Source organism: Lynx canadensis, chromosome D4, assembly GCF_007474595.2.
Source record: "Lynx canadensis isolate LIC74 chromosome D4, mLynCan4.pri.v2, whole genome shotgun sequence".
In the NCBI taxonomy this organism is placed as follows: Eukaryota; Metazoa; Chordata; class Mammalia; order Carnivora; family Felidae; genus Lynx; species Lynx canadensis.
The window spans coordinates 43891229-44467944 of NC_044315.2; the positions used below are offsets into that span (position 1 = coordinate 43891229).

Consider the following 576716-nt stretch of genomic DNA (forward strand, 5'->3'; position numbering starts at 1 on the left):
TTTGCCCTGAAATTTATCATTGCTCCCCAGAGACTTGGCTGTGTCTACTACACTTAATTGCACTGTCTGGTATATGACAGGCCATCTTTCGCATAAATGGCAAATTTTTGTTTTAATACTACATCACAATAATTTTAAGCACAATTTAATTCTGCAATCCAAAGTACGCAGAATTGAACTTCATATGATGCTGCTCTTTCAAGTATTTCACTTGGATTAAGAAGCAAATGAATAGGGAACCGCACAGGAAAAAACTGTGACAACTTCTCTCTCTGCCTTGTGGCTGGTAGATTCATTTGGCACCGATTTAAGACTGGTTTTGGTGTTGAAATGCTGAAATAGAAAGGAATGTGAGTCTTAGAATTAAGGAAACATGGTATGTTGCAGTAAAAAGAATGGCGACTATCTCTAGGAAATAATATAGACTGGTTTTCCAGATATATTTTTGAGAAAAGCAAGTTACTTTTTTAATAAGGGAATAAAATGAACACATCTCGATTTGTTAATTGACCACCTAATTAAATTGATTACCAAGTGGCAATAGGGTGGAGGGAACAGTAATGAAAATAGGACATCCTTGTCTGTGGAAGCATGGATTGGCTTGTCTCCTATCAGGTCCCTGGGTAGTCTGGATTGCTGTGTGACCATGGCTGGAGGGGTCAGAGCCATGTATAGGGTCCTTTCAAGATCTCCAGGTGACAGATGGGAGTATCTCCTGCCAGGTCCTTGTGCCAGCAGGAGTTCACAGACTGCTGCTGGGATGGGCTAGAGTCCAGTTCCAGGGCTATTTCAAAATCTGCAGTTTGACCAAGTTTGGCAGGCTTACTTTCGGGGGCTGCTGGATCCCAGCCAAGAGTGTCTTGGAGACAGTTCACTGGCCACCTCGGTGTCTGCAGCCAGGACTGGGATCCGTATGCCTATTACCCAGTGCATGTGTAGGTGTGACTCCTCCCAAGTTCTTTAGCATATGGTGCTGGTGACAGAACCAAAGCCAAATGGGGCTGTAGCCAAGTCCTCAGGGTACAGAGCTGTTTCTGCATCTGTAGCCATGACCACGGTTGGTGAATCAGCAGCCTGGGCACAGGCTTGCCTTCTCACAACAGCTCTCCTTGGTTTTGGACTGCATCAGGGTTTCACAGTCTACCTGGATCTCAAAGCTCCCTCAAAGACCCTTTTGTCCCTGGATGGATGCCAGATTATTGTGTGTGGGAGGTGGCAGATATGAGCAAGGAGTGTCTTGTTTGGCCATCTTGCTAACATTAGTACTTTGAGTATTCCTTTTATAAAGTTTTGACTTCTATGTGAATGTAAATATTTTTAAAAATAAAAGGATTTTTTAAAAAATCACAAAATTTAAGATAAACAAATTAACTGAATTTCAAATTAAAATATAGTCAGATTAAAAATTTCAAGAAACTTGAGGGGCATCTGGGTGGCTCAGTCGGGTAGGCATCCGACTTCGGCTCAGGTCATGATCTCTTGGTTCAGGAGTTCGAGCCCCACCTTGGGCCCTGTGCTGACAGCTCGGAGCCTGGAGCCTTCTTCCGATTCTGTGTCTCCCTCTCTCTGGCCCTACCCTGTTCACACTCTTTCTCTCTCTCTCTCTCTCTCTCAAAAACAAATAAACATTACAGAAGAAAATTTTAAAAACTTGAAGAAACTTGAATACAATATTCAGACCATATATTCCTGGTGAGAGATATATTCTAAGGACCAAAAGAAGCACAAAAGATCTTAAATTTTACTTAGTAAGTTTGCTAATGATAGATGTAGTAGTCTCATAACTCTGAAACTATTTTGTATATATTGTAAGATCTAGAGCAATTGTATCTATTGATGTCTTGGGAACTAGGGCTTACATTGTGGGATACATACATGTAGAGAAAACATAGAATCTTATGGCATTAGATTTGAATTGGAGGTATCTGTATGTACTCATGTTAAATGTATATATGGTGTGGGGCGCCTGGGTGGCTCAGTTGGTTGGGCGACTGGCTTTGGCTCAGTTAACGATCTCGCAGTCTGTGAGTTCGAGCCCCGCGTCGGGCTCTGTGCTGACAGCTCAGAGCCTGGAGCCTGCTTCAGATTCTGTGTCTCCCCCTCTCTCTACCCCTCCCCTGCTCACGCTCTGTGTCTGTCAATAATAAATAAATGTTAAAGAAAAAAAAATTTTTTTAAATGTATATATGGTGTGTGAAAGAATGGGGAAGGGAAAAGGAAGGAGAAGGGAAAGAAGATATTTGGGGACAACTGGTAAAATTTAAATATGGATAGTATATTAAAATGTATTACTTAAATGTTAAGTTCTAGGTACAGTAGTGATATTGAGGCTACGTGGCAAGGATACCTTTATTAAAAAGTGCGTGCTGAAATATTCAGAGGTGAAATACCATGGTGTTTGTAATGGAGTTTCAAATGGCTCAGGAAAAAAAAATAATATATACTATTATATATATAGTATGTATACACAGAATAGTATGTAAAAATAGTATATATGGGGGAAGTGGAAACAAATATAGAAAATATTAAATAATTTAGTGAGGCATATACAGGTATTCATTATATTCTTTCAATTTTTCTTTGGGTTTGACATTTTTCTTTTTTTTTTTTTTTTAAGTTTTTAATGTTTTATTTATTTCTGAGAGAGCTCAAGCAGGGGCAGGGCAAAGAGAGCAGGAGACAGAGGATCCAAAGCGGCCTCTGTACTGACCGTGGTGAGCTGGATGTGGGGCTCGAACTCACGAACCACGAGATCATGACTGAGCCACCCAGGTGTCCCTGGGTTTGACATCTTTCAGTGCAAACAAAAAGTTAAGAAATGAGGAGATTCAAGAGGTAGAATGGACAGAACTTTATAACTGATAGAAGTGGGAATGGAGGGACAGCTGAGGCAAGAATGGCACATAGATTTCTGGTTTGTCCCCATCACTGAGATGGGGAGCTCTGGAGGAAGGGCAGGCAGAGGCTTCTGCTTTGGACACACTGCGTGTGAAGTGTCTGCGGGGTACCCAGTCCAGTGGGCTGTTGAACATACAGGTTTGGAGGCTGAGTGACCCAGTAAAGAGGTGAGTGTAGAGTTGGGGGCGTGTGTTAATTTGCTAGGGCTGTCATAACAAAATACCACAAACTAGGTGGTTAAATGGCAGAAATTAATTTTGTTACAATTCTGGAGCTAGAAGTCTGAGACAAAGACGTTGGGAGGATTCGTTTGTTCCGGGGCCTCTCTGCTTGGCTGTAAATGGCCTCCTCTCTGTGTCTTCAGATGGTCCTTCCTTCGTGTGTGCCTGTGTGCTGATCTCCAGTCATATTAAATTAGGGCCCATCTGAAAGACCTCATTTTAACTGAATTACCTCATTAAAGACCTTATCTAAAACTAGCCACATTCTGAAGTACCTGGGTTAGGGCTTCAACTTAATAATTTGGGGGAGGGGCACAATTCAGCCCATAACAGGGCCTTCAGGTGGTTCTCAACCAGGAGAAACCTGATGAAACAGAACATTTTTTTATATTCAATAGCGTTAAGTTCAAGTAATCCCAAGAGCAGTAAGTAAAAGTAAAATTTCCCCTAACTCGCTGGTAAATGAGTTTTTCAAGTGTGTTTGGGAAAAGGGAGATTTTCCAAAGGGAGGCATGAATATGGAAAGGAAGAGAAGTAGTAAGGGAGGAAATGAGTTTATGCATTTAGGTCTCATATTTGGCCCAAGTCAAGGAAGCAGGGAAAAAAAAAAATCACGTTAGACACAAATCTGAATTTCAAGGGCAAATTTCTGCTTGTAGAAAGAAACTAATTTTAAACATGCTCCAGTGTGTTTGGGAAAGGAAGTGAAATCAAAGAAATGAAGCTAGGAAAACTCGGCATTATTTCTGTAACTATATCCAGGAGCAAGAATTACAATGGATTCCTCACCCGTTGGGTCAGGGACTAAGGGATGTTTTTGCAGAGTTGTGGCAAATAAGCTCAGGCATATATTTATGAAATATTTGGTGGTGGGCAGGAAGGAACAGGAATGACAGGAAAAGTACAAGAATAAACCCTTCTTTTTGTTTGTTTGATTGTTTGAATCAAATCAACTCGCTATATTAGGGCAATCTTCTTTTTGTCCCATGTGTTTTCATTCCTTAATAGCTATGTGACCTTGGACAACTTACTTGCTCTCTCTCTGCCTTAGTTTCCCCAACTGAAAATGGTGGTAATACCTTCCTCACAGAGTTCTTGTCAGGGTTAAATGAATCAACACGTGAAAAAGTTCAACAGTTCTTGGTGCACAGCAGACTGTCAATGAATGTCAGCAACCCTCGTCATCCCTACACCGTGTCATCACGGTCATTAGCGACGTCCCACTAATTTTGTTTGTGTCATTCCCGCTGTCAGCAAGGCCTTCCTTTCTCCTCTTCATCTGCTTGAAGTTGTGCTGCTTTTGGGGAGTCTTTCCTGAGGATTTGAACCCACACTGACCTGACTACGGGGAGGAGATGCAAGTCTGAACTTGGGGCTGAGGTGTTACGGACAGATTCAGGTGGTGGACAGCCATGGGAGGGTTTTCAATAACATCACTCAACACACATGTGCTGAGCACCTACTGTATGTCAGAAACAGGCGAGGTGCAGGAGATACAGAGACGGGAAGGTATGGTACTCCTTTTCAGGGAACTTTTTATCTAATGGAGAAAGAAATACTTAAAAGGCTCAGTAAAATATGGGCACCTGGGTGGCTCAGTCGTTGAGAGTCCATCTTCAGCTCAGGTCACGATGTCGTGGTTTGTGGGTTCAAGCTGTCAGCTCAGAGCTTGGAGCCTGCTTCAGATTCTGTGTCTCCCTCTCTCTGCCCCTCTTCCACTCACACTGTCTCTCTCTCTCTCTCTCTCTCTCTCTCTCTCTCTCAAAAAATAAACATTAAAAATTTTATTTTTAAAAAAGGTTCAGTAATATAGAAAAAGGCATGATACAATCTAAGTGTCTGGATCATCCCCATCAGCCTGAAAACACGCTGAATGTCCCCTATCTTTAATAAAAAAAAAAAGACTCTCATTTTGACCCTACAGTGCCCTCTGGCTACCATTTTTTTGCAGAGCCCCCAATCCCTCCTTATTAGAAAACCATAAATAATTGTGCTATAGATTAAATGTTTGTGTCCTCCTAAAATTCATATGCTGAAATCCCACCCCTCAGAGTGATGGGATTGAGAGGTGGAGCCCTTATGAACAGGATCAGTGTTCTTCTAAAAGAAGCTCTGAGGAAACTCTTGCCCCATTGGCCAGTGAGGACACAGCAAGAAGGCTACGAGAAAGTGGGCTCTCACCAGACACTGACTCTGCCAGTGCCTGCATCCTGGACCTCCTGGCCTCCAGAACTGTAGGAAATTTCTCTTGTTTATAAGCCTCTTGGTCTATGGTATTTTTGTTATAGCACCTCACACAGACGATATAGATAGATTGCTAAGCTTATTGTTTCCACTTTCTCCCCTCACATCCCTTCTTTGCTAAAAAAAAAAAAAAAAAAAAAAATGCTTAAAATTTCAAGAATGATGAAAAGGTCTACCGTTTTCTCACCCCACCTTCTAGCTCCACCTCGCATCATCCAGGTATCTCGTATTAGTTTGTTTATACATTCAGATACTGGTTTTTTGGTTGGTACAAATATAGTCTATCTTCCTTTTTAACATAAGTGGCAACACACCATATCTGTCGTGCTGCCCCTTTTATTTTCCCCTTAACAGCACATCACAGGGAACTTTCTTTTTAAATTTTTTTTTAATGTTTATTCATTTTTGAGAGAGACAGAGTGAGTGGGGGAGGGGCAGAGAGACAGGGAGACCTAGAATCCAAAGCAGACTCCAGGCTCCAAGCTGTCAGCACAGAGCCCCATGTGGGGCTTGAACCCACCAACCGCGAGATCATGGCCTGAGCCCAAGTCAGATGCTGAACTGACTGAGCCACCCAGGCACCCTGGGAACTTTCTCTTAATACAAAAAGAGCCTCCTCATTACCTTTATTCGTCTCTTCCTGACATTTAAGTTGTTCCCAGTTCATTGGTATTACAAAGAAAGCTGCAATTATATAATGACCCTGCATGTGAGTCATTTCCCATGTCTGGAAGAAAAAGTGTTAAATGACTAGGAGTAGATATGCCTGGTCTAAGTGTATGGCATTTGTAATTTTGATAGCTCCTGCTAAATTTTTCTCCAGAGGGTTGTTGCAGTTCACACACCCACTAACCATTAGGAGAATGCCTGTTCCCCTGAAGTCTTGGCGAATGTTCTTGCACCTTGTGGACTGCAGGCGGGGAGGAGCTGGGGAGCTCGCTAGAGCACATGCCGTTACCCCGTCAAGCTCCTAACCCCCTTTTCTCCGAAGGCAACGGGACAACACTGCACAGCCCTCTTCCAACTTCCAATGTTCCATACTCCCTGGCCAAAGGCTCCCTGACTTCTTTTTCCCTCTGCCTCCCCGCTTTCCTCCCCAGCTGCCTCTATTTCCCTAAGGAAGGGTTCCCCACTCCCCAACATACTGTAATGATGTGCAAGCGGGCAGGGCAGCTGGCAGAGTTTTCCAAGAAATGACCTCACCCAGATGTCTGGGGATAGGCAGAGATCTGATGATGAGGGCTCCAGCACCAGCCACGGTGGTTCAGATGCGGACCAGTGAGAGCCAGCTGCTCTAAAGCCTGAAGAAGAAAGAAAACCTTCTGCCACCCAGCAGAAGAAACACCCCAAAGTCTCTAGCAAAACCACTGCGAAGTTATCCACTAGTGCTGAAAGAATTCAGAGTGAACCTGGCCGAAAGAGCCCTTGATTCTCCTAACTGTGGCATTGGGCCTAAGGGAGACAACATTATGAACGGAGACCGACTACACTTGGCCCACCAGATTCTGAGTTTTTTCCGGACATCTCATTTTCATCTGATGATCCATTTAAGTCTATTTTCTGCACCAGAATCTGTGCAACATCAACAATCAGGGAGTCATCAGCCTGGGCATCCTTAAAGACGCCTGGAGTCCTGCTTTGACTATCTCGAAGGGTTTGTTGTCGGTTTGTTCTCACTGGCGTCCTGCACACCTCTGGATCCTCTGGTTGGAAGCAGAGCCACTCAGTATTTGACCAACAGAGCAGAACGTGACGGGATAGCCATGCACTGGAACAAGAGAGAGGCAGCATAATTCATACTTTGTGTGTGGTGTGAAGGAAAGGGCATCTTCTCACTGTGCTGCAAATTGTATGGCTTTTACAGCCCAGACTTCTGGGTATAGGTTGTACTGATTCCAGTCTCTGCTTTTATCCTTTGGGCACTGGAAGACTCCCCCAGAAGGTAAATGCTACTAAGCGTAGAACTTTGTAGCTGTAGATTAGCTACGTTTAAAACACCTACTCGCAAGTCTTGCTTCTTTGGGATGTCAGAATATATTTCGTGTGATGGGACTGAGGATAGTGATCCTGAAGTCTAACGAATAGTATAGTGCCTTTTACCTAATTCATAATCTGTATAAAGTCATAAAAGCAGCCATAGATGACTAGGAATTGTGTCATTTGCATAAAACCCAGACCTATTTCTAACTATGGGGTTCATGCTGTGGCGAGAAGGGTTTTCCCTTTTCCCTTTGTCAGTTTGTAATGAGAGAGTTTCCTTTTACCTGGCGTAGTTCAGAGAGCACCCGACAGATCATCTCAAACACAACAGACATGCTCCCGGGGGAAAAAAAAAAAAAAGTTTTGGCAAACGTTATCACACTTTGGGAGTTTGTCAGTCTGATAGAGGACATAAATGTTATTTTTTTTATTGTTTATCTTGAGAGAGAGTGAGCAGGGGAGGGGCAGAGAAAGAGAAGGAGAGAGAGAGAATCCCAAGCAGGCTCCACATTGTCAGCAAAGAGCCCAATGCGGGATTCGAATCTATGAACATGGAGATCTTTCAGACCATGACCCGAGCTGAAATCAAGAGCCAGATGCTCAACTGACTGGGCCACCGGGCCCTCCGAAATCAATGTTATTTTAATGTAGTTATAATTTATAGCTCTATTACTATGAATGAACCATCTTTTTATATATTCTTCTGTTCCATTTTTTCCCTGTTGGATTATTAACTCTTTATATATAAGGGAAATTATCCCTGGATGAAAGTTCCACGGGTTTTTCCTAGTGTGTATCATTTTCTTTTTTTCTCCCTCCCTCCCTCCCCTCTTCCCTTTTTAAAACAGCTTTATTGAAACGTAATTCACATACTATATGATTCATCAATTTAAAGTAATATCTTTAAAAAATATATCCCACAGTTCGGTCACTATCACCACAATCTAATTTTCAAGTATTTTTCTCACCCCCCCCAGAGACACCCCATACCCAGTAGTAGTCATTTCCCACCCCTGTTTTTCTAAACTATCCCCCCACCCCCACCCCAGGCAACCACTAATCCATTTCTGTCTCTGTAGATTGGCCTACTCTGACATTTCTTATCAATGGAATCACACAATATGTGGCTTTGGCAACTTGCTTCTTTCACTTTGTTCCTATTCTTTCTCACACCTGTTCCAGTCTGGATTTTGTGTTCACTTACACTATCCTTTAAAAGGTCATTAACTATAGCTCTCTTACATGCTTCACTTTTCTTCCTACCTCTCTTGCCTTCTTGCTGCCTTGCTAGCTCTTCCTGCTCTTCTCTCTAGACATGGGAGTCCCCAGCTTGTCCTTGTTCCTTTTCTCTTTTCTATCTCCTCCCCTTCTGGGCTGCTCATCTGGTCCTGTGGTACTGGGGAGACCACCAGCTTGCTATAAAAATCTGTTCTCCTGGGCAGCTCAGTCGGTTAAGAGTCTGACTTCAGCTCAGGTCATGATCTCGCTGCTGCTTGTGGGTTCGAGCCCCGTGTCAGGCTCTGTGCTGACAGCTTAGAGCCTGGAGCCTGCTTCAGATTCTGTGTCTCCCTCTCTCTCTGCCCCTCCCCCACTCATGAGCACACGCACTCTCTCAAAAAATGTATAAACATTAAAAAAATTGAAAAAAAATCTGTTCCCCTAGAATTCTGGCTCCAGGAATATGAAGTAGATATCCTTTCCCTATTCCTCCTGCTGAATACAACTGAACATTCTTGGACATTACATACAAAGCAAGTATTTGAAAGGTGGACAGAAGAAGGCAGGCTGACTGGAGAACTTGGACCCCAAGGAATGGTATGGTGGGGAGTTCTCTGCATTTTCTTTTTGCCTCATACATCCCAGACTTGGAATTGGAGAAGCCAGCAACTCAAAATGCCAACGGGCGTAGACCAAAAATTCCACAAAAAAGCTTATTTTTTCTAGTCAGAGGACCAAGAAAGGGGCAGCCTGGTAGGGCAGAAACATTTAGATAATAACATTCTACTCTAGTCAAACACCACAGGAAAAGCAAACTATGGCCCAGCCCCAACTGCACAAGCAAAGGCTGAATGGAAGCCTAGACCTTCTACCCTTATCAGGCTATATTGAGGTTTTCAAACAATCCTGCCTGCAGGGGGGGGGGGTGGTGTCAGAGAAAGCCAAGAAGGGAGTTGAACTGTCATCTCAGCGGGCCAGTAAACAGCCTCTCTTAACCCCTGTGATGTCAGTGGAGACTAGATGCAGAACCTCGACTTCTACCCCTACCATCAGTGAAAAGTCGCCTCTCTGGGTCCATTGGGCAATCTGGTTATGTATCTCCACCTGGTAGAACCTCTCCTCCTCCTTCAGAGAAAGCCAGCTAAGACAGAAGGTTTAAATGAGACCCGAAGTTGCATAACATGATACAGAAATGGTGAGATTTTAATAGAGAAAAATCATTCATCATACCAAGAATGAGGAAGATGTCAAAGTGAGTTAAAAAAAAAAAAAAAGCTGCAAAAGCAGATGATGGAGAGGTTAACATTACCTGACAATGGTTTTAAGATTTTATTTTATTTCATTTTGAAGTAATCTCTATACCCAACATGGGGCTCAAACTTACAACCCTGAGATCAAGAGTCACATACACTACCAACTGAGTCAGCCAGGCACCCCTATCTGACAATGATTTTAAAGGAACCATGATAAAAATGCCTCAATGAGCAATTAAGACTATGCTCAAAATAGGGGCGCCTGGGTGGCTCAGTCGGTTAAGCATCCAACTCTTGATTTCAGCCCAGGTCATGATCTCACAGTTTGTGGATTCAAGCCCTGCATCAGGCTCTGCACTGACAGTGAGGAGCCTGCTTGGGATTCTCTCTGCCCCTTTCCTGCTCACACTGTCTCTCAAAATAAATAAATAAACATTAAAAAAAAAAAGACTGAGCTTGAAATAAATGAAAAAAAAATAGAAGGACTTAGCAAGGAAATTGAAAGTCTCAGCATCCTAATACAAGCTATAAAGAATCAAATGGAAATTTTAGACTTGAAAAATACACGAACACTGGGTGGCTCAGTCAGTTGAGTGTCTGAGTCTTGATTTTGGCTCAGGTTATGATCTCATGGTTCATGGGATTGAGCCCCACTTCAGGCTCTGTACCGACAGCAGAAAGCCTGCTTAGAATTCTCTCTCTGCTCCTCCCCAACTTGCGCACACACATGCTCACACACACACACACACTCTCAAAATAAACTTTAAAAAAAAGAACCAAAAAAAATGCAATAACTAAAGCTCAGTGGATGGGCTTGACAGCAGAATGAAGGGGATAAATGAATCAATGAATTAGAAGATAGAATGATAGAAATTACCTAATCTGAACAACAGATAAAATCAGTTTTAAAATGATGAACAGAGCCTAAAGGACCCGGGGATTACCATAAAAACCTAGAAATCTAATATTTAAGTCATTGGAGTCTTGGAAGGAGAGAAGAGAGAAAGCAAGACTTAAAAAGTACTTGAAGAAATAATTGCTGGAAAGTTCCCATATGTGATAAAATACATAAATCTACAGATTCAAAAAGCTAAGCAAACTCCACGTGGACTGAACCCCAAGAAATTCACTTCAAGACAGCGTAATTAAGTTTCTGGAAACCAAAGACAAAGGAAGAAAAATCTTAAAACCAGCTGGAGAAACACAACATCTTACTTATTAGGGGAAGCACAATTTGCATGACAGTGGGATCTTCATCAGAAACCAGAGAGGCTAGGGGCACCTGGGTGGCTTGGTAGGTGTGGAATGTCCACTCTTGGTTTTGCCTCAGGTCATGATCTCACGGTTCTGTTTCTGAGAGCCCCTCATTGGGCTTTGAGCTAGCAGGTGCGGAGTCTGCTTGGGATTCTCTCTCCTCTCTCTGCCTCTCCCCCTCCCTCTTTCTCCCTCTCAGAATAAATAAATAAACATAAAAAAACAAAAAGAGAAACCATGGAGGCTAGAAAGGTATACTATTTCTTTGAGCAATGGGAAAAAAAGAACTCAATACAGAACCCTTTACCCAAAAACACAGGTCTTTCATGGGTTCAGGGGTGGGGGGGGGAGGGAACAAGATATCCTCAGAAGAAAGAATATGTAAAGAATTTAAACATTTTAAAATTCGTCATTCCAAAAGAATGGCAAAAGGACATTTTTTAAACAGAAAGTAAAGGACAAAAGAATGAAGCTTGGCATATTAGGGGAAAAGGATGTAGCAAAACACGGGTAAATACAGCAAACTTGCCTCCTCTGGAGTGGTCTAATGTTTGGTGGCGAAAACAAAAAAAAAAGCTCATCCTAAAATATGTTAGCAACTTTTTCTTTTTTTTTTAATTTTTTTTTTTCAACGTTTATTTATTTTTGGGACAGAGAGAGACAGAGCATGAACGGGGGAGGGGCAGAGAGAGAGGGAGACACAGAATCGGAAACAGGCTCCAGGCTCTGAGCCATCAGCCCAGGGCCTGACGCGGGGCTCGAACTCACGGACCGCGAGATCGTGACCTGGCTGAAGTCGGACGCTTAACCGACTGCGCCACCCAGGCGCCCCGTTAGCAACTTTTTCATGTGAAAAGAAATTGTAACGTATCCATTCATTTTGGAAATCATCAACTATTTCTAGGATTAAATTTCTTCCAATTTACACACTTGAGAGGAGGGGCAGGTGTCCCCAAACGTCTAGATCATTTGTTCCCCAGCCTGGATTGCTAATACAAAAGATTAAAGTTCTTGGTCCTTCTTGGTGTCTAATCTGGAACTTTCCTAGCAATGACTGTCCCCATCTGTAGAATATACTAGATCCTCACCTCCAATTGTTAAAATGATTAGAGAATTTAGTGAAAAAGGATGATCTTCACACTGGTTTCAATCTTTTTCACTGTCTTCAAGGCCTCTGACCTCACCTGGACCACTCATTTTTAGTTAAATGACTTTTTCCCCCCTTCTTTCAGAAGTATGAACTGCCCCAATTTTCTCTCATCCTCAACATGTTTCCAGGCATTCATATATATTCTCTACATTCCCCTCTTCCTTGGCATAGAATCCTGTTAGGACATTGGGTTTTAAGTCACAGGAACCCAACTCAAACTAGCTTAAGAAAAAATGTAACTTCACTATAAAGGCTCTGGGGTGTCTTGGGAACATTTGTATGTGGCTAGGTCCCTGGGCATAGCTGGAGCCGGGGACTTCTTTTCCATTTGGACTACTAATCACCTGGACAGCTCTTTTCCGTACTGCTTCATTTATGTTTTGCCAGCTGTTCTGCCAGCTGTTCCACCCAACTGGTGGAACAGGTCATCAGTAGGGCCCAGGTTCAAATCTCTATTCCATTAGGCAATCAGGTGGAGCTGAAGAGCTCAATTCTGATTCCAAATTCCCACTGACACATTCGGATCAGCCAGCTTGGGTCAAGACCCACTCCTGGACCAATGGACACTAGCCACAGAGTCGGATCACAGTGTGTTACCATGACCGTTCCTATGGCAGCCATCTGAATGGTGTAGGGGCAGAGGAAGGTGGGAGGTGCACAGCCCCATCAGAGAAGTGGTGGAAAGTCCCAGAAAAGGGAGAGACGCTGGGACAGATAAAACAACACACATCGACTCCATGACTTTCTTTTCTCTTCTCCAGGTAAATTGCAAGATCTTGAGTTTTCAGTTCCACCTTTTTCCATCTCCTTCAGGATCTAGTTTCATGAATTACCCTTTTATTTTTCCTTTACATTTTAAATCTGTTTTTCTACTCGATTGCCTTTTTCTTAGGCTGAAATTTGCTCAAGTCTTTCCTATACTAAAGGAATGTCCTGTAACTCTTCTTCAAGCTCTTGGCAGATCTGTGTGCCTTTCTTTTTTGCCAAATATATGTCACCTGGCCCTTACGTTTTACCCCCAACTTGGCCTCCTCCATCTTGACTTACTTCACCTCCATTTCCCCAAGCTGTTTCTTGGTCTTTGAAAGGCTGAAGACACAGAAGAGTGAAGGAAGCTTGACATTTATAGGTCATTGGGAAGCGGCCCTTCCAGTGGATGTGATGTCTGACATGCCAGGGTCAGCTCCCTCACGGCACATCTCAGGAATCGGAGAGCCCAGCCCCAAGGGGGACCCTGGATTGGGAGGCATGGCACTGACCAGTCCCTGACCTTTCTAGCTTCCTGGTTCCAGAGAGTCTGTGACCACAGCGCTACCCGGACCCCACCCAGGCTGCTGATAGCTTGTTTACCAAAGCCTCCCTGGTGAAAGGGCCTTCTCACGCACAGGCCAGAGAGGATACCCTCAGCCATTCACCATTTGCTTCTTCCGGGGAGGGTAATTCCCTGCCATCCTGCGCCCTCTGGAATGAAGGGGACAGGTAACAACCACAGGTTCAACCGGAATTGCTGCTTTAGTGGTACCCACTGCTAAGGGCTGAACCCTTCGCCCTTGCTTTCCGACCGCCTTTCTGGTTCTCTCGGCTATATGGGTGCTCCTGTGGTCCCCCTTTTTCATAAAGCCCAATGCTTTTAAAAAACTTATTACAGAAAATTTTAAACACATGCAAAGTAGAGGCACTAATGTGTGCATCACCCAGTTTCAACAATTATCCATTTAAGACCAGTATTGTTCCATCTGTGCCCCCAAACCAACTCCCTCCCCCATTCTTTTGTTTTTAAAGTTTATTTAAGTGGTGTCTACACCCAACATAGGACCTGAACCTATGACACCAAGATCATGCTCTTCTCACTAAGCCGGCCAGGTAGGCGCCCTCCCTCCCCCATTATTTGAAAGCAAGACTGGGATGCTATATTTTGTCTGTAAATGTTTCAGTGTATGTCTCTAAACAATGCTTTCTTTTTCATTTTTGGTTTCGGTCAGGCTTATTAAGGTATAGTTTGCATGCAGTAAAATTTACCTTTACAAGGTATAGGCCTGAGGTTTTATAAACTCTGTTATATAACAACCACCACAATCAGGATGTAGGACACTCATCACCTCCCTCCCGCCACCACCACCCCATGGCCCAAATTCCCCCATGCCTTTTGCAGTGAACTCCCTCTACTCCCCCCAAGTAACCACAGATCTGTCTCCTCTTCCTCAGTTTTACTTTTTTCCAGAAGGTCATAAAAAAGACGGAATTCTAAAAGAGTGGCCTCCCGAAGACTCACGTTTTGAAACATAATCATCACATCAACGTCTCCCCCAACCAACAATAAGTCCCACTATCAGCAAATAGCCAGTGTTTCCCATTCCACATTTGTCCTAAAGAGTATGGTTACACTCTGATGTAGGATCTGAATGAAGTGTATGCATTGCACCTGGCTGTGAGGGTTCTCTAGGAAATCCGTACGTTTCCCCCCCCAGCTGTTGTCTAAGACATTGGGTGGTCGTGAAGAGTTTCCCTTCATCTGGATTGTACTGACTGCACCTGCATATCGCCATTGCTTCTGTTCCCCGCCACCTCGCTACTGAAACACACAGCAGCAAGTATCTGTATCACTTAGGAGTTCGTTAGAAATGCAGAATCTTAGGGGCGCCTGGGTGGCTCAGTCAGTTGAGCGTCCGACTTCAGCTCAGGTCACGATCTGGCAGTTTGTGAGTTCGAGCCCCACATCGGGCTCTGTGCTGGCAGCTTAGAGCCTGGAGCCTGCTTCTAATTCTGTGTGTGTCTCTCTCTCAAAAATAAACATTAAAAAAAATTTAAAAAAGAAATGTAGAATCCTGGATTTCACTCAAGACCTTCTGAATCTTATTTATTTATTTATTTATTATATATATATTTTTTTACAAGATCCCCAGGTGACTCAGCTCCTGCGAATTCACAGTGAGAGCCCAAGTTTTGAGCCAGTTTAAGGTTCTGGCACCCCCGCCCCCGTAAGGGATACAACAGCATTTATCATCTCTTAAACGGGCACACCTGCTCCTCTCTAGCCCTGTCAGACTGCTCAAGACTTGGGGGACTGGCACCTCCCTGTCACTCAGGCCCCTGTAAACGTGGCCGCCGAGGCTCCATTTCCCTCTCTCCTCCACTCCCTCATCCGGCTGAGTCCAGTGAGCTCATTTACCCACACGGCTTTCAGGACTCTCTTTCCTCCTCTTGTCTGCACATCTGTCTAATCCTGACCCGCCCTTGGTCCTTCAGCTTCCTTTTGGGTTGCTGAGAGAATGTATCTTCGCGGAGGTCCGGCCTGCACTCTTAACTCAACCAGTCCAAGCCTAAATCGGGATTTTCCCTCTCCCTTTCGGGTTAGTAACCTGGCCTTCCTCTGATCACTCAGGCCAGACTATTCCATTTCCCCCCTCTTTCACGTCCTACCTCTAATTAGTAAACTATCATCTCTTCTGTATTTGTCAGGCTTCATTTGATTATGCTGGAATAAGAAACAATGCCCCCAAATCTCAGTGACAAGACAGTTTTATTTTCTGCTGCTGTTCTAAGTTGGGGTCTTAGCCGAGCACTTCTGCTGGGCTCTACGTGTCTTCTGCATTCCAGGATCCAGGCTCAGAAGCAGTCCCCATGCGGCTTATGGCAGACCTAGGAATCGATTTCAAAGACTCTGGCAGTCACCCAAACACATCAATTCCCCGCACGTTCTGCTGGTCATAGTCAATGACAAGGTCAAGTCCCATGGCAGTGGGTTGGGAACGTGTGTTCACATGTCTGGAATGAATACTACCATCTAACACAACACCTTTTTTTTTTTTTTTTTTTTTTTTAATTTTTTTTTTCAACGTTTATTTATTTTTGGGACAGAGAGAGACAGAGCATGAACGGGGGAGGGGCAGAGAGAGAGGGAGACACAGAATCGGAAACAGGCTCCAGGCTCCGAGCCATCAGCCCAGAGCCCGACGCGGGGCTCGAACTCCCGGACCGCGAGATCGTGACCTGGCTGAAGTCGGACGCTTAACCGACTGCGCCACCCAGGCGCCCCTCACAACACCTTTTTTAGATCTGAATTGCATCCCTTATTTCAGTTCCCTTTCCCCCTGCCTGAAACCTCACTTTGCTTAGAATGCGCCTGCTCTGGGAAGCCTCTCGTGACCCCCTGAGATAAAGTCATATCCGCGGCTGTCTGTTGTCATGGTACCTGCACTTTTTTGTGGCACACTCGTGGTGAATTGTTTACGCAATATTCAATGTCTGACTTTCTCTCTAGACTGTAAGCTCCATGAGGACAGAGCCAGCATGTTTTGCTCACCCTTTAAAAAAAGAAAAAAGTATTTTTTGGTGAGCGCACGTGGGGGAGGGGTAGAGAGAGGGGGACAGAGGATCTGAAGCGCGGGTTCTGCGCTGACAGGCTGACAGTGGGCTCGAACTCACAAACTGTGAGATCATGACCCGAGCCGAAGTCGGCCGCTCAACCGACTGAGCCACCCAGGCGCCCCTGTTTTGCTCACCATTTTATCCTTGGCACCTAGAAAAGTGTCTTGGCACATAATAAGCCTTCAATAATTACATGTAAATGAATGAATGCATGCTTTAACCATGCTGTCATCTCTCTCCTGGATTATGCAAAGACCTCACCGATCCTTTCTGTGTACTCCTCCTACCATCTACTAGGCTCAGCCTCCCTTTCTGCCACTTTTCTAGCTGAAACATAGTATTGGAAGTTTCCTGAATTAGACCTCCATCCTCGTGCACACGCTGGGCCTTCTGAAGGATTGCTTCTCCCCAGGGCTGCTCCTGGTAGAATCCTACTCATCTTGCGCACCTCATTTCCAAGGCCGCCTCCTCTGCTGGGCCTACCTCGCCTCTCCATGAAGACTCAGGCCCCCACCCCTTGCTTCCACATTCTATGTGTGCCTCTCCTTCTTTGCAAGTATCATGTTGTATTCTAATGGTCTGCGGGCCTCTTCTAGACTAAGCTCTATGAGGCCGAGAACAATGTCTTATTTGTCTTCAGGTTACCCAGCACTTAACATGGGGCCTTGCACAAAGCAGGAGCTCAAAATTACAGCCTTGCAAGCTAGTTATCCAACAGAGTAACGCCTTCTCTATCGAGAAGCAGCAGTCCGAACACACGTTAACCAATTCCACGCCCTTGGGACATAGGGAAAGCCTCAGATGTGCAATCACAGCTGACTGACTCCTACTATGTGCCCAGTCCTAACAAACCGTTTGTGGTTTTCCAGTGTAGATTAGAGAAAGGAGAGAGGCCCAGGGCCAACAGCAGGAAGTGACCTCTGATGGCCTGTCAGCAAACTACTAGACCACCTGACAGAGCAAATAGGGCCATATTCCTGTAATGGCTGCAGTCGTGTTGTCCTGGTGAGGCCTGCTTCCTGCAGCCTTCTCCCACAATTCTGGCCCTGGAGACTTTGCCTTAGATCTAAGGAAAAAAAAATCCTCGCTCGCTTTTCTTTTAAAAAAAATTTTTTTTTTCAACGTTTATTTATTTTTGGGACAGAGAGAGACAGAGCATGAACAGGGGAGGGGCAGAGAGAGAGGGAGACACAGAATCAGAAACAGGCTCCAGGCTCTGAGCCATCAGCCCAAAGCCCGACACGGGGCTCAAACTCCCAGACCGTGAGATCGTGACCTGGCTGAAATCGGACGCTTAACCGACTGCGCCACCCAGGCGCCCCCCTTGCTCGCTTTTCTTGTCTCCCTCTTAACTGAAGAGGGGTACCAGACTCCGAGTCTCCGGTTTCCTGGTGATGAGTGTGGGGAAAGGTTGGCTGCCTCTCTCAGGCGCCTGTCTTCTTCCTCTTTCTCCTGGTGGCAGTAACAGTCTTGGCTTGGGATTTGATTTTTCAGGGAAGCAAAGCATACAGTCCATTCTGAATTTTTGCCCAGCCACACATGGGCTAAGATAGTGGTTCTCAAATTTGAGCATGGGCTGGAATCACCTGGAGAATTGTTAAGCCACAGATTGTTGGACTCTTCTCCCAGAGTTTCTGCTTCAGTAGGTCTGGGGTCTGGACCTAGAAATTCGCATTTCTGCTTTCTTTTAATAAATGTTCATTCATTTTTGAGAGAGAGTATGTACAAGCCGGGGAGGGGCAGAGAGAGACGGGGGACAGAGGATCCAAAGTGGACTCTGTGCTGACAGCAGTGAGCCCGACGCGGGGCTCAAACTCACAAGCCCTGTGATCAGGGCCGAGGTGAAGTTGGACACTCGACCGGCTGAACCACCCAGGCGCCCAGAAATTTGCATTTCTAACAAGTTCCTAGTTGATGCTGATACTGTTGGTCTGGGACGACACTTGGAGAGTCAACTGGCCTGAACGATGACCTCAAGCAAGACCATGATGAAAAGCTCTGACCAGACAGGAAAACACAGAAAATTTCATCCTGGATCATGCACTTTGTGCTTCACTGGGACAGGTGCCTGTGATTTTTTCCAAGGAAGACTTTGTGACTTGATAATTTCCACTTGTAGAACCAGTTGAGCTGGATATTATTATCAGATATTTACTTACACCATATAAACACAGTCATAAACTCTGTAAAAATAGAAGATGCTGGCATCCTGACTTCCCTGCAGGGTGGTTCCCTCAAACGTGTTCTTTATGGATCTGTATCACTGACTCATGTTTAGACTAAATATGACTCATATTTAGACTAAAAGCAACACAAGCAAACTCTTCATGAGGGTTCATCCCCAACCCCTCTCCCCAAGCTGTTTACACCTGATTTCAGAATCTTGTATTCAACTACTAAAGGTAGTTGCCAAGGCATATTGATATAAATCAATTTCAAAAATTAATGACCCCATGATGGGTCCTAATGTTAAATTACTAAGGTTATATTCATTGAAAAAAGGCAACAATGGGGAGTGTTGATGAAAACGTCAGAAAAATTGTAACGCAGTACCATGAAGACCTACAGCAGTGGCTTTGGAGAAATGTCACTTGTGTCCCTTATGTTCTCACCAATTGCCTTCTGTTTAGCACTCTCTCTCTGTGCAGTTGTAATTAGAACCCAAGCGGTTGCTTTTGATCTTGAACTAGGATTGTCATCGACAATAAAATTTCCTGAGGTGGGTGAGGAAAACTCCTCATCATTTCCTTATCAGGACTTGAATGATTTACATCCGGTGGAGGCTAGATTTCATTGGTGCTAAAAGTCACATTGTTTTGCATTGTAACATCCTGAAATCTACATACATCTTTCAGTGGATGGCATTTTATAATCACTGTTGGCCAAGTGGGGGGTCAAGATGTGTTGTCATTACCTGAACATGCACAAACTCAGTGGTTGATCCTGGTGGGATGACCTGACAACTGTAATCTCCATATTTCTGTCAACGAATCACCTAAGGACCATCTGAAGGACAAATATGATGCCTATTGTCTGAAAGCTTTCCTTTGCAACCTTCAGGTAAGATAAAAAAACGTGCTGGTATCCAAATGTATACGCCAGGTTTGGAAGGATTCAGTGGCGGAATGCAGTTAAGAAATGCTGCATCACCACTGCTTGGTAATTAACAACACGAGGACACCAATGACAAAGTTGCAAAATGACTAAGCAAAAGAATAGAGATTCTGAGTGTGAAGAAATTACAGGAACTCCGTAAGTTTATTTTGCTTATGTTTTCCTTTTTACACACAAAAGTGATGTAGGATAATAATATAGGTCTAATTCTAAAAGCTCTCATTGAATAACTATTTAGAAATTCTAAAAGATAAAAGCATTACAAAGAGTTTAATTGGATACATCCCTTTTTTTGGCTAACACCAGCTCCCAACTGTTTTGATTTGAGGACTCCTTTCGTACTTGATGTTGAGGATCCTAAAATTCTAAAAAATCCTAATGTGATAATATCTACCAATGTGTATCATATTCAAAATTTAAAGAGACTTTTAATACTGAAGAACCCACGTTTCCATTAGCTGTCAGAGAGATAATGACACCACACGTCACTTACCCTCTGAAAAGCTCCTACGTGTGCTGGTGAGAGGGGAGCCAAAAGGGCAGATGACGTCATAGTGTTCACAGGGAGTTTTGACCTTGCGGATCCCCTGAAAGGGGAACACACTTTGAGAATCACTGGCATATAAAAATAATGGTGTGTTTTATACCAGTACGGTTAATACAGATACATTTACACCTTAAATAGGGGAAGGATTTCCACGTGGAAAACTATTGTTGGACAATCGGTATAGCACCGTGAGGCATGGAGAAATTAACTGATGTAGTTTTCTTCTGTGGCTGTGAGAAATATTTCCCCCTTTCTACTTAAGTGGCCAGCTCACACTGGGTATCCCGAAGGCTCGAGTAATTCTGACCTTAGGAGAAGGTACCAGCGTGCGTGGGTTCCAGGGCAGTGGAATGGGCTGTCTAGGAGGACGACAGAAGCTAGGACAGAAATAGGAGTTGGAGAAGTGCGGTTTGGTTCCCAGGGGAAGAAAGATGGATTTTCTGGAGACAGACAGAGGAGCTGAGCTTGCAGTTTCTGGAGACGCGGGGAGGCCTGCGAACGGCTGTGTGGGTATTTTGCTGCAGATGGACGTTGCACAACCAGTCAGGGTTCCACTGCACAGTCAGGCCTAGAGAGGGCAGTCCCTGGGGAGCTGCTGGCCTTTGGGGTGCCATGAAGTTTTAAGCAAGCAGATGCTTGCGACAGGCACCATGGATTGCTGACCAGAAGATTCTTCTGTCACTGCCAGCGTCCTGACCTGGAATCCCAGAAGCACTCAAGGACCAGAGCCAACACACGCACACAGTTGGCTTTTGTCGGGACCAGACTGGGTGTTAGAAACTATGGCAGCAAAGTAGTTACCAGCAGGTCTGAGGTCATCCTGCCTGAATGTGATTTCTAGCTCTGCCTTACTAGCTGTAATGGCATTGTCAATAGAACCGGCTTCACAGGATTCTCCCTGGGAACACTAAAGAAGGATGCATGGAAGCTCCTCAAACTGTGTGGCATGTAACAAGTATATATCTATACCATCATCTCTTGCACCTCGGACGTCCTGGAGATATCATACCTGCCACAGTGCATCCTCCGAGTGTTGGTATGACTAAAGTTTCGCCCTATGTTTCGTTGAAGACCAGATGAACACCCTAAGGCTGGAGTCCAGGGGACCAAGAGCATTCAGGAAATTGCACAGGTGCTCTACTGCGCAGGGGGCGGCAGAGGCTGCAGGGGAAGGTCATGGAGTCGGGCACTCCAGCCCGCAGTCTCCCTGCCCCAGCTTATGGCATGGAGTCCTGCCAAGCAAACCCTCAACTAGCTTCAGGGGGACCGAGGGTTTTTCTTTCTTCGGTGTTAGCACGGGCTTCCCACGCAGGGCGCAGCCAGAGCGCTGCAAACTCCTCGAGAGTATGCGGGGGGCCTGGATACTCCCGGGGTAGGAGGGGTGGCGCCGGTGAGTCAAAGCCAGGAAGGTAGGCGTGGGCAAGTATGAGCCTGACCCCCGAGGCTTTGGGCACCTGCCATTTGCGAGGAAGGGGGGAGGGGTGGTATCTGAATTTGCCTGGAGCGAGGTTCCCGCTTCCGGATTACCTCTCCTCCGACACTCATCCCGCCCCCCAGGCTGGGCGTGGTCTGCTCCTATCCTCGCCTCCCCTCCCCAGGGGGCGGAGCTGGGGGAGGGGTCTCTGCGATCGAGTCACGTCCAACAGGCGGAGCGGAGCACCAGGAGGCCGGCTGGGGAGGCGCCACATCCGGCCGCTGACTTGTGTGTATAAAGCCGCCGCCGCTGCACTTGGCTTCCAACAGTAACTCTGGGCCCTTCTCGGCTGCAGGGGCAGCTGCTCCAATGCCCCACAGCGGCCATGAGCGTCCCGCATTGGTGGGACCAGTTGCGGGCTGGCAGCTCGGAGGTGGACTGGTGCGAAGACAACTACACCATCGTGCCTGCCATCGCCGAGTTCTACAACACGGTGCGTGCAGGAGTGGGAGCTGGGCTGGCAGGCGGGCTGGAGGGAGGGGAACGTCCCTAGTCGTAGCCGCGCCAGTAATCTGGACATGGGTCTCCGCGTGTATCTGGGGCATTCTGTCTCCAGGGCCAGAATCGACCCGCGCCCCCTCCTCTGCGCTCCTTCCAGCTCTCCATCTGTCTTCTTCGGTCCCTATCCTGACATCTGGGCTCATCCTCCCCCTGTCATTTCCTTCAGATGGTTCTATTGTCTTGTTTGATCCTCACCAGTCCTGAAGCCAGTGGTCCCTGTCAGCCCCTCTCCCAGGAGGATGACTTGGGCTGGTGAACCTGCCGGGACAATTCCCTTCCCCGCCCCCTCCTCCCCCCCAGGATTTCTGTGGCGTGACGCACTTGGGTCGCATTGTGCGGTTTTCCCCTGCATACCTGCTCTAGCAGTCCGGGGAAAGGGGGAGTCCCCTTGCAGGTCACAGGGGCAGGGCCCACTGCTACCGTGCTGACTGGTTCCACCCCACGGGTCGAGCTACTTTGGGCCAGAATCAAGTTAATGACTACTAGTTCTAATTTCTTTGTCTTTAGTTCCCAGTCTCAGTCGAGCTCCAAAGACAACTTCCCCAGGCCTGTGCCCTCTCCAGTGATTAAGCCTGGGGAATGAGAGGGAAGTTTGGGAGTGATGGTGTGTGGGCAAGCTGAAACTACCCCCGCCCCACTCCCCGCAGTATCCCGGGTGTTGGAAGTCTTTATGCGAGGGAAAGCTTGAAGCTAGAAGGAAATGTCTCTTCTCTTCACTGTGCAGCGTGGCTCAGGATTCCCAGACCAAATAGAAGATGCTGCATGGTCCTTTCTGCTGCTGCCTCCCCCCCCCCCCCCCCCCCCCCCCACACCCCCACACCAGGAACTCCTGGTTTATGAGTCACTGTGAATTTGAGATTGTTCTCTAGGATCGCTCCCTAGATTTGCAGGGAGAACATCCTTGGCAGTAGCCTGGAGCGATCTCTGATGGGCTAGTCCCAGCCCTTTCACTCATTGATGAGGAAACTGAGAAACTTCTAGAGAAGGGAGCAGTCATGCTCAGGTTTCTGGCACCATCCAGAAGTCTGTACGGAGTCTCCCCTCCATCCCTTCCTCATCAACACTCCTGCTTCTTATTTATGACCAGGTTAGTTCTTCAAGAAAGCGTGGCCCTCTGCTGTCCGTAGATACTGTGAAAGACAGTCAGTGGAGGTGGCTACAGCTCACCTGTTGTACACCTCCTTTCAGAGCATACTCTCGGGTGTAGACGGGCACACAGGATGGGCTGGGGTGTGGCTGGGCGCTTTCATAGTGGTAACTCATTTTCTCCATTTGTAAGTGGAGAATGCTACTAAGGATTTCACCAGAGACTTAAGGAACAAATGACAGTTTGGGGACCAGTTCTCACATACCCAGCAAGGTAATTCTCTGTAGAGTCTGAGGCCAGTTGCGATTCAGGCCTCGATACTTGGCCACAAATTGGTCTATAGCTGCTGTGCACTTGCCTTGAAAAGCCCCAGAGCACTGGATGAGGGGAGAGTTTATGTTGTTTTTAATCTAGTCCCAATGGAGCTGGGCAGTGAGTGCCAAAGTCTTAAATTTTTTTTCTAAATGTTTATTTTTGAGAGAGAGCGAGAGCGCACACGCGCAGGGGAGGGGCAGACAGAGAGGGAGACGCAGAATCCGAAGCAGGCACCAGGCTCTGAGCTGTCAGCACAGAGCCCAACGCGGGGCTCGAACTCCTGAACTGTGAGATCATGACCTGAGTCGAAGTTGGATGCTCAACCCATTGAACCACCCAGATGCCCCCAAAGTCTTATTTAGAAATGAACTGTCGGGGCGCCTGAGTGGCTCTTGGATCTTCAGCTGCGGTGTCCATGGGTGATTAGCCTGGCTGGGCCACCTAACAGACTTTATTTTCTGGATACTCATAAACCACATTTGTGTTAGACCAGCAGAGAGCTTTACATCTCAGAGAAGTAGTTGGTCACCTGACTTTGTTGAGTGTAGGTCCAAAGAGTTTAGCAAAAACCATTTCCTTCTTTCTGTTTCCAAGCCCTAGTTATCTCCTGAAGGTTATCACAGGACAAACCGGGCTTATCTCTCTTATATTGAGGAAGACCGTGAACTATTACTTGGTGATAAAACAGTTTCTTAAATCCTCATACTAAGGCGGCAGGTCTAACTATCCATTTTGGAAGAAAATAAGCATTCCTCATTTTAAGGAGAAGTTTAAGGAATTGAATATATAAAGTCCAAAGAGGACTGGGAGATGGATCCAGAACCTTCTTAATGGGTCTTGGGGGCCGCACATCATTACTACAACTTCAATTACTGCCTGCTACATTAATTGTTTGCTAGGTGTTGAAACTCTGCTGTGTACTGTATGTACAATCACCCTAAGCAGTCGGTGCTCATTATTAGATCCATTTGATGAAAGGAAGAAACCAGGGCTAGATAGATTTTGCAACTTGATGAGGTCAAGAAAATGGCAGCATTAGCGTTAAAACTTGGTCCATTTGACCCTACAAGGATACTTCTCCTGAAGATCCAAATGCCACTGCAGCTACCTTTGATTTATCTGGCACAGTACAGGTATATCATTCATTGATTCTTTTTTTTTTTTTTTAACGTTTATTTTGGGGACAGAGAGAGACAGAGCATGAACGGGGGAGGGGCAGAGAGAGAGGGAGACACAGAATCGGAAGTAGGCTCCAGGCTCTGAGCCATCAGCCCAGAGCCTGACTCGGGGCTCGAACTCACGGACCGCGAGATCCTGACCCGGGCTGAAGTCGGACGCTTAACCGACTGAGCCACCCAGGCGCCCCTCATTCATTGATTCTTTAACTTGAAACTCCTGTCTTGGGACCTTTTGACCTACAGGATGAAACTCATGTTTGATATGAGAGAGTGTGTTGAAAGTGGTTTTTTGCTATAATTGTCCTTCATTATAAAATGTTAACCTTAAAAAATAAAAGTTACTTTACCACCCGCAAAAATGGGTTTATTTCGTAATAACACAGAATTGCAATTCAGGATAAGCAAGCTATAGTAAAACCATAGGCAAGTCCAACAAAGGAGAGGAATGTTATCTTATGGAGAAGGAGGAAGTTGGGAGGGGTTGTTTTGAACTAGAGAAAAGCAAGAGTTGAGGGTGATCGCTTCTCATTGGCTGAGTTGCAGGGATCATGGATTTCTTGTGGGAAATGCAATGTGCATCTTTCCCCGTGGGGGCCTGTAACTGACCATCCATTTCTGTTAAAGGGTCTTCTGTTAGGGGTCTGTAGTTGACATCGAGTGATAGGGGCTTCCCCTCCCAGCCTCCCCTACTAGCACCCCTTCAGTGAGGTTTCCATTTATTAGTTTTCACAAAAAGTGATCATGGTAAAAAAAAAAAAAAGTTCAGAGTATGCAAGTTATAGTGAAAAACAGGCTTTCTTCCTTATCTTTTCAGACCTTTTCTAAGTCGTTGCACAGAACGCATGTATTTGTGTGAGAATATAAACTATGTATGTATAATGTATACATACAATATCTAAGTTTTTATTTAACCCAGTTGAGATCATACCACACAGACTCCTCTTGGTGTCTTCACTTAATAGGGTCTTGGAGTTGGTCCTATATTGGCTCATATAGACTTCTTTTTTTTCTTTACAATGTCTAATCAGTATTCCACTTACTGGATTGACCATAGTTTATTTACCCATTCAGTCTCTTTTTGATGGACAGTTTGGAAGGTTCTGTTTTATTACCTTCCTCTTCGTTTTTGAGCAGTGATGCAATGAATGTCCTCATAGATGCATCTGGATGTGCTTTTCCCAAGTACTAATCCTCCGTGGGGAATTGCTCCATCAAGGAGAATGTTTACTTAAAGGCTGATCATTATTGCTAAATGGCCCCCCAGAGACAGTACCCTGGTTTATACTCCCAACTGACGATGTTTGGGTGTACAAAGCATTTTGCCTTCAGGCTCTGCAAATCTCTGTTGCCTCAAGTCTTGTCATCATCCTGGGCTTCAGCCAAGCCCAAATATCCCTTCCAAGAACATGTCACACTCTTTCACAACCTTTTGTTGCTTGTGCATATTTTGTACTGTTTCTTCCACACACAAGTTTTATTGACTTGAGTTCCTTTTTATGTTTTAAGTTTTCAGGCTCTAGTCACATTGAAGAGAAAGACTCTAGGACTTGCCGGGTCAGAGAAAAGTAGTGTCTGCTTTTTAACCACTGGGCTTTGCTTTTGGGGACTCTATTGCTGGGCAGTGACTCAGGGGGTCAGAAGGAAATCAACTAGTGCTGAAAAGAGTCTTGAAGCAAAATATATGCCTAAGATCAGCTCATGATTGGTCACCTTTCCAAATTAGGTCTGCCAACAATGAAGATAAGGAAAGCAGTTCTCCTGATAGGCCAAGGCCCATGTCTCCTGTACCGTAGGGCAGAATTACCTAGATCCTGTATCTTTTTTTTTATTATTTACTTTTTTATTATTAACACTTTTTTTTATTTTTTTATTTTATTTTTTTTTTTTTTTTGAGAGAGAGAAAGAGACAGACACAAGAAGGGGAGGGGCAGAGAGAGAGAGAAGGAAACACAGAATCAGAAGCACACCCCAGGCTCTGAGCTGTCAGCACAGAACCCCTCATGGGGCTTGAACTCACGAACCGTGAAATCATGACCTGAGCTGAAGTCAGACGCTTAACCAAGTGAGACACCCAGGCACCCCTGGCCTGTATCTTTTCATCTATAGATCTATTTACTGGGCAACTACTGTGTTCGTGTCACAGAGACCAGACCTGCAGACGGTCATCGGGTGGTGAAGGCCCTACCAGAGATGTGTCCAAGCTGGCAAGGGTACTATTCATATTCTGCACGGGCTTGGTATACTGTGGGGGAATCTTGCAAGAAGCCTTCTGAGTAGGGTGACCAACTTGTCCTGGTTTGTCTAGGCCTCGCCGATTTTAAAACTGAAAGCCCCATGCCCCGGGAACCCTCCTCAGCCCCAGGCAGACTGGGACAGTTGGCCCTCCGGTGGCAGGAGGGGAACAGAATGGAGGGTTCGAAATCTGCATACAGTTAAGATGCACAGACTTCTGCTCTTAGAGGGGAATGCCCCTTAGCTGTTTATGAACCTCCCGCTCAGGAAATCTTTCAGTCTGTTGCTTTGTCAGCATTTACCCTCTGCTTGGGAAAGCGCACACTCATGTGCGTCAGGAGGATATTGCCGTCTGTTCCTCCAGATTATTTTGGTGCGACACTTACGGAGGAATTCTTGGAATGAGGAAATTTCTAAGGAAATAATTAATACGTTTTAAAATTGTGGTTTCCTTTTAATCAAAAAAATCTGCTCTGCAGACATTAAGCAAACCTATTCTCCAAGGCAGTAGGCTTTAAAAAATATCCCTTGGCTGAAATATTCTTCAACTTGATTGACCCAGACAATGGTAAGGGGAAGTTCATTTCTCAGAAGAGATGGGGCCATTGCATGTGTGTTTTAACCAGGACTTGTTTGTTTTCTCTATTTCTTTAGGAGTTCCTTCCTCTTTTTGTCTTGGGGGGAGTCTCCCTCTAATTTTGCCTTTGTCTTTTCATAGATGGAGGCCTTTAAGGGGCATGGTGAAGGCCAGCAGTCACTGGTAGATCTGGGCTGGGAAGCGGCAGTAATGTGATTTGTGTGTTATTTGGGAGCGTGTATTAAGATGGGGCCTAATTAAATTGAACTCCTTAATACGTGCATTAAAAAAATGTTTGAGGGGTGCCTGGGTGGCTCAGTCGGTTGAGTGGCTGACTTCGGCTCAGGTCATGAGCTCGCGGTTTGTGGGTTCAAGCCCTGCATAGGGCTCTGGGATGACACCTCAGAGCCTGGAGCCTGCTTCGGATTCTCTCACCCTCTCTCTCTCTGCCCCTCCCCTGCTCACACTCTGTCTCTCAAAATAAACAAACATTTAAAAAAATAAAAAAAAAAATATTTGAAGTCCCATGATTTTCCTATAGGTGTAATAGATGACTTCATGCCTTTGTGAGCAGTGTGTAAACACATTGAACAGTGATTAATGTGCACATGGCTGGTGGGAATGTAAATGGACAGAGCCAGTTGGGGGTAGGTTGGCAGTAGATGGTTCCACCTGGCTGAAGAGAGGGAGATTGCAAGGACTTGAGGCAATAAAGATATATTGGGATAAATGGGGTGCCCGGGGTAAAAAGCAAAATGTCTTCTATCTCCCAGCATTGTAGGAGAGGCTATAAATTGGAGCTCCTTGCACTGGGGAATGGCTAAATAAACCACTGCCATGTGCAGCATGTAGAGAAAGTGAGGTCAGTCTATCTGAACTAAGATGAAAAGGTTTGCATGGCCTGTTGTTGAACGAGAGAAGGAAGCAGAGTGATGAAGTTATTATATGTGATGTGTGTGTCGTCGCATAAATGCAAAGAAAACGACCTGAAGGCTGTGAATCTGAGGTCGACGGTGATCTCTAGGGAGGAGGAGAGCAAGGAGACTTTAGCTTTTTTAAACAGGAGAACACATTTATGTAGAAGGAGAAAGATCAGGTTTTAAGTTACCTATGGTAGAGCAGTTCCATTTTCTCCTTCTCCCCCACCCCCTTCCTTCCTTTTGTGTTTAACAAAAGGAGAGCCACATGGAAATCATGTCCTACGTGCACAATTCAGGTACAGTTCAGAGCTTTTAGGTAACCACTGAGGAGTTAAGCCAAGGGGGTCAGAGTGTGACTAGGGGGTTGGCGGTGAAAATCAGCTCTGGGCAGTGGAAACAGCTCAGTGCTTGCCCCTGTTCTGTGGGTGACTGCCTCTTTGACCTTGGCCAACCTGGGAGCCTTTTTGGATCCTCATGTGTTGCCCCTTATAAAACAAGGGGCGGTCTTAAACCCTCTTATTTTAACTCTTAAAGATCTGTCATTCTTTAAACAATTCCTTAGAAGGTTGAAGGCTGTGGTCATGACAGTGAACAGCTTGCTGTGGGATAATGTACGTAGACGGTACACTATTCCTCCTTACCTGCTTGGTGAAGGAGAGTTGGCTGTGTTTCTAAGACTGGAGACTGTATGCCAGCTGGGACATCTGAGACCATTTATTCATACTCTCACTCAGGGTCACAAGTAGCTCAGGAGATTCCCATGTGGGATGGAGAAGATCCCCACTGGAGCAGACTCACCAGGAAAAAAGTACCCTCTTCTCCAGAATGGTGCAGCCCCGCGGGGGATTTCAGTCTTAGATTTTAACCACAGGCGCCAGCCCCACTCCCATCCCGCTGCTGACGCAGGATCTGGTTCTCCTCTCTTTACTTACTTTATTTCCCTCCTACCCGGCCTTTCTCCCTTTCTAGAAGTGGTGTCACTTCTAACCGCTCTTGCTCCCAGATGGTGACAGGGACCTGCATAGGCCACTGACGTTGCCAATCCTTACCTACACACCTCAAGTCCTGGGGTTTGCTGATGCGTTTTGATTCGTTGTGCACCAGTGCAATTTCCTGGGTCTGGTAAAGCCTTTCTACCCTGGTTCCTTCAGTTCACTTCAGACACCCATCCTCTTGGTTCCCCTGTGGCCTCCTCTGTACTGTTCAACATGGGTGACTGGTCTTCTGAAGGATGCCAGGCCCTTGACTTTCTGGACTTTATCTGCCCCATCCATCCTCCTATCTCTGAAAGTTTTTTTCTAGTGTTTTGTTTTGTGTGTGTGTGTGTGTGTGTGTGTGTGTAATCCTCCCACCCCTCCCCATTGGTGTTGCTCTTTTAGACTTAGCTGTGGTCTTCACGTTCTGCATACTTCCTGTGCCTGCAGTCACTTATGAGTCATGATTAGAAGTGAAACTTAAAAAGCTGCATGTCCCTACCACTTGGTACCTTCTAGGATGGCCCTATTTGAAAACAAAAACAACCAGAAAATAACAAGTATTGGAGGAATTAGAGCCCTGGTACGTTGCTGGTGGGAACCTCACATGGTATAGCCACTGTGGGCCACCGTGTGGTGGTTCCTCAATCAGTCAAATATGGAATTACCATTGGATCCGGTGATGCCAGCTTGGGCATATGCCCAGAAGACAATGAGTAGTCAACAACTTGTATATGGATGTTCGTAGCAGCACCATTCATAACAACCCATTAATGAGTAAAGGATAAACAAATGGAGTATTCAGATGATGGAGTATTATTCAGCCACAAAAAAAAGAAGGAAGTACTGATACGTGCTACAACATGATGAACCTCAAACACATTATGCTAAGCAAAAGAAGCCAGACACAAGGGTCATATATTATATGATTCCACCTTTATGAAATATCCAAAATAGGTAAATCTGTAGACACAGAAGGATTAGTGGTTGCCAGAGCCTGGGGCAGGAAGGAGGGAGTAGAAGGTGCCTGCATACTGGGTATAGGATTTCTTTTTGGGGTGATGAAAATGTTTTAGAACGAGATAGAGGTGATGGTTGCATATTATGAGGGTATTTAAGGATACTGAATTGTACATTTTTTTTTAATTTTTTTTTAAATGTTTGATTTATTTTTAAGACAGAGACAGAGCATGAGTGGGGAGGGGCAGAGAGAGAGGGAGACACAGAATCCGAAGCAGGCTCCAGGCTCTGAGCTGTCAGCACAGAGCCCGACGCAGGGCTCGAACTCACGAACTGTGAGATCATGACCTGAGCCGAAGTTGGCTTAACCAACTGAGCCACCCAGGCGCTCCAAGAGTTGTACACTTTAAAATAGTTAATTTTATGCTGTCTGAATTTTACCTCAATTAAAAATTTGGGATAAAGGAACTGGCTATGACCACACCGCCCCCCAAAAAAAGATTAAAAATAAGTTAAAAAAAAATTTCAGGTGAGCCGACCAGCATGATAGTCACTAGCTACTTGTGGTTGCTGAGCACATGTAATACGGCCGGGCCAGATGGAGGTTGCTGGAAGGATGACATTCATACTGGACTTCAAAGCCTTATGTGAACAAAAGAATGTAAAATAGCTCATTAGTGATATTTCAATAGTGATTATGTGTTGAAATGATACTATTTTGAGTATATTACATTAGATAACCTATATATATTTTTAAAAGCAAATACCCCCTGGAGAGAAAAGAGGCTTCAATCCACACTAGAACCTGAAAATTTGATCTTTACCTAAGGTTTGAAGCTGCCCCCGTAATCAAAGAGATGGGAAGGAGTCCCCATGAAAGAAGTCTTAAATTTCCCTGTATCTGCAGTTAAAAAAACAAACAAACAAAAAAACAAAAAACGTAAGAGCTTAGACAAGAGGTATGGCCACATTCCTCCCAGTTTGCAAAGAGCATATTTGGAACACACGGCTTTATTTTTTGCCCTTTGACTTAATATTTCTCTTTTCATTTTACATCCCCCCCACCAGATCAGCAATGTCTTATTTTTCGTCTTACCGCCCATCTGCATGTGCTTGTTTCGTCAGTATGCAACATGCTTCAACAGTGGCATCTACCTAATATGGACTCTCTTAGTGGTAGTGGGTAAGTGGATTCATTTTCAAGCATGGGCTGAAAGGGAGGAAATGGAATTCTGCACACTTCCTGTCCTGTTTGAACATTATGTTTTGTAAACCAAAGTCACTCTGACATCTCAGCCAACTTTTATTTTGCTTGCTTGACGCCAGAAGGAGGGCTCTTTTGAATACGGCCTTGATAACAAGGTTGACTGTAATTATCACTTAATTGCCTTCGAAGGTTTATTTATGTAATGGCTATCGGTGCTGTGCCAGTGCCATTTTCTGACAACTTCTGAAGACGATCACATGAAATGATTGAACTCTGATGAGACTTTAGTGTAACGGATCAAAATTTAAAAAAAGAAAATTCTAGATGTTTGGAGCCTTCATTGTTCTGGGAAACACTTGTGCAATTTCCATTTCCTTCCACAGCAGGTTGGGAATACTTAACGGTGAGAGAATGTTGGCTCGTTTACTGCCTGTTCCCATGAAGCCTTGGTGGATGAGGACAGAGTGTGTCTAACTGTGGGATTATTAAAGTTCTGATGTGCTGACATTGGGTCCTGCTTCGAGCGTGCATGCCTAGGTGGTAGGGGTTTCTGCCTTTAGCTTCTGCTTTCAGTGCGAACGTGATCTGGTGACTGGGACAGTGGTTGGTTGAAAAGGCGGTCCTTCAGCAGTGTATTGAATTTGTGAGTCTGTTCTTCTGTGGTGACCTTTGTGATTGGTTGTAATTGATTCTAGGAATTGGATCTGTCTACTTCCATGCAACCCTAAGTTTCTTGGGTCAGATGCTTGATGAACTTGCAATCCTTTGGGTTCTGATGTGTGCTCTGGCCATGTGGTTCCCCAGAAGGTATCTACCAAAGATCTTTCGGAATGACAGGTAAGCTCGTGCTAAACATTTTTGCATTCACTGCTAGGTGCAGTACCCAATATATCCACGTACGTATCAAGAAAAACAGCACACGGGGGCGCCTGGGTGGCGCAGTCGGTTAAGCGTCCGACTTCAGCCAGGTCACGATCTCGCGGTCCGTGAGTTCGAGCCCCACGTCAGGCTCTGGGCTGATGGCTCAGAGCCTGGAGCCTGCTTCCGATTCTGTGTCTCCCTCTCTCTCTGCCCCTCCCCCGTTCATGCTCTGTCTCTCTCTGTCCCCAAAATAAATAAACGTTGAAAAAAAAAAAATTAAAAAAAAAAAGAAAAACAGCACACGATGTAGCCTAACTTTGTGATGAGCTTATCATATACTTATTTAATATCCACTGATTGTTTATCATGTCAGACCATAAACAAACTGATTAAAGAGGAAATTTTAGTATACTTGAAGAATTTATATGCTAATGGGGGAAAAAGTCAAATGTCTCCCTTATAGGATATGAACAAAAGTGGAAAGATTTTCAGTGGGGGAGAAATTATGGAATGGTAGTTCAAAGACCTTTGGTTTGCTGCTAGAACATTTCCTCGAGTCCAGTCGAGTTCTACCATTTGCTAAGTTTACAGTAGAACTCCACTAAGGAATTAGTTCCTGCAGTTATAGATTCTGTAGTTGTCAAACGGTATTGGTTTATACTTCTGCTGAGATCTACACGCATGCACACACACACACCTTTAAGCTGGAAATTCAGAATTTCAAGAGTGGATGCATTTTATTCATTAAAAAACCTTTAGTGTTCATTTTTATTTTGAGAGAGAGAAAGAAAAAAAAAATGAACAGGGGAGGGGCAGAGAGAGAGGGAAAAGAGAGGATCCCAAGCAGGCTCCTTTCAAACTCACGAACTGTGAGATTAGGACCTGAGCTGAAATCAAGAGTTGGACACTTAACTGAGCCACCCAGGTGCCCCAAAAGATGCATTTTCATATCTATTATGATGCTTACATGGTTATTTATCCAGTAAGTATTTTTTTGAACACTTAACTATGTAATTTTCTAGGCACTGGGCTTTGGCAGTAAACAAAACAGTAGTCTCTGCCTTCAGTGCGTTTATACTGAAGTTGAGGAGGGTACAAACCAATGAACAAACAAACAATACAATGTTATGGTAAGTGCCATGATAAAAAGTAAAGCTGGTAAGGGGTAGTGGTGACATGGGGTGCCGATTTAGAGTTTGATCAGGGAAAGCCTTTCTGAGGAGCTGTATGAGGTTTGTTAATATCTGAAGGAACAGAAGAGAGCCAACCTCATAATGATGAGAAGGGTTCCTAGAATATACTACTCACATATTTCTCTGTAGGACACTGTGTTTTGTCACTATATATAGATGTAGTCTAAAAACATGGATATAATTAAGCAAGCTGTGTATACCCAGGGAAGAGCTCTACTGGGAAAATAAAAGAATTCCTTACGGTTTTTCTGGTACTGTGACCAGGAATAGGAATTTTATAGGTGTTAAAGATGAGGCTCTCTTCTATGGATGGAGGTGGAGGAGTGTCCATAAAACACGCTGACTGCAAAAAGCACATGGTATCCTAGTTTGAGAATGAATGAACTAATCTTTTTTTGAGTAGATGTTTTTGTATATGCACAGAAATGCCTGGAGGAGGAAGACAGGCACCGATACCATTGGCTATTCTTATTTTTTTTAATATTTATCAATCTTTGAGAGAGAGAAAGGCCGAGTGGAGTGGGGGGAGGGGCAGAAGAGAGGGAGACACAGAATCCAAAGCAGGCTCCAGGCTCCGAGCTGTCGGCACAGAGCCCGACGTGGGGCTCGAACCATGAGAACCCAAGTCAGTTGCTTAACCGACTGAGCCACCCAGGTGCCCCACCATTGGCTACTCTTAGGAATGGGGTGGGGAGGGGAGAACCTTCGCGTTTGCTTTTGATCTATACTGCTGTACAGTTTTTGTTTTTAAAGAGTGCATGTTAATTTTTAACACTGAAAATGTATTTTAAAATGAGATAGGGAGAAGACCTACTTCAAGTGAACTAGCTGTACAGTTTTCATTGTACAAGAAGGATTTGAATTAAATAGTATTTTGAGTATCATCGAGCAGCTCAGGTATCCTCAAGGTTCCTGGATCACAAAACCACGAGGGAGTGAGCCAGCTGCTTACTAGAAGTGATAAGAAGGGCATTCCTGGTCTTGGGAGAAATACGGTCTCCTTGGCTGAGGCTTTCTCCTCAGTGGGGGAGGGAGGCTTTCATGTGTAGCAGGTTGGTTTGGGCGGTCTCCGGTTTCCAGTCTTGTGCGTGTTCCGCTTCGGTTACGGGACTGGAAAGGAAGCACTTAGAAAGCCCTGGGAGGTGGAGAAGGGGCTTCCTGACTCTGGCTGAGAAACATCATTTACTTTTGGCCTCTCCTTTGGTGTCGAAGGTGCCCACCGCTCACCTCCATCCTTGCCCTGAGGCTGGGGTGTGGGAGGTTGAGCGCTGAGGGGCCTCTTGGTTCTCAGATCTGAGCTTTCAAGTCCTGGGATCTGAGGGAGAAGCTGCGAGCATGAGAAGAATGGTTTTGTTTGTTCATGGCCCTCCAGAGGTGCCACTTGGAATTCCAAGCAACTATTTTTATTTTTATTTATTTATTTACAAAAAATTTTTTTTAATCTTTATTTTTGAGGGAGAGAGAGACAGAGCGTGAGCGGCAGAGGGGCAGAGAGAGAGGGAGACACAGAATCGGAAGCAGGTTCCAGGCTCTGAGCTGTCAGCACAGAGCCAGATGTGGGGCTCGAACTCATGAACCACGAGATCATGACCTGAGCTGGAGTTGGACGATTAACTGACCGAGCCACCCAGGCGCCCCTCCAAGTGACAGTTTTTAATGTGTTCATGATGTGAAAAAGAAAAACTTTCTCTTTCTTGAAGGGAGAAGTGGGGAAATGTTATGAGCAGGAGAGAGGAAAATGGATGTATTTCTAGAAGCTTACCAACTTTTAACAACAAAGCCCATATCATGGGGCAGAGAAGTCAGTACCACTTAGGACCTTTTTCATCGCAACACCCTGCACGTTTTCTCTGGGAAGATGTGACCCCACTGTTTTCAGCTTGGGCAGAGTCCTTGGGGGCCCTGAGCATCCCAGATGTTTATGTCCCTGGCTTTGGGAACGCCCTGGGTTTGAATCCTAGCTTTGCTGCCTACAAGCAGTGTGACTTGTCTTGATTCTTTAGCTTTCTATTTCCTCTTTTTTTTTTTTTAAATTTTTTTTTTTTCAACGTTTATTTATTTTTGGGACAGAGAGACAGAGCATGAATGGGGGAGGGGCAGAGAGAGAGGGAGACACAGAATCGGAAACAGGCTCCAGGCTCTGAGCCATCAGCCCAGAGCCTGACGCGGGGCTCAAACTCACGGACCGCGAGATCGTGACCTGGCTGAAGTCGGACGCTTAACCGACTGCGCCACCCAGGCGCCCCTCTATTTCCTCTTTTTTAAGTTTATTTATTTTGAGAGAGAAAGAGAGTGCGCACGAGCGGGGGAGGGGCCGAGAGAGGGAGGCAGAGGATCTGAAGCAGGCTCTGTGCTGAGAGCAAACAGCCTGATGCAGGGCCCGAACCCACGAACTGTGAGGTCACGACCCGAACCGAAGTCGGAAGCTTAACCAACTGAGCCACCCAGGCACCTGTTTCTTCACTTGTCAAACCAGGGAAATAATCATCTTGTGAGGGGATCCTGCAGAGCACACATGGTGAGCATACAGAGTTAGCTTTCATTACTACCAATGGCATATGGAGATTTCTGCCGAGCATTTCTGAGATACGCACGTACATTGAAGGAGAAAGTGGGAATGAACAAAGAAGAGGGATGGTGTTACGGGAGAACAACACGTTATAAATAAGGAGTTCAGGTCTATTCGTCCACCTTCAACTTGCCAGTGACAGGCAGAGCAAGACGACCAGACCCCTTTTTGTGAGCCTCACTGCCTGTGACATGGGGACAGGTGCAGCTCTGTGCCCAAGTGGTGGGCCAGACCAAGGACTTCACGTCAAAACCAGGGATTGTGTGGTTTCGCTGTTGAAATTTACCAGTTGACGTCTGTTTGTGATCTCGACTTTGCAGGAGTGGTTCTAAAAACACGTTAAAAGTAGCTCCAGCCTGAGATCTCTGGAGAAAGGAGAGCAGAGTGTGGTGGCTAAGGGATTGTATCAGACAGGCATGGATTTGGGTAATAGGTTTTGTTTTTAAAGCCCTGGTACCTCAGTTTGCTCATCTGTAAAGTGGAGATAAGAAGAGTACCTACCTCATGGGGTTGGAAATGTATGGGAAAATCCCGTAAAATATACACTACAGTGTCTTGTACAGAGTAAGGACTCAGTAAATGCTAGCAGTTATTACAAATGTCTAACATTGGTAAGTATTTTGAAGGTAAGGTCTAGAACAGCAGGGAAATTAACGTTTATGATATAAACAGGAATAGTTGGCAGGTCCTAAGAATCATCATACACTCAGCTGTTGATGGTTATTAATAAATAAAACATTGAAAAAAATTTATTTATCTTTACATTTTTTTTATGTTATTTTTTTTTTTTTTTTGAGAGAGAGGCAGCGTGTGAGCAGGGGAGGGGCAGAGAGAGAGAGGGAGACACAGAATCTGAAGCAGGCTCCAGGCTCTGAGCTGTCTGTGCTCCAGCACAGAGCCCGATACGGAGCTCGAACTCACAAACTATGAGATCTTGACCTGAGCTGAAGTCAGATGCTTAACTGACTGAGCCACCCAGGTGCCCCTTACTTACTTTTGAGAGGGGGGGAGGAGCAGAGAGAGTGGGGGACACAGAATCTGAAGCAGGTTCCAGGCTTTGAGCTGTCAGCACAGAGCCCAACATGGGGCTCGAACTCACGAACTGTGAGATAATGACCTGAGCCAAAGTCAGATGCTTAACCGACTGAGCCACCCAGGCACCCCGGTTATTAATAATTTTTTAAACATTTTTGTTTTGAGAAAATAAACTCCAAGAACAAAGAACTATTATAGGCTAATTGTTTCCACTTCTTAAAGATTTATCCTCCTGTGATTTTTTTTTTTTTTTTTTTTTTTTTTTTTTTTTACGATTTTGCCTCCACATGATCTAGGGACAGCTCTCACTTTATAATCCAATTCAGTTTTTGAATCCTGAGTTGCATGGGTGCAGACTGGGGTCTGGCCATCCTGCTCTAGCTGGGTAACTTGTGGCCAGGGGCTTAGACTCTCTGGGTCTTATCTGTTCCTTACTTATAAAACGACATGGGCAGACCTTCCAGGACCCACTGCTCTAGTCCTATGAATATCATGGTCTGGTTGTTCTAAATAGATCATGTTTTAGTCCTACAGGGTAGTTTAGAGCAGTAGATCTTAACCGGGGACATTTCCATCCCTTAAGAGACATCTGGGAAGTCTGTGGATATATTTTCGGTGGTTACGGTGATGGAGTTTTATCATCCATAAAATCAATTTTACTTTGGAAAAAGGGCTAAGGGTGCCTGGGTGGCTCAGTCAGTTAAGCATCCAACTTCAGCTCAGGTCATGATCTCATAGTTCAAGGGTTCGAGCCTCACGTCAGGCTCTATGCTGACAGCGCGAGCCTGCTTTGGATTCTCTCTCTCTCCCCCTCTCTATCCCTCCCCCTGCTCACACTCACGCTCTCTCTCGCCCTCTCTCAAAAATAAACATTTTTTTTTAAAAATGGCGGGGAGGCATTACCAGGTTTTTGCTATAGAAAAGGGGCCCAGGGTCTGATATGGTTGAAAACCACTGCTCTAATGGGTGGCTAATGATAACAGTAGCAGCTTTATTATAATATTATATTGATGGTGTTGGGCTACCAGGGTTTGATTGGGAGAATTGAAGAAGAAGGGGTGATAAGGGTTCCCTGACCTGGTGCTCCAGTTTGAGCCCACAATGGGCTGGAAAGTTGAGAACAGGACCAGAGACCACAGTAGGAGTTGCCTGGTGTCACTGATAAGGTAACACCCTGTCAGACCCCGTCCCTCCTGGACATTCCCAGCTCTCTGGTACCCAGGACCTCCGGGTACCCAGCTCTCTGGTACCCAGGACCCTGACTCTGGGGTCAGCGGGACTGTCCCTGTGACTTCTGTTGACTTCTGCTGGTTACAGATTTGTATGTTCATAGGTTGTTTTGTTGGCTAAGCCACCTTCTTGAAGCGCATTCCCTCACACCCTCTGGACCGACCTGGAGGTAGTCCGCCTGTGTTCTCCTTGAAGAAAGCAAGTTTCGTCAGGCTTGCTGCCTTTGAACTGTTTGGCAGACCTCTACAGAGCAACAGCAGCCCAGATTTTCCCCGAGAGTAGATCTGATTCACAGTAACATTACTTAAAGTCTCACTTGTTCTCACATGATGGTAATGATAACACTAAGAGTGGATTTGATCAGCACATACTGTGCATCGGGCACTGTGTGAAGTGCCTTAATACTTACGGGAACCCCACGGGGTAGAGAAACTTGGGGCGTAGAGCGTTTCGTGACTTGTCAAAGGTCCCACGGCTAGTACGAGATGGAAGGAGAAAAAGTGACACGCATCTGTTAGCTGGAACACCTGTGCTTAAATCGCCGTCGCCCTCACTAACCCAGCCCTCAGCCATGGATCTAGAGAAGCGATGCAATTTAGGAATGGTGGTTTTTTTGGTTTTTCCAATCTGAAAAGGCTGAAAGGCCTTGGTGTGGTTCATAGAATTTCAAAACCCAGTGAAAGAGTTATTGTGGGTCCATAAGAGTTATTGTGGGTGTGTGATGGGGGGAGGGGAGCTGCGGGCTGTGGTCCTCAGAGTGGAGCAGGTAGCCTTTCATCCAGTAGCAAAGGCTGCCAGCCAAGGCCAGGAGGAAAACAGGCTTCTCCTGAGAACTTGCTGCCTGGACCCTTTCCCACACATGTATTTTTTTTTCTCTGGTTGAAGTTCAGGGCTACAATTCCTGTCCATTCCAGTCAGAAAGTTGGCCGCCCCATCAATGATTTCCTGTGCCTTGATGATAAATGGTTTTCCTCTCTAAGAGATAAATTTGTATTTTGGAGGTCTCAATGCACTTTGATTTCTTTATAATGGAATTTCATTCAAATTAGTTTCCCAACTGTGACCTGTTCCAGGGCTCGCGGCCAAAGTAAATTGTGCTAATGAGGAATAAAAGAAACTTCAGGAAAATCATGTGCTCCTAAATTTCAGTCATGGATGAGGCCTTAGGGATCATCTAGTCCAGGCTTTTCATTTTATAGATAAGGAAATGGAGTCCCAGGGAGAGAAGGAGGAACGCGTCCGGGATCACGTCGCCACTTCTGGCACGTTCTACTGAAAGCACCTGCACTGAAGGGAGCGAGGATGGCATTTTTCTAAGATTTGTCAGGTCAAAGACTTGTCAACACAAAATTCCAGTGCATGCTAGACTGTGACTTGCCAGGACATAAAGACACGATTAGAATTTTTTCTTAAGACATGGTTTTGTGTACTAGACAGATTTTTTTTTTTTCCTTTTAAACTAGGGAGCTTTATAGTTTGTAAGTGGTCCCTGGTTTTCTTGTAAAAGTCTTACCCATTTGCCTTGTAGAACAGGGCTTGACAAGCTGTGAGCCAAATGGGTCCACTGCCTGTTTTTGCAAGTCAAGTTTTATTGGCATACAGCCGTGCCCAGTCACTTACTGTCCACAGTGGTGGACTTGAGTAGCTGCGGAGACCTTGTGACCTGCAACACCTAAAATATTTACTCTCTCACCCTTTATAGAAGTTTGCTAAACGCTGCTGTAAGAGATCTGAAAACAATAAAGAGAAAAAGGACACTAAGAAAATAATTATCCGTATCTTACCCTCAGGGACTTACATGGATTCTCATTTCACCAATCTCCTGGCTAATTTTTTTTTAAGTTTGTTTATTCATTTTTGAGAGAGAGAAAGAGAGAGAGAGAGAGAGAGAGAGAGAGAGAGAAAGTATGAGCAGGGGAGGAGCAGAGTAAGAGGGAGAGAGAGAATCCCAAGCAGGCTGTGTGCTGTCCGCACGGAGCCCAGCACAGGGCTCAGCCCCAAGAACCATGAGACCATGACTGGAGCTGAAATCAAGAGTCTGACACTCAACTGACTGAGCCACCCAGGTACCCCCTGGCTAAATATTTTGAAAATTTCTGGCTACTTCCTAAGAATAAACTCTTAGAAGTAGAATTAGTGAGCCCATGGTTGTGAGTGGGTTTTAGACTCCTGGTACCTTGCGCACGACGTCTTCTCAGCTTGCATTTCCGCCTGTGGTGCCTGTGCTTTGCCAGCATTCATCAAACAAACAAGACCTCCTTTGCTAACAGTTTGGTTTTGCTTCCATCGATTCAGGGGCAGGTTCAAGGCGGTGGTCTGTGTCCTGTCTGCGGTCACAACGTGCCTGGCGTTTGTCAAGCCTGCCATCAACAACATCTCTCTGATGACCCTGGGGGTTCCCTGCACTGTGCTCCTGGTTGCAGAGCTAAGGAGGTGGGTACCTTCATTCTTCCTGCCCACTCCTCAGGCTGCCCCTGGGGTGGGAACATACCGGCTTCTGGGGTTTTTGTTTGTTTGTTCATTTTTTACTGCCCTCAACTGTGGAAAAGGAATCGGACTCTTCACATAGAGTTAGTTTCTGACTATTGGATTGACAGCACATTTGATGGTTTGGTTCAAAACGTTAACGATCTCACTTCCAGAAAGAGGGGAGCAGCTGTTTAGTGGATGCAATATATCCCAGTGATCTGAAGCTAGCTTAGCAGGAAGATCTCAGGGACCTGGTGAATGCCCAGACCAGCCTGCCTAGACTTAATTCTGTACAAAGAATAGATCTGTTCCTAGGACGAGAATAAGGAGAAAAGTCCTAATGAGGCTATTGCATTCACACACAGAAGGAAAAACGAATGTCTATATATGAGGCAACATTGACTCCAGGTATAATACCGTTGACTGTGTTATTTTCCCTGAGGCTTAGTCTCTTATTTATAACCTATCAGGTAAAGCTTTTGCTATTTGCCTAAGGATTTTCCTTTGGAAAGTTGTATACTCAAGTTCAGGTTGATATCTACAAGTAGTTTAGCCTTGTGTGTACATGATTTCTTTAGCCCCCAAACACATCTAACCACTGTCCTTATTTTAATACCCTGAAAATGCAGCTTTTTCTTTGTGCCAGTGTTTAGAAATGCATTTTAATTCATGACTTTCTCATTGCTATGGATGTAGCGTGTCCTAACTGAAGTCTGGGGCCTCTCTTCCTTTGTGTGAGAGTTGCTCTGTGTAAGATGTTGTCAGCTCTCCCTTCAGTCTTTGAGAGGAGACATACGGTTCTTCCCACTGCTCTGCCTCTGGGGGTTGCTTTGAATGTCAGCAATACCAGGCAGGGTCAAAGGTGGTTGAAGAAGTATTTTAAGACACTGGCTGGCAGAGGAAAGAAGCTGTCCCATCTTGTCTTGTTGCTTTCCTTCGGTAGCCTTGGAAGAGTGGAAGAACAAGAGACTGGCTTGAGAACGCTACTAGACTTTTGAAGCTCTTTGGGAAACACACACGTTGTTAATAAAGAGATCTGAAATGAATTTGTAATGGTCCAGTGGTACTGGCTTATATTAGGCCTGATGTGAATAGAATGTTCTGGACGTAGGTTTCTTGAGAATTCACTGCAATCTAGTTCATTTTAACTCTTGAATCTAATATGTTTTAGCCTATAATTTTGTTAAAAAGTAGCTTAAGGAAAGAGAAAATATTTTTAATTAATATTTAGGGGCGCTTGAGTGCCTCAGTCAGTTAAGTGTCTGACTTCAGCTCAGCTCATGATCTCATGGTCGTGGGTTCGAGCCCCACATCGGGCTCTGTGCTGACAGCTCAGAGCCTGGAGCCTGCTTCAGATGCTGTGTCTCCCTCTCTCTGCCCCTCCACTGCTCACATTCTGTCTCTCTCAAAAATAAATAAATATTAAAATATTTAAACAAGAGCAAATGGGGTTAGGACAAGTGGTTAGGACAGATTACTGTTTAAATAAATTCTGCTTCACAAGTGTGATCTTTAAGCAAGGAAAAATTTTCCTTTAATACTCTAATCTTTGCACATAATTACAAAAGAAATAATCTGTTTCGTACTTGAGATCTTCGCCCCTGAAAAGCTAGCCATCACTGCAGCTGATTGGTCTCCATCATTGTAACAAATGGCAGCATCATGGGAAGTATCCCTCCATCCTGCCAGGGTCTGTCTTTCAGCCTAGGGATTATTCCCTTCTTTCTCTTATGCCTACTTTATTCCTGTAAATTGTCTACTGGTCCTTGATCCGCCTTTCAAAAAAAATTTTTTTTTAGTTTTTTAATTTCATTTAAACCCAAGTTAGTTAACGTACAGTGTGATGATGGTTTCAGAATTCAACGATTGATCACTTACAAATAATACCCAGTGCTCATCCCAACAAGTGCCCTCCTTAATGCCCATAACTCATTTAGCCCATCCCCCCTCCCAACACTCCTCTTAAAAGGTCTTTCCCTTTGGCCTGTAAAAACACTGGAGTCCCTCTTTCTTCCCTAGCAGTCAGCCTGGACTCAGTCCACGACTCTCTCCAGCCACCACCCTTTCTCTCCCTCATCTGTCACAGCCCAGCATCTTGGAAATGTTTATTTTATATATGTGTGTGTGTGTGTGTGTGTGTATAAGTGATCTCTATGCCCAACGTGGGGCTCGAACTCAAGACCCCAAGATCCAGACTCATACATTCTACCAGCTGCGCCAGCCAGGTGCCACAGCCCAACGTCTTTAAAAGTGGCCTTCATCCGCCCAGCTCTCATTTCTTCAGCCCGCTGCAGTCTAGCTTCTGTCCCACCTTGCTACCCAAGCCCCTCTTGGCTGTGTGTCCAGTGATGGTTTTTCAACGTAACTTCTGTGTTCTTCCCTCAGCTATTTGCGCAGTTCACCCCCCTCGTCCTTGAAACCTTCTGAGTGCCTCTTAGGATGCCACACCCTCCTGGGATGCCACTCCCTCCACGGCTTCTTTTCAGTCTCTCGTGTAAGCTCGTTTGCTGTGCACCTTTGCGGGTAGGGGTCCCTTCAGGTGACAGCTCACCTCGGCTCTTCTCCCTCTACATTTCCCCCGAAGGAGCTCATCCACAGCCTGCAAACATCTGCAAACAACTCCCAGCTGTGTGTCCGACCCCATCCTTCCTCCTCCCTCCACCACGGTGCATCTAGCTGCCTGTCCGACCTCTGTCCCCACCTGTCACAGCCATCTCGAGTTCAGCCAGATCACCGATCTGCGTTTTCCAGTTCTGGCTCTCCCAACATTTCCAGCAGCAGTAAATGGCACCATTTACCCATTTGCTCAAGACAGAAGCCTGGCTTCCTTTTCCTTTCCTGAGCATCCCCTCTGATCATAGTCATTTTTCTATTAGTTGACATTACAATTGAGATTAAAGTTCAATATCCCCAGTGTGGCCCCTTGCTTGCCTCTAATATTTTATGGAGTTGTTTTAGCCGACATCGCAGTTAGGATGAAGTTCAAAATCCTGACGTAGCCCCTGCCTGCTGTAGCTCTTTCCTGCATGAGGCTCCCTGCTATACTCTGCCCTCAGCCGTTTTGACCTTCCCTATCCCCAAGGGGGCTTAGTTCTTTCTGTCCCCAGATCCTTGTTCATACTGTCCCCTTCCTTCTGACCCTTCTGTTTGGCTCACTTCTGGCTCACCTTTGACTCACCTGTTTTGGCTCAACTGTTTATACGCCGTCATAGCACCTCAGACTTCTTTCTGGCCCCCAGCCTGACTGTAATTAAAAAATTATTTGTGCTGCTGTTTTGTTTACGGTCTGTCCCCTCTGCTTGATGTAGGCTCCATGGGCAGGAGTGGGGCCTCTACGTTCACTGCTGTGTCTCTGTCCCCACTGGGATCCCAGCAGGGAGAGAGAAGATGGTTGTTGGCCGTCTTTGATGCAATTCCCAGACGAAGAGAGGTCTTTGTTGCTCTTTGCATTTCCTTCCAGGACCTTCCCCATTGTCATTAGCAATGATCTGTAATGTGCCAGCCAAATATTTCTCCTCCCACCTCCCTCTGCTCAGAAGGAACTGGGGAAGCTTTTTGTTTCTCATTAGCCTCATTCCTAAAGCTTGTACCTCGTCTTTCCATATTTTCATCGTCCTTTCCGAACCTTCTCTCAGACAAGGAAGCAACAAAATTTTACTTGGGGTTATGATTGGACATTTACTGAAATTTGTGGTGGGGTCATATCACCCAGGGACTCAGGTGCATTTAACACCTTTTAAGGTTGGTGCTTTTCTTCTGATTATTAGGAGTGAGTCAGTTAAGGAAAACTTCGAGAATACAACAAAGGGTCAGGAAGAGAACTGTAGCCATCATCTCAGATTTTTTTTTTTATCCTAAAATAGGGCCCTCCTTGTATCTATCACTTTTGTTCTGTTGTTTTTTTTTTTCTCCATTTAACCTCACGTTTACATTTTGATCTAAGCCCTGAGAAATGGGAATAAAACCCAAAGGAACCCAGGTTTGGACAAGACCCACGGGGAGATATGCCTGGTCAGTAGCAGGCAGCAGGACCTGTCCCTCTAGAAACAGAGGAAGGGACATCATCAGGCCACCCTGAGACCTTGACTCTGCAGTGCTTTCCCCACATGTGACTCATCCCCTGACGTTCTGCCTCTCTTACCACTTCAGGATGGCTCTGCTCCTCCTCTGTTTCAGCTCCTCTTTCTCTGCCTCCTCAGGTCTCGGCTTCAAGGGCACCTTCTCGGATAGACCTTCCCTGACAGCCCCTCCCCCATTACACTGTCCACCAGTTTCCTTCCTGACACTCGTCACTAGCTGACATTGTTTTTATTGGTGTAATTATTCGTCAAATGTTCACGTAGGCACTGCCTTTCCAGCATATTGTGATGTGTTCTGGTGTGCTCCTTAAAAAAACAAAAACCTACAAATTTTGGCTTAAGTTTATTTATTTTGAGAGAGAACACACGTATGAGGGAGGGGCAGAGAGAGAGAGAGAATCCCAAGCAGGCTCCACACCAGCAGCATGGAGCCCTATGTGGGGCTCGAACTCATGAACCCTTGAGATTACAACCTGAGCCGAAACCAAGAGTCGGACGCTGAACCGACTGAGCCACCCAGCTGCCCCCAAAGTTTCTAGGTTTAATTGAGGGTACATGGGCCCTCTTGTACCAGATTGGCCATATTTGTTGACATTTGTTTTTGTCCATTTTCATTTTAAAATGGCAAGGCAAGGGTCCTGTTCATTTTGCCTTTCGTAGTGCCTGGCATGGCTTCAGAGAATTTGGTACACAGTCAACATGGTTAAATTTTTTTTTTTTAATCCAGAAAAAAAACCAGTGTGTTCCTAAGATCACTAGGATCTCATTAACATTTTCCTTTACTACCTTGTTTTATCTATTCATCCAGCAAGCGTTTATATCATGCCTATCCTGGGCTGGGCACTGCATACACTCGGGGCAGGTGTGGCTCCTCTCTCACTGATCTTGCAGTCTGGTTGGATACTAGACATATGACGAATAATTACACCAATAAAAACAACGTCAGCTAGTGACGAGTGTCAGGAAGGAAACTGGCGGGTGCCCCCGATGCGGACAATGTAATGGAGGAGGGGCGGTCAGGGAAAGTCCATCCGAGAAGGTGCCCTTGAAGCCGAGACCTGAGGAGGCAGAGAAAGAGGAGCTGAGACAGAGGAGCAGAGCCTCTGTGAGGGAGCTGCAGGTCTAAGAGTGCGCCGTTCAACAAAGCTAAGTCGGAATTGAGTCGCTCCGATCAGGGGCCTCTGTGGTCCCAAAACATGTTTTGAAAAATTTTCAAGGAATGCATTTAACTCTACAAAAGGGTATTTCAGTTTATTTTTTTCTGAGTAGGACTTTCTGAACGTACTGCCCATCCTGTTTTCACCGAGGCTTTTACTGATGCCTCTGCCAGGCAGCTGGGAAAGGTACCAGCAAGTGAGGCTTCGGACACCTTACTCGTTCAACAAATATGAACAAATAAACATGATCCCCTTCTCGGGTACAGATGTCACATTGGACCCTGGGACCGGGAAAGAGAGCTTGACTGACTGAGGAGTGGCCGGTGGGGGAGGGAGGGGGAAGGAGACTCTGAGGGAGGGTTTAGAAGGACCCTCAGCCACCAGCTGCCTCTGGACATTCCTCCCTAGGAACAGAAGTCACCCCGTTATGAGTGATTCGGGAACAACAAAAGGAAAATAGCAGTTGAAATTTCTTTGGGCTGTTAGTATTTGTTTCCGAAAAGCATCTTGTCCTAGCGTAGGTCAGAGTTCTTTCCTTCATTCAGCAAAGAGTGGGAGCCCTCTGTGTGCCCAGTGTTGTACCAGGGGAAGACCAGCTATCAACAAATAGCTATGACATGAAGGATGCTAGAAGGCTTATAATCCCTACAGAGGACATGACAGGAGAGGAGGGGGTAATGGGGAATTGGGAGGAATCACTTAGAGGGTGGAGACAGGTGGTACAATGGTTAAAGACAGTGATCAGGAAAGGGTTTACTGAGTGACATTTGAGCAGAGACTTGGGCGACAGCCATGTGGTTTTGTGAGAAAGAACATTCCAGGTGGCAGCAGCAGCCGATGCTGAGGTCTGGGGAACACGCCCGGGATATCTGACGAGCACAAGGATCCCCGGATGGCGTGGTGGATAAGCAGAGGCAGCGAGGGGCAGAGTATGTAGGAGAGCAGGTGGAGGGCAGAGGAGAAGCCGGGACGTGTGGGGCCTTGTGGGCTTTCCCTCTGGTTGGAAAGGAAGACACGGGAGGCTTTGAACGGAGCATGGAGAATGGACCGTGGGAATGAGGGTGGGAGGACACAGTTGCCATAACTCAGGCAGGAGAGGACGGTGGCCTGGATTCAGGCGGGGGGTGGTAGGAGAGGCCGGACTTTGGGTATATATCGAAGGCAGAGCTGCTGTGGGGTGTGTGGAAAGAGAACAAGGACTCCAAGACTCTTGGCCTGAGCTTCCGAAAGCATGGAAGATTCTTCGGAGCGGGCAGGGGGAGATCAGGAGTGCATTATGGACATGTTCAGTTTAGGTCCATAGCACACGTGGGTAGACACGTCAAGGCGGTCAGGTACGTGAGTGAGTCAGGGAGAGGCCTGGATGAGACACATTGGGGGCCATCTGTGTATGCACGGGGTCTACATCCACAAGCTTGTGGGGTGACAGTATGTTGGGCTGGACCTCCAGTGCCAAGGGCCTAGGGGGATGTGAGGAGCCAGAGGAAAGTGGCCAGCGAGCTGGGTGGCAACCAAGCCTGATGGCGACCTGCTTTCTGGATCCCTGTGCAGGTGCGACAACGTGCGTGTATTTAAGCTGGGCCTCTTCTCCGGCCTCTGGTGGACCCTTGCGCTCTTCTGCTGGATCAGTGACCGAGCCTTCTGTGAGCTGTTGTCCTCCTTCCACTTCCCCTACCTGCACTGCGTGTGGTAAGCCCCAGCGACCCCACGGGGATCTGCGCTTGTTGTCAGGCATCATTCTCCCTGCAGAGTGCGCGGGTGTGTGAGGGGACAGCACAGGCTGAGCGCCTTTCTCCTCACAGAGACCGTCAGGAAAGTGTGCTCAAAGGCGGAAGGGGCTCCAGGGAGCAGGCTTAGCCAGAACTAAAAGACCCAATTGTGCGTGTTTCAAGTCTGCGGTCTCTTACCTTTAGCTCCATTACTAAAGCATAAAGGAGCTTGAAAACCGAATCTGTAACCTGAGCGGTAGCTAGATCTCTAGGGAGGGGGGCGGAGGTGGGGGGTAGGGCTTGGGACAGATAGGATGTGGGGCCTGGGATGCCCAGGTGACAGCATCACAGGTCATCTGGGGACAGTCTCAGCCACTCCCTTTCCAGACAGAGACGGATGCTCAGAAGGGGAAAGTGAACTAATGCCTCACCTGGGCGTTCAGTCATAGGGAGTTGGAGCATCTATGCATTGGAATGCTCAGGTTACACGGTGAAGTTTGAAAATAAAAAGCAGCACGCGGTTTACTGAGCAACACTCAACAGTTTCCACTCAGGAAGCTGAGGGAGGAAGTCAGAGCGGTTTCTTCCCGGGAACTGCTTTAGTGACAAACCCAGAGTCCCGTTTCCCTCCACCCGCCACGACTTCTGATTGCAAGAGATAACAAGGACCAAGAGACATCTGCTTTAGGACGGCCCTTGTCAATTGAGAGCACCCAGGGAGAATTCTAGTGGTGAGGAGTTGGAAAAACTATCAGATCCAAGATTCAGAACAAGCTTGACTTCTGTCAGGCGATGCCTAGGACTCTGGTTTGGGAGAAGTCGTATGAATTCCTTTGAACATGAGAATTTGTATATATCTAGCAGGAGACACAATCTGCTCTCAGTGGAAGGCTTGGGGACTCCCAGAACTGTTCGCAGAAGACAAAGTAAAATAGCACAAACTGGAGATTCTAGTCTGAGGGTCCTTTGCCTGATATTTTTTAGGTTCAACTTCGACTTACAGTGTATAGATTCACTAGTATGAGTTTGTTGAGTTATAATGGAGATAATAAAATGCAGATTTTTTTAAATGTTTATTTTTGAAAGAGATCAAGGAAGGGGGGAAGGGCAGAGAGAGACAGAGACAGAAACAGAGCGCAAGAGGGGTGGGGCAGAGAAAGAGAGACAGAGACAGAGAGACAGAGTGAGAGCAGGGGAGGGGCAGAGAGAGAGGGAGGCACAGATACTGAAGCATGGTCCAGGCTGCAAGCTGTCAGCACAGAGCCTGATGCGGGGCTCGAACTCACAAACTTTGAGATCATGACCTGAGCTGAAGTCGGATGCTTAGCTGACTGAGCCACCCAGGTGCCCCTAAAATGTAGATTTTAAGTGTATGATTTGATGAGTTTTGATAAATGTGTACACGTGTGTAAAGATGACCTCATTCAAGATGTAGTACGTTTTTATTAATCCAATTTTAACAGTTTAAGCAAAATTTAAAAATTAGACTGTAATAACTTTGGCTCAAACTTAATTTGTTTCTAAGGGTTGTGTACTTCCTGCCTTGTTTTTCAAAGGTGAAAAACATCTTTTTGTACCAGTTGGGACGTTTTAAGAACAAATTTAAACCGAAGTATAGAGAGAGGCTCTCATAATTCTGTCTGCCAACGAGTGATAACCATTGTTCTCAACCTGAGGTTTATTCTTCTGGATTTTCAGATTTGTTTATTTAAGTAATTTCTGCACAATGGGACTCTAAACTCACGACCCCGAGAATCAAGGGTCACACGTGCTATGGACTGAGCCAGCCAAGTGCCCTTTCTTCCAGATTTTTGTCTATTTCTCTAATTCTACCTTTACTTATTTAAAAAAATGTCTTAAGTTTATGTATTTATTTTGAGGTGGGGGTGGGGAGGCTCAGGGAGGGCAGATAGAGAGGGAGAGAGAGTCCCAAGCAGGCTCTGCATTGTCAGCACAGAGCCCAACGTAGGGCTAGAACCCACGAACTGTGAGATCATGACCTGAGCCGTAACAGAGTCAGACACTTGACTGAGCCACTCAGGCTCCCCTCTAATTCTGCTTTTAAAGAACAATTCTATACATGATGCAAATGATCTTTTTTTTTTTTAAAGAGAATATTAGATATATTTACATCGATATCTCTAGATATCTATCTAGATATCTATGTATCTAGATATATGTCCAAATCCAGGGAGATTATATTAATGAACACTTTTTAAAAGTCTGTAAGATAATGCCTTTTACCCATACTGTCCTATATACTAGATATTATTAACTCTTGAATCTTAACCTGATTAAAAATATTTTTATTTTTGGGGCGCCTGGGTGGCGCAGTCGGTTAAGCGTCCGACTTCAGCCAGGTCACGATCTCGCGGTCCAGGAGTTCGAGCCCCGCGTCGGGCTCTGGGCTGATGGCTCAGAGCCTGGAGCCTGTTTCCGATTCTGTGTCTCCCTCTCTCTCTGCCCCTCCCCCGTTCATGCTCTGTCTCTCTCTGTCCCCAAAAAAAATAAAAATAAACGTTGAAAAAAAAAAATTAAAAAAAAAAATTTTTATTTTCATGTCTTTGTAAGAAAAATGCCCTTCTTATTGAACATCTTTTCCAACATAAGCTTACTCTTTGTATTTCTTCTCTTGAAAGGAGCCTTTTTGTTGGTCTTCTCTGCAGAGTATTTCTATTTTTAAAAATTTTTATCTAGCACCTAGTGCCTGGCACATAGTAGTAGGCAGTGGTTACTGTCCCATAACTAGGTGTGTGTGTCATGCAAATTTGCATCATTTTCAAGAGTATGGAGGGTACGACATGGAGCCCTCCTGGGGACAACATCCAGCATCAGTAATTATCCGCCTGAGGCCAATCTCGGCCTTGCTGTCTTCATCCACTGCCACTCCCACACTGATGGTTTCAAAGGGCATCCTGTGAAATGATTACTTTTTGAGAGTTCTTTGGAATATAGGGATTTTAACTCTTTGGTCATGTGAGTACAAATCCCCCCCCCCCCCTTTCCATTTGTCTTTGAGTATATAATGATATTTTGGGGCCATGTTGATTTTAAACATTCATATTCCAACATCTGTCAGTCTTTTCCTGTAGGGTTTCTGGGCTTTGTGTCATTATCAGAAAGGCCTCAGCCACCAAAGTTTATAAAAACACTTTCTTTGATTATATTTAAGAAATAGATTTAAAAGCTTTCATTCATCTAGAATTAGATTTCAGTCTAAGAGAAGGAAGGATTACATGCTTTTAATTTTTTTTTTTTTTTTACATTTTTATTTTTGAGAGACAGAGACAGAGCACAAGCGGGGGAGGGACAGAGAGAGGAGACCCAGAATCCGATGCAGACTCCAGGCTCTGAGCTGTCAGCACGGAGTCTGACACAGGGGTCGAACTCACAAACCGTGAGACCACGACCCGAGCCGAAGTCGGACGCTCAACTGACTGAGCCGCCCAGGCGCCCCAGGATCACATGCTTTTAAATGGTCCCTTGCTTGATAAAGATTCATGTTAAAACTTTTTACAGACACAGTAAAAAAGTTTCCCTGCTAAACTGTACACAAGCAGTTTAATCAGTATAAAATGATTCCTAATAAAGAGCATTAACTATGTGTAAGCGACCTTGGAGTAAGAAGGTGGGATCCAATCAGACGTGCTCAGTTCCCTCCATCTTCCTAGCACTGGTTTTAAATCTTTGGGTGTCAGTTGAGTGTCAAAGGCATTTGCATGTTTGCTCCTATTAGAACTTTCTGAAACAGGCCCTGTTTGCTCCAGATTTATCACTCTCCTGCTCTTCTGGAGATTATTGGTCACCTTCACCCCTTCCTAATTGAAAAAGGCACTGGGCTGTCATTACAGCCAGGAGTGGTGGGCTGGCCCAGCGGGAGGGGCAGGCTAGCGTGAAGGTGGCCATCTTTGCCTGTGTCAGGTGCTCACTCCCTGTGTCCTTCTCGCAGGCACATCCTCATCTGCCTCGCTGCCTACCTGGGCTGTGTATGCTTTGCCTACTTTGATGCAGCCTCCGAGATCCCTGAGCAGGGCCCCGTCATCAAGTTCTGGCCCAGCGAGAAGTGGGCCTTCATCGGCGTGCCTTACGTATCCCTCCTGTGTGCCAGCAAGAAATCACCAGTCAAGATCACGTGATGGCATGGCCGTGGTGGCTTGGCTTCTCTGCTTATTTTCCCTGATGCACGGGCTCCTTTTGCCAGCAAAGACAGCCGGGGGCTTGCAGAGTCCGGGGTAGGGCCTGTCTTTTAAAAGTTCTGTTCCCTTGGGCTCAACTAACGTGTCTGTGGCCCGCCAGGACTCTACCATGCAGGGGGAGGAAGGTCTTCCCCTTTCCCAAAGATGGAAAGTGGAGGGCTGAGGGGCACCAGGTGGAACTTCTCAGCCTCTTCCAGATGCAGTAGTTTGTTGGGCTGTATCCTTTCTGGCAATGGCAGAGCAGTCCCTCGGGGAGCCCATTTCCCAGTGGGAGATGGGTCCAGACTCGACCATTCCCATGTGCTCTCCGTGTCAACTCTCCTGCTGACCGACAGGCCCTGCGACAGACTCAGACCTCTGTCTGATGGAAGATCCCAGGGATTTTCATTTGAGGAAACTGTCCTAAAACAAGACCAAGCCAATGAAATCCACACAGGGCTAATGGCTAAGGAGGCATCCATGTAGAGCTCTCCGTAACCAGGTTTTACATGCACTTGTGAATCTTTTCTCTACTACCTCTGCTGAGAGATGGGGATTTGACTTCAGAGGAGGGTGAAGCAGACGAGAAAAACCCTCTGTGCCAAAAGCTACACTCTGCTTTAAGCCATTCTTGAAGATGAGCACAATTTTTAGATGTGGACATTGTTGGCCCCCTCCCCAAACCAACGGTCACACACACACACAGGATAGTTGTGGTGTGAGCAGGTCTGCACACAGACCCCGGCTCCTTAGTGCCGAGCTCCGTAAGGTCAGGCTTCATGACAGTCACGGTGGGAGTCGTGCCTGGTTCAACGTCTGGAGCAGACATGAAGTTCTGGAAACTTGTGCTGATTGGAAGCCTTCTGGATGCTCTTCCATTTGGAAGTTATCCCCCAAAATGTCACCTCTTCTTTCTGCAAGATTTCCTGCGGGAATCATACTCCATATTCTCCCAGTACAAGGTGCTTCCTGTGGTTTCTCCAAGGATTTGATAGCTGCTCTTCTCGAGAACTGTGGCTCTTTGGGTCGTGGGTGCAGCAGGCAATGCTGTTGGCCTTCTCAGTTTTTCCTCACCTGAAGGGACACTAGCCAAAACTAATCTCTTCATTGGGCCGAATGAGGACTCTAAAACGGTCATCAAGGTGTGAGGGGGAATGCATGACCTCAGGGATACTCACTTTAACTGACATCTCCCGCTTTGCAACATTCCATCATGAAAGAGGGCAGGACAGACATGTCCTTGTGTGGATGGGAGTCCTGTCGCTAAGGATCTAATAAGAGTTGGGCAGGACCAGCGCGTGGCAGGTCTAGGAACTTTGGCTCCAGTTAGAATTTGCACAGGATCGAAGGTGAAAAGTCCAATAAGGAACTGAATTGAGAGTTTAAAAATGAAGGACTTTATTCTGCTTCTGTGGTTTTCAAGTTATTTTTAGCAGAACCCTATCATCAAGGAACCCAAATGTGTGATAGATGGTGCATTCTAGTAGTTTAAATTTAAGGCTAAACTTCTACATTTCCCTTAATGTCATGCAGCGAAAAATGCAAGTTAAATTGGTGGTTTCCATGGTAAAAAATTTGGGATTGAAGGAGTGTACCCTGTTTATTATAGCTTAAAAATATACTTTAAAGATGGTATTTAAGTATTTGTGGGGCTTCTAGTGCACTTCTGAGACCTAGGTGGTTCATGCACTACCTAGAGTTTTGTTTTGTTTTTTAAATTTTTAATGTTTATTTTTGAGAAAGAGAGACAGAGCACAAATGGGGGAGGGGCAGAGAGAGAGAGAGACACAGAATCCGAAGGAAAATCTGAGCTGTCAGCACAGAGCCCATCGTGGGGCTTGAACCCACAAACTGTGAGATCATGACCTGAACTGGAGTCAGATACTTAACCAACTGAACCACCCAGGCGCCCTGGAACCACCTAGAGTTTTAAAACTGCTGTTCAGTCTTTGGGTTTAAAGTCTAGAATTTTTTCAAAGGGAATTAGACTGTCCTCACTTCAGATGGACTTCCCAGGTTTGGATTCTGGTGTCATTTATTCTGGAGTATAAAAATGCTCCAAAGTAGGGGGAAGCTTTGATTTACTTTAAGTCCAGCTGTCTTAGTGCGGAAGCATACATGAGGAGAAGGGGCCGTGGGAAGTGTTTGTGCTCTATGGGAGGTTTAATTTCCATCTCAAGGGCTCCTCAGTGATGAGAGCATTGTTCCAGCAGTTAAGGAGGGTGTGGGTCTCTCGATCAGGTAAAGGGGTAGGTCCCTGGGGAACACCACCTTCTAACTCCCAACTCTTTGACCTTACTCTTCTGGAAATTTCTTAGTGTCCTTTGGAAATAGAGATAAGCTGGGACTGCTGGAAATGAGGAAATAAGTGCCCTGACAGGGCTGTTGCCATCTACCTTCTACAAGAAGAATGGCTTAAGATGTCAGAAGGAATGCTTTTGTTGTAAAAAAAAAAAAACAAAAACAAAAACAAAAACAAAAAGAAAAACAAAAAGAAAAACAAAACAAAAACCAAAAAACAAACCAGAAGGCCCTTCTAGAGATTGGTTTTGATGAGCTAAGGGCTGATAACAGGTATGGAATGGGGTATATTTTAGGAGGACAAAAACATAACTTCTACTTTTGAACAAAAATCGCTATAGCTTGTTAGTGTGAAGATGGTAAATCAAGAAAGTAGGAGTTTAAAGATTTTATTTGAAGTTAGGTTTATGGCATCATTCATGTTTATATTTACGATGCTTTTATAGCACTCCAGGCTCTTGAAGAGAATTAGAAAGCTGCAGGAAAGTTGAAGAGAAAAAAGTAGTCTGCATTTCTATTGTCCAAGGACAATCATTGTTAATATTTTGGCATTTTGGTGTATTTCCTCATCTTTTTTTCTTCTCCCAATAGAGTTGTAAATAGAGGTCTTTTAGCATGCACAGTTCATCTGGTAGCTCGAATGGAATGTAAATGTCAGTTGCGTATTTTCCGCGAAGAGCAGCTTTTGGAATACACTTGAGTTAGCTCTGCACTTGAGAGCTCATCACTGGATTCTGACTTACTGCTGAGTCTTTTTACATTGAGCCGGACATGAATAGGTCCTGAGAAATAATGAACCGAAGTCTACTTTTTGTTAGGCCTCTGCACTTGGGTTGACGAACTACAGAAAATAGCTATTTAATAGATGGCTCTGCAGGTTGTGAGGTTTTCAGATTTTAAAAAAGTGAATAGCTTATTGATGTGCAATCAAGAATCTTTGTTTGTTTTTTTCCCCCTGATAACGCAGGGAAGTGGAAAGTTGACATTCGGGAATTAGGTCATGGCTGTTACTCACCGTGGCAGTCAGATACTTGTTCTGCTTAGATAGAATTTGCCTGATGGAACTGGATCTAGGATATTAAACATTAGTATCCTAGTTATCAAGGAATCACTTAAGTCAGCGATTCTTATTTTATTAGTGTTTGGTTGAATGCAGACCTTTAAGAAAGCTTTTCTCCTTTTGATGATTAGGATTATACTATTAGCATGTCAGTGAATATATTTAAGGTGTGTGGGAGAAGAGATGACTGAATCTGTTCGGTAACAGGCTACTTTTGGGGGAAATCTGCCTGTCCCTCTGATTAGTGCCTACTACATTCATTATGGATCAGAGATGTTCTGTTGGGGGACCTAAGCTCAATGGTCATCAAGCACAGACTTTCTAAAAATACCGCAACTTGTCCTGTTTATTGGCTTTCTCAGGTGTGTAAAAACTAGTCACCAGTTCCTCACGCTTACGTGAGCCAGGGCCATGTTGGGGGCTCTGAGAGTGGGGTAGAGTCTTCCTTGGCTCTTTATCCCATGGGGCTGGCATGAGACCATCTCTGAGGAACAGGTGAGGGCTGAAGCTTGCCCAACCGGAGCCCCTCTCATAGCTCCTTTCCCCCAGATGAGCTTGGAACCTTTCATTGCCAGCTCTTGGCCGGGGTGCTCCCATTCCAGCTGGCCAAAGAGAATGCTCAGGCCAGGTTGGGGTGCTTAATGGATTTTACATACTCCTACAGGCAAAAAAAAAAAAAAAAAAAGCCTCTAAAGGACTGATTGTTTAAATTGTTTCTTTCTGTGTATGTTAAGCCAGGTTTAAGAGTATTTTATAATCACAGTATGTAATCAGAGCATATATAGTATTTTTAGACCTATTCCTTGTTTTATACTTTAGATAGGTTGTGCCGTCTTAGGGTGGTGTGCCCAGTGGCTGTGGGAGCAGTTAATGTCCATTGTTTGGGAGCGTTTTAAGGCCTTTTGAAATGGAGCTTTTGCACTTTATACTATTTTTGGGAACTATGAGTTATATTTCAATATTAAAGCCATAAGTGGCATTTTCTGTGAATGAAAATATGTTTATGTTTGTGTTTGTTTCCAAAATGATTCTGAAATATCTGAAAGGGAAAAATGCATCTAATGGATTGGAGAGCAAAGCACATTTTCCTGAATTAGTTTGAGTGAATTTGGGTAGCCTTGCTATTCAACACACTTAGGATTAGCGTAGTTGTTTCTTCTCAGAGCTGTGAAATTAACACACCAAAGTATTTCCAGTACAAAGTGCCTAAAAACAGATTATTTTTATTAGAAGGTCTAGAATTAAGTCATGGATGTAAAAGCTCAAATATAGAAAACTACTCTATGCTGGATTTTCCCCCGTCATTGGAAGGAGGATCATATAAGATTTCAAAATAGTAAATGACTTTATTTAGCAGGAAAGTTCCTACGTATTTTGATGTTTATTTTTGAGAGAGACAGAGCGAGCATGAGTGGGGGGAGGGGCAGAGAGCGAGGGAGGCACAGAATTCGAAGGAGGCTCCAGGCTGTGAGCTGTCAGCACGGAGCCTGACACGGAGCTCGAACCCATGGAACTGTGAAATCAAGGCTTGAGCCCGAGTCGGACGCTCAACCGACTGGGCCACCCAAGTGCCCCCGGAAAGTTCTAGGTGTACCTATTTTGCTTAATTTTCTATGATTAAAAAAAATTGTTATTAAAGACTTCATAGGCCATGATATTGGAAAGAATAATGTGACCATCAAAACAAAGACAGGATCGTTACAGTGGCTTTTTTTAGACTTTTTTTTCTGGCCTGGAAGAGATCAGGAGTGGCCACAGAGCCTTTTGACAATCTGATGGGAGTAGGGTCTTCTCCCCAGGAAAAGGCCTATAGGTAGAGTTCTCTGGGAACTCAGGTTCCCTGGAAGCCACCCAGCTCCTGCAGGAACAGGGCACCAGGCCAGGATCCAAATCCCATTTCTGGTGAGGAAATTGGGATCTCCACTGCCTTGCTATGCCACTGCCCTCTAAGACCAGTGTTCCGCCCCTCCTCTCCTCCGTCAGGACTTTACCCTCTGAGGGGCTGGAGGGGGCAGCCCCGGGGTGCTGGGAATGTACAACTGAAGTGTCCTCAACAAAAGAGGAGCTTACACTTTCCTCCAGCCTCTTTCCTGGCTTATAGTTTCAGACACTCCGTAAGATTTTATCTGGGTCTGTCATATTCTGCCTTCTGTATTGTTGGATTTTTCCATAATAAAAAAATTAAGAGGTAGAGTATTTGGGGGTTATGTCCTTCATTCTCTCTGGGGTGGGGCTCAGCCACCTTCCTGCCCATCTCAGGGGGACCCTGGCTGCCTGTCTTTCCAGCTTAAGCGTTTGTCTTCAGTGGGCACTTCTGTTCTGACCATCTGCACGCCTGGGGACACCCCACTAAACCTGGGAAGTCTCTCTGGGTGGTAATGCACACAAAGGAAAAGATCAACCTCACATGTTTTTTGGTTGGTTGGTTTTATAGCATTAAGACAAAACATTTGCTTCAGCTGCTTTTACCACTGGGAAGAGAGACCACAGCACTATCTTAAAAATTCCACAAGTAGCAGTAAAATCAGTAGCTTTTGTAGTAAGGCTAGTCACAAGAAAGTGGCTTAAGGTAAGGCCAGGAGCATGACGAGACACAAAATGGATGGTGGCACTGGTGACATTTGCTAGGGAAGGAAGTCTGTGAACAAAGAAAGCCATAGCTAGAGTGGGAAGGACCAGGAGAGACTCCTGGAGTAATATCGCCATCTTGTGGCCTTTTCAGGTATTCCTTTCACTCGAAGCTCTTCCCAATTGCCAATCACCCCAGAGCTCAGTGTAATTATTTCAAAAACTCCAAATTACACGGCTTCTTTCTGTGTCCACATATGCTTTCCTGTTTTTGTTTTTTGTTTGTTTTTTTAAAACCCCAAGCATCTCTCTGCCTTTCCTCCTCCTTGCTTCCCCCAGCAACTCATTCTTCACCTTCTCAGTGTTTGAACTTAAAACATCTGCCAAATACCATAAAGCAAATATTTTCCTGCATGTAAAACTGAGTTAACGTAGTTGTGATCTAGAGGAAGGTTTTTAATCCACTGGGGTTAAGTATAAGTTTTGGGATTAATAGTTCCGTTTACACAAGCTAAATGCCCGTACAATCCCCAAAATCTTGAACACAGAATCCAGTTTGAACCAACGCTTTGCAAATGCCTGCTTTGTATTACGTGTCATGCTATCTGCAGAGGGCTAGATGACGAGTAAGGCAGCGTGCTGTGCAGAGGAGAAGAGAAACCACTAACTGCTGAAATCCCTGCATACAAGAGGCATCAACAGCACTGGGGAGGCAGGCAGGAGAGACTGGTAATATTTGACCAGTGAGGAGTTGGAGTTCAAGACTTCTAATCTTTAACTAATGGACCATGAGCCATGGTTAATAAAATGTAACGTCCGTGCAATGAAAGAATGGGTGTATTGCCCTAGGAATATTGTTTTCTTAAAGCATGCCTTATTTGAAAGCCCAGCACAGAAATTATCTTTCACACAAGATTGTCTTACTTACTCCTATTTTGTGAGGCCAACTCACAAAAGGAATACTCACAAAAGGAATAGGATTCCTGTTTTGGGTGGGATAAAACTGAGGCTCAGAAAGGTATTTTGATCACAGGCATTAAGTGGCAGAGTCAAGATTTGAACCCAAGATTTTCAACTCTTCTGTTTAGTTCCCTAACAACGGATTTAATCTTAACTTTCAAAATGGCAAAAGAGGTAAAGGTTTTCATATAGGTGGGGGCCGAGTTGGGGTTAGCAGATTCAGAACTATCCCATTAATACAAATGGTTAGATAAAACAGAGTAGCAGTCGGCATATAGTAGGCGCTTAGCAAAAGGCAGCTAGTAAGAATCTACCACCAAACAGTCGCAGAGGACAGTGCTATCTTGTGGCCACACTTCCCAGGGGTGACCATGTATGTACACATGGGAATCCTTCTACTTCTGGCTCCATGGTCCAAGCTGTCTCTTCCCACAGGGACAGATCTGCAAACCCAGTTCTTTCCTGGCCATCCCTGGCTGTCCTACAGGCACTTCACATTTGCCTTCACTTTCGCTCTCAAACCAGCACCTGCGCACCTGCTCAGAACACCAGGCCACTTTCCGTTCATTTGCCCGGGAAGCCCGCCCCACCGTGCCCCGCCCCTCCTTGCCCACCTCCCAATGTTGTCCCCATCCAACCTAATAGCGAATCCTCCTGATTCCACTTCCCCAATGTCTTAAAATCCATCCATTTCTCTCCATCCTAGTGAAGGCACTGCTATTTCTTGCCGATCCATCCCTCCGTGCTGGAGCCACATCCATCTTTCTAAAGCGAAATCGGGCCAGGTCAGTTCACGGCTCAGAGCCCACCAATTCTTCTCCATCACTCGTAGAGCAAAGCAAACATGATTTGAGGGGCCTTAACGTGATTTAGAATCCCCGGTCCTTGCCTTCTTTTCCAGTCTTGTGAGCTTCTCTCCTCTTGTATGCTTCACTCACTCAAGCGTTGAAGAGCCTTGTATGATTCTACATGGTATTTCACATGGCGTTAGAACCTGTATTAGCCACCCGTTGCCGTGTAACAAGTCACCCCAAAACTCAGCGGCTTAAAACAAAGATTTACTCTGGTAGGTCATAAGTTGGGCAACAGATTAGCTAGGTGGCTGTCGCTCAGGTCCTGCATGAGTTTGTAGTCAAGCTTTCAGCTGGGGCTGCAGTCATCTGAAGGCTCGACTGGAGCGTAGGATTCACCTCCCAGGTAGCTCACTCAGAGGGCTGTCGGCTGAAGGCCTCAGCGTTTTGCTGGGTTGATGGCTCCACATGGCTCCTCCATAACAGGATGGCTGACTTTTAGACTCAGTGACCCACCAGAGCAGATGGGAAGCTACAACATCTTTTATGACCTCACTTCCGAAACCACATTTGGTCATTTCCGTAACATCGTGTTTGTTATGTATGTCAGCTCTATTCAGCGTGGGAAAGGACAACACGGGTCGCATGAGTTGGGGATCATTGAGGGCCATCTTGGAGGCTGGTAAATGCACAACCTCTGCAGAAATGGTTCTCTCTGCAAGGATGCGCCACATCACAACCTTCCCACCTCCTGAGACTTTACTTCTTTCCAGAAAGCTTTTCCTATTACTCCCTTCCTTCAGCTCTTTTCCCCTTTTAGTGCAGTGCTTTTCACCCTGTATTGTAATAGGGCAAGGATTAGGCCTTTAAAAATATCCATTTCTTTCAAACTCTGGCACAAAGTAAAAACTCGTGGAATTTGATTCCAGGAATCAGGGACAAAAGCGGGGTGACGGTTGTGCGGTGAGGAGGGATTACGGCAGAACTGACGAAGGCAGGACCAGCCACTTTTCTGTTGAGTAGAAGCAGAGGGCACAGGAGAAGGAGACCAAAATGACCCCAGTATCCATTTCCTATTCCTGCAACAGCTTAGTGCCTCAGAACAATACACACATCATCTGGCAGTTCCAGAGGTCAGAAGTCCCAGAGGAGTTCCACTGGGTTGAAATCAAGGTGTCATCAGGGCTGCACTGTGGGGATGCTAGAGGAGCCTGGGTTTCCTTTCCTTTTGCAGCTTTAAGAGGCTGCCTGCAGTTTCTGGTTCATGGCCCTCCTCCATCTGCACCCCCAGCAAATGCTGGGCCAAGTCCTTCTCATGTCGCCATCTTTCTAGTTCTTTTCTGTCCTCCTCTTCCCCTTCTAAGGACTCTGATTACACTGGACCTATCCAGACAATCCAGGATAGTCTTCCATGTCAAGGTCAGTCTTTAGAAACGGCCATTCCACCTGCAACCTTAATTCCCTTTTTCTATGTAGTCTAACATACTCACCCTGTCCCCAGGTGTCAAGTGTCTGTGGTAGGAGAATAATGGTGCCAGGAGTCAAACCAGAGATGTCAGAAGGAGGAGATTATGAGATGACAGCTCACTTTTAGTGAATGCTTGTGTGTGTCCCATACTTTACCTACACTGGTTCGTTTAGTCCCACAGCTTCGTCCTTATATACTAGTAATGGACAGGATAGTGCACCTCTGTCATCTGTCCCCACCAGTGGTAGCTCCAGGAGGGCAGGGACTGGTCCCTTTTGTTCATAGTTGTCTACCTAGCACTAGAACAGTACCCAAAGCACTGTAGAGGCTCAGTTGAATGAGGGGGACAATAAATGGTGTCTTAGCTCAGGCTGCCATAACAAAATACCATAGGAGTGCGGCTTAAACAATAGGTATTTATTTCTCCAACTTTGGAGGCTAGGAAGTCCAGGACCAAGGTGCCGGCACATCTGGGTCCTGGTGCGGCTGGAAGCCTGCTTGCAGAGGGTCGACTCTTCCCATGATGGGGGGTGGAGAGAGCACGCTCTGTTTTTTTTTTTTTTTTAATGAGAAGGAATAAAGATTAGAGTCCTTATAAGTTTATTTATTTTAAGAGAATGAACGGGAGAAGGACACAGAGAGAAGGAGACGGGATCCAAAGTGTGCTCTGAACTGACAGCAGTGGACCCGATGCAGGACTCAAACTCATGAACTGTGAGATCATGACCAGAGCCAAAATCAAGAGTCAGATACTTAACCTACTGAGCCACCCAGGCGCCCCAGGACCCTACTCTTATCAAGAGGTCCTACCTTTGTGACCTTATCTAAACCTGATCACCTCCCCAAGGCCCCAACTCCAAATACCATCCTATTAGGGGTCAGGGCTTCAGTGTACAAATTTTGGACAACAGAGTTCCTAGGAAACTGCATGAGAGGCTTTTGTTATCTTCATTTTCCAGATGAGGTCCTGAGGCCCAGGGGAGCCGAATATGGAGTCCAAGTCCACAGAGCTGGAAATCAGCTCGACTCTCCCTCAACTCCAAAACCTGGGCTCTTTCTTGTCTTTGTTCTGGCAGCAGACAAGGAGGGGCTGGGTCCACTGGGCTGGATGGGGAGAGTGAAGGATGAGAGGGGCGTGATTAGTATATACTGGGCACTTTCCATGTGTGCCGAGTTCTTACTGCATTCTAGGTAACTGATCATAAGACACTGGAAACTTATCCTGACATGGAAAGACTGAGGCTCAGAGGTACCTGCCTGAGGACGTAGCTGGTGAATGACAGACAGGATGTCTAGTATCACAGCTTCGGCTGTCATGCCTGCGATACGTGTACACCTCTTTCATTTTTTCCCCATTTAAAATATGGTCTATTTGTGATTTAACAGTAATTAGCATTACATCTAAGAGAACATTTGTACATTTTCCATAGGACACAGAGGTTCATTAGCTCTTTTTTTTTTAAAGTTTTTCTAATGTTTATTCATTTTTTTGAGAGACAGAGCGTGAGCAGGGGGTGGGGGAGGAGAGAGAGGGAGACACAGAATCCGAAGCAGACTCCAGGCTCTGAACTGACAGCACAGAGCCCTGTGTGGGGCTTGAATTCACAAAGCAGGAGATCATGACTTGAGCCAAAGTTGGACGCTTAACCCACTGAGCCACCCAGGTGCCCCGATCATTATTTCATTCTTTATGCCAAAGGAAATAGAGGCATTAGCAAAAGGTGTAAATAGTTCACAGTTGTGTGTAAAGAATATTTACCCACATTGCATTCATTTAAGATACATATCTATATTTTAAAAGTTATGGAAAAACATAGGTCACAGGTTACTGTTTCTACATATGTTGTAATTCAACAAATGACGTAGAACATAAAAAAAAAATCCTCAAGTACAGAATTAAGAATTAAGCAACTGAAAGTTTCCATGAAGAGATACAACACTGATTCCAATAGTTAGGGAGATTTAGAATGAAATTCCCAGGCTCTGTTTCAACTTTGTCTCATTGTACACATACAGTCAAACAGAACCAGCCCCAGACCACACTGTAATGTGTAATGTGAGTTTTTACATGCCAACTCACCCTCCAGAAACACTTTGGATTATGGTCACCATAATGGTCACCCACTGACCATTTCGGATCATTGATTTTCTATCGATTTGTGACATCACTTAGGTGAGGGGGGGGAAGCGATATCAAGTTTCTGTTTAAATGTGTATTTACGTTACAAAGAAGGTTAACTGAAACAAGATGAGAAAATTTTGTAAAAATCAAGAAGTGGTAGGTTTGCTCATTGGGAGAATCAGACCCACTGATTTCCGCTACAGAGGCCTTCTGAAGACCTAGGACTTCAAAAGATTTGACCCTTTCAAAACTCAAGTATCAACCAATCAATACCCTGATTTTGGCAGAAAAGCAGAATTTTAGAAATTTGGGACAGATTTCAAATCATTTTTGCTTAAAATCCTGACTATGCGTCTTTGTCAAACTGGAATTCTTTGCAGGACACTGCTTTTATTCTCTTCATTTTTCACGCTCTTCCCTTTCATTTGTTTACCTTATGGTAACTTCTTCTTTCATTAGCAATACTAAGAGACAAATACATTATAATTCAAATATGAATCTAGTTATACCTTGAAATGCTCTAACCCTTTCGATACCAAGTCCCTGGATTCTTCAAGTATACTTAGGACCAAGAAGACTCAGATATGGTCTACCGTTACATGATTGGTTACCATGTTTGTGACGCTTTTCTACTGAATGGCATATAATCAACATGCAAGAATCCTTTTTGCCAGAGGGAAACCAAATAACCCATGTTATGTGTACAAAATCCCTCCTGTTGAAAAATAAGGGGCTTTTCTCAACTAATAAAGGAAGTTTTCCAAAATGATAGGTTACCAAAATGAGGTTTTCTTGGCAAAGAAAGTTACTTCAGGTGAAGAAATTTTATACTATGAATAAAGTTCCAAATGAATCTTTCCTTAAAAAATTGTTTAAAGAAATGATGTGCCAGTATATAGTAATGCTATAGATTCTTAGAAGCTTTTAAAACATTCTGTTAACGCCCACTGAAACAATGGGACCCAAAAGGTACAGTCAAAAATCGTGGGAAAAAATTGTGATCCGATTTCCCAGTGAAGCAGGTGCTGAGAAATAAAAATTCTCTCACTTATGCACTGGTAATTTGTTTCCAGCAGATAGTATGGAGAAAATCCTGAAGTAATTCAGTCAGTTATCGGTTTGTGGTGAATTATAGTAATACTTCATGAGGGCAGAGCTAACGAAAACTAGCGACTGTTTCAAAATTCAAAACCTTTTTGGACATATAAATTGAGACAGGAATTTGAAATTTTTTCCTAATATGTGTTTAGTAAAATCTCTTTCCAGTTCTTGAAGTCCAGTTTGCTACATCTCCGTCGTCTCTACCACTGCATATTAATTATCAACTTAAACGTGGTATTTTTGTGCAAGGTCACATTGTAAGAATTATAAAAAGACGTGAGTAGGCTTCAACTTTCTCTCCCCACCCCCCTCGGTTCTTTTTCAGAAAAGGTGTATGGGCTTTCTTTTTCTTGGATGGTGATTTTGAAGGTGAGCCTTCAGGTGACAGGACTTCGCTTTTTTTCTGGAGACTTAATGGTAATCTCTGTGTTCTCTGTGGTCATGGTTGCAGCTAACCTTCTCACCCCCTTAGCAAACTCATCTTCGACCTCATGCGTGTTATCCTTGCCCTTCACCACCATGACAGGCGTTTCCATGCAAATGATGCTCTTGAAAAATAGCTCATGGTTTTCTTCTAGTATTTCAGAGATACCTTGCGGTGATGGAGTTGGAGACTGAATTTTGCTCACGTCTTTCAGATTGGGTTGGAGTCTCCCGTAGCTACAGTAGCAAATTACCATAAACTCGATAGCTTAAAACAGTAGGAAGGGATCTCTTGGATTTCAGGAGGTCACAGTCTGAAATCGAGGAGTTGGGCACTGTTGGTTCCTTCTGGAGGCTCTGAGGGAAAATTGGTTCTATGGCTCTCTCCCGGCTTCTAGTGGTTCCCAGCAATGCTCATTCCTTGGCTTGTGGATGCATTCCTCTGTCCTCTGCCTCCACTGTCACATGGCTTCTTCCCTGGGTCTCTGTCTGAATCTCTTCTTTTCTAAAGACACTGGTCATTGGATTCAGGGCCATTGTAATCCAGCAAGACTTCATCCTAACTAACTATATCCCTATTTCCGTATAGGATCACTGGGTGGACATGAAGTTTGGGGGTGGGGGTGGGGGTGGGGGTGGGGGTGGGGGTGGGGGTGGGACATTATTCAACCTACTGCACTGTCCCACAAGCTGCTTCCTGCATCTGCCGATAATGTGGGATCCCCTCCCCACATGCTTAGCCAAAGACCCCGGAATCTGGGGTCTTGGAGCAGCTGGATTCCAGGGCTTCTTATTTTCTCTCCCCTGGTCCCTGTAGGACCTTTCATGGTTCCCCATCTAAGCTGGGGAACGTGTGCCCCACTCACAACCAGTGGTGGAAAAAAATACCTTGAAAAAGGGAGTGAGTGGAGGCAGCGTTAGGAAGAAAGGCTTGTGGACAGAGGTGGGGAAGAATGGGTCTTAGCAAACTTGCTTACAGCAGGGCACGTGGGTGGCTCAGTTGGGTAAGCGTGAAACTCTTGATTTTGGCTCAGTCAAGATCTGGTGGTTGGTGAGATCAAGCCCCTCGTGGGGCTCTGCGCTGACAACCTGAGATTCTTTCTCTGCCCCTCTTCTCTTAAAATACATCTTAAAGGGGCGCCTGGGTGGCGCAGTCGGTTGAGCGTCCGACTTCAGCCAGGTCACGATCTCGCGGTCCGGGAGTTCGAGCCCCGCGTCGGGCTCTGGGCTGGTGGCTCAGAGCCTGGAGCCTGTTTCCGATTCTGTGTCTCCCTCTCTCTCTGCCCCTCCCCCGTTCATGCTCTGTCTCTCTCTGTCCCCCAAAAAATAAATAAAACGTTGAAAAAAAAATTAAAAAAAAATACATCTTAAAAAAAAAAGGAAGTTTGTCTGTAGCTTGCTTGCAGAAAACCCCTTTCGTCCCAGACATTTATGGTGTCTGGCAGGGGAAAGCCAGCCAGCCATGCACCACACCCACGTGTCTTCATCTCTGCAGTGTGAAGAGGCAAGCCCAGGGCTGACCTGGCCATCCGTGTTTAGGAGATTGGGGAGTCGAGGTTTGGATTCAGTCCATCAAATCATAAAGGAAGAAAAGTTCAGGGTGTGGCGGGAGGGGACAGGGTGGGACAAGGAAGTCTTCCTGGGCAGCGTCCACGCAATCCTGGGCAGGATTGAGGAGGACGCCGCCGAGTAAAAGATCTCAGAGGCGTGGGACAGCGCTGAGCACAGAATGGAGCTTTGTCCACAGCACCTGTTCAGTCCGTCAGGAGTAGGAGTTATTGTGTGCCTGTGGGGGTAGGGTGATAGTGGGAGGATGGAGAGTGTGGTGCAGGGAAAGCCTGGAGACAGATCAGCAGGGGCGACACCTGGGAGTTGAAAATACCAGAAAGAGGGACTGGACCTTGCAAGACCCATTGTGATCGTGCTTCTCTGCCACGTTGGAGAGGTGCCTCGTGCTGGTGGGGACTGGACTAAAGGCAGGGACGCACTTGTGCCCCGGTGCCGAGCTGGCGGGGTTGGGGAGTGGGCGCAGGAGCCGGCTGAGCGCCATCCCCGGAGCCATCCGCCCGCGCCTGGGCGTCCACCAGGGGGCAGTGCAGCCGGGCACGGAGCGCATCAAGACCAGAGCTCGGCGCTGCGCACAGAGCTCAGGGCCCCACAGGTACCATGCGGCCGGGGAACTTGCCTCCCTTGCAGGCAGGAGCGGTTCTCCCGTGCCCCCTGCTCCCATCCATTGAGATGTTTTCAGTGGAGCTGCCCTGGCTGACTCTCCGCGGTAGGCACGCGCCGCAAGGAGCAAGGGTTGCGTCCTCTGGAAGCTCGGATTTGAGGATTCCCCACTGTGGATTCACCCCAAAGTTGATCCCACGCTTCAGGGCTCCTTGCTTGCAGGAGTCCACTCCGAAAGTATACAAAGTTTCAGGCCCCACAGATCCGGGCTCTGCCTCTGGGTGGTCCCTTCCTGGAGGGTCTCAGTCCCAACTCCAAAGACACCAGCCTGAGGAAACCGGTGCCAGTGTGCGCTCAGACTGGAGCCAGAGACTGAGGTCTAGAGGCGAGAGAGACCTCTGAGCAGCGCAGGGTAACTCCTGATCTAGTTACACACTTCTCCCACTCAAGGGAGAAGTCCCCTTTGCTCAGTGACATTTTGGGGGAAACTATTTATGTCGTGAGCCTGCTTTCTTTACCTTCTCGAATACCTTCACTTGGCAGTGTCCCATCCTCGGCCCTATTGATATTCCCAGGGGGTTAAGTCTTCTTGTGGGGGGATCAACCTGTAAGTTATAGGTATGCAGCAGCATCCCTGACCTCCACCCACCACGATGACCTGGATGGTCATCCCTCCTCCCTCGTTGTGACAACCCAACATGTCTCCAAAAATGGTCAAATGTCCCCCAGAAGGGGCAAAATTGCCCCTAGTTGACAATCACTGATTTGGAGATATTACTCTGGCCAGGAGGCTGAAATAATTTCAGCTTTGCTTTTCCAGTGTATCTTATGGTTGAGCCTCAAGTCTTGTCCAGAGAGGCTGAACAGTGGTCCCTTTTAGGCCCTCTTCCTGGAAATTTCCTCTGACAGAGGTTGGAGGTTCCATGCCTTCCATTAGTTCAGTTAAAGCCCTGGTCCAAGGCATGGGGCAGTGGGCTTGGTAGACTGGACACAGGAGGTGGAGAGCCTGGTGAGGGCCCAGGGCTTCCCTTCCTCCAAGGGCCACAGGCTGCAGCCCCAAGAGCTGTGGAAAAGCAGCTGCTAGCCTGGTCTGGGGTGCTACGCTTGGTTCCCATAGCCTCTGTCCTCCAGCAGTGAGAACAGTGATGCTAGAAGTGAGTAGAGAGGCCACGTAGCTCAACACCTGCCCCCTCCCCACCCTTTTATCTTGAGAGAGAGAGTGCCCATGTGTGCACAGGTAGAGGAGGGACAGAGAGGGAGGAGAGGGGTGGGGGGGGGGAAGAGGGGGAGAGAAGGAGGGGGGGAGGAGGGGGGGGGAGAAGGAGGGGGGGGGGGAGGGAGAATGTGAAAACAGGTTCCATGTTTAGTTCAGAACCCGACAAGGGGCTTGGTCCCATGACCCTGGGATCATTACCTGAACTGAAACCAAGAGTCAGACACTCAAATGACTGAGCAACCCACGTGCCCCTGCCCCCTCCCTTTAAAGAAATGCTTATAAGGAGAATTCTGAGGGCTAGGGCCTTTTCCAAGCCTCTTCTTGGGTGGCTTTTATGAAGTAGAAGCAGGACCAGATCCAGGTCTTTGGACTTCGAGCCCAGGGCTTTTTCCCTGCTACATGGACGGCCTCTCCAGGAGTCCCCTCCCACCGCCGACCCCACTTTTAGATTTTTAAGTAATTTCTACACCCAACTTGGGGCTCAAACTTACAACCCCAAGATCAAGAATTGCATGCTCTCTCTACTGGCTGAAGCAGGTGCCCCCAAAGTGTCTTCTATGAAATTGTGACCTTCTTGGAAGACATACACATTAGCTTTATGAGTGATTGCATAACAAATTACCCCAAAACCAAGTAGCTTAAAGCAAGGGTAAACATTTACTATCCCTCCGTGTCTGAGGGCCAGGAATTCAGTGGCTTAGCCGGGAAGTTCTGACTGCTCAGATGTTGGCCGGGGATTTTGAACAGGACATCTTGTCAAGAATTCTAAGCCTTAGTTTCCTCATCTGTAAAATGGGGATAATAGAGGTTACTTCATAAGGTTGTTGTGAACATTAAGGAAATAATCTTTGAGTGGCAGAGGCTGCTAATTGCTTACCCCGAGAGCAGTTCCACTTCCTTCTTTGTAAAAGAAGTTCCAGTTATTAGCTGTGAGATGGCTGTCTGGAATAGAAGTCTACATTTTGCCTGCCCCAGTCACTTCTGTGTAAGTAGAAGTGGGGTATGGTAGCTCTCAGGAAACTTCCTGGGAGGGTTAATTTTGTGTGCCAACTTGACTGTATTAAGAACGACCAGGTAGCTGCTAAAACATTTCTGGGTATGTCTGTGAGGTGTTTCTGGAAGAGATTAGCATTTGAGTCAGTAGAGTGAGTGAAGATCCTTCACCAGTGTGGGTCGACATCACCCTATTCAGTGAAGGCCAGTATAGAATGAAAAGGTGGATGAAGGAACACTCAGACATTGGTGTTCTCGGTTCTCTGGCTTTCAGACTTGGACTGGGACTTACACATGGTCCCCCCTGGTTCTCAGGCCTTCGGGCGTAGACTAGAATCACAGCGTTGGCGGTCCTTGGCCTCCATCTTGCAGATGGCAGACCACAGGACTCCTTAGTTTCCGTAATTGCATGAGCCAGTCCCTCATAATAAATCTCTATCCATCTACTTTGTTCCATTTCTCTCAAGAACCCTGACGAGTACACCTCCCTTAAAAGCAACTCCTACCTCTGTTCCTCCTGTTGTTCTTCATATATTTTTCCTACAATGTAAATGTGATGGCTGGAGCTCTGGTTGCCTTCTTCTTCTTTTTTTTTTTTTTTTATGAAATTTATTGACAAATTGGTTTCCATACAACACCCAGTGCTCATCCCAAAAGGTGCCCTCCTCAATACCCATCACCCACCCTCCCCTCCCTCCCACCCCCCATCAACCCTCAGTTTGTTCTCAGTTTTTAACAGTCTCTTATGCTTTGGCTCTCTCCCACTCTAACTTCTTTTTTTTTTTTTTCCTTCCCCTCCCCCATGGGTTCCTGTTAAGTTTCTCAGGATCCACATAAGAGTGAAACCATATGGTATCTGTCTTTCTCTGTATGGCTTATTTCACTTAGCATTACACTCTCCAGTTCCATCCACGTTGCTACAAAGGGCCATATTTCATTTTTTCTCATTGCCACATAGTACTCCATTGTGTATATATACCACAATTTCTTTATCCATTCATCAGTTGATGGACATTTAGGCTCTTTCCATAATTTGGCTATTGTTGAGAGTGCTGCTATGAACATTGGGGTACAAGTGCCCCTATGCATCAGTACTCCTGTATCCCTTGGATAAATTCCTAGCAGTGCTATTGCTGGGTCATAGGGTAGGTCTATTTTTAATTTTCTGAGGAACCTCCACACTGCTTTCCAGAGCGGCTGCACCAATTTGCATTCCCACCAACAGTGCAAGAGGGTTCCCGTTTCTCCACATCCTCTCCAGCATCTATAGTCTCCTGATTTGTTCATTTTGGCCACTCTGACTGGCGTGAGGTGATACCTGAGTGTGGTTTTGATTTGTATTTCCCTGATAAGGAGCGACGCTGAACATCTTTTCATGTGCCTGTTGGCCATCTGGATGTCTTCTTTAGAGAAGTGTCTATTCATGTTTTCTGCCCATTTCTTCACTGGGTTATTTGTTTTTCGGGTGTGGAGTTTGGTGAGCTCTTTATAGATTTTAGATACTAGCCCTTTGTCCGATATGTCATTTGCAAATATCTTTTCCCATTCCGTTGGTTGCCTTTTAGTTTTGTTGGTTGTTTCCTTTGCTGTGCAGAAGCTTTTTATCTTCATAAGGTCCCAGTAATTCACTTTTGCTTTTAATTCCCTTGCCTTTGGGGATGTGTCGAATAAGAGATTGCTACGGCTGAGGTCAGAGAGATCTTTTCCTGCTTTCTCCTCTAAGGTTTTGATGGTTTCCTGTCTCACATTTAGGTCCTTTATCCATTTTGAGTTTATTTTTGTAAATGGTGTGAGAAAGTGGTCTAGTTTCAACCTTCTGCATGTTGCTGTCCAGTTCTCCCAGCACCATTTGTTAAAGAGGCTGTCTTTTTTCCATTGGATGTTCTTTCCTGCTTTGTCAAAGATGAGTTGGCCATACGTTTGTGGGTCTAGTTCTGGGGTTTCTATTCTATTCCATTGGTCTGTGTGTCTGTTTTTGTGCCAATACCATGCTGTCTTGATGATGACAGCTTTGTAGTAGAGGCTAAAGTCTGGGATTGTGATGCCTCCTGCTTTGGTCTTCTTCTTCAAAATTCCTTTGGCTATTCGGGGCCTTTTGTGGTTCCATATGAATTTTAGGATTGCTTGTTCTAATTTCGAGAAGAATGCTGGTGCAATTTTGATTGGGATTGCATTGAATGTGTAGATAGCTTTGGGTAGTATTGACATTTTGACAATATTTATTTTTCCAATCCATGAGCAGGGAATGTCTTTCCATTTCTTTAAGTCTTCTTCAATTACCTTCATAATCTGGTTGCCTTCTTGAACACGAGGATAAGTATCACACCCTTGGGAGAGGACAGAATAATAGATTGGAAGGAACCTGGGTTCCTAAAAGTTTTATGGAGCTGGCATACCAACCCTCAACTGTGTTGTGATACAGAGGTCAACTTTTGTTTGGGCAACTGTTAGTTAGGTTTTCTGGCTCACGTAGCCCGATTGAATTACCTCATTACACCTTAGCAAACTCCTTAGCAAAGTCAGGAGGTGCTCGGCGCAGTGGTAAGTGATTGGATTTTTCGAAGTTGGGGCCAGAGCAGCCAACCAAATCCCACAACAAGGATGGTGGAGAAAGAGCACCGGGACCAGAAGACAGGGGTCATATTTTCAGGTCTTCTTTCTTGGGCTCTGTGTAATTCTCTTAAAGAGGGGCTGGACCAGCACTAGATTTCTCCATCCCTTCTCAACAGCAGGTGGAAGCCAACACACAAAATAGAGGTCATCGGAACTTGTGATCCAGTCAGTGCTTTTGGTTCCATCCCCAAATTGCCTTGGGGGTTAGGAGGGACTCCCAAGGTTTCTAGGAGCTTTATTTGACAAACACAGAACTGATGGATTCCCCAGGTTGTGTCCAGGAGCAGCAGTGTGTGTGTCCCTAAGATCCTGAGCTGGGATACTTGTTCAGGCTCTCTAGGATGAGCCATAATCTGGGGGTAAGGAGAATGTCAAGCTCCTCATTATCCAGGGTTCCCCAAGGGCTCTAGCTCTAAGTGTGCTGATGATGGCACCTGTGGCCCTGTGTCACAGTGGAGGGAAGCACACAGATTCCTAACTAGGTGACCTCAGGAAGTTTTTACCCTTTGCAGTTCTAGGCTACATATTACATGGCATTAGCCAAACGTTGGTAGGCATCATCAAAAACAGTGGGAACATGTGAAATCTCATCTTGCTGGGGCTGCAGGATAGGGAAGGGCAGCCCTTGCCACCCACCTAAGCCACAGGTGAAGGAGATACACCTAAATCCACAGGTGAGGGGCTTACGCCGCAGATCAAGAGATGGGGGCCACGCCGTAAATCCTGCATTTGAAAACTGTGCCTTCAGACTGTGCTTTCAAGTAACAGTGTTGCTGTTTAACACAAACCTCTACAGCCCGTTGCTGTGGTCACTGGGCACCACTGGAGCGAATCGTCATACACTTGGGTTCTGTGAAGATGGGAGGGGCTGTTCCACAAACATTCAATGAATAGAGGTCAGCGATCATTTTTTCAATGGTCAATGTGGGGCTTCCGTGTTTTCCTTATGGAGGAAGCTTTGGGCAAGGAAGGGAGCCCTTTGAATATAGTAGTTAACCACTATTTAACACCCTGTTTGAAAGTTTTAGGTGGTCAAATTGGATCTCTTCCTTAAACATAGCAAATATCCATGGGCATGCACCAGGCATCCAGGCATGGCTGCCTTCTTAAGGACTCTTCTGGCCAGTTTATGGAGTTCCCATCACAACCTGAGGTACTACGTTGTGTCCATTTGATGATTAAGCCAGTGGTTCTGTGCACATCCCACCTGGCCCACCCGGGGGATGCCCTGTGCCCACTGGCCACAGAGGCTCGTTTCCTTTAAGGTGGGAGGAGAGGCCTTTGGACAAGATGGGGGGGGGAGCACAAAAGTTGAGTGATCGCCAAGTATGAAAAAGCCTTGCAGGCAATTCTGGTAGGCCCAGCCGGATGTGCCATCCTGAGAACCACAGGTAGGTTCTGAAACCTAGCTAATAATCTGGAAGAACCATGGAGGAGAAATGTTCACCAGAGCAGTTTTTGATTGCAGACTTCCACTCCCTCTAAGTTCGTTTTAAAGCCAGGCCCAGTAAAAACTCACTTGCTTTTAGTTTTCCCCCAGGATTATCAACCAGCCAACCGCTGGATTTGGCAGGTTGCCTATGGAATAGAGGCTGGAGGTTTGACCTGAACTTGGTGGTAGTGGTGGTGGTGGTGTGTGTGTGTGTGTGGCGGGGGCGTGGGAGGGGGCAGTCCTGGTCCAGCTACTTAACAGCCTTGGGAGTTTGGGCAGGTGGAATTGCTTTGTAAACTATAGAGGTCTGTGTACAAAAGCACAGGGTGAATGCTCAGGGCACTCTTTATTGAGTGACATTGCAAGCTGGTGACAAGTGACCTTGCTAATGTGGATGCTGAGAAGTGTTTTTGGCTATCTTCCCATCTGTAACACAGTTTAGTGATTGCCTAATACGAAGTGAGCACTTCTGAGCAGGTCTATGAACTTCATCATTGCTTCTTCCAAATTGCACACCACCCACGCTGAGTACCCTCTGCCTTTTTTTCTTTCTTTTTTTTTTTTTTTTTTTTGCTTTTAGAGAGTGAGTGAGGGAGAGGGGCAGAGGAAGAGAGAATTGTAAGCAGGCTCCACACTTAGCATGAAGCCTGACCCAGGGTTCGATCCCATGACCCTGGGATCATGACTGAGCCAAAAATCAAGAGTCGGAAGCTCAACTGACTGAGCCACCCAGGCACCTGTAGGCTCTGGCATTTCTACTCCCTTTGCCCAGTATAGCTTTCTCCCCTTTCCACATTTTCAACACCCCTACTTCTACTTATCCTTCAAGGATTCTGTTTACCTAACATCTCCAGGAAGCTTTCTCTGCTAAATCCCCTGCCACACCCTCCCAAGGTTGACTTATGTGCTCTTCCCATGTTTCCACAGCAACCTGGTTTCCCACCATGGGGCACAGCACACTGTATCGAAGAGTCTTTACCACTGAGAAGAAATGAATAAGACAGACTATCTGGCAACACTACAGGTGTTTCTCAGCATTCTAGAAACACTGCAAGTTCGAACTGGAAAGGACCCTAAATGTTCCTTCGTATCAGATCTTCATTTTACCGAGGAATAATGGGGTGGGGAAAGATTTTGTGATTAGTCCAAAGCCTACAGCTAGTTGGGAACAGAAATGGTAACTCAGATCAGGTCTTCCGACAACAGATCCTTCTTTCCCCTCCATATGGATTTAGTGAGACCAGCAGTTGGATGCCCGTGTTTCCCTGTACCAGCGGTGTGGCTTTCGGCAACCAGCTTTACTTCTGAGTGTTGGCACATATGGAAGGCGAGAATAAGGATACTAAAGACATAGCTGTTGTGAGGATTAATTAATCTACAGTGAGCAGAGACCTCAGTGCTTGGTAAGGAATAGGGGTGGGGTTATGAATTTAAAATGAGGCAGCTGTTGCTATTAGCTTACATGGCTGAGCTGGGTCCATTATACTGATGTGGTGCCATTATTTATATTACGGGTCACTTCCCTCCATTTAAGCCCCATCAAGGAGGGTGTATGTTCAAACTCATGGCTGAGATAGCTTAGTCTGGCACATAGTAGGTGCTTAGTAAATATGGGTGGAATGAGCAAATGAAGGAAGTCCCGAGGGACTCCATGGGATGGTTAGATACCCATGGCCAGTCCAGTGGTCCCTGGCTCAGGATTTCTTTTTTTGCCTTGGAACCTGGCTAGCTCGTGTCTCAAAAGAACCTTCCCTCATCCCAAACCAGAAGACCCCAAACATTTTCACCACGTATCCTTTCTTTGTCATGCATTTGAGGAAAGTTCTTTTTCTTGAAGAGAAAGAAGGGGGAGAATGCGAGATCTGAACCTCCAGTGACGAATGGAGCCTGAAACACACACGCCTACATGGTTCCTGTTCTTGAGAGAAAGACACAGTATTGTGCAACCAGTTGAAGCCACATTTCTGTCAATTGCTTCTGTCAGCCTGTGCTTCCCTGAAGTGTAACAAGAGGACAGTTCTACCCAACTTGCAACCCTTCCTTCTTTCCAAAGGAAACTGATGAGAAAACAATTTTAGAAGCCACAATGGAAACAAGTTCCTAGCCCATAGACTGACATTTATCCATTATAACTTCCAGAGATGGAAATGTTCTACGATCCGCACTGTTTGGTATGTTAGCACCAACCACATGTGGCTATCGGGCATGTGAAATGTGGCCAGCGCAACTGAAGAATGAGTTTAGTTCTAATTAACTCAATTTAGCCACATATCATTAGTGACTATGAAGCACAGTGGACTGCCAACAGTGCAGATCAATAAAGGAAGGATGAGAAGGGGTCAGACTCCCCAAGTCTTCATTTGGCCCTTTTCCAGGGACCAGAATCAAGAAAAGCCCAGCAGCTTTTTTGTGCTTTTTAACACAGGTGCCCCTTGGCCAGCTTAGATTAACAAATGAAGTCATGTTTCTTTTAATATTCAAACCACAGGACTCTGAGCCCTTACCCCACCTCTTTTCTTTCCTGCAGGGGTTCTCCCCACTGGGAAATCTTAGACTACTCCGGGGCCTCCTCTGTCCAAGGGTCAGTAGGGATGGTGCTCGTCTCCAGGAGGGAAAACCAGGACTGCGGGCTCTTCTGCTGCTGCCTCCTCCTTGGCCACTAGATGTCACCAGTGGTCGCTCAGTGGGCCTCCAGAGAGGAGGTCTGGGGACAAATGTGGGGGCTGGAGGTGCAGGAAGTCAGCTTCCTGAATGGTGGAACACAATGATACCAGAGGCACCAGACCATGTATTGATGTACAGGGAATGTGTGCAGGAAGCAGGATGTGGCTGGGAGAGGTCAGCCACCTGACTTTCTTACATTCCTGGTCTGGTTGCCCTAAGGGAATACTTAATGCCTACATCCTGCTGGAAGAAGAGGTCGTTGGAATACCCATTCTCCCTCCTCAGTGGACTCCAGCAGGCAATCCCCCTCATAAAAGAAAATCATTTTATGTGCTCATCTTGCTGTCAAAGTGTTCAGTCTTCTCCGTGGTTACCAGAGAAGGGAGAGGTGGACAGACAGGCCTGGGTCATGGTTCTAGCATCACCACTCACTTCTGGTGGGTCTCAGGGGAGCAGCTCAACCTCCCCCAACCCTCTACCAGAGAGAAAATAAGACTGGCCACATATTTTTACAGCTTTTTGATTTTGTCTCCAAGATTAGATTTTTAGTTTCCTACCTCCAACCAGCTTCTTGAATAATCCTTAATACCCGTAATATCCTTAATCCTTAATAACACTTAATCCTTCTGAGCCACAGTTTTCTCATGAAAAACGAGGGCAATGTTTACCTTTCAGATGGTGTGAAGGTTCATTTTACATGTCAATTTGGCTGGGCTGTAGTAGGACCAGATGTTTGGTCAAACATCATTCTGGGCATTTCTGTGAGGGTCCTTGGAGAAGATTAACACTTACATCAATAGACTAAGTAGATTGGATGAAGCCCAGACTCCTTATGGAGGGCAATCAGATGGAAACTCAAATAGAACAAAGAGATCAGTCTCCCCAGAGCAAGAATTCTCCAGGAGCATTCTTTGAACTTCATCTACAGCATTGGCTCTTTCAGGTTCTCGGACAGACGGCTTTTGGAGTTGAACTGGAATACTGGCTCTCCTGGGTCTTTAGGCTGCCAGGCACCTGCAGATTTTGACTTGCCAGCCTCCATAATTGGGTGAGTCAATTCCTTACAATAAATCTCCATCCCTCCCCACAGAGGATTGGTTCTGTTTCTCTGAACCATATTAGGGAGAACCCTAATATGGATGGCCATGAGGATTAACTGAAATTACAGTATAGCAGTATGTAGTATAGTACCCAACGCATTGAGGTGATCAATGCTGTTTTGTTAGCTAGCCTAATTTTCTGGATCAAGCATCTAATGGACAAAGAGGAAAAATATTTAAAATCTGGGCCTAGAAATCCACTGGTCAGTTGTTAATGTGGCCCACTGGCAGCGGGCCACCCCGCTTCTGTCAGATTATTCCTGTGATTCAGGCACCTCCCTTCTGTACCCAGCTCTAATCTCCCAAGTCTTACACCAAGAAAGCAGGTAGCTTTCTTTGTTCCCTGTCACTAATTGCTTCTGGGTGGGTAAGAGTGGGAGGAAGAAGATAATCCCTTTCTCCTCCTCCTCAATAGTCTCTATTAAGCCACACGTGTAGTTGGAACCTGAAGGGTGAGGGGGTGGGTTCATTATGCTTCTTCAGATACAGAAGACCTCTTCTCAACCGAGTGCTTCTTACCAATTACAATTATTTTTAGCCTATTTGAAAACTTTTTCCCTATCGCACTTTGGAAATCTAAAGTGCTTTGCTACTGTGAACTCCCCCCACCCCCCTATTTACAACGAACATTATAATAAGAAAGAAAACCCCACTTACCCTATTGCACATAGGTCATTTTAAAAATACTTCTCACTGCTTAGAGCTTGGCCTATGTATTAGTTTATTGCAGCTTAAAGTACCAGAAGCTTCATAGTTTAGAACAACACTTATTTCTTATCTTCTGGTTCTGCAGGTCGGAAGTCCAGGCATCACAAAGCTGGCTTCTCTGTTCAGGGTCTCATAGGACTGAAATCGAGGGGTCAAGCCAAGCAGTTTTCTCACCTAGAGCTCTGCCAGGTTTACTCAGGTTGTTGGTAGAATTCAATTTCTTGTGGTTAAGGACTGAGGACCTGGTTTTCTTTCTGGCTGTTGGCACTCCTGGTTCCTAGAGGCCACCCTCAGATTCTTGCCACCAGCCAGGCCTCTCTGCAGGCCCTCACATTCTCACACTTGGAAGCACTTGGAACCACTGCCATTTAAGGGATCACTTGATTAGATCAGGCCCACCCAGGATAATTTCCCTTTTGATTAACTCAAGGCCAACTGATTAGGGACCTTAATCACATTTGTAAAAATCCCTCCTGCCATACAACATAGTGACAGGAGGGACATTGTTCATGCTCACAAGTCCCCCTCATGGATGGGGAGGGGTGGATTATACCCAGTCTGCATCCTCAGGGGCAGGGATCTTAGGTGCTATGTTCATTTCCCAGGGTTGTTCTAACAAGTACCACAAACTGGGTGGCTTAATGGAATTTATGAACTCACAATTCTGAAGGGTAGACGCTTGAGATCAAGGGGTCAGTAGGGTTGGTTACTTTGGAGGGCAGTGAGGAAGAAGTGCCTCTCCCTTAGTTTCTGGTGGTTTGCTGGCAATCTTTAGCATTTGTCAGCAAGTGGAAGTGTCATTTCAATCTGCCTTCCTCTTTACATGTGGTTCTCCCTGTGTCTATGTCCAAATTCTTCCCCCTCCCCCCCTTTTTAAGCTTATTTATTTTGAGAAAGAAAGGGAATGAACAGGGCAGAGGCAGAGAGAGAGAGAGAGAGAGAGAGAGAGAGAGAAAGAGAGAATCTCAAGCAGGTGTCTCGCTGTCAGCACAGAGCCTAACATGGGGCTCAATCTCACTGTTCGTGAGATCGTGACCTGAGCGGAAACTAAGAGTTGGACATTCAACCAACTAAGCCACACAGGTGCCTCTAAATTTCCCCCATTTTTAGGGACTCCAGTTGTATTGGATTAGGGGCCCACCCTAGTCCAGAATGGCCTCACTGAATTCTAAAGTACTGGGTTTTAGCATGTCAAGCTATGAATTTAAGGGAATACAATTCAAGCCATTAACAGGTCCCATCTTAGGATTCTGCCTACCAAAGCCAGCAAAACATCATCATTAGCATCAGCGCTCAGTGGTCTCTTGTCTCCGTAGTAATACTCTAGATTTATAATATTTCATACATTGCATTTCCTTTGTCCTTTTCCCACCAGCTGGGGAAAGGATGAAGGGTGCAGGGCTGATTGCCCTGGTTGCAAAAGTTGTTTTGAGCCCCTAATTCTCAACTAGCAGAATCAGAACAAGGGGCTTGAGGTCTCCTTCAATCCACCTTAGCCCTGGAAAGATCCAGTGGGACTAACCTTTCTCAGGCCACCACTGGTTTTCCTGCAGGTGCTTTTGGTGCTTTATGTTCTACTTGGTGACCTTAATCCCTCATAGGGTTCCCCTTTCAGAGAGGGTTGGGATAGGTCTTCTCATGGTCCCACACAGGCCCTTCCTCTCGCCTTGCTTGCTCACACTTCCTTTTCTCCCTGAAATGTAAATCAGGGGTTGGCAAACTAGGGTCTGAGGTCCAAATTGGCCCTCTGCCCATTGTTGTAGTGCCCAGGAACAAAGAATGGATTTTTACATTTTTAAGGGAGTTACAAAAAACAAGCAGGGTGTTTCATCACACCTGAAAGTTATACAACATTCACGTTTCGCTTCCCGTAAATAGTTATTGGAATACAGCTACTCTCATTTGTTTACACCCAGTATATGCTGGCATTCGTGTCACAGTGCTTAGGTACACAAAGCCTAGAATTTTACTGCGTGGCCACACATTAGGAAAAGTTTGCCAACCCTGTTCTAAATGGTAGTGTTTGTTAAGGCATGTCTCTGGACCCTCATTTAAATTTTTCGTCTGCACGCTTGTTCTCAGTGATCCCATTTGGTCCTAGGACTTAATGTTCATCTGTTGAGGACTCTACTGAGCTACAGACTCCTATGTCCAAGTCCTTCTCTTCTTGGGTAATCCTTTCCCTGCTTTGCACCCCTTACTACCCACTAACCGATCAGCAGGCCTCGTTGGTTCTACTGCTAGAATAGCTCAAAACTACGTCTTGCTCTCCATCTGCATTGCCACCACCGTCAATAAGCTGCCATCCCCCTCTTCCCTGGACCACCACCACACCCTCTGGTCTCTTGGCTTTCCCCCTTGTCCAACCTGTTCCCTACCTAGCAGCGAAAGTGTGGTCTTAAAACTTAATTCATATCATGCCATTCCTCAGCTTTAAACCTGATGTAGCTGCTTCTTGCTTCTAGGGGAAAGACCAAACTCTGTACTGTAGCCTTGGGGATCCTATAGAATCTGGTCCCTGCTTACTTCTTCATTCTCATCGAGTGCCACTTCCCTCTCACTGGCCACAATGGTTTTCTGTCACCTCCTCAAATCTGCCAACTCCTTCTCCAGGGGCTTTTTACCTCCACCTTCTGGAATGTTCTTCCACCTGCTCTAACAGTAATGACTCCCACTAATTTTTTTAGGTCCCAGATTACACTTGGTTTCTTTTATGGTCTTCCCTCACCAACCCAGCTATGGAGACTTCACTTTCGCCATTCAGCTCCACTTTCACATGCTGCTAATTTCCTTGTTGGAGCCCATCAACATTTGTGATTCTTTTGTCAGTCTACTTTTTATCTCTTTCAACTAGGATAGAGGCTTCAGTGGGGAAGGGAATAGGGCTGCCTTCTGCAATTAATCTTCAGTGTCGGGCATAGTGCCTTTCACATAGGAAGTTTGCAATAAATATTTATAGGAATAATTAATGAATGGGAGGCAGAGTTGGCAGTGGTGGCGGGGAAGCATCCCGGAGGCCAGAAGCATTGGCAAGTTGCTGAAATGGAGATACTGTGTTTAAGAAAAGTTACTTTAAAAACACTTTAGAAATTCTTTAAAAACACCTTACAGTTGCCTTTTTATGGAAGCCATACGTGTGTGAGACTGGATTATTCCACGGAAAACACCTGTGTAGCCACCACTAAGAAACAGAACTTCACCTCCGTCCTAGAAGCCTAAGTCCCCCTTTCAACCACCATTGCTGTACTTTCTCTCCTGTTAAGTAATCACTATCCCAGTTTTTTATATATATTTTTTAATCCAAATGTGCATCCACAGACACTAGTTTTGGACATTAAAAAAAAACTTTGACAGGTCTCTTAAGTCTCTTTCAAATCTTTTGTAACCTAGAGGCTTCCCTGCCATCTCTTTATGTTCCTTTTAAAGTCTCTGGAGAAGAACCTGGTCTATTTGACCTGTGGTTCCCTCAGTCTGGATTTTGCTGACTATGTATTCATGAGTCGCTTATGAAGTTCCTGTGAATTGGTAACTGGATCTAGAGACTGGCTTGGACTCAGGTTCAGTTCCTTTGTCAAAACTACAGGAAGCACACAACGTCTGGTTGTCTTTTTTTTTTTTTTTATGAAGTGATATAAGCAGCCATTGATGTTTAATGCCTATTCCTAGTAATTTACTGGGGTTTACCAAATGGTGCTATTCTATTGTTTCTTTTTCATTGAGTAGTTGGAGTACTTTTATGAAGCATAACATTCTCATCCACTATTTGGTTACCCAGTGACAAAAATTATATAGAAAAACATGGGACATCTCTTTGATTATATACTGATTTTCAAGATTAAAAATATTGTTTCCCTATCATCCTCCAAAAATGACCAAGCAGATCTAATTATGAACTCATGGACTTAAATGTATCTGATGGATTTCAAGCCATTGCAATTATTTATACCCAAATTCTTCCATATGTAGCCAGTGAGGCTCTCTCAGTTGGTTCTTGAATTTTTCTGACATGACCCTAGTAATTGGTAGTTTCCTTACTGATCAGTAAGACAGGGCATTCCAGGGTCATCGTGTACATTTCCTGGACTCAACACACAGAGCTTTGAGTAATGGCTATTTTAGTGAGACACTACTTCCAGACCTAATCTAGGTTCTAGGGACAACCACAGTTAATGTCCTGATCATGGTTTCTAATGCTTTTCAGTGGACAGAGCTAGCACATGGATTTGAAAGTCGTGAGAGAGGTTAAGAATTACTCTTTATAACTGGTCCAGAATACCCAAAGTCCTTTAGCCCTTGAGGACTTTAAAAGTTTCCCAGCACTGATCTCTACAGGAAAGGGGTCAGCTTTGCCATCTGAGCCAGACTCTGGTCTTAGTGATGGCGTTCCACTGACCTAAATTCTTCCATTGTAGCTTTAGTTAAAAATAGCACTACTTTGGGGACCCTGGGTGGCTCGGTAGGTTAAGCATCCGGCTTCAGCTCAGGTCATGGTCTCACAGTTTGTGAGTTCGAGCCCCGTGTCAGGCTCTGTGCTGACAGCTCGGAGCCTGGAGCCTGCCTTGGATTCTGTCCCTCCCTTTCTCTCTGCCCCTTCCCCGCTTGTGCTTGCTCTCTTTCAAAAATAAGCATTAAAAGTTTTTAATAATAAAATAGCACTACCTCACTCTATTTTCAGCTGCCACATGGTTGCCACAACAGGGGCACATGTGGAGGCTGTGTTCCCTCCCCAGAAGGGAGGTCATCCCTATAGAGATAGCTTGAGCATCTCCAGAGTCTCTTTAGCACCTGATCCTAGGCTACACCAAGCATGACCTCCCACTGGCCCCCTGTACCCAGTTCGTTCTTTCCTGCCATGGTCTTCCTACAGTGCCTTCCCCAATGCTGGTCCGTTCCCACACAGCAGGTCTCCGGGAGCCTTCCCGGGGTACTTAATCCTTCACATACCTCAGCTTTCAAACCTTCAAGATGCAGAGGATTGTACCCACTTCATCAGGTTGTGAAATTTAGCCGAGTTACCAGCTGGAAGAAGGCTTAGCACAGCACGTCTTCAATAAGTTTGAGCTTCTATGCCAATTCTAGCCAGAGAAGTCGCTCTCCCACTGCAGGTTACAAAACATCTGAGAAGGCTTTTAGAAGAAAGGAAGGATGCTTTGAAGCCCTGGAGGTTCTGACTTAATTGGTCAGGGCAACTGGAATGTTTCAAGTTCTTGAGGTGATTCTGGAGCAAAGGTTGGCAAACTACACTGACAAACTGTCCTCTCCATTGTTACTTGTTGGTCCTCAGAGGTGAGCTACTCCTGTGTCATTTTAGTACATTTTTACTGGTGCTACAAACTGGATTCTTATTTTTTTTACATTTATTTATTTATTTTTGAGAGACAGAGCACAACTTGTTGGGGGGGTAGCAGAGAGGAGGAGACACAGAATCCGAAGAAGGCTCCAGGCTCTGAGCTGTCCACACAGAGCCCAGACACAGGGCTCGAACTCACAAACGAGGAGATCATGACCTGAGCCAAAGTCGGACACTTAAATGACTGAGCCACCCAGGCGCCCCATACTGGATTCTGTTTCTTGAAACCAGAAGAGGGGCGCCTGGGTGGCGCAGTCGGTTGAGTGTCCGACTTCAGCCAGGTCACGATCTCGCGGTCCGTGAGTTTGAGCCCCGCGTGGGGCTCTGGGCTGACGGCTCAGAGCCTGGAGCCTGTTTCCGATTCTGTGTCTCCCTCTCTCTCTGCCCCTCCCCCGTTCATGCTCTGTCACTCTCTGTCCCAAAAATAAATAAACGTTGAAAAAAAAAATTTAAAACCAGAAGAGGCCTAATGAATGCAGGTGTAATTTGTAAGAAAAATTATTGGATCAAGTTAGACCTTAGGTAACACTGGAACTGAAGGAGCTTCCCCACCCCTACCCCATTGTCCTGTTACAAGTCGCCATCGCGGGAGCACTGTTTAATGCTGTCCCCATCTGTAGAGAGACCCAGCTACCTGATTTCGTAATATACATGCTCTCCTTATCACAAATTTGCGGGAAAAGAAATCGTGAAAATTTTGTTTTTCTACTTTCCCTTCCCCCTCACCGCCTTTGAAGCCAGCCACTGCAGCTGCTAACAGAAGCTTCTCTACGTAGAATGTGTTTTGTCCTTCTGGAGAAGACAAAGAATTATTAAAAGAGCAGCCAGCTGCTTTTGCTGGCAGGAGAATGAGAAGAGCTTGTAAGCATTCACTCTCCTACCCTTCCTCGGCTAAGCGTCACTATCTTCCCTTCTATCCCTCTTCTGGTCTCACTTTCTGGTCTGGGGATGTAGGGCTGGCACCCTACTCTTGTGCCTCTAACCCTGGGGAGAACAGAACAGCCTAGTTCTTCCTCTGTTAAAACTGCATAAACCCCAATTCTAAGACTTTAAGCAAGTCGGACAGTCAATAAACGCCACCTTGACACACAAACAGCTCTTTTCAAGCTCTTTCACCAACACACAGATCACCTGTGTTCCAATAGGGCTATGTGAACCACAGCGATGACGACAGTCTACTCCTGGAGTGGTTGCAATGATTGAGATACGGAAATGGGGTCTCCAACTTGGCTGAACATTCGAATTGCTGGACGAGTTTTAAAAATCCCAGCGCCAGGCAGCACCCAGATACGATGTCAGAATTTCTGCTTGTGGGAGCCATGCATCAAGATTTCAAAAATTCTCCCTAGGTATCTCCACGTACAGCCAAAATTCGAGAGCCGGTGAGGTAGTTACTGGTTATAAGTACTCCATGAATGGTAGCTGCTTTTATTATAGTTAAACATTAAAGGAGAATTCCCCAAACTCAGTAGACTGCTAAAATTGAAGGTTTAGTGGGACCCAGATTCTTCTCTTCTTTAACTCACCCAACAATGACTGAGCACTTACCATGTGCCAGGCTCTGTGCAAGTTCCTCCCCACCCCATTCGAAAGTTAAAAGATGTATGGCCTACAAGATGAAACTCGAGTTCTTTTTTTTTTTTTCAACGTTTATTTATTTTTGGGACAGCGAGAGACAGAGCATGAACGGGGGAGGGGCAGAGAGAGAGGGAGACACAGAATCGGAAGCAGGCTCCAGGCTCCGAGCCATCAGCCCAGAGCCTGACTCGGGGCTCGAACTCACGGACCGCGAGATCGTGACCTGGCTGAAGTCGGATGCTTAACCGACTGCGCCACCCAGGTGCCCCGAAACTCGAGTTCTTTAAGGACATTCCAGTCCCCCAGCCCCACCCTATCCTCATCATGTCCTATTAGCTGGCGGCTCCATCACCCACATGCTGGGAAGCTCCAGCCACTCCAAACTCTTTGTAATACTTCCAGGGCCTCCTGGGTCTCTGTGCCCTTCTCCACACTCTCCCCTTTGCTTAGAATGCCCTTCCCACATCTTCCCTCTGCTTTTCCACCTGGCTCACCTTATAGGATGGAAATCCTGGTACAGAGCCCAGAGAACAGTTGGGTACCCAGCACTTCTTGGCAGTCCTGACCATCCCCGCTGCTGGCCAGGGTCCTGCCAGTTTTGGGATTCCTCGAGTGCCCCGCAGGGGGCGAGTGATTTGTTCTCAAGGTCTGCTCTCTGCAGAGGAGCTGGACAACTCTCTCTAATCTCCCTCAGGCCTCGCTCTGGCAGAACACTGAGCAGGCCAGGCAGACTTCCTTTCCTCGATCTTCTTTAACTGTTGTTCAAGACCCCACAGATCTGCTCTCCAGGGCCCCTCTTGGGCAGAGAGCTCTTCCTCCTGAATCACCAAAGGGACCAGGGCAGCTCAGAGCCCACAGCTCAGAACGGTCCCAGGCCTGGAGGCTGTATCATCTGGGGCCAGTGCAGGAAACCCCATGAGCTCAGCAGGCTTGAAGAAGTCCTAGTACTTCATGAACATAGATAACCCCAGAGGACCGTTCTGTTACCCCCAAAAGGAGGGAGATCCTCTGGTGCCCTTGTTCTACAGGTATCGGACATAACGGGTGAGGGGCTGCACGCTGCCGTGGCTGCCATAGCAGTGGCTAATTCCACTGAAGCAAGGACTCCTGTTAGGAATCTTCCAATCCTTCCTTTGTGTGAGCAGACCTCCAGACTGGCTGCTCGGATAGGTCTCAGTACTGTCTTTGCATTTCTGGGGCTTTCAGGAGGTGACCCTTAGGGTATAGATTTGCATGTTCGTGGGCCCACAGAGTTCTTTCTATAGGGGATTACCTTCAGGAAGACCTTCAGGTATGTACACACACACACACTCGTGCGCGTGCATGCGCACGCTCCCTCAGTTCTGGTTCTTTCAGTTCCAGGCCTGTGTCACTGGAAGTTAAACTTTCCAGCCAGGCACAGGGGGACACCTCCCTTCTGTTCCATATTTCAAGATTCATTCCATTACTGGGCATGGGGAAGGGAAAAGGAATATTCCAGTGTATTTTATACATGTTCTGTCATTTAAACTTTCATAAAAATCTTCAGTTGGTGTGATTATTCCCATCATTCAAAAAAGAGAAAACATTCTTCCCAAGGTCACATGGTTGGAATACCAGCTAGCTTTTGCTGTTACAAGATTTTAGAGGCCTCAAACCACTACCTGTATTCGGCTCACCATTCTAGGGATTGCCTGGCTGTTGGCTGGTGTTGGGAGGAGGCAAGCCAGTCACATGACCTCACTCAGCCTTTGGAGGCTAGTTGGGGTTCATTCACATGGCGGCTTGGCAGAATTCCAAGAGGAAGGGTGAATGGATGCCAGGCCTCTCAGAACTGGTACTGCTTTGCTTCTGCTGTGGTCTATCAGTGAAAGCGGGTCATGAGTTCTGTCCAGAATCCAGGAATAGGAAGATGGACCCCAGTTTTTAATGGAAGGAGGTGCAAAGTCCTATCACAAAGGGACGTGCATAAGGGGAAGGGTTGAGAATTGTGTTCCCTTTTGCAATCTATTGCAGTTATTTGAGGTCAGGGTTAGGATTTTATTTTTAATTATGAAAATAGCATATGCACAGGAGAAAAATCAAAATGAGGAAGAGCCTCTTATTGCTGGGATAGGAACACATTCTAATCTACTCCCACCTCCACATGTAAACAGCATTAGGAGTTTGCTCACCTTGATACAATTTTTTTCCTGCATATACACAGATGGGAATCCAATATACACATTATCCCGCAATTTTCACCTAATAATGCAGCGCTAAGAGCTTCTTCCATAGCAGCACAACCAGAGAGGGGCCATTCCTTTTAATCTCTACATAGCAGTCAACCAAATAAAGTACTGCATTTTATTCAACCATATAACCTACTGGTGGGTACTTAGGTTGATTCCAGTTTTTGTTATAAATAATGTGGCAGTGAACATCCTTGACTATCCTTTGTATACATGTAGACCAGATTCCTAGAAGTGGAATTTCTAGGTTCAATGTCTGGTTTGAGCCTTGATTTGCTCCCAGAGCACAGATATTTCCAAGATGGGTCTCTGGCTACCAAGTGTTCTTCCAGTCTTTTCTAGGACTAGAAGCTTAAGAACCATGGACCCCGGGGACATAGGCACATATGCGACACACATTTGTGACCTCTTCATACCCTTTCCTTCCTGGAAAGCCTCAAGAAGTCCTGAGCTATGTGTTAAGCTCTTCCAAAATCATCCAGATAAGTGGTCTCAAAAAAAGAAAATCATGGAGGAAAACAGAAAAAACATGTATTACTTTGTTATAGGTCAATGATACAATAACCCTAGTATCAAATGTGAAAATACTAATGGTGGGTTCCAGCCAAGTGAAGACCTAATGTATAAATGAAGATTTCACAATCAGTACACGTACAGACACGTGGTCAAGTGACTCAGCTGAATCATCACAAAGTATACACTTGTCACATTGAACAATTCTAGGACATAACTATGTTATATTAAATGTTGTATTACATGAAAAGTTCATGAACATATTAGCAAATATGCCATGAAGATTTTTTTCCATTCTTCAATATTGTGTTGGGTTTCTTCATAGAGTTTCCTCCCGTTTTGAGAATTGACATACATCAGGCAGAAGTTTAAGGCATACACCATGATGGCTTGACTTACATATATTGCGAAATTACCATAGTAGATTCAGCTAATATTTTATAGATACAATAGAAAATATGGAAGGAAATTTTCCTTGTGATGAGAACTCTTAGGATTTACTCTAACTTTCCCATAGATTATACAGCAGTGTTAGCTATAGTCATGTAGTACGTTATATCCCTACTACTTCTAAGTTTGGGCCTTTTGACCACATTCCTCCAAGTCCCCCTCCCCATGCTCCACCTCTCATAGCCACAATTCCGGTGTCTTTTTCCAGGACATTTTTGTGATTCCACATATAAGAGATCACACAGTATTTGACTTATTTAACAAAATGCCATCAAGATCCACGCATGTTGTTGTGAATGGTAGGATTTCCTCGGTTTCTTTATGGCTGAATAATATCCCATTGTATCTTGAGGCCCACATGTCACCTGTCTGCTTGCTAGCTGGAGCCTTGAATTTTCACCAAGTATATATGGGCTTACTTATTAGGAGTAGCAGGTTGGTGACCGTCAGAATCCGGAGGTGGCATGCAAGCATACTCGGATACCTCACTGTTTCTCACAGTCCCCGATTAGGTCCCCGAGTAGATGTAGCCAAGAACTCTGCAGAAGGGAACAAACAACAGGGGACTCATTTCTGTGATGTGGGGAGTCTGCCTTTCAGGGCTGTTCTGCAAGTAGGTTAAAGAAATGGACTTCCAGTGAATACAGTTTCAGGAAGTAATTACTTAATGGTTTGGGTTCTTTAGAGAATTATAGGCAATGTGCGTCAGACTTCGGAGCAGGAGGTACGAATCTCCCATCTGTTACTTAATGAGAGACGTTGCTGCTGTCAAAATGCAGAATTCTGAAAGGTTCCTATTTTTATAGCTCGAGAAGAATACTGCTTTACTCCACGGTGCACTGAACAGTGAAGAACTTAAGGGCTGATCAGCGCCTGTGGCCAGCTAGGGGGCTGATCTCAGTGGTTCTCTGCTGGCATGCCTCTAGCCTGGACTTACGCAGTGGCCAGGCGGATTCTAAGACCATGAACAGAGTCTTGCCAGGCCTCTTGAGGATTAGGTTCTGAACTGATTTAACGCCCCTTTAGCCATTCTGTTGGTTAAATCAGGGCACAATGCCAGGTCAGAGTCCGGAGTGGGGCGAATGCCTCCTGATGGTCATTGCTAAGGGATTTGGATACAAGCAGGGGGATAGTGGTGGCTAGTTTTTGCAAATGGTCTAGCTCACTGCCCTTTAGTCTGGTCAGAGAGGGAATACTGTAACACGTGCTATTTAAAAGCCCTCTGCCCCCCACCTCCTTTGACATCTCGGTCTAATATTTTTACATTTCCTAGCACGGAAATCTGGGGACTCCAGTTAAAACACTGTAAGAAGTGTCTGGGGCAATGCTAATACTGTACATTTCTACTTTTTTAATCTATGAGGAAGTTGAAGTAATGCATAAATATCAGCCATCAAGCTGTTGGTCACGTGGCATAGTTGGCAATACATTTTAAAGGGAGAGAAGTTGCCATGTAACGAACATTCAAGTTGTGCCTAGGTTTTATGGAACCACACTGTAGATCAGTATACGTGTGTACATTTCTTCAACTGGACACAGAAAATCATCGTTAAAACGAATGATGTGTAACCAGTGAAAATAAGCCACAGCCAGAGCCATGACCATAAAAGAGGATTTAACTAGGGGCTTCTTTTTGACTGCAGAAAACCAACACCTGTGAAAGTAGGCGTGGGTGGGGCCAACACCAGATGCGACTCATTAAATCCATTGCAAATGCTCCTCGTGGGATGCTGGGATGCGTGTCTCCCCAGCCCCCATCAAGGGGGGAGAAAGCCTTAGGGGAGTGGTCCTCAAACTTCTGGGTGCATGAGAGTCACCCGGAAGGGTGGGGGACGATTCTTAATACTCTACCCTCCACCTTGCTAATTCTTGCAGGTAGCTTTCACACAGGTGGTTGAGGATCACCCTTTGAAGCTCACTGGCTTGACCTTAGACAGGTTTTAGTTCCAGAAACGAAGCTTTTAGAAATGAATTAGGACTGTCAAACTTTCCTTATCAGGCAGAAAGGATCAACCCTTTACAAACCTAATTTTCTCATAGACTAAACTTTCAGAGAACCGGAGATCTAGAACGGCAGTAACTCACTAACCAAGGACCAAAATGCCTTTCAAAAAAATGCAGTTTGTCACAAAGGGGAGCGACTGCAGCTGTCCTTTGTGGACGGGCACAGTGCTTTGGTTGGAAGGTCCTCTAGGACTGTAGATCTCTAAGATGTAGGAGTACAAAGAGAATTTGAGGCCACCTAGTTACACTCCATTCTGTGGAGAAAGAAACTGAAGCAAAGGGACGTCTCTAAAGTAGAAAGAGATGGAACTAAAACCCAGGTCCGTCCGATTCTTTAAAAATGGTTAATGTTCTCAAAATGTTGAGTCTGCAGTGCTCAGTCTACTAAGTTCTGTGGGTGCCTGTTTGCTCAATGAGGCAGCCAGCCTAGTGGGGGCGGGGGGCGGGAAGACCCCCTCAAACACAATCTTAGGGCCCCTTTCTGAATTGGAGTCAGGAGACCTGGCCGGATTCCTTAGGCGGAGCCAGGCTGCAGCGCACTGGTGCCTCCATCAGAGGACGCTCTTGCTGGACACGTGGAGGTGTGCTGTGCACTTACCCTGCTGTGCCTGCCAGCCTCCCTCTATTCTGGGTTCTGAAAGGAGGCAAGACGGGCCTCCCTGCGAGATTCTTCGCACCTGCTTCGAGTGTGCCCTGTGCCGACTATGCTTCCACTTTTTTCCTCTTTCCCCCCCCTACCGTAGGTGTCACAAAGCCATCAGGACCGTTCTCCCAGCAGAGCCCAAGCCTGGTTTCAGAGTGCTTCTCAAGCTAGCTCTGTAGGCAGACCCTGCGGATCAGCCAGGCAGGGAGAGGAGACCTGTTTGCAATCCTGCTTCTGAGTGACTCTGTAAGAGTAATTCTGAAATGGACATCCCAGAGAGTGGGGCTTACAAGACACTGGGGAGGGAAAAAGAGTCACGGTTATGGAAGAATGTGGCTGGTTGCCTGGAGCAGCCCAGGTACAAAACGCTGGCCTCCAGGGGGAGGGGCATTTGGGTCCCTTCCCGTTCTATGTCCTCTGGTCCTGTGTAACACAGACCCAACACGACTAGCTGGACCTGTAGGTTCAGTTTGCAGCCACGGAATAGAGCACCCCCATGGATGGGGATCCAATGGATGTCCTTGACTTTCCTGGTGGGATTTTCCACCAGCTGTGCTTGCTAGCTCGTGACCCACAGAGAAAATAAAGGCTGGTTACTCAAAGTGGAGTCCAAGGACCAGCACATTGGCCTCTCTGGGAACTTTTTAGAACTGTAGATCTCAGGCCTCATTGCAGACCTACTGAAATACCAACTCAAACAAAACAGGATAACAAATCACAGAGAGGATTCACATGCACAGGAGAGGAGGATGCACCAGCTTAGAAAAGAGGTCACCATACAGCACAAAGAAACTTCAGACTGGTTGTTTTAATGGTCCACTGTGTGCCCAGAAAGGTGCACAGATGTCGATCAAGTATAGGACAGGTTTGGTTTTTTTGTTTTTTTTTTAAATTTTTTTTTTTTTTTCAACGTTTATTTATTCTTGGGACAGAGAGAGACAGAGCATGAACGGGGGAGGGGCAGAGAGAGAGGGAGACACAGAATCAGAAACAGGCTCCAGGCTCTGAGCCATCAGCCCAGAGCCCGACACGGGGCTCGAACTCCCAGACCGTGAGATCGTGACCTGGCTGAAGTCGGACGCTTAACCGACTGCGCCACCCAGGCGCCCCAGGTTTGGTCTTTTAAGGATAGCTCGGTGTGTGCAAAGGCACCAGGAAGAGCATAGACTGGCTTTGTGACCCATGTTGTTCTGGAAAGAAGACCTTATTCTTCTTTTGTTCAGCTTTTTATTTTTCTTCCTCCCTCTGCTATTAATTCTTTGGTCCATTTATATTGCTCTACACCGTATGGGTCCTAATAGTAAAACTTTCAGAGTTTCTTTCAACCCTCTTCGTTGCTTCATTACCTGCTTCCCCACCTTCCCGCTGGCTCACAGTTTTGCCTGAGGCCCCGATTTTGCAGATTACAGCGATTTGGCTTTTCTCTACCTCCACTGTTGGCGATTTGCTTATTACATTCTAAAGGGCTCAATCTTAGGCAATTCAAAAGACAAATGAAGTTTGGAGTCGACTTGCATAGTGGGTCCTATTTGCTGACAAGAGTAGGCGAAGATCTTGTTCAATTGGCACCTGAATTTGGAGTCCTTCGCCTTTTCTGGAATCTACTGAATAGCCTCCTTGGGCTGGGATTCTCATAGAAGCAGGCAATGAATGGTCAAGGGACAGGTGTTAACTATGTTAACCAGGTGACATGCCCTATGATCTTTTCTTGGCAGAGGCTTTCTTCTCTAGATTTCTAACTTAAAAGACTCCTTTGCCCAGCACCAAATAATGGCTAGATCACCATGATCTCTACATTCATGGCTATGAGTCAACCTGCATAGTGTAACCATTTGACCATGTCCTCTTAATATTTAGAAAAAGGATTCTAAGAAACAAGCCAGAGCGGGGGGTCTCTAAAGTCTGTCAAGTGGCGAAGAGATTAGCTGTTGAAAGCGTTCCCTATAGGCCTTTACGGTCCTCATTCAGGCCCTTAGTCGGCACAGGGCATCTCACCGCTGCCATCCCGGACTTCTGCTGACTGCCAACATTTGGAGAAGACAGACCTTCATATGAATAATTGAGTTTGGATTAATATTTCCTGAACTCGCTGTTAAGAATCACCATTTTCAGGGGCGCCTGGGTGGGTCAGTCGGTTGAGTGTCTGATTTCGGCTCGGGTCATGAACTCAAGTTTCTGAGTTCGAGCCCCACATCAGGCTCTGTGCTGATAGCTTGGAGCCTGGAGCCTGCTTTGGATTCTGTGTCTCCCTCTCCCTCTGCTCCTCCTCCACTCATGCTCTCTCTCTCAAAAATAAAGATTAAGAAAAGTTTTTTAAAAAAGAATCACCATTTCCATTAAGATTAATGAGCAATAGGATTAATTGCTAGTTATACCAATGTTCCCGTGTTTGTTTTTTCCTCTGGGTGACTTGGGTGAATACTTCCATTCTGATGGCGTTTTTATACAGGACTGTACGATCCTCCACTGGGCAATAGATTAGCCACAAACCACGTTTGGGCACTTAAATTTCAGTCAAACAAGAGATTGACTGCCTATTGTACCATCCACATTTCAGGTGCTCAATAGCTTCAAGTGGCTAGAGGCTAGCAGCTACTGATCAAGGACCTTTTCATCATCAGGGGAAGTTCTTTTAGACAATGCTGACAATGGCCCAGTAGAATTCACAACATGGCTGTGTATTCTGAAGCTCATTTGTCTTAAGGAGCTGAAGGACCTTGGGCAAGTCATTCGACTTCTCTAAGGGCTGTTTCTAGATCTGTTAGTACTACTTGCTGGGGGCACCCGGGTGACCCAGTTGGCTAAGCGTCCAGCTCTTGATTTCAGCTCAGGTCATGATCTCACGGTTCAGGAGTTGGAGCCCCACGTCGGGCTCCACCCTGACAGTACAGAGCCTGCTGGGAATTCTCTGTCCCTCCCCTGCTCTTGCATGCTCTCTCAAAATAAATAAACTTAAAAGAAAGAAAAACTTAAATACCACCTGCCTGAAGGGGTAGTTGTGAAGATTAAAAGAGATGGTCCTTCTGAGACCGGCTGGCCTAGGTGCTCAGTGTTCTCCTTCTGCCCGAACAACTGATCTTCCTTTGCCCCTAAATCACTCGCATCACTGGAAGCCTGGTCTGAGCTTTGTGGTCTGGCCAGGAGCTGAGAGCGTTGCCCTTCCCTCGCGGGTAGACTAGGGGGATCTTGCGGGGGTCCTGAGGCTCTCCTGATTGGGATGCGCGCCCAGGCGGTCTGAGGGAGCATCCGGGGAAGGGAGGAGTCCGGTTTCTTCCACCTTCTCTGCATTGGAGCTTACTCCTCTCTGCATGGTCATTGCCTGCAACCTAGGTGGAGGGGGTGGGGGCACAATTGGGAACATTTGTTGCCGAAATAAGACACCTAAGTTTCAAATGAATGCTTCTATAGCCTAGTGGTTCCCACGTCTAGTGAACATCAGAGTCACCTGGAGGACCTTTTCAGTTTGCTGGCCCCACCTGGGGGTTTTCCGGGAAGGTGCCCTTGAATCCCCCTGTGCTGCCGATCTGCAGCTGTACTGGGGGGTGGAATCCAGGATGCCTTTATCAGCGGAGATCAAATTGTATCCTTGGGTTACACCGAGAAGGTACGCAGGCACACCCCTGGGCAGTCAAGTGTTCTTTGTAACATCACAAGCACTGTGATTTCATTCTCAAGATTAGCGAACACCTATTCTAGATCACAGACAACCTTCTCAAAACCAACTACAGCATGCGATTGTTAGGGCCTGCTTTGCATTTACAAGGACCTCACCAAACCATCTCCTCTGGAACTGGCAATGTTCAACCTTGGGGGTAAGGGTTTCCCTAACAGGGTTCTGTGGAGGCCTAGGATTCCAGGAATCCTCACGTTTGAGGACCCGGCGGAGCTCCGGCAAAGACGAGGTCTTATCAGTGTTTTTCAGAGAGCGAGCTTGTGGCATTTTGAAGGGGATGATTTTTTTTTTCCTGCCCAGGACTTTCCCTCACTTTGCAGGACATTTAACATTACCTGGTCTTGCCTATTGAATGCCAGTTGGTGCTCCCAAACCACTTGCACACGTTTTCAAATCCCCTGCGGGGCTGGGGGTAGAAGGTCAGTCTGATAGCTTTTAAGTGAGAGCCGTGGAGAACCCCCAAACCACCCGGTTTGCCTTAAGACAGCTCACCCTCAGCCCTTTCTGGTGTCACTACTGGCTGCAGCTGGCACCTGGGGGCTCCTGGAGGAGAGGCTTTTCTTTTTGGTTACTTCTAGGTCCCTGGTAGGACACGGGGAGCCCGCCTTGAGGACCCTTTCGGAGGGGGTTGTCTTTGTAATCTACCATTTTGGCTCTAGGCCGCAGCAGTAGGCTTCCTGATTGCATTTTGTTTTTGACTTTCTAAAAATTTAACATTTTTGAGAGCGAGAGAGGGGGACACAGAGTCTGAAGGAGGCTCCAGGCTCTGAGCTAACTGTTAGCACAGATCCCAACGTGGGGCTCAAACTCACGGACCGTGAGACCATGACCTGAGCCAAAGTCAGATGCTTAACCAGCTGAGCCACCCAGGCTCCCCCTGATTGCATTTTAGAATGTGCGAGGTGGTCGTCCGCCTAGGCTCTCTCCCTATTCCCTCCACCTCTCACCCACCTTACCCTTCTTTTTGGCAGTCGCCCTGAAGGAGAGATTTTCAGAGCGTCCCTGCCGCCCTAGCGGCTGCTGGCCGGGAGGGATGCCTGGGGAGCAGTGGTGGTGTTGGCTGGAGCCCCAGCTGCTCTTCTGGGGTCATGTGGACGAAGTACCCCTCTCCCCACAGCCTGGGTATCTGGCAACGCTCGCTCAGAGGCTGCAGGAGGCTGTGACTGCTACCCTCCTAGCAGGCTTTTATCCCACATTTTCCCTCTGGCTTTCCAGCCCCCGCCCCCGGCCCCAGTGCTGCTTCCCAGAAAGAATCCCTGTCTCTTGTCATTAGGTTAGTTCCTGCTACACTATATCAGACGTCAAAGCAGCAGACAGGAAGGTTGTAATTCCCTCTGCCCCCTACTCCAACAAGCGAAAGGAGAAAACGTAGAAAGCGAAAAGGAGAGAAGGTCAGGCAAAGGTCTGAGTAGGTGAGAGGATGCTCTTTCAAGACCCAGTTCCCTGAATATGAAGGCGACACAAGAAGGCACCCCCCCAGCTCCCTGTTAGAAATGTTCAGAATCTTCGGAACTAGTGTTGCTTTCAAGAAACACCCTAAAACTTGGCCCGCTCCTCTCTAAAAGCCAGTTTTTCCTAAGAGGATTTTCTCCGACGCTTCCTCCCCCGTGTGTGCTCTCTCCTGCTCTGGCTCACGCCCACTGGCTTCCATTTATCTTTTTACTGTGAAACAGGCAACACCTGTCCTATCATCAGTGGCTCCTGGAGCTCGCAGGGCTGAACTTCCCTCGGAGCCTCCTGGAGGTCTCTCTGGGGTGCTCCCAGGAGTCCAGGTGGTCTGGGGCCCTGATACTCGAATTCTATGCCTATCTGAGCCCCAAGGTCCTGGAGTGAACTCCAGAACACAAGACCTGACCCATCGAAGATCCAAGATCTCAGACACAACAGCTCACTTCGGAAAAAACTCATCCTGGACGCTAAAATGGGCTCAGGGCAGTCCTGGAGTCACATGGCCCTCCCATGGTGGGGAAAAGTCAGCCAGCAGTGGCCCCAGGAAAAACATTAGCATCAAAACCAGGCGCTTGCTGGGCCGCCTGGGCGGCTCATTCAGTTAAGTGTTCCACTTTCAGCTCAGGTCATGATCTCAGGACTCATGAGTTCGAGCCCCACGGTGGGCTCTGTGCTGACAGCTTGGAGCCTGGAGCCTGCTTCGGATTCTGTGTCTCCCTTTTTCGCTGCCCCTGCCTCGCTCACACTCTGTCTGTCTCTCTCAAAAATAAACATTAAAAAAAAAATTACAGGGTGTTGTAGAAGTAGCCTGGCTTTGAGAGTGCAGATTGCCAAAATCTGTGTCCAGCACAAGTATCCAGGAGGCCCGGGGAAGCATGTGGAAGGGAAGGAGGCGGCCCCAACCTGCTGGTTGATTGCCTTCCCCCTTCTCCACTTTACTTTTATGGTTCCCTCCCACCTCAGGTGCCCCCTGCTGGCTTTTCATCCCCACCAAAACTTTCCACCCTTCACACTGAGGCACAAATGACTGGCAACAGCAGGGAATGATTGTGCCTAAGAGCTTTCTCCCAGCCAACCTCTCAAGATAATTGTTGATAGAGAAAACTTCAATCATATGAAAACAGAATATAATCAACCCTCCATGTACCCATCACCCAGCCTTAGCAATAGCCAATGTAGTTTCTTCTATACCCCCAACCCCACCCAGGGTCATTTTTTTAATGCTTTTTAAAAAAATTTTTTTATTTTTTTTTTTCAACGTTTTTTTTATTTATTTTTGGGACAGAGAGAGACAGAGCATGAACGGGGGAGGGGCAGAGAGAGAGGGAGACACAGAATCGGAAACAGGCTCCAGGCTCTGAGCCATCAGCCCAGAGCCCGACGCGGGGCTCGAACTCACGGACCGCGAGATCGTGACCTGGCTGAAGTCGGACGCTTAACCGACTGCGCCACCCAGGCGCCCCAAAAAAAAATTTTTTTATTTTTGAGGGAGCTCTCTCCAGAGTCATTTTGAAGCAAATCCAAGATATCATTTCTTTTCAGGACGTGCCGGGCTTTCTTAGGCCTCAGTCTGACCATGTCACATGCCGGTGAAGAAACTTTGGTGGCATGAGAGAGGATCCAGCCTCCTTGGCGGGTTCGGCAAGGCTCTCTGCAATCGGATAGAGTCCACCTTTCCGACATCTATCTCTCTACTACCTGGAAGACCTGACCTTCTCGCCACACCGAACACCATTTCCCCAAAGGCCACATTGTTTTCATCTATCATGTGATACAAGTCGTTAGACTTATCACCTTACACCCCCAGCTGAAGGGCCATCTTTTCTCTGTAGCTTTCCCTGAATTCCTAGATGGAGTCGATCAGGCCCTCCTCTGGGCTCTGATGGCACGCAGACACCTGTTTACAGCATATATTTCTAATACAGAGGGATGTTGCTTATTCTAAGATAGGCACTGTTCTAGGGGTTTTCTGAAAAAAAAAAAAAAAAACAAAACACTGATTTAACTCACATGGAACAACTCTCATGAGGTTAGAGATGGGAACAGTGAGGCACAGAGAGGTTTAGGTCACCAAGTAAGTGGCAGAGCTGTGGTTTTAAACACAGGCGGTCCGGTTTCTTCAACGTTTATTTATTTTTGGGACAGAGAGAGACAGAGCATGAACGGGGGAGGGGCAGAGAGAGAGGGAGACACAGAATTGGAAACAGGCTCCAGGCTCCGAGCCATCAGCCCAGAGCCTGACGCGGGGCTCGAACTCCCGCAGGCGGTCCGGTTTCTTAACCACCGTCTAAGGCTGCTTATTCTGTATTCGTCACATCCTTATCACCCTCTGCAAGCCACGAAGTCTCTGAGAACAGCGTCTGGGGCTTACTCTCCTCGGGACCACGGTTCTGAAGCCTGTATCTGGCATACTGCAGGCCTGAGCACCTATTGTTGAATGCAAGAATAAGCATAAGATGGGACGCCTGGGTGGCTCAGTTGGGTAAGCATCCGACTCTTGACTCTGGCTCAGGTCATGGTCTCGTGGTTTGTGAATTCGAGCCCCGTGTTGGGTTCCACGCTGACAGTGTGGAGCCTGCTTGCGATTCTCTCTCTCTGCTTCTCTCTCTACCCCTCCCATGTGTGCATGTTCTCTCCCTTTCTCTCTCTCAAATACACTTAAAAAAGAAAAAGTGTAAGGCACTCCTCCCGGTCATTTGGAGAAACTCCAAGGCATAACTCCTCCTAGAGCTATAGTCATAATTTCCATAGGATCAGGGTCTTAGGCTAAACAGGATTCCCAATGTTTTTCCCCCCAACACCACTGTGGGTTATGGTGAACTCCCTTCACGGAAGGCTCCCTATGGCTCTCACCGGAGAGAGTAGGCTTTGGTGAGGTTGGAGTGGCAGCTGGACGAGGGCAGGTTTTATACGTGGAATTTGAAGGCGGCAGGTGTTTCCGATATGCCCTTAGGGCGCAGCCTCTTGGCTGAGACTCACTGAGCTAGAGAGATAAGGCACTATGACAAAATTCTAGGCAACAGTCCGGGATGGAGGGAGCATTTCAGGATCCTGGGAACAGGGTCTTTCTCCCATCTCCCAGGCTCTTCTTGTTTTCTTTTAAGTTTGTTTATTTATTTTTGAGGGAGAGAGAGAGAGTGTGCGAGCAGGGGAGGGGCTGAGAGACAAGGGGACAGAGGATCTGAAGCGGCCTCTGTGCTGACAGCAGAGATCATGACCTGAGCCCAAGTCGGAAGTGTAACTGACTGAGCCACCCAGGCGCCCCTCCCAGGCTCTTCTTAAAGCCATCCCTGAGTCAGGCCAACTGGAGAGTGACTAGCATTACTTTTCATGAGGAAAACATTTTTTTTTTTTTCTTTTCCCCTTAAGTCCAGTGGAACTATTACGGGGATTGATTGCACATTTGAGCGAATTCCTACGGGGAGACAGGAAAGCGTGAATGTTTACAACCTCCTCTGACCTGATTCTATTTCAAGGACACGGGTCATTAGCTGCTGGCAACAGACTCAGCTGTATGCATACCTTCCAACAGTTTTGTTACCAAATTTGGGCCTAACTTTTTTTTTTTCTTGTCCCTGAGGGGATTGTTATTATTTACTGGAAATTCTATTATCAAATCCCAGCAGCAAAAACCTTTCTTTCCTTTCTACACAATTCTCACTAATTAGAAGCTGCCATTATTCACTGTCTGGCTATAACCTAACTAATGACCTAACTTAAACCTTTTCAACAAGAAGCGTCTTCTCACAGTCCTCTAGCAAAGACTATACACAGAACAAAAACCAGACCTTAAGATCCGGTTCTATTGGATCCTAGTGTGACCTCTGGAAAGTAGCACTGCCTCCTTAGCTCTCATTTTCCTCATTTATAGGTTGGGCTAGAACGTGGCAATTAGGCTTTTTCGTGCATGCCAATGGAACTGATCGGTAACGGCTGCCTGGAATGGTTGGCTGAAAAATGCTGTGGGAAATGGTGCTGTGATTGATTGTTGATGTCTGCTGTGGGTGAGGGAGCATGAGTGGCATAATTCACCAAGTGTTTGCCAACTCTGGGTTTGCAATGTCCGAGGTCTGTCCCTGTAGAAATACCCAGAATGTGTTTAATGTGTGAGCTGGCCCTATGGGCAAGATGGACCAAGTAGGAGTTTAGTGTTTCAGAGTATTATTTGTAGGTATCGGTCACCAAAACCTCCAAAAGATGTGGGAATCCTGGGGGCCTTGGTGTACCGCAGAATTTTTTATGTCCTGGATGATCCTGACACCTAGAAATAGAGTTCCTCTTGGTATGTTGTTACTAAGCGTTTGGATCCCCAGGCCCTGGGGAAAATCGCTGAGTGAGGGTAGATGGGGGACTGAGATCAGCTATATCCCAGGAAGAGACAGGCTTTTTGATGGGTGTAGTGTTAGAGTATTGAGACAAACAATTAGGATTCCTGTTATCTGTAAGATTAGGCAGTGTCCAGATATCCTCTAAAGGACCCAGTGACGACATCTTCTTAGTCTTAGGTTGTGTAACATCCCATGGGATGGGGAGGAGGGAGCCAGCATACTAAAAGCCTTCCATGATCCAGGCACTTTATGCAGTAATAACTCATTCTTTTCAACAACCCACGATTGCGGGGATGGGGAGAGTAGGTAGAAATATGGTAGCATTATTTCATAGACAGGGAACTGGTAATGCAGAGCCACTGGGGAACCTTCAAGAGGTTGATCAGAGTCAGTTTTTCTGACAGTTCTGGACTCTGGTCATTATATCGAGACGTCTGTATGTTTGCTAATTGTCAATGTGTTTGGACCTTGGTATCTTGGTATTTGTGAAGAGGGAGTGTTTTTTTTTTTTTTAAACACATTAATCATATGGGTGTTTGTAGGCCAATTGCTAATATAAATAGTTGTGAAGGCATTTTTTTGTAATTTATTTTTTTAAAATATAATTCAATAAAGCTTAATAACAATTATGTGAAATATTTTCCTTTAACACATTAGTTAATCCAATGTGTACCACAATAGATTTGTTGTTGTTGTTGTTGTTTAAGTAGAGAGCTCTCATGATTTCAGTATTCTACAACTGTAAGCTGAGACTACAGTCAGGAACAAATTTAAAAAGTGGTATTACAAAAGCATAGGTTAGTAAAAAAACAAAACCAAACCAAAAACAGCAACAACCAAAAAACCTCTTGCTGTGCTGTACGAAATCACACATGTTCACTGCCATAAATCTTACTGAGGCCAAACTTAGAAACTAATCCTCCTAAAAGATAAAGGCATTCTGGAAAAAAAAAATAACAGCAATTCCAGGGCATACTATGGCTTTTTCTTTGGCAACATAACCTCCAAAGAGTACAATCTATTATGGAATTGTAAATTTAAAAAATTGATGGAAAACTGAAATGTTCTTGGTGAAATTTAAATCTATAAAATTGTGCCAATCGAAACTGGGTTCAGTCAAAATAATGGGGAAGATACTGTTAAAAAACAACATTCAATGGAGTAAGTTTGGCTTTATTAAACAATTCATGAATCAGGCAACATCCCATCTAGCAAGTAGAGGGAAGCTCCCGCTGAGCTGAACAAGAGAAAGGTTTTTAAAAGCAGAGAGATGGCATTAAAAAAAAAAAGGAATTTATCAGCAAGGAACACATTGTTTCAGCAAGGTGGCCCTCCTAAGGGTGGTGGAAGGGGTGTATTAGTAAATTCCCTAGTATTGGCCAGGAAATTTCATGGCGACTAGTTAAAGATTACATTCTTGAGGGGTTGAAACTGCAGTTAGGTTAAGGTATTAAGTCTTGGTCTAATGATTTAGGGCCATAACTTAAGTGGTGCTATTTTGGGTTTATGGTTTTCTTTTTAACAATTCCCAATAGCTATTCCCAATAGCAACTAGAGTGGGTAGTAATTTTCATGTGGATTCAAAACTAAACTTTGCTGGTGAGTTGAGTTCCTATTTTAAAATTGAAAACGAAAGCAATGTTTCTATGAAAATTTCAATAAAATACAGACAGAAACTGTTCTCTATAGACAAGTGATCAAGGATTTTAATCAACCTAATGAAAGCTGCCTGAAATCAGCCTTGCAGAAATTAGCATTAATGTCATTCTGATGAAAATATTTATATTCTCAAACGTAGATCAAAAATACCACCAGGGGCAGTAAACATCAGTGCGTTGGATGCAGTGTTAAAATGTCTTGTGCCATTTTCCTAAATATAAAGCTGTTCCTAAATCCTCATCTCTGAGAAGTGGGATTCATTTTGGAAGGAAGATGAGAGGAAGCGTGGATTTCATGCTTTCCTTAAAGCTGAATGTTTGCCGTCAGCCCATCAGCCTCACTGACAGAGAAAAAGACCTTTCACTCCTCCTTGGGGGAGAGACCCAACCATCAGGACAATGCAATGGACGTTTATTACAGAGGTCACCTCAGAGCATGATTTTGGGCATGTGCTATTCCGTGGTTGTGGCTTGCAGAAATTCCTCCAGAGAATGGCCAAGCTTTGCCCAGGGACTCAAGAGAGGCAGACAACTTAGACCCAGACTGTATTTGGTAAACTGCCCATCCATGTGAAAATGGGCTGAAGGAGGAGTCCCAAAGTTTAGCTTTAGTCATCTCTGTTCACACAGAAACCATTTGAAAAATGATGCCAAATGGGTGGTAGGGTGTGTGTGTGTGTGTGTGTGTGTGAGACAGACACACACACAGAGAAAGAGAGGGAGAGAGATAGAGAGATTGAGCGCTGAAAAGGCAACCATTGGCTGAAGTGAAGCCACCTTGAGGTAGTGGACAAAATTCTACATGACAGAACTGTAATGGTTCTCAATCAGGGGCGATTTTGCGCCATCCCCTCCCTACCCCCAGGGTACATTTCTCAATGTCTGGAGACATTTTTGTTGTTGTTCCTTGAAACTTGTACCTAATGGGTAAAATCCAGGGATACTGCTAACACATCCTATCATCCATAGGACAGCACCCACCAACAAATAATTTTCCTTCCCATGGGTCCATGGTGCCGAGGTTGAGAAATCCCATGATGGAGACACCAAAGTCAGTCAGTAAATGCAGCTGGTGTGCATGTACTTTTTATGGAGATATTTAAGTTGAGGAATGCCACAAGAGGCCCAATACTTGATTGACGTTGGTGTTTTCACCCTAATGACTTGTGTGGTCTGTAATTGTAAATCCTGGGATTTGGTGTAATGGTGTAGCTAATGTAAAAACGTAAAAAGCAATGCTTGAGAGCACAAATTTGGGTAATAGAAGGATTCAGATTCATTTTAATATTCTGACACCCACTGTATGACCTTGGATATGTTATTAACTATTTTGGGCCTCATACTTCTATCTGTAAAATGGGAATAATAGTGGAACCCAACCCAATGAGTTGTTAGGAGAATTAAATGGAATGTTGTATACAAAGCATTTAGCATTAGTGCAGACACATCCATTGTTAACAAAATGTTTGGATTTGATGTCAGAATAGACAAGAAAGTTATGAACAGAATGCAGAATCCAATTAAGCAATAGAATAGTTGAATATAATCCAAGGTATAGAAATCCAATATAATCCAAAGGTATAGAGAAACTGGCTGTAACTCAGGTGGGGCTACAAAAGTCACTTATTAAAACGAGGATACAGAGATGCAGAGCCTTCTTGGGATTCTCTCTCTCTCTTTCTCTCTCTCCCCCTCTCTGTCTGCGGTTCCCTGACTCATGCTCTCTCTCTCTCTCCCCGAATAAATAAATAAATAAATAAATAAATAAATAACATCTTTAAAAAAATTAAAAAAAGTAATGGTAATGATGTTCTTTGGATTGCAAAGTTAAACTCCAGCCGAAAGTCTTGGGCTTGGTGAGGAACGGGCTCTCCATGGACATGAAACAGAATTTGACTCAAAGTCTGAGTGCTACATGATTACCACTGGCTCCAGAAGAACCATCTAGTATGTAGGGATCATGTATCATGTTCCGAGGTCCACTCTCTAAATGATAAATAATGCTATTGTGACCCAGGCTCAGTCACCTTATCTTGCCAGAGATGGTAGTTTTGCTTATTAGCTGGGTGACTTTTTAAAGCCTGGGAAGCTGACATTAAAATACAGAGATAATAAAGTAAATCAAATTGAGAGCGGTAATATTTTGGTGTGGTTTAGGAATGAGTTTTATAAGCATTGGTATTTATATAGATTTTAAAATTTTTTTAATGTTTATTTATTTTGAGAGAGAGAGAGAGCGAGCACATGTGCAAGCCAGGGAGGGGCAAAAAGAGAGGGAGAGAGAGAATCCCAAGCAGGCTCTCCACTGTCAGTGCAGAGCCAACTTGGGGCTCAAAGTCATGAACCCCAAGATCGTGACCTGAGCCGAAATCAAGAGCTGGCTGCTTAACCAACTCAGACGCCCAGGTGCCCCTAATCATTGGGATATTTTGTATGTATTTGTGTTTTAAGATGTTTTAAATAAACCTGGCATATCAGATAATCGGATTTATATCTAATTTATATTAGACTTATGATATTAAAGGTATAGTAGATTTTTACTGTTTGTAAATAGTATTTAAATGTATAAGAAAACCTGGTTTATAATATTTCATTTGATAGATTAATAACAGTTGCTGAAGTGCATAGTAAGGCTTTGTTTCTTAGGTTTGTAAGTCTGTCAGGCTTTTGGAGTATTTGAGAAAATTCGGTATGTTAAATGTATAACATTTTAAAAATGCCTGAGGGAATTTAATTCATAAGTGAGGTCAACTCTTTAGCATTCACTCTTTTAAACTTATCAGTTAATGGAGTATAATCAAAACAGTGTGAATTCTTATTTTTATATAAAATATTAGATTTATAACATGCTTCCAAATTGAACTTAAAGACTTAGAGAACACTAGGCTTTTAAATTTACGATTTCAATATGTTGGATTAATAAAAATCCAATTGTTAGAATAGTCTTTTCAGTGTACAAGGTTCGGTCAGATATTTGAAAGCTCAAATGACACCTGTAAGCCTTCAGTAAGCGGTAGTTGTCATGAACGGCAGGTTCCGCTTGCCTTTTGTTCCTCTGAACCCCTGCAATGAAACTTCTATGGCTATGTATCTGTTTCTTGAGACCCTAGGGTCCTGATTAGCCGAACGTAAGGATTATTCCAAAAACGACACTTTTGCTTGAGTCAGTAATTTTATTACTATTATTTTTCCACACTGAGGAGACTTACTTACATAAAGTGATACCCTAGGAGTTGATTACCAGTAGTAGAAGCACGAAGATGTGGGAAGTGTAACGTGAACACAGAGAAGAAACACCCTTTATCAAGTGAAGTTCATGTGACAGAAACACATTGCTCCAAACAGCCTATGTACAAATAAATATAGCTTTCCGTCTATGTACAGACATATCCACAGAGAATACACTGACGCAAAATCTCCATATATCTCGTCATCCAGCGAAAATTGCGCATAATAAACAAAACACACAGAAAGTGCCGAAAATAATTTGGAAGTACAACAGTGGGTTTCTTGTTGGGGTAAAGACAGGGGATAAAACGCTTCTTTAAAACGGAGGCACACAAAGGAAGCAGGAGATGACATCTATCCCTAAAAAGATCCTTTACAAAAATGGCATTCCGGTACTTTTAACGTAACCTGTCCAAAAAACAGCTTATGTGTTCTAGGGAAGATGTTGGGGTCAGCATCGACCACGTTTCCTCTGTTTTACCACTGTGCAAAGAACAAAAGTATAATTGATCTTTCCTTCAGTGCAGGCAGCAACTTCACCAATCCAGAAAGGTCGCTTTTGCTACTCTTAATTTCTTCTGGTTCTTTGAGACTGCAGATTGCTAGGAGACAGAGGCTCTTGCTGCTGGAGTTTTTTCAAACCCGAGAAACCTGGGCTAGACGCAGGGCACAAATATGGACTTTGTGTGCAGGGTTCAACAAGGCTATCTGTCAACAGAGCCTCTCTCTTCTGGTTGGAGTATCTGCCCTTTGAAGAAACTCCTGCGACCACAAAACAGTTCCTGACAAGAACATCATTGGCTCCAGGGCTAGACACTTGATCTTAGGGCAGATGGTCATTTAAGCATTAACTTGATGGGGTAGTTCAATTCAATAGACACATTTACTCTATATTGACAACTTAGGTTACTCAGGGTGAGTATTTCTTGGCCACTGAGTGCTTTTTAAGTCATTCTTTTAGCTTTCACTCAAATTACATGGAAAGTTGTGATCAAGTGAGATATTAGTTTTTAGTTGTGGGGACTTTTGGGTACATAGGTAAGTGGTCTACCATACGGCTCAAAACTTGTGTATTTTAGAGGAATGGGAATGCATGATGAAGTCTGTTATTTTATATGTCCTCCCAAGGATGGTTGATAACTTAGGCATAATAAATTACTGACAAGTTGTGTATCTATATTAGCCATTTTTATAAGGGAACTTCTTAGGTCCATCCTATATTTATACAAAAACTCAAACAAACTTTAAATTTCCCAGGTATATATTTGCTAATTATCCATTTCACTCTTCATGTGGGTGAACCTTGCTTTACATAACAAATGGATTCCTGAAAAATAATAAATCTATAATTTAAAAAGAGAAACACTTTCAATATAGTCTCAGCACTTGCTATTTAAAGAAACTGTAACAAGCTACTTCCAAGATGAAGAATGCTGTCGTGAAATGAATAATTTCTTTTGTTTGCAAAGTTTCGTTAAAGTACACACCTAAAATTTATCAGATTAGGATTGTCTAGAGCAATAATTGTATGCAATAAAAAATAGAACAGATAAACTCCAATTTACAACAAACGATACAAAACAGGAATGACTCATGACTGCTTATTGATTGACTATATTCAGAAGCCCTGAATATATGTATTATTGGTATTTTATGGCTTTAATTAAGACAGTTGTCTCTTATGAAGTACTATAAAGTGCAATATTAAAAAATTAAAATCCCAAAAGGCATCCATCGTCCTTCAGTTTTATCCTGATGAGAAGAGTTGGAGATTCGTTTAATTAAATGGCAAGGAATTATCTATCCTTAATTCATGCATGTCATTTTATCCTTAAAATTATTCAATTCAGGGATTCAGGCTTAACTCATTCCTGTGTATGTGCATGTGACATGATTTTAAAAATTAGTATTCCCTTTCGGTTAGTGTGTTGAGTGTTTTAGAGAACTGTCAGTCCCAAGGCCTTAGATACTTACGGATCCATTATAAAGGAAAATGCAACCCAACCCTGTAAGTGAGAGCGCAGAGGCAACTGCCCATCTTTTGGTGAACTGTAGCCCTTTTCCTGGGCCGGGACCCAACCAACAACCACACAATTCTGATCCAACCTCGCACACAAGGAAGGAAATGCACTGCAGTACTGGGTGATCAGAGGAGGTCCAACCATTTCTCCTGTTTCCTATTTGAGTGAAAATGTGAATTCCTTTTGGTAAATCGATGCAGGTAGAGATTCTGAATGATCTCCAGTGGTGTCTCGCCCCACTCTGAGTTCTTTGTGTGTGTGGAATTATGACTTTAAAGGTGAGGCTCACGAGTGTGACCTCACCAGGCCTCATGATAATGCCGCACCCAGTGTTCACGCTTTTCTGGACACTGGACAAATGCCTGCTAGTGCCTGTGGTATCAAGGCCTACTGGTGCTCTTAAGGTATTTCTGTGACTCTGCTCTCTTATGGCTGTGAATTCTGTTCACATTTTAGTAGCAATCAGGAGGGATTCCCCCCACCCACCAAGAAGTCATCAATTACACAACACAAACTGTTTGGGGGCAGGGGTCCAGCATTTTTGGATATTCACATTTATGAGGAGATGGAGAAAATGGTCCTTAGAGTTGTGCCAAGTGCAAGCAAACTGGGGAGCTTGGTGGTAAGGGGAGGGAGTGCTGGGTCGAACCTGGACTTGAAAACCGGAAGTTGTGTTAGGAACAAACAGACATAGACTCAACCAGGCCAAGTGGAGAGTGGGTCGCAGTAGGAATGATGGCTATTCAAATGCATTGGGGCAGGCTGAGAAACGCACTGGCTTCATCTCAATGTCTTGGAGAAAAGATACAGAAGTGATAGGAAACACGAGATCAATGTGAATTAGCAATGAAATATGACTTTCTCAAAGTAAGAGTAACAGAGGGTCCACAAAAAGGCAGTGAAGCATTAGGTTTGAGACTGTAAATCAGCCCTGGTCAGACCTACTTGTGTCATGATTAGTCACAGGTTCTATAATTTAGGAGCAAAATAAAGCATTTACAAAGGCTTCATAGAGAAGAAGTGTAAGAGGGTTAGGAAATTAGGACTCTGACATAAAACTCTAAAAATACTTTCGATGAAAACAGATAAAGGGTCACATAGTGGAGACTCCCAACTATGTCAGGAGTACACAGTGAAGAATGCCCAGATGCAGTTCCTTTCTGCCCCAAAGAAAAGACATAGGTTAACCCTAGCCTAACCAGTTGATGACTTAACCTGCTGGTTGTTAATGTTAACAGTTGATGAAACCTGTTTCCACCAGAAACTTTGATGCTAGGACCCCTCTCCTATGAAAGAACTGTTCTTTTAGCTAGGGTGATAGGTTGGACAAACTCTCTTAACAGAATTAAATCTTTGGCAAACTCAATGTGTATTCCAGGAACTCTTTCAGACTTAGGTATTTATGTGTTTTAAAAAAATTCTTTAAGGTTTTCCAGTCTGTCAACCAATCATTTCGTGAAAGTTCTTTGGCTTAATTTGGTGGTTCCGCACAGTCTCCTTTGTACACTAATTTGAACATAGTTGTCTCTAATTATAGGCTCATTTTTGTCTCTAAAAACCTGGCTGACTTGAGGGTTCACTTGTTGTTTCTAGTTGTTTCTTTCTTTTTTTTTTTTTTTCTAGAGAAAACTTTCACTCGTCAGATGAAAGACCACTGTGGACTTCAGGTGATTCTGAGCAAGGCTGATCCCCTCTGGGTGAGGAAGGCATGTAAAATGGCAGCACAGACAGTGTTTGGAGGGCGGTGTCTGGGTGGAAAGATGTCTTACTTCCATACCAGATATGAGTGCACCTTTGATTTGTACAGATGCCTAAATTCTGCTTGTGATCACATCCTACGCAGTTTCAAAACTCCCTGTTGCAACAAACACTTTGGTGTTGTAATGATAAGTAATAGAGTTTAGCTGGTGGTGAGGGTGTTTTATTGCTTTTCTTGTTTGCTACATAATTCAAAGAATATGGAGCTGTGAAATTAAAAAAGAGACCCAAAGAGATAGAGGCAAGGAGCTAAGCTTAAATAGACAGTGGAGCAGGGGCACATTACCAAAGCCTTCTTGAGAAGAGAAAATATTTTTATCTGGGACTCTATGCAGATTCTTGTAATTGGCTGGAAAAAGCCTGAAATTTATGATTTTATTTTTATTTAAAGTTTATTTTTACTTATTTTGAGAGAGAGCAAGTGGGGTAGAGGCAGAGACAGAGGGAGAGAGAGAATCCCAGGCAGGCTGTGTGCCATTAGCACAGAGTCCGATATGGGATTCGAACTCACAAATGTGAGATCATGACCTGAGCCAAAGTTGGATGCTTAACCGACTGAGCCACCCAGGCACCCCTGTAATTATTTTAAATTACATGGGGACATATATCAATGTGACACTCTTCTCTTGGGAATCGTAGTAAATTAATTTTTCCTCTCTTCCTTTTCCTTATGCTTCATTTTCGCACTGATTCTCTTTTAATGGCAGGCTCTTTCTTACTAATTAAAGACAATATTGCTGAGGGAGGTTCAGGAATTGAGGACGTGTCTTTTAAAAATATTAAGTCAGGTGGTTACGTTAGATCTGGCTTAGCGAGAATGAGCATTAGCTTCTGTATCAAGCCTTCAGGAGATAGCTGATTTCCCCCAGAAATCACCCTGAGGACAGTTACCCTTTATTTCTTCTGGAATAGAGCTGCCACTTATAATATGGCCACTGAATTACTGGAGTAGCAACCTGCCCAGGTGCATCCTCATAATCTTGTGCGTGCATGTGTGCGCACGTGTGTGTGTGTTGGTAGGTGTAGGGAAGAAAGCATCCCGAAGTTTCCTGAAATGCTTGCATTCAGATGGGTCATCAGACTCGTTGCGTGTTCCAACCCAGGAATTTCAGCTGAGCATTTAACGCAAGTCCCATCTCTCCAACTGCCTCTCTGGCCAGCAGCTCTCTATCTGTTGTCATTTCCTGGGCCAGCTCTCGGTTAAGGTGGTGTGGGAGGGGGGCTTCCCTTACAGCTCATCTCCCATCTCCCTGCTGCAGAGGAGTGAAAGAGCTGTGAGCTTTGGTGGAGAGTTTGCCAACCCTCTCCCTGCCCAGGAATGGATGTACATTAATATTATCAAATGTCTCATCAGTGAGGCAGCTGTGTTTTGCTGAAAGGCCTCCAAACCACCTGATTCATGTCTTTCCTAGAAAATAAATTATAATGGCCCCTGTCAGGTGACACCTGTTAGAAGCCTTACAAAGCATTTTGCCTGAATATGAATCAGTCCCTGCCTCTTTTTATAATCTTCTGGGCAAGGCTCTAGCATAGGCTGCTGCATCTGCTAAATTGATAAACAGCTCTACCCCTTAGACTGTGCACATGGACTGTGTCTTCCCGATCTGTCACCGCTGGGCTTAGCTTAGGTCCTGGAGCACTGCATAAACACCATCTAATCTCCAGCTTCAATTCTTCAGGAGTTAGTCACGATCAGAGGGCAGCTGGATTTAGCACGGGCATTTCCAGATGCACTTTAGAAGGTTCTAACTGGGCATTCTCAGTTTGAGCCAGGTTGCTCTCCTGTGCAGGTGCTGCCAACAGTGACAGGGGAGGTGACAGCAAACAATACCTGCTTGGTTTGCTGTGGCTAAATGGAACCATTTTGGTACAGCTTGTTTGTTTTTAAATGTTTATTTTTGAGGCAGCGTGCGTGCGAGTGCATGTGTGTGAGCGAGGGAGGGTTAGAGAGAGACGGAGAGAGAATCCCAAGCAGGCTCTGGGCTGTCAGTGCTGAGCACAACACGGGGCTTGATCCCCAAAACCATGAGATCATGTCCTGAGCGGAAATCAAGAGTCAGATGCTTAACTGACTGAGCCCCCCAGGTCCCCCAGCTTGTATATTTTGGATTGAGAAGTAAGAAGTTGGCTTGGGAATTTTTGATATTACTTTATATACCTTGCTACAAGAAAGTAAAGAAAATCTAGGGTCTAAGTTTTTCTGTTGTGCATTCTTTGCCTCTACATCAGCATGAGGGGTATGTATGGCTGGCCATTTCCATAGGCTGTATATAACTGTATACTCTTGAGGTGGGAAAATATATGGGAAGGGAGTGTATGTGTAGGTTCGCATGTACACGTGCACAGAACAAGTCTTACAAGATCAGGAAGAAATGTTCCTTTTGGGTGTTGGTGTGCGTGACTTTCCTTTTCCTTCACTATGACAAACTTGATGTGCCCTGCTTTTGAATCCTGAAGGTGACTGGGTCAGAGGCTGATGATGTAAATGACGATGTGACTGTGTACGTATAGATGTGGCATAAAGACGTATTTATATAAGTATATGCACAGACATGCAGGGGAAGTGTTGGAGGTGACCTGCTCAGGAAAGTTCTTTCTCATAATTACGTTAGTGGTTTGATTGTTTTTAAAGATTCACTGCTGCATTCTATACACTGCTCTCTGGATTTGCCCTGGCCCAACACATCACCCCACAGACACATGCTTGGGTCAGGCAGTGGCAGGGGAAGGGTGCCTGCACACCAGCCAGCCAGGGAACACTGCTTGTCGTACATTGTGCTCAGTGCACGTCACAGGGGTGGGAATGGGCTGGGAAGCATGGTCTTTTCAAGTGCAACTTCTCATTAATGACCACAACACCTCCTCTGGAATGGAGCCCCACACAAGTAAAATGCTCTGTGGCTGCCTGGATGGGTCTTCACTGTGAGCTGGGAATGAATGGGAGGGAGTGAGGAGGCAGGGGACATTAGTAAGTGCCGGCCCAAGAACAGGGCCGTGGTGGGTCTCCCTTGTCCTTTTTGGTTTCACATGGTTTATGTGCAGTTGAGTTACAGTCCCCTACTCAAACCTTCTTTTGAATAACAGACCAGCCAATAAAACGTAACTCACGCAAGGACCCAGTTTGCTCCCCTTCAAGTAATGCACCGGGAAACCAACCACAGTTTTGAACAAGAAGTTCACTCACCCATTCTCTTTCACCCTAAGGAAATAGCACAAATTCTTGCCTCAATACAACATCCTGCCCTTGATGAAGGAGACACAGGTTTTTCTGACACAACTGAACACCTGACTTGGCAAAGCTGGAGAGACTCGAAGTCTCGCCTCCTGTGTGGCAGCCATCTTGATTTCTTGTTTTTCCCACGTGAGCCTCCACTCAGAAGTGCTTTTCGCTTGGGGGCGAAGAGCAATGAGGGACACTGCCTGTTACTGCCATGCTCTGTGGAGTGAGCTGGGGTTCTGTGGAAGGAATACTGAGCCTGATCTGGGGCTGTCAGGTCTCCCTTCCTCTCTATTTGGTTGTGAGTTCTGCATCCTGTCTGTGTTAGGAGGTATGCGCTCACGACAGGATCATAGCAGGTATCAGGGACACGGTAAACCGGAGACAAGAACACATGTCGCGTGTAGTGTGTCCCAGCTGAGATGGAAGGTGGGTACAGAATAATGGGCCATCCTCTACTTCCTTTTTCAACTGATTATAAGGAAAGCATGACTTGGAGACATGACAATCTGTATTTTCTCATCGATTTCAGTTTGCCTTTTCTTCCCCCTGACGGTTTTATTTTCTATTGACACAGATCTGAGAAATCATACAAGGTATCAAACAGAATTTGGGGGCATGGAGTGAACGAAATGAAAATGTCGCGTGAATGCTGGCAAAATCAGGAGATCAAAACCTTGGAGTGACTGGCTTGAGGCCAGCATGAAGACGTCTTCGGTGGACTCTCTAAGCCAGCAAGAGTCCCACGTAGGGTCTCGATGGAGGGAGAAACGCAGGTTTTGCCTGGGCTCTACCCACCCCCTCGTCCTGGCACCACTAAACATAGGCCTCAGAAACCTTCCTCAGCGCACGGGGTGCACAGATGCCTTTCCAAACATCTCTAAGCTGCCTCAACCCAAGCACTATAGATTAGATTGTTTATTTCTATTGCAGGAATAATAATTTCTTTAGACACTGAAGCCCTTTGTGAACCGCACTGGAAGATGCTTTAAAGAACCATGCCCTTATATTCCCATTAGGTGGCAAGTTCCATTGAGCCCCTCTACTGGATGATATTTCTTATCACCTGTCCCAGGCTCTCTTGGCAGGCATTTTGATGATATGTGAGCCCTTAGCATCAAAATACACCTAAATGACAATCACAGTTAAATCTGCCCCCCCCCCCTTTTGATGATAATGGGACATGCATTAGAACAGTATAGGTTCAGTTTATATAGTCTCGTTGTCCTAGGAGAGCACTAATTTGGTTTGCAGTTACATTTTCTACTTGCATGCTGGGGCAATATATATAAAAAAATCCAAAAAACCCCAACCCTGGTAACCTCTCCCCTGCCTCCAAAGCAATATCCACCCAGTCTGGGTTTTACCTCTGTCTGTCCCAAGTGGCCCCATGGGTTTTGGTCAGCGTGCCCAGCAGGGGTGGGCAAATAGTCTTCACTGTTTGGCTGGTGGGAATGTTTTGGAGGTCTCAGCTCAGGGTCCCTACAGACCCTCTCCACCAAGCCCTCCCTCCTGCAACATATTCCTCTAAAACATCCACGTTGCCCGGCAGGATCCCAATAAGTCCAAGGTAGGCTGAAGGTCACAGCAATGATTCTATTAGTTTACCTCTTGTACTTAAGAGGTAAAGCTCAGACTGAAGGTTGATGCCCCTCTTCAAATAGGTGCTATAAATATACTAGAGCTATCCCTGAAAAGATGCATTTGTATTTATATATATATGTGATGATTTTATATATATATATATATATATATATAAAATTTATATATATATATATATAAAATTTTTATTTCTTTGTGTTTGTATACAGGTATGTATGACTCTATAGGTATGAAAGGAGAGGTATAATACAGGAGCAGGCGGGGGTATGTTCATGTGCATCTATTTATAATTTGTATATTTTGTATGTGTATATAGAGAGAGCCTCTGTCATTGTTTGCATCATTACAATGAATGTACCTCCGACCAGCGAGGAGTACCTGTCAGTGGTGAATCGGAGAGAAGCCCCAAAATGGACGGTTCTTGCGTGGAGCTGTTTCAGTAGGCAAGGTTGGCAGCAGCTCGTGAAATGAGTGGGCCCAGCGTAAATCCATCCATCCCCAAATCCACTAGGGAGGGACGCTCTGAAAGGCCCACGGCTGTGTGCCAGCTGCCTCTTCTGGAGAGGTCAAGGAGCCTAGAACCCAGGGCAGGGAGGGGCCATCCACGCTGTTGGTTCAGGATATGGCTTTTCCTACTAGATGGAGACAGGGCACACAAGAATTCTGTCTTCTAGGAGGACGCTGACCACCAGGAACACAAAGTAGAGGCCGAACATGATGAAGCCCAGCACTTTGTTCATCCGCCATTTGCAGAGGGCAATGGAGAGGATGACGAAGAGCAGCATGATGAAGAGGAGGACGATGGCACAGAAGAGGCCATTGCTGCTGACAGCCACTGGTTGGAACCTGTGAATGATGGTATACAGGAGCCAGGGCAGTGGAAGCCTGTGAGGAAAGACGGGGGTAGCAGTCAGACACGTTGAAGAAGGCACAGGACACAGCATCAGCTTCCTGGAATCCATAATCTGAAAAGGGTGTCTTTTTGGGTTCACTATGCCTTGTGTGCGGTTGGCCCAGGAAATCACATAAGGAAGTCACGTGAACTTCAGAAACCTGTATCTACTTCCTGACTGAATTAGGGAGAAGAAGGAATTTGTTCTATAGCTGAGTAAGCTCGGAGCTGTGACCACTGCGGGTGATTTCTGGATGTGATCTGAAATAATTGGGTGTTTCTTTCCTAGTTAGATTCAAATTGCTCTCAGCCCCCGAAAAGGTGGACTGGAAGATCTGTACAGGGCAGGAGAAGGAAAATACAAATGGAGAAAAGGCATAGACATCAGTGGTGAAAATGGCAACATTATTTTTAGGAATGGAGACAGAGAATAGCACTGACTCAACTGATCTAACGCAAGTGAAAAATGATACATGATACAATATAGCTGTCTGAGGTTTATTCTGGAAAAGATGGGACAACCGTTTCACTAAGAAGTGGTCTTCCTGAAATATTTGAGGAAGATGGTTTCTTACATTTGTGATGTGATTTTTAAAAAGCTGTTTTCTCCCTTGGCATTTGACTTTTAAAAATCTGGTAACATCTTTTGTTTTCTATCCAGAGTGGCAACTCTGGAAGACATCAGAAAAGCTAATGGCCAGGTGCATCCCTGAGAGTGAGTTAGGACTCTGAGCAAGAGAAAAATGGCCGAAAACATGGGACTCATGTTGCCTGGGCCTCTCCAGGTGGCCGAGTGAGACGCAGTTTTATCCATTGAGCCTAATGATGGAACGTTGGCTGGGGAAACAAGGACCCAGCCACCCAGCTGGGTGAGGCTGCTGCAGAGCCTTAGCCTTTGGCTAAGGGAGATTCAGTTTTGGCCTGACCTCAGGGATATGGAAGAAGAGGTGAAACACAACGTTCTCCAAAGGAAAATAAGATATCTTGAGAGAAATAATGAGATGAAAGGAGCAGTGAGTTTACACATCTGGTCTCCTCAGTTGGCGAGAGCATGTGAAGGCAGAGCCCACGAGTTGTGTAACTTTGAATACCCAGGGCCTGGTGCACACAGGCCCCCATCTGGGTACATATGTTAACCTGGGCCAAGGTGAAGTGATCGATACAACCGCCCCACAGTAGTCAGTACAGGTGGTTTGCCCACTACAGCCTGGTTTGGAGGTGCTCACTTTTCGGAGATGTCAGAAGGGGAGGGGCTCCACAGGCCAGCTCAGGGAACATGGTGCAGTTCCAGCTTTCGGCAGGAGGGGGCGGCCCTGGCATCCTCCCGTCAGTGATGGAAAGTCGGGAAAAGTGGGAGTGGGGGTGTGTGTGTTGGGTGGAGTGCTCAAAAACGAAAACCCCCACTAGGAATTTGTCCTGGGGAGCGCTTCTTCCACCCCTGCATTCTCTTAGGAAGAAAAAGACCAAAGCCATCGTATTCTTATTAAGTGAGACATGCACACATACAAACCCAGTTCCCGTGAAGTTGTGCTTGATGGCACTACAAACAGGTAGAAGCCCTTTGTAGTAAAAAATTACATTTTGTTCATGCCTTTTGACCTATAGATTCTATCGCCAGGGATCAAGCATAAGAAATATTTGAAAGGCAGATATAACTTCATGCAGAAAAATGATCATTTCAGTGTTGTTTTGAGGAGTGAAAAATTTAATCTCCAATAACAAGAAACTAGTTAAATAGCGAACTATTAAGCCAAGTTAATGTTATGTAGCCATTAAAAATCATACGCTTATAATGATGTAGGCAAATACTCATGATATGATTCTACGCTTAAAATGAAGGATGCACATAAATATGGCAATGCATTTTCAGCAATGTAAACTATATATGAACTAAAGCAGGGTGGTGAATGATCATTGATTTTTATTTATGCTCTATATGTATTTACTCAGTCCTTTACCATGAGTGTATATTAATATTATAAGCATAGAGAAAATGCCAATAAGACTATGAAATACTTTTTATATTCAATATATTGCTAACAAGTTCATAAATTGGTATAAAGTCTTGAGAAAGGACTTTTTTAAAAATATACATCAACAGCCATTAAAATGCTCATAATCTTTAATTCATTAATATTTCTTGAAGGAGTTTATCCTAATAAAAATAGCTAAAAGATATTTTCTGCATAAAGGTCTTCATGAAAACACCCATCACAGCAGAAAATTGGAAAAAACAAAAAATAATGGCTAAACTGAAAACCAACAAGATGAAATATTGTGAAGTGATAAAATGTTATTTATGAGGGTTATAAAAGAACCTAGAAAAATAGCTGATTTACTAATTGAATAATAGATGCCTACTTTGTGCCAGGCATAAATGGCTTTGAAATAGAAAAACAAGAGCCCTCCAAAAGGACAAAACTGAATATTGACTTGGAAAACTTTGTGAAATATTTGGAAGAGAACATACAAAAATTAAATGTTGCTTCTGGGTAGTAGGGTTAGGGGGTATCTTGCAACCTTCATCTAACCTGTTACTATATATCCAATTTAAGAACAGTGAACAAAAAACAACTTGCAATTCCCTAGCCTACTTATTTTTCAAAAACATGACAAAAACGTCCTATAATTTTTCCCTACTTGTAAGATTTTCTCCCTTTGTACTATAGCACATCTTATTTTCCTTCTTGGAAGAGACTGACCAAGAAAACTAGTCTAAACGTGTAAGCAGCGGAACTAAGAAACACTGTTTCTACTAGAGATGCCCTTCCATTAAAACATACACCTTTTAAGGCATTCGTCACACATTCATTCATTCAGTCTGCAAACGTCTGTCAAGGCACCACCATGCATTAGGCATCGTATTAGGCTCTGGGGAGCTGTTGCTCTTGAGCAGTTCACAGTCTAGTGGGCAGACTGATAAACGTGACCATGACAAGAGTATGATGTTCAGAGAGTACACAGGAGCAGGAGCCCCCTGGTCAGGCCCAAAGGAATGAGGAAAGCTGAGATTTGAGTTGACATTGGTAGGGTAAGTTGGAGTTTTCCAGGCAGACAAGCAGGGACAAATCTCATGTGAGAGGGGCCTGCAAAGGAAGGAAATAATGGCAGCAGAGGGCACCTTTGGAATTCAAAGGTGGTTAAGACAGGGGGAGCTCAGGGCAGGGTTTAATGCAGACAGTGTTGTGGCTGAGAGACACATTGTCCAAATCCCAGCTGTCTCACTTACTAGCTTTGTGAACTCTGTGCTTTTCAGCTGCCTGGCCTGAAAAATGGGGGATCATCATACATATGTCACAGGATCATTGTCTGGCTTAAGTGGATAAAAATGTACTTACAGTGCACAATGTAGACACTGAGTGAAAAACACGGGTAATGCAAAGATACAAGAGAGAACGATATTCAAGACGTTCAATGAAACAGCAGATCCATTTTAGTGAGTTTCTAAATTCAAGTGTCAAGAGCCCAGTTCTGGGAACAGAAGGAAAACACCCCAATGTCTTACCTTCTCAGGGGTTCTCTCTCATTCAGGGTTATGCATCAGACTACTTTTACTTCTGACAAGTTAAATGACATGACAGAGATAAGAGCATCCCACCCCAATCTGATCCGCTTTAGAGATTATTCATATTGAGAACTACCATTTGCTTAACCGTAAGAACAGATCTCATCTTCTGACTTTCAAAAAACTTAGAATATCTTTATCAGCAGCATACATAAATGATAACGCCAAACCTGCCAGCATTTTCCAAAGAAGGAGATGGGGTATTTTTGCTTGTTCCAATCTGTTTTATAATCCAAATCTCATCCGAGGCTGGTGGGGACTTTAATTAGAATTAGGATATGGGAAAAAATGTAGTAAAACTGTCTCCATCATACCTGAATGCTGAATACTCATAACTTGTAGCCAACGCCGTTATATAAGCAAAATTCTTAAAGTATTTCTTACAACATCCACTTTGTACCTGGCGTGTGTTTCTGCCTATCTAGGGATAACTTATTCTTCATTAAGGTCTCTGAAAATTGAAAATGGAGTTAGCGAACTTGAATGGTACTCCCATTGCTTTCTACTGGTATTGGTGAGTTTTGGGCTCAAAGATCCCAGTTTTATCTCCACAGCCTCTCAGAGAACAAAGACAGCAATAGAGCTGGTGTGTGCACCTTCATAAAACTATCTCTACTCACCCTACAGTGATGTCAAAAATGTTGCTTCCAACAGAGCTGGACACAGCCATGTCCCCAAGCCCCTTCCGGGCCACTATGACACTGGTGATAAGATCAGGGATGGAGGTTCCAGCAGCCAAGATGGTCAGGCCCATAATCTCTTCACTAATGCCAATTGTCTCTCCAACCTAAATGTAATGGCAGGGACACATGTGAGTGTCTGAAGTCACCAAACCATCAAACCCACATTTCAGTGCAACTCCCTTCTGATGAATTCCTATCCATGCTGTGCAGAGTGATGAGATGGTAAAAAAGAGTAAGCCACAATCACTGCCATAGAGGAGTTCACACTTTAATCATATTTAGACCCAAGAGATCAGGAATTTTCGCACCAGGGTTAAACAGATAATCTCAAGAAAGAGCTATAGAGGGCTTGAGTGCAGTCATTATATGGTATCTAATAATTCTGTGCAAGGGAGGCAGAAGAGAGTGATAAAAGCCAACTGGCCATTGGCTCCAGAGGCCAGGGGCTGACAATGGTACCAAATCCTGTAGCGATTTGCCTCTGGATTAACAACTGAAGGTTAAGAACTGACATCCAGGGTTCCCATTTTTCTTTGACATCTCCTAGTGTCTGTAACCCACTCTTGAACACTTTCAGACTATTACTTCCATGGGAAACTTGATTTGGGGTGTTTTGGGGCTTGATAACACACAACTGTAAATCAGGAAGGCAACTGTGGAGAAACCATCAGTTACAGAATCAGAAGTCCAAGACCCGGCTCTGGCATTTGTTAAGAATTTAACCCATCATTAACTTAACCAATTGTATAATGTCTTCAATCCTTGCTTTCTTATGCTTAAAGCGGGGATGATAGTACCTACCTTACAAAGTGGTTGGGAGGACGAAGTGATCATTTGTGGAAAATCCCTTTGCAAATAGTACATCATTACTGAAAAATGATGGGGGATGGTTATTATGTTTTATTTTGGTCTTTGCCTTTTAACACTGATGAAGTCTATTTTGGACAGTTGGTCTAGTCTCAGATGGAGGCTCCTACATCCTCTTGAGCAAATTTTTTTTGTCTTCCCGGGACTTTTAAAAGCTCTATATATTTTCTGGAGTTGGTGAACTGCAGTTCTGAAAACTTTTAAGATAGTGCCTTCAGTTTGGTTTTCAATGGCCTACTCTATGACATTCATCATTTTTTGAAAAAAATGCAGAAGGCCAGAGTAGCATGCAAGAATAAGGGTTTTTAGGGAATAGAATAAATTCATTTATTTCTTTAAAAATTTTTTTTTTAATGTTTATTATTGAGAGAGAAGAAAAGACAGAGCACGAGCAGGGGAGGGGCAGAGAGAGAGGGAGACACAGAATCTGAAGCAGGCTCCAGGCTGTCAGCACAGAGCGTGACGTGGGGCTCAAACCCATGAACTTTGAGATCATGACCTGAGCGGAAGTTGGACGTTTAACTGACTGAACCACCCAGGTGACCCTTTCTTTCTTTTTTAAAAGTTTTATTCAAATAATCTCTACATCCAACATGGGGCTTGAACTCATGACCCCGAGATCAAGGGTTGCATACTCTTTTGACTGAGCTAGCCAGGCGCCCCTAGGATATACTCATTTCAAAATACCTTTTGTGATTTGTAAGTAATAGCTTAGTTTCCATGAACTTAAAAGCATAGTTGGGAGCTATTTTTGTTTTGGTGGTCACGCCTGCTCTAGAGCCTGGCTAGCTGAACTAGTTTATCCTGACCTCACAGAGCAAAGACTCACTGCTCTCCATCAGAAAGGAGGTTCCATGCAAGCAGAATTCCTACTTTGATCACTACGGTCTCCTTAATCCACAGAACATAGCCTGTATTTAGTAGTCTCTCAATACCTATTTGCTGAATAAATAAATCCATGTACGTACTTAGGTGATTTCCCTAGCGTGTTTTCTGCTGATTCTCCTAGAAAAAAATTAAATAAGAGTTCTACACAGGAGTGCCCTATTTGAGCAAAACTCTCCTTGCTGACCTATTTTTTGAGTTAGATCTTGAGTGAAACATTTTCAAAGACTGTGAAGATGCTGAGTCAATGGTTGTCACCCCCAATAAACAGGGTGATTCTCTGAGGGAGTTCTAAAGCAGTGGCTATTTTAAAGCAACGTTTATATTTGAAGTTTGAATGACTCCACGGGCAGAAAAAATGCAGAAACTGCAGAGGGGTGGTATGGTAGTGTGGTTAAGAGTGATGGCTTGGATGGATAGAGGGACACATGGGTGCAAATCCTAGCCTGCCGCTCCTAGTACGTGGTAGCCAACTTTCCTGAGCCTCGGTTTTTCTCACGTGTAGAATGGGGATTATAACATCCAACCCTCAGAGTCGTTGTGATGATTATATGTGATGATGCATACAGAGCAAATGGCAAGGGTCAGGTATCAAGTAAATATTCAGTAACTATCAGCTATGATAACTCAGGCACTACTCCTCTCCCTTTCCAACTTATCAGCCTGCAGCCATTGGGCTCTGGCTCTGGGCTCTTCAGACAGAAGCTGGTTTAGTAGGCATCAGTCCATAATGTGGGAAATCATGAGAATAATGAAGACTTTTTATTGTACGTCACACTCTTGATGAATCTGCATGGCTGTAGAAACACTTTTGCTGTCTGACAACGCGTCTTCATAGGCACATTTTAAGAACATTTCACTGACTTTGGTTTTCCATGAGCAAGAGGCAGGATGATAGGTGTGGTGCGTAGATGGGACAGCACTGATCAAATTGGCATCATCAGAGAAGTTTAGAGCTGGAAAGGATATCAGCAGTCTCTTGGGAATTCCTTTGTTTTCCAATTGAAATAAACGATGGGGCCACTCAGAATCCAAATCCAGTGCTGCTCTGAACATGGCATGATGTAGTTCCTTATCTTGGTTTCAGGAGCCAATGTCACATTGGCTAAATGAGACACAGGGTCGTATTGACTCTTAGAATTAACTAACTCTTAGAATTAATCTAATAGGAATTAGATGCAGGATGGATTTTAACCACGTTTTCATCACTCAGGACATTTACTAATTTCATGATACAAAAAGAATAAAAAGTAACGAAAACTAAGGGGAAATATGCATAAAGCATTTAATGTAAGGGGCATTTATTTTTGGCTAAACAGTAGCTAAATAAAGATATTAAATAGCATTTATTGTTGGTAAGGCTGTGGATAACAAAATAGTTGAACACCAAATGGTGTATTTGTTATCTTTATGGCTTTTATAGCTCAAAAAATTCTGTACAAACAGCAGAATTAGAGCCAAACTTCTTAGAACAGAATGTGCTATTTTGATCAGATGTCTGGATGTCTTAAAAGAGAAAAGCATTTCTATAGGAGAAAAGACAGAGAAACTTCTCATTCATTACTAGAAAGTAAGGTTTCTCTTTATGCACTTTATATCTCTGGGCCCTTTTGGTAATACTATTCTAGGCATTGTGTTTGCATTTTTCTACAAGAATGAAAAGGAAGCAAGAGTATGGAATTAAGATAATCATTAAAAAGTTAGAAAAAGATGAAATATCTAGAAAACAAGAGAGAATAAAAACCACTCTTTTATCAGTACATTAAAGAATGAAAATAGTTACAGATGAAAAGCCATTACATGTTATAAATGGCAAAGAGTCCTTCTAGCCTGGAAATCTGGAGGCTGAGGCTCATCTTCTACAAAGATTTCTATGCAGTTTTGGTGGCAAATGACTTTCAAAGAATGTGGAAAATCATGACTTTGGGCCACGTAGAACTTCTTTGAGGATCAACAATGTTTTGGAAATATCCTGGAAGAATAATCTGAAGTCAAACATCATAAAATAACTAGGGTAGGAATAATATAAAATATCTTGTAGGAATAATAGTGGGTATATTAGCTGACATTTCCAGCAGCTTTTTTTCACTGATGTTGTATGTACTTTTTTTTTTTAAATTAAGGTGTAATTTACATATAGTAAAGTCTAATTTTACATTCAGTAAAACTCACCCTTTAAGAATAGTTCTGTGAGTTTTTTTTAAGTTTATTTATTTATTTTGAGAGAGTGCAGATGCGAGTGGGGGAGGGGTAGAGAGAGGGAGAGAATCCCAAGCAAGCTCTGTGCTGATAGCGGGAGTTGGAAGTCCTATTTCTCCATATCCTCATCAACATATGTCTGTGTTTTTAATTATAGCCATCCTAATGATTGTGAAGTGGTATCTTGTGTTTATTTCTAGATAACTCTATTGAGATATAATTCACATAACTTAAAACTCATCTACTTAAAGTGTGTATTCAATATCCTAGTATATTTATAGACTTGAATAGCTATCACCATAATTTAAAATTAGAACTTTTTCATCATCCCAGGAAGAAACCCCGTACCCATTAGCGTACCCATTTCCCTCCAACCTCCCCAACCCTAGGCAACCATTAACTACTTTCTGTCTCTGTAGATTTGCCTATTTCATATAAATGGAATTATGCAACATATGATCTTTTCATACATTTCATATAAATGGAATTATACAACATGTGCTCTTTTGTGACCATCGTTTTTCATTTAGCATAATATTTTAGAGGTTCATTCACATGTGGCACGTATTAATGCCTCATCCCTTTTTATTGTGGAATAGTGTTCTATTGTGTGGATAGGCCACATTTTTTGTATTCGTTCATCAGTTGATGGACGTTTGGGTTGTTTCCACTTTTTGGCAATTATGAATAATGCTGTTGTAAACGTGTATATAGATTTTTGTGTAGATGTTTTCATTTCTCTTGGGTACAGAGGGAGTGAAACCACTGGATCATATGATGACTCTATGTGTAACATTTTGTGGCCTGCCAAACTGTTTTCCAAAGTGGCTGCATTATTTTACATTCTTGCCATCAATATACAAGGGTCCCAATTTCTATACATCATCTCCAATACTTGTTATTATCTGTCTCTTTGATTATGTCTACCCTAGGTGAGAGTGAAGCGGCATCTCCTTGTGGTGTTGATTTGCATTTCCCTAATGAATAATGATGTCGAGCATGTTTTCTTATGCTTATTATCCATTTGCATATCTTCTTTGATGAAATATCTTTCAAATGTTTTGACCATCTTAAACATTAGGATGCCTGTAGATGCTTGCCTTTCTTTCTTTTCTTTCTTTTTTTTTTTAGTAGGCTCCATGCCCAATGTGGGGCTTGAACTCATGACCCTGAGATCAAGAGTTGTATGCTCTGCCAATGAGCCAGCCAGGTGCCCCCTGCCTTTCTATTATGGAGCTTTAAGAGATTTTTATATATCCTGGATACAAGTGCTTTATCAGATGTATATAATTTGTAAATATTTTCTCTCTGTCTGGGGTTTGTCTTTTAATTACTTAAGTGGTATTTTCTGAAAAGCATAAATTTTACTTTTGATGAAGTCTAACTAACTAGATTTTTCTTTTATGGATGTTTGGGCATTATATCATAGAACTCTTTGTGTAACCCATGGTCATGTAGATTTTCTGCTTTCTTCTAGACATTTGATAGTTTTGGCACTTGCACGTAGAACGATGATCCGCTTTGAGTTAACTTTTGAGTACGGTGTGAGGTAAAGGTCTAAGCTCATTTATTCTGGCATATCAAAGAACAATTATTTTAGCACCATTTTTGATATATCCATGTATGTTCTCACGTTTCCTTATTTCAAATTGCTATATTTTATTTATGCTAACAAGTATAATAATTTTAAGGCTATATTAAACAAAGAATACAAGTGGGAAGTTTGAAATTTGTGTAGTTTATAATAGAGATTAAAAGCATGAGTTCTGGAGTGTCAGAGCCCTGGGTTATAATCTCAGTTCTGCTATTTACTACCTATATGATCCCGAGCTGTTTTCTTATTAGCTCTAAGCGTAACTCCTTGATCTACAAATGTGGATAATAATAGCATCTCCTTGATAGGATTTGTGTCTATGTACAGGGTGACTGTCAAGTCACAAGGATGAAGGGATGTGAATTATCCAGCATCTGGTACACGTTCAATCAACGTTTACCACTGTCATCTCTGAGAATGTAAAACTTTTGCATTTCATTCTTTCATATGTGTGTGACAACAAACAATTCCTGAGCGTTTATTCTTGTGATGGGCACTATAACTGGTACGGGGTTAAAAGTGGTAAAAGCAAAATGCATCATCATTATAGTGAACCGAGGTTCAAGGAAGAGATCATTTTGTCTCCAGTTCTGTTCCTACAGCCAATCGGAAAGGCTGGTGAGAGCACGAGGTGAGTGGCTGCCCAAGAGGAAGTAAGCATCACGGAGTCAGGCAAAACCTGACATTCCTCCCAGACCTGGGTAGGCCTGGATTCAGGTTGCAGGGGGCAAGAAGAGATAGGGTGCCATCTTCCACACGGCTGTCCAGGGTTCTGCTGATTTGACTCCATGCTACAGGAAAAGGCCAGGAGGGATGGGAAAGGTGAGTGGAGTAAAATTCTTTTAGTCCTGGAATATGTACCTTGTCAGACACAGTACGATTCTGACACTTTCCAAAAGCAAACACATTGATTAACCATTTGGCAACCACGAGAAGAACCAGGCGGATGAGTGTTACGATTAAGGTCTTACCTGGTGTGCCCACCACACCATCAAGTAAGAGAATACAGCAATCCAGGTGATGGAGCCGAAGAACGTGATGGGAAAGAACTTCCTTGATGACTGAAAGAGAACCAGGAAGAGGCGAGAGTGTCAGTGCCATCCAGTGAGGTGGATCTGGCAGACTAAAGCTAAGACCACCAATGCCAGCTACTCCTCCCTCATTCCCTCCCATCTTCACAGGCTTCACAATCAAAAGGCCCTCCCTCCCAGCGTTTAGGCCGGGACACGAAGATCCTCTCTTAGGAATGTTGTTTGGAGCCAAATCATCAGCAAGCTAGTGCCTGAGATGGACATCTCTCGAAAAGAATGTCTGTTCCTGCTGCTGGCTGCTCAGATGCCCCCCGCCCCTGCCCTTTCCGTGGCCTGGTTTCTTAGTCTTGCCCTCAATCTCTTGACTACCCCATAGCCTTCCTTTCTCTCCTGCTCCCTTTTCTGTCTTCTGCTCAAGTTCATCAGAATCCATCAGTTGGTATTGCTTCACCCCATGTATCCTAGGAATCCATTTGCCAGAAAACCTACGTGACTAATTGCTGTTAACAAGAAGGATCCACAGATTCTAAAACAGGTTCCTCTTACAGTCCCATGAATTACTGGGAAAAGCCACAGAGAGGAAGCCATCATCATAGTTTCTATACATTCTTGATGACAGTCACCCTCCAGGATATTTGAACCACTCTTACAGACTGGAGTAACAGAGGCCCAGCACACTGCTGTCCACAGGGCTGGCAGAGTAGATGCTCCCGGGACGTTTTCCCTCCTGTTTTCCACCCCTGACTGTACTATGTCCTTTTCTTCTTTGTTCACAGGCCTTTGTGCAATCTCAGGCTTAGAGTGTGAGCACTTTTTATTTTTATATTTTAAATTCGAGTGTAATTAACACACAGTATTATATTAGTTTCAGGTGTATAATATAATGCAATATAGTGATTCACCAATTCTGTACATTACTCGGTGCTCAGAGTGAGCATTTTTAGTTTCCTTAAAATATTAACCAAAATCAGATACTCAAAATGCAGGTTTTTTTTTTGTAACCTAATCCCACTACAGGGAGATCCAGGTTTACACTGGATTGTAGTGGAGTTCTGTTGACGGCTTTTTTCTTGCAAAACTGGGGCCCTTTAAAACATGCTCAGATAGCAGAATGCGCTCAGTCTCTCACCTATTACTGCCAAACGTGTTTTATTTCAAAGCTTTCCACTTTGAGAAACAATCTCATTTTTTTGCTTTGATAATGCCATCCAATTTTGTCCAGAGAAGTGAATCCTGGAGTTGACGTGGAGGAAAGCTATCTCAATTGTCTAAAGGGCTGACCTTGGGCAGTCACATAGAACACTTTCTGCCATGGCTTTTAAGAGCTTTATTAAAAGGAAAAGATAAACTTGTACATAGTAATCTCTCGAAGATCTATAATAATAATGGACATAGTCTCTATTGCCCCAAAACAGGCTTATGTTCTCTTTACTAACTGCAAGTTTTCAATGTATGTTTTTATTATCATTCATACTGTTCTGTTAAATTTCATGACAACCATTTCTTTCTCTTAATGACTGCTGCCTTTTTGGGGCTATCTGCTAGTTTCAGTGTCTGGAAGACCAGTGGGCTTGATTAAATTGGGCTGTGGCCCCTCACCCCTTCCCTGTGTTAGAAGGAAAACATTTTGGCTAAAGACTCAGGCCCTTTCTGGGGACCTGAGCACTTTAATGGGTTATGGAAAGAAAAGTCATCAATTTTTCAAAGTGGAGGTTGAGACATGCTCTTCTGAGAGCAAATTCCTTTAAAGCTGAGCATTCAGCCGGGTTTTGGAGGCCAGACTCGCCGAGCCTTGGAATTGCCAGTGCTAAGAAATCAGTTTTCCCAGCCACGGAGTTTAGCTGATTGGAGTTCCTGTTCTTTTCTTCTGGTCACAAGTCACTGTACTAGCATCCTGAGATGGTGGTTTCAGCTCATAGGGTCAGGCTGTGTCACAGGGAAGGAAAGGGCTTTTCTTGTGGTGTTGGGCCACCCATGTGATTGGAGCAGAAGCCAGTCTGTGAGCTTGATTCTGGACATCCTATAAGGCAATGGAGTACAATCTCCATACTTAAAAAAATGTTTATTTATTTTTGATAGAGACAGAGAGAGAGACAGAGGGAGAGAGAGAGAGGCAGAGAAAGAGGGAGACAGAGGATCTGAGCAAGGCTCCACACTGAGAGTGAAGAGCCCGATGTGGGGTTCGATCTCACAAACCATGAGACCATGATCTAAGCCGAAGTTGGACACTTAACTGACTGAGCCACCCAGGCACCCCATCATCTCCATACTTTATGGCATATGTACAGGAGATCTTGGGAGAGTCCTGATTTCACAGATTGCTCACTTTTTACGCTCATTTATTAAGTATGTAATTATTATTTTATTTATTATACCTTTGCATGTCTGTTCATTTGATGTAATGTCACAAGTTAGAATCAAATTATTTGAACATACTTCTCATCTGAGAAATATCATCCCTGAGCCATAGAACATTCCTAGTCAAAAGGTAGCAGCTAAGGAACCAGACTAAGGAGGTAAAGGGATTAAGTTCAAACCAACATACTAAAGAAAACCTCTCTCATTTAAAATTTGATGCTTATGGTCCTTGATCAAGAGGCCAATTTGTAATTAATGGACATCTATATGTACCTAGTGTTTTATTAGGGGCTCACTGAAAATAAATTAAAAATAGTTTTTATTTGTAAGTTTCCATGTCTTCATCATAAACTAGGGGTAGGTAAAGGCCAGGTACCTACTCTGTATGCAAATCTTGAAATAGACCTGAAGTTCAAGCCTAGTCCGTCTGACTATAGCATGCCTTCCCAATATGTAGGTTATACCAACTTGTTCTTGAAGAAAAATAAGGCCAATAACGCTCAAAATATTCCCAGCTATAGACATGATGACGATCATCATAATACTAGCGTGTGCTCTGAATGTCAGAAAATATAAAGAGCTTCAGGGAGATATAGACTAGCATTCCAGCTGTATGGCCATCTGCCTCACCCAACCTCCCATATTGTCTCTGATTTGGAAGCTTCAACCCTTTCATGCACCAGCAGTCTGGTTAAGTGTTTCCCAACTGTCAAGCTACCTTATAATTTCCAATCTCACAGCCCAGGTAATTCCTTCTTCTTTCATTTTTTCTGATCCACTCCCCTTATTTGGACTCAATGGTCTCATTCCAGACATCACTGCCCGGTAGCACTTGTGCAATTATTTAGTTACCAGTCTCACTGGAAGAAAGAAAATAGCCCTTGAAGCCAAGGTCTGACATGTCAATTTTTGGTTAGTAATGGTGGTTCATCCTAACATCTGCTGGGATGAACCTCATACTAATTAGCAAAAAGCAAATTGTGTCCATGTGCCGGCCATTTTGTTCCCAATGTAATGGTTTATGTGTCTAATTGACAGCTAATGTTCTCATTAGAAGCTTTTAGTACATCAGTGTGATACTTTCTTGGCTTGAAAAACGTTTCTGGACATTAGCTGATTGCACAAATTGGCCATATCCTTACTGATTTAAATTCAACAAATACTCACTTAGCATCTATTCTGTGCAAGGTTTTGGACATACATATCTAACAAAAGTCCCCCGGATAATCCTATTAAAGATTAAAAGTGTGTTCTCTAATTAATACGACCAGTATTCAAATTCTCGCTCACCTATTACCAGTGATGTGACCTGAGACAAATTATTTCATCTTCAAAGCCTCAGGGGTTTTCATCTGTAAAATGGGAGGAATAAAAAATATCTAGTTGTCCTCAGGTCTTCGTGCCCATAAAGTGTCTACAAAAGTGCCTGGCACATAATAAGTGCTCAGATAATCATGGTAGTTGTTATAGGATAAGCTTATCCTCATTTTGGTTTTTAAGAGATGAGGAGACTGAAAGTCAGAGAGGTGAAAGTCACAGCCGAGACCTGGCCGGGAGTCTTGACTTTGCTTCTTACTTGCTGGATGTGCTTGGACAAGTTGCTAAACCTCTCTGGGTCTCAAACACTTCATTCTTGCTAGAACTGTGCATGGTGCACAGGAGACACAATAAATACTTGGTGAATGAATCAATGAATGACATAAATTGCAAAGATATAGCTGACTTCTTGGTACCTTCCCAGTTCTAATGAGTCATGTTTTGATACCTTATTTAGATCCATTCCTGTTTTGTAAGAATGCCCGTCCTAGGTCATGAGAGAATATAACTTTTGGGGTCTTTATTTCCTTTGTTATTTTCAATTTTTATCAAAGACCTGTTCCTCATCAAGATTTATATTTTAGTTCTTTTACTTTTTTTTTTTTTTTAATTTTTTTTTCAACGTTTTTATTTATTTTTGGGACAGAGAGAGACAGAGAATGAACGGGGGAGGGGCAGAGAGAGAGGGAGACACAGAATCGGAAACAGGCTCCAGGCTCCGAGCCATCAGCCCAGAGCCTGACGTGGGGCTCGAACTCACGGACCGCGAGATCGTGACCTGGCTGAAGTCGGACGCTTAACCGACTGCGCCACCCAGGCGCCCCTAGTTCTTTTACTTTTAAAACAAAGCCATTATTTTAAGAAGACTGTAACAGTGAATTAATCTGAGCTGGGAGTGTGTATAATCCAACAAACACTATCATATAATTTGCATATAAATGAGGTGGAAATAAAAACAAGTAAACAAGTGGGAGGACCGTTTACCCTGAAACTGGATGTATACTAAAAAATCATGTTTTCCTTGTAATTACTGTCAAGGTTTGGAATGTTCATCTCTATGGGTAATTCAAAAACTACTGAGGAGGTGCGCCTGGGTGGCTCAGTCGGTTAAGCGGCTGACTTCGGCTCAGGTCATGATCTCGCGGTTCGTGAGTTCAAGCCCCGCGTCAGGCTCTGTGCTGATGGCTCAGAGCCTGGAGGCTGTTTCGGATTCTGTGTCTCCCTCTCTCTGACCCTCCCCATTCATGCTCTGTCTCTCTCTGTCTCAAAAATAAAGAAACGTTAAAAAAAAATTAAAACAACAACAACAAAAAAAACTACTGAGGAGACAGAGCCGACAGGGCCCTCTGGAGTGGCAAATGTTTATTTTTAAAAAAAAAAATTTTTTTTTCAACGTTTATTTATTTTTGGGACAGAGAGAGACAGAGCATGAACGGGGGAGGGGCAGAGAGAGAGGGAGACACAGAATCGGCAACAGGCTCCAGTCTCTGAGCCATCAGCCCAGAGCCTGACGTGGGGCTCGAACTCACGGACCGCGAGATCGTGACCTGGCTGAAGTCGGACGCTTAACCGACTGCGCCACCCAGGCGCCCCTAGCAAATGTTTATTAACTAACCATTTTCTCCTCTCTTTTTCCTCTCCCTCGATATCTTGTCAAGAGGCCCTTGTGGCAGTGCATGAGGACTGTGGTAGACTGCATAAGTGGCCATGACACTTTACAACTCTTTTCAAGAGGTGAGGTCTCGGGGTGCCTGGGTGGCTCAGTTGGTTAAGCGTCCAACTCTTAATTTCGGCTCAGGTCATTATCTCATGGTTCGTGAGTTCGAGCCCCACATCGGGTTCTGCACTGAAGGCGTGTAGTCTGCTTGGGATTCTTTCCCTCTCTGTCTCCCTCTCTTCTCTGCCCCTCCCCCACTCTCCCTCTCTCAAAATAAATAAACTAAAAAAAAGAAAAAAAAAAAAAAAGAGGTGAGGTCTATCTTCCCATCCTCTGAATCTGGGCTGGCCTTGATTTTCTCTGACCAAAAAGTGTGATAGAAATGACAGCATGCAGATTCCAAACTGGATCTCAAGAGAACTTTGCAGCTTTCATTCTTGCTGCCCTTGGAACTTGGCCATCATGTGAATCAGCTCTGGTTAGCTTACTTAAAGATAAGATACCATGTAGTGCAGAGATGAGCTTTTGTAGCTGAGATACTCCTATACCAACAAGCCCTGAGTCATATAAGTGAGTAGGACTGTCCAGTTGAGCTCAGATCAAATGGTCAGTTCTCAGAATTCTGGACTAAAAAACTGCCTATTTTTTTAAGCCATTAAGTTTTGGGGTGGTGTGTTGTTACACAGCAGATGCTAACTGATACAAGATCAAGATCAAACTTAATGAAACTCTTCTGTGCTAAGCATGATCAAGAAGCTACTTCCTGGCTTTTGTATCAACTGGCATGGTTTCTTTGATTTGGCATTTTGTAGATGCAAAGGATGGCCATATAATTCATCTTCTAAACCAGCAGTCTTGGGGATTAAAGGAACAATTCTGGGCAAACTGGGATGTATGGTCCCCTTAAATTTGCAACACTGGCGGTACCTAGGGGGGCTCAATAAGTTAAGCGTCCGACTCTGGCTCAGGTCATGATCTCGCGGTTCACAAGTTCGAGCCCCACATCTGGTTCTGTACTGACAGCTCAGAGCTTGGAATCTGCTTCAGGTTCTGTGTGTCTCTCTCTCTGCTCGTTCCCTGATTGCACTCTGTCTCTCTCTCAAAAATAAACATTAAACAAAATTTATAATACTGTATTGATGGTTATATCTTTACGCTTTCCTTAATCACAGAATGTCATGGTTGGCAGAGAATCTAGAGATCTTCCACCCTTTTATTTCACAGAGGAGGAGAAGTGAGGTCCAAAGTTGAGACGTGACTTCCCCAAGCTTGTGTATCTCATGAGGTATGTGGGGAAAAAAACCCCACTGTAGTCAGTATGGTAGAATGAGAACAATATTAAGTCAGGAGACTCCAGTTTGAATCTAGCTCCTGTCGCTGATAGAGCTGTGCATTTGTCCTCTGTAGTTATATGCCTTGTTTCTGCTACTTAGTTTAGAAGTCCTTAAACATAGGAATTGCGAATTCTGTGTCTTTTTATCTCTTAGGGCACAAGCTTGATGCTTGGCATACAATAGTAACTCAATAAATATTTGCTGAGGAAATTTAAAAACACCCAAATGCTTCACCTCAGAGTCACATTTTTGCTTGGGAAAGCACACAGCATATGTAGAAAATGAGGAAAAAGTCCAGTCCATCCCGGGGATGGTGCTTGAGGTTGCAAGGAGCAAAAGCCCCATTGGCTATTGGGCCCCAGAGGCTGGCTCTCAAGGCGTGTGCGCAGTGAATGACCGGTCCATGGTTGTACAAAGGAGAGCATCACGTACAGCTGCATCTTCCTGCTTTGCACCCAACAGGATTATAGCATCAGCCAAAGAAGTTGTCATCCAGGTAACTACTGCCATGGTGGGGTCCTGTGTGTTTTCCAGGAGTCGCTGGTTCACAGCTCTGATCTTCTCTAACCGCTTCCTTGTCCTTTGAGCTCCCATCACAGAGAGGATGGCCATTTTGCCAGCCCTTGCTCTAGGAGTCCCACCCAACCCGAGAGCCCAGGCCTTGATGGCTGGCACCTTCCTCCCATGCCTGCACGCTTCCCTGACTGCTCCAGTGCTCGTGTGCTGACACTCCCTTAGCAGCCAGCCAGCCCCCTCTGCTTGGGGTCACACCATACTAGACGTACAAAGGAGAGCATTTAGGAAACCATGTCTGTCTCTCTAATTTTCCTCCCCGGGGCCGTGCAAGAGCACTGGCCCAAACAACAGAGCAATGGAGAGGGAGAGAGAGAGAGAGAGCAAGAGAGCACATGTGAGCACACACATCTTGGAAATGTCAATGTGATGGGAGCCAAGAAACTCCACACATTCTAGCTATTTGGCCGTAGGTTTCCAGGATCCGGGCCTCTGCACAGAGCAGATGTTCTACACTCGCGTTGCAAATAAAGAAACCTAAATATTGCTTTCAGTAAGCCACACCTATTACATGCATCCTTTACTGGGAAAGCCTCTAATGTTGGGAGTCCTTCCATGAGGGGGTCCTTTCCTGGCCTGTCCTTGATAAGACACTGGCTCTCTCCTGGGCTGGATTATTTATAGGCCAGGCCAACGGGACAGGATTTTTGTTCTGTCTTTTTCAAGTGTGGAAAGTGGGATCACCGTGGGGCTCTTAAGACTTACGCTCCACTGTGCTGTATGTTACCACACCATCCTATTCTAAGTGCTTTCAGAAATGATGTTCTCAGATTTCCACTTTCTGGTATCATGAAATATGAGGGGGACCCCAGGCTGTGTGGTCACACAGACCTGGGTCTGAATCTCAGCTCCATCTGCTGGGAAGTGTTTAGGCATGAGTTAGTTAACTTCTTAGTGCCCAAGATTCTTTCTACTTATGCCAGTAATATATAATATTATATATAATAAATATAAATAAAATTAACAAATAGGTGTGTGTGTGTGTGTGTGTGTATGTGTGTGTGTATATACACACCTTCCAACACTAGCTGTTTCCTGGATTCCACAGTATAGCTTATTGGAAATACCTAGGGCAGTGTCTGATACATAGTAGGCACATACCTTTGTTGAATGAAGTGTATACGGCCGTAATAAAAAGTATAGCTACTTCTTGGGGTGCCCGGGTGGCTCAGTCAGCTGAGCATCTGACTCTTGATTTCAGCTCAGGTCATGATCCCAGGGTTGGGGGATTAAGGCCAGCGTCAGGCTCACATTGGGCATGGAGCCTGCTTAAGATTCTCTCTCTCTCTCTCTCTCTCTCTCTCTCTCTCTCTCTCCCTTTCCCCCAGCCCCTCTCCTCTGCTCGCTCTCTCTCTAGAAAAAAAAAAAGCACAGCTACTTCTTATCATTTAGTTCCTTTACCCTTTGGGGCCCTGGCCCAAGAATCCAATTTAATAGTAGGAGAACTCTCTTTCTGATTTGATCTACATTTAGATTGTATTTTGCTGATCATAAGATGGTATTGCGTTCAATACACCTGGCACATAATAACGGTAGAAAATAATATTGCAGTAATGATAACAATACAGGATGGAGAAGATCAGACACGTAGGCATTTATGCAACATGAATGCATTTGTTCAAATCATTTTTGAATTGAATGAATAATCCATGCACACACTCAACAAAAGGTGAGTTCCCCTCCTGCCTCGAACCTTCATTTCCTCCTCTCAGAGACAATCACTACGGTGGTTTTAAAACACGGCTGCAGATTCTCTGACACTCCTCCCACCAAGGGTGTCACACGCTATATGACAATGATATATTCTAAGTAAACATTTTGTCTCCTCCCCTTTAACCAACACAATCAATGACTGCTTTGACCCGTAGAATATAGTAGGAATGACTCTCTGTGACTTCTGAGACTAGGTCATCAGAGACCACACAGCTTCCGCTTTCTGCTGTTGGGACAATCCTTCTTGGAGCCCTGATCTCTCATCTAACACATCTGACTATCCTGAGGTCACCATGGTGTGAAGAAGCCCAAGTCACGTGGAGAAGCCACATTTAGGTTCTCCCATAGACCACTGCAGCTGAGCTCAGCCCTTCAATCCTCTCTGCCTAGGGACCAGAAACATCAGCCAAGAAACTTCCAGATGAGTCCATCTCACAGCCCTTCAAGTCTTCCCATCTGAAGCCCCAAACGTGGAGCAGAGACATGCCATCTCCAGTGCACCCTATTTGAACTCCTGGTCTGCAGGATCCACAAGCAGAATAAACCATTAAGTTTTAGGGTGGTTTGTTACATAAATTCGATAACTTGAGCAATCACTCTTATTGTGCCTCTGTCTGGAGAAATTTTAGACATATATAAGCATACACGTGTATATATGTCACCCCTCCTTTCCCTTATAAGGGAAATAAAAGCAGACTATCACACTGCTATGTACCGTGCTTTTCACAAGGAGTTGGTGAAACAAACGGTGCTTTACTCACAGGTTTGCGGACGTCAGGCAAGGTGATCCAGAGAGGAAACACTATGGGTAAAACAATTAGGAATGTGACTTGCTTGCGGGGGTTGGTAGGCCAGGCCAGGCTGAGAGGCTGGTCCTCCTCTTCACCCGTCTCTGTGGTCTGTTGTAGAAAAACGGACATGAAAGAAGAAACAAATAAAAAAGACGACAACGTCCACAGGCCACAAGAGCCCAGGGACAAACAATACATTGCACAGCCATGGGAACTTAGGAACTTCCTTTTCTCTCCCTGAACGCTCCTCAGCTTCTCACTTAAGTGAACTGATCATTCAACTGCAGTGGGTGACATCTACGATCCATGAACTTTGTACGAGAAACCGTATCTGTAGAGCAAAAGACCCCCAATGCCCACCTTCTCCTCTTTCCCTTCTCCCTGAAGACAAAGCTATAGGTTTCATTATGGGAACCCTTGGGAAGGATTTTTTTTAATTAAAAATTAAACAAAAATTACACATATATATCTTTTTTACTAACAAATAAGTTTATGTATTTTTAGAGCGGTGATTTTGAGCAGGCAAATGAAAGTAACCGTAGAAACAATTCAGTAACAATACTCAACTCCCTTCTCAGGCCCTGGAATAGTCAAGCTCATGGATTACTGTGTGGTGGTGAATTTTTAATCTGCACAATTATCTTGTTAAATTCTAAACCATTTTACTTCCAGCCAAAGGCTTATTATACAAACATATGTCCCATTCTCAGAGAAACAGACTATGGGAGTAGAGTAAGACACTGAACCCGTGAGTGTCAGCTGCACAGGACCTCAGAGTCAGGGCTCAACTTCAGAGTTTCTGACTTGGCAGCAAGTGGCCAAGGTTTTATGTGCCACCTGCTGAAGTCAGCAGCTTCTGACGTCCCAGAGCTAGAAGAGACAGAAGGTGGCTCCGGGCCTGGCAGGCTGACCATCAGCCTGTCAGATGGGCCCTCGGAGCCTTCAAAACAGCACTGCAGACAGTATTAATCACTCCCTTCCCTGCTTGTTTAAAAATAAAAGTGCAGCAGGACGATCAAGCATCAGATCTAAAAATATCAACAGGAACTTTTCCACGGATGCTTCCTTTTGAGACCATATAAATAACCCGCACAGGCTTCGTGAAGCTCCTGCCCCCCGTGGCTCTTGCTTCCAGCAGTATGCACTATTTCCAGCAGCAGCACTGACCCCTCAGCACCCCTCTCCCTAGGAGCTGGCAGGCTCGGGCCAGTTGCATCGGGGAAAAGGACTCACCCAGACGCAGGGCTGGGCATGTGGCCCGACACATTGCGATGTTATGTTTATTTCTAATTTAAACCCTAGTACTGCCAAAAGGATTTGTAGTGGTGTATACAATCACCCACCTCTCTCTCCAAGAGTTAAAATTAAAAAAAATATATATTTTTACATAAAAATATATATATATAAAAGGAATCTTAAGCCATACTGAAAAAAAGTTGGTAATAACAGGCTCTTTCTCTTTGGGCATATGTCCTTGGCAGTGGGTAAAAGAATTTATAAACAGCAAATATGAGGGAATTAAGAGGATTAGGTAAGAAGGAAGAATTGGGAAGTTGGCACAGTTTGTTTTGGTCATCTGGATCCTCATTAAATATACTTCCCACGCTCTCCATCCCTTTGCTATATGTAAGACGTTGGAAAAGAAGAAGGATAAAAACAACAATCTATGTTTCTACGTTAGGCAACTAGAAAAAGGAGAGCAAGTTAAACCCAAAGGAAGCAGAAGAAAATAAATAATAAAAATGTTGGAGAAGAAGTCAATGAAATTGACAAGAAGGGAGTCGATAAAGTCAACAAGACCAAAAGCTGATTCCTTTGCTTTGCAATTCATGTGGGTCCATCCACTGCTTTCTTTTCTTCATCCTGATGGAATCTTGGGCATACGGTCTCTAATTCCTCTTCTGAGACAACTCTGTGTCCTCCCAGGAGATACAGCAGATGTAGAGAATATCATTCCCCATTGAGATCCCCAGCCTCCCAAGATGTCAGCTGGATACATGAATAATCTCTCTGTGATGAGGCCAGTGAGGATTTAGGAGACAAGTGCATTTTAACTGTTCTGTCCCAGATATGATTTTTCTTGTTGAACCCAAATGAATGACTTTCCCCTCCCCACCCAGTAGATGTCTCAGAAATGGGGAGGGATCATGGGACAGTTGAAGCATTGCATCATTCCTAGTAAGTATCTCATCTCATACCAGATGGGTGGTTTTATTCCGGCAGAGGATTCCAGCACTTCCCAGAAGACTCATCGAGCTGATGTGATGTGTTCATCAAGGCTCCTCCCCTTCCAGGACTGACCCCCCCCCCCCCCCCCCCCCGTCCCATCTCACACTGCCATCTGCAATCTAGCAGCTTCTCTCTAAACTCTAAGCTAACCTTTTTCTGAGAAAAAAACAAAAGCAACTCTTTATGACTCATATCATTTTAATGACACCAACAGATGGTGACATTTCATCAATAACCCTTCTGCTTATAACCTACGGATTAGCTCCTTTCTCCATCTGCCAAAGTCACCAGGCAGGCAGTGCCACTAGCAAATAGCAGAAAATAATTGTCTGTTTAGATGCATAAGCTCTAAACACACTACTGTCCAATGCAAACAATTAGCTGTATTGTACAGCTTCCAAAAGCTGCATTTGAGGTGGCGTTGCTAGGGCAGAAGTGAGCAAGGAGAAGAGCTTGGGTCTCAGGCCAAACAGTGCTCTTCATGCAAAATCGATAGCCTCTTGGGGTAATGGGTCCTGCTACAGAGTATAGGAACCCAGGACCTTGGGGTGGATTTGATAGGTGTCCCGGGAGCGAGGCTGTCAGTATATTTTGGGGGAAAATTCTCACTGTCTTCCTGCCAAGTGCAATCTCACTCTGGTTCAATGGGTGACAGCTTGCAAGCTGGTTAGAAAAGTGGAAAAAAAATACCATTCCAAGTCTGGGGCCAGTTTTGCCTTTGCCCAAGCTGGGGCTGCTGGCATGTTCATTAGTCTCAGTCCTGGGGAGAAGCCACTGAAGTCAGTGCACTAAGTTTTCAATTCCTCCTAGAGCTATGGCATCTTGGCTTTGACCTTGTAGCAACCCACCCTAACCTCATAAAGCTTCTGTGGAGTGTCCACAGAAAGCAGAACAATGAAAAGTGATCCAGAAAAAATTCAAATGACTTTTGATATAAGGGCTGAAACTAGTTTGATACGTGCTGGGATCTTTGCAGAAGCCCTAGAATTGTGTGAAAGCAGGGCCAGCGATCATTGCTTTAGGGCTTTATAATTTCTGATACGGAGAATCTGAGACTAAAACACCCGACTTTAAGCTCCCACGTAATATGGGCTGGTGGTCAGACCACGAAGGGACCAGTGCAGCCTGGGGGGAAGAGTAGGTTGTGGAGCCAGGAATCCTGGTGTCCAGTCTCTGCTCCTGCTGTGATTTCTTGGGCCGTGACGGCCATCCTTTGCAGGTATTCACCGAGTGCCTTTGGGTGTGAGCTGGTGCAGTAGGCTCTAACTCTCTGGGTTTATTTTTGTTTAAAAAAATTTTTTTAAATGTTTATTTTTGAGAGAGAAAGACAGAGCATGAGTGGGGTAGGGGCAGAGAGGGAGACACAGAATCCGAAGCAGGCTCCAGGCTCTGAGCTGTCAGCACGGAGCCCGACGTGGGGCTTGAACTTATGACCCAGCTGACCTGGGCTTGAACTCATGAACCGCGAGATCATGACCTGAGCCGAAGTCAGACGCTTGACCAACTGAGCGACCCATGCGCCCTGCTAACTCTGTTTTAAGGACGCTTGGATTTTTGAGGAGACAGAACAAATGGCTCCAGAGAACTTAGTCTTTATCCTGCTACAAGGATGCTGGCAGAATACGTGGCAAGAGCCTGTTAACAGACTGAACTGTGCCCTCCCCCAAATTCATGTTTAAACTTACCTAACCCTCAATACCTCAGAATATGGCTGTTTGGAGAAAGGGCCCGTAAGTTAAAATGAAGCCATTAGGATGGGTCCTTATAACGTGTCCTTATAAGAGGAGATTAGGATACACAGAGATACATCAGAGGTTTGTGTGCACAGAGGAAGAGACCGTGTGAGAACACAGTGAAGACAGCCATCTGCAAGTCAAGGAGAGAGGCCTCAGAGGAAAACAACCCTGCCAGCACCTTGATCTTGGCCTTCCAGCATCCAAATTGTGAGGAATAAATTTCTGTTGTTTAAGCCATCCAGTCCATGGTTAGAGCAGCCCTAGCAAGCTAATATACTTCCCATTTGCATTAGTGATAGAAAGCCCACTTTCACGTAGACCTAGAACAAAGACTCTCTATATAGCCTCTGTTGCAATGAGGTGTGGCCATGTGATTAGGTTCTGGCCAATGGGAGGTGATGGAAAGAATTCTCTGCAACCTTGGGATGTATCTTTAAAGGCTGCAGATGCGTCCTTCATCACTCCTTTCTCCTTCCCACTGGCTGGAATGGGAACATTTTGGGCAGAGCTTTAAGAGTCATCTTGGATGATGAAATGGAGAAAAAATATAAAAGGATCTGAGTTCCTGATGTCCCTTGAGAGGACATCTGTTCTAGCCCTGGGCTGCCTATATTGACTTGAGACAGACAGAAAATTCTATCTTACTCAAGCCACTGTTGTTTTGGGTTTGTGGTTGCTCACAGTGGAACCTTACCCTGACTAATCCAATGTCCTCTTTATGAGGAATCAAGGAAGAAAAATATCTTCCCCATCTCAGCACTAGAAAAAGTCATGCTTCTTTTGAGAATCTTTGAAGAATCTTAGAAATACTGTGAATCAGGTAAATTACTATCTTTTCCCCCTTGCTTTTCACTGAGGAATTCAGAGCCAAATTTGTAACCTCCACCTACCAAACACACCTCTGGGGTCTGTCTCGCTTGCTCCAATCCTATTCTTTCCTTTTTCCTTTACAGCCTATGCTGAACTGTCTCAAAATTCATCATTTTATCCTTTTTCCTCAGAAGTATCTTTTGCAAGCAGCCTTGAATCTTTGCAAAACAAGGTAGGGCAGACTCAAAACTACAAGTCCTCGGTGGTTGGATGGAATTATTCAGATAACTTTGTGTGTGTGTGTGTGTGTGTGTGTGTGTGTGTGTGTGTGTATGTGCGTGAGGGAGGGAGAGAGAGTGTGTTATCCTAAGTGACAAGTGGACAATCACCTTGTGTGATTTATTTATCAATACTAAAGGTTGGATCCTGGGGGGGTCTGGCCATCAGAATATTTACAGGTAGAAGAGAGTACTTCCAGAGGTCAGTTAGTATCTACTGGGAGGTCTCTGGAGCAATCAACTTATTTTTATTTTTATTTTTCAAATGGGTGGGAGAATAGCAAAAGCCTCTCCATTTGTGGCCCACTATCATGAGAACCTAGTTAGCTTCTTTGCATGTATATCTTATACTATTTCTACTTGTGCCTGGTAGGTATGGTTTGCCCCAGAAAAGGCATCAGGTCTCCAGTGGAGAGGTCTGAGCTGGATTCACCAGCCCAGAGGTTGCTTCCACAGCCAGAAAAATATTTCCTGGGAGCAACCCAATTTCTTATTCTTGCCTGTGAAGGGCACTGTGCAAGATTTCAGTGTGAAGGTGAGTCCGTTTTAATGCAATCTCTTCTATCAGAGAATTAAAATGAAAACCCAGGAGGCATCTGAATATAGGCCATCTTCAAGTTCAGTTTTATTGATTGCTAATAACATCTTATTTCCAGTTCACAAGGAGCAATCTCAGAGGATCGCCTGAATCTGCCTAGATTTCAGCTCATTTGGGGTTTGATTCAGGTTGGAAGTGAAGTTCTCCCTCTCCCCTACAGAAGGACAATGCACTTCAGCACTTGGGAGTGCCATTTCTTTTCACTGGGGAGCCCCTTCAGTGTGGCATGATGCTGGATAGAATAAAAGGCCGGTACTCAAATAGCCATGAGGAATATAACTCATTTACTCTAAAGCATTGGGCCATGGTCAAGTTGGGTGAAAGTAAAGATTTTAAGTGATCTGTATTTCTACTTAAAAAGACTGGTCCTTAATATAGTTGTTGTTGTTGCTGTTTCTATAATTTATAACTGTAGAAAAAAGAGTTTATATCTCCATGTTGGTCAGCCATAAGGATGCCCACATGAATGACCAAATGGGGCAAAGCTCACCAAAAGAATGTGATGCATGCTAGGAACTTTTTATAGGACCCAGAGGGGCTGAGAGTGGGAATAGAGATCCATAAAAACACTTGCTAAGCCTAAGAAGTGAGGTTGGGTGGGTGCATTAAGAATATTAAAAATATCACACCCAACAAAGCTTTAAAAAAGGTACTAACATAGGTTAATGTCTAGACTACGTGGGAGGCATTCATCTATAGACTGTGGATAGGAACTCTCAGGCAACTGCAGGATGGATGCACAGTGTCTGGTAGAGACCTGGGGATTAATGCACATTAATCCTTTTGCCTTTGGCCATTAATCTCATCTCTGTGACTAACTAGCCATGTGACCTTAGGCAAATGAATGGAAATGCTGGAATAGCCAAAGAACATATACTACATGGGACCCATAAGTACATGGGTACCCAGTCCCGGTACACCTCACTGCATTTTAGGACCCAGCAGCCCTTAAAATCCATGTCATTCTGAGGCAGAACTTCTTTGTCTACTGCAATGCTTTGCTGTGGGATCACTTTCTTGACCAAGAAGTTTTGTCATTCGGTTCATTATATGGACACTGATAGATCATGAAAGACAAGCCACAACCACAGACCTCTGCAATCATCTAGAATAGGAGCTCTAGGCCCCAAGAGAAGGAGCCCCCAAGGTTCAGAGCTGAAGGGCCTTGGTACATGGAGACCGCCCCCCCCCCCCCCCCCCCCCCCCGCCACATTTAAAGGATGAAGGCCCTAAGATGAAGTCAGGCCCAAGTGACCTGCCACTTCATTCCTAGCCAGAATTTCTTTCCCCATTTCACACTGCTTCCCTTCCTCACTCCTAAAAAATAGGTTTGCTAAATAAAAAATGAATGTGGTTTATGCCCAATGACACCAGCTTTATTTGTAATAAATTTGACCTATTAAGCCAAAAATGCTAGCTATAGCAAACACTAAGCATTTAATTGACATAGTTTTGCTTAATTTTCTTGAGCCTAGAACTAATTTCTGGTGGTTTAGATGGGCTGCGTTTCTTGGAAAAGGTGATCAGAAACACCTGTTCTCAGTTGCATTCTCTTCCTGTTCTCCGAGGCTGCTGTGGACTGAATGTTTGTGTACCTCTGAAATTCATATTGAAGTCCTACCCTTCTTTGTGATGGTATTAGAGTGTGGGGCCTTAGGGTGGTAATGAGGATTAATGTTCTTAGAAAGGAACCCCTGGAGAGCTAGCTTGCCCCTTCCACCATGTGAGGACACAGTAAATAAAATGGCCGTTTATGAACCAGGAAGTGGATTCCATCACCTGTCACTTGATCTTGGACTTCTCAGCCTCCAGAACTGTCAGAAACACATTTCTGTTGTTTCTAAGCTTTCCACTCTCTGGCATTCTTGTTACAGCATCCAGGGCAACTTGAAGGGGAAATAAAGAGCAGATTTGGAAGTCTGTGGATAGGAGGGGCCACTGTGATGCCTTCCTCCCTCCTCTATCTCTGTGGGTGAGACCTCCAAGGTACCAGGTACAAATTTAAACATGGGGGCGCCTGGATGGCCCAGTTGGTTAAGCGTCCGAGTTCAGCTCAGGTCATGATCTCGCAGTTTGTGAGTTTGAGCCTTGCATCGGGCTCTGCGGTGACAGCTCAGAGCCTGGAGCCTGCTTTGGATTCTGTGTCTCCCTCTCTCTCTTGCCCCTCCCCCACTCTCAGTCTGTGTCTCTCTCTCTCAAAAATAAATAAACATTAAAATTTAAATAAATAAATAAATAAATAAATAAATAAATAAATAAATAAGAAACGTGAGGCTGACATCAATGGATGCCAGGACTTCAAATGCAGGTGCAGAAGAAAGATTTATGCTTCAGCATCTCTGCCCAAGGAGAAAGTACTGAAATTTCACCCAGGCTTCACATGGGAGGAAGTGACAAGCAAGCTCAGGGATGGCCAAAATGAGGGCTTGAGATTTTATGTGCATTTCATCGCCCGATGTCACCCCCGATTCCCATAACTGTGGCTAATCTTGCGCTAGATACTTCTAAAATGAATATCTAGGGGACATTGTAGAAGACGGATGAAGCCCTTTACAACAATAAACTTTCCTGAGGCTAACTTTAGCAAGAACTGAAGTAGGAGGTGGGTTATTTCCAGACGCCAGCTTCCAGTGCTCAAAGGCCAGTAGAAGAATCTCAGGGGCAGAGCATGCACAACAAAAGGGCACTGGCTTTAAACGGGAACTGTCTGCTTTACCTCCTACTTCCATCCTCTTTCATTGTTGAAGCATTAAAAATACTCTCTTTGACAAAGATGGCATGTTTTACTTTTCCAATTAGGTTTCCTTGGGAACTGGTGACAAGGTGAGTGTGCCTGTCCAGTGCGTGTGGGGGAGGCTCCTAGGGAGAGAAGAATTTTGAAAGGGCCTTTACCTAATGAAGGAAATTGCTGGAGAAGGGATTAATAGGTAAAGAAGACCCACTTCTACTCCAGAACATGCTTTTACAACATTATCGCTGTTCTAAAATTAACTGAGATCATTATGAAAGTTACCTAAAACAGTGGTTGGCATACAGTAAACACTCAATAAATGTTGGTTATTATTATTACTTTTAATAAATGCTTAGGAAAATAATTTCTTCAAAGGCATCTAGGAGAAAGAAGTTTGACGAAGGGAGTTATGATACTTCCAGCAATAAAATTCTATAAATCGATTATTTGACGTGAAAGTCAAATAATTTTGTTCCTCCAGCTATGCATTCATCCAACATTTATTGAGTGTTCATTGACTGTAGTGATGTCAACAATCGAATCTATTTTCCTGTTAGGTAAGATGAATAATAGAAGGCCTTTATAAACAGGATGAAAGGGAAAATTCCACAGCTCTACAGAGAAAATGTGATTTTATTTTAGTAGGTAGGCTGTAAGTAGACTTTCTATCAGAAACAAAGCTTCCAAGCAGATGGCAAGACTCATAATATTGTGACACCTTGATTCTGTGTTTTGTGAAGAGCTAAAAACAATAGCAGAGTTGGAACTCTCAAAGGTAAAATTGCCAAAAATGCAGTCACATTTTAATACAGTGAAAGTCTTTGAAATCAACAACTATTGGGCAAGTAGAAGGTGCCTCCCAAGAAATGTTCTATGGAGTGTGCTCCATTTTGTAAGCTCAAATCATACCAGTGCTTTACAAAGGCAATCTATTAAAAAATGATATATTTAAAAAAGATAAATCCTCCCATATAGTAAGTGTATTAGTCTGTTTGGCTGCCATAACAAAATGCCATAGCCTAGGTAGGCGAAATAGAAATAGAAATTTATTATAAACTCCCACCCATAAATACCAGCTGGCTCAGGGACAGTAAGGGATTCTCATCTCCATTTTCCCCTAAATTCATTGGCCAATTAGTGCGGTCAGCATACCAGGGGCCTTCATTGTATCTATTACAGAAACAGAACATCATGCTTGAAATAGGCATATTAAAAAGATCGACCTATAAAAATATTTACTACTGGGTTGTGGATCATTTTGGTTTCATAGACCCAAAAATCTGTACTCAAAATCTCTAGGCGACACAAGAAAAAATAAATTTGGGGGATACCAGAGCCATAGCTCAGGCTTTGCCAAGTAAGGTGTGTTGTGAGTCATCTTGAAAGCAAACTCAGAGTTCTGGGATGGGTCAGCTAAGGGCTCTATGGCTAAAGAAGACCTCACTTGCCATTTGCTAGATTTCCTCTTTGAAAAGGGAATGAAAACAGGAGAGTCTGGAAGAAAAAAAAAAACCGTTAGATCCCAGTGATGGAAAACCAGAGAGCTACATTTGGAAAAAACTTATTTACTCAACTCGAAGATGAGTCCTTACTGACTGTTAATAATGGACAGAATGTTTGTGTCCCTTCAAAATTCCTATGTTGAAGCCCTAACCCCCAGTGTTGCAGTATTTGGAGATAGGATCTTGAGGGAAATACTTAAGGCTACGTGAGGTTGAAAGAGTGGGCCCCTGATCTAACAGAATTAATGTCCTTGTAGGAAGAGACATCAGAGGGTCCCCCTGTCCCACCTAATGTGTACAAAGAAAGGCCGTATGAGGACGTAGGGAGGAGGCAGCCAGGAAGAGAGCCCTCGCCAGAAAGTGAGCTGGCCAGAACCTTGATCTTAGACTGAGAGCCTCCAGAACTGTGAGAAAATAAATTTCTATGCTTTAAGCCACCCAGTCTATGATAGTTTGTTATGATAGCCCAAGCAGACTTAAATACACTGACCGTATGAATATTTATCTTTTCAAAATATCTCATTTTTGAATAGGTTTTTTTTTTGGCTTTGAAATAAATCATTGTGCCCACCTGCTGTAATTTATTTTGAAATTACTTTTTTTTCACTCATTCTTTGAGTCTTTAAAATAATTTCTTTACTTTTGTTCTCTTAGTTTCTCAATGTCTTTGTAATATATATATATATATATATATATATATATATATATATATAAAATCTGTTTTTTATCTTCTATGTTTCTATCACTATTTTCTAAGAGATAAGTCAAAATGAGGTAAGTCCAAAGCAGCTCTTTTTGGAAGGATGCACCATCTGAGACATTTGTGTTGCCTTCTGTGTGGACACCCTGAACCAACAGCTAACATTTAAGTAGCAAACAAATTTTTAAAAAGTGATAAATCTCTGCCCACCCAGTGGTAGGAAATAATTCATTCCCCTTCTAATACCATCATATGGTTTGTTTTACATATAGATGGAAAAATTAAAAAAACCAACAATCCAAGCATCAAAAATTTAGCATATTATAAACAAGATAAGGTTTTACCCAGCAATGGCAACCTGAAAAAAACGTAATCTACATGACTTTGAATTGAAATCAAGGATTCAAAGTCTCTTGCTGTGAGTGATGAAGCTGTCCAGACCTAAGTTTTCCGAAAGCCAAGAGACCATTTTATTGCAATGTAAAATAGCATCTGAAGAGTCCGGCGAAATGCAATTGCTTTTCTTTGCTTTGCATTTTGCCCAAATAATTCTGAGGTGCAACTTACAGACAAGATGGATTTCTTTCTGTATTGCTGTTGTAAATCGTTTTTTTTTTTTTTTTTTTTTTTGTATAGTTTGCATGGGCTTCGTAAATCTTGCCAATACAAATCATAAAAGATTTGTCAACATAAAAGCTACTAGAGAATCATAAAAAATAATTCAAAAATCCTTCTCATCATTTTATTATCAAATGGATTAGAAATACTCCTAGGAACAGTAATATTAATGTCAGTATTTTTTTCCTGGGAGGTAATAGAGTTTTTTCCTTTTTATTAATAGTCAGCCCTTAATGTGTTTTATGTGAATGATTAATAGACATTCTTCAAACTCCTTCAGAAAGCACAATGACAAATGGTTTTATTAACAGTAAGATTCTCAGTGAATATATAATTCTTTGTCAATATTCAAATTTAGTCAGAAACTAGAGTCTGATCTTTATTTCATTTTAAAATGTGTTTGAAAGGCCTTTGAGTGCATCTTAAGCTATCGGTAAATATTGCTCAGGTCATCAGATATACAAACTGGACCTCAACTTTTCCTTAGGAAAATATGTGTATAGATGGAAAAAAAAATGTTATCATTTTCAGAAATGGTACGAGCTCCTGTGAGGCCTGTTAGCTAAGACACTATAATTTTTACTTTATTTTTAAATTATTTTATTTTATTGTTATTAAATTCTTTATTATGATTTATTTTATCTTTTAGAGAGAGAGCGAGTGTGAGTGGAGGAGAAGGGGCAGAGGCAGAGAGAGAGAGAATCTTAAGCAGGCACATAGAGCCTGATGGGGGGCTCGATTCCATGACCCTGGGAGCATGACTGGAGCCCAAATCAAGAGTTGGATGCTCAACCCACTGAGCCCCCTGGGGGCCCCTAACTTTTACTTTTTCAAAAAATAGTTTGCATTGGGTTTTCTCTGATACTAATGAGTTTATTTTCTAAGTCAATCATAGTTCTAACATGGTTTGGGCCTTGAAAAGTTCAGTTAGGTGGAGAAGCTTTGGATGTTCTTTTTCTCTCACTTTTGGGCCTTGGCATCTCCCCCTGGCACTGTCTCATGCTCTGGTGGCATCGGGCACAGAGACACATACCCACTTTCCACCAAAGCCTCCATTTATTATTTTGTTATTTTATTATTTTTTTTAATGTTTATTTTTGAGAGAGAGAGAGAGAGAGAGAGAGAGAACACAAGCAGGGGAGGGGCAGAGAGGGAGGGACACAAAGAATCGGAAGCAGGCTCTAGGCTCTGAGCCCGACGCGGGGCTCGAATTCACAAACCACGAGATCATGACCCGAGTCGAAGTTGGACTCTTAACTGAGCCACGCAGGTGACCCAAAAGCCTCCATTTCTTGAGGGCCAGAATTCTCTTATTATGTTGCACCGTGTCCCAAGAAGTTGAATTATCTCATCAATATAGGGGGAAATTCTAGTCTAAAATTTTCAAAGTGGCGAACCTGCCGTTACACCTTAGTAACCGAGAAAAGATACTTGCTATCTGAATAACGGGAAGGTTCGAGGTTCACAAACCCTCCGTTAAACCTCACTACTGCTGAGAACATAAACGTTTGCTAACCAAGGGTAATATTTTAGGAAGACATCATGGGGATTCTAGGTACCATCTGCTTGAATAATCTTGGAAATCCCTATCAGAGCTAACATTTTTGACCAAAATTTATCATGAAGTCTCCCAAAGGAGCTCCAATATCATAGAACAACAAAAACAACATGTAACAAACTACGCCTTCATAACGATGCCTGTGTTTTTTTTGTTGTTGTTGGTTTTTTTTGTTTTTTTTTTGTTTTTTGTTTTACCACCCTCAAAGATCCAAATTTAGCGGAGAGGAGATATTTTCATGCCATTTTCTCTTACTTTTTTAAGAGAAATCTAAAATCCCAGTCAGTCTCCTCATCCTTCCCTCCTCATTCTTTACTTAGTCACATAATACGGAAACATTTTTATCAGCACTGTGAGGCTTTATGAAAGCAGACCTTGAAAACTCTCCTGAGTTTAGGTAAAGGCCAATGCTAGACTGGGGAGAAATAAATCAGGGCTGAGTTCCCGAAAGGAGAAAGGAAGGGCTGAACACAGTAAGGGGATATTTAAGTTTCCAGAAAGCAAGTAAGAAGAAAAGCATGCATTTTCCACATTCTCTGTCTTTTTATCTGTCTACATCTTCTTTTTCCAAGAATGTGATTTTCCTCTATAAAACTGTTTGCCCACTGGTGCATCTTCTGCACAACTTTTAACGAAAGCAAGGACAGTTTTGACTTTCTTAAGGACAGAGAGAAATCTTAGAGGCAAAACGAAATGAGAGCTACAACATGTAAAAAACCATCTCACGATACCTGAGCACGTTGGACCCAATACAAAAAAGTTAGAGTTTTAGATTTCGGAATCTAAGAAGTTGGCAAGCCATCCCCCCATGTCCCCCTTCCCTGTGGGTGTACATTTAAAGGGTCTGCTGTGTCACACCTTGAGGAGCATGACGCAGCAAGGAGGGCAGTTTCATGCAGCAAACCTACCCTATGCCACGTCTGGGTTGGCAAAATTAAAATGTCAGAAAATGCCGGGTTCCGGGCGGGACAGACTGTTTCTTTGAATTGTCTTTCAAGCCTGGATACGTTCCCAACACCGAAAATTTGGAAGCTTGGTCAATTCCCCGTGGCAGCTCAAACCAGTTTTGTGTCAGCAGTCACTGGGAGAAGATAATTAGCGCTAAAAGCCGTTTAAAAGTCAAATGACTTCTGGGTTCCAGAGAATGTACGAACGAAGCAAAACACCTCCCGCAGAGGGGCTTCCTCTGTGAAAGGGACGGTTTTAAAATGTTCTTCATTGCCAGTGTAACGTCTGCACTGAAGACAGCTCTCAGAAGTGAGGTGTCAATGTAAAATTAGTTCACTTGTAAATAGGGATTTTTAAACAGCAGGTTAATTACACGAGACAGGCTAACCTCTCCGGAGAATACCGCAATGAGCACATGATGCATGGGGCTCATAATTTCCATTAATAAAGTCAGGATGCACACCTCGTTCTTCACGTAGCTTGGTAAAAATACAACTGGGAGAGAGAGGAAACTGACATAATAAAGGCACCGACTCGCTTCTGTGAAGCTGTGCTTTGGGGGGACCTGAGCCGTTTTCCCACCTTCATTCTGCTTCTGGAGTCGTGGCCTTAATTTACCCCATTTACCCGGAGTTCCCAGCCTGGCAGTCTCAGGATCATCTACACCTTCCTCTCTTATTCACTCTCTGTGACCAGTTCTTCTCAATTCCACGACAGACACGGCTCTCAAATCCAGCCCCTGCCATCCACGCCACAGCCAACACCTGGTCTAAGGCCTTGTCACCTGGGCTACGTAATACCAGTTTTTGAGTTATACTGAGTACCGCTAATAATGGCAAACACCCAGGCAGTGTTTTCTATGGGCCAAGAACTGTTCTAAGAGCATTCTATTCTCACAACAATGCTATGAAATAGGATTATGATCCTTCTTTCACAGAGAAGGAAAATGGAGAACAGAGAGGTTAAGTAACTTGGCTAATGTCACAGAGCACGTAAGTGGCAGATCAGGGATTTGAATTCATGTGATCTGTCTCCATGGTCTCTCATCTCAAACCATTAAACCGATTCTGTTTTAATTTAACCCATTATTATTTTTATTATTGTTGCTTTTTTTGGGGGGGTGGGAATAGGGAATACAGTTAACTGATTCAAAATTTAAAAGCTTCAGAAAGCTGCATACTGAAAAGACTCTGCCACGCTGGCTCCTCACCCTCCCTCCCACCCCCCGCCCCCAGGCCCTGGTTAAGAGGTAGTCAGCATGACCAGTTTTTTCAACAGTGTCCCGAGAAAAAACTTATGTTACTTCTGTCCTTTTGTTCCCCCCTCATACAAATATACTTTACTGGATACGATTTGGCATTATGCCTTTTTCATTGAACATATATTGAAGATCATTCCGTATCAATACATGAAGGGCTTCCTCATTCTTTCTTTCTTTTTTTTTTTTTTTGAAAGACTGCAGATGGTCTGGGGGGGGGGGGCAAACTTTTCCTGTAAAGGGCCAGATAGTAAATATTTTAGGCTCTGTGGTCCATATGGTCTCTGTCACATATGCTGCTAGTGCTTTTTCAAAAAAAAACCTTTAAAAATGCAAAAGCATTCTTATCTCATGGGTTGAATTAAAAAAGGCTGCAGGCCGGATTCGGCCACGGACCATAGTTTGCTGATCCTTGAACCAACAGACTCTTACCTTGCTGCCCTATATCCAATCTTCCCTAACTCTGGCCACTTCCCGACCACCCTGAGAGCACTGTCCTATCATACAAATCTGACACCGTCAGTGCTTCCTTTAAACCCTCTGTTGGTTTAAATCCCCACTCCCGACAGGGTAAAGTCTAGAGTGCTTGGCGGTGCCTACGATACCCTCCACAATCCATGTATTTCTCCACACCTTCATGTCTACTGCACTGGTCCGTGCTGCCATCAGCTCTGAGCCTCAACTCCTGCAGCGACCTCTTTACTCCACTATTGACATATGACCCTCTTGCCCCAAATCTACTCTTCTCACAGCAGTGCAGCCCTAGGGATTTCTTAGAAGTGCAGATCACATCTGGGAACCTCCAATGGTGTGTTGCTGCCCTAGAAGGAAGTCGACTTCCTTACCGTGGCCTACAAGGTGAGCCAGCGCTGCCTGGCTCTCCTGTCCAACCTCATCACCACCATCCTCTTCCGCTCCCTCTGCTTCCCACTCACCAGCCACACTGACTTTTCTGTTCCTCCAACAAGCCAAACTCATCTCTGCCTCCATGGGTGCTGATTCCTTGGCTGCCTCCTTGGAGTTCAGCCTCAGTTCAAATGCCACTTCCTTAGTGAGGTCCTCCCTTGTCTCCCAACCTACAGGGAACCTCTACTAGTCCTCTGTCACATCACCATGTTTTATTTTTTTCATGGCCCTTATGGTCATCTATAAGTATATCTTGGTTTGTATTTGTAAATTCTCTGGTGTGGGCATCCCCGGTACCCAGCACAGTGCCTGATACATATGAGGTGATACCTGAAAATTTTCTGATTGAACAGCTGAAGAGTTTCTGCCCAATTTACCTTTCCTAGTGGACCTCTCCTCACTCCTCACCTTGTACTTCAGTTCCCGGGTCCACCGGCTTTCTCACCAATCACTAAACATGAGCTTCCCTCTTCAGATTTTACACCTTTGCACTTGTTATCATCTCCTCTGAGCAACAAACTTCCATGCACCCATCAATACAGTCAAATGTTACCTCCTCCATGAAGCTTTTACACTTTCCCTTGTTAGTGTCACCTTCTTCCTCCGGTAGGTTCCCAGAGCCCTCGGTACAGAGCTCCATGATCACCCTGGGCTATAATTACTTACCACAAATGTTCACTTATTTATTATATCCTAAATGCCCCCAAACATTATATATGTGTGTGTGTGTGTCTACATACGTTTATGTGTATGTGTGTGTTCATCTATATCTATTTATATTATGTATTACATTTTCATTTTACCTAAATGAGTTCCTTCAGGGAAGGAACGCCTTGGATGGGATTTATGTGGTAAGTACGGGCACGTAACAACATAAATAGCAGCATTTAGCTCTGTGCTAAGCGCTTTACATACATTATCTTATGTAACTCTCCTAATAACCCAAGCGAGGCTGGCACCATTATTATCTGTAACTTGTGGATGAGGTAACACGCTCCTGGTGAATCCGCTATCCTGCAGCCAGCTGGTGGGGTGGCCCTTTGGAGGTCTGCTTGCCCTTGAGGTGGTACACAAATCTGTCCTGTTTCCCTGCGTGACACCTGGGGGCACAGCTCTGCTCAGAGAGGGGTCAGGTGGGGCTCTCTCTCTCTCCCCTATAGCAAGGTGCTTCCTCGTGGGGGTCACAGATGTCCCTCTGCCAGCCAGATGGAGAGGCACGATGGCTACGCTGCCCTCAGCACACCTGTGACCGTGCCATCCCCAAGGGCAGCCAGATGTCCTTGGGGCCTGCCTCCCACTGCCACACGCTGCTTATCCATGTGGACGTAAGCTGCTCCGCTAGCTTACCCTTGAGCTAATGCGGAGGGACCACAGGGCTCTGGACAGAAGGGCGAGAGCCTAGAAGGCGGACGAGACAGGGCAGAAGGAGCTCCATTTCTTTATCATTTCTTTAGTTACTTCTTTTCCAGCTTTACTGAAGTGTAACCGACAGAAAAAAATGGTATCTATTTAAGGTGTATGACGTGGTCATTTGATATATGTATATCTTGTGAAAAGCGCAACAAAGGAAGTCATCGACAGAATGAAAGGCAATGTATGGAATGAGAGAAAATATTTGCAAGCCCTATATCTGATAAGGGGCTAATGATATATTTTGGATATTAGAACCCCTACAACTCAATAGCAAAAAAAAAAAAACCTGATTAAAAAATGGGCAAAGGACCTGAATTAGATATTTTTCCAAAGAACACATACAAATGACCAATAGGTACATGAAATGGTGCCCAACATCTTTACCGTTTCCATTAAGTGAAGAGACTTTTCTTGCATATTCTTTTAGGGAATAAGGGCAACAGGCAAAATTAGCCCCCCCCCCCCAGGAACAGGCTCCATTACAGAGTGTATCCTGGTATAAAGTAGGAGAGAATGCTGAAATAGATTTGTTGTAGTCTGGCTTCTATTTGTGGGCACTGTGTAACTTTTCAGCTCATTGCGAAAATTCTATCTAGAGAAATAGGTCACAAACTTTAGAGCAGTGCTATTCAAAGTGTGGCCCTTGCACCAGCAGCAGCAGAATCACCAAGGGACTCGTTAGAATTGCAGACTCCGGGACCACTCCAGACCTGACAAATCACAAGCTGCATTTTAATATGATCCCCCAGGAGCTTTGTAAACACATCTGAGTTTGTGAACTGCTGATCTAGGGTGCCTGATTAAAATGCGAGTTGGGTGGGGCGCCTGGGTGGCGCAGTCGGTTAAGCGTCCGACTTCAGCCAGGTCACGATCTCGCGGTCTGTGAGTTCGAGCCCCGCGTCGGGCTCTGGGCCGATGGCTCGGAGCCTGGAGCCTGTTTCCGATTCTGTGTCTCCCTCTCTCTCTGCCCCTCCCCCGTTCATGCTCTGTCTCTCTCTGTCCCAAAAATAAATAAACGTTGAAAAAAAAAAAATTAAAATGCGAGTTGGGGCTCTCTGCCTTAGAAATTCTGATTCACTTGATGAGGATGAGAGCCAGAAATCTGGCAAGCATCATTTACTTCTGGGTGGTTCTGTTTACTTTTGTGAATCACTGGGGTCCAGCAGCAGTGCCGCGGGGTGGAAATTGTGCAGACGCTGTATTTAGGCGGTCCTGAGATTGAATCTCAGCTCAGCTACCCACCTATTAGCTAGGTAACACTGATTAACCAGTTCGTCTTGTCAAGCCTTAGCTTCCTCAAGTGTAAAATGAAGACCGTGAAGGCCTATACCTTCAGCTGTGACGCTGAAAGGCCGTATCATATGTAAAGTGCCTAGTACCAAAACTGTGGTGGAATGGGCCAGAGTATTGGTTAATTTCCATTGCAGAGACAGGGAAGGTCCAAGAGGGTTAACCGAGGCATGATGGCTGTAGTTTCCCTGTTACTGAACCTTGATCTTAAAGACACAGAGAAAGGATTAGACTGCAACAGCCATCAGACCTTATCATTTATTAAGAATCACCTGGAAAGTGAGTTAAAAATGCTGATACCTGGGTGCCGTTTCCCCAATTTCTGTTTCATCTGCATTTTTACCTCCAGGAGATTAAATGTATGAGGCCGCCACTCTCACTCTGAGAAACAGTGGCTTAGATAACATATGTGTTCATTCAATAAACCAAGAGCTTGACACAGGTAGGGCCCTTTGCTGGTACTGAGAAATACAAAGAGAAATGATTCTGTCCGATATCTGCCCGGACAGGAGCTTGGGCCTCCGAGGAGAGCGCGGGGCCTGTGCATCTACGTTAAGGCAGCAGCAGGAGCAGTAGCCCAGAAGACCAATGGAAAAAAGCCATACCTGGGCTTCTGTGGCTTCCATGGTGTGGGAGAGATTTCCATTTTGCACAGGTTCTGAAGCATCACTGGTTGGTGTCATTTCAACCTCTGTGCTGGTGCTGTTTGGGAGCTCGATTTTTTCTGTGATATAATTCAGACACACACAAAGAAAGCAAATGGAGTCAATGGGGGGTGAGAGCCACATGGGAAAGAACATCCTAAAATGTCGGGCCAGAGGGGTGGTGAGGCCTGGGGTTAGGGTTGTGCCAAATGACAGAGGATTTTTCCCATTCTCCCCAACATCTTTTAGCAAATCAGTGTTCTTCCTCTCTTTAATAGCTCTCTGGCTCTCTTACTCTGGCCTGACATCTTGAGTGCCCTTTCAGTTCCCATGGTGTGCATTCTCTAGACTAGGCAAATTCACCAAGTAGCCATTCAAGAACACGAACACAGACATTTTTTCACCAAAATCATGCTCAGTCTACATACTACTATTTATACCCAAGACCACACCCCTCCTATATATTTTTAACAACAGGCTCTTTTCTTTTGTATTACATTCTGGAAGGGGTATTTATTGGCTGGGGCCCCAGGAGACTTGGGTCCTAGGCTCTGTTCCACCACTATCGGGCTGCCATTTTAGGCAAGTCTCCCCCTTCCACCAGGTTTCAGGAACCTTATCTGTAAAATGAGGGAGTTCAGGGGTGCCTGGGTGGCTCAGCTGGTTAAGCGTCCGACTTCGGCTCAGGTCACGATCTCATGGTTTGTGGGTTCAAGCCCTGCATCGGGCTCTATGCTGACGGCTCAGAGCCTGGAGCCTGCTTCTGATTCTGTGTCTCCCTCTTTGTCTGCCCCTCTCCTGCTCATGCTCTGACTCTCTCTCTCTCTCAAAAATAAATAAACATTAAAAAAAATTAAAAAAATTTTTTTTTAAATTTTTTTTTTTTTCAACGTTTATTTATTTTTGGGACAGAGAGAGACAGAGCATGAACGGGGGAGGGGCAGAGAGAGAGGGAGACACAGAATCCGAAACAGGCTCCAGGCTCTGAGCCGTCAGCCCAGAGCCTGACGCGGGGCTCGAACTCACGGACCGCGAGATCGTGACCTGGCTGAAGTCGGATGCTTAACCGACTGCGCCACCCAGGCGCCCCTAAAAAAATTTTTTAAATAAAAAAAAACCGAGGGGGTTCCACCGGTTGACCTTAAGGCCCACTGCTTCTGGCTCTAATTCTCTAGGCTCTGGGAGCACACAGCTCTGCTGAAGTCTAGGTGGTGGGGGTAGGGTCAAGAGCCTGGCCTTCTCAAAAAGCCAGCAGAATGCGACTCAGCACGTTCCCCACCTGGGCATCCTATCGCAAGCAAGGCAAGAGGAAGCTGAACAAGACACAGAGGCCAAAGTCGGTCATTCCTAAGCGAGAGGTAACGTCTCGCTAGCATGAAGCCGCAGGTCACAAAGCACAGATTCCAGATTTCCTCTGGGAGTTGGTTGAGAAGTGGCTTCGGGATCACTGGACTCTGGGACGCTGGACATCACAGGCCGGCCCAGGTTCGTACTCTGGCTCTACTGCTCATGCTATGGGACCCTTAGCGAGTAATTTAACTTCTCTGCAATTTAGCTTCCTCGTCTGTGAAACCGGAGTGATGTACTAACACCGCGACTACTGACAACAATGCAATGAAAGGACACGCCTATAAAAATTAAATTAAAAAATGCATAAAAAGCACTTAGCACAGTGCTGGAACAGAGACGGGTAAACCATCTGATCGTTATCACAGTAACTGCCTTGCGCTACAAGATTTATTTTTTCCGGGCTCAGAGGAGCACCTCAGGTGATCTGTCATCAGGCGCTACCAAGGTCTGCCAATGACTTCAGTGGGAGGGAAGTATAAAGGCGTTTAGGCCCCCTGGCTGCGCTGGGTAATTCTCGGATTTCAGGAGACAATGAGGCTGTGTGGTTCAATGTCAGGGTTGCCAGGAATATCGTAATGCTCATCAGCATCAGATCCGAGCAGCACCAGACTGCTCACAGAGTGTCAGAATGTTTTTTTTTTCCCCTAGTAACTTCCGCTGGAAGATATTTTTGTCGTCACATAAAAACTATTGACTTTGAAGTGGCCAAATTTCGGAAATCATGGGGAAGTATTTGTTTATTCACGTACTCAGTTGCGGAATACAGAGGCATAAATCGTTTTTAATTAAGTTTATTTATTTACTTGTGGGGAGAGACAGAGAGAGCGAGCGGGGGGGGGGGGGGGGAGAGGGAGAGGGAGAGAGAGAATTCCAAGCAGGCTCGGCACTGTCAGCATGGAGCCCAACACCGGGCTCGAACTCACGAACCCGGAGATTGAGACCTGAGCCAGAACCAAGAGTCACACGCTTAACCACCTGAGCCACCCAGATGCCCCCAGAGGCACAAATATATTTAAACATGGAAAGCCACAGACACTCAAATTTATTTCAACTTTCCATGTTTTTAATAGTGACAGTGTTGTGTATGTGATGTTCTGCTGTGTGTGACCCTGCCGGTTAATCCCAATATGCTTGGTCCAGTTATTAAAAATGCCAAATACTAAAACCTCAGGAAATACTGCAACTGGGCTTTGGGGTATCTATTGGTTGAAGTGAGACAACTTTAAGACCAGCCTGCAATGGCCAAACCTGACCGCGGCTAACATGGGATTATCAGGTCCCAAAGAGGAAGTAAGATGTCTGAGAACAGACATGAACAGGTAAGGAGAAAACCTCCTGCACGTGACATTTAACAACTCAGCTTATTCCCTTCAAGTTTATCTTTTCTTTTTAATGTTTTTTAATTTATTTTTGAGAGAGAGAGAGAGAGAGAGAGTGAGCGAGCATGAGCAGGGGAGGGACAGAGAGAGAGGGAGACACAGAATCTGAAGCAGGCTCCAGGCTATGAGCTGTCAGCACGGAGCCTGATATAGGGTTTAAACCCACGGACCGTGAGATTGTGACCTGAGCCGAAGTCAGACACTTAACTGACTGAGTCACCCAGGCGTCCCCAAGTTTATCTTTTCATACCCAATGGAATCTTAACTGTTTCTTGGCCAAAGATTTTCCCGGAGCTAGAAGTCAGGATAACAGGGGAGGCAGAAACTCTTCTAAGGAATGTTATATATTTTGAGTGCAACACTGCTGAATTTTGTCTGCAGATAACTGCAGTTTCTTGGGCAATAGCATCGTTTGTAGCATAGATACAGATTAGGTTAAATTTAGTTTGAATTTGGAATTAGTGAGTTATATTATAGTTGCAGACAGGAGAGGAGGAACATCATGTTGCAAGTTAAAATAAGATGTCTGAGTGTCACGATCTGGTCACACAGGTGCTCAGAAAAAAGTCAGCCAAAAAAGACCTGGGCTAGTATTGCCGAATTCTTAAGAAAGGAGAGGTGGGGCTGTCTCATAGGGACCCTGTCACTCAGTTTAGGGGTGACCAAGTGAACCATCTGGTAATTTAGCGGGTGTGGGGTAGGCAAGATCATAAGTATACAGTATAAGTATCTGGTTACCAGGCAAGAATTTCAGAAGGAGAATTTCACCTTTTGTTAAACATTAAATGACAGGTGTGTGTGTATGTGTGTGTGTGTGTGTGTGTGTGTGTGTGTGTGTGTATCCTCTTTATGTGGAATTCCTGAAATGAAGTGATTTTCTACTCTTCAAGGGAAATGCCTGGATAGAAGCTGATTTTACTTTGGTTCCTCATAGAATCATTTACTCTTTTTGGAGTCCCCTAATGCAGGTGACACAGTGCATCCATTCATGTCCTGTACCCCGCATGGGAAATGGGCTCTTCCTGACACCCAGGAATGGGCTGAGCTGCAGGGTTGCACATCTGCACTAAGTCAAGGGTGCCCATGCTGCGTCCTCCATCTCTGCTCCCCTCCACGCACTCCAGAAAAGGCATGGGATGAAGTTTCTCTGCACTCACCCACGTGATTGGCAGCCCCGTTCTGCCTCTCGTTCTCATCCACCTGGCATTTCTTCTTGGCGATCTTGTGGAGAATAGAAGCCTTTTCTCTGAACCTCCCTGAAGCAAGAGAAAGCAGTGGAAAGGAGACACAGTGAGGAGGAAGACAAAGAGAGGGGCTTGTGGAAAATGGCGAAGCATTGGTGCAACACGCACGTGGCTTCCTCAGTTATGCTGCACGATAGCAGCGACCACAACTTTCTGCTCAACCCAAATGCCCTATGCCCTACAGGAAGGGTACTTTCTTACCTTTGTGGATTCTTTAGCCCAAATCTGTGTGAGAATCTCAAGCTCCCAGACCATAGTTGGGAGGTTTGACTCGGACCTCTTTCCCTCCCTTCCAATTGCTTACAAAATAAATGAAGGCACCAATCATCACTAAAACTCCCCCTCCTGCTGAGATCCAAAACAACTCCAAAGACACAGAGATGCTCTGGAGACACAACCATTACTCTGGAATTAAATGTTCATCTCAGAATTGGCTTGTGACAATGGAAATCCAAGCCCAAGGGTCCTTTGAGTTGTTCAACCATCTATCTTAATTAACATTGAAGAGTCTAAATGAGTTGGGAGCATGCATCCCAGCTTTCTGAATGAGCTGAGTCAGCTGCGATTAAAGCATCAAGGAGGCAACGGATTCCATCTGGGGATTCAGGGCAAAGAATGATCAACTGAGCAGAGCAAGTAATGTCTGTCAGTGATGGGATGCTTAGGGAAAGGTGCTGGAAAAAAGACTCAAAATTCTCAAAACAGTCATTTAAAACAGACTATACCACAAGAATAACACTTAATTTCTTCTCCATTATTGACATAGTTAATGATTAAATGCATGCAACAAGCACAGGAAACAAAAAGCATGCAAAAATGTAGAAATTAGTGAAACATAGTACATTCTCTTTTAGTCCTTGATTCCCGCCCGCCCCCCCCCCGCCACCGAGAACATTCAAGGCACAAAGGAGCCTCATTTTAAACTGACTGGTATTGCCTAGATTCAGATATGACGAGTCCTTCAATACACCACAACCTCTACAATTTTCTCAGTAGGCATTTGCGTTGGCTGGATTCTCTAGCAGCGCATTGCAGAAGATCTCATTTTGCTTCTCTAGTCAGACCAAAAAGTGAACCAAACCCAAGCAAAACCCAAATGTTTCTCTTCGAGAGTCTCTTTTCCTAGGATGGGCCATGGCAGGTTGGCATCCACTTAGCCTCCCTTCCTCAAGGATGGAAATCATGGGGTGTCGCCAAAGTAGTGACTTGCGTCACGGGGGGGGGGGGGGCGGGTGGTGGTGACAGAAGCCGTAAACTAGAGTGGGATCAGCTGATGCCAATGGGGAAGGTGACACAGGATGGAGCCCTTTCTGCTTCCAAGCTCCATCAGTCATAGGCCTAGACACCTTGCTACTGCAAAGGCAGTCTCTAGGATGAGAGTGCCTCATTGTAGGCAATGAATGTGCACCAGAGCGCACCCTCTCGAAGGAAATAGGAAAGGAACCATTACACAGAACAAAGTAGGTTAGGATGTGGCTTGGGCTTCAGAAAGAATGAGAAAAAAGGAGGAGGTGATAGGCATGACGTCCATCCTTGAGGGATGTTGAAGGTGAGCGTTAGGTTCACCACGCTGAAAGGTGTTTTGAATTTGGCTGTTTCTATTTAGTTTCTGAGAGAAATTCTGAGAAGAAAAGGGGGAAGAAAAGAAAGCCTGGGGATGAGGAGAAGGAGGAGGCAAAAGGGACTAAGAAAGGAATGAAAATGAGAAGAGGAAGGAGGGAGGAGGTAGGCAGGGGGCTGTGATTGCCTGGACGTTGCCGAGGCAGTGTTGATGCGAGCCACTGTCCTGGCTGCCAAACCTCGTCTCATCTGGAGATGAGACAAATAATGAAGCATGGCTGTCCATACTCTGCAGCCTTAAGCCTGAAGAGTGGTACTTCTCGTGGAAGACAATTCCAAGATGTCCTCACATCATTTGCTGAAAAGTTCAGGAGACGGAAAAGGCAAGTTCTGAAACATTATAGGAGAGAATGCTCTTACTAATCAAACCGTTCAGTGGTTTCAGGGTCATTCTTTGAACTTGGAACCTCCTGGATCTCTGTGAGATGAAAAGGATCAAATACTGCTGTTTAAAAATTACTTAAAAAAATCGTAAGAAAGCAGGAAACATTCAGAAGAAGAGACAAATAAACCTGTGGGAACATAATCTGAAATAACCCGACCCCAGGAATGCCCCAAAGTCATGAATCATGGCAGAGAAACTATTTGATAGAAAACAGCTAATCACATCTTGTTTGTGGTTACAGGAGTATTTTTCAGAGCTTAGATGTATACCAGGGAGAAATGATAGTAAAAGGGACCCAAAAGCATGGAAGGGTTCGGCCACGGTGTTGGCCACAGCCACTCATGGGCTGGCTTTCCCAAATCCTCTAAAGGGAGGCTAGGAGCATAGGGTAGGAAATGACTCTAGACTTGGGATTTCTTAGGGTCCTGAACGTTTTTACAGGTCAGCGAGAGCTTTCTAGAGAGTGTGTTTGTACTTTTCCCACTGCAGCAGCACTTGGGACTTTCTAAGCTTCTGAAAGGTGGGAGGGATTAGCTCTATTTGTTCTCTTGGGGCTTAGCCCTAGGGGCAACAGGACAAAGCTGCAGAGGCTGGCTGGGATCTCTCCTTCCCACTCACCTCTGCAACTTTTGAAATTCAACCTTCGTCCCAGTTAGCATGACCTGATTACCATTCTGCATTCCCAGCGCTGACAATGGCTGCTCAGTGGCCTAAAAGGATTTTCCCTCCAAGAGTCCTTTCAAGAAAAGCAGCAGTGAAATACCACCTTCGGAGTTCAACACACAGGTATGGGGCAGAGGGTGGTGGGGTAGAGCCTGACAAAGCCAGGCATGCCCATTTTAGCCCAATGGACATGCCAGGGATTGCCACAGGGCACCCCCTGAGAACAGATGTGAGGATGGCTAGCCAGACAAGAGAAAGCATGAGGTCTCTGGGGCAGAAGCCAGCGCAGAAGCAGTGATTCTCAAAGACCCTCTGGGCCTCGGGGTAGGAAGGCATGGCGAGTTCTGGACCTGTTTAGCCTGAAGCCACAAGCTGGGCAGAACACCCAGTAGGGTGTGTGTGTGTGTGTGTGTGTGTGTGTGTCTGTGTGTGTGTGGGACAGCACAGTATTGTGGTTCAATTTTGGACATGACTGGGTTCAAAGGTGGATCTGGGTTTAAGCCCTGCCTCTTTCACTGGCTCTGCTGGGTGAGTTAAACAGGGATTCCATCTGTTAAACAGGGATTCCTACGGCACTGGCTCATGAGTCCGATGCAAAGCTTAAGTGAGAAAATGTGTGCAAGGGGCTTATCATGATGTGTGGCATCACAAGAAATCTGTAAATAAGAGGAAAAAGAAAAAGTAACGAAAACCACAGGGTCAAGGTGACAGGGCCCTGAGCTGCCTTAGGAGAAGCGCTGGCATCTTCTCTATCAGTCCAGACATGTGAGTCTGGAGAATTAGCTACACCCTCACCTGACATCTAAGCCTAGTTGGATTGGTGTTCAGGTTTCAGTGAGGCCTCCCAAGTCAGTTCCAAACCGATTAGGAAAAGGATCACTTTACATCTTCCTGAGATGGAGAAGGTCAAGGTGACAGAGCTGACATTCTGTGTCTTAAACACTGATATCTTTGCAATCTCAAAATGGAAAGATGATGATCAGTCTTCTCCCATCACCTGTGGGGACAGAGTGCAGGCAAGGAATTACGGCTGCACAATGGATCTGTGTGCTCCAAGACCTTTCCGGTGCACAAGGGTATTACCTCCTGTGTCTCAGGCTCAGAATTTTAAAACAGGGATAATAAGAACACCCTTCTCATACAGCTGTTGGAAGGCTCAATGCGTTAATATGCATCAGGTGTTTAGACGGGCTCTGATATACAGTAAAGGAGTTGTCACTCCGAAATGGTTATTATTATGGAGAGGAATGATAGGACATCCTTCTGATGAAGTACTGAGAAGAAAAAGAGATATTCACAACAGAGTTCATGTTTAGCAGCCTCTGGTGCAGGAGACCTTGGCAGTAAGGGGGCCACTTCCATAAACTATTTGAGGCATGGACTCCACGCTGGCGTTAGGGTTGACACAGAGGGACAGATGTCAGAAACAACTGCAGCCCTGTGCCTGGGGGTGAAGAATGAAGACATTTTGGGGTACTTTTCAAAGTGAGGGCAGGAGTGATTTTTTATATGTTTTAAGGCAACCTTAAAAAATACACTCTGTTGTAGTGCAAAGCCTCGAAGTGTTGTATTTTTACACAGCGACAGATATTTGTATACTTAAAATCTCAGAAATAGCAAACTCTGTTCAAATCGTGAGGCACCTACGTCAAAACCTAGTACACAGTTTTAATATAGTTTAGCCTGTCCTGAAGTTTGCAAAAGAATACCAGCTGAATATCCGCAGGGGAGTGTGTGTTGAGGGGGTGGCAGGGAAGAGCAGAAGAAAAGATCAGAGTGTAAGGCCCTAATGTGAATAAGAACAAGTTTGGAAAACCAATCAGGAATCAAAATCCTTGACCCTATCACCCAGACGTGAAAGAGAAGCCCCAAGCTGCACAGCAATGGATTTCATTTCTGTTCAGCTGTTAATTAATCAAAACAGTCCCAGGAAATTCCTTCACCTCTTTCTCACCAAGCCTGTAATAGGCGGTGTTACAAAAGAACCCTTGGCGTTGGTGATCAATTAGGTCCTGGCTCCTACAGAACATTCGGAGCATCAGCAACGCAGAAGAGATGGGACAAAAGAGATATATAGATGCAAATGGGAGCAGCCACACACACTTCAGTGAACAGACCTTGATTTGGGAGAAGAAAAGAAAAAAATGAAACAGAAGGCAAAACTTGAACACAGTGTTTTGAAATCTATTTTTGTGTTTTCAGTTCTGCCTTTCCTATCTCTGTCTTTGAAGTTTACGACTTGGCAGGTAGCTTAAAAAGCAAAAGTGCAGCTGAATGTTCCTCCTGTTTATTCATTGCCTTTTTTTTCCCTCTGGAATCACAGACTCAAGTCAGAGAGGCCATCGTCACTCTGAGGAGGGATGCAATGTAACTGATGTGGCAATAAGCAAACACTGACCTTGGGGCTATCCTGGGCTTCTCTCTTTCTCTCGCAGCCCACATGCGATCTATCAGCAAGTCTGGTATCTCTACTTCCAAAATATTTCAGAATCTGGCCACTTCTCCTTCCTCCCCTCCTGGTCTCAGCAGTGACCTTGCTGGTCTACTAACCAGTCTCCCAGGCCGGTCTCATCCTGGTATCCTTTGTGATCAATCAGATCATGTCACTCCTCTGGACAAAATCCTGCAGTGGCTCTCCAGGTCAAGGTGAAAGTCAAGGTCGTTACAAGGACCTGTAAGGAGGTTTAGCCACCTAGGCTGCCCTGCCTCATCCCTTCCCTCTCTCCAGTCTCACTCTGCTCCAGCCATGCTGGCCTCCTTGGTGTCCCACCTCAGAGCCATGGCATTTGCTGGTCCCCCTACCTGGAATGTTCTTCCCCCAGAGATCCATTGAGTTCACTCTCTCAACTCCTTCAAGTATTTCTTCAAATCTCACCTTCTCAGAGGCTTCTCTGAGCAGCCTATTTAAAACTGCAGCCTCTCTCTCTCCAGCACTTCCTATCCCCAGCTTGTTTTCTCTAAAATATTTATCGCCATCTAATATACTATATCATCATTACTATTGATTATCTGTTGCTTTCCATTAGCAGCCAAGCTCCATGAGGGGAGGGCTTTCCATTGGTTTTGTTCCCTATGGCATCCCCAGAGCCCTGTAGGGCTTGATAAATCATTGTGTTTGGGTTTCCAGGCAAGCAGTTGAGGCAACCACTCCTTAATATGTTTCTTGTTGGCTAATGACCCAAAGTAAATCCTTCCAGGTCTGTGCAAACCCAAGGCCCCAGTGGGACTGAGTCGACATGTGGAATCCCAGGAACTTTCTCAAGGTAAATAGGAGAAAATGGGGTGGACTAGGTGTCCACAGTCCAGGGGCATGCCAGTCATCCTCTTTCTGCACATCACCAGGGCTGGCAAAGTAGGTGCTGAGAGGGGCCTGTGCGACACAGAGGAGGTACAGAGAGCACAGAAGAAGGCACAGAAGGTTGAAAAGGGGGCTTTGGCTCCTCCTTGTTCATTAAAATGCTTCTCGTTTGTTAAGGCCTCACTGAAGGCCTAACCTGAAGGTATCTAATGATATTCACACCCCCCTTCCCAAGTGGAAATCCATCATTCCCATGGCACTTGGATTATACCTCATCGTAGTGCTTATTTCTTTCAGTTGGCTGCTCATATGTCTGCTTTCCCATCAGATAGCAGGTTGCTCTGGGGAAGGGACCTTCTCTCACCATCTTTTATCCCTCAACAAGCATCTTAGAATGATGCTTGGCACAGCGTATGCACTCACTGAATTCCAGTGAAGTTCTCCCTACATCAGCTCTCTTAGGAATGTGAGCTTTGCTTTCAAGTGAGTACGGATCACAAACAATCATCCACTCTGTAAACATGAACCAGTCCCGTGCTATGTACCAGGCAGTGTTTGGTGAATAAGATAAATCTAGCTGGTGCCCTTGTAGAGTCACAGCCTGGAGACAGAGAGACAAAAAACAAGGACTTAAGATTCATGATGGTGGGGGCCTTCTCAGAAGGGTATGGAAACTCAGAGAATAGGGAAAGTTCCAAGATACAAGATACCACTCAGAAGCTTGAAGGAATAAACTCCTCTCCCATTCTACAAACTGTCCTCATGGAGCAGATTATTCACCTCACAGGATCTGGCCTGATTTTTATTCTTTTCTTTCTTTTCTTTTTTAAAGTAAGCTCTATGCCCAAAATGGGGCTTGAACTCATGATCTTGAGATCAAGAGTCACATGCTCTAATGACTGAGCCAGCCAGGTGCACCCTGATTTTTATTCTTGAAAGGAAAACATTACAAAATTTTTCATCTTAAGCAAAAATGCCAACAACATAGAGTTTATTTATTCTTAAATTTATTTTTGAAGCACAACCTCTAAATCATTTTTTCTAATTTTTGTGAAGCATCATGTAAAACTGGTTGTTACGACTACATTGATAATGGAAATTAAACTAGTATTGTAATAAAGTATTTTGTAAAATGTCTTTAGTAAATATTCTGTGAATGAACCATATAATAAGGTAATCAACATAATTTGGTTGTAGTTATTTTTATAGATCTAATCATAGGACTAGTTTCTGTAATTAATGAGAATATATACATAATTGTATCTCAATGGCTGGCCATCATACAATGAAATGAAGCAGCCAGATTTCCTTATTAAGGCTTTAAAAAAATGATTTTCCAGAAGAATGACCTTTGGAATCAACTGTAAAGAATGGATCTGTCCGCATGTGAACTGATCCTATCAACTCCCCTAGCAGGGTCACCTTATCAGTGGAAATATGGAATGCTTTCATAAATATTTTGGAAGATTTTCAATGCTTTTCAAAAGTTGATATCTTAAAGATTGAGATTTTTGTCCTTTATTCCAGTTCCTTGACTCTGTAGTGCCTTTGCCTACTCACTCACTATGACTCTTCAGTCCTTCCTTTTCCCCTCAGCATATAATCATGGTTAAGTCTCTCCACTGGGAACCTTTCTCTTGACTTGAGGTTTCCTGCTGGCACTGCCCTCACTTGCCTTCCCTTCACAGCCAAGCCTCTGGAGAGGTCACCTATGCTGGTACCTCTGGGTCCCCGGGGCTCCTTTGCTCACCTCTTCACCGTGCACCCGGCCTTTGTCAGCATTGCTCCACTGAATCCACCCTTGGCCACTTTTGCCTCCACATGACTGGGTCTCTCAGTGCATCTGATATTCTTCATCCCAGTCCAAACTGATTTTCCAGGACTCCTGAGAGTGACACTTAGGTGTCACACTATTCCTCAGGCTCCCTCCTCGCTCCCTGTCCCCCACCCCCACATTCTGCCAAAAAACCTAATGGACCTCCACCTGAATATCAGTGATTCCCAAATTCAGATCTCTAGCTCTGATCCTCTTATCCAATGGACTTCTGAACACTTCACTTGCAAGTCCCCTTCACAGTAAAACTCAACATGCCCGCCACTCCCACCCATTGTCTTCCTCCTAGGAATGTGTCCATCTGCTTGCACTTTCTATTGGTGATTTCTCACTCACAGTGTTTTCTAGCCATCTTAGAGGTCCCCCCTTGTACTCCACATTCAATTAGTTACCAACTCCTTCAGAGTCTACTTTTGAACACTTTAGATCCAACATTTCCAGTGTGGATGTTGGTTACAGTCTCTTGACTGATCTCCCAGTTTTTAAGTTACACTTCTTGTGGCTTGGAATGCTCCACACTTGTTATTTGCATGTCTCACTCCTTTTTAAGACTCTGCTTCAAAGCATCTCATCTTTCAGGAAACTTTCCCTGAATTCCTTTCCTGGGCTGGCAAGGCACCCTGGTACGTTTCTCTGTCACAGCACTGATATCCATCCTATCATACCAGTTATCATAGACCCTCAGAGGTATTCTACTGACCTCTCTCCAACCAGCTGGATAGGGCTACCATTTTTCATCTGCTCCCCAATGCCTACTTCCTAGGCTGGTCCTCAATAAGTATTTATGAATATACCAACATTAACACAAACAACAAAGGGTGTGTGTGTGTGTGTGTGTGTGTGTGTGTGTGTGTTGGTTTGAGCACTTGCTGTATAAAAATCTATTCATAGCTTATGTTCCTTCTGGGGGTAGAGAAACAAGGAAGGACCGGAAACCTGCAGAAACACTGCTGAAAACTCACCAGGCACTCTTCTTGGTTAATGCTGTGATTAAGCCTCTAAAGTCTAATAGTGTTTACAGTCAATATTTATCTATTTTGAGGCTTTTTTAAAAAGCATATAATCTAATCAAACCCAGGCAAAATTGGGATTTCACAAACCAAAAAACTCACAGCGAGGATCAATGGCAGAATACAGTGTCTCAGGAAAAGAGCCAGCTTACTGACCTTAGCTGAGGCTGACACCGCTTGAGAGCTAATGTTCTTTATCATTTTAGGTCACCTGCTTTATTATTTTAGGAACTTAATTTTCCAAAAATTTCTGTCTCATATACACGGATACAAATGGCTCCCACACACGAAATTCTCAAAGGGGTTTCTCTGATCTCAGCTTTGGAGTTCTGAGCCAGGTAGCGGCTGACAGATGATGGAAGGTTTGACTGTCTTTCTCGTGTTCCCGTCCCTTGCCCCCTGTGGGTATCTGAGAGATAAACGAATAAACAATCACTTTATAGGGCAGGCCTCAGATCTCAAGACTTGCCAACATCCAGCCCCACTGGATGCACCGAATGTGTGCAAAAGATCTCTCCAGAGTCATTTTTCAAAGCCCATATCTTGGGTGTGTCTCTGCAAGTGGGTTGTGACATTAACGTATTCATTTGGGCCAAGTTGTTATTTGTTCACAGCACCTGACACATCGTGGGTGCTGAATACATACGTATTGAATGGCTACTCTTTTATATAAAAAACAGAACATAAAACAGTTCTTTCTTCTAATGAGCCTATATATCACCCAATTATTTATCCTGATGTGAAATGAAAGATCTTAGATTTGGCTGGCATTTATTCAGGAGCAGCCACTGTTTCACGTACATACATCATCTCCTGTCACCAGGATTTCATGTGTCTGTGAATCGTCAGTTGATTTGAGCTCCTATTTCCTAGTTTCTGGAATCCTCAATGTTACATCGTAAACCGGTGACCGTAGATCTCATATGAAGCATGGTTTTGCGACAGAAGTGCCAACACATGCTGAGTGTTCTTAACTAAATGCTACTGAGGGCTTAGTGGTCCATGACTAAAATGACATGGTTCAGTTCATTTCAGATGTAATCAAAAGAGAATCTTACCATGCATAATTGAACATGCCAGCCTCCTGGTATTACAGATTCCCACTTTTTCTTTTTTGTAAGAGAAAGCTTCATGGGGGTGGGAAATTATATCATTAACTTGTAATAATAGTATTCAAGTTTGACTAATGAAGGCAACTTAGCATTTTCAGCTCTGGGGATGTCAGAAATAGACAAAAAGCAACATCCACAATTTGCCTTTTGCTGCAACTTAACACCTTCTACATATGCAATGTGGCAAAATCTGCCTTTACTTGCCAGGTCCGATCTTTCTGCTTTTACTGCTGACAGTTTAGATCATGAAAATAAGACGCAATGAAGTCTGAAAAACTGGATGTATTCTAATTAGACTTCCTTGGTCCTGGTTTTCAGGAAGACCGTGGATTCACCCACGCAGCTGGTTTGGTCTTTCTGACAGATCTGACAGCAGTTACTAGCTGGTTAGTCTGATTATGCACCTACTAGGCTGCTGTCTTCCTAAGATCCAGCCCCAGGAGATACTTGTAAGAATACATCTCTAAAAAAGTAATGTGGTTAATAAATGGCGAGGCAGTACATGTTGGGGAGGGGTAAGGCTCAGCCTTACCGAGAGCATCTGTGGCTAGAAAAATCCTCCGGTGATGGCAAGTTGGACTGAATGAGTTAAACCATGAACCTGGAATGAATGAAACGTAACATGGTATGGGAAATGGTGTCCGTGCACAACGGGGGCTCCCCACTTTTGGTAATCGGAAGGCAGAAAGTTAACTTGCAGTGTACCTTTCAGATATTCTGCAGGGATGGCAACAGTCTTGTGCTAAGGGGGGCACATGATGTGGTGGAAATTGGATATTCGGTGTAGGAAGAATAGCCTTGTCATTTAATTTAGAGGAAAGACTTCCATCATAACTGAACCCTGGCTTTAACTCAACTTTGGTAAAAAAAAAAAAAAATCTGGCTTCTGAAATCAGTAAATTAGAAGGCAGTTACAATGCAAAGGCTGATCTGCTTTGTAAGGACTCTTCAAGGGACTTCATTAAGTTGGTTTGAGGAGCTCTCATTCACTGTTGGTGGGAACATCAGCTAGTGCAATTCCTTTGGAGGGCAATTTGGCAATAGCTTTCAGAATCTGAAATGTGTATATGCTTTGATCTCGTATTTCTATTTCTAGGGATTTATTTTATATGTATATATCTTCCATTCAGTAGAATTGGCTATATGGGGAAAGATGCTCATGTCGTGTTCTAATAATTGGATAAATCAACAGAAATGGAAATATTGTAAATGGCCATTGACAGGGGACTGATGGGAAGGACCCATCATGGAAGAGGCAAGCAGTAGAATACGATGTAGCTAGTAAAGGATAAGGAAAGTGCTAATATGGAAACGTCTCCACTATATGCTAATAAACAAAAGCCAGATACAGAGAATGGTGTATAGAAGAAAAGCGGGTATGTTAGAAAATAGATGACAGTGGTTAACTCTAAGGAATGAGTGGAATCCGGGGTAAAAGGGAGACTCATTTTTATTGCTTTCCCTTATGTCGTGTTTGCTTTTTACTTCTGTATGCATGTAATGCTTTTTTATAATTAAACGGAATAGTTAAAATTAATTTGCAGTTACAATCTTTACTGTGCTAAAAGTTTGTATTTGCAACTAAAAGAGAAGGTAGTTATTCTTTTAAAGGTCTATTTCACAGGAACTATCTTTTGTAATACCTCCTATATATAAAACCACATTAATAAACAATTTGTCTATGAACTGGATCAAATAACACACAAGCCTTCTGTTTCAGAAGCTGTGGCCCAGGAACCTACCTACCCACAGTCCTGGTGGCAGCTTACCCAAAATGTAAGATCAAGTTTTCAAAAGATTTAATCTCAAAAGTAGACTCTAAACCAGTGCCTGCCATCACATTTAATACAAGGAACTAGGAAGGAATCTTGGACATGGGACTCAAAGGGCTATCAAGGTGTCCATTATCTGAACACTCTTCTGACAGAGGCTACCTTGGCTTCTCCAGAGGAGGGGGACTCACTGGCTTTTGAGGCAGGCCATTGCATCTCCGGCCATGTCTGTAGGAAAGGTCTTCCTGTGCTGGGTTGAACCCTCTCGCTCTCTGAATTGAGGAAGGCTCCTTCTTCAACCTTCCTCACCCCCAGCTGGACTTAAGGGGTTCCCCAGTGCTCCCCTATCCTGGAAAGATGGACCCTACTTTATCAGTGCAAACTGCCTGGGGGGCCCCTACCAAGTAAGACCTTCTAACACATTGTTAGGTTGTTCCCATTCCATCCTGTATCCTTTTCCTTTCAGCAGAGCCTCTGGGTCATCCAACACCATCCAGACCTTCATCTCCATGTGGCTCTGAAAATGCCTGACCTGACTCAGTCTCACACCTCTGCCACCAGTAAATCTGTCTCTACGTCCTTAACCTCTGCTTTGAATATTCTCTTTGCCTTTCTGTTTCCTGAGGGCCCTTTGTCTCTCATGGCCCTTGAAAGGGGCAGGTGCTTGTCTCTCCAAATGGCCCACATTCCATCCCCCCTTTCTCACAACTACCAAACCATTTCTTGTGCCTTTGAAGCATAAGCCACCTCTACCACCTCTATGGCAACTGACTTCCTCATCAACCTTCTGTCATTCCAGAACCCGCTACTCTTTTACATAGCTCCTGTTATCAGCTTCGGTAATAGGTAAGCCCTGCAACACTTGGCTCCTCACCACCCTAACCTGCTCATTTCCAGCTACCCTCTCCCCTAGCTCACCTTATTCATCCACTCCTGTGGTCAGATCTAGACTTCATCATTAGCAATAATGGTACCACTTCCAAACTCCTGACTTGAAGCATCTCACTTTGCATCCATCACTCTCTTTGTACGACAGCAATTCTTTGATTTTACTGGTCAATTCACTGATGGTATCACCTTTTCATTGCCTTCTTGTGGAACATTCATTTGGCTTCTGGGATGCCCTTCTCTCCTGGTTCTCTGTCCACCCTAGTTTTCCTTGCTGGGTCTCCCCCTTCTTCCCAGACTCTAACCTTTGGAGTCCACAGGGCCAACCTTGACCTCCTCTTCCCTACTGATTAGGTCAGTATTCTTCTCCAGTTCTGTAGCTTTAAATAACACCTATATTGCATGACTCCTAAATTTGTATCCATAGCCCTGGCCTTTCTCCCAAGATACACACTCCATTTCCACTGCTTCCTCCACATCTCCATTTGGATATCTCACAGGTATCTCAAATTTAACACGAATTCTCAACATCCCTCACACAGCTTGCTCTGTTCTCCATATTCCCTATCAACATATAATTATACAAAAGTGATATTTCTCTTTTGAGGAGAGATTGCATGTTGCCTATCCAGTATCTATTTCCTTTTCATTTCCTAGTGACATAATACGTAAAGCAGGAGGACAGCAAATCACCCAGTTTAATAAACTACATCTCCGAGCTTCCTTGAAATGAGGTGTAGACATGTAACTGGTTTTGGGCAGTTTTACTGGAAGGGCCTAAAGGGAAGCCTCCTCAAAAAGAAGACAAAATAGCTGGGGAAAATCATGTTGGCTCTTCCTCCTTCCTGGAATATAGACATGATGACTGGAGCTCTACCAGCAGCCATCTTGGACCACAAGGTGCCCTTGAGGTTGAAAGTCATATACTAGGATTATGAAGAAGATGGGATTGGTCTTGGATTAGTGAAGAGCTTCCATATCTGCCACATACTGCCTACCTCTGGACCTCTTTTACTTGAGAGAAAAATTAACTTCCATCTGACCAAAGCCACTGTTAATTCAGATTTTCTACTATATACAGCTGAACATATCCTGCCTAATATATCAGTGTATGTAACACAGTCTTATCCATTTGGGCAAGATTAAATTATAATGTGAAGGCCACAGGTAATACCAAAGACCTGTTTTGGGACTACGTTTTCAGAGGATACATCTCTGGTAATGGAAAATACTGTTAAATTGTATTCCAAAATTCAATTTCTCCTTGAAAAAGAACTGGACTATTTCACTGCAGTTAAGAACATCAAATGACTGGCTAGACTATGTGACCTTAAAGGCTTTTATTTCTTTAAGATAATAGGGGTTTTAAAAACTCAGCCACATGCTTAATTTAGGACCCCATCATTCAGGTTAAGACATTAGCTTTTCAGTTTGGTAAAGAAAGGGGCTATTGGTTGCCATGAAGTAGTATCTTTAATCTCATTAAGGAAAAGATAATTGTAATTTTTGCCCTTGACATTACAACAACTTTTTATATCTTTTTTTCTTACACAAATGAACAAAGACTTTTTAAATGATAAAGAAATTATTTTTCTTGGAAATGGCTAGTGTTAAGGGGCAATGAGTTTAGGACAGTACACTGCAGGCAGCTTCCCCATACATTGCTTCTTTGCAAGATATTAGTCAGGATTTCTGTCTATCTACCTATCTACACGTCTCTATGAACGTTTATCTCCAAAGAGTAAAAGTTAGTTCCATCTAATATAATGGATGGCAAGGTCTCTTCTCCTTTTAATTCATCTGTTCAACCACACAAGGATGTTTTCTTTTGAGATAGCTTTCTACATTTTCACCTAATTTTAGTAAGAATGCAAAGTTCAACTTTTTGAGAGTTTTCCAGAATGAGAATGGTGTGTAACTTGGATATCTGCAGGTGAGAATTACACTATGGGTTATTAGCTCCAGGTAAAAATTGGAGATCGCTCTTTCAAGATTTTGCAGTATTACTGCACAAGGAGATAAAAGGATGGCTGCCCATGTAGAGCGGTCTGAGGTCACCAAAAGGCCACTTCTAGAGTAATTTGTTCGCATCCCTGGAGGCATCTTATTATAGAAGGAAATGCAGTGCTTTGGAAGAGTAAGCCTTACTAACCTATCAAGTCTGGCAAAATGTGTCATACAGAGCAGGTGCTCAGTTATTATTAAGTGAACACAGGATCAGGTGGCCAGTAGGTGTTGTCATCTTGGGATGCAGGAATGAGGCAATGCAGACATCACTTCTCTGAGAAGCCTGTCCTCATTTCCCAAGACTGAATATGATGCCTTCCACTGGACTCTCCCTGCACCTTGGGTCTGTCCATCATACTACTCATCTCTTTGCCTGTGTCTCCCACTAGAGTGTGAATTCTTTAGAAGGACTGTCTTCAATCAGCCCTGGACCCGGTCCAATGCCTGGTACTTACTGAGTGTTGTTGAGTGGATGTATTAGAGAATGAACGAATGAATGAATGAATGAGTGAATGGATGAATGAAATTCTGATTAGCTTGGGGTGAGGAGGAGGCTGGGTGTGGCCTAGGGCGGTCTTCCAGTTTAGTTTCTAAGGCACCTGAAGATGAGGGAGGGAGAGAGAGGGCTCTGAGGGCAAGGTCACTTTTTGTCAAAATGTCATGATTTTGTCCAATGTCTGAGAGTGAGTATATTGTCTTATTAAAATAACCTTTTTATGGTGAAGTGTCCAAGTAGCGGTTCATGTTTTATTCAGGAGCTCATTGTTGTTCACTCTATGATGCCCTCATTCTAAGTCTGTAGTTTAAACCCTTCCCATGATTGGTCTCCATCAAGCATTTCTTTCCACTCCCTATTCTGACGCCAATTTGAACGGTCCATTTCCTCACACCCACCTTGTACATCAAACTGCAGCAGTACCAAGAGGGCAGAGCTTGGGTGTGCCAGGGTCCTGACTTTGGGTCCCAATTGACCACTTAGTACCCCTGAGTCCCAGAGCAAAATACTTTACTTCTCTGAGTCTTAGTTTCCTCATCTAATAAAACACTTTGAACTTTGGCTTTCTCATCTTCGAAAAAATCCACCTTGTGTGGTCATTATAAGGATTAAATGACACCCACTGCACTTGGCAGGTGGCCAGTAAAGGTTGGTGTGTCCCTATCCTTTGATTCCATCCTCAGCCTGGTAGGTCAGAACTTACCACCCTTCCTTCCCCAGTTTATCCCATATTTACTGATCCTTGGAACCCAGTTCATTTTCTCCACAAAATGGTTTTCCCCCTGGTTGAAAGCAATCCTTCCTCTTTCTGGAGTCTGCCATTTTCTTCCGAATATCTATGGTACTTACCACTTTCTTCCTGGTGGCTCAGTGGTTACTGTGTTTCATTTTTCTCCCTGTCTATAAATTCTGCGGGGGGCAAATTGCTCACCTTTTAATCTCGTATTTCCCCAAAGCACCTAGCAACATAACTTGCATATAGCAGGGCCTTAAAATAACGAGCTGAATATGTTCAAGACAATTCTCTATATTTAGGAAATCATCACTCAATTCCCCTTAAGATATGGGGTAGCATATATAACCCATCTTTCCACTGCTCCACTTGAGGGGGGCAAAAACGGGCCCTCATTTAAAGTAGCTGACCTCACATAACATCCAGAGGATTTCCTGGAAATAGTTACAAATGAGGACTGGTCATATGGGCAATTACAATAAAGCCCTGCTCAAGAGCTAGTCACATTTCTAAAAGTGTGAAAAGAAATGCTTCAAATGGAGAGGGGTATTTCCTGAAGGTTAGGTAGCCTACAGCGATTGCCCCAAACATCTACATCGTTATGACACTTCCTTCTGTCGTACAAATGGAAGCAGCACAAATCACAGTTACTATTTTCAGGGGGAGGGGAAGGCTCTCGAGTGTTTGAAGGAGTCACATGTAGCTGTTGCCTGGTCTGAGGTTACTGGGCTGGCTTTGAATCTTTCAGACAGAATCCCAGAATTAGCTTTAAGCCAGCCCTCGCTTGTCCTGGAGGTGAAGGGTGTGGCTTGATGTGGCTAGAGGAAGACCTGTTCCAAAGTATTCCAAAGTATTTCTGTGAGTACTTGAGAGGGATGGCTATGTGTCTGGAACACTTCTTAATCTTTCAGAGGCTCCTATTCCCAGTGAAGGATAGCACCTTGATCAGCATTTCTAAAACAGTCCCGCAAGAGGTTCCGTGGAAGAAAGAGGCCTTTCATCAAAGAAGTCTGGGCAAGAAACTTCATCCCTCTTTATGCTTCACTCGATGCTGCAATGCACAGGAGCACACGGAAGCCTCTGACAGGTCACGTGGCAAAGAAAACTCAGGAGCTCTTCCACTTCATTAAACTAGGAAATCAATCTTACCTTCTTTATTTCTGGGGTGTGGCAAAATTCCTACTGACATCATATGAAATGAGTTTATCACAGAACACACTTTAAAAATGCTGCCTGAGCCACTATTAGCTGTTACGGTAGTAGGGGTGAAAGTTCAGCTAAGAACTGGACACAAAGGGATACGCAAGAAGGGATGGGAAAGTGAAGAGAAGTCGTAAGAAATGTTAAAGGTGGCCCATGAGGGCCCCCAAACACAATTTCACAGCCCTGCTAAGGGCCGGCATGATTTTGACTTTATTTTCCTGCCTAGAAAGCCCACGTGTTACTAGGTGGGTGGATCAGATTGGAAGTACTGTTTTTTTGCATCTTGGTGTGGCCTTGAGTTGTCGGGTTTAGGGAGGCCGAGAAAGGACACCAACTCTTGCTCTAATGGATGTGGAAAGAGGAAGGAAAGGAACAGAGTAGGTGAGAAATGGGGCAACTGAGGCAAGAGCAGGGCAGATGCCGCCCCAAGAATGGGAAGTGAAGGGTGGACGGCAGAGGACAGGAAAGAGGAAAGAGGAAAGAGAGAGAGCGGACGGTTGTGACAGGGCAGGGAGAAGCTAACAGCCCCCCCCCCCCCCCCACCTTGCTGCTGGAGCCATGAAACTGAGGCTGGGGGCTGGGGAGATGCCCAGAGGCGAGTCCCAAAGCTTTGGCTTCTCAAGCCAATTGCCAATAAAAACCCAAGTGATCTGAAGACATGGAATACAAATAATAGCTGGCACAGGAGCCTTCCTTTAAGGTCTGGATTGCTCTTTCTATCCTCTTGGTGGTAGGACACTTATTCTCATAGGTAGCTTTCTGTCCCTGGCGCTCTCATTTCCCCAGGTTGTTGGGAGGATCCTTGGCCATAATGGGGCCTGGCATGAGACCCTAATAGGGGCCTGCTGCTTTAGAAAACGCCACAGTGGTTAACTGAAAGTGCAGGAATAGCCTGGGTGTTGTACAGAAGCCAGAGTTGTGTGCGGGGGCGGGGAGGAGGAGAAGGAGCTTCCTCTTACCAGGGGCTGTCAGATGTTCCGCTTCTTTGATGCAAAGCAACTAGGAGATCTTGGGCAAGCTAAGGCAACTTAGAAACACTAGAAGCTGCAAACAAGATATGCAACACATTGGGGAGTTTCGCTCATGTCCAAAGCCAAAATTAGCTGATTCCTCTTCTGGACTACCTTTTGATTGCTTGTCAGTATCAACGTAAAAATCATGTAAAAACCCAAACGTTTCATACCTTATAAATATTATTTATTACCCAAAAGATGGAGGCATGTGTGGGGTGAAATGGGGGAAACAGGGTAACTCCCTTCACAAGAGTAAACCTTTCAAAGTGTTCTTCCATGGTGAACTTATTTCAGAGAAGGGATTCTCATTGGGTCAAGGTTGTGCTCCAGGAATGGTGCCTGGAGTTCATTAGTAAATTCATTTAAAAATAAAAATCTGCCAGCCTTCATTTACTCAGGGGAAATGGTTACAAGGCTATGCTCAGTCTCACAAAGCATGAACCCCAGTGAATTCAATTCCACCGGCTGGAACTGTGGCCTCGGCCTTTCCGAGCCACGCTCTTGGATGAGTGAGTGAGCAGGGACTGTGGGGACTGAGGACATGAGCTCACAGCTGTCTGCGCCAGAAACTGGTCTCTAGCTGGTTTTGGGTTGAGGAGTTGAGATCACTCTTTCCTTTGCACAAATCAGAACATCCACTCCCTCTGAAATTCAGGGCATATTAAGAGTGCTGATTGGATGTGTTTCTATGTGTTGTGAGCACGTGGGGGAAATAATGCTGACACAGTGGGTGTGTGCTTGGGCTTACGTCGCTGACACCATTTCTCTGTGTGTGTGTTACACAACTGACATGGTTTGGAGCATCTGAATGGAATAACATGATTGCCCATGGTATTGCACATCTCCAATCCCAAATAAACACGATGGCAAAAACTAGACAAAAATGTGGAAAGAATAATAAATCACACGATGTCACTGAAGTCATGCAAAGAGGGAAAATAAAAGATTAAAAAAAAATGGGCAAGCACCAGACACCATAAATGAAAAAAACAAAAAAAAGCCAATGCATACAATTCTAAAATCATTCTTACCTTCTTCAGTCATTGTGTCATAATATTTTAGTTTTCCATATGATCCAAGTTCTACAACATCACAGTAAAAGACACAAAGATAAGGAACGAGCTGTAATGCAAGAACTTTGTTTTTACACATTCTTAATTAATCAGATTCAGAGTTATACTGTCAAATTCCGCAATCGTTAACTATATAGAGATGTGCAAACATGGGCCATGTGGCAGACAGCTTTCACGGCCCATTTTCAGAAATCACTTAAAATATATTATTCTACTGGGGGTAGGATGTGCCCTGCATTACAGAATAGGACACAGTGATTTTGACATCCCATGAAACAGAGTAGTTGGCAAGTTCACACCGGGTCTAGCCTAGCCCTATAGTTTGTATAGAGGTGATGCTCTAAGGGAAAGGGCCAAACGAGGACAATGTCCAGGCCCAGTGGGGCTTGAGGACTGGGAGTCCTTGCCATGGGACAGCAGGCCCAGAAATTCATTTCCTAGCTCCTCTCCAACAGAACCACTTCCTAGAGATTAAGGAGGCTACCTGGGAAAACCCAAAATGCAAAACCAGGTTCTGAACTCCGTGTTCACTTTTATCTCATAGATCAGATAGAAAACACTGAATACCATGAGTGCAGCCTGCTGACAAGAGCTGAAAAAGGTGCGGAGTGCTCTGGAAGAGGGAAGCCACCTGGCTCAGGCAGGTGACAGAGCAGCCCCATCTCCCAGCTTGAGGCATCGCCTGTGGCTCCTTAGACTGCAGTGGGGAGGGCCTATCAACAGCTCCTCCTGTGCGCAGATCACCAAAGGACTCACTGTCACCGACACCACTGGCAGAAAGCAATGCTGTGCTGAATCATCTGGGGATGCTGAATCAGCCTGGGTTGGGGAAGAGAGGAGGCCGGGACGCGCCATTTCTGTTTCCTTAGTTCCATTCTAAAATAGAAACTTTAATTCTTGTTCATCTGAAAATTCCAGATTGTTTTAAGCAACATTGTGAGTAGGTTAAAAATATTTTTCCCGGTCATAACAACACTCTCCCAATAAACCTCAAGAAATTAATTAGACTCAAGAGATATTCCTGTGATTCTGCAGAAAGCCTCCATGGCTCATTAACTTAGGACGCCAATGAAAACCCACACATGAATCAACTAGTAATTGATGGGTTTTGTGTGCAAGATGAAGGATCCAGCTTAAAAGACAATAAGACATATCCTTCATTTTACATTTATATTATACATTATAGAATATATATATAGTATGCATATATCTATATCTGTATCTTTACCTATATCTATATACATATTCTTTTTCCATGCGCCTAAAATTTTACTAAAGCTATTTTAACACACCGATACAAAATTATGCCTTGGGGAGAAAAATCACCTCATCCTTATGCTTCTGCAAAAACCTGCCTACTCTGGATTTTGTAGCTACATGACAAAAGGTGCAAGCACTTCAATAAGAAATTGAATTTTGTGTAAATAACAAGAAAGTCTTTTTAATGACTTCTGGGGATTGATTCCGCAGAATATAATTTTTTTTGGGGGGTATTTTAAGAACAGTAGTCTACTATATATATGACATTGCACAAGCTCGGAATTCCGAAATGATCTAAATACCTTCATAAATATTAAACACACGTTCATGGTAGCTTTACACGTAATACACGCACAAGCGCGTGTGTAAAATCTTAGAGTAAGTTGATGAATTATATCAGCCAACTAATTTTTTTGTAGCCTCTCCTCCTCTCCTGAGGTAAAGCAGTAGCATAAGCAGCTGGCATTCTCTGTTCTTTGCTCAGGAAACAGAACGTGGGCGGCTCTGTGTTTGTAAAGTTGGGTGTAGACCATATTCTACACAGGAAAGATACACCATTGCAATTTTATGGATCTGTCTTTTTAGATGCAAACCCTCCATATACGCATACGCATACACGTTTTCATGTATCACTTCCAAACTGTCAAACATCTGCTTGTGGCAGATGTGATTATTTTTTACCCCACCTCTTGTGGAATCAGGTATAAATAAATACAAACATAGTCTGTAATTATTTTATTTTTATATCGTGGAAATTGGAACTGTTCATGTCCGACAATGCTCACACGTTGTTGCTGCTGTGGCAATGTCTAGATGGTTTCTTGACTGCTTCCTTGGATGAATGGGACAGAGGGATAAGAACTGAAAGGAACATACCAAAAACGAGGCTAAGGGTGGTGGAAGATAAGGAACAACAGTAGTGAAAAACCAAAATACAACAGGTGACACAGCAACTCGAAGCACAGTGAGGAAGCAGGGCAAGGTCAGAGTACCTGCTCAAGTGAAGGCAATTATGTTTGTTGCTTACTAAAGCAAAGGCAGAAAAGAATGAGAAGGAAGCCAGTGTGCTAGAACAGTCTTGAATGCACACAGCAACAGGATGGTGAGATGGTGGGCTCAGTATTCCCATGCTTTCAAGTGGTTAGGACAGCATCCTAGGGTAGGTGGGGGTGCATCTCCAAGAGCTGGTGGCTCTCATTTAGGGGGGCACGAAGAGGGGTGTCACATGCGACTAGGATGAACACAACATGTACACGTAAGCCAGAGCACATCGTGCACCTGATTGGTGTCCTACAGACAATGAATGCCTCATGGAGAGTGGTCTTAGCCACTGTGGCCTGAGAGGGCCTGAGAGGCATGAATGAAAATTCACCAGCAAGGGGAAATGGCTTCCAGTCAGCACACTTCCCACAGAAATTAACCAAGGTTCCTTTACACCATTGGATCAGGATTCTAACGGGGCCTCATCTAAGCTGAGTTTCTCTGGGATAGGAGGCAGTGAAGGAGTTCAAGAGAGGGCTGTTTAATCCCATCTAGCAACATCCATTATGTCAACGGAGCAAGAGGTAGCCAGGATCGGAAGAGGGATGAATCACCAGTGAATATCATCCTGGGTACCACCTGGTGTCTCTTCACTGTAACATATCTCTAAGAAGCCCACACAGCCTAAGAAAAAATTCCAGAACCCAGTGGTTGGTGCTGGAGCTGAGCCTATAAGCCGATTGTGAATGCTGCCTGTCATGGCGACCCCCCCCCACCCTTGCTTTCATGCCATTTGGATCGTTGTGGCCACAGGCATCTTGCTCCCAGATCTGTAGGAGGGATGAAGTATTTCCACTTCCTTCCAGGTCCTGCCGGCAACATAACAACCTGCTTTAAGGTATCTCCTGATTCCTGTCCATACTTCATGATTGGTAAGTCAAGGGAAGGGTCTTATCTTCAGTCTCAAAGAATCTATGAATAAGAATTCATGTTTTGGGTTCCTAATCTCCTTTCCTAAGAAGGGCATGGACACATATTTCTCCTTCCAACACTGACTTTCTCAGCTCCACTTTTGAGGGTTTTGGCATTCTCAATCCTTTTTTCAGCAAACGTCCCCAGATAGGTGGAGGAGAAAAACGACTTCTCACCTTTCAGGCCTCAAAATTCTGATCTATAAGACAGAAATTCAATAGAAGCATCTATGCTGAGTTCCTTTTATTGGAATGAAAAACAGAGGTAGAGAAATCAGTGAGAACAAGTATTTATCATTTAAGTGTTAGCTGACAGGAAAAAAAAATGATTAATTTGTTTATTGTTTTTTAATCAAAGAGCTTTATTTTTGGTACTGGTTTGGACTGCAGGTGGAGACCTAAAAATTAAGGCTTTCTCAATACAAATGGGTGGTAGTCTCTCAGTAAAGTTGCCTAATACCTATCAAGAAGGTGTGTGCAGATACTGGATTATATCACAACCATGGAAGGATTATTTTCAGTAGCAAATGGAAGTTAAAGACATGGGCTTTGCAACCAGGGTGTAGGCTCGAATCCATGGTCTGCCACTTATTAGCTGTGTGACTTTGAGCAAATTGCTTGTCCTCTAAGCCTTGGTGTCCTCAGCTATATAGGGGCATAATTGTATCTATCCCATAATGCTGGAATAAAGAGTAGTAGATAAGACAACAACTCCCAATAAGCCACCAGGGATGGGCAGCTTTATTGCCGCAAGAACCCCAAGAAGCGTGAGGAACCCATGGGACACAGAGCAGAGCATTTAGAGAATCTGGTATTTTACACAGGTTTGTTAAAACAAATTCAACACTACTTAAAGAGGTTTTACACAGATATCTGCTGCTCAACAACAAAAGATATTTTGCCACATCGGGGCCAGCATATAAAAGAAATTTCTTCATCAGTCCTGCTCTTCGACTCTTGGATCTATGCAGAATGCCAAAATTTGGACTGTAACCATTGCAATAGCATGTGACCATTCATCTGACCACGAGTGTTCCAGCTTGGGACCTTGGCAACTTCCCTTCTGATATTTGCACACAAGCCTGTCTGTCCAACTAGGCTGTCCATATGTCGGAGGCAGAGACCCTCTTCCTCTTAGATCCCTTCCAACGGAACCTAGAACAGTGCTTTTCTCTTATCACATGCTCTCCTCACATTTCTTAAATAAAGTATGTAAGTGCCCAGCTCCCGAATGACACTGAGGTTTTGGATGCTTCGTTTTGTTGAACTTCCCTAGAAGCTAAAGTCAGGAAGGCAGGCGCGAATGCCTGAAGTTTCTTGACTGACGATACCATGATAGCATCATCAAGGTTAAGAGTGCTTCTGAGTGAGATAGACAAGATAGCTAATTCAGAGCAGTGGCTCTACTCCTTATGAGCTGGGTGATCCTCCCTGGGCCTTGATCTCCAGTAAAATGGGGACAAGAACAGTAAGTACCTATGCTCAGAGGGGTTTTTGGAGAATCAGATGAGAACAAGTATAGAAAGCACTTTGCATTGGGGTGACACAGGCATCCTTAGCAATTAGTACCCCTTTTCATTGTCTGCCAAAGCTCCCACATGAACATCAACTCAGCCTAGCAGGGTGTTACTGAATCCCCTTCAATCTGATTATCTCCGTGGACGAGCACCAATGTCAATGTCTATACTTGCCATACAAGTCAACAACACCCCCCCCAGACTTCTTCCCTTAAACGCGAGGGAAACTGTCAGAAGAAAAACTTTCAGTTTAGTGAAAGGCTCCCCTGGCTCACTTCCAGAACCGTATTTTGCAGTTTTAGCCCAAAGTGTTTTTTTTTTTTTTAATTTGTGAATTTATTTTCATTATTGAGATTTTGTGAACGGGTGGCTATGACAGTCGAGCCTTTGTAATTTCCCATCCCACTCCCCAACATAAATGTAGCATTTATATTTGTAGAGCTATTTAATTCTTAAGTTTCTTGCGGCATATCTGGGTTTACCTTTTTCTTGTCTCCTCATGTGAAAAACTTGCATCACAATAAACCTGAGTTCTGAGTTAAAAGGTATTTTCTAATGCAGCCTGATTTAAAGCTTTGTGTTTGATTTCACCTCAAAAAAAGGCTGCTTGAACCACCAGAATTAATTGCTTCCCATTACAAGGCTTTCTTTGGTCATTATTCTTTTATATCAAATCCATGCTGATGCAAGTAGTTTTTTTTTTTTTTTTAACTTAAAAATAACCTTTAAAGACTGAGGTTAAATGAGGAAACAACCATGAATCCTCACTTCTTACTCAAGTCAGAAGGAAAGGAATATTTTAACCTTCAAATTCTCACAAGAAGCTTTCAAAGTACTGACTCATCACAGAAGCTCTGCTCACCATTCCATGGAGGGGAATGATGCTCATGTGTTAAGCTTCCCTAAGAGGCTCCTAATGTGTACACGCTTGCCCAGGGACAGCTGTACTTCACATGTGGCAACACACATATGTCACACACAAGGTGTCAACAGAGATGATCCTGCTCTATGGAGTTCTTTTCACATCTGACTCCTCCCGATCTATGCTAGTGAGTACTTCTTTTTCTTCTATGAGACGAAAACCTCTCACTTAGGCTTTTGGACGCCAGGCAACAATGGAGCAAATGAAAATAAAGGGCAAAGTGGTGGGTGATCTTCCATCAGCTACTGAGTTTCAACAGGATTTGGGAACACTCCTCTCAGAAATTCATCACCTGAGTCTCACGCCCTTGGGATCGAGCCCCTTCGTGAAACACTCTTCCTTTTAAGCTTCCTGCAAACCTAGACACGTTGGTTTGTTACGGCTCTTAGTTTTGTTTCCCACACTCGCCACATGTATTTCCGTTTGTGTCCTTCTGCTGACGTCATTCTGAGGCCCCAGCTCCCAGGAAATACTGATGTTACATCGGGAGTCAGAATGGTCCCCGGCATCTGGCCTGGTGTCTGGAGCACAGAAGACATTCTGACAAAGCATGAATGAACCACAGGGTCCAGGTATGTAGGTGAGCAAAGTGGGCTGGGGACAATGACAGGGAATGGTGTGATGATGGACAACTGGACAGTGCATGCGTAAAAATGGGCAGTGGCCACGCACCTTAATGCAGGTATAGCGTTGATCTGCTGACTATTCCAGGGAAGCCAGACACCTGGATTTTAATGTGAAAACTCCTGAGTTTTAAATGTTGGCGACAAATTCCAAATTAAAAAAACACCACCTGGGTCATATTGGGCTCATCGATTTGCAATCTTTGGTTTAAAATTGGGCTGCTCTGTCTTTTAAATATTAGTTGGATGGATGAATGAATGAACAAATGAGACCAACTAGGCTCTTTGAACTGGGAAGGGTTCTTGCTTACATAACCTTTCTCCAGAGGGTCAAGGACTTGGGCTCACTTCCTTGTCTGTTTCAAAGCTTACATTTGTGATGCAGGTACTACAATCTGCTCATCTGTGGCTTAGGAACAAATCGAACCTCATCACCTCAGGCTCCTCTGGGACCACCAAGGTGGATCTCACGTCAGGTCCATGAAGCAGCTATGATCTGTGACTGTCCTTCTATATGCATGTTCTTGCCCAGCCGGCTCTGCCACACAAACAATGGTTTTTTTGTTTTGTTTCAAACACTATTTTGGGAAGGAATGGAAGTTGCCCATTAGGTGTAACTGTTCCCAATTATCTTTCAGGGAACTATCTGGGTTAGAAAAATACAGTGGAAGGTTCTGAGAGGTAAGTTAGGACCACAGATGGAGGTGCCGTATAATTACATGGGAATTATCATCCTCGAACAGTGAACAATAATGTGTGGTCATCACTGTGGATCATCCAGATGGTTCATAATGAAATGCCCAAGTGAGTCCCCAGATACTCTGACTTCTTATAAATTTGTCACCTAATTTGCAGCCTTGCTCCTCTGTGGTGTTGCTTAGCAATATCAATGGTTACTGATTTCTGTCCTGTGAGAAGCTGACTTGGGCCATATTTCACTGTAATTTACATGCTCTGGATGATCAAACAAGAAAAATGGGACCTGGATGTGCTGATCTGTTGCTTTCCTTTTGAGGTCGGTTGGGGGAGGGGGAGAGCACAGGATAGAGCAAGCAGGTTTCTGGAAAGTAATTTTAAAGAAAAGCAGTAAGCGACCTAGGCAGGAGAATCAACCCCAATGGTGTGGTTAAAAAAAGATTTCCCGAGCTTTTATGAGTATCCTTTTAATCACGTAATTAAAAACCTCAATGACAACCTTAACATAATTTTAAACACTGATACTTTGTCAGAGTGGTTTTTTTCCCCAAAGGGATGGAGAAAAGCAAGTGATGATATAGCATAACAGCTATATCATTTATAGTTTGGAGCCCTACAGACTTAACAACCAGGTCTGCTATGTACTAGCCCTGACACCTTGGGCATGTTACCTAACCTCTCTGATACTCAGTTCCTTCACTTACATAAAATGGGACCAATAACAATTGTCTTGTAGGGCTGGGGTGAGGATTACAGGTACTTAACACATCACTGGCACATAATATTCATTAAACATATGGTAGGTATTATTATGGCTTTAAAATATCAGGGGCGCCTGGGCGGCTCAGTCAGTTAGGCAGCCGACTCTTGATCTCAGTTCAGGACTTGATCTCAGGGTTGTGAGTTCAAGCTCTGCATTGGGCTCCATGTTGGGTGTGGAGCCTACTTAAAAAAAAAAGTATCTGTTGGTTTTTCCTTCGAAGAGATATCATTCTTCTGATCTTTACAAAATCAGAGAGAACCTGATATCAAGACACCTTCTCATCATCATGCAGAACATGGAGGTCTTGTAGCATAGTGTAAGTTTTGGAATCAATAGATGTGGGTTCTAATCCAGACTTTAATTCTTTTTTTTTTTTTTTTTTGAGAAAGACAGAAAGAGTGTGAATGGGGGAGAGGGGCGGGGGCGGGGGGAGAGAGAGAATGCTAAGCAGGCTCCATGCTCAGCATGGAGACCAGCATGAGGCTTCATCTCATGACCCTGGGATCATGACCTGAGCTGAAATTCAGAGTCAGGTGCTCAACTGACTGAGCCACCCAGGTGCCCCCAGACTTTAATTCTTATTAGATACATGATTTTGTAGTAAGATAGTCAGTCTTTCAGAGCCTTAGTTTCCCCATCAGAGTACTAATTCTAGAACTCCTTATTGTATTGTTGTAAGATACTTTACTTGATGTCTGGAACATTGGAAGTGCTCCATAAATGGGAGCCATCATTCTTTAACTGTGCCAAAGCCCAGTGAGTGATGAGTATCCAGGCTAACATAAGTCACAAGAAATGACCACCTACCATTAGAAACTTGTTCTAACATCCTTTCACAAGCTCATATTGGAGAAGAAACAGATAAATGGAGAACGACAAAAATAATGACCCATTATATCATGCCGAAGGAAGTCGATAAATGTTATATTCTTTTTTTCCCTTTTCCTTTTTTTTTTTTTTAAAGAGAAGGCACACATGTGTGAATTGGGGAGGGGCTGCGGAAGAAGGAGAGAGAGAACCTTTTTTTTAAAAAAAAATTTTTTTTTCAACGTTTATTTATTTTTGGGACAGAGAGAGACAGAGCATGAACGGGGGAGGGGCAGAGAGAGAGGGAGACACAGAATCGGAAGCAGGCTCCAGGCTCTGAGCCATCAGCCCAGAGCCAGATGCGGGGCTCGAACTCACGGACCGCGAGATCGTGACCTGGCTGAAGTCGGACGCTTAACCGACTGCGCCACCCAGGCGCCCCAGGAGAGAGAGAATCTTAAGTAGGCTCCACACCCAGCATGGAGCCCAACGAGGGGCTCTATCTCATGACCATGAGATCATGACCTGAGCTGAAATCAAGAGTTGGAAGCTTAACAGACTGAGCCACCCAGGCGCCCCTGTCATATTCTTTTGTATAATCTGACATCAAGTACATGGACACTGTTAGTATTATTTAGAGAACGTACAGCTCAGGGAAAGAGATAATATAAAGATCTTTACGTTTTGATTTTCAAAAGGAAGGCTCAAAAGGGACTTCAGCTGTTTAGGAAAGTGGTATTGTTGAGTGGTTGAGAGAGTGAATTCTGGGGGCCAACAAATCTGGATTTGAATATGGCTCCATCAATTACTTCTCTTGTGTCCTTAGGCAAATTATTTAATTACCCTAACTTTCAGTGTCCTTATCTATAAAATGTTATAATAGAAGTTCCTATCTCACAGGGTTGATGTGAAAATTAAATGAGTTAATTTAATAAAATGCTTAGCACAGTGTCTGGAACATAGTAAGTGTGTAATATAATCACACTTCATACAATCATAGTAAGTGTGTGGTTCTTATAATTACCCCTGTGAGCATCTATCCAGAGTTTTGGCTAAATCTTTGATACTTTCTCTGGTGTCTTCTTTTTCAGCTGGAGTTTCCAAAGACAAAATTATATTGTCACAGGTAATGAAAAACTATAGTTGGAATAGCAAAGAACACAGAATATCAGGTACCATCCATATAAAATTTGGAATTTATCTCTTATTTCAGAAAATATGCCTGAGCCCTACTAATGGCAAGTTTCTAAAACATGTTTTCAATAAATTTTTGTGTGTGTGGGTAAAGGGTTAGGAAGCTAACAGTTTCACTAATGACATATTCTAACATCTTGGGCACATTTACGCATCTCTGGAAACTGAAAGGGTATGTTTACAAAACCAAGCAAAATGTACTTCTTGACTGAGTCTTATCAAATTTGGGGTGCAGGACACTGACACATATCTCGGTCTTTAAAGTGGCCAAACACTCCATTCCATTTTCCTGCTCCTGCATTCTTTTTTTTTTTTTTAAAAAAAAAGGACTTATAAAGTGGTGTATATAGATAGGCCCACCATTTTCTTTCATAGACATAGGGGCTTGGTTCTATTACATATGACCAAGATCCACAGGGTGGGGCCCTAGATGTTACTGAAGCTTCCACATCATAAGCCACACTCACAACCCAACCGGTCAGGAAGCCCTATCAGTTCCACCCCTAAATATCCTCAATTCTGTCTTTTCTACTCCATTCCCATTGTCCCCGCCTTAGTCCGAGGCTCTTGCCATACTCTTATTTGAACTTTCAATTCCTAATCTTTCTCACCTCCGACTGTCTACTCTCACCTATGTTTCACACTTTCCAGGGGAATGTTTCAAAACACAAAACCAAAAAACAACAGCTCCAAATCCTACACTTTTTGTGTTGGACTTTTATTAGGTTTCCTAGTTTATTCAATCCTTTAGAACCCAGTTCTGAGGCTCCCTCCTGCAGGCAGCATCCCTGAACGCCCCCTGTCCCTAGTGGGAGTCACGCCCTCCTGTGTGTGTGTTCCAAGTACGTACTTTTGTTGTGTGCTCATCAAATGTACCTTAACCTATTTGCTTTCTGCCCTATAGGGCAAAGAATCATCTTACTCATTTTGTTAATTTTAGCACCCAGCAGAGTTCCTGGCACTCTGTAGGTGTTCAAATGCTGCTGAACTGAATTAGATCTCTATTCAATAGTGCACTGTTAATCTTCTTCAGCCTAGTTACCTTCAGTACTGACACCTATGGTTCCTTCCATTTTAGCGTTCTAACCCTGCAGTTTCAACTATTCTGTTTTCAGTAACTCTGCAGGGAGGAAAATGTATGTGGCCTTAACTCTTGGAATCCTTTTCATTGCCTCCATAAAGTAGGAGGATTTACATCACGCACGAGTGCCATCAGTAGAGTCTTTAGCACACAAAAGACAAAATGGCAGGGATACCTTGGAAATGGAGATGGAAAAAAACACTGGTGCAGAGAATGGATACTGCATGCTGGCTAGAGAACAACTTGGATGTTCTCCTGGATCCCATCTTGCAGCCTGGCTGGATTCAGTGGTTTTTGCCAGACAGAGAGAATCAGTGCTAAATTATATCCAGCCATTGGGTCAGCACAGCTGAGTTTCTACCCTGTGATGTACTGAGCATCAAACATTATCAGAAAAGTATATAAGGAAAGCATCCTAGGGGAAGAAAGGAAAAACAATAAAATGAAAAAACAAAATAAAAGAGAAAACTCCAGCCATCTAAGGGGAGAAAAGGGCAAGAGATAAGGGAGAAGCCTGAGAAGTTAAGAGAATTTGAGAAAAGAATGAAAAAGAGGGAAAAAAGACTGTGAGACAGACAGGAAATTAATGCCACCAACGTGGAAGTAAATTAAAAGTAACAACTATTCTTTTTTAAAAATTAAAAACGTTTTCTTTTAGAGAGAGAGAGAGAGTGAGCATGAGTGGGGAAGAAGGGCAGAAGGAGAGAACCTTAGGTGCCACGTTCAGTGCGGAGCCCAATGCGAGGCTCGAGGTGGGGCTTGATCCCATGACCCTGGGATCATGACCTGAGTTGAAATCAAGAGTTGGTTGCTCAGCCAACTGAGCCACCCAGGTGCCCCCAAAGTAAAAACTATTCTCATAATTAACTATCCTATGCTTTAGTATTGTCCATGATGTCATTTTACTGATTACTTGGATCCTTACCACAATAGAAACAATCACCCCAAATTATGAAGAATTTAAATCATCAAATTTAAAGTGGGAAGAATATTCATGCAATCCCCTAAATTCCATTTAAGTGTAAATCCATTTACCATTACTCTTACTTAAATGCCATATTGTGTAAAGTGGGACTATACAAGTGAGTTTAAAGTCCAGATGTAAATATAGGGCAGAAGATTAAGATATGTTTCACAAATAGTTCATCCTCCTCCTTAGATTAAATAGCAAATGACTGCCAGTGAAACACAGATCTGATGATGTCAGAGGAGGCAAGGACCTTCTTATCCCATGTCTATAAACGGTGGCCTAATGATGTTTCTGTAGGATTAAAAAATTAGTACAGTAATTGCTTTTCCAGATTTGTATCGATACTTTAGAAAGAGGAATTTTATTTTTAGTCTGCTGACTGTCTGAAAGCCATGGACCCCAGGATGGAATCAGGACTTTTTGGAAGGAAATGAGTTAAGTACCATGTCATATGACTTCCTTCTTGTTGTACAAAGGACAGGAGAACTTGGTAAACACAGAGACTAGGACTATACAGCTTCAGGATGACTTTGGTTCCACTAAAGGCCAGACTACCAAAAAGACCAGTTCCCATGTTATGTTCTAGGTAGGTATCATGGGATCTAAACAATTGGCATGTGGTAAATAGGCATCTTTTGAAGGGAAGATATAGAAAAAATAATTCAGTAAGTTACTACTGAATTACCAAAAAATACCTGAAAATATGATGATTGCAAGAAAAAAAAAGAAGAGCTGAAAGCAATTTGACAAATACCTGCACAGAACTGACGATGTGCCAGGCAATACTCTGTGTGCTCTATGAATAGCACTGTAGTGAGTATACTTTCTAGCCCTAAGAGATATGATTATCTTCCCTGCTGTACAAAAGAGGAAGCCAAGCTAGAGAGAAGTTAAATAATGTGCCGAAGGTCATGCAGCAAGTTAGCGGCAGAGCTGGGATTTGAGCCAAGGTGGCTGGCTTCGCAATGGGTCTAACAACTACGCTCCTCTTCCCGTGGGTCTGATGGGAAGTAGCCACCATGAACGCCCCCAGTAGGGGAGAGAGCCCATCGAAATTGGCATGTTGTATGATACTACCTTCAAGCATCAAGAGTCGCCTCCTCATTATCTCTCACTAGGGTACACTTCTGAGGTCTAGAAAAGAGTAAGTTTTTCTAGCAAGGAAACTCTGCATGGCATATTGTGTCATACATGGAAAGGAAGGTGATTAACTGGATGAAGTGTTTTTCAGAAATGGCAGAGGAGAATTTCCATCACAAATAATTTTATGGAATGAAACAGACTCACTATGACTGTTAAGTCCTGGCAATGATGGTTGTTTTGGCCTAAAGGTCATAGCATTGAAGCAAAGCTGCACTTGCTATTGGTTACTTGGGATTACGTGCTGCTGCCCTGGGAAGTAAGGAGAGAAATCACCACCCCAGAAGGAGCCACGTAGGTTACCGCAACTACATTTCTGAGGCTCAGATTCAGCAACCTCATTTAAACTGGTTTTCAGGAAGTTGTCTGGGACAAACACTGGCTAATGTTCCCCTAGAGACTTATCAATAGTGGGGGCTTGTAAAAAAAAAAAAAGTGTTTCCCAGTGGAGTAACCACTCACATCAGCTTGCAAGAGGAGTGTGTTTGTAAATGAATGAATGAATGAATGAATGAATATATGAATCCACACACAAAGAAGAAATCAACCTGATGTAGACCCAGAAGCTTTATGTAAACAACAATCTTGCTTGACTCTTGATGTGTGTGAATGTGTGTATGTGAGTGTGTGTGCGTGTGCATCATATAGTCTCATTCAAACCCCTCGACAACCCAAAGAGGACAGTTTGGTGTGGGTGAGGAAATTCTTTTTAACGAGTGAGGTGAGGAGGACAGATTTGGGGGATCTGATATCATGGGATCAGAGGAAAACAGATCCTGACAGCAGCTTTAGGATTTGTGTTTACAACATTATCAATATCCAGAGGTGAGCGCCCCCACAGCACACAACCCAGACTCAAGAGTCAAAGTGGGAAGGGTCTTGGCTATGATCACAGCAAACTCTCTCCAAACCGAATGCAAATCATCCAGCTTGCTCTCCATTAAGCGAGGCCCTGCTGGTTATTAAACAAGCAGCAGTGTCTTTAGTGTTTCGTTGGCAAGAAAACACGTTTGAATGCTCTCTTATCACAGATGATATTTATATATCGGTACACATTTTGAATGGGCAGTCAGTAAAATCAAAGTACATTTTCAGTGGTTGCTCCCATCCTTTGGTCGCCACATCATCATGCCTGTGACAGCTGCTCACTATCTCTGGAGCTCTGAGTCCTTCCTCTGAAAGGAGTTCTAACTGCATCTTTTGAGCATGTGATAAGTTAAAGAGAACAAAGATAAAGCTGTAAGATTATGGATGCTTCCATGTCTTTTTCCTTCTTCGTGCTATGTTTAAACTCAAGTGCTATCAAAATCAGATTTTTGGCCACATTCCTTTGTTGCCTTTACTTCAAAGCAAGCCTTCTTGAAAGAGAGAGCATTAGAGAGAGAGACAGAAAGGGAGAAAACGCCTGTCCATACTCAAAATCCTTGATTTCAATAAGACCACTCACATGCCCTTCATGCCCCAAATGAAACTCATTTATGATGTGTACAGCCCAAAGAGAGATTCAGTTTCAATCATCTTTGCCATTCAAATCCAAGAGTAATGCTTTACTATTCCGCAAATACAGGAGCTATTTGACTTGTCCCTGTGTTTGCTCTGTGAGAGGCATTAATAGTCTGTCTTCCTCTACCCAGGCATTTAAACTACTACCATCTCCTTAAAAACACGGCTGGGAGATTGGATTTTCTTCTTCTCCAGTGAAGATTTTTCACTCCGGTTGTCTACTCACTTACCAGCTGAGGCTGCATGCAAACATTTTTCTTGGCTAACGTAAAGTGATCTATGACTTGGGATGAAGAGAAAGGTTACGATACTGCCTTTCAGGGATAACTTCCCCACATTTTGAATGAAATAGGCATGAAAATGACTTTCTTCTGGGATCAAATGACAACTTATGAAAACTCATATTGAAGCTCTTTTTAAAAATAGAAGCTAGGGAAATAACAAGTTCTGCTGTTTGGTGAGAAAAAAAGAAAACCCAGCAAGCAAGTGAACGTTTTTAATCTTAGTGTCAGCTTCAAGTTAGCACTAAATGTATATGTTAAAGAATTGGAATGATTTTACAAAATAGATGTATGGCTATGTGTGCAGAAGATGTGTGGCTATAGATGGGAGTCCTGGGTACGTGGAAAACATTCAGGCTCTGACGGCAAACTCCGGAGCTAAGTGACTATGAGCAAGTAATGTCACTCTCTGTACTTCAGTTTCCTCAGAGATAAAACACACAAAAATTCCAAAGCCACTGTTCAGGGAATTACTGAGATGACTATCAGGTGGGGGGGCACAGTGTGCCCAACTAATTCTACCCTCTCGTTTTCCCTCTTCACCATCTGGAAGACCCTTCCCGTCCTACACTTGAGTCACACACACGCACAGGTATGGTAGACACAGACACAGACGCACACACACCCCTAGTGCCCCTTGACATGAGGAGAGACTGCCAGAAAGTTAATTCAGGGGTCAAAGAGCCACATACGTGCCTGCTCATCCCAAAGGAGTCCCCATTCTGGTTGGGCCAACAATACTAGTTTTGGATCTCCAAGCGCACCGGTTCCAATGCCTTGAATTCCTGCCTTCTTCCCTGCCTGCCCGGGCTCCTCGCCTCCTTTGAGAACCACAAGCTTTCTTTAGGCACACTCTCCTGCTGCCTCTGCCTTCAGGTTCACGCCCTGAGGTAACCTTCAGATCCGGCAAGCAGCGATCACCCACGTCGTCGAGTGTTTACTCCAGCCACCACTGTGCTCAAGGCTCTATGTGCCCCGGCATGGTTGGCCAGTTTGGTTTATTCACCTGCACTTGTCACAGTGTGATGCTGCCTCCATAAATGTGTACTTCCACTGCTTCAGGGCTGAGGACCTTGTTCCTTCAAATAAATGATGCGAGTGCTCTAGGAAGTCCCTCTCTATCCCATAGAGTGCTCCACTTAAGAGCGATGAAAAGATTCCTGAGGACAGGGGTGCTCCCCTCTTACTCCTATTGGTAAGGGGCTCCTCTGGGGTGTCCCCAGCTGCCTCCTCCTTCTGCCAAATACTTCAACCAGAACATCCAAAAGCTGCAGTCTGATCTCTGATGGGGGCGCATTTTCCCTTTCTGTTCTTTGTGAAAAGTGTCTTTGCTGTTCTTCTTTATTCTACATGAATTTACAAATCGAGTTGATGAAGTCACATAAAATATCTTTTTGGGATTTCAATTAGGACTGAGTTGCATTGAGAGTTTAACTGAGGGAGAACTGATATCTTCATTAAATATCAACACTGAGATCGTCTGTGTTCTTCGGGTTTTTGCTATAAAGTTCTTAAACATTTCCTTTGGGTTAATTCTTGGTACTCGATGGCTTTGTCGCATTTGTAAGTGGTGTCTTTATTGCTTTTATGTTTATTATCACCAATCCAGAGGAAAGCTCTTGAATCGGGCACATTGCTAAAATCGGGCACATCTTTCTGTTATTTGACATGAGTGAACTCTTAATAGTTCTACACTGTTATTTAAATATATTTTTACTCTTCCCTCTGGGAATTCTTTTGAACAAAGGGTTCTGCTGTTAATTTTTTTTTTAAGTTCGAAAACCCATGGGAAAGATGGTGAAAAGACCAGATATTTGCTACTCATTTGTGAGGTTTTGCATTGAGATGTCCCAGAATTCAGGTCACTGAAGCAGCTTGTTCACCACCCACTGCCTGAGCCACACTGATAAAGCATAAGACGGACACGGGATGTCACAGTAACTACTGGAGGGGAGTTGAGGGAGCAAAATTGTCCTTCAGGAAGCCAGCAGAAAGGCTCCCAGGACACTCCCCTAACCAGTCTGAATGAAGGTAACATGAATGGAAAGTCACGACAGCAGAGGCAGGCTCTGGTAATGTGAAGTGAATTTGCAAAGGGAAAAATTTCCCTGTCTTTCTAACAGCAAATAAGCTAGGTATGAGCACAGTGTCATTTTCAGACATCTCCTCATGGGATTCTGAAGATTTTGTTACAAAAAACAGCCTGAGGGGAATTGCATACAAGGCACGGGGCAGCTTTTCTAAACTGCCTCAAACCCTATAGTTAAATAATCCTTCAGTTCAATGATAGGTCATTAGGCAAGTATTTTTCTGACTTTTGTGTTTCCATCAGGTGCACTTATCCGTTAGATTTTGCTGGTAATAATGAAATTGTTTTTACCATGAAAAAATGTAAGTCAAATTTTAAAATTCCACAAGGAAGGAAAAATTACTGGAATTGTAGAAGATAATTCCAGAACCCAGAGAGACTGAATGAGGAACTTCTTTTGTGATTTCCTTCTCAAATACAATTTAACACAAAAGGACGTGGTAGATGCTATTTTACAGGCATTTGGTTTTGTACAATGGATGGAAGGCTAAAACAATAAGCTTTTTAGAATTCTGTAGTGATGGTAATCACAATGGGTAATTAGGCCCATGAAATGCAACAAGTAAAGGAACCAAAGGTACAACAAAGGGAAGAAAAGGAAATGAAATCGAAGAACCAAGAGTTTGGAAAGAAAGGCATAAGTGGACAGGAAAACTCACCAAGAAGGCGAGAGGCAGAGAGCAAACATCTCCCGTCACAGCAATACCTCCAGAACCAGAGGGGGACTTAGTCACTCATCCAGCATATAAGGGCCATGCAAGAGGCTGGGGATACAATGGTGGCGAAAGCAGAAATGACTGCTATTCATTCTTGCAGAGACAGCCATCAACTGACTAGGACTTTGCTGGGCACAGTGAGAAAGAGCCCTTTGGCAGGGCACGGGCCAAGACAATTTACAAGGCCAGAGAGATAGAGCTCTCCAGCAGATAAATTATAAAGGCAAGCACTCATTTAAGGCATTCAACAAGTACTATCGGGGTCCATGTGTGCTGGGCCCTGGAGATACAGCTGTCCATGGCCTGTCCTACCAGATGTATTAGCGAGACAGACAGGAAACAACAAGAAAATACATTCATGGTGACGACTGTCACAGAGAAATAATAGACCAGGTCAAGGAAGATCTAACGCTCTGCTTTATTATCATTGTTTTGATTTTGCTACTTTTCAAAGGCTAATCGAGTAAGGCCTCTCTTATCAGGTGGCATTTGAAGGCTGATTTGAAAAGGAAGGGAGGAGAGAAGCCATTTGGACATCTGGGGGAAGAAAGAATATGTACAAAAGCCTTGAGGCGGGAGTGTGCTTGGAGTTTGTGTGAAGGAGCTGGTGGGCAGCCAGAGAAGTGAGGAAGGAGAGGAGGGAAGGAGAGAAGGGGAGGAGGGGAAAGAAGGGCAGAGAAAGGCATAGAGGGAGGGAGGAGGGAAGACAGGCAGGGCTCAGGCGGCCTTTGGGCCACTGGAAGGACTAGGGCTTTTACCGTGGCTCAGACGGTTTTGAGCAGAGGTTGGGCATCTTTCTGTTATGCTTTAGGGGAACCAGGATTCTCAGATGACAAATTTGGGGTGTGCCTTTTCTGGAGGAGGATCCAGGGCCACTGTTTAAAAGTTGGACATGTGGGCCAACAGAGAGCCCTTTAAAACAGAGAAGGGAAACACATTTGACTTTCACAGGGATCTACATGGAGTCCCATGTTTGGGGAGACAGGAGTGCCCCGTTCTGGTTCCTTCGTAAGTTGGAGTGGCCGCCCAGCTCCATTCTGACCTGTGTGGTGTAAGTGGAAGTCTGCTTCTGAGAACACTAAGGTTTTTCTGATGAAAAAAAGACAGCTGCACGGTCTTCTTCCCAGAATACTGGGATGATGAGGGGTGGGGGGCTGGAGGAAAGCAGCTGCCTTCCTATGAGGATGAAGATGGGAGAAACATGCTCTGGATGGAAGAATGAAACAACAGAAGGACACTGTGGTCCTCATGGCAGAGCGGAACTCTGTGGCCAGCCTTGGACTGCTTACTATTGGGCTTCTGGTTAAATAAGAGAAATAAAACCCTAAAAAACTATTAACGCCAATCTGAAAAGGCTATTTCTACGGCATGATTCCATCCTTACGACATTCTAGAAAAGGCAAAACTATGGGGACAATAAAAAGATCAGTGGTTGCCAGGTGTGTGTGTGTGTGTGTGTGTGTGTGTGTGTGCGCGCGCACACACACACACACACGGGAAGCATGTACAGGCAAAGCACAGAGGATTGTTAGGGCAAGAAAATACTCTGATAGTATAATGATGGATATATGTCATTACACATTTGCCTAAACCACAGAATGCACAATGCCAAGAGTGAACCCTAAGGTGAGGAGGCTCTTAATGTGTGTGGGTAAGTGGTGTATAGGAACTCTCTGTACCTTCCTCTCAATTATGTTGTAAACCTAAAACTTCTCTAAAAAAATAAAGTCTTGAAGAAACCTCTTAAATGAAGCCACAGCAATTAGATTCTATTACATGACACCGAACACAATTTTAACTGGAAAATCATTGCCACCAGCCAATGAGCACTAATTTAATGATTCTGGGGTATTACCGTATTGAATGCTCACCATAAGGCTTTGGTAGTGGAACTATCATTATTCCCTTTTACAGGTGAAGAAACCAAGGCCCTAAAAGGTAGAGCAATACCAATCATAAATGTATTCTGGTGGTGCTATCATTATCCCATTTTAAAAGTGGAGAAACTGAGGCCCAATGAGGTTGAGAAACTTGAGCAAGGTCTCAAAGCCAGAGGTTGAACCAAGATTTGAACCCAGGCAGTCTGATTCTTGAGCCACATGCTGACTTTGTTGCTACATAGCCAAACTCTAATGGCATTCCACATGCCTGGTCCCCATGTCAGTGTCTCCAATCTATCACCTAGTCCCTGGGCTCCGCTGGAGTTGCAGAGTTAGCTATGGGATACCTTTTCCTGTGTAGAATAGTAGCCATGTCATCTGGACAGGCAGGTCAATAATAATTCAGCAGCCCAGGGATGAGAGCAAGTTGCGCTGAGGGCTCACAAGAGTGGCTGTAGCTCAAGGTACGGGGGAGGTGATGGGAGGGACCAAGGCTAAGACAGGCCTTGCTGCAAAGCCGTCTGTATAGGAAATTCACATCTTCCAAACTGAATGTATGATTGGTCCAGGGATAGGTCAGAGCTCCCACTGTTTATGCTGGTGTCTACACCAGGAGAACAGGGAACACTGAGTTGGATGTGAGATTACACAAGGCAGCGGAGAAACACAAGAAGTATAAACACAGACTTGGAGTCAGGTAGATACAGGTTCCAACTGTGGCTCTGCCATTTACTGCCTGTATCATTTGGTGAGGCAAGACACAGCCTCTTTACACTACGGTGTCATTCTCTGAATGATGGAGTAGGGCTAGTGCAAGGGTTAAATGAGATGGTTTGTGTAGAGCACTTAACATAGTGCCTGGCTCATAGTAAGCACTCGGCAAATATTAGTTAGTGGTATTATTATTTAGACAAATTGATAGTAGAAGCTATCCAATACGAAAGTGTGACCTCCAGCATCCTTATTTTATATAATGGCTTATTTAGAGAAAATGTTAAAATCAATATGAGACACTGAATTTATTAGAAAGATCAATTCAGACAGCCACACTGTGATCCCAAAGATGGCTAATACTAGCTCTCTAGGGCTTTCTTATAAAAGAAACTCATTCCTTATTCCAACTATTTACACACGCTATGAACAGATACCCTTCTTTCATAAGCAGTGTCCTGTTCATTTTGTTACCCTGGAAAGGCACTGCTCAGTTTTGTGTTGGACTAAACCTTCATCCAAGGTGGGCTGACTATGGCTTCATCCCTTTCACACAGTGTGGTCTATCCAAAGCACACCAATGAACACATGACCCAATTGATGTTATGTGTCTCTGAAACACTGGATTAGATTAAAGGTGGTTTCAAATTTTTGATGTCTTTCCATTGAGAAATAGCGTCTCCTTCTCCCCTAGAGTCTGGGCCGGCCTTTGTGACTGCTTGATTGGTAGAATGCAGGAGTGACATTTGGGGATCTCCCAGGCTAGTTCATCGGAATCCTTGTAGCTTGTGTCTGGGCCTCTTGGAAGATTTGCTCTTGGAACCCTCCGCCACTGTGTCCAACCATGTGGAAAGGCCCTGAGACAACACGGAGAGTCGGCGGGGTGGTGGTGGTGGGTGGTGTCCCGCTGGACTCAGCTGGATGTAGGCACTTTTAAACCCTCTAACCAGCCCATCTACTATAGAACACCAAGTGACCTCCACTAATACCACATGGAACTGAAGAATCATCCCTGCTGATCCCTGCCCAAATTCCTGATCCATGAAATCATGAGCAATAATAATATGGTGGTGGTATTTATTTATTTATGAGAGAGAGAGAGAGAGAGAGAGAGAGAGAGAGAACATGCATGATCAGAGGAGGGGCAGAGAGAGAGGGAGAGAGAATCTCAAGCAGGCTCCACTCTGTCAGCATGGAGCCTGAGGCAGGGCTCGAACTCACAAACTACAAGATCATGACCTGAGCTCAAATCAAGAGTCAGAGGCTTAATTGACTGAGCCACTCAGGTGCCTGGTGCTTCTTTAGTTTTTGGGTTTTTTTAAAGTTTATTTATTTATTTTGAGAGAGAGAGAGAGGGAGAGAGAGAGACAAAGAGAGAGGGAGAGAGGGTGAGTTCCAAGCAGTCTCCACACTGTCAGCACAGAGCCTGATGTGGACCTGTAACTCACAAACCATAAGATCATGACCTGAGCCCAAATCAAGAGTCAGAGGCTTAATTGACTGAGCCACTCAGGTGCCTGGTGCTTCTTTAGTTTTTGGGTTTTTTTTTAAGTTTATTTATTTATTTTGAGAGAGAGAGAGAGAGAGAGGAGAAAGAGAGGGAGAGAGAGAGACAAAGAGAGAGGGAGAGAGGGTGAGTTCCAAGCAGTCTCCACACTGTCAGCACAGAGCCTGATGTGGACCTGTAACTCACAAACCATAAGATCATGACCTGAGCCCAAATCAAGAGTCAGAGGCTTCATGGCCTGAGCCAACCAGGCGCCCCAATATGGTGGTGCTTTGAAGCCACCTCCATCTTGGGTGCTTTGTTACATATCAATAGACAACTGGAACACAAACACTGCTGGATCTTTTGACTCAGGCTCAGAGGCTGAACCATCCACCAGTGAAGGCGTCTGGCAACAACTCAACTGCTGGATTGTGGAAGACGGAAACACTTGAGGGGCATGGACGAGACAAAGAGAAATGTCTGTCCATAAGCCACTGGTCCTAGATAAGGTTTCCAAAGGAAGTTGAGCACTTCCTCTGTGAACACTGGCTGTACGTCTCGTGCTGCCAGCGCCCATGGAGGTGGACGCTGGGAGCAGCAATGAACTGACCTTCATCGTAAGGAAGCCACAGCAGCATTCGTGCCAAAAACCAGTGATGGAACCAGCATGCTCTACATTATTAAAAGGTGACGGTTTGGCACGAGGACGTGTGAATTCGAGTGATTAGATGCAAACTAAAAGAGAGACGACTATTTCTGAGAGCAGTGGGTTAATTTTTTTGGCTGCTCTTGGAATGGAAAATGATCGTGAATTTTGGGGGAAAAATACCAGAGCAATCTGTTTTCTTGGCCGCGTGCTATGGAACAATTTTAAAGCATTGAAGTGCTTTCCATATTTTCTAATCACTCAAGTCCAGAACTGATTATATGGCTCTCAGCGTTCTCGCAGATTCATACCGCTAGAGCGCTCCCCGTCTTTCAGGGAGAGGTTTCACCTTGAAAGCAGGCGCTGGATTCAGAAGGCACATCTTGTTACAGCAGGAACAAATACTTTAATTGCACATAGCCCCACAAGGGCCAGGTGTTTCGGAAAATCACTGATGGCCCAACTCTGAGACAAACCCAGATTCACTCTTATCTCACCAAAACAAAGCATTACCTCCCCCACCAAACAGGAAGAACAATAGGCCCCACCAGAATGGAACTCTCCCGAACAAACACCAGAGAAATTTAGATTGTGGAGATCTCTGGGCAAGGACGGACGGACACATACACACACACACACACACACACACACACACACACACACACACACAGAGTTGTATACGCATAGAATGTCTCTGGAATGAGCCCTGAGAAATTGGTTGCCATGTAGTTTTCTCTGGAAAGAACTGAGGACTGGAGAAAACTGGGTGGTTGATGGAGGAGGAAGACTTCTTTTTTTAATCATAGCCTTTTGAATATTTTAAGTTAAAAAGAATCACGATGAATTATTTTTCAAAATAATGAAATAGAGTAATTCCAAACCTGTTTATGGTTCTCATGACCTGCCTTTACGTGTATTCACTCCTTTAGTCCTTACAACAACCTTATGAAGTAGACATCCTGATTTTACAAATGAGGAAACGGAGGTACAGAGGGGTTAAGTAACTTGTCCAAGGTCACACAGCTGGTAAATGCAGAGCTGGGATCTAGACCCACAGAGTTTGGCTCGGGAGTCTGTCCTCTTAATTACTACACAATACTGCCTTGCAAAAAATAAATATGCTCAGTTGCCTGCTCATAATCAAGTTGGGGCAGATAAAATGGTTTTCTACTCTCATATGGCCCTTCAGGATGATGGGGTGGAAAAGATGGTGGCTCAAAATAACCAAGATATGATCTTAAACCCACGGGGCTTGAGAAGACTTTGAAATTTTGTGAATATCAGGTCAAAAGCCTGACTTTGGCCACCTTGCTCAATCTTGTGAGTTTTAGTAGCTACTATGTGCCAGTACTCCACTAGAGTTTGGGGGGGAAGCTAGTGAATTAAATAGAGTTCCTGTTCTCCAGAAATTTACTGCATCCTCGGGGAGATAGGGAGTAAACAAACAGTCACACCAGTTCTAATGTGAGCAATAAAGAAAAGTGAAAGGGTGTGTCAAGAGATGAGGAGGCCCTGCTGAAGAATGGGCAGGGAGGGGCGCCTGGGTGGCGCAGTCGGTTAAGCGTCCGACTTCAGCCGGGTCACGATCTCGCGGTCCGTGAGTTCGAGCCCCGCGTCGGGCTCTGGGCTGATGGCTCAGAGCCTGGAGCCTGTTTCCGATTCTGTGTCTCCCTCTCTCTCTGCCCCTCCCCCGTTCATGCTCTGTCTCTCTCTGTCCCAAAAATAAATAAACGTTGAAAAAAAAAATTAAAAAAAAAAAAAAAAAGAATGGGCAGGGAAAGTGGAAGAGAGTGGGAGAAAGAAAAGTATTCTGGGTGGGGGGAACAGCCTATGCGGAGACACCAAGGCAGGAAAGAAGCACCTGATTGGAGAGAGAAAGGCCCCTGTGGCTAAAGCAAAGGGAGTCAAACTGAGTTCGGAGAAAGAGGCATATCACACACACCATGATAAGCATTTCACAATTGTTCCAAGAGCCGTGGGAAGCCACTGCAGGTTATAAGCAGGAATGACATAATTTGATTTACTTTGTAAGAGGATTATTTGGGGGCGCCGTGTGAATAATACACAGAGGACGAGGCAATGAGGCAGGGGAAAGCCAGTTAGGAAGTCTCTGCAGGAATCCAGGTAAGTGACGAGGATAGTTTGGAATCAAGAGCTGGCAGAGAGAGTAGATAAATTGGAGATCTACTTGGTGGTATGATATGCTATGAAATTAGAATAATAACATTGGCCACAAAGTGTAATTATGAAGTGTAAATTCACTGGGGTGAAAATGCTCCGTCAACTGTAAGGTGCTAGACAGAAACAATTACTACTATAGATGAAGAAACCAAGTACTAGAGAGACTCTAACTTGCCCAATGTCACACAACTGCTTAGTGGCTGGGAGGAAGTTGGCCGGCCATCCCTTCATTCCCTTCTCCGGGGTAGTGGGAGGGATCCAAGAGAAGGAAGAGAAGGCTAGTGACCACGTGTAATTCCCTTGTCTAGTGGGCCTCTGGGTAAAGAGGGTAATGATACTTAGAATGCCTCTCGCTAAAGATTACCTCTAGCCAACAGGACTCAGGATCTATGAAGCAGGGTTCCTTACAGAATATCATATCAGCTATGCAACACTCTGTGGGAATAAAATGGAGATGTTTCCTAATCAAAATGCTCTGTAGTAAGAGGTGACCCCATGATCCTCACCTATTATTCTGGGTGAGACGTGTGTATTTAGTGAGGGAAGAAAGGGCCTAGGGAGCCATTCTTGAGGTCCCCCGAATTTTTTCCTTCATCCGAATCTCTTATGACCCACACCCCTAAAATTATTCAGCAAAGCTTTATATTAAGAGATCTGATTTATGTGACATGATTTGACAATCTCATCCCATGTGTCCCAGACGCTATTCTTCCAATGATCCCCATGTAACATGTTAGCCCCCATGTAATATCAGGCCCAATTATAAGGTACGGAGGTGAAGGGAGAACAGACTAGCTTACGTCTGAATCCCTTGTTAGCAGCCTAACTCTGATTTACTTGACACTTAAGACAGCTACATACTGGAAAATTAATTTTTTTAGGATAGTTATGCAAGTTAAGAAACACAATGGATCTGCCTTCATTGTGAACGAATAAAACTTGAAGAAAACAATACTGGATTCTTTGTGATGGTTCATATGATTACCCTAGGAGATGAACCAGGTCTTTTAGGTCCCCAGTGACTGGTCAAAGGGAGTCAAATTGGTGCTAAGCATTTACCTTCGAGAAGGCTCTTTGGATGGTCACCAACCACCCTCCAACTGCCAAAGAATCAGGACAATATTAACGTTCTACAGTGAACATCATTCCCCAAACTATTCACGACCCTACTAAGCATGGAGTTCTCTTCTCTCTCTATTTGTTATTTAAAAACAATTTGAGGGGCGCCTGGGTGGCGCAGTCGGTTAAGCGTCCGACTTCAGCCAGGTCACGATCTCGCGGTCCGTGAGTTCGAGCCCCGCGTCAGGCTCTGGGCTGATGGCTCGGAGCCTGGAGCCTGTTTCCGATTCTGTGTCTCCCTCTCTCTCTGCCCCTCCCCCGCTCATGCTCTGTCTCTCTCTGTCCCAAAAATAAATAAACGTTGAAAAAAAAAAAATTTAAAAACAATTTGAGGGGCGCCTGGGTGGCGCAGTCGGTTAAGCGTCCGACTTCAGCCAGGTCACGATCTCGCGGTCCGGGAGTTCGAGCCCCGCGTCGGGCTCTGGGCTGATGGCTCGGAGCCTGGAGCCTGTTTCCGATTCTGTGTCTACCTCTCTCTCTGCCCCTCCCCCGTTCATGCTCTGTCTCTCTCTGTCCCAAAATAAATAAACGTTGAAAAAAAAATTTAAAAAATAAATAAAAAAAAAACAATTTGAAAGCTTATTTTTGAGAGAGAGAGAGAGGGTGAGCATGCAGAGGAGGGGCAGAGAGAGAGGGGGACAGATGTGTGAAGTGGGTTCTGTGCTGACAGCAAAGAGGCCGATGTGGGGCTCGAGTTCACGAACTTGAGCTGAAGTCGGACGCTTCACCAACTGAGCCACCCAGGCGTCCCCTTCTCTCTCTTTTTCAAAATGCACCATTAATGTTCATATACAACTTCATTTTGGAACTTAGGAGGGATGATGAAAGAGCACTGTCACTCTAGCTGGAAGGGAGAGAAGCCTTTTTGTCTTCTCTTCCTCATAACGAACTATTTATGCTGGAGGCATCAAAAGAGAATGAGTACACAGACCCCAGATCCTACTCCTGGTACAAGACTCTCCAATTGTGAACGGAGCGTTGCAGATAAAGCATGCCAAGGGGCCAGGGCTTCCTCTGGCAGATGTTCCACACGAGGACACTGGCAGGCTTATGTGATGGAAGCATAAACATGTTTCTGAAGAGAAGCCTTTTCGCATCGCCTTTACCCCCCACCGAGCTCCCAGACTAACGCCTGACATTTACCTTCAGCGAGTGGGTCAAGGGTGTGAATCATGAGCTGGAAGATGCTGTTCCTCATGAGGCTGTTATGGAGGGAGGCAGAACTTCCGCCTCGCTGGAGACGTGGCTTAGCCTGAGCAGAGAAACCAGACAAAGGCGCTGTTAGTTCTCAGCAACTACAGGCAAGTGTATTACAGGTCAGATCTCACTTGGTCTGGTGGGCACCCATTTATGTCACATGATCACACACCACCGGATGAGAGATTTTCAAAGTACATTTCAAATCTTGCTTTCTCACATCCTAAGGGAATCAACTGCTACATGTTTTGCGGGGTGGGGGAGGGGAGCTTAGTAAATGCCAGTCGGTGCGCTACGTGCTTCACATCCATCACTTTATCTCAGTCTCCAAGTGAGCCCCGTGAACTAGCTGCGGTCATTATTCCCTGTAGACAGATGAGGAAACTTCGTCTCAGAGAAGTGAAATGAGGTGCCCAAGTCACACAGACAAAAATCAGAGAATAGAGAAATGGATCTCGGGTTTGCTTCTCTCAAAATTTATTTGACCCAGTGGATGATCCTTAAAATGTTCGGACCGTGCACCCCATCCATAACATTTTTGAGTATGCTTATATGTACGCATCTCTGTCTCTCTGTCCACGCACACTAAACTATGAGTCTGTCTAGCATAACACATTTGCAAAAGTAGAAATTATGAAGAATATAGAAAGTAAATGATAGAGCCGCTAATATTTTCTCCTTGCTCCCCAAAGGAACACTTTGCAGATCTCCTGGGATACCTCATCTCTACCCTGAGGTCCACAGCCTATGGTGTGTATTAAGTGAGATTTGAAGAGAAAGAACCTCTTATTGAGTCCACAGAAAAACTTCCTGACGTCCAAGGGAGGCTCCTTTTGCATAAACTACTAGTGTGAGTCTTTGGCTAATTAAATGAAACTGACAGGTAAGAGACGAAGAAAGAACTTCTAGAGATGAGGTTACTTACAAACTGTTTTTATGGCATCTTCAAAAGCAAATAGTCTAAAAAAAGAAGCCCTAAACCGTCTGGATTTGATAGATTTTTTTATCCTGACTAGGAACCGCTTTCTCCTCCTTTGGTTGAGTCTGTGCTAGTTCTCAAGGGGAAAGAGACTTAAGAAGTAGCTGAACTTTACAGGCAGCTGGATTTAAGAGGGAGGGAGGTAATGTGGTATGAGGGAATTAATTGCTTTTTGAACTTCTGATGCAAAATCTCAACATAAAGTTTTTCTGGGGCCAGGTAAAAATAAAATGCGATTTCCTTACAGTCTCCCAACCATCTCTACATTACAGGGTTTTCCAATATATACCATCACACTCAAGACTCACAAGGGGGCTTTCCAAGAAGAGTCCCACAAGGGACTTCACAATCAAATACATTTGGCAAGTGCTGCCTCCTAGACCAAGCCACCATTAGCATTTTAAGATACACACTGGACCGCGAAATGTAACACTAAGGAAATCTGGTTCACTCCGTTGTCTTGGACAGCACCCATAGGTCTCTTATTTTGTAGAATACTTACTAACAATCATGGTCCACATACTGGGAGACAAACATGGAACCCACAGTAACTTGAAGTATGGGTAAAGTGCCAGGGTAAGATACATGGAGAAATCTGAATTTCTTAGTGTGATTTTATTGTCATTGATATTCTATGGAAATCGTATTCTGAACTCTGACCGAAGAAGAATCAGAGGGGATTACTGATGTCTCAATTGTGAACCAGATCACGAGCGCCTCAAAGGAAGAGATTGGGTCTATATCTCTAGCCCAGTACCAGATCTGGTATACCCTATGGGCTCTCAACGAATCTCATAAGTCTTTGCTCTGAGCCCTACAGGAGAAAGGATGGGGTCATATGTATCTTTATTACTAGTCTTTTCAGTCTTAAAAATCTGTAACATTTCTTAATGCATTGTGTTATTTGATTCAGATGATTAAGGTTCAGAGAATTTTGGGGGCAAGGTTAAGAGGCTCGAATGGAGTTGAAATGTAATCACTGTTTGACAGCTGGACACAAAACTCTGAAGGTCATTTCCTTGCCATGTTGCACATTACTGAATGTGATGTGTTAATTGGATAGGAACTGGTAAATGTGTTTGTTGCTAATAATTTGTCATAACCACCGTTACTACGCTCGCTCTAGGAAACTAGAAGAACTTTGCTGTGGAGATCATCATTAGCGAAGGATTCTATCTACAGAAGAACGTAAAGCATTCTTTGGGGTATTATGTATATATTAAATACATAGGTCTCATGCAGCATTTCTTTTGATGGAACCAAAAGAAATTTCTCGCCAAAAATTAGGTGCATGCAGATACACAAAGAAAGTAGATATCAAGCATTAGATCCCACACTGTCCCCAAATATCAGCTCAACATCCCCTGGGATGCAATTTGGAAATATTTCACTCTTTCAACTCCTCTAAAGGTTTACGCCAAATCAAAGAGAGAACTCTAACGCTTTGAAATCTAGTCCCAGAAATAATTTGAACATCAGTGAATATCAGAATACAGCTGACACAAATTATAGGACCGAGTATACATATATACCAGCAGATTAAGCCGTTTAAGTATCCCAAGGGGGAGAATGGTTTGTTGAGCACATGAGCCCTCCTCCTCCCTCCCCTGCCCCACACTCTCCACAGGCACACAAACAGGTACAGACACAGCCACTGCTTCCTACCGGTAGAGCCGGCTCATCCTTGTCCCTGGCTGTGGACGACTGCGTAAGAGAAAAAGGCAAAAACAAAAGACAAATAAATAAATGATGAATCACACAGAGGTTTTACATTTAATGACAAGCATCAGTATAAGGAAAGATTGGTTCTTTCTGCTTCTGGGAAGGAATGAACCAACACAGGGGGCCAACAGGTATAGATTACTAGCCAATATATAATGGTTTATTTAGGCACATGGCACATTCTCCTGCACACTCAAAGTTGAATGGCCAACCCAAGTGCCCAGCAACTGAGGGCAGTTCAATCAATTATGGCCCATCCATGCAGTGGAATTACCACGTGGTCATTAAAATAAATGAGGTAAGTACACTTGTATGGACATGCAAAAATATCTAAGATATACTGTTCAAGTGAAAACAATTAAAATCTTATTTTTCATCTCATGTTATGAAGGAAAATAAATTAACAATACTTTAGCATATGTAACGAAAAAAATTTCTGTAAGAATCGTACCAAACCTTTGCCAGTGGTTATTGTTGGGGGTTGGGATCACAAGGAAGAATGTTTTTCCAAGTACTTTGGAGGGCATCCACATTCAACCACCCCATATAGGGTAAATAAAGCCTGAAGAAGTTAGGCCACTGGATTAAAGACTAAGATCGTCACACGCACAATTCAGATACTACACTTTCTCTGCCTCCCTCACTTCAAGTTCGCCATTCTAAAAATGGAAATATTTGTCAAGTCAAGAAAAGTCGACTGAAACACAAGGGCACCTGAGGGCCTAGTCATCTGTTAGGAGAGAACGCAACTCCAACAAAGGGACATTAGAGTTCTAACATGACCCAACTGGATGGCTTTGCTTTGTCAATTTAATATGCACACTCCTTCAGCAGAACCAAGGCACTATCCTGTGATCTTTCTAATGATATACAGGTGCCCTGTGACCTTCTTCATGCTTGGACCACCTCCTTTGTCCCTATACCTCAATTATGGGTGCATACAGCAGGAACAACCCAGAACTCTACTCCTGGTCTAGTTTCTGGTCCTCCCCATCAGTGTCTTTGGTAATTTATGTCTTCATGAATAATCAATCACATGCAGAGAAGACTACACAATGCAGAGCTGTTCTGGAAACTTCACAAACCCTAGGCTCTCCTTTTTAGTCCTACCACACATGTCTGTATGTAAGGATGTTCAGATGCTCCCATTTCCCACCTAAAATATACATTTCCATGTAAAAAACTGGAAAGGATTCTTATAATTTCATATTTCAAGTTATTGGCTATGTGTAATTCATTTAATTATGATTGGCACGTTTGAAATCTTGGAACATGAGAAACTGAATCCATAATTTGTTTTCACATGTAATGTAATTTTAAGAAGACTAAATTTCGCACTTAATGAAGTTGATATTAAATATGTGCAGACATTCAATTAAACATTTAATATTCTTATAGAAAACTTTTTTTAGATTTTAGAGTCAATACCAACATACATGTTTTTCTTCTGGTTCCAAACATTTTTGTAGGCCCTTGAAGAGCTTGTATGCCTCAGGCCCAGACAGAACTGTTTTCCACTGGTGATAATTTTTGGGCACAGCCCTTGGGCATTCTAAATTTGCCATAACCCCCTGATTTGGGGCTCTCTCTCAGAGACTTCTCTAAAAATACGAGTAAGAAACTATTGCTGATTCCCTAGTCCCCAGGAACATGCTTGGAGATTGACGTGGACCTGGAATTTGTCTTTGATTTCCCTTTTTGCTCTGAAGGCACTGTATGATCCCGCTTCTCTCTGGCAGGTCCTTTCATTTTCTCTTCTTCTACATCAGACGGCTCAACAAATGGCCCCACATTCCACAGAACATTCCCCCAGGGAAGTTATCCAGTGCAGCAAGCTCAGCCTTTGGACATACACTGAGATGAACTGTCAGAGCACGCCTTTTCAGTTAGCAAATTTACACCTTGTGGCTAAATGGCAGACAAATAATTAGGAGCTGGAATGGATACCACAGCGACACTTCAGAACATGAAGGGACAGGATGAAATGCAGCAAAGAACAGGGTGGTCTTTATAAGAGCAAAACCATAACCAGCTAAGGGTGTGCCTTGAAAAATATATATATTTAAAGAAGATATTTGAGGAAGGAAAAAAGATCAAGCCTGTCTTTTGGTCTGAAAGGGAGAAAATATATCTGCCCCACTGACTTCCTTTTTCTCTCACAAGCAAGACGGGTCACAAGACACAATAAATGGAAAGAAAATGCCTAAGTACATAGATTCTACAAAGAAAAAACTGGTTGCAGAGAAAGGTCTGAAATCCTTTACAAAGTCTCCCACTGTTGAATGTCAGCCGAAGTTGACATCATTAGTTTTCTTTGAAGTGTAACTTGAGGACATGAATATACATCAGGTTACCGCATGTATATTTAGGAATATATATAAATGGCAACCGAAGCCATTAAGACACCCCTCTACTTTCCTTTTATGTAGCCCTGTTGCAAAAGAGATGGAAAATGAGCCGTGTGATGATAACTGCTCATTTTCAGGGGCTCACCTACATCAACTGGTAAACCCTCATGCTCACCTGACTTGGCCTCACTTTCACTGCATGGTGAAGCAGTGGTGCTGACTATGTTAGGAGTTCATTTTTAAATGGGTTTTAATTACACCGGAAGTAACTGCTGAAGACAACAAAGGAATGATCCAAATGTGTATAGCCGATGCTTATAGGCCTGCAGTGTTTCTAACCACTGAATTATTTAGCTCACTATCTGGGCTTGAGGTTGACCGCGGTGTTGTGAATTTATTTTCAGGGCCACTGAACCCCCGACCACTTTATTTTAACCCATCGTATATGACAGAAGACAGCTTCTTCAAATGAAGACTCACGGGACTTTGGGGATTAATCTTGGCCTTCTTCTTATGCATTTTTGCTTTTGCATGCCCTTGGTTAAACACACCAACATATCGCACATTTGGCCTGTAAGCAATTTGAAAGCCCAATCCCTGGTGGTCAGCTGAAAGGCTGTGCTGGCCACGGGAAAAATTTGTTAAGTCTATTGGGAACATACACAGAAATTCTTGAGGAATATTTAAAAGAATTCATAAACTGCATCCCGCAGGGTCACAGGTTGGAGCTGTGGTGCACCAACACAGACCTGCTTCTTCATTCATGAAAGCAGGACATCCACCAGGCCAGGATATAAGGGATACATCTTTTACTTAAAAGAAAGTATTCTATAATTCAACTCTTTATTTAATGTAAGCTGGCCTCCTCCTTAATCACTGCAAGTAACTGAGTAATTGAACAACTGGAATGATGCCATTAATATCTGTTATTCTCTCCGGCAGAAACCCCAATTCTATATGGGAATTTTGCTATTTGATAGTTGCTTTGAAAGGGCCTCCCCCCCCATTATAAAACCATTAGCCCACTCAGGATGTATTTTTAGCACTATAACTCATTCATAAATCCTTAAGTTGTCTTTCTTCCTTTGATCCCCCGGAAACCACTGGTTGAGAGATGATTTCCTTGACTACAACGTGTTTGATTTGACTTTACACAGAGCTTCCCCCCAGATACAGGCCCCCACCTCCACCGCAGACACATCAACATCAGGCAAATATGACAGTTTAGCTGCGTCACAGCCACACAGCCTATGCGTCACTCGCATGATCAAATGGGTCGCTGGGAAGCTTTCAGATGCCAAAAGACAACTGCGTAAGATGAGGGGTGACTTCTCTGGACAGTGGCATGCCATCAGATATAGAAAGATAAGCAATTATTCACAACAGTCAAGTAACATCCATAAACTTCTGCCACTACAATCTCTCACTAGATCCTGAGAAATGCACCAGAATTTATTGTGCCAAGGACCAAGAAGCACTGTAAAGTCCATAAAAAAAATTTTAAGGTACCATTATTTTGTCATAAACGTCACCTAAAACATAGATGCCTGCGATTAGAAATACTGATCCAATATTTAACTGACATTAGTTTGATGTCTTCGAATTTAGAAAGGTTGGGTGGAGGGGAAAGATGGATTTTCATTAAGAAATTAACAAGGAAGTGTGAAATACTGTCTCCTTTTTCTTTCAACATATTCAGCTGTAACAATAACTTTCTTTTTTTTTTAAAAAATTAATGCTTATTTATTTTTGAGACAGAGAGACAGAGTGTGAGCACGGGAGGGCAGAGAGAGAGGGAGATACAGAATCCAGAGTAAGCTCCAGGCTCTGAGCTGTCAGCACAGAGCCTGATGTGGGGCTTGAACCCACGAATCACGAGATCATGACCTGAGCCGAATTTGGACGCTAAATCGAATGAGCCAACCAGGTGCCCCTCAAAACCTCTCTTCTGGAAAGAGATGAACCTCAAAGTCTATGGGAAGACTGGAAGGTACCCTTCAGAAGTCTCGAACCTGAAAATCTACAAGGAAAGAAATCTTACGACTTAATCAGATGCACAATCATCACTGTCTCCTTCCCTTTTCAGTCTTAGCACACTACCTAAAACATTAAGGAGGGAGGGATCAAATAAATCCCTAAAAAAAGAAATACTAAGAGATTTAAGTTCAAATAACTTCTACCATTGGTTGCTGGGTAATTATTCTACTATCTCTGCCCATTAGGAAAGTAAGAATCTCAAAGGTTAGTGAAATATTGGAGGTGGCAGCCCAGGACACAGAAATAACCCACTTCACAACTCTGGTTTAAAGAAACACATTGGGATGGAGAGAAAGGGTGGAAATTAAGTAAAAAGTGTGGCAACAGAAGCTCACATCTTGGAACAAAGCCTTTTGATGGTTTGTTTAATTCCCATGATCATGAAATATTTGGGATAGTAGGAAAAAATTTCAGAAGAATAGGTACGGCCCAAAATGGAGACTGAAAATGAAATTGTTTAGTGACAGTTAAGGAACAGCATTTTGCCTTTTAAATAGTCGTCATAAGAGAAGAAAAAAATGCAGGATGAGTAGTAGCATCTTATAGTTGTTAAGAATATGGAATTCAGGACCACACTTCTCAGATTCATTTTCCTATTTTTGTCATTTATTAGCAGTGTGCCCTTGGACAAGTTACTTAATCTCTCTATGCTTTAGTTTCCCCCTCTGTAAAGTAGGGACACAAGGAGTAACTATTTCGGAATGTTGTAAGGGTTAAATGGATTAATACATGTAAAGTGATTAGACCAGTGCTTGGTACATAGTAAGCACTATGGATTAGCTCCATCATCATTACAATACATATTAGGAGTCAGAAGGGAGAATAATGGCAAATTATAAGACAAAAGCATGCCCAAGGTTGTGAACTGGATTAGAGAACCAAGTAAAATTCCACTTTTCAGGATGGAGGGAGGTGATTTGTGTAGGACACTGCAGGGTGGTTGGCTGGGCATATCCTGGGTTGGCAGCTGAGTGAGGAGGAGGTGACACGACAGATTATACTTCCTTGAGTTGGCTCCAGACCATGTCCCTGTCCCACGAATTGGCGTAGTCTGAAGGATATGGGATTGGCAAGGCTATGCTGGCATTTCATATCCCATATACCTTAGTGGTATAGTGGGCCTGGTTTTGACCAGGAAGCTCTGGAGGCTGGAAAATTCAGAGAAGGCAGAACCCAAGCCTGAACCAAAAGACCCCTCCACACCCCGGGAACTTGGCAAGTTTCTATTCAACATTTGAAGTTGCTCGTGAGAAGGAAAAGGAAAATATCTGGATCAGAACCATAAATTCAATTTCTGCTGGAGCCCTTTCTCATTAGGTAACATTCTGGACTACAAGTTCACAAATCCAGGAAGCCAGGCAGTGCAGGAATGATCTGTGAACATGTCCAGTATGAGCACCTCTCACATCTTTTGAAAGTCATGGTTTGGATAAAGAATGAAACAAGGTGCCAGTCAAAGCTTGAAAAAACCTTATCCCATGAGAGGGCAGTTGCTCATAACAGGTGAGATGGGGCATTTGTTGTGATCTACTCTAAAATTGTTAGAAAATACAATTAAGGAATTTCCAGTAAGGCAAGGGGACAGGGGATCTTCATGATGCAGAATTGCATTATAACTGACCAGTTGAAATCTACACAATCACATATTATCAGCGTTTCCAAACTTTACTGATCATATATACCATTACCAAAAAATTCTGAGCAGGTATCATATATGTAATGTGAATGTCTATCATCTATCTATCCATCCATCGTCTATTTCATTTATATACTACTGCCAAACATTATATAAACATAGACTGGTTTCTTATCTCTCTTTTTAAGAAAATAATCTTACTTATAAAGTTGGTACAAAGAAGACAGTAATCCTCACTTTATAAATGGAGAGAGCTCAGTGGGAAGTTCCTCCGCCTATTTCTGCACTCAGGTTACTAAGCACCTGTGTTAATTCACTTAATTTGGGAATTAACAACCCAGTGCCACTGACATCTCTCATTCCCCCCAACCCCAAATCCAGATGTTGTTGATATACTTTGTTGCATCACTTAAGCAATTCTCACAACTGCTAACGAATCATTTCGATATGCCAGTCGAACACAATCTGTTAGTGGTATTCTGGCTTTAGTCACACAAATTTCCTTTGACTAGTAAAGAACCCCCAATGCACCCCCATATTAAGTCTGGATTGCCTTACTTCTTTGAAGGAAGGAGTGTCTAAGATGATGTGAATTTTAAGGAGAAGTCCAACAAATCACAGACTGGTTTGCCACAAATCAAACAGATTGCAGTCATAATGGATAACATTTATTGAAAGTTCAATATGTGCCAAGTGCTTTATGTATAAATATCTCATTGAACCCCCAAATAAGTATTATAGCCATTCTGCAACCTTTAGTACCCTGAGGCTGATGGAAGTTGGATAATTTGTCCAAGGCCACAGACCTAGTAAGTGGCAGAGTTGGGATGTGAATTCAGACAGCTGGGCTCCAGAGCCTAAGTGCTGGAGAAACAAGAAAGTGGAATTTTCCCTGCAGTGGCCTGCGGGAAGGAGACTGGAGGCACTAGACTCCAAATACAATAAAAAGTTTATATAAATTAAAAGCTATTTATGAGCTCTGACTTCCAACGGAGGCAAGAAAATAGTATTGCCAAGTGATTGATTTGAACACAAAATGACAGATTTTATTTGTGCTTGTTTGGTACAAAAAGTTGATGCCTGGGAATGCAGAAAGAATAGAGGTTATTTTCTTATCTTTGTCTCTCCCAGCATTATTATTTAGACTCACCTATTAATTGTCATGAATTTTCAACATTGGTTTTGTCTCCTGAAGGTCATGGAGGCACTTTTTATGACCTTCACAATAGCACAGGTTTGAGTAACTCTGCAAATTAGTTTATCCATATATCAGGTTGACTTGTATCAAGGACTTTATAGCTCAGCAGTAGGTGGGAAAAGTGGGGCCCTCTTGTGGTCCCATTTATCACTGTGGATGTATGATACTAGTCTATATTTAGTTTATTTGGAAGCACGGTGTCCCCAGTGTTCAATTTATTGCTGTCACTTGAAGGACCAGTGCTGTTTGTTTCAAGGAAAGAGCAATGAAAAAAAATTAATCACGATCCCAGTGCCTGAAGCATCAATGAGAGACTCTGAATAGCAAGTTTTGAATTAAAAAATTCTGTCATTTAACAGTACTTATTTGATAATATTTATTGGACACTTACTATATGCCAGGCATTCTTCCAGGTTCTAGGGACACCGAGGTGACCAAAAAAATCTCTGTCCTCATGGAGCTAACATCCCAGAATATGTTGTTATGAAATTAGACAGAAAGGACAGCAGTTAGATCACTTAAAATTAAGTGGTATATGTAAGGATGTACCTAAGTGAATTAACGGTGGTCTGGCCATTAACTTTTACAATCAACTTTACGATTAATTTATTAGTCATACATTTAACCTGCATTCTGGTTTGAAGAGAAGCTAGCAAAAACTATGAAGAATATAAAGAACACGATTCTGTCTATAAAATTAAAACCCAACAGATGGAAAGGGCACTAGATATTTAAAGTGCATCTTGAAAGCAATAAAATTGGAAGTCTGATTAATTTTTGGCAATATTATTGGCAACAAAGTTTCTTAAAAAAACTTTCACATTTTTAAGATAAAAAAAAGAAACTCTGAACTCTAAGGAGAACAGAAGACTATAATTTGAATGTAACTTTGTGATTTGGGTATATGTAACTTTTCTCTTTTATGATCTCCTAGGTATTGTGTAACCTCATTAATACAACTTATTGATTCTCGACCGCATTTTAACTTGTGATCCTGGAAATTTCACTGGCGCCATGCTAGCACCTGGTTCCTACAGGACTTGATATAATTTCCATATGTGCAGAAAACGAGAGATGCCAGATTTGCTGAACTTGGTTTTGGAATTCCCAGGAAGCAAATGTGTATCATGTAAATCCAACTTAAATAGTTACTAATACAAATGAAAATGTAATTAAGCTTTGGGAAAACAACAAAGGGCACAAATATGAAGTATATAATATTCTCTGTTGAAAATGTACTGATATTGAGAATTGGTCCCATTTCTTGACCTGCTCTCCTGTTCCCAAGAGAGCCCAGCGTGGAGCTCAGATCGTTCATGTCATGGAGGTGGGACAGCAATGGCGGTCCCTTGGAACACTGCTTGGCTATATCTATATTCCATTCACCCTCTGTCTATCTCCCTATCTTCTCCCTAGTTCATTCTTTTATATTATTTGTCTCATTTCTCTCTTTCCTGTTACTGAACACCCTTCAGATGGCAGAGACCACTTTTTATTTCCATTTTATATTATTCTACAGTGCCTAGCATAGTGGTGCTAGATTCTCAGTAAGTGCATGTTTAATAATAAATAGGTGAGATTAGATATATTTTTAAATTAGTGTATATGCTCAAATATAACAAAGTTGGAGGCAAATGGCTTCTTTTCAGCCCAACACTGAACTATGTCACTTTTCTCTTACTTGATACGGCTAATGACTCACTGTCTCCTGACTCCTCCTCCCATGTATCTGAGATGTATGCTCTGACCAGACCTGTATTTCCTCATTCTTGTGGAAATGTAACAATATAAAACCTCCGCTCTTTGAACTCCTGTTTTAGAAATGGCATTTCACAGTTATTCTGCATTGCCAGTGTTTGCCATTTTGTCTGCTTGGTTGAGATTGTAACCTTCTTGAACACAGGCGTCTTAACAACATTGGACATTGATGTCTTGATTGGCAATTACAGAGAGGTGGGTCTAGAGCTTTGCAAGGGAGGTGGATGCTCAAAAAGGTGGGAAAGTAACTCTGAGACAGAAAAGAGTTGAGGAGCTTGGATCCAGTGTTGAGGCTTAGGCCATGGTCAGCAGAAACAATTTTGACTAGTACAGAGGGCCATCAATGAACAATTCTTTGGCTTAGTCCCTGGGACCATGTGCCTAGACACTATTGCATGGGTCCTTTAACCTGAGAGAGCCAGTCTTCCTTCTGGTAGCCTAACACAGGTGGACCTGTAATACCAGTGGCAGAGGACAAGGTGGTAGTGATTTCTTTTAGCCGGAAGTGCAAGTATTGATTGGAATAAGGCCATCGTGTAATACGTGGACAAAATGGCATTAAAGAACAGTTCTATTGGGCACCAACCATGATACACCTGAGCACCCTGGAAAAGTAGAGTGCATGGTAAGGACTAGGAGTCCCAACAACGGGTTTGACATGAAGGTGCTTAAATTCTCAATCATCCCCCTAAGACCGATGCAATCTAGGGAAGTGAGAATCACACTGAGGTTCAAGTTTATCCTCAACATCTTCTCAGCTCACTTATCTTTCCTACCCAGAAGGCAGTCCTGGCAAATCACTATTTTAGCTATTTTATTTGTGTCCCAACCCTGGATATGACCAAGTTATTCCCTTTTGCTCCATTTGCCACATAGCTTCCTTCATCTTCAAAATCACTCTTTCGTTCCCTCTTCGACACATGCTTCATGAGCACCTTATTTATATGTGCTAAACTAGTCTAGGTATGGCGATACAACAGTGAACAACACAGCCCAAATCCTTGCTCTCATGGGACTTATATTCTAGTTTAAATCTCTCTTCTCAGACCTAGTCTTCCAATCAAGTAGCAACAGCAGAGTTAATATATAAAATCCCTGCTGACTTTTGCTGAGCACTAACCACACTTGAGATACTGTGCTAAATGCTCATCATCATCACAATCCTAAGTGGTAGGAAGTAATAGGAAGCACTTAAAAAAACCTTTTCAATTTGAAATAATCACAGATTAACAGGTAGTTGCAAAAAAAAAATGTGCAGGGAGGGCCTATGCACCCTTTAGCTGGGCTCCCCCCCGAGATAACATTTCACATTAACTACAGTACAATCTCACATCCAAGAAGCTGATATTGGTGGAATCTATAGAGTTCATTCAGATTTCCCCAGTTATATGTCCACTTACTTGTGACTGTGTACGGTGTGCGTGTCACCCTAGGCAATTTAATCACATGTATAGCTTCATGTGACCACCACTGCATTTAAGATATTTAACTGTATCATTACCACAAGCTTCCCATAAGCTACCCCTTTATATCTATACCCATCCCCTCTCCTCATCCCTAACCCCCATAACCAAGATCTGGTATTCATCTAAGTTATTTTATGACTGTTACATAAGTGGAGTCATGCAGTATGTTATCCTTTTGAGACTGGCTTTTTCCACTGAGTACAACTTCCTTGAGGCTCATCCAAGCTGTTGCATGTATCGATAGTTTAGTCCTTTTTCACTGTTGAGTGGTATTCTGTGGTAGGGATGTACCACATCCACCCACTGAAGGACCTTTGGATGGTTTCCGGTGTGGGGCTATTGTGAATAAAGCTGCTAGGAACATTGATGTACAGATTTCTGCATAAAAATAAGTTTAATTTCTCTGGGATATGTGCCCAAGAATACAACTGCTGGGTCGCAAGACCATTTTTAGTTTTAGAAAGAACTATTTTCCAGAGTGGCTATACCATTTTATAGCCCCACAATATATGTATGAGTGCTTAAGCTCTTTTGCATTCTTGCCAGCACTTGGTATTATCATCATTTATTTCAGCCATTCTAATAGGTACATTGGTATCTCATTGTGATTTTAATGGGCATTTCCCTAATGGCTTATGATGTTGAACACTTTTCATGTATTTACTTGCTGGATTCAAGGCATCACTCGCTTTGCTTTCCCTAAGTAAGGATAAAACATCCTCTGAATTCACCTTCCATGAAGGATAGAAGGGAATTTATTCAGAAAATGGAAGCCATCTAATCTTCATTAAACTATTTAAGGAAATCTAGAGCTCTAATTATTAGCTTTTCTTTGAATAAGAAGTACATGATTTTAAATGGAAACTGTATTTTTCCAGTGTCATGCATCCTTCTAATCATATAAAAACAAAGTATAAACAGAAAGATGAAACAGGTCTGACATTAAGTGAAGATAGTGCTCTATTTTTGCCGATGAAATTATAATGGACTGATGATGTTGGAAGGTTCAGGCCTTAAGATAAAATTTCTGGTTCCAGATAGTGACTGTGGTCTCCTAGGGCATATCTTATCTGTTATCTGTCAATAGCATCACGGAAATTGTGTACTTTTGGAAACAGATGCAGCCTTGCAGTAACAGAAATGGAAAAGATATGTTCTGGGAATCCGAACTGCATTACAGTCAAATAGGGCCAGGAGCTATAGATATTATGGTTAGCACCATCTTCTTGGCTAAATATTCAGCACTATTTTCAGTACTGGAATTAAAAATCTGTTGCAGAATTAGGGGACAGTGACATGGGCAGTATCCTGTTGAAGAAGCTTTCTTTGTAACTACTGCTGGCTCTGAAGCCTTGGTGCTAACCATTGGGAACTTCTCAAAATTGTTCTGTGTACTTCAGTTTGTATCAGGTCCTACTACCTGAGCGTATTGCCCAGATAGCATCTTAAATGCTAATAATAATAATATAATGTCGTATAATGTATAATATGTCATTGCTGAAAGTCTATCATTTACTAAATTATAGTACTGTCATTGGACATCTTTGGGCAGGATTCTAAATCACAGTGAAAAATATACTGGACCTAAGGGAAAATGATGCTCAACTGAATGAAGACAATCGAGTCTGAAAGTAAAAGACTGTGCTTATGGTAACATTTTTCTCAAAATAATGTGTCTATTCTCTAAGTTTTTATAATAAAAAGTTCAAACAAGAGTTTGAACAATAATACAGTGAATAGCCATAGTCCCAACACTTAGATTCAATAATTTTTACCAGTTTCTGTATTTCCTTTATCAATATCTCTAATTTTCTGAGTCATTTTAAAGTAATGTGAAGATGTCATGCATTCTTCACCCTTACACATCTCACATGCTATCTTCTGACGATATGGGCATTCTTCTACATAATAATACCATGTGCTCGTGCATTTGTATGTATGTCATAGGTGACATTGCTTTAACAGGTTAACACCGTGTAATGGGTTTTTCGAGAACATGATCATATAGGTTTGTATTTATACTTTTGTCCCCAAAGTTAGTCATTAAGTATATGTGAAACAAAATATCTACGTTATAAGTCAATCAGCGAAAGACAAACACCGTATGATTTCACTCATATGTGGAATTTAAGAAACAAAACAAGTGAGCAAAGGAAGAGAGAGAGAGAGAGAGAGAGAGAGAGAGAGAGAGAGAGAGAGAGAGACAAACCAAGAAACAGACTCTTAAGTATAGAGAACAAACTGATGGCTACCAGAGGAGAGGTGGGCGGAGGGATGGGTGAAATAGGTGACGGGGATTAAGGAGGGCACTTGTCGTGATGAGCGCTGAGTGATGTATGGAAGTGCCGAATCACTACATTGGACACCTGAAACTAATATAGCACTGTATGTTAGCTATACCGGAATTGAAAGAAAAACCTAATTAAAAAACATCCATTTTATCTGCTAAGATTTCCTTCCCTTCCCTACTCAGGTCAACAATCATTTGGTTCATTAAACAAAAAAGTTGCTCCAGACACAGTGCTCCTTTCCTGCCTGCATTAGCTTACTGCTGAACAATACTAGCCATACAGACCTCCATAAATACAAACTACTTAATGCGGGAATGTGGGGTCCACAGTCTAGATTGAGGAGGGGAGTTTGTGAAATGCCTGAAATGGTAAACTTTTGTGTATGTATCCATTTTCAGGGGTAGGGAGAAGAGCATCCACTGTGGCCATCAGATTCTCAAAAGTGCAACCCTAAAAAAAGGTTAAGAACCATTGATTTAATGCTTCCAAAATGCTTACCCTTTGGGAGCTGGGAGATATTATTACCAAGGGCATAAATTATCAACTGCTAACTGACAGAAAGGAGGAATTTCAAAAAGACTCATCTATTCTATCCAATCGACAGCCTGGTGCCACTGAACTGGGTTCTGGCACAGAGCTAGAGCAGACGGCAGCACGAAGCATATTACACACACTGACAAGTTCCCAATTAGTTCAAAGTCTTCAGGAAAATGATCTGAATGTCACTGCAGATGGCCTAACTCTATTCGGTGGGCAGAGTCCAGGCAGAGTGCCAGAGGCCCACTCTGGAGATCAGGCCCCTACCTTGCCCGGACCGTGTCTGTTCCCAACGTAGCCCCTCTCCAGGCTTTGGTGGCCTTTAGGGAGGTTTCGACTGTGACTGAGCTCACCTTGAAGAAACGCAGAAGGGGAAGCAGAAAAACCCAAAATAAACAAGTGAGAAAAAGGAAAAGCGTCTCCAGATACCTGGACGTTTTAAAAACGGGTGAACTTTCTTGCAAATGCCAAAGGGAACAAAACAAGGGTAGGAAGAAGCACCAGGTGCTGTGCTTAGTATTCTTACATGGCTGTCTCACAGCATTAGCAGAAGTAGCAGGACCTCCTTAGCATCTCTGTTTCATAGCCGGAAACAAGTGAAGCTCAGAGAAGTGTAGCAATTGGATGGGGGTAAGGACAGCTAGTTACTCAGGCAGCTGGGGTGAGAACCCTGTCTGTTGAATGCACGTTTTGTTGTTTTGTAAATATTCACTCGGGTGAGGGAGGATAGGTATGGAATGCACAATGAAAAAGAACAACAAACAAGTGACATCGGCTCACACTGTGGGGTCATTTGCTTACTGCGCTTTGTTTTGAGCTAGCTTCTGTTGAAAAATGCATGGTGAGAGACAAATCAATAGCACTTAGCATCTGAACCACTTGATTTAAATGCATTATCTCATTTAATATTAGAGGTCCATAAGCATTACCAATCCCATTTTACTGCTGAGAAAGTAGCCTGGAGAGGCCGAGTGAAGAGCCCAAGGCTACAGATACAGTACTTGATAAAGTTGGGGTTCACACCCAAAACTGGCCCAGGAGCCAGTGTTCTGCTTCTCTGTAGGCTTGAGGCTATGGACCAGGTGGGATCAGGACACATGTTAACACCTGGGAGGGCACCAACTTTGAGGCCACCAGAGAACACTTAGTTGAATGAGAAAAGGTTACTTACTTTCTCAAATGAACCCTTGGTTTATCCAAAAAACACATTCTTGAGAAGTTTTATAGAAAACCGAGTTTTAGCAAATTGAATTGATCTTTACTGCCAATGGGTATCCATTAGGCAGATGATTCTAATATGTTCTGTTTACCCACACTGGACATCCACAAATCAGCATTTAAACTTCCTGGGATACGGGGTGGCTGGGTTGCTCAGTTGGTTAAATGTCTGACTTTGGCTCAGGTCATGATCTTGTGGTCTGTGAGTTACAGCCCCATGTCAGGCTCTGTGCTGACAGCTCAGAGCCTGGAGCCTGCTTTGGATGCTGTGTCTCCCTCTCTCTCTGTGCACCAGCTACCACCCCCCCCCCCCCCCCCCCCCGCCCCCTGCTCACTCTCTCTCTCCCTCTCAAAAACAAATAAATATAAAAAAATAAACATCCTGAGATACCTCAAGGAATCTCTATTTTTTTTTATAATGGCATAATTATTTCCCAGTGAGTTAGATTTTGATATTTGCATTCTGACATTAAGTATTAAGAACAAAAATAATTAAGAAAATAAGTAATGGGAAACCTCACTAAAATGGAGTCAGGAGATAGGCAGGGGGAGCTCTCATAGTCAATTGCAGACCCAACAGGAACACATGAACTTGATGTTACATGGACTTGACCTTGCACGTGGATACTACTCTACTATTCCAGCTGGAGGAAGAGACGCATTCCTTACCTCCCCCTGCCACCCTTGCTCCCTGCTCCCTGCCACCCACCAATAGCTCAGCCAATGAAAAGCCACCATACTTTGAACTCCCAGTTTACTCCAGTGGATTTTTAGTTTATAACAAGCCTTCCCAAATCACCCCTTTTCTCCTCAAAAAAGTGTACCTCTCCTTTGTTCCTCAGATTTGCCTACTATTTTGCTGCAGGTTGTTTGTCCCAGATTGCAATTCTCTCATTCTTGAATAAACCCATCTTTTGTTGGCAAAATAACTGGCAGTTTTTATTTTTAAGGATAACACAGGGTATGGTTCAAGAGGATAAAGCGATGGAAAGACACTACAGAATAATGAAAGTGCTTTAAACAGCCCTGGCTTTGCCAATTACTAGTTGTGTGGCCTCCAGCCAGTTACTAAAGGGCTGTACGCCTCAATTCCTATACCGTAATATGTAGATGACAGCTATCTCAGAGGGCACTGTTTAATTATCAAATTAAGTAAGATGATACATGTAAAATTCCTGGATCCCTACTGGCACTTAAAAAACATACGTGAGAATAGGAAATAGTAAGAATCTATAATTGAAACAATTCGATATCTAAACTCAGAAGATGTCAGTCTGGTTGGGATTCCTGCCTCGAACAAATACTGAATCTCTCAGAAACTTTGGGCAAGAGTTTCAATCTCCTATAACCATCGAGAACCGGGCAAGTCAGTCATTATCATCCCAGATAAGTGAGAATGTAATCTGCTTCAATTTTTCCATTTTCTCATCAGACAGTCACCATTTTGCATTTGCAGGTGGTTTTAGCAACACAAAAATTCTCTCCCACGCCTCTCCCATGATAACGTTGTTAAAAAAATCACAAGGTGAAGCCGCTATACTATAGGTAAATGAGTAGGCTTTCCAATTTTATTAATTGTGGTAGTTTGTTTGCAAAATGATTACAACTATCCTCCTCCCTGTATCCAGGTTCCTCTGCAACAGTGGCTTTGTAGTTTCCTCCCATCAGAAGGTGGAGTTTATTTCCCTTCCCCTTGATCTGAGCTAGTCTTACGACTTGGTTTGGCCAATAGAATGTATTAGAAGTGACAATGTGCCAGCTTCCAGCCTAGACCTCAAGGGACCGTGCATGCATCCAGATGTTCCCTTGGAATTCTGCACAGCCACCATGTGAACAAGTCCAGCCTTGCCTGCTAGCTGTCCCCTGTCATGCCAGCCATCACCCAGTCAGATGACAGAAATTGCAAGTGAGTGTATGTGCGTGGTATGCACTCAGATGTTTTTCTCACCCATGGTCTTGTTTGGACATGTGGGTCACATTGACAATATCTGGATAACTAATTTCCAGTTGTAATGACGACAACATTTCTCATTAGTGGATTCTCAAATCTCAAATAGGGAAACTGAGATAGACACATTTCCTGTAATATTAGAGCTGCACTGAGAGTCAATAGCTTTTAGGCCCTGCTAAATCTACTTATCCATAGTTACTCACTGAGGAAGCAAATCAACCTTTAAAATATAAGGCATAGTAATGAAGGAAGCGGCGGGGGGTGGGGGGAGGCTAAGAGAAAGAACATAGCTCTTGTTAACTTGGAAAACCTACGAATATTTATTCTATTAACCAAACCTCAAACCATATGCACTCTTAAAAATATGTTTGGGAATGGATTTCTAAGATCCTTCATGCTTCAATATAATAACTGGATAAAAAACTTAGATGAATGAAGAACTTTAAGCTCCCTGAAGAAATTAGTTACCGGTTGAGAATGTGGTAAATAAGAAAAATCTCTCTGTTGGAGAAGTCACAAAAAATTATGATCGTAACATATTTAAGCAGTCAAAAAGCATTATGTCTTATGCAACTTTAATCTGCCTGGAACCTTTCCATGAAAGCATCATCAGTTTTATCTAAAAATGGCTCTCCTGCTGTTATTAATCCATGGGACTTGCTGAGTACTCACTGCATAAGTAGGATCAGATCTATTTGGAAAATAAGGAGTTGAATATTCACCTTTTTAGGTGGTGAAGTTGGGTGCCTTTCTGTATTGTTGGGCGACACATCTTCAGATGTCTTGGGTTTATCTTAGGTCGCTTAAACATTTTTAAAAACTTAAATTAATACTTGGGGTTTTGACCACAAAAGCAATACACGTTCATTTGGACAGCGTGGGTCTTGACAGGGGGTTTGCAGAATCAGGACAAGGGTGAGGAAAATGGCTCATTTACCTCATGCACAAAAATTTCAGGAGGCACCAGAAAACTCAGTAATATAAAGGATATAAAGGCAATGTTTCAAAAATCAAAGTTAATGCCCAAATTCCATGACTAACAGAAGATCAAGAGTTTAAGTAAAGACAGGCTTTGATCCTGTATCTGCCTGACCCTTTCTCGCTTACCTTACCTGGATCCTGGCCCTGGTTCCAATAAACCTCCATTTATAAAAACAAGCAGCTGAAATCATATGTATTTGTCTTCCTTGACTTATTTTGCTTAGCACATAATACACTTTAGCTCCATCCACTTTGTTGCAAATGGCAAGACTTCATTCTTTTTTATAGCTGAGTAATACTCATATGTGGAATTGAAGAAACAAAACATGAACAAAGGGTAATTAAAAAAGGAGAGAGAGAGAGAGGGAGGAGAAGCAAACCATAAAACAGACTCAACTATCGAGAACAAACTGAGGGTTGATGGAGGAAAGTGGGTGGGGGATGGGCTAGATGGGTGATGGGTATTAAGGAGGGCACTTGGTGAGATGAGCACCGTGTGTTGTATATAAGTGATGAATCACAAATTCTACTTCTGAAACTAATAATAATAATGTGTTAACTAACTAGAATTTAAATAAAAACTCGAAACAAACAAACAAACCAACAAACCACCAAGCAGCTGGCCCATGGACTGTGGTTTGCCAACCTGATTTTTAAAATACCACATTAAAATATTACTTATCTTGATTACTGAGATTTTGGGTGCCCCCTTCAATTTTGTGCCCCACTCACCTCACCCTGTTCCAGCCCTGGGAGTTTGGATTTTGTTCCAGGTTCACATGATAAGTCAACGAAGGTTTTCAAGCAAGTGACTGATGGAATTTAAGTTTTAAAACGATGGCTTTGGCTGCTGTAGAGATTGGAGGGAGATCAAATGCAGAGAGATGGGAGGTCAGGAGGCTGATGTACTAGTCTAGTGACGCTACTCTTGCCCAAGTCACCAAAGGCCACTCTGACGTGAAGACAGTGGCCACTTCCTGTCCTCACATGTCACTGGCTATGTCAGCATGTGTCTAGCTGTCATGTTGTCATTGAGACTCTCCTTCTATCTCATTGAGTGCCCTCTTCTGTTCTCAGTCCTTTGGCCTTACACACCATCAATGGACACCCGTAGTCCTGACTTTGTCCCCTCAGAACATGCACATCTCCCTGCCAGTTAGCCGTCTCCATTCATTGTCTAGTGGGCGTAACAGACTTCACACAGCCAATTTCACTTTCATAGATATTAATGCCTTTCTCTCTGTACTGTTGAAATCAGTCCAATCATACACTTAGATGTTATAAAACATCTTCATATTTCTTTGGTTTATTTTAGGTTGCTTAAACATTTTTTTAGCACCTAAAATAACATGTATGTGTTTGGACTATAAAAGCAACACATGCTTACTAAAAATTTTTATTTCCATTCCCCAACCTGTTAATCTTCTATCTACCTTTTAGTAGAGGAGGGCACTGCCATCTACCCAATTGCTCAAGCCAAAAAATTAGGAATCTTTCTTAATTTTTCCTTTCCCCTTTTGCCCTACATTCAGCCTGCTAGCAAATACCACAAAGCCTAGGGGCACCTGGGTGGCTCAGTTGGTTAGGCATCTGACTTTGGCTCAGGCCGTGATCTTGCGGTTCACGAGTCCAAGCCCCATATTGGGCTCAGTGCTGACTGTTCAGAGCGGGGAGCCTGCTTCGGATTCTGTGTCTCCCTCTCTCTCTGCCCCTCCCCCACTTGCGCGCGCGCGCGCGCTCTCTCTCTCTCAAAAATAAATAAGCATTAAAAAAAATACCATGAAGTCTATTGCCAACATTTGCCCCCATTTGTATTTAAAAAAGTCATCAACCTTAGTAGGTCTCATAAGGACATAGTTCCCACATATGTAGGGTACCGTCTTTCCCAGATGGACAAGGCTGGGGTGGCAAGGGGTAAGAGTGTGTGAATAGTATTGTTGAATTCCCAGGACAGGCGTAGAGAGATAGACTGGATTGGCTTTTGGAGGGCAGAAGATGCAGTTTGGAGAGAAGTAGTTCTCCATGTGTCTGGGTCTCTTCAGGTAGAAAGGGTCTCAACTTTAGGTCTAGCACACATACTCTCTTACATCCTATGCTGGGTCCACACATCTAGATCTGGAACCAGAGAGTGAAATTCTCCAGCAGATGGTTGGTCTTGGAGGGGGTAGGGTGATTTTAGTGAAAATGTGTCTAGTCATCATCTGGGATGGTGCCCAAGCAGACAGGGCTGGTGACACCGTTCAGCCAGAGCTCAGCTTGAATGGCTCAGGATCTATGGCCTGGCATGGGGGTGACACCAGGTGGCAATGTACCAAAACCACAGATTCAGCTTTCCAGCTAAGAGTATACTCCTCTGAGAGCCATTTTTGCCAATGTACAGGCCACTTAACCGGTAGCTATGCCTCCAGGTCCTGCTCACATAGACCAAATGAAGTTTGTTTGCTTCTTTTGCTGTCGTTTGATTTGGCTCTGATGGTTGCTTGTATGGGGCTGTGACTTTCCATGTTTTATGATTGCAAGATCCTGTTCTGAGACATGGTATTAATTTTTCTGAGCAGATCTGAATGAGTTCATCAATCGTCTACCCACTTAAAAAATCAGTGGATTTGATTTAGTAATGACTGACTTTAAATGCTCTTTGCATATCAAATGTAAGCTGCCTGACCCTATTAAGAAGAAGAATTTTTATCTTAAGGTTAAATATTGAAAAATTATAAATACCTGCTCTACTTATACCTGCATCTTACCGAACTCAGTAGACTCTACAGTATAAAAATATTAGATTTACTGTCTCTTTCCTGCTGAAATGTCTATTTGCCGAGATCAAAGGACCCATTATTCAGGCTAGATGTTACATTTTCCACCAATCTTACTTCTAGGAAATATTTCTAGCTCAGTTTTTGACATGCCTCTTGTGCTCCACATTCTGCCACTGCCATTAAATTTGAATAACTGGTGCAGATGACCCTATCATGGTAGCAAATTAAGCACAGACCCTTCGGGTCTATTTCTCTGTATGCGGAGCATCTGCTACCAAAGGGCCATCAAGGAGTCCAGTGAGGATACGTTCCAGAGAATGCATGAGAGGTCTTGTTCCCACAGACACTAAGTACCAGGACAACTGCCCTACACACTCCTGTACCCTTCGGAAGGGGAAGAATGTCATGTCTGAGCCTTCTCTCTGTAACATATATTCACCAAAAATAACTACGAGTACCTGTGTGTGCCTTTCCAGGTTGCAAAGCACTTGAAATATGCAACTATCAATACGCCGTGTAGGACTGCAGTTCTCAACATTCAATTTCTTCTGCAACACTTGAGAATGACATGGACATGTGTGGCATCGACCAGCAATGGACCAGTGATGTGCTTAATCCACAGAGTGCAGGACTGCCCAGGTTTTATGTCTTTGCCTCGTTCCTCCTTGTGCAAGCTTGCTGGACTCAACTGAGTGAGGCTGAGGTTACTGAGGTAACCTTGAAACCCCTCTAATTGGTGGAAGTAAATTTATGAACTTGGGTACTTTGGTCATTGGGGATAATAACTGCTTATGACACACCTCACACCTGAGGATACACTCATCCAATTCCATGCTGCACTTGTAAACTTAGAGCTTCACGAGGAATGGCGTCTCTCATCTAAAGATCAAAGATTTATTTAAGGGCGCCTGGGTGGCTCAGTAGGTTGAGCGTCTGACTTCAGCTCAGGTCATGATCTCATGGCTAGTGAGCTCGAGCCTTGCATCGGGCTCTGTGCTGACAGCTCGGAGCCTGGAACCTGCTTTGGATTCTATGTCTCCCTCTCTCTGCCCTTCTCAAGCTCGTGTTCTCTTTCTCTCTCTCAAAAATAAATAAACGTTAAAAAAATTAGAAAAGTAAAAAAATCAAAGATTTCTGTAAAGTGAGAATAAGTGCAGTGTTAGACATAGCCATGGTGGAAATGATTCAGTGATTCAAATGGATGTAGGTGGGAGACTGGCTTTTGAAGGATAAGGACATTCAGCCTAAATGGACATGGTTATATATTTTGTAGGTGACACTTATTATATGCTTAATATTCCAGGAAGGGTCTATGATTCACTCATTAAATCCTTGTAACAGCCTGTAAGGTAAGTTCTGTTTTCATCCTTAAGTGACAGAATGGAAAAACATAAAACAGAGGAAGGGGAAGATAAATCATTTGCCCCATGCGAACTACAGTGAGTGAAAGAGTTGAGCTGAGACTATGCCCTTGGCCATTATGCTACTCTCTATCTCCATTTAAGCTCGTTTGATTTTAAATTACAGTCCTGTTTTCCTCACCTGACCTTAGCTTATGCATATCTTCTCTATATTTTCACGTAATCTGCTTGAAACATAAAGAGTTGATGTTCATGTTTTTAAAAAACTTATCATGACACTTTTCATGTTCTGCTTAGTGGATACTTGTAAATAACTGAAAATAGGATTCTTCATAAGGAATATTCAATACCATCATCAACGTTACTTGTTTGCATTAAAAATTCTGTAGGTGAAAGACTATATTAGTATTCTTACTCTGTGATCTCTAAGTAGAAAAGTACTAAATAGGGTCTTTTTCATGAGTTAACCATTAACTGGAACTTCCAAAACAAACTTTGAATAGGCATAAAACTAAAGGAGTAGAATAAAAAATATACAGTACTTGAAGGTGAGATAAAACATCTTATTTTGTTACATCCTATTTTGTGTAAGTTTAGAGGTTCCCCATCCCCATGGATGAAAATAATTTTAGCATTCAAGCTATATACTATAAAGGTATAGACGGAGGGGACACATTATCAAGAACACAAAAATGTCTGAATGTTATAAATACACCCAGCTCCGTAAGATTAAATTAGCTAATGTATTAATATAATTCCTATTCACATTCATTTGTAAAAGACAAAGATAACCAGAATTCCCGCCATCTTAGGAATATCTTACACTGAAAAACTGACATTATTATTATCATTTTACTTAAAATTTCTTTGTTCCTTAGAGTGTGCTGCATTGTTACAACTCATCATTCATGACTATGATTTAGCCTAACTTCGTTTGTGAGCTTTCGGCTGTAAAAGAAAATCAGGGACATATTTTGTACTTTGGAGTAAATTCCCCATATCTAACAAAATAAACATGTCGTGTTTGTTAAACATGGTGGCAAAAATAATGTGTGTTTTCAAAACACAATGGCAAAGAAGGGTGTGGAAGAAATGGGACTCAGGATAGAACATGGAAAGGATGAACATTTTTTAGGTGGGTCCCAATGACAGTGGGTCTGTGGTCAAGATCAGCATGGGGTTGGGTGATGGGGGGCTGGTCCCCAGTAGCCCAAACTCCCAAAGGCTGGCCCACTCCACACCTCAAGTTTGGATTTCCTACATTAGGTCTGTAAGAGAGAAGACTGTACACTTTTTCACTATGCATCACAAATACAAATTTTTCAGGTGTGTAAGGAACTTCAAGGGAATTGTCCTGGTCCATTCCTCCCTTTTTAAAGAGGAAGTAATTGATCCCGCGACAAGAGACCGTGTTTGAAATGCAAAAGGCACTGGACCTGGGTCAGATGCCCACCTGAAGTCACGTTCCCCCATCTTCCCAGCTGTGTGATCTGGGGAATGCTGTCAGCCTTTGTGGTTCCAGCTTCCCTAGCTATAGGATTAAGATAAGCCTTCCTAGGAATGCTGATTAGAAACAGTACATGGGATGATGTATACTAAATTACCTTGAAAACGATGCAAAGCAATACACTCACTGCTATCAAATAATCCACGTTAGGCACAATCCTGTAGTATCTGAGTTTTAGCCAAAATGCAAAGAATTCTAGCCGTTTTGTATGAGAGTCAAACAGGTATATTTCAGTGCATCATCTTATAGGTTTCCTTTCCTCACAAAGTGTGACATAAACCATTTGAGTTTCTTGCTTGTTCTCAGACTCCCCCGGAAGAAGATTGGAAGAGAAATTGCATTTTCACCAACAGATCATTTCTCTTCTCTGAAATTGCCCTCGCCGCTGATTATAAAAAACAAACAAACAAAACAAAACCCCAAACCCTGTATCCTCTTCGGCAGCAAGCAGGGGGCTGTCCCTTTAGGGCTGACACACTTTCTTTATTGCAGAAAGAAATGCCTCTGAAGCTTCTGAATGCTGAATTCAAAACATCAGTGATGTCAGGCCAGGTCCACCTTTTAAAGAAAGGTCACTGCTGTGAGAAAGGACCTGTGTGCGGGGCCTCAGACTGGGTGGGATAAGACTGACAAGCAGACGGTTTTGATGGATAACAACAAGCTTTTCTCTTTCAAGGGTGCGCTAATCAGACAGGAACAAGACATAAGCACACCCTTTCCCAATCCACTCCTTCTCTGCTATTATCTCGGGCATGGTTAGAGTGAAAATAAGTTTTGGTGGCTTTTATGGCCCTAAAAATATGGCCACAACCAACCTTCCTTGGCATGTATTTCCCACTACAATTCTTTCCCTCATCCTCAAACACAAATGTACACACACACACACACACACACACACACACCACACCACACACACAGTGAGGGAAAGGAGTTCCAAGTTCTTTAGTTGTACCTCTTGCCTGGAATACTATCCTTGGCCATTCCCCTGGAGAAGTTTGCTGGATTTCTCTCTATCCTCTAACCCTCACCTCTTCCATGAAGCCTTCCAAGGTTTTCCCAGATGAAATTAATTTCCTTTTCCTTCGTATCATGAGAATTCCTTGATTGTAGTAGTATTTACAGCCTGCCTTTAGTGGTTTATTTTATTTGTTTCCTCTCTATGTGTGGAACTCATCCTTGACAAGGGGTATGCTAGTTATCTTTGTCTCTCCTGTAGTAACTAAGACTTTAGTAAAGGTATTTATAAGAACATTTACCTGTTAAAACTCTTCAAAGTTGTCCTTTTATCTCAGGGAACTTATAGATGGTCTGTGTTGGGGTTTCCTAAATCTCCTTTATTAGAAATTTTGGCCATATAGGACAAGACCACTAACAGGTCTCTACAATTAGAGAAGGAGCAGTAGGAAGGATGAGAAAGAGGTAATGCTCATGGCTCTGTTTTCATGTGACAGATGTCCCTGAGATGAGGTGGGGCAGCATGCACTGCTCAGAATAGCACTACTGGCTGAAGAATATCATTAAGGGGTCAGGGAAATGGGGCACTAAAGGTAAATTAATGGTAGGACAACATGAACAAATACAAAAGAACATTTCTGGATCAAAACGGAAGTGGGAAATAAACAAGATTTATTATCAGCAGGAAAGAATGCTTATGAAATTAATCAGTGGGTATCACTTGTGTTGCTATTGTTAAAAACCCAATCCTTTAAGTGAATGTAGGTTCTCACCTTTACAAGAATCATTAACTCCTCTCAGTAAATGGGAAAATGCTTGACTTCAAAAACAGCACAAAGGGAAGGCCTATGATGAACAAGATTATAGGGTATCTTATTTGAGTTAGCCAACACATATTTTACAGTGGACATCTGCATGAGGATTGTGAGCCCTGAGTTTGAACTTCCTTTCTTCTCCTCTTGGTGGTAGTGGTAGGAGGTATTTGTGGAAGGCAAGAAAGGAAGACAAAAGATAAAGAGATTTTAACTAGCCGAGGCAGCCCTATTAACTAGTTCTCAGAAATAAAAATGGTGCAAACATTAACTGAAGTGCCATAAACTGTTATTAGGCAGTGGGCAGACATTAGTTTAAATAATAGAGACAACATCCCTGTAAAGTACTTACATAATAGTATCTTCATTCTTCAGATGGGCAGCAAAGTTAAACAACTTGTTCTAAGGCCATCCAATTAATAAGTGTTATTGCCACATGTCTAATAAAAAATCCGCCAAACAAGGGCAATACATTTCAAAAATGTTAGGTTTCATGAATTCAGAGAAGTAGCAAGAGATTAGATGGGGACAATGAAAACCAAAAACCCAGAAACAAAGAAACCAAGTACCCAAAGGAATTGGATGGCACTGATGGAAAGAATTTCAATACACAAGAGAAAAAGTGAAAGTCAGATAAAGAATCAAATTGGCTAGAACTAGAACTTGCACCAACATAATAGAATGTTACAAAACAGAGAAACTGAACCAGATCATTTAAGGAGAAGTGAAGGAAATAAAATTCACCTGTAGGAAGAAAGCCCCAAATGGGAAACAGTTTGTATAAATTATTTGGAATAGGGAAAGCATTTAATTCCACTGGCCAAGGGGGAGCCAGATACACACTGATTCACTAATGAGGGGAGACATCTAATCAAAGAGGACACTTTTAAGATTAAGGGGTTAGGGTTGGTTACTGAGTTTTGTGTTTATAAAACAATCCATAAAAAGGGTCAATTTGTATTCAGTTTCACAGACTCTGTACCACCCACGTCTGTTGGCAGACTGGGAAAGATAGAACAGGGAAGGAAATGACTCAAAGTTATTTAATAAAACTGGTTTTGCTCAAATTGTCTGGGCCTAAAGTTATTCATTTCAAAATAAGAGGGTTTAGTGAGTTTTATCATTATCAATTACAACTTACTCCCTACCCCCCCCAACTCAACAATTCTTTAAAAGATGTAGATGATGGGAAGTGTAGAAACCATGTAGCAAAGTTCAAGATCAGTCAGACCCATTTAAATACTAGAAAGGAATCACTGCCAAATATTACCCAACTTGCAAACATTGTAAGTGCTTAGAGGTTTGGAGATACAGCTAAATAGCTTTTTTTCAAAATATACAAGACTTTTGTTTCTTGGGGTGAGGCAGGAGGCATTTTGTATTTCCATTTATAATAAGCAATGAAAAGTATTAAGATTTTATTTTATTTATAAAAATGTTTTAAATGTTTATTTATTTTTGACAGAGAGAGAGAGAGAGAGAGAGAGAGAGAGAGAGAGAGCGCATGAGCAGTGGAGGGGCAGAGAGAGAGGGAGACACAGAATCTGAAACAGGCTCCAGAATCTGAGCTGTCAGCACAGACCCCAACGTGGGGCTCAAACTCACAAACCCTGAGATCATGACCTGAGCCCAAGTTGGACACTCAACTGACTGAGCCACCCAGGAGCCCCAGATTTTATTTTTTTTAAAGATAATATTTATTGACCTGAAGTTTGAATTATCTTGCACAGAAATGTGTTGGGTATTTCATAATTGAGAGGAATATATGAAATACTAGTGAATTTGAAAAGAAAGCACTGATGTTATACTATTCTTAAGCCATATCTTCATGATAAGAACCATATCTTGATGATAAAAGTTGAGGGTTGGGGAGGAAAGTAAGAATACTATATTTGGGCTTTAATGTGGGATTTCTTTTCAGCATTTGAAAAATCACTTCCAAAAATATGGTCTAGTACAAACTGACAATTGGAGAGAACCATCCGGATCGAAGGATCCCTCAAATGTAGGTTTCATTTGGTTACAAACACTAGCATGTTCAAGCATCTCTGCTCAATAAAGTATTTCTGAGGTCCAGGCAATAGTCCCCCAGTGGCATGTGATTTGACTAGGAAATATTGACAGTGCGCAGGAATAAGATTTAACTGCTGGCACAGAGTTTGTCCAACTGGCTCAGTTTGCCAGGGGGCCATCTTGGATCTAGCTCCAACTATGGTGACAAAATATAAGAGCATCCCTCACCTCCCCCACCCCACTCCAAATTAGAAAGCAATTCAGAGCACTGTGAATCTGCAGTAATCACCCAGTTGCTAGTTATTCTTTCGAGAGTATACGTTTGCAGGGAAGTGTCATAGCATGGTAGCTAAAGAGTGCAGGATATGGAGTAGATGCATGAGTCTGAATCCTAACTCTGCGTATAACTGGAAATGTAACTGTTCCACACCTTAGGCCTCACTGGAAAAAAAAGGACTATTATGTTCTACCTCATAAGCTATTTTGAGAATTAAAGGGGGTAATTCATGTGGAAGGTCTTGGCATCTGGTAACTAAATGCTTAATAAATTTTACTCCTTATTAGCAGATTCTCTGAAAATAGACTCAAGAGCTGAAAATTTAAGAAACAAAATATGTAATACTTCCAGAAGACAAAAAATAATGGTACTAATTGGGTCCCAGGAGCCAACTCTGGCGGTAAAGAGGATGGATGCTGCAATATCTAGTCTACTGGTTAAAAGAAAGAGAGCCTGAAACAGATTTCTGCAGGGACCCAACCCAGGGAAAATTAAGAAGTGGTATTCACATGAAGGCAAACAAGAACAACCTGATGAGTGATCATAGCTAACATTTCTGGAGACCTCTGGCTTATCATATGCTTGATCTGCAGTTGTGGATTGGTCCTGATAATCTTCTCCCTGTTCCCATCCTCACATCCCATGAGACAGCTTAGATGTGATGATTAGGGAGAAGCCTGTGGCTATGAAAGAAAGCAAAGAGAAAAGCTAACTGGCCAAAAGGGAACTGAAACCATGACCTTGGTCTCATTAAAAAGAGTCAGCAATGCCCTTGAATAGACCAGTTTTCCACAGACAGCTAAGCCATCTGCAGAGAAAACAAAACATGGCATACACACACAAACACATATGCACACACAAATAAAAACACAAAAGCAAAGAATAAGATTTACAATCAAATATAAATTAATTCACAGGTATTTTTACAAATCAACTTCTATTTTTCTTTTGGTGTGAGCATCGATAGATAGCCTTCTATGAATCAATTCTGTTGGCAAGGTTGAAATGCTTCTGAAATGGAAAGCTATGCTATAAATTACATTTGAAAAGTCATAGCTAAGTTGTCAACTTGCATTGATAGGACACCCACCTACCTCAAAGATAAAAAGTGTGCTGCCTTCCAAAATTTGAAAACTGAAAAATGAGTACTTCAAAAACAAGCTCAGATGTAGACCTAACATTATCAGGCAGCACAGAATCAAAGCCCTGATGACCTCATTTGCTTTTACAGTATGACAAGAAATAAACATTCTAAGCAAAGCTACAATACCTCAAGTAGGGGCTGTGTCAGCAATAATAGCACCTAATAGTAATGTAAGCGCTTACAGTAGCACTTACTATTTTAAGCACCTGAGCATGTATTGGCTAGTTTAATTCTTGGAACAGCCCAATGACAAAGGTGGTATTATTATTTCTATCTTATAGACAAAGAATATAAAGCAGAGAGAAATTAGGGAACCTGTCCAAGGTCATATGGTAAGTAACGGCAGGATTCAGACCCAGGCAGTCTAACTTAGAAGACATGATCTTAACATCACTCCCCATGGCAGCCAATGGGTGTTCCTGGGACAGATGAGAGATGACATCAGGCACTAAGGCACACACAGCTTGCCAGTGGGACATCCTCCCCCCTTATCTTCACACTTCTCTCTCCTTTTTTCCTATCCCCTTTCCCCCAGAGTGTTACTTTGAGTGTTAGCAAGCATACTGTCACTAATTTATAAAATTAGATTAAAAATAAACCCCAGAGTTGTCTTATCTAACCAATGCCTTTACTCTGCAGATGAGGAGACTGAGAGATCAAACTAATGGGCCCTAAAAAATTACTGGGACCATCAAACTAATGCCAGTGTGTACTGTAATAGGACCTACTCCTTCCTAATCTTACAGGTTTCCCTATGAAGTACTGAAAGGGCTTCAGCCACTGTCTTAAAATCAGTTTTCATCCCTGACCATAGTTACTTCTCTCAGAGAGAACCCAGTTTTTCTCCCCCTGCAGATCTTGGTTCTTCCCTTCCATTTTGGCAGTCCTCTGTGAGCTGGTACCAGAAAATCCTTACTCAGGTAGACTGCCTGATTGCTGGAGACTCCCATACTAATCTGCTCCCTAAGATGATGCTAACTGTCCTTGTGCTTGGAGAGAAATTTCAAATCTTTTTGAATCTCTACTGCTAGGGACTTCTATTTAATCTGTATGTGATTAAAGGTTATTGACCAGTATCTTCTCACCTTTCTTTTGTTTGTGCAGGAGGTAGGGTACTTCCTCTAATTCTTGGCTTTTTGCTCGGTGAAAGAAAGGACTTGGTATCTGATATTACCATGGCCAAATAATGGCCCCCAGGATGTCCACATCCCGTCTTAACCTCAGTGAATATGTTACTTTATATGGCAAAAGGGACTTTGCAGCTGTCCTTGTACAAGAGAGGCAATAGAGTGAGATTTAGAGAGAAAAAGACTAGAGAGCCAGGGGTAGGTATGAGGCACTGGAGATGGAGGAAGGAGCCACACACCAAAGAATGCAGTCTGGCCTCTAGAAGCTTGAAAAGGCAAAGAAATGTGCTCTCCTGTGATGCTTCCAGAATGAACACGGCCCTGATAACACCTCAATATTGGAATTCTGACCCCCAGAACTCTAACATTAATAAATACATACGTGTCGTCTTAAGTCACAACATTTGTGATACTTTGCCTTATGAATCTAAAACAATCACCCTGTTCCTATCTTCAGTCCTGCTCAAAACTACTGTCCTTGCTTTCAGCCAGGTGGTAGTTTATTCCACCAGATTCAATGATTCATTCACCCCTTCACTGCACTTACCTAATATTTACTGAGCCCCTGCTATGCACCAGGAACTGGATAATGTGAGCAAAATGGCATGCCCTGTCTTTTCCTTGCACGTACCCATGCCATTCTTTCCACCTCTATGCTCTGTCCATTATCTGCCAGGGAAAATCCAACTAGTACTACGTACCAACTCACGTGGCTTTGGTTCCCTCTCGCTGTTCCACTTTGGGACCTTGAAACTGACTAATGATAAACTCAGCCCTCCTCAGGCTGCCTACTGCCCACTAGTCAATCCTTGGACACATTCAGCTAAGTGAACCTGCTCCCTTTGAGGACGGAGGCCTTCCACTTTCAGAGCCCGGGTCCAGATAACAAAGGGTCAAGAGCAAACAATATTGGCCATTGGAATATTCCTCAACATGCTGGCAAGGAATGTCTTGTCTATTCTTCTAGTTTATAATTCTCCTGAGAATAAGGACTCAGTCACACGTGTGTCTTTTTCAGTGCCTGACACACCGCAGGTGCTCAAGGAATGGGCTGACTGGACAAAACTACAAGCTAGCACTCATCGTGGATAAATATTCCTGCCAGTGGGGACTGAGATCCTCACTACTTATCAATATTGATTACTGTTCTTCACTCTGAAAGCATTGTTTCTAGCTAAAAAGTTAACATCCTGAAGTCACCCAAATAGCCATGCTGACAAGCTTGATATAATTTGGGACCTTGAATATAGTCCAAATATCAGTAGAACACTGACCTCCAAGTTGAGTGTAGAGTTTTATTAACTTTGTGATTCCTCTATCAGCATAACCTAGCACAGTGCCTGGCACGTAATAGGTGTGCAATACATGTTTGTGGAATAAATATCCCAATCTAACATTGGTCTGGTCAGGTTACTCCTATGCTAGCATCTCCTTAATGCCTTGTGCCCAGTCCCATCTGCTGGTCCTTGGAGTTACTTCCTCATAGTCAAGGTGTTGTGTGAGTGATTCTATCTCTCTGCCAGACTATACACTCGGTTTTTGAAAAACAGCTTTACTGGGGCATAATGTACACACAGTTCATCCCTGTGAAGTGAACAATTTGATGAGTTTTGACAAATGTTAATGTCATGGTTCACCTCCACACTCATGACACAGAATGTTTCCATTTTCTTAAAAACTTTCTTCGTGGCCGTTAGCAGTTAATCCCCTTCCGAATCCCTGGTCACAAGCAACTACTAATGTGCTTTCAGTAATTATAATTTTGCCTCTTCTAGACTCTCCTATAAATGAAATAAAACAGAATATAGTCTTTAATATCTTGTTCTTTTCCACGTTTCTGAGATTCATCCATTCTGCTGCATGCTCCCATACGTATGAGTTTATCTTCTATCTTGTCTGGGTGTTTTCCTGGAACTTGGTGTATTCCTGCATTTGGCCTGGCTGTCTTGTCCTCCAGCACTGTGTACTCCCAGGAAGCTGAGGGTTCCTAAACAGTGACCTTTTCTCCACCGTGTGACTGACTCCAATTTCCAACCAGTTGGAGAGCCTGCCCTTCTCCTCGCTTGGTTAATGGCCCCTTTTCTCTGCCCACTCATTGCCCCAGTAAGGAACTTGGAGGTTATGTTCCCTCTTTCCTCTTCCTTAGACATGGTATCTGTGAATTTCATTCCAGGCAAAGAAAGGGGGCATTGTGAAATATGGTATAAGATATTGTTCTAAAAATAGCTGTCTGGCAGGTCTGAGAATTGCACTATCTGTAATTCTCTGTGAGTAACTTGAAGGCAGAGGTTCTTTCTCATTCACCTATGAATATCCTTTGTATCTGCCCAAACCATCCTCAACTCAGTTTATAATCCCAGTTCCATGATTCCACCCATGTCCAGTACGGACTCTCTTTTTCACCACTGCACTGCACGGATGAGTGGTCACTGTGGAGACAGTGAAAGGGATCTTGGACCAAGTGTGCCACACACATGAGGGATCATTCCCTCATTTTCTCAGGCCCAAGTTCAGAAAAGCCATTAGCCTTATGAATATTCATGCCTTCTGGTCTGTAACTTAGTTATAGCCTTTGATTCATATTGGTTTGTTTAGACAAAACAAGTAAATGCAGACAAAACAAAGTAATTCTCGGGTCATGTCCAAACAGTCCATTAATCCTGAAATTAAAATTTCAGGGCCTCACACCTCTGTAACACAGCCTCAAATTCAGAAATATGTAAAAGAAGTGTCCATCACCACAGAGGGGAAAAATTCCTCATAAAGTCCATCCACCCTGCTTTGGTAATGTGTGGAAAATGGGTTAATGATTTAACATTCTTAGTTCCTCGGTGTTTTTGACAGACTCTCAGACTGTCTAAGTAGCCTCAGACAGAAAATTGGAAGGTGATGAGACCACCAGAAGCTGACTCAAACGGAATTCTAAAGACACAAAAGCTGACAGAGAGGCAGATGTCTTCTGACCCATCTCTAGAAGCACACAAAATATTTTAAAATATGTTCAAGGGGTGCCTGGATGGCTCAGTTGTTTGAGCGTTCGATTCTTGATTTCAGCTCAGGTCATGATTTCACAATTCATGAGACTGAGCCCTGTGTCGGGCTCTGTGCTGACAGCATGGAGCCTGCTTGGGATTCTCCTCTCCTTCTCTCTCTGCCCCTTTCCCATTCTCTCTCTGTTTCTCTGTCTCTCTCTCTCAAAATAAATAGACATTAAAAAAATTATATGTTCAAAAAATGAAAGGCTAAATTTAGAGGAGATTAAATGGGGGGCACCTAAGTGGCTCAGTTCGTTGGGCGTCTGACTTTGGCTCAGGTCATGATCTTGGGGTTTGTGGGTTTGAGCCCCGTGTCAGGCTCTGTGCTGACAGCTCAGAGCCTGGAGCCTGATTTGGATTCTGTGTCTTCCTCTCTCTCTCTGCCCCTCCCCTGCTCTCTCTCTCTTTCTCTCCCTCAAAAATAAATAAACATTAAAAAATTAAAAGAAAAAGAAGAGATTAAATGGCATCTAATAAACTCTGTTTCCCAAGCAAGGGAGAATGCAATGAGTGTCCTTAGGAAGGATTCCATCAGAAATGGCACATGATGTGAACAGGCTTCACTTCTCCGGAAGATGCATTTGTTCATAATTCTTATTCAGTGATGAGGCTGGATAAAAAGGTGTTACTGCATTAATTAGTGAAGGATTTTCTTCATAACAGATTTACAGAGTTCCCCAGTGATACAAATTCCAGTTACATAAAGTTCTTTTAAGAAAGACTCTCCGAAGGCTGGTGGCAAATGGATCTCAACTCCCTTGCCAGTTACAAATGGTGGGTGGAGGTTGTCTGGAGAGTTGTACTGAGATCAATTTAAAGTTCATACCTGGCTGGGCTCACTGGGAGACGCTACTGGGATGGACTAGTGATGTCTTCCATGGGTACTGGAAGAGGCCATGGTGTCTTGAAACCCCATTCCAATCTGAAGGTGCCACAGTTGAGTGTGAAAAAAGATCACGGGAGACCCCACGTTCCAACTACCCCTGCTGAGCCCGAATCACTTTCTCCTGGCTCAATTTATGAAGCCTGGTCTGCCTGCAATTATGACAAGTGAGTCCTTTCAGAATTGTTTGTGCAAGCCCTCAGACTGTCAGCTTCAATGCTGTGAACTAGATTGTGTTTCTCTCAAAAACCAGGGAATGGATCATTTCCATGGAGAGAGCTTCCATTTAAGTCAAATTGCTATGTAAGATACCACAATGAACAGAATGCAAAGTCTTTGTGGTTGCTAAGACTACAGCCAATATAAAAAATGAAAATAGAAATACTAAAAACTTATACCTGGACAGTCAGGATTACTTTGTGGGGTTAATTCTGTCACACTTCCACTCGTCTGATGTTCTCCCCTATTTGTGGCTAACATAACCTGCTCTTTTGGTCTGCAGAACTCTAGGATGTTCTTCTCTCAGTTTTGACCAGTCTGAAATCTTCAGGGTCTCACTTTCCATCTCGAGCCTCTCTTTTTTATTCAACTCTTCACATTACTACTTAACTCCAGACACCCTTTCTGAAATCCTGTTTCTACCATCCCTCCTCATGCACTGATTTGCCTTCTCTTCCCCAGATTCTCACTTTCCCTATTTGGAAGAGTCCCAATTTTCACTCCCACCTTCAGAGCCCACATAGCAGACTTACACTGCCCCCATGTTCCTCATTCTCATTTCTTGGCATCTTCTTTCCAGCTCCTTTGCCTCTTTTGAAATGTGATGTGCAGCCAGGGTCTCTCTACACCTTCCACCCTCTTCTTCGCCTACTTTGTCACCACTTTGTGGTAGTTGAAATGCCTTGATTTTTCTTTTTCACCTGCTCCCTCCTCTGATCTCTTTGGGTCTAGTCCCTGGGACCTCTTACCCTCCACGTGAAGCTGAATCGCTTCCCTGGTGTCCAGCATCCAGCTCCTCAAGGATCTCACCTCCACTCTTACCCCCACAGGGGGCCTGTGTCCCAGACTTCTTCCGCCAGGGCACCTCTCCCTTTGGCTCCCCTAAAACTCCTGGGTGCTACCTTCTGTGTGGTGAGTTTGTTGGCTTGTGGCACTGCACTTCGTACCTCTGCAGTGGCCAAATAACTGCCCACCTCTTGTTTCTAGAAGATGCCTACTTCAACACAACTCAATCTCAGAAGAACCTTACAACAGCCATATATACTGAAAGAGGGCCAGCCTGAGGAGGGAAGAGGAACCAGTTTGCTTTCAGAACATGACAGACATATTGCTATAATGCTGGCAGTCACAATATTTGTCATGTATTGAGTGCTATGCTTTCAGTGGAAACTTGGCAGGCACTCTAGGTGCTTTACCATTATTATTATTTTTAGTCCCATTCTTCTATAATCCTATTTGTTGTCTTATACCTTACCTTCCACCCTCTCAGATCTATTCACATAGATAGGATCTATTCTGTTCCTGTATGATCTTTGTGCAGTCCTGCTTCCTTAACTTTGCTCAGGCTGTTGCTTTCCCTGACCCCAATCTTCATATGCCCCAATCCTACTTTTTAAAGGTCCAGCCTAAATACTAGCCTTTCCACAAATCCTCTCATATTTCTCACTGCAGAACTATCGGTATTCTTATCAGTCTTAAACCCTCATTGATTTCTAGAGCAATCAGCATCCCCTCCAAACAGTGTACTTTGGGTACTGGATTGGTCCTGCCTCTATTATGGAAATTACCCAGTCCTTGCCCAAGCGGCCTTCTGGCCCGCATGGGTCCCAGGTGTTGAAGAACATTCACTTGGGCTTATGACTCAAAAACTCAGAAAACATTGCTGGGAAAAAGGCCTATGTGCATATTTGTGTGCATTCACAAGCCTGACACTTATGCCTCTCACATTCACGAGATTTGTACACTCGTAGCATAGAAGCTGAGTCATTTGAAGATGGCCAGAACTCACAATAAAACAATAGCTAAGGGGTGAATGGGTGGCTCAGTCTGTCAAACATCTCTTGATTTCACCTCAGGTCTTGAGCTCAGGGTCATGAATTCAGGCCTCACACTGGGCTCCATGCTGAGCATGAAGCCTACTTAAAAACAAACAAACAAACAAACAAACAAACGCTAACAACCCTATGAGGTAGGTATTATTATCATCCCTAATTTATGTACAGGTAAACCGAGACTTGGAGAAGTTAACAGGCAATACTAATCAGTCTCTATTTGTTCCTCCACGTCCCGTCTTCACCCACTTCATCCTACTCCAGGCTCCAGGAGGCCAACCTTTAGGAACTGTGTCAATGGGCTGCCCTTCTTGAGCTTTCGGTTGGACTCCATCAGTGGGAGGTGCCAGCAGGAGATCCAGGAGATCAGAGGTTGGGAGGAGAAAGAGGTCAGGATGTTTATTTCCCCAGCTCCCTCCCTGCTTGGCTGTCCATTGTCAGGGGCTGCAATTCCCTCCCCAAGGCCACAGCTCCGGTCAGGCAACCTTTTCTACAGCCATGGGTATCAGAGGGCTCTAGGAACCCTCTGGCCCTTGCGTTTTCGGGCAAGAGATAAACCAGGTGCTTCAGAGACACTTGGGGGATTCCCCGAACCCTACTGTTTTGGGTGGAATTGTACCCCCCAAAAAGAGATGTTGAAATTCGAATCCCCAGGACTTCAGAATGTGACCTTAGTTGGAAATAGGGTTATTGCTTATGTAATTAGTGTAAAAGTAGGAGGATCCTAAGCTAATCTGACTGGCGTCCTTGTAAGATAACAGCCACGTGAAGACAAGGGAGACAGAGAAGGAAGGCAGAGATCAGATTTAGGTAGCTGCAAGCCAAAAAGTACCACAGCCTGCTGGCCACTACCAGAAACTCGGGAGAGAAGAGGGAAGATTCCCCAGGTTTCAGGGGGAGCCTAACTCTGCCGATACCTTAATTTCCAACTTCTAGCCTCCAGAACCGTGGGATAATAGCTTTCTGTCGTTTTATGCCCCCCATTCGGTCTGTGATGCTTTGTTACAGGAGCCCTAAGAAACTACTGCAGCAGCCTCCACCTTTGGAAATAGTCCCTTCATTAAATTCTCTTCAATTACTTACTTTCAGTGTGCTATGCTTCTACTGGGTCCCTGACTTTCCTAGGGTGAAGAGCTAGGAACTTGATCCAGGGCTCTGATGGTAAAACTAAAGCACTCATCCTCTATAATAATACTATCAGTATATACCATTACCATTATAGGTAAAACGTACACAGGGCTTGCATTAACCCCCTTAATGCCATTTGGCCTGAGCATAGTGTTGCAGGTCGTACTTTCATCGTCGATGACATGCCTGATTTTTTTGCTGTCGGACCAGCCGTGTCTGCGTTAACTGGCAGAGCCGCGATGAAGAATACGCTCTTGAGAAAGCTGATTTCCTGAAGAGAAGCAAATGCACCTGGAACGGGACAAGTGGAAGCCAGGGTCCCCGGAGGTCAGGATTTTCAAATATGCTCACGAACTCCTCATGAATACCATCCGGAGAAGAGCCAGGCAGGTAGCTCAGGTTCTGACCTCCATTACCATCAAAGCCTAAAACTACAGGGTAGTACCTTCATTTTTAAGGCGAGCAGGCAGAGAATTGGAATCTTGAGGGGGCCAAGTCACTTTTAAATGCAAACAGGCTGGCTATATGGCATGCTGCAATTCTTCCAGATGAAAAGAAATAGAAAGCAAGTGGATAAAAGGTATAGATCTGAAAGTTTCCCTTTGTCGCACAGGATCCCTCTGATTGCTCTACCCCCGGGGACCATCTCGAAGCCTCTGTCTTTACATACCCCAGTTCCTGCCCCAAGGAAGCAGGTGGAGGAAGCCGCTGTCTGAGTAATTACTGCTCTACCATTTCTCCTTAAAGATGTCACTGTTTTTAGAGGTGACTCATTCATATAAGTAAGTGCTCTGGCGGGCGGGAGGGAGGCTCTTCACGATGACTTAACCCTTATGTCTTGGTGTATTTATATTTATCCAATTTTATCCCTCCTCTTGACTTGACTGTTTTGATCAAGGGCACCAATGGAAACACATAACCACCCCCCGCCCGAAATAACGTAAAGTGTTCTCGACCCAGATACCTGAGAAATGAAAAAGTTCTCAAAAACTTCTGCAAGTAGGAGTGAGGGCACAAAGGGGGAAGTGGCTCCAAGCTTCCCGAGAAGGGGGACAGGTGAGGGACCAGCCAAATAGAAAGAAAGATTGAAGAAATTCTACTTCAGAATGCCTCATACTGTGCGACGGAGTAGCAGGGAAAACTCTTGTCAGGAACTGGGAGATTTAGAAGTCTTGGGGCAAAAACACTTCGTATGAAAAAGGCAGCTTCCTGATTCTTCTTGTACAGGAAAGCTTATTCTAGGATCCCCAACACGACCAACACCATTACTAAGCTTACCAACCCTGGGCAGGGCACTTTACCACCTTGTCTCACGGATGCCCCACGACATGGAGAGTGTTATGACACAGACAGCGTTACTATTCCATATTACACATAAGGAAGCTGAGGCTTAGAAGGATTTTGTCATTTCCTAAAGGTAACATACTAGTAAATGACAAAGCCAGGCTTGGAACTCAGGTCTGCCTAAGCAGAGACACGCAGTAATTCTGGCCCATTGGGGTGTGACACATACATAGGAGTCTTTCAACTAGGGAGCCTGCTCAAGAGCTAGTCTGAACATCTTGGCAAAACTTCCCATGTGGGATGAATTGCCTTCTCCTGTCATAAGAAACTCCATCTATGTGATTCCGCGGGTTTGGTGGATAAGAGTAATGGTAAAATTCTTGCCATGATGAGCACTTTGGTTTAAATAACCTTTCTTGCAATTCCCCTTCATCCAATACAACAAAGTAATCTACCCATGATTTATATATTTTCCTATCCATATATTTTTGTGTATTTAACCGACACTATCCCTAACGACCAGTCCTTACTACACTGCCTGTTGTAGAGTATGAATCCTTACTTACCGCGAACATTTCTGTATAAACCACTAAAGTACCCAACACAGTACCAAGGCAGGATCTTGCTTTATCATCCTTTAGATGATGAAGAAAAAGTCAGCAATTATTATAAAATCATCACGTCCAGGTTATCTTTCTTCTAAATACCTTTTTTTTTTAAACGTTTATTCATCTTTGAGAGACAGAGAGAAAGAGACAGAGCATGAGCGGGGAAGGGGTAGAGAGAGGAAGACACAGAATCCGAAGCAGGCTCCAGGCTCTGAGCTGTCAGCACAGAGCCCGACGCGGGGCCTTAACTCATGAACTGTGAGATCATAAGCTGAGCTGAAGTCAGACGCTCAACCAACTGAGCCACCCAGGTGCTTCCTTCTAAATACTTTAAATACAAGAATAAAATACCTTGTTGGATCAATTCAGCTCCCAATTTCTTGTGGCAGAGTGCCCATGTGGGGGCATATCTAGTAGCTGTCTCACAGGACATCATCATGAAAGATTAGAGGCATTTCTTAATTCCCCTTTAAAGATACTCATGCAAGGGTCTGTCACCCGTGCCTTCCTCCACATCTTCCTTGAACACATTTATATTTATAGCTTTAAGAAGTCATAGCATTGAGGAAGTTCAAGTAAAGGGCATGACAAGATTCATCAACACGTTCATTTTTTTCAGAACTTTAATCATGAGATAGCATTTTAATATTCTCCAGGGTAACCCTTGACTACCATCCAAAGTGAATAATTAGGGAGTCTCTTTTTGTAATTTTCCATTGTTACTGCCAGAGATGGACATTTCTTTCTGTTTCTCACTCGCATGAAGCCTATCAACCTATCTGTGTGCAAATGTTCAACATGCATCGTTTTATCAAAACGCCACTGAGAGCTCTCCACCTATTCTATCCAGATGGTCTACTCACGCTTCCCTAAATGGGTCTTGCACATTCTACCTTGGTGCTTACACACTTATTACTCTTCCCTCTTCCTTTATATGTAGCTGAGCCTTACTGATTCTCTATAGGAATGTTCAAGCTCTATGTCCTTCCCTGTCATTCCAGGCCAAGACTTTTCAATTTCAAGATGAGTGCTGTCCAATGGAAATATAATATGAGCCCCATATACACTTGTAAAGTTACTAGTAGCCACATTTAACAGGAACCACTGAAAAAGATCTCGAAGAGCCAAAGCAATCTTGAAAAAGAACAAAACTGGAAGTATACCAATCCCAGACTTCAAGACATACAACAAAGCTATAGTACTAAAAAAGGTATGTATTGGCACAATAACAGACACATAGATCAACAGAACAAAATAGGGAACCCAGAAATAACCCCATGATGTATGGTCACTTAATTTCTGACAAAGGAGGCAAGAATATACAATGGGAAAAGGACAGTCTCTTCAACAATGGTGCTGGGAAAACTGGAGAGCTACAGACAAAAGAATGAAACTGACCACTGTCTTACATCAGACACAAAAATAGACTCAAAATAGATTAAAGACCTGAATGTGAGATCTGAAACCATAAAAATCCTAGAAAAGAACACAAGTAATTTCTCTGACATAAGCCATAGCAACATTTTTCTAGATGTATCTCCTTAGTCAAGGGAAACAAAGGCAAAATAAACTTGCAAGATACACACACACACACACACACACACATACATACACACACGTGTAAACACATATACATATATATATGTACTCACATACACAGTGGAATATTACTCAGTCATAAAAAGGAATAAAATCTTGCCATTTGCAACAACATGGATGGATCTAGAGAGTATAAATGAAATAAGTCAACTAGAGAAAGACAAATAGCACATAATTTCACTCATGTGGAATTTAAGAAACAAAACTGATGAAAAAGAAAAAAAAAAGACAAAAAATAAACTCTTAACTATAGAGAACAAACTGATGATTACCAGAAGGGAGGAGGGTGGGGGACGGGTGAAACAGATAAAGGGGATTAAGAGGTGCAAACTTCCGCTTATAAAATAAGTAAGTCATGGAGATGAAAAATACAGCATAGGGAATATAGCCAATAATGTTATAATAACGTATGGTGACAGATGGTGACTACACTTAATTGTGATGAGCAGTGAATAACGCATAGAATTGTCACATGACTATGTCATACACCTGAAACTCATGTTATACTTCAATAATACATAAAAAATAAGAAACAGGTAAAATGAGTTTCTATCACATATTTTACTTAACCCAATATATCCATATTAGTACAATCCCAACATATACTCGATATACAAATTAATGTTGAGATGTAATATATACCAGAGTATATTTTATACTTACAGTGCATCTCAATCAGATTGACCGCATTTCAAGGGCTCAACAGTGGCATGCGTGGAGCAGTGCAGCATTAGACTGTACGACGAAGGTAGTGCCTGGCACACAGTAGGAACAAAATGCTGCTGCTTAAAGTTTTGGCCCTTTGAGTTACACTCGTGTCTGTTGTGTTTAGTGTGCGATGATCACCAAGCCCTGTGTCAGTAACCCTCCAAGACGTGCACATGTCCCCTCAACTAATTTTCAAGGTCTTAGGCACGGTCCCAGGCTTACACTTTGATTCTTCCACAGAGCACACTGAGTCACCTGTGGTCCCCGACCCTGGAGTCCCCATCCACGTCTCCTTGGCTTGGTACATGTTTTCACTTCTGCCCAGAATGCTCCTTCCATTTCTCCTTGAAAAGGTAACATCTGCTCTCCAAAAGCTTCTGTCCCCTGCCAATTTTTGTTTCGACTCAGTGCTTATTTTCTGGACATCTTGTATCAGGATTTATGTTATACTCTCACAATTAATTTGCTTACTGGTCTCATTCACTGCCCTATGAGGTATGAGGGGTGTGTGTGTGTGTGTGTGTGTGTGTGTGTGTGTGTGTAATTTCCTGTCTTCCTGGTTTTAGATCACTAATATCAAACACCACACCTATAAAGTTAATGCAGCAGCACTTAGTATATGTTAATAAGATATTAGTTTATATAATTTTGAAAGAAAATAGCTTTCTGATTTAAGAGGGGCGCCTAGGTGGCCCAGTTGGTTGAGCGTCCGACTTCAGCTCATGTCATGATCTCACAGTTCGTGAGTTCAGGCCCGACCGGGCTCTGTGATGATGGCTCAGAGCCTGGAGCCTGCTTTGGATTCTGTGTCCCCCTCTCTCTCAGCCCCTCCCCCACTCATGCTCTGTCTCTCTCTGCCTCTCAAAAATAAACTAATAAAAAAAATTTAAGATACATTCTGTATTTATAACCTGCAGAGCACATAAATGGCTAAGTGTTCAATACATTAGTCCATTCCCTGGAAACGGAAAGGGAAAGATGGAATCCAACATTCACCAAGCACCTTTTAGTTACCTATGCCATTTTAACTCTCACGACAATCCCCCAAGGGAAATGTCATTACCCTTATTTGACAGATGAGGAAACCCAAGCTCAGAGAAGTCAAGAAACTTGTCCAAGGCCACACAGCTAGTGAGTGCCCAAAGAGGAAATGTGAGTCCAGCTCTGTCTCTGAAGCTGATCTTTGCACTGGTGCCCTAGTTACAACAAAGTTCTAGAACAGTTGCCTTCTGATCGCTTCCAACAGACTCCGGCTCAGAGGTCCCTTTTCACAGCTAAAGGAGAAAAATACAATGCATAGCCAGGCATCTCTTCTATATCCGTTCCCCCACCTGGATCATCTGCCCTCCTCTCCACTGGGACAAACATCAACAGACAGGAGATGCTTCCTGACTTGGAGCAGAATAGACTCCTGGAGACACAAGGCTGGATCAGATCAGCAGGAAAGGCCCTGGGTCTACATCCCACAGACAGTCAGGCTGCCAGAGGGCAGGGGTCAATTCCAGCTTTTGAGTGTGAGAAACAGCTTTACTGTGTCCATCCTGCTTTCCAAAGAGGCTCTTGTTTTCTCTCTCAAGAAGCATTCCTGCCACCCTCTGTACTGGAGTCTGCCTATAAACATCACCCAATCGCGCCGGTTAAACTAAGCGTACGTATGGCTGGCACTGTGGTTGGTGCATTCACAGACGATCCCAAGGCTGCTGAGACACGAAAGCAGGACACTAAAGCTGCTAGCAACAAACTTAAGAGGCAGGCAGAGCACCAGAGTGTGAACCGGAGTCTGCCAGCAGGGATTGACTTCCATCCCAATCTCCCATCTCTCCCTCTACGAAGCAGCTGGACAGCTGGAAGCAAAAGAGATCGGCAGAGCTGCTCTTAGAAGCACCTGTCCTCCTGAGCACTGTGGCTCCTCCCCTTGACCTGCAGGGAGAATGGGTGGGTTTCCTCAATCGTTTTCTCTGCAGGCTTAGTCTGAATTCACATCACATGCAGATTAGCACCCTAATTTTTGAATTTAGATTTTGATTTGTTTTATGAGAGTGTACGTATTCTACCACAAGGAGATGCGATACACAGAAACCAGAAAACAAATAAATTTGTAACCATTATTTGCTATGTCTGATGCAGTGTTTCTTGAAATGCCAAGCTTCCTTGGTACACTTAGAATAGGAGTTAGCTTAAAGGGATAATTCTTTCAAGGAAGAAGTCTGGCAATAAGTCACAGCTGCCACTTACTGGTTGGCCTCTATGAGACGGGCACTGTGAGGAACACTTCACATGCATCATCTCAGTTACTGTTGACAGTAACCCTGGAAATTAGATATTGCCACTCCTGTTGTATAAGTGAGAAATTCAAAGTTTGAAGGAGTGCCAAGTCAGGGGGCAAACCCATTGTGGATTGAATTGTGTCCCTTGAAGAGACACGCTGACGTCCTAATCCCTGGTACCTGCGAACGTGACCTTACTTGGAAAAGGGTCTCTGCAGATGTAATCAGCTTAAGATGAGGTCATACTGGATTAGGGTGGCTCCTAAATCCAATGACTGATATTCTTATAAGGAGACAGAGATTTGAATGCAGAGGACACACACACACACACACACACACACACACACACACACGGCACATAATGGCAGAGATTGGAATAATAGAGCTACAAGCTAAGGAACACCAAGGGTTGCCAACAACCACCAGAAGCTAGAAGAGGCAAGGACAGACACTTCCCTAGAACCTTCTGAGGGAGGATGGTTTTGCCAGCACTTTGAATGGACTAAGACAATCGTGAGGAAACGGAGAGCCAGAAAGGTTACATAACCTTTGCAAAGCCACCCAAGTATCAAGGGGTGTCAAAGGATTCAGAGCCAAATGATGAAAAATCAAAGCCACGCATAACAAATACACAACACTACCTCTCAGCAAACAGTTCAGAGAACTCCTGTTAAGAGCATGCCGCTATTGGGGCGCCTGGGTGGCTCAGTCGGTTGAGCGTCTGACTTGGGCTCAGGTCATGATCTCACAGCTCGTGAGTTAGAGCCCCGCGTCGGGCTCTGTGCTGACAGCTCAGAGCCTGGAGCCTGCTTCTGCTTCTATGTCTGCCTCTCTCTCTGCCCCTAAACCACTCGCGTTCTGTCTCTCTCTCAAAAATAAATAAACATTAAAAAATTAAAAAAAAAAAAAAAGAGCATGCCACTATTAACCAGGTTCACCTCTGTCCCAGTTGTGCCTCGAGAGGATTAATAGGATAGCCACCCAGTTTGTGGTACTTTGTTATGGCAGCCCCAGGAAACTAACACACCTGGGATTCCGACGCCAGGTTCTCCGCTTCTAGAGCCACGTCGTCCTCCAGACGGAACGTCAAGGCTGCCTAGGGTGTGCTTGTGGATATCACAGGCCCTCCCTCTTGCCCTATCTGATCTGCCCGCTCTTGACGAAAGCCAGCGAGACGCCGTAGGCAGGGAAGTGGCACGGTGTATCAGAGGTGAGTTTTCTACATACGGTCCTGGGTAAAGGGCATGGAGGTTACACAAAGACAGGCGCAGGGGGCTGTCTAGAAGTGCCACTCTTGTCCAAGGAGAAAGGAAGGTGGCCTGGACTCATGGGGGGGAAATGGATGAGATGGAAGGGATGGCTTTGCGAGGTGTTGGGAAAGTGGAACTCTAGGACTGCCGACGCACTGGGTCTGGGGGTGAGCGTGACAGCTTCTGGCTGGGAAGCCACTGCGCCTGGCCTGGGTCACTGGGTGGGCGGTGGTGCAACAGTGAGAAGGGGACAGTTGACTGTGATTGCTCTTGACTGGACCGACTCAAAAGGAACTGGACTGGCTGCGGAGTTCTCTACGGGCATCAGGCGGAAGTAAGTATGAACCCGGGTAATGACAGCACACTAGCTATGGATGAGATTTAACCTCACGGGGTTTTCGTTTCCTCATCTACCCAAAGTGAGGATGAGGGGGTGACGTACTACGTGTCCAGGGCAATGTGAGCATATGATACACGGTTAGCTTCTATAAAACATTCTATAATTAATAGAACGCTTTCTTCCTGAACCCTTCAGTGACCCATCTCTTTAACTGTCATTACTTCCAAATGGGGTCAAGGGGAAGAAGCTTGGTTTCATCTCCTCCATGAAAGGTGAGAACAATGTGAGGGAACTGCATGGTGGTGAAGGACCAGGGCAAGCAGCCTCTAATGTCTCAAGGAAATCAAAATTATTTTCTGGCTCTGTCTGTCCGTGCCACTACAAAGCATCCATCATTTTTAGTGCAGGGGTTTGAAACTTTTGATTAAAAAAAAAAAGAATATAGGGGCGCCTGGGTGGCTCAGTCGGTTAAGTGGCCGACTTCACCTCAGATCATGATCTCGCACTCCGTGAGTTTGAGCCCCGCGTCGGGCTCGGTGCTGACCGCTCAGAGCCTGGAGCCTGTTTCAGATTCTGTGTCTCCCTCTCTCTGACCCTCCCCTGTTCATGCTCTGTCTCTCTCTGTCTCAAAAATAAACATTAAAAAAAATAAAAATAAAAAATAAAAAAAAGAATGTAAATGAATTAAAGCTCAGCAGTATAGAGAGTATATATTTATTTCTAACAATTCACGGGAACGGCATGTACCAGCAATAAAGGAGCACTTTCTCCTCCCTAACAGATTTCTCCCCCTTCCAAAGGCCTACTAAAACCGTTAAGTTTTGTTCAACACAGGACACCTTGTCCTTTTCCCTGAGGTTGTATTACTTGGTGCCTTTCGTGATTTCAGACAGTAAACGACTCAGTAAAGTGGGGCTCTGTTCTTTGTTCTGGACATTTTATCTATTATAAAGCACAGTGTGTTCACCATGGCAAGTGCTATTTATGCACACATTGTCAGAGGTACCCAAACAATAATTTTCACTCTTTTCTTAAAATATCAAAAATAAAACACTGCGTACATGTTAACAACGAGCAGGCACTTTTATATTTGTGTAATTGGAGTCTGTTCTTTCAGCTGAGATACCGATAAATCTAGATGCCTCTGTGACTGAGAATAAATTGATTTCCCTATTGAAGAACATAACCTAAATGCGTTATCATATAAAAAGAGACAATAAAATCTTAAGCATCATAATTAAAGGCAGAAGTTGCAAAATAATGACAGAGATCTTGCCAAAGCCATTTCTTCTCTAACCCAGTTATTTCCCTATTTTCCCTTAGGTGTCTCAAAAATATTCAAAAGTGAACCCACTGTAATTTATCCTTCTTCCTCCCCCCCCCCCCCCCCCAAAGACTTGTTTCCTTCCACGTTTCCCATCTTGGTGAATGGTTCCATCATCCAGGGAGCGTCACGAACCTTCCTGATCACTCCTCAAGCCTGACTCATCACCACATCCTGGTGACTCTAGTTCCCAATTGCTGCTTTGCCTCCTTCCTTCTCTCCATCCCTAGGTTTGTCCCTTGACCACGCAAGCACTGAGGCATAGTGAGTTTACATTATTTGTCCAAGAGAACACGGCTGATAAGCACAGTCAGACTGTGATCCCACCAGAGCATGCCCAGGCCCATAAAAAGGCACTGGGGAGAAGAAGAGGCAGACGTTGCCCAGACCCTTGCATGTCTCAGAATGAGGACAATTGTTCTGTGCTCTGTACGTTGCTCTGCACTGCCCAGTTCACCAGGTGATAGAGCAAAGCCTGCTTTATCTGCACTGAATGAACCTACAGCTTTCTAAGGAACATTTCTGATATTCCAGATAAAAACTGAATCCAGCCATCCGTGCTAAGACCTCAGGCTCATTAGCCTAAAGTAGTCAAACTAGAATGGGGTTAAGTCCGCAATCATTAAAAGTTATTTAGTGTTTCTAGGGCGTTTCCCCCCCCCCCCCCCGGGGAGTTTTGGTAATAAAAAATCCTTTAGATCTTTGTTTCAAGGAGTTTCCTGAAACAATGGTATTTACTAATTATAATGCTTACCAATATTTGTTGAATGAATAAGTGAAAATAGCATTTAAAAATTAGATGCTTTAAAGAAGCCTAGAAGTCTACAGCATTAGCAGTGATCACCTCTGGGTGGTAAAATTATACGTAGCTTTTGTTAATATTTTCTATTTTTTTCCACACTGAAGGCACATTTTCCACACGTATATCTTACATAGTGGGAAAAGTTTTTGAAAAGAACTTTTTATTAGAAATTAGGTAAGATAGGGGCGCCTGGGTGGCTCAGTCGGTTAAGCGTCCGACTTCGGCTCAGGTCATGATCTCGCGGTTCGTGAGTTCGAGCCCTGCGTCGGGCTCTGTGCTGATGGCTCAGAGCATGGAGCCTGTTTCGGATTCTGTTGTCTCCCTCTCTCTCTGACCCTCCCCCGTTCATGCTCTGTCTCTCTCTGTCTCAAAAATAAATAAACGTTAAAAAAAAAATAAAAAAAAAAGAAATTAGGTAAGATAAAGACTAAGAAAGAAGCAAATAAAACAACATAAATGAACTCTTGCTTATATTTACAATCGGCAATTCTATTCTGATTAAGGTGTCACATAAACCTGATAAAACGTTGTACCTCTCTACCTTTGAGGTACATATTAGGAAGGACAGATTTGGCTTTGGAGAGAAATCATTTTGTCATTTAATAGTTAATATCTCAATCCAAGGGCTTTCTTTACATTTTAACAATAAAGTTTTTTATTAGAAAAATTTAAATTAAGGTGAATAAAACCTTCAATTCTCATGTATTTTGAAATTTTAAAATCAAGTAAATATTCTGTATACTTAAAAAACTATGAATGTCCATCAACTGATGAATGGATAAAAAAATTGTGGTTTATATACACAATGGAGTACTACGTGGCAATGAGAAAGAATGAAATATGGCCCTTTGTAGCAACATGGATGGAACTGGAGAGTGTGATGCTAAGTGAAATAAGCCATACAGAGAAAGACAGATAGCATATGGTTTCATTCTTATGTGGATCCTGAGAAACTTAACAGAAACCCATGGGGGAGGGGGAAGGGAAAAAAAAAAAAGAGGTTAGGGTGGGAGAGAGCCAAAGCATAAGAGACTCGTAAAAACTGAGAACAAACTGAGGGTTGATGGGGGGGTGGGGGGGGGTGGGTGATGGGTATTGTGGAGGGCACCTTTTGGGATGAGCACTGGGTGTTGTATGGAAACCAATTTGACAATAAACTTCATATATTGAAAAATAATAATAAAAACTAACTAACTAACTAACTAACTAACTAACTAACTAACTAACTAACTATGGGGCATCTGGGTAGCTTAGTCGGTTAGATGTCTGACTCTTGATTTCAGCCCAGGTCACGATCTCAGTTGTGGGATCGAGCCCCAAGTTGGGCTTTGCACTGGGTGTGGAGCCTGCTTGGGATTCCCTCCCTCCCTCCCTCCCTGCCTCCCTCTCTCTCTCTCAAAAAAAACTATATAAATAGATTTATATACCCATATAAATATTGTATTCAATTATATGTGTTTACATTATATATACTAAGCCTTCTATACTACATGGTATCTATTATATGTTACATTATAAATTTATATAGATACAATAAATATAGACGTATATAAACATATACATATGTTATATATTTATATAAGCAAATATTGACATATAATACAAAAAATATATAAACAAGTATGTACAAATATAAACATAAAATATAAACACACACGCACAAGCACACAAGGCAAGCACTGAACAGTGATGACAGAGCCATCAGCAGTGTGCCAGGCAGCAGGGCCACAGAAAGATCATGGGGTTCTGGCGCGCATGGGTGACTCAGTTGGTTAAGCATCTGACGTTGGCTCAGGTCATGATCTCCCGGTTCGTGAGTTCGCGGCCCACATCCAGCTCTCCCTCCCTCCCTCCCTCTCTCTCTCTCCCTCTTTCTCTGCCCCACCCCCACTTGTGCTTTCTCTCTCTCTCAAAATAAATAAAAAAAACTTTAAAGAAGAAAAAAAAAAGATCATGGGGCTTCAACCAGAGAGTCCTGGTCTCAAGTCCTCTCTCTGTCACACTAGCTTTGTAACCTTAGGCCAATGACTCCACCTCTTTGAGTCTCTGTCCTCATGGGAGCATGCGAGCTAGTAATACCAACTCCCAGGGATGACTGACGCAGGCAGCAGGCCGAGCAGAGTCTGTCCTCACAAGTGGCAAACCACTCTGGCTGCTGCTGGCACTTGTCATTCTGACTGTAAATTCTGTGCTTTCGACCGCATCACCTTCAGGCACTAGTTTATATAATTCTCAGTACCCTCTCCCACATCTATTTCCGTTAAGAAGCTTTGCACCCCATGCTCCAGCTGCCTCCCAGAAGCCGTTAATGCCTCCTGTGTGGCCTGGGCAGGTAAACTTACGAAGTGATTAAGGCAACCGAATAAGGCACTTGCCTTTTGGTTTCTAACTTGGCTGTCTAGGGTGACACTTCATCTCTATTTAACAGACATTGAAGGTTCTTTTTCTTGTCCTCATTTCTTAACTTTTACTTTTTGCCCAAAGAAAATCAAAGGCATTACCATAAGGCATTACCATAACATGTCAAGACGACATCTAAAGATCTCCTCACCATGAACAAACACAGATGCTTTGCCTTTTTAACTAATTCCTGCTAAGGAGCTCACGCTTGCCTGCAACTAAAATAAAATTCCTATAAAAATAAAAATGTCTGGAATTGGGAGACTGCCTCCGTGAGAGACTATAATGGATTTCTTTTAAATACCTTTTCACCATGCACAGAACTGACATGAATCAACTAATAAGTGATGCTGCAAATTGATAGTTCTTCCAAGTAACCCAAGCAAGGAATGGCCCATCATCACATGATAAGTGGGATAAGAAAACCAATTGTGTAAATGTGGAGTTGTACACAAGAAGGTTAATGTAATGAGAAAGAAAATATTTTACTCGGTCTACACTGTCACAAAACGCACAAAAGTCAAGATAGTGAAAGTTACGCAACTGACTGTATCCTGAGTTGAATGAGTTTCATATGGTCACCAGACATTCACGTCCCAATCCTGCCCAGATACCCTCAAGACAAGAAAGCAGCCTCTGTACCAAGAACAGGGACCAGGCAGGGGGCCATATTATGGTGGGTTTTATTTAAGTTGTAGATTCACAGCATACTTTCCCACATATATCAAAGGGAAATAGTGTCCTTAGGTTCTCTAAATTATCCATTTTGATCATTTCTGCGGATTGCATAAAGGCATAGATCACCGCCTCTCCCTCCTGCCCCTTTGTTGCCTTATCTACAGAAGAAGGATGAAAAATATCTTCCTCATAGGGTTGCTGGGGGCTCAGAGAAATAATGCCTGTAATGTGCCTAGCTCGGTACTGGGCACACTGCAAGTTCCTAATAAATGGTGGTCCTTAATACCACAGGAAGGAAGGTTAAATGGTTCCTGCAAGTGTAACCACCTCACATAAAATGATGAGCTGCTATGGGCTCTTTCAAATCAACTTTATTTAAAAGAAAACAATTTTTAATGCCTCCCTTATTAAGTAAACTCTACCCCCAGTGTGGGGTTCGAACTCACGACCCCACAACCAAGAGTCGTGTGCTCCACCAGCTGAGCCGGCCAGGCACCCCTCTTTCAAACCAACTTTAATTCAACGCACACTAGGTACATCCTGAGTGCCAGCCAGTATTATTGTAGCACGGGGGTGCAAAGAACACAACACGGTCACTGTCCTCAGGAGTTGACAGTCTAGAGGAAAAGACAGGTAGAGAGATCTATTAACGCTGAGAAGTACTACAATGGGGGCTGGGCCGGGTGTTGGGGAAGGAAAAACATCTAGCCCTGCTGGAAGGAGTGTCACTTGGGCTGAGTTATTATTATTATTATTATTATTATTATTATTAATTTTAAATTTTAATTTACATCCCAGTTAACATATGGTGTAATAATGATTTCAGGAATAGAATTTAGTGATTTGTCACTTACATATGACGTCCAGTGCTCATCCCAACAAGTGTCCTCCTTAATGCCCATCATCCATTTAGCCCATCCCCCACCCGACACCTGTCCAGTAACCCTGTTTGTTCTCTGTATTTAAGAGTCTCTTATGGTTTGCCTCCCTCTCTGTTTTTATATTATTTTTGCTTCCCTTTCCTTATGTTCATCTGTTTTGTATCTTAAATCCCCCATATAAGTGAAGTCATATGTTTGTTTTTTTCTGACTGATTTCCCTTAGTGTAATACACTCTAGTTCCATCCACGTAGTTGCGAATGGCAAGATTTCATTCTTTTTGATCGCCGAGTAACACCGCATTGTATACATATACACCACATCTTCTTTATCCATTCATTAGTTGATGGTTGGCAGCAGTAGAGGAGAGCTGGGCATTCCAGAAGTCACAGAAATGCTAAGACCTGGATGCACGATGTGTCAGGGCCCGCTGGGAGAAGAGTATGGCTCACCTGGCCCGCAGATGGGCAGACCCTCTGCCCACAGGCTGAGGACAAGAATGAAGACAAAGGGAGCTGGCCGCAGAACATGTTGCAGCAGTGGTCTATGGTTTACAAGTAGTTATGGTTGACAAGGTTCTGCTGAAAATCCTAGTTCCTTTTGCACAACGTTTGTCCGCTAAAAGGACCAAGTTAGCTAGAATGCTTTAAGTTCACTTTCTGGAATATTACGGGGAATGCAGATGGTTCTCTATCACTTTCATAGCTAAAATTATGAGAATATAAATTTCACGTTAGGGGGGATGCCTTGCTAAAATCTTTCACACGACCCAAAGTTACTTACTTTCAGGCAAAGAGTCATGGCTTCAAAGCATTTTAAAACCCCTTCTCAATTTCACAGTGTTGAGAAGTTCACAAATGTAATTCGTGACAAACTTCGTCCTTTCTCATCAAGAGCTGGCATATGAAATGCTCAGGAAGTTGTGCTGACCTGGAACACTCCAAATATATGGCAGATGTGTGTATGTTTCACCATGTGTCCAGACTGTGACTCCTGGAGGCCCCTACCACTACCACCGGGTCCAGCACTTTCTGCTTGGTAAGTGCAATAGCATCTGAATGATTTCTTGGTCTCCCTGCCCCCCTCCCCACCCTCCTCCTCCTCATAGCCCGTTCTCAGCACAGCAGCCAGAGTGACCCCGTATAAAATGTCAGAATGTGTCTCTCTTCTGCTGAAAACCTTCCAAACAAACTCCTATGTTGGAGCAGAAGCCAAAGCCCTTACAGAGACCCTCCAGATCTAGACAGCTCTCCTCTCCCACCTCACCTCTCTGACCTCACCTGTCATTGCTAATGTTTCTCCAGCTACACTTCCCTTGACTTCAAGACCCTTGACTTTCCCTTCTGGAATGCTTTTTACCCCACATATCCTATAGACCTTACATATCTCCCTTCCCTCCTTCAAGTCTTTGCTCAAATGTCACTCTTTCCAAGGAGGCCTCTCGGACCACCTTGTTTCAATACTTTAAAAAAAAAATGTTTATTTATCTATTTTTGAGAGAGAGAGAACACAAGTGGGCAGGGGGCAGAGAGAGAGAGAGACACAGAACCTGAAGCAGGCTCCAGGCTCTGCGTCAGAGCCCGATGCAGGGCTTGAACTCACCAACTGTGAGATCATGACCTGAGCTGAAGTCAGACACTTAACCAACTGAGCCACCCAGGTGCCCCTCTGACCACCTTATTTCAAATTGCAGCCTCCCTGCCCTCTTAGCATTCCCTACCCCTCTGTTTCACGTGTCTCCACAGCCCTTTGCACCTGCTAGCATCCTATCTAATTCACTTATTTTATTTTCTGGCTTCTTTCTCTAGAATGTAACCTCCAAGAGGGTAGGAATAATGGCCTCTCTTGTTCACTGCTGTATCTTCCAGCTAGACCCAGGGGGAGTCTGGGATACAGTTCAGAAAGGAAACCATCTATGGTCCAGCAGAGAAACTCACTGGGATCTCAGCGTTTCACTTCCCTTTATCCCTGGTTCATATTATTCAGCTAAAAAAAGAGTTTTGGAGGCAAGACACCTTCTACGTAGGATAGCCATAAAAATGAAAGTGGTGGCAATTAATCGAGCCCACCAGGGTAAAAACAGCAGGTTTCTCTATTTGTTCTCAGTTAACATAAATATTACAAACACATACTGAGGATCTATAGATTAATGAGTGGGGAGATCATTTACTTTTACTCTCTAGAGATTCATTCAGCCAACCTTTGTCTGGGAAATGGTAGATTATATGCGCAGAATAATTGGGAGGAGAGTGACAAACACTAGTTTGCAAAAACAACTCCTTCACGCCACGGAAATGGGCACTGATTGATGGGTTCCACCAGGGTGATTTATCATCATTTTTTCTGCCCAAATCCACCAGCCTCATTTTACTGTTGACATTTCTTATGCAGTTCTCTCGGCCACAGGTTAATTGGAACTGGGACCCAGATAGGGGCCTCTGAAACTCATTATCCTGCATCATGGACGTGCTTTATGTGAACATTTACCAGAAGTGAGATTCTAATTTTAACAACATTGACGTGTTGTGATGAGTACCCAGAAATGTTTGCTGGGCCAGGGGAAAGATGCTTAATGTCTAAGGCAGCATTCGCGAAATTCCATTTAGTGATTCCTTTCGCTACCGGTAGTAAAAGGTCGCGTACAAAATTTCGGTAGCTGAGCGCAAAACCTGGGCAATTCAGTAAGCCCAATTGGGAGACACATGACCTTCAACTGAGTTGCTAATGAATACTAGAAGGAATAAAGACGTCAGTCTCTTAGTATAGTAATCCTCTCTTTTATAGCTGCTTTCCCTTCCTATAATTTTTCACTAAAATGTCGAAAGGGGGGAAAACTTCAATAGGAAACCCTAGCAGTGGAACCGTCTCATTCTCTGCGGCCATGGTATACAGGAAGCCCCAAAGGAAAGGCCTGTTTCCATGGCAAAATCTAACCAGCACATTATCTGGTGTGACACGGCAGCAGACCAGGGAGCAGGAGGAACTCGGCAGAAGTAAACACACGGATGCACCATCAGAGAGAGCAAGGCAGCTTTGATTTGGGATCAGATACATTTATAGTTGATCTTAAAACACAGAATGGTCAAAACTAATCTGTACTTATTCTAAGCAAGGGATGGAAGATGTGGAAGATTTTCAAAGATAGGGCCCAGGGGGAAACCCCAGGAAAAGTAATGGCTTACATCCATTTTCCATTCTTTTTAGTTTATATATGTATTGATTGGCTGTACTGTCTTGGAGTGAGATAGATTGAAAAACAAAACAAAACTGAAAGCAGCTGTTTGCAAAAAAGGCTTATGGTGGAAAAATGCAGATTAACTTATGGTAGAAAACATGCAGCCAAGACATGAATTCACCGTGAATATTCAGCTTCACAAACCTCATGCCTAGGATAATGCTGCTGTGACATTCTAATGCAGAGCGTCTGCCTAAGAGAGGAGAGCAAATCACTTTAAAGAACAATGAATCACCTACTGAGTGTTTACTGTGTGCCAGATACAACGATGAGCCTGCGGTGAAGTCACAGAAAGCAAGGCCCCCAAGGACAAGGAATTTACAGTTTAGTGAGGGACTTGGGTGGGCATGAACAATGACAAAACTGGAAACGGGGAACACAGGTCTTCATTCGCGGGCTTTGACTGGAGCAAAGGGCAAGGGGTGAGTGCCACAGCAGAGGCAACCAAGAAGGTTTCAGGGAGATGACCCTGGATGCGAGTTGTATTTTGAAGGATGCGGAGGAGTTCATTGTCCTGGGAATGGAAGGGTCCAGGGAAGATGGCGGCCATTTGGTCTGGGCATATGTAGCCATTCCGATCAAGTGACTTGCATTACACACTCAGCGGCTGGCATCCTGCCTCTAAGTTGTGCTTGGAACATTTTTTTTAAGTCTCCAAGTAATGTCTTTTAATTTTTTCATGAAGGATGCAGCCAACCAAACTTCATTAATTAAACAACATGTACTTCATTTCCCCACTTCTATTAATTGGAGGCTTCTAATAAGAGCTTCTGAAGTAGCAAGGATCACTACATTGGGTGATGGAAATCTAGCCAAGAGCAAACAGAACAGAAATCAAACATAGACAGGACACTTTCCTGTGGTTAAATGGGGCATTAAAAATTTTAGGGGGAGGGGCGCCTGGGTGGCTCAGTCAATTAAGTGTCCGACTCTTGATTTTGGCTCAGGTCATGATGCCAGAGTTTGTGAGACTGAGCCCCACGTTTGGGCTCTGCACTGACAGTGTGGAGCCTACTTGGGATTCTCTCTCTCTGCCCCTTCCTTTCACTCTCTCTCAAAATAAATAAATAGCATGTGCAAAAATTTTAGGAGAGAAAACATTTAAGAACACTGTTGGTGATCTGGCACTGAGGACACCAGGTGGGAGGCCACCAGTCTTGTGCACAAGGACTTCTTCACACACCTCTCTGCTTGGTCTCGCTTCCCAGAAGTTCCTCCCTATGTCTCTGGTCCCTTACTACCTCTTCTTGGAGGTCACCCTTAGGATTCTATGGTTACAAGCAAAAGAAACTTTCTGGTTAACATGGAAAAAGGAATGTATTGGAAAGAAATGGGAAAACTCACTGGATCGAAAGAAAGTCAAGCATCAGGTTTAGAAATAATGGGTATAGGGTCCTCTGGGGTTCTAGGCAGTAGAAACTGATGGGCAGTCTCCCTGCAGGGCCAATCAACTCCAAGCTTCCCCCCCTTCTGTTTTTCTGTCATTTCACTCAAGTTTCCAAGGCCCAGCAGAAAGACAGTCTTCCTTCAACTGTGTGGTTTATGATACAAGAAGCAGAGATCCTTCCCCTCCCCAACCCATGGAAATCAGGATGCTGCACCTAAGGGAAGAGGAATCCCTCCCCCAAACAGTCTCCCTCTAGAATCAGGGTGACAACCGTAGAGTGAACCTTCACCAGGAAGCCCTGATGATGCCTTTTGATTAAGATGGTCAAGGAGAGATGGTACACGTTTCCTCAAGCAGTCAACACTTGTCGCTGGGGGGCGGGGGGCGTAGCACTTTCTAAAACCACACTATAACTGAGCATGACAGTAGTAAAGAGCTAAGAAAGGTGAAGCCTTAGTCTGTTTGACAGGTGAAGGTAAACATGAACATTTTGGAAGTTCCAGGTGGTGATTCTTTCTAGACTGATTGACGTCTGGAATATGGTTCTTCCCCTTACGGAAGCCAAATGGCTAGGAGAGTAGATAACAAGAAACCTGGAAAGACCCAGCCCCGAAGATAACAAGATGGAAGCACTGCATTGCTGAGGTTCTAACCTGGTTTCACATTGAGTTTATATCATGGCAGCCCGCACAGGTTAACCAATTCATTATGCTTTAAGTAAGAAATGTGTAAAATTCGATGTTATTTACCTATATGTGCAGAGTCCTAAATTACTTATTTTATAAACCATTATGAAACTGTTAGGGATTCATGTGGTAGACATGAAGGTGGAATCCATGGGGAAGCAAATAGAAAAGTAAATTCCTTTAGCCCACTCTGGTGGTCCCACATAGCAGGCAGTGGGTGTGGTGACAGAAAACAGCTCTGGATTCCTCCCCCCGGTTACATTCTTCATTCTGAAACAAGCTGTCTAGTATGCCCCCGGCCATGTTTCTCAACTTGTCTTTGAGCTACCAAGGTTCATTCCATGGCTCACTTCCTGTTTGGTGCTTTCTCCTTGTCTCCTCTCACAGGATGTTAGTTCTTACTCTCTGGCTTTGACCTTCGCTCCCCTCCTTGAGTCTGACTTAGGTTCCTACCAGTTTCTACTTTCGGCTGCTTTAAGATCAACACCCCAAGTTACAGGGTTAGTTTGGGGCCTTGTAATTTAAGTGACACATGTTCCATTTAGGAGCCCTGATCCCTTAAAATTAGGACCTGGACAATGACTAGAGAAGCCTGTGTTACTTAAGCGTCAATCATCGCTGAAGGTCGGTGGGAGTCACCCCTCTGCCCCCATGTGTGTTTTCCAGTGTTTATGCATAAACACTCTGTAGTTCCAATAATTTCTCTATTTTTTCCATTTCATTAAACTACCAGGCAATATTTTCATGTGCTCTTGAAAGGCTCTTCAAAGGCTGCTTTCAGTGATGGGTGAAATGATTTCTATAAATAACTTGCCAATCAATTTATTCAGCTTGTAGAAATCTTGATGAAGGAAGGTGCTATTAAATGTGAAAAATCAAAAAACCCCACTTTTGGTTTAGAGTAGGCTCCTAGCATTCTGCCAGAAGAACCCTGGAGAGACGGCTGCCCAGCCTGGACTTGACCATCCCAGCTTTCTGGCTTGGTGCCTGCATGGCTGTCGGCAAGTCATATAACTTCTCTAGAACCTGTTTATTCCGCAGGATGAGGGAATAACATCTCCCTCACTGCCCTGAGGCAGAACCAAACACGTGAAAATGTTGCTGATAAGATGTTGGGTACCTTCTGGTAGACTGGATACATTTTTGTTAAACCTAAATTTGAAAGCAAAATAGTGATTGAGGTCCATGGGTAATTGCTGGAAATTTTGGGGGTGGGGGGGTTAAAAAAAGAGTTGCACTTCAGTTACAGCGACTGAAAAGCAAATTTCCTTAGAATGGGTTTTCTTTCTATCTTCACTTTCAAGATGCAAATCAGAATGTGTTCCTGGCGAATAATGTTGACTAAGGAAATACACTTGACGTTCATTTGCAGAAATCTGTTATCATTTCACTGATTCTGGGTTTCTTATCTTCCTCCAACATTCATGTCTCTCTCGAAACCGCAGAAATGTCTAATTTTGCATGTCTCCTGATACCATGCTCAGAGCTCCCAGAACCTAAATTCTCTTTAGTTTGTTAATTTGAAGGGATACAGCATCTCATAGGGTTAAGCTGCGGATTGTCAGTGCTACTGCTGAGCACATAATATCAACTAGCTTAGTTCAAGTCTTAGGTAAATTTGGGACAAAGCTTTTCATCTCATGGCTCACCTCCCTTGCCCCTTTCTAGTTTTTGGTTTTTTTTTTTTTTTTTTACTTATTATTACTTTGTCATATTTTCAATACATAAAATATCTAATAAAACATGTATCATTGTCACTCTACAGATGAGGTAAAGTTGGGCCCTTACAGGTAAGGCTCAGTGTGGCTAATTAAGTGGACCGAGCCATAAATGGTACGGCTTTCCCAGCTCCCCAGCCGGTGCCCTTTTCTTCCAGAGAAGGACAGCAACTAAGCCAGTCACTTATTTTACAATTGTTTTTCAAGGCTTGAGCTTTTCTCAAAAGGTCACGTTCTCAGTTTCCTCAATTTAGTCTAACATTGATCCAGCGCTCATGACTTGAGAGGAGCTAGTGAGAGAGATTTGGATGTTAAGGAGTTACAGAGCAGATCTTTCAACATATCTGACTAATGTTCGGAATATTCATTCTATTACGGAGTACAGTAGTGTGCTACATGACATCTTGTTGATCCTAGTTTTCAAGGAGTAAATGCCACAGGCCACTTGACACGCAGGGAAAAGGACTTGCCAGTGTGGCACATCTAATGTAACCTTCACCATAAGCAGAGGCTTCTACTTCTGGCCGCTACTCATGTGTTAGGCTCTCTATGGGATCTGATGTGTTCTCAGGCCAGCATTCTCTCCTCTTCTTTGGAAACAGCAGCACCTTGTCTGACTTGGAGGACCCCTCTCTCTTCTACTGTGAGTCCATTTGATTTGGAAGGGGATCCCCCTGCCCGCCCCTACTTCATGGGATCAGGTGACTCAGGCCTGTTCTGGCAATGTATCTCACCTTCTGGCCATGGCCGGAAGCTGGTCCAAGGCTGGGACTGTTGGCAGACCCACCAGGAAAGAGGAGCTGTCTTTCCTTTGGGGATTGCTAGGTTCTGAATATTTGTGTGCCCCCAAATTCATATGTTAAGCTCTTAATGCCTGATGTGCTGGTATCAGTAGGTGGGGTTTGGGAAGGTGCTTGAGTCATGAGGGTTCTACCCCCGTGAATGGGATTCATGTTCCCATAAAAGAGACCCCACAGAGCTCCCTAATATCTCCCACCGTGTGAGGACATGGGGAGAAGGTGTTGTCAAAGAATCAGGAAGTGGACTCTCACCAGCCACCAAATCCGACAGACAGACACTCTGATCTTTGACGTTCCAGCCTTCAGCACTATGAGAAATACATTTATAAGCTACCTAACCTCTGGTGTATTTTGGTAGAGCAGCCCAAACAGACTAAGATGGGGTGTTAAGCTGATGCAACATAAGCTAAGGGCTACTGGTGGCTTCTCGTTTACTTGTTGTTTACTGGTTTCTCCTGTTCGTAAACAGCCTGCCTGAGAATGAAGCTGTCCCAGAGGAAAGCAAGGTTGAGTGCAAGAGACACACAAACAGAGGCAAAGCCCAAATGCTATTATCTGATGGCTCCTTAGCACCCCCCCTCCACCCCCACCGCCATGCCTGAAGTTACCAGACAATTCGGTCTCAAAAACTACAGTATTTTCTTTTTAAAAACGGTTTAAACAAATAAAAAATGATTTTGATTAATATACCAGGATTTTACATGCTCTCACTTATCTTTATGCCAACGCTGTAAGTGTAATTTCCCGCATTTTACATGAAATTGAAGCTCTGCAAAGACCAATCATTTGAACAAGGCCACTTTCAAACTCTGGGAAGTAGTGAACTTGGAATTCAGTCTGGCTGCAAATCCTTTTCCTCTGTAATTCACTGGATATCCTCCCGGTGCTAAACAATGGACATTCACAGTGCATAGTCGATCTTGGTAGGATTGAAAAGTGTGAATCAGGGCACCTGGGTGGCTCAGTCGGTTAAGCGTCCGACTTCAGCTCAGGTCACGATCTCGCGGTCCGTGAGTTCGAGCCCCGCGTCGGGCTCTGGGCTGACGGCTCAGAGCCTGGAGACTGCTTCCGATTCTGTGTCTCCCTCTTTCTCTGCCCCTCCCCCGTTCATGCTCTGTCTCTCTCTGTCTCAAAAATAAATAAACGTTAAAAAAAAAATTTAATTTGAAAAGTGTGAATCGGCTATAGTACAGTCACCACCAAAGGACATCTCTTTCCTTTCTGTGTGTATGAGTGTGTGCATGTGCACTGGCAAAAAATAAAACAGCATCACATTCACACAACAGGGCTACCTGACAATTCTTTAAATCATGAATACCTCTGAAGTCGCCCAAGATAATTTCAGATACAAGAAGCCTGGCTCAGTGTTGGTCCACTGGCCACACTGCAACACTCCAATTCTGAAGGTGTAGCCAAGGACGGAGGAGAGCAACCCACAAACATAGGATGCACCTGGATGTAAGAGATACTTCGGGGGGGGGTCTTTTATCCACCAACCAAAAAAGCCAGAGGTCCAAGAATGGAATAATGCTCAGCGTGGCTGCTTGCCAACCCCCCATGACTCACACGAGTGGGGTTCCTACAAGGCAGGCCGAGGCTGTGAGTCTACTACCCCCGGGGAAGAGGACATTTTATGGGCACAAAGATATGTGGGCAGAGGAGGTTACCAGAAAACAAAGGGCCACAGGGGACCAGTCATTACAGGACTTGCGGTGACTGAAGACCATAATGAAGGTTGTGTTCACTCAGCCTTAGACCTACATGTCCCTTCGTCCCAGTTTTGCCACATGGGTGTACTACATACTATTGCTAACCTAGTACTCTTCTAATTTTTTTTTAATGTTTATTTATTTTAGAGACAGAGAGACAGAGCACAAGTAGGGGAGGGGCAGAGAGAGAGGGAGACACAGAATCTGAGGCAGGCTCTAGGCTCTGAGCCATCAGCACAGAGCCCGACGTGGGGCTCGAACCCACGAATCATGAGATCATGACCTGAGTCCAAGTCGGACGCTTAACCGACTGAGGCACCCCTAACCTGAGGCACCCAGGCACCCCTAACCTAGTACTTTTCTTTAAGTGGACTCACTTCTCTTTTAAATACTTCCTTGCTGATTCTAGGTAATACACTTAGAGAAATCATGGATTTATTACCAGTTAATATACCTTTTCTAGTATGCATTAAAGTAAGCATGTTATCATTTATTTATTTATTAAAAAAAATTTTTTTTTTCAACGTTTATTTATTTTTGGGACAGAGAGAGACAGAGCATGAACGGGGGAGGGGCAGAGAGAGAGGGAGACACAGAATCGGAAACAGGCTCCAGGCTCTGAGCCATCAGCCCAGAGCCTGACGCGGGGCTCGAACTCACGGACCTCGAGATCGTGACCTGGCTGAAGTCGGACACTTAACCGACTGCGCCACCCAGGCGCCCCAGCATGTTATCATTTAAAATGTTTGTTATACGGGGCGCCTGGGTGGCTCAGTCGGTTGAGTGCCCTACTCTTGGTTTCAGCTCAGGTCCTGATCTCACAGTTCGTGAGTTCGAGCCCCGCATAGGGCTCTGTGCTGGCAGTATGGGGCCTGCTTGGGATTCTCTCTCCCTCTCCCTCTGCCCCTCCACTGCTTATGCTCTCGCTTTCTCTCTCTCTCTCAAAAATAAGATAAACATTAAAAAAAAATGTTTGTTGTACCATCTAAATCCTTTCCAGTGCCACAGTGGTATTTATGCCACTCACTGCGAAGGACAGGTGTGTGGAACAATGACAACATGCCTGCACTCCGAGTGGGAAACACCACGTGTGAGGGCCACACCTCCTCCCCTGAGATGCTAGGATTCTCGGGGGGCCTGAGTCTCAGTGCTGTTTTCATGGGCCCCTCTTTTGCTCCTCCCCTCTGCTCAGAGTTTCAAAGCCTTAGGTTTATGTTCCAAGGCAAGATGGGTCTACAGGAAAATATTAGAATTAGAAAGCAGAGTAAAACAGTCAAATGTGGGGCCTTTCGCAAGAGGCTTGCCTCCTGTATGTCCACGGAAAGGGGTAAAGAATGACCAAGGAGTTCACTCCATTATCCCATCTCCAAAGGCAGATGACATACTTACATCATAAACGAATGGGAATTATGTACACATGATTAACTGTATAATTTTATTCCATCAAGGATTAGTAGGAAACCATATTAAGCAGAAATAAATCATCTATCTTTAAAAGGCACAGAAGAATTGCCACGTGAACTTTGAAGAGACTGATTTCAACAGTGATGGGCTTCAACGGTATTTTTTTTTTTTTCCATTTGAATGTTATAGACACTAACAATGACCTGACTTGATTTTCTTCCAGTCATACTTGAAAGAGTGGGACTGTAATTTAGACATTGTCTGATGATGGACTATAATACTACAATACTACAAGATGAAACTGAAGCCACCTTATTAAGACTTTTTTTTAGTTGATTTATTCATTTTGAGAAAAAGACAGAGTGCGCACGCACACAAGGGAGAGGCAGAGAGGGCGAGAGAATCCCAAGCAGGTCCATGCTGCCAGCTCAGGGCCTGACGTGGGGCTCGATCTCACAACTGTGAGATCATCACTTGTACCGAAATCAAGAGTCAGGTGCTTAACCAACTGAGCCATCCAGGTGCCCCAAGACTTTTCTTTTTTATTCCTTAAATTAACATGTTTTAGCTTCTCTGTGGATAAAATATGCCAGTAGTAAAGATGAAACATGGCTTTCCTTCTGAATTAGGAAAAAGAGGCCTCACAGATTTTGTGACTTCAGATGGAGTAACTGCTTTCTTTCTTCTCATGATCATTCTTTATCCACTCAACCTGCTTGATTTTTTTCCTAGCACTTATCATTATGTGTCCTATCATTTTGCTGTGTTTATTGTCTCTTTCCTTCACTAGACCATAAGCTGTATGAAGACAGGGACTTTTATTCTTCATGTAGTTTCTCCAGCACCCAGCAAAATACCCAGCACATACAAGGTGCTCAATAAAAATTTGCTGGATGAACGAATGCTGATTCATAACCAAATGTTTCGAATTAGCAAATCCTCTTATTTTGCAAGCCTACTCATCAGTTATCAGATCTGAAACACTTATACTTGTCAGCCATTTGACCTTTGGCAGGTCATTTCACCATATAACTTCTCACAGTTTATATCTCTGTCTACAGAATGTAGACACCATCAGGGCGCCTGGGTGGCTCAGTCGGTTAAGCATCTGACTTCAGCTCAGGTCGTGATCTCACGGTCTGTGATTTTGAGCCCCGCATCGGGCTCTGTGCTGACAACTCAGAGCCTGGAGCCTTGCTTCAGATTCTGGGTCTCCCTCTCTCTCTGACTCTCCCCAGCTCATGCTCTCGCTCTCTCAAAAATAAATAAAACTTGCAAAAAAAAAATTAAAAAAAAAAGAATGTAGACACCATCAACTCATACGGCATTTATGAGAATAAAATGAGATAACATCCATGAAGTGTTGGCCTCTCTCTGTAAGCATCTGTATCCATCCACCTGTGCATATATGTATGAATGAAGCCCTCTGGCAGAGGATCTGACCCACAGTACATGAACCATAAACGTTTATGTTTAGTGTATTCACTTTTTATTCATCAATTTTACTACAGAATGGAATTATTTCTTTTCTGGTTGTTGGTGGCCCTGTCCAAAACCAAGGACAAGTAATCAGTAGATGAAAGCATTGCCTTTACATACCTTAACTCTTGCTGTTCATGAATCTCTAATACGAAGAGGTTTAAAAACATAATGTTCTCTCCAGTCAAGTACATTTAGAGGGCAAAAATAGAACAGGGCATTGACAAGACGGATAAGCACAAAAGATGTCTTTTCTGTCTCTCCTGAAAGGTCAGTTTTGTGTTTCAGGTTCTTCTTATGTACAGCAAACAGGAGGAATTTGAGTTTTAGAAAGGTGATTTACAAGGCACTGTTTCTTTCGGTTTTAAGTCATACTGCCTGCCTTCCTTTTATCTTCCTCCTTCCCTCTTCCTTTCTTCTAAATGTCCTTGCTTATTAGCTAGAATTAAATTAAGTTTTTGGTTGTTTTCACATTAGATAAATATCTACAAAACCAGAGGCACCTGGGTGGCTCAGTTGGTGAGGCACCCGGCTCCTGGTTTTGGCTCAGGTCCTGATCTCACAGTTTCCTGTGTTTAAGCCCTGCATCCATGCTGATAGCTGTGGAGCCTGCTTGGAATTCTGTCTCCCTCTCTCTCTGCTCCTCTCCCACTCTCACTGTCTCTGTCTCTCTCAAAATAAATAAATAAACTACAGGAATTTCTAGGGGCACCCGGGTGGCTCAGTTGGTTAAGCATCCACCTTTGGCTCAGGTCACGATTTTGCAGTCTGTGAGATCCAGCCCCGCATCAGACTCTATACTGACTGACAGCTCAGAGCCTGGAGCCTGCTTCAGATTCTGTGTCTCCCTCTTTCTCTGCCCCTCCCCTACTTGCGCTCTCTCAGTCTCTCTCTCAAAAATAAAACATTAAAAATATTTTTCAAAAAATTCTAAAAAAAAAAAAGTAAAAAACTAAGGCCAGAGGGAGGAAAAATGGTCACAGAATCAGAGGGAGGAAAAAAATGGTCATAGAGCTTTCTTAGAGGATTCATGTATATTAAGTCGTCTTCAAATTAGGATTTTGACCACAAAGGCAAAATGAGCTGGTTGAACTATGACAGAGTTGCCTGTTCAAAGATGGTCAACCAGTGTGCTCTAAAAAGTCCCTGAATCATTACGATGTCTTTTCTAAATAAATGCATTTTGAAAACATTAGAAAAATAATGGCCTATTTCCACAGGAAAATAATAAATGATGGAGTCTCAACTGACGAGTTAGAAGTATTCCTACAGAATATTATCTGAACAACTGACTCAGTCACTTCCCCTTCAGTTTAAATGGCTCAGTAAGAGGTATTTAGAATTTTTTGTTTAATGTTTATTTATGTCTGAGTGAGAGAGAGAGAGAGCACACCAGCTGGGGAGAGGTAGAGAAAGAGGGAGACACAGAAGCTGACGCAGGCTCCAGGCTCTGAGCTGTCAGCACAGAGCCCGACACGGGGCTCGAGCTCACAAACCGTGAGATCATGATCTGAGCCAAAGTTGGACACTTAGACTGAGCCCCCCCACCCCAGGCGCCCCTAGAGGTATTTTATATGAGGGCAGGGCCACAAGTGTTTTATAGATTACATTTACCTAAGTATTTGTTCTCCTCAGCAACGGAGAATTTTCCTTCCACTTTCTATCTTCTTTAAGAACTGATTTGTTATTCGCAGGGGGAACACAAAATATTTTTTCTAATACTCGTTCGGTCGAGGATTTACAATTTATTTTACTTATATTCACTGATAAAGAGAAGGCTACAGGAAAAGTAACGGGCTAAAGACTTTCTAAAGAATGCTGACCAAAGGAAAGAACTTTTGTAGACGAATATGCATCGTAGGTATGCATCAAGAGCTGAAAATGTGTAGACCAAGAAATGCATTTTAAATTGCACATAGTTTTTAATACCACTTTTGGTAATTTATCATAAAGAATTCAGATATGCACAAAGATATACCCTGTGAGGACAATGATACCAATGTTGATTATAGATAGGCAAGAAATGGCAAAGCTGTGTTTCCCACCATTTTCAGACAGGTGAGACTACCCTGTGGAGACAGGGGGCTAAGTGTCAGAGGAATTTAACCTAGGAGTCGTTGGAAGGATGCCAACACCAACCGAGGGCCGGCAAGGGGTGCAGGGAGCCAATGGAGGACAAAAGAGAAGGCTGCCCTCGGTCCTTCACCAGGCTGATTTCCCTGCTTCTCCTCCATTAGCAACAGGACACTGGAGGGACCCTTCTGGAGAAAGTGGATGACCTCAGAGAAGTTAAATTCGGGGGAAAGAGAGAGTCCAGTCAGACACTTAATTCATCCTGCGGCAGTGATTTTCAAGCTGAGGGATTGGGGGGTGGTCGCCAGGGGACATTTAGAGATGTTTCTGATGGTCATAACTAGAGAGAGGCTTGTGGCACTACTCACATCTCGTGGGAGAGGCCAGGGAAATGAGATGGCACCCTCTAGCCCACATAACAGCCCCCCAACAATGACTTATCCAGCCGGAAAGGCCAGTGCCGCCGCTGCTGAGGAATCTTGTCTTAAGAGTGAAGCCCACGGTCACACACCGGTCCCGTTCCCATCACTCACAGAGGACTTCAACCAGGTTTTCTGGACTTTATCCTTAAATATGAATGGCCGGCCCTTCACCACACGTTGGAGGAAAAGCCCCACACGGAAGGTCAGAGATGAAAACAAACATTAACCTAACAAGAAAACAACCTAAAAAGAACAAAGGCTTTGAGGAGACAGAGACTATGCAAAAACGCTTAAGAAGAAAAAACCTGTAATTGGTACAAGCAAGCCTGAAATGCAATTTGACCACATCCGGCAAACTTCAAGGTGAACCAACTGTGACCCAACAGTTCCTGCTGTAGGGATTTTTCTCAGAGGAACTCTTGCAAAGTCACTGGGAGAAGGTGCTCAGATTAGTCATGACAGCATCATTCATTAAGCAGAAACAATCTCTTTGTTTGTCAAAAAGAGAATGAATAGATTAATTGTAGTCTAGTCATATAACCGAATACCCTAACTCACTTAAAATGAACGACATAGTATGTTCCAATATAGGTAAATCTCACAAATAAAACGTTGCGTTAAAAAAAGCAAGCTGCAGAAGACCATATCCATAAAGTTAGAAATGTGTAAAACTTTACTATGTATCCTTTAGGATTTGTACCTGTCTACTAAATCTGTAAGGCCATACATTTAGCTATTTACCAGGTTCAGGATGGAGGTCCCTTCAGAAGGTGGATGGAAGGAAAGTGGGACTGGGTGCGACAGGCGGAGAATCGCAACTTTGTGATGTTTTATTTCTTAAACGCGCTTTGGGCTTAAGAGTTGCTTATACTGTTCCTTTATTTTTTGGCATAATTTAAATTACATAAAAACTATTTTTAATATCTTCAGAAAGATAAAAGAAAATTTTGCATCCAATAAAAAGAAATGTGTCTCACTCATGAAGTAGGAATTAAATTCTAAAAATACAGTTGCTGTAATTTCGAAAATTCAATGTGTGGTCAACTTATCCCATGCTTTAAAAATATGAAATAAAAGTGTATAGGCTTACTTTAAAAACCTCTGTAGTTTAATTTCAAATAGATAAGTTAAATTTAACCTCAGTGGCATCATTCTAGAATTAATTGAGTTTTTCTTTTCTAATAGCAAAGTATATAACTGAGTCATGCACTTGTTTGGAAAATTTTATAGATAAGTCCCAATAGGTCATCCTGCCATGTCTAGCTATTTTCTTCTAAATGCTTTCTATGGGTATTGGGGAAAATTATTAATTGCTACAGAGGAGAAACTGATTACATTTTAAAGCAGTTAGCAGTCACAGTCCAAGATAGAAATGCTAAGAAATTAAAAAACATGTTTGCCAATGTTTAAAATCTCATCAATGAATTCAGTCCCTGAGATATGTGATTGCATCAAAGGCTTTTAAAATTGTAATAACAACTTCTGCAATTACATAACAAATGCCTTTTTCTTTGGCACTAATTTGCTCTAACTAGAGAACTCATTTGGGAATTGAGAAAAGCATAAAAGTCTGTCATTTTTAATTGTATAAATAAATGATGAAAGTTGTGAGTGGATTAGTTTTAATTTCCCCTTCCAGCTTAGCTAAAACTGTCATTTTAATTGTCATTTTAGAAACGTTGTCGATTTTGAAATATTGTATGCCAAGAAATGAAACATTTAGAAATAAATATATTTAGCAGGTTAAAATAAACATGTTTCATTATTTAGGAAGAAAAAAAAGATCCTCAAAGAAGATATAATTTGTACTTTCCAGTTTCCATTGGCTTCATACGAATTCATTTAAATTAGCTTTGGTGACGTGACTTCACCACTTTTGGATATGACTGCAAAGTTCATCTGAGAAATTAATTTGTAATCTAATCATGTGCTTCCTCTAAAAGGGAAAACTCTATGCTTCTTCTTCTTTTTTTTTTTTTTAAAGGTTATTTATTTTTGAGATAGCACCAGTGGGGAAAGGACAGAGAGAGAGAGACAGAGGACCAGAAGCAGGCTCTGTGCTGACAGCAGTGAGCCCGATGCGGCGCTCGAATTCACGAACCGAATTGTGAAATCATGACCTAGGCCAAAGTTGGACACTCAACTAACTGAGCCAGCCAGGCGCTCCATGAACTCCATACTTCTTGATTAGTGAATATACTATTAAGAACATGACCAGCCATAAAATAAGGCAAAACACAAAGGGACAAAAATGTTTGAATATGGAAAACTCGTATCCAATTTAATTTCTCCTGCTAGTGATTTAATTTTTTTTATGTTTATTTATTTTTGACAGAGAGAGAGAGAGAGAGAGCGAGCGAGCATGAGCGGGGGAGGGGCAGAGAGAGAGGGAGACACAGAATCTGAAACAGGCTCCAGGCTCTAAGCTGTCAGCACAGAGCCCGACGCGGGGCTCGAACTCACAGACTATGAGATCATGACCTGAGCTGAAGTCGGATGCTCAACCGACTGAGCCACCCAGGCGTCCCTCCCCTGCTAGTGATTTAAATTTATTCCAGCAATAGGTGAGGATGCTAGCATAGCTGTGTCTATAAAAATAAAACAGTGACCGAGAAGATGGCCTCTAAAATGAGATCTGTAAGATCTCCTCCAGCACCGACATTTCATTCCCTCATCCTCTCACCATTAAGGAACCCTCCTTACCAGCCTCCTTTCCTGATACTTCCTGTGTGCCACGCACTGTGCTCGACCCAGAACAGGAAGAGAAACAAAATGAAGTGGGCACTAGCCGCAGAACACCAGCATGAAAAGTGGGATGAACTATGAGCCTGAGTCTCCGATGCCAGTGGGCTTCTCCACACTGCAGGAGAAGGAAAGGCATCCTGCCCACGCGGCACGGTGCACACACAGAGACTCATTTTTCGGCTAAGTTCCTTTTTTTTTTTTTTTTTAAGTTCATTTATTTATTTTGAGAGGGAGCGAGAAAGCGTGGGGAAGGGGAGAGAGAGAGGGAAGAGAGAGAATCCCAAGCAGGCTCTGCACTATCAGCTCAGAGCCCGATGTGGGGCTTGATCCTGCACACTGTGAGATCCCGACCTGAGCTGAAACCAAAAGTCAGATGCTTAACTGACTGAGCCACCCAGGCGCCACCCGCCCCCCCAACCCCGACCTGCAGCGTTACTCTGGCACTTAGTTCACACAGCATGCCACATCAGGTTTCCATTCATTTGTAGTTGGAGACATGGAGGCACAGAGAGGTGACCTAAGTTGTTGAAAGTCACAGAGCAAGTCAGAACATGTGTTCTCTTGCAGTGTTTTCAACAAGTGTATTGAGAACCTGGCAAGTGTCTGGCTCAGAGCCAGGAACTGGCAACAAGAAAGATGAGTAAGACCATGTCCCTGCCCAGAGGTGTTCATGCTCTCATGCAGGCACTGGTTTGACGTGGGAGTTCTGGAGATATGTTAACATTTGACCGTCTTGGTATCTACTGCTCAGTCTCTGAGGATTGCGGCAGCACAGAAACATCCCTGGAACTGCGTGTGGATCACAACACCTGATAAAGTACACACGCGGAAGCAAGTTCAGCTTGGCTGTCGTCTGGATAATGCAAATTAGGAGAATCTTTCCCCCCATCAATCTTGCAAAGGTTTTAAAATAGCAACACGCAAGGCGGAGAAATAGACTCTCTCATGCACTGCTACTGGAAATGTAAATTTTATGTTTAGATACCGAAACTGCAGGGTCATGTGTAACGGTTTACAACCAGGAATGATTTCTATGTTCAGCAGTAAGCAATGTTTAAATAAATTACGCTTATGTTCTTGCAATGCTATAGTATGTGAGGCAGTTACTTAAGATTAATTAATGACCTGGGGAACTAGTCATCTAATGTTAATTAGAAAGCCTGGGTGTTTATATATAACATGATCCTACTTAAAAAATATATATAGTATGCATACCTACCTGCATTACAATCACTGAAAGGAAATGTATCAAAATGATACTTTTGATAATTTCTGGGTGGTGATATTACAGGTGACTTTTCTTTTTTTCTGTATTGTCCAATTTTTCTGTAAGCAGACCCCACTAATTTAATAATTGAGAAAGCAATTAAGTCTCAGTTAATTTTTTTTCTGACCAGATTGATTTTCTGAAAGGAACTGCCCGCTGCTAACTGATTTCAGGCCACCAGGACTCAGCCCCTTCTGGTTTGGACACGGGGAAGGACAGGAAAGACTGTGAGTCCCGAGCCCTACAACCCCGACCTGTTTCACTTTCATTAGTTGGAGGTCTTTGGGAAGAGCAGTTCTGAACCTTTGTAATTTTATCCGTTAAATGTGGCAGTTCATATCTGCCCCACAGATGAAAGTTAAAGAGAGCATACAAAAATGCTTTTGAAAAACATGACAGGGATGCAAGTTGTCTTACGTGAGAGAAAGACAAGAGAGTACAGGTGCTAGAATCAGACTGAGACCCAAATCCCCAAGTGATCAACTTTTAGTATCATGACGTTAGTCAAATCACGTAACCTCTTTGAACCTTAGCCTCATCATTTGTAAAAGCAGAGGTATCAATGCCTTCTGCAGAGGGTCAGCATGAACCAAACACCTGAGCAATGCTCAGTGAAGGTTCCGTGCCTTCCTTTCTCAGGCTCTGCCTTTTCACTGCCCCACCCTTGCTCTGTAAACAAAAACCAAACCAAAGCAAAACAAAACAAAACCTCTCCAGCATCAAGCACTTTCTAATTTTAAAGCATATTTACCTTTGGTATGCTAAAAATGTATGGATTCTTTTTTTCTTTTTTTTTTTCCCCTCTCATTTCTCTACCCTTTAATGGTCTGGACCAATAGCTAGCACAAAGTCAGCATAGTTTGGGAAAATCAATGTGAAGACTGTGGACAAGATTTAAGGGAGTCAGGTGAGCCTGAAGTCTGCCACATAAAGGCTCTAAAATTTTCAGCACTTCCCATTAGGACAGGCAGATAAGGAAGGTGAACGTCCTTGCTTTCGTGCATGGAAGTTATTTCGGCCTATTATGTCTCCTCAGATTCGCAATAGATACGTGACATTCTGTAAATGTGCAGAACTCAGAATTTCTCAGGCTTGGTTTCTCTAGTGTCAATTGATAACTGCACATCTCAAATGTTTCCTTTAATTAACCTTCTCCATTTTCAAATCAATGTTCTCACTTCCTCATGGTGTTACTGCTATTCCAAGGAATGCAGACCTAAGCGATCCACATCTCAGGGCTCCAGAGGTTCACGTGCCAAGCGTGGAACTCTGTGCACCAACAGCACATCCAAGCACATCCTCCGTCTCTTCTGCACACCCAGATTTAAAAGTTTAAGGGCCAAAATTAAAGTAGCAGGGGATCCAGCCCTAAGTTTTATTTTTTGATCTCTGGGCTTCCTTTTCTAAGAATATTTCCTTAATAGGAACACTGAAGATTTTTGAGAAAGGGAGCCACCCACTTAAAGCTCTCCCTGTTCTGGGAAGATTCATCTATACGGTGCTGGGGACTGCCCGGAAGGGCTGATCCAAAGTGGGGGGGGGGGGTCATCCTGGAAGTAGATGAGACAGGAAGAGCCGACGACGGGCACATTATGGCAGAAGTTGGTACCCTGTCCATTTCCCTGGAGTCTTAGCAGGCCGTTGTGCTCTGGCTGACTTTGGACTGCTAGGCCCTACTTTCCTTTACCAGAAAGCTGAGGAATTCACACTCCCATGCCCAGCAGACTCAGCCAAGGAGTCGACAGGGGTCAGCTCCCTTGCCCTCTCGGTAGAAGAATTCCACGGTGTGTTGTATTTGTTTCTTATTGCTGCTATAAAAAAAAGTTACTGCAACTTAGAGCCTTAAAGCAACACAAATTTATTATCTACCAGTTCTGGTGGTCAGAACTCCAAAATAAGTCTTAGTCCAAAGTGGGCTAAAGATCAAGGTGTCGGTAGAGCTGGGTTGCTTCTGGAGACCCCAGGGGAGAATCTATTTCCTTGCTTTCCAGCTTCTAGATGCTCTTGCAACCTTTCTCCATCTTCAAAGCCAGCAGCTTAGCACCTTCAAATCTCCTTCTGACTCTGGACCCTGCTGCTTCCCTCTTATAAGGACCCCTGAGATTACTTTGGGCCTACTTGGATTGTCCAGGATAATCTTCCCATCACAAGATCCTTAATTTAGTCAGATCTGCAAAATCTCTTTTATCATATAAGGCAACATATTCACAGGTTCTGGGTACTAGGGCATGGCCATTGGGGTTGGGGGTATTAAATGGGCTACCACAGGTGTGTTTTATACAACCCCCTGAGGTTTCCTCCTGAGGAACAAGCTCTAATCACCTCCAGTGATGGTGGCTTTGTGACTCACCGTATTTGTCGGCTCTCCCTTCCTAGCTTCTGTCCTAGCTTCCCTATCACTCTCCCTGCTTTTGGTGTTTTCTGGACCTCCCAAGTAAACTACTTGCACTCAAAGCCTTGTCTTGGGGTCTGCTTCTGGGGGAACCCAAACTTAAACCAAAATTATGAAGGGAGAAGCCTATGGTAGATAGAAGGAGGAGTCAAGAGAGGAGTCAAGAGAGATGAATTGCACCATTATGGAAGAAAGATAACTACAGGGGGTCAGAAGGGCATCTGAGTTTGAGGAGGAGATACTGAGGTCTGTTTTAGTTGAGATGCCATCAAGAGGACAAAGTGGAAATATTAAAGGGGTAGAATGTGTCCTATGAGGCAAAGGTTTTGGAAAGTTGGAAAATGTGCTTAGAACTTTTTTGATAACAATTTGTTAATGCAACAAATAAGAGACTTAAACAAATAAGAGATTCATTACCTGAAGTAAGGAGAGAATAAGTCCCACTCCAGAGGCAAGACTGTAAACCCCAGAGGGGCCTGAAATGTCTAAAACATTGGTTCACACTTTCTTTTTTAGAAATATTTTTAACCTTCTTCATACTTTCTATACCAGAGACAGACACTATTCTGAACACGTATGAAAAATAATCACATTATATGGGGCTCCTGGCTGGCTTAGTCAGTGGAATGTACGACTCTTGATCTAAGAGGGTTGTGAGTTCAGGCCCCATGTTGGATGTACAGGTTACTTAAAAATAAAATCTTAAAAAAAAAACCCACCCTGAATCCTTGTTATAAGGATATGAGGTAGGTACTATTATTCTTCCCATTTTATAGCTGAACTAAAAATCAGAGACATTAAGTAACTTGTCCAAGATCCTATGGGTAATAGTAAAAGCAGGATTTGAAACTCAATGGGTTCAGTTCCAGAGCCTGAGATTTTGATCACCGTATTCTGCACTGTTTTAGTTATGAAGAGAAGAGGAATTCAAGTAGGTGCCTTCAGGTCTTATCAAAATAAACTGTCCATGATTTGGTCTACTTGCGTCACGAGCTTGGTCAGCATCCTTCACACTGAAGACTCCTTCCTGGCTGCTCTCCTCAAACCAATCACATTGGTTTTTGTCTTAATCCCACTTAATTTAATTTAACCCCACTACTGCACAATCCAAGTCTAGAATGACTGGGTTGAATCATCTACTCCCGCCCCACACCAAAAGGAAGGTGTAGCATCCCAGAAGCCTGCCCTGGATGTAAATCAGTCATGAAATTACAAGGTCTACAGAGTCAGAATCTCTTATTTATTAAAATTTTTTTTAAGTTTATTTTTGAGAGACAGACAGATAGATAGATAGATAGGAGGAGAGAGAAAGAAACCCAAGCAGACTCCACACTGTCAGTGTGGAGCCTGACATGGGGCTTGATCCCATGAACCAAGAGAACATGACCTGAGCCGAAACTGAGAATCAGACGCTTAACCGACTGAGCCACCCAGGTGCCCAGAATCTCTTATCTTTCCATTCTGGTTATAAATAACTTCATTATCTTAGTCTAGTCACTTGTAATCTCTCTCTGACTGATTTCATTTCTTCAGGTAGAGGTAGAATTAGTTGAGACCTGCCCTTTCTTTGGGAGAAAATTACTTAGTGTTACCTAGAAAATTCTAAGGGAACTTGTTTCGAGTTCTAAAACAATAGCAGTAATCACGTTAATTCAGAGCATAGTAAATCTTTTGCTTTTTTTCCGTGAATACAGGTTTTAGTCAAATATTTCCCGGTAAAGTTTCCTTTGTACAATTGGTATTCCTCAAGTATTTATTCTTTTTGATAATGAAAAGAAATGTGTCATTGCGAAGCAGCACATTCTTCCAGTTTCTCCTGGCTGTAACTGATATTTGTCTGATATGTGTGTGTTGAGCCATCCCAGTTACTTTGATCAGATACTTTAACTACATTTATATCTGACTTTTTTAGATTGGAAACAAACTAGTTTTTCTACGCTCTTTGGATACTTCTGCAAGTTAAAACAATGGCTGGTCATTGTCTAAAAGAACATTTGACTTTTTGGTCTATCTCTAATCACACCTGGGTAATTTTTATTGAGAATCTATTATGTCTAGAGCTCTGTTGGAGAACAACCCACAGAACTGATCTTCCGGCAGTTTACAAATTAACATCCACATATTGTTTTCTAGTTGGAAGGCGGCATCTGACAGTTAGATGTTTCTCAAACTTCAGTCATTTTTATAACATCAACATGAGCGTTTGCCACATTTTCATAACTTATGGCCTGCTATTTACCAACCCTTTTACTTTAAACTTTCTTCCCTTTTGAAAACTTAAATAAGCTCAATTAAAAATGGAACTTCTTACAAACATGCTGATTCAAAAATGCACCCTAATGTTTACAGCAGCACTATCGACAACAGCCAAAGTATGGAAAGAGCCCAAATGTCCATCAACTGATAAAGGGATAAAGAAGATGTCGTATATATATATACATACATATATATATATGTATATATATGTATGTATATATATGTATGTGTATATGTACATATATGTATGTGTGTGTATACACACACACACACAATGGAATATTACTTGGTGATCAAAAAGAATGAAGTCTTAGCATTTGCAATAATGTGGATGGAACTAGAGTGTATTATGCTAAGTGAAATAAGTCAGTCAGAGAAAGACAAATATCATATGATTTCACTCATATGTGGAATTTAAGATACAAAACAGATGAACATAAGGGAAAGGAAGCAAAAATAATATAAAAACAGGGAAGGGGGCAAAACATAAGAGACTCTTAAATACAGAGAACAAACTGAGGGTTGTGGTAGGGTGTTGGGTGGGGAGATGTGCTAAATGGGTGATGGGCATTAAGGAGGGCACTTGTTGGGATGAGCATTGGGTGTTATATGTAAGCAATGAATCACTAAATTCTATTCCTGAAATCATTATTACACTCTATGTTAACTAACTTGGATTTAAATTTTTAAAAAATAAGAAAAGGAAAAAAATTGAACTTGATATCACTACCATAACTAGAAAACCAATATTGCTTGCTATATATAGAAAGGAAATGCAATCAAAACAAAGCAATGCTGCTTAATTCCTGTTAGATACTGTGTCAGGTAAAGGTCCCTGAGCTTGAGATATGCTCTTTTTTTGTGAGGAGTGGTGGAATGGGAGAAAGCATTGCATATTTGAGTTCAGAGAGATAAATAAACTCCAAGTTGAGACTCTTCAGCGAATTACTTAGATTTTTGGGAAATGATATAATGGATTATAATCTTACTCTGCAGAACTACCTTGTTATTTGTTAAACAGGCAGCACGGATATTATTCCCACTTTACAGATGACAAAACCAGGGCTCAGAGGTTAGTTCCTTGATTACACAGATGGTAAATCTGGAGCTGGGCCTCAAACACGGGCCTCCGCATTTCAAACGGTGTGCTCTTATTACCGTACCCAAACCTTCGTGGAGTAAACCCCTAGGAGAGGTGATGCAGAGGACTTGGATGAAGCACCCAGAAGATCCATTCCTTCAAGCATTTGATAAGCCAGTTACAGAGATGAGATGCCACATGATATATTCAAATGACCTCGGGAGAAAGTAAATAAGTGTGCTTCCAGAAAACTGCCTCAGAGAATGGTGACAATATTTAGCAAATGAGCTCACTGTAAGTGGGACTGAAAGGGAAGACTTTCTGGAGGAAGTGAGATTAAAATGGTGTATTGAAGGGGTGGATAAAATTAGATGAACAGAAGACAAAGGAAAGGCATTTCAATAAAAACAACATGGTGATCACAATTACCAAAACCATAAAGAATGCTCTGTCTTGGGTCACTGAAGCTAGGGGAAAATGCAGACGTGACGGGAAGTGCCATGACTACATTTCAGTCTTACATGCTATGAGGTAGAATTCATTACGGTTTCAAACTCTTTAAAAATATATGATTTCTCTTACAAAGATGTATGATCCCATACACTACTTACAGGGTTTTTTTCCTAAAGAAAGAATGATAGGTATGTACTAATATTTATAACAATATGCCTCATCTTACAAGGAAATTGGAAATAACTCTGATGTTTGACAATGTGAGGCTCAGTTACATAAACTGTGACACACTGACGCTGGGGACACAACTGTTTTCACAGAGAATGTTCACCATTCCTACTGTCATGTGGTCCTTGGACCAACACCATCAGCTTCATCTGAAACTTCTTAAAATGCAGTGTTTGATTTAGTAGGTCTGGAGCTGAATCTGAGGTTCTGTATTTCTATCAAGCGCCCAGGGTTTCAGACATGCATTGCAGTGTGAGAAGCACTGGGGTAGATGGTTAGTGGCATGGAAAGATATCCACAATTAAATGGCCAATGAAACAGGCCTATCTCATACAAATTATGAATACTACACTGGTACGTTTTTTGTATGTTTATTTTGAGACAGAGAATGCGAGCACAGGAGGGACGGAGACAGAGAGAGAGAGAGAGAGAGAGAGAGAGAGAGAGAGAGAGAACCACAAGAAGACTCCTCACACTGTCAGTGCAGAGCCCAACACGGGGCTCGATCCCACGAACCATGAGATAAGGACCTAAACTGAAATGAGAAGTCAGATGCTTAACAGACTGAGCCACCCAGGCACCCCTAGAAAAATAACCCACAGGGATTTCATCAGTGTAACAAGATGCTGTCAGAAGAAAGACTTATCAGGTAGGAATTTCCCAATACATGTGAAATAAGGCTGTGTAACCTTTACATTGTAGTCCCTGGAGCTCTTGGGACACATTAAAAACAAACAAACAAACAAACAAACAAACAAACAAATTAAAAAAAAGGCTATGAAGCTATAGGAGTATAGACATTTTCAAGACTGCCAACTGAGAAAGTATTTTTATGGTGAAACAGGGAAATTTTTAAGATCACTCTCCCTGGGGCGCCTAGGTGGCTCAGTCAGTTGAGCGACCAACTTTGGCTCAGGTCATGATCTCACGGCTCATGAGTTCGAGCCCTGCATCAGACTCTGTGCTGAGAGCTGGGAGCCTGGAGCCTGCTTCGGTTTCTGTGTCTCCCTCTCTCTCTGCCCCTTACCCACTCGCATTCTGTCTCTGTCTCTCTCAAAAATAAATAAGCTTTTGAAAAAAAAGATCAATCTCCCCTAACAAGTATTTTCAGTGGCTTTATTCTGAGTTCTGTTTGGGAAGACAGATTCAAACAGTGATGGCTGGAAGCTGAAAGAACACCTAGATGTCAGAATGACTCTTTGCCGGAATTCTCTCTTGAAAAATTTACCTTCAACTTCATTCATTTCTGCCAGTTGTTTACCATTTTGGTGATCCCTTTATTTCAGCATATTGTGGTGGGAAAAAGGTTCAAATCCCAGCTTCACTATTTCCTGGGAAATAAGTTCCTGCTGGGACACTTAGGCAATAGAAGTAAAGGGCTCTGTTTCCTTTACACAAAATTGGGGGATATAGTATCTATTTCAGTCAAGAGAATTAAATTAAATAACATACATAAAGCATTTATGGTAGAGCATTAGGATATACTTAAAAAATTGACTGATTGATTCATCATCAACAACTACGTATTATGTGTCCATCGTGTGCCTGAAAATGCTCCAGAGGTCAGAGAATGTACAGGATGCCAGACATGCTCTCTTGCCTTAGAATACTTTCAAGCTCAGGGGATATAATCAAGGAAACAATTACTCTGCAGTGTAACAAGTGTTCAACAGGGAGAGGGCCATCTCTCATGGGAAAAAAATGAGAGACATAGCTAACCCAACTATAAGGGTGGGGGTGGTGAGGAAGTCTTCCTGGAAGAAGTGACATTTCACTTAGAGCTGACAGACCAGTAGGTTTTACCCAAGAAAGGCTGGGAGGTTTCAGACAATGGGAATACCACATTTAAAGGCTAAAACGTGAGAAAGACCACGTGTGTTCAGGCACTCAGCAGACTAAAATGGTTAGAATCTGGGGTAGAAGGTGGAGGCAGTGGAAAGAAGGGAAGTGATACTGGAGGGGGCAGCAGAGCCCAGTTATGAAGGGGCAGAGGAAATTTAATTTCACGCAAAGGACACTGAGCACAGTTAGGGTCAGTCCTGGTCCGTCTGGGGTTTTAGGTTTAACTCAGCAGTAGTCGAAAAAATATTTCCAGGCCACATAAAACCTGGGTCTCCTTAAAAAAAAAAATTGTTTCAAATTTATACAACAGGCTACCAGTTCTCAAAGTGAGGTCCGGGGATCCTTGAGGGTCACTGCATTACCATTTAGGGAGGCTGTGAAGTCAAAACTATTTGATATTAATACTAAGACACTGTTTGCCTTTTCTGCTTTCATTCTTCCAAAGCATACAGTGGAATTTTCCAGAGCCTACTGTTTGTCATGATGCAATTACTGTCATGGCTAACATTATATGTGCTAAGACTGTCTTGGGCTTTAAATTTTTCTGTTTAAATTTTGAATATAGTAAATACAGAAAAACCAACAAAACTGTTTTGGGTCCTCCATACGTTTTAAGAGTGTAGAGGGGAACCTGAGGTCAAAATTTGAAAGCCAGTGCTATTAGCATTTAAAGCACATCTTAAAACTATCCACTCCCCAGAGGTCAGCAAATTTATGAGTGAGGGTAGACTCTACTGACGGAAGAGCCTAATCCTTATCTGAGGGTTAGTGTCCTTTCAAATCAGAGCTATTTCCTGTACAACCTAAGGATAATACCTGGGATTTAAGGATGACATCTAACTAAAGACATCTAAGCACATGACATACGGTGCAATAAGAGAAATATGAAATCTGTATCTGTGATTCTGAAGATACTTTGTCCTCAAAACTTTTTAAAGTTAGAAAACAGAGTCACTGAGTAATACTCCTAGCTGAGAACAAGATCTCTGGTGTGTGGGCAGAAAAGCAAAATAGAAGCTGCAATGTGGGCAAGTGGAAAATAACAGTGAGAAGAAAGGATGCACAACTAGACTCAGAGAACCAGGAGCTCCACACTCAAGTTTCCATTCCTGAAAAAACTTCAGGATCCCTTATGGACCTTTCCTTTAAAAAATTCATGGAAATGGGCTTATCAAACCCAAACCTGGCAGTCACCTACTCACCACCTGAAGAGGTCTGGAGACAGCAAAGGAAGCTTTATCACGTCTCTGAACAATACTGGGGTGTTGACCTTCTAAGAGGTCACTGGATGTCTCAGCATGAAGAGCTTAGGGAAGCTCAGGATAAGAGCAATGTAGGAAATGGTCGAGGAAAGAGAGGGCAGTTAAAGCTCAAGACATAGGACCAGGGTTCCATACGGCTTTTAGGAAGAAGGAGTGATGCATAAGTGCTAATATGGAATCATCTCCCAGATAAATAAACTAGAAAAAAAAAACAAGGTAGAGAACAGAATGTATAGTATGGTTTCATTTGTGAATAAAGAGGTAGGAGTCTATGCATATAAAAATGCTTGTACAATCCTAGACTGCTGATAGAAGAATATAAGAAAAGTGAAATGAACAGTGCCCTGGTGGGAAGGGATACTGGAAGACTAGCACTCACTATGCCCATTTTTGTACCGTTTGATTTTTTTCTAACCAGGTAGAAAGGTTTTCAAGTAATAAAAAAAGTTACAATGAAAGTCGAACATCTGAATGTAAAATAGGATTCATTAGTGGGTAAATCTAAGAAGGCTAAGAAGTGCTCATAACTGAAATATACGAAACCCCAAAAAGGGTGAGGGTGGGTATCTTCTAGCTTTGATTTATAAAACAAACGGCTGTCCCAGAAGTTCCTGAAAGAGGCTGATTTAACATATCTTTTGCTTAAAAAAATTTAAATAGAGGTCTATTTAGCAAATAAAGCATCTTGTCAACTTATCACCCTTAACAGGTACTCCAGGAAGGATTTATTTATTTTTAATTTTTTAATGTTTATTTATTTTTGAGAAAGAGAGCATGAGTGGGGGTGGGGTAGTGGTGGTGGGGAGAGTGGGATTCACAGAATCCGAAGCAGGTTCCAGACTCTGAGCTGTCAGCACAGAGTCTGACTCGGGGCTCAAACTCATGAGCCATGAGATCATGAGATCATGGCCTGAGCCAAAGTCGGATTCTCAACCTACTGAGCCACCCAAGCACCCCTGCAGGAAGGATTTAGATAAATTCATGAATTACTTTGGATTTATTTATTCCTCTGTAAATTTTTGGCCTTTTGCCTAAAGACAATAGCATTTGAATCTAATTCTGCTCAGAAGTGAATGGTTTCCAAATGTTTTATATTATAGGAAATAAATGTTAAAAATCTTTTTTTCCTGACTGTAAAAACAATTCATGTTTGACTGTAGAAAATAAAGAAAACAAAAAATAGTCTTTAAAAGTTAGGATAAAATGTATTCTTTGACCTTGTAGCCTAAAGATTTTGCTATTTAATGAAAAAAAATATATTAAAAACTTAATTTGTAATCATTAGCATAACTGATTTACTGATTGCTTTGTGGTTGCTCAATTAGATTACGACTAATTTTTCACATTAATAACCATCACCGCGATTAACATTCATGGACATTCCTTGTGGAGAGTATATCTGAGCACTTGAGGTTAGATAAACTCCTTGAAATGGAAATTCTGAGAAAATTGTAGCAACACTTTGAAGTCTTTTAATGCATTCTGCCAACCTACTTGCAAGAAAGGTTGTTCAGATTTTCATAGAAGAACTTTCAATATAATTTTTTAAAGGATTAACAGCACAAGAAAGCAATGACTATAGCCATGATGAATGAGTCCACTTAACACCTGCATTGGATACCTGGGCTTATTACCTTTTGCAATCTTCTTCCACCCACCCCAGCAGCACTGACCCTATGTTCTTATTTCTGTCCCCACTCTGAGACTCCTCTGTGCTCCAGCTTCTTATCCTGATTGCCCTCGGTGTAGCTCCACTTCCAAAATTAGGCTATCTTTAAAGATCATTACTTTTTTGGCTACCACTTACATCCAAGTGATGAAAGAAACTAAAAATTCTTCCTGTAAAAAAATTTTTTTCCTGTATATTTTATAAAATAAATTCCATTCTTTAATTACTTAAAGTTATCTGTAACTTTCCTGTAGAGGGTAATATGAGAGAATGAGTTGAATACTAACTGAGTATACCATTTGCTAGAATCCATGGCCCCTGTTTTGTTTTTTTAAATTTCAAAATGTATGGGAAATCAAAACCATGAGTTCTAATGCAACAGGACTTGGAAGGTGTCAGAGAAAGTGGACAGGAAAACCTTGAAGAATTTAGAATAACACCATTAGACATACTGGACTTGAGTCTGAGCTCCAACTTTCAACTTATGACCTGGGGGATGGTAGTATATTTTTTAAAATGGCCACAATTCTTCGCCACTCCTTCTATCAAGAGTCAATTTCTCTACCCTTTGACTGTGGACTTGGGTTGTGATTTGCTCTAGCTGCTATAATGAAGCAGAAGTAATGATGTGAGAGTTGCAAACCTGGGCTTTTGCCTTGTTCTTATGATCCCTGCCACCACCACTATGTGAACCAGACCAAAGGTGTCTGCTAGAAATAGCAGACATGTAGAGAATAGTAAGCATCATGGCTGAGGCTATCCTAGACCAACCACTCCCAGCTAACTTAATAGCTGACCCAGCAGTCACGAGTGAACCCAGCCAAAATTAGAACTGCCATGCCAAGTCTAGACCAAATTGCTGACCCACAGAACTGTAAACTAAATAAATGATTTCTGTTTTAAGATGCTAACTTTTGGGGTGGTTTTTTTATGGGGCAAAAATGAACTGAGACAGCTACTATAGGCATATCGGTTAAACTTTCTTGGTTTTAGTTTCCTTATCTCACACACATGCACACACAAAACCCTGCTCAGTTAAAAGGTTCCTTACAAGATTAATATTTGATTATTTGAGAACAGTATTGCCCAATATAACAATGATGAAATGCTCCATATCTGAGCTGTGCAATATGGTAGTCATAACCACATGAGGCTGTTGAGTGCCTATAATGTGGCTAGCACCTCTGAAGGACTGAATTTCTAATTATATTTCATTTCTATTAATTTAAATTCAAATAGCCACACGTGACTAGTAACTACCATATTGTAGAGCTCCATTCTAGAACGTCAGCAGACTGATCTTCCAGATCTTTGGAGAGCCAACTTGAAGATCCCCTCACTAGGCAACATAGCTGGGGAGAACCCACTCTTTAGGTAAAAAAGTAGGTAAAACGTTTTCTTTTTTTTTTTTTTTTTTTTTTTTTTTTTTTTCACAAAAACCCGGAGTTAGCTTCCTAGGGCATCTGCTAGCAAAGTTGGCTAGTTCTCCTAGGAGAGTTGTAGAATAGGAGTTTAGTAGAGTGGGAAGCAGTGACGGAGAACACAGAAGCAGAGGTCTTAACTATTACTCCACGTGACCTGGCTGTGAGCTCTCTTTCAAATTATTTTCCTGGTAAATATGCTTCGTTATTGGGTTCCAGCCAAACAACCCCCTAGGTCTTCCCCCAGACCAGGTTGTGACAACCAAAAACATCTGCAGATGCCAAATGTCCCTTGAGAGGACAAATCGCCCCCAGTTAGGAATCACTGTCCTAGATATTTGCCTGATTCACTCTCTCACTTAATTGAGACCTGTACTCAAATGTTACCTCTGGGGAACCTTTTTTAAAACCCAGGTTGGAACAGAAACCCCATCTCTCTCTGTCCCCTTTCTGTTTTTGACTTTTTTCATAGTGTTTATCACTAGCTAATGTTATATCAGATAGTTTTTTATTGTCTTCCTTCAATGTTTTGTACACTGCTGTAGTTCTAACACCCAGTACCTAGACAGTGGTAGATATTTTATAAAAATCTGTTGAATGAAGGAAGGAGGCAGGTTCCCTTTAAATAGCTAGAAGAGAAACAGAAAGTTCGTATTTTACGGGAATGGAGACCTGCCACCAATAAGAAGGCTTCAACTCTCTTTAGCTATTGAAATTTGTATCGATTGTTACATATAACAATCGCAAGGTTTTAGGAAAGTTTCTAATAATGGGCACACTCTTACCCACCTTCTCTAAAATGATGCTTTAAATGCAGAAATAAAACATTTTAAATGTATTTGTCAGTCACATTTATGAATAATATGGACTTTGGAGACCTAAGATTAGTCATTTCATATCAAGAAACTATGTTCTCACCCATTATAAATATCAATATTTGCTTGCCATTGAGCAAAAAGCATTCTCATAATTACAAAAGTATCTGATCAAAGACCTGCATTTGTCTTTCACCCTTATAAATGGAAAATGTATTTCTAAGACATTTTTATGAGCATCACTGTAATGTTAGGCCTATCAATTGAGTGGGTATTACCTAGTTTCTAGCCCTAGTAAATTTATTCATGTACTGAAGTCCTTACTTAATTGTAAGATTGTATATATATTTTTTGAAAGTTGTTGTGTTCTTTTTGAATTCCTTCAGGCATATTATAAGACAGATTTCTACAATGCTTTCTCCTGGAAAAAACTGGAAGTATTCAAGAGAAATTACAAGTGCCAAAATAATTATACATTTTGGAGAAGGAGGTAAACTTATCTCCTGACAGCTAGTAGAGCTTTATGAATGACCAGAATATTCTCATAGAACTTGATTCTAGCCAGTTATTAAATGAAGTTCTGTACCACTCTATCTCCTGAAAATCTCTAGGGAATAACTTCTGAATACATTAAATAGAACTTTAAAAAATTAAGTAATTCTTTCATATTTTCCAAGTTTTCACTAATTAAAATCTTTCCGAAACACACAATATTTCCCTCTCTTTTATAACAGAACATCTGTAACTGTGTGTGTGTATGTGTGTGTGTGTGTGTGTGTGTGTGTGTTAATGATCTATGGTCATTCTTTTTATTTTTAAAATATTTTTATGCTTATTGTATTTTTGAGAAATATGAGAGCGACAGATCATGAGTGGGGGAGAGGCAGAGAGAAAGGGAGACACAGAATCTAAAAAAGGCTCCAGGCTCTGAGCTGTCAGCACAGAGCTTGACGCGGGGCCCGAACTCGTGAACCATGAGATCATGACCTCAGCAGAAGTTGGACGCTCAACCAACTGAGCCACCCAGGCATCCCGGCCTATGGTCATTCTTATGAACAGGAGTTCTTTCATGAAACTGTGCATAAGCATAAGCAAAAGCAAGGGTAAGTGCAGGTCAGGGTTGTGGGGTTAGAACCCCAAGAGTAACCCCTAGTACCTCTCTCACAGGTAAAGTGCGGCATGGGCAGAACCATGATGGCAATGCCAAAAGCCTGTCTTTTTCAAAATTGCTGAATCCAAGACTGAAAGTAGCCTTTCCTTTCTGGGGTTCCCTTGATTAAAACAAGCAAGCAAGCAAGCAAACAAACAAACACTTCTTTGCTCTTTTCCTAGAATCCTATTAGCTTCTCATTAACCTTCCAAATCTTCTTTGTGATCTCTTCAATCACCCCTCTTTGCAACTCACATCACTCAGCTATTTCCCTTTGTATGGAGGAGGAGAATTCCTCATTCTTAGCCCAAGAATGTATGTGAAAAGTGGGGTAAACCAACTCATCAAGTGCCTCATTTTCTCTAACTCCATTAGTATCATCAGAAAATAAACATGTCCAGAGATTTAATACTGGACTATATTTTTCTTGAAGCATTCCCCAATGTTGACTTTGAAAAGAATTCTAGATGCCTACAAAATGCATTTAATGGACAATAGGTTTGGATGTTTTGTGTAGTATTTGTAGAACATATCAGATGCTTGTTGTGTTTTCTTTCTAAATAATACCCCAGTGGATACATGGGCAGGCAGAGAAATGATCTAAGATAGTAATCCTGCCTCTTCAAGGTTAGAGCCATAATTGCCTAGCTGGAGAGCAGCTGAAGTATCCTCAAGTAAGACTCAAACTTGAAATAATCTTTCCCTGAAGGTACTAAAAAATGATGAAACCTCTTGGGAAGTAGTCTTCATCCATCTATGCATTAGCTTGTCTTTTGGAATCAACACCATGACTCCTCTGAAAGCTCTATACTAAAGATTTTTTTCCTACAAGGTAAAGGTTTTATTTTCTATGAGTCTATAAGACTAGTCCCTGCAGTCTTGGTCAACCTGTCCTCATTGTGTTTAAAACCAGGCACAAGCCAGAGCAAATCTGGAAAATGTGGCCAGGGCGCACTATTCTATGTTACTCTTGAGGGTGGGGGACTATTTACAAATGAATTACATGAAAGGAGTAAATAACTGACAATTCTTACATAGCTGCATTATACGCTAGTTATTTATGAAAGTTAAAACCAAAGTACCTAGCAGAAAATACCCGATGCCTTAGTCAACTAAGAATCTGTTGTTTTTCTAATTTGCTCTTTAAAATGTGTCTTTTCACATTGTTTTGAATTGTAAGTCATTGTGAGGAGAGAAGAGAAAGGCAGTCTCTCTTTTCACTGAGAAATATTCAAATCGAAGAGGTACCCCCATTCGGCCAAACATAGTGGCTTGTACAACACATCAACAGAATGTACAACAGAAAATCAGAAGACTTATGAAGAGCATCTCTTTGTAACCAAGTTACACAACAGTGAAAAATGAATAACATGTCAGGCTTGGTTTCCCAGTCTTGCTCCTTTCAAGTGTCTTTGGGTTCCATTTGCTACTCCTATTTCCCTTTGCCTTTCCCGGTCCACACTGCAGGATTCTATCTACAACATCACTCCCATTCCAAATGCACATTTCCACTATTCTACAGCCAAAGACTCTACCAGATGACAATGATGATGGCTCATCATTTCGTTCGGCATACATATTATGGGCCTACCATTTGCCAGGCAGGGTGTGAGTCCCAGTGATAGAACAAGGTCTCTTGCCTCATGGTCATTAGCTAGCATTGAACTACATGCCTGACGGCTTTCAATTAACTTTACATGCAGTAACACCCCTGTGAGATCCCTGGGATGATCCAGTTTATCATCATCTGAAATACGACCCTCTCCACCCTAGACAGCAGTGTTATCCGAGGGCTGATGTCTGATGGCTGCTTTTGGACCAATCATGTCTTGTGGCACTGCTGAGATCTATAGGGATTTTCGGATAAGCCTTCTGCTGGTCTTCTCTACTTGATACTTTGTCACAGGCTCCCGTGTTTACATCTTACATCCACCATCATCCCTCTCATCCAAACAGCCTCTTCCTTGTCCCACCCCTCTGTTGTTTGTCATCTATTCTCTGCTTCCATTATCTTTTTTTTTTTCTTCAGTCATGTCTTTATGCTTGTGTGTTCATGTTTTCAGTCTGGCCAGTCCATGGTACTATATAATGTAGAGGTTTCTAAGTCTTCTTGGTTACCACTGTCACTTTTATCTGCTCAAAGTCTGGACAAAGAATCCTTTAAAACACAAATTTATCTGTCCCCAGCACTTCCCCTCTCTCTCATCCAACCTGGTTTGGTGCTATTCCGGATGCTTGAAGTTGTTTGTAATCTGACATCTGAGTTCTGCATAATGGATGAACTTCTGCAGTTCACTTTGCCAGAAACAGTGAGAGCTTTTCTGGAGACACCAGGTACACTCACATCATTTGACAAAACGTAGAGGCAGAATTAGAAAGTAAGACCTAATGAATAGCACCCTGGAAACAGGCCAAAGGGCACTAAGCTTTGCCATATATTTCTCTGCAACCTTGAACATACTGTGCTAACTCACTGGTTCTCATTTTCAGGAAAAAAAAATGCGAATGTTAGATCAGAAAGAGACCTACACTAAAGTTCCGTGGGAGAAAGGTGTTTCATAAATAGCCCAGCACACTCCAGTTTATTTGGAAATGGTGGTATAATGAAATGGTTAGGTCAATTTAATTCTTTGATTAACCAAGAATTGCCATAAGAATTGTATTTGGATTTCTAAGTTTCAAAGAATGAGGATGTATGCACTTAATAAAAAGATCCTGCCAAAATATTTGCCTCAGAGGTCATTGTGAACATTATAACAGCAACAACAACAACTACAGCAACAACAACATACGCCTATTTAATTTGGGGGGGGGGATTCTGGAAAAAGCTATACAAATCCATCTAAATTGGAAAGTTAAACTGATAAACAGTAAAGTTACATAATACCCACTTCACCCGATCAGGGCTCAATCTATGGCTTGAGATTCTGAATTTTTTTACCTGTTTTTGAGTTATTTTCTTAGTTGTTCTTTACAGCTTCTCCTCTTTTTCTAGGGCTAAAATAATCTCAAGTCTCTTGCAGTGATTTTACTGGATTAGGCTTTCCCATAAAAAGGTGTAAGCATTAGTTTTTCAATGTTTCAACTACCTGAAAATTCAAAACTTTACAGAAAGACAATGCATGCATGTGTAAGACTGGGATATATGAAGACGACGATAGCAACTGGGTGACTTAACACTGTGATAGCATCACTGGGCTACTTAGACTGGCACTTCTGGCCCTTACTGATAGCTAGGCTTATGGTCACCGTATCATGGACATCGAATGCCTCAAACTGGAGACGAATCTTATGCCCGTTCAAATACTTGAATCAACAGTTCCCCCTGTGGGAATGTGTATTATCTCATTAAAAGATGACCCATTTTCACTCCTCTTCAACTTTTGGAACTTTAAAGTGTGGTGTCAACCTATTTCCCTCAAGACTCTCTCTGAATTTATATTGGAGTCTTGCCTTTTGAAATTTCAGAGCTGGTCTGAGAAAAGTGGGACACATTTCCCTTGACACATTTCACTTGTATGAGAAAGAAGAACCCATCTGCAATAAGCTGTCAAACAGAATATTGGCAGAAAGCAGCAAGTCCTCTGCAAAGTGAGTCTCACCAGCTCCCTTCCACCTCCACTTCATATAATATCCCAAATGCCAGGGTTCCTGATGACTCTTTCTTCTGGGCATGTACTGCTAAGACTTTATTGTTTGACATTTTCTGAGGCATAGTTTCTTATTGTGGTGCTCACAGTCACAAGACATTCTTTTCCTTGGTTACCAGCATCGTGCTCAGGGTCAGGAGAGTCTCACTATTCCGCAAGGGACCTATCACAACACTCGTCACCAAATTAGTGGGAGAGGAAGCATGGCTAACATCTTAAAGCCTGGTAGATGATTTGTTACCCAGTTCTAATCTCTTTAAGCACTACTGTCCTGTTTCATATCTGACCTAGACTATTCTAAATCACTTTTTTCTGTTTTATCTGAGTTCTTAACAATGCTCTCAGATGATGCTCAGTGCTCTCAAGATGCCTTCACCATCTTGATCCCTACACCTTTGGTGTACGGGGTGAGAACTGATGCTGAGAAATGAGGAGAATCAAGCATTTGCATTTAAAACACCCCACTAATGACAGAAGAAAGAGGGTCCAGAAAGTGAAAAGCAGAGAAGAAAATGACAGGAATCAGCCTGGGTTGAATTTTTTTCTGAGAGAGTACATGTGAGTGCAAGTGGGGGAGGGAGAGAGAAAATCCCAAGCAGGCTCCATGCCCAGTATGGAGCCCGACGTGGGGCTTGATCCCATGGCCACGAGGCCATGACCTCAGCCAAAATCAAGAGTCAGACATTTAATCGACAAAACCACCCAATTACCCTGAGGTTTCATTTTCAACTAAGGTAAAATCTTAAGTATTTACAAGAAGTAAGCAATTTCACTGACCAAGTAAAATGGATTTCAAACCTCAACAAAGTTCATGTAACTATCTCAATGACTCAGAATGTTTTATCTCATGCTATTATCTACCCTTCTGGACTATTCTCTGAGTTTCCATTAATGTACATCATAGAGTCGATCACGTCTAGAAATAATGTTTAGCAATACGTACATATACACATACAATGTTATGTGACTTTAAGCAAGCCACACAATCCTTAAGGGTCTTAGTCTTTATTTGAGACAACTCTGGAGTCCCTTAAAATTCTATTGGAGCTCTATGATATGTTTCACACAATAATATTCCTACAGGGGACAGGAAGCTAACTTAAATGAAGGAAACAGGGTGGAGATAGATGGGTAGATGCTATGCTATTAGTATTGTGACCAACCAATACAAGATATCCTTGCCGTGCTATTTTGTATCCCTGTGTGTGCCAAACAAAACTGAAGGAGACTAAGTTTAACTTCTGGGACATCAATTTGACTCTAAGAATCTATAATAATTTACCAGAAACTACAAAAGGACTTACAGAAGATGGTTCACAAACTGTTCAACAATTGAGTGGGAAGGGCCCCTTTGCAAATGGAAGTGCTCACCTGAGACTTGTTACCTTGTTTGAAAATGCAAGGTGAAATTTCACAGTAAACATGTGGATTACAAGCCCTGAATTTGTTCTTCACTGGTCCCTGTGTGTTATTAAACTACAGACCTGCAAGAAGAAAGTTGCAGCTGTCCATGGTGCTTAAGAATTCTCCATAAAGCTGGAGCCTCTCCTCAAAAATCTGTGATATGGGAATACTTTACACTGAACATATTCTATGTTAATACACCAAACAAAATAAACCAAAAAAAAAAAAAAACCCACCAAACCACCTCAATGTGGCCAAGAGGATCTGATGTAGTCTTAACTCAATAGCAAACACTTAAATGGAAATTCAGGTCCTTAATTTCCTTTCTGTAGTTCTGAAAAAAATTATGTATATACAGTAGTTGGTGCATGTGTGCATGCATGTGTGCATGCCTGTGTGCTTGTGTGATTCCTCTGAAAGCTTCTAAATATATCCTTGATGTTAACATTATCTCTAAGTTTCCAAAGTATAGTGCTTGATACAAGTGACAATTTACACAAGGTCCCATTAATTCTGCTCTGGAGTATGTAGCTCTGTGGTACAGAAATGTCAATTTCTGACCCTTTTTCTTACAAGTTTAACTCATTGGTAACTATTTCCTTGTATGAATTTAAGAAAAATCACTGTTGTCACAAAATGATGTGAATTGAAAAATTTTCACAACACACACACACACACACACACACACACGTTGAAAACGGAAAATGGCATCTAATCTAGAAATTTCCACTCTGAAAACCTCACTTTTAAAATACAACTCACTTGGTTTGTTTTTAAATCAAAATATCAATTCTGCATGTTCATAAAGACCCAGAGAAAGATGATCTCTGCTGGATTTCAGCTACAGTCAACCTTTTCCATTATAAATATTCTTAAATGTTGACCCTATGTTAATACTGGCTAGAAGAGTCCATGTGCAAATCTGGATTTTATTTCGTTATTTTGGAGCTAGTGATTTGCCTTGATTGGAGTGACAACAATAAAAGAAGAAAAATAAAGGAAGAAAAAGGGACAAAAATATGTATTCCAATAAAATAACTGAACACTGAAGTGTTCTCTCTTCTTTTGTAATGAAGGTTTAAAAACCTTTAATCATGAGATGATGATAAATCTGATGGAATCAGGTAAGTTAATAAAGAAATTAAATAATAAATGGAAAGGAATCTTAAAAACCATTAAAATAGGAGGCTCTTTAAAGTATCATTTAGTCCCCATCATTTCAGACACTTTTGTGTCTCCCTCATTCTTATGACCTCCTAATGAAACAATTCCACAGTCCTTATAAATAAATCATTCTAACACATAACAGCCTTCATTTGGGGAATATTTTCATCCTATCTAACCTTAATCTTTGCCATCCAAAGCTATTTCCTTTAAAAAAAAAAACTCTATCTGTCCATGCATGGAGAAAACAGTGATCATTTTTTTTTATGTAAATGAACAGTCACCAAATTAGTGAGTTTTATCGCCCTTTTTCAGATAAATAGATCTCATTTCTTCAACCTCCCTTTACATAACTTTTACTCTCCGTTTTCTAATATAAAGTTATTTTCCATGTTGCTTTTCCAAATCTCTCATATTCCATTAGTTATACAATCCCTCCTGAGAGGAGAAAGAATTCTAGAAACTACCTATTAACTGCTATTATATTTTTATATATGCTATTTTCATGGTCTTGCTTAATTTTAAGTGGAAATTATAGAGAACTGTATTTAAGTAGTTTCATACAGAGTAGGAGGTGGGTGCAAATAGATTTATTTGGGTGGAAAAAAACTGGATTAAGGAATCCTGGAGCAGATAAATCAGATACCATCTTCAAGAATGTTGCCTCAGAAAGTTTATGAGATTAGAAATTGTACTGAAGCAATTAAAAAATGTGACTCCTTATAGAAGCTAATTGGACTGAGCTGAGAATATTGTGTTGGATACATACGTTGATATCACTTTAAAATAAAAAAATTACTTCTTATGTAGTAAAATGAATAAAGGTTCTAGTTTCTTTATCACTAGTACATCTTCAATAGGGAAGCTGAGAATAGCTGATTAATACTTGGTTTGTGGTTCTTATGGATAGGAAAAAAAATGCATGATAAATCAAGGCAGTCTTTAAAGGAATAATGGGATATTTCATCAGAAAGAACTAGCTAATAATATCAGATTAATATCTGAATTAAGCACTCTTGGCAGTTATAAAGGAAGAGGATATTCAATTCCTATATTCAAAGTACTAACTTTCAAACTGAAGGGCTGAGGCAACAAAAATGCAAGGCGCAGAGTCATACAAAAAGTGATAAGGAAGACTTCCAAACAACCTTAACACATATCTATTACTGACTTGAGGTAGGAAGGACAGAAGGAAGGAGAAATGTCAAAGAAGGAGTTTCTAGAGTATGTGAAGGTGCTAGAATGAGGTGAAGCCAGTAGAGAAAGATAGGTTTTGAGTGACATTGTTAAAGGCTATTTTCTTGTCCTAATAGAATCTGGAAGGTCACCTCTGAAAGTAATGAAATCCTCTCTGCACAGCAATAAGATTGTTCAATTTTTAATTCAAGGAAAATCCCAAAGCAAACGGCACATAAAATACTGGGGCTTGGGGGTGGTAGTGATAAAATTATCATCCAAACTTTAAAAACCTGTCAATCTAAGCAGCGTGCATGGATCCATTTTAAAATAAATTACTATATTGTTTTAAAGTGACAGATGCCACTTTCATCATGCACATTCCTGCAATTTAATTCACAATAAATCTCCAAGTAGCTTATGGCAATTATTTTAGGTGCTGCTTCATCTAGCAGTCATATGTCATTTGTTCTCTTTTTCTATTTCTGCTGCATAGATGTGAAGGAGCTTTCATTTATTTCAGATTTTTGCTAACAACAAAGAAAAATAAGATGCAGCAAAAAAGAATGAGCCCACAGAACATCTGGCACTCCTCCCCCATTAAAAATGATATTGAATACAGGTGTTTCCATTTCAACCATTCTAACACTTTCTCCCCTCAAACTCTATCTAAAGCCATAAACGGAATCTTTCATCTTGTTACAGTGACTTTAACATAGACTCTCTGAAGTAAGCAATGTTTGCCATATGACTTTAGGATTGATTATAGTATAGCACTAGAAGGGATCCTAAAAAATATCAGGGCTATCACCTTGCCTTCCAGTATAGCTGAATGAGAGACCAATCATTTACCTCCTATTCACAGAATTCTGCTTGCAAGATAATTTCAAGAGAATGTCTGTTAATAATTAATAACAGAAGTCCAGAGCCAGAGTCAAAGTGAGAAAAACCATTGAAGCAAAATTCACAATTGAGAAAGTCTTCGATCCGTCATATTTCAGGAGAACTATTAGCATAAAGAGTTTATTTCAAACGCTTTTTTGAGAACTTAGGTACTGGGTCCTGTACAAGGGATGTCTCTTGTAATATGAGCATTTTGCCATATTGAGTATTTGCGATTCATAAATTTACATTGGTTGAATGCATTAAACTACTCAGAGGTCTTTAATTTATGAAGATATCTAACTCATGGCATAATATGCTTTGTGGTACATCCATAGTAGCATTTCTAGCCAAACACAACTTCTGCCATAATCCTATAATTTAATGTGTTATGCGGTGATATTGATAGTGACACAGTTATTATACCTAGAAAAGAATGTTAATTTGTCTGAAGTAGAATTTAAGATCACGTCATCCTAGAAGACTTCTTTTCTGGATAATACAGAGCTACAAAGTTTGGTGAACATAGGCTTATGATTAATCTCACACATTTGGCTAAGTGCATGGCTGATTATTGCTCAATCAGACTTAATGAGGGATGTTACCAGGAAAAGAATGGCATCTCAATACAGCAGAAGGCGTTAACATTTGCTTTACAAACATGACATAACTTTAGCAAGTTGTTTCCTTTGATAAAGGCGATGTCTTCAAAGTTAAAGCTGCAGTCAACCGTGCACATTTTTGATCTGGACAAGATGCACTGGACACAGGGTAAAATGTCTAAATGACTTGACATGCATTTTGCTTTTTCTTGGGAGGGGAGTTCTGAGGAGGTCCTGCCAAAAGGGAACATTATTGATACAAGGTCGGTTATATTATTTCCCTTTCAGTAAAATAATGCCAAGTGGCATTTTTTTTTGGTGGCATTTATAAATGGAGAACAGCAAGTTAATTCACAATCCAATCACCCCGAGATGCTCTAATTCCAGAAAAGCCACATTAAGTTCAGAAATAATTCAGTGTTAGTTTTAAAAAGGAAATAAAAATTACTTACGTTCTCTCAACTTTAAATCCATGCACAAATAATAATTTTGGCATGTTTAGAAATTTAAACAGCTTTGAAATCAATAGGGCATATTTCAAATATAAACACCAGTTGGGAAAGACACCATTAAAAGTAAACCAATAAGCAAGCAACAGTTTAATACAAAATCCTATACAAACTTCAAGAGCCAGGCAAATCGCACCTCTTCCTCTAGCCTCCCCATCTTCCTCACTGGAAACCACCCCCCACCCCTTCACATGTCTTGAAGGCATGGTCTGCACCATTTAAAAAACCTCTGTCTTATACTGTAGCTATTTTTACCCACTATAGTATATGCCAGTGGGTGATTTTGCACTCCAGGAGCATTTTTGCAATGTCTGGAGACATATTTGTCCCAATTGGCAGGTGGCTGGGGCGCTATTGGCATTAGTGGGCAGAGGCCAGGGATGCTGTTAAGCCTCCTTCTGTGCCCAGCACAGTACCCTACAGCAAAGAATGTCAAGAGTGCCCAGGCTGAGAAACCCTGGAGTATACCCTGCACCTTGTATACCTGGTAAGTGGTTAATTTCATATTGCATGTTATAATTACATATAACTCAGCCAGTTGTTTCTTTAGTAGCTAAAGAAGTTAATGGCAATCGAGGCATGCCTCCTTCAGCATAATCAAATAGTTTAGGTAAGAGAATTTGGCTCAACACTTTATTTTTACTCTATTTTGGCTTAGGATGAAACATGTACAAACTCTGTTGAATGTTTTGATAAAAGCTCTCAGATTTGGAGGCAAACAGTCTACAAAATAAACTATCTTCCCAGGGCTTCATTTATACATATCACAGCATTTGGTTTTATTATTATTAAAAATTTTTTTAATGTTTATTTTTGACAGAGAGAGAGAGAGAGAGAGAGACAGAGACAGAGCATGAGCGGGGGAGGGGCAGAGAGAGAGGGAGACCCAGAATCTGAAGCCGGCTCCAGGCTCTGAACTGTCAGCACAGAGCCTGACGCGGGGTTCGAACTCAGGGACTGCGAGATCATGAGCTGAGCTGAAGTCGGACGCTCAATCGACTGAGCCACCCAGGCGCCCCTGTTTTATTATTTTTATAGCATTTTATATTATGGGCACATTAATTTTATTTATTTTAAAGGAAATATGCACAAGAATATGAGATGGTGTATGAGTAAAGATCAGAGCATCAAAAACATGAAACACTCTTACTGTGGCATTTGAGGGGTGAGAGTTCGGGAAAACAGCTTATATGTACTCTTCCTTCATGTTCCAAAAGACATATAACTAAACAGATATGGGTCCACAGTTCAGCATTAGATGCAGCATTTCATTAAGAGGTTTTCCCTTATTCCCATGATACCCAACAGCTGCTCACATCCCCCTCTGGGACAGAGGTACGTCAGATTTGAAAGAAAAGCCCAATGCTTGCTATGACTTGGCCCCATATATTTAGACTTACATGGTATTGGGGGAAAAGGTTATGCTCCATGTCTATATGGGCTTCTGCTCAGCGAGGATTATTTACGAATACCATGATCTCTTGATTCTTGAAGCAAAGTCATCTCTAGGGAGGCCACATCCTCATCGAGGAAAGAAGGCACAGTCAAAGCCTATGTGCCCTGATTAAGGTTTCTGCCTCCAGCTTTATAGGACTTCAAAAACCAATCTTCCCGGAGTCACCTTTTGGCAAGACCTTCCATGGTGCAGACAAGCACTGCACACTGAACATGGCGTAGGATTACACTTCCTCTCAACTGGCAGCCTCCTTTGCTGCAACAACAATATTCTAATTGCCTGGAAGAAAATAAAGTTCAAAAGCATCTTCTATCCACCCAAAAAGGTAAAAGGAGAGGGCAAAATCTAGTTCCGTAAACCATAGTACCATCTGCCTCTGTGATTCATATATTATTCTCACTTCTATTGATTCTGTTTATCCATCTTATTTTGTTTTGCTATGGAAGCAAATAAACTGCAGTGTGGTTATTGCTTCCAAACAGCAGTCAGAAGGCAGGGCGCTCCCCCTGAAACGGGAAGGGAGATGGAAGAGAAGGCTGTGGAACTCAGAGACCTTGGCCGCCTTCTTCAAAGTGAACAGAGTGGGAAATGTGATTTTGCTCTCTTCGTAACAATCACCCAATTACTGTTGGCTAATAAAACCATTGGCATTAAGTATCCTGTAGCTGTCACGCAGATGACTCACTTGAAATCACTGGATAGCGTTATTCACATATGGTTAACTTAGTTAAATTCGTCTGTGGTTTACCAACCGTTCTGCAGAATATTTTCTAGCCTGTAGGATTGACCTCTTTACCCCAAGGCAAATTTAACCTGATCTATAGAGCCTTTCTTTTCTTTTAAACCAAGGAAAGCTTTTCAGTTAACTTTCAACTTATAATAAATGCTCTGGGTACCCTTGGATTTTTTTCCCTTCACATCAGAAAGACTGTTTTGTATCTACTGCTTGGTTGGACATGTTTTCACCACTAAAGACGCAAAGATTATGTCACCTTATTTGTAAGGAAAGTTAAAAACAGCTGTACCTTTACCTGGGTTCTCCTTACCAAGTAAGTCTGCTGAGATTTCATGCTCTCCCCTCCTAACTTGAGTTGGCATAAACACTAGACATTTTTATGTGGATAGACTCAAAGAAGGGGGGGGGGTCTTTACACAGTGACACTTTTGTTATCTCCTCAAGAAACAAAAGAGAATGCTTCAGATACAATCCAGATTATGAAAAGTGGCCTTAAATAACTTGTATCACGTGCTGACCTCATAATCAGCATTTCTTTTCTGCATTAGAGTGTGACATTAGAATTCCCCCACCTTTTTCCCTAATTCTTTCTTTCTCCGTAGCACCTTGCGTCCACCCTCACACTACATCATTTCCTTATTCATTTTCTGTTGTCTGTCCCTCCTTCAAGAATGTCAGGTCCAAGAGGGCAGGGATTTGGGCCAACTTTGTTCCCTGTCAGTGCCTAAGCATGTGGAACAATGCCTAGCATGTAGTGGGCACCTGTACCTATTTGTTGGATGAATGGATACTACACCTTTCATTCTTTTCATAACTATTTTTAAGGTATTCAAGTAATCTCATTGTAAACCCTTTTCTAGAAGAAGCATTTAAAAAAAATTCATTTATCCTAAAAAAAAAAAATCATTTATCCTAAGTATTGAAAAGAGGACTTTATCCCAAAAACTACCCTATAAGAATGTACCTTATATCTCTCTCTAAGCAATGATCAGGTCAGTTTTATATTTATTTGAAAACACAGTCATTTACTACGGAGACCAGACATCATAAACTAAGATTATTCTCAATTCTTTCTCAGTGGGTAAAGGGGTTGCTTCCATTATTCACCACACACCTCTGGAAGTTCATAAAAGAGAAAGAAAGGTTAATCCTAAGGGGCTAAACGACCATGGAAGGTCAAGCTCATTAGCCAAGGTTCCCAAGGGTTCAACTGCTGGCCAGGTAAGGACGTAAGGACTTGGAATGGGGTTAGGTGTGTTGGGTTTGGAAGCTGTGCCTTTTCCAAGTGCATCAGCCCCCGTTCACAGGTCCAAAGAATATAGTCCCATTTGCTCTTTGGGTATTTACAGTTTTCTGAAAGGCAGATGGTCTCACTTGAGTTGCTGGGTATAACTGGCATTTTTAATGAATTAGTGACAAAAAAAAAAAAAAAAAAACCCACCACCTGACTCACTCCCTGCTGGATAATTTTAAAAATACCCAACTGAAAAGAATGATATCTCATAAATTCAGGCAAATGGGCATTAAGAAGGCTAAGCTGGCTGTCATTTTAATATACAGAGTATTAGCATTTTCCAGAGCTTCAGGTTGGTAATGGAGTTTTCGCTCAAAAGACTACACCTTTTATTCATTCTGCCTTGTTATAATGAAAAAAAGCCTTAAATTGTCACGTGTAATGATTATAGAAAGTTCTCAACTCTGGGGGGTGTAGGAGAGGGGAAAGGTTCAGAAAAGGCAGGCATAAAATTCAAAGGCTACATAATGCTTACGCCAGACAAAACAAAACAGAAACAGCTGTCCAACATTTTATATAAAAATAAGTTCAACTGAACAGTCTTCTGATTTAGGAAACTCTGCATATTGGAAGACTCAATTTTTGTATAGTCAGAGGCCCTAAGAACTTGACTAGTTGATTTTACTCACTGACAAGATAAAGGATGTCTTGGTCCATCTGGGCTGATGTAACAAAATGCTTCAGCCGGGGGGCTTATAAACAACAATTTATTTCTCACAGTTTTGGAGGTTAGAAGTTGAAATCAGGGTGCCAGCACCATCAGGTGAGGGGCCCCTTCTAGGTCATGGATTTCTCCTTGTGTCCTCACCCGGTGGAAGGGGCTAGGGGACTCTGTGGGGTCTCTTTTATAAGAGCACTAATCCCGTTCACGAGGGTTCCACCCTCATGGTTTAGGTACCCCCCAAAAGGCCACACCTCTTAACATCATCACCTTGGGCATTAGGATTTCAACAAATGAATTAGGGGGAAACACAAACATTCAAATCCCAGCAAAGGGCATATTCGATAGCAACAATTTGTTGTTTTTATTTGTTTGAGTTGAGGTTTGAATTAAAAAGCAATGCAGTACACCAAAAGGAGTGAATTTTGCTGCATGTAAAATAAAAACATAAATCAAAATAACTGCCTCCCAAAAAAAAAGGCTGAAGCACACACGAATCTAGGGAGGGCCGTATTTGTCCTATTCACCTCCGAACAACATTAGTAGTGCCCATCGCCTTGCCTTCCACAATAGATGTTTGTGGAATGAACTGGAAGAATGAAAAGGACAAAGGAACTACCATTTCCGTGAATGAATGTCAGTTCACCTCCCCCTAGTCCACAGGTAAATTCAGTGGACGGTTGTTTTCGCTAGCACATTCCACAGCAGCATGGCTATCTCCCTCAGTTCCTTTAAGCCTCGGATCAAATGTCACCAAAGGACAGGTATGCGGTGCAGTGAGAACAGTGGCATTATTTCATCATGCTCAATGTAGAAAGCACCATTGGAAATGTTAAATGTGAAAATTTATCTTGAATTTAATTTGGCAATATCTGTCAACATCCTGATTATGCATGATTTTGATGCAGTAACTGCATTTATCCTAGAGAAATCACATAAATTATCTGCCCATGTGTCTAAAGAGAGAAGTGCAAAAATGCTCAGTGCTGTTTTTGTGATTGTGGGAAACAACCTAAGTGGCCACCAATAAGGAAATGGTGAAATGAATGATGGTACCACCTTACTCTGTATGTAGCAACATGAGAATATATCCAACTTATATATTAAATGAAAAAAGCAAGCACGTAACGTGACAACTAGGAGTCATTTTTGTTTACAAAACGCCATATGTATATGTTTTTATATATTTTCTATTTCTTGAATTGCTTAAAGTGTGGATATATTATTTTTGCAATAAAGTCCTAAACATCTAACATAGTTAATACATACCTTTCCCAAGCATATATGACTGTATTTAAATTCATATTTAATAGTATTTTATTTTTTTATTTTTTATTTTTTTTTAAATTTTTTTTTCAACGTTTATTTATTTTTGGGACCGAGAGAGACAGAGCATGAACGGGGGAGGGGCAGAGAGAGAGGGAGACACAGAACGGGAAGCAGGCTCCAGGCTCTGAGCCATCAGCCCAGAGCCTGACGCGGGGCTCGAACTCACAGACCGCGAGATCGTGACCTGGCTGAAGTCGGACGCTTAACCGACTGTGCCACCCAGGCGCCCCATATTTAATAGTATTTTAAACCAATACTCCTCCTTTCTACACTTCGATCCTATAGCTCGTAGGTTATTTTTTACCTTTGGTAATAAAAGTTTCTGACAATGGAAAAAAAAAAAAGATACTCATCTTTCTAGTCCTTGACCTTACTTAAAACTGCATACTTTCCGTTCCATTTTGCTTTATAATCTATTTGTTCAAAAGCTAAGTGATACTGATTTGTTTTGAGGTACATCTTTTAACTGAGCCAGCACAAACAAAGTAGCTTAGTGCATAACACAATTGATAAATCAAGTTTGGCTATTCTTGTCATTTATATATTATCTTGATATTGAGCCACAGAATAAAGTTTAGGAAGCAGTCTAGTGGGTGGAAAAGGTGTGGATTTTATTATTTTTTAATTTTTTAAGGTTTATTTACTTATTTGAGAAAGAGAGACAGAGAAAGGGAGAAGCAGAGAGAGAGAGAGGGAGACAGAGAATCCCAAGCAGGCTCCATGGTGTCAGCAGGGAGCCCGACACTGGGCTCAATCTCACAAACCTCAAGATCATGACCTCAGCCTAAATCATGAGTCAGACGCTGAGCCATCCAGGTGCCCCAAAAGTGTGGAGTTTTAGAATTAAGTATTGGTTTGAGCCCTTTCTCTACCATGGTTATGACTTACTTTCTTTGAGCCTCAGTCTCTCCATCTGTAAAATGTGTTTCTTGTGAGGACTACATACATAGAGCTATGGACAAAATGTTTGTGTCCCCTTACCTCCAATTCGTTTGCTAAAGACCCAACCCCCAATGTGTCTGTCTGGTCTTAAGATAGGGCCTATAAGGAAATAATTCAGGTTAAATGAGGTCATAAGGCTGGGACCCTGATCTGATAGAATTGGATTCCTTTACAAAAAGACATCCCAGAGAGCTCGCTTTCCCTCTTTTTCTGTCATGTGAGGACACATCAAGAAGTCTTCACCAGAAAGCGAATTGACTAGAATCTTGCTTTGGGACTTCCAGCCTCCAGAACTTTGAGAAAATAAATCTCTGTTGTTTAAGACACCCAGTCTGTGCTCTTTTGCTACGGCAGCTCAAACTAATACACAGAGCCTAGGTAAAACATCAAATACAGTACCAAGTACACAGCTGACGCTGAATAAATGGCGACCACAGGCAGTTCTCACTTTGTACAGTAACCTGTTAGAGGAACCTCATGCATATTGGAACTGTGTCCTCATTTTGCGTGGCAGCTACCCCCCAACATGTGAACAGTAAGGACCACCTGGATACTTGATATTTATCATGATAATCGTTTATTGCAATTACATTTCTGTGTACTTAAGATATGTTAATAAAAAAATCTACACAATTATATTGCTAATAGAATTGTGGCAAATAATAATAATGGTGATGCCAATAAATCATCAAAGAGACATTGTCATCAGGCCATTCAAATGAAACCACCTTTGGCTTTGATATGAGTGGATGCCACAATACCTAATATACACTGTGTATATTCAAGAGGGCAACGAAAAGATTGAAAATTCATCCCTTAGCTGAAGCGATTATCTTAGTATTTTATGTCTCTTGCCTTGAAGAGAAGGGGAGTATACCAGAGAAGAAAACAGACCGTCACCTCGACATTGCTCGAGTGATGACTTACAAAGAAGGCACAAGTTCTGACCGTGGTGTAATCCCTTTACAAAGGTTGCAGCCTAAACTAAACCAGAGATATGGATGTCTTGATGGTACAATGGCTTGTGGAGAGAGAGAGGAGCAGTTCAAACATCCCTCTTAATAGTTAGGGGGATTAAACTGTCATGTAAATTGTCACCAACACAGGCAGTTTCTAAGATGCACAGTGTTGTTAAATTGAACTCGGTGTGAACCCTAGCTGTGCAGCCTACTCATTGTGAGTCCATTTCTTTAACCACTTGAACATTATCTTCCTGCTCTGTGAAATGGGTGTAGCGATATCGACCTTGCAAGGTTGTAAGGACTTGAGGAAATGAAGGGAAAGCGCTGAGATAATGTTGGCACGTTGCAGGGGCTCTAAAACAATACCTATTGCCATGGTTTTTTTGAATGTCCAGTATAAAACCTTAAAGAGTTGCTTTCAGGTATATACACACACACACACACACACACATACATGTGTGTATATATATATATATATATATATATGTATGTATATATATATGTATGTATATATATATGTATGTATATATATATGTATGTATATATATATGTATGTATATATATATATATAAAACAATACCTATTGCCATGGTTTTTTTGAATGTCCAGTATAAAACCTTACAGAGTTGCTTTCAGGTATATATACATATATATATATGTATGTGTATATATGTATATATATATATGTATGTACATATATATGAATAAAATAATTAAGACTTGGATGAAGACTTGTGGTGAAGTCTTGGTGAAGACTTGGATGTATTGGAAAAAGGGCAGGTGCAGACACCTGTCCAGTTACATTGAGCCCAGTGCCTGATCCCCAGTGGGCACCTAGTTATGTCTGCTGTACAAACAAACATTCCAGGTGGCTTCACGTCAATGGCTGGCCTTGAAGAGGCAGAGGTTGTGGGTTAATCTCCACATAGTTTAAAGGGCTTCCAGGAAAAAAAAAAATCCTGATTAGTGGCTTGGACCAACAGGGCACACAATACCAGCACTGGCATAAATACTAGAAATACTGGCTGTTTAATGGCATGTAGACATCCATCCATGACTCCTTCAGGGCTGGCAGTGTGTAAAGAGGCTTGGGCAATGCTGAGTATGTGCCAGGATGTGATCCTAACGCCCCACCTGAGACCTACCTCTTCTCCATAGCTGGTTCTTCCTCCGCAGGTACTCTGCCGGCAAATGCCAACTGCGTTCCAGATGCAGAACCCAGGGCTGACAGTGAAACAGAGGGACTGGCTGCTAGGGTCACTTTTGATTGTAGGCCCTGCTGCTTTCCCATCTGGAGAAAAGGCTCCCAGGCCAGAGAAAAGGCCGGGAGCTGAAATGTGAAAACAATATACTCCCAACTATTTAAAAATGTGCTGATGTTTTTTTCCATTGGCCATTCTGCAAGCATAACCTAGGAATTAACCTGTGACTGTTTTTTTTTTTTTTTTTAGTTTCAGAAGTGGGCAAAAGCCAGAAACAAGTATCCCTTACACCAGGTCAGGCCCAATTATTACAAGGGAAGAAAATGGTGACTATAAAAATCACATAAGGATAGAAAATACTAGAAGTCTTAAGATGTGACCAGTGGATAAACAAATAAAAATTTAAAAAAAGGCTAATATGGCTCCAGCCCCACATCAGGCTCTGGGTTGATGGCTCAGAGCCTGGAGCCTGCTTCAGATTCTATGTCTCCCTCTCTCTCTGCCCCTCTGCCTGTGCTCTCTCTCTCTCGAAAATAAACATTAAAAAAAATTTTTTTTAAAAAGGCTAATATGGCTAAAGCTAACACCGGGCATCTAAGCTGCTGTCTGGATGGTACCCTGGTCCCAGTTTCCAGACCTAATGGTTTTTGGTTCTTGAGTCTCAGCAATGAGGAAAGCAGGGTACTATAAATCCAGGGACTCTGGATTTTGAATTTTCTTGGATCAGTTCTCAGTACCTTTATGTGTGACTCCCCTTTTGCATCCTGTCTCAACACAGCTGACTTAAGGGTGTCAGGATCAAAGTTCTTGATTTCCTTCTGCCCAAGAATGTCTCATCAGCAGAACAATCTCTATTTCTTTGTGTTACAACATTCTCTTTAGCCAGGTCTGGCTTCCCAGGATAATCTATGAAGGAATTTTGTAGACAATACTGCTTACCACACACAGCATGGAGTCTAGCACGGTACTCAGCACCTAGCTTGGCATCCAGACTTGAACAGGTGTTCAGGAAATGTTGAATGAATGAAAAACATGAATAGAGGAAATCTGCTCACTGTGTTATTTATGGAGTGATCTTAGTATCCCACCCAAATTTTCCTGATATAAAGTTTCTGACTTGTGGTTTGTAGCAGTTCTCCGATGCTATATGGGTTTCTGCTTTCCTCATTGTTGAGACTTAGTGGCTGTGGTCTCCACTGGGCACCTTTGACCTACAGTGGTGAGTCAACATACATTTATTGGACCAAGTCCTGGCGAAGAAGATAGAGAGCCCCTGCCTTTATGAAGTTTACCTTCTAATGAGAAAGACAGAAAACAAACAAATAAATGCTTCATTTCCTGTGATACGTCCATGAAGAAAAACAAAAGAAAATAAGTGAATGGAGAAGAAAGCTATGAGATGAGATTATTTTAATTAGAATGATGCAGGCAAGGCTCTCTGAGGAAGTAACATCTGAGCAAAGACTGGACAGGATGGTTTGAGCCATGCAAAGATATCTTTAGAAATAAAAAATACATGACAACAGTAACACAAAGAGTGGGAGGGGATTAAACAGAATTAACAGATTCTAAGATTCTTAATACACGTTGTCCAAAAAGTGATAAGAGTACTCATTGATATCGGACTTCAGTAAGTAAAGCATGCATGATGCATTTACAGTTATAATAAAATAACAAAAAACAGGGGAAGGTAACAAAATGTAATAATAATACTCACTCCAAAAAGTAGCAAAATAACAAGAGAAAAAGAGAACACAGAATATTGGTAAGACATAAAGAAAATAAGTAAGATGATGGCTTTAAGCCCAAATATATCCATAGTTACATCAAATATGAACTGACTACTCTAATTAGGAGACAAAGATTGTAAAACAAATGACAGCAAATAAAATTGCATTGCATGCGGCTTACAAGAGACACACTTTGAATGTAAGTGTATGGGAAGATAGGAAGTAAAGAGCAAAAAATTCCAGGCAAAAGTTAACCAAAAGAAGGGTAATATGGCTATATTAAAATTAGACAAAATAGGCCTTAAAGCCGGAAGAATTACTGGAAATCAAGAGGGCCATTTCACAAGAATGAAAGGGTTATCTCAGCATAATGACATAACAATGCTCAATTTATGTGTTTGATAACCTAGCTTCAAAATATTCAAAGCAAATTTAATAGAGAAGTAGACAAATCTACAAACATAGTGAGAAATTTTAATGTATTTCTCCCTGAAATTGATAGAGCAGACCAAAAAAAAAAAAATCGGTATTGAACTAACTGAACATTTGAAGAATGTGATAAACAAGGATGCTGGCTATCTTTTCCTCTACACTGCATTGTACCCAAGGTCCTAGCCAGAGTCACCCAAGCTCATTTGCAAGGACAAAGGTAAGAAGACAAATGGAGGCCACGTTTGCCATATCCAAATAGGTAAAAATTACAAATCAAGTAGAGAAACTGTCCATATGTTCTATCCTATGACCTCAACAAGAATATTTTTACAAGGACAAAATTAAAAAGTATTAAGTTAATATTTTTATATGACTTAAAATTGGCAAAGTATCAAAGATGGTTAAATTTAATTATTATATGGTACATATCCGGGTGTTCTGTCGATGGGCCAGCCATGTTTGCATAAGTCATACAAGGAATACATGAATAATCCATCAACTAATACATATTTATTCATAAAATTATTTTTTATACCTTCATGTTAACAAATTTCTCATGTTGTTATAGTGAGTATTTTCATGTAATCGGTAATATTGAAAGTAATGACGTAAAGGATTAAAAAATAAAATGTGATTGCATTCAAAGTGGATACATTTTAATATATTTTTATTAAAAACTAAAGAAAATATAATATAGAAAATATAAAATAAAGAAAATATAAATAAATATATAAAGAAAATATAAAATATCAAAAGATTTGTTTTCATAAATGCCACTTTTCTTTTAAAATACTTGAAACTATATATTAAAACTAAAGGCAGAATACAAATAAATTAGTGAATCTCAAAATTTTAAATAAAATTTAAAGAAACCTGCTGTTTTATATTTAATTTTTGAAGATGTAATAAATTTGATTAAATATTGTTATAAATGTAAAACATTTTCAATTCTAGCATTCAATGTTCTCCTATATGCTAATGAAAAGAGTCAGTAGGAAGCATCACATACATTAGATGTAGAGTTAAATACAGATTGCAGAGTAATATAAATTGCTTTCTCCTGGAAAATGTTCCTCAACTGGGATGTGCAACTACTGCAAAAATGTTGATTTATGCATAACCTGTCAGTCCCCAGAACCACGAATAAGAGCACAAACAGAAAACAGAAGCCAAAACTAGTGGGAAACAATACCTCATTATTCAAGGAATCTATGCATTCATGCTAGCTGGGAAGACAGATGTTTCAGGCTAATTAATGTGCCTTTTACATAACTGCTTCTGCCACCCCAACCTCTCTTCACTGCAAAGCAGTGTTTGTCCCCACTACCAACACAAGACAAGTCACAAATTGTCATGGAATCTGGACATCAATACCTTTTGTTTCAGAGACACTGCAAGAGATGTGGAGAACCATTTTTCAGGGGGCTGGATGGTGTTAGGGTTCAAGTGGATATTTAGGGTAAGAGATCCCATGTGAAAGAGGAATCCATGCATTTAAAAAATAAATTCTTATGTTCAGTGTGTATTTGTGACATGCTGGTGTACAAGTGGTATTGGTCTTAACCAGTGCAATAAAGCAAAAAAAAAAAAAAATAGATATAAAGATTAGAAAGGAAAAAATAGTGTCTGTTTGCATTATTTGCAGACAACATGATTGTATATAGAAAAAAATTAAATTATTTTCAAATAAACTATTTGGATCATTGAATTCAGCAGACCAATTACATTTCCATATACAAGCAAAACACAAAACAAAAATATAAAAATTATCCATTTCAAATAGCGTAAATCTACAAAAATGACACATCTAGGAATGAATCCTAGGATGAAGACCTCTACAAAGAAAACTACATTATTTAGAGAAATTTAAAAACTCCAAATCAATGTAAAGTTACAAAATATTTATGGGTAGAAGATCCTATATTGCAAAGAAGACATTTCTATTCAAGTTACATTATAGACTGAATGCAATTTTAGTCAAAATTCTATCAAGTAGGTTAGAAATTGATAAGCTAATTTAAAATTTACATGGAAATAAAAAAAGGCAAGAAGAGCCAAAAAGTTCTGAAGAACTCAAGAGTGTATACCATTAGATGTCTCAATCCTTATTACGACCAAAATTACATGGTATCTGCACAAGGATATACAAATAGAGAAACTATAAATAGACTCATACTTGATTTATGACAAGTAAAACTTTAGTGTAGTAAGGAAATAATAATCTTTTCAAGAAATGATGCTAGATCAATTGTACATCCATATGAGGGGGAAAAAAGAACCCTGTTCTATATCTTACATCATAAATTTCAATTGCAGTGGATTATAGACCTCAATATGAAAGGTTAAAAAAAAAACTTCTAGAATATAACATAAGAGAATATCTCCATCACACTGGGATAGGTAAAAGCTTCCTCAACAAGACACAAGAATCACTAACTATAAAGAAAAAGTCAGATAAACTGGACTACAACAAAATTAAGAACTTTTATTATCAAAGACAGCATTAGGAGAATGAAAAGGCAAGCTACAGTGGGAGAAGATGTGTGCAAGGTTTATGTCCAACAAAGGACTCCTATCTAGAATATAGAAAGAACTCCTACAAATCAACAACAACAAAAAAAGGCAAACAACCCAACAAAAGCATGCAAAATACTTGAACAGACCCTTTATCAAATATATCCAAATAGTCAAGCCTTATAAAATGTGCTCGTCAAGGAAACACAACTTAAAATTACAACGAGATACCATGAAACACCTATCAGAATGTTTAAAGTGAAAAATACAGACAATGCCAAGTGCTGTCAAGGATATGGAGCAAGAGGAAATAGTGGGAAGTAAACTAATATAACCACTTTGACAAACTGTTAGTATTTACTAAAGCTGGGCATGTGCCTATTCTAAGACCCAACAATTGCTTTCTTGATACATATCCAAAGGACGTGCATACAAGTGTGTACTGAAAAGCATGCACAAGAATATTCACAGCAACTTTTTTGTAATAGTCAAGATCTGGAAACAATTACATACCAATGGCGGAATGAATGAACCCATCGTGGTATAGTCCCACAATGAAATACTACAGCACAAAGAACATAAATGAACTATGGCTACATCCAACATGTTTAAATCTCACCAACAACATTGAACAAAAGAAGCCAAACTCAAAATACACATACTCTCCAACGCCATGTACACAAAATTTGAAACAGGTGATAGTGGTCACTCACTTGGGAAACAGTGGGGAGAGGACCTGCAGAAGAACTGTAAAAGGGATCTAGGTGGAGTTTACATGAGCATGTTTGATGTGTGGAAATTCACGAAGCTGTAGTTAAACATACAGAATTGTTTAGGAATGAAGCTATATAGCTCAATGGGAAGCTGGAGGAATACAGGAGTATGTGGGGATAAATAAAACATGAGTAGCCGAATGCTTATGACTGTTATAATTGGATGATGGGTACATGGGGGTTCATTATATTATTCTTTGTACATCAGGTACATTTGAAATTTTCCATTATATAAAAACAACCTATTTATAGATACCTACAATAGCCTCATGATGGTTCACTGCCCTTTATGACTGAATCACAGTTTTACTGGCTTTATCTGAAGGTTAATAGACACTGTTAAAGCCGACTGTCATTTGAGGACCATCATTAAGATGATGCTACATTTTGTATGCCTCTCCTGGCATCTCAAGGCCTGACTCTTCCTAAGAGCTCACAGGTTTAATTTCTGCTGTTGCCATCAGCTAGCCTTCTTGTCTGAGAACTTCTGTGCCAGTGATGAAGTTACTGTCTCTTAGGGGGCGCCTGGGTGGCTCCATTAAGTGTCTGAATCTTAATATCAGTTCAAGTCATGATCTCACAGTTGGTGAGATCAAGCCCCACTTTGAGCTCTGTGCTGACAACGCAGAGCTTGCTTGGGATTCTCTTTCTTCCTCGCTCTCTGTCCCGCCCCTGTGCACATGTGATTGTGCGCTGTCTCTCAAAATAAATAAACATAAAAAAAAAAGTTATCGCCTCTTACATCCAAACCCACCCTTCTATATTCTGGCTTTCTGAGATTGGGGATGCCACACTGCAAATGAGGTTTCTGATTTGCCAGCTGACCCTGTGGTTCTGCGGAAAGGGGCACTCCAAGACCGGAAGTGTGTAGGAGGAGGAAGGAAGAAGGGATTTCCTCCTTCCCTTTTACTTCCTGTGCACTTCCTGTCTGTTTCCTGCTCCTGTGGAGTTTCACCCCAGGGGTGGTAGTCCTTTCTCTTCCCAACAGCTAAACCCAGCATGCTGTTGCTTGCAGAAACAGGTTCATCGCCCTCTGCTCAAGTACAGGGGCATCAGTGAGCAGCCTCCTCCTCCCAAGTTTCTAGGTTTTAGAAAGTCTAGCTTCTTCCCAGTTTCTCCAGTCCTTGGAGTGGAAGCTGCTTCCTGCAATTCTACCTCCCTGGTCCCTTACAGTTCTCTTACATGGGTAATTAACTTTATACCTAGGTGACTGTTCTTTACGTTAAGCCCGTGGTGTTCAAGTAACAAGTAACATTCCTGCCCCCTCACCAGAACCTGATTGATAGATACAACCTTCAAGAGTGATACTCTGTGCTTGACCTAAAAGTATTGATTATTTTCTCTTATTGAGCACACGTTGTGTAACATCTCAAACGCCTCTTCTTCCCACTCTCACTCCAGGTAAACAGAACAACAACAATTTCAGCTATTTGAATATTCAGCTATCTCAATCAACTTTTGTTTTTTAAAAAAGGACTATTGAAAACTAAATAAGTTTGCCTTAACAATACTGTGGTTAGCCCAGTGTCTAATGGAACAATTTTTGACAAAATGGATCCGAGCTATCAGTCACACATTTCTCACATGTTTACATTATTTCTCCTAGAGGCTCCCATTATGAATGAAATTGATACGGCAATACTGAGGCAAAAAAAAAAAAAAAAAAAAAAAGGCGCCAAATTCCATCTCAGAAGCACCTGCCATCAAAGCATTCATGTCATAAACATAGGAAAGCTACAAGGTAGTTGCTTATTTAAAAGCGGATGAGAGAAAAGTTGCATGTTATATGAATACGTATTGCCAAAACCAGAGAACAACTCATTGACAATTTAGTCAAAATGTGCTGTGGGAAGATGGACAGGTATTATCTTAAGGAAAACAATCCAGGCCCCCTAATGAATTCACCTGGACTAGACTAAAAATAAAAGACAAAAAAACCTGACAGCTCATCTATTTCCTTCCTATTAGCAGCCTGTTCTTAATTGTCCATCTTTTCAGAAGGTGTGAATGCAGGAAATAAAGCCCTCAATGGTATAGAAATTTTAGCGCCTTCTTAAATCAACAGATGGATATTCCCCCTAAGTTAGGAACTTTTCAGTTTTCTATTTTTATTAGACCGAAGCATAGTTGTATGTAATCAGTATTTGTGTGGAAAGCAATCTCCAGTGAACAAACTTCTGAGACGTATCCTGAACATAGCCATTTTTGGTATTCTGTATTCATGCAATATTTATATATAAACAAGATCCATCCCCAAAGAATTTTCATTGGCATGTCTGCACTGAATTCTTGTATTTGTCTTATGGAATAGAGCTGGTATTATTCCTCTCGGTGCCCCTCCCCGATATCCACTCTAAAATTTTTTTTATGTACAGGGAGGTTGGAAACTCACCTAAGTTCAAGTGTATGACAAGTGGCTAAAGAGGGACTAGATCCTGCTCTGTGATTGGTAGCCTGGTCCTCCTTTCCTAAAACCACTCTGACCAGCATTAGAACATGTCTCCTTTCAAAAATAAGGCAAACTAAGAACTGAGCCGTGAAAGGGATCAAAAGAGCTGAAACTCTCACCCCTTTGGACACACACACCTGTCCTCAGGAATGTGGCCTCATAGGACAGTAGGTCAGTTGGTCTCTTTGGGCTACAAATGTACTCCTAGTAGCGAGAAAGCATAGCTTCATGGAACCATATTGTAGCATTTGGAGGGAAACTACTGGGACCCTTTATCAACAGATGGAAATCCCAACGGGACTTGGGAATTTCTAAGGAAAACCGGAGAACTCTTTTGGGTTTCAATGAAAGACTTAAAAAAATTTTAATGTCTCTGAGTTTTTTCCTAAGTCTGAAAAAAAAACCCTGTTATTTCAAAAAGGAGAGAATTTCAATGCTTGACATCTCTTACAAAACAGCAGCATGTGAAGATTAAAAAGACAAAATCAGTATTGTCCTAAGAAAGCTGTTAGAGCTGAGTTGGATAATTATGTCTGAGATTACGTCATGGGGTCAATCAGTTTTTCATTTCTGTTCTTGAGAAGCTAGCTGATCACACACTGATTTGTAATTCACCTCATAAATTATACAGAATTTTAATGAGCTGCTTTTTAGGGAAACTGTATTTGAAACACAGGTGACACTGATTTTCTACATTTTTGTAAACAATGATCATTTACTGTACTAGAAGTCTAACTTGGGAGAATGAAGTGTTTCCCCTCAGTGACATTTCGTTTCTCAGACTTTGCTGTTGTCCCAGAGCTGAGGACAGGGTGGGTGGGGGTGGGGGCTGGGCAGAGGCATGTCGCCCAAAGTGGTTGCTGTGAAGCCGAGTTTCTTGGAAATCTGTGTCATATCCAACAAAGATAGAGATGTTTTGCATTCCACAATCTGTTCTTGTTTGTGTAATACGAAAATGTTCTAAATTACTTGCTAGGTAAATTATTTAAGTTCTGCCCCCTTCTAAAATAGCTAGCAGTACAATTATGCTAAGATTCTAAGGCTCTGTTTATCCTGAGGCATGCTACTGCCTTTCCTGATTCAAAAAGCATGGAGATTTAGGGGCGCCTGGGTGGCTCAGTCCATTAAGCGTCCGACTTCAGCTCAGGTCACGATCTCATGGTTCGTGGATTCAAGGCCCGTGTCGGGCTCTGGGCTGACAGCTCGAAGCCTGGAGCCTGCTTCTGACACTGTGTCTCCCTCTCTCTCTGCCCCTCCCTTGCTCATGTTCTGTCTGTCTCTCTCTCTCTCTCTCAAGAAAAATAAATAAAAATTTTTTAAAAAGCATGCAGATTTAGATGCAGTTCTTGGTGCTGTAGAAACTTCACAGAGCACATCAGACACCTGCATGAATGGACTGATATCTTGTTTTGGTGGGGTTGCAGGTGAGGAGGATACTTCTTAACTTTATTAACTCAAGTCTAAAGTGTAGAGTTGTGCTTATTTGATGATTAAGTCATTTAAAATGAACAATGGCAGGGCACCTGGGTGGCTCTGTCAGTTAAGCGTCCAATGCTTGCTTTCAGCTCAGGTCATGATCTTATGGTTTCGTGAGATCGAGCCCTGTGTCTGTGCTGTCAGTGCAGAGCCTGCTTGGGATTCTCTGTCTCCCTCTCTCTCTCTGCCCCTCCCCCACTGGCACACGTCCTCTCTCTCTCTCTCTCTCTCTCTCTCAAAATAAATAAACTTAAAATAACATAAAATAAAATAAAACAGTGACTTTACCCCTTTCAGTTCTGGATCCCTGTCCTGGGTTACTACCTTCACCACCGTGCTGCACAGTGTTTCTGGAGGGGAAGATCCAGTCTATTTCATTTCAAATGGGCTTGCAGAGCTGCGCTGTGACGTTTTCCTGCCTCATGTCAACTCTCTAGCACATTCTGCACCCAAACCTCTCTTTTCCCAAGGATAAGCTCCCTTCCCTCAGATTCAGAAGACGATCCTGTGTATGTTACTGAGAAGGTCAAAACCGTCGTCTTCAATTCAAAATACCACTTTCTTGTTGAGAGTAGATCCTAAGAGTTCTCATCACGAGAACCATTTTCTTTTCTTTCTATTGTAGTTATATGAAATGATGGGTGTTACTTTAATCATTTCACAGCACATGTAAATCAAACCATCATGCCGTATACTTAAACTCATACAGTAATGTATGTCGATTATTTCTCAATAAAACTGGAAAACGAATGCCATTTCTTCACTCCCATCTTATCTCTTTACTTCCCTACCACATTGGGGGATAGATGTTCCTATTCCTTCCCCAAACCAACTCTCCCACTTGTGTCCTTGATTCTGTCTCCTCCTTCCTCTTGCTGGTACTCCTGGTACAGCTGGGTTAGACTAGGGTTTCTTTCGTTGTCCTCCCGGAGACTGGCTCGAGCTTCCAGAAACTTCCCTGAGACTAGTTCTCCTGCCAGGGGCCTCTGACCTTGGAAAGGGATGGGCTGGTGCCCTCAATTTCCACTTGAACCGCATTGCCTCTTAGCAAGGAAATAAGCATGTTTGGGAACGTTCTGAATTAACTCCCTCAAACCACATGTGCAGTCAAGTCACCCACTGACACCTGGCTACACAGGCAAGTTCTGGAGGTCAGATATCTAAAATGGGTTGGCAGAACCACATTCCTTCTGGAGGCTCTCGGGGAGAACTCCCTTTCTTACCTTTTCTGGCTTCTAAAGGCTACCCATGTCTTTTGGCTCCTGGTTTTAGATCACTCCCACCTCTGCTTCCATCTTTGCGGCTCCTTTCAGTGTGTATTTTCCTTGTCTCTTTTTTCTTTCTTTTTTAAATGCATGAGGGCACACACGGGCAAGTGTAATCCTCTTTTCAACTGCACAGTACTGTCAGGAGACAAGCAGCATCCTTGTGTTCAGAGCCGATGGCAAAGTTCTAGCAAGCTCATCAATGAAAAAAATTCAAGTATTTTATTTATTTTTTGTTCATCAAAGTTATAAGTAACTCCGAAAGTAGATGCAGAATCTAAATGAGATGAAATCAGCAGTGCTGATTTTTCCAGCAGCCATGACAGGCAGGGGAAATTGCTCATCCTGATACGAAAATATTCAAGATCTCTATGCCATTAGAGGGGTGCCCGAGGCAACTCCAACCACAGACAGTGTGTGTAGGCTCACGGTGACTAACTGTAATAGAATTCAATAATAAAAAACCTCCATTATCATAAGAGTCTAGGGTCAATAAAATTGATACTGCTTCTGCAATCACTCAAAAATTATAAAATATACCCAAGGGCATGCACTGAGAAGCTTTTAATTCTCGACTGACCCAGAGAATTATTTTTCCCCTGATTCTGCTATTACTCTAAAATTAGTACTCCCTGCCTTATTTCTTTAACTCACACATTAAAAAAAATGAAGGCCAGAAAGCCTAAAGAGGATCCACGGGGAGGCCAGGCTAAGAGCTATTTCTGACAAGGAACATTTATTCAGTGCACTAGTCACACTTATTTATAGTGTTGGTCTATGTGACCGCTCCAAGAACATCTGCCAAGGTGTTCCGAGTGCCTTCTGGGGGTTCGCATTAAGAGCCCCCAACTGCCGCATCTTCACTACAGAATGTAATTCCAACGGTGAAATTGACAGCGTCATTTCAGAGCAGTACGAATAGGGGGAGAAAGCCAACCCAACAAGAGCCATCCTGTATCCCGCCTGTTGAGTGTCGGTTGTGTGCCAGTGCCATACTGGCACTCTCCAGATCCCTATGGTGTAATCTCTTTCTAAAATTATGAAGTCCTGGGGCACCTGGGTGGCTCAGTCGGTTGCGCATCCAACTTCAGCTCAGGTCATGATCTCGCAGCTCGTGGGTTCGAGCCCCACGACGGGCCCTCTGTTGTTAGTAGAGCCGGCTTCGGATCCTCTGTCTCCCTCCCTCTCTCTGCCCCTCCCCTGCTCGCTGTCTCTCTCAAAAATAAATAAATGTTAAAAGAATAAAATTATGAAATACGGTAAACATTCAAAAAGGTACAGAGAATAATCACCTGTGAGTCCACTGCCTAACTTACTCAGATTTTAACATATTGCCATATTGACACTTACTGGAAAGAAAGAAAGTTTCACAGATAAAGTCGAAGATCCTGTGTAGTCTTGTCCTATCCTAGTCCTCCTCTCCCTTTTCTCACCCCCTGACCTGCTACTTCTCATTCCCATGCACTTTTTATACCTTTGCTTTCTCACTCTTATTATACACATATGCACATATGTATAGATCTCCAAAACACTTCTATAACTGGGTTCATAATATACATATGCAACTTGGGTTTTTTTGCCCCATGTTATGTAACTTGATACACATATACTTAACCTCTGTAAGTCTCAATTTCCTCATCTGTCAAACAGGGATAATAACCCTACCTACAAGAAGACTAAGTGAGTCCATAAAGTGCTTATTAGCATGGTGTCCAGCCTATAACAGGTATCTGACAGAAGTTAATTACAAAAAGTTTATACTATCTGACATATCAAGCTGTCTTCCCTGAGATTAGCCAAGGCAAATTCTTCTTGCCTTATCTGGAAATTAACTTTTACTGCAAATGTCTTCCATAAACTCATGTATTTCTACCTGCTTCACATGACCCAAGGGCAGATCAGGTGAAGAGAGCGTTACAGACTGCCTGAACACACTTAGGAAGGCACAGACACACACGCATGCATGCACCACACACACACACACAATGCACAAGAACCGACTACAGCTGCTCTATAGTAAGCCATTTCACCCACACAACTTTGTGCGTTTTACAGGTGAGGAAACAGAGGCACACGGGGGCTGCGAAAAATTGCCGGGTATCACAGAGCTCAGGAATGCGGCCACAGCAGGATGCTAAATGTAAGCGGTCTTGCTCCTGAACCTGGGTTCAGGGCTGACACTTGACTGCATCTCGACCTCTCGGCCCACACAGATCTCTCCACTTTCTGGTTTTGCAAAAGGTGCACATTCACAAAAGAGATACGCAATAGTGGACGGCATATGAGCTTCCCAGGGCATTTATTGAATTATTTACTAAACACAAATACCCAAAGCCATTAGTATTTGACAGTGGCTCACAGCCAGCGCAGCTGAAACAGATATAAACATGTTGTGCAGGAGAGCAGATCCGAGGTTTCAGTTCCCCGGCTCCCACCAGTACTCATAAACAAGCAGACAGATTTCCCCCTTTACCATGAGACACTGGTTTCTCTATGCTCGACAAAAATAACAAAACATTATTCTCTTCCCTCTAACATGACACCAAGGGTGACACAGGAATCGTTAAGACTGGACTTCTACCAGTGTATCGGGAGAAGTGGTAGAAAAGGTTTATTGAGGAACCTTGTTAAGCAGGTTTCATTAAGCGTGTGGTCGCAGCTGAAGAGTAAAGGATTTGGCAGGATGCATACCAGGTGTGGCTGGTTGGCATCCAAATTATAATCTTTACAGCCTGCCCTGACCAGTTTTCAGCAATATTGGTCAGCCCCTTTATCTAGGTAGCGGACACCCAATTGTTTCTGTTGTTTCTTTTCTGTTGTGGGTTTTTAAACAACACAGCTCAAACATCTTCTTGGCTTCCTGATAGCACTGGCCTTACAGAAGGAGTAAAGCATCTCTAGGTGCAGAAGGAGGGAAGAATCGCAGGATACAGTCCAACCTCAGGGGAGAATGATAAGCAACCCTTCATTTCAAATGCAGAGAGTGTGAGAGGAAGTGGCTTTGTGTTAAATTAGAAACGAGAACCTCCTCCTATCCTGAACAGGTTGCTGCACCAGATTGTGCAATCTCTCCCTCTCTCTCGGGACCTTGTGGCGCAGGATAGAACACATCTGATCGGCACAACCAGCTTCCAGAGTTATTTCCAGATGCCATCAAGAGTCTCACGAATCAGCAAGACCAATGTGTGCATTCCAGATGCTGACCCAAGTCACCTCTCTTCTTGCCCTCAGCTCGGGTTACTTAGATGAGAGAAGTAAAAATAAATAACGAAAGGGCACCCAATACCAATCCCCAGAATCCTCAGCGAAATGCAGGTATTTGCTAATTCTGTTTAAAGGAGAGAGGGGAAATAGCATAGATTTCATTTCTTTTGGCTGATCTCCCTGTCTGAATTTTATTAAACCAACCAGGATCTTTTTTGATTGCATTTTTATATTTGATTGGGTACCTATTGGGTGTGTGTTCAAACAATAAAACAAAGACCCCCAGGAGTGCCTGGGTGGCTCAGTTGAGCATCCGACTTAGGCTCAGGTAAGGATCTCGCAGTTGACAAGTTCCAGCCCCATGTCGGGCTCTGTGCTGACAGCCTGGAGCCTGATTCAGATTCTCTCTCTCTGCCCCTCCTCCACTCATGCTCTGTCTCAAAAATAAACATTAAAAAAATTTTTTAATGAAAAAAAAAAAAGACCCACCCCCCAGGGATTTAAAAAAAAAACCACCAAAAAAAAAATAAAGCTAAATTTACTGCGTGTGAGGTAAGAGAACTAGAGCCGTGTTCATTCAAGAATCGAGTTCAGCTGGTCTCCTTGTGCTAAGGGCAAAAAGGGACCATTTATTTCTTATTAGAAGAGTTCTAGGAAGAGTCTACTAGAAGAGTTCTATAAGAAATGTCAGAGGCAGACTGGGTTTAGGGGTGGGCAGATTTAGCAAATAAAAATCCAAGCTGCCCAGTTAAATTTGTAGTGCAGATAAACAATCACTTTTAGTGTAAGTTTATCCTGTGCAATATTCGGGACATATTTACACTAAGAAATGCTTCCTTATTTACCTAAAATTCAAACAACATCAGTTGTCCTATATTTTATCTAGCAATCCTAATTAGGAGAGGCTTTGTGGGGTTCAGGATCAGGCAGTAGTAAGTAGTTCACATGCCAAAACTTGGGATTAGTAACATTTTAATATAACGGTGTAAAGTCATTGTCACCCCGCGGTGCATTCTGCCACGGGGACCATGAACCAAATTCTTCCGTCTGGAATAACCCTATGTGGTCAAGCCTAGTGAAATCTACCGAACTGGGGAGCAATGCATGCGGCGGCTAGACACTCTGAAACTCAAGCCAAGACAAAAGGAATCGCAGTTACCAGTGCGTCCTGGACAAGGAGAGTTGATTGGATGCTGCCGGTGTAGACTGGCGTTCGTGTTGTGGTTCAAGGACGGCAAGTCTTTAAAGAGGATTCTGACTTCTGGCTTGTGAAGCTGGTTGGAGGATGAGGTTTTCACAGAGATCCAGAGTACAGAGAGATTTACCGGGAACACTGGAAGGGCCTAGGGGTGCAACAATCTCTTTCTTCGCAGCTGCCTAATGAACACCTCTACCTAAAAACATCCTCCACCTGGATATCCCAGAAAGCTCTCGCGCTCAACGTGCCCAATGCTTAATTCATTCTCTTCTCCTCCAAACCCGCACGTCAACACTGCAACAGCCCCGGGCTGGCAGCCTCCCTGTCCTTCCCATGCCACTACCTCCTCACGCCTCAGTCAACTGTCAAGGTGACATCACCAGGTGTCCAGGTGAGGCCACCTCAGAGTCACCTCTCAAGTCCCGCCCTCTGTCTCTCCTTAGTTCAAGCTGTCAGCGTCTCTCACCTCAACATCAGCAAGAGGGTCTTAATGGAGCCCTCTCCCCATCAGCCGTTTCCTCTTTTCATTGCTATGAGATAGCTTTCTAATTTTTTTAATGTTTATTATTTATTTTTGAGAGGGAGAGAGAGAGAGAATTAGCAGGGGAGTTTCAGAGAGAGAGAGAGAGAGAGGGAGACACAGAATCAGAAGCAGGCTCCAGGCTCCGAGCTGTCAGCACAGAGCCTGATGCGGGGCTCGAACCCATGAACCATGAGGTCATGACCCGAGCCGAAGTTGGAAGCTTAACCGACTGAGCCACCCAGGTGCCCCAGATAGCTTTCTAAAATGTGATTTCTAGGAGTGCCTGAGTGGCTCAGTCAGTTAGGCATCTGACTCTTGATTTCGGCTCAGGTCATGATCTCATGGCTTGTGAGTTCAAGCCCTGTGTTGGGCTCTGTGCTGACAACGAGGGGCCTGCGTGGGATTCTCTCTCTGCCTCACCCCCCTTGCACACGTTCTCTGTCTCTAAATAAACATTTAAAAAATAGTGATTTTGAGGATGTTTCTCCATTTCTTAAAAACCCATGGGGCTTTTCATGCCTGTAGGGTAAAATCGAACTGCCTCCGGACAGGCACACGGGGGCACACGGGTCCTTAAAGGTCTGGCATTGATTGGTCTTTGTCTCCGGCCTCTCAACCATCACTTTCCCCCAACAACAGATGGTGTCACACTACAGCCAGTTGTCTGCTATCTGATGCTCTTTCATGGTAAGATGACTTTTCAAAGACTGTCCCTTTACCTGGAGCGTCCTCAACCTACTCTGCTTGTGTCTGGCAAACTTGTCCTTCTAGAACCTGCTAGGCCTGCTTCTGGTAAGCCGCTTCCCTCTCTAGAGAGATTTAGCTTGTTTCCCAGTCTGCAGCCACGAGGCACGTTGCGCCTGCCTTCACTGTGGGGCTTGCCACTTTGTGCTGAGTGTGGCAGTGATGTGTTTGTCTCACCCAGAGGATTATGAGTTGGGGGGCAAGGACTTACTTTACTCACCTGTGAATTCCTAGGACTTTGCATAAGCACTGAGTATGATAATTATAGTCATTCTTATGGCTAACATTGGCCGAGAGCTTACATGCCAGGCAATTTTCTAGGCTCTTTATTATTTTAACTCTTTAATCCGGACAACAGCCCGATGGGATCAGTACTATTCTCTTCATTTGATAGAAGAAGAGGCAAAGATGGGAAGGGCAGGCCCAAGTGCCATGGCTCGTCAACTGGCAGCTTCCACTCAGCTGCAAAGTAGAAGCACAAGAAGCTTTCCAAAAATACTGCTGCTCAGGCCCACTCAAGGACCACTGAATCAGGATCTCTGACGGCCTAGGACCTGGAGGAGCTTATTAAAACTCCCCAGGTGGGGCACCTGGGTGTCTCAGTCGGTTAAGTGTCTGACTTCGCTCAGGTCATGAACTTATGGTTTGTGAGTTCGAACCCCGCGTCGGGCTCTGTGCTGACAGCTCAGAGCCTGGAGCCTGCTTCAGATTCTGTGTCTTCTTTTCTCTACCCACCCCCTCCCCCCCCTCCCCACTCGCACTGTGTCTGTCTCTCAAAAACAAACATAAAAAAAAAAAACCAAAACACCTCCCTAGGTGATTCTAAAGTGCAGCCAGTTTTGAGAATCACTGATCTACTCCCTGCATCCGACGAAAATGCAAACCAATGTTGGGGAGAGCGGGGAGGAGTCAGAGAATTTCTAAGCAGGGAAAGGGGCCCAGACCCTGGCAGCTGAGAGTTCCCGAGCCCTGCTGTCATGCCCCTAAGTCTCCCGTCGAGCATTAGACTCACACAGGTGAGCGAAGTGCCCAGCGTACCTGACATGTTCTGCCTCCTGCCCCAGCATTGCAGATGAAATCACAGTTCTCTCCTTTGCTACACACACGGCCTGAAATCGGCAGTGGGAAGGTGGCGGAGACCGCTCCTTGCTGACCCGAGGGTGCACTTTACTAGGCCACGAGGGAAGGTTGTGACTGAATTAGACATTTCTGAGCACATGCACGATGAGGCCACCTAATCTTCTCCAAAGACAGGACTGGTCCCGTTCCTCTCTGTGCACCAGCTGCTTCTCTGCAAAGAAATCATTCCTTTGCCAAAATTAGAACATGCAATGCAGTAACCACTTTCTATGCAGTCGAAAAGCTGTCAAAAGGCAGAATCTGACCTTAAAAATGTTCATTTGATGCGTGCCTGTCAGGTATTTGGTTAGGTGACATCAGTGCTAGCTGCTTGCCAGGGCAGGAATAAGAAAGAACAAAACCTAGAGACGCTCGGTGCACAAAGAAAGAGGACTTGATCCAGGGTGGGACTACGACGGCAGGCAATTTTTCTTGGCGGGTAGAAAAGATCTAGATGAGATGCATGGCTTCAGAAGTATTAGTGGGAATAAAACACAGGACAAAGACGGGGTTCATAAAATGAAGGACAGATCAGACTGACTCCACAACTGAGGGAGGTTACAGCTGCCTTCTAGTGAGCAAAGACAAGGATTCCCTATGGCTGAAAAAAAGAACATCTTGTCTCTTCAAGAGTTAAACACCATCATCATGGTGAATGAAGATGCCTCTTACCACAGGCTGTGCAATCATGCAGTCCTGGGCATTTGGACCCCGGCTCAGCCCCTTGTAAGTTGTTACTTTGAGCAAACTCCTTAAACTCACAGAGCCTCAGTTTCTACATATGTTTAATAGTCTTAATAAAGATCTATCCCATATGGTTGTGGGGGGGAAGAAATGAAGAATCTACATCAACAATGATAGCTAACTTTTATAAAGTGTGTGTGTGTGTGTGTGTGTGTCTGTGTGTGTATAATCTATTCACTTAATCCTCACGACAGCCCTAGGAAACAGGTACCATTATCATGCCCATTTCACAGATGACGAAACTGAGGAACAGAGAAGTGACTTCCTCAAGGTCATACAGATAGTATGTGGCCAAGCCAGATTTTGTCCCAGGCAATCTGGCACCAGAGTCTAAGCTCCTAACTGCTACACTATGCTCAAAATTCTCTATATGTATTGGCAACCAAAATAAGGACACCTATCAGACACATGACAAATGGAAATGCCAGGGTCCCTAAGTGACAGCTTCCAAAGAGGGAGTCCTCTGATCCCTCAGGTGCCAGGGATGGGTTTTAGTTCTAGACTCACTTTTTACCACATCCTTTCCTTTCCTTTGCACACTCTGGCCAGAGGGAGAAGAGCCTTGTATGGGGACACAAAAGGCCCCTTTTGATGTCCTCAGCCCATCAGCTCCCCTGACTCAGCAGATAGAGAGGACAGGAACACACAGCTGAATCATTTCTCCTCTAACCACATCTTTCACCTCAACTGGCGCACCCCGCCGAAGTCCCAGCGTTTTTGAAACCCTGAATTTTATCTGGGTTGACAATCGATAAAGCTTTTAAGAACAGAGATGCCTCTAATTCTGGAGATTTCTAAGTGCTGATGAGCAGAGCTAAGAATGTGGGGAAAAAAATTAATGACCCTCAACTGTTAACATCCCCAAATAGTTTGTCCATTTCCTGTGCAATTGGGTGCTTATCAGGCAGGCACAAAACCAATCCTTATTTTTAAACTGCCATCTTCCTATAATGTCGTGTTCACCTCTAACTTTTAAGGAATGAATTAAATTACATTACTATGAACAGTAATCCCTGAAGCTCCAAGTTTCAAAGATTTTTCAGGACCTTTCTGTTTTAGTGTGTTCTCATTTTTCCCACCAAAGTACGTGGCTACTCAGTCACGTATTTCTACAAAGACATTCCTTTAGAACGACTGTCCTGCCAAAGGTATGCACCAGTAGAAAACCAAGCTGGGGACTGGCCTCTGGCTGTGGAGTAGATGGGGACAGTGAATCAATCTCCCCTGACTTCTGTCACTGCAGGGGCAGGAGATGCTCCCCATGAGGCTCTTCTGATTCTAACAATCACCATCTGCCAGAATCTCCCACCTCCATCAACCACCAAGCTTCTTCGAGAGAACCAAGCTGTCCTTCTAGCAGCAAAGGTATGCAAAATTATTAAATCATGTATTTGAACATGCATGCAAGAGATACACACTTCAAACAAACTAAACACGGGAATAACTATAGCACCCTCCCCCCAACCTTTCCCACAACATCAACAATTTAAACTACATTGTGGAGGGGAGAAAGCTCACTACTTGGCCTTCGTTGACGTAAGCCCATCGATTCCTCAGAGATTCTGAGAAAGGGGTCACAACCTCTGTGCCAGAGTAAAACAAAGGATCCACCTGTCCCCGCAGGCCCTACCCCACTCACTGCCTTCTCAGGACCACAGTCCACCCCTCGTTCAAGATCCAGTTCTCCATGAGGCTGTCTCTAGAAACACCCCTTTCCTGGCTAGGCAGCATCAGGTGACGGAGGGCGCTGGGAACATAGAGGTCGGAGTGTGACCAGTGCTTTGAGAGCCGGGCCCACCTGTCCCTCACTCCATGACCTCAGGTACATCGACCTCTGAGCACGGGACTCCTCCTCAGCGACACAGGTTCTGGCGCTCAGCATTTGTCCCACCTTCCTTCTGGGGCGCCTCCCTGAACTGCAGAGGGCTGGAAAATCTGCCAGTGCCATTTCCCGGCCTCCCTCGCAGCCGTGGGATAGGGTGTCACGTAGGTTTAGCCAACCAGAGACTCTCAAACTAGATTGAGGAGGGGAAATAAGGTACACGCGCTGCTTCTGCTACTTGTGCTTTTTCTCCTGGCAATCACAGAGAGGATTTTACTGATTAACCTGTGGTGCTTAGTGACGAAGATCATAGTGCTGAGAGGCAGGGCACCGGCGGCTTGTTCCAGGAACAACAGTCCCAGGGGCAGCTTCCTGATTCTTCACCTTCCTGCCTGCGGCAGAAGCGGCAGCAATCTGGGCAGGCCAGGCTTAGAGTGTGGTGCTGGAGTCACTCCTGGAGACCCAGCCCTCCTAGTGATTTTGCAAGCATCCAGTTCCTACGTTAAAACCGTCACTCTTTTTAAAACAACAAAGGGGTTTTCAATTTCTGCAACTGAGCCCAGACTGACATACCTCTCCATCCTTCAGAGTGAGTGTGAGGACTAAGGGACCAAAGGAAGGCAGCAGAGCAGTGGAGAACATGAGCTTTAGGCTCAGATGGCCTGGTCTTTAACCTTGGTCCTGCCTCTTACTCCCTTTGTAAATTACAGGCAAGTTTCTTCATCTCCAGTTCGTACACGAAAGGGTTACAATGAATTACAGGAGTCATACATGTAGCATGCTGGCCACAGTACTTGGACCCTAGAGGGATTCAATAAATGTTAGTTTCTTTTTGTCCCAAGTTCCCATGGGACCCTATCAATATCATATCATATGGTATCAATATCATATGGTATTGATTAGCCCTCTGTGAACACAAACCCAGAGGGCTATCTGTAATATGAGAGTAAAGAGCATAGGAATATCCCAATTTCCAATCAAGGAGTAACCTTAAAGAAGGAGAACTGAGAGGTAATTGTAACTGATTACCTAGAAACATAACTGTCTATATTATACTGTTATGTACTGTGTTAGGAACAGGTAGTCAGGTGTGAAAGCACAGCAAAGAGCAGGAAGTATCACAATGAGACAGAGTTGGCCAGGCCTGTCCAAGGGCTCTCAAGGGTAGAGGAAATCTTGGCTGAGCAAGTGTAAGGTCATCCCTACTGTGGTGAGAGTCTGTCAAGCATTTTAGCAAAGCAACACTTCTTAAATCCATCATGATGCCATAATCTGGCTTCACATTTTATTATCTATACAGAGCCAATGTGCTGGTCAGATCAGTCAACTTGACAGTTTAATTCTTCATTGCAAATTAATAGATTGTCACCCTGATTATTATAATTTTGTTTTCCATGTACTTGCCTACTGGGGGATAATAAGGCACTGATTTTCTGATTTGAGCTTTCTATTCAGCTTTAGAGATGTAACTCTCATTGTATTTTAATGGGCTCTAATTGGATTTGTATTAACAGACAGCAGTCATAATGAGCTTGGGCGATACGCGTCTACCTCTGAGAGACAATCCCTTTGCAATGCACCATCACAATCAAGTTTAGGAGTCCACTGGGCTAAGAGCCAGGCTCCTGACCATGGCAAATTCACCAAGGTAAATGCCACCTGCTTCCAATGCCCTGTGTAACCAGCTATAATCTTCAAACTTGAGCATCCAAACTGTATGCAATGATCTACTTTCTTATCTGAGCTCCTGATGCACAATGACCATGCATTAGTCAGATTTTACTTTCAAATGCCCAACTGAGCACCAGGCACATACATAGTTGATATGTAATAAATATTTGATGCACAAATCCATAAACAAATTAATGTGTCCTTCTGTAGAGGAGGTTTTTTTTTTTTTTCAACTATAGAAACCAAGAGAAAAAGAAAACAATTCCAGAGGGACTCCAAGAAAAGGACAATTGTGGGCTTAAATATTCTATGGTGGTTCTTTGAAAATACTCAAAGCTTAGCTATTGATATTCCAACATTTTTGGACAGCTTCTTATACAATCTTGCTAGCATGGGTGTACTACATCTCTCTTGCTATCTAACAAGTTACCACAAATTCTGAAGCTTAAAACAGCATGCATTTATTGTCTCACTGTTTCTGTAGGTCAGAAGTCTGGGTACAGCATGACTCTACTTTGGCAATCATGTTATTATGTGACAATTCATTCACCTTTGGGAAGCACTAAAGATTATATTAGCGCTCCAAAAGCATTCCAGATTATTCTGAAACTAGAAAACCAGATTTTATCTGGTTCTATTTCAGACTAGGTTCTTTGAAAGAAGTCTTTATTTTTTTATGTTTATTTAGGGGAGAGGGGAGAGAGAGAGAGAGAGAGAGAGAGAGAGAGAGAGAGAGAGAGAGAGAGAACACAAGCAGGCAAGGGGCAGAAAGAAGGACAGACAGAATCCCAAGCAGGCTCCGCACTATCCGCGTGGAGCCTGATACAGGGCTCGAACCCACGAACTGGGAGGTCATGATCTGAGCTCAGATCAAGAGTCAGATGCTTAACCAACTGAGCCACCCAGGTGCCCCAAAAGAAGTCTTGACTTAAGTCGATTCACTTTACTCAGAAAAAGACCATGTTTCTGTAGTCCTTCCAGCAAAGTCCTTCTAGCTTGGGTTTAGAGAAGATTTTGTGGGGAGAAGTCTATGGCACTAGAAATGTATAAAACTAGAGGTTGGAATCCATGCCCCAGGCTTCTACTGAAGCCTCTTCACAACAGGAAAACTTACCTCAAAATTCCGGAGTCAAGCTATGCAATTTGCCAACTCACAATTGAAACAAACGACTGGCCAAATGATGACAGTATAAATTCCTTGAAGGCAAGTCTCCGTCTTTTATAGCTCTGTACCCAAAGTGCCGAGCACGGGGTCTGCCCTACATTTAGCACACCTCGCATCTGATAAATCTGAGTGTTTTGGACAAAGCTAAACACAGCACCAAAGTACACTGCTGCATTTTTTTAAATGACCAATCCCTGGAAGACTTCATGGATTCATAAATTTGGTGGCAAGGAAGAATGGAAAAAATTTTTTTAATTTTTTTAATGTTTATTCATTTTTGAGAGACAGAGAGGGTCAGAGCATGAGTGGGGAAGGGGCAGAGAGAGAAGGAGACACAGAATCTGAAGCAGGCTCCAGGCTCTGAGCTGACAGCACAGAGCCCGACGCAGGGTTCGAACTCACAAACTGCGAGATCATGACCTGAGCCGAAGTCGGACGCTCAACCGACTGAGCCACCCAGGAGCCCCAGAATGGAAAAATTTCTAGAACAATTTCTTTTGTTTCTTTTCCTTCTCCTCTTCCTTCTTCTTGCTTTTAAGGACTACTCACTTAAAAATCGAAAAGGTTATTTTTTCCTTTGTTAGCAAAGATGTAAAACAGAAATATCCCCTTGGCAGTTCAAAAATGGCATGAGGAGAAGGTGAAGCTCAGAATTCAAATAAAAAAAAAAAAACACCCAAAATATCCCAATAAGCCAATGGGATTTCCCATTGCATGCAACCCAGTAAAGATCTTAACAAAGATCTAGGTATACCAACATGGAAACTTTAGAAATTCTACTACTGAGTCCCCTTGGTATAAATTCAACGTCAAACAGGAAGAGCCGGTTTACAGAGCATGAAAGAAAAATAGCCTATGACCCGCCTGCAGACACCAAGTCCAGCCTTCTGCCTGAATTAAGTTGGCGAAGGAGACAGACACAGGAAGGGGCCATGAGCTCCAGTTCCCATCATCATTTGCTCTGTCCACATAAATACTGCCTGAGCCCTCCTTTGGAAGAGAGGACCAACCTGGGACGCCTGGGTGGCGAAGTTGGTTAAGCATCCAACTCTTGATCTCAGCTCGGGAGTTCAAGCCCTGCGTCGGGCTCTGCGTTGATGGTGCAAGAGCCTGCTTGGGATTCTGTCTCTCCTCTCTGCCCCTCACCCATTTGCGCTCTCTCTTTCTCACTCTCTCAAAATAAATAAATGGACTTAAAAAAAAAAAAACAAAGAAACAACCTAAGAATTAGAATATAACATTTGGAAAATACGTTCCACTTGCTAAAAAAGGAACAAGACAGCATGGTTTCCTTCTGTTGGCCCTGGAAACCAGAAAGTCTCATAGGAGTAATGCACATCTAAAAGGTCATTCCATGGGGTTGGTTTGTGCACGTGAGCAGACCCAAGGGGAGGGGAGACCTTTGTGAGATTTGGTTTGTTTTTTAGTAAGGAAGATGATTCCCCTTAAAAGCATGATGATCCAATACCTCATGAAGGTTGTTTTACTCCCTACTAATCACTAGTGTGATTAGTGTCAATAATTCCTGCTAACCAGACAAGCTGGAGCTAAAAGATATCCTCCTCTTCTGCTAAGGTAAAACTCATCTGTTCTCCTTGACCCAGTAGCTTACCCCATACTGCACTGCACCTTTCTTCGGAGGCTTCTGGGACAATCTGCACAAAATGCCTGCACAGCTATTTTGTGGCAAGACTGCTCAGCCACCAGCATGCAGCCTATTGATTTTTGTGAAGACACGCATCTTGCCAAGCAAAGGGAAATAAAGAACAATTAGCTTACTTTGAGATCCCACTGTTTACAAAGAAGATCAAACAAAAGACGACAGGCACCTAGGCCTAGAATACAAAGTGTAGCGCTTCTATTTAACTTCTGATTCTTCTCATGCCTGCCACATGATAGCAAATCGGCATAACTTAAATACCAGAGGACCTGGTTCTGAAATTCCACAACCATCGCTGGGTTCCCAGTGTAGGCATCCAACTCACCAACAGATGGTGTCCAGCATTTTACCCATTAAACTCTATGGTCTTCACGACCATTTCATAATGAGATTGGACCAGAGAAGATCAGGGAGCAGATTTTCATTCTGCACAGAGATGCTGCCAGCTTTTTGCCTGCAAAGTGACTTTACGGATTAAAAGCCTTTGAAATTATCCCACAAAAACAGAGCTATCAGCAGTATTCTTCAGCCAGTTCTAAAGAATAAAGTGTTTGGAGGAAAAAGGCAGTGATGTAGCCATATGGACACTCTCACTTGAATGATGAAAAATTGAGCACGCAGAAACAGATCACTTAAAATAATTGGTAACCATCTTGTTCGGTAAAAAATACTCTGGTTGCCCTTGGTTTGGCATCAATCATTCACTCAATAATTGTTTACTGAGCACCTGTTATTTGCCGGGCACTTTTCTTTTTAATTTTTTTTTTAAATTTTTTAGAGGGAGAGAGAGAGAGAGAGCAAGCAGGGAAAGGGACAGAGAGGGAAAGAGAGAATCTTAAGCAGGTTCCACGCTCAGAGTGGATCCTGATGCAGAGCTCGATCCCATAACCATGAGATCATGACCTGAGCCAAAATCAAGAGTTGGACGCTCAACCGAATGAGCCACCCAGGCGCCCCTGCCAAACACTCTTCTAAAGATTCACGTGTGAACAAAAGAAAATCCTGCCCTCATGAAGCTTGTATTTCACTGATTTCTATGTTTCTACCATAAAACATGTACTGGCCTGAATGGGCCTCTCAAGGGAGTGAGAAAGCCACCCTGTAGGCCCATTGAACTGCAAGTAAACGTCCCGCTATATCCTGTTGTCCAAGAAATACATATCGTGGTCTTTTAAAATAAGATGGGTTAATATTTATCACTCTGCAACCTTGGCTTCCCAAGGAGTACAGATTTTTATAATTCAATCTCAGCCACACATCTTTGTTTTATTGAATGTGGCTGTGATCGACAGATTTTATTACTCATCAAAGCATTTTTCAATCAGATTTTGGAAATCTGTTGCTTCCTATTCTGCTGAGAAAACAGAAACAAAAAGAGACCTCGTACAAGTCTTCAAACACATTCACCCGTTACCTGCAGCCTTGCAGTTACTGGGCTGACCCCTTAGTAAGAGATGTCCACCCAAGCAAGCTGTCTGTGTGGTTCAGGATCCCCCTCCCCTTCCCCAGTTACTCAAGGATGCACTGCTCCGGCAATTCTCCCCTCTTCACTTCCTTCAATCTTCCCACTTTCCTGTGTCATTCCCATTACCACACACATGTGCTAGGATTTTCCCCACTTGAAAAAAATCTCTTGACCCTACATTTTCTCCCAGCTTGTTCCCCACCTGCCTGTCCCCCTTAACACTTATCTCCAATTCCCATTCTCCCGTTTCCCAAAGGCATGTTACCAGGGTTTGATCCCCATCCACTCCCCCCACAGTGGCAAAGTCACCAAAGACCTCTTCACTGCTCAATAGGATACCCCGTTCTCTGTCCTCATTCTACTTGGTCACCACTTGACGTAGTCACTCTTTTTGAGGTCCTTCCTTCACCTGGCTTCCTCTTTCTCCAGGTGTCCTTCTTTCCTCCATAGCTGCCACTTGTCCCGCTCCTCGGCTGGTTCCTCATTTCCCTTCCATCGCCATGCTGTAAACCACAGGACTCGGGCCTTTGACCTCTTTGCCTCTTCATCTACGTCACTCCCAGGCAATTTTATTCAGTCCCATGGCTTTACACACTACCTAGAGTTTCAGGATTCCTGAACTTGTATTTTCTAGTCTGAACTCCAGATGCACCTCTAGTGGCCTACTCTTGCCATCCCCATTTAGATGTTAAATTTAACCACTGAGATCTCAAACTTAAACTCCAAATTGAACTCCTATCTCCCACCTGAAATCTCCTCCTAAAGTCTTCCCCAGCTCCGTTAATGGCAATTCCACTCTTCTCTTTACTCAGGCCTAAAATCTTGGCATCATCCTACATTTCTCTCTTTCTATCACACCCTGTACCTAACTTATCAACAAATGCTATTGGCTCTACCTTGAAGACAGGTCCAGAATTTGGTCACTTCTCACTGCCTCTGCTGTTACCACCCTGGCCAGGCCACCATCATCACCCAACCAGATCAGGGCACCAGTTACACAAACATGTAGCTCACCGAGCTCCCACTCTATAGCCTGTCTCAACCGTTCCACTGCCCCTAGTAGAAAAGTACACTGAACATGATTCAGATTCTCTCAATGGGTCTGTGGCTATTATCAACCTTAACTATTACATGACTTTCATGCCCAGTGCCATAAAAAGGTGAAGTACTCTGTTTAGAATGTACGCTTACCCCAGACAGATATATTTTTACGTGGTCTTATAGTTCTTCAGATGCTTGTTGCCATCGGTTGTGATGTGATCTGTGTCTGCAGATCTGTATGACCCTGTATGTGTGCACCTCCTTGAGGCGTATGGCTGAGGGGTGAGCAGAGCCTGTGTTCCAGGCCAAGACACAAGTCCTGGTGGACACGATGTTTGCCCACCTCGAGGAGATGGCACCTTTCCCTTCGCACAAAGACGCCTTCAGCTCATCATGTCCCACACCTATAGAGCTGTCTGTACTTGGGGGAAGGAGCGGGGTTGTGCCTTTTCTAATTGGTCTACTTAGAGCAGCGAGCCTTTTACAATCTGCTTCAAGGCATGAATAGGCCAATCTGCTTCAAGGCATGAATAGGCCGGTGGCAGGCCCGGCTATCTGTGTGTACGGACAGAGGAGTCTCCCCAACACAGAGCTCAACCTGCCGGAAATTACACTGGTTGCTTCCAATTTCTTTATGGGCTGGGAAGCCAGGCAACTTAACTTACTTGAATTTTGTATCTGAGAAAACATATAAACAGAATCCTATAAAGAGTCTTACGGAGTTGTTGTAGGATTAAGTGCCGAAATTTCGGGCATTGATTTTTCTGGCGTCCATTTGGCTCTCAAAAGTCCTCTCAACTTTGCATCTGGGTTCTGCTCTGGCCATCTGGATACAGGACTTCCAGAAAAATGGAAGTTTATGCGATTACAATCATACACAAATATAGATGGTCAGAGTGGTTTATGAATCTCTCAGGATGACTATACGAATATTTTTTTCCGGACATTCACATTAGAATGATCCTTTCTACAAAGACAATTTATGTGAACCCTATACGAAAATGTGCTTGCAATCGTTCTGGTCCTAGGCCCTATTCTCGTTTAGTGCTTGTCATGGTCTCTTCACGTTTGTGGTGTCATTCACATGCAGGCTCAGAGAGTGATCCATTCCTATAACCTCATTAACTATCACACTATCCCAAGAGACAAGGGAAAAGCCATCTGCTCCCATTTCTTGATGTAGAAAACTGGGGACAGATAAACACATAGGTAACTCATGAAATGTTGGAGCATTTCATGAGGTAGTAGGAACACAAACATATTTAAAAATAGGTACACAGAAACTAAACCTTAAAGACAACCATTCAGTAAAATTCTTGAACAAGCATTTCCCCCCTTAGATGTGTGAGGTTAACGTTAAGAAGAGCAAAGAGCAGCTCAGAGCACATCACAACATACTTAATATTATTTTTGTAAAGATGGCTTCAAAAAAACCTCTTTAAACCTCTATAACCCAACCCTAGGACTTCAAGAATCTTCCTAAGAGGCCCCATGCTGATAATATTTTTAAAACAAGCTTTTCAACTATTGAAGTTGCTTCCTGGGATCCACATTTGCAAGAAACCGGGCCGAAACGGTGGTATGGTACTCTAAGCACTGTTTTACTACAAATAAATAATAAACATCAGGTACTGGGGCTGCTGAGAGCATCACTCAGGAGTGGCACACAGCAGACCACACCGATCCAAGGTGATTATGTGCTGAATGTCACTGACATTACCACTCATTTGGGGCTTGTCTCCCAGAGCCATGGTAAAGTGAGCTAGAGTTGGATTAATTTTTAGCACAGTTTATGATTATCCACCAGTGAAGCATGTGGTGCCATTTCCCAGGGCATTCGAATTCTTCCTCTTAAAGCACAACATTATCTTGTCCTGTTCTATTTATTTTCCTTAAGTGGGTATAACTTGCAGAGCATTAACATGCCAAAACATATGCTTCCCAAGCCTGTTCTCACATCTCACCTTCACTGAGACTTTCAAGGTCAGAGCTATTTGTAGCTCTCCACTTAATTGGACTTAAAATAAAAGACAGCAGAAAACAGCAGATTTGTAACAGTCCTTCAAAATAAGCTTCAAAAGCACAGCCTGGCACATCTGAACCTATTTAAATAAATCAGCCTCTTGTTCAGGGCTCCAAAGCTCCATCCACCATGCCACCAGTCACTGTGCAGCTGGAGCAAGCTAGAAGCAAGAAGGAAGATGTTTCCTGAGCCCCTTGGAAACTGCTGGAGCTTTGAAACAATTGTGCATTTTTGTACAAAGCATGATTGCTTGGATAAGTTCTCTTTACTCTCAGAGCGTGCTCATTAATCAGGTTTGTGTAATTACTGTTCATGCTAGGCAATGATGGAGTAGATCATTACTGTATTGTTATTATTTACTGTATGCTCTCCATACACTTAGAAAGCTTTGTTTAAGATGAAGGTAAATGTTCCTAGAGCCTGGAGTAGGAAGGTTTATACTGGGGGAGTGGGGTTAAATGGGCAGGTCTGGCCCACAACCAAGACGCATAAAGCTAAGCGCCAAAGTCCTGAGGACAAAATGAGCAAAGTTCACATCTGGAAGTGAAGGGTTATGGCCCAACTGCTTTCTGACAGGGCTTCTGGATAAAACAAGATATAGGGAAGAGGAACTCATGACAAGAAGCTCTCTTAGATAACACAGAGAAGAGTCAGGAGTAGGTAAAGAGGGGTGATGCAGCTAGCAGACAACAAACAAAAATGTTCAAGTAGGTTCACACGTTCCCACGATCTCCATAATCAGGAAGTCTTGGACCCCAAACAAACCTGAATCCTCCTCCAGTCCTTAGCTTCAAGGGGCTCAATTTTTTCTCAAGACCAACTCCAGGGGAGAGGCAGCTTTAGGGTCAGACCCAAGGGTCTCAAATCACTCTAGATATAAGCATGCCTGGAACAGCTTGGAAACCCACGGGACCCCAGTCCAGGAGCTGCCCCATATATGGAGCATATTCCTTAATAACCCATACAATAGGAGTATATATTTGCAAATCATATACATAGTAAGGGACTTGTATCCAGAATGTATAAAGAACTCTTACCCTCAACAATAAGGCAAACAACCCAGTTTTAAGATGGGCAAAATATTTGAATAGACATTTCTCCAGAAAAAAAATGTACCAACGGCCGATAAGCACATGAAAAGATGTTCAGCAGCACCATCTTTCAAGGAAATGCAAATCAAAATCAAAAGAAGGTACAATTTCACATCCACTAGGATGGGTATAATCAAAAAGACGTATAATAAATGTTAGCAATGACACGTCGGAACATACATTGCTGGTAGGAATGCAAAACGGTGTGGCCGCTTTGGCAAACAGTTTAGCAGTTCCTGAAAATGTTAAACATAGAGTGAACATATGACCCAGCAATCCCACTCCTACGTATATAGCAAAGAGAACTGGAAACATATATCCACACAAAATGTGTAAGCAAATGCTCATAGCAACATTATTCATAATGGTACCCAAAATGGAAATACTATCAATGTCCATAAGTTGACGGATAAGCAAAATGTAGTACAGCTATACAGGGGGAATATTTGGCCATAAAAAGGCTACAGCATGGGTGAACCCCAAAAACATTATGCTGAGTGAAAGAAATCAGACACAAAAGGCCACATATCGTATGATTCCACTTATATGAAATGTCCAGAACAGACAAATCTATGGCAACAGAAAGTAGACTGGTGGCTCCCAGGGGCTGCGGGGAGAGATAAAAAGGGAGTCACTGCTAATAGGTGTAGGGTTTCTTTTTGGGGGTGATGAAGCTATTCTAAAATTAGATACCGGTGATGGTTTTACAATTCCGTGAATATACTGAAAACCACCAAATTGGACACTTAGGGCAAATTCTACGGTAAATAAATTGTATCTCAAAAAAGCCTAATAAAGTCATAGCTGGAGTGATCTGAGTTTTAGAACTGCGGGCCCTTACCTGCCCTGCCCTGTTACCCACACTTGCAACCTGAAAGGACTGGAGAATTTCTAATGACGCTTATATTTTTAAGTTTGAAATTTGTTGTCTGCCACTGGACTTTCAAACATAAGCCATTACGTGTTAGGATTTTTTTCAGACCTGGACTTTTTCTCATGAACACTCACCACCACCATTATCAACATCTCAAAGGGCATCAAGTGCCCTTTGCACTTTTACCTATGAGCCAGACAATGAATACTGCAAATGAGATTGGTTAGTCCCTGAGCCCAGGGCAGTGACTGAATCGAAGACAGAAAACACAGATGCCGACAAAGCAACGTAAGGTAGAGCCATGACGGGATGGAGACATGACAAGCTAAGATTAAATATTGATGATGCACATAAGAAGAGAGTAAATGCATTTATAGGGCAGTGATGGGAGGGCTCAGGAGAATTTTACAGCTGAGTGAGGTTCTGTCTCATAGACAGGGAAACTGCTTCTCTCTTAATCCTCTGCAAGAACAGAGGGAAAGCAGGTTCAAGTCCGAACACTGAGGATTTGACTATTAGTTAGGGATTAGTTGGGGCAACTGCACCTTCATATGACGGCATGGGAGGTATGGCAAAGAGAGCCTAGGAAGCAAGGCAAGGTCCTGAACTGACAGAAGGAAAACACCAGGAGGTTAGAGACACAGGACTTAGAGACAGCAAGCTAACAGAGCAGGGAAGGGACTCAAGAGGAAAGGAGACCAGGAGAGGACTGCATCTTTGGGTAGGCAGCTGGGACCGTATTCTGCTAAGCACTTTACCTGTGCAATCTCATCAAAATTCACAGCCTCTCTAGGATGAAAATTCTATTATTTTCCTGAATTTACAGATAAGATATGTTAACTCCAGAGAGGTTACGTAACTTGCCCAAGATCATACTGCTAGGAGGGACACACTCCATCCCTGGCTTAAATAATAATTCTATTGTGTTAAACCTTAACTATCGTACATCCTCTCAGAAAACAAAATCACAAGTTGCTGGAAAACACCAATACTCAGGGCCTACCACAGGTCTAAAATAACAGAAGTCATTCAACATGTATTTAACTGTTATCAGGTGACATGGAAAAATAAAACCAACTTGAGCCTACTTGAGAGGTGAGGGCAACAGATGACAGGTTTAAGTGGGAGGAATAGGGCTGCTAAAGGTGAAACCTGTATTTCTACCAGCAACCTGTCTGCCCAGCTCAATGTCCATCAAACAGTAAAAGAGAAAGTTACAGTGCACCAGCAACTTGGCCCTTTCCAGGAAGGTCCTACGGAAGGGTAAAGAAGCCCTCATAACACCTCCAAAGGAACTAATCCCCTTTAATTGGGTTCCTTAATTGGAAAAACTTAAAAAAAAAAAAAAAAAAAGGAAAAGCACTTCGAAGGAGGCAAGTTCAGGGCTTCATTATCTGACCACCTCTTCTATTGGCCAGTCCTTAATTACAGGCACATACTTGTTTCTTTCCCATTAACAGAGAAGCAGTTATAAGAGATGGTGGGGACCTGGGAGATAAGCTAGTCTCTTTACTGTCAAAAAGGTGACGCTTGGGGCAAAGTGCCGGGACCAGGGTTAGACCACCACTGTGTGGGATGAAAAGGACATCATCTCTCCAGGCTTGGTACCTGCCAATGCAGATTCTGGGTGCATCGTTTAAAGCTGGAAGCATGGTATTACTATGGTCTGATGCCCACACCCTTTCCAACCCCACCAGTTTTTACCAGCACGAGAACCATGTCTGCATCATTTGGTTTACAAATCCAGCCTCTGAAAAAAAGGAAACCAACTTAATTGAAATGCAGCTTTGGTCTTCTCGCCAAGGTTCTGTTTTCCCCTGATTTCATCTCCCTGTTTCATCCGCATTTCTTTTCCACTCGATGACAAGCTCATTTGAGAAACAAGGATGAGTTGAGGCTCAGGGAGCCTCATATCATGCTTTGATCTGCACCTTCCTTACCCTGCAATCAGTCTATGTCAGAGCCCGAGAGCAAGACATAGCTTGGTATGTGCTCACATCTTAGGACTCCGCAGAAATCTGCATTGCTCAGAGGGTCAGTTACCCAACTGGACACGGACAGTGTGCGTGCTTGGGAGGAAGCTGAGACAACATATGGATCCAGCTCTAAATGGCTGAAACAGTCCCAATGATGAAAATCAGCATGCATTGGGGCGCCTGGGTGGCTCATTCCGTTAAGCATCTGACTCTTGGTTTCAGCTCAGGTCATGATCTCACATTTTTGTGAGACCACCCCTGTGGTGGACTCTGCACTGACCGGCACAGAGCCTGCTTGGGGAATTTTCTCTCCCTCTCTCTCTGCTCCTCCCCCACTTGCGTGTATGCTCTCTGTCTCTCTGAGAAAGAAAGAAAGAAAGAAAGAAAGAAAGAAAGAAAGAAAGAAAGAAAGAAAGAAAAAGAGAGAGAGGAGGGAGGGAGGGAGGGAGGAGGAAGGAAGGAAGGAAGGAAGGAAGAAGAAAGAAAGAAAGAGAAAGAGAGAAAGAAAAAGAGAGAGAGAGGAGGGAGGGAGAGAGGGAGGAAGGAAGGAGAAATAAGAAAGAAAGAAAAAGAAAGAAAGAAAGAGAAAGAAAAAGAGAGAGGGAGGGAGGGAGGGAGGGAGGGAGGGAGGAAGGAAGGAAGGAAGGAAGGAAGGAAGGAAGGAAGGAGAAAGAAGAAAAAGAAAGAAAATCAGCATGGATTTACATGCACATAATGGTCCCTGTGGATCCATGACTCTGAAACTCTAAATAGTCAATTATAAAAAGAAGAATTAGAGGACCACCACCAGCCAAAAGGGCACCTTGGTTGAATGGACAAAAGGCACCTCTTCCTCTGGGCAGCCACAGTCCCACACCAAAGCACACAGCTTGTCCAGGAGAGTGATATCTGAATTTCTGTCCCTATTCATCCCCTTGATCAGAAAGATGCCCTCGTGCAGTAAAATAGCACGGCTTTGCAGGGCAGCCCTGCTAAGAGGAAAAGGAGAAAAAAGAAATTTCTTAACATGATTCTATTTTTTAATCTCAGGTCACAACCCATTGGTGGGTTATGAAATTATTTTAGAGGGTTGCTATTTTTGACAGCATAGAAAACTCAAGAATAGGAAGTGCATCACACTTAGATTTTTATAAGTCTATATAAACACGCACAGGGGTGCCTGTGTGGCTCAGTCGGTTAAGCACCTGACTTCAGTTCAGGTAACGATCTCGTGGTTCAGAGTTTGAGCCCCGTGTCGGGCTCTGTGCTGACAGCTCAGAGTCTGCAGCCTGCTTTGGATTCTGCATCTCCGTCTCTCTCTGTCCTCCCCACTTGTGCTCTGCCTCTCTCTGTCTCAAAAATAAATAAACATTAAAAAAATTTTTAATAAAAAATAAACATGCACATATGTACGTGTGCATGCATGCATTGCATAACATAGTGGGTCAGAATGTAAAATATATTTCTTGGTGGGAGTCATGGTAAAAATATTTGAAAGTCACTGACTCAAGAGAGTCTAATACGAAATGTGAATCTATTTCGGAGGTTTGCTTTGTCTTTAATCCCAACTGTCCAGTGAAAAGCACTAGGAGGACGACCAGGCATTTAGGAGTCAGACCCAAGTTCAAATGCAGTTTAATACCACTAAATCGGGACCTCAGGCAATCACTTATGTTTTCTGACCCTCTGGTTCTTGACGTGCAGGTAGAGATGATCTCGATTTCAGAGTGTTGATGTAGTAAGGACCTGGTATTAAGCACATGCCCACTTTTCAGACCTCTCTCTTCTCTCGGCTGTGGAGAGACCAGCATTCTAGGTATGCACATGTAGCTGCCAAGGTAGGTTTTCCCTGCTAGAAGCCACAAATGCTGAGCAGGTCGAGAATCCTGCAGTAAACTTCAAACATCTTTCTCCCATGCAAGTTATTCTCCTGTCTGGAAGAGCTACCTCTCACAACATGCTCAAGCGAAAATTACTGCTTGGCTGAGCCAGTAAATCATTTGTGTGAAAATGCTGCAGCTAAGCCCATTTAGAAACACACTTTGGTGATACGGGTACGGTTAGAATCTGGTTTTCTGTTTTAGGTAAATGTACTAGGTTATTACTTTGACACAGTTAGAGTACTCCACATAGTATATACTAGAGCTTTCAAGGACAGAAATGACAAGCTGGAAGCAATCTTTTAGGTCATCTAGGTCAAGTCTCCCATTTTCCAGATGAAAAAATGGAAGTCTTAGGTGGTACAGGATCCCCCCAAGGTCACATGGTCAGGGGCACATTCCAATCCTGGGAACCTCATCTCCCAACTCCTGAGCCCCAAGGCCGCCTTCTTCAAAGTAATTCTTTTTTTTTTTTTTTTTTTTAAACAAAAAACACAAAAACCTCCTGGCTTTAGTTAGGTGTGGAAATTGTAGAGAGGGAGGAAATCTAATGTTAGTGATTCTCAACATATACTTGTAAGACCATTGAGACATCACAGAAAACTAAAAATGACATGAAGGACACCAGCAAACTGGCAACTTACTTAAAAAAATTAATTCTTGGGGCTCCTGGGTGGCTCCATCCGTTAAGCGTCTGACTCTTGATTTGGGCTCAGGTCGTGATCTCATGGTTTGTGAGATAGAGTCCCTGCACTGGGCTGGCTCTGTGCTAACAGCATGGAGTCGGCCTCGGATTCTCTCTCCCTCTCTCTCTACTTCTCTCCTGCTCACATGTGCATGTGTGCACGCTCTCTCTCAAAATAAGTATTTAAAAAAAAATTCTAGGGGCACCTGGGTGGCTCAGTCTGTTGAGCGTCTGACTTCAGCTCAGGTCATGATCTCGCAGTTTGTGACTTCAAGCCCTGCATCAGGTTCAGAGCCTGGATCCTGCTTCTATGTCTCCCTCTCTCTCTGCTCCTCTCCCACTCATGCTCTCTATTCCTCTCTCAAAATAAGTAAACATTAAAAAGTTATTCTTTAAAAAAATTCTAAAGGTATTTTTGAAAATTAAAAAAAAAATAATTCTCAGTCTTTTCAAGACTCAACCTCCCAATTAATCAAAAAAACACAAATTAAAAACGCAATATTGTTTCACTGTGAAAACACTAAAAATTATAATACCAAAACATTACCAAGTATGTTGCAATGTAGACAAAACTTTAAAAAGCTCATAAACTTTGGGGTCTGACTTCAGCTCAGGTCATAACCTCACGGTCGTGGGTTTGAATCCTGCATTGGGCTCTGTGCTGACAGCTTAGAGTCTAGAACCTGCTTCAAATTCTGTGTCACCCGCTCCTTCTGCCCTCCCTTGTTCATGCTCTGTCTCTCTCAAAAATAAACATTAAAAAAACAAAAAGCTCATAAACTTTGATCCAGAATTTCTGCTTCTATGAAATCAGAAATTTGTAGTACTATTTGTTGTAGCATTTTTTATAGTAGTGATATATTTGCAATAATTTAGATATGAAAACTTTCCATTTTACAGTAATACTAAACAATCAATTACATTTAACGACATGAGGAAATGGACATAAAAAGTGAAGTTAAAAAAAACCATTATATACCCAATGTAAGCTTAAAGTTATGTATATCGAATATCATTCCAATTTATTTTAGTACTTAAATATATGTGAATATGCATGTGTGTATATGTGTGCATGTGAGAAAAGTCTGGAAGAACACACACAAACATGTGCAGAGTTATTTTTGGATGGTGCAATGGAGAGTTTATAGGCTATTTTATTTATTTATTTATTTATTTTTTAATTTTTTTTTTCAACGTTTATTTATTTTTGGGACAGAGAGAGACAGAGCATGAACGGGGGAGGGGCAGAGAGAGAGGGAGACACAGAATCAGAAACAGGCTCCAGGCTCTGAGCCATCAGCCCAGAGCCCGACGCGGGGCTCGAACTCCCGGACCGCGAGATCGTGACCTGGCTGAAGTCGGACGCTTAACCGACTGCGCCACCCAGGCGCCCCGTAGGCTATTTTAAATTTCTTATATTTTGATGTGTTTTTATAATCCTGTACAATAAATATATTACTTTCTATATTTGGTAAAAAATATTATTAAAAACAGGGAGGGGGACAGACAAAACATAAGAGACTCTTAAATATGGAGAACAAACAGAGGGTTTCTGGAGGGGTTGTGGGGGGGGGGATGGGCTAAACGGGTAAGGGGCATTAAGGAATCTACTCCTGAAATCATTGTTGCACTATATGTTAACTAACTTAGATGTAAATTTAAAAAATTAAATTAAATTTTAAAAAGAACATAAAAAATATATTATTTAAAAGGCAAATTTACTGTGGCCCCATATAACTTTCTGTTAAAATTGCCTCCTAGATTTGACTCAAAATTTGCCAATGGTAGGATTTTTGTTGACGAAAATTATAGTAGTGATATATTTGCAATAATTTAGATATGAAAACATACTATTATAATGGTTAGGCTGCATGAAACACTCTGAGAGTACTCGATTAAAATTTTGTATCCATATCTCTTGTTACATGCATTATCTTTTGACAAACCCACAGTCTGAAACATATTTTTCTGGCAATACACTGGACTTAATATTCAGAGAAACCGTTCTCAGTATATCATACCCCAAAAGGTTGCATATTATATATTTTAATATATTTTTAAATTACCTACTTATCCTAGTGAGGAATCAGGGATTTCTTAGAACCAAGAACATCAAGTAAGCACAAATCCAGAGGAGTCTGTATTGCTTTGCTCTTAAAGTACCTGCCATTCCCCAGTGGCTAAAGACTAGATTTTTAGAAGCTACAAACAAAGGCCTAGTAAGGAGGAAGTAATTCAGAGACCTCACCTCCCAATAAGCTAGGAATGCTGAAGGGGTGGCATTCCTAGTGGCTGAATAAAAGGAAAGGAAGAAAAAAAAAAACCCTGCCTAGCAAGGGGAAAGAGTAGGATGTGCCTATTTTGGTCTTGGTTTTGAGTGATATTGAAAAAAGAGAAAGAGAGAAGAGTCTCCCTTAAGAATTTCTACCACTGGCTCACTCACATGGGTTTGGAGTCTGAATTCACACTATCTGGGTAGGAAAAAGTCAAACACTTAGGTTAGAATGGTTCCAAGTTGGTCGTGCTATCAGGCACTTGTTCCTCTCTAGAGGAACAGACTTAAAACCTAGGTCTCAATGACTTCCCAAGGGTAAAGCCCCAAGGAATAGGAGTTCACAGTTGTTTGTTTTTTTTTTTAACATGTATATTTATTTTTGAGAGACAGAGTACAAGTGGGGGAGGGGCAGAGAGAGAGGGAGAGAGAGAATCCCAAGCAGGCTCTACACCGACAGCAGTGAGCCCGATATGGGGCTCAAACTCACAAACCGGGAGATAATCACCTGTGCCAAAGTTAGATGCTCAACCAACTGAGCCACCCAGGCACCCTCAAAGATTTTTTTAAAAAATCACTAAATATATAAGAAAGCAACTCCACATGGTCAAGAATCAATAACACAGCAAAATCAAACCTACAAAGATATGGTCACTAGGAATATCAATTATGAAATATAAATGTATTTAACATTTCTAAAGAATAAAAGAAGTCATTGAATGATTAAGTACTAGAAATAATGAAAGTCAACCTGACAGATATGAAAGAGCCACAGAAAACTTCTAGAAATAAAAAATATAATAATTGATATTAGAAACTCAATGGACGAGGGGTACTTGGGTGGCTTATTTGGTTAAATGTCTGACTCTTGATTTCTGCTCATGTCATGATCTCACAGTCATTAGATTGAGCCCTGCATCAGGCTCTGTGCTAGTCATGGGACCTGCTTAGGATTCTCTCTCCCACTCTCTCTGCCCCTCATCAGCTCACATGTGTGCATGCACATGCACACACTCTGCCTCTCTCTCTCTCAAAAAAAAAAAAAACAAAAAACAAAACCCTTAATGGATGAGCTTTATAGCAGATCAGACAAAACTGAAGAGAAAACTAGAAACTAGGAGGTTGATGTAAAGGAATGAGCTGAATGAGGAACAGAGATAAAAAAGAGGAGTAGTTATAAGACATGGCAAACAGGTTGAGATGGTATATCTATTTAATCAGAATTCTAGAAGATTGTAGGAAGAATGAAGGAGGTAAAGTCGAAATTGTTCCCAAATTCAGGAAGTCTAGTGAATAACAAATAGGGGATAAGTAAGTGAGAAAACAAGACCTGACATAGAATAAGGAAAAGGCTGAACATCAAAAACAAAGAGAAAATCTTAAACATGGTCAAAAAGAAAAGACAGATTTCTTAGAAAGAAGCAACATTTACACTGACAGCTTTTTGTTTCTTTTTCAACAGCAAAAATGGAAGTCAGATTGGCACCCAGGTGGCTTGGTTGGTTAAGTGTCTGACTCTTGGTATGAGCTCCAGTCATGGTCTCACCGTTCATGAGATTGAGCCCGAGTCAGGCTCTGTGCTGACAACTTAGAGCCTGCTTGGGATTCTCTCTCTTCCCCTGGTCCCTACTCTTTCTCTCTCTCTCTCTCTCAAAATAAAGAAGTAAACATTTTTAAAAAAAAATGGAAGTCAGAGACAGTAGAATATTATTTTCAAAGTAAGATGAGAAAATAATTTCCCACCCACACTATCTTTCAGGATTAAAAGTGAAATAAATCTGTAAGCAAATTTAAAAAAAGAGCATTTACTATTTAAGTAGATTCTTGCAAAGGAACTTATAAAGAATGTAAGTCAGTAGAGGAAAAAACTCATAGCAAAAAGGTCTGAACTGAGAAGAAGAATGAGGAGGGAAGGGGCACCTGGGTGGCTCAGTCAGTTGAGCGTCCACCTTCAGCTCAGGTCATGATCTCGCAGCTTGTGGGTTTGAGCCCTGCATCAGGTTCTGTGATGACAGCTCGGAGCCTGGAGCCTGCTTTGTTTTCTGTGTCTCCCCCCCCCCCCGTTCCTCTCCCACTTGCACTCTGTCTCTCTCTCTCTCTCAAAAATAAATAAAGATTAAAAAAAAAGAATAAGGAGGGAAAAAGCTGGTAAAAACATGGATAAACCTAAAAACATTGATGGTATAATGACAATATGTAATTTGTAGGGGTTAAAAAGTGGTTATACCTCAATAAAGCTGTTATAAAACATAAAGATAGATCTTATTAAATCATGGACTGTGAATCACATACACATTAAAATTCATAGGCAACACTAAAAAAATAGAAATGGAGTATATAAATTCCAAACAATTAAAGGGAAAAAATTTAGGAAAAAAATTCAATGCCCCTTCTCCAAAAAAGGTGAGAAAAAATTATAAAAAGAAACAGATCAGAATAAATACAAAGTATAAAGTAACATAATAGAGAAGAATCCAAATGGTACAGTAATCACAATCTATGTAAATAAACTAAATTTTCCAGTTAAAAGATAATGATTGTCAAACTAATTAAATAAAATATAGCTATATTCAGTTTACTAGAGACTTATTTAAAACAAAGAAGGTTGGAAATGAAAGAATGGAAAAACAAAAACAGTCAAATCCCCACTAAAGATGTACAGGCCTCCTCAACAACAAAAGAACAGCTTAACATAACAATCCCATTCCTTGTTAATGTTCAAATACAAATTATCTGGTTTTACCAAAAAGAGAGAGACAGGCAGAAAAGGAAAGAAAAGGGGAGGAGAGGTGGTGGGAGGTAGGAGGAGAAAGGGACAAAGGAGGAGGGGAGGAAGGAAAGGAAGTGGTGATAAATCCTTGCTCTCAACACAAACTTTAGGTCTTCTGTTGCTGAAGAAATCACAGCAGCAAGGATGAAAAGCCAAAGGCAATCTGAATTCTATGCACTAAAATCTGCTGAGCTTTCTGGGTGTGTTGAAATGCCTGTTCACTCTCTGAATCACATGCAGTCACTGAAGGGTTTGCTTTTTATATAAGTAGAAGGAAACAAAACAAGGAAAAGAGCACCATGCTGTATCCCCAGATAAACATACTACATCCACAGACATCTAAGCCAGTTAAGAATTTTAATGCCTAAATTTTCTTTCTTGTGAGAAGAACAGAGAGTTTCCAAGTCTACCAAGTAATACTATCCTATTATTTATTATAAGGATGATCTTACCTTTCCTTCCTTAAAGTTTGCACATTAATTTTACTAACTTATTTACGAGGTGTGGAGGGGAAACAAAGGTTGAATATATAACATCTTCTGTGCTGTAAGTAAGCTTGGACCTACACATTTGTATTGATCAAACTATTCATGGTTTAGCACCTTAAAAGAAATACTTCACCTTGTGAGGAAGATTTATAATATGGTTTCAATTCCCTTTTTCTCATGAACATTAATAACAATTGGAACTGTAAAAACTCTATTTACAAACCACTTTTCAGGATCAAAGCACACCTAAATTACTAAATAGCCTACTCTTCAACTACCCAGCTTTAAGCATCTTTATTTAGACCATTCCCTTCATTAGAACTGGGCTGAGTTGCTGTCAGATTATAATGCCAAGTCTAAGAAGAAGCTAAGTACCATGGACAGCTGCTTTCTAGGCCAATGACAGCCTAGCACCAGAACAGATCAAGGGACCTCAGCAGCCAGGCCAGGAGCACAGCAAAATGCTCTGGATGCCCTGAGACTCCACTGCTTTACATCTTGCAGGAATCAAAGTCATTCCTGACCAGCTATGGAGTGTTTTTTAGAAGAGAGTCCTAATCATTTATAAATAAGAGTACCTTTAAAACAAAAATCTCTGCTAAGCAGAGATAACCCCATAACGGCCTACTTATTTCAAGCAAAATCCCACAACAAAATTTCAGGACAATAAACAAATTTGGAGATTTTCTTGGAGTTTATGATAATACCTGACCTGCATTGTCCACCATATGTAAGCTACGGCTTACAAATATCACACTATGACAAATATTATACGCCCCTAAGGGAGACAATGACCTGCGTGAATTCCAGTCTTCAAAAATGTCAAATTCTTAAATTTAAAATAATTTATGGGGCTCAGTAGGTTAAGCATCCGACTCTTGATTTCGGCTCAGGTCATGATCTCATGGTTCCTGGGTTCAAGTCCCACATAGGGCTCTGCACTGGGATTCTGCTTGGGATTCTCTTTCTCCCTCTCTCTCTCTGCCCCCCCACCCCAAATAAATAAATAAACATTAAAAAGTACCTTATTTTGATTCACTTTTAAGAACAGAAAGCAAAAGGAAAGGAACTAACATTTAATGAACAACCCACGTCTGCCAAGGACTCTGTTAGCTGCTTAGCATTCATTTCTTCATTTAAGAATTTTCCCAATTTCATGAAGTAGGCATTGTTATTTTCATGTCCAATTTAGGAAACTGAGGCTAGGAGAGTTAATGTAACTTCTCTAAGATCACAGGCCTGATTACACACTGGGGTCAAAACCTTTTTTTTTTCTCTGAGTCAATGCCCCAGGTCTATTTACCCTGTCATAATACTACACAACTTTTTAAAAAAGGATAACATTATCCCTAAAAGAAATAATAGTAATAACAAATTAAAAAAACCACACACAGGGTGTAAAAATTAAATGAGATGAGAAACTATTACTGTCACTATGAAAAAATATGCCAGTTCACATTTTTTCCACGCTTCACAGTTGCCTCCATGGCACACATTATCAATAATGGAACCAAATTAGGATTTGAACAACATTCCAATGGTAGGATATAAATCAAAACTTCAACTTGTCTATGAAACAAGTAGTTTCCAAAACAGTTTAACACAAAGAGCCCAGCAGACTTGATTTTTTAGCCAGAAGCACTGATGATTTGTACAAGAATATCTAAAATATGTTTCCTCTAGTTTCTCAAACTCCCCTGCTCGATAATTGTACAAATAAGACCATGAACACATGCTCACTATTTTGCTTCCTAAATTCTTTTACATCACATTCCTTTCTATGAAGACCTCATTGGAATTGCGTTTGATTTAGCGTCTCTTTTCTGAGTGTTCTGATGTTATCAGAAGCACTGACTTCTGTAGGATAGTTGGGATATGCAGTCAGAAAACAACTCTGCAAAAAGAAAACTAGATAACCACACTCAAGGACTCATCATTCTTTGGGACACGTTATGTTCAATGCTTGGGCAGCAAAGCCTCCATAAGATTCTGAAATCAGGCACAGGACACAGACCAACTGCTGAAAAAAAAAATCCAACAATACTTCCAAAGTGAAATTGGCAAAGTGAAATTTCCAGAAGGAAATCACACATCAATACACACTGTTCCACCTAAACATGTGTTCTAGCATTTTTGAGGAACACCAAACAAGACATAGCTATGTTTAAAGAAAAATCCTATTCCCATGATAATTTATAGTTCAATTTAGTTACTGAATGCCAAAAGAAGTAATAGTGATTAAAAGGAATAAATTAAAGCTATATAGTGCAAAAAGGGGAAATAATACAATGAACACATTTTGGGGGGAAATCAGAAGCAGGAGAAATAGACATGAACATAATCTGCTTTCTTTTAAAAAATGCACAAGATTAAGAATAGCACAAAATTACGGATTTGAATAACAGCTGTTAAGGAATGTCAGCCTAAGTTGCTGAATTTTAAATATCATAAAGATGACAAGACAGTCACCTACTATAGTAGGTAAAGATACTGCCAGAGCTACTTTAATGAGTGGTTTACAATAGATTAAATACTGCCTGTAAACTGTATTTAAAAGTTCTCCCAATGCAGAGAACCAGCTCCTCCTCCAATCAGAATACAAAATCCCCCTGCGATCTTTTTTTTTTTTTTTTTTAAATTTTTTTTTTTTTTCAACGTTTATTTATTTTTGGGACAGAGAGAGACAGAGCATGAACGGGGGAGGGGCAGAGAGAGAGGGAGACACAGAATCGGAAACAGGCTCCAGGCTCCGAGCCGTCAGCCCAGAGCCCGACGCGGGGCTCGAACTCACGGACCGCGAGATCGTGACCTGGCTGAAGTCGGACGCTTAACCGACTGCGCCACCCAGGCGCCCCCCCCCCCTGCGATCTTAAATACACTACTGGATTGCTCTGCAAGTGCAAGTTCCTTTTTCATAAATGTTGTCAATATAACCTTCAGCAGAATCTGTGATTAAGTTAATGAAGTTCCACTGTTGTGTAACAAAACACAAATCCACCGAGCCCTCGAAAAGACTTTTTACCCTTGATGTGCCCAGGATATTTATAAGACACCAAATCATTTCCTTGCCTCTAAAAAATATGCCTTTCCCTTGGCAATTGTTCAGTACTCTAACTGGAATAAACACATAGATTATTAATGCAAACTGCTCAAATGAGCAGTCCGGCTTGAGAGATCATCCTCTGGCTACAAAATTAGAGCAGGGAGAGGGGTCCAATGATGCCCTCAAGGATATGTACTCAGTTCTCACATCTGAATGCTTACTTGCCATGTCTACTGCTAAATGTTTTTTTTTCTTTTACTACAGTTGCTAACAAACAACTATACACTAAGTGAAATGTCAGAAAAATACAGTAGAAAACATTTTTCTTTTACATGTAATACACAGGGACATGAATAGTGGGTTTTTTTGTTTGTTTGTTTGTTTTTGTTTTTTACTGCACTTTGCTTAAATGTCTGGCTGCTACAGAACATGATGGATGGTCATCCAACCTGAACATAAAGAAATTATATCAAATGAATATTTTTTTCATTTGGGACAAAATATCTCACCCTCCAGTCAACATCTGTTTTTTGCATACACGAGAATTTCCCCAGATGCTAGTATGAAAAATCTGCATATGTATTTTGGTTTTCTGTTTAAAATCACATTCAGAGACAACATTCCAATGTTAGGATATAAATCAAAACTTCATTACTATACTTAACATAAAATTGTATTGATGTTGCTTACCCATTATTTTAAAAAAATTAGTTCACATTTTTGTAGATCAACTTATTCTCAGCCCTATACCAGTTTGCTCACCACCCGCATGGAAGGATGGCCACTGTTATCATTAAAACTCCCTCAAACTCCACTGTAAAATTATTTTGGGTCATGTTTATCATAGCATGTAAAATGGGCCATCAAGCTATGGAGGCAGCAGGGCTTGGCAATGACTCCGTTTCATGGATCCTGACCAGCTTCTGGTCAAGTGATCTGAAGATTATTGTGTGGATCAAGAAAAACAGCTATGACCACGCTAATAACCAGTCCTTCTGGGCCCTGCTGTTGACCTAAAGGCACAGCACTGGTTACACAGACTTTCTTCCTTAAATGTCTTCAAAGAGATGGTTCTTGATCATTTTCATGTGCCTACTTGAAAAAAAAATACCTGCAATTTTCTAGGCTACATACACATACTTTCCCATGAAAATTAAATTACTCACAAAAATCATCGTGCCTACTTTCAGAGGTAAATAACTGCTGAGTCCACACTGGGACACTTACATAACCTATATTTATAAATGTTTTACTCTGAAGCAAGTAGCTTGAGAATTTAGAAGGTATCTACAAAAATATCCCAAAAATACGTTTTCCCCCTGCCATCAGTCTGGTTACCACAGAACTGCAGAAAGCACTCTGCTATCGTCTATAGCCTAAAACATCATCACATTAAAAAAGTGGTAGATCTCCAAAACAATGGTTCAGAATATTAAATAAACAACCACCACCACCAACCTTTGCTTGGGCCTCTGGTGCTGTCACTTTGACGACTTTATTGCGATTTATCATTTGCTTCACCCATCTTTCTACTTGGACGTTGAATTTCATGAAAACCACATAGCCAAAATAAGCTGTTAAGAGAAGCAAGCTTTCCCACCACATGATCACATTATCCAGGAAAAATATGATCAGCATGATCAAGTCAACGATGTAGAAGGACACATCCCGAAACAGCGGCCACCATGTCAGGGTTTAAGATTTCTCTAGAAAACAGAGCACACATGCCAATAACAAAAAGGATATTGAACACTGCTGAGCCCACGATTGTGCCTATGCCAACATTGCTGTGAGCAATAAATACCCCTATGAGAGATGTAAAAAGTTCTGGGGCCGAGCCCCCAGCAGCCATAAAGGTGGCTCCAGCCACATCATCAGAGATGCCCAATTTCTCAGTGATGACAGTTAAAGAAGGAACAAAGAACTCATCACAGACGATGGCTAAAGCTATGAACATGTAGATCATTCCAATGACATGAAGAACGATGGCGCCTTTCCTTCGCTCCTCCAGGGAAAAGATGTCTCTTGGGTAGTCTCCTTGGGCATGATCTGTTGTATTCTCGGATTTGCCTTCCTGAGAAAGAGGTGGCTGTGGAGTATAATCCAGAATCTTGTCATTCAAATCTAAGAGAGTTCTTTGACGGTAACCGTGTGCTACCTTAGGGCCACTTGCGCCAACGGCCTCTTCCGTATTCTTGGTCTCTGTCTCAGAAAAGGCACTGATTGAAAACGAGACAGTGCTAATGGCTACTAGGCCCAGGAAAAGGCCTACGATTCGAATCAACTTCAGTTTTTTCCTGACACTATAATGTCTCCTGTAGCCAGACAGCGACTTATCCAAACACCATTTCTCAAGGAAAGTGATGGCAGTGCTTTGGTGCAGATCCATCCTGGGTCTTCTGGGGATGTGGTGGTCTTCAAAGTGGAGACTTAACCAGATGGCTCTCTCATACTTTTCTTCACTTTATAGTCAACGGTGCGTGTGGGGCACGTTCACAATCAGAGAATCTTATGCTTCGCAGGAAATATTTTCGACATTTATGCTTAAATAAAAATTAAAACAAGGATAAGTAAATCACAAAATCATAGGTCTCTTCTACAAAAAGAGCTCTGCAAGTACGATGAAGTCCTGTCCTGTGTTTGACCTTGGGTAATTTACTTAACTTCTCTGTGCCTCAGTTTCCCTATCTCAGAAATAAGAACAATTATAGCACCTCCCACCAAGGATTGCTTTGAGGGGGAGGCACGTAGAATAAGACGTGGCACACGGTGAGCACTTACGATCATGTATTCATAAACTCAAACATTTTAGTAAATCCAGTGTTAACCTATGTGGATGTGTGTTAAATATAAAAAATTTATAGATGGAAATCTATCAGTTTATCCCACCTTTAATCATGTAACAAATAACCTCTCCGAGATATAACACTTCTTTTAGAACTAAGTACTCGACAACCAATAATTATTCATTATGTTTTCTTTTAGTCCAATTACATAATTCCAGTTAAAGGCACACTTTTCTGATTTAATCTATCATTTGAAAGCACGGAGTGTCGGAGGAGATAGTCCCTCTTTTCCTGTACACATAAGGATTTCAGCATCTTATTTTTCATGAAAAGCCTCTCCTAGGTCTGATGCAGAAAAATGACCCTTTAAAAATTTAAGTTTACAGAAGAATGTTCTGGTGACACAAACTGTCTTCCCTAAACGTCTTTATTATATTATTGTCAGCTAAAGCTTATTTTTAAAAACAACCTTTAGTCATGTAAAAGAGACAACATAGGAAAACAAATAACTCCTAATAAGTAGGCTATTTTTAGAGACTGAATGTGTATTTCATAAACAATATGCAAGTTGCAGCAATGCCTCTGTCCACAAATCTGCCAAAATAGCCCCAACACTGAGTCTTCTAGTAGGTTAGATATCCAAGCAGTTTTCATTATCCCACAGAGATGGGTAAAATATCTAGACATGACAGAGGATATTCTGAAGGTTCCCATTTACATTTTTTCTTTAACAACACTGTTGTTGCTGCTTTCTATATCAACGATTTCATTTTACAGGCTCGCTGAGATCATCTCAGGTGTAAATAAGCTAATTAAACACACGCCAGTTAAACACTGAGATTAGCTGGAGCTCAGGTTTGCAGAGCAGAGCAAGAACACAAGTCAAACCAGGCTAAGATGCTGCTACCCATCACAGAGATTCTCGGCTGGCTGGCTGCAGATGTCGACGCTTAGCACCAAAGATTAAGCGACTCACAGCGCTCCGGGATTGTCACAATGCCTGGCCAGGGCCACCAACAGGGCAGGGACAGACTCGACTCTCAGGGTGCAGGATCAGCTCCAGCGAGCCGGCTCCACCTGCAAGCCAGCCGCTTCGCCCCAAGGAAGCTGCCTCCGCCGGGGAAGTGCACCCCCAGCCGCGCCCCAACTTGCCTTTTGTGGTCCCAAACTTTCCCTGGTGGGCTAACAGGAAAATAAAACTAAAGGACAGGCACCCAGCTAGCGAGCGGGGATAGAGCTTGGGAAGGCGCTTGGCCCGCATCTCCCCGAATCGTTAGGGGTGGGTTGGGGAAGGGGAGCGTCCCTCTCTAAGTCTACCCCGACGGCAGGCCCCTGCCCCGCCGCGCCACCACCTCCAAGGCGGAAGCGAGGGCAGTCGGCGTGGGGAAAGCAGGGGCTCGGAAACTGCGCCCCGGAGCGGAGAGAGTTAGCTAACTCCTTGCGGGGCCTGTGGGCACCCACGTCCACCGCGGAACCACCTGTGAGCCTGCGATGCTGCAGCGGGATGCGCGCAACCGGATCCGGGGACAACCGACCACTGCGGCCACCGAACCTGGACACTGGCGGGGACTCGGTCGCCCGCACTTACCGGAACCGCCAGGAGAACGCGAACGCGGCGGGGGGGGGGGGGGCCCGAGCGCGACCCTCCGCTCCGGTCCGCTGCCTTCTCTGGCCCTCCGCCTCCCTGGTCCGAGGCCCGGTCTCCGGCTCCGGCTCGCGCTCGCCTCCGCTCTCGCCGGCCAGGGCTGGGCTCGGGAGGAGACTGAGCCTCAGCGAGCGCCGCGCGCCGCCTCTGGTGCTGCCCGGCCCCCGCCGGCCCCTCCCTCTCGTCTCTGCGCGGGGAGCGTGGCCGCAGCGCGCTCAGCTCCCGCGCCCTCCGCCCCACGCCTCCCGGGCGCAGAGGCTACGCCGGCGGCCGTCTCTTAGGAGATTTCTCCGCAGTGGGACGGGGTCAGTATTTGCCGGCGAGCAAGGACAGAGAGGAGAAATCGCACAGGTCGGTGACGCGCCTGATTCCCAAAGCCTGAAAGTGCTGCCAACTTTGGGGTTATCTATGCAGGGCGCCTCCTCTCCCAATTATCTGCAAAAGTGACAGCAGTCACATATTTCTTTAGGAGGCCATGTAGTGTATAATGGTGGAAAAGACGGGCAGTGAAAAGGCATAAAGGCCTGCAGGGCTGTGTGTTCAGGCCCAGGTTCCTGAAGTCTAGGGTTTGGAAGGTTGAGACCCTGAAGGTCTTGGGTCTTACAGACTGACTTTTCATTAATGGGTGATGAAATCGAGACCCACGACACAGTGTTATTTTGAGTCACAGGGTTTGAAATGCTGGCATCTGGACTCCCTGCCCAGTGCTCTTTCCTGCCCTGTTTGGAAAGCAAGATTACCTGGACCACAAGTAATTGAGCCCGACTTTTTGGGGATTAGAGGCAAGAATCTGGGCTACAGAGTGGAAGAAGGTGAGACGAACAGGTTACTGAGGGAAGCCCCTTTTTAGCCAGCCCTGTGACCACCACCAAAACTGTCCAGAGGTCCCCCAAGGAAAACCTTTGGGGCTTTCACCTCACCGTTTGCTACTCCTCACCCTCCATGCTCCTCCTGTTTTCTTAGAGAAAGGTTTCATGCCTTCCTGAGACTGGGGGATGGTCCTCCTATCTAGAAAGCTCACTACCTCTGATTTGACTAAAATCCTATACTCAGGCCTGTACACTTACGCTTGATAAGTCCAGAGAAGCCTCGGGAACTTACAAATTCCTTTTTCTCCCATCAAAACCAGGCATTTAAGACTACTGCCTTGCTAAGGATTTTCAGGGTCCTATTTTGGAAGTCATAGGCTGAACTTTTAAAATCTTTACTTTTTATTTGGAAATTTCAGACACGTGCAATTGTAAGAGAATAGTGTAATGAACCAACATGTGGCCATCACCCAGCTTAAACAGTTGGCAAATCATGGCCAACCGTGTTTCATCTATCCCTCTTTTTCGTGTGCCATCATTTTACTTTATTTTTATTTTATTTTTCTAAGTAGGCTCCACATCCAGTGTGGAGCCCAACATGGGGCTTGAACTCACCACCCTGAGATCAAGACCTGAGCTGAGATCAAGAGGCCAACGATTAACTGACGGAGTAACCCAGCCATCCTCCTGTGCCATCATTTTTTTTAATTTTTTTTTCAACGTTTTATTTATTTTTGGGACAGAGAGAGACAGAGCATGAACGGGGGAGGGGCAGAGAGAGAGGGAGACACAGAATCGGAAACAGTGTGCCATCATTTTAAAGCAAATCCCAGACATATTATTTACCTATAAATATTTACAGAAAGCAAGGAAGCTATCAACCACTACTAGGGTTGTGTCGAAAAGACTGAAGAATCAGTTAAAATAGACTCCCACTGGGCAAGGATGGGTCATTTTGAGCATCAAGCTGGTATAATTGCAATTGTTTTAAACACATCAAATATGATTATAAGTTCCTAACGACTCTCAAGCAACTCGATTGGTCACTGTTGAGAGATAAAGGGGAATGAATTCATTATTTTGAAGCTGTTTTAGAAAAAAGAAAATAATCATGCATTTATTCCACCTTTTTTATTCAAAATAGACTTCAGGGTAACCAGTTAGGCTATACTTTTACCCTGCCTTTGTCTTTGTTTTTCTGGTCTAACATGTAACATTCTCTGATGCAGTGGGTGCCTCTGGCTACAATGGGGGAGGAGTGCAGGGGGCAGGGTATCTTCTATGTAAGTTTTCTGCATAAGAGAAAAAGATTGTGATATATTTTAGAAATATTCCTATAATTGGGGCGCCTGGGTGGGTCCGTTGGTTAAGCCTCTGACTTTGGCTCAGCTCACAATCTCGTGGTTCATGAGTTGGAGCCCCACATCCGGCTCTGTGATGACGGCTCAGAGCCTGGAGCCTGCTTCAGATTCTGTATCTCCCTCTCTCTGCCCCTCCCTGCTTGCTCTTTGTCTCTCTCTCTCTCTCTCTCTCTCATAAATAAAAACATATAAAAACTGTAAAGACATATTCCTCTGACCATAAAAAGCCAACTCTTTATTTTTAGAAACCTGCATAAGTACAAACCTGAGTGGCATTCTATTTACCCTTTTATTAACTGCGATTTCTTTTGAACATAAGAGTTTATAGGAATCCTTGGTAATTACTAGTTAAGAATGTTGAGCTCTTATAATTCTGGAGGGGAGCCATTTCAAAACTCAACAACAATTTTGAAAGGCGTGGGATCATCCTTACACTAAAAGGGATTTTTAATATTAAAAGTGCCAAAGGGAGAAAGGAACCAGGTTCTGGTTCAAGATGTCGACGACACAAGAGGATGGTGAACTCACCTCCTCCCAGGAAATCGCTGAATCTACAGCTACATGGGGAACAATTTCTTCTGAAAAACCAAAACAAAGCAAACCAAACAACCCAGAAACACTGGCCGAGCGACTATGTGTCAGCTAAGAGAGGCTGGGACACAGTCTTGCCACAAACCCCACCCTCAGTGCATGGACCCACAGTCAGGAGGGAACACAAAAGCTGGACGTCTCCTTCAGGAGCTAAAGGTTTGAACCCCCTATCGGGCACCCCACTTTAAACACCTGTACCTGGGAGACGAGCCCCCAAAACGCTTAGCTTTGAACACCCATGGGGGGCTCGCACTCATGAGCCCCACAAAGCTGTAATGATCTGAGAAACAGCTCTTTAAAGGGCTCACTTTTTTCGGATTTAGCCGCCCCAGGGCCCAGAGCAGAAGCCCTGGGTAGGGGGTGCCTGGACTTCATGTGGGGGAGCCCCACGTGCATGTCTGGAACTTCCCCTGAGGGCAGGCATCCTGTCTGACACGCATATGGGGGCTGCCCCCGATGCTCTCCTGGGTCAGAGACTACCCGGTGCCAGCTTAGCGCCCTCCCTCTGCCTTGGGTCAGGCCGCGGTGGCGCCATCTTTTTTTGGTTTATGTGTTTGTTTTTATTTTTTATTTTTATTTAAAAAATTTTTTTTTAAATGTTTATTTACTTTCAAGAGATAGGGAAGAGCATGAGCAGGGAGGGGCAGAGAGAGAGACACAGAATCCACAGCAGGCTCCAGGCTCTGAGCTGTCAGCACAGGGCCCGACGTGGGGCTCGAACTCACCAACCGTGAGATCATGACCTGAGCCGAAGCAGCCGCATGCTCAACGACTGAGCCACCCAGGCGCCCCTATGTTTGTTTTTACCCCAGACTCTTTTCTTTCCTGGTGGGGTGTCATGTCTACAGACTCCCTGTGCCTGGCTCTAGCTGTGGCTCCATCTTTACACTTGCCCCCTGCTGCGTTCCACAGCCCCAGTGTCTCTTGGAGGAGAGCTTTTACACACCTCTGGTGCCCCAGTTTTCACTTGTGGGGCCCTGTGCTTTGCAGCTGCTGCAGGGGACCCCCCCCCCGCCTTGATCACCTGCTGGGGTAGCTAGGGTGGCTGGAGGCGGGGGTGGGGGGTGGGGGCTTGTATTTCTGGGTCCCACAGGCCTGGGGAAATCAGAGTTCTTGGCCGGCGCCCCGCCCCTCCCCTCCCTTCCCCCCCAGGGCACGGGGCCGACAGCAGCCTGAAACACACACTCAGTCTTTCTGTGAAAGAGGCCTATATATGCTTGTCTTGGAACTTCCGCCTGAGGGGCGGGCTTGAGGTTTGGCAGACATCCAGGGGTCTAGGTCAGTGCACACCGCCTCTGTGCCTCTCCTCCCTTGGTGCAGCTCTCAGGTATCTCCCATAGAGGCGCATACACTTGCCTGGAGCCCCGATTTTGTGACGGCTGCCCAAGGGGACACATCTAGATCACTTAGCACTGGGTGGGCTTATGGTTACGGCCCCATAGGACTATTTGTATTTGCATACTTTAAAAGCCCGTACCTGAGGGTCTGGCACACCCTCAAGTACTAGGAGCCATTACAAATAAAATAGGCTGCTTGGACAATCACAAAAGTTTGAGAGACAGGAAGAGCTAGGACAGGGTTTGAACGATAAGGTCATCTCTTAGATGAGGCCACTCTTCAGACGGGGAAGACCTGGCTATTTTATCTAAGGCAAAGAAATCGATACAGAGAGTCAAGGGAAACGAAGAAGAAACAGAGGAATAGGTTCTAAAGAAAAGAACAAGATAAACCTCAGAGAAAAACCTTAATGAAAACTGCCAAAGGGATACAAGTTAATAATTTACTAAGCTCAATATCATTTTCACATAGAAACATAGGACGGCAATGGTTTATGATAGGATTGGCAAGTTCCCCTTGCTTCCTTCTAAAATGACATCCCAGTTGGCACTGTACCTACAAATTCACCATTAGAAATTTATTTGTTCGGCTTTTATTTTACATCTTCTTCATAATAAATTGAGAGGTTTTACACAGTAAATGGATCTAAAGTTATAATGATAGTAAGCAATTTTTATTGTTTTTGACTTGATATTCATTGTAAAGGAAAAACATTCTAGTAAATTTTCATCAGAGGAAAGTGGAAGAAGAGATAACAGAGCCAGGAAGTTGTGGGCAACCAAGAGACAACATGGAATATTCAGTTTTTACTTTGTCAGTTTAACTACCTCTTTTTCATTCTCTCCCACCACACTACTTTCTTCTTTCTTTTATTACAATCTCTACCTTCTCTTTTATCAATATCTGCAGGTAATCAGGACATAGAGGAAGGATTCCATGTGCACAAAAGCAGTAGCTCTCATCCTTGACTCTCATTAAATATTAGACTCAACTGGGGCAGGGAGGGGGGGATATTTTTAAAAGACTCCTGACAATGACCCTTCTCTTTCCCCCTTCCTTTGGGCTTCTTGAGGGCAAGAATCAGTATTTCAGACATTTCCCAGCATGTAACACAGGGCTTGGCATTTGTTTAACACATACATGTGGCAGGAATTAATGAGTTGGTGGCAAATGAAATTACTTAAAGGAGAATGAATCAGGTTATGCTGCAGTAACAAAGAGCTCAAAACTCACAGTGGCTAAAAACAAAGGTTTTTGTTTCTTACTTACGCTACCTGTTCTTTGTGAATTTTGCAATGTCATGCTCACTCCTGGCTCCAAGCTGGTCACTGTCTGGAACACTAACAGTTGCCATCAGAGAAAAAAAGATGCATGGCAAATCTTGTACTTGATTTTAAAGCTTCAGCTTGGAATGAGCTAATGTATGTTACATAGCTGCTATGAACTACAAGTTTTCATTTATCTCTTCAATCTCCTGACTTTTATCACTATTATTATTCCCATTTTACAGATGAAGAAACTGAGGCTCAGTAAGGTTAAAGCAGCTTGCCCAATATTAAGTGGCTCTCATTTGCCCCATATTGGTTCGAATGCCCAAGTTCTTTCTACTAATCCTCATTTTCTGTGACTGAGATTTTTAGTCCCTGCCTAAAAGTTAGTTGCATTTTTTGTGTTGTGATCATATCCTTAGGTAATTCCTCTGGGTTTTTTCTACTTACTGCCAGCTGGTCTATAATCTAGCATAACTTTCTACTTCCTAAGACCTGTTTTGCTTATTTAAAAATCACAGGTGTAAATACCAAAATAAAATCCGCATGTTCTCTGAAAAATGTTCTTTGGCTCTCCACCTCTGGGTTGACTTTGTTTTCCTTTGCATTTGTCTCATTTTTTTGGACATCGGCTCCCCCCTTCAGGTTCAACCATAAAAGCATAAACCATAAAAGCAGGAAAAAGTAACTGTGGGGTTGAGGGATGTGAGTACAGCCTTCTTTGCTTTTGACAGTGGTTTCTGCAATAGCACTTAAAGCAACACACCCAAATTCTTGCTCTTTCTTCTTTTTTATCTATTTAGGAAATGAGAAATGCTGAATGCCTGTGATTCTTACATTAGGGACAGGAATTTTTCCGGGCTTAAATGCTCAAGAAGCACAAGAATTGAGTTTCTCTTTGCAACACCAGCTCAGCGCCGGCCACCAAGGTAGGCACAGTGCTGGGGCAGGGCTTAAGAGGAGGGGGAACATGGACTACCGATTCCAACAAGGGACCTGGAGTGTCCCGACAGAAAGCCCTGATTGTCTTCCCAATTCTAGCAGGGACTTCCTGAGTGACCTCCAGGGTGCCCCTCCCTGTCTTAGAGCGACATCAGCAACGAGATAAGGATAAATAATACTGGCAAAAGGAGAGCTGCTGGGGAAGAGGCACAGTCAGGACAGTCCATTCAGGGGGCAAGCAAGGAGCACGTTTTTCTGACAGCTCAGAAAAATTGTATTCCTGCTGTCTTCCTTCTTAAGCTACATTCTCTCTTTACTTGTCTCTGGCTCAGAATTTCAATATAAAATAGAGTTTAAAATATTGGGAAAGAAGAGATGTGTGCCTTGAGCCTCATCCGTATTTAGGACAAGCCAGCAGGAACGTGCTACTGTAACGCGGAAATAAAATAGTTGTTTTATTCAACACGTGAAAGTAAAGGAATGCATCACAAATCGTTTCCCCGGTTCAAGGGTCTCAAGCTGTTCCGTTCAGCAACACCCTTCCCCCTCCAAATAATGTATACGTGGTGGTGGGTTTGGGGGTGCTGATACCATGGGAACAGGCTTCCCTGGCCCAACAATGGGACTCAGTTAATAAGTCTGTCTCCTGTTCACCATCTGCCCAAATTAGCCTTTATGGGCAATAATAGTGATAGTTTCTCATCCGCCCGCCACTCCCTTCTGCTTCTTTCTCAATTTGTTCAAAATCAAGATGGAAGACAGGCGACATACTGAGCCCATTCTCTTTCAAAGTAGTACACTCGTTTTGTTATCATTTGATTTTTCCGATTTGGATGCTAGCTATCAAATTCCTATTATGAAAGGAAAAGATTTCTTCCTCTTACAGTGTCCTCCCCCCTCACGCCCTGAAGCCCTCATCTCAATGTAACTCTCTCTCCCCTTCGATATAGTTGTGTCACCATTTTGAATAAATTAAGTCACACCTCTAGTCAATAATTCATCCTTTGCATTATGCAAGTATAATCATCAGTTGAGCTGTATAGTATACAGATTCACCCCAAACTCTCTGGCGGAGCTGTACATTTTCCCTCAGTATTTTCGAACATCTTGGTTGATCTGCCAGTTTCGTGTTTCCCTCTCAGGAGACATCACTCCTGGATCTCCTGCCCAACCTTCCTTGCCTGATCCTCTAATTAAGAAATGTTTTTTCTTCTCCATTTTCTCTCTCTTAAGAGGTTTTCAGCATTATCGTTTAACCCTTCTAGTAGTAAAAACAGAAAGAAAGAAAGAAAGAAAGAAAGAAAGAAAGAAAGAAAGGAAGAAAGAATCCACTTACTGTATATTTTTAATTTTAATTTTTAAAGATTTTCTTTTTAAGTAATCTCTACACCAAACATGGGGCTCAAATTCACAACCCCAAGATCAAGGGTTGCATGCTCCACTGACTGGGCCAGCCAGGCGCCCCTGAAGTTTTAATTTTTAAAAGTTCTATCTTGTTCTTTAACTATTTCTTTCATATATAGTTCTCTGCTTTTAGTCCTAGTCTAGCAGCTTCTCTTCCCTTGCTTAATGTAAGCTTCATGAGGCTATGGACTTTCCCTGCTTTGTTTGTTACTTTATGTTCAACACCTAGAACAATGAGTGCCTAGTAGGGGTTCAATAAAATCTTTGAATGAAAGAGATATTTCTGTTAGCTTATTGCACATTTTCTACTTCTTGAAGGTTCATTTTCCTACAAGTTGCTTTTTGCTGTTTATTCTGGCCTAGTTTTCTAAAATGTCTGGTGTCCTTTGGAGTCTGTTAATAATTAAGAGTCGGTAAAGCATGCGACTCTTGATCTAAGGGTTGTCAGTTTGAGCCCCATGTTGGGTGTGGAGATTACTTAAAAATAAAATCTTAAAAAAAATAATTAAGTGAGGTACTAAAATGCTAATTCAAAGCTCCCACTTGGATGGGACCTGTCAAGAAGAAGGCTTTGCTACGGATGATCAAGTTGGGACTCAACCATTCCATTGTGGGAAACACATGTGTCAATATCTCTACATAACTTCTCTTTGGCTGATCAATTTTCGCGTGGGGGAGTTCTCCAAGCTCCTGTCAGAGGTATTGATTCCTAGCTGCCAGCATTATGGGAGCTGAGCAAGAAAAGAGGTTGGTGGAGCTTCATCATTCAGTTTATAGACTTGAAGGTAGCTCACGTTTGACCATGGCTTTGCCCTATGTCCCAGATAATTCTGATTGAGCTTCTTCAGAGAGTCAACCTCCAATCTTCTGCCAAGTAGAGAGGGGCCATCTCCTAGCTACACAGGATGGGGAAGGACGTTTGGAGATGTAATTGCTTTTTTAAGACTTTCAGTGAGGCTTTCTGTCTTCGGCCCCAGCTTATATCCTTGCTCAATTAGTTTTCTTTTTTTTTTTTTTTTTAAATTTTTTTTAACGTTTATTTATTTTTGGGACAGAGAGAGACAGAGCATGAACGGGGAGGGGCAGAGAGAGGGGACACAGAATCGGAAACAGGCTCCAGGCTCCGAGCCATCAGCCCAGAGCCTGACGCGGGGCTCGAACTCACGGACCGCGAGATCGTGACCTGGCTGAAGTCGGACGCCTAACCGACTGCGCCACCCAGGCGCCCCGCTCAATTAGTTTTCTATTGCTGTTATTAAAAAAAAAGAAAAGAAACAATACAACCTTAGTGGCTTAATACATTTATTATCTTTACAGTTCTCTAGGTCAGAGGTCCAGTATAGTCTCAGCTAAAAATGAAGGTGTCAGCAAGGCAATCTTTCTGGAGGCTCAAGGGGAGAATCTGTTTCCTGCTCATTCAGGTATTGAGAGGATTCTGTTCCATGCAGTTGTGGGACTGAGGTCTTCATTTACTCACTAGCTTTCAGCTGGAGACAGTGTTCAGTCTTCCTTTGTGGTTCATAATGAAGGCTAATAGATCACAGATGTTTTGTGTTTAGCCATTTGGTGTTTATTTCTATTCAATCCACTTTGGTCAGCACTGCAAATCTGCTTGATAGTCCCTCTCTCTCTCCTTTATCACACTCCAGTTTATTTATGTGGCATATTAGTTTCCCCAGGCCGCCAAAACAAATTACCACAAACTTGGTAGCTTAAAAAACAACAGAAACTTACCCTCTTACAGTTCTGGATGCTAGAAGTCTGAAATCAATGCCAAATCAACCTTGACATTCTTTGGTTTAGAGCTGCAACACTCCATTCTTTGCCTCTTTCTTCATGTGAACTTTGTTCCTGTGTGTCTCTCTATATCCTCTCCCTCCTTATAAAACACCAGTCATTGGTTTCAGGACCCACTGTAATCTGTGATGATTTCCTCTCGAAATCTTTAGCTAATATCATTTGCAAAGACCCTATTTCCCAAAACGGTCACATTCTGAAGTTTCAGGTAGATGTGAATTTGCTGATGGGGTGGGATGTGTAGGTAGTCCAAGTCCGAGAAGACAATAAGCTTTGCCCACATTCTGACTACTCCAGCCTTGCTGGTCTATGACATGAAACTATGGCACTAATTTATATCATCCCCTCGTTTAGCCTACTTTAATTATTCTTTCAAGCAAGAGATTAGATTTCTCATGCCTTGTCACTTGTTTTGAGGGAGTATCATTGAGCTCTAGAACATTGTCTATTAGTTTTTTGGAATTCTCACTTAATTTGTCCAAATATCACTATTTTACAGAAATTCTTTATCATTGATAGTTTGGGATAGGGCCATATCCTGTGTTCATTGTAGATGGGATTCCCTTCACTACATAGTTTTGTTTTGTTTTGTTGATTTGGAGGCGTTCAGTGAGGCAAATGTAGACATACATTCATGCTACTACCTTTACTGAAAGACCACTTTTTTTAAAGGGCTACATAATACCTTATGGGTGGATCGCAACCTATTTAACAATTCCCCAATTACCCTGTTGTTGTTTTCCAATTATAGATAGCACTGCAATGGACATTGTTATATACATAACTCAGTGTGGAAAGACCCTGTTGTTTATCTTGAAGTATCTTTCTTACTATTGGGAACTCTGGGAAGTCATACATGCCTTTCTCTAATGAGTGGAATGACAAGGGTGAGTCTTTTCTGCTGATGCTCTTCCCGGGTTATCTCTACTTTTCCGAATAACCAGTGGCGATTCCACCTTGTAATTAATCCACAGGGAGGACGAATGAATCTCCAGTCTTGTCTTGGCTAAGTCCTTAGCAAAAGTATTAGGGAAGAGTCACTGTCTTCCCTCAAATACTTCCTGTCTTGTCAGTTTTCCATATGAGGCCCATATCAGAGTTTAATGCAGAATGTCCTTTAGTAAGAGTAGTTTTCTGGGGCACCTGGGTGGCTCAGTCGGTTAAGTGTCCAACTTTGGCTCAGGTCATAATTTTGCGTTTCATGATTTCAAGCCCCGCATCGGGCTCTGTGCTGACAGCTCAGAGCCTGGAGCCTGCTTTGGATTCTGTGTCTCCCCCTCTCTGCCCCTCCCCTGCTTTTGCTCTCTCTCTGTCTCTCAAAAAATGAATAAATGTTAAAAAAAATTTTTTTTAAAAAGAGTAATTTTCTTGTCCTTTACACAGAACAGTCCATGCAGATTTAGGATCGATGGTTAAAGGCCAGACTGGTTATTAAAATACTGAAATATTTCTATACCACTTGGTAAATTTTATTATAGCAATAGCGATAGGCATTTATTTAAACTATAATATATTTTAGTTATAAACTATTTACTATAAACTATTATATACACTCACTAGTTCTAGTGAAATATTGTAGAATATCTCAACAACCCTTGATAAATGGCCACCCATCGTAACAACATCTGAGAAATAATGATAGCTCTATAACCAGTTGGCCAAAGTCCAGGAAACAGTGCAGATAGATTGTGTGTTTTTTTTAAAACTGTCTGTGATTTGGGGGAATGACCAGTTTATCTCATCCTGGAATTATAGTTGCTATTGCATCTAAATAGTGTTTTTTATTTGTCTTTTATAGTTACCATGTTGTAATTCTTGTGAAAGTGTATACGTTAATGTTTTGAAATGTAAGGATTTATCACAAAATGTTGAATAGAAATACCTAGAATGAAGGGACAACAACGTTTGGATTTGTTTCTCAATATTTCTTTTAAATATAATGAATAGGAATAATTTGGATCTGTGGGAGTATAAAGAAGAAATGACATCAAAGTCATATTATTAAAAGGAAAAAATGTTAAACATTTTATTAGACTAGGAAACATGTTCTGTTAAATCTTATGATTTAAACAAAAGAAATTTGTGGTCCTCATTAAGGAAAAAATTTTTAAGTATCAAGAGTGGGAGCGCCTGGGTGGCTCAGTCAGTTAAGTGTTTGACTTCGGCTCAAGTCATGATCTCATGGTTTGTGAGTTCAAGCCCCACATTGGGCTCTCTGCTGTCAGCACAGGACTTGCTTTGGATCCTCTGTCCTATCTGTCTGTCCCTTCCCTGTTCACGCTATCTCTTTCTCTCTGAAAAATAAACATTAAAAAATTTTTTTAAGTAAATATCAAGAGTGAGTGAAATAGTGAAAATTCAGAAGTTCAATAAAAATTCAATAAAATTTTCAGAAGTTTGAAAAGTCGAATTCTTGGGGCGCCTGGGTGGCGCAGTCGGTTAAGCGTCCGACTTCAGCCAGGTCACGATCTCGCGGTCCGTGAGTTCGAGCCCCGCGTCAGGCTCTGGGCTGATGGCTCAGAGCCTGGAGCCTGTTTCCGATTCTGTGTCTCCCTCTCTCTCTGCTTCTCCCCCGTTCATGCTCTGTCTCTCTCTGTCCCCCCCCCAAAAAAAAAAAAGTTGAAAAAAAAAAAAGAAAAGTCAAATTCTTGACAAAGTAAATGAAGTCACTTGAAAATCCTAAAAAATAATAGACATTTTTAGGCATGAATATCTAATAGAACTGTGAAAAAAGAATAACATCAATATAGATATGTAATTATAATCTGTATTTGTAGTCCTGGCTTGCTAAAAACATGTGTACTGACAAGAGGAAACTACTTTTTGGAAAACATAAATCAAGACAGTAAAATTTCAATCATTATTGATGATGTTTCAATTGCTCTATGTAAATATAGAGTAATTTCCTCTAAATGAAAAATTCAGTACTTTGAAGAAAATTGGAAACATTTTTTCTTTTCAATATTGATGTAATAAGCTGACATAAATATGTCATAAAGAGCTGACATAAATAAGATCTGAAATGCTATGAAAGTTTTTGTTGGTGGTGCCAGAGAGAAATGAAATATGTTGACATAAAAAACTACTGAACTTTATACATATGTCCTAGTATAATGTTAGGAAGAAAATATGGAGTTTTAACCATAATTTAAATTTTTTCTGAATATTTTAATTTGGTATTAATAACCATATTCAATAATTTCTGGATGATGCAACTAAAGATATAAAACATATATTCCCAATAACTTTATATATACTATTATTCATCAAATATACATCAGAGAGAATTACTCAATATTTTAGAAGAGATGGGAAGTAAAATAATGAAAATTAGAAAAATATTTGAACCCCAATTGGCAGCTTTGGAAATTATGCCATTATTAGAAATTATGAAAGAGGGTAGTTAAATATTTGAGAAATGAAAAAATTCATTTTGAAATGAATTGGAAAATTAGGGCTTTTAAAATGTCTTTGGTGAGATGTAATGCACATACCATTAAATTTATATTTTTTAAATGTATAATTCAATTGTTTTTAGTGAAGAAGAAATGATATCGGCAACGAATGGTGGTCTAAAACATCTGATGTGTAAAAATAAGGAAGCGTGGGTCCTTCAATAGTGTTCTTTTTCAATATTGTTTTGGCTATTCTGGGTCCTGTGCATTTCCATATGAATTGTAGGACCAGCTCATTTATTTCTGCAAGGAAGTCACCTAGGATTTTGATAGGGATTGTGTTGAATCTGTAGATCAGTTTGGGAAATATTGCTCTGTATTAAGTCCTTCAATTCATGAACATGGGAATTCTTTCCATTTATTTAGGTCTTCTTTCTTTCAACATTGTTTTGTAGCTTTTCAGAGTACTGTTTTATATCTCTTTAAAATTTAATCATAAGTATTTCATTTTTTTTCAAAGATATTATGAATGGACTTATCTTCTCTTTTTTAGTTTATTTATTTATTTTTGAGAGAGAGAGAGAGAGCATGAGCAGAGGAATGGCAGAGAGAGAGTGAGAGAGAATCCCAAGCAGGCTCTCAGCTGTCAGCATGGAGCCCACCGCGAGGCTCGAACTCACGAAAACAAGAGATCATGACCTGAGCAGAAATCAAGAGTTGGACACTTAACTGAGTGAACCACGTAGGTGCCCCTGGAATTGTTTTCTTAATTTTATGTTGGGATTATTCATCGCTAGTGTATAGAAATACAATTAATTTTTATATTATCTTATATCCAGCAACCTTGATGAACTTGTTTATGGTTCCAACAGTCTCTTGGCAGATTCCTTAGGGATAGCCTGTATACAGTATCATATCACTTGTAGAGAGTCTCACTTCCTCCTTTCCAATAAAGATGACTTTTATTTCATTTTTTCTTAATTGCCTTGATTAGAACCTCCAGTCCTATGTTGAATAGAAGTGACAAAAGCTGGATTTTCCTGTTCTCGGGGGAAGTGTTCAATCTTTAAATATATGCTGGCTGGGGATTTTTCATGGATGGCCTTTATCAGGTTGAGAAAGTTCTGTTCTATTTTAGTTTATTGAATGTTTTTATCATGAAGAGGTGCTAGATTTTGTCAAATGCTTTTCCTGCATCTATTAAGATGATCATATGGTTATTGTACTTTATTGTATTGATATGGTATATTCTATTAATTATTTTTAGATGTTTGGGGACTTAGTTTTAATAAATGATGTCAGTACTTTCTTGAACTTTATAAGAAAGAAAATGGGCACCTGGGTGGCTCAGTGATTTAAGTGTCCGACTTCAGCTCAGGTCATGCTTTCACAGCTTATGTGTTCGAGCCCCATGTAAGGGCTCTGTGCTGATAGCTCAGAGCCTGGAGCCTGCCTTGGATTCTGTGTCACCCTCTCTTTCTCTCTCTCTCTGCCCCTCCCCTGCCTGTGCACGCTCTCTCTCTCCTCTCTCTCTCTCTCAAAAATAAATAAACATTAAAAAAATTTATAAGGAAGAAATGTTTCAATTGTTAAAACTGGCATTAATTTGGCAAACTATCACAGTGATTGAAAACATACATATTATTCTTAACACCTGTCAACACAGTGTAATAAAGGGGCGTAATGCTGTCGATAATGGAATAGCATTTCATGAAAGCCCACCTACATTTCATGGAAAATATTGACAAGTCGTGACTTTGTCATTCATCATATTGACTTACCTTCTTTGGCTGTACATTTAATAAAGATGCTTGTGTTTTACATTCAGATTGTTAGTAAAATAATTGAATAAGGCAATACCATTGACTGATATTCCCTGTGCTTTTCTCCTAAAGACTGTTGTGCAAGTTTACATGAATCCATTAATCAATTCTTTAATGTTGGCTGTTCCTCTAATAAGAAATCTACCTAATAATGTAATCATGCAGAACACATAACTTCATCTTACTCAAAAATACATTTTAGAAAACTTATTTAACGGGGCGCCTGGGTGGCTCAGTCGGTTGGTTGAGTGTCCGACTTCAGCTCAGGTCATGATCTCACAGTCCGTGAGTTAGAGCCCTGCGTCAGGCTCTGTGCTGACAGCTCAGAGCCTGGAGTCTGCACAGATTCTGTGCCTCCCTCTCTCTCTGCCCCTCCCCTGCTCATGCCCTGTCTCTCTCTGTCTCAAAAAAAAAAAAAAAAAGAAGGAATATGGCTAAGTCCATTGTACTGTGCCCTATGAAGACCAGTACTGTGTTACTATGTTATTCCCAAACCCATGAACAGTGTCTGACACCCAGAAAGCTCTTGATAAACACATGTTACATGAGTGAGTGATTTCAATCTCTTGTACTAAGCTGGTAAGGAATCAAAAGAGGAAAAGAAGTTAGGTTACTGTGATTAGTTCTTGGTGAACCAATGCCTTCACATGCAACCAAATTATAAACTTGGTAATTTTTTTTCCACTCTGTAGCCTGAAACTCAAACACTTTTATGGACCTAAGAAAAATATAAACTTAGTCATAGGACCTTAGAAGAGGCCTAGCAATTGTGAGTCCCTGAGACTTAAGGTTTATTAGCTTACCAGTAAATTGTCTTATCTAAAATGTCACTATAGATAGAGGCTTGTATAATGAATGAATGAATGAATGAATGAATGAATGAAAAATTTTTGTCCTCCCATAAATTAAATCAAAAGTTTTTCATTTCTTCATTTCACCCTGGCTTTGATTACTAAACTAGATGAAATTAGAAAGGGCAGGCTACTTATAAAATTTTAGGATAATTTAGGCTAAAGTATATTATTTAATTTTATTTTTAAATTTAATTATCTGGAAAAATCATAGCAAGATATAAAATCCTGAAATTGAAAGTCTCAAGGACTTTGGTAGAGCATGGTGTGAAGGCTGGGCATGCCATGGAAAGAACACACAGATCAGGAATGGCTTGACTTGAGCCATTAACTGGATATATGACCCCTGAGTAGGTCCCTCACCCTTTGCAGCTTCAGTTTTCTCACCTGCAAAGTAAAGGCTCTGAATGAGATAAACTGAGGTTTCTTCTGTTCTGAATTTTGATGCATCTTTCTAAATAGAATGGAATGAAAATCCATTTCTGTAAACATAACATCAGATGTCAAAACAGATCCTGAAAGAGAAATACAGGGGAAAATGCTAATTTTACACGATGTTTTCTATCTCACTTGAGATTTTGCTTTATAAATCAAAACAAACAAACAAAAAACAGAAAATGGACTCATTTGGATTCTGTCCTCTTTTGGAAACAGTCTTGCTGTTCTGACCCTTGAATTTTATAATCCAAATGGGACCATTTATAATCTCAGGAATTTAAATCGGTTAACTGGTGTATCTTTATGGTGACAAGGAACAAAAGGAAGGTTATAGGTTTGAAATGTATGTAAGAATTTGGCTCCTTCCATGTATCCGAACACAGCAACATCATCTAGCCTTTTCTGTTAGTCCAGGAAACTGTTTCCTAGTTTTGTTGTTCAATATAAGATTTTATTTTGCTTTCCTCACATCCTGTAGGGTGAACCAATATGTTAGAAGAAAAAAGTGCAACAGTGGATTCTATTAGAAAGAACAAAGGGGAGAGAAGCCTAGTACCTTTAGGAGGGGGGATAAAATGAATGGCTCAAGTAGACTAGTGGCTGCAACCAAATCTAAATATAAAAGGGTTACTATGACTACAAAGGTGGCATATTTGAATAAAAATGGATATGAGAGTGTTTTAAATGGTAATTGTATTTGGAGGAAATCTGCCATTTCAAACTGCAGACAGTGCCCCCACCTCATCTCAAACTTCATGGCTACTGAATGGCATCTGCTTTATTTTTTTTTATTTTTTTTGTTTTATTTATTTTTGAGGCAGAGAGAGACAGAGCATGAATGGGGGAGCGTCAGAGAGAGGGAGACACAGAATTTGAAACAGGCTCCAGGCTCTGAGCTGTCAGCACAGAGCCCGGCGCGGGGCTCGAACTCACGGACTGTGAGATCATGACCTGAGTCGAAGTCGGCCACTTAACCGACTGAGCCCCCAGGCGCCCCGGCATCTGCTTTAAACAAACAAACAAACAGACTGTCCTGTGACATTGCAAAGTCCTTTGAGTTCCCTTGTGTAAGGGCTCCTTTACACCAGTGCAAACCTTGTGACTCTGCTTCTTGGTTTGTTTAGAGTCAGGGCCTCAGAATAGCTTGATGACCCCCTGAAAATCTTTAGGTGTAGTCATCCCTTCTGAATGGTTATGACTTCCAGTCAATTCAGGGAACATTTATAGAGCAAATTGTAAATAGAAGGAAATATGAGGGAAACACAGGTAGATACATTTGGGTTCTGCCCCCCTAAGGACTCCCTATAGATGGGGGATTATACTGAGTAATCTTTGTGGGTTCTTTTTAGATCTTGTTTCACACTCCTAGAAGAAATAGTTACTATTTTCTTTATAGTTAAGTATAGATTGTGCTGGAAGGTGCCCGAAATAAAACGACCATGATAGTGTCAGCATTACCAGATTAGACGATGTTTGTGAAACTACTGCAGTATTCTCTCTCATCTTTGGTAAATTTGAAGGACATTCATGCAGTCTGTTTTTAAAAGGCATGTGAGTAATGAAATTAGAACTCCCATGAAAGAAATAGATGACATTTACATAAAGAGCGTTTGACCATAAAACTCACTGTCTTAGAATACTGATTAACAACTCTAAGAACAAGAGTTTTCTGATACAATGTGGGAAGTGAACATTTCAAGATTATTTAAGAAGGTTTTTCTATTGTTAAAAACCAAAATTCAACCGAGTAAAATTTCTAGATCTTACAGGCTTTATGCAACAATTCATGAATTGGACAGCATCCCATCTAGCAATAGAAAGACTTATAGACAGAAGAGGGCAGGATGAGGAAGTTATAAAAGCAAAAAGCAGATGGTTTCAGGCAAGGTCACCTTCCTTTGCGGGATGGCAAGGATCTATCAGGCAGAGCACCTTACTAGTGCTGATCAGGTAATTCCAGATCGACTGGTAGAAGTTTCCACTCCTGAAGAGTTTGGAGCTATAATTAAGTTAGGTGTTAAGTCTTGGCTTGGTGATACGGCTTAGCACAAGTGACTCCATTGGGGCATTTTTGTCTTTTTTTTTTTTAACACTATCCAGCCCCACAATGAGGGCTTATGACCTCCAAAGACTGCAGCATCTGAGTTTTACTTCTGGTTCAGCCATGATCACTAGTTATATATTTGCAAATAAATTAGTTAAGGAGTATACTCTTCCCATTTTTTTTTTTGTTCTTCTGGTCACTTACTTTCTAATTATATACATGTATTATTTTTTTTAATGTCCACAGGAGTTATATGAGGGATAGAAGATTGGCTCCTGTTTTGTTTCCTTCTTAATATCTCCCTATCTTAAAAAACAAATCTATTGGGGCACCTGGGTGGCTCAGTCGGTTAAGGGTCTGAATCTTGGTTTCGGCTCAGGTCATGGACTCATGGTTTCCTGAGTTCAAGCCCCGCATCAGGCTCTGCACTGGCAGCATGGAGCCTGCCTGGGTTCTTCTCTCTTTCCTTCTCTGCCCCTCCCCCATTCACGCTGTCTCTGTTTCCCCTCAAAAATAAACAAATAAAGCCAAAAAAAAAAAAAAACCCTCAACAATAAATTTTAAAATGACACGAAACCCTGTGGGATTTTTCTATTACATAGGAACCAATTAAATGCTCTGAGATGGAACAGAATACAAAGACAAACTTTAAAATTGTAAGGAATTGATAACATTTACCTGGAAAAAAGCTATTTTCTCAGCACACTAATCAACAGCCTCCAAAATATTCCACACTTTGGGCAACTCCGATTTTATTTATGTCCCTGGGCATGAAAACAAGACTGCAACTGGAACTATAGGAAATAGAAGAAATTTAGCCCTGATGTGAGTAAGGAAGGCCTGAATTGCAGATATGAGGTTCCAGGTAGAAGGTAAAGTTGGCTTAGACACCCAACACAGTGTCGTCCCCCTCCTCCGGCAGCCCTTTGCAGCGGGCAAAGCACAGTCTCAGGAGAGCAGGTACCACACACAGGGAGCTTGGATATCCAAAGCAGGACCTCAGTGCGTGTGGGACACAGAAAGTTCATATATGTAGGTATTTTATTTAATCTATTAATAAAGATTAATTTGTTTATAAAGATTAATCTGTTTATAAAGACCAGGTGTTTTTTAAAATTCTATATAAATAGGAAAGAAAAACTAAGAACTATTTTGAGAACTTGAACTGATCAGCTTTAAGGGTCATACGTGGGTGGAAATGGGTTCCAACAGTATCTTAGCATTACACACATGCATACTGAAGTAGAAAGAAGGGGTACTCATGTGTCCCAAGGTAATAAACATCCTAATATTGAAAGGGGAGTGTTAATTCAGATAGCGAATCCTGTAAGTAGCTGGCTATAAGAAAACCATGACGGAATTCAGAGCTCTATTTTATAAAACCAGTAACCTGTTAGAAAACAAAATGGACAATGAGATCTTACGACAATAATAATTTTTTGAGCCACATAATAACCAATGTTAAGGGTAACCTTAACAAGCAATGTGTGAGGCCCCACAGGAAGAAATGGAGGAAAACTTGTAGAATAATTGGCTAAATAGGTATTTACAATATTTACACATTTTCTTCTTTTAAATTCAGAAATAAAATATGGTTATTGGGAACATTCCTAACAACCAAAATTTGGGGAAATTCTTGACCATGATCTCTCCATTTTTTTTCCTCATATTTTTTTTTCTCTCCTTCTGGAAATCCAATTACAGTTCCATTTGTTGTTGTTGTTGTTGTTGTTGTGTTGTGTTGTTAATTATGTGTGTCCTTATACTCTTCTAAATTTTTAATCCTTTTTTTTTTTTTCTTATTTCTTCACTCTGGATATTTCCTAGCAACCTGTCTCCACCTCGCTAATCCTCTTTATTGCTATGTCTAATTGGCTGGCAAACCTGAGTTTCAGTATTGGGCTTTTTTGCCCTAGAATTCCATTTGAGCGTTTTTATAGATATACTTTTATGATGAAATTCTCATTTTTTCATCAGTTCTGTCTAACATATTAGTCATTGCTATTTTAAAATTTTTGTCAATTCCAATATAAGAACCACCTGTAGTTCTGCTTCTGTTATTTAATTTTTGTCTCATTTCAAGTCATAGTGTACTGCCTCTTGGCATGTGTAATAATTTTGCTTGAATGCCAAACACCATTTTTTTTTTAATTTTTTTTTTCAACTTTTTTTATTTATTTTTGGGACAGAGAGAGACAGAGTATGAACGGGGAGGGGCAGAGAGAGAGGGAGACACAGAATCGGAAACAGGCTCCAGGCTCTGAGCCATCAGCCCAGAGCCTGACGCGGGGCTCGAACTCACGGACCCGCGAGATCGTGACCCTGGCTGAAGTCGGACGCTTAACGACTGCGCCACCCAGGTGCCCCGTAACACCATTTATTACTATATAGCTTCCAGACAATTTTATCTCTTTCCAGAAAGTATTCACCATTTTCTTTCCTATTTAGGCACTGAGCTATGCAGTTTTAGTAAGTCCCTCTCTACCTATATTCTCCTCTGCTCTTAAGCTATATTTAGCCCTCCAGGGCTTCCAACTAAGAGTCTGATGTGTTCTCTGGGCCTTTCTTTCTAGAAGGTCCTGTCCTGAACTCTAATCCCTGCTTTTAACTAAAAATCGGTTCTGTTTCCAGAGGTTTTTCTACTTAGCTTCATAGCCTCTTGCACTGTGTAGTTTCAGAATTTGGAAGCTGGTTAAAGTAAGAAACCAGGCACATGCCAGGCTTGCTTCTCTGTACCCACTCCCCTCCCATGACACACTCTGTCTCGTTTTTTTTTTGTTGTTTTGTTTTTTTAAATTTTTTTTCAAGTTTTTATTTATTTTGGGACAGAGAGAGACAGAGCATGAACGGGAGAGGAGCAGAGAGAGAGGGAGACACAGAATCGGAAACAGGCTCCAGGCTCTGAGCCATCAGCCCAGAGCCTGATGCGGGGCTCGAACTCCCGGACCGCGAGATCGTGACCTGGCTGAAGTCGGACGCTTAACCGACTGCGCCACCCAGGCGCCCTCTCGTTTTATGATGTCTCGGAATTTGACTCTTTGGCCCCCAACCCCCAAAATCTTTTTTTTTTTTTATGTTTTTTATTCTTTTTTTTTTTTTTTTTTTTTTTGAGATAGAGAGGCAGAACATGAGTGGGGGAGGGGCAGAGAGAAAGAGAGGGAGGCACAGAATCCAAAGCAGGCTCCAGGTTCTGAGCTGTTAGTGCAGAGCCCGACATGGGACGCGAACCCACAAACTGCGAGATCATGACCTGAGCGAAGCCGGACACTTACCGACTGAGGCATCCAGGTGCTCCCAAACCACCAAAATCTTTATTGCTTCCTCTGTTGGGCCCTCAGCAGCCCTCTGTGTATGCAAAGCCTAAGTTCTCAGCCTCTTGTGTAGCTCCAGATGGATAAATACCCTCAGAGAAACAGCAGTTGCAAATGCTCAATTCACCTGTCCATTGTTGCTCTCTCTCTAAAATCTTGTCTCCCTAATTCTGGTTGCTTTAGCAATCCTTAATGGCAATACACGTGTTTGTTGTTTGTTTCTTTTGTGCTAATTGTTCTCAGCGGGAATGTTGGTGTGCTATAAGCCTTTCTATCATACCCATCAATATTCTTGTTCAGACTTACATGGTCACATCCCGCACGGTAAAAGGTAACTTAAAAAGTCCTGAGTGACAATATGCCCAACTGAAAATCAGAATTCCATCCTTAGGGAAGTTAGGAAGAATGGGCGTCAGAATAAGCAACTAGCGCCGTGTTCCAAAGTAGATAGTGGAAGTCGGTTATAGTTCTGGGATGGGATGGAGGGAGTGGTCTTCTTACATGGGGGACTATGGTTAGTCACAACGCACCTGTGCCAGAATCTGACTGTTTTTATGGCCTTCTTACTAAAGTACTGTCAACATTTAGACATAGGCATCTCTTTCTAATTGTAGCAGCAGTTCCTGTCTGTGGAATAAAAAAAATGAGTCCTCTGTTTAGAAGTATCTTGCAAATGATATCTAAGTTTTCCAATAAAAAGATGAAGCATAACTGTGATGAACACTGGAAACATCACGTCTGAAAACTGTTTTCTCATTATGTCCGATATACAGTTGGAAAATGTGGTCCTGAAATTTGGTGAAAGAAAACTCAGAGAATTCTAAAAGATCGTCCTTTAGACCAATTGGTCTGCAATTTGAGGGTTAATAAAAATGTTCATTCTTTTTCAAGGTAGGATAGAATATAGATTTTGTCTAATGTGAGAGAACTTCCCCATTAAGTTAATCACTGCAACATTGGCCCTAACACACAGAAGACATCTAAATTTTGAGGGTAAGAGCTCTCTTGGCACCCATTTCAATTTTATGGGAATAATCAGACGGTTACGAGCAAAAGCAGTAACTGGAAGGGTCCTGGGATTCTCCTGCAAGTTCTGAAAAGGCACTTAATATTTCTAACTCTGATTTTTCCTTTTCCAATCTGTTACAGAAAATAAAATATGGCCTCTGAGGATATATTGGTTATACTAATGAAATAATAACTGGAAGGAGGCTTAGTTCATTGGATGGCCCTGGGCCAATTTCCTTAAACGGTGTTCTTGCCTAATTACTAGCTCACTTAAAATTCAGCACTTTATTAATTTCTTGGTGGCATCATTTGGACTGTTTGATTCTCTGCTCTCTCCTTCCCCCACATTTTAATCTTTCCAGACACTAATCCCTTTTGTTCTTAATCTTGTAGAATCAGATATGTACTATGGGACCTATCCTTAGAAAAATGCATGAAGTTTCAGGAGACTACAGATTCTTTGGAGCCCGTGCAAAGACTAATTTTTATCTTCTAAATTAAAGGAAATATAACACAGTTAGATTTTTCTAATATGTGTTTATCAGATTTTGACATTTTGTAAACAATTACAAATTCTTTTGTATCCCCCTTTTGGACATCTTACTTTTCAACATCTCAAGTCCATAAGATCATACTGGATTATAAAACATAAAAACTATACATAACAATTGTAGCCCATGTAATGGGCAATAGAGTACAAGAGTACCAAAGACTCCATGTTGGGATACATGGGTGTATTGTCCATGTATATTTTGCTCTGTGTTTTTTTTACCTTAATCAGAATTTTTTGTTTTCTAATGGCCCTGACGACCGCCCCCCCCCCAACACCTTATATGGTATTTGGCAAGCAGTCACTGAAATCAGAAGGAACATTCTGGTCTTTTTTTAGTCCCTCACGTACTTACTTTCCTACTACTACTAGGAGCAACTTATATATGCTTCTCTCTCTGCCTTCTTTCCCTCTTTGCATATTTAAATCCTCCTTATTCTCACCTGGTTGATGAGTGGCTTCCCTCCATATGGTTATTCGGGGACCCAGGCTTTTTCCATCTTATAACTCTTACGGTTCCCTAGGACCTCAGAATTCTCTGCTTCCACTAAGGAGAAGAGAGGATGGAGAAAGCACCCGCTTAAATCACCTTGACCTAGAAGTGACATATATCACTTGCAAACATTCTCAGATGATAAGAACTGCTCCCAGGGCCCCACCTAAGGTGCAAGGGGGTCTGGGGAAGTATAACTTCTTTGTAGGAACACCTCAATGCTAAAAGATGGAGCATTTTTAAAATGTTTATTTATTTTTGAGGAGAGAGAGAGAGAGGGAGGGGGGAATGCGGGAGGGGAAGAGAGAGAGGGAGACACAGAGTCTGAAGCAGACTTTATTAATTTCTTCTCCAGACTGTCAGCACAGAGCCTGACACAGGGCTTGAACCCACAAACCACAAGATCATGACCTGAGCCGAAGTCAGACACTAACCAACTGAGCCAACCAGGCACCCCATGAGGGAAGCATGAATTTTGGTGGCATCTACCTCTCTCTGCCCCACTACAGTGTACCAGTGGAATCAAGCATAATGGCAAGCCCATAGTAGGCACTCAGTAAATATTTGCAGAACAAATGCAGTTGTTTGAGGTAGCTTGTGATGAGTAGTAATAGAACAATTTCACATCTGGTGTCCAGGGTTTGGAGGAACAGGAGCTCTGTTATGGTGGAGATGCCCAATTTACATAGTCTCGAAATAATAATCCAGGAGAGACTGTGCTTTCTCAGCCTTACATACGTCAGAGTGTACTCAGATGGGTAGCATCAGTCTTACATCTGTGTTTCAGTCTGCAGGTATGTATCATTCCACAGATGCAGCAATAGAAATAGAAGAAGCAACTAGGGTGAATTATGCCGGAACCAAAGTAGAATTGTTTTTATCTTGGCCATTTCAACTGTATTATGAGTTAATTGCCCAAAAGGAGGCAAAAATAAGTTCACTATGAGAAACAGACAAATAACCAATCAAAAGTGGGTTGAATTTAGACTAATGATCCTTAGGTAAAGATCTTTTTTTTTAATTTTTTTAATGTTATTTATTTTGAGAGACAGAGAGAGACCAGCATGAGTGGGAGAGGGCAGAGAGAGAGAGGGAGACCCAGAATATGAAGCAGGCTCCAGGCTCTGAGCTGTCAGCACAGAGCCCCATGTGGGGCTTGAACTCACGAGCCATGAGATCATGACCTGAGCTGAAGTGGACGCTCAACCGACTGAGCCACCCAGGCGCCCCTAGGTAAAGATCTTTGAGCAAACTGTTCCCCATTGGGTGAATATATATAAATATAAATATATATATATATATATATATTCATTATGTATATATATTTCATTATATTATATTCATTTTATATATTTGTATTCATTTTATATATTTTCATGTTGTCAATTTTTATAATGGCCATATGAAGGATTATACATATGGAATCAGGCATATATAGAATACATCAGGAAACTCTAATTACATTGTATCCATGTGTAAATAACCCTTTTGCTCATTTCACATTGTAATTAAGACTTGATTATCAAATATAAGAGATTGATTATATAACAAATGAAATTATGTTTCCACCCAAATCTCTAAATTTTAACCTTATATCCATAAACATGCACCTTTAATAGGGAGTTTACAAGATTAACAGAGACATTCAAATGACCATGAAAAAAGGGCAAATACCTATCTGTACTATTTTTTAAAAAATATTAGCTTTATTACCATATTTTCTTGATTCTAAAATGCACATTTCATTTATCTTGGCATTTCTGAAATGGAAATATGGCTTACATTCAACATGCACGTTTAAGTATTGTCTCTTGTTTTCCTTCTCCTCTGCTTTCCTCCACCCCCCTCCCCCAAAGCAACAACAAGCCGAAAGCTCTTATTAAATTGTTGTCTTATTCTCAAGGGGATAGGATGATATTTTCTAGTTCTTCACTCCTGTCCCTAGAGATACTCCTTCTGCTTATTATCTATATGAAGAGAAGTCATCTACTTAAAATTTCCTATTGAGGGTTAAGCATCCTTCCTTAGAGGATTCTATGAACTCTGGAATCACCCATCTATAAGACATGTCTAGACTATTTCTGTCAGCCAACGCCCTTTCCTCTGCCAGCTGAGTCACATCTGAACAATTTCCACATGTGCATGTCCTTTTGCTGTCAACTGTCCTCACTGTCCTTCTTGATAGTAATAAGGGATTAATTTTTAACGATCCCAGCCGTTTTTATTATGGTTGGTATTATTCTTCTTCTATGTGCCATTGTCTTATGATTCGATTACAACAGAAGTACAGGCACTTTGTTCGGTAGATGGCTTTATTTAATCTCCACAAAGCAGAATATGAATTAAATATTTTAAAAAAATAGGAAATGAAGTTGTTTTCTTAGAATTCTTAGTGTAAATTCATGAATTGGAGGGGCTTATATCTAGATTCACATGGAGGCTGGGAAAATTATGTCTTATCCCTGCATTTAATCTCCACCTCCCAAGTTTTAAAAACCAGATAAGATCTGGTTGAAGTGTACAGATTGGACAGATGTAAGGAGTTTAAAAGCGATCAGGTGTCATAAAAGAACACATTGCCCGAGGGGGTGGGTATGTTGGTAGGTAACCCAGCCCAGCTGCTAGGCTGATGGTTGGAGGGGATTTAGGGGAGCCTTAAAAAGGAGGGTGTATTGCTCAGGACCAGAGAAGTCCTGGCTCTACACCAACATTCTATTTGCAGTCGAGGTGGGGTAATTTAACAAAGTCAACAATTTTTCTTCCAGATCACGGATGGACCTTCAGCAGCCCTTTCCTCCACCAGGTAGTCCCCCACCTTGCATGCTATCCTCTCCCCATGCTCTTTTCCTTACCCTTTCTTTTCATCTTCAACTCTTTTCTCACTTTTTTGGGGTCTCTACACAAGAAGACTGAAATGTGACTTTCTCAGTTAAGCTCATATTGTAGAGATCATACTGTCTTCATGTACCCTGAACTCACAGGATGGGAGGGTTGCATAGTTCTTGCTCTGCTGTGCCTCTTTTCTTTCTTTTCTTTTCTTTTCTTTCTTCTTTCTTTTCTTTTCTTTTCTTTTTCCTTCCTTTTCTTTTCTTTTCTTTTCTTTCTTTTCTTTCTTTCTTTTCTTTTTTTAGTTAACATATAGTGCAATACTGGTTTCAGGAGCAGAATTCAGTGATTTGTCACTTACATAAAACACCCAGTGCTCATCCCAGCAAGTGCCCACCTTAATACCCATCTAGCCCAACCCCACTCACCTTCCTCCATCAACCCTCAGTTGTTCTCTAATTTTTAAATGTTTTATTTATTTTTGAGAGAGCACAGTGGGGGAGGGGCAGTGAGAGGAGGACAGAGGATCTGAAGCGGGCTCTGTGCGGACAGCAGCAAGCCTGATGTGGAGTTCAAACTCCTGAACCACGAGATCGTGCCCGGAAGCTGAAGCTGGATGCTCAACCGACTGAGCCACCCAGATGCCCCTCCTTAAGGATCTCTTATGGTTTGTTTCCCTCTCTTGTCTTTCCCCTCCTCTTCCCATATGTTCATCTGTTTTGCTTCTTAAATTCCACCTACGAGTGAAATCATATGGTATTTGTCTTTCTCTAATTGACTCACCTCACTTAGCATAATACATTCTAGCTCCATCCACGTCATTCCAAATGGCAACATCTCATTCTTTTTTGATGGCTGAGTAATATTCCAGTGTGTGTGTGTGTGTGTGTGTGTGTGTGTGTGTGTGTGTGTGTATTACATCTTCTTTATCCATTCATTAGTCAGTGACATTTGGGCTTTCTCCAATAGTTTGGCTATTGTTCATAATGCACTATAAACATTGGGGGTGTGTACCTCTTTGAATCCGTATTTTTGTATCCCTTGAGTAAATGCTCTGTGCTGCTTTTTAGCATTCTCTCTTTCTCTCTGTCTCTCTCTCCAGCCTCCTCCCCCAGTGGCCCGTCGAAGTCATTTCCATGACTCACATGAAGGGATGCAGAGAGCACAGTTTAGAGCACAAATGTGTTTGACACTGGCCTCCACTGCTCAGAGGACTATAGTCTCTATAGACCATGCTGAGTGGTCTTGAAGATTCAGTGACTTCTTGTGGAGAGCATCTAGCAGAAGGCCTTGCATGTTGCAAGCACTCAGTATATTTCTTCAATTCCCTTTCTTACCCTCCCTTCCCCATTCTTGATTCTGCTATCTGCACAATTCCTAGAAAGTCCTTTTAATTTCTGAGAACAAGATTTTATCATCTGGTTCACAAATTGGGAAGGTATTTCAGTTTTGTCTAAATTATGGCCCTCTGATTTCTTGCCTTCGCAATTCTTTGTTATCCTCCATCTCTTAAACATTTTCATCCCCTGCAGGACCTTGAACTCCAGCTTTTTTTTTGACTATTTCCATGTAGACCTGAACCACCTCTCTGCAACACTAGATGTATAGAATTCCCACTTAAGATGCTGTCATTAGCTTTTAATGAGGAACTGCGTAGGGGCATAAAAAAGGGCCATATGCACCATATACTCCAAACTTGATATTGAGGGCCCATATATCATGTTGTTTCATATTTCTTATTTTGACTTTTACCTGATAAATGGATCTCAGTGCATGAGACCAGGAAAATTCTTGTGTCTTCTATGATTTGGTCAATGTCTTTTTTTGTTTAAAAATTTTTTTAATGTTTTTATTTAATTTTGACAGAGAGAGAGCACGAGTGGTGGAGGGGCAGAGAGAGAGGGAGACAGAATCTGAAGCAGGCTCAAGGCTCTGAGCTGTCAGCACAGAGCCCAATGCGGGGCTAGAACTCATGAACCACAAGATCATGACTGAGCTGAAGTCGACGCTTTACCGACTGAGGCACCCAGGTGCCCCTTGGTTAATGTTTTTTTTTTTAAATTTTTTTTCAACGTTTATTATTTTTGGGACAGAGAGAGACAGAGCATGAATGGGGGAGGGGCAGAGAGAGAGGGAGACACAGAATCGGAAACAGGCTCCAGGCTCTGAGCCATCAGCCCAGAGCCTGACGCGGGGCTCAAACTCACGGACCGCGAGATCGTGACCTGGCTGAAGTCGGACGCTTAACCGACTGTGCCACCCAGGCGCCCCTAATGTTTTTAAGCGTAGAATGGAACTTAAGAAATTGTCACTTTTCCCACCTTGCCTTGGCTGTTAGAAAGCTCAGGAACTTTCTTTCTTTCATTTTTTCTTTTCTTTCCCTTTCTTTCTTTTCTTTCTTTCTTTCTTTCTTTCTTTCTTTCTTTCTTTCTTTTCTTTTCTTTTCTTTTCTTTTCTTTCTTACAAAATCATAACATTTTTCTCTTATAAGTAATTATCCTTTTTCTTTTTACTACTTAAAGTTTGGAATATTATCATATCTAGATTTTCCAGTGTCAATTTTTTTATGTGGTATGTAAACACAATTTAGGATAATACTGGCCTAATTGGCTCCCATGACGACCCAGGGGTAGGGGCCAGTGGTGATGAGGCAGCAGGTCTACGATGATAGAAGAGTCTTTGTAGGGGCACCTCGGTGGCTCAGTTGGTTAAGCGGCCAACTTCAGATCAGGCCATGATCTTACAGTTTGTGGGTTCGGGCCCCGCATCAGACTCCATGCCGACAGCCTGGAGCCTGCTTCGGATTCTGTGTCTCCCTCTCTCTCTGCTCCTTCCTCACTCCTGCTGTGTCACTCTGTCTTAAATTAAATAAACATTTAAAAAAATTAAAAAAAAAAAGAGTCTTTCTAGCAGTTTCCCAACAGAATGCTAAGACACCTCCCCAGGACTGCCATGGAGGCCTTGAGACTGCTATGAGCAAAGCCCACAAATATGACCTATCTTAAATATTGGATTTTATGGCTACAAGAAATCTGCTAGGCTCTGTGTTTGCTTTAGGTATGCCAGGACCTCCTTGCCCCAGAAAAAGTAAGTTCTTTTGGGGAACCCCTCAGGATTCCAACATCTTTAAAATTAATTAACATATTTTTACAATAACACTCTCTATATACTCACTTGTCATGAGGCATTGTGCTGGGTTTTGACATGCATTAGTTCATCAGATTCTCACCACAACACTATTAGTAGCTGTATTTTATAAACCAGGATGACAATTCTTAGAAAAGGTTAAATAACTTGCCCCAAATCACACAGTAAAAGTTGGACCCTGAGTCATCTATGTGAAACTTCAACCCCCAACTACATTAGGATCTGTCAGGATGGAATGAAAAAGCCTGATTGTGTTCTGGGAGCCAGTAAAGCCCTGTAAGGTTCATCTAAGCAGCCCTGCAATGTGGTAAATCATCTAGACCCAGTGACTCTAAACTCCTGCCCTTCCCTAATTGGACATTACAGGGACTCTGAGGGACCTTGGCATTGACCCATTAGCCAAAGAACTGAGCAAAGGACATTGAACGGCTAGCATATGCCTGACTATATGAATTCACCAGGTATATCAAGTACATTTATGTATTTTAGGTGGCTTCCTGGAAAGGGGACCAGTCAAGTTCTACTTGTCCTATCTCAAGCAGTCTGAGTAAGAATCAAGTCCATTATATATATGCCTGTTTTAAATTCACCCACTACTCTCATTGTTCCTTCCAACTGAAATATCTCCTTTCTACTAATCCATAAAGTTGAGCACCTATGAACTGTGTTGAAACCTGGGGTGGGGGGGGGGTGGGAAGCACACGTTTTTAAAGCATGTCCCCAAATAAATTTGAAACCAAATCACTTTGAACAATTTTACTGCTGCAAATGTCATTGAATCTCAATTACATTTGATTCATAGACCCTTCATTTCCCCAAATGAATTTTTAAAGTGATTTTTAATTTGGAAGACATAATATTACCTTAAAATTTATCTAGTTGTTTGTAATACAAAAAAAGTTGTTTATAATACAAAACTTCCAGTAGTGGTAAAAAAAAAAAATCTCAACCATCAATATGCCAAATATTTATCTCTCTTCTGAAATGAAATCATTGATTTCCAGATAAACCATTTAGAGCCAAGATAGGCCATTCAAATTGTAATTGTTTTTTCTTGCTAAACTTAGAAGAATGTATGCATTGTCCTGGTTTAATGAATAGATTATTATCAAATTGGGGTTGCAGATTGGTTTTGGGACTTTATTCTGAATCAAATTACGACTAAGTTTTCATTGAGGTAAAATTTACATAGGATGAAATGCACTCATGTTAAGTTTGTCATTCAATTAGTTTTGGTAACTGTGTTCTCCTGGTAATGACTCCAAGTGACATATAGAACATGTCTATCTTCCCAAAAAGTACTCTTGTATTCCTTTCCCCTCTTCCTAGGCAATACTATTCTGATTTTTATTATGATAGATTAGTTTTACCAGTTATGGAACTTCATATAAAGGATTTGTACAGTAGGTACATTTTATAACTGGGTTCTTTTGCTCAATATGTTTTTGAGAATACCCATGTTGCTCATGTCAGTAGTTAATTCATTTTTGTTGATGAGTATATTCCATTGTAACCATATACATCAGTTCCCTTGTTGATGGACAGATGAATGGTTTACAGTTTGGCGCTATTGTGAATAGAGCAACAGACACTCCTATACGAGTCTTTTCATGGATGTATGTTTTAATTTTTTTGGAACTGTATTTTTTTTCTTTTTTTATATTAGAGAGTGTGTGAGTCTGTGCCCAGCACAGAGCCCAACACTGGGCTCGATCCCATGACCCATGGGTAGGTTCATGATCGGAGGCGAAATCAAGAGTCAGACACTCAACCGACTGAGCCACACAGGCTCCCCTGGAACTATATATTCTTTCATTACCTCGGACTTAAAAGTATATAAATATTTAAGCTTTTTAAGACCATTTATTAAGCAAATATTCATCAAGTGGCCACTCTGAGACAGGCTGTGTTCTAAGTGGTGAGGATACAAGAGTGAACAAAATAGATAACATCTCCATTCCTGTGGAGGTCATTGTCTAGCAAGGACACTAAATATAAGCAAGATAAATAAAAAATATACATTGTAGCATATGTCAATAAGTGTTATAGAGTGAAATAAGGCAGAGAAGGGGCCTGGCGTATAGGGGTATCCAGGTAGCCTGGGAAATCATCCTTGAGAGGAGGACGTTTGAGCAAAGACCTGGACCAGATGAGGGGCAGTTGTGTAGCTATCTGGGAGAAGAGCGTTCTCAGTTAAAGAAGAGCGAGGCAAAGCCCTTGGGGCAGGAATACACCTGGCTTGTTAATGTCACAGGTGAAGCAAGCCTTGTAGGGATCAGTCAGAGGTGATGGGCTGTGGACAGGGCTCATATGTAGGATATGTCAGCTATCAACCCACTGCCTCTCAGCTCTGAATTGACCCTTTTTGCCTCCTTTGTGAAATCAGATCTGGGTCCTAAAAATACATACATTTTTTTTTTTCTTGCCAGCTCACACTAAAGCTTTGTCAATAAAGGACACGGAACAGGACTGGAATGGTGGTGACAAGGAAGTCTGGGGGCGAGATATGTAGTTGCTGTCACCAGTCTGCAGCAAAGAGGAAGAAATATGAATTGGTAGCCAGGTTTTTTAAAAGCTAATGTATTCAAGTGAGAGGACTGTCTTTTATGCTGAAGTTATGCCCTTCATACTTTCCTTGTGTCAACATGCTTCATCTTTTTTGAAATTATAGTAATAATAGATGTAGGGTTTACTGAAATCTTTCTTTGATAAAATCGAAAAATCAGAAGCTCTATATCTGTATCCTCAGACATGAAGAATTATAACCCTCCAAACCCCCCTCCCAAAATAGTGCACATTGCTGTTAGTGTAATGTCTTTTGGAGAATTGTGGTTTGATATGTGTTTATTCATTTGGGACTTCACTAATCACTGAGTCCTTGCCCCTGAGGAGTTCATAGCCTCCTAAATTCTTTCTGTTCAGAAATTTCCACTTGTGTTAAATGTTGGAACAGAAGTGCAGATCTGGCGTGGGTTCTGGTCATATGATTTTGAGATAATTTAGTGGGGGGAGAAATGGCTTTTCTAATTATTTGACATTAAACAATTGTTACATTGGATTATATGGGGGGAGGGGCTAATGCTCCACTGATGCAAGTAAACAGAAATGTTAGGAAACAAGGGAATGATTCAGAAGATAAGGAACAATAGAACTCTCTGCCTCTTTTACAAAACTGTTATCCATCTGTTCATTTAATACCGTCCATTGCTTCCTTGAGAGAAGTTCCTTGTAGAATTTAACGATAGGAAAAATTGTGTGCGTCTCAAACTGCTTTCTTGTATCAGATAATGTGAACCACCTAATTTATAATGTTTCTCTTTTAGCCTTGGATGCCAAGAAGTTCAGCGTGCTAAATGTCACTCTCAATTGCATTAACCTTTCTTTCTCAGTGGTCACTGATGTAAATCTCTTCCTTCTCTCTCTGGCTCTAATTTTCTTTGCAGATTTGAAAACCGTCCTTACATATATATGTTTGTGAGGTCTCAATTACTTGTGGAGAGTGGGAACGGTAAAATAGTAATACATCAACAAATAGAATGATCCGTATTGGTAGAAAAACTCAGAGCTTACTTACAGAAGGCAAGACAACACATTTTGTTACTCCCATGTCAGCACTCGTGCACCTTCCTGATCCCCATTAATTTATTTTGAGTAACTCCTTTTTTTTTTTTACTTCATATCAGTGAACAAGTGGCCAGATTTGTTTAGAACAAATAGATGGTGGATTCATGGTGCACTAGTTATTTGGTCATTTTCTGTTCGGATAGAAGGTGCCCTGCAAGGCTTTATCCCAGCTTTGAACCTGATTTCAAAAGACCTGTTTTTCAATGGGAAGCTGCAGTTCAAATTTGTCAACTCTCAGCAACTCCTTTGTGACTAGCCGTTCTTGTGTGGGATCAGATTGTGTTATAATCCCCGGCATTGTTATTTAAATTATTCAGAACAGAGGGATTTTTCTGAATTTAGATGGAAGTTAACTTGATTACACTAAACTTTTTGTGTGTATGATGGAGGTTTAAACTGTAGATTTGCTGAAAATATTGTGCTAAAACTCAGGGGAGAAAGTGAGCGGGTTAAAATTTTGGCTGTATGATATTCAATGTTAAATGACTTGTGCAAGTTATTTAACTTCTCTGTGCTTCTGTTTCTTCATCTATAAAAGGGGCAAAATGGGAGTAGTTGCATGGAGAAAAATTATATATTGTAATGTAGGTAAAGTATTGTATATAAATTACATATACATAGTGTATATAAAGTATTGAGTGTAAATGACGTACAGTGTTGTATGTAAAATACTTATAATGGTCCCAGGCAGAGTTATATATTATTCATATTAAGAACTATAGAAATAGGGCTCCTGGGTGGCCCAGTCAGTTAAGCATCTGACTCTAGATCTTGTCTCAGGTCATGATCTCGCAGTTGTGAGACGTAGCCCTGTGTTGGGGTCTGTGCTGGGCATGGACCCTGCTTAGGTTCTCTCTCTCCCTCTCCCACATCCCTCCCCCTGCTTGCACTCCCTCTCTCTCTCTCAAAAAAAGAAAAAAACTACAGAATATAGTTATATATAATAAGAATTACAATTACAAACATTTTAAACACTTTCTAAATATGTTACATACAATTTCACTTAAAGGACAGTAGGCGAGATTTAAAAAAGTGTAAAAATCTTCTAACCACAAAAGATCCTTCTTTAAATTGTAATATACTTCAAGTTTTTGCAGTCACCAGAATTGGATCCATTCATTCTTATGTTCCCTGCTTGACCGGAGCAGTTATCGAACAGCAGATGTTCAATAAACATTGACCTGGAATAATCTGCATTCTGACTAGCAGCTATCCAAAGGCTATATTTATTTGAGTGCCAAGCATGCCCCAGGCACTGGGGATACAAAGATACATAAAACATAGATTCTGCATGCAAAGGAAGCACAACCCAGTTGGGGAGGCAGACATGTAAAGAGACAGCTGCATCCCTACTGAGGTTGTATGTATGTGACATGCGCAGGGGCCTGGGGGGCACCAAGTGGGCACTGACACCCCAGGGGAAGGGGTGGATGTCAGAGGTGGTTTTCCTGGTAGTGCGTCCTTGCATCAGCTCTGTGTTTGGGGGTTAGGTACTAAAGCCAGCAAGTAAGGCAAGAAAAAACCTAACAGGTATTAGGGTCAAGATACCGTTAAAAAAAAAAATCTCATAATTGCCCATTTAAGTAAGTGTATATAAAGTAAATTCTGTGCGCATCTGTACACATGTGAATGATCTCTGGCAATGAGACAAAGTCTGTAATAGTATACAAGCAATTTTTTGCAGTATTTTAGTTTTAAAAAATTATTGTTATCTTGCAGAAGTTATAACAGTTAAATGTGCATATGATAAGATTCTGTTCCCATTGCACTGTGATCACATTTATGACATTAGTTTACAAATGTTCCATTAGACAAATAAAGCAACATTGGAAGAAAAGATTTACATCTGTTCTTAAAATGGAATGCATGATGAAAGGGTTGTGAAGATAAGTGGCAATAAAATGTACTCACCAATGTATAGCCTATAGTATAAAAATGTGTCCTATTTTTAGACTATAGACTTTCTGTCAAGCAGCCACGCAAACGTCTTTATCCCGCTATGTCTGAAACGTTACGATTCTAAGAAGACATAAATATAGCAGGCACCAATCTAAACTGTGAAGACCAAAACACTGAGATGATATTTCATCAACAATCAAGGATATTTAAAGTGAATGTTTCTATAATGGATTTAGACATAAAAAGTTCTTCAAGGGTTGTTGTGGGGGAAAAAAGAGTTGATACGTGTGAACAAATTTAAAAAGCAGTTAGCCAACATTATCAGCAGTTTATTTTCTTAGAGAGGAGGCCAAAAGTCTAAATCTTAATAAAGTCTGCTTCTTTTATATGATCAATGTTATAATGTAGGACTATGTTTCTGAGTAAGGGCATGGTTCTCAATTCTTTATAAGAATGCTCCACCAAGATTATATAAATGTCTGTATGTTATGAAGACTTTTAAATAATTAAAAATCAATTAGGAAGGCATCAGAGTAGTTAATGATTTAAAATTTTATTTAAATTTATTTTTATACAGTAGCATAAGGTATTCAGTGACGTCATCTTCTTTCTCTGTAATTTAGTTTTTATTGCAGCAAATGACTAATTCAAAGAATTTTTATATTGAGAACATTTTTAAACACAGCACCGAGGAAGTAGATTATCTGAATTGTTCTAGATTCATTCATCACCTAGATTCAACAATTTTTTAATGTATGGAGCATTATGTATATAATCAATTACACCTCCTTGGAAGTATTGCATACATTTTAATTACACCTTTACTAAGGTATACATATAATAAAATTCACCTGTGTTAAGAGTGGAAGTCAATGATTTTTAGCCACTTATAAGTTGTGCAGCTATTACCAGAATCCAGTTTTAAAACATTTTCCATAATTTCCCCCATATTCCTTTGTGCCATTTTCAGTGTATGCTAGGTCCTTTGCATTTCTATGTAGATTTTAGGATCAGCTTGTCAGTTTCCAAAAAAAAAAAATCATGTTGGGATTTTGTTGACTCTGAAAATCAATTTGGGAAGATCGTTAACCTAACAACGGTATTATTTTCTCATTGCTGGTGTAGCAAATGACAAGCTTAGCAGCTTAAAACACTTACTTACTATCTTATAGTTCTGGAGGTAAGAAGTCCAGAATTGGTCTTAACTTGGCTAATGTCAAGGTGGTGGCAGATGTGGTTCCTTGGGCATCAGGCCCAGTTGTAGAATCCGGTGGCTGGGAGCGATGGTCACAAAAGACGTTGGAGAAGCTCACCATGTGGTAACAGGAAGGCGAATCAAAACCCTGGGGCATATAGGAACGGGGACTGTTTGGAGATACAGGCAGGTACTCAGCTGTGGAGACACCTGGGCTTTTGCTCCACACATTGCTGGACAGGGGGAGACCCTTCTGATGAGTAATGCAGAGGCTTAGAACTTATAGTAATAAGCATAATCGTGAAAGACAAAGTTGTTTGAAATCAGAAAGCGTCACGAGGCAGTATGTTCTTTGTGAGAAGGCTTGGATGGTGGAATCAGATAGCTGTGGTTTTATTTAAGAAGTATATATTGAGAAAATAGCATATACACCGATAGCATTTATACCAAGTAAACCATCTCTACCTTATTTTTTATTGTATTCCCACTTGTACCGAGAGCCTCATCTAACACCCGGAGGTTATGCAGAGTGAACTGGCATTTAATACAGAAAAGTCAACCTTTCCTTGAATTTCATTTTCCTTTCTTTGAACTTGACCACAATTTCACATTTCAGTTTTAAAAGCTTCCGAGTGTTAAATTTTGACATAGACAAATTAAATAGACCACAGAAAGCTGGCTCTTTTTCCTGATTCCAGATGAGTTCTTAAACTCTCTGTTTTAGTCTCTATGATGTGAGAGAGACTTACTCTATTTTTTTTAATGGAAAAATCATAAATTTTTTTCTATTGTAGTCTATGATGTGGGACTTGGGGCTTCAAGTACCCATTTGTCTCAGCAGTCAAGTTAACCCAAATTACATTCAGAAGAGAATCTTTAATGGGAGGAGGGATGGGCTTCTATTAGGTACAAATTCTTGGAAACAACTCCGTTCTCTTATGAGGATTTTAATTCTACCCTAGGAATGCTGAGGGGTAAAGCATATGATGTAGTTCTCAAACTGCAAAACAGTCTGACTGGACTCCATGCACTTGCCCAGTACCCCAAGTCACTGCTTCCAATGTCCATCAAAGCCCTAGTTCACAGACAATATTTATTGCCTGCTCTCAGGATAATTAATGCAACTATCTCTATAGATGAGTAATTCTAAAACTTTCTGCAGTCATGAACTGCTTCGAAGATTTGCCAAAAACTGTAAGATTCCAACTCCAAACAAAATTCTCTTAACTTCCACATACACTATTTTTCAATTAATACAATTGATTATACTAGAAATTGATTTCCTTCACCTACAATAGAAAAATGTTGTCCAGAAAGAATGATATCTTCCATTCTCATTTTTCATAGAAATATAATTGAATACTTGTTTTTTTTTTTAAAAAGTCCAAAGATGCAAACAAAATTAAGAGTAGGATTTAATTCTAAAGGTTTATTTCAGGAGGTTGTCCTTGGTCTGTGTGAGAACTTGGAAATGGTGTAATATTCTTGAATATATATGAGTTTGACCCAGATGCTTTCTAACGTTGTACATTAATAGCTGAAAATTTTTAGAAATCTATATGGGGGCGCCTGGGTGGCTCGGTCAGTTCAGTGTGTGACTCTTGATTTCAGCTCAGGTCATGATCTCACAGTTCGTGGGTTCGAACCCTGTATCGGGCTCTGTACAGACAGTGTGGAGCCTGCTTGGGATTCTCTCTCTCCCTCCCTCTCTCTCCCTCTCTCTCTCTCTGCCCCCCCCCCTCCAAAATAGGTAAAAAACTCAAAACAAACAAACAAAAAAAGAAATCTGTATGGTATCAGTAACTCCCTTTGCCACATAAGGATAGGCTTCTATCTGGGTGCTTGAATTCTCTCAAGATTTTTCCAGTTGAATGCGCATTACATGACTTTCTTTGTCCTTAGTCACTGAGGTCAGCTTTGTCTTCGTCTGTGATGCTGGCAGGCCTATCCGAGGACCCAGAGGTGGGGTGTCCGCTGGACCAGCCAAGAGGGTCCTTGGCTTCACACAGGATGAAAATGAAATGTAAGCCAGCAGGAGGTGAAAGTAGAGTTTAGTGAATATATATGTGTGTGTATATATACGGGGAGGGTGGGGGGGAGACAGAGACAGAGAGACAGAGAGGGAGAGACAGACTGTCGGGGAGATTTGGAAAGGAAAAGAGCATGAGTCTTGCCTTTGTTTGGGGTCTGGGGGTTCTTACTAAGGACGATGGTCTGGTATATGTGTCTCCTCAGGCATCGAGGAACCAGTTAGAATTAAAGACAAGGGCTCAGGTTTTATTCCTTGAAATCAGGGTGTTGGTGCTGAGATGGCTCGCTCCAGAGGTCTGGAATCCACAGATGATGGCTTCTTCCGGTCATTCTCCCCTGGTCCTTCCTTACATGTTATTTATTATAGAGAATCATTGATTGTCCCTTACAAGGAACACATAAGCGATTTGCATTACAAAGCACTTATAAAAGTGGGTTGGGGGCTCCTGTCCTAGCAAGAAGAGAAGCCAGAAGAGAAGGAAAGGAAAAACAACCCAGCTTTTTCCTCCCACGGGGTTCCTCTGGTTTCCCTGTCTCCTCTACATTATTGATGCTATCTATCTCATCGAGGAAAGAATGCCTTCCAAATCTGCATTGCAAAATTGGAAGCAAATAATCTGAGCAGAAGTATTTTTCTGCCATGTTTGATTGTGTCTTCAGATTTCTGCCTACACCAAACTCTCTAAGGCTTTCCCCCTCTCTCCTCTGTTTACAGAAGCACTTCCTCTAGCTTTCAAAGTTAGCTTAGTATTCTATGTTCAATCTTCCAGAATAGAAAAAAAAAAAAAAAGCTTTGTCAAAACAGTTTTTGTTTTGTTTTGTTTTTACCAGCATCCATAATGGTGACTAAAGCTTTAAATGGAAAGATTTTACTCTTGCTTATGGCCACAGCTATTGCCAAGAAAATCAAATCATGAATGAATGAATACCTTCCTGTCAGATTATACAGATCAGCTTGTCTCAGGAAGCTGAAATTTCCCCCTGGTGTTTCAATCTACTCTTTAAAGACTTACCGTTAAGAAAGCCTGTGAACTTCTGTTCAGTAGAAAACATTTCTACTTTGCTCTCCTTTCTTAACAAAGCCATTTGAAAATGAGCTGAACGAAGGCCCTGGCTCTGACGAGATGGAAGACGTACTTTAAGTAGAAGGTGACAGAACTTCTGTCGAGTCCGTTGGCAGAGTCTCCGAGCGAAATGCTTGAGGATGAGGACAGCAGTGAGTCATGATGACATACGGAGCCTCTTTGTTCATCAAAGCCGCAAACCAGATGTGTCACCAAGCCCTGCAAGGGCCCCGTCTGTGCCCAGAATATCAAAATTATCCTCATGGGGAAGTTTTCTCGGCAAGGAAACTTGTCACCATTTCGAAGACAGTGAGGGCCTTTGAAGTTTCAGAACAGGGCTCAGGAAAGAGGAGTTCTTCTTTGAAGTACAGGCCTGCACCCAGCAGCTAAAAGTCAGTGTGGGATGCGGTGAGAAGAGCCGGGGTTTCATCCAGTTGCACGCTGAAAGAAGAAGGATGAGTAGCTGCCAGTTCTCGTATGATGTGCTTAGAAGTATGAGAACCTGGGGGTAGATTATGTCGCTTGAATAAGACCCTGCTTCAGATTTCTTCTTTTGTTGCAAGTGACTTTTTGCTCAGCTTTACCGTTTCCAAGGCACTTGCGTTAACCAAGGCTCCTCTGGGTGTGCTGGGGACATGCTACGCAACTTTGTTCAAAGCTTCAAAATAGGGTTTTGCGTTTGAAAACCTTTCAAGCTTTAGTTGAGCCCCCACCTTTTTTCTGAAAACAAAACAAAGCAGAAAAGCCTCGCTATCTGGCTTCCTTCAGCGTTGTTAGCTTCGGCAAATTTATTTGTGAAAGCCAAGTCATATGTGTTCAGTAGGAAATCATGAGACGTCATTGCACACTCTGAGATGCTGAGCCTATCTAGTCGTATACCACGAGATCTCGCATGGATTTAGAATGAGCCAATATCTGGGGCGCCTGGGTGGCTCGGTCGGTTAAGCTTCCGACTTCGGCTCAGGTCACGATCTCATGGTCTGTGAGTTCGAGCCCCGCGTCGGGCTCTGCGCTGACAGCTCAGAGCCTGGAGCCTGCTTCAGATTCTGTGTCTCCTTCTCTCTCTGCCCCTCCCCCACTTGTGCTCTGTCTCTCAAAAACAAATGTTAAAAAAAAAATTTAGAATGAGCAAATATCTGGACTTGTAAATTGTCATTAAAATGTATGGTTTTTTTTGACAAAAACTGTTTTGAAATAGGGATACACTGAAGTAAAAGCGTGTGTGTGCACACGTGCGTGTGTTAATTCATAGAACTTCTAGAAGCCATCTGTCTTAGAGGCTATGTTCTTTGAGGCAAGAACCTCAGGCTGAATTTTAAAAAATCTACCTCCGGGGCGCCTGGGTGGCTCAGTGGGTTGAGCGTCCCACTTCAGCCCAGGTCATGATCTCACGGTCCGTGAGTTCCAGCCCCGCGTTGGGCTCTGTGCTGACAGCTCAGAGCCCGGAGCCTGTTTCGGATTCTGTGTCTCCCTCTCCCTCTGCCCCTCCCCTGTTCATGCTCTGTCTCTCTCTGTCTCAAAAATAAAGAAACATTAAAAAAAAATTAAAAAAAAATCTACCTCCGGATTAAGTCAGATCAGCAGCAAGCTATGCTTTTAACTCGCTTTAAAATGGCTCTTCATAGAATTGCTTCTACTGAATGATGACGCCTCCAATTTGGAGTGAGGGTCACACAGCCTCCTAAAGCTTGTTGCCATGTTAACTATATGGATATTACGAAAGATGTTTTCATCACATTACACAGTACTCTCTCTCTCTCTCTCTCTGTGATAGCCACTGGGAAAGTTTATTGTTCTTATAGATACTGTGAAACACAGAGCGAATCATGTTTCCCTCCACAGTGGTTTCAAGATTTAGAACCATGTTTGTGGTCCACCAAAAATATTGAGTCAATATTTTTGAAATCTTGATGGCGCTAAGTCAGTTCGAGCTGCTATTTTAAAGCTGTCAGCTGTTTTCTGGTTCATTTTTGAGAAGGGCTATTTTCTATGCTAAGAAAAATATTTTCATTTCTCTTTTGTTAAGCTAAAGCCAAAATCTTACTTCAGAATGGAGAACTTTGGACAATATGGGAACTAGATGTCTCCAAATATTAATGTGAAACTGACCTTCTTTAGGGTATTCATATCTGTGCAGATTTTTGTGCTTGTGTCCAAGAGCTGACACTGAGTGGGGAGGGAAACGTGATTTTCTTCCCTATTATTGGGCCCAAGTTAAAGTTGGGGTCCTTGACATTCAGTAGGGAAGTCAGAGTCAAAAATTCCTTTGTAGGAGGTAAGCTGGGACTTGCCAGGAGACCAGGTCTGGGGTAAGGGAGTAACTGCACTGGGTTTGGCCTATGGATTCTAGAGGTAGTGACCGTTTTAATATCTAATTAATTCACCTTGTCTGTATAGAAATTCCCTTCTGATATTTCCTTTGCTTTTAGTAAAGTCTCACATATTCTGGAAATTGACCTCGGGTATGGAATTACCCAGTGTTTGGAGGGAAGGCATGTGGGGAAATAGCAGAGTTCAGGATGAGGCTGGGGCCTGCTAAAGTCAGATGGCAGGCTGAGGAGGTCACCACCACATGACCACCAAGACAAATTGTGGCATATGGAGGCTTTCTGCAGGGCTCTAGATACACTCAGTGAATGGAGCCTAGAGAAAGCTTGGACTGTCTTTGGTCACATGGAGTGGGTATTTGGACTCTTGCTTTGGGTATTGTAGGGAACAAGAATATACGAGGGCTGAAATCACTGGGACTTGTAGCATACAAGAGTGTATCACTTCGTGGCATGCACTCAATTTATATCATCAGCCCTAGTTCCTATGTTACCCTTGTGGGTTTTTTTCGTTACTCATTCCTATAAATGTATGTATGTCCTTAATTCTTCTGTGGTGTGAATCTATGTTGTACTGAGTCTAGCAAATAATACCAGTAGGGGCAGATGGTGTTGGCTAGAACTCATGGTCAGAGAGGGAACAGATGCATTACTTCCCTGTGCAGAGGCACCTTGGGATGGGCAGTTCTAGAATCTCCAGGGAAGAGAGAACAACACTTACTGCTCCCCTTTTTATGAGTGAGCTCGCAAATGCCCTTGTCAGTGGCGGGGACTCCTCGTTGCCAGGCAGAGCTTAGGCGCCTGCTTTTGCAACAACACTGGGGATACACCTGCAAATCACCTGGAGACCTTGAGACCAGTGGGAAGTTTGAGGCCTTGCTGCAAGGAGAAGTTGGATTTGTATGTAAGTTTCCCATTGGGAGAGAGAGTAGGGCTAGTTCTAGCCAGTTCACCATCCAGTAATCCAGGATTAGGACCTGAATTTTTAAATACTAATCCTCCTTGTTACTTTACATCTTTGGAAATTATCTTAAGTCCTTTTTGGAAGAAAGCAGGATATGAAAATTAATTAAAAATAAAATAACAACATAGTCATACTGACAATCTCCTCCTCACCCCCTACCCACTCCGCCGCCAAAAAAAACCCCTGAATCATGCTACCAAAAGAATATTGTCCTTCAAAGTAGTGCTCTTTAGAGAATGCGGACAACAGTGTCTCCATAATTCAGTACATGTTTGGACTTCTCTTTTGGAAACCACCTTCAAAGCCATTTATCAAACACAGGACAAAATCATTATTTTATGCCAACTGGACATTCTCTCTCAGTCTGCTAATCTTTATTCCTGCTTCCCTTCTTCCCTATCTTTTTCCTGTTGAATGTACTCCCTGCTTCCTCTGTCTCTTTCTTATTTTCTACACAAGCAGCAGTAACATCTTGAGAGGCCATGCTGGGTCTGGCACTGGCTTAGAAGGGGAGGTGCTGAGAAAGGGGGCTGTGAGAAGGGACAAGCTGGGAGTCCAGGAACTGATTTGGAACCCAGAGAGGAGGTTGCTTGGGGCGAAGTCATTTGTATGCAGTCTGCAAAGGGATATTTTACAGCTGGGGCCTATACACGTGAATCATGGTGGGTTGAAATCACTACAAGTCAAATAGCTATGAGTTTAGGAAAATCTATATGGGGTGTCATGTAAATGCCTTGTGTAGTCATTATTAGCTCTTTGTTTTAAGGGAAATAGCAAGTTATTTGGGGCCCAATAGAACTTTATTACAAAGACTTCTTGAGTGTTAAAGTGTTCCTAGTTATGTATATCTGAACAGTTATGTAGGGTTTTTTGTTGTTGTTGTTGTTTTAATTTGCCTCATAGTATCAGAAAAACATTCCCCCAAAGCCAAATATGCAGTAATGGAAAGCCATGGAAGAGACCGCCAGCAGAGGGCGCATGGATTAGAACTATGTGCCTGAGCACATCACATAGTCTCAATTTATGTAGAAATTAGACTGTGTGGGAGTCCGGGTGATGTGCTTTAGGGTGGTAGCTAGGGAAAAGATGAAAAAAGCAGTCAGATTCTTGATTTATTTAGAAGACAGAGCCAACAGTATTTAAATGAATGTGGGAAATGAGAGAAAGAGAAGTCAAGGATGGCTTGAGAAATTGGAATAGTGGGATGCCGTTTACTGAACAGAGAGGCTACAGGAGGAAGAGATTTGAAGGGTATAAAAATACTGTTTAGGATATATTAAGTTTGAAGTTTACATTAAACGTCAAACCAAAGATGTCCAATGTACAAGTCTTAGGTTTTAGGGGAGAAGTAACAGGTAGAGGTAGAACTTAGGAATCATTGAGGAAGTGGTGTAGCATAATCTAGGATAGTGCGTAAGAGCAGGCAAATTGCAGCCAGAATGCCTGGGTTCAAGTCGTGGCTCCATCCCCTATTAGCTGTGACTCTGGGCAAATGATTTCATTTCTCTGTGCCTCAGTTTTGCTTTTAAGATGGGAGTAATAATATGAACTATCTTATAGTGCCATTGTGAGGGTTGCTCAGTGTATGTAATATATGTGGAATGGGGCACAGAGTACGAGTGTCAGGTATTAGTCCTGCTATAATCATATGACTACAGTTGATATTTAAAGCCATGGCATTCAATAAGCTCACCTGAGTCTAGCCAGAGAAGATGTTGAAAGACTGAGACATGAGACACTGCAATCTTTAGATTGAAAGAAGAGGAAAAGGGATCAGCAGAACAGCCTAAAGAGTGAATAGGATGAGAAGGAAGAGAGAATGATGTTCCCAGAAGTCAAGTGAACATTTGCTAGAAGGAAGCAGACATAAATGTATCAAGTGCATTGTGAAGTTTAATAAGATGAAGCCGGAGAACAACCTGCTGAGTTTGGCAACATGGAGACCCAAGGGGACGTCGCGGGAGCTATTCCTATGGGAAGTTACCGTGCCATAAAGAGCTTACGTGCAAAGGATAATGTTATAGAATTGTATCTGTATGCTCTAGGACTACACACATTTTTGCAAGATGCCCCCACTATGACAGCTCCTTCGAGGCTAAAATTTTCTGAGGGAACAGCAAGTTCATAATTCCCATCTCATGCTCACTTAACGGCACACACTTACTGAGTGGAAATGCGGGTGACTTTGGAGGCACTATTTTAGATGTTATTTTCCTCATTTTATTTTTTCCTAAGGCCACAGAATTAAATGTGCACAAGTTAAATGATGTGGTACCACTATCATCACAAGCTGAGGCAACGTTAGGCATCAGCAACCGCTCAGGCTGGTTTCCTCACGTGGAGGTTACGGAGTGACAGGTACCTTCCGTTCCACGGCTTCTCCTGCAGTACATTTGTCATGTGCCCTGCTTTCTTCATGGTGGTAAATCGTGAGAATGTCTCCATGTTTTAAACATTTTCAGGAACATCATTTTAAAGAACTATTTAATAATTGAGCCTATGCCCATGCCGCAATTCATTTCTTCTTCTTTTGCGCATTGATGGTGTTTCCATTTTTTTAATCGTTGCAAACACCACCAAAGTAATCTGTCATACATTAATCTTTGCCTTTGCTCCGATATTTATCTTGTGGGGGTGGTGGTTCTCAAAAGTGGGACAAAATGTGAATGTTTTAAAGACTCTTGATAATGCTGTTAAATAGCTTTCCAGAAGTATTTTACTGTTATAAGATATGCCAAGAGATAGAGTGCCCATCTCACCACCCCAGTATTGAACATACTTGAGTAAGTCTTTGCTGTTTTTTTTTAATTTTTATTTTTTAACGTTTGTTCATTTTTGAGAGACAGAGAGAGACAGAGCATGAGTGCGGGAAAGGCAGAGAGAGAGGGAGACACAGCACCCAAAGCAGGCTCCAGGATCCGAACTGTCGGGACAGAGCCCAATGCAGGGCTCAAACCACGAACCGCGAGATCATGACCTGAGCTGAAGTCGGGCGCTTAACCGGCTGAGCCACCCAGGCACCCCAACATTGCTGTTTTTATTAGTGGAAAAGGTATCTCACTGCTGTTTTAATTTTCCGTCCAAAGGTTAATGCTTAGTAAGCATTGCATTTTTTCTCCTGAGACATTTATGCTTCTGTTCTTTTGCACCCCTCTGGTTTTTGGTGTCCATGATTATATGTTATCTTAGTTTAAGTATGGCATCTCTTTGTTGTGACTGGTAGCTTTTAAGACTAGCGCTACATCTACCCCCTACACTTGCCTTAGTCTGCTGAAAAAGCAGTGGAGAAGAAAGTTGGCATAAGAAAACCTACAGAAATACAGTTCTAAGGTTAGTAGAAGGCTCAGTGTTGCCTACCGTCAGTTTTAACCCCCTAGAGATTTGGTATCTCTGCAGAAACTTTCTGGGGCTGTATAGGGATGGGGGATAGGAGGTGGCAAAAAATTGAGAATCAGCCTCCCACCAGTCCTTACTGAGCAAAAGCAAAATATACAAGTGATATATGTTATAGTTTATAAGATATACAAGAAAATATATAGCATAGTATAGAATAGTATGTAAGAAGATAAACACATTCTAAAGATATACAAAAAGCCAAACCATAGATTGGAAAATTGAGCTCAGTAATTCAAATAAAAAGCAAATAGCAAACGACATTAAATAACATCGGAAAAATGACACCCTTGAAATCCTATTCTGAGCTGTGCTTCACTGAACGAAAAGGATAGTTCACGGAGGCAGCTGATATATGATTCCTGCTGGAGCTCTCTCAGTTCCATTAGATATACAGAAAGATTGATGAAAATAATTGCACTGTAAGAGAAACTGGTTAAACAGTTGTGACTTAGAACATGAAATGATTAAAATTACCTAATATAAGAATTAGAGCAATAAGGATTTCATCTCCTGCTTTAAGAACCACTGGAACATTTAATAGGAATATCATGTTTCCATTCGGCAATTGTCTCTACTTCTTCAAGATATTGGGATTTGCCAATCTAAACATTTTATCATTCCTAGTCCTGACTCATTCAAAAGACTGTGAACTTCAGATATTATAAATAGTGTGTCCAGATTGGAATTATATATAGATGCAATAAATGCTTTCCTGGGTTGTGTAAAAGTCAGTTTTACAAATTTAATAGAGTTTTTTTTTAACATGGTCACAGACTAGGAAATTTATATTGTAAGCATCAATTAAAATGAAAATTATACTGTAGTGTTTTGTAAAGCAAAGAACTACTTTATAAGCAAAGAATCCTCACCTCATTTATTGGCAAACAGTGAACTTCCTCAAGTTGCTTCATATTTTGGGGGCTCGGTGCCCTCATCTGTAAAGTAATGTGTCTTTGCATCATTTAAGTTTTTTTTTAAGGTTTATTTATTATTGAGAGACAGAGAGAGACAGAGCATGAGGATGGGAGGGGCAGAGAGAGAGGGAGACACAGAATCCCAAGCAGGCCCCAGGCTCTGAGCTGTCAGCACAGAGCCCCACACGGGGCTCGAACTCACAAACCACGAGATCGTGACCTGAGCCAAAGTCGGATGCTTAACCAACTGAGCCACCCAGTGCCCCATACATCATTTTGGCTGTATTTCTGAGGCTGCTCCCACTCTAGATCTCCATGATAAGTGGCACATAGAAGCAGAAATTGGCCTTGTTTACTTGTTACTTTACTCTGTAAAGTGTGCTACTTATTCTAGAAAAAGTCTGGGATGGTCAATGCACCTAATTTAGCTATTCAACTATAATTGTCTTTTTTACTTAGGACTTTATGTCAACAACATGTATTAGTTTAGAATAGCTGCACTAAAACCGTGAAATTTCTTTTTAAGGGATTTAATGTATATGAACAATATTCTTTAAGAGGTTTTTTTCCTCTATCACATACTACAAAATGCCTAATATTATTGCTACCTGATGATACTGGAGGATGGGTAGTTTCTCATTCTGTGTACAGATATCTTGTATATATCCTGAGGCTATCTACAGGTTCTGTGTTTTCATTATTCTGAACGCTATTCTATGGTTTGAAAAGGAGACAATGAGAAAGTTCTCCTCTCTCCATATTTTTGAATTTGAAAGTTTGTTGTTGTGGAATCTATATTCGCCAGACTCTTGGTTGGAAGTGACTAAACTACAACTCAAATGCTTACATATATGTGTGTGTGTGCACGCACATAAAGTTGACATAAGGAAATTATGGGATGGACAGGGTTGGGGCTTGCCATATAGGATGATGGGAATTCTTTCAGGACTCTGTCTCTCAATTCTCATTCTTTCTACATGTCAACTGTATCTTTCAGGTGGCAAGGGAGGATATGGTCACCAGTGTCTCTAGGGACATATTCTCATGGCTCTTGGCAAGAAAAGAAAAAAGAACCCAAGAAGAACCGGATTGGACTGACTTAAAGGACACAGCTGTTCCTGACCCATCACCGTGGCCAGATGCATGGGGTGTACTGAATCACTTAGCCAGGATAGCGAGTGGGCACCCACCCCCCCCCCACTTAATAAGGAAGAACAATTCTTCAGTGGAAGGGGAGCTATGTTATTACTGGAAGCAGGGCAAGGATCTGGGTAGACAAAAACAATGGTTTTTCACATGACAGACATGGTTTCACATGGCTGATGCTGAAGAGATTTTTTGTATAGAGAACTGTACAATTTATAAAACACTTTCATATATACCGTGTCTGTTGGTTCTCACAGAAATCCCATGAAATTTGGTTCTTGTCTCCATTTCACAGGCAAGAAAACGAGCTCAGAACCCTGCAGCCAGCATGTGCTGTTGTGACGATTATGCACTTAATTAAGATTTAAGATAATTTATTTATTTTTTATTTTTTATTTAAAAAAAATTTTTTTTAATGTTTATTTATTTTTGAGACAGAGAGAGACACAGCATGGACGGAGGAGGGGCAGAGAGAGAGGGAGACACAGAATCAGAAGCAGGCTCCAGGCTCTGAGCCATCAGCCCAGAGCCTGACGCGGGGCTCGAACTCACGGACCGTGAGATCGTGACCTGAGCTGAAGTCGGACGCTTAACCAACTGAGCCACCCAGGCACCCCAAGATTTAAGATAATTTAAAAGGATTCTTTGAAACTTCAAGTGGGATTTTCACATTGTCACCCTGTAGACAAATGGGCTCCATTGTGTTTTAATATTTCTGAAAAATGTTTGTATGATAGAACAGTATTTCTTTTAAAGTTCATTCCTAAGTAGGTGCAAATGACTTGAAAGATCTACTCATAACCTTCCTTTCATTTCCTTTGCCAAAATTTCTATTTTTTCTTCTGCATTCCCCCAATGTCTTGATCTTCCCTGCTCACCGACAAAACCTAACGGGACTGAGGAGCATGCGTTAACCAGCCCAATTTTTTCTTCTATATCACTCAATGCCTCTATGAGTGTATAATGTGACTGTCTCTGTTTAGAGTGATTCAGTCTTGGTGGCACCAGTTCTATGTGTGAGCTCGTTACTTTGGATTCTTGTGATGTTTCCTTAAACATATCATTTGTTTGTAGGCTTAAGGCGTATCTGGAAGAACAGAAATGAGAAAGACTTGTATTTAGATAAATTATGATTCTAACATGGGTTACCACTCGCTAATGTCCAAGATTAGAGGTGCCAGGAAAGCAGACTCTCTCTGAGTGATATGGAGCAGGACATTTATTCTGGGTACAGAACCTGCTACTTCCATGCCTGGTGGTCCTGACCTCTGTCTCGCTGTCATCTTTTTTTTTTTTTTAATGTGTATTTATTTTTGAGAGAGAGGAGAGACAGAGACAGAACATGAGCAGGGGAGGAGCAGAGAGAGACGGAGACACAGAATCCAAAGCAGGCTCCAGGCTCCGAGCTGTCAGCACAGAGCCTGACGCGGGGCCCAAACCCACGAGCCGTGAGATCATGACCTGAGCTCAAGTCGGACGCTTAACTGACTGAGCCACCCAGGTGCCCCCCTCGCTGTCATCCTTTCCACGTTTCTGTGGAAATCCTGGATGACCTCCATACCTACATCAGGGATTCATTCTACACCTTTAGTTTCTTTCCACGTTTTCCTTCACTCTCTCTGAGCCACTTGCTCTGCAGACATTATGCTCACCAGCCCGAGTTTTGAAATCTCAGAAGCGTTTTTCTTTCTGCCCATTACCTCTTATTCTTTCTCCTCAGTTACTCAGGTATTCCACCAGGTCCTCATCCCACTGAGATTCTCATGCTTTGTCCTACTCCGTCTTCTCTTTTCCTCACACACTCATATTCTCACTTCTTTTCTCACACAGCTTAGAGTTTAGAGACCACCAACGTAACTACTCCCTTATAAGCCTTGTTAAGTCCCACACCCCTCTCTTCCTTTCTCATCATTGCCTTGAAATATCCCCACTCAATTTAAACCCAAGTATCTGTTTACCCTGTGCCCTGCCCCAAGCCAAACCCTGGAGAGAGAGATCGCAGGATAGAAGCCACAGTCATTTTGTAACCTCGTCTCAGAAGTTCCATCGTGTTTGCTGTATTCTATTAAGTGCAAATCAGTAAGTCCAGTCTATTGTCAAGGGGAAGAAACTGCATAAGGGCATGATACCAGGAGGCAAGGCTCGCTGGAGCATTAGAGACTGCCTACCACATCCAAGTTGCCAGTGACCCATATCTTACCAATGCCAATGTGCTCTCGGCCCTCTCATGGGCATTGGTACAGTTGATTACCTCTTCTGTGAAACATTGAGTGTCTAGGTTTCTGAGACAGCATATTGGTTTGATTTCCTCATTAAGGACTTATTCTCTATCGACCTCTAAATATTAGAATGCTGAAGCTTCTGTCCTTGGCCGCCTTATTTTGATATCTACATTCTTAGGTGATCTCATCCTACCCCATAGCTTTTAATAGCATCGAGGTGCTGACAAGTCTCAAATCTGTGGCTCTCCAGTACCTTTCTTATTAGCTTCAGAATCATATATCCAATTGCTTACTCTACATCTATTTCCACTTAGATGTCTGATAAGCATCTCAAACTTCACTTATCTAAAGAAGAACTATCGATTTCTCCCTACTCTCCCCTCCTCCCCCATCTCCTACCTCAGTATCTCCCACTGCTCAAGTAAACACCCTTGATTTCTGCTGGTGCTTGACCTTGATGACAGTTGTTACAACTGTCAGGGAATGGGAGTGCTATTCAAGTGTTAGAGATTTGTGGAGCATGAGCTTTGGAAAGACAAAGAACATCACTATAATAATAGCAACTGTTTGTAATAACACTACTGGGTACCTGGCATTATTCTGGGTGAATTAAATTTATTTATTCTTTTGATTCAGTCCTCCCAACAATTATAAAAATAGGTATTGTGGCGCCTGGGTAGCTTAGTTGGTTGAGCGTCCAAATCTTGATTTCAGCTCAAGTCATGGTCCCAGGGTCATGGGATTGAGCTCTGTGTCAAGCTCCTCACTAAGTTTGGAGGCTGCTTAAGATTCTTTCTCTCTCTCCCTGTACTCCTCTCCCCCTCTCATGCTCTCTCTCTCTAAAAAAAAAATATAGGCATTATTATCCTTGTTTTGTAGGAAAGTGAGTCTCAGAGGGTTTCAGGTTGTATTTGATTAAGGTCTCATTGTTGGTAGCAGTTAGGATTAAGTTCAACTGCGAGTGACAGGAAGCCAGTAGTGGCTAAAACATGTAAGCTTTGTTTTTCCTCTCACAGGCCACATGGGGCTGGTACTGTGACTTCATATCAATCAGACTGTGGCTCATGTTGTTTTCTATCCTCCTCACAAGGTTTCCATCTGATGATGGAACTAAGGTCATTGCTCTAGTTTCAGCTTTCATGTCCACCTACCGACCAACAAAAAGAAAAATAGAGAGGGGGAGAAATCCCTTCTCTTAAGGCCACTTCTTGAAAGTTACACTACTTGTCTTAGACCACCAGGCTGTTATAGCAACTTAACCATAAACTGGGTGGCTTATAAACAACAGAAGTTTATTTCTCACAGCTTTGAGGGCTGGGAAGAATAAGGACAAGGTGCCAGCAAATGTGATGTCTGGTGAGAGCCCTCTTCCTGGTTTATAGACAGCTGTGTCCTTACATGGCAGAAGAGGCAAAGGGCGCTCTCTAGGGTCTCTTTTATAAGAGCACTACTCCCATTCAAGAGGGCTTCACCTTCAGGAACGAATCACCTCCCAAAGACCTCCTCCTCATCCACATAGGGGGTTGGGATTTTAACATGTGAATTTTGTGGTTCCATCTGCATTCGATCTATAGCACTAATTCTATTTGCAACCATTGAGTGGAACTTCATTTCAAGGGCTTACCCAGCTGCAAGGAAGACCGAAAACACAGTCGCCACGATAGGGCTGCAAGCCCAAGGCTATGTGGTTCTTGAGGTCACAATCTTTCTGTCAACCCCCACTTTGCCTCCTGAGTACCTTAGCAGCTGAGGGTTCCAAAGACAGCTTTACTGTTATGTCCTGTGGCAGCCCGTGTGCCTCTTTAACTCAGCCTCTGTCGCATATACTACAGGTGACGTCTTAGTTATTTCCTCAGCTTCTTGCTTCCTCAGCATTTTGAATACTTCTTTATTTTTTTTTTTTTAAAGTAAGCTCTACGCCCAATGTGGGGCTTCAACTTACAACCCCAAGATCGAGTCACATGCTCTACCAACTAAGCCAGCCAGGCACCCCTTGAATACTTTTATAACCTCACCCCAAATGTTATAATGACTTGTTTTTGGTTTTCTTGAATCAAACACTGGCTAATTGGTAATGTTTATTACATGAATAACTCACTTAACAAACAACATAGTTTTATGTGTCTCTAGCACATTGTCTGGCCTTTTACAGATATCCAAAAAAACCCATGTTTATTGAATGGATGGATGGATGGATGGATGGATGGAAAATCAACGCTTTCCTAATTCAACACTTTTTTTCTGACTTTAGATAAGCAGTCTACATTCTCAGCTAATCCCTTTGCTTTCAGGGTTGGTAGAAGAGAGAGAAAAGAGAACAACAACAGCAACAACAACAACAACAACAAACAGGAAAAGGGAAAAGGAGATGAGGTGTATTTATACAAGTTCTCCGGTCTCCTACTTCCTTCTCTCCCTTTAGTATTGATGCCACAATTGTGAATTTTGCTTTTCAAATGGGCCTTGATAATACTTTCTGGGAAATGACTTGAGTATGCCATGTTCAAGACCAATGACAAATGTATTAATGCTTCAGGATTTAGGAATATTCAGGGAAGTTGCAACTAACTTTGTTCAGTGAGAGCATACACACTTTCTCTTTGTAACATCTTCATTGAAAACCCACATAAATTTTTATATGGCAAAGCCCTAAAGATGAAATAACTTTTTTTAAAATTTCCTATGAGGTAGTACTGGTAAATTTACAGTTATTTCAACCCCATGAAGAAGTAGACATCATCACATTCCTCATGAAAAGCTCCAGCAAGAGCCATTGGCATGGTTTGAATATAAACATCTAGCAGCTAAATGACTTTATCAAGCTACAATCCCTGTGCTCAGCGATTTAGAGGAAATCAGCAGCTTACCCAAAGTTTTTTTTTTTTTTTTCTTTTTGCTGAGCAATTGGGGGCCAAAAATAAAACACTATTACATCAAACTGCAGACAAACAAAAATCTGAATACATTCGCTATCTTCTCAGGGCATTTCTGTACCTAATGAGCACAGCTGAGCCCAAAGGCGTCAAGATGTTTCTTGCCATTAGGCAATGGGGTGGAGGATTATCCAATAATTCCTGGCGGGCATTGTCGGTTCTTCTGGGTAAAATAGGAAGAAGGTCAAAAGAGGATGCAAATGTTTTTTAATCAATGGAAGAGAGAAGTGATACATTCCTCTGACCTTTTCGATTGCTGGGAAGATATATTATCTGCATTAATTAGCATGTTGAAGAATTCCTTCTGGATTGCCAAGTGCCTTCCTGTGAGTAGTGGGGAATATGTTTGTAACATGATGTACAGCAATCTGTCGTAAAGAGCCAATTTTTTGGACTTTGTCTCTGAGTACACGTGAAATGTGAAATAGCTTTGCCAGTTATGTTGTGTTAGTCTTTCTAATTGGAGGAAAAGGTTAACATTTGTGTAACGACATCGGTGCACAGGGCTTAAGTTTTGAAATGCCAGTTTGCTTAGGATACTGGGTATTGTTAAAAGGAAATGCTTTGGGAGGTAATATAAATCATTATCATCTCTAGCATAGTTATCACTTGTTGAATGCTAAACAAATTATTTCATTTAATTCTTGGAGAGAAGTACGGCTGGCCTCATCACCATTTTTTGTTTTTGTTTTGTTTGTTTTAGAGAGAGTGTGTGAGCAGAGGAGAGGAGGGGGGGGGGGGGGAGGGAGAGAGAGAGAGAGAGAGAGAGAGAGAGAGCGAGCGAATCTTAAGCAGTCTCCACACTCAGCATGGAGCCGCCCTCGATCCCATGATCCTGAGACCATGACCTGAGCTGAAATTAAGAATCAGACACTCAACTGACTGAGCCCCCCAGGTGTCCCAGTATCATCACGATTTAACAGATAATGAAAATGAAGGATTGGAGAGATTGGGTAATGTGCCTCTAAATCACAAAAGATGGTTAAGTCAGGATTTGAACCTAGGTCAGTCTGACTCCCAGAGCCAATATACTATACCACACTTCAGTACTCCCTCAGCTTTTTTCCTTCTAACTGGGTGCTATTGTGAGGGTTACTTAGCTTTTCTCTGCCTCACTTTCCTTGTCTGTAGAAGGGAACAAGAATAATTTTGTGTTATTGGCATTATGAGGATTGAATTATATAGTGGATATAAGGGGTGCCTGGATGGCTCAGTCGGTTAAGTGGCTGTCTTCGGCTCAGGTTATGACCTCACAGTTCATGAGTTCGATCCCCGCCTCGGGCTCTGTGCTGACAGCTCAGAGCCTGGAGCTTGCTTCAGACTCCGTGTCTCCCTCTCTCTCTCTGCCCCTCCCCCGCTCACACTCTGTCTCTCTCTCAAAAATAAACATTAAAAAAATAATACATAGTGGATATAAAACTTTCAGCAAAATGCCTTATTACACATACCATGCTATTATTATTCTCTTAAATTGTCACATTCAGGGGTTGGGAAGAATATAATTATCACCCCTCTTCTCATTTGGTGAGGAGGAGGAATAACTGAGTAAATGTTATTTATTGCCAACAGAGCTCACATTCACGGTCCTAGAATGCCAGAACTTGGAAGACTCCATGTTAAGCCTTCTTTGTAATTACTGCTGAGGAGACTGAGACCCAAGGAGCCAAGTCATGTTTGGGGTCCGAGACTGGGAGAACCATGACCTTGGTGAAGCCATTTTGCAAAGCCACTGGTGAGCCTCTCCATGTGAGCAGAATGAACTCTTAGCTACCCTTCTGTTTGTATTTCTTTGTTTGAATTTGCCATCATATGAACAATTAGTTATCAGTCAAAATATGCTATGTCTAACATCTTTCTTTCCATTTCTAAATGTAAAAAATGAAAATTCTCCTTTCTGAAAGCCTAAAAATCTGTAACTGGTGAAAACTTAACACTTTTTTTCTGAAGTACATTAAAAGAAGCATAGTACAGAATACTTTTAAAAACCAATTTGAGAGAGCAAACCCAGAGTAACCACAACATTATTTTGATATATATTATTTAAAGCTATGTGTTTTATAAAGGTATTCACTTTTACCTTGCAAGTCCTGTAAGTAAGTATTAAAAACAAAAATTCCCCGGGCATCTGGGTGGCTTAGCCATTAAGCGTCTGACTTCGGCTCAAGTCATGATCTCGCAGTTCACAAGTCTGAGCCCCATGTTGGGCTCTGTGCTGACAGCTTAGAGCCTGGAACCTGCTTCAGATTCTCTGTATCTCTCTCTCTGCCCCTTCCTTGCTCGCACTCTCTCTCTCTCTCTCAAAAAAAAAAAAAAATTAAAAAATTATATTTGAATAAAAAAAAGCAAGAATTCGCAGTTAAAATGGGCAACAAACACATGTCCTCATTACATTTGATTTCTAAACATTGGTCACAAGATGGAAAGGGCCTGAGATTTGAGTCAATTATGTTCTCAACACTATAAAACATTCTCATTTTATCACCACCAAGCCCAGGAGGTGAATATAATTTTGAAATGAGACAATGAAGTCTCAGAGAGGTTTAGTAATTAATTTACTGAACATTATAGAGCTACAAGGGGCAAAGCTGAAATTAGAACCCGAGTCTTTATGATCCCTGATGCTCAATGTTTTTCAAGTCTAGGTTGCTTTGAACAAAGTTTTATCACACGTGTTCTTACAGTCCGGTCAGGAAAAGAGGAACTACGTATTTAGGAGATCGTGACTTGAGTCAAGGACTTACAGCTTGCGTGGCTGTGGGCAGTTGTAACAGGAAGGCCTGGTGGGAGGTGGGGGGCTTGGGGCATGGGTATCACAGGGTCAGAGAACGATCTCTAGGCACTTTCTCTGAAGCACGGCTACGCGTGCCGAAAGTTAGAGCTGGCGGGAGAATCTAAGTGGTGTGGTGCCTCTGGTTGCCAGAGTGGGACGGCAGAGAAGAAGCTCGTGGAAGGCTCTGTGGAAGCTGCCACCACCAAGTCTGCAGCCGGGCACGTGGTGCTCATCTTACACACAGTCCAGGGCGTGTGTGATAGCACGCTTCTGGGAGAAGGCGTGAACTGAGCAACTGAAGAACAGGAGCCCTCGTGATCTCTGGCGTTGGGTCTTGTCAGCCCCATCCCGCACTGCTGCCTTTCCACCTTCTCCTTCAGCACTTCAGACGGTCTTTGTCCGGTATGTTGTGTGTAAGGATCCAAAGAGATTGAGGATGGGACAGCGTTGCGTGCAGTGCCCGGCCCCAAACAGACGATCAGTTACCACTCTGCTTCTAGGTCGCAAACAACAGAACCTCCTTCAGCCGGTTGAAGCAGAGGATAAGTTTATTCCAGGTTATTAGGTAGCTCAGAGAATATCCGGCAGGGTTAGGGCAGAAGCAACATCAAACCACCTGTGGGTCTGTCCCGGAAGCGGCCCTGTTGCAGCCTTTTCTAGGCACAGACACTGTAACAGGCACACTGACGTCGGGCCCTGGATTCCAGAGTTGCCGCCACGGTTTTCCCGGAAACAGAGGCCTCTGGTATTAGCCAGTATATGTTTCACGCTCCTGTATTCTCACCCTGCTTTCTTCCAAACAAAAGTTTTTAAGTTTATTTGTTTATTTTGGGAAAGACAGAGAGAGCAAGTAGGGGAGAGATGGAGAGAGAGAGAGAGAACGAGAGAAACCCAAGGAGGGTTTCTCTCCCAGCACTGACAGTGCAGAGCCCAATGTGGGGCTTGAACTCACAAACTGTGAGGTCATGACCCGAACAGAAACTAAGAGTTGGCTGCTTAACCCACTGAGCCACCCAGGCGCCCCTCCCCCAGTTTCTTCTAAATCGAATCTCACATGGGTGTGTCTGACCAGCAGAGCCTAGAACCCACACCTATGCCCTTATTGCAAGGGAGGCTGGGAAAGCAAGGGAGAGAAAGGGAAAATTTGTCTAAGACTGATTCTCTTGGCAGGTTGCCTTCTTGACCGTGGGTGCCTTCCCTGAAAATTTGCTGGGAACTGAATATAGCCCAGTGGCTTAAGGCAGTCAATTCTGGTCAACCTTGAGGCTCAGACCCCAGCATTCTGATCATGCAGTAGAAGGACTGCTACCTCTGCGGTCTTGAATGGTGCTTGGTTGTTGGGGTTCAATCAATAGTTGACTACGTCATACAACTTGATCTCCAGCTTCTACTTTGTACTAGAAGAAGGCCTGATGTTCCCCAAAGCCATGAAAGGTCAGGGTAGGGTGAGAGCCAGTTTTCTGCCGTGCCATATTACTATGGTACCCTGACCCCTAATTACCCGATGAGAGGGGCCAATGCCTCTCTTAATCATGTAGCTCGTAAGCCTCGTGGCCCAAGATTAAGGTCACTCTCTGGGATTCTGCTGCCTGGCCTCATTAGATCTCTGTGCGATGCCTTAGAACTGCTAAAAAACAAACTGAGGTATACTAAACATGTTTGAGAGTTCATTTGAGCAAAAATTTACTTGAATTGGGTGGTACCAAGTCAGAAGTGAATAGGAGTGCTCTGCCCACAGGAGCCAGGGGAAAAACTTAATAGAGAAAGTGTGGAAATTATTTGATTGGCTATAGCTTCAAGCCTACTTGGCTGTTTGTGATTGGCTGTCTTTAGTGTTTTGATTTCATAACCTTGTGGCATTTGTAAAGGTAAGATTTAGATTCTGCTTGGCTTATATTGGCCACCAAGGTGTTAGAGCCACTTTCCTCTAATGGCTCTCTTGTTTAATGAGTTTAACAGGATGCAGTGGGAAATAGGGATCAGTGTACCAGCTACTGCTTCGATTTTTGTGAGGTCCATTCACTTACTCATTAGGTTAGTCCTTGTGTATGTATGTTGACTGGAATTTTCCCTTTTTGTACAAGTGCAAACATCTGGTTTCCACCTTTGGGAGGGTAGGACTCTTAATATGGAAAATCACCCAAATATAGGAAAGGTGTTCAGAGATGCTGGGTGGCCACAAAGCTTGACAGGTACCTATTACCCTAATAAGTGCTAATTCATAATTAATTCCTCTTCCGTCTTCCTTGCTGGTATATTCCTGGTGGACTCCATTACTTTAAGAGAGTAGATTTTGACATCAGGCATGCCCGTGCAGGCTTGGGTCCCAGTTCTGCTACCGCTAAAGCCATGTGGCCTTGGGAAGTTAAGATGGTATCTTGTGAGTCTCAGTCGCCCATTTGTGAAGTAAAGCCTATTAGGAAGGCTTCTCTCAAAGGGCAATTGTTACGATTAAATGAAAGTATGCAAAAATCTTACCAATATGTCAAGCACACAAGAGACATATGAGAAATGCCAGCAATTCGTCAAGGAAAGGAATTCTGTTCTGCTCTTGATTTTTTAGGACACAACCCGATGCCAGTCCATTTTATTATCTTGCTAACATTACTTAGTTTGCTAACAAACAAACAGATAGACAAATTGCTAACAAAAACTTAGTTCCAGTGACAATTCTGGGAAATCTACTCTTCACCAAAAGAAGGGTAGGGAAGAGAGAAAGGACTGGAAAAATATGTAAGGCTCATGGAGGTTCACTCCTACGTATCACAGGTAGACAACAAGCTTGCTCAATTTGAAATTCCAAAAGTGTGAGGCAGCGTGGTGCCGGGGAAAAGTGGGCCTGGGGGTCACAATCCGTTGTTGGATTCCAACATTCCTTTATACTACCTGTGGGACCTTTGGCACTGACACTTGAGATCCACTCACTTGTTCCTTCAGCCAGTCACTCAGTCGACAAATGCTTATTGATCCTGTACTGTATGCCAGACTGTGGACTAGTGTGAACAGAAACTTTGGTAAGCGAGACAGACATGGTGGCAAATACTCCTGATCCACTGTGAATGGTGTCATAATAGAGGTGCTTACAAGATAGAGCAGTGGCACATAATGGAGAACTTGAGTCTTCCTGGGCGCAGGGAAGGACTCAGAGAAGGCTGTCCCGAGTAGGCAGCATTATAGCTGGGTTTTAAAAACTGAGTAGGAGGGGTGCCTGGGTGGCTCAGTTGGTTGGGTGACCAACTTCAGATCAGGTCATGATCTCGCAGTTTGTGAGTTCGAGCCCCACGTCGGGCTCTGCGCTGACAGCTCGGAGCCTGGAGCCTGCTTCGGATTCTGTGTCTCCTCCTCTCTCTGCCCCTCTCCTGCTCACATTCTGTGTCTCTCTGTCTCTCAATAATAAATAAACATTTAAAAAATTTTAAAAATAAAATAAAATAAAATAAAAACTGAGTAGGAATTTTCAAAGCAGACAGTGGGGAAAGGACATTCCAGACAAGGAGAAAAGACTTTCCCCTTACAACAGAGTAATCTTGACCTTACAGAAATCAGAGGGCCTAGAAAATCAATAATCAGATATTTTTTAATGGGTAAAGACTTTAACAATGAAAAGCTCCTTATCATCACCAACAATGACATCCCGGGTACCACCAGAGCTGTGAAGCGTCAGTTCACAGGATCTGGCCTGGGCAGAACAGGTGCACTCTCTATTGAATGAAGGCTCATACTGGAAGAGGATATTGATTGGGTCACTTGCCCTGGTCTCTGGACCTGTCACACTCCTATTGTAGATATCATAATATCAGTCAACATTATAGTGGAGAGCTGGGTCTCTAGAACGGGCTAGATTCCTAAAACAGGATAAGAATATGAGGTAAGGTAATCACTCTATTACAATTAAGTCAGAAGGGAAGGAGGAACAGAAATGGGCTATGTGAATTAACATTTATGAGATGAATGAATATAGTTTTAACGTATCTGATATAGTAAGCCAATATAGTTTTATTTCCTCCCTAAATCATGTTCCCTTTACAACTTTTGCCTCCATGGCTAAGCCTTAAGGCTCACTGTTTCAGGAAAAGAGAGAACCAATTCTACCTAGGAAAAAGAGCCAGTGAGCCTCAGAGTCTATACCAATATATGATTCCTGTCGCATTTAAGTTTCAGAAGCTTTGATCTAGAAGACATTGTGTGAATCCAAGGGCTCTGTCTGTCCTTTACATGAGCTACATACCACGATCATCCTCTATAGCCACGTGCTCTCTTAGGGAAGAGCAAAAGAAGGGTCAAGAATGTGAAAGACTCAGCATTATCCAAAATAGACTCAATTATCTGCAGAGACTTTCTTTTTTATTATTATAATTTTTTATTATTTGTTTGTTTGTTTGTTTATTTATTTATTTATTTATTTATGAGAGAGACACACACACAGAGTGTGAGCAGGGGAAGAACAGAGAGAGAGGGGGAGACATGGGATCCAAAGCAGGCTCCAGGCTCTGAGCTGTCAGCACAGAGCCCGACGCGGGGCTTGAACCCATGAACTGCGAGATCATGACCTGAGCGAGCTGAAGTCAGCCGCTTAACCAACTGAGCCACCCAGGCGCCCCTCTGAGTTCTTGAATTGGATTGAGTTTCCTGGAATGGAAAACTGGCCCCCTAAGATTAAATCAAGATAGAAAATAATGGAAGTACATTTGCTTTGATCGGTGCTCTCTGAGGGGCATGGTTGTCGATTTTTGTATTAGTCATGATTCTTTCTCACTCAAGACCAGATGAGTAGTAGACACCTTGTGTGGTTTCCCATTTGCTGTTGCCTCCTGCTCACTTCTTTTCATAGTCTTTTGTGCGTTTAACTTTTTTGACTCACCTCCAAATGAGTGAATCCATGAGTCTATGACATGAAATATTTTTATAAATTTGCATAGCAGGAGACCCAGCTTAAAGCCAGGCTTTTTTTCTCTGCCCTCAGATCCAGTCAGGCCTGGACATGTCTGCACAGCTGATAGAAAAGACTGGCAGACTCTATTCACTTGAGGGACCATAAATCCTCATAATAATGAACTCACCTTAAGGGAAAAGAGTAGAGGTAAAGGAAAGAAGGATCACTGAGTTTCACAGTATATATATATATATATATATATATATATATAGCAAGTCTTGAATTAGGCTTTTTTTGTACAGTTTCTGAACTTTTTGAACATTTTATTTAATAGATAAAGCACCAGGCCTCAAATTAGATTTTGAGTTAAGACTTGTTTGAGGGGCTCCTGGGTGGCTCAGTTGTTTAAGCGTCTGACTTCAGCTCAGGTCATGATCTCACGGTCCATGAGTTGGAGCCCCGCATCAGACTCTGTGCTGACAGCTCAGAGACTGGAGCCTGCTTCAGATTCTGTATCTCCCTCTCTCTCTGCCCCTCCCCTGCTCATGCTCTGTCTCTCTACTCAACCCCCTCCACACACACACACACACCCTTGCTTTGCAGCACATTCGGTGACTGCTTTGCTTTTTATTTTATATCATTCTGCATCTTTTATTTTTAGCTATATGCATGTATTATTTTATGTTAAAATAAACTGTCACATATAGACACGCACATAGTGCCAGGTTTGTGGCTCTCAATTTTACTCAGAGGGGCACAAGTCAGAATCGGACAGGGAAGGAAGGAAAAGCCTAGTCCTTCTGGCTCAGTTGGTTCAAGGACAGTAATGCAGGATCAGAAAGAAGGAGTTATCGTTCAGATCGCCTCTTACTACATCAATGTTATGCGAGCCCATCAGGCATAATATCCTTCAACTTCAACAGTATTTTCTCTGCAAACACTTGTATTTGTTACCCATCTTCAGCAACTTTTCTCTTGTCTCGGAACATGTGATGTTGTACCTTTGGTCAAATACCTGCACCCTGACCCTATCCCTTCCCACCTGTTTAGGTACTTTGCTATTGTCAGGGAGGAAAAGCTTTTCCTCTACCCCTCTTAGGCTCAGTGTCTGGAGGCCTGCAAAATAAACTGACAAAAGACAAATTAACAGGGGTAAGGTACAATATTTTATTAATAATTACTTGCACAAGAGTTCATGGAGGAGAAGTGAAATTCAAGGAAGCTATTGGACTCAGAGGCTTATATACCATTTTAATGAAGCAAAGGAGGCTTGAGCATCAAGAGACCATTAAACAGGGTGGAATGAAATATGCAGAGGAATTAATGGAAGATAAAGGTTATTTTAGTAGTGAGTTCATGAAAACTCATCTTGGTGTTGACTGTCTGTCTCTGATGGTAAGAATTGCCCTCCTGTTCCCGGTGGTGGTAGTGGCACCTTCCCAAAGAGAAATTTATGTCCTGCTTTTTGGGCAGATAAGAAGAGGGCAGAGAACTCTTCCTGCAGCCGCTGATTCTCAGTTGCCTTCAGCTCGAAATAATCCTTAGGCCAATGTGGCATATTTGGATCTTCTTCACTGTATCGAGCATACCTTCCCTCCGTTATAACTTCACTTCCTCCCCAAGTTGCTTCTTCCTCTCTTCTTGTGAACATGCTCAAATCCTTCTCATCTAAGGATCCATCCTTCCCCTGGTCCTTCCACATTCATTTAAAATAATATTTATTCAGGGCTTATTAGCACAGCAATGATATAGGTGTTGAGGATGTGGTGGGGGAATAATACAGACACAGTCCTTGTCTTCCTGAAACGTACAGTCCATTGCCCACATCCCCCTCTAGCTGCCATCCAATCTCATTTCCTTTTCATCCAAACCTCAGAGTAATCTACTCTGCCTGCTCTTCCTCTCTTCTTAAATAAGTGCCATCCTATCATCCAAACCACAAACCTAGGAACTGACCTCAGTTTCCTCCTGCTCTTCATACCACACATCACCAAATGCAGGTGACGTTACCTACATTTTTTTTTTTTAATGATTCCCTTTTTCCGTCCCTACCGTCATGTTTCTAGACTGGCCTCGACCATGTCTTGCTCATCAGTGGTCATTATAACTCGTCCTCCTGTCTCTGGATTCAGCTCCATTAAATCCCTCCTCCAGATGTGAACTGTAGAGGTCACTCCTATGCTTTCAGCCCCTCAAAGACTCCCCATTTCCTATAGGATAAAGTCCAGGTTCCCCAGTGGGGGCTCACACCTTTGTCACCACCTTCATCTCCAATCTCATATCCCTGATGAGGAGATGTCCTTGCAGGTTTCCACATATAACGTATTCAGTATTTGTAAGTGTTTGAGCTCATAACGGCCGCGAACGTCCTTTCTTGGGTTCTTCTTGCCCACTAACTCTTGGCTATGTTTACCAGCAAATGTCCCTAGTTTCATTTTTCAAGACTCAGCTTTTTGCTACCTACTCTAAAAAACCTTTCCCCTTCCTGAAGGGAATGAGGGGTGTCTTTCCTCTATGCTTCCATAGTGGCTGTGTATATCTATTCATCACTATGCTGTTATTTTATAACTGTTCATTCTTTCTCACCAAGCATTGAACTTCTTTAGAAAAATGTTTGGAGCATGGTAGGAACTCAATAAATATTTGTGGAATGAGGCATGATCTGAGCTTTTCTATCACTAGATGAATTTCCTGGGGCTATGGACATGGAACATAGTCCTATCTGGTTTTATTCCATAGCGTCATTGGATAACCAGCATCTCCACCGAGAGATGAGATGTTAATGGCTCTACCTTAGCCTTCCACTCACTGCTTCACTAAGCCTGTTCTGTGGTGGGAAATACTTCACCCATGGCAATAAAAAAAAAAAACACCATGATATGCACATTCATTATCACTTAAAAAAATTTTTTTTTTATTTTAGAGAGAGAGCACCTGCACAAGCAAGAGCGAGGGGGAGAGAGGGGGGTGGGGAGAAAGGGCTCAATTCCACAACCTTGGGATGACAACCTGAGCTGAAATCAACAAGGGTCGGATGCTCAACCGACTGAGCCACCCAAGCACTCCGTTATCTCTTGTTTTTAATTCCTGCCTAGATCTTATCCCAGCACACTGGCTTCTCTTCCCATTGTGAATAAAAGCAGACATTTATGGGTGAATTTGGGGGTGAAGCAAACAGATATAGATAAACGTGAGAAAGAAACCACGTGTGCTAACATGCCCTTGAGCCTTTCGGTGTCTGAGACCTAAGGTTGTATTTGTCCACTTACCAAAATAATTTGATATACATGTGTATTTACATTTTAAGCATCCTTTTAAAGCCACCTCATAGCTTCACAGAATGAGGATGCTTCACTATGGAGTGTCATGAAGATATTCAAATCCCCAGTGCAAGGACTGAGGCCAGCAGTCACATGGTGGGTTAACCCTCCGTGGAAACCCACATCCTCCTTACATGTGTGCAGATGCAAATGTTCTAGCTGGAAAAGACCTTAGGGACCATTTTGGTGAACTCTCACTGAGCCCTTTAGAGGTTTCAGACCATGCTCTCAGATATTAGTCCAGAGACAGTACTGAGAAGTGGTACGTCCCAGAAAAAGGATTACCAGGATGAATTTGCTGTTCCCATCTCATCAGCAGGAATGTGACCGAGGTGTGGGTCGGAAATCAATGGTTGCGGTTGCCAAGTTATCCCCCTCTTTTCCACTGGATTCAGCAGGGACCCTCGCTCTGCCACAGAAGTTTCTTGCCATTCTCTCCACCTTCATGCTACTCACAAGTTGGATGAAGAAATCACCCTTGTTTACATCTACACAGTTTATAAACAGTTCACAAAGACAAGACTGCACTGGATCCTCTTAGCCCACATGAGAGTTCCTTGTGTTGGACATCCTCCCATTAACTAGTGTCCCTTTGAGGGTCTATATTGCCTGATTGATAATCTTCCCATCTGAATTTTATCCAGTCTTTCTCTCTATCTTGACCCAAATGGTGTCATGAAAGGTGTCAAATGCTGACACCCAGAACACTGTATCTACCTTCTCCCTGCAATTTGCAGGCTTGTGAAGCTATCAGAAAAGCCTTTTTAAAAATTAAGATGAAGGGGCGCCTGGGTGGCGCAGTCGGTTAAGCGTCCGACTTCAGCCAGGTCACGATCTCGCGGTCCGTGAGTTCGAGCCCCGCGTCGGGCTCTGGGCTGATGGCTCAGAGCCTGGAGCCTGTTTCCGATTCTGTGTCTCCCTCTCTCTCTGCCCCTCCCCCGTTCATGCTCTGTCTCTCTCTGTCCCAAAAATAAATAAAACGTTGAAAAAAAAATTAAAAAAAAAAAAATTAAGATGAAGGGCACCTGGGTGCCTCGGTTGTTTAAGCATCTGACGCTTGATCTTGGCTCAGGTCATGATCTCGTGTTTCATGAGTTCAAGCCTCACATTGGGCTCTGCGCTGACAGCGTGGATCCTGCTTAGAATTCTCTTTCTCTCTCCCTTGCTCTCTCTCCCTCTGTGCCTCCCCCCAGAGCGCACACACGCACTCCCTCTCGTTCTCAAAATAAATAAACATAAAAATATCTGTTCATTTCAACTTAAAAAAATTAGATGAAACTTTTATTTATTTACTTATTTTATTTTTTTTTCAACGTTTATTTATTTTTTTGGGGACAGAGAGAGACAGACCATGAACGGGGGAGGGGCAGAGAGAGAGGGAGACACAGAATCGGAAACAGGCTCCAGGCTCTGGGCCATCAGCCCAGAGCCTGACGCGGGGCTCGAACTCACGGACCGCGAGATCGTGACCTGGCTGAAGTCGGATGCTTAACCGACTGCGCCACCGAGGCGCCCCTATTTATTTATTTTTAAATTTACATTCAAGTTAGTTAGCATATAGTGCAATAATGATTTCAGGAGTAGATTCCAATGATTCATCCCCTATGTATAACACCCAGTGCTCATCCCAACAAGTGTCTTCCTTAATGCCCTTTGCCCATTTAGCCCATCCGCCCACCCATAACCCCTCGCACAACCTTCAGTTTCTTCTCTGTATTTAAAGGTCTCTTAGGTTTTGTCTTCCTCCTTGTTTTTATATTATTTTTGCTTCTCTTCCCTTATGTTCATCTGTTCTGTCTTAAAGTCCTCATATGAGGGAAGTTATATATTTGTCTTTCTCTGACTGACTTACTTCACTTAGCATAATACATTCCAGTTCTATCCACTGTTGCAAATGACAAGATTTCATTCTTTTTGATTGCTGAGTAATACTCCAATGTATGTATGTGTGTGTGTGTGTGTGTGTGTGTGTGTGTGTGTATATATATATATATATATATATACCACCTCTTCTTCATCCATTCATCATAAACTTTTTTATTTTTCATGAAAAAATTTTTTTTAACATTTATTCATTTTTGAGAGAGAGACAGAGCATCAGTGGGGGAGGGACAGAGAGAGTGGGAGATACAGAATCCGAGGCAGGCTCCAGGCTCTGAACTGTTCTCACAGAGCCCAACACAGGGCTCGAACTCATGGACTGCGAGATCATGACCTGAGCTGAAGTCAGACATGTAACTGACTGAGCCACCCAGGTGCCCCTGGAAACTTTTTTATTTCTTAATATTCTGTCCTTCACAGTCTCTACCTGTCTCTCTTGGTTTTTTTCATATCTCTCTGACAATTACTTCTGTCATTCATTGGCTCTTTCCCTCTGTTTCTTGTAGCCCAGTTTTCATCACTTCTACATACTCTCCCCTGGTTGTCTCCTCTAGACTGATTGACCTCAACTACCATCTATTTGCTAATGACTCCAAAATCTATAGCTACCCTGTCCAAAAGGCAGGTCCTCAGCTACACCAGGTGTTTGGCCACAGCCTTGTATCAGAGATGCAGTCACTTTCTGTCTGCCAATGCCCCCTTCCCACAGCCCCTGGTGGGAAGCCATGCAGATCACTATGTGACCTCTTCCCTCACGCCATCACTGATTTTACCGGAGTGGCTACCTGCTCTAAGCCAGTTCAGTGAGACTCCCTTTCCTGGAAACCCTCTGCCAGAGAGGCCTGCACCTGTAATGTGATACAGGGCTCGAGACCCTATCCTGTTGACAAATTTGCAGAGGAAGCCCATATAGAGAGAGAATCCGGAGAATGGGTAGATGTGCAAAGTGAGGCAAAGCAAAGTGCCGTAGGATTTCAGAGAGAGCAAGATGGAGCAGGTGGTTGGCTAAGATGTTTCTGGTGCCGATGAGACCTTGCTCTGTCGCCCTCATTGTATTTCATGAAATTCAATCTTTCATTTCTCAAATACTGTTTGACAACCTACTTACATCAGGAACTTTGCTGTGGACAAGACATGTTTTGCTGAATAAGAAAAATGTGGTCTCTGACCTCATAAATCTTACTTGAATCTTTGTTCTCAGTAAATTCCCCGTTACTTGCACATGTTTGAGTGAGTTTGTTTCTTGCAGTCCAGGGATCCATGGTCAGTATATAACTTAATTCTAAATATGCCCCAAATAAAACTTGTGATCCTCACTATGCTGGCTCCTTCTCCAGAAAGCCTCATCTTGGTCTGCGGTATGGTGGGACACCCTTGTTTTCAAAATCCTTATATTTGCGTTTATTCCTCCTCTGCTTAATACACATCCAGTTGATTGCCAGATACTTTGGATTCGACTTCAAAATATCCTTTCCTTTAGATACTCCTTTTTATCCTGCCTCAAAGTAGATCCCTGACACTTCTCACCCGCAATGTTTAAGCCACCTTTCATCAGGTCCACCTGTTGACAATCTGTCCCTACACTAGCTCATCCTCATGATGTCACAACACCCCTAAGTCCCATTTGTCATCTTGACACCCACCCGCAAACATGTCCATTGCTTCCTCTTTGCTCCAAGGACAAAGTACAGACTCCTTATATGAGGTCCTACATGACCTGCTCCCAAATTTGTCTCCCTTGTTCTCTCCCACAACCTGTATTCCAGTGATTTCCAACCACATTAAACATCTAGCATTTTCTGAGCTTGCATTTTTCCAATACACATTTCATTCTGCCTAAAAAGGCTTTTCCCATATATCTGGTAAACTCAACCTTTAGGACAAGCTCAAGCGTCTCTTCTGATGTAGGCAGAAGAAATGTTCTCTTAAGGGTTTCTGTCCACCCCTCAGAGACTCTGCAATTTAGAAAGGGGTGAGAAGAGATAATAGCAATAATAATTCCCTTATAACTATGCCTTGTGGATACCAAGATTATCCCAATTGAACCATATAACACCTCAGGCAGTTGAGACAGGAATGCATCCCATTTCATAGGTGAGAACATGGGCTTAAAGCAACAAGTGTCCTGCCCAATGTCACGTGATCACTCAAAGATAGGACCCAGACTGTGGAGAGAGGTCTCTGTAAACTCTTGTCACATAAAAGGTCTGACTCCAAGTGCTTCAAGAGTTCTGCACACAGTTGACTTCAATTTTATCTAAAACATACATTTTAATAATTAAATTGATTTAGATAAAATTCATATCACATGAAACTTAAGATTTTAATAAAGTGTACAATCCATTGGCTTTTAATATATGCATAATGTTGTATAGCCATCACCACTACTAATTCCAGAGTATTTCCATCGTTCTCGCCCAAAGCATTATGCCTTCCAATTCTACTCTCCTCCTATTCCCTGGAAATCACAGATCTATTTTTTGTCCCTATAGATTTGCCTATTCTGGATGTTTCATGTGAATGGAAGCATATAATATGTGGCCTTTGTGTCTGGCTTCTTTCATTTAGCACAATATTTTCAAGGCTCATCTGTGTTATAGCATGCATCAGTACTTTTTTCATTTCATTTCATTTTGGCTATTGTGCATAATGTCTCTGTGAACATTCATATACAAGTTTTTGTGTGAATGTGTATTTTCACCTCTTTCAGGTATATTCCTAGGAGTGAAATTGTTGGGTCATGTGGTAAATATTTAACTCTTGAGGAGCCATCAAGCTTTTTCCATAGCACAGAATCAGTATGAGAATTTTACAATATTTGGGAATTCCAGTTTCTCAACATCCTCACCAACACTTGTTATGTTCCTTTTTAATTTTTTTAATGTAGCCGTTCTAGTGAGTGGGAAGTAGTTTCTCATTGTGGTTTTTATTTGCCTTTTCCTAATTCCTAATGAACATTTTCTCCTGTGCTTATTGACATTTGTATAGCTGCTCTGCAGAATGTGTACTCAGATTTTTTGTCCATTTTTCAATTGGGTTGTTTGCCTTATTGTTGAGTTGTGAGAGTTTTTAAATATATTCTGGATACTTGATCCTTATATGATTATGACTGGCATATATTTTCTCCCATTCTGTGGGTTGTTTTTTCACTTTCTTGATAGTTTTCCTTGAGGCATAAAAGTTTTTAATTTTGATAAGGTCCGGGGTGCCTGGGTGGCTCAATTGGTTGAGCATGTGACTCTTGATTTTGGCTCAGGTCAAGATCCCAGGGTCATGGGATCAAGCCGGGCATCAGGCTCAACACTGAGCATGGAGACTGCTTAAGATTCTCTCTCTCTCTCTCTCTCTCTCTCTCTCTCTCTGCCTATCCCTTAGTTGTGTGCTCTCTCTCTCTCAAAAAAAAAAAGGCAGTTTAATTTTCATAAAGTCCTATTTATCTATTTTTTCTTTTGTTGCTTGTGCTTTTGATGTTATATTTAAGAAACTGCTGCCTTTTCTAAGGTCACAGAACTAGGTCAAGCTGTTTCCTTCTAAGAGTTTTATGGTTTTGGTTCTAATGTTTATATATGTCTTTAATCTATTTTGAGTTTATCTTCATAGATGGTGTGAGGTAGAGGTACACATTTATGTTTTTTGCATGTGGATAGCACCCAGTGTTGAAACACTATTCTTTCCCCCACTGAGTAGCCTTTGAACCCTTATAGAAAATGTATTGGCCATACACTTATAGCTTTATTTCTGGATTTGCAATCCTGTTCCAGTGATGTGTACGTGTATGCTTATGCCAGCACCATGCTGTTTTTATTACTATAGCTTTGTAGTTAGTTTTGAAATCAGGAAGTGTAAGAACTTTGTTCTTATTTATTTTAATAATTTAAAAGCATGTTTATGTGCTTGATATATATATGTAATAAATTAAGATACATAGCTCTATACCTTGTTTTTTTTCCACATACCATTAGGTCATGAGCAATATCACATGCTATTAAATACTCTCAGAAAATGTCATTTTAATAGCTGTATTATTAGTTATTCCTCAATAGCTGGACATGTAGGCTATTTCAAGTGTTTTTCTATCATAAATAATGATGAATTACACTTGCTTATAAAAAAGCCTTTCTGGGGTGGCTCAGTTGGTTAAGCGTCTGGCTCTTGAGTTCAGCTCACGTCATGATTTCACGGTTCCTGACATCAGGCCTGCGGCGGGCTCTGTGCTGACAGCACTGAGCCCGTTTGGGATTCTCTTGTCCTCTTTCTCCTCCTCCCCCACTTGCACGTGCTTTCTCTCAAAAATATACAAACATTTCAAAAAAAGTCTTTTTGTACATCCCTAATACATTTCTTAGGATAGGTGCCTAGAAATGGAATTACAGCATCGAACTCTATGTTAAGACTTTGGGTTTTAATGGTTAAATTCTCTTATTACAGAGATTGTAACAATGTGCAATCCCACTAATGTATGAAAATGCCATACCTCACCAGACTGCCAACCCTGAATATTATCACTTTTTTAACATTTGCTAATTTAATAGAATGGTAGCATTTTGTTTCTGTAGCCTTTTTTTCTTTCTCTTTTCTTTTTTTATTTGAGTCTAGTTGACACACAACATTACACTAATTTCAGGTGTACAACTTAGTGATTTGACAAGTTTTCACATCATGCTATGTTTCTTACAAGTGCAGCTACCATCTGTCCTGTTATATCTCTATTACAGTATCATCGATGGTATTCCTTACGCTCAGCTTTTGATTCCCATGACTTACTCATTCCGTAACTGGAGGCCTGTGTCTCCCTAGTTAGCCTTTTAAAAATGAATATTGAAGCTGAAGTTTTTGTATGTTATATTGGAGTTCCTCTGAACGTTTATATTCTATATCCATTATTCTGTGAAGATTTTGGTATGTTTCCTAATGAATCATGTCAGTTCTGAGTTCATTATGGATGGACGCAGAGACTTTACCTGTCTTCTGTGTAGCAAATTTTCTTCTCTGTGTTCTGGATCTCCATTGAGTTGTAATCATTATATTCTTTGACTTTCTGGAGCTTCACGTTTTTTTAAATCCAATCTTCCAAGTTTTCCTTTTTGTATTTTCTTTTGGGTTTGGGATGTCTTTATTCACAAAAGGGCCACCAAGATACCTGTATGTCTGTTTTCAGGTTTCGATCTCTTTCACCACCTGGACTTTGCTGCAATCTTGTCTTTAGGAAAGATTTGATTTGATTTTTTTTTCTAAAATTTTAGCCATGCTATTTTATTTATTATGGCCTTAAAATTTATAGCTGGTAGAGCTCATGTTCATTGATTATTCTTCCTTCTCATGGCCTTTTTTGCTATTTCATGTGTATTTTTGCCTTTAAATGAATTTTATCATCACACTGTCAAAAATTTTAAAAATCCCATTGAGATTTGGATCTGAATTGCATTTAAACCTATAAGTTAATTTGACATATTTACAATATTTATTTTCCCACTCAAGAACATCATATTTTTCTCTATTTTTATGTCCCACGGCTAGGTTTTGCGATTCTTTTCATATAGATCATACCCATAAGCTTATCCCTAGAGTTTTGGTTTGTCTTCTTAAATAGCGAACAGGACCTTTTTGTTGTTTTTCTATTTAAAGTATATTGTCATTGATATGCAATAAATATTTCAATTTATACTTTTGTCTCAACTCTGTACCTTGTTAGTTTTTTGTAGATGCATTGTGGTTTTAAGGTTACATGATGTGATATTATTTGCATATAGTTACTATGTCGTCTCTGCATTTTTAATAACTAGAATCTCTTTTCTTTTTCAAATAACGCAGTGTTCAGGGATGCCTGGATGGCTGAGTTGGTTGAGTGTCAGACTCTTGATTTTGTTCCACGTGCACTGGAGAAGAATGTATATTCTGCTGCTTTAGGATGAAATGTTCTGAATATATCTGTTAAGTCCATCTGGTCCAATGTGTCATTCAAAGCCATTGTTTCCTTGTTGATTTTTTGATTAGATGATCTGTCCATTGCTGTGAGTGGGGTGTTGAAGTCTCCTACTATTATGGTATTACTATCGATGAGTTTCTTTATGTTTGTGATTAATTGATTTATATATTTGGGTGTCCCACATTTGGTGCATAAATGTTTACAATTGTTAGGTCTTCTTGGTCTATAGACCCCTTGATTATGATATAATGCCCTTCTGCATCTCTTGATACAGTCTTTATTTTAAAGTCTAGATTGTCTGATATAAGTTTGGCTACTCTGGCTTTCTTTTGTTGACCATTAGCATGATAGATGGTTCTCCATCCCCTTATTTTCAATCTGTAGGTGTCTTTAGGTCTAAAGTGGGTCTCTTGTAAACAGCATATAGATGGGTCTTGTTTTCTTATCCATTCTGTTACCCTATGTCTTTTGATTGGAGCATTGAGTCCATTGACGTTTAGAGTGAGTACTGAAAGATATGAATTTATTGGCATTATGATGCTTGTAGAGTTGGAGTTTCTGGTGGTGTTCTCTGGTTCTAACCTTTTGTTGCTTTTGATATATATATATATATATATATATATATATATATATATACACACACACACACACACACACACATACACACACATATGTATGTATATATATATATGTATGTATATATATGTACGTAGATATATATATATATATATATATACACACACATACATATATATGTATATATATATATATTTTTTTCATCTTTTCTCCCCTGAGAGAGTCCCCCTTAAAATTTCTTGCAGGGCTGGTTTAGTGGTCACAAACTTCTTTAATTTTTGTTTTTCTGGGAAACTTTATCTCTCCTTCTATTTTGAATGAAAGCCTTGCTGGATAAAGAATTCTCGGCTACAGGGACGCCTGGGTGGCTCAGTCAGTTAAGCGTCCAACTTCAGCTCAGGTCACGATCTCGCAGTCCGTGAGTTCAAGCCCTGTGTCGGGCTCTGGGCTGATGGCTCAGAGCCTGGAGCCTGCTTCCGATTCTGTGTCTCCCTCTCTTTCTGCCCCTCCCCTGTTCATGCTCTGTCTCTGTCTCAAAAATAAATAAACGTTAAAAAAAATTAAAAAAAAAAAAAAGAATTCTTGGCTACATATTTTTCTGATTCAGCACACTGAATATATCCTGCCACTCCTTTCTGTCCTGCCAAGTTTTTGTGGGTAGGTCTGCTGCAAACCTGATTGTCTCCCTTGTAGGTTAGGGACTTTTCGTCCCTTGCTGCTTTCATGATTCTCTCCTTGCCTGAGTATTTTGTGAATTTGACTATGATATGCCTTGTTGATGGTCGGTTTTTGTTGAATCTAAAGGGAGTCCTCTGTGCTTTCTGGATTTTGAGGTCTGTGTCTTTCCCCAGGTTAGAAAGTTTTCTGCTATAATTTGCTCACAGAACCCTTCTACACCTACTTCTCTCTCTTCCTTTTCTGGGACCCCTATGATTTTGATGTTGTTCCTTTTTAATGAGTCACTGATTTCTCTAATTCTTAAATCGTGCTCTTTTGCCTTCATCTCCCTCTTTTTTTCTGCTTTGTTATTCTAAGTTTGTCCTCTATATCGCTGATTCTCGGTTCTGTCTTGTCCATCCTTGCCGCCGCTGCATCCATCCGTGATTGCAGCTCAGTTGTAGCATTTTTAATTTCATTCTGGCTCTTTTTTTACTTCTTTTATCTCTGCAGAAAGGGGTTCTAATCTATTTTCAACTCCAGCTAGTATTCTTATTATCGTGATTCTAAATTCTGGTTCAGACATCTTGCTTGTGTCTGTGTTGGTTAAATCCCTGACTGTCGTTTCTTTGGGCTCTTTCTTTTGGGGTGAATTCCTTCGTTTTGTCATTTTGAAGGGAGAACGGGAATTAATGAGGTAGAAAAATTTAAAGTAAAAAAATTAAAATAAAAAAATATTAAAATTAAAAATTAAAAACATACCCACACAAAAATCGAACAGATGATGCTAGATCCTAGGTGTGTTTTGGTCTGGGTTTAAAGTGGTTTGACAGATTAGAGAAACAAACAAACAAAAAGAAAAAAAGGGGGGGGAGAGAAAAAAAAGGAAATCATTTGAGAATTTGAAAAAATGAATACACTAAAGTAGACTAAAATACACCAAAGTACAGAATATAGTAGAAAAAATTATAGAAAAATATTTTTAATAAAAATTAAAAAGAAGCATGAATTTTTTTCATTTTCTGTATTTAAGAAAAAAGAAACAAAAAAGAGAAAAAGATTTAAAAAAGAAAAAAGACAAGACAAAGTGTTTGAAAATTTGAAAAAGTGAATATACTGTAATAGACTGAAATAAAATGATGGGCGTAAGATAGAATTTGAAAAAACTTACATAAAAGCAAAAAATATAGTAAGAAAAATTAAATATTTTTAAAAGAAATTGAAAGTAAAAATGAAGTTTTTCTCTTTCTGCATTCAAGAAAAAGAAAAGAAATGAAAAAGAAAAAAAGAAAAAAAGGGAATTGTTTGAAAATTTGAAAAGGTGAGTACACTGAAGTAGACTAAACTAAAATGATGGAAGTGAAGTAGAATTTGAACAAATTTACACAAAACTAAAAAATATAGTAATAAAAATTAAAGACATATTTTTAATAAAAATTGAAAATAAAAATGAGTTTTTTCTTTTTGTATTCAAGAAAAAGATTTGTAAAAGAGAAAAAGGAAAAAGAGAGAGAAAATAAATTGAATAGATGAACCTGCTGACAGATTGAAGTAGGACTGAAATTGCTTCATTTTCCCCTAGAGGTCAGTCCATGTAGCTCTTTATAGTCCATAAATTAAGCCAGGGGTGAGGTTTGTGTTCTTGAAGAGCAAAGTTGGCCCAGTTGGGCAGGGCTCGGTGTAACAGCTCCGCTCTCCCCTAGATGGCGCTGCTACCGCATCCATCCACTGGGGTGGATTGTTGCGGTGCTTGTAGGTGCGCATGTGCATGCGTGGGGATGGGGGAAAATGGCGCTGCCCAATCACCCAGTCTCTTCTCCCGGATAAGCAATCGCACACCGGTCCTCCGTCTTCAGCTCTCGTCCACTCCCCGCTTTTCCACTCTCTGTGACTAAGGCCCCAGGCAGTACCTCTCTCCCGAGTTTTGTCTCAGATGCGGCTGTTTTCCCCGGCCCCTTACTTCCGAAGGACTGCGGCTTTGACCCGCTCCGCCCCTCTGCGGGAGGGTCTCACCGAGCAATGGCTGAATGAGCGATGGCCGAATGTCAGCTGCACCCAGGAACACCCACTGGACCCTGCTGTTGCTGATGCCCTGAGACTGCAGCCAGGTGCCAGCCTGCCCCCCCCCCCCAAAAAAAATCGCGTGACAGTGTAGCCTCAGCGTTTCAGGGACCATGGAAAATCGCAATACACATCTGGTACCAGGCTTCCACCCTCAACGACCTTGCCCCAGCACCAGCGAATGTGGCTGCCTTCCGCAGTCTGCTGGGACCAGGCGGCTTCAACAGTCTCTGCCAAATGTCCTTCCAGCAGTGGAACCGCTTTTCCCGTGTGGCCCGAGAACCTCCCGGACCCCACTCTTTTCCTGGGGATTCACCTTTCCCACCAGAGCACGGCCAGGTATGGAGCTGCGGAGTTGCAGCCTTTGCGCTTCCCTTGTTTACAGTCTTAATGGTATTTAAACCCTCTCCTTTCTCCTTTCTCCCTTTTTAGTTTAGTCCCTGCGGCTGTTTCCAATTTTCCACTTTCTCTCCAGCTGCTTTTGGGGAAGGGTGCTTTTCCCGTATACTCCCCCCTCCCCAGTCTCTGTCCTCTCTCTGCCTGCAAAAGCAGCTCCCGACCGTCCGCGGCTTCTCGCTCCCCAAATTCACCTCTCTGCACCGCGTACCTGCTGAATTCTGTGGTTCAGGTTGTGCAGATTGTTGTGTTAATCTTCCAGTCGGTTTTCTAGGTGTGTAGGATGGTGTAGTGTTGGTCTGGCTGTATTTCATGGACGTGAGACACACAAAAAGCCTCCATGCTGTTCTGTCATCTTGGCTCCTCCCCCTGTCGGGTGTTGATGCTGGCAGTGCTGAACACTCTTGGGATTCTCCCTCTCTCTCTTTCTCTTTCAAAACAAGTAAATAAAAACTTAAAAAAAAAATGAATACAGTGTTCAGAACTTTAAAGACAGTGTTATATAATAGTGGGATGGAGAGACTATCTTATTCCTGTTGAAAATGGGAATGTTTCTATTGTTTGATTTGCTGCTGAGAAAAGGGTTTGCTAAAAGATTTTTTTTAAAAAAATAAGGAGTCAGGATTGAATTTTATTGCTATCTTGCCATTATCCTTTGAAATAATCACACATGTATTCCACCAGCAGATTTCACACACACTGATTTCCTAATACTAAGTCATCTTTACATTTGTGGGAAATACTTTATTTGATTGTGGTATATCATTTCTTTAATTAACTGCTGAATTGCATTTGCTAATGTTTAGGATTTGTCATATCTATCTTAACAAGAAAAGTTGACCTGGAGTCTTTATTGTTGTTTGGTGTTGTGTTATTTTGATATTGTGTTCATTCTGGCTTTATAGAACAAAGGGAATCATGCTGTCATTTTCTCTGCTCTGGAATAGTTTGTGGGTTTTAGATTCATTCAAGGAAGTTACCTCTCTCATGCTTTTCTCTGTCACATCATTCCCTCTTCATTCCCACACCTTTGCTTTTTACTTGCTTCTCACCTGTGTTGCCATTTTGAACCATGGGAGATGCAGGCTGAATCTGCCTGCTGCCATGAGACTGCCATGGTGTGTTTCCCCAGAGTCCAGGTGTGAATGCCTTAAAAGAGTCTCAGATGAGCCGTCTGAAAGGCATCCACCAAGAGCATCATATGAATCGGGGGGCAAAGAGATCGTGCCACAAGTGGTCTAAGAGAAATCCAAAGACTGGGGGCAACCAGTATGCCAGCCAGATGAGGCACTGGGGGCAGGGGAAACCGCCCATGACAGATGTCCACTGGGAAGAATTCCAAGGACAGCACCAAATCCCTGTAATGAAGGGGCCAGCCACTGGTCAAGCACCATACAGGAGGCCCTGCTGCAAGAGTGTACTGTCCCAGGCAAATAGGACCAGTTAAGTCCCAAGGTTCCCTTCTCCCTTACTCAAAATCTGAATCTTGAGCAGAATGAAAAGTCATCTACACCTCTCTTTGCCTGAAATAGGCCAGTGTTGGAGGAAGGGGAAGATTTAAATTAAATGAAGGTTGAAGTTTTGATATTATACTGAATGGGGTTTTAATTATTTAACCATTGCAGGACAACTTTTATTACCAGAAAGTGCCTAGAAAGCTATGGAACCTCTCCAAACTTGTGTCAAGGGAAATGATTTCACAGAGCAGAGAGAGAGAGGGTAGTTATGTGAGAGATTAGTGCTGGCTTCTGCCTACTCCCACTGAGTTCAGCTTAGTTGGCAAACAGGCCCAAAGAGGGGCACTGAGAGTGATTCCTGGCCTTGTTTTATGCAATTACTTTTAGAATATTCTACTTTATTGTGCTTTGAAAGTTAATGGCAATCCACTGCCTAATCTAAGTCTTGGACACTGTAATTTGCTTTTTATTGACAGAGTCTCTAATTGAAAATATAATGGACAGGGAAGAGCTTAACGGGAACAATGAAAAAGGCTCACATGGGATTTTAGCAAAATAAATCTAGATGCCAACATATTTGGGACAAAGTATAAATACAGTATGAGGCGCCTGGGTGGCTCAGTCAGTTGAGTGTCTGACTATTGGTTTTGGCCTAGGTCATGATCTCTGATCTCTAGGTCAGACTCTGCCCTGAGTGTGGAGCCTGCTTGGGATTCTCTCTCTCCCTCTGCCCCTCTCCCCCTCTCTCTGGCTTGTGTTCGCTCTCTCTCTTAAAAAAAAAAAAAAAAAGTCAAACATCACAACTCATAGTTTGTGGAAAAAAACCTTTTTTTCCTGGAGTCCAAAGTACTTCTAAATATACTAGAAGAATCATAATGGAATGTGGCATTTTTTTACTTTGATCTCAGTATTTTCAATATTCTATTTATTTGCATTCTTACGTTTTAGGTAAGAGCCTAAAAATAATGAGGTCCTTGGTATAGTCATGTAATATTTTATATATTGCCTTTCTTTCAAGTTATATCAAGACCAAGTTTATATTAAGAAACAACTTACCAGGGTATCTGGGTGGCTCAGTCGGTTAAGTGTCTAACTCTTGGTTTCAACTCAGGTCATGATTTCTCGGTTCATGGGTTCAGGCCCTGAGTCGGGCTCTGTGCTGATAGCATGGAGCCTGCTTGGGATTCTCCCTCCCCCTCTCTCTCTGTCCCTCCCCCCACTCACACTCGTGTGTGCGTGCACTCACACTCTCTCTCACTCTCTCTGAAAATAAATAAACACTTAAAAAAAGAAAAAAAAAGAAACAATTTACCAAATTCACTAGATATAGCAGCTTGGAAATAAATTATCTCTTCTAATTACCAAGAATGTTTAAGATCATTTGGTAGGATTTTGACATTTCCAGATATATCTTTTTTTTTCCTTGGGGTAAATTCATCATGATAGAAAAAAAAATAGAGTTAGTTTTAGGACATTTCTCGCATCTGCCAATGATGAATTTAGCAGTCATGATTTTTCAAAGCCCACGTTCTCTAGATATAGATTCTGAGGTACAAGCAGTTTATTTCGGGGGAGATGCCGGGGAAAGTGACGAAGTGAGGCGAGGAAGGAAAGGAAGCCAGAAAGTACCACTGTGGGCTGTCTTGCGAGGCGCCTCTGAGAGACCGAAGAGAGCACACCTCAAGCTGGTGCTCCCCCACCATCCCTTGTTGGCCATTGGTTGAGAGCTGCTGGGTTCCTGGTGGATGTTAACTGTCCAGCACTCCCCACAGGCCCCTGTGTGCCAGGTGTCTATGACCAGAGACTCCTCAGGCAGTAAGGGACTGTTGGCCTCTAGAAGAGCTGTGAGTTTGTGAGGGGATCTGGACAGGACAGCGACAGAGTCTGCAACATTCTGGAGCTAATTCGAGAGGCAGAAGACTGTAAGATTGCAGTGTCTGGAACCCAACTGGGTTCAAACCAGGTATGCCCCTGCTCATCTGTGACCTTGAGAAAATTATTTAACCTTTCTGTGCCTCTGTTTCCTCATCTGTAAAAAAGGAGATAATAATAGCACCTCATAGGGTTGTTGTGAGCATTGAGTGGGTCAATATAGGCAACGAGCTAAAAATAATGTTGACGCATTGTGTGTGCTACCTACCCATACTTAGTATTTGGGAGCTCCAAAGTGAATTGTCAACCTGCTCCCGACAGGGCACCTGTGCTGAACAAGTACCACTTACCAGTGTCTTCCTCACTATCACTTAATGACACAAGGCACCTCCTGATAGTTTTAATGTCTTCAGTAAGAACTCAGAACTTAGCATGCTGTGTATGAGTACCCTCACCTCAATTGGGATTTCAAGTTTATTTTCCATTCATACACATAAACACATATTCATCATTTGGGGGAGCATCTAAACCCCTCACCCGAGCATATTTTGATAAAGCTCAGTTGATTCTCCTTTTTTTTCCTGGAGATATCACAGTGCTTGGGAACACATCTCCACAGAGCACCCTATGGTACAAGGCCACTTCCTGCCCCCTGCCTTGTCCCTTATCTTCCATCCATAGTACTTTGCAGCCAAGAGGCCCCGAGTCCCACCGGTAAGTCACATCACAGAAAGCACATCTATTATTTATACTGAATTTGAATTTAATAGGATCGGAGCAAGTCACTTTTCAAAGTAGCCAAGAGGGAAGAAAAGGGTTAAGCCTCTGTGGACATAAGACACAAATTAAAGGCAGAAATATAAGAAATGATCCTTTTGGCCCAAGAATGCCACGAGTCAGTTTTTATGCTCTTTAAATACATCTGCTTCTATTCACATACATTTGCATATACGTCCACCCCAAGAAGCTAGAGAAAATAGAGCTGAGTGATTCAGGCCCTTTCTGTTGTTTCAAGAGTACCATCTAGACTCAAAGACTAGGCTAGGAATTCTGCAGTGGAAGATTTAGTGTTTCACTCAAAAATTTTAGAAGCCATCTCCTAAGTATGAAATAACCTCAGGGAGCTGTATTATTTTTCCTGCTAGTTTGTCCCTAAGCATTTGAGTCCATTATTTTCAAGGAAGCCAAGAGATCTCTTAACAAATTGCACCCACTTCCTCTGATGCTTAAAAAAAAAAGAAGAAGAAAAAAGAAAAAGCATCCATTTACTGTTCTTCCCTGATTGGGATGAGTTCAATAAAATCTTTTTATGCACCCTATCTATTTTCCTAGACATTTAAATTTTTCATGCAGGCCTGGCATGCTCAATAATTCAAGTTTAGCTCAAAATGGCCAGGTTTTACTTTCCATGGATTATCCTCGGGGACTAAAGGTTTAAAAGAATGACAGCCATGACAAATCCCAGGCCTGCCTTCAGCCATGCACACTGAATAGTATCTCTACCAAAAAGTAACCCCTGTCTGCTTCATAGGAAGCACTGGACAGTTACTGTAAATCATAGCACTTTGCACAGCTAACTGAGGAGCAGTGGGGCCATCTAGATTCCAAATAGGGAAGTACTGAATGGAAAAATCCCCCTCTGGGATTCATTTCTAGAGGATCCTTGAGATCTGGGTATTGAGAGGATGTACACGTCGGAGCCTCTTTAGTAGGGGATCACGACAACCCAGCTGCCTGATGACTCTCCTAGATAAAAGCACATTGAACATTAAATGTTAAATAAGCAGAAGCATTTAAATTAAATATCTTAAGCCTTAAAAATTATATTTTATGAGTGTTTGTATAAAAATGAATATATTGCTATTTTATGTTAAAACACTTCATTGAATCTAAAAGTTAATATTTTCTTTTGATTTTTAAAAGAAATTAAAACACTTTTGTGAGCCCCTCGAAGTATTGTGGGCCCTAGGCATTATGCCTAGGGGATAAACCAGTTCTGTGTGTACACACGAAGGAAGTCAGGGGCTTACAGGGTCCAGACACCCTCCTTCCCTTGTCCCTTCAGAATGCACTGAAAGGTGTCCAAACATGAGGAAGGACCCACCATATTTCTTTGTATTTTCTGCATTTGTTTCATCTGTTAAAATTTCTTGTAATGCATCAGATGATAAATGACACACTTAACATGGTAGGGGTTGTCCTTTTGTTCCCTAAGTGCCTTTGTTGAATTGGTGATACTTCTCACATAGGAAACATCTCAGGTTGGAGGAGAGACACTATCCCAGCCACCATAAGGAGATGTGGCCAATCCTTGCAGAACATCTCTGACCAGGCTCTCCACCCACCCTGTCCACCCAGCCACACATCAAGAGGCGAGTCCATTGTCATTTTCCCCCCATCTTGAAAGTCACATGGCATCTGCTTGACCAGATTGACCAGTCACAAGCCCACCCACATGCACAGAAGAATGACAAGGTCACATTGTAGAAGAACACGTGGGACAGGAAATACCATGGGCCCCTTTGGGGAATGCAGTCTGCTAAATGTCCCCCCAAAGGAGACAAATGAATAGAGGGTTGGGATCATTTCTAAAGGGGAGTGGGTGGCAAGGGTCAGGAACAAAATGAAGTGCCACTTTGTCCATTTGGTTGTGTCACAGATATTGGATGTGTCTCTTTAACAGGGTCCAGTGGTTGTGTCACAGATATTGGGTGTGTTTCTTTAACAGGGAAAGACACACCCAGTAGGCTCAGATGGTGGGGGTTATTATCGAGTGAGCTTTTTCCCGAGGAGTGGGGAAAACAAATGGCAGAGGGTAGCTATTACATCCTTCTTGGCCAGCTGAACCAAGATGTGAAGGGCCATTTAGGGTGGTTGTGTTATTGTGTCATCAGAGTTCTGCCATTAGGCTGCTTTCTGAGGGACTCCCACTGTTCTTGCCCTTACTGGTTGACCAGCTTCCTGCTCCCCCCTCCCAAGGCTCATCCCTGCTGTGGCTTCTGGATATCTTGGGGAAAGTCTCCACCACTGCTCTAGTCAGCTGTGTTCATCAGCGGTGGGAAGCTCAGTGCTGACCGACATCTTTCCAGCACACGCTGCTGAGGCCCTCTCCTCTGGTTAACTGTGATTTTATCAGTGTTCATTGGGTACTTGGCAGGAGGAGGGAGAGGGAGTGACTACCTGTCTATTTCAAGGATCTCACCATAGCAGTTTCTATTAGCACCCAGTAGGGGGCTAAAATTTTAGAAGATGGATTTGCAAAAGCCTGCAGTAAATGTTACCGTCAATCAAATCATCTATCAGAGGCATCCCTGCTTCGGAAAGGAGTTCTTTTCCCAGCTGACTCCTACTCAAGAGCCAACGGGGATCCCTTGTCATGTGGCTCAAGATAAATACCTTTCATCGCCTGCAGAAGTTAATTTTCTAAGATTGAGACTAGGGTGAATAAATGGGGAGAAAAGCAGATGGAATCTCTGAGAGTAAAACACACCAAAAATGTGAAATAACTTTTTAACCAAAGCAACCGCCAAACTCCTTAGCATCTTCCTCCTTTCCGGTCTCCGTGAGAGTCTATTGTCTGCTCTGTAATTGCTGTCCTTGAGCTCATTTGGCTCTCAAAGCAAAGAATCAGGCCTTTGAATGCAGTACAGACAGAACCAAACCGGCGTGTCTGAATGTGCCCCACTCAGTGCTCTTGGAGGTCAGGCTTCAAGTGGAGTCAATTACCACAGGCTCTTTGGCCCCAAAGCAAGCCAGTGCATCAAACTAGAAATCTCTGTAGCACCCTAAACCCTCTGTCTCTAGTACCAGAGTAAAGCACAGCTTGCCTCACATAAAGGAGCATACATTATCACCCCCCCAGAATGACCAGCAACCTCACAGACCTGCACAGATGTGCTTTGGAAAAAACATTGGACTGCCTCTAGGCTACATCTTTCTCTTTCAGCCAAAAATATATACATTTATAGTGATCAGGAAAAAACACAGAGGAGCCTAGAGAAAAACAGACTGCTACTTAGATCTACAGTTGTCTTGTATATACAGGCACAGGAAAATGGAATTTTAAGAGGCTGTATTTACTTGATCTTTTTTGGTCAAAATCCCTTAGACTCTAACACACATGAGACTTTCTGGCATGGACAGATATCAAAGTCTGTGACAAGCATAATCATCCAGGGTATACATATGTATTTCTAAAAGCATAACTTTATGTACATATGTATTTTATTCCTAATATCTTAGTTCTTGCTGCTGAAAAACTATATTATTTCATCTGTGAACGGGGGAAATCTTGCAGAGAAAAAAAACAAATGGTCAGAATCTGCATTATGTATTTTTCAAAGGAAGCTAATTACAAAATGAGGGTAAAACTTGGGTTCCCGAGTGGATCCTGGCCAACGAAGCCATGTAACATCATCTCTGGTCTCTCCTCCTCAAAAGTTAAGAATGTTTGGCTTTTGGCTAGTGTCAGAAAAAGAATAGTCTTTACTAATAAAGGAACCAGCTCTTCCTGAGGAAGAGTGTAGTCACGTGCTACCCATGTGAATCCTTTTAAAGAAACTGCTAGGTGGTGGGGAATTTCCAATCCCAACCTCCGTTAACCTGCAGGTTGAGCAAAACACTTATCTGGTTTTTAGTTGCACAATATTTCGAATCAAAACAAACAGACCCTTCCACGGAGAAGGGTCTGCTCTCTCGGTCAAGGTTTTGGCTCAAGTTATTCTTTGTGTTGTTGGGTATACGGCTTCTCTTCCGTCCAGGAGGTGGCCATCTCTGGGCACCTCCCCGCGTCAAGATCACCGGCAGCAGTCTGTGCTGCAGTCACGAAGCACGGCCACTAGATGGCGGGAAGGGACTGAGTTGGAGCCCCGGCGGCGGCTCCTTTCACCCTGCAGAGGGAGGAACACTTTTGTTTCTGTGCTTTTTTTTCCTGCCCCTTTGTTTGACTTCACCATTTTCCGTCTCCTTTTCTCTCCGCAGTAGTTGCGTGGCGTGCTTTTCAGCACCTCTGTTCAAGGAAAGCCGGCCCGGCCCCGGCTGTGGCCGCGCGGGCTTGGGGGGCTTGGGAGCGTCCGGGACTCGCGCAGTGACCCTGGCTCTCCCGCGCTGGCCGCCCCGCAGTCCACCGCCAGCATTCACTCCCAGGTCCTCCACACAATTCTTTTCAAATGTCACCCAGTCCCTGGCCAGGTGTTCATGTCTCAAAATAGGCATACTGCTCTGCTCTGCATAACTTGGGGGTAATGCTGTTTATGCAGGGTATTACTTAAAAAAAAAAAAAAGCTTCATGTAAATCAGAATATTATAATCTTACGGGGATTAAAAAAAATTCTATTGAGGAGATGCAGACGGGCCCCAGACCTGCCATGTCTCCATATTGTATTGGAACTGACCTTTACTGTATGGACCCAGAAAAGGGGCATAGAGGGGGATTGAGAAAGCAGACTGCTGTGATGAGATTTTTTTTTAAAAAGACACCCTAAAGAGCACATGCGTTTTATTTTATAAATGACCTAATTATCTGAGGCGCCAACCCAAATGCTGACTCACCAGCCTGCAGAACATGAGGGAGGCCGTGGCCCCCACAGAGGACAGCAGTGGGGTGGCAGGCGGGGTGGGGGCTTCCAGGTCTCTTTCACACCAGTCAGAAGTCTGTGTTTCCCTCAAGGCCTAGGGGTAACTCCCATTAATGTTCATGGAATTTATGGGAACAAGAGTTGAGGAGACCTTGGGGCCAAATCCCCTGCGGGGTACTCTCATGCTGGCAGGACAGAGTTCTTCCTCTTGGGAGACCTACAAGGGCATCAGGGTGGCATCAGGTCAGAAAGACCCACAGCAGGTGACTTCATACTGGTGAGGGATCCCAGCCCCCATGGCCACCCAGTCCCTGCTTCCAATCTGGTGAGGAGGAGCTCCCCAGGCCTCAGGCCAGAAAATTCCCTGTGCCATCTATCTGAGTAATGAAGGTGTCTTTCCTGTTGTGGTAAGTTTTTAGCCAAGTCTAGTTTCCTCCTGCATCACATGGGGATGATAATAGTACGTGCCTCATGGGGTTTTTTCCAGGATCAAGTGGAATAACGGAAGTCAAGTGCTTAGTGCAGTATCTGGCCCATATATATCTGCACGTTCTGAGTGTTGATGATTAGTATTCGTTTGGGCCTGTATCGGCAGCTTATTCTATCAGGCAGAATCGAGTTTTAAGGAAACACACCTGAGTGCCATGATGGCAACATTTCATAATAAAAACCCAAGCAGGTGTGAAATGAAACTCCCTGCCCTTTCCAACATGCCCCACCCCCACCCCCCACTCCGCAATGCACGCACATACTTGGGGTAAAGGAGAGAAGATAGGCCAAGTTTCTCATCTCACCTCTTCTTTTCCTCTGTGGCAGCAGCGTGATTTATGGCTCTGAGGGGCAAGCCGACCAAACTCAGTTGTTTCAGCTGACCTTCCCTGTGAGTTTTCAGGTTGAAGTGAAATCCAATGGGGTGTGAACTGAAACTCAAGAATATCTTCTGAAAGCCCAATGCACTGAGCTTGGTAAGGGATCTAACCAAACCAAAACCAAGCCTTCCTCCCTCTTGCTCAGGGCTCCTGGAGCTCACAGAGAACAGGCCACTTCTGAGCCCCGTAAGGAAGGGTCTGCAGCACCTGGCTGGGAGCAATGGGCCATTGTTTTCCCAGCAGCAAATTCCCTGCTCACCCCTGGAGCTGGCCCAGTGCAGTGGCCCTAGAAGCCTGGCAGGCTTTTGTCCTGGGGGCTCGAGGAGCTGGTTACATTGGGAAAGTGAGGCTTTGCAGGAATACTCACTGAGGCACGGTGGAGCTTTCTGCCCACAGCTGGGAAGCTGGTTCTAGCTCTTTCCAAACCACTGATACCTTCTACTGAAAAGCCACAGAACACGGAGAGTTTGGGCCAGGGCATGGAGATGTAGAAGCTTTTCTCTGAAGACGGGATCGTGAGTGTCTCCCTGAAAAAGCCAGTGTGGTGTCTCGGAGATTCTGAAATGATGTCCTTAGAACGTTAATGTCTAACATCGTTAGACAGAACTACAGTCTAAAAAGACGGAGGGAGGAGTTAGTGGTCCAGGGTCAGGGGTTAAAAGCATGAGTTTTGGAGCTAGACAGATCTGAGCTCCAGTCCTAGCTTATATTCTTCACAGCTGAGTGACCTTGAAGAAGTCACTGAATCCCACTGAGATTCTCTTTGTTCCATTTCTCCATCCACTCTTCATCTTATTCTGCATCGCCCAACAGGTTTTGTACTTTGTGCTCACCTATCAGAAGGCTACCACCAGGATAGGGGTTTATTATGAATCTCGTCATCAAAATTAATTGAGCAGAGTGTTCAACACCTTATGGTACTTTTATTTAATCCTCAGAACACTTCTACAAAGTAGGTATGATTCCCATCTGACCAGTGAGGAAATAGAGATTTAGGGAGGTGGCCATAGACTTAGAATGACTTTTCTAAAAGGTAAGTCTGGTTATGTTAGTCCTTGAGTTAGAATCCTCCCATGGATTTAGCTTCAGGATAAAATAAAATTCTTAACGCAACACATACAACCCTTCATGTTGTAATCTTTGTGACTTGCTTCTTGACCGGTGTCATCTTTCTAACCTCCTGACTTGCAGCCCACCCTGTGCCTCCTTCTCACACCTCCCAGGCTCTGCACAGACTCTTTCTTCTCCCTTCCCCTCCTGCTCAGCCCGACAAACCCTATCCTTTAAGGTGGGACTCAGGTACCTACCTGCTCACAAGGCGGTACCAACTTGGTGACGGGTATTGTTATTGCTCACCTTTGTATCCCCAAGTTTTAGCAAAGTCCTTGGCTCCTAGTAGGTGATCCATAAATGTGTTTTGAGGGAATAATTCAAACGGAAAAAGGTATAGAAATGATAGGAAGGCAGATATGTGCTCTAAAGAACTTTCTAACAGACAGAGCTGTCTGTGAGTGGCAACTCCAAGTCTTCATCTCTTTAACAAATATGTTAGCATTTGCATATTTGCAAATAGATGTGTTAAATCATTAGCAACGTTTATATCCCTTAAGCACGTGTTATGGGCCAGCCTTGTATAAGCGCTTTATATGAATTATCATATTAATTTCCATAACAATAAGGTGATCAAGTATCAGTAATGCCCCCTTTTTCCAGAAGAGGAAGCTGAATCATAGAGAGGTTAAGAAACTTGCACAAAGTCCTACTAGTGGTAGTAGTGCCCTCGCAGTTTAACTTCATAGCTCATGCTCTTCACCGCCAGTAGTGGACTCTCGAATTAACAGCCATTAGTAGGGAGGGTCATGGTCAGGTAATACTAGTAAATTGCCATGTTCAGTAACACCCAGTTATTAAAAGTTTTGAAAATCATGTGAGGAAAACTTGCTCACTCTGTAACTCAGCATTTCCCCAGATGACTGGCTCCGGCAACTTTTTTTTTTTTTTTGGAAAACATCTGTTAACGTATCTCAGGTCACTAGAGTAACAACAAGGAACACAACTGAGGAAATGCTGTCCTGTAACGTGGCTTCTTTGGTCCCCAGCCTCTTTCCAGATCATCCTGTCACACTGACTCCACTTTGGTTTTCCCAAAACAATGCTTTCATCACACCACTTCTCTCCTCAAAAGTTGTCAGCAGGTTCCCCTACCCCCAAGGTTAATTCCAAATTCCTTAGCCTGACACCAAAGAGAACTGTTTATGCCGCCCTTATTCTGGATTCGCTTCAGTGTAGCACTTTGGGCAACAGAGGACGAGGATGCCTTCTGCTTTTGAGCAAACCGTTCACATTCTTTATTTTGGAAATTTTGATAGATTCTGCTAAATTGGTTATGAAGAGGCTAGACAATGGTTTTTGAAAACTTATATATCATACACTTTGTCCCAGAGTCTTCTAGGAGACCATCCGGCTGGATGGTTCTCGGTCTTTCAGGTAATGAATTCCTTTGTGAATGTAGGGGACATATAAACTAAATGTAACTTAAGGAGGGTTCACAGATAACCTATAGTTCAAGAGTGGTCATCAGGTTAAGAACCTCTGAAAAAGTCCAACTTTCTTATGCATAGCTTGGGAAACAGAGTCCAAAGATGCCATGTAACTACACATTCAGATCTAGCAAGTGGTCAAGCTAGAATTTGTCCCCAGGTTTTCTTACTCTTAAAGTGTCTATTTTTAAGGTTTCTAATGAGGGAAATTTTATTAACTTTACTGCCTACCACAATAGGTCTGCATGGAAGGCTTATCTCTTGTGTTTCAACACAGGATTGACTTTGGCAAAATCCATTAAATTCAAACGACACTAGCACTGACCAACAGTGATTGATACCTTTCAAAAAAGATATTCAATAATATGACCACAGAATGTGAAATAAAAAAGCAGGAGGCACAAGCTCATTAAACAAAAAAAGAAAACACTATGGTTGAAATAGAATGATAATATTCATAGCTATAGGCTATGAAAGCAACGAGGGAGAGAAGAACATACCTCCAGATGAGTAAGAGGACAAAATGGGCAAGGTCAAGATGATATCCAGGTTACAATCCTGATCAGTTGGGCATTCAAACTGAGGCCAATAAATTATCCAAGTGAAAGCTTGCCAGAACAATTATAATTAAGAATTGAGAAGGCTGAAAAACTCATGTAACTTCCATATTCAATAGTGGAATTTAAAAATGGTTTTTTTCAGGGTGCCTAGGTGGCCCTAGGCCACCAACCCAGTTGGTGAAGCATCCATTCTTGATTTCAGTTCAGGTCATGATCTCTCTGTGAGTGATCACGTTCTCTATCTCAAAATAAATAAACTTATTAAAAAATGTTTTTTTTTCAGTAATAACTATAGGCAATAGCTTAATATTAAATAATATAAATATTAGATAATAATATATTTAACACAAAACACACAAGGGAAAAAAAACAATTCTTTTTCATCATGCGGAAACCTATTTGGAATGTTAAGAATGTTAATTTCAGTTGCACCGGGGTAGCTCAGTTGGTTAAGCCTCTGACTCTTGATTTTGGCTCAGGTCATGATCTCACGGTTCATAAGTTCAAGCCCCCGGTGGGGTCTGTGATGACAATGCAGAGCCTGCTTGGAATTCTCTCTCTCTCCCTCTCTTTCTCTGCCTCTCTAAATAAATAATTATAAAAAATTAAAAAGAATGTTAATTTTCTCTCAATATCCTTCTTGTTCTAATTAAAGCTTACAAACATCATAGTGACCTAATTGATTCACTTACACATACTCCTTTTCAAACCAAAAAAGAGTAGATGTAGACAGTAAGAAGATCTAAATTGACTCACCAGTCTACCACAGCTTTCAGATTTAAATCATAGACAAAATGGTACATGTTACTTTTCTTTTTAAAATGTTTTTAATGTTTATTTACTTTTGAGAAAGAGAGAGAGCATGGCAGGGGAGGGGCAGAGAGAGAGGGAGACACAGAATCCGAAGCAGGCTCCAGGCTCCGAGCTGTCAGCACAGAGCCCGACGCGGGGCTCAAACTCACGAACTGTGAGATCGTGACTTGAGCTGGAGTGGGACACCATTGGAGTGGGACACCAGGCACCCCATTGCTTTTCAGTTAGAGTGACCAACAAATTTGTTTTGCCCAGTCAGGTCTGTCCTAGATTCAGCACGGGAAGGACAGTTGGTCACTTTACATCAAATAACCACCACCACTACTGGAATCATTATGTCTCTATGATCTGTCTATAGAATTTCTGTATAACAATGAATTCATTGAATAATGAAATAAAAACACAAGTTGGCTATTTCACATTACAGACCAAGCTGGTTAGTTTTTAGAGATTTAGCTTTTTTCTTTATGTAGAATAAATTTTGTTAATTTAGTAAAAAAAAGATCCATTATGTATCAGCCATAATGGCTAACAGCTGAAATTTCTCATATGTTTACATATCATAATATTCATGGCCCCATTAAACATAAGAGTATAAGAACAAACAAATACTAGGAATAAATTCATATGGAGAAACTGAAAAATATTAGTGAACCGTAAGAGAAAAGGGAAACCTTTTAAATAGTCACAGCTCTCAGAAAAACATTTCTGTTCTGAACTGGTCAATGTTTCTTTGTCTTAAATGAGGGTGTGGTGTAGAAATGAAAGCTTGGGAAGGGATGTCAGAATTCCTGGCTATATATATTTTAACTGCCACTAATTTACTGCTGAATAACTTTGGACAAATTATGTAATCCAAGTTTATCTTACATAAATCTTTTGTAATATTGTAGTGAAATTTAGCTTGTAGCAATATTATGAGCCCAAATTAATAATTTTGTGGGTCTAATGAAGGGGCTATAACAAAAGAAAAAGGCAGGGAAATATATATTAACATGACACTTTGCATTCCTTGATGATTTATGGCAAATTTAATATATGCTAGGATAATTTCCATTTCACTGTATGGTGACTAAGATCAAGAGAAACTACCCTGGTTTATCCAGCTTGTATGTGGAGGCAGCAGGGCTAAACCCCAGAACTTCTGACTTCTATTCTGGAGTTTCCTTTCATTTTCAACTCTTTCCACTGTGGTCCAGATTTTTTTTTTTTTTTTTTTTTTTTGAGGCCTTTGAGAATCTGATGACAATGATATACCCTCTCCTTGAAAAAAACATCCAGGTAGCATGACTCCCCACTGACACTCACAAGAGCATTAATGGAAATGGAGGCCCATGTGCCACACGTGACAAGGTGTTTCCTCATCCTCCTGCCCTGTGCACAATATCATTGATGGCTATCATCCTCTTAAGCTCTTCCAAGGAAACTAGGACTGGAAAGCCAGGTTTGAATTTAGAATTCTTGGATTTCTTGGAGTGTCTCACTGGAAGGGGGATAGCTGGGGATGAAGCCGGGCCTCACCCCTCAGCCCAGCCCATGGCCTGCCCTCTCCTGCCCTCTCCCCTTCTCTTTCCATCGTGGGGTGGGGGAGGGGCTCCTGAGCCCCTGTGGTATAAAATCCTACCCTGCAGATTTCACCTGTCTGCACTTCTGTCTACAGCCATTCTTTGACCAGAGTGGCATGAGTTGCCCTCAGGAGATGAACTTGGGGAAGAGGCTTGGGCTCTATTAGGCTAGAGATTCCAGGATTTTAGGAGCAGAATGTGCCATAAAAGTAGGGGCCGGCTTATGGTGAGCACAGTCCCTTAGCCTCTGGGACACCATATGCTGTTGAGAGAGGAGCAGCCTGAGCAGGGCTCTAAGGGAACCCTCTTGCCTGATCCAAAGGCAACACTACATGCCCACATCCTCAACAAGTCTACAGGATATACAATTTCTGACAATTTACCACCCTCCTGTAGCACTTTCATAGATTCCAGATTAGAAACTTTTGATATCATTATTTAGTAACAGTAAGTCCCATTTGTACGGCTCTTAATATAGTATAAAATGCTTTCGCACTCAAAAGCTCAGAACCTCACTCATTTGATGCCTAATTTCTTTCACTGATTCAATTCACTCATCCATTGGTCAGAGAACGTGCCAGGGGCCGGGCTATCAGTGGGGAATTGCAGCAGTGGGTAAAAACAGATTCTTTCAAAGGGTTCAATACAGAGTCACCATATGACCCAAGCAAGTCCACTCCTAGCCATACTCAAAAGAAATGAAAACGTACGTCCATTTTAAAACTTGTACATGAAGCTTCATGTACATTATTCAAAATAGCCAAGAAGTAGAAGAAACAAGGTTCATCACCTGACGAAGAGCTATACAAAATGTGGCCTATCCACACAATGAAATATTATTCCACAATAAAGAGGAATCAAATACTGACACATGCTATGTGTGAATGAATCTTGAAATATTATGCTGAGTGAAAGAAACCAGATGTGAAAAGCCACAGGTAGTATGATTCCGTTTATATGAATTGCCGAGTAGGTAAATCCATAGGGAGTGAAAGTAGGTCAGTTGTGGGGAGGAGGGATTGGGGTGACTACTCACAGGGAGAGGGGCTTCTTTTGGGGGGAGGAAATGTTCTAAAATTAGAGCAGTGGGATGGTTACCCATGCCTCGGAATACACTAAAACCCACTGAATGGCATACTTTCAAAGGCTAAATTTTATGGCATTTGATTCTATCTTTAAAAAGGGGGAGGAAAAAACCATACAGGAATGAAAAGTACAGCATAGGGAATATAGTCGATAATATTGAAATAACGTTGTATGATGACAGATGGTGTGCACACTTACCATGGGGAGCATTGTGTAATGCACAGAATTGTCAAAGCACCATGTACACCTGAAACTAATAATACATCGAATGTTGACTACAACTTAAAAAAAGGGTGGGAGAACAAAAACAAAACAGATCTTGTTCTTGCTTTCATGGAGCCTATAGTCTGGCTCTGTGGAGCCTGCACCTATGAGGACAGGTTCCAAGATGGGTAGCTGGGCACCAAAGCTGGCCCATCATTTTGTCTGCCCCACCCCCCCCCCCCCCACCTGACAGGCCAATAAAGGACTTGGCAGGAAAGGAGCAGATGGCTTCATTTCCCAGTGTTGGCTTCCCCAGTGACATCCCCAGGCCTGTCTCCCCCGACAGGGTCCCCACCCCCCCACGTGTGGGCCCCTCTCCATTCCCCCCCCCCCCCCCCCCCCACAGCCTCATCCCTCACTGCGTGTGTGCTTGGCAGAGGCCAAAAAAGCAGCCAGCACATCCTGCCTAATTTAAGTGGTAATTTCCTTTGGGGGTTTCACTCAAGTGCAGCCCTGGGAAAGTCGTGGCAAAGAGCTTTCCAAGAGGAAATGTTACTCTGGACTTCCCGGAGAGTTTTAAAGACGGGCAACTTTCTCTTTTGCTTGATGAGAGCCTCTTAAGAATGGCTAATTACAGAGAACAAACGGGAGGTTGCCAGAGGGAGGTGGGGTGGGGATGGGCGAAATAGGTGAAGGGGATTAAGAGGTACAAATTTACAGTTATAAAATAAATAAGTCACAGGGATGAAAAGTACAGCATGGGAAATATAGTCCATAACATTGTAATAACTTTGTGTTGTGACAGATGGTGACTACACTTTTTGTGGTGAGCATTTTGAAATGCACAGAATTGTCGAATCAGTATGTTGTACATCTGAAACTAATATAATATTCTATGTCAACTGAAATTCAATAAAAAACCAAAGTGGTGGATGGAGGGGCTGGGGGTGTGGTGTGGAGGACAGAGTGGCATTTCTGTTTTCTGTCCTGCTAGGAGCTCTGGAAGAAGAGAAGGTAGAAGAGAAGATTTTAAATGTAGAGGTTTGGGTGGAGGAGGGAGGGCTGGCAGGGATCTCAGGGATTTGAGATTTGGTCATCCTGGTGGCCTTGGAATTTTGTTTTCCTAGTGGTAAAGGTTATTGGTGCCCCTTTTAGCCATAGGGGTGGGGTAGGATGGGGTAGGGACAAAGTGGGGTGAAAAACATTTTTCAATGCTGGGTCCAAGATCACCTGCATGGGTGTCACTTGAATTGCTTGTAAAAGTAGATCCCCCAGCCTCCACCCTGGCCTACTGTATTAGAAATCAAGGAGGCTGAGATGAGGGATGTGCATTTTTAACAACCTTCCTGGATGATTATTAAGCAAACTAAAGTTTAAGAGCCTCCGGTGGGCACCAAGTCCTTGCTGCTGAAGATTTCTCATGAGGGCCCAAAGGAACTAAAAGCCAAAAAAGAAAAAGCAACATTTCAGAGCAGCAGGCTTGAGGAGGACTAGGTAGAAAATAAATACAAACTCAAGGCCCATTCCATTAAGAGAAATTAGGAAACAAAGCAAAGTCGTCCCCGCCCCACCCCATTCAGTCACCACTCCAAACATTCACTTGCCCCCGGCACAAGCTTTTTAGCAATGTGGTGGCACTTAAAATGATGCATTTCAAACTTTTCCATTATACTAGAGAATTAAGAGCAAGTGCATGTAAGGTATTTGAATCAAAGGATTTATTTAGGTGTTTTTAATTAATTTTGTACACAGCTTTGCTAAAGCAGTACTCCTCAACTGTTGTAACTTTTGATCTTTCAAATTTCTAAGCAAGGTATTCATGTGTTCCTTTTTTTTAATGTTTTCTCATGCATAGTGTTAGAACATTAATCATAGTGTTTCAAACCCACACACATCCCCATCTAAGAATTCTTGCTATCTTGTCATGCTGTTTTTGAGCCCGCCCCTCTACTTCAGGTCTCCAAGTTATGACACCTGGGCAGTTCTTCTAAGGGCCTCCCTGCTGACTCCTCTCCCATCTCACCTTGCCGGTTCCGTGCCTCCTGCCAGCACTGTTCACCACACCTGCTCCTCATTCTTCTGATTAGCAGCCCTTGTACTTGCAGTCAGGACTTGGCTTATTGTCTGTCCAGGGCATGGCTGACGCTGAATGATACGGGAGGCTAAGACCAGCACGCTGCCCTTGCTGTCTTTGCCAGAGCTGTCATAACTGTTCTTTTGCAAGGTCCCCTTTTGTGTTTGATGGATGTCCGGTGGGACACGCATGAGGAGCTCAAGGGAGGCGTGTCACCAAGTTAAACCATGGTGAGGTCATGGAGCTAGATCTGTACAGCCCACCGACCGGCTGAAATTAACACAACCCATAACTCTGAACCTTTGAAGACGTGAACATTAATAATTTAATAATTAATACAAGAAAACCACGCTTAAAATGGAGTCGGGAGACCAGAAGGAGAAACTCTCTTGCCCTACCACTCATTGTCAGTTGCAGACTTTAACAGGAAGAGAAGTACCTTGCAAGTCTCATACTACTTTAGCTACCTTGCTACCCCAGCTGGAGGAGAAAAAGCTTTCTCTCCTCCCCTAGCAACAGCCCAGCCAATGATAGACAGTCACAACTCAGCCAATGAAAAGCCACTACACTTTGAACTTCCAGTTTCCACCAATGGGTTTTTTGTTTATAACAGTCTCAACTTCCCTTTTCCTTTATAAGAGCGGTTTTTCTCTTTTGTTTGGAGGATTTGGCTGTGTTTCTGTCAGAGCTTGCTTGTTCTGAGTTGTAATCCTCTGTTACTCCCAAACGAACCCGTTTTTGCTGGTAAAATAACTGCCAGTTTTTTTTAATTTAGTGTTTATTTATTTAGAGAGAGAACGAGGAAGAGAAAGACGGGGGTGGTTGCTGAGGGAGAATCCCAAGCAGTCTCTGCACTGTCAGCCGGGCTCTATCTCACGATCAGTGAGATCGGGACCTGAGGCGAAATGAACACATGACCTACTGAGCCACCCAGGTGCCCCAGAACCGCTGGTTTTATTTTTAAGGTTAACAAAGCAACCTACAGGGGATAGGTGTTAAAAAACAAAAAATCCAACTGGGTAAATTTGAAGATGTTATTGGTTTTTTTAAGCGATTCATGAATTGGGCAGCATCTCATCCAGCAAGTGTAAGAGATGCCCCAAAGGGCTATAGGAAAGAAAGGGTTTTTAAAGGCAAGAGAAGGAAGTCATAAACAGAAAAAGATTATCTTGGATGAAGACACCTTCCTTTGGGGACAAATGGGTCTTGTTAGGTGGATTACTTCATCTTTGGGGGATGGGGAAGCCCATGTGACAGGTTACATTGATGCTGATTAGAAAATTCCTGACTCACATTTCTGGGGGAGGTTAAAGGTAAAGACTACATTTCTGGGGGAGGTTAAAACTGCAATTAGATTAGGTATTAAGGTCAGGTTTGGTGATCTGGCCTAGCATGAGGGACTCCACGTGGGGTCTTTTTAAGAGAATCCACAGGAGACTAAGAGGAGAAACAGCTTTTCTACTGGAAAAACGGTGTATTAAACGTTGAAACCCAAGGCTTCAAGTAACCACAAAAGCTTTTGAAAGGATTTCACCTGCGTATCAGGTAGAGGTCTGCAGCTCATTGCTCCAACTTCAGTTTAAGTTATATAATAAATGTAACTGAGGCTGCCCCCCTGATAAAACGGAGAGCTTACCACGATGTCTGGGGTGGACCTGTGTTACCATCCCTATTTTCTAGGGATCCTTAACTATTTAGCTTCGGATGCGTCCTGACGACTTTTTGGCCTTATTGTTCTGGCATTTGCGTTGTTGTGCGTTGTCTCCACTTGTTAAAATCAGGCAGCTCACAGTAGTACAAACAATTAAAAAATCTGAGAGTGGGGGCCTTTGCTGAGAAGATTTAAATATTTAAAGTCGCAAAGGTAGGAACTGAAAAGAATATAAACATAAAACACTTGGAAGCAGGGGAGGTTTCTAGTAAATGAGCTAAGTCCTCCCTTTTCATATTAAGGTGTCTAGAGATATTATCTCAAGTTGATAAATGGAGAAAAAGAGGTTAAGCCTCTTATCTAGATTTATGGAGGTAACTGCTAAAGGAACTAAAAACAAACAGTTAAAAGAGGTTGAATCTGGGGAGTCGGGTGGGGGTGGAGGCAGGGAGCAGAGGGGCAAGAGGCTGTTGCTTTTCGCCTTAAGTTCTGTCCTTGTTGATTTGTTCCCACGCACATGTATTTAGTGGACTTTTTTCTTTTTTCTTTAAGAAACAAAAAGGAGAGAGCAAGGGAAACATGGTGGGAACATAAAGTTGAGTCAAGAATTAGGTTTAAAAACACACCCCACGTTGATTCACACATTTGCTGCAGCTGAGTCCTACATTTGGCTCCCAGCTATACAAGAGCAGTCAGAGAGGGAACCCCTGGTCAGCGGATTCATATCATCCACACATGAAAACAAACGGATTCTTTGGGAGCATTTTCCTGCTCTTTGTTATTAAAACATCAAAAGGAAATTTCTTCCTGGAGTCTTCCTCAAAAAAGACAGAGATGCGCTTAACATCTTCAACAACATCTTTGAAACGTATCATGTTCCCCCCACCCCGTTCCCCCCCCCCCCCCCCCCCCCCCCCCGCCCCTTAGCCTAATTCTCAACCCGGAGAGCTGATGTCACACCCAAGTGCAAATCAGATAAATAATATCCCTGCTTGATCTAGGGATAGACTTTGGAATACTTGGAGGATTTGATGTAGTTTGGTAACAGATTCATTAGTTTCAATTTTTAAAAATTAAAATTGAATTTCTCTGAACTTAGCGACTGAAAATTAATAGATGACAATGAGCTTGAAACTGTACTTTCTGATAAGGACCTAGATTACAACTAATCGATGTTGTCTGTTGAAATTTATCCATGTATCCTAATAGCCAGTCAAGTTGAGATAGAATTTTGTATAGGACACTTTGTCTATGCAAGCATAAAGTACTATTATAAACACAACCACACAGATGTGTGTATACACACATATACACACACGTTTCTCTGGATATGGAAGCTGTGTTCAAATGGTGTCTTCAGGATACATGTGGTGAGACAGCCTTATAAATGAAATGGTTATATTTCTAGTACTTTAGCAATTAAATAACATTGCACAGAAACTCTAATTTTTATCCTAACAATTGCGATTTGGTTATTACAAGAGCAATATGTTTATTAAGAATGCAAATATATGAAAAGGAGAACATAAAGCAGCTGTTAATCACATTACCACTATCAGCCATTTGGTGAATTTTCTCTATGTGTATGTATAGATTACACATAAGATAATATTGTATGATACATTCTTAGAGATTATTTCCCCTTACTACAGTTTCTATCTTTCCATATCATTAGCCATTCTTATAAAAAAATATTTGTTTGAAATATTTGTTTAACCCATCATTTTGGTACATATTTGGGTTATTCAAGCAATTCTCCACCGTTGGACAACCATTTTTAAAAACAGGCTGTAGAAACTCCCATTTTAGGTTGAATTGTTAGGCTTGTAATATGCTATTTTTGAAAGAAAAATCTGAGAAAACTGCAAGAGATTCTAAACAGGATAGAAATATTTTAAAGTCCATTTAACTTATATGGACATAGTTTTAAGGCTACTATTAATGTCCCAGTCTTCTGACACTTTCAGTTTTAGGAGAAATTTCATGGTCTTGAATAGAAGTATGGCTTATTAAAATGTCTTAAAGAATTAACTACAGACCCTGAAATAGTTTTATTTTGCTTCATAGTTTTAAATATTATTGGTTAGGCAAGACCCTAAAAACTCACCTTGACCAAGTTTCTGGTTTTCTTTCCCTTATTTTGATACTTACATGACCAGGAAGTATGACTCCCCTGGTTCGTTAACCCTCTAGTGCAGTGGTTCTTAAATTGTTCAATGGATCCTTGGTGTTCTATAAGCTGAACTGCGCTGTTTTATCACTAAAATTCAATAATTATGTCTTCTCCAAATCTCCAGGAGAAAAAAAAGTTACCAGATACAATTTTTTAATCTTTTTTTTTAATGTTTATTTTTGAGAGAGAGAGAGAGTGACAGAATGTGAGCAGGGGAGGGCCAGAGAGAGAGAGGGAGATACAGAATCCGAAGCAGGCTCCAGGCTCTCAGCTGTCAGCAGAGCCCGATGCAGGGCTCGAACCCATGAACCGTGAGATCACGACCTGAGCCGAAGTTGGATGCTTGACTGACTGAGCCACCCAGGCACCCCTACCAGATACAATTTTTTAATTTCAAAGTTTTCCCTCCACAGATTTTACTTCAAACTTTGGCACTTGCTGCAGCTTATCTCTCTGAGACTACCTAACAAAACTTAGAGAGAAGCAGTGATCAAATGGTGATGGGACTTGGGAAAACTCATTAGGAGTCTTCTGTGTCTAGTCCTATTTTTCTCATGGACGTGACTGCTTATAGTCGATCATATAAATAGGTAGTCGATCATATAAATAGGCATATACCTATGCCTTCTGCTAGTCCTCTTGTTTCTGGATTCTAGTTTATGTAGTAGAATGGAGGATAGCAACATATCTGGGCGTTCCACAAGGAGTCTGGCCCCATGTTGGCGCTCTGTCCTTTAGACCTGAGAACTAATGCTGTCAGTAGAACATAAATGGCCAGCTCTTAGTGAGTGAGAGCTGTGCTAAAAGTCATGGCTTCTGCCAACATCCTCCTCCACAAAGTCCTGGCACACTCCGATCAAATGCTCCGAGCTCATCCTGAGTGTTCTGCTGTAGCACAAGCCTCCAACACCGTTTTTCTTAACCCGGGGCTATACCCACAGCACTGGAGTCTCCGGGCCTGCTATCTCACATCTCCCAACAGCCCCGGGTGGGGTGGCGTTCCTGCTCCCATTGGACGCACAGAGAGTGAAGAGTTTGAGGGTAAGAGGCTCCTCCGCAGCTGTGAAGCTCTGAGTGCCACTTTCTGCATTGTCTTCCTTTGGGGTGGTTCTCAGGGCTGCTCCCAGCTCCTGTCTGAAAGGGATAGTGGAGACGTGTCTGCTGCCATGTTTTCAGGGCAGCTGAGGATTCTTGAGTACGGGGTTTTGGAAATACTACCTGGAGGGGGAATTCAAGAGGCTTTTGCTGACAGCTTTGTATAGACCTTTGTATATACGGAATTTTGTGTCTGCATCTCGTGGAAAAGTTTTTAATAGTTGGGCGGGACTCTTAAGGACAAGGTCGTACGGTGTTGCATACATTAGTTGCGGACTCCATCTCTGCCGCCTCTTTGCTCTGTGACTATGGGGAAGTTGCACCTTCTCACTGGGCCTCCGTTTCCTCATTTGCGAATTTAGCAGCTTGAATGAGGTGATGCTTATGACTCTTCCAGCTCCAAGCTTCTATGCCACTGTGACCCAAAGGGCAGGCAGGATCTGTGAGTCCTGCCGCATTTCTCATGAGCGTGCATGTGGGCTAACTGTGTCAGGATGTCTGTAGATTCAGTTATGAGGACTTGCTGACTTAGGGCTATTCATTCATTCATTCACGTTCCAGGTGAGAACTTACAAAATGGTGATTTTATTTGGGACAGGCCTTGTGTCCTACAATGCACGCTCCCAAGGGTGCCCTCTCAATGCACTGTTCAAAGCACTGCCTAGCACAAACCCGAATCCCGGTGTGGCTTTTTGAAAAGCCAAATGCCACTGACAAAAAAACGAGAAAGCCTCTCTCATTTTTATTGTGTTCCTGGCCATTCTAAGAGTCATTTCCTTTCCTTTCAGGGAGATAAAGAGACATATATTATGTGGGCAGAAGATGCTATGTTCTGGTCAATAACGCAGGCCACAGAGGTCAATGGCTTTAAGCCAAGCCTGGCTGAAAGCTGCCATAAATTTTCAAAGGTGGGGGAGGAAGATTTAGAGACTGATGTACACTGGCTGAGAAGAGGAGAGACACTGGGCATAAATGGCTCTCTAAAAAAGAAGCGTATCAGTCCCATAAAATCCTACAGCAGTCTATACAGGGTCCCTGGAATGGGGAGAATTTTGCCCACCCAAGTTTTACTATGCAGCAGAGACCAATAAAAAAAGATCTGAGAATAAATCTCTGAGGCCAACCTGCCCTGGGAGACTGAAACTTGAAGCCTTCTTCCCTTTCTGATTCATCAGCAATCTTTAGTGTTGAGGAGCTGACTCCAGGCTTGATGGGACGGCCTCATAAAGCCTCCATTTTGTCTGGTCTCAACTTGTTTCACTGTCTTTCTCAAGGTCTACTTTATGGACCACTGTAATATAGAAGGATCATATGTTCAGGCTACCCGGACTCGTATCCCCCTTGTCCCCCCAGAAAACCACAACACTTGCTTTAGAAAGCCACCAGATTTATTTACCAGATTTTGTAGAGGATTGGGTGTGTGTGTGTGTGTGTGTGTGTGTGTGTGTGTGTTTGAAAGAGAGAGTCGTGTTGTGAAAAGGAGGGATGGCTTTACCTATTCTGAACCCATCTGGGCTAAAATGCTCATCATATGGCATTTGTAATTCCATACTTACTGTAAGCACAGGATAAATACTTTTGTTTTAATAAAGATTAAGGATATTGTATATAACAAAATATCAAATGAATATATCTGCCATGAAGGCTTCTGTTCCATAAAACACATGATAAACCTGAGAAAGTACTAACAAGGAACCCTTACTGGGGAGTTTAATCCCACTAGGGATACTTTGTGGCTGTGTGTATGTGTATGCATACATATGCATATGAATATATATATTTATAATAAATGCATATAAATATATACATATTTATAATTTCAAAGGATAAAATACAAAAATTTAGGGATTTAAAACAAAAAAAAATTGTCAGCTTAAAAAAAATCTTACTTTGTTTTATTTACTATAATTCTTTACCTTAGTTGCCATTTTGCTAGCATTCATATAACCCTGAAGAGTTTTCCAAGCCTTACATGTATTTTATCTCATTCTGTCAACCCTCCGAGAAATGAGAATTCAGGGTAAATATCTTCTTAATTTTTGGCAGCAAAGCTAGAGAAAAAAGGACGGTGAACACGGATATTGCCTTTATATGTGACCAAGTAGATGCTGAGCACATTACAAATCTGAACTCCTAGCCTCCCAACAACTCTCAAAGATACAGATGCTATTTTCATCCATTTACAGATGAGGTGACTTAGGTGCAGAGAGGTTAAATAACTTGCCCAAGGTCACATGGAGAGTCCGTGGCTGATTCAGGATTCTTAGGCAGGTGATATCCAGGCCCCATTTCCTGTAGGACTAATTGCAAAGGAAACTGCATCTCAAAGCGCAATCCACGCTGTGGGTGCATTTATATCAATTGCGAAAGAATATGAGAATTTCTTAGGGGAAAGAAAAGGACAGCTTAACATGGTTAAACAGCATATTGTGTTTTTAATTTAGCCTAGCTAACACAATCACCTTGTCAGCTGAGTATTTAGAAGTAAGAAGATATTTATAACCAGATTGCTTAAGTGTCCTGAGGCCACCATTTATGTCCATATGGCACTGTGCCCAGGAAGATGTCACCTGTGTCACAAAATCCCTACTTAATCCTGAGAAGAATTTAGACCTAAGAGAAGGTGAAGCTTACTGTGCTGCCATAATTGGGGCAGTGATGTCCTAGATGTCAACGGTGTTGCCTCCAGGCACTGATGAACCAACAGAATTTGAAGTTGTAAAGAAAATTTGCAGTCTCTTCCACTGGTCAACTCTAAAGAAGGGCCCCAAGGATCTAGAAGATCTAGAAGGATCTAGAAATCAATATCGGCCATTGAATTAGGACTCAAAGGCTTTTTAATTCAGAAGCTTAAGAAATTATTGATCATCTTCATGAGGGTCTTGGAATATTAAAATATTTTTAAAAAGCTTAAGTGGGGTATCAGCAATTGTGTGTTTTAAATGATGACCTCTACCTGATTAATGCTTTTAACACATACCTCTAGGTATAATACACAAAAAATGGGCTACTCACAAAATAATTACAGGATATATAAAAATATTAATTTATAGTGTTCTATCAGAGGTATACTCCATTAATGGGACCCTCATTTAAAGTTGTATAATGAATGTCTTCTTTTACTGCATTGAAAAGAACAATTAAACCTGGGCTTTCATTTACTCACCCTAATTACTTTCTACCCTGGAAGAATTTTATTCCAGAGTCTACTATTCCAGCTATCTTTCATAACCTGCTCCCAAGAGGGAAGTTGGGAGGAACTATTTATTTTCATTATATCTCTTCTGTCCCTTTTCATTAATTCTTTTTTTTTTGTTTGTTTCTTTACTACACCTCAAGCCATTTCTTTATTAGAGCATATACAGTGCTGCGGAGCCCAGCAATTGCCCCAAACCCACTATTAGCTGCGAGGAAGAATCTTTCTGAGAGAAATCTCGAAAGTGCATTCATACCTCTTCTTCTCTGAAATTGTTAAGTAGAACATTTTTGCAGATAACTCTCTGCTGAGATATCTATATATAGATAATATATCTGTATTTATATCTGTATGTTTTTTTGGCTGACCCGAGTCATGGAATGGCATTATTTCCAACGTTGTACGGTTTTGTCATTACCTCAAGTAAGAAAGCTACTGCTCCCTTCTGTTTGAAAAACTTTAGAGAGTTGCTTAGCCTGTTTTATTCACTGATACTGGATAACTACTACAACTTGACCTTTCATTTATTCATCAAAAATATGTTGAGATTCTATGTGTAAGACACTGAGCTAGAAATGGGAATACAAAAATGACTTAAAAACCCCTCAAGGAGCTTAATGCTAAACCACATTTTCCTATAACTTTAAACATTAGATAATTCAAAGGAATGGTGAAGAAAATGAGAGGGAATGAATGTGAGCCATCAGAAAAGGTACAACTTAGAAATAAAGCTTAGTACCTACTGAAAGAACATTCAGTCTGTAATCTCATTAACCGGAATATATTTCAAAATAGGAATGCAATTTTCCACCAGTGTTATGCCTTTGAAATATGCCATATGAGACAGTGCCTTTCTATTTTTAATTTTTTTTAATGTTTATTTTTGAGAGAGCACACGCAGGGGAGGGACAGAGAGAGAGGGGGACACAGAATCCGAAGCAGGTTCTGGGCTCTGAGTTGTCAGCACAGAGCCCGATGTGGGGCTCAAACCCAGGAACGGTGAGATCATGACCTAGCCGAAATTGGACACCCGGAGACCGTGCCTTTCTAAAGTTTCAGTGTCCCTTTGTTTCTCCTTTTGACCATGAGGCATGATGTTCACTCCAGTAGAATGCACAGGTCCGTAGGTGGCAGGAGGCTGGAGGTAAGTGGAAGCTAGAAGTCATATTTCATTGATATTTGTCCTCATTAATGTGCTCCTAGGTATGTGTGAGATATATACAGAGATTCATATATATTCATATATATATAAAATATAGATATTCATATATAAAATATAGATATTCATATATAAAATATAGATATTCATATATGTGCATGTGTGTGTGTGTGTGTATATATATATATATATATACATATATATATATATATATATATATAGAATAGTTACAGGGGGAAAACAACTATTCTGAGTTGCTGGACTCAGTCATTTAAGCAGATCTCCATTTGGAGAAAAAGGTTGTCTAATTTCTGTTTGATCCGCCCTGGCTTGTCCCCTCAGTATTCTGTCCGGGGATGGGTTCTTCCTCCACACATGTCCCTTTTGTACATACAGAGTGGTCCTGATAAGTCAAATCATATACATCTAACTCAGCTGTTTTTCTTTGAATTAAAGAATAAGGACACCAAATCAGAAGATTAGCATGTTCAACACCGCATTGAGTTGTCACGGACAAGCATAGAAGACATTAAATTGCAGACTCGGCTGTGGCAATTTTATTTGCAATTTCTCTGAATTGGGGACGAGATGCCTTTGCTTTGTAAGAAAACGCTAGCAGCACCAGGCTCTTCCAGTACAAAAACAGGTGGAGAGATGGGGGTGGGAGGGGTGATGGGAAGAGAAAGGAGGGGGAGAGGGGGAGGAAGGGAGAACATCAGAGAGTGCAGGAGAAAGCAAAGCAGGTCTGTGGAAATGGACTCCCCTCATGTTAGAACAGTTACTCAGTCCCTGCAGCTGTTCCAGACTAAACTCCCCAAACATTTTAGATCTAGGTTTCTTTTTTTCTTTTCCATGCTCATTGCTTTATGAGATTAAAGTAGGAGTGAGGAGGCATTTTCGCCTTGCTGCGGAGGGTGGACCACTTTGTTTGTGGAGTGCTAAGTAAACGCTGGGCACTAACTCAGCACCTTACCCGCCCCCCACCCCCATCGTTACATGGAATCCCTACAACACTCCTTTGTGTTAGGTGTTATTACTACCCTCATTTGGGGGATAAAGAGATGAAGGTTCAAAGATCTCAGAGTAGGAGGCAGCCAATATTTCTCCAGAGCCCACACCCCAAGTTCCCAATGCTCAACTAATTGCTGATAATTGAAATGGAGGTTTCTTCCCATTACTGTATGGACAGACTGGTTTGGTCCATACATCCCTCAAGGACTTGGGCCCTAAAGAAAGTCCATCTCTTCCAAAGGAGACTGCCAAGTTCCCATTCCACACCAGCTGTAGCTTTGGAGGTAGCCAGGCATTTTAGGGGTTGGCCATGGTCTGGAAACCCTCCCAAGATACAGTGGAGAAGATTGCCACTCTGGGGTCTCAATTGGATTCAATAGTAAAATGTAAGGACATTGGATTTTCAAGTTTGTTGTGATCTATGGTGAAAGTTGGTTAAAATGGTCTTCTCAATACCCTCTTTCCCCCCTTAACCCTCATTTAGTGGTTTGCTCATGGCCAATTATGAATTATCACCACATCTCTTCTGCTCCCCTCCCCCCCAACTTGAGTACTGCTAGTAAGTAAAACTATTCAATAGTTAAGTGGAGCCCTAATTAATGAGTCTGATTCCTGCCTGACACAGGCTCATTTTTAACCTGGTAAACTCATTAAACCTCTGCTCTTCATTTAGCCACGGGTGACTAGAGTATCATAATTTCAACTAAGTGTGCTCAGTGACTTAATGGCCCTTGAATTTTCCACATTCCCATAGTGTCCCATCTGAGAAGCTTAGTCGGTATTCTTAGTTTGTTTAGTGCAATGAGAAATCTCTCTGATCTGCCCTGAATTCAAGTGATGGCTTTAAAGACAAATGAAAGCAAACCACTGGCTCCACAATTTCAAACAACCCGTTTTGCTTTAACCGTAAATCAGTTGAGGGGTCTGAAACGCAGACAGTTTCCAGACAGACCAGGCCATCCCCTGAGTTAATGAGAAGACTTGTGCTGAGGAACAGTCCCCACCTCCACCAGCAGATGCCAGCACTTCCTCTTCTTGGCTAAGGACTGGCCCAGGGGTTTGGCCTCCACTCCCCACATCCTGTAATTCTAAAAATAAAGGCAGCTTGAAATCCACAAAAACAAACAATACACACACACTCACACACAAAATCAAAGGTTGTTCTCTATCTGCTTTCACTCGCTGTTACTGCCCAGTTAGGCACATCAAAGGGAATTCTCAAAGAGCTATCTGTTTTGTCATTGTTGTTACTGCTATGTTTGTGTGAGTGTGTAGATAGCTACAAAACTGCTTCCCTCTCCTTCCAGAAGAGAATTTCCAAAGCTCAAACACACCAAGGTGAGTTGGTTTCTAATTTTCATGAATTCTCATAAAGCCCCTGTCAGTAGCAAGTGCCCAGTAAGAGTTTTATAACAGTGACAGCTTTGCAAATACTGTAACATATGTAACTTGGACTGGGTCAATACATGGTGGGGAAATCAGATTGTGAGATGGTCGAGCTGTTCATTTTGGCTGTCTTTACAATCAATCAGCCAGACCAACTGAGCCTGCAGTGATACTCACTGATTATTGAGAAAGCTAAAACAAATGGATTGGCCATGCTGTCTGCCAAGACCCGTTCAAAAGTTACAGCCTCTGTCGATTATCAGCCAGGTGCCATCTTTTGAAAATCGGTTATTAGAAATGACTCCTAGGTCCATCTACAAATGAGGCTACATTTTAACTGTCCCCCTCCAAAAGTGCATTAGTTCAATTTATTTCAATATATTTTGTTCAGTGGATTTTGTAGACTGACCTGTTTCAGAGGCCCAAAGTGTAGAGATTTTGGTGCCAGGCCACAACAATAATGATTCCTGATGCACCCCACCTTGCCTCTTTTTCTTCTTGGGGTATCTATTGCTTTTGTGCTAAATTCAAAAGCTTGTTTAAAAAAAAAAAAAAAAAAAAAAGCAGTTGTCTCAAATGTATTTCCCAACTGTGAAGGTAAAATTCTTCAAAGAAGATCCAGGTTCCAGAGTGATAGGTGAGACTCCTCAGTCCTTTCTCAAAACCTGCACAAGTGACTGGACATATTAAGCTACCATGGTTCCGCACTGCATTCTTTACTTCCGTGACTCATCCATGACTACTGGCAGGATAAGTGCATTGTGTGAGTTGCCTGATACAAATGTCTCTAAGTTGCTAGGTTCAGGCTAAGATGTTCCAGTAAAAAGGAAGGCAGTCCCCAGCCTTTGCCTAAACTTGACTCAAATCACATCTACTTAGAATAAATGACCTCCACGGTATTTTCTTCAGGACTCCTCTGGTTATAATAGAGATAGATAAGAAATCAAGAAGCCGTTTCTTAACGTTTCCAGTTAGAGAAAAAGAGGAAAAATTCATCAAAAATAAATCGACTCAAAGACAATATTTCCCACTTGATTGAGTTTCCTTCAGGTTCAGGTAGAGATTGAGAGTAGATGGGCCACAAAAGAAATATGGCTAAAGAAAGAGGGAATGCATACCTTTAAAACGTTTTGTTTATTCATCCTAAACTACTATCTTTATGGTATGCAAGCATGGAGTCCTCTTTTCCATTTAAGCAGAACTTTGGAGGAATCAAATTAAGGAAGACGACTTAGTAGTGAAATGGATTTTTCTGGACACAAAGGAACTTGTGTTCAGGTCAGCAGAAAGTGGAGGGAAATGGAAGAGAATGTATTAGATCACACTAAGAAAAAGGCAGTAACAAGTTGTGATGAAACATTCAAAGGCAAAGACTGTTGTCTCAATAATCTACATTCATCCATTTAAGAAGTTTTATTTCAGTAATAGAGCTGCCTCCTGAGTTTTAAGCTGAGTGGCTGTCCCATCGGAAACGACATTTACCTGCCTTTCTTCCAGCTTTGGTGTTGACTCCATGACTAAATCTGGCTAATGAGCAGTACAGAAGTGATGTGTAACTTCTGGTCATGCGTTTAAGGAAGCTAATTGCTCTCCTCTTTCTTTTTCTTCCCCCAAACTGCAATGTGGATATGGCGGTTCATTTTTGACCATGCAGATGAGGGCAATGCCTAGTGGATGATGTAAAGAATGAAGGCACCTAGATCCTACACCACCTTGGAACCACCCCACACCTCTAGACTGCCTCCTGGTATATGAGGGGGGTGGCTTACCTGATCTGTAGTCAGATCAGCAACAGCAGTACCTGGGAGCTTATTAGAAATGCAGAGTTCCATCTCAGGCCTGCTGAATTATAATCTGCATTTAAAAAAAGCATCTCCCAACAATTTGCATACGCATTAGAAGTTGAGAAGCATTGGGGCGCCTGGGTGGCTCAGTCGGTTGGGCGTCCGACTTCGGCTCAGGTCATGATCTCACAGTCTGTGAGTTCGAGCCCCGCGTCAGGCTCTGTACTGACCGCTCAGAGCCTGGAGACTGTTTCAGATTCTGTGTCTCCCTCTCTCTCTGACCCTCCCCCGTTCATGCTCTGTCTCTCTCTGTCTCAAAAATAAATAAACGTTAAAAAAAAGTAGAGAAGCATGGGTATAGTGGTAAAAGCATAGACTTTGAAACTAGATCCTGAGTTCAAATGCAAATCTGTTACTTAATTAGCTGTGTCCCTTTGGGCAAATCATTAAAACTCTCTGACTCAGGTTTTTCATCTGTAGATTGGGGATATTAATAATACCTCCTCAATAGGATTGTTGGAAGGATTATATCAGTTATCATATGTGAACAGGTTGATGTAGTGCTATGGAAGGCTTATTATTATTATTGCCAAAAAGTGAACTTATCTTTTGTTTAAGCCATTTAGCCTCTGATCACATTCAGTACTCATGAAGCTTATATTTTAGTGGAAAAGAGGGGAATGACCTGGACATGGGGATTATCTATCAAGTTTGGGTTTCATTATCAGGTTGTGGCTCAGACTATGTTTCTTGATTACTAGTTTGGAAAAAGCACCATAAAAACAAGAAGTGAAATATAGATCAAAACCTCCTAGGGCCTATGAGGTTATGGTTATTACAAAATCTGTCTAGGGCCAAAAAGGTTTTCGCATAATGGACTTTGTGACTATAGGAAACCTATATTCCAAAGCAAAGTCGGAGGACTACTAAGTGGGGAGCTGAGATGGTTGGTGCCCCATTAGTTTCCCTGATCAGGCTCACTCATTGCTGAAGAGCAGGCAAAGGGCTCCTCTATGAGGTTTGATGAGTATCACCAGGAAGTATCACTTCCTCCTGGAGAATCTTGACCTTAATGGGAATTCATTCATTATAACTTCTGGGGAAGTATCCAAATCTTCTACTCTCTTCCTTAAAATTGTGTTGTTTTTCTTATTATCAGTGTTACTTATATATTTTGTGTTTTTCTTTTGAAATCTGTGACTTTTCATTTTTCAGTGTCTTTTGATAGGGAAGCATTTCTCATTATTGTCAAATCCAATTTAGACATTTTTTTCTCTTATGGTTTGAGGGGTTTTTTTGTGTCTTATTTAAGAATCTCAGGGTCATAAAGATTTTTTTTTCCTCAATATTTTCTGTAGAATTTTGATACTTCTCATATTTAGGTCTGTGACACAGTTTGAGTTCTTTTTTGTGTAGACAGTTTAAGTTAATTTTTGTGTAATGTGTGGGGTGTAAGGGTCAAGGTTCACTTTTTTTTCATGCAGATATCTAATATCCATCATCACTTGTAAGAAAGACCATCCTTTTTTCATTGCATTGCCTGACTTGTCTGTCAACAATTAATGGGTTATAAACAAAGGGTTTATTTCTAGATTATTGATTTATGTGTTATATAAAGGATACATTATCCTTACACCGATATCACAGCCACTGTAGCTTTATGATAAACCTGGAAATTAAGTAGTGTAACTCCTCCAATCTTCTTTTACAAAATTGTCTTGGCTTATCTAAGTCCTTTCCATTTGATATAAATTTTAGTAATACTGGGAAAACAGGCCTAAACATGGACAGTCCTGGGAAAAGTGGCATGTCTTTTCCCCCAAGAATGATTGGAAATCACTGATTTTTTTTTTTTTTTTTTTTTTTTTTTTTTTTTTTTTACAACTTCATCAGGACTGTGCATGCATTAGGCAGTAAAACAGCATTTTCTACCAGACTTTGTCACTCTCTTATTTGGGGATTCTAGAAAGTCCATATTATATCAGCCTCTGGTTGTAAGAATTTTGAAATGATTCCTTGGGTTTTCCAACTCATTCATTCATTTGTTTGTTTTTGGATTTTTTTTTAATTTAAGTCCAAGTTAGTTGACATATAGTGTAATAGTTTTAGGTGTAGAATTTAGTGATTCATCACTTACATATAACATCCAGTGCTCATCCCAACAAGTGTCCCTTGCTGATTTAGCCCATCTCCCTGCCCAACACCCTGCCAGCAACCCTCAGTTTCTTTTCTGTATTTGAGTCTTTTATGGTTTGTCTCCCTCTGTTTTTAGTTTTGCTTTCCTTCCCTTCTGTTCATCTGTTTTGTATCTTAAATCCTGCATGTGAGTAAAATCATACAATATTTGTATTTCTGTCTTATTTTGCTTAGCATAATATCTTCTAGTTCCATCCATGTTAGTGCAAATGGCAAGATTTCATTCTTTTTGATCACTGAGTAATATTCCGTTATGGGTACATATATATATATGTACACACATGTGTGTATGTATGTGTATACACACACACACACACACACCACATCTTCTTTATCCATTCGTCAGTCAGTGGACATTTGGTCTCTTTCCATACTTTGGCTACTGTCAATAGTGCCACTATAAACGTTGGGTTTATGTGCCCTTTCAAAACAGCACTCCTGTATTCTTTGGATAAATACCTAGTAGTGCAATTGCTGGGTTGTAGGGTAGTTCTATTTTTAATTTTTTTGAGGAACCTCCATACTGTTTTCCAGAGTGGCTGCACCAGTTTGCATTCCCACCAGCAGTGCAAAAGAATTCCTCTTTCTCTGCATCCTCGCCAAAATGTACTGTTGCCTGAGTTGTTAATTTTAGCCATTCTGACAGGTGTGAGGTGGTATTTCATTGTGGTTTTGATTTGTATTTCCCTGATAATGAATGTTGTTGAGCATTTTTTTTTCATGTGTCTGTTAGTCACTGGGATGTCTTCTTTGGAAAAGTGTCTATTCATATTTTTGCCCATTTCTTCACTGGATTTGTTTTTTGGATGTTGAGCTTGATAACTCATATATTATTCATAGATTTTGGATACTAACCCTTTATCTGATATGTCATTTGCAAATATCTTCTCCCCTTCTGTTGGTTGCCTTTTAGCTTTGCCGATTGTTTCTTTTGCTGTGCAGCTTTTTATCTTGATGATGTAGTTCATTTTTGCTTTTGTTTCCCTTGCCTCTGGAGACCTGCCATGTAAGAAGTTGCTATGGCTGAGGTCAAACAGGTTGTTGCCTGCTTTCTCCAAGGATTTTGATGGCTTCCTGTCTTACGTTTAGGTCCTTCATCCATTTTGAGTTTATTTTTGTGTATGGTGTAAGAAAGCGGTCCAGGTTCATTCTTCTGCAGTTTTCCCAACACCGTTTGCTGAAGAGACTGTCTTTATTCCATTGGATATTCTTTCCTGCTTTGTCAAAGATTATGTGTCTGTTTGTGTGCCAGTACCATACTGTCTTGTTGATTAAAGCTTTGTAATACAGCTTGAAGTCCAGAATTGTGATGCCTCCAGCTTTGGTTTTCTTTTTCAGGATTCCTTTGGTTATTCAGAGTCTTTTCTGGTTCCATACAAATTTTAGGATTATTTGTTGTAGCTCTGTGAAGAATGCTAGTGTTATTTTGATAAAGATTGCATTGAATTTGTAGATTGCTTTGGGTGATATCAACATTTTAACATCCAACTCATTCTTTGTGGGAAGCAATGCAACCAAGTATTATTTTGTACAGGAGCACAGGATCAAGAAGGTCAAAATTGTCTAAACCAGTCAATGAACATCTGTATGATTTGCCTGTGCTTTTTAGGAGCATTTGCAGCAGTAAAGGGATTAAAAAAAATCCTAGGTTTTGGAGCAACACAAATATTATTTATGTAATAAACAATGATCAAAGTTCTTGTTTAAGTTGAATGATATGAGGGGTGCCTGTGTGGCTTAGTCGGTTGGGCATCCGACTTCTGCTCAGGTCATGATCTCACGGCTTGTGAGTTTGAGCCCTGCGTTGGGCTCTCTGCTGACAGCTCAGAGCCTAGAGCCTGCTTAGGATTCCGTGTATCCCTCTCTCTCTCTCTCTCTACCCTCCTCTGCTCATGCTCTGTCTCTCTCTGTCTCAAAAATAAACATTAAAAAAAATTTTTTTTAATGTTTATTTTCTTTTATTTTTTTACCACAGGGAGAAAGAGAGACTGAGCACGTTCTGGGGGGAGATGGGGGCAGAGAGAGAGGCAGACACAGAATCCAAAGCAGGCTTCAGGCTCCGAGCTGTCAGCACAGAGTCCAACGCGGGGCTCGAACCCACACATTGTGAGATCATGACCTGAGCCGAAGTCGGACGCTTAACAGACTGAACCACTCAGGCGCCCCTAAAAAAATTTCTTTTTAAGTCAAATGTTATGAAAGTAGGTAATGAAGTCCCCCCCCGCCGCCCCCAACATCACTGCTAAGATCATTTCATCAGACTTTAAATTAGAGCAGTACAAGGGTGTCTGGCTGGCTCAGTTGGAAGAGCATGTGACTCTTGATCTTGGGGTTGAGTTCAAGCCCCATGTTGAGTATAGAGTTTACTTTAAAAAAAAAAATATATATATATATATTCATTCATTCCAGGGAAATAAGGAAGGAGACTCTCTATACAGAGTCCCTAGAATAGAAAGAGCCCTAGAACCTAGTAGGCACAAGCACATTCAAGTTTAAGATTATGGGTCTGTGGCATTTGTTTCTTCCCTTTTATAATTGGGATGTCCATCTTGGGTTGCTTGAATGTTGCTGGATCCTCAGCCATGCAAGTGGCCTGGGTCTGGACCAGTTTCACTGGAAAGGGCATCTGGTCCCCTTTGTGTGCCTGAGTGGCAAAATCCAAATCAAACTTTTGGAGGGGACTTAGTTCAAAGAAACTGTATTTATCTGATGAGTTTCTATATTCCCTACTTCCAGAATCCATGGTGCTAGGATTGGGCCACGTAAGGCTGTGGAAGAACCAGAAGTGTCCCAGTCTCTGGGTTTCTGCTTAGGGGGAGCTGGGGGGTGAAACTGGCTGATGCAGCCTGCCTCTCTACTTTTATCTCTTCACTGTGTAGCTTTCATGTATGATGAGCTTCTGCTTGGAGGTACTTGATCTCCTTGGTGGGAAGGCCTTTGTGGAGTATGCATTCAGCATCTCTCTGCCCTGCTTTTTGCTCAAAACACTGAATGCTCCTCTGGGTCTGCTCTGTGATCAGAGAATTCATGATGGCATGAGTAGCTCTAGCATTCGTCACTGGGTCCTTGTTCACACTATCAATGCCAAAGGGTCATGGCAGGGAAGGTCACACTGTCCTCCTCTTAATCCATCTTGTCAAGGTCCTGATACTTGGGCTTTGGAATCACTGGCTTTCCGGGGATGCTGCCCATGACTGATGGAAGAGGAGCCATGGTGTAGTGTTCTTGAGGGCATCCTCATGCCTGACTGCCTAGCAGTACATCCTGATGGGGAAGATCATCTTGTCTAGGAGCCTACCAGGCTCAAGAGCAGGCCCTTTGGGCCCTCTCAAAGCCATTGAAAGACTGGAATCCAGGTGTTTTAACTAGATAGACTTCTGGACCTGAGTCTCTGTCACCACAGCGAAATGATAAGGCCATCATGCTGACAAATATTAACAAGGAACATTGTCCAGCTGCTGCAATAGCAAAGCTTCCTTCAAAAATCTACCCAGAGGTTCTGTTTTTTCACCATTATGGGGCTGCCGGAGGCCTGAGCTCTATCACTAAAGGACTTCTAATACCCAGATCTGTAAGAAGTGGTGCAGTTGTACCCAAGTGATACATGACCCAAGTAGGCAGGACACGGAATGTGTCTGAGTCTCAGGCACTGATCCACAAGGGCTGGCTGCCCCAAGTCTCTGACTCCAGTATTAACCTCCCTCTTTAGGAGCGACATGAAATCGGGCAAGATACAATCTCTCTGGACTTCAGTTTTCTTGTCTGAAAAAGGAGGATAAAATATTTGTTCTGTCTACTTCACAGGAAAGTTTCTTGTAACATCAAATAATCCTTGTTCTTATTGGCTTTAGGAGGCACTGGAGGCATAAGTATGTGAAGTAAAAGAAAATGTGAGTGAAAATATTTTGTGAAGTTTAAAGGGGCACACAAGTGTAAACATTACTGCTTGTGACTTTTTAATAGCTAATAGAGGCTAAAATGTCATCATTTTTATGTTCAGTGAAAGTCAACCAGTAGTTTTGAGGCCTTGCTCTTTTGTATGCAGACCCTTTGGGAAGGAGTGTTAAGTTATACATATGCAGCTTAAGTACACAAAGGCAACTTTTGTGTGGTAAGCTCCCTGCCCCCAAAAGCAAAGATGTGTGGCATAGAATTAGAAACCAGTGGCCTTTTACTGTGGCTCTTTTCCCCTAAGACCTACACTTTGATTCTTGCTAATCTAACTCTCACGGAAAATGTGTATGGGGAAAAATGTGGTTCTCCTAGTTCAAGGCTGGAGATAATTGGCAGAACAGGGGAGGAAAATCAGTGGTCAGGGAAGGGTATGGGAGCGAAAAAGAGGGACCTGGGGATTGGAGAGAAGAAAAGACAATGTACAAGGAAAATCAATCCTTCTGATTGTGGCATGTAGAGAGAAGGAACTAAGCTATAAAAATGGAAAGTGGGGACCTCCGATTCAATCAATCAGATGCCATGTGGACATAGCTTTAAAAAATGAGGCTATTATCGCTCAAGTTCATTTGACAGAGCTTACATGTAAGAGTTAAGTGATGATCACTCTTGTCCACAATCATAAAATAAGGTGCCAAAGTGATTTATCACTCTGCTTTTCTAACATACCTTAACTTTAAGAAGCATCTATAAATTTGGGTCTTACCTTTAAAATCTCATGTTATTGTAAGTAAGCCCAGTCTCTGCGCATAGTAGGAATTCAATAAGTATTTGATACCTTTGATAAATGAGTTGAAAGAATGGAAACTTATGTTAATTTGTGTTCATGGAGTTGGAGGGTTCAAGGCTGGAGAAGAATACATTTCCCTCCTTACCCCTTTATTTCCTTAAACGTGAGACTCTCAACGGAGACTCCTCCAGTCTGTGTAGATAATGTAATAATAGCTGGTGCTTATTCAAGAATTGTTGTATCAGGAACTATGCTAAGAAGTTCACATGATCTCAGTCAATCCTTGCAACATAAGTGAGCACATAATTACCCAACATTAAGGATGGGAAAAGTAAAACTCAGGGAGGCTACCTTTAGAAAGGTCAAGTAACTCAGCAAAGGTCACAAAGCTGGTAAGTTGAGATCATGTTAACCAATAGCATATGGTTTCCTTTAACAATTTTATTTTAGTGAAAAGGGCACTGGGAAGTGGATCAAGAATTGTAACTGCCCATTTCTAAGTGGTTAGGACCAGAAGGAAGTGTGTACAATGAAGGTAAGCTATCATTAAAACCTCAATGCTTATCCTTTGACAGTGACCTTAAGAATAGATGGAGTAGCTAGGAAAGAGGCTTTCCAATACTTTTGGTGGCAACCAAAGTAAGAAACACATTTTACACACACACACACACACACACACAATCACACATACATATGTGCACAACTGAAATAAAGCTTTCATTAAGCAATGCTTATTGTTACTATGTGTGATGCACACGAATATTTTCCATTTCTTTTTCTTCTCTTCCCTTCTCCTTCCCTCCCATTCTATTTTATTCCAATATTTTTTTTGAATATAGTTGGCACAAAATGTGACATTAGTTTCTAGTGTACAATGGTGATTCGACTCAATACATTATGTTATGTTCACCACAAGTGTAGCTATCCTCTGTCACCATGCAACACCATTACAGTACCATTGACTATATTCCTATGCTGTAACTTTTATTCCTGTGACTCAGTCATTCCATAACAGGAAGACTGTGTCTCCCACTCTTCTTCACCTATGCCCCCACCCCCAAATTCCCTCCTCTCTGGAAACCATCAGAGTTTCTGCTTTTTGATTGTTTATTCAAGCAGTGATTCTGCTTTTTGTTTGTTTATTCATTTGTTTTTTAGACTGTACATACGAGTGAAATCATCTGGTATTTGTCTTTCTCTGTCTGACTTATTTCACTTAGCATTATACTCTCTAGGTCCATCCATGTTGTTGCAAATGACAAGATTTTGTTCTTTTTACGGCTGCATAATATTCCTGTGTGCGTATGTACCACATCTTCTTTATTCATTCATCTATCTTTGGACACTTGGGCTGCTTCCATATCTTGGCTATTATAGATAATGCTGAAATAAACATAGGGGTCCATATATCTTTTCAAATTAGTGTTTTCATTTTCTTTGGGTAAATACTTAGTAGTGGAGTTACGAGATCATATGGTATTTCTATTTTTAATTTTTTGAGGAACATCCATACTGTTTTACTTTCTAACTTTATATACAAAAATAAGCTCAAAATGGATTAAAGACCTAAATGTGAGACTTGAAGCCATAAAACTCCTAGCAGACAACATAGGCATGTGACATCAGCTATAGTAACATTTTTCTAGTTATGTCTCCTGAGGCAAGGGGAACAAAAGTGAGAATAAACTATTGGGACTACATCAAAATAAAATGCTTCTGCACAGCAAAGGAAACTATCAACAAAACAAAAAGACAACCTACTGAATGGGAGAAGATATTTGCAAAGATCTATCGAATAAGGGGCTAATATTCAAAATACATAAATTATAAAACTCCACATCAGAAAAACCACAAATAATCTGATTAATAATGGACAGAAGACCTGAATAGACAGTTCTGCAAAGAAGACACACAGATGGCCAGCAGACACATGAAAAGACGCTCAACATCATGAGTCATCAGAGAAACATAAATCAAAACCGCAACAAGATATAACCTCATACCTATCAGAATGGCTAGAATCAAAGAAAAGAAATAACAAGTGTCAGTGAGGATGTGGAGATAAAGGATCTCTCCTGCACTGTTGGTGGGAATGTAAATTGGTGCAGACACTGGAAGACAGTATGGAGGTTCCTCAAAACATTAAAAACAGAAATATCCACTTCAGTATTTTAAATGCTGGTTGGGACACCTTCATTGACTTCACTGTGGACTCATAGGTTATGATCTGCAAGTTGAAAACCACTGAGCTAGATGGCAATAAAGGTGATAGAAGGAGCACAGACTTTCAAGTCACGCAGTGGTGGGTGTGATCTGGGCTGTTGGTATGTTAACAGTGTGGGCTAACGCAAGTGACCTCTTCTTTGAACTTTAGTTTCTCATCCACAAAATGAGGAAAATAATACCTACCTCAAAAGGTTATTGAGAATAGCAAGCAGTGAATATACCTACCCGAGCACCTAGCGTCTCATAGAAGTATGATGACAGCAGGGTAATGAGGCATTGAAGAATGAAGAGTTCTAGGCCTGGTACCAGCTAGCTGTGTGAGCTTAGGTAGGTAATGTCTCTAAACTTCTAAGTCCTATAATCTCTCTAAGCTACCATTTACTCACCTGTAAAAAAATTGGAGGAATAATAATACCTACCTCATATGATTGATTGAGAATTAAGTGTGATAATACATGTAAAGGCCTTAGCACAATGCCTGGTGCTTAGTAAATGCTCAATAAATTATTGGCTATATTAGCCACCCAACATATGTATCTATTATTGTCCAACTGCTAAGGTAGAGTGGAGCTTTCTAGACTAGGTTACAATATCTATTTTGATGAGACAAACTCAGGATGGTGTGTGTGTGAAATGAAAACTGCTGTTACTTTGCTCATCAGTATTTTCTAGAGGCTAAATCAAACTTGGCTGCAGCAAAAGCAATCATTTTTGTAGAGCAAGCTTAGATCCAAGTTGGATTCCCTCTCCTCATTCTTTGAGAGTATTTCCACAAAATCCAATCTTTGGCTTGACATTAAAGGCCTATTTTCAGTGAGTAGACTTTACCAAAAAAAAAAAAAAAAAAGTGAATAAAGGGGTGGGGGTGGAAAGAACATGACTCTACACACCAAGTAGTGGGGAGTGAGTTTAATATTTTTAGTCCAGCGAAAGAACTCTATGGCATGGTCTCCTGCCTAAAGTCTTACTTTTTCTCCACTTGTTTGAGGCAGCCTTCAAGATGGCCACTAATGATCAAAACCTCGTGGTATTCACCTTCTGTGTAATTCCCTCCTCCTGTTGAGTGTGGGCTGTACTTAGTGACTCACTTCTAACTAAGAGAAGAAGGTGGAAATCACAATGTGTGATCATAAAAGGCAGTGTGGCACCACCTCTCTTTTGGATCCCTTGCTCTGGGAGAAGTCAGTTACCATGTTGTGAGTAGACCCATGGAGAGGCTCATGTGATGAAGAAGTAAAGCCTTTTGTCACTAACCAAATAAGTGAGATTGGAAACTGATCCTACAGCCCCTTCAAATGACTACAGCCACAGCCAATAGTTTGACCGTGACTTCACCAGAGACCCTGAGCCAGAACGACCCAGCTAAGCTGCTCTTGGATTCATGACTCTCAGAAACTGAGAGGATTACGGTAGTTTCAAGCTGCTAAGTTTTGGGGATGATTTGGTCTGTAGGAATAGATAGTGGATACACAACCCTTGAATCTTCGCATAGTATCTCAATGTCAGGTTGGTTAGTTCATCATTCCATGAATGTTTATGAACTCCTCACTATGTGTCAAGTAGTATAACTACCTTCAGATCCTAACTTTGGGGAGCTTACAGTCTAGTGGTGGAAATAGTGTGGGCAGACTAACAGTGAAGATGCTAGGTACCTGTTAAATGCCACCATATGGTTTTGATAGTAGGATTTGGGGACTCAGAGGAGAGAATGAGAACTTCCAGCCTTGCCAGAAGAAAGAGGGACATAGGGAGGAGATGGCACTTGACTTGTGCCTCGATACCAAGGTGTGATGGCTTTCTCAGGCGTCAACTTGGCTAGACTGAACTATATTCCCCAGAATGCCCACTCTTTTACGTTTCTATTTAGGGTAAAGCACGAGGGAGATTATCCCTAATGGCAGAAGGAAAGCAGCAGCCAATTTGTAATACACACAAGTCACTGCTGATCTGCTAACTTACCTTGCTGGCGTGATGCAGCGGCTGGGTCTGTGATTGCTTCACCCTCACCCTGCATCCTCCTTTAGCATTTCTGACTTCCGGGCCAGCCATGTATGTTTAGCTCTGTGATAAAGGGCTTTTGGCTTCTGAGGAATACTCTCATCACCAAGGTGAGAGGCAGGATTACACAAGGTTTTGACCTTTCCTTCTGCTTGGGGTGCCAGCCTTCCTGACTGCCTGCCACATGCACTTTAAGCTCCAGCCTCAGATGACAGCCTTATAACGACTGCTTCTCCAACTTCCACAGTTGTGTAAGCCAGTTCCTTGTGACATGCACAGGTACGAGGTGAACAGATGAAAAGAGAGAGAACATTCAAGGCAGAAAAAATAGTATGAACAAAAACATGGAAGGGAAAAATCTAGGACTAATACAATTCTTAACCACTGGCATACCATTGGTACATGACGAATCAGAATGAATGCTGGCTGTAGTGCCGAAGCAGGGTCTTCAAGGGTCCTGGCTGTTCCCCTTTAATTACTAAATTATGGAAACTATCTGAGGAGATGTCTGAGTGGGTCTTATGGTGGTTAAGAGCATTTGGGGGCCCATCAAAAATGTGGTTATTTCCCAACTGGAACAGAGTGTTTTATATTTTAATAACTTGTGCTTTTTCCCCTTCGGGGCCCAGTGTGCAAGGGCTGCAAACAGTAGGCTCCTTAGTAGTGTATGCAGCCTGGTGATTGGATGGGTTGCCCTGTGGAACCTTGGAGACAGTCCTTTTCAGGGGACATTGATGTCTGACCTCATGCTATCCCCAATCTAGGCTCCAGGCAGGTATGTGGGATGCCGTTAGGAAGCCCCAGGGTGCAGTGGCCAGAGTCCACTTTGGCCAAGTCATCTTGTCCGTCTGTACCCACCTGCAGATCAAGGAGCGTGTGATTGAGGCACTATGCAGGGCCACGTTCAAGTTCTCTGGCCACCAGAAGATCCACATTTCCAAGTGGGGCTTTACTAAGTTTAACGTGGATGAATTTGAAGAGATGGTGGCTGACAAGCATCTTATCCCCGATGGCTGTGGGGTCAAATATCCCTAATCATGGCCCCCTGGACAAATGGCAGGTTCTGCACCCATGAGAACCTCGGCCCTACTTATTCACACCCACCAATAAATCCTACTTCCTGTCAAAAAAATTTTTTAATAACTTACTATCATATTGATGCATTCCAGCTGAATGCCAGATCTGAAGAAAATATGCAAGGAGAATGTGATGAAGAGCAAACTGTTTAATGTGACTGGAACATTGGCTGGCTTGGTGTGTAGCTATGGGTTTAAATCCCAGTTATTCAAGTCAATGAACTTGATTTAACCATGTGTCTTACATGGCCATAGTCAAAATAGTCAAAACTGTTCCACGGAGAAATGAGATTTAATCCAATTAGAGAAGACCAGGACCCTATCCCTTCACTGAATGAGGGACCAGGAAACAGGAATTTTAGCCCCTATTCTGCCACTGACACACTGTAATTTGGCAAGTCACTTACCACAACTTGTCCTGGAACCAGAAAGCCGTGACTTTACCTTGGCTTTCTTCTCTGCAATTTCCTGGAGTTCTGGAATGCTTCTCTGTTCCTTAAAACTATAGCCCCTAGCCCCTTCAACTCTGGAGTCAAGACACGTTTCACTCAAAAAGCTTGCTTTATACTTTACCGCCTTACCACCACAATTTTATTCTGGCCATTACTTGATATGAGTTGATCTATGACTGCCTTTTTTCTCTCTAGATAGCATCACAAGTATAAGTTTATCCCTCCTTTTGATTGCCTCATTCTCTCAGCAAATTATTTACCTGGGATTCTTTTTATATCTTGTAATGTCCCCTGGCACTTCGAAATCTGTATACAGCAGGTGTCTATGAAATACTTGAATGTTCATATAGCATTTCAGCAAAATTTCCAGTTCCAGGGGAAAGTCAAGCAGGACATTCTAAACTAAAATATTTAAAGGTCTGGGATTGTGTATAGCTCTGTGTTGTCTCTGCCTCCCTTCCACTAGCATGAATAATTAAGAATAGAGTTGGACCCCTGTGTCTGCATGCCCATAATAGCATTTGTGTGCATATAATAACGGTGTATAAATGAACTTCTTTTGCTTCAAATGAAAAGGCAGCCTTGTTCAATGACGAGTAAGTATGAACACAAAGAGCACTTCAGTATCCTCAGAGCCATTAACATCTCTTGGATAAGCTCAAACTATAAGAAATCAGTGTCTGCCATTAAAAAGAAATTCAAATCACAAACAGAAAAAAATAATGCAGTCATCCCTGAGATATTTAAATATTCTTCTCGTTGGAAAGTTAGGGAAGTTGGGCTTAAAATTTGCCACATTTGAAGACCATCCTCACTAACAAACACGTCACTCTTAACTCTCTGTCATTCAGGAAAATGACCTACAGGTTCAACATTCTATAAGGAAAAATAACCACAGGAAAATATTGGACTATGGTTAAAAACAAACTTCTAAATTCAAACAAAAAGTAGGTCTGCAGGCTAACAAAATGGTGTGTGAATATGATTGCTGAGAACTTGGAATTTTGGATTCAAAGTCTTCCCTCTTAAGCAATTGAATTAGTAAAAGAAATTACAAGAAAAAGCTGAACAGAAAGGACTATACACAAAAACCTTAAAGCTTTTGAAATTGCCATGAGGCAAATTTTCCTTCTTAAGCCTGGAAAATTTCCCCGAAAATGATGAGGTAGGTTTTTGATCATTTCTACTTGCCTTATTTTTGTATTTAGCAAACATATATTTAATTGAATTTGAATATGCTTGCTGCAACCATGAGTGAAAAAAAAATTAACATATACACTTAGCATGACCTTGTGAAGCATACAAAGCAGAACAGAATAAGAATTTTTCCTCCTCATTCTATTTTCCTGGAATAAATCATAGGTTGTTCCACTGTTATTAAACCATTTTTCAATAATAGTTCATCTCCCAGCATTAGCATGAATAAATTGCTCCTCTCAGGACAGAAAGCAGCTCACCATTTTCTTTCTTAACCATATCCAGTCTTTCAACAAGTTCACATGTCCGTTTACACATACAACTAGGTGTATATAGTTCCTAATTCTTAGCAAAGTTCTCATTCCCCACTATAAAAAAATGTCTCAATCTACGCCAGTAGATTTACTCAGAATTGGTCTGCTGAGTCCATCTTTTGCCTCCTGTAGATTTCCTTTCATAAAGAGCATCACAGAAGCTTCACTCATTAGCATTCTGAGTCGGTCCTCCAACGTGTGGTTAGCCTTAATGCAATTTATACTTAGTTCATCCCATGCTTCTAGTTCTTTACATCAAGCCTCTCTATTAGTGCTGAGGATAAATGAGCCAGTTGGAAAAGGTTTTGAACCCTTGGCAAATTTCATCATAAAACACACCAAAATGCTATAATCTGTATGCAATCTTCACGAAGAGTTTCTACCACCTGCTTGCTGAAGCAGCAGCACAGCCCCCCTTATAATCGCTGCCCCCTGCATGGTGTTAGTTAACGTCATTAGACAAATGTTGAGATCTTATTTTCCATGTTCATTAGCACCAGGTGGAAAGAAACGGGCATAGATGCAGGCATAGAACTTTGGGGGATAAGTCGGGCTTACACATTATTCAGCCAACTTTCTAAGCACCCATGAAAAACCAAAAAGGCTGGAATAGAAGTAATTTTCTGTTGTTTTTTCCAGATATGTTAGGGACAGTGTCCATGTCCAACTTCACCGAAGTGAGAGTGATCTTTATGAGCTCTGTGGCATTGAGCAAATCACTTAACCTCTCTCTGTCTCAGATTCCTCATCTATAAAATAGGGATGATAATTTTATCTACCTTGTAGGATTGGCATATGGATTAAATGAGTTAATACAGATAAAGCACTTTGAGCAGAGCCTGGAGCTGTTATCATCCTCCCCCACCCCGTCCTCCTGATCTCATTTTTGTTTTGCTAACTCTGTTTTACGTTGTCCCTTGAAATGCACGGGGGACCCCACAGTATCCAAATGGGATCGCAGGGAGTGATCGGACTCTGAGCACAGCCGCTTCCCTTGTTATTTTCTCGTTTAACCTCTATTCTTGGAGCCCTTCCTAAGTGCCGGTCCCTATGCTAAGCTCTTCACAAACATTTTTGAATGTAAACCTCAAAACAAGCCTAACAGGATAGACACCACTATAATGTCCATTTTATTGATGAGCAAATAATCAGATTATTTGGGTGTTTGTTTGTTTGTTTGTTTTGATGCTGAGTTGTATAATTTCTTTACATATGTTGGATATTAACCCCTTGTTGAGTATATCTTTGCAAATATAATTTGCTTATGGAATTAAGCTCCACAGTCTTGAAGAAGTGGATGGATTTCTTATAGTTCATATTAACTTTGTTTTAAGGTTTTTAGTCACCTCCAGACTGCTTATGATAACTTTTAGAACGGAAGGACCTTTCCATTTGATGTAATCCACATGAAGGAGTTAAGGCTCAGAGAAGTCAATGACTTCACCCAAGGTCACACAGCCAGTTGTGCTAAGCCTGCAGCTACAGCACACTGCTTTTTATCTTCATGTTACTTTTCATGATTAGTAGATCTCTTCAGGTGTGGAAATACTTAAAGTATGCATTCCTCTCAAGGACATGAGTTTCTTCAAGGAAATAATATCCTTAAATGGAAAATGAGTTGAAGGTAGAAAAGAAATACTTGGGATAGGTTTTTTATTTAACTTATAATTAAACACAATTGCTTTAAGTGAGCAACATCTTAAAAGAAGATATTAAAGTCATACCCCAGAAGCCACAAATATGATAATAAAAGGTTTGTAGCCCTTGTTTTACTAGACATTCTTCAATTCCACTTTTTTCCCTGTGTTTTAAGGACAGTATTATCTTAGCTTCTCTAAGACTTTTTCTGTTTTAAACTTGAATTCCTTACAAGAAAAAGAGGGGATTCCCTGTTCCTGCATCCACACACCCCCCACACATTGCTCCTGAGGCGCACGCACACACACACACACACACACACACACACACAATTATTCCTCTCAGAATGAAATCTCCTTTTTTTCATCTCTTCTTTCTCACAGCCCTCCACAACCTCCCCCAAATCCCTCCCCCAAAACCTAAACTTCAGCATTTGGCTCAGTGACATTCTCTCAAGATCAAAGTCAAATGATAATTTCCATGAAAATCAAAGTAATTTCAGTCTCACTCCCTCTCTCACTGAAAGCCTAGGTCTCCCACCCATGAAATACTAAAAATTCCACACTTCCCCTTCTCCTCAGGATGAAACTCTCTGCTCCCTCCTCCTTTCTTTAGGTGTCTCCACTTTAAGCACATGACTGCTTTTCTGCAGAGACGCTGATGGAAACTTTCAGCTTCAAATTCAAGATCTCGCTACTTTTCGTGTCTTTCTCTTTCTGGCATAAGCAATGCTTGTGAGGCTTGAGGTGAAGGTGGGGAGAAAAGGACAAGAATGGGGTGGGGGAGGAGGTTGGAACAGAAAGGGGAGAGGAGATGTATTGGGGATGGTAGGAAAGTCCTATTAAGTGACTTTCTGTGTGTCAGGTGTCACTGTACAGGTATGAAACGTATTCTTATGTGAGTGACCACAAGTTCACAGAAATCATGTAAAATTTTCAAGGTCACAGAGTTGGTAAATGGTCTGGTTAAAATATAAACCCAAGGCTGTCTGACCGCAGAGTCCAAGTTTTGTGCAAGGATGTGAGGTCAGTGACCTAAATACGGGGAAGAGCAGAGGGGGTCTATGCACCGCCATGATCCCATCGTTACACACCTCTGTTGACTTGCTTCATACATCTTTATGATGAATTATCCACCTGACCGTGTTTAGCACAAATGATGAACTCTGCTCCCTGTCATTGCCCGGCCCTCCCTCCATGCACAATCACATATATGCTTATTGCTGGGGCACTGAGGAGGTTCTAAGTTTGCTCTTACAGCGGAAGGGCCCATTCTGAAATCATTGCTGCTGCCCAGGGACCTTCCCACAAAGTCAGTAATTGGAGAGTTAACTGATAATAAGAGGACTTCACACTTCCCTTTGACCAAGATGTCATCTGAGAAGTTTCATGCAAGTGAAAATAATTTTGCTCCTCCAGAAATGGAAATAGTAATCCTGCATTTAGTTCGGAAACACTGTCAGAAAGAAAATACAGTATTTTTTCATTTGAAGGAAAATATCAAATCACGAACACAGGAAATCTCCCTAGAGTCTACCTACAGTAGGAAAGCTCGTTTTATATTTTGCAAGTTTTATGAGAAAAGCATTCAACTCTAATAAGTAGCTATTTGAGTATTATTCCTTGTGTGTGAAATTCATTTGTTGAGACTAGCATAATACCATGGGATGAAGACTGGTCCCCATAGAAGCTATAAGTCATCCTAGGGATTATGACATGAAATGTTCAGATATCCATTATTAAAAATGAATGTTTTCTTTTGCTACTTTTCTGCCTAGTGGGGAAAAGAAAGAAAAGTACCCTACAGATTCCATTAAAACAAACAAACAAACCAAATCCTAGAGTGTACATTCAATAAAATCTTGGCTTGACACGGGGTCCTGAGTTGGTAATATGAATTGGCAAGTGGTTTTCCTGATCTGATCAGGCAGGAATATAAAGAAATGGAAGGCAAAACAAACACTTAATGAGCACAGTACCCTTGCCAATTGCCATCTAACAGCATAGTGCTATTCCACTACTGTCCTGGACTTAGCTCCGTGACCTGCTTTGGCCAAGCTGATTAACAAAATGTGTTGCAGGTAGAGACCTGAGAAGTGTTTAAGTTTCCCCTTGTTCTTGTTTTCTGCCACAGCCATGAGACCATGTCTGTGTTAGCCTGCTGGAGGATGAGACCCACAACAGAGCTAAGTCACCCCAGCCACTCCAGCTGAGACCATCCTAGCTGAGTCAGCAACCAGACGATCCTCGCACACGTGAGCAGGCCCAACCAAGACCGGCAAGATTCTAAGAGTAGAATTTGCCCTTAGCCGAGCCAAGATCAGCATAGCTTCTGAGCACACCTCTCAGATGCATGAGTAATAGATGTTTACTGTTGTGTGGTTTGTGGTAGTTTGTTAGGCAGTGTCACTGTGGGACTAGATAACTGATACAAAACCCACAGTTAGGAAATGGTTTCTGGATATCAAAACACATTGTGAGTTGAATGGCATGTTGTATGAAAGTGACAGTAAAGATTTGTGTTCAGATCGACTGTGGCCCCTGAGGGGCACACCACAGCCAGGGAAGAAGGGGGAAGATTTTCATGTCAAAGGCAAGCTTATTTCTCTACCAATCACTCAAGGAAAAGGAGTATCTCTCCAAGTGGCAATGAAATCTAAGGATCAGGGTCATAGTCAGGTGAGTGACATGGCAGGATCTCTCCTAGGCAGGACCTCTTGTCTAGGAAGGTATTTCTCTAGGGTCCATTCAGAATGACTTCGCTTTGTAGGGACTGACTGACCAGGAGCTGCGAAGTGAAGGGTTCAGGGGTTTCCAGGTGACCATGATGATGACGATGATGGCGTGTGACCCTTTACTGAGCAGATTGCTTCTGATGTCCCAGGTGCTATACTCTGCTCTTGACATAGAGTAGCTCATTTAATCTTCATAGCAGCCCTATAAGGCATTACTTTTTCCCCATTTTATACATGAGGAAACTGAAGCCCAGAGCTATTAAATAACTTGCCAAAGACAAATAAAGAATAGAGCTGGGTAGTCACCAATCTGGCTCAAGGGCCTCTGCCTCAGGGCCTAGGGAACCAAAGAGCAGACAGGTTGGGTTGAGATGAGACCTCATATTTTGTGAGCTCAGTTGTTGTTAGCCCTTACACTCTGTTTCTGACTCTAAACAGGAAGGAATTTCATCCCACCATGAGGCCAGTGTCCTGGTGGCAGCAGGAAAGGACTAGGTAGAGCTGGAGTGAGAAAGCAAAAGATAATCCCGATGGGAAGGTCAAGTTGGGGGCAAGGTCAAGTGTCCTTAGGAGCTTAATCTCATGCACTTGTGCCAGGATATTCTCTACCTGGTGCTGTTTCCTTAGAGGTTCTGGGTTTAATTTTATGGCAGAGAGTAGAATTTGCTCATGCTTTGTACTTACTAGGTGCTATTCTAAGCATTTCACATACATTATCATTGAATTTTGGCAGCAACCCTTTAATGATTAAGGACATTTTTATCTTTAATTTTATTTATTTTTTAAATGTTTGTTTATTTTGAGAGAGAGAGATTTAGAGCATGAGTAGGGGAGGGGTAGAGAGAGAGGGAAAGCGAGAATCCCAAGCAGGCTCCACACTGTCAGCACAGAGCCTGACGCAGGGCTCAAAGTCAAGAACTGTGTGATCATGACATGAGCCAAAATCAAGGGTCAGACACTTAACCAACTAAGCCATCCATACGACCCTGTCCTTAATTTTAAAGAGCAATGAGATTCAAAATGCAGTTCCTGGACTGATGGCAGGCTATGAACTCTTTCCAGGCCTTAGTGAAATTGGAAATTGAGACGAGAAATTGAGAGTGAGCAATTTTAACAGAAACTTTTAACAAAGCAATGTTTTACCTGTTGAATCTAATAATCTTAAAGAAATGAGCATGCTTAATATGTTTTCTGTTTCATTTTCCTGGTAATTAATTTTCATGCATTTTACAAAAGTATTTTTCCTCAAATGGATTGGGAATTTAAAAAATAGAGTTCGAGAAATGCTTCTGGATAGTAGAATTGAGGCTCAGAGAAATTAAATAAGTCGCCAAAGTTTTAGACATTAAGAGCCAGAACAAGAGTGAAATGCAACACTTAATCCAATGCCCATCAAACCATTTTATTTTTATTAAAATTAACATCAAGGTGACTAAGATTGTGCCCACCCACATCTTCCTATTTAAACAATGATGCAAAGTTTGATTTGGTGGGGGGCAGGGGGCGGGGCTGGGAGGAGAGTGGTAGGCTTTGGGCCTATCTATAGACAATCACTCAAGTACTTAGCATAGAAATAGGACTTTTGAGCTGAACTTTAAAAATTGAAAGGATGCCGCTAGTGTAGACATGTAGTTCACACAGCAACAGCACGATTCTTGTAACATCACTTGGCAATACGAGCACAGCTTTTTCCTTTGCTCCTTCTGCAACTCCCTAAGGGAGAAATGTAGGAAACCCGTAAAATCCTCATTTGAAAAAAAAAATTGTCTAACAGATCCTACACCCGGTGAAGCATTTCATTTTGTGGTTTTAAATTCCAAGGTGTTTCTTCCTATCCTCAGTTAAAGAAAAATGGCATCTTGACTATAGAAAGTAGTAGAAGATACACAAGGGCTTTGGAGCAAGACCCACCCAAACTTAGGTCCCGCCTTTGCCATTTTCCTGCTCTATCACCTCAGCAGCAAGCTAACCTTTCTCACCTTTTTTTTTTTTTAACTTTTTTCTCATTTGTAAAACGTGAATAATTCATACCTCATAGGATTTTGATATAATTTCATACGGTAACTCGTATAAACTGCTCTTGTCAAGTATGAAGTAAGAGGATAATTACATCAGATGCCCCCAAACCAAATATAACTTACCCAGCTTGTTGAGATCCTTTCAAATGTGGTGGCTGCACCATCTCAAAATAATTAACTAAAAGATTTTTTTTTAAAGGAGTTATTTAGCGAGTAGGTTTCTTTTTAGCAAGGAGTGAAACAAGGTCATTCGACTCAATTTAAAAAATGGAATTAACTGAATAGTTTGCATGTTTTGTTTCCATATACACAGAATCTAATAATTCAGGATGATATTCTGGCCTATTGTATGCTGAAAAATGGTTTCATTAAATTTGTGAGGTACTGGGGCGTCTGGGTGGCTCAGTCAGGTAAGTGTCCGACTTTGGCTTAGGTCATGATCTTGTAGTTCGTGAGTTCGGGCCCCGCATCAGGCTCTGCATTGACAGTTCAGAGCCTGGAACCTGCTTCAGATTCTGTGTTTCCCTCTCTGTCTACCCCTCTCCCGTTCATGCTCTGTCTCTCTCAAAACTAAACATTAAAAAAATTTTTTTTTATTTTGATTTGTGAGGTACTCACTTTTATAGATTACTGATAACCTTACCAGTAATATTAAGTAATGTTGGGAGAGTCAAATTAGATTACATAATATGTAGCTTCTAGCACATGATAAACCCTGAAAAAATATACTTACTCTACCTTTTTATAATTGCTGTATTCTGCTTTATTTATAACTGTTACTGTTTTTAGGTCAATGTCACTTTATAGAATTTGATTATGAACAATGATTAGCACTTTTGTCACCTTTTTTTTTTTACTACAGGACTTAACAGAATGAAATTATTTGTACGGGGCAGGTGAAAATATGGGTCTGCATGATTTATTTATTTATTTATTTTCAATATATGAAGTTTATTGTCAAATTGGTTTCCATACAACACCCAGTGCTCATCCCAAAAGGTGCCCTCCTCAATACCCATCACCCACCCTCTTCTCCCTCCCACCCCCCATCAACCCTCAGTTTGTTCTCAGTTTTTAAGAGTCTCTTATGCTTTGGCTCTCTCCCACTCCAACCTCGTTTTTTTTTCCTTCCCCTCCCCCATGGGTTTCTGTTAAGTTTCTCAGGATCCACATAAGAGTGAAAACATATGGTATCTGTCTTTCTCTGTATGGCTTATTTCACTTAGCATAACACTCTCCAGTTCCATCCATGTTACTACAAAGGGCCCTATTTCATTCTTTCTCATTGCCACGTAGTACTCCATTGTGTATATAAACCACAATTTCTTTATTCATCAGTTGATGGACATTTAGGCTCTTTCCATAATTTGGCTATTGTTGAGAGTGCTGCTATGAACATTGGGGTACAAGTGCCCCTATGCATCAGTACTCCTGTATCCCTTGGGTAAATTCCTAGCGGTGCTATTGCTGGGTCATAGGGTAGGTCTATTTTTAATTTTTTGAGGAAACTCCACACTGTTTTCCAGAGCGGCTGCACCAATTTGCATTCCCACAAACAGTGCAAGAGGGTTCCCGTTTCTCCACATCCTCTCCAGCATCTATAGGCTCCTGATTTGTTCATTTTTGGGCCTGCATGATTTAAAGCCACTGTGAATTTGCCTTGAAACCCTAGGGTGAAATTTCTCCAAATGAATGATAATAAAACCTCCACGATAAAGGATTCCCTAGGTCTGCCCTCCAACTACTTTCTGAAATGGAATGAAACCTTTGGCATGTCCTCAAGTAATCGACTGCTAAATTGTGTCAACAAGTGCTTGTGTACTCTATAGTTTTGCCTAACCGTTTTTGCCTTTAATCATTCCGGTATTCTTTCCCGAAAAAACACAAACCTGTGCTTTAGATTTTAACTGATTTTCCTTGCAACATCCTGGGGATCGGAAGTCCAGAGTCTCTTTTGGGAGCTCGTTTCAGGCAATACTGGGAACTATTTCAGAACACCATACAGGACTAGTTCGAAAACCACCTGGAAACATTGGTAACATTATTTCCATCATCGGGCTGTCACTTTGGTTGAATCTACAGATTTAGGACCCTTCCAGAGCACACATAATAACAATCCCACAGGATTATTTAAGCATTAAGTGAGATTAGGTATATAAAAGTACTTTTCAAACTATCAGCCATATACAAAGTTCAAATATTATTATTTCATAGGATGCTTTTACTTCTCTGTGGTTCCTTTATAGGCACAAGATGGCTGCTGCAGCCAAATGTCACATATTTATATGATCGTGCCCCAAACAGGAAGGGAAGGGTGGAAGGCTTTTTCAGAATTTTCTTTCTTTTTATCAGGCAGGAAAATCCTTCCAGAAGCTCCATTTCAGCAGGCTTCCCTTAAGTTTTCATTGGCCAAAACTAGGTCACATATTCATCCCTAAAGGAGGATCATAGAATTACCCATTCCAGGCAAGGAGAAACAGGATTATCATGATTGGGTTAGGCCAAAGGAACACAAATGGTCTGATTTAAAGATCTTTGATATTTAGCCTCTAGTCTTAAGAGCCTAGCCTAGCTCTTTTGGGCTCTCTTACTTCTTGGCTCCTAGCCTGCTTCCACATGGATACTTCTCTTATCCTAACACTCCCTGGACATCTTGACTGTACATTCTGATTTTTCCTTTTAAAATACCCTTTTCATTTTGATGAAGGAAGTATAACAATCTCAAAAAAAAAAAAAATCCTTCAAGGGTGCCTTAACTCTGCTACGTGAATTCTTCAATGTATGTCTCCTTCTCTATACCTCTAGTCCATCCAGGGCAATACAGAATTGAAAGGAAACAATGAGCTTTGGAATCAAATGGACCCGAGTTTTTGACCTCCTGTTTGGACCTCCATTTCTTTATCTGTACAAGGAATACAAAAATGTCTACCTCCTAGGATTTAGTACAAGAATGTAAAGTACCTGGTGACTAAAAGAAATCCATTTTTTATTCTTTTTACCAGTTCCTATGATTGCTCTATCTCAAAAGACTGGTCAGGTTCCTCACTCAGCTCATCTGGGTTGGGGTTTGGTTTTCTATGGCTTTCCCTAGCTTTAACACTACTTCTTTAAGGCCACATTCATTGCTTCCAGTATTCTGTTCTTTGTTGATTGCAGTGCAATTCTGGATGAAGGGTACTCAAACCCCTTGCCCTAGTCTGAAAGACTTGACAATAAGAAGTGCTTGTGAAAATAAAAAGAAAGATAATGTATTGAACATATAATAAAGTACAATAAGGGTCAGCAATTGCCATCATAACAAAGACTGGACAGGTGGCTAATTATAGTGGGTAATGTAAGCTCTGGTAATGTGAGCGGCAACAGGGACAGTAAAACTTCAAAGGACAACATTATCCAGTATGGTAAAGAGAGCAACAGAAATAGATCAGGAAAAGACAATGGATCAAGAGAGAAACAGACTTGCCATGACCCAAGCCCTTCCAGTAAATGAATATTGAGAAAAACTTGGAAGCCCAGATGATCACATCTCTGTATATTTCCTTTAAAACATAACAGAACACTTACAATTAATGGTATTTGTTTAATTAACATGCATAGTTGATTTGTGTTATGATCTTTTTCGTGGTGTATCATTACACCAAGTATTTAGATTTTTCATTTTTGGTTATAGAGATCCTCAAGAGAAGCCAAGTAACATCTAATACAGTTCAATATACCTCTTATTGCTGACTATCCCTAGATATGTTCATCTGCACTCTTACCCTTACAAGGCTAATGTGAGATAAAATGTCTCACAGATATTTACCTGTCCTCATCTATTCTCAATACCTTAAGTTTAGCTTAATCTAGGAGCAGAGGCACAAGACAGATTCACCATTGTCATCAAGTCCTTTTTGTTCATGTTCTAGACGGTCTACTTGGTTTCTACACACTGCCCTACATGAGTTGTCGAATTTAGTGCACACTTGTCCTTGGCTTATCTAGCTTACTGTTTTCTTGACTCTCTGCTTTGCCCTGACCTTATTATCTTGAAGAGTAATTTGTTTTGTTTTGATTGCCAGCCGGGGTCTTCTGTTCACCCACTTTACCATTCCTGAGGAAGATCTGCATCTTATGGTGCTAAGATGCAATGTTTTCTCTGACTTCAATCACCAGTACAGAGCCCTGATTCCACTCATCCTCAGACTTTCAGCCCAGCCCTCCATGACTTTTCTGGCTTCTTCCCAACCAATCCTGGAAACCAGTCCTCCATGGATCCCTGTCTACCTTCAGGTCTCCTTCTCAGTTTCAAACTCTGAATTTGACCTGCTGCTCACTGAGTTCCCATGCCTCCCCAGATTCTGAGCTGTGTTTTGGTGTAGCTCCCTCCTTGCAATGGTGAGAAAACAGAGAGGGGAAGAGAAAGAGGCACCTCATCAGCACCGTCCCACTTTCTTGGGCCCCATAGTCCTGAAAGCAAGGCTCAGCACTGAGATGGGGAGAACGAAGCTTTGCACCAAGTGGTTGTTTAGGAATGGCTCCCTCTTTCTGTCATTAGTATACTCACCTCTCCATAACTTTTAAAACAAGTATAACCCCTAGATCAGGACATCAGTTTTATTTCCATGGAATCTCAAGAGAAGTAGCTCTAATTTCATCAAATCTAAATGATGATAATAACTACAAACTTTCATTGAGTGCTTAAGCATGATAACTAATATATTCCTCACTCAAACCCTCTGAGGTATCATTGTTTTCATTCATCCTCACTTTACACATGAGGAAACTGGGAAAGAGAGGCAAACTAACTTCTCCCAAGATCACACAGCAAATGATTGTCAGATAGTATTTATACTTCTACATTCTGTAGCCTAAGGTCTTAAACATTAAGGTATTAAGACATTAGGTCTTAAACATTGCTTCTAGATCGATATGTACTTGGTATAAACACTTAATTAAATCATAGAGAATATGCAAATTATGAATTTTGGTAGGGATTTTTCTAAGTTTGGAGATTAAAAAAAAATTACATGTGGGGGCACCTGGGTGGCTCAGTTGGTTGAGCGTCCAACTTTGCTCCGGTCATTGTTCTCATGGTTTGTGAATTCGAGCCCCACATCGGGCTCTGTGCTGACAGCAGGGAGCCTGGAGCCTGCTTCAGATTCTGTGTGTCCCTCTCTCCCTGCCCCTCCTCCGCTCATGCTCTGTCTCTCTCTTTTATCAGTTCCTAAAGAAGAGAGCTTTAGAGAGAAATGATAAGTTTCAGTGCACTGTTGTTCAGAAATAACCCCTACTTGTTATCTTTAGCTTGCTTCAATTGCCAATTTCTTTTAAGTTGAAGAAGTTGTCACTTGGTAGAGAAAATGTGACCCTAGGATAATTTCTAAACTCTTAAAAAAGACGTAGGGTATGAAGAAAGAGGATAGTATCAGTGCAACCAACCAAAGTTATGATCCCCAGGACTAACTCAAGGAAAGGAAAGAGCATTTTTTCTTCAAAATATTTAACAACTTTACAATCATCAGTTGTTCTCCAACTACCTCTAGACAAAACAAAACTGAGAGATGCCTGCATCTAATTCTTAGAGGGAGGGGGCAGTAGAGAAAATGAATAATTCTCTGAATTGCCAGAATAGAAGCCAGTAAAGAGAAAAAGTCATCTTCTTGCTACTGAGTGGTGGGGGAAGAGGTAAAAGGAAAGCTAAACAAGAGCAGAGAGAGGAAGAAAGAGGCAGGTGGGTGGCTCTACTGAATGAAAAGGGCAAGTTTTCTGCACACTGAGGAAGGCTTTGAGGCCAAACCAGATCATAAAGTATCAACAGAGGTTCAAATATGTTGTGTGCTTGTGGTGGCACATGTGGTAAAGTAGATCTTTGTCTACAGGTGTGTGGAGAGCAGGGGAGTGAGATAATGATCCCAGTGTTCTGCAAGTAACGGAAACATCTCTCTGGCAGCTTTTGAACATTTTTAGCTTAGACCTGACATGACAGCCTGTCCTGGCATACTTGGGATTATTTAGAATAGTGCTTCTCAGACTTTTATGTGCATATGAATCATCTAGGGTTCCGATTAAAAATTCACATTCTAGTTCAGTATGTCTGAGATGATGCCTGAGTTTTTGCATTTCCACTGATTTCCAGGTGATGCCGATGGTGCTGGTCCTCAGATCACACTGTGAAGAAAGAGCAAGGGCCTGGAATACACAGTCACAGATACCCATAGCTGTTTAAAGATGTGTAATGCACACATGTGAACTTGGGACACGTAGGTGCAAAGAAAGACATTCATTCCTTTAGACAATAAATTTGGAGTACATTTTTTTTAGGGCAGGCACTGTACACACAGATATACACATGAAGAACATGCAGATAACACACTTTAGGACTGATCTTTGCAAATGGATCTTTAAAAAAAATTACAAAATATTTCTTCGGTTTTCCAAGGCGTGCCTAATTCTCCAGCACCAATCTCTTTGAATGGTTTTGTTTTCTTCAGTCTTAGTTACTAGATTTCTCTTACTTTTCGTTACCAGCTTTAGAATAGGCAGCTTCCCACATGCAGAAAATCCCAGTGTGCTAAGATATCTCTTTTTACTGTCTCAAATCCTTAAAATGGCTGGATGGCATCAAGGTGAGAACATAGGTATTGAAATGAAGAGGTCTGGGCTCAAATTTCAATGCTGTCACTTAGAACAGAACTTGAAACTCCTTAAGCTCCAATTTCTGCACTTACAATGTAGTGACAAAGTCTCCCTCACGTGGATGGCTATTCACCTAATTCAATAGATATCTATTGTAGGTTCATTGCCTGCAAAGGACAAACAAATGAAATTGATTCAATTCCTTGACTCAAGGAATGCATAGTTTAGTAAAGAAAACAGATGTGGTAGCAGCATGTAAATGAAATAGCACACAAAAAAGAAAGGGGAGGGAAGGGAAGGAATAGCACAGGGAGAACTTGATTAGCTTTACCTGGGGCATGGGTAAAGTCTTCCCGGAGGAGATGATAGCTAGGCTGGGCTTTGAAGGATGGGGGGAGTTATCTGGTTGAAGAGTTATCTGGTACAGCCACATGCTTCTCAAATCTAATCCGTATCCAAATCACTGGAGTTACAGATCCTGACTTAGTACCTGGGTCAGGGTATGTCGTTCTGCATTTTCTAACAAATTTTAAGTAATGCTATTATCGTTCATACACCTAGAGAAGTGAGGGAGTAGGGCATTTTGGTTAAGGAAATACTAGCACGAAAGTGACACTGAAAAGTGGTATGGTGGGTTTGAAGAACAATAAGCAGCTGGGAATGGTCGGGCAACCAAGTGCAGGGAAGGAAGTGATGGGAGATGACGCTGGAAAGTGGGCAGAGTTTGATCAAGGGAAAATTAAAAAACATGAGTGACTCTTCCCGGCACTTAGTAGGCACTTCAGCAAAGTTGCAGGATATAAGATCAACACACAAATATACGTTGTATCTTTGTATTCCAGCAGTGAGCAATCTGAAAAGGAAATTAGGTAAATAATTCCGTTTACAGTTGCATGCAAAAGAATATAATATCTAGAAATAAATCTAACAAAGGAGGTGAGAGTCCTGTACATTGGAAACACAAAACATTGCTGGAAGAAATTAAATAACTATATAAATGGAAAGACATCCCATAATCATAAATTGGAAAACAATAATAGTAAGGTAGAAATACTACCCAAAGCAATCTACAGATTCAGTGCAATCTCTATCAAAATTCTAATGGCCCTCTCTGCAAAAATGGAAAAACTGATCATCAAATTCATATGGAATTGCAAGGGGCTCTGAACAGCCAAAACAATATTGAAAAAGAACAAAGTTAGAAAACTTACACTTCCTGACTTCAAGCCTTACTATAAAGCTGCAGTAATTGAAATAGCATGGTACCGGGATAAGGATAGACATATAGACCAGTAGAATAGAATTGAAAGTCCAGAATAACCCACACATTTATGGCCAACTTATTTTTAACACGGATGTCAAAACCATTCAATGGGAAGAGAATATTCTTTTTGGCAAATGGTCCTGAGACAACTGGAGATCCACATGTAAAAAAAAAAAAAAAAATGAAGTTGGGCCTCTACCTCACACCATCTGTAAAATTTAAGGGGGTTGGGGAAAGGAACATATGGCAACTCTCCTTACTTGATGTGCAACTTTTCAGTACACCTAAAAATACTCTAAAAATAAATCTAATTTAAAAAAACCAAAACTCTAGATGAGACAGCAACATACAGTTCTAGAATAACCACAATGAAAAAAGACTGACAGTAACAAGTGCTGTTGAGAACGTTAGAACATCTGAAATGTACATTGGCAGTGGGAATTGAAAATCATATACCAGTTTTGGAAGACAGTTTGGTAGTTTTTTATAAAGATAAACATACACTTCCCATATGACTCAGCAATCCCGCTCTTGGGAATTTCTCCAACAGAAATAAAAACATATGTCCATAAAAAGACTTGTATGAAATATGCATAGCAGCTTCATTTATAATAGCCAAAATATTGGAAACAAAAGTTCATCAACTGGTGACTAGATAGACAAATTGTAGCATAAATATACAATAGACATACTACTCAGAAATAAAAAGGAATGAATTACTGATAATACAACCTAGGTAAATCTCAGAAACTATTATTATAAGTTAAATAGCCAATCATAAATACTATATACTATGTAAATCCATTTCTTTTTTTTTTCACATTTATTGTATTTTGGGGAGATAGAGATAGAGCACGAGTAGGGGAGGGGCAGAGAGAGAAGGAGACACAGAATCTGGCACCAAGCTGTCAACACAAAGCCAGACACAGGGCTCCAACCCACAAACTGTAAGGTCATGACCTGAGCCGAAGTTGGATGCTTAACTGACTGAGCCACCCAGGCACCCCATATGTGAATCCATTTCTATGAAATTCTAGAAAAGGCAAAACTGTATTGATACATAGCAAATTAATTTTTGTCATAGGCGAGTGTCAGAGAGGATATTAACTATAAATGGAGGCAAGAGAACTTTTGAGGGGTGATGGATATGTTCTAAATCATGGTTGTGATGGTGGTTAGGCATTAAAAATTGAATGTTTCATAAGTAAATTATACTTTAATAAGGCTGATTTTTAAAAGCATTGAAAAATAGAACTCAAAATGGACCAATGACTTAAATATGAGAGCTAAAACGATAAAACTCTTAGAAGAAAACACAGGGTTAAATGTTCACAACCTTGAATTTGACAATGAATTTTTTTTTGACAGTGGATTCTTAGCTATGACAACATCTAAGCACTCAGAAGCATTAATAAAAACAAAAACAATAGGTAAAATTGATTCTGTCAAAATTTAGAATTTTTGTGCATCAAGGGACATGGGCAAGAAAATGAAAAGACAACATATAGAATGGGAAAAGTATTGCAAATCACATGTCTAATAAGAGTCTAATATCCAGAAGATAGAAAGAACCATTGTAACTCAGTAACAAAAGGACCAACAATCCAATGAGCAAAGGGCTTACTTACATAGACATTTCTCCAAAAAGATATAAAATTGGCCAAAAATCCCATGAAAAGATGTTCAATCTTATTAGCCACAGGGAAATGCAAATCAATACTACTTCACACCCTCTAGGATGGCTATAATAAAAAAAAAAAATGGAAGGGGCGCCTGGGTGGCTCAGTTGGTTAAGTGTCCGACTTCGGCTCAGGTCATGATCTTGTGGCCTGTGGGTTGGAGCCCCGTGTCAGGCTCTGTGCTGGCAGCTCAGAGCCTGGAGCCTGCTTCGGATTCTGTATCTCCCTCTCTCTCTGTCCCTCCTCCACTCACGTTCTGTGTTTCTCTCAAAAAATGAATAAACATTAAAAAATTTTTTCTTAATGGAAAATCAAAAGTGTTGGTGAAGATACGGAGAAATTGGAATCCTTGTAATTGCTGGTGGGACTGTAAAATGGTAAGCTGCTGTAGAAAGCAGTTTGGCAGTTTCTCAAAAGGGAAACATGGAATTACCATTTGACCAAGCAATCCCTCTCCTTGATATATACCCAAAAGAAATGGAAAGCAAATTCATGTGCCCCTGTGTTCATAGCAGTACGATTCACAATAGCCAAAAGGTGGAAACAACCCAAATGTGCATCAACAGATGAATGGATGAATACATTGTCGTATATTCATACAAAGAAATATTATTCAGCCACAAAAAGGAAAGAAGTGCTGATACATGCTACAATGTGGAAGGACCTAGAAAACCTTATGCTCAGTGAACGAAATTAGAGACAAAATATTGTGTATTGTGTGATTCCATTTATAAAAAATATCCAGAATAGATAAATTGATAGAGATAGAAAGCAGACGGGTTGTTACCAGGGACTGGGGGTGGGAGGGAAGAGAAAGTAACTACTAATAGATACAGACTTCCTTTTAGGGTGATGAAAATATTTAGGAACTAGGTAGAGGTGGTGATTGCACAACCTTATGATTGTACTAAATTGTTGACTTTAAAATGGTTAATTACAATGTACATCTGAAGTTTATCCATTTTTGTCAGTTATATCTCAAGAAACCTGGAAAATATTATAAAACACAGACAACCCAATACAAAATAAATAAAATGGTGAATATGTTATGTGAATTTCAACTCAATTTTTTTAAAAAAAGGATGGTGCTGGCTCTGATGAAAAATGATGAGCTTAAACTCAGAGTCAGTGACAAAGGAGGAAAATGAGGCAGATTGTAAGAGTGGTATGAGACAGCAGAGAATGGGGGAGAGGAAGGAGTTAAGGGTGATGCTGATGCTTCTCATCTGGAAAAACGGATGCTATGTTGACAATGTGGGGGGAAGATCGGGTTTACGTGCGGAGACAATGAGTTTAGTTGGGTTATGAGGACTAGAGGTGCCTGTGGAAGTGTGCAGGGGGAATGCTCTAACGGTCAGTTGGGCCACTGACGTCTGAAATATAGTGGGTGGTGGAGAACAGAGAAGAGATATAGGATACCCTGATGGGTGGACTTTATGCATGAAATTCCCTTCTGAAGCAAAATATTGGTCATGTACAAGAAATCGTTAACTTCCTACCTTCCTACTGTTAGGACTCAAGAGTCTTTCAGTAGATTCAGTTTTGCCATTGTAATTCATTAGCGAAGACTGAGGATCGTACATATCAGGGATTCATCCAGGGACATGTAGCAAATCCATCTTGGAGCCAGAGTTTGTCCAGTGCTGAAGCTCTCACCACTCTTGCTTCAATACCACACTTGCTAGGTATTATTTCACCACCGACAGGAGCATTGGACTTAATTCCAGACTCAAGGACCAGGAATTGCATCCCTTCTCTCAGGTTGGTTGACCTCCTGGGGAAACGGATCTATTTTCTTAAGTCCTTCTAATTCCAGAAAATTAGCTGAAACAGGTTTCATTGGTATCTTAAAGCTAGAGCAAAGTCGCTGGTCCCAGCAAACTCAGTTTCAGCCTGAGAATCCTGCATCATACATCGATCCTCTCCACTTCTTCTGGCCACTTTTGCGCCTGTATCTTCACTCATTTACCACCTGCATCTAAAGAAAAGTGAAACTGTGAGTCCCCAGGTAGAGGAAACATTCTACGGCAGGGGCACTGAAGCAACAACACCGTCTCTTTCTATCCTTACCACTCCCTACACTGTGATCATACGCACAGGCTCTAAATTTGGAATCCACTGGAAATGCCAATTTTATTGAAAACAAAAATAATTGTGCTAAGGAGGCATTCAAGAATCAAGGAGAACTTGTGAGTGCTATGGAAATAGCGTTTTATTCTGGAAAACATTCGGTAGGAGCACAAGGAGGGGCAGATGAAGTACAGGTATGTGTAGGAATCTAAATTTTTTTCTACTTTTCTTGAATCCTTTCTCCCTAACCTCTTTGGCTCCTTTAGTCTTCCCAAACAAGCTACCTTGGAAACCTGCCCCTGCAAAGTTCTCCCTGTCTCAGTTTAATTCCTTTTCCTCCTTTGTAACTGGTTTTGAGCCACACGGCCCCAGATGGTCAGTCTGGGAACAGACACAGGCTGTTTCAAAGAGACAATATTGATTTTCTCTAGACCCACAATGACCTCTTTCTTCTACTTCTTCTTACTCCAGTTCACAAGGCTTTTAATCCTCACTGAAGACAGTGTTTCAATATGGGTCAGAGAATGGGCCACAACTCAAAATCAACTGTTCCAATCCAGGAAGCTTCGACTGGCACATGCAGCGTTCCATTAAGCAGAGTCTGGTGCCATTGTTTTTGACAAGGCTCTCACCAGCTGGTCTTGCTATGCTTGGCTAAGATTTAGACAAGAGAGGGAGGGTCTGGCTTGAATGGGAAGAGAGATGAGAGCTGGCTTTAAAAGGTGATGCCCTAAGGACAAGCTTGAAGGGACAGGCAATAGGCGGTGTCTCCCACAGGGGTGGTTCTGCTTTTGTAGAAGAACCAAGAAGGCAGATGAGAAACAAGTTTATACACACTCATCTGTCTCTGCAACAAAACCAAGATCAGAAGAACACTGAATCCACTCATTCCAACTCACATACAGCCCTTTGACTCCAGATCTAAGGAAAACTTCCTACAATGAGATAAAACATGAAATTTGGGTTGAAACTTTAATTTTCCCGGTAGACATGTACAACACCAACATGCTCACAGGCATTAGGTTTTCTTTTGGAAAGCTCACTTTCTTAGTCATCTGTTCGATGCATCGTTTATCCCACAGCAGAGAAATACGATGTCCTGCTTATGAATTCTGCAGCTAGCTAACATACCGGCATTTAAAAAATGTAAACAATGCCAGGTAAAATAACTTAACAAGATACATTTTCATCATGCATATTAATCAGAAATATCGTGTTAATATTATGCCATGCCTATTGATGCAGAATTTATCAGACATAATACATTTAGAAAGTAGCAATATCGTAAATGGTTGAGATCACTAGCCTTAGAATCAATAGATTTCTGCCACCCACCAACTGAATACCTAGGAGGAGTCTCTTAATTTCTCCAAGACTTGTTTTTTCATTTGTAGAATGGAGGGTGATAACACTACCGGCAATGAGAGTGAGTCAAAAACTCTTAACGTAAACACTTAGCATAATGCTGGCCTATCATAAGCACTTAACAATAGCATGCATTTATACCTTCTGTGGCTAATTTTTGATGATTTTGGAGTCCTCACAAGGAATGTCAATTATTGCACCTAACCCAGTCAATCCTTTTACATAAGTGTCCATTAAAGTGGATGTTAATACTGTGAGGTCCTTACAGGCTATGCTTTATGCTGAATGATCTGTCACTATTCCTGTTTCTTAGCTTTTGCTTCCCCTTGATGCTTTCAGTCTGATCTCCTTATAAACTGAGACCACCGTTCCCTCTCCCACTCACCAAGGAAACCAGATAATCTTGTGTGCTAAATCAGTAGGTTTAAACGTCTACCTGATTCTAAATAAACAGACTAAGATCCCCAAGACTTCCCTGCAGAGAAAAGTACACAGGCTTTATGACAGTTACTTCTTTCAACCAGCAGAGAGGTCTCTTGGAATGAGGACACATCCACAGGAGGAGGGGAGGGCAGTACCATGTGAAGAGGCAAAAGTGCACAATCATGGAGGCAGGTGAGGCCATGTTGGAGAAGGGGTAGATGGTGCCGTGACTGTTAGGAAAGACTGTCAGGCGATGAGATTGGAGAGCTGGGGCTCCGCTATTCTGAGTGGTGTATAATAGTAACAAAGATGGCTAAAGTTATAAACATTTTCAATATTTTAGGTGCTCTGTTTGCATTATATGTGTATTATCTCACTGAATCCCTACCATAGTCCTGTTAAATCTATACTATAATTACACTCATTCTATAGATGGCAAAACTGAGGCTTGGAAGGACTAAATAAAGCACCCACAGTCTATCCAGGACTATTTGATTTCCAATCCTATGTTTGTAACTACCATGCTGTCCTCTGCCCTAGAATTAGTGTCTGAGAATAATTTTGACTTCTCCATGGGAGTGATGGGGAGCCAAGAGAGGTTCTAAGTGGAAAAGTAATATGATGAGGTTTATTTTTAGGAAAATAACTCTGAAAGATGGGTTATAGAGGAGAGAGGCTGAAGGCAGGGAGAACAGTCTAGACTTTCAAAATATATCCATGCAGGACTTAAGCTAAGGCTTTGGCAACAGGGATGAAGAGGTGGGAAGGGACTCTTGAAACATCCCTAAGGGAGAGACGATAGATAGGACTTCGGGACTGGCAGGCTGAAGGAAAAAAAGGAGGGTATGTTACCCTGGTTTTTATATTGAAGATTAAGAGGATGATATGGCCATGCTGGGGCAGCATTTTTTATTCCGTCTTCCAGGGAACAGAAATATTAAGGTCATCATTTAAAAGGAACCCATTATCAAACATGGTAGGGTTAAACAGGATTGTTTTACAGCACTTCTCAATGTGTTTGAACACTACTGGTCATTGGGAATTCTCAAGGGAACAATTCCATATGCATTAGGAGATGCCCAGGAGTCTTGGCAATAGGGGTCTGGTGCTCAAGAGGGCTGGGCAGGAGGCAGAGCTCTGAGGAGTGTTTTCTTCAGATCTTTGACAGCATTTCTGTCACAGCACCTGTTCACTTGATAAGTGTTGCCAGATAAAGATATATATATATATTTTAATTCCAAAACCAGTGGCTATACATCAGGCAATGGAAATGCAATCTGGGTGAGTACTAAATATATTCTACCTCTGGGTGGAACCAAATAGCTTTATATATGAACTGTGTGCCATTCAATTCAAATTTGCAAGCTTCTGAGGTTGGAATAAAATATATATTAACCGAATTAAAAAAAAAAAAAAAAAACAGAGACAAGATTTGGCTAATTGTTCCATCTGCCTCTGGAAGAATCAGGAGGGCCCGGGACCACACTGGAGCAGGCTCAAGGATTCAGAGTAAATTCAGCTCAGTTGACTGGGGACTCACTTGCTTTACAGGAAAAGCCACCCATGCCGTTGTTTGTAGAATCACATCAGCTCTTTGTACATTGGCAGGAATATGCTCCCAGCTGCCCAAGTATGTGGTTTCTCTGGTCATACAGTAAAAGGACTTGTGACCTTAAGTAACCCACAAGGGTTTGAATGACAGAGCGGCAAATTTCCTCCTGGCAACCACAATGCAATCTGTTGCCCTGTCGTTGTGTGTCAGTGTGGGGCAGGTTAAATCTTACTCTCAAAGACCTACTAGAAGACCTAGTTACCTCCATGGGTCATTTCATCAGTGGTAGCCCCCAAGCCCGTATATAACTCTCATGGATTTTTTTCTCTTACTCTAATTGAACTCTTAACATGTGCCAGGCAGTGTTATAAATGCTTTATAGATATTAACCATCCCCATAAGGTAGCATCATATTTATCCCTCTTTAATAAATTGGGAAAAGGAGCCACAGCACATTAGTAAGCACAGCACAGGTATAAGCATGCAGCCTCTCACAGCAGAGGGATGAAGATTCTGGTTCAAATCTTTTCATCCAAAGGTATCCAAAGACTAATCATATTACTTCTAGAAGGGTTTCCCAAACTTTAGACATTCACATACCACATACCGATGATTGTTGACATACATACATACTACCTTAATATATTTAATGTATTTTAAAAATCAACAGACTTTTAAAACTTTGGCTTTTCCCCAAGATCTAGAAAATAGAAAGTCACACGATGCATGTGGTAGTTAATTTTTTTCTAATCCACTTGAAAATAAAATTCCTAACTTTAAAACTTTTTGTTCGTGTCCTTGCTAAAATTTGTTCTCTAACCATTCATGGACATTTCCTCTGAAGAGCTTACATTGTGAACTAGGAAGTTATTCATTCCAAGCATTAAATATGTATAGTCATTCCACACAGCTACCAGTTATAAAGTAACTGCTACTGTGTTCAGGGCAATGTGCCACATTAATTCATCATTTCGCATCATCCCTCCATGAAGCCTAACCTGATAACCAAAGCCCACACAGATTTCTTCCCACCCTGGGCCAAGAGTGTGCACTAGGTAATTGAGCATTTTCGGTAGACCATCCTACTCTCTAATTATGTCTTCCTCAACAAGATGTTAAGCTCCTCTAGAATATTACTGTTATATCCCCATAACAGCTAATAAAAGAGCTTTGATCTTTGCGCTTAGTGATTGATAAAGCGCTGTCATTAATGCCCATGGTGAAAGTGATCAGATCTAAACATTGGAAAGAAGAAAGACCCGGTAATTGAGCCCCCACTCTATGCCAGGCACCCTTCCATTATATCTTGTTCGTTTGTAATTAATCTCCACAGCAGCACCGTGTGTAGGAAACGGAGGTGAAGAGAGGCAAGTAGATTGCAGAGGTTCATGCTGATGGCAGGTGGCAGAGCTGGGAGCAAAACTGAGATCTGGCTGATTCCAGGTCAGCCGCTTTTTCTATCCCAGCAGGCTTCTGCACTCTGCTTCTAGGAGGAGTGACGAGCACCTTCTCCATCAGGAAAAGATGCTGCAATTTCTCCATACTCAGAACATGAGTCCTCTGCTGATAAGTGCTAAATTAATAGGCAATAACAAACTGTGACCATTGGCCAAAGTCTATGGAAAGAAAGCCTTAGCATGGATGGCCAAGGTAATTAACCATCAACACAATAAATTCCATCGGGCGAGAAGAGTCTGAGCAGGCTATCATTCTCCACTTGAGTCATACGAATTCCCGGCTAGAGCATGGCCAATTGGTTATGTTCTGAATGAGCTGGGCACCTGTGGGTGGCAGAGCGTGCAGGTTTCCATCTGGCTCATTCACAGTGGATTAACGAATCATGCCTGGGATGGGGGATGACCAGGCCTTTGAGTCTGTTCAAAGTCTCACTTAACGTTCTTGGATTGAGAGCCAGGCAGCCATTGGCAAGCTAGAAGAGAATGCCCAAAGCGGGGGGGGGGGGGGGGGGTTGGGGGACGGTGCAGAGCGCCTTCTTAGGGGCCTCTGAGGACCTCAGCATGTGTGATGATGGGGCACTGGCTGCCATGTGCTGACCTGTGGACAGTGTGGCTCTGTGCACTGAAGTTCAACAGCTTTCCACAGCCCCTTCCTTTAGTCTGCCCTGGAGCCAGCCTATGCTCATTCACTCCACAGACAGAGAGAGAGAGAGAGAGAGAGAGAGAGAGAGAGAGAGACTTCCTATAGAGGTCTCCTGAAATACACAGAAAGGGGTGGGACTGGAGGGACCTACTTCCCACAGAATGCAGATTTCATTAATTAAAACTAAAATAATAGCTTTTTGTCTTAAAACTCCAGTGATATTGAATTTCAGTAGGAACAAATACCATTATTTTTTAATTTGGGGGATGGTTAGGGGATTTAACCCCTGTGTGAGCTAATATCTCAGAACTTTAGAATTTTTTTCATACAAGGATAACTATTCCCTTCATGCAGGATTATTATGGGAGTGAGGACTGAAGATTGGCACATGAACTTGCAACAAATGTTAGTTCTCTTCTTTCTTCCATTGAATATCTTTTAGACTTAAAAATAATATTGGAGGGCACCTGGCTGGCTTAGTCAACAGAGCATACAATTCTTGATCTTGGGGTCATGAGTTTGAGCCCAGTGTTGGGTGTACAGTTGAGTTGAAAAATAATCTTGGTATGTAAATTCTATTTCAGTTAAAATATCATAATCCTGGGATGCCTGGGTGGCTCAGTTGGTTGAGCGTCTGACTTCGGCTCAGGTCATGATCTCGTGGTCCGTGAGTTCCAGCCCGAGTTCGAGCCCCGCGTCGGGCTCTGTGCTGACAGCTTAGAGCCTGGAGCCTGCTTCAGATTCTGTGTCTCCCTCTTTCTCTGCCCCTCCCCCACCCATGCTCTGTCTCTGTCTCTCTCTCTCTCTGTCAAAAATAAATAAAAATTTAAAAAATATAATCTTAATTCAACATTAAACTTTTCCCTCATGATCTCTACCTTAGAAATATGTCCATCCTTCAGTCTCTCTTTCAACACACACGCCTCAAGGAAAAGGGAGGGTTGGAATTGTATGTGGATCTATCAGAATGCCTGTCCTCTGGAAGGAAAAAAAACATAAAAGGAGCTGAATTTATGCCCCAGAACATACTTGTCCTGTGAACCACAGGATCCAGGCAGTGAGGAGGCCATGTGAGAATGCCCAGGGACCAGGATGTTTTCGATCTGACACTGGCCATTTCGAACAAACTCCCTCCCATAAGGAGGGCTTGATGATATAATAGCAAACGTTTGGTGAGAGGCCACAGTTTTTGAAGCATTTAACACATTTGGACTCTTTGCCCCTCTTTACCAAATTATTATCCTGCTATGATCTCCATGTTCTAGATGAGCAATTTGAAGCACAGAGAGTTTAGTCCAAGATCACCCAGCTGAGAAGTAGAGGAGCCCTATGCAGAGTGGCCACAGCAACCAGTCCTCAATCACTCACTGTTTCCTAACGTTCAAGAGATGGGGCATCATATGCTTAGCCAAGGTAGCGTAGCCTATGCCGCTCCCCACCTTACAGGTGAATAGGCACATGTTCACTGCTGAGCTAACCTCTTGGGGCAATCTCCAGAGGCAGCTGGACCTGGTTCTTTGGGGAAGGGAAGGGAAGGGAAGGTTGAGAGAGAATATCGGCCTCCAGCTTTTGAAGGGGGGTACCTAAAAGGCATTGCAGAGACACAGAGCTAAAGGAGTGGCATTAGCAAAGATACTTATAACTGACGTGCATAAACTGCCAGAAGTGTGGAGTATTGGAAAGAGCGTGAGGTCAGGAAGCAAAAGCTCAGAGAGCTTTGCACACAAGGAGCTTGATTTTATTCTTTGGGTTCGTGCTCCACCCTTTCTTCCACTTTAAGGTCTTAGGAGAGTGATTGCTTATCTCCTTAAATCCTGGGTCAGGAGGCAGCAACGCCCAAGTGTGAAACTCCTCTGGAATCCCAGGTTTCATCATTAACAGCCAGGAAAACTATGTGTTCTATGCTATGATATATTCATGTTTTGGTAATCTAAGAGTAAAATTTTACGTTTCTCACCAGTGGCATTACAGAAGTTCTGTCCTTTTACCCTATGCCCTTGCATGTTCCATGGGGCCCCTTTTCGCAAGAAGTACCCCTTCCCTGCTTTGACAATGGTAGGTCTAGACAAGAAGGAACCTGACAGGTATCAAACTAGGCAGTGATATTACTGGATTCAAATTTTAGAAAGTAGTGTGTTGTTACAGCATGGAGAATGGAGTGGAGACGAGGAAGGCAAGGGGGAGGGAGACACCTGGTTAGGAAACTATGCCAGTGTGACAGGCAGAAGATGGGACAAAAAGCCAGAAAGCAAACAATATTCTGAGCCCTCTAGCTAGGGGTGTTTTTTGAGAATAAGAACCAGAAAAGAGGTGTTTTTCCTCAAGTCTGGAAGAAATGGCTAAAATTTGGTCTCGAAGAGTATCTTTACTATTTCTTCTTAATTTTTGTAATCTAATGTTGGTGCTGGATTCTCAATAGTCAGGCTAGACACGAGTTTAGGGAACCAGCAAAGCAGGGGCAGAGACAGAGACAGAGAGAGAGAGAGAGACAGAAGGAAACCAAAATTTAGAAGGAAGGACTATAATGTCAGCATATGTTTAAGCTTTATGTCCTTTTGAAAGGTGAGTTGATTCAACAATGCGATACCATTTCCATTTTTACTTTCATATGGGAGTGGGAGTACTCTAATCTTTCATGATGCTCCTGAAGCTCTTAATCTGGTCCTTAGTGGGGGGGAAGCTGAGTTCCCCCATCTGTGAGCCCAAAAGACAGGGGGTCAGGGTCATTGTGCACACTCACTCCAAGGGTAAGATTAACCCAAAGACAGAAGGGTTTTCCCCAATTGCTGATGCACCATTACTGATGGGGAACAATACAGGGAAGTTTTACTAAGTAGTTAAAAATGGTTCTGTTGTTGAAAAACACTGGACTACAACAGCAGCCAGGAGCCTGGCAGACAAACTTGAGGCTTCATGCTTCCACAAAGGTTCGGCTCTGTCTAGATCCCACTTGAGGACATGCTTGGATTCAAGCAATACGTTTTACCTGCCAATGGCAACACTACTTGAACAAACAGTTAATTTGCCACTGTCCCTCACTGCAGAGGTGAAGCTCTTATTTTTCTTCCCAACTTAAGCCAGATTTCAAACCTAATTTTGTCAATAGAGGACGCATCATTAATTTTCCCTGACTCCTTCCAACACGCTGTCCTCATTGCTAGCTGTTAGTTCATATCTGGCTTCCTCGCTTTCTGGGCAAAACCAATCACACTGGGGATAAGCCATAGCAATAATAAAAATTATAGTAATAATAATGTATCTGTCATTTATTTAGCACTTACTCTGTGCCAGAGTCTATGCTGAGTGATTTATATTCATTGTCTCAATGGATCTCCATAACAAATCAACAGGGTCTGTAATCATAATTATCTTCATTTTATCCACAAAGAGATTGGGGTTTAGAGATGGCAGAGCTGGGATTCAGACCCTGGCAGATGCATTCTGAGTCTGTCTCTCTTCACCCGGGAGCTATATTGACTGCTTTTCTGCCAGGAAGCTTGGCTCTTCCATGTGGGGGTAACTCAGCCAGGACTGGTCCACACGTACCCCTTTCTGAGCTCCACTCCTTCCTGTCAGTGGCACTTCCTGAAGCTTTTCAGTGATGCACTTCTGGGTCACCTCTACCCTCGGTGGGCCTTCGGACACTAAATGCCAGGGCCACACTTGTTCTTTTTAGCTACCACACTTCTGTTCCTGAGGACACACTATTTTCATTAGGATTAAAATGGCCCTTAGCAATAAATATTAAAAACCTGCCCAGTGAAAAGAGCAGCTTCCTCAGAAGCTTATGAGGATTAGAATTTTTAAGCAGGCCCTGCTACATATGATCACCCCTCTCCTCCACCAGCCCTTTGTGTGCTCCCACATGGGTGTGCTTTCAGCATCAATCAGATCTGGTGTTTTGCTCAGATCTGTTCATACTAATTGTCTGCCCATATTGCTGCAGGCTCTGGATAGAATGGTCAGGGACAAAAATAGGACCTCACTCCTTCTCCCACCCCTGGGGGGATTCGGATTCTGTGTGCTTGATCTTTGTTGGTGGCGAGATGAAAATGCTTGCTATACATAGAAGCTTTGCTCCTTGATGTTCAGCCCCGCTGATGGCGAACCTCAGCCCTCCTATTTGTTATAGAGCCTCCCACAGAAGCCTCAGACCAGCAGAAGCCAGGAATCAGCTAGCTGGAATCTCTGATCCAGCGGAGAGACTTGGGAAAGTTAATTCTTTTGGGTATGGATTGTGGCTCCACTGCTTCACGGCATGAGATGGTGGTGCGATCCTCAATTTACTCCTCTATAAAATGAAGATGATGATATCTACCCATCGGAACTGCTGGGAGAATTAAAAGGGGCCTATAGAGAGTGTTTAGCACAAGGCTTGTAGCACAAGGGAGACGCTCTCTGAAAGTTAGCATCTTCCCCTCCCCTCACTGGCTGCAGGCCTGAGTTGTAGGTGAGGCATTTATTATCCATGTTCCTAAACATCCCCCAAGACTTGTGGTTCCTGCATTAAAAACCACATTGGCTGTTTCCAGCTAATTGGGTGTCCTTGGGCCTGAGTTTCTCCATATGAATATATGAGCTTGAGATTTTTAAAAAGTATACAGTAATTATGCTCTTGGACAAATGGTACATTTTCTAGAGAAGCACAGAGAATTCATTCAGCACCCAGAGCTGGGTAGGAATTGCTTGATATATGGGTAGCAACTCACAGTAACTAATGATTTACAATAAATACTTCAGCAAAGAAAAGTCTGGGTAAACTCTATATTTTATCCTTCTGGCAATGAGCTACAAAAGGTTTGCATCTTAAATCAACTGGTGGTTTGCACCAGAAGGATGTGGTCTAAATAGATTTGTATGACGGGGCAATTACTCATCATGGAAAAGATCCCAGCTGCTGTCGTGGCTTCTCCCTAAGCAGTCAGTGAGCAAGCAGTTATGGAATTACAGAGCTGACCTCCTGTCCACTGCCCCAAAGTTTCCTGAGCCAGAGTCACAGAGGATGTTCATCAGTGAGACCAGGAGGGAAAGTGCCATCAACACCCACAGCTGGGAATATAATATTCAGAAGGGGCCCGTGGTCTTGCGCCTTCTTTGGCTCACTGGTGGTGGTTTTGGCAGGTGGCTGCCCCAGTCCAGGATCCTCATGGCCTGAGTGCTAAGGACAGTGTGGAGAGGTTCAGAGACTGTAGTTTTGGGGGGCTGGAAGCACAGTTTTGCAAATCACTGTGTGACCTGGGACAAGAAAACTGCATTTCTCTGACTTGCTCTTTTTCTAGCTACAAAATGGTGATAAGTACTACTTAAAAAGATTTTTGTAAACTAGCATGCGCGAAAGTGGTTGACACTTGTTGAATGTTATTATTCCACCCTATATTAACAATAGCCAATATTTATGAGTCGCTACTATATGCCAAGAGCTGTGCTAAGCACAGGATGTGGATTTTGCTCACAACAGCTTCCCATTCTATAGACAAGGAAACTGAGGCTTAACTGACTTGCCTGTCTATATAGCTAGGATGGAGCTAGTAAATACCAGAGACAGGCTTGGGCCTGGGCAGGTTGGATCCAGAGTGCCCTACAGTTGCATTAGGGAGGAAGCCTATCCTAGGCTGGAGTGAAGACTTTGGGTGCTGGGTCTCAATATACAACATGCAGGATCTCCATCCTCAAAGAGTTCATCCAATCTTATTGGAGAGCAATAAAGAAATCTCAGAAGGCAAAAAGCACACATACACAAACCCATAAAAAGTGCCACAGGAGCTCGAAGAAGTTCGTGAACCGGCTCTGAGACCTATGGATCCCTTCTCCCACATCTTCCGTTTCTGCCACCTTTTTGCATTTGAGTTTTTTCAATGTTAGTGTTTTACAAGTTTCAGGCTCTGATTTTGAGCTAAAAGATGAAGCTTGGATTTGGCTTAAGCAAAAAGAAAATACACGTGCCAGAAAGAGAGAATTAATGCAAAATGTGAGACTCCTCCTTCATACACGGAGATATGTTTCATGAGAAAAACAGAATCACTGTTGACAGGAGAGTTATGTGTAAGAAGGTGTAGGGGAGGGAGGCAGAGAGCATCAGTTGGAATTATTGTCTTACAAGTTCAGAAGGATCACCTGACCCCAACAGATGAATATTATCTTGGTATCCAAGCCAAGATAATTGGTATCCATTGGTCTGATGGCCACACTCTCACTTTGAAAATAAATAACCCAATGGAGGGTGGTAGTTGCATCTCGTAGGTCACAAAGCAACAAGCCGAAGCCCAGGGTATCAGTCACTGATAAACAAGATGCCCAATCATCACAGATCCATGCAATGAATAGGGGTGAGGGTGAGCAGGGAATGTGCACTCACCTTCCTGAGAAGCTGCATATTCACGTGTGGTCAGCACCTGCGGATCCTCACTGAGTCCTGTCCGCTGCACTTGGTGGACCTGTGTCAGGCCTCAGCTGCAACCTGAGCCCAGCCCTACGTGGGAAGACAGGAACACTCGCTGAGGTTGTGGCAGGAAGGGGAAGGCGCCAATGCAGCCAATTAATTTTCCTGCACTGCTTAAATCCTTCTCCCCCAACCTGCTCTGCTGAGAAGAAGCGTAACTGTGCCCAAGATGGCACGACCCTGTCTTCTTTTCAGTAAATCACATGGCAATCAGAAGTAGACTCACTGAATAGAGGTACTTCAATCCACCCTCGGGTGGGAATGGTGAGGTTTGGTGGATAGTCAGTTCCCCTCCATGTCACCTGCCATCTTTGAGACCTACCTGCGTCACCATGAAAGGGATTGCTAGATACTTTCCTACTAAGCCTTTAAGACTGTTGTTACATGGATCTGGTCATCAAATAGTTATGTGTCCTGTTCACGAGGTCCCCAGTTAAAAGTCACCTGTCCAAAGAAATGACATTTTACAAAGCAACACATACTTTGATCCAGAACTAAAGTATTTAGTTGAGCAGTATCTCCTGAAAGGGGTTTCTTGGAAACATCCTTGGTCCTTGGTATATTCCCAGAAAAATGTACTTTGTGGGAAGTATACAATACAGCCTCTTCACATACTAGCGAGTTGAAGGTGGGAATATTGTTTATACGAGTTGAACCCAGCATTTTCAGAATGTATTTGTTCACTGAATTCTTTTGCTTTCCAACACCTAGAGGCAGCCCTCAGCCCTAGTTGAGTAGAACATACTTGGGTAAGTGCTGACACAATCTAGAAGTGTCATTTTTGTACCCATGCTCTCCAGTGCAGAGACAGGCATTCTGCTTTTCGCCACATTACTTCAACACCAGAGGACTAATAGTAATACCAATAACACTCTCATTCTGTGCCTCACCCCGACACTGTGTCTACATAGGCTGACAAGCCAGCACGACCCCTCCAGCAGTTGGGCGGTATCTCTGTGCAACACACATTGCTTCCATGTTAGAAGGCTTACTGCAATCTACTAACCTTTTTTTCCCCTAGTAAAAATAATCAGTGTGATATCCCCTTGAAAAGATAATAGTATAGCACCAGGAAAATCCACAAATAACCCAGGGGCATGATCAGGCTATAAAAACAGAAGGACCTTCACTGCACTTACCATTTACCGGGCAAACCCTACAAGGCAGGCCCTCTTATTAAACCTATTTTGCAGATGAGGACACTGAAGGTAACTTCTCCAGGCTCTCACAGTAAGTCAGTTAGAACTTGAATCCAGGCAAACTCAAAAGCTCATGTTCTTAACCACAGAAGAGCAGACAAGTGATAGGGACTCCAGGTTGGTTCCTTCAGAGTGACTGCCACCAAGGAGACCATAGAAGTTCCTGACCCTTCCTCTTCCGGATGCAGAGCAGCCAAATACTTTTTCTAGATTTTTCTGCCATCCCTGCCACTACCCATGTCTGATGGTTCCAGGAGAACTTGGCCACTGGGGTTACTGTCTTCTATTTAGCAGGGTCCTTATTAGCTGTGACCTCTACATACACCCTCTACCCACCTGGAGGGCTGGCTTTATGGGCATGTATTCACACAGGGCCCTGTATGTAGAAGGACACTGTGCTTGTTTCAGTGCTCTGCTGTCGCCATCTTGAAATTCTTAAAAACCTCTGAAAAAGGGGCCTGCCACATTAGTTTTGCATTGGGCCCTACAAATTCTGAAGCTAGTCCTGCCCGCCTCTTTGATGTTCATTTTATGTTTGTCAAAGTGAGTATTGTGGTAAGAGGATTTTGTGTAGCAAATCTGTGTGAGAGGATTTGACTGGAAATGTATGAATTGGCTAAATGTAGCAATTAGCTAAACAATTGAACACGTAACACACACTCACATTAGACAACTGTGCCTGTAACAAGAATGGTGCTCCCAAGACCCTACTCAAGCAATTAGTCTTATATCCACAGGTCAGCCAAAATCCACACCTGTTCTCTGTGTCCATATGGTTGGCAAACCTATTATCAGAGAAATGCATCCTTATATGACAAACAGCTTTGTTTCACAAAATTTCATCTAGAAACTACGAGCCATCAAAATATTCATACCTTTTGATGCAATAATCCTACTTTAAGGAATTTAGGCTAAGGAAATCTTTCATTTAAAGGGAAAAAATATACGAATCCTGATATTTAGTGAGGTGGTAGCAAAAAGAAAAAGCAAACTAAATGTTCAGAAACAGAGAAATGGTTAAATAAATTATGGAGCTCAGTGGAAAGTATGCCAGGGGGTGGTAAACTGTTTATGTGAAGGGAAGAGTAAATATTTTAGGATTTGCAGGCCATAGGGTTTCTGTAACCTCTATCAATTCTTCCACTCTAATAGCCACAGGCAACGGGAAAATGAATAACCATGGCCAAATTTCCATAAAACTTTATTTGTAAGAACAAGCAGTGGGCCAGACTTGGCTAATGAGAAGTTGTTTGCTAATCCATGGCGCCACCATTTAAATGATGATTATGAAAACCGTGTTAATATGAGATAGTTAATGAAAATGAGCATGATAAAAAACTGTATCTCCAATGATTGCCACTGTGTATTTATTTATGTCTGTATATTTTAAAATCTGGAAAGAAAACCTACATATATGCAAGTAGTAGTTGGGCTAGAGATCTAGGATTCTAGGGCAATTTTCTTTTCTTTGAGAGAGATTTTTGTCAGCCTTGACATTCTTTCATATAATCTAATGCTGATGTGTATAAAATGGATACAGATACAGGTCCCTTATAACCAGGTCTCTACCAAGCAGCCAGTGGATGCTGAGAAAGCATGGGCTGTGTATTGGCAACCTCCATTTGCATAATTGCCTTTGCTTCCCCAATCTTTGGTCCCCAATATTTGGAGGATTTCCGTCAATTAGCTTTAAAGAGGTGGATACTTTTGCCGACCCATGCTCAGCTAGGCCTGTGGCCACTGTGTTGGTTGGCCTTTTCTAGGGAAACTGGGCACATCACTGAGCACTTCACGCTCTGCAGTGGGCAGAGGGAGGAAAGAGAAGTGACATGCTTTGAAAACAGCTCTAGCTCTATCTTACCCTGAATCCTTCCAGTTAATAACTGAACATAAGCTATCATGAATTTGTGTTGGGAGACCACCTGCCTAAAAGACTCTCTTGTTTCGTTTGTTTTGTTTTATTGAACTATGGGGTGGTCTCCATTAGTGGATTTCACAGTATACAGATTTAGTCAAAGCCATTATTATATTTAAATTTGTTGAGCCGGAGTTTTATAAGAGATTTATCCCCAAAGGAAATCGACTTGCCTTTGTATATGTGTTCATTTCAAAATACAGTATCTTGTCTCATTAAATCCCAAAGAATGAGGGATTATAACAAAACAAAGCAGGCCACTGCTTTTATTAAGCAGGCCGAACAATGTGCAGGGAAGACGATGAGTTTTCTTTTCTTCCTTTGGGATTACATAATTGAACCTGACTTGATGTAAAGAGAAGATTTCTGAATGAGGCATACTCGAAAACAATCTCATTTAAAAAAAAAAAAAACAACACATGTTTTTCTTTCCTTGAAGGATCTGATATTAAATAAGGGATTTTCTCTCTAGTCCTCTAGTCTGTTAGTCATCATAATGAAATGATCTCCCAAACTATACCTCTTGTTACTGGTTGTCATGGAAGTAGTTGTGCTATATCCAAAGCTGAGCATTAAAACATGACAATAACATTCATAGAGCAGAGAGTACCTGGAGAAGTCTCTTTAATTTTAATCTGAACGCATCTGATAATCACCTCAAAGATAAATGGTTACCATTCCCTTCATCCACAATTGATCAGGCAAATCAGAAATCCCCTTCCTCTTTCTCTTTTGTACAAATTTTTGGGCCTACAAAATTATCCGTTGGTAATAACTGGGAGAAAGATGTCCAATCGCCTGGCAATCCTAAAAATATTAATTCTTTAATATTAAAGAAACATGTTCTGAGGGCTTGCTCTATGCCTAATACTATGTGAAAGGCTTTACATATATTAGCTCATTTAATCTTGAGAGTAGCCCAAGGTGTAGACACTGATATTGTACCCATTTTACTCATGAAGACATAATAAAGTCAAGCATCTTGCTCAAGGTCACAGAATTACTAAGTTGTTGAGCAAGGACTTGAATTCAGGTCACTGAGATTCTAAAATCTCTTTTTTTTAAGTACTCTAATATGTTGCCTCACCAAAGAGAAAGGTCCTAATGTTGCCTCCCTTAGGAAGGGAGACTTTTGTTTTTATGTTTTTGTTTTGTTTTGTTTTGTTTAGAGAGAGAGACAGAGAGGGAGAGAGAATCCTAAGCAGGCTCCACACTCTTCATAGAGCCTGACATGATGCTCAATCCCATGACCCTGGGATCATGACCTGAGCCAAAGTCAAGAGTCAGACTCTTAACAGACTGAGACACCCAGGTGTCCCAGAATTTTTTTTTCTTTTAGTATATCAAAAGAAGGTTCCCCAGAAAAAAGTTCTTTTGGGTGGGAGTGGAGGAAGATAATTTTACACTGTTTGCAGAATGTGAAACTAGTCTATGAAACCAGTGGTTTAACCAGGTGTTAAAGATGGAGTAGAGATGGGAAAAACAGGAACAGTCAAAATAATCAGGAGGGGCACCTCGGTGGCTCAGTCAGTGAAGCCTCGGACTCTTGATTTTAGCTTAAGTCATGATCTTAAGGCTCAAACTCCTCTGCTGACAGATGGAGCCTGCTTGGGATTCTCTCTCTCCTCTCTCTCTCTGTCCCTTTCCCTGCTCATGTGCATGTGATCTCTCTCTCTCTCTTAATTAATTAATAAAACTTTTAAAAATTTCAAAAGTGACCAGGAATTCCAGGATCTAGTTCCCTGTTTCTGAAACAAAACAAACCAAACCAAAAAAAAAAAAAGCCCACACAAAACAAACAAAAAACAAAACAACCTCCCAAAACTCAAAGTTGTTTATCATACAAATATGACCTAAAGGTGAGGGTGGGAGGCATAGGGTCAGCTGGTAATACTGGTAACTAGCATTTCAATAGCTTCTCTTAGGAAATTTTGACATATATTTTGATATATATATGTGCTTATACACACATTAACATAGTCACCCAGTTTTTCTGGCTTAGTAATATACCATATATACATATATACAGTATACGGTATAGTGTATAGTGTGTGTATGTTATATGTATACATATATATATATGTATGGCCCATTTTAAAGCATTTTAATTTAAAAAAATTAAAATATATTCCACATTACTTACCGTTATTTACAGAGCATATTAATTTAACATCTTAATGAGTCAGTGTAGTCATCAGAAACATTATGTATTATCCTCTTCTAAAATACATGGTCTTGGGTGTCATTGAATTCTAGGGGACTCTCTGCTTCTCTACATTACATGACACCAGGCTACTATGCTCTTGGAAACCTTATGCCTGTAATTTGAAGGCAGGGAGTGTCGTAAGCATGTGCTTTGGAGTTTTGAAGACTGGGATTGACTCCCAATTGTGTGTTCATGTATAAGTCACTGAAGTTCTGTGAGCCTAAGATCTTCTCATCTATAAAATGGGAATAAATTGTAATACTTAGAGCATTGTTTGACGATAAAAGAGACCATATGAACAAAGTTAAAAATGCTTAGTAAATGGAAATTATTTTTATTATGTCATCTTCTTTTTTGTCAGTATTCTGGCTTCCCACTGTTTAGTGCCATTTACTCCAGCAAAATCTCAACTCTTTTTTTACATAATTTTTTAATGTTTATTTACTTTTGAGAGAGAGAGAGAGCATGAGTGGGGGAGGAGCAGAGAGAGAGGGAGACACAGAATCCGAAGCAGGGTCCAGGCTCTGAGCTGTCAGCACAGAGCCCAATGCAGGGCTCGAACTCACAAACCAGGAGATCATGACCTGAGCTGAAGTTGGACGCTCAACCAACTGAGCCACCCAGTTGCCCTCAAATCTCAGCTCATAATTAGTTCACTCTTTCCAGCTGTGGACTGATAAATCAGATGACAGCTGATAAAGCTTACTAAAATTAAGCCCACAAATAGGCTCTGAGCAAATAAAAGACATAGTTTTTATGACTGCTTAAAACCAGACTCCCTGCTCATTATCTCTGTTCTAGAATCTTGAACAGGGGTGATTAACAGGTTTCATCTTGTATGCCAACTCTAGTCTCTTGGAAGTGGCTGTCTGTAACATTGGGTTGAAAAGGATTCTGCACCTGAGTCCTAGTTCAGGATGAAAGAGGGCAGTGATCAATTAGTAATGTCTGCCTTGGGCAAGGGATTAGGTGGGGTGAGGTGGGTGGCATATCAGTCACATATCTGCGAAACCTAATCTAGGTTCTCAATCTTTCCAACTCAATTATCTTCCTATAAATGAGGGGTATATACATATGTGAATATATTTGTATATAAATCCATATATGTGTATATAAATTCATTTATGTGTCTTTGTTGAAAAGTTTGAATGCAATGAAAATTCTAACTTGAAACATTTTATTTTTCACTAATCACTGTTCTCCATTGTTATGTCCAAGGTCCCTTTGGACGTATTCCATTACTTCTTGTAAAACTTAGTTCTTTAAAAAAGAATTAGTTCAGCCCTGTTTGGAATTCTCATCCCAAACTATTAGAAATTTCCTCTCCTTTTCTCTGTAGCACAGTCTGGACCTGAATTTCAAGAGATTTGCAGAAGGGGTCCTCTTTTTAAATTCTTTCCCTTCTCACTCCTAGGTCAGACTTTGAGACACTTTCCCCCAGCCCCATCTACTTCTGGGTCTCTGGATTTTCTGGGAAGGGGAAGATGGAAGAAGGTAGAAGTCTCTGGCTGCCTGTCTATAATGGAGGCAGCTTTAGTCTCACTCTGGCTTGGTCTAGTTTTGTCTGCCACTGGTGGCTTCTGGACATGGAGAGTTTACACATGGTTTTAGGAGGTGATGGTCACCTTTACTCCACCCCTCTTTTGCTGATGGGTAGTTGTGTCTGTCTTTGTAGACACAGTTCCTTGCCTCTACCCCCCTCTCTACTCCTACACTCCAAACTTCCAAGTGAAGGTTGACACTTGGGTAGCTCCATGGCTTTTGCGTTTTGCACTGGAATCCTGGGGAGGTGCCCTCTACCCTTCAAAGGTAAGATGGGTGGGAGTTTTCCCCCATATTCTTCCACGTAGATGAAACTGTTGTGGGCCAGCCTGCTATCATTGGGGACCTCTAGGGAAGGAACAGACTCTGGACCCCATGTAAACTCCAGAGGATGCACTGAGTTCTCCAACTTATTCTTTCTCCACCCTTTGCTTTACCCCACTGGCAGGGCCAAGGAAGATCTTTGGGTGTCTAGCTCAAAAGAACATGCAGTTGGTGTGGGGAGACGCTGGTATCCCCTTCATTAGGAACCCTGAATTTCTAAGTCATTCTCTTGAGCGCCCCCTCTTAATGTTTATATGGTTTTATTCAGCTGTACCTTCTGCATCTGGTGCTTGAGCCTAACATTAGCAGTTCAGGCAGTCAGAAAGGAAAGATGGATGTAAAGTGGATGGGGGAGAGTAAGGGCGAGTTGGAACCTGTGTCAGTCTCTCATTGTCTCCCGCTTCAAAGATGCAGAGTCTTGTAGAAGCTGGCTCCATTTGCCATGGAGCTAAACACACATCCGACCCTGGAGTTGAGATGAAGGACGAAATGTGATGAGAAGTAGAAGAGCTGTGGGCTGTAAAATGCTTGTAAAAGAAACTAGTGGGGCGCCTGGGTGGCGCAGTCGGTTAAGCGTCCGACTTCAGCCAGGTCACGATCTCGCGGTCCGTGAGTTCGAGCCCCGCGTCAGGCTCTGGGCTGATGGCTCGGAGCCTGGAGCCTGTTTCCGGTTCTGTGTCTCCCTCTCTCTCTGCCCCTCCCCCGTTCATGCTCTGTCTCTCTCTGTCCCAAAAATAAAATAAAAACGTTGACAAAAAAAAAAAAATTAAAAAAAAAGAAACTAGCGAGTTCCCCGACAATATGCTTGAGCCACAACAGTGTCTGAGCTTCTAAGAGATGGCTGCCACCTCACTTCTGCTTTACAATTCTCCTGTGAATTTCTCTTGTGACCTATCCTAGCCCAGACCATACTGAGAAGGGAATTCTGGAAAACAGGGACCTAGCATGGCTAAGTTACACAGCACCAAATGCCCAAAGGCCTAGGGCTTCTGACTCCAGTGATTGTTTCATTCCCCACCCACTTCCAGTCTGCTCATTGAGATTCATCGAGACTCATCAAGGCTGAGGATCACAGCCATTAGATGATGGCTAGTGACAGTAGTGGCTGATCTCTTAGTAGCCCTGGATGGGAACCTAGCTCCAGTTGTTTGGATGTGGGCTCCCTGATTTTTCCTGTTTTGAGCTTTGGGCCCTGGTCACCATTTCCAAGGCAGTAGGAAAAGTCCCACTATATAAGATTGTATTTTATTACATTCCAAAAGATTCTGTTTCACAACCCCATTGCATGAGATTATATTTTAAATGAATCTTCTGAGAAGGGATCAGTACCTAGATCATGCTAGTGTAGCTTTAGATGTATAGACATTTCTTTCTGTTATCACTTGAAAATGTTCACAAGTGTAATAAGCAAGTTTTAAGGTGTACTTGACAATTTTACTAATTTAGATCTGTACCACAGACTGGAAAATCTAAACCAGTGCTTTTAAAACTATGAGAGGAGTGTTAAAAATGATATCAAGTGGATCCTTGTTTATATTATCTATATAACCCATGCCTTTTCTTAGAAATAGTGTATTTCTATGGGATCAAAATGTTATTTTTAGCTTGATTCTATTGTATTAAAGAACTCAGAATCCATTCACTAGGATATAGTTATTAGGAAAAACATAAAAATGTAATAGATACTTTATTGATTGATACATATCTAATTATATGGCTTGAATTAGAAAGACATTATTCAGGATATAAATGTCGATGTATAACAGAGACACTTACGAAATAGTTCATGAGGTTAAATGAGCTATATTCTACATTGATTCCTAAGTGATTTCCTGAATATGTTTTGCTTATAATTTATGCTACATTCACCCATATCCATTCACTACCAAAAAGGATCTGAAGGGACTGATTTTCTAGATTTAACCTAATCCTGTGCATAATTCAAGATAAATAAACTATGAACTATCTATGATTTATTTTACTCTACCACTAAAGCTGTATAAATATTTTCTCTAAATACTAAATATTTCTAAATCATAGAGGATATATTTAAATTCAGTGACTGATTTGTTGAAGGTAAATGTAATAACAACCTCCAACTGTACATGCACATACACACACACATGCAAATGTTCAGAAAAAGGAATGGGAGGATTCACTCCCAAGTGTGAGCAACAGTTTTCACTGAGGAGAGAGAGACTATGGAGGGAGGAAGAAGAGGGATAATTGGTATTAGGGGACAAAAAGGAGGGCTTTCATTTGTAATTTTTACAATTCATGTGTGTTAATGTACTCCTTGTATGTTTAAGGAAACAAGCATTTTTAATCAAAAGGTAACATTAATTTTAATTTAAAAAGGCATAGATCTAAAGAAAATTTGAGTGGACCAATTACCAGCAATGAATCTGAATCAGTAATCAAAAAGCTCCCAACAAACAGAAGTTCAGGACTAGATAGCTTCACAAGCAAATTCTATCAAACATTTAAAGAAGACTTATTACCTATTCTTCTTAATCTGTCCCAAAAAATAGAAGAGGAAGGAAAACTTCCAAATTCATTCTAGGAGACCAGTATTACCATGATACCAAAACCAGATAAAGACACCACTAAAAAAGAGAACTACAGGCCAATATCCCTGATGAACATAGATGCAAAAATCCTCAACAAAATACTAGCAAACTGAATCCAACAATACGTTAAAAACATGATTCTCCATGATCACATGGGATTTATTCCCCAGATGCAAGGATGATTCAATATTTGCAAATCAATCAACGTGATACATCACATCAATAAGAGAAAGGATAAAAACCATAAGATCATTTTAATAGATACAGAAAAAAGCTTTTGACAAAATATAATATCCATTCATGATAAAAACCCACAACAAGGTAGGTCTAGAGGGAAGATAGCTCAATATAATAAAGGCAATATAAGAAAAACCCACATCAAACATCATACTCACTGGAGAAAAACTGAGAGCTTTCCCCCTAAGGTCAGGAACAAGACAAGGATGTCCCCTCATCACTTTTATTCAACATAGTATTGGAAGTCCTAGCCACAGCAATCAGAAATAAAAGCATCCAAAAGAATGTTAACAAAAAGAAATAAAAGCATCCAAATCAGTAAGGTAGATGCAAAATATTCACTATTTGCAGATGGCATGATACTATATATTTAGAAAACCCTAAAAACTTCACAAAAAGCTGCTAGGACTGGTAAACAAATTCAGTAAAGTCACAGGATACAAAATCAAAATACAGAAATCTGTTGCATTTCTATATACCAATGATAAAGCAGCAGAAAGAGAAATTAAGAAAACAATCCCATTTACAATTGCACCAAAAAATATAAGATACCTAGGAATAAGCCTAACCAAAGATATAAAAGACCTGTAGTGTAAAAACCATAAAGCACTGATGAAAGAAATTGAAGATGATACAAAGAAATGGAAAGACATTCCACACTCATGGATTAGAAGAACAAATGTTTTTAAATGTCTATACCACCCAAAGCAATCTACACATTTAATGTAATCCTTTTCAAAATACCAATAGCATTTTTCACAAACCTAGACCAAACTATCCTAAAACGTGTGTGGGACCATAAAAGACCCTGAATATTCAGCCAAAGCAATCTTGACAATGAAAAACAAAACTGGAGCTTTAAAAATTCCAGATTTCAAGCTATATTACAATGCTCTAGTAATCAAAATAGTATGGTACTGGCACAAAAACAGACACGCAGATCAATGGAACAGAATAAAAAACCCAGAAACAAACCCACAATTACACGGTCAGTTAATCTTTGACTAAAGAGAAAAGAATATACCACAGGGAAAAGACATTCTCTTCAACAAATGGTGGTGGGAAAACTAAACAGCCACATGCAAAAGAAAGAAATTGGACCACTTTCTTTCACCATATACAAAAATAAACTGAAAATGGGTGGAAAGACCTAATGTGAGACCTGAAACCATTAAAATCCTAACGAGAGGACAGGCAGTAATTCCTTTGACATTGGTTGTAGCAACATTTTTCTTGATATCTCCTGAGACAAGGGAAATAAAAGGGAAAATAAACTATTTGGAGTATATTAAAATAAAAAGTTTCTGCACAGTGAAGGAAATAATAAAACTAAAAGGCAACCTAGTGAATGGGAAAAGATATTTGTAAATGACATATCCGATAAAGGGTTAGTATCCAAAATATATAAAGAATTTACACAACTCAACACCTGAAAAACAAATAACCCAGTTAAAAAATGGGCAGAAGACATGAACAGACATTTCTCCAAAGAAGACTTACAGAGGGCCAACAGACACATAAAAAGATGTTCAACATATCCAATCATCAGGGAAGTACAAATTAAAGCTATAAAGAGATACCACTTCACGCCTGTCAGAACAGCTAAAAGAAAAAACAGAAGAAACATCAAGTGTTGACGAAGAACTCTCATGCACTGTTGGTGGGAATGCAAACTGGTGTAGCCACTGTGGAAAACAGCATGAAGATTCCTCAAAAGGTGAAAAATCGAATTACTCTAAGGTGGAGTAATCACACTACTAGGTATTTAACCCCCAAATACAAAAATACTAATTCAAAGGGATATATGCACCCCTATGTTTATTACAGCATTGTTTGCAATAGACAAGTTATGGAAGCAGCCCAAGTGTCCATTAATTGATGAATGGATAAAGAAGATGTGATGTGTGTGTGTGTGTGTGTGTGTGTGAGAGAGATATATATCTGTATCTATCTATAGATATTTCATATATATATATGAGATATCTCATATATACATATATATATATATATATATATATATGACTCAGCTATAAAAAAGAATGAAATCTTGCTACTTGCAACAATATGAATGGAGTTAGTATAATGTTAAGTCATTTCAGAGAAAGACAAATACCATATGATTTCACTCATATGTAGAATTAAGAAACAAAACAGACCAACAAAGGAAGAAAGAGAGAGAGAGAGAGAAACCAAAGAACAGACTCTTAACTATAGAGAACAAGCCGATAGTTACTAGAGGGGAGGTGGATAGGGGTTGGGTTAAGTAGGTGATGAGGATTAAGAGTACACTTATTATGATGAACACTGAACAGTGCACAGAATTGTTGAATCACTAAATTGTACACTTGAAACTGATATAACACTGTATGTTAACTATACTGGAATGAAAATTTAAGACTTAATAGAAAATAAGTACATCAGTTTAAAAAAGGCTACATGGGAGGTGTCTGTAACCCTGAGCTTAACCCATTAGCCTGGGATTCCTAATGTTTACACAAAGTTTAACCAGCACTCTAGTAGATTCCCCCTAGATACACATCATTTCTCCCTCCTCATGCACTGCTATAAACATTTGATGGGGTCATGGATATAAAACACTTTGCATAGTAACTGGCATATAGTTAGCACTTAACGGATATCAGGAATGACTGCTGTCATTATGTGCTCACAACAGAAAGGTATAGATCTGGATGAAAGTAGTAACATTGTATGCCTATTAATAATTGTAATGAACTTTCCTATTTTTTGGCATGAAAGGATGTTTGTCATATATTAATAAGTGATAAAACAATATTAAAAAGCATGCCTTGGGATGCCTGGGTGGCTCAATCAGTTGAGTGTCTGATTCTTGATTTCAGCTCAGGTAATGATCTCAAGGTTGTGGGATCGAGCCCACACTCAGCGTGGAGCCTGCTTAAGATTCTCTCTCTCCCTTTGCCCCTTTCCCCGCTCGAACTCTCTCTCTCTGTCTCTCTCTCTGTCTCTCTCTCAAATAAAATTTTTACAAAGCATGCTTTGGGTGAGTGCAATTTTATAAAACTCTAGAAAGTGTGTGTATGCTTGTATTTTTGCACATGTGTGTAGAAGAATTGGTAGAAGGTTAATCTATACACTAAAACACTAAAGTGAACATCTCTAGAAGGAGATTGCAGGTGGTCTTTCTCCTTCTCTTATGCTATTTTTACTGTTACTTTTAACATTTAGGAAAGCCAAAAACATATAAATCAAAGATGCCATTTAATCCATCATCATGTAAACAAGACTATCTGGAAAGAGGGGTGCCTGGGTTACTCATTCAGTTAAGTGTCTGACTCTTGATTTCGGCCCAGGTCATGATCTCACGGTTCATGAATTCAAGCTCCTCATCGGGCTCTGTGCTGACAGTGTGGAGCCTGCTTGGGATTCTCTCTCTCCCCTCTCTCTCTGCCCTGACCCTGCTTGCATTCTCTCTATTTCTCTCTCAAAATAAATAAATAAACTTAGACTCTCTGGAAAGAGTACTTCCCAGGGAGCTCTTTGCCACTAGTCTTTATTTTTTATTTGTCCCATTGGAGATCAGGAGTGTGCATTGTGTCTACTAATATACTTTTGAGACCATATACTGTATACATAGACATACATAGTCACATGTTATATTTATGTATAGGCATAGGCAAATACAGAAGTAGACTAAAAAATGAACATCTTCACATTAGTATATATATATATATATATATATATATACATACATACACACACATATAATATATATTATATACAACACAAACACATACCACGTCTTCTTTATCCATTCATCAAACTTTTTTTTTTTAAAGTTACATAGATTGGAAGTATGGATGGGTGTGTGTGTGTGTGTACAATCCATTTGTTCTTACAAGTACTTAGTAAGTATTTAGCTGATTAACGCACATTGCACACACACGTAACATAAAATCTAAGGCAGCTGTCCCAATTGCTCGTAGTCCAGATAGACTCACAAGCAGGGGAACAAGCTCCAGGTTTTCTTGCTCTGGTGCGTTTTCCACGGCACAGAGTCCATCGGGGAAAAGAAATGAAGCCATGAGGCGGCACAGGTTCACACAGAATCAGGCTGCACCGCCAGCGGGGTTTTCGAGCACGCAGGTGGGCTCAGTACAATCTCCCATAGGAACAACACTGCCCATTCCGCTTGCGCGGACTTGGCGCGGTCTGCTTCTCCCCCTCCCCCAAACTCCAGCTCTGATTGTTCTACCTTGTGTGGGGCTATTCCTTGTAGCCATTTACTTATTTTATATCTGGGATCTCTCATTATATGATTATTAGCACGAGGAGCCACTACCCTCACCCTGCACCAGCATCACCTCCCACCATGCCTTGCAGGAACTGGGCTAGAACAGCCGGGCCCTGCCTCCAGCAGGCTCCGTCCGCCTCAGTTGGCTGACCTCCATCCGTGATGCAAACCCACCTCGCTCTCTTAAGCTTCAGAATGAAAGTAGTCTGCGTTCTTGTCCTGCCTGTTCCTCCCAAAGTCGCCCCTAAAATCTCTGATTTAATTTATTCTATATCTACCACCTACACCTGACACATCTTCCCCTTCTTCAGTGTTACATCCAATGCTCTATTTTTTATGTCTTTCTAAAATGTCTTTCCTCTCTCCTTCTGAAAGGAAGCACATCTGTGGATTTCCTCACACTCTTTGCTTCTCCGTATCATGTATCAAATATCCTTCCACTATTTTCCACAAAGATAAGGGTAATTTTGAATGATAACATCAAACACATACATAGTTCTTACCATACAACAGGTATTTCTACAGCGATTTTAATATATTAAAGCAATTTAATATTTAATAAATAAAGCAATTTTAATATATTAAGATTTATATCTTTTAATAAATATAATTTTAATAAATAAAAGTTTAATGTATCAATCTGTACAAAAACCCTCGGGGGAAGTAAATTACTAGCCACAGCTTATAGAAGAGGGGATAGGGGCACAGAACCATTAGACAGCTTACCCAAGGTTTCACAGCTTCTAAGTGGCAGAAGGGGATTCAAGCCAGTCAGTCTGGGGTCAGAGGCCAGGCACTCAATGACAGCACCTCCCTCCCTCACACAATCCCTATTATTGAAGTCCATGGCAGTGTGGTCACTAATCCACGTGCTCACTCTTACACACAAAGGAATCGTGGCAGCTAAATTATATTCCTGAAGAAGAGGTTTCTGCTGCTTCTCTCTTATCAATTTCTTCCTGGGACCTTAGTCCAAGAACTTGGTGGTGAGGAATGTTAAGTTGACTATAACTAAAAACAAAATGCCGGTCAAACAAATAATCCTGGGCTGTTGCTGTTATCCAGCCTTAACTATTTCCTTGAACAGCCATTTTTTCGCTGTTCATTTTTTTGATCATAAAGATGATCGCATTACAGATCTGAAAGGGGAAAAGCAGGTACTGAAATACCCACTACATATTGGGCATTATTCTAGGCATGTTCACCTGAATTGACTTGTTTGATTCAAGAAGATGATCAGGGATGGGTATGACCATGGAGAGGGTGGGTATCTGGAGTCAACAGCCTGAATAATACAAAAAAAAAGAATATTAAATTGAATTTAAATGAGGACAAGTGCTTTAGTTATTAACATAAGAGAAAATGAAATGGCACCATGGATCTATTGCCATTTAGATACTGAACAGTCTGAAAAGTCAGTCCACTCAGTTATAAAAGCTATGATAGACTGACTCTTACATCATGCCCACTATATATTTTCATAATAGATTTGAATGAGAACATGCAAATAAAATGCATGGTCCAAAGGTTTGAAATGATCCATGTGACCTGATATCAAAGTGGTGCAAAAGAATATTGTTAAGAAGATCAGTACACAAAGGATGGTTTTCCCATGCTTGCTTTTAAAAATATTTCGTGTAGACCACTCTGTATTTCCACGGAAACACCAGGAGAACTTCATAGCGAGGTGAGCAGGAAGTAGCAGAGAAAGAGGACAGATTAGCAGCCGTGGTTACTGTTAATAATTACCTGTGTAAAAATGATTGCCTTTGGAAATTACACAATCTTTATAGCTGTCACTCATTTGTGATCTCAGGTTTCATTTGGACTGGAAACCGATGGCTTTGGTTCATTTCATTTGCATTCAGAAAGCCCCCCACCTACCATCACCAATCCAAGATTATTGATAAAGTACCTTTTCTCCCATCTTGCTTAGAAAGAGCCCTCATCTGCAGGAAAAAAAGGCACAATCTGTTTAGCCTTAAGGTACCTACTTTTTCATTTACCCAGCGCTTGGCTCCTGGTGATTTCGTTTGGGGTTAGAGAAGAGTTAGCCAAATGCCCAGAGAAGCAGCTGTTCCTCAGAAACAAACTGGGAAGGAAAACAATCAACCCTCCTGTTCCTCAACTGGGGGGTCGGGGTGGGGGTGGGGGCAAATGGCTGGCCAACATGTTCAAAAAGTGATGTTTTTAAGGAGTACCCACCACTCAGCTTGAGAACACATTTTCCAATGAGTGAAGGCCTTGTGGACATCCTCAAGCTGGGAACTTCTGTACTGTAAAGGAATATGGTGCTCGGGCATAAGAAAGAACCTAAGAAGACCAAGCTGGTTACTCTAGCCTTTAATTAGCTGCATCTCCACGGAAACGCTTTCCCATTTTCCCAGTTGTCTCTGTAAATCAATTTAGAGCCACTTTGCTTAGGCTCCAGGCAGACAGTGGAATCACAGCCCTTCCAAGAGGTGTGAGTTTCTCCCATTTATCATCGTAGGGTGCTTGCTTCAAAGCCTAGTCAGAGGACTACTTAAAGGCAAACAGACCTAAACAAAATGGGCCTGCGCTGTCTGGATTTGGTTGAAAATCTTGAGAATGTGTGGCAGAAAATTCCAAGCACAGACCCGGAAAGCGATTTGCAAGAGACCTCACAAAGGGCTTAGAAAAAATAAACAATCGATGAACTCCCATCCACAAGCGCATAACACGCACACAAGCAGTGGGGCTGGAATAGAAATGTTAACTTTATTGGAACCTGCATTTGGCACAGGGATTGGTTTTTCCAGCTTTGGCCTTCAGCAAGGGGGTTACTACTGAATTATCGACAACACTGCCAAGCTTGACAGCCTTTTTACATTTATTGGTTCCCACTCCACCCTGTAAATATTTAAGCTATTTGTGGTGTTGGGAATGTGATTATGTGATTAGAATTAGTGGATTCTCTGATAAGGAAAGCCGTAGAATTTACAAATTTAAAAAGAGCATTAAAATTGTGTGTGTGTGTGTGTGTGTGTGTGTGTGTGTGTGTGTGTGTATCTAGCTGATTTCCACTGATTTTGGCTCCAAAACAGAAAGGTTTTAAAGCCAAAAAAAGAAGTCTAGTCCCAACGCATGAAGCAGCTGAACCCAAAGAATTTTGGACGAGTGTTTTCAAGTGCTTTTCAATCCGTGGACATCTGTTGACGTACTAAGACACACCTGAGGGGCAAAGGAGACCCTTGCAATTCAGCCATCTGGTCATCTTCTTGTTCAAGCATCTGTCCTTCTGTACCCTCTTCCCTAGACCACCAGACAGTAGCTTTCAATGCTTTGTGATCTTAGTCTATTGCAAGAAATGCTTTTTACAGTGCCATTCAGAATGTTTGCGACACGTTCATAGATATCATGGAAATAAATGTTCATAAAATAGTATTTACCCACAGTACACTTTGATATTTTCTATTCTATTCTATTTTCCTTAATGCTTGTCATGGCTCACTAAATTAATTTTATGTCTCACTGATGAATTGTGTCCTGCTGTTTGAAAACCTTGCACTAGGAACGTCTTAGCCTTAAGTGCAGAAATTGTAATCACCCAGAAATTGTACCTCAGCTCCTAATATGTAGTCACTTCATATGTATTTGTTGAATAAATGAATGGTGAATAAATAAATGAATAAGTTGAGGCTAATATTCTGTATTCGGTATGTAAGGCAGAAATATTAGTCAACCTGGAAAATCATTTAATTTACAAATTAATCAGAAAAGGTACAATCATAAAATAAAAGGTAAATGTCACCCTTCTGGTGGTGGTTTTAGATATTTGGGTGAGCATTATTACCTGTTAGCTAGCTCCTTGTTAGTAATAATAATAGTAATAATAATAACTGTGGCACTAGCAGTAATAATAATAGCTTACACTTACTGACCCGCTACCAGGTACCAGTTTCTGTGCTGGGTGATGACGCTGTAAACATGGAGGCCTCTAGTTCCTGTTATTGGAAAGCTTCTGCTATGACGTTCTTCTCCTGCATTTCCCATTCGAGAAACCAAATGTCCTGGGGTTCTAATTACAGGTGAGATTACAGTCTTTGGCTAGCATGGGAAAATGAAAGTGCTATCTCAGAGATAGATGGAGGTGGGAAGGACAAGATCCATGTGCCACAGTTTTTATAGGCAGCTTCTCCACGAACGAAGGAGCAGGGAGACAGGAAAGGAGGAGCAGATGTGTTGCTGCTATTAAAGAAGTGTTCAGGACAACTTCTCTTGCCCTAAACAAAGACACTGTATGATCCTGTGAAACTGTCCTGATAGCAAGGGAGTATAACACATTGGTTAAGAGCTTGTTCTAGGGTCAGAAGAATTTTTCAAATCCCAAACCACTTACCAACTGTGTGGCGTTAGTCAAGTTGCATATTCTTTCTGTGCCTCGGCAATAAAATGGGGGCCAAGTATGATCTGTTTCATCGGGCGATTTGAGAGCAGTAGTCACAAATACAACTGCCCGCAGGGGCCTGGCAATAATGTACATGAGGTAAGGGGGTAAAAACTTCGGAAACAGTGTGGAATGTAGAAACCTGAAGAGCACAGACCCCCTTTAAACACATTCACATTTACATCTAGGAAACAGAGTTCCAGTCTACAGGCCAGATTTGCCTGCATGTCGCCAGTTTGCAATTAAATAAGACAATGATCATAAAACACTTCTCACGGTGCCTAGCACATAGTAAGCACTCCATAAATTGAAGCTATTATTAGCTATTTTTTTTATCACATTTGTAAAATCCCTGGAACCATTTGCAGATTCTCTTTAAGAGAAAAAATAAATGGTCTCAGAATTACTCCTTTGCATGCTTCAGTTAATGGCATCATTAAAAATATAGACGGGCCTTAGGCCAATGGAGGGATACGGGAACTAGAGGAGCCCGGGGTCTATTGTCTGCAGATGAGAGAATATGAATAAGTCCATGTTTTGTAAGCCAGAGCCGTCCCCGGCCAGAGCCGGGGAAGTCATGGGGGAGACCTCCAGGCCCACACTTTTGGGGCTCCTATACCATTTACAACTATGAACAGCAAGGCAGTCACTTGCAGAGAAACATGCATTCTGGACAGCTGGTGCTAAACTCCTCCCTGTCTCTTCCGAGGCGAAGTGACGGAAGGCTTTGGGGTGGGGCAGACCCGGGTACAAGCCTCATTTCTCCCGCCTGAAGCGCACAAGGTGCATTTAACCAGGATGCGTGAACACCCTCTCCTCTGTTGGAATGGGTTAGCATTAACAGTCTGGCCAGCACTCGACAGTGTAAGAGGGGCTCAATACTTTTAACCTTCCTTCCTCCCCATTTCCTGTGGATGGCTTTAAATTGTCTTGGCTTATTTTTTTCTCAAACATCATCGCGATTTCCATCTGTCTAAAAACGGGGACAGGACCGTGCCCCAAATCGCATATGTCCCGCTTGATGTTCACCCCTGTGCTCCCTTCCCTGATTAACTCCTGTGGATCCTGAATGACCCAAATGGCTTCCCACCCTTCCCTCACCCTGCGGTCATTCACAGAAACGTGCCATTCCACTTGGGCTTCCGCCTGGCCTCACAGAGTCCATCAGGCTTACTAGAAAGCTCCCCAAAGGGCAATAAAAAGTTTATGTTAACCTCAGGCCCACCTGCAGCATCTCTCGAGTACACATCCTCCTGTCTGTCCTCCTCCTTTGATTCTGGGCTTTGTAAATTTTTTACCACATGTTGTCAAAAGCCTGGCAGATCCCCAAATCCTTCCCCGATAACATTCGCTCTCTTTAAACAACGTAGCAGCACTTCTAAGTGAGAAAAAGCCCTAAAATAAAATACACTGTGTTTAGTCTCTAAGGTCATTTCCTGGCTTTGTCCTGCAGTTTCTGTTTCCTCTAACTAATCACCAAGCGACAGTCCCGGATTTATTGTGGAGGCTACTTGAAAGTTTGGGTGAGCCTCTCAGCCAGACTACATACCCCCTCCGTCACCCTTCCTCTCGCTCCCCAGCAATTTATCATCTGCTGTGATTCGCGCGGGGGCCCGAGGTGCGACTGTAGCGGGAGCCAGATCTTTGTCACTAGAGCTATTCGGAAGGCAAAAGGGGTCAAAGCAGCATGATCTATCTGCACAGCTGAGCACTGTGGTCACAGTGGGGCCCGTGGGTCTGGCAGTGAGAGCTGTGCGTCCATGTTGGCAGGCCAATCGGTTCATTTCCAGCTTCTGTAAGAAAACCTAACCTTTATTAAGTACTGACATGGGCAGGGTGAATTGCTTTATTTCATTTCCTACTCACAGCCACCTAAGGTAAGAGCTCTCATCATACAGTTTTTAGAGACACCACAGCTCAACACTGCCAATGCAAGCCCATCTGACTGCAGAGTCCATGCTCTAAACCCCAGTCTTTGTTGAGCTGCCATATTTGACCCACAGCGCTGATCCTACAATGTTGAATGGTTCCTGATCACAAGGAAAAATAATCAGATCACATTTACTGAGCACTTACGAAATGTCAGGCAGTTTTGGGGAACTTCCATAGATTACTGCATTACCCTCTCTACAACCCCAGCGGTGATTACTCTTAGGAGTTCTATCAATGTGGAAATGGGATTCTGTGGCAGAACCAGATTTGGAGCCAGGCAATATAACCTTTAACTCGATGTTAGCTGTAATTGCTGGGACATGTGTGTGTGTGTGTGTGCGCGCGCACGGGAGGGGGTGGTAAGTGAGTGGGGTGAAATGAGCAAAGAGTGTGACAAATACTAAAAGACAGTGTGACAAGCCCCATGTTAGAGTTACACAAAGGGTGCTCTGGATGTACAGAAAGTGAGCCTATTGTCTTTGTCCGACCTGGCTGCTATAACAACATACCATAGAATGGGCAGCTTACAAACCACAGAAATTTCTCTCTCACAGTTCTGGAGGCTGGGAAGTCTAAGACCAAGACGCCAGCAGATTCAGTGTCTGGTGAGAGCCCACTTCCGGGTTTGTAGATGGCGGCGTTCTTGCTGTGTCCTTACATGGCAGAAGGCATGAGTGAGCTCTAATCCCAGTCTACCCTCATGACCTAATCACCTGCTAAAAGCTCCACCTCCAAATACCATCACACTGGGGTTAGTTTTCAGCATATGGGAAGACAAAAACATCCAACCTAGAGCACCTACATTTAATAGGAGGTTGTTTTGGTAAGGGATGTTGGAGGTGAACTTTAAAGGAGTAGAAAACTCACCACATGAGAATGTTTTGGGGGGGTTCCCTGGAGAGCACATTTCAGACACAGGGAACAGTATGTGTAAAGGCCTAAAGCACAGATGGGCAGCATTGAGACGTAGCAGTGGCACAGTGTGGCTGGAGGAAAGGGGCATGACATCAAGGGGCTTTACAGTGGAGCAGAGGTCAGATGGTTCTACCACACTTGAAATCCGTCCTGAAAGTTATGGGCAATTTCAAAGGGTTTTCAGGAGGGGAGTCTGGTGGTCATGTGTGTGTTAGATAAATAGCTATCGAAGGGATGGACCAAAGAGGAAATCCTACCTGAGTTCTGGGGAGAAAGGGTCAAGGAAGAAGCAGCCTCAGTAACCGAGCTTAGCAGTGGGACGAGGACCTGAGCTTCTGTCATAGAATCGTGCAGATAGGAGATCTGTCAAGGAGAGTGCAAGTGCCTCCCTTAGGAGGACTCCAAATGCCCTACAGTGAGTAATGGGGGGTGGGGGGCACACCAACTGGCCATGCCCACCGGTGAGCCGGTCATCTGGTCACTTAGAGGAACAACCGGGAGAGACAAGAGAGAAGGGGATCTAGTTCTCAGACTGGGATGTGGTATAGTTCAGTGATGAGTTTGCCCAGTCATAACCCCCACCTACCCCCGTCTCACATCCTCACCAGCGCTTCCTGCCATAAGAAACCTTTTCTGTGAGGAAACAGACTGCTCGGTTAATCCTTAGCCCCTACAAAAACATCATGGATGCTATGGGAATGACACTCTGATTTTGATAAAACGGAAAAAATCCAAAGACATAAATTTTATAATATGTGTGTGTGTGTGTGTGTGTGTGTGTATGTACACACACACAAACTTTACAAAAAAAAATCTTATTTGTTGAAATGCTAGGAATTTATTACATGTTTAAAAAATGGAAGCGTAAGCCACTAACACATGGATTATATATGTTTTTTTTAATGTTTTTATTTATTTTTGAGAGAGAGAGAGAGACAGCACGTGAGCAGGGGAGGGGCAGAGAGAGGGCAACACAGAATCCGAAACAGGCTCCAGGCTCTGAGCTGTCAGCACAGAGCCCGACACGGGGCTCGAACTCACAAACCTTGAGATGGTGACCTGAGCCGAAGTTGGACGCTTAACTGACTGAGCCACCCAGGTGCCCCCGATTATGTATAAGTTTTAAATTAGTGGAGAATAATCATGAAGGAAGTAGGTACTTTTTTTTTTTAGTCAAGAGATTACTAGGAACGAGAACAATGTCTATCACAGTTGTTTGAGGACTCACAGAGGTGAGGTGTGCAGAGCCGTCAGAACCCAGGTCATGGAGCACAGACTCCTTAAATATCAATTCCGTTCCCAGGTCCGCGGGGACGGAAATGCAGCCAGCAGGCCACCCCAGGGCTGACTAGGATTTTAGCATCTGTGGACAGACCATCCAGGACTTGGCCACAAGTCACCTCCGCCGCTCTAGGGGCAGTGTTGTGCTAGTAAATGTTCAACTCACGAAAGGAAAAATCCCCGATTTGCAGTGTGCCCCACTTTCTGTGGTGTAAATACTGCCACGATTTCTGATTTGAAGCTGCTAAGGTGATGTCAGAGAACACAGAAGTGGGAAGCGATTCGCGCAAGCGGCGGTCCTTGGCCGGCGTCTGTGTTTCCAGAACACAGCTGGGCAGGGGGACTCTGCCCACGTGTGGGGTGTGAGGGGGTGCTGTTTTGCTCCCAAGACTTGATTCATACCTGACACGCCTCTGTTGACCAACTATCTTGTCCAGTTTTTAAGTGTGAGAGGTACTCTGGACCATTCTAATTGGTTCAGGCTTTGGGTGGGAGTTGGGGTTGGAGCCAATGTTGTCTCTTCCAAATGGAAGATCCAGTTCCCCCCCTTTTTAGAAGTAGGGTGCTTTTATAAAACCCCCCATAAGCTGAAATGGCATAAAATGAGAAACAATTGTCATGAATGTATATGGAAGATATTTGAGTGTTCCTAGACCCCCAAAATAACCTCTCTCAGGCTTTTCTGATGCCTTAGAACACATCTTGCTAATGGATACATAATAAATCGAGATAAAGCACAGATGCTCATGCAGTTCAAGGCTCTGGTGAGTTGATGATGAGTGGAGTTCCTGGGGAAGGAGTTTGGGGGTGCCCCTCTTGCTGCTTGCTGCCTCTGGACAGGCTCACTGCAAGACAAACGCTGAATGCTGTTTTCACTTTTTGCCTTTTCTTGCAAAAGCAAAAATCTTCGGATTGCTTTCAATTAGAGAAAAGTTACAAATGTAGGTCTTTTGTAAAAGTGAGGTGGCACAAAATGAACTTTGGAAAAGCAAAGGATACCTGTACTTTAATTTAAATTCCCTAATTCTCTCTGTTATGATGATTTCAAATCTCTGCCTTGTTTAATTAACGGAGAAGGAGAGCTCTCTTGTATATTTGGCCCAGAGCAATTAAGCCACCAGCAAAGTTTGCAGGGAAAGGAAGGATGATCATTTAATTAGAGGTTAAATAATGAATTATTAATTATTGAATTGAGTTAGTATTCATTAATTAGTTTATAAAGTGCAATAATTACATCTTTTCTGTTTTAATACGGAACTGTGTTTTATAATTATCTGCTAAGTCAATTATGTAGCCATTAGCATTTTGCCCAAGGGTCAGGTTACCATTGTTTTTTGTTCTCTGCCGACTGCAGATGACAGAGAAATACGGTAACTGCGTTCTTTCACATAAATGGTATCCTGTTTACAGTAAAATGTTAGACAACTTGGGTCACCAAGTCAACTAACTCAGTGCAGTTAATGTAGACAAGGGGACAGACCATTCTGTATCATCTGCAGTAGAAGGAATTCTGTCAATAGGGAGAGTTTCCTGCTATGAATAAGATGGCAGGGGGAGCTGGCTCCAGTAGGGACAAGGAAGGACCCCAGCCAGGGAAGAGGGGTGTGGTGGGGTAAGGATAGGTGTGGGCATGAGGCAACACACACAGTGTAAAGACTTGTATTTCAAGTTGACAACCATTTCTCATTCCCAGCAGCTGATGAAAAGCTAGAAAGTAATAAGACACAATTCTAATTTTTTTTTTTTACAGTTGGTGTTCCTTGTCTTTTCGGGGTCAAGGCCCCCTTTGAGATTCCAATAATGTACACACAACACTTGCACAAAAGGTTGAATGCAATTCATGGACCCTGAAGTCCATTCATGCACTCCAAACTAAGGAATCTCAAACTCGAATGTGAATGAGGATTATTTGAGTGTGTGTGTGGGGGGGGGGGGGGGGGGTCTATGTTAAAATGCAGATTCCCAAGCCCCATACCCATAGATCTGGATTTCCTGGGCTTGGAAATATTCATTTTAAACAAGCACCCCAGAGAATTTGATGTGTCTGAATGTGATTCCATGGTTCTGCAAGTTAAAACCCCCCTGTGCTTTCAAAAACACCTGGAGTAGCATGATACTAGTGAAAAAAATAAGAGCATCCCACTCAGATGAACCTGGGTCCAAAGCCAACTTTCTCCACTTAATTGCTAGGCATGTCATTTACTTGTTTTTAGACTTAGTTCCTTCATCTGTGAAACGGGTATGATACCTAACTTGTAGGGTGGCTGAGAAATAAATGAGGAAACAAATTGGAAAATGCTGACCATAAATAACGTTTGTGATTTCCCTCTAATCTTTAGTAGACAAGGTAGGTTCTTGATAGAAGAAAAAAAAAACACGTAACAATGGAAAGAATTCTCATCTTAGAGCCTGTGCAAAACCGAATAGCTGCTTAAAAAAAAAATGCATGAGTTTTTACATATGTTGGCAGCATGGGTTCTCCAAGTACACCATTCTAGCCTTGGCCTAGTAAATGATAAATGTCCAGACCAAGCAGGAAGGGCATTAGCTTAAAAAAAATTAGGGGACACCTTAGCACGATAGATCTTTTTCTAAACTAGACTGGAATAGTAAGAACGAAGCTGACCACAGAAAGTCAGACACGGGAGTGGTTTTGTCAAAGATCTGAAAATGATTGAAAATGCCTCAAAAGCACTTTGAGCTCTACACTGCCAGTCACCCATGCTTGGATATTGACCCATCCCTTCCTTACGAAATGGTTTCAACCTGTCTAAATTTTTTTCTTTACTGCAGGAGTATCCGTCACGTTTTATAACGCAAGTTGATGTAAAAGCATAAGTTTTGCTCTACATAAATTCTATTTGTGAACTACATCTCAGATCAAATAAAAGATGCCTGTATTGATTTTTTGGCAACTCTTTGTTTAAGGCACTACATTACATTTGCCTTCACCCCATTCTAGATATTTTACGAACCGACTCAGCTACTGGGGAAAATGTGCTTATTCCTAAGCACTTTGGCCCTTTCAGATTCGAGAACCAGTAGATACTATTTAAAATAGAACTAGCATCGATCCTGCAATTGTCTGTGAATGCTCAGTAGGAAAAAAAAAATCTTCATTTTCAGGGAGATTATGTTACAAAATTATATTGATGAACATGGCTATTTGAAATTCACACTGCATTTCTACTACAGGAATATCATGAATTGTGATATTTCCCAGGTTTCCTCAATAACCATTTTTCTAGAATGTGGTGAAAATATACTATGTAACACAGTAAAAGAGATAGAAAAAAATAATACTATGCTATTTTTAGAAACTGGGAGGAAAAAGAGGAACAATGGATTTAGTGGAATACTGATGACCAGGGCCTGAGTCCTCCTTCTGGTTTTTCCTGACTTGGGGAATATCATTTGAGCTCTTTAAACGTCCACAATGCTTAGCTTATGCAAATCTTTAACTCCATGTCTGGAATGATGTCAATTCCAAATAAATTGTTAAATTGTGATAATTAAATAAGACTTGTAAAGCCACTTGGTGCCCATCATATAGTAAGTGCTCAATAAATACTAGCTATTATTACCAATATTACTCATTTTGAATTATTGGAAACCTAATTATGATATATAGGTTGTCTAAGAACATGCTAGTTCCTAGAACAGCAGAGACTTGCAATGAAAAATGGAGTTGCAGATGAAAAATGTCTATCAAGTTTTGAAAGGGACATCTGTCCACTTTTGAAAAGCTTAAAGGTTGATGATGGTAGATTTTCATCTCACCCGATTCTGTATCAAAACATCTGTCTCTCCTTTTCCTGGAAGAGAGATTATCAAGAGCCAAATAGTTGATCCTTATCTGAAATGGCTGGGATTCTATTTTCGCTCATAGAGGAGTGAAGAGGGAGAAGAAAAAGGGAAAGGAGGGGAGAAATAAAATGACTCATTAAGATAGTTGGAAAAAAAGAAGAGAGAAAGAGAAAGGAGATGGAGAGAGCACGAGGTTGCCAAGAACTGAGTGAAGAAGAAATGGTGAAAAGCAAGAGAAATAGTTGCAAATAGCTCTGAGCACTGTCTCCCCTTCTCCCCAGTGGCAAGAACATTTTGTTCAAGTTGGGAAGGGTGGGTCAAACACTGGTCCCATTTCTAAAACTGTGTATAAGTCAGGGCTTATGATTGGGGCGATGTCTAACATAGTGGTTCTCAACTGGGGGTGATCTTGCCCCCCAGAGAATATCTGGCAATTGTCTGGACACATGTTTGATTGCCACGATTTCATGGTTCTGGGAAGAAGGCAGCCAAGGGCAGTGGATGAGGAGTGTTCTTGGCCTCTAGTGGTAGAGGCTAAGGAGACTGCTAAACATACCACAATGAACAGCCCAGCCCTTCACAGCCAAGGATCGTACAGCCCAAAATGTCAATAGTGCTGAAGTTAGAAATCTTGATGAGTGCAATCTGAAAAAATTATTTTTAGGATTATGATTACAAAATTGCCACTTGAAAAGGCTAGGTCTGAAAGAGTTGGCAGGGTTCCGAGAAAATGTAAACCTCCATTGTCTGATCAAGTGCAGTTTGGATCCTGCAGCGTTTCAGCCCTTTGAGCCCATCTTCATTCCAAAGTATGGCAAAATGTGTTAAAAAACAAATTTCCCCCAAATATTCCTGTATAATTAGACACACCGGGTCTGGAGCTGCTAACGTTCCTGTGCTTGAATTCCAACCCTGCCTACATTAGCTGTGTAAGCGTGGCCAAGTCGTTTCGCCTCTAAGCTTCAACTGCTTCATCTGTTAAATGGAAAGATAAGAAGAGAGCCCTTAGGAAGTTGTGCGAGATGAAGGAGCTAATCAGTGGAAAGTGTTGGCCCAATACCTAGTAGAGTGTAAGTGCTCCTTAAATATTAGCCATCACCCTTTCCATTCTTTCATCGTTGCCTTGCAGGAGGCCGGGGGCTCCGGACCCAACACCTTAGTAAGGACTTGACTGTGCCTCAGTCACAATCACCTCTAAGGATAGAACTTTTAGTCAGAGCTGGCAGGCCCAAGACGGGAAGCCTGCCTCTCAACACAGTGCTCTCTGCAGATGCCCCTAGGAGTGAAAATTCAATACGTATATCGAAAATGTGGGGTGTGAGGTAGTTTCACCTGTGATGCTTTCCTATCTCCTGCCCTTGCCCCTTCTATGACCTTTCTTCAGCAGAATCAGTAGAAGTCCCAAAACAACATAAGGAATTAAACTAAAACCACCAGTCTCCTCATTTGCATTAAAAAAAAATACGGGTCTCACAAATAATGAGGAAAAATGGGCTGTTAGATGACAGGTCTGATACGATAGTGGCCTGGATAATAGGAGGAGCAAAACGACATGGAGGCAGAGAATAATTGCTTCTGCGAAGGAGGCAGGAAAGATAAGCCAAGACAGGTGCTAGAATGAAAGAATCAAGCTGAATTTTTTTTTAAAGTTACATAAAAAATTTTAAAAGCAGATTCACAATGTGTTTTTTTAAGAAAAAAAATGGATGGGTCTTAAGTGGAAATGGAAATTCAACATAATATAAAATGTCACAGAAATAATGGGCTAAGAGAGAACAGATGTTAAAACTTAAATTAAAAAGGTGTGGGTGAGGGAGAAAAGGAAAGCAAGAGGAAAATACAGACAGAGGGGGAAAAGGAGGCAGCATGGGGTGGGGGAAAGATGCTGAACCAGGCTCCAGACTCCTGTGTTCTAGCTCCGGTGGGGCTTGCTCTGTGACCTTGATGAGATCCCTGACCTTCCCTGGGCCTCAATCCAAACGAGGGGTGGGTTAGATGGGGTCTGCTATGTCTGGAGACACTCTTGGCTTCTTCTGGTTAATTGCAGAGGTGCGGAGCAGATCACGGGGAGCTGGAATGTGGAACTGGGCATTCCCACTTGAGTGGGGCAGCGAGGGAAGGTTGGATGGAAGGGTGGACCAGAAGTCCAGTTCTGGGGCGGGATAAAGATTTGGAGGGTGCAAGAACAATGGTGAGCACTAGGGGGCAGGAGGTGCTGTAGCAAACGTGTTCCTACAGTTTAGCTCTTCCAACTAAAGCAGGTAAAGCAGACAGGTAGGAGGTTGGCACTGTAGAGACTGGCAGCCAGGCTCCAGCTTCTGGGTTTGGGTTTGGGGGCACGTTTTCAGTCCCTCAGGGTGACTCACTGGTGTGGTACCTTGGACCTCAGTGCTGACAACATGGAAGTTCTGGGTGAAGGGGGAGAAAACGGGGACCCAGCTATAAGGAGTGGAGAATATAGGCACGAAGTTATAGAAAGGAGACTCAAAGTTTCTCCTATAAAAGGGGAAGGGCAGGGCTGAAACTGTAGAGAAGACATAGCAAAGATCCAGGGTGCCAGATACGGGGATGTGGATGAAGTTCTCTCAAGCTCCAATATTCAGCCTTTCATTCCCTCAGTTTAAGGTAACAGTTAAAGGTATGCTAGGACGTGCTAATTTGAGGTCAAGTCTCATGTCCTCGATTTCCCCACTTTGCGCCATGGGGCGAGTGATGTGACATTTCTAACCTTCACGTGTAATATGTGGTTGAAAGAATCTCGTAAGATTGTCGCGAAGTATTTGAATATGTGCTTGGCACGATCCCTGACGCAGAGTATGTGCTTAATTCATGTAAGCCCTCATCAGTCAGTCAAGATTTAGTCAACACTTGCCATCTCGTGACTCTCCGTCAACGGAGACGGGAACAATTATCTGTCGGTATTTTAGAGAAATCTGGGGGCCAAGTACGACAAAAACAGGTATGTGTGAGAAGGTCGAGAGAGAGTCTGCGCTGAGGAAGGTGGAGAGCAGCTGGAGAAGCTCCTGCTAATGCATACGATGCAGAATGATTCCGGGTCTAGGGTGGGAAAGAGGGTTGGTTAAGGATGGAATAATGAATCAAACGTTGGCTGTGCTGTTGCCCGGACTTCTGAGCCTACGGCGAGACATGAGAGGCCCCTGCCGGCTCCATCCCAACATGCGTCACCCAGTTCTTTTGAACTTCCACCAAACGACCGAGGCAGAAATTGCTTCAAGTGCAAGAATCTGAGTTCCATTTGTGTCTGCCTCCCTGAGTCCCACTTCCAGACTTATTCGTTGTGGCGGCACAAAAGCACACGAAGGAAGTTCTGAGGTTCCAAGTGGTTCCAGGACTCTCTGGAATTGCCCAGAGTGCCCCCATGACTTCCACTCATCCATGAAGATGCAAGGAAAAGCAAACAGCAGGGCTGTTTACAGTTGCTGGCCCTCTTGGCAAGCTGACCCAGGGAAGGGAAAGGAGAGCGCTGCTTAGAGCCTACTTGAGGTACTTTCCTCAGGTGTTTTGTAGTGTAGTCCTCACGGCAAACCTGAGCTTTTGGTCCATCGGTGGCCGATGAAGTTTAGAGCTTTAATGAGTTTCTATGGGTCACACAGTCTATGGGAGACAGGAGTTGAACACAGTTTATTGAACTCCCAAGATGATGCTTTTGTTCTTTCCTTGAAAAGACATCTCTGCTAACAATAGACTCCCAGTTTTTTAGGACATCTACTTTTTTAAAGGAGGCAGTGTCTAAAAGTAAAGCGGGTTAACCCGTGTGTGTGCATATGAACATGAGGAGCATGTGTGTGAGAGAGAGACAGAGACAGAGATATTTCTTCTTTTGTGTATAAAGCAGCAGGCCCTCCCCCCCCCTTTTTCATTCCAGTGTAATCTATGCACATGCAAAATAATTACTTTTTCCTGTAGGAAGTGTCAGTCCTCCAAGCAAAGAAGAAAAGGCTACAGCATATGTTACCGACACATGTTTTTGCTAGTCTTGTCTCTGTTCCGCCTGCTGTGGCAATCAGCTTTTGCAAATACTGTCACTTACCAAATACAAAAAGCATGTGAATGCCCAGCCAATGGCCTGGGATAAACACAACCAGGCTTTCTGACTTGGAACATCCACCCAGAACAGAGGCTTTGTTTTAAAAGAACAAAACCGGCCTTGTATCATCAAAATCGTTTGTGGGGAGAGAGAGGGGGCCGTTAGGATGGAGGAAAGACATGGACCCAACCCAACAAACTGCTTCAGGGTCAGCCTCATACATATGAAGGAAAATTGATAGTATTTGATAGTGAGTCTGCTTAATCCAGCCAAGCCAAAGATGGGTGGGGCTCAAAAACACTGCTGGAAAAGTTGGTATCTGGCCAAATAGCTAAGTAGCCAGTTGGGGGTCTGAGAAGCACATGCACAGAAGGGCTTTGAGGTCTGCCTCTTGGCAGGACGCCCACCCATCAAGTTCTTCCAGAGGGAGTGTTGGCAGCGGGCACTCCTAATCCCAGAAGCACTTGACAGGTAGGCTGGCTGCCGAGAGCCCCCCTGCTCCCCCTCAGGTGCCAGACTCTGCACTTTGGCCACAGCAGCTCCAAGCACAACGATGAGACAAAGGAGGGGAGTCTGGCACCTATAGTGGGGAAGCCTGTCATCTTGTGGTGGGGCATTTGTTTAGTGCTTCCTGGCCTGGTGAGCGTGACACCGAGGGGTGCAGTGTCCCTGGTGAGCAGATTGTGGCAGGGATTGGCTGGGGTCAAGAGGGCATAGCTCTGGGCATCTCTAGCTTACCACTAGTCCAATAGTTGTCAGAGGGGAAACTCTAAGCATGTTTAAATAATAAACAGGGAAGAGATGGTGGGAATTTGTGGCGTCAGTGAAAGGAAAAGAACAGTCTCATTTAAAGATAGTGTCCCAAGAGAAATCTGAACTCAGTCTGCCCCCCGAGGATCTCTGGGATATGGAGAAGACATCTGGGATTCCATTTGTATAGCACATTTGGACCTTCTGGAAGAAACCCTAGAGAGGATTTTTGGAGCCTACAGTTAAATTCTACAATTACTAGAACGGAAGTCCCTGAAGAAAGAATGGAAATCAGAAGTGCCTGACCTTTGGAGACTGAGTCCTGGGAGGAAGTTCCCCCTCCTGCAGGTAGGAGTGAGATGGCTGGGACTTCCTTCTCAGGTCCAAGGCCTTGTCGGTGAGGAACGTGCTTATGTGGCCTCCCAACACCCTCACTTCAGTCATGAGGAATATATGTGTTATGAACTAAATGTTTGTGTATCCCCAGAATTCACATGTTGAAACCTAATCCCAACGTGGTGATATTAGGAGGTGAGGTCTTTGGGAAGTGATTCGGTCATGAGCCTGGAGCCCTCATTAACGGGATTAGAGCCCTCATACAAAGGGCCCAGAGAGCTGGCTCACTTTCTTGCCTCCCTGTGAGGACACAATGAGAAGTAGGCAGTCTACAACCCAGAAATAAGACCTCACTCAGAACCCAACCATTCTGGGCCCCTGACCTTGGACTTCCAGTCTCCAGAACTGTGAGAAATGAATGTTTGTTGTTGAAGCACCCAGTCTATGGTGCCATTTGTTATAGCAGTGCAAAGTGACTAAGACAATATGCCGAGCCTTGCAGAAGGGTCTTTGGGGCCTGACGGGCTGCCATCACAACTGGGAAGACCTACCATCCACCTGCCAGGAGCAGGATTCGTGCAAACAGGATCCTGAGCCACCACAGACCCGCAGGGAGGGTGACGAGGAGCTCTGGGCTCATTTTACACTTTGAGGAAGGGTGTGCTCAGAGCTGTGAAGGCATCTGCCTCTGCCCCTACCACCCAGACTCCCTTTGCTGGGTCACAGGAGGCCAAGGCGTCTGGGAGGAAGAGTGTGAACTTAAGACCTTGCTGGGTTCTTGGGAAAGTTGCAAACTTTTCTCCAATCTAGCAAATTGGGGATGAAAATTATGCAATGCCCCGGAAGATCAGGAAGGAAAACTGATGGGGAGCTACAAAGTTCTAAAGCTCCAGAAAAATGCAAATTATTATTTTCTACTACACAATTAGAATTCTTTTGATTATCCTGTTTTATTTATTTGTTCGTGTGTATACGTCCTGATGCCACCATGTATACATCTATTACTAACAAATTAAGCTCCCGTAATATGTAGTAAAGCAAAAGTTACCCCAGCAACTCACACTTGGGTGTTATACTAGCACATGGCTTACCTAGGCGTCATCCCAGTGTGCTGCGATTTATCTGATATATGTCTGTTGACCTCTGACTGGCACTTCTTGAGATCAGGAGTCATCTTTTCAATCTCTGCCTGACCAGCTTCTAGCACAATGTTGGGTACAGAGCATGAGCTCAGTACCTTTTTGTTGAATTGGATACAACTTCAGTTTAGTTGCTTTAAACATTTCTACATGTGGGTTATTCCTTCATGCATTTGGCAGAAATTTGTTGAGAAGTTACACCGCATCAGGCACTGGGTGTGCAATGATAAAAGGAGCTTACAGCCCAGTGGAAAAGATGGACATACACCAAATGATTACACTCATCAACATATGATTACAAAAGAACAGATGTCTCAGAAAACTTGTAGCAAAGCAAGGTGGGAGGGTTTTCCTGAGGTAGGAGGGTTTTCCAAGGAAGGGCAAAGATTAATGTGGTGATTTAAGTAAGACACAAAAAGGGAACACTTACATGCTATTACTGTGTGCCACACATTATTCTTGCTTTCATTCTCCAACAACCCTGCAATGGAACTGCCATCATTATGCCTCATTATTCAGGTGAGAAAATCAAGGAGGTTAAATAAGAGGTTAAAAACTTGCCTGAGGTAATAGAGGTGATGAGTAATAGGGTTTGAACCTAGTAGGCTGGCTCTGGAGTCCCATTCCCTACATGTGGAGAGACCAGCTTGTGCAAAGGGCCTGTGCCCAGCAAGCAATAAACAGTAGGTCTACTCACCCCCCACACTGCACAGGCTCCTAGTTGCTGTCATATCAAGTCTTTCCCAGCACTGATAATCCCCTTTCCTAAGGAAAACTCTGGCCAGGGCAATGTCCTCCATCTTGTTTTATCTGTAAGGCACCTTTCATGGTAGTAACTAAAAAAATAATTTTTAGAGCCAAGGCACTGAGGTTGAGTCATGCCAAATGAAAGAAGAAAGAGAAGTGCCCACTGTGTGGAAAGGCCAGGAAGCATCTCAATGAGGAGCCTTGTTCGCATCCATCTTCATACTGTTTAATTGCGTCTGGAAAAAGAGAGGGAAGGGAAGGGGAAGGGGAAGGGGAAGGGAAGGGGAAGGGGAAGGGGAGGGAAGGAAGGAAGGGAAGGGAAGGGAAGGGAAGGGAAGGGAAGGGAAGGGAAGGGAAGGGAAGGAACCAGGCTGACACAGGCAGCTTTCTCTGTTGCATCTGGTGACTGTGAGTCGTAGAGTAAGGAAGTACTTAGGCAGACAGAGCCAAACTTCCACCAGAATGGCAACACCAAGGGCTTTTTCATGGGCACTTAAAATTGCTTGTCAACAGAAATGCAAATGGAGCCCATCTTTGTCTTGAAGCCATATGTCCTCTGCGATAGAAGAAACATTTTTTCCTGCTGAGAATGCTGTTCAGGGTTTGCTTGGTTACAGCTTGAGTGAGTACTGTACGGGAATCAAGAGGGGCAGTGAGAGGGAAAAGAGAACACCCAAAGAACTACAACAGAACATGGACAATCTTTACAAAGAGAGAAGAGAATTTGCAAGCTGAGAAGCCACCTATCACCTGGGTGACTGAGCGGAAAGCTACTTTACAGTGGTCTCCACTCATCTCCTCCCATCCCCAGAGAATCTCATTTGCTTTTGATCTCACTTATCGCCTTCCAATTTTTCAAAGCGAAGTTTTGCCTCTCCTTAAAACACTGTTTCTTCACAGTAAATCCCCAGGGTATTCCTTGTCTACCTACATTCTTATGAAACCCAGGACTCTTTTTTCTTGTTTTTTTTTTTTTTTTAAATTCCTCATTCTGGTGTCCACATAGAGCAACCTGGAAGACCATTAGAGAGCCTTTGTTCCTTATGGGACTGCTGTTCATCTCCTTAACTATGTCACTCTATTCTTAGTGCCAGAGCTTAGGAGGGAGCCACACAGCACCCCCTCAAGAGCCTGTTAGGACTGAAGTCCAGAATAGCATCAGCCCAACCTGGGGTTATGACAGTTGAGGCTAACGTTAAGGTCCCAGGGCCCAGGCAACATAGCCTAGCGTCGAAGAATACAAGGTCTGGAGTCACGTTGCCTGGACCCAATTCCCGGTTCTGCTTCTTTACAGCTGTGCAGGCAGCTTGCTTCATTTCATGAAGCTTCAGTTTCTAGTAAGTGAAAAAGGGAGGACGATAGGACCTATTGCATAGGATTCAATTAGATAATACTTATAAAGCATTTATAAGCATAGTACCAGGCTAGAGTAAAAGATTAAATGTTAGCTATTATAATTATTAAGATAAAGGGCTTAAAATCAGGAGCTGGAAACCAGGTTAAAGTTGATAGGTTAGTTAGTAGATAGACAATAGTACTAGTCTATACATAATGTAGATAGGTTGGTAGTTAGAAATTAGTTTAAAGTGGATTAAATGGGAAGAGAACATAGCCAGGATCAGTGCCATGTGGCATATATACTTGCCCCAGTTGGATCTCTTTGAGCAGGGAAAACCCAGGATGAGGATATAAGACCTCAGACTCTTAACAATAACTACCACTTATTGAGGACAAGTATATGCCAGGAACAATGCTAAGTGCTTTAAATAACTTGTTTAATATAGACCCCATAGTACTATGAGGTTAGCTTTTATATTCTTGGAATGTCTAGCACGGTGCTTGGCACATAATAGATGCTCAATAAATATTTTTTGACTTTGAAACATTTTGCAACATTCTAGGTTACCCCTTTTGAAAACACATAATTTGCTTGGCAATTCAAACATGGAAGCAATATTACACGTGTTCACCTTCTAACCACCTAAAGCACAGGAGACTATATACATGTGATCAAATCTGTTAGTAAGATCTTTCTACATGGGTGAGAAGGCTTTTCTATATTGGCCTACATTGAAAAAAAGCAGCACAAGCCAATGATGGGTCAAAGGGGGCATTATTTAGAGAAATTGCTTCAGATTTTATAGGCACACAGGGCTAGACTGAAAAATATTCTTCTTGGCAAATGGATAACAAAGTAATTAAAGGAGTCAATGTTCAAAACAGAGAAGTGAAAATCTGAAACAGGCACTGAGACAAATAAAACAAGAGTAAAGCTTCAACTGGGTGGGGAAATACCAATTAATAGAGCTATCTATAAAAGGAAAAGATGGAATTCTTGAGTGTAATCCCTCTTAGTGCTTTTTTATTTAAACAGGGATCTCAATATTTCTAATGTGAAAGGGTTTTATAAATAGCAAAACTAAGCTTTAAAAATCCTCCCAGAATAATTTATGTTCATTTATGCCAATTCCTATTTTCACTATTTGATGGTATTAAGCAATCCTGGGTGTTGGGTGATTTCCGGGATCTTCTATTCCATTAATAAGACAGGCATCATCGTTAAAACAAAAAAAAAAAAGGTGGGGGAGCCTGGATGGCTCGGTCGGTTGAGCCTCAGACTTCGGCTCAGGTCATGATCTCACAGTTCGTGAGTTCGAGCCCCGCTCGGGCCCTGGGCTGACAGCTCGGAGCCTGGAGTCTGCTTTAGATTCTGTCTCCCTCTCTCTCTGCCCCTCCCCCACTCATGCTCTGTCTCTCTCACTCTCAAAAATGAATAAATGTAACAACAACAAAATAAGAAGACAGGCATCATTGAAGAGCAACTATATGTGGCAAGGATTTCCCTAGGATTATCTAGCAATAGAAAAGATATTAAGATGGACAGCAAACTCTATTTTCTTTCAGAGAATGAGGAAATAGTTGAAGCAGGAAAGGGACTATTTTCTATTTTGTAATGGTTATTGTTCCAGAACCATCACATCAATCAATCAGCAACTATATTTTGGAACTCCTATGAAAATGTTCATACAATTCCTAGTGTCACACCTCACTGAGTGGGTGCCTTAAGTCATTCAGTGACTCCAGTGAATTTTTCTCCCTTGGAGTATCTTACTGACTCAGAGTTTAGCATCTACCATTTTTTTGGCAGTACATAGAAAGCCACGGTGATAAAAGTGGGTGACTCTACTTTAATTCACTTCTAAATATCTGTGTGTGTTTCTTTATGCTTCTCTGTATTTCTTTCTCTCTGTCTCCCTTCCTCCCTTCCATCTCTGTCTCTTATACACACCCATACACACACACACACACACACACACACACACACACACTTACATAGTTTCAATTATGGTCCAACCAGGAAAATAGAAGCTATATAAAACTGATCCAGCTATATAAAACTGGGCTTCAATATTTACTTGTATTATTGTACTCATTTTCTTGAGTTTCTTCACTTGCGCACACTAAGTGTACAAGATAGAGGGATCCTTTAGAGGGATTAAAGGAGGTTTACCAGAGCCCAGAGGCAGAAATCACTGAGTAGAAGCTAGAAATGCACTGTATCTGTTCTGAAGAAATCAGAACAATGGAATATACACAGCCACATGGGAAGATAGCCCTAGATGCAAAGACAGGAGGGAAAATCGCCCAGTTTTCCATCCTTTGGCCCACCAGTCTCACTGGAGTGTCCCTAGCACAAACCCAGCAAGAAACCAGCTGACAGGAGACACTGGGAAATACAGATTTCAGGTACCAGTCACCCAGTAGAACTGAGCACAGGAGGGAAGGGACATGGAGCATACTGGTATCAGCAGGACAAAACCTGACATAAGCATATACCCACATACACACATACATACGTAATTTGGTTCCAATATCACCATTGTCCCTCTCTGAATTTGAAGCTACCCGAAGCAATGTAAAATAAATAAGGCCACTCATTTGCAAGGTAATTTACTTTCCAAATCTACTTGACTTTAAGAGTCCAAGGGGTCCTCTTTCAATCTGGTCAAGGTGCAGCTTAGGAAAAGAGAGGGGAGAATTGAAACCTAATGCTTAACCATGTGTTAGGATCAGTGTTCAATGCTTTCCAAGCATTATCTCACTTTATTTTCACATCAGCCCTATAAGTTTATCATAGACTTTAAGGTTAAAGTGGTATATCAACTTCATCGCACAAGTGAAGAAACTCAAGGAAGTGAGTACATTATCCATGATAATACAAGTAAATATTGAAGCCCGGTTTTATATAGCTGGGTCTGACTTTAAATTTTTACTAATAACATGTAGCCCGGGATACAAGTGATACAAAGTTGTAGTCTATTCATTTGCTCTGAATTCTGTACTTTATTATATTGAAACCAGTGATTGAAAATAGGGGAAGAACAACTTGAATAACAAAAGGATATATAACTTTCAAATTATAGAGGAAAATGGAAAAAATTTTAAATAATCAAAATAAGGGAAGAAAAGGAAAAATTAATATGTAAAAGAAATATTAGAAAGCACAGAGTAAGATAGATTTAACCTCAAACGTATCACTAATTATATTAAATGTAAATGAACTGAGTGCACCAGCTAAAAGATAAAGATTATTGAACTGACTAAAAACACAAAACTCAACAATGTCGCTTACAAATAATACATGGAAAACAGGATAGAGACAGTTTAAACACAAAAGGATAGAAAAAGTATTTGGTTAGATAATACTAACCAAACTAACAATGTTAATATCAAGCAAAAAGTATTATTAAATATAAAGAGGAACACTTCATAAAATTTTAATATTTAAAGATCTAATTTTTTGTGCATTTAACATAAATACATTAAAATACAAAAAGGAAGTACAGTAGTAAAATATTGACAGGAATACAAGAAAAAGCAGACAATAATCACAATACTAGGACATTTACACATTGGAGAAATTGATAAAAAGGGACAACAAATTAGTATGGCTAGACAAGATGAGAATCACATAACTAACAAACTGAACAACATGATTAATATACTTGAGATAACAGATATATAGAGATTAATACTGCCAACAATTGCACGTGTCCATCTTAGTGAAGCACAAATATTGAACCTTTACTAAAAGTTACCATACACTGAGCCATAAATTAAGACAAAGGCACTCTATTTCTGTTACTGTAGCTTGCTCTTTCTTTTCTTTCTTTCTTTCACATATTCCCCTTGTTTGCTTGTCTTGGTCCTTGTTATCATTTGGGAGGACTTCTTAAATGTATGGTGGTTTTTGGCTATCTGTTAATATTTAGGAGAGCTTATTTTAAGCTATCAGTAAGGCAGGGCTTTAATTATTCACCAGGGGACCCCTAATGTCACTGTCTATGGTTTTTTCCCCGAGATGATTCAGTTTCACTGAGAAGAGTACTAATCCCCTTTTCTCATGTGTAAACTCAGGATAACAATAGTTTCTAGCTCACAAGGCATTGGTAAGGATTAATGAGATAATCTATATCAAGTGCCTAAGATATTTCCTGGCACATTGAAACATTCAATATATATTAGCTATTATTATTTGAAATTTTCAAACTACTCTCAGTTTCAATATCATTGATTAGATACGTTGATGGTGCCTAATAAATACAACCAATCACTTTTTTTTTAAACATCTCCACATGGATGTAACTAGGTTAAACATAATATGTTCATTCTTTTCTATCTCAGTAAATAATCATTCAATAAATCATTACTGTCTTAGCTCAGGCTTCCATAACAAAATACCATGGAATCAGGTGGCTTAACCAACAGAAATGTATTTCCCAAGGTTCTGGATGCTGGAAGTCTAAGATCATGTGCCTGTATGGTTGGGTTCTAATGAGGATCCTTCTCCTGGCTTGCCAATGGTCACCTTCTCACTGTATCCTGATATGGTGGAGAGAGACCAAGCTCCAGTCTTTTCCTCTACGTATAAGGACTGTAATCCTATCGTGGGCATCTCCCCCTCATGACCTTATCTAAACCTGATTACCTCCTCAAAGCCCCACCTTCAAATACACTTTGGAGGTTAGGGCTTCAACATATGAATTTAGGGGGATATAAACACTAAGTCTATAGAAGTGCAAGAGGAAACAGACAATAATCACAATACGAGGATACTTACACATCTGAGTGACGAATAGAACAGACAACAAATCAGTATGGACAGAGAAGATGTGAACAACATGATTGATACACTTGACGTCATCGCCTTTGCAATTGCTAAAACAAAAATCCCAACTTGTACTCGAACCTTCTCTTTTATTGTGGCCTTTCTCCCCTAACCAAAGTGGAGGCTATTATACTACAAAGACATTTTTGTGTATTCTTTGGGATATGGAAAGTGTATTTCTGCAATGGCTGTGTCTGAACCACTCTACACAATAGAGTGAGGCACTAAAATGAAGAATAACTGCATTCTCCAACTTGGTAGCTATAAAACCATATTTCTTTAAAGGTTGGGTTTGTTTCTAACTGCTTGATTTCCTCTTTTCCCATTTTTTGGTTGTTTTTTATTTTTTTTCCTCACTCAATCCAACACCAGTTACTTTGGATACAGCCTTGCTCTCTTCTCCATTTGAATTTTGCTCTATCTTCTCCCCCCCCCCACCCCCCTTGTAACATTTGCTGATGAGAACTCTACCTGGTACCCAATTGTCATGCCCTGACTACCATTTCCTGGGCTCCTGGGAATCATAAAATATCCTTGGATTCTTCACAACAGACTGTTGAATTTGGAAATGTAGACTTTCTTTATTTTTGGCTTTTCCTTTCAGACTGCACTGCTCGGCCTTTGGGGCTTCATATTGTTTATTCTTGGAGACTTCCTGGAGCGTCAAAAATGGCTTAAAATGATTACTATGCTGTGCATTGGCATATATGACATTCAATCGCCCTACACTGAGCTGTATTTCAATGAGATTTGTGTAAAAGAATCAGAAACATATGGATTTCATCCTCCCTAACTACCTCTACTTTTTTTAAAAGCAGGGTCTTAGCATTTGAGTTTCTCTGGACATAAAATGTTTGAAGCTGAATGAGCTACAGCAAATCAGAGTGAGAGAGACTTTCCCTTTCCTGGTGGCCATCTTGTCTCATATTATCCCAGTTAGTGATTATGTGTTTTGTTAATTTCTGTTCAACTTCTCTCTCTCTCTTGCCTCTAGGCTTTCCTTCCTTACTATAAATCCCTAGTAACCCCCCTCTCTCCTTCTATTTCTTTCTCCTAGAAATAGCCACCTCTTGGTCACTGCCCTGCCCTACCTGTGCTCACATCCTAGAGAGGTGACAGGGGGATATAAAATCAAGGAACACATTGTGGAAGTACCATGATAGAGAAGCATAAAAGGAACTTCGAGGAGAGAGCAACTTTGGGGGGCATTTTGCATTTCCCTACCTTTTGTTTGCTTTCTTCATAAAAGTGCTCTCCATTGTACTTTGTTTGTTTGTTTACTTATTTTGCTCTGGTCTCCATTTCTGGTCTTTTCTCTTCCCACCTGAGTTTTCTACAGCCACACTGGCTCTTTCCAATTCCCCATTGTAAAAATTCTTTATCTCCATCTGGTGCTGCATATGCATGAGGGGTTTGGTGCTTTCCTCTCCTAGACTCTTATCCATTGTCCTGAATGGAATCCTCACAGTTGGAGCCTTTTGCGCTCGTAGGCTGCCTCAGTTTGGTGTAGGTCTCCAGAGAGCAGAGCTAGCTCCTGGTAGGGCATAAGCTGAGTGACTGCCTTGAGATATCCAATTGCACAGCACAGAATATGTGGCTATGAGTAGACAAGGCTGATGAAATTCTATCACAGTGTGGACTTAAAATGAAGTATTGAATGACATGAGTAAATAGATACCCATAACAGATACAGTCCATGGGACGGTCAGCAGCTCTGATTTATATTGCCCTTCTCCTTCCCCAATAATTGCATTAACTTAGCCACCATAGTGCCAATCATAAAATACAAGTCCGTAAGTATCTCTCTGAGCAGTTTTCCTTTAATTACCTCAGCGAATGAGTGTCATTTTTGTTCACCCCTACCACAGATGAAGCGTTCTGCTAAGAGACAATGTGCTACCATCAGGTATGAATATGCCAAGCAGGACATGAGATCTTTGAAGGCCAGGAACGTTACAGATATGAATATAAGTTCAGGTGACCATTAAGCTCTTTTCTATCTCCACATTTCTTGGCTGCATCCAGCTCTTTCTCGTCCCATAATGAACCAGTTAAACATCTATGGATCAAGCGTTCTTATGGGAGAGCTAAAGAGGAGAGGCTGCTTCTGTAAATTTTCTATTATGTGATTCACAAAGTTAAAATTCAGGTAAAAATGAAGGACCAAATACATGGTACAAGAGAGGAGCTAAAGTACCCTTTAAAAAATTTTATTTTTAACATTTTACGTAGCAGTCGTTAATATCCTGCTTAATTATTTGCCAGACACTATTCTACATGTCCTGCAAATATTAATATGTGTAATTTTCATAACAATGCTTCAGTAGTGGTACTACTATTATCCATGGCTGACAGATGAGAAAATTGAGGCACAACAAGATGAAGTGATCTGCACATGGTCACACATTTTAAGCGGCGGTGCCAGGATTTACACCTAGGCATACCAGCTTCAGAATCCATGTTCTTTGCACTCTGCTATACTGCCAGACATTGGGTAGAGATTGCAGATATATGGGGTATTTAAAAGTTTAGAAATTGAATGTAGAATTTAAATTTAAAAAGGAACCAGACCTATTCTAGAAGGCAACTGCCTCACAAAGATTATCTGTGAAATGGGGATAGTACTTATCACATAGGAAATTGTGATATTTAAATTAGTTAACCTTTTTAGCAAAGAGCCTAGCATTTGACAACACTATCCATTTTTCCCAAGGGGGGGGGGGGAAGGCACATTGAGTACTGTATATATGCATTAATGGATGAATGGATGACTGGCTGTATAGATGATTAAATAGGCAACTGAACACAGGACCATATTTCCCAGATTCAAGGGTAGGGAAAAGACTCACCTATCACTGAGAGGAGTATCAAAGTCATACTGTTTGAGGAGGGTGTGAGATGGGAGTTGTGGCTGACTGCAGAATATTATCTGCCAAGCCAGGTTCTAGTCCCAGTTCTGTAAGTGAACCAACAGATGTTTGGATTAGTCATTTGAAGATCTCGCTGTGTTAGGTCATCCTGGTTATATACTTTTTCTAACGAGGTAACTATGTAATAAGTAGCGGGCCTGTATTTTTGGCTCACTGCTGTCCAAAAGTGTTCCTCATTTGGGAGAACTCCCTATTGAACATGTCGAAATGGAAATCAGATCCTTATCTTCCACTGTTAAATCTGCTGTCAACCAAAGTGAGGGCACATGGCCTAATCTCAATTAATGCAACTGCTTTTGGTCTTTGAAGCTTGATTGGGTGTCATTAAGACCTAGGGATAGATGGATATGGCCATATGACTTTGTCCTAGCAAAGGAATGCCCAGAAGTGTATGTATCTCCACGTGCATGAATGACCCTTATGTGCAAAGGAACTATATTTCCCTCTTATTTCTCCTTTTTCAAATAAAATGGAAAAAACAAACATTTCTCTACAGCATTAAATTCTCCATAAATCCTCTTAAATTATTTGGGAAGAGACATTTTCTTTAGTTCTTCTTGCATGGTGTTGGAAGAAATCCCTCTCTCTAGAGCCTTGATTTCATTCCAAACCTACAATGGAGATTAAAGACATAATTTTTTAAAACTCCTTTTGTTCACCAAATTAAACGATTGTTTACTTAATGGTTCACCTAAGTGTGCATGTGTATATACATCATATATATTCACAAATATTGTACTAGAAGTGCAAGTCCATCATTACTATTCAACATGGAGTTTTTTTCACTTGAGAGGAATGGTAATCCATTTCATTTGTTTAATACATTAAATTTCCAAAGCATGTTCTCATAATTCTCGAAAATATCTTAGGGTAGACCTTATTGACCTCATTTTACAGATGAGAAAACTGAGACTTGAAGAGATTATTTTACTTGCACAAGGTTAGATAGGTCCTAAGTATCAGAACCAGGATATGAAACTATATCATCTGACTGTACTCCAATAGGTCATCAAAACTAGCTACATGTTATTGTGCATTGGTTTTGGTGGTTATCCTTCAAAAGTCCTCATCCTGATAAACAAAAACTTTAAAATCAAATCTCATAAAGGAGCTCAACATTTAACATTACATTTACTGGTCAGAAACTTCCTGGCTCACAACTAAAGATTTTCAAATGATGGAAAGAGAGCAGTTAACAGGTTGTGCTGTTCTCTTTTTCAGCCATAACTTTTCTCCTAAGTTTATAGTTATGGTTTGGCTTTGGAGTACAAAGCAGTAAAACTTAATTGGATAGAAGTCAGATCAAGGTCTTTTCAAGCTGGACATAATGTGAGTAACACAAATATAGATGAATCAACATTTAGAAAAAAATTTTGGTTACAAAGCCCCCAGTGGAAAACAGAACTCCTAATTTATAAAATCTTCCCACATGAAGCATAGTTACTGTGACATACACAGGAACAGGCCCATAACTATTATTAATGGAAATGAAAACTATACCATAAAACTCATATCTAGAGGCTCAAAGTATACTTCTGATACAATAAATCTACGCCCTACCCGCCCCCCAAATATTTGCACGTCCCTCAGATTTTCTCTACTTTAGATCATAGGAAAAAATGACTCCCCCATGTAAAGCCTCTTACTAAGTCACATTAAATACATTAAATTCAGCCTAATTTCCATTGTCTTATAAGTTGAAGCCTCCCTTTATTCTGATGGAATAATATCCATCATTCTGATACTTTTGTAATTTTTCAAAGTGCTACTTTGATATTATATTTCACTCCATGTTATTGTAATTGTGCACTCTCTCCCTATTTCTGAGTCAAAGCTGTCTTACCCCGGAAGTAGTAAATGTGCTGACTGTAGGTGTTTGTACAGTTATGTCCACTCCCTAATCCCTGGAACTTGTAAATATATTTCCTTAAAAGCAAAAAGGGAGGTTGCAGATGTAGTTAAGCTAAACATTCTGAAATGAAGTTGTTCTGTATTATTTGAGTGGGCCCAATATATTTACAATATATGGTAAGTAGAGGCAGGAGGACATCTACAGAGAAGATCAGCAAGGATATGAAGGATTTGAAACCAACAGACCTATATAGAACACTCCATCCAACAATGACAAAACATACAGTTTTTTGACATGCACATGGAATATTCTCCAGGATAGACCATAAAGCCACAAAAAAGTCTCCATAAATTTAGAAAGATTGAAATCATACAAATATCTTTTCAAACCACAAAGGAAAAAAACTGGAAATCAATAACCTAGGAAAACTGGAAAATTCACAAATATATGGGAATAAAACAACACCCTATTAAGTTGACCAAAAAGGAAATCAAAAGGGAAATTAGAAAATACTTTGGGATGAATGAAAATGAATACACAACATACCAAAACTTACAAGATGCAGTAAAAGCCGTGCTCATAGGGAAATTTATAGCTGTAAATTCCTACAATAAAAAGGATCTCTCTCAAGTCAATTACCTAACTATATCTCAAAGGACTAGAAAACGAGCAAAGTAAACCCAATGCTAGCAGAAGGAAGAAAATAATGAAAATTGGAGCAGAGATCATTGAAATACATTGTGGAAAAAATAGAACCAACAACATCCAAACTTGGTTCTTTGAAAAGATCAATAAATTTGACCAATCTTTAGCCAGACTAAGAAACATAGGAGATGCAAATAACTAAAATCAGAAATAAAAGTGGGGACATTATTATTGACCTTACAGAAACAAAAGGGATTGTAAGAGAATACTATAAACAATTATAAGCCCACAAATTGGATAGCATCGATGAAATGGACAGATTCCTTAAAACACAGATTACCAACATTAGTATTTCTGTTCCATGACAAAATAGAAAATCTGAACATATTTATAACAAGTAGTGAGATTAAATCAGTAATCAAAAGTCATTAAACAGGGGCACCTGGGTGGCTCAGTGGGTTAAGCATCCAACTTTTGATCTCAGCTCAGGTCTTGATCTCAGGGTTAGGAGTTCAAGCCCTGCATTGGACCCTGCACTGGGTGTGAAGTCTACTTTAAAAAAAAAAAAAAAAAAGAGCCACTCAACAAATAATAGTCCAGGACCAGATGGCTTTACTGGTGAATTCTACCAAACATTTAAAGAATTAGCATCAATTCTTCTCAAAATCTTTGAAAGAAGGAAGGAAGGAAGGAAGGAAGGAAGGAAGGAAGGAAGGAAGGAAAGAAAGAAAGAAAGAAAGAAAGAAAGAAAGAAAGAAAGAAAGAAAGAAAGAAAGAAAGAAAGAAAGAAAAGGGAACACTTTCCAACTCATTCTATGAGACCAGCATTATCTGTTACCAAAGCCAAAGATATCTCTAGAAAAGAAAATTATAGATCAATATTTCTTATGACGACAGGTGCAAAAATCCTTAAAATATTAGCAAACCAAATTCAGCAACCTATAAAATGATTATAGTCAAAACCCAAGTGAGACTTATCCCAAGAATACCAGGTTGGCTTCATACATGAAAATCCTATAATATAATAAATACATTATTGTAGCATAATAAAGGACAAGACCCATGTGATCATCTACTAGATGGAGGAAAAGAATTTGACAAATCCAACATGCATTCATGACTAAAATCTCTCAGCAAACCAGGAATAGAAGGGAATTGCTTCAACTTCACAAAGGGCATCTATGAAAAATCTTCAACTGGGGCACCCAGGTGGCTCAGTCACTTAAGCATCTGACTCTTGATTATAGCTGAGGTCATCATCTCACATTTTGTGAGATTGAGCCCCGTGTCCAGCCACTCACTGATAGCAAGGAGCCTGCTTGGGATTCCCTCTCTCTCCCTCTTTCTCTGCCCCTCTGCCTCTCCCTCTAAATAAGTAAGTAAGTAAATAAATAAACAAATAAACTTAAAAAAGAGAAGCAAAATCTTCAGCTAGCATCATACTTAATGAATAGAGACTGAAAGCTCTGTACTAAAGAAAAGACTGTACTAAAGAAATTCATGTAACCAGCTTGGAAAATAGGAAGTAAACTATTTATTTGCAAGTGATATGATCCTATATGTAGAAATCTTTAAAGAATACACACACACTCATACGCTCCGCAAAAGTACTAGAATAACTTTAAGCAAGGTCACAGAATGCAAGAGCAATGTGCAAAACTCAGGTGTATTTCTCCAGACTGGCAGCAAAGGGTCCAAAAGTAAATTTAAGAAAATAATTCCACTCATGAAGAATGAAACAGATTAAGATAGCTCATTATTTGTACGATGAAAACTACAAAGCATTGCTGAAAGTAATTACAAAATATGTCAATAAATGGAGAGTCGTTTCATGTTCAGCAATTCGAAGCTTCAAGAATCTTTTGTAGAAATTGAGAAGATAATACAAATGTATATGGAAATAAAGGGACCTAGAATAGTAAAATAGTTTTGAAAAGGAAAAGGTATCAATACCATGTGGTATCTGTAGAAAAATAGCCCTATGGATCTGTGGAAGAGAATTGAATCCAGAAATAAACACTGATGTTTACGGCCAATTGATTTTTAACAAAGGCACCAAGACAACACAATGAGGAAAGGATAGTCTTTTCAACAAATGGTTGTACCAGCATTGTACACAAAAATTAATTAAAAATGGATCAAGATATCCATGTAAGAGCTAAAAGTATAAAATATCTAGAAAACATGGGTGAAAACCTTCATTACTTTTGGTTAGGCAAAGAGCTCTTAGATATGACCATAAAAGCACAAGCCATAAGAGAGAAAATTAATAAATTGGACTTCATTAAAATTAGAGCTTTTGTGCTTCAAAAGACACCATTAAGAAAATGAAGGGATAAGTAAGTCATAAAGTAGGTGAAAATATTTGCAAATCATATATCTAATGAAGGACTTGTATTCAGAATACGTAAAGAACTGTCAATGCTCAACAAGAAAACAATTCAATTACAACATGAGCAAAATGGGAGCGCCTGGGTGGCTTAGTCAGTTAAGTATCCAAGTTTTGATTTTGGCTCAGGGTATGATCTCGTAGTTCATGAGTTCTAGCCCCTCATTGGGCTCTGTGCTGACAGCATGGAGCCTGCTTGGAATTCTCTCTCTCCTGGCTCCCTCTCTCTCTGTCCCTCCCCTGTTCTCTCTTTCTCTCCCCAAAATAAATAAACATTTTTTAAAACTGAGCAAAATGGCATGGGAATGGCTAACAAATACATTAAAAAGTGTCCAATATTTGTGAGTCGTTAGAGAAATTAAAACAGTAATTTAAAACAGCCACTAGAGTGGCTGTCATTAAAAGGACAACATCAAGTGTTGTTAAGTATGTGAAGAAACGGCATCTTCATGAATTGCCAGTGGAAACGCATATCTACTTTACAAAACAGTTTGGCAGTTTTTTAAGAAGTTACATAAACTCACCAAAGAACTTAGCCAACAATTCCACTCTTCAGAATCTACCAGAGAAATGAAAACATATGCACAAAGACTTGAACATAAATGTTCATAGAAGCATTACCGTAAGAGCCCCGAACTGGAAACACTCTGAGTGTCTATCGGCCTGACGAGTGGATAAATCAATGTGGTCTATTCATACAGTGGAATATTATTCACAATCAAAAGGAATTAAATTATGATACATGGTAAAACATGGATGAACCTCAAACACATGGTAAATGAAAGAAACCAGATCCACAAGGATACACGCTGTGTGATTCCATTTAGATGAAATGTACAAAAATGCACACATTTATATGGACAGAAAGTTGATCAATGATTGCTGGGGCTGGAGATCTGTGAGTGGGCGTTGACTCCAAATAGGCTTGAGGAAAATGGAAAAATTCTAAAATCAGATTGTACTAATCGTTGTAAAACTTTATAAATTTAGTAAAAAATCACTGAATTATGGCCTTACTTATGCTATATAAACTATATTCCAATAAAGATTTTTGTAAGTTATTGGAGGAAAAATAAGTTAGCCAAGAGGTAGAAAAACCCACTAAGATTAAGCTGTTCTTTAATCACATAGCCTGCTGTGTTTACTTTTATTGTAGCACTTAATTATACTCTCTTCAAATCAGTCCCCTTATTCTCCGACTCACATTCCCCACTGGAAATGTAAACAGAAGCATAACCGATTAATATGCTAACTGTTCTTTTCTTCTCAGGACATTACTCCACATTAGGTCTTTAGGTGGAGTGTGTCTGTCTTGGCCAACTGACATCTCAAGCACCTGGCACTAAAGCCAGACGGAGAAACCAGGAAGAGCCAGGAGACTGAGAGGAACAGAGGCACATCACACACATTGCTGAGAAGATGTGCTTCGCAGAGCTGTTCAATACACTGTAAGAAGCCAGTGTGAGAGCACCACGGTGATGCCTGTTGGCCCTGCCGGTCAGCCTGGGGAGGGGAAGGGATACTAGCCTCCAAGAGAAGGAGTGAGGAGACAGAAGAAAATGTTGGCAAATATCCCTGTTATGCACAATTCCTGTTATCTCGAAAATGGTAGCCAATTGATGAGCTGCTAGAGTTATGGGAGGGCCATTTGCATTATCAGACAAACTGAAAACATTTTGTCCCCGGCCCTAAAACGTGAATCCTAGAAATTGACTATCACATTTCATAGCTTTGGGGGAAAACCAGAAAAAGAAAGATGGGAGCAGCGTTTTATAGAGGGAAGACCTCTGCCAGACCAGGTTATGGGAGCTTGGTTTCCACGCAGACTGTGGGAGAGATGTCTGAAACAGGCCTTATCCGCACAGGCTCTGGACCAGACAAAGGGTCTGCTCTGTGAATCAGTGTTCATTTGAACAGTGTGACATGTTAGGACGGGTTCGCATCTCATCCATATTTTTCCCTGTAAAAGGCAGAGGATACGTAAGATGCTGGTCCTACGTGTGTGCAGGTGGATGTTTATGCGAGCTGAGCAGAGGAAGGAAAAGTGGGAGGTGATACTCCAAGGAGCTAACGGTTGTTCGGGGCCCACATGACAAGCCTTGTTCACCACTTTTCTTTCCTTTAGTCCTTCCAACAACCTTGTGGGATGGGCATTTTACCTACTTTACGAATCAGGAACTAAGGCTCAAAAATCTGTCCTACCTATAAAATAGGTAACGTTATACATTAGATACAGGCAAGAGCTTAAGGCTCAAAATTGTGAGAGACCGGTGTCACATATTTAGTAAATGGCAGAGCTGATATTTAAATTCAGGTCCATGTGAGCCCTGAGCCCCTGTTCCATTATACCACACTGTCCATTCAGGTTTGGGTGGTTTAAAAAAATGTTCAGCCTTTCAACTTAGGCTCTCTGATTTCTTGTTTCTGGATGATAATAAGCCAGCCAAAAGTCCTCCTGGGAATTCTTTCCTCCCCTAGGGCAAGAAGAATAGAAAAAAACGCCACAGTGCCCTTGAAGCTTCCCTAACAATCACAACTATAAAGGCTGGAGTCAATGCTGAGAGGATATTATTAACAAATGGCTTAAGCAAAACCTTCAGAGGGCTCGCAGCCACCCACACTATTTGCAAAATCTTAGGGAAGAAACCTGATCCAGAAAGTGGCTGGAAAGAAACAAACCCCGGTATCAGAAGCATAAAAGGAGGAGGATCGTTTGCCTTTAGACAACTTGTTTTATCATGAACAATAAAAGTGTTAGGGAAGAAAGATCACAGGATGAAAAGGAGAGAATTAGAAATGGGGAAATGAGAAATTAAGAAGTTGGCTTAATGCATATCTTCTGAATTATTCAACTGCTAAAAAGCTGACAGATTTCTTTTGACACTTGACTGTCTCACTCCGAGTCTGTATCCATATTCCACTTTTTAAGGGTCTACTTTAAGACAATTCTGTCCATCTGCACAGACCAGTTTGTGACATATTTATCTTTCCTTGCAGAATGTAGACATAAAACATTTATAGAACACAGGTATTAATTAAATGGTATTTTAGTTTAGAAAAGTTGCTCAGCTTTAAGAGGACTCCCAGGGGTGAATCTTTTGGTACAAGAAATATTCTTTTAGAAATTAAAATAGCTCATACTCACTCGCTCCTCCTCTCCCCCATTACTTAGTACTTTTGAACTTCAAAGTTTCTAAAAATGTGTTAAACTCTTACTTGAGGCAACAGGTATGACTCGAGTCCCTTGAAATTATAACCTCAAAGGCTAGGTCCCCACATGCCAAGGGAAATAAGACATTAAGGAAATTATTCACATAATTCCAACCCAGTTAATGCACTCACCTGAAACATACCAGTAATAAAAGTAGTACAGGAAAAGTCTACAGTTTGGAGGTTTCAGGAAATAATTTGTTCTAGAAAGCTGTATTTTCCATTTACTGAAAGTGTTCCTTTTATTAAACACCCAGACATTGTTATTTTAAATTTTAACTGGTTTTAAGATCTTTTTGAAATATATCATACATTGCTTTGCCTTCTTAGCTAGCTATAATGTGTTCTATTAATACTTTCAAAAAGGACTTCAGAGAAGGATTAAACTATATTCTAAACATAACTTGAGCCCTTTTTGATGTCCCAGGGTCTTCGTATCAAACACGAGTGACAGTATGAGGCTATAATGAGGCAATGCCCTTGGGAGGATAAGCCTGATTAGTCCTCTTGTTCTGTGGTGGCCATATCTTCCTGTGTTGTTTTAAGCCATGCGTCTGTTTTTTTATGTCTCTTCCCTGGCTGCCAAGCTGTCGCATTTTGTTCATGTGACAAGGCTACCTCCAATGGTCCCCTCCTTCTCACAAAGTACTACTGCTAATATCACAAGCTTGGAAACCATCTAATGACCCATTAGAATAAAAAGGTGCTAAGTAAGGGCTTAAGAGAGGTTCTGCTAGGAATAACACACAAGCATGTGAGAGCTTTTCTCATGTGTAGCTCAGCAACCAGAAAAAAAAGCAGGTTGACCTAGCTTTCCCTGAGTGGAAGTGACAGATGAACTGCAGGACACAGTATTTGGGATATACTCATACTCAAAAACTGTTTGCTATCGACCTGAATTCAAATTTCACTGAACATTCTGTATTTCTGTGTGTTGAATTTGTTAACTCCAAGAGGCACTGCTTACCAAGAGCCTCCAGGGTCTTGACTGCAATGGTTAAGTGGAGTTGACCCCAACCAGATGACTCTCAAAGAATTCTTTAATTCTAGACATTATGGCAACAAAAATATTCCTTGAGAGATGACTGACATCACACACTCTAAAAAGAACCATATGGTCTCTTCTATTTACCTAGTGTGTAAAAATGTATCAATAAACTATAAAGATCACTCATCAGGGTGCTGGTATGGAACCTCAGTTTCTGTTTGCCCAATAGTACTCACTCTACATGGCCAAAGAAAGAGCCTGGGGGCTAGGCTGGATCTTGTTTTTCTAGATTTTGCTGATGTTCCTGTGCCTACGTTGTCTATGGTTGGCGATTCCTATAACTTGAAACTATTTAAAGAGTGGTCTTAGTTCTACTAAGGTAACTATTTAAAGTGACTTCAATAAATCCATCTTCAAGCGTTGGTTTTTCTGGGATATTTAATCTCCTGGACCATATGTTGCAAAATGACCATTAGAACTTACATTTTTACTTGGGACAGCTTAACAAAGGAGCCGAGAAAATATAGTGGGGAACTGATAGTCTCTTCAATAAATGGTGCTGGAAAAGCTGGATAGCCACATGCAAAAGATTCAAACTGGACTCTAAACTCATACCATACATAAAAATCAACTCAAAACGCTTGAAACATTTGAACATAAGACCTGAAACCATAAAACTCCTAGAAGAAAGCATAGGAGATAAGCTCTTTGACATCAGTCTTGGCAATGATAAAGCAAAGGCAACATCACTGGCACCCCAAGTTTACCCATGCATCCCTTATATCCATGTATCCCTTTCATATCCCTTCCAAAGTAATCATTATTCTGGTTTCTTTGGTAATAATTTCTTTTGTTTCTTTTATATTTTTACCATCTACACGTGTATCCCCAAAGAACACAATTCAGTTACCTTATTTTTTTTACATATCTAGAAATAGGATTGTACTGTATGCATTATTCTTTACTTTTTTCCACTCAACATCATATTTACAGGATTCATCCATATGGCTCTGTATAACTGAAGGTTTTTTTTTCATAATTGACTCTTTATGCCTCTCTTCCACTGGACTCTCAGCATCATGTCCCTTCTGTGCACCACGAATTTCCCACCACTTCTTAGAATGTGCTCAAAAAATATTTTTGTGAAAACGCAAACCACCTACCCCCACACAGGTTACTGTCCACATTAATGTAACTTTACCAGTCTTACTCAATATTATTTCACTATTTCAGGAAAACCTTGCCCAGGAAGATAAAAGTTGCAAATAATTTTATTTTGCACTTCAGAGACTTCCTTTTAAAAATCATTGGAATAAACATTGAACTCTCCACTTCTTCAACAGATAGCATCAAGCAACTGAAACGACTACGTATTCTCCAAGCTCCTTTGAGCCCTTGCCTCTGTCGGCTTTGCCTGCCTGTGTCCACCAATGCTAGACTCTTATATCACAATCCTCACTCAGCCTTAATCATGCGTCTACACTGAATGACCTGCCTTAAACCAGACTTGAACACTCCATCCATATCCTGATTTTGCCCTCTGCCCTCTGAGGCGCACTAAAATTCCATCAAGATAGTGGGTGACGATTGTACAAGTACTTGCTCTGTGACAATTACCCTTACCATGGTAAGAATGAACTCAGTTTTGTATTACCAACAGGTGGTGTTGATGATATTTTCAGGTGGCCGTCACTGTACATTTGATTGACCTTGTAAAGGAACCAAAGAAACCACAGGCAGCATATTCAGGTTGGAGAGCGACTGTGCCCTGGCACCACACTGCATGCCGGCTAACTGCTCACGCATCTAGCACCCTGCAGAGAATACCAAAGGGGCAAAGCTTTCCAAGGAAATAAAATTATCAAAGCCTGCTATTTAAAGACTCTACTTTATGCGAAAGCATCAGGAACGTCTAAGAATAGCTCCTCAGAAGAGGATAGTAATGATTCTCAGTAACTCTCGAAGGACTTACAAATAGACCTTCAAAATAAGACTGCTTTGCCCATGCTTACGCTTTCTAAGAAAAAGGAGAGTACTCTCAGGTGTCTGGATAATTATGTTTCGTGGCCAACAAGCTCATGAATGCCTCAAACACCAGTGTGTTCCACTAGTTAGAAGAGAGAGAGGGTCCAGAGTTTCTAACCGTTGCCATCGTTACCATCGCCGTTGCCTCGCCCTCAGCTCCAAGGGTCATCTCAGGACAAAACAACAGTGCAATGGATGAGACCTTTGGGGACCTTCCCTGTGAGGTGGACACCCGCGTCCCAGTTCTCAGAGCCTGTGAATATTACTTTATATGGCAAAAGGGCCTTTGAAGATATGATTGTTAGGGACCGAGATGTGGAGATTATCCCGGATTATCTAGCCGGCCCTATGCAATCGCAGTAATCCTTAGAAGAGGAGGAGTTGGAGTCCGAGGAGAAGGTGGTGTGATGGTAGAAGAAGAGACTGGAGTGTTAGCCTTTGAAGATGGAGGGAGGGGCCACAAACCAAGGAATGCAAAAAGCTGAAGGAGGCAAGGAGACACATGCTCCCCTCAGAGCTTTCAAAGAGCAGCAGCCCTAGTAACATCTTCTCTGTAGCCCAGTGACACGGAGTTTTGGACTTCTGACTTCCAGAACTGTAGGAATGAAGCTGTCGTGGTGGAAGCCACTAACTTTGTGGCAATTTGTTATGGCAGCTGGAGGAAACTAATACAGACAGAGACATTACACACAATCCCACTAACTAAATTAATGTATTCATTTTGGATTGTTATATAACACATGATCACAAATGTGATGATGTAGAACGACACACATTCCGTTATCTCGGTTTTCATAGATCAGTTCAGGCATGACTCAGTTGGGTCCTCTGTTCAGGGTCTCACAAAGCTGCAATCAAGGTGTTGGCTAAGGTGAGGGATCTCATCTGTGGCTTGGGCTGCTCTTCCAAGCTCGTGTGGTCGCTGGCTCGTGGGGTCATTTTCTTGCCACTGGAGAACTCATGGTGCCTTGGAGAGAGTCTCTGTTTCTTCCATATCTGACCTCTAGACCCTCTTATAAAGGATTCATCTGCTTAAACTGGGCTTATGCAGGATAATCTCCCCTTTGATTAATTCAAGTCAACTGACTTGGGACTTTTTTTATTTTTAATTAAAAAAAAATTTTTTTTTGAGAGAGAGAGACAGAGCGTGAATCGGGGAGAGGCAGAGAGAGAGGGAGACAGAATCTGAAGCAGGATCCAGGCTCCGATCTGTCAGCCCAGAGCCTGACAAGGGGCTCAAACTCACAAACCCCGTGATCATGACCTGAGCTAAAGTCAGACACTTAACTGACTGAGCCACCCAGGTGCCCCATGACTTGGGACTTTAAAAAAAAAAGTTTGTTGGGGAGCCTGGTGGCTCAGTTGGTTAAGCTTCCAACTTTGGCTCAGGTCACGATTTCGAGGTCTGTGGTCTCAAGCCCCGCATTGGGCTCTGTGTTGACAGCTCAGAGCCTGGAGCCTGCTTAGGATTCTGTGTCTCCCTCTCTCTCTGTGCCCCCTCCCTCACTCACACTCTGTCTCTCAAAAATGAATACATGTTAAAAAAATTTTTTTAATGTTATTTATTTATTTTGAGTGTGTGAGTAGGGGAGGGGAAGAAAGAGAGGGAGAGAGAATCCCAAACAGGGTCTGCACTGTCAGCACAAAGCCCAACTCTGGGTCCACTCCATCTCACAACCTTGAGATCATGACCTGAGCTGAAATCTAGAGTCAGATGCTTAACTGACTGAGCCACCCAGGCGCCCCATGATTTACCATTCTAGTCTCAGATCCTGCCCACACTCAAGGGAGGAGATTCACAGGGTGTGAACACGCAGGGTGTGAACATCAGCTGGTGGGGATATTGGGGGCCAGCTTAGAATTCAGCCTCCCACAGACACATAAAAAGGCATTTATTATATTTAATGTACTATTTTAACATTTTAGTGGATGTTAATATATATTTAACTTGCATAACTTTAGTGAAAGGTTTTATTCACCAATCTTATTTTTTCCTTAACGTCTGAGGCTCCTCAACTAAAATCCTCATATTTCTAGGATTTAAAGAAAATCTAACCCTGGCAATAGAGGAAGTTACTTTTCTAGACACAAATATATGTTTGGTGTGTATGTATATATACATAATACCAAAAAAAAAATAAATATATATATCCTTACGCTGGCGGTTATTCTGTTTTCTTGATTAGGAATCCTGGTCAGTGAAAAACAAATTGACTGGCCTAGAATAATGAAACAAATGAGTCGGTGAAGGCCTGGGATCAAAATGCAGGTCTCGACAATTCTTGTTTCAAGTTTTACTCACTGTGCCATAATATAATCAGTGTTTGCTTCTCAGAAAACACATTATGAGCTCAGTATTAGAATTCAGATTTATATGCTATTGATGGCAATAATTTCCAGCAGGACACTATAATACAAGTCCTCACAAATGCTGGCATTTTCCTTTCACACCCCTAGGGAAGCTTTAATCTTCCAACATTATCAATTAAGCGCTAATACTGTGTTCTTTATTGCCTTGTGTGTGTGTTTAAGAAATTGACATGGCCTCATTGCTCAATGCACACATACTATTTATAAGGTTCACGTCCTTGCCATTTAATCATGGAGTCCAATAATTTATTATTCTTTTCATTTAGAACAATTAATGGTTTTGTTAGCAATCATTTTACAGCTACAGTTTGGCAGTCCTGATTAAGTCATGCCCAGTGACCTAATGAAAATAATCAGAAAGAAATAAGAATGAGGCGGGGGTGGGGGTGGGGGTGGGTGGAGAAAACTCCTATCTTTATTTTGTAGTCCCATCATTCAGAACTTTTTCTGGTAGAAGCCACAGGTCAGTGTAGATCCAAGTTTTTATCCAATGTGCTGACCCGTAAGTCCCAGAAGAGATCTGGTAGGGTTAGAATATTCTCCAACATTCCATACTGCAAAGAATACTTCTATTTTTCTGTTTTCTTCTCATTTGCCTTCTCCTGGAAATCAGAATTTCTAATACGGCGGACACAACTCTAGGGGCTCCAACTCTTCTAGCTCCAACTCTGCCTCTAACAAGTTATGTGATTTTAGCAAGTAACTCTGGGCCTTGGTTTTACACCTAAGAAATAACAGAAGATTCGTAAGCTCCATCCAGCTCTAAAATTCTATGATTCTCTATTGAACTAAATCCAAATGAAATTCAGTATCTTTATTATGAAACATTATTTTGCATCAATACTTGGGTATTACTACTTTTATTGCTTTTTAATAGCTTGGAAACAACCATGTTAACGATAACAGCAAAGTAGAAATGAAATAGGGAGCAGAAATAATGATAAAACTGCTGTCTAATGAGCACTTAGTATGTGCCTGGCACCATGCCAAAATGCTTTACACATTTTATTTGATCCTGAGGACAGTGTTCTAATAGGATGATTACCTCCATCTCACAGATGAGGAACTGGAGGCTTAGAATGGTTAGGTGTCCTCTCCCCAAGGTCGCGTTGCTAAGCTCATCAGCAGCAGAGCTCAAATTTGAACCTACACTACTGGAGTCCAGAGACGGTGCCTTAGTCTTTCCTATCACTACCTGCTCTTTCCCTGTGTAATGGTCAATCACGCCCAACCTTGCCCCACTGTGGGGTTACCCAAGCTGGCAGGGTCCGCTGTGCCTCACTCTCTTCCTTCCACGCCTTCTTTGGAAGACATTGATTAGAGATCGAATGGCTTGTGGGTGTGGGCTCATTCCTTTCTGCTTTCAAATATTCTACATCACAGGGCCTCTGCCTGTCTTGTCAGCTTTCCCATGGCTTTAAGAATCAGGGGGAGGTGAAAGGTAGATCTTCTTCTGGACAATCTAGAGGACCTCTTGCATTAGTGCCTTCCAAAATACTCGTCTTTACTAACATGGACCTGCAGGCAGAAATTGACCTATGTTTTTCCCATTCTTAAAGAAATTATTGTAAAACTAATACATGACACGTAAAAATTTAAGACCGATCAAAAGAGTAAAAGTAAAAAGATAGAGCCCCCTAGAATTTAACAGTTGGGTGAACATTAGAAATCATTTTTATTTCCTAGATGATAAAAAAAGAGTCGGTGAGTTTGTAGAAGTCGCTCAGCTACTGAGTGTGGTAGGGAATAGAACTGACACCCAGTTTCTTGACTCTCTTGGTTTGCTGTTTTATCTATCACTGGGGGGTTCGGATCTAAAAAGAACACAAGACACATGAGAGGAGAGTGCCACGTAAGGACCAGGGCAGAGATTGAGGAGGGCAGACTTGGCAACTGCCGGCCAAAGAATGCCCAAGAAGGCCAGGAAAGCACCAGAAGCTAGGAAGAGGCAAAGAAGGATCCTCCTCTATAGCTTCAAAGGGAGCTTGGTCCTGCTGACACCTTGATTTTGGACTTCCAGCCCCAGAGCTGTGAGAAAAGAAGAGTTTCTATGGTTTTGCGCCACCCAGCTTGTTTTGACAGCCCTAGGAAATTAACATACTTATTGATTTAAAGTAATAATTATTGTGGCCTCTTGGGTATAATTTGCAGTAGATGTGGCAGGAGGACAGAGCAGACTATGCCAAAAACCTGGCCATTGAAAGTAAAATACCCAGAGTTCAAAAACGGGAAGAACACAGCCATGCAACTACCTTCCCAAATGTAAACATGCTTAGCAGGGTTGTTTTTTGTTTTTTGTTGTTGTTGGTGGTGGTGGGTTTTTTGTTTTTTGTTTTTTGCTGGTGGTGGTGATGGTGGGTTTTTTGTTTTTTTGTTTTTGTTTGTTTGGTTTTTTTTTGCATAAGCCTTCCTGCAATTTTCTGTATAAATATACATATGCTTATTCTTTTAACACCAGTGGGATTATACTATTCTGTTTTGCCACTTGTTTTCTCCCCTTAGCATATCATGGATTTATTGCGCGTTGGCCACAAAAAGACGGGCCTCATCTTTGGATGGATACAATAGTTTCATTGTTTGGCTCTACATAATGTATTTAACCATTATAGAAGGACCTTCGTTTGTTTCTGGTGTTTTGCTACTTTATTTTATTTTATTTTAATTTTTTTTAACTTTTATTTATTTTTGAGACAGAGAGAGACAGAGCATGAATGGGGGAGGGACAGAGAGAGAGGGAGACACAGAATCGGAAGCAGGCTCCAGGCTCCGAGCCATCAGCCCAGAGCCTGACGCGGGGCTCGAACTCACGGACTGCGAGTTCGTGACCTGAGCTGAAGTCGGACGCTCAACCGACTGAGCCACCCAGGCGCCCCTGGTGTTTTGCTACTTTAAACACTGGTAGGATGACCCCAGTGTACACATAGTTTTGTGTATTTGGCAAATACATCTTGGGATAAATTCCTAGAAATAGAACCTGTAGGGGCGCCTAGGTGGCTCCGTCTGTTAAGTGTCCGACTGAGGCTCAGGTCATGATCTCGTGGCTTGTGAATTCGAGCCCCAGGTTGGGCTCTGTGCTGACAGCTCAGAGCCTGGAGCCTGTTTCAGATTCTGTGTCTCCCTCTCTCTTTGCCCCTCCCCTCCGTGCACTCTGTCTCTCTCTCAAAAATGAATAGACATTAAAAAATTAAAAAAAAAAAAAAAAAGAATTAGGACCTGTAGGTCAAAGAGCATGTGTGTTGCTCAATTACTTTCCCAAAGGACTGCACCCAGTTTAACCTCTCAGGTTTTGAGAGAATCCATTTCCCCACATCACGGGCCATACCATATGAGGTACAGTCAACAACTTTACTCACTACTGGACAATATTTTTCATATTCCTCAGATGTTATTGGGTGTCGGTGGGGAGAGAAACCTTCTATGCCAGGAATTATGACCCAATCTCAAGTAAAAATTCTAATCCATGTTATTTCTCTCATCTAAGGGAAAAATAGCCTTCCCAGATAGATTATGTTGAGCTTGGTTCCTGAACCCTGACATGTACTGTTGGGTTAATCCCAGACATCCCTCATCACCTTTCAGGGGATTCTCACTGTGACCTGAAAAATATTTTGACTTTCCAAATCCTGGCTTGATGACTTGAGTGAATTTCATGCTGCTCCATTAATCTTATGTCAGATAAATTTGTCTGTAGCACATTGTACCTTAGGTCTCTTTCCCAGTTGACTCAGATTTTATTTAGTGATTGTTTGACATTGATTGACAACATTCCAGGAAACAAAGATACGAACTTGATACCCTCAACCAGAGGGCCTGCCCGAGCAGGCTGCTGTATTTATTTGGGACAGCTTGCCTCTTATTAACCCCGATTTTGTATTTGTGCACATTGGCTTCTCAGCACATGGCAGATCCAGGTCCTGAAACCTCCTTTTTCGGCTAATTCCTCTTCCAGCAAAGTCGGGTGGAAAGAGTATATTGGAGGGACCCACACAACCTCCTTCTTCTCTCAGTTTATTGACCGTCGGCTCGCAGAGCTCTGTGACTGACACCGGAGGCAGCAGATTTGCTTTCTCTGGATCCACCATTCTGTGGCCCCCTTGCCAGCCCACGATCCCACCATTTCCTGTGCTCTGCCGTGGCTTCTCTCTGCATGACCCGTCCAGGGCACCATCACCAGCTGGCTGCCTGTCAGCAGTGTGAGATGTAAATGTCCCTGGGCTTCCAGCCCCTCTTTCACCATTTCTTGACATTTTTGCTGTAATCTGGAACATGCTTTGATTCCCCACCTCTATTTCCCACGATGGGGACAGTGTGTGTGTGGGGGGGGGGAGGGGGGGTGTTGCTGACTGTCTCTTGGGATGGATTTTAAATTCCTTATAAGAACAAATTAAGAATTTTATATTAGGGGGCACCTGGGTGGCTCAGTCTGTCAAGTGTCCAACTTCAGCTCAGGTCATGATCTCACAGTCTAGAAGTTCAAGCCCCACGTCGGTCTCTGTGCTGACAGCTCAGAGCCTGGAGTCTGCTTCGGATTCGGTGTCTCCCTCTCTCTCTGCTCCTCCCCACCTCACACTCGGTCTCGCTCCCTCTCTAAAATGAGTAAGTATTTAAAAAATTAAAAAAAATTTCATGGTATGTATATTTTACCACAGTAAACAGCAAAACAAGAGAAAAAAATAACACTAACAACCAAAAACAAATCAAAAGCTGCGAGCATTCCACTACTTTCTTTCCCAAAAAGCCACCGAAATCAGGTCTTTGATCCAAATGGTATCTCTCCCTTCTGCATTATTATGTGTCTTAGTAGAGAAACAGGAGGGCAATCGTACCCTTCTTTGGCACGACTTTTCTGATTTCCGGGGTGCTGGCTGGCTAAGCCGGGGATATTAAGCATAGCCTCTTGCCGGTCTCCCTTGGGCAGCACATGATTAAGCCATGGATTTGAACTCCTGAAACTTTTGTCTCATGGTTCCAGTAGAGCTCTGGATATTTCCACCTCTGGATTGCCTCTAACCTCCCCTCCCACGGTACTTCGTGCCATCCGGGAGCACACACAGTCAGGTGGGAAGTGGGATACACAAAGCACAGTGCCCACATCTTTCGTTTTCACCAGCTTCTCAGCCTAGCTGCTCGCTCTTTGGGGCCACAGGGAAGACTGCCTTCATGTCTGATTCCCTCTTCCCAGCAGCTCTGCAGCCCCTCACGCCTGGCCTAGCTCAACTGGCAGACACCATCCAAGTCTGGGCAGGATCTGGGCAGGGAATGACCGAGAAGTAAAAAAAAAAAAAAAAAGAAGTGAGAAATGAGACAGAGGGCCCCAAACTGGATGGGAGTAAAAACACAGAAGCAGAAAGAATCATGGGCAAGGATACTGATCCCATGCAACGCGACCTGATTACCGCACCTTCTCACAAGCTGTATTAGAGATGCATTAGCAGCTGAATTGCCATTCACTCGAGTCTGCCAGTGTCTGGAAATCATTTTAAATACCATTTAGTAGCATTTAGATTATTTTATGATAACACAGTACCCATTGAAAGGATTATTAAGCTCTTATTTGCAGTGGCCTGGGAAAAAAAACATAATAAAACTTATCTCTTCGAAAGATGACTCCCAAAATTGCCCCTTCAGCAATTATTAATTTAGGACCCTCTCTGCCTACATTAGAACCTGAGATAAATTGGCATATGCTAATTCGGGGCTCTGCTGTGGGTTGCTCCTTTAGGAGTCTAGGCTGTCATTACCTACCCGTTGATGCGCAGGATCCCGGACTCCATTTCCTTCAGTCTGGTGTCGCTGTTATATTGCCTGCTCTGAGCCAGAGAAACTTCTTCTCCTTTCCTTATACCTATTGCTCCTCTGATAATGGGTTTCCAGAGCAATATTGCAAATAATAAGCCAATGGTCGGAGCTCGCTTGTTTGCCTCCAAAAATAATACCTCATTAGGCAGCAGATCTCAGCTCCTCACTGTGGAACAGGGAGGTTTTTATAAAAAGCCACACATTTCACGGCTCACCGAAGCCCATCACTCACTCGAGGAAGATAATGTTGCCAGGTTAAACCTGGTGAGCTTCTCAGCAAGCACCTGAAAGGTGAAATAGGTTGGTGGTGTGCTACAGTTGATGTGGCTTAGTTTGGGAGGGCCAGTGTTGTCCATTTCTTCCCAACTCCAGGTTCAATGACCTGATGTCAGGTAGGTAGCCTGTAATTGGCCAGGAGCCTTTGGGAAACACTACAAATCAGAATTTCCTCCCTGCCTCCCATCCTCTGTCTCTGCCTTTTCTGGTTTTCATAGAGCTGATTATTAAACATAGGCCACACTCTCTCACCTCATTGGACGCTCGGAGTGAAACAGTTCCCCAGACACGGCTGGGTAGAAACCAAGACTCATTCATTGCTGGTCGCTCATCATGAAAGTGGGCTGGCCTGTTCTCCCGGTAGCACCACCTCTGACACCAGGCTCATTATTTCTATGCAACTCATTCAATCCAATACCTCCAACTCCAGCTTCTCACATATTCCCTTGGATCGTAACCAAGAAACTTCGGGAGTGAAAGTACCATGAGCCTGATTATACTTGGTTTTGAAAGGGAAAATAATTCTTCTTTTCAGTAATTTGGTTTGAGGTTGGGTGCATAGTTTAGGGTTTTGCAGGCTAGAGGAGAATGGGAAAGGATCGCTTCTGTTATTACATCTATTGTTTTCCTAAAACACTGAAAGCCAGACAAGTCCCAACGTCTGTTTCTAATTCCTTCAGCTTAAGGCTTTAATTATCATTGAATCAAAATTTCATTATTTAAACTCTTATTATATTCTATGTGAAAGAGAAAGGTTTCCACGGGGGATGAAAAATATAGAGGAAAAAGGGTGCGTGAAAATGGAGCTCCCAAATCAAAATTCTCTCACTTTCTCATTATTTCTGGAACTAGCCTAGACTGTAACAGCATTGTTTAAGTAATATTTTAATTACACAAGCACAGTGTTCAAAAATACGTCGCACAAAGAGTACAAAATGAAAAGTAATATTTCCCACGCATGCAGCTCTCCCACCGTTCACAGTTAACTAATGGCAAAATGGTATCATGTACCTTTCCAATTTAAAATAGTATATTTGAGCACTAAACATACTGTTGCATTTGGTTATTAAATATCCGTCATAAACTCACCACAGTTTCAATATTTTCCCCAAATATGCTTTTACTCAGACATACGGACATCAAACAATGCCCATTGATATTAAAATCCTGGCTAGTTTGCTGCATTAATTACAAAAACCTGTGGTTTTGCTGCTTTCCCCTTGGAACATTTTTTCAGCTTAACCTGAATACGGTAGAGAAAATGCATAGGAAGGGAGAATCTAGAGCTGGCTTAGCTTCCGCTGGCAGCATTTTCTGCCCTGAAAGATCCATGACCCCAGAAGAGGGCACCCTGCCCACTCCTTCAGGTCCTCCTGCCTCAGAGCTCGCAGGACATACTCAAACCAGAGTCCACTCCTGCCCCTCCCTCTCACAGCAGAGTAAAGGACCCTTTGGTGGAGTCAAATCCATTTTAAAAATCTCATAAAATGTTCACGACGGCAGCCCTCTGATGTCTCCTCTCTAGCTTATCAATGGCCCAGATTTCCTGGCTCGTGTCCTCAAATACAAATCCCTGTTTGGTTTATTGGACCACATGGCCCATGTTGCCAGGCAGGGCATCTGCTTCTGGGCCTGTCACCTCCGTTTCCCAGTGCCTTGAAGCTTCAGATTCACCACGCAATTCACATTGAGCCCCCGCCTCCAGTCCTAATTCCTGTCTTGCCATTGCCTCTCTTTCTGATTTCCAACCGGAGGGGAGAGTGAATCCTGACTCTGTTAGAGTGAACTCTGCCTCATTCACTGGCTTAGCCATGGGCTTCTGAGCAGTTTCCTTGTCAGGAGAAGTGGGTGTGCCCAAGCCCCTCCAGAAAGTCTCCTCTGTGGCTGGGGGAACTCCCCTCGTTGGTATTGTTTCCATTGTTACGGTCTCGTTCTTATCTCAGTAGCAAGCGGCTATTTCTAGGCCCCTAGCCTTTGCTCTCCTATTTCCCCTTCCTGTTTTGTGTCTCTCAGCTTCCTTGAGCCTGGACAGCCCTAACCTATTTGAGAAAAGTATTATGTTAATCTTTTGCTCATGCCTCTGAGCGCCTCATCCCAGAACATCATGGAGCAAGCAATTGAGAAGACACTCACAGGGGTTGTGGTTGCTATGCAGTATCCTAGTGTTGAGCCCAGCTTGCAGGTTATTTGAGTACTTGACTTATAGCACCCCCCCCCCCATATACTTCTAGTATACACTCTTTTCTAGAATGATGATGCAAGAGAATGGCCACCTTCCTGAATAAAATACAGCTCAAGGCCTCCAAGGGTGGTTGTGAAGTTTAAATTTCCCACATGTGAAATGATGGCTATATATACATACGTATATACACACATACACACACACACACATATATACATATATATATATATATATATATATATACACACACACATACATGTATGTATATATATAATACTGATTTGCACTGTCTCTCTGCCTCCCCATCATGTCAATCTAAGGATTGGAAGTTAGAGAGCCCCTGGTTCATTGTGGTCCCAAATGTGGACATTCATTCATTTAATAAATATTTATTGAACCCCTACCATATGCCAAACATTGTTCTAAATGCTGGTGATATCAAGGAAGATTCTTGATCGTCTCCAGCTTCCCGATATTACAACTGGAACAAGAATGGAATGTTTACATAAGAATAGATGTTAATTACAGGAACATAAATAGAGAACCCAAGAAATTGAAATTATTTGGTTTACAAGATACACTTGATCTCCGGGGCTCATATATCAGGCCACATGTGAAATCTCAGCCTCAAAATCAGACTCACCACTCAGGAAACCATTTACATAAATCTATCCCAAAGCATAGACCCTACTGCTCAAGTCTCAAAGAGAGATAACATTTCCTCTCCCTACTGCTTAAAGCCTGTCTTGTTCTGTAGGAGGCAAAGCTGATATAAAATCATCATGTATTTTTTGGATGCTCTGTAGTCTGCCTTTCTCTCCTTTCTGCTTGATCTAAGAAAGATTTTTTTTGTAATGTGTTGACTTACCACTTCTAGTATTTTTATTTCAACTTCTACTTGTATTTGTACGCCTGTTTTTATTGTGTTTATTTTAATACATAATATATCTGGTTCATAGAGGTTTAGGGCAATAGTTCCTTCCTTGTAGAATGAAACCACGGCCAGTAAAAATAGCTGTCTTTGTTCTGTTTAATGATTTCTGATGTGAATTATACTTTGATAACATTTTGATTTTTGTTTCCTTTATATTTTCAGATTTTTAAATATGTTTATGCATTCTTTTTATCTTTTTTGAGTCACTTTTTTTTAGATATGTCTCTTTAAAATAGAATGTAAATGAATTTTGTTTTTTGATCTCCATGAACTCTTTGCTTTTTAGCAGGGAGCATAATGTATTTACCAAAAATATGTAAGACATCTTGAGGTACAAACCATATCTCTCAAAGTTTCTATTCCTCTATGATAGTCTCACATTTAGTATTACAGAGGCAAGCTGGTGTTTTTGTTACTCCTTTGCAGAAATTCTATTTTTGTCTGTTTGGATGTTTAGAGAGCAGGGGTTCAAAAAGTGTGGTCTGTGGCCTCACAAGGGTCCCTGAGACACTTCAGGGAGTCCATGAGCTCAAAACAATTTTTGTAATCTTACTAAGATATTATTTTCTTTTACAGTGCCTATTCATTGATAAGGAAGGGAACACATAAGTCACTTCTGCAGCAGACCTAAGTCTGACGAGAATCTTGAGGGGGAGAAAAACCACTTGGGCAATTGTTTGAGTTGTGAACTGAACTAGCCACTCTTTTTACAGAACATTCCTTTTCCCTTGAAAGAATAACTAACAAACTATGGTAACTCAAACCTGGGTATTCGTCAGACCTTTTTTTTTTTTTAATGGGCTGGGACTGTCACTCGGAGGAAAAGAACTGTCACTTGGAGGGAAAGAATGTGTGAGTCACTGATGATATTCAAGCTTCCAAGCAAAAATGAGAGTTTTGGAAAACTGTGACCCACCACAGTGAGCTTGTTAACTTTGTGGTACTTTAGACTCTTCCAATGATATCAGTGGTGAAATTAATAAATGTGATCCTTAAAAATTGTATGATGAAATATGCCCACATTTGGAAGATCTTCAGAACTCAGGGAAACAATATATTTCCAATGGCCAGTGAATGATCTTATAATATACAGGCAAAGATCCATTTAAAGTGTAAGACAGACCAATGGATTCTGCCATAACTGAGTGGGAACATTATTTAGTATAATAGCATTTCCATATTACAATTAGCCTTTAATAACTACCACCTTTCAAGTTTTGGGTGTAGTATTTCATAAATATCTATAATTGTCTGAAAAGACTGTTAAAACAGTTCCTTGCCAACTACATGTGTGTGCGATGCTAGGTATTTTTCAGGCACTTCAACCAAAATAACATATTAAAACCGACCGAAGGCAGGAGTAGATGCCACTCCTTCTGTATTCTACTAAGCCAGACATTGGGGAGACTCACAAAAATAACACGTCACTCTTCCCGTAATTTCTTTGTTTGGGAAAATACAGGGCTTTTCTCATAAAAATATGCCATTTATGTTAACATGTGATGGGCTTAGTTTTTCAAAAAATACGTAAATACTTTCTTCAAACTCTTCAATTTCTACTATGGCAAACATTGATGGGCATAATCTGTATAAATCCTACCCACATATGTCCAAATCCTGCCTTTCCTGACAATGAGTGGCCTGTAACCATCACTTACCCCTAAGCATGTCATGTAGACTTTCTGCATCGTACTATTTGCTTATCTCTTATCATGAAGTTCCCTTCCGTCTCTCCTTCAACTCCTCTTTTAGTTCTTCCCTTGAATGTTCTTTTCTTTTCTTTTTTTTTTTAATTAAAAAAATTTTTTTAATGTTTATTTTTGAGAGACAGAGAGAGACAGAGCACAAGCAGGGGAGGGGCAGAGAGAGGGAGACACAGAATCCAAAGCAGGCTCCAGGCTCTGAGCTGTCAGCATAGAGCCCGACACAGGGCTGGAACTCACAACCTGTGAGATCGTGACCTGAGCGAAGTTGGATGCTCAACCCACTGAGCCACCCAGGTGCCCCTTGAACGTCCTTTTCTCAAGCAAGATTTCCCCTGATGTTCCAGATTAGATTAAGTGCCCTTACTACAGACTCCACACCCAGCCCATGTCTCTGCACATCTTTCACCAGACATGCAGAAACTCCAACAGGGTCTGCTTCTCACTAGATTCAAAGTTCCTGAAGGTGGGAAACTTGCCCAAGTTCACAACGCTATTTCCAACATCTAATACAGTGCCCAACACTTTGTAAGTATCCAACAAATGTTTCGGGTAATTCATTCATTAATAAATTTTGAGTACACCAATGCCACTGTTAATACTTAAGTGGGCTAGTAAGACTTCTTTCTATCACCGCAT

The 576716-nt window shown here is 42.3% G+C and overlaps 2 protein-coding genes, 1 non-coding gene and 2 pseudogenes across 4 annotated transcripts; 3 read left to right on the forward strand and 2 right to left on the reverse strand.

The window, feature by feature from the left end:
- The first annotated feature begins 6570 nt into the window (after window positions 1-6570).
- On the forward strand, window positions 6571-7408 carry LOC115498990 (annotated as a pseudogene).
- A 12100-nt stretch (window positions 7409-19508) lies between these two features.
- Window positions 19509-56506, forward strand: ACER2 (alkaline ceramidase 2). Of its 2 annotated transcripts, none has more exons than XM_030292667.2 (6): window positions 19509-19646; window positions 31534-31648; window positions 32368-32509; window positions 40856-40993; window positions 47817-47954; window positions 51924-56506. In XM_030292667.2, exons 2-6 carry the CDS (start codon window positions 31573-31575, stop codon window positions 52108-52110), a joined length of 681 nt encoding a protein of 226 aa, XP_030148527.1. In that variant the 5' UTR covers window positions 19509-19646; window positions 31534-31572; the 3' UTR covers window positions 52111-56506. The 2 variants fall into 2 exon arrangements, with proteins under 2 accessions (XP_030148527.1, XP_030148526.1); XM_030292666.2 differs by lacking the exon at window positions 19509-19646 and adding an exon at window positions 21883-22154.
- Window positions 56507-113724: 57218 nt separating this feature from the next.
- On the reverse strand, window positions 113725-355396 carry SLC24A2 (solute carrier family 24 member 2). The gene is given in 10 exon segments (XM_032595657.1): window positions 113725-114405; window positions 118598-118764; window positions 125177-125266; window positions 134950-135087; window positions 154160-154278; window positions 158085-158183; window positions 203962-204070; window positions 206660-206698; window positions 354325-354558; window positions 354560-355396. Coding segments are annotated over 10 exon segments (1941 nt in total). The 5' UTR covers window positions 355256-355396; the 3' UTR covers window positions 113725-114155.
- A 114199-nt stretch (window positions 355397-469595) lies between these two features.
- On the reverse strand, window positions 469596-470492 carry LOC115498964 (annotated as a pseudogene).
- A 6130-nt stretch (window positions 470493-476622) lies between these two features.
- LOC115500196 lies at window positions 476623-476757 on the forward strand. Its single transcript, XR_003964442.1, has one exon. It is a non-coding gene; the product is annotated as a small nucleolar RNA SNORA70 (small nucleolar RNA).
- The last annotated feature ends 99959 nt before the right edge of the window (window positions 476758-576716 follow it).

Coding starts and splice junctions, on each gene's coding strand:
- ACER2 (XM_030292666.2), top strand. CDS start 22,047: ATGAGCGTCCCGCATTGGTGGGACCAGTTGCGGGCTGGCAGCTCGGAG. Junction 32,510..40,855: donor AAGATCTTTCGGAATGACAG/GTAAGCTCGTGC, acceptor CCATCGATTCAG/GGGCAGGTTCAAGGCGGTGG. Junction 47,955..51,923: donor CCCTACCTGCACTGCGTGTG/GTAAGCCCCAGC, acceptor TCCTTCTCGCAG/GCACATCCTCATCTGCCTCG.